The 472,867-nt window shown below is 42.1% G+C and overlaps 1 protein-coding gene and 2 long non-coding RNA genes across 6 annotated transcripts; 2 read left to right on the top strand and 1 right to left on the bottom strand.

The window, feature by feature from the left end:
* Positions 1–5,456: 5,456 nt before the first annotated feature.
* On the bottom strand, positions 5,457–231,795 carry ADAMTS9 (ADAM metallopeptidase with thrombospondin type 1 motif 9). Of its 4 annotated transcripts, XR_007479510.1 has the most exons (41): positions 231,295–231,795; positions 230,301–230,701; positions 225,047–225,209; positions 203,244–203,533; positions 200,912–200,995; positions 200,696–200,811; positions 199,680–199,720; positions 199,455–199,560; positions 194,527–194,673; positions 192,888–193,029; positions 190,818–190,922; positions 184,776–184,921; positions 176,134–176,315; positions 175,907–176,043; positions 174,007–174,124; positions 173,662–173,757; positions 165,598–165,764; positions 165,376–165,505; positions 164,677–164,803; positions 159,576–159,786; positions 158,935–159,099; positions 156,766–156,930; positions 153,207–153,326; positions 150,501–150,605; positions 150,201–150,368; positions 147,946–148,215; positions 142,715–142,876; positions 140,395–140,571; positions 115,057–115,224; positions 108,048–108,221; positions 88,266–88,439; positions 84,004–84,198; positions 82,440–82,572; positions 82,131–82,225; positions 81,921–82,015; positions 81,695–81,828; positions 79,489–79,580; positions 74,575–74,679; positions 64,429–64,523; positions 60,579–60,637; positions 5,457–8,300 (listed from the first exon to the last, which is right to left on the bottom strand). XR_007479510.1 is itself a non-coding variant. In XM_004267994.3 (40 exons), the coding sequence occupies exons 1-39, from the start codon at positions 231,407–231,409 to the stop codon at positions 64,434–64,436; spliced, it is 5,811 nt and encodes a 1,936-aa protein (XP_004268042.1). In that variant the 5' UTR covers positions 231,410–231,795; the 3' UTR covers positions 60,657–62,503; positions 64,429–64,433. The 4 variants fall into 4 exon arrangements, 3 of the variants coding, with proteins under 3 accessions (XP_004268042.1, XP_033280675.1, XP_033280674.1); XM_004267994.3 differs by lacking the exons at positions 5,457–8,300; positions 60,579–60,637 and adding an exon at positions 60,657–62,503; XM_033424784.2 differs by lacking the exons at positions 5,457–8,300; positions 60,579–60,637; positions 115,057–115,224 and adding an exon at positions 60,657–62,503.
* LOC117200703 (uncharacterized) lies at positions 18,838–22,336 on the top strand. The gene is made up of 2 exons (XR_004482361.2): positions 18,838–19,161; positions 19,545–22,336. It is a non-coding gene; the product is annotated as an uncharacterized LOC117200703 (long non-coding RNA).
* On the top strand, positions 228,650–334,658 carry LOC125965526 (uncharacterized). Its single transcript, XR_007479511.1, has 3 exons — positions 228,650–229,086; positions 330,302–330,460; positions 334,408–334,658. It is a non-coding gene; the product is annotated as an uncharacterized LOC125965526 (long non-coding RNA).
* Positions 334,659–472,867: the final 138,209 nt, after the last annotated feature.

Below are 472,867 nucleotides of genomic sequence, written 5' to 3'. Positions count from 1 at the left end.
CTCTGGGAAAAATGCTCCAAAACTCAGGCACCTAAAGGGTAGATTCCCCTATATTGCATTTTTCCATTTACCCACCGCCCACCATCACCAGTGGAGGGTATGCTTGCAGACGGTAAACGCCATGGCCCATTCATCTCTTGATTTGCCCAGGCCTAGCGCAGGGTCTGGCTCATTGCAAACGCTCCATGTTTGTTCAATGACTAAATAGAAGGCAGTAGCTTTGGTAGGCCTGGGGGGCAGGGAGTGTTAGCAATTCAAACCCCAGTTACAATCAGTACCAGCCCAGGATGCTCACCTGGTCTTCTCAGCAGGGCTACCACACAGCCAGCTCTGCACCACACCGCACATGGCCTTGTGACTGGCAGGAACAGGTTGGGAGGGCAGTGTTCACAATGCAGTCATTGCCTATTTGTATTTTAATTATAAAGATGTTTAGCAAAGGTCAGTAACAAAACCGGTGCATTACAAGTTGCAAACAGATGGAGGGAATGCTCTCCATACAGAGGAAGCAGCACCTTTTTCAAATTCCCTGGAAGGAAACCCAAGAGCCAGTGGCAGTAACCCTGCCCACATCTTGCTCCTGGGTAGATGTGGGTGGTACAAGAGGCAACAGTAGTAACGCCCTGGGGAACATGGTTTGAGTGTTTCTAGACCTTAACTTTTGTTACTTGATCAAAGAGGAGACAAGATATAAGTGGTCTCCACATGTTTGTCTGAACAAGCCACATGCACAAGTCCCAATCCCACCTCAAAGGGGGCGCCAAGAGTGTCTCCCCTACCACCTGCCGTAAAAGCATGTCCTCGGGGACGAGTGCCCCTGGGTCCATCTCTTCAGAGCAGGAACCCGTTTTCCCTGAACTTATTTACACCTCAGGCTCACTTATGAGCGGCAGAATCTTACCTATCTATTCAACAACCACTTTCTCTTGCTTAGGAAGATAAAGCTTAGTAACCCAGGAAGGAAAATGTATCCTCACTGTCAGCTTTAGGGGAACAGTAGACCATTTTATTTTGCTTTATCACTGCATGTGCCCCTCACAGACATCTTTGATGTATGTTTCTTCCTCATCTCTCAAGGCAATACAATTACTAATGGAACCTGAAGAAATCCTCATCCACAGCTACTGACATGGGCAGATGCTTCTGCTATAATATGAAGTGGAAAAACAAAACCAGTGTGAGCTGTGGGCTTTAACTAGTCTTAAAACGCATGCGTTGAGAAACTGGAAAGAAACACATAAAACCTTAAAATGGACTGATGGTGAAATAAGTTTTTTCTTTTTGCCTTTTAAATGTATTTCCTATAATATGTATTCATTTTATAGTCAGAAATGTAAACTTATTTATCTAGATTGAGAATAGGGTCCTGTTGCCTGAAATAGTCTACCATCAAATCTGGATCGGGTGTAGCAAGGAGCTGTTTATCTCCCCTCCCCCTTGGCCTGTATGTACTTGTCTTCTGTATCTTGGCCTTTACATTTTTATCTTAACTAAGTCTGTGACTGTTAAGCCAGGTGAAGCCTCCAGATGCCCCATTCCTACATAGCTGCAGCGAACCTTAGGGATCTATCCACACAGTACTTTCTAAGATAGGGAAGAAGAACACAGCCTCTCAGCACGGCCTCACCCAGGTGCATATTTATTTCAGGTACTTACTAGAAACAATTCTGAGTATTGCAACAGGGCTAAAATCTCCCTGAACAACAGCCAACACTTAGACACTCCATCACAGCATCCTCCTAGTCAGAAGTCTACAAATAGTATTTTGAAATAGACTGTGTAAAGTCATGCGTGGTGAGGGAGTGGATGGAGGTAACTAGAGAGACGATTCTCTCTCGGCAGTGGGCTTATCGGAGACTTTTTTCTTTCTTCCCAATGCACACGCTTCTGTGGTCTACAAATTTTCTTGTATGAGCATGAAACTGACATACACAATCAGAAAAAATTAAATCAGGACTTCCCTGGCGGCGCAGTGGTTAAGAATCCACCTGCCAATGCAGGGGACATGGGTTCAAGCCCTGGTCCAGGAAGATCCCACATGCCGTGGAGCAACTAAGCCCGTGCGCCACAACTACTAAGCCTGTGGTCTAGAGCCTGCGAGCCACAACTGCTGAGCCCATGCACCACAACTACTGAGCCTGAGAGCTCTAGCCCTCATGCTGCAACTACTGAGCCTGCACGCTGCAACTACTGAAGCCTGCACACCTAGAGCCTACGCTCCACAACCAGAGAAGCCACTGCAATGAGAAGCCCGTGCACCGCAATGAAGAATAGCCCCCCCATGCCGCAACTAGAGAAAACCCGTGCACAGCAACAAAGACCCAACGCAGCTAAAAAATAAATAATAAATAAATAAATTTTAAAAAAAGAAAAATTAAATCAGAAGAAAACTGGAATAAAAAGACAGTGTTGGCAGGCTAAATATTTCACAGGGCATTAAATCATCTTACATTTATAAATATATTCTAATATGTGTAAAGCAAAAATGTTAGAAATGATCAAAAGTACTACACTAAGGGCTTCCCTGGTGGCGCAGTGGTTGAGAGTCCGCCTGCCCATGCAGGGGACACGGGTTCCTGCCCCAGTCCGGGAAGATCCCACATGCCGCGGAGCAACTGGGCCCGTGAGCCACAACTACTGAGCCTGCGCTCCACAACAAGAAGGGCCACGATAGTGAGAGGCCCGTGCACCGCGATGAAGAGTGGCCCCCGCTTGCCACAGCTAGAGAAAGCCCTCGCACAGAAACAAAGACCCAACACAGCCGTAAATAAATAAATAAAATAAATTTTAAAAAAATACACATATATTTGATTTTTTTTTTCTGCCACACTGCGGGGCACGTGGGAGCTTAGTTCCCTGACCAGAGAGCGAACCCGTGCCCCCTGTGGTGCAAATGCAGAGTCCCAACCACTGGACCACCAGGGAAGTCCCATATTTGAATATTTAAAAGTCCAGAGACTGTAGCAAAAAATACTACAGATTGTGATCAATTGTTTTGAGGTTTGAGTTTCAGGTGATTTAATAGTTTCCCTTTTGCTCATCTAATTTTTATAAAATGAGTCTGTATTCCTTGTATAATAAATAAAGGTAAAAATACGAAATATAAAAATAATTACATAACTTTTTAAAGTTCTAGAAGATTAGGAGGTCCTAAGTGGTAGAAATAGATTTCTTTTCTTTTTTTAACTATCTATTGTGTTTCTACAAGAAACATGTATTGTTTTGAAGTAAAAGAGGCTTTTAAATTTGAAAAATAATGCATTTTAAATATGCACAAATACTTCCCTTGGAAGATAAATACCAGTATGCCTGGAAGGAGGCATTTCAGGTTTTATGTCTTTGCAGTTGTCTAAGTTTTTCCCCCATGACGTGTGTCTTTTGTAATAACATAAAAATATGTTTTTGTTTTCCCTTCTACTGACACTCCTTTCAACCATGCATGTGAGGGCTTATAATGCTGTGCTCCTTGTTTTCCTAGTACCCTTATAAAACACAAAGATGCAAAGCTGACGTTTTTAATAATCCTTTGCACTTAGGTAGCAGTCTACTGTTTGCAAAGTACATTCATAAATATCACATCAGAACCCCAAGTTTCCCAGGAAGGTCAGAAGAGGAACCAGATGCTCGCTGAGGTGGTGGGCTTTGTCATCACCTTGTGCTGTTCAGAGAGGTGGTTCCAGAAGGAATGAAGCCCCGCTTTGTTGTCCGAGGATTTCGTGATCTGTTCCTGCCTTTGGGGATCGCTTTTTTTTTTTTTTTTTTTTTTTTTTTGCGGTACGCGGGCTTCTCACTGTTGTGGCCTCTCCCATTGTGGAGCACAGGCTCCGGACGCGCAGGCTCAGCGGCCATGGCTCACGGGCCCAGCCGCTTCGCGGCATGTGGGATCTTCCCGTGTCCCCTGCATCGGCAGGCAGACTCTCAACCACTGCGCCACCAGGGAAGCCCGGGGATCGCTTTCTATTAAATCTCTCTCTCTCTCTCTCTCTCTCTCTCTCTCTCTCTCTCTCTCTCTCTCCCACTCACACATCCACACACAGAGTGTTCAGGGTTTCTCACGTGCCTGGGGTGGGATGTAGGTGCATCTAAGGGGACACCTTTTAATTTTTTTTTAAATAAATTTATTTATTTTTGGCCGCGTTGGGTCTTCGTTGCTGTGCGTGGGCTTTCTCTAGTTGCTGGAGTTGGGGCTACTCTTCAATGCGGTGCGTGGGCCTCTCACTATCGTGGCTTCTCTTGTTGTGGAGCCCGGGCTCTAGGCACACGGGCTTCAGTAGTTGTGGCTCGCGGGCTCTAGAGCGCAGGCTCAGTAGTTGTGGCTCATGGCCTCTAGAGCGCAGGCTCAGTAGTTGTGGAGCACGGGCTTAGTTGCTCCACGGCATGTGGGATCTTCCCGGACCAGGGCTTGAACCTGTGTCCCCTGCACTGGCAGGCAGATTCTTAACCACTGCGCCACCAGGGAAGTCCCAACACCTTTTAATTTACCCAAGGTGCGCTAGAAGGACCAGCATGTACTGAGGAAGGTGAGTGGACATCCTTCCCCCTTGACTACCTGTTTCTGCTTCTTCCCCAGCCTCTCTGCCCCGCACTGCTCACCTCTCAAGGCTGCCCTTTTCCTTCCAGCTCTCAAGTCATTGTTGTATCATTTTCCTGCAGCGCCTTCTGTCACATGAATAGGAACCATAGAAAGGAGAGCGAAGGGAGCTTCGTGGTACCCATTTCCCCTGCTGCTGTAGTCTGTGCTTGAGAAGCATCCTGCAAATGAGGATACTGGTTGGACACAAGAAGCTGGTATTTCTCCTCAATCCTAACTCAGAAATAAATTCTGACTCCAGCCCCTACCCTCCTATTTAATGGCTTCTTTGTCTCACCAAGACACAGGATTACTCAGTGGTTCTCAACCTTTGTAGGCTTATACTTTCTGACAGTAGACTCTTGGAGGGCTCACTTGAAGGAATTAAAACACTCAAGACAAGACTAAATGGGTCAGCCATCAGGACAAAGCAATTGCTCCAGTAAGGTAAGGACCGCAGCTGTCTTTTACTTCCTCTTTATCACTCACCAGCTTGGATGGGACAGTGTGTCTCAGACTTGGCTGAACGCTAGGAATGACCTTGGGGACGCTTAAGAATCCCAACACCCAGGTCACACCCCAGGCCAATTAAATCAGAATCTCCAGGGGTATGGCCCAGGCATCAGCATTTTACGAGCTCCCCCTGTGATTCCAACACGCAGTCACGAAGCACATCTATCGACCCTGGGAATATTTAGGCAAAGGTGTCTCACAGGCAGTTTCTTTGGCTGTGATTTGCAACTGCTATGCCTTTTTCTTCCTTCCAGAAGCTGTGCCCGGCTCTGCACCGCTCGGAATAAACTGCTCAACACCCAGGTAACGGGTGACAACATATACCTAAAGAAGGTGGGTCTGGGTGTCTGGAGGGCCTCGTGTTTGCTATGCTTGGGTAAAGGCAGCCAAGCGTGGAGCAGAAAGGACAGAGCCACCTCTGCTCCAGAGGAGTAAGCGATTGGGAGGGGGCTAGGGGTTTGTGATGGAGGAGTGTCTCCTTATTGGCTGTGTGCACAGGCCTTCAATGGGAGAGATATACCTAACGGGGATTGTTCAAGGGAAATGCTGTACGGTGTCTGATGTGGTTCCCACCCCAAGACATAAGGAATCTGCCATGAAACCACAATATTCGCAGATACTTGGCAGGCTTAGATCCCGGAAGGCGGCTGGGCTTTGTGTCCAGGCTGGCAAAGAGCCAGCTCTGAGCTGACTTCTGGTGACAAGAAGGCAGCCTAAACCTGGGCCTCGAGAGTCAAAACTCAACCACAGCAGCACTAAGTATGTTCATGGGTCAGAGTGCATTGGAGCACATGTGCCAGGCTCAGGGCACCCTGATGGAGACCCACTGGATTGAGGCCTGGGTAAGGCTACCAGCCAAGGTGGCTCCTGTGCTCCAGTGAGAATCATTCATTAGCCTCTGTGAACACAGAGGACGATCGAATCCACAATGTCCATGAAAGAAAAAGCGTCCGATTCCGGAAAAAAAGTGGCATGGATTTCACATCTCCCATTTACCGTTGGCTTCTCCACAGGAAAACACATTTCTTCAAAGGCCCAGAGCTAAGTTATCATTTCAGAGACCCAGAGATCGGGTGTTCTTGACCCATCAAACGGATCAGATTTCTCAAGGTATCAACCAGTTGGCTTGCTCTTACCTGCCATTTTCATGAGGCTTTTTTCCCCTTAAACTAGCAGCCCCCTAACACCAAACCTGATCTACTATCTTGATGAGACACTTTCCTGATTCTTTCCAGCTGGGAAAGTTGCCTCTGTTGTCTAGGCCAGCAGTTCTCAACGCTGGCTGCACACAGGGACAGCCTGAGGGGTCATCTGCTTTAATATGTCACGTCTGGCCCCATCCCAGTCAATTAAATACGTATTCCTGGGGTGACTTGAAAATGGAGTTTTAAAGCTCTCCAGGTGAGTTTAAAGTCCAGTCAGGGTTTAAAACCTCAAACCCATCTCTTTTTCCATGATTTCTTTCCTCATCCGCGTAGATTCCCCTTCTGTCTGCCGACTTTGCATCGCCCTTATCCTCCACTCCCCCCCTCCGCCTCCCTACTCAAAGTAGACAGTACATCTCTTCTACGTGGGTGAAAGAGGAGGGAAACACAGGGTAGGTAAACACCTCTGATTCCTTGTTCTTCAAAGGTGATGTCAGCAACCAGCAGCCTTGAAATTACTACCTGGAAGCTCACTTACATGACATTATCCTGCTAAATCAGAAACTGCATTTAAACAAAATTCCCCAAGTGGTATGAGTACACATTGGAGTTTGAGAAGCAGTGTTTTAATTAACACATAAGCCCACATCCTGATCCACAGGACCACCCTGAAGGCCTTCCTTGATGCACCAGGACTGGAATTCTATGCTCCAAACCCTCAGTTCTCCAAGACACCGATTCTGTATGAAGCCCTGTCCTAAATGCTGCCATAGACACCGGTTCATTTTATCCTTGCGGCAGCTCTGTGACGTCAGTTTAGTATTATCCCTAAATGAAAGAAAACAATGTTCACAGAAGTGACATGATTTGTCCAAGTTAGTAAGTGACAGACTTGAGATTTTGGTAGAGGTCTGTTTGATTCCAAAGTTGGTTCTCCTTACAGTAAAACAGGTGTCAAGGTGCTTCTCCCAGAAACGGGCAGGCACATAGAGCAGATGAGATGGCTCCTGCCATCCTAGCCCTTCTGGTGTTGCACGGAAGCTTCCTAGATCCTCTTTCTGATGATATCAGAGAAGGTGAGATCAGCTGTCCTACTCCAGCGGTGTGTCACTGTCTCACCTTGGAAATGACCGAAAGGAGTGTCAGAATGGTGTTCACGGCACTGCTGAGAATCCTCCAGAGAGCACGGTCTGTTTGGCCCCTTCCTGGTGGAATTCTCCTGGATATGGAGTTCATTTCCTCTCCGGCAGAGAATCGGATCTCTTGAGTATTAAAGCTTATACTTGTCTTTCGTTTTCTCTTCTTCAAGCCAAAAAATCATCAAACCAGATGGCCCTTTCTCTGTCGTGAACAGGACACATACAGTTTAAAGCAGTTGTAAAAAACGATCGGAACTTAGTTTTGAACAGAACCGAACCTTCCTACTTAGCTTATAGCTGGGGTCAGTACGGCCAAGCCGCTAAGTAAAACTACTTACTCTCTGGCCCACAAAGCCACCTCTTTCATCTTCTAAGCAGGATAATCAATGCCACAGACTAGGTTGAAAACTAGATCTCAGCAGAGGCCCCCGGCATTCCTTGAGCTTGTAAAATGGATGAGTAGACTGAATTGTCCTTTCTTCATAAAGGTGGCTGCTAAGACATGGGTCTGTATCAGTCATGGCAGCCCAGCTGGTAAAACAGTAACTCTCACACACCAATCCAAAGAGCTGTTAATTTCTTGCTCACGTCACTGTCCAAGGCCAGGGGAAGGGGTGGGGGCAGCGGTGGGGGAGGGGCTATGCTCGTCTCCACCCAGACATTCAGGCCTAGGATTCTCCAAACGTCTGCATCTGCCGTCTTCCAGAAGTACACTGTCCAATACAGCAAGTCACTCGTCATATGTGCTATTTAAATGAAAAGCAAAAATGCACTTCCTCAGTTGCACGAGCCACATTTCCAGTTCTCGATAGCCACATAAGACTAGAAGCTACTGTCCTGGTGCAGAATACAAGACTTCCATCATTCCAGAAAGTTCTATGGGACAGCTTGCTCTAAACTTCAGGGTGCTTCACTGGATTGTCTGTATCTGGCCTGTAGGAAGGAAGAGGAGAGAGGATGGAGGGTCAGTGAGGATTCAGATCAGGTGTGGGAATCACAGACATGTTTCCCCTCAATTCCACCTGTAAAAACACAAGACCGGGCCCACCTTATGGCAGGGGCACTGGGAAGGGACAAGCAGCCCAGGAAGAAGCACAGAATCATAGACATGGGTGAGGCCTTGGGCATCCTGGTCCTGGTAGCCTTCTCAGATGTGCAATACTCCATTCCTTGTGTTTCTAGTAGAACCAGCCAATCTTCGAAGGAACATTGCCTTATTCTCAATTGTTGTAGATGTTAATTCTTGGTGAAAGACATGGAAATTAAGATGTCGGTGAGGGTTGACTCTTAGGTACAGGAAATCTTTGACAACAGTCAGCCACTTCACCTGATAGAGAAGGCCTCATGACATTCATGGCTTCAATGGCAGACCATGTGGAAAAGGCACTGTTCTTTTTACTCTGAATTGGGGTTGGCATATTCTGTAAAGAGCCAGATGGCAAATATTTTGGGCTCTGCAGGTCATGCAGTCCCTATCACAACAACTCAATTCTATAACTGTTGTGCAAAAGCAGTCAGAGAGGAATGAATGTGACTGAGTTTTACTAAAGCTTTAATGTTTTTCTTTTAAAAAGGTCAAATTTGGCTTGCAAACTTAGTTTGCTGACCTCTACCCTAAGTCTTTTACCAGGTCCTCTTCACTTTCTAACAAAATAACCCTTTCTTCTGTCCATCCCCTCCTAAAAGGATGGTTAAGAGAAAAATGGAAATAGGGATGCATGCATAGAACCAGCTCTCTGCTGTGCTAAGCACTTTACATGAGTTAGCTGAAGTTCATTTAATTCTCACAACCCTTTAAGTTAGATTTTGTGATGGCCCCATTTTACAGATGAGAAAGCTGAGGCACAGAGATGAAGTGACTTGCCCAGTATCACACAGCAGGTAAAGGACAGAACTGGGATCAAAAGCCAGGTTTGGCTGAAGCAAATAGCTGAGATTCTAAATGCATGGCGTATACTTCACTGTAAGTCATTGGGGTGCACGGTATTATTGTTTAATATCCCCCAACATGCTAATCAGGGAAGAACTTACCTACAGACAATACTAAAGAGGAGGAATTAGGTCCAGAGACGGAAAAAAAAAAAAAAAAATAGACACCAGTTGGTAGTCGGTGGGATTTATTTATGAATACCTATGATGCCTGGGGGGAGGAGGCTAGAAGAATGAGGAGGAACTATGTAAACTATTCAGGGGTCCAAGGTCTTACCATGGCAGATGAAGAAAATCACTACTGTGATGAACACATGGCTTATTAATGTGCCACGGTGGGTGCCCAACTTTAGCCCTCCCCCATCACGTGTGATAAAGAGAATTTTATCTTTGATGTTATCTTCTCCTTTCTCCAGTTCCTGGCTTGAACACAAAAAGCAATATCATGGAATTGGGTATAGAAAGATAGGCCCAGGTGGAATGGAAGAAAGGAGGAAAGATTTTTGTTTGTTACACATTTCCTAGGCTCGCCTTTGTTGTGGAAAGTCTGGGTGGTGGACAAACCAGAGGGAGAAGAGCATCCACAGGGATAAAAATCAATCTATGCATGGAGCTGCTGAGAACGGAAAAAGAAAAGCGCCTGCAGAGGCATGCAGGCTGATCTTGGGGAGATTTAGGGCTGGGACGGTGAATGAGAATTCTGATATAACTGAGGAGTACAAGAGAATCAAGAAGGAAAGGGAGGGCTTCCCTGGTGGCACAGTGGTTGAGAGTCCGCCTGCCGATGCAGGGGACACGGGTTCGTGCCCCGGTCCGGGAAGATCCCACATGCCGCGAAGCGGCCGGGCCCGTGAGCCATGGCCGCTGAGCCTGCGCGTCCGGAGCCTGTGCTCCGCCACGGGAGAGGCCACAGCAGTGAGAGGCCCGTGTACCGCAAAAAAAAAAAGGGAAAAGGATTTTGAGAAATGTTACCACGGATAATGAATTGTACCCCTGACAACATTCTTTGGGAGCTGCAGGTGAAGCCCTGAATTATCATTATTATTATTTTTGCTTTTGAAGATGTGGCCCTATGCAGAGATTGGGCCACGTGGGACCATGGAATTTTTATTTGGTTACACACGCAAAGTGACTCCATTTTTTTTTTTTTAACCTCTGAAATGGTTGGAATTATCCAAGTTGTATGCAAAAGAGAATTATAACAGGCATAGCTGTCCAAGAGTGGAATACAATAGCTCATGAGGTAGAAAATTCTCTTTCTCTAGAAGTGTTCATGTAATCATCTATTGTGAGGTTGAAGGGAGAAATTCATGAGTCACGTGGAAAAAGGGTTCTCCAACCTGATCAAACATCAAAAGAACCAGAGCTTTCACAATCCATCGGCCCAGGCCCCTTCTTTTTCTTTAATGGTATGGGACCCTAACCCTTTATAAAGTTTCTCTAGGGGATTCAGAGGTCTGGGAACCAATGATGCCAAGAGTTGGTCAAGGTGACCACTACTGCCTCTTCCAAGTTTGACGTGACAGCATCAGCCTCCACAAACCTCTCCTTCATAAAAATATACAATGTATATGGTAGAGATACTTAGCCAATCAAAGCACATTCTATTAAAAAGGAAGTGTGTCCAAAGGATCTCTCAGATAAATACAGAGAACTAGAAGGCACAAAATCACTAAGAAGTTACATCCTACTTCTTTTTAGATCTGCTTGGATTTTACTCCTGAAAATCCATAGGTTGAAGCTCTAACCCCCTGCACCTCAGAAGGTGACTGTATTTGGAGACAGGAAATTTAAAGATGTCATTAAGATAAAATGAGGTCAGATAAGGGATTAATATCTAACATACGTATTTATTTTCATACCCTTTATCCAGGTCTGTGGGGTACCACCCTTTCACTGAATTCACTCCAAAAACCCCTTTCATGGGAAAAGAAAGTCAGATGGACAAAAAAGAGAAAAGAGATTCTCAGGCCTGGCACAAAAATCCTTCTAGAAGTCCAGGTAATCATGGCTAAGAGTTATATCTGGAAAATGGCAAGTAAATGAAATTTTTATAAACGCAGTCCCACGTGAAAAGCTGTAAGAGAGCTTATGGCAAAGGCTAAGTTAGAAGGATTTTTCTGTAAACTGAGTGTGTATATCAAGGTTTGGGTTTTTAAGGATTTTCTCCTAATTGCAAAAATAATATATATATTTATTGCAGAAAACATAAAACATTGAGAAAAACAGAAGAAAAAAAATCTCAAATATTCTCAATTCCATGGAATCTCAATTCCATGACCAAGAGATATTTTAAACATCTTAGAGCATATGTTTCCAAATGAACACAGATGCATATACATATATATGAATATATATGTACATGTAATAAATTGTTTTCAAAAAGTTGGAAATCCAACTGTACATATTTCTTTAACATGCTTTTTTCCACTTCATCTATCCTGAGCATTTTCTCACACTGCAAATATTGTTCTATAGCCAAGTTTCCAAAGGCTACAGAGAATCCTATTAAATCCTGCTGCTGGCCACTGAGGTTGTTTCCAATTTTGATATGATAAATAATGCTACCTGTCCACATTAATGTTATTTTAAAGCAAGACACACAGATATAAGAAGTGATGCCAAGTGAAAGAGTGACATTGCTAAACGTCGTTTTATTTATCCTAAAACACTGAAGCAATGCTTTGGGACCGGGTTGACTGTCAAGTGTGCAAACACACCCCACTCCATCTGGGGAGCTGGTGGGATGCTGGGCCAGACAAGCAGATCCCCTCAGGTTCGCCAATGCCCTGTTTGACACTCTGGCTCCCAGACTTAGAAAACCTCTCTCAGTTTCTCCAATAACAATAATACTACAGGGATATAAGAGGGAAAAAAAGTGGGTGGCTTCTGTCTGGGGCTGAACTGTGGCCCCTGAAAATCCATAGATTGAAGCTCTAACCCCCGCACCTCAGAAGGTGACTGTATTGGGAGACAGGATCTTTAAAGATGTCATTAAGATAAAATGAGGTCAGATAAGGGATTAGTATCTAACATATATAAACAGGTCCTACAACTCAGCATCAAAGAAACAAACAACCTGATTAAAAAATGGGCAGAAGAACTGAATAGACATTTTTCCAAAGAGGAAATGCAGATGGCCAACAGGCACATGAAAAGATGCTCAACTTCGCTACTCATCAGGGAAATGCAAATCAAAACCACAGTGAGATATCACCTCACCCCTGTCAGAATGGCCATCATCAAAAAGAACACAAAAAGCAAATGCTGCTGAGGATGTGGAGAAAAGGGAACCCTTGTGCACTGTTGGTGGGAATGTAAATTGGTGCAGCCACTGTGGAAAACAGTATGGAGGTTTCTAAAAAAAACTGAAAATAGAACTACCATATGAGGCAGCAATTCTACTCTGGTTATATATTCCCAAAGCACTAATTCAAAAAGATACACACCCCAACGTTCATAGCAGCATTATTTACAATAGCCACGACATGCAAACAGCCTAAGTTTCCATCAACAGATGAATGGATAAAGAAGATGAGGTGTATATATACACAGACACACACACACACACACACACACACATACACACACACACATACACACACACACACAATGGAATACTACTGAGCCGTAAAAAAAAAATGAAATTTTTCCATTTGCAGCAACATGGAGGGTATTATGCTAAGTGAAATAAGTCAGACAGAGAAAGATAAATACTGTCTGAGATCACTTGTATGTGGAACCTAAAAATACAACAAACTACTGAATATAACATAAAAGAAGCCGACTCACGGATATAGAGAACAAGATAGCAGTTACCAGTGGAGGGCAGGGAGGGGCCGTATAAGGGTGGAGGAGGGAGGTACGAACTACTGGGTGTAAGATAGGCTCAAGGATGTACTGCACAACAAGGGGAAGACAGCCAAAATTTGTAATAACTGTAAATGGAAAGTAACCTTTAAACGTTACATAAAAATTTTTAAAAAAAGATAAAATGAGGTCACATGGGTAGGCTTTAATCCAATATGACTGTGTCCTTTTTCTTTTTTATGACTGTGTCCTCTCACCGCTGTGGCCTCTCCCGTTGTGGAGCACAGGCTCCGGACGCGCAGGCTCAGCGGCCATGGCTCACGGGCCCAGCCGCTCCCCGGCATGTGGGATCTTCCCGGACCGGGGCACGAACTCGTGTCCCCTGCCTCGGCAGGCAGACTCTCAACCACTGCGCCACCAGGGAAGCCCAACTGTGTCCTTCTAAGAAGAGGAGATTAGTACACAGACACACAGAGGGAAGATCATGGGAAGACACAGGGAGAGGACAGGCAGTCATCACATGCCAGGAGAGACACTTCAGAAGAAACCAATCCTGCGGACACCTTGATCTCAGACTTCCAGCCTCCAGAATCGTGAGAGAACGCATTTCTGACGTTTAAGCCACCCAGTTTGTGGTGCTTTGTTACGGCAGTTCCAGCAAACAAATACAGCTCCCTAACTCTTCTTAAGAGAAATTCTGTTAAAATGATTTTTTCCTTATAAAAGTAATAAACACCCCCCTTTTATTCCAGGGGAGTCAAACCCTTAAGAGCAGGCAGCTGTAGAGTCAGAGGAATGAGACATTTGGGGACTCAGGAGCTAAGTGACCTTCAGTATAACCTTGATGTATGTGGCTCTCAGCATCCTTATATTGAAAATAAAGATCCTAACTCCTGTGATAAGTAACACCCACCTCCGGGCGGACACTGAACATGACAAATGTGAAAATCACCGAGCACAGGATGTAGCAGCACTGCATGAACGCTATTAGCCCGTGGCCTGGGCGAGCTCATCTCCATCCCAGCACATAAAGTGGGTCATGAGCAACCATACAATTTTTACAAAGAGAACTATGTGCTCAGAGCTTTTTGCTTTAAGGCAGACTTGCTTTGTTTAGCCCACACAATGCTTTTTAAAACTTCACATTGGTTGTCAATATTTTAAAAATAGGAGGTGCTACATGGATTCTGGAGTTCTGCCTTTTTTGAAGAATCAGAAGATCTGGCAGTGCCGGGTCCTATTCTCTTATGGTCGTGTTCAGCCGGGGCCACCTAGCAACTGCCCAGATGTCTGGCTCACTATGGTCCTCGGGCACAGAACTCATCCGTGTCACCTGCCAGGCCCCGTATTGAATTTGTAACCCAAGGCTTAATGTATAGACTAATTTTTATAAATAAAATACACACATATATATCTATATATATATATATATATACATACACACAGAGAACATGTGTGTGTGTGTTAAGTCACATACCTCATGACTTCACTATTTCAACACCTCTTCCTTTTAAAAAATCCACTTTGACTCAGGACACATATCTGTGATTCAACAAAACTGAAATCTAAAAACGCTATCACCCCGTACATCCTGGAAAAATGAGTGAAACTTCACCATTTCCCTAATCAGATCTATTATTCTACACGTGAGGTCACACAGCTAGTTTACAAACAGAAATTTAGCTCTGGAAGAGGGCTCACAAATTGTCTATTCTTCGTAAACCCTCACTTTGCTAGAAACCTCAAGGATTAAGGAAAAGTTTTTGTTATCTGATTCTATTTTTATGAGAAATAAAAGAGAGAGAAAGAAATGCAAACATTTAATTAGTCGTGTTTCTTTCTTTCCCTCCCAGCAATCCCCAAGTATCACCAAGATGCTCCCAGGTATTCCTAAAACAGGTTCACCTCCTCCCAGCCCTGTGAACCCCTGCGCTGTCTCGTATGAGTTGCTAGGTAACTGAAGAAGATTTATGCACATCTATCGTTAATTTCAAAGACAGTTTTCAGCTCTGCCATAAACAGCACGAGAAGCAGACACCACACTCGCCTAAGAGAGACTCCTCTCGCCTTCCCTGAGATGAGGCATTCCAGGGCACGTCTGCAAGATACAATATATCCTGGTAAATGTCCAACTGTCTGCAAAAGCAGTTCAGCAAATCTGAGACATCTGGGCCCAGCTCCAGTGCCCTCTCGTGCCTCCAGTGCCAAATCCATCAGAAGTTTCATTCAAAGACCATGGTCTGCCCTCTTCGTTTGTCTGTGTGAAATCTAATCTTGTGCTTTTCTCCCCCGTCCTTCCCAGCAGCACCAATATTCAGTCTTGGAATGGAAAACTTTGTATCCCAGAATTATCTGCAAAATTATTTCTCAAGCCAGTGATTTCATTACCTTTTTAAAGGCTCCTGTTAAGCACAAGTACCATTTATACTGGTTTGGATGACATGTACGGCTTTTATTGCCACTGCGTGGTAAGTGATGGGTGGACTCAATTTATATGATGGCCCCCCCAAACCAAAGTTTTATAGAGAGATCATAGTTATAGGGATCTTGTACATTTGGGAAGCAGTTCATGTTTTACTAGGAGCTTCCCTGAGCATCCCACCATGGCATCCTTGCTGCAACTCCATGAGAGGCCTGGTTCATGGCATTGCCACTTCTGGCTTAGATGACTTCCAGGGTTCAAAAGTCGGCCAACTGATGGTCCAGCTTTGTTGATTCCTAATTTCTCTTCCACATAGGCTCCCAGGAGATCGCTCTAAAACAGAAACCTGAACACGCCGATTTAAACCAGCCAATGACAGTTCATCATTTACATGATCCAAGTTCACATTCCTTAGCATGAAGACAAGGGCATCCGTCATCTAGTCCCTCTCTCTTCATCTCGTCTCCCCTCACACTCATCTGATGTTTTGCATCCCACCGGCACTGCCTTTGGTACAGTTCCCTGTACGTCACACTGTTTCTGACCCCGGGGCCTTGATCACAGTGTTTACTCTGCTTCCAAAGCATACACTCCCAGCATCCAATTCCTACAGCATCTCCTCCAGGAAACATTCTCTGATGCCCCTTCCCCACCTCATCCTGGCTGAGTTAGATGCCCCTCCCCTGTGCTTCCAGAATACTCAGTACGTAGCTCTCTCAGTGCATCTGTGGAATTGCTTTATAATGTTCTGTTCATCTGTCTCCCTCACTATATGCTTGAGTTTTTCCAAGGCAGTGTCTATATACCATCTACTTCCTTTTGGTATCCGCAGAGCCTATCACAGTGTCTACCTTCATGGTCCTCATTGTGTTGAAGGGAAGGCATGAAGAAAAAAGGGAGAGAGATTGTAAGAGGGAGGCCAGTAGCACCATCAGCCTGATTCACAGATAAGGCAACCCAGGCTCTGAGACCCCAGGCAACGCATTTAACAAGCAGAAGATCCGGAATGTGAAGAGGGAGAAGGATCTTTAGAAATGATCCAACCCATCCTTTAATATAGTGGAAAGAGCTCCTGCTTGATTACTTCCAAGGATGGGGCGCTCGTTGCCTCTCCTCTGTCAGCCATGCCCGTTGTCGGTCAGCTAGACCGTGAGACGGTTCTTTCTTGGGTGGTGCGGAAACCAGTTTCCCCATGGTTCGCATCAGCCTGGTTCTGCTTTGGTCTTCTGCTCTCAGACACTTCCTTTTGGCAGAGCAGAAAACTCAGCCTTCCCAGTGCGTGGAGAAAGCACCCTCAAGTTGTTCCTGCCTCTCTCAATCATCATCAAAAATGCAAAAATAACCAGATTCCTGGCCTGAACATACACGCTTTCCATGCACTCTCTAATCCAAACCTCCCTGAAACGCAGTGGAAAAACATGTCCAAGATCACACAGCTAGACTGCCACACATCAGGCCTAGACCCCGAGGGATGCACTCCACGTTTATGTATTTAACTACCGCACAATACTCTTGCCTGGGTGAGCCCTTCAGCCGTCCGACAGTGAAAAGCTAAGCAGATTAAAGGTACGTAATTCGCACACTCTCCCTGTTTTTTGTTTTTTTTGGTTTTTTTCTTCCTCTAATACCAGCTTGACGGGGATCTCTCTCCTCTGAGGTTTGTTTTTAAAAATGAGTTTCTTTCTTATCCCTCCTTTCTCCCCAGCCCCAGGAAAAAGATCACTGGGTTGCCGGCTCTGCAAACGCCGTGTTATTCACGGGGTGCCGCACCAGGACAAGCCAACTCATTAGTTTCAAAGCCGCAAATTAATCTTACATTACTGTTCCCGAAGGTGAAAGGTCATTTTTTTATCTTCTTAGCTGTATCCACCCCACCCCCCCACCGCCCCCACCCCAGGAGGAAACTGGATCTTTATGCAGGAAGAGACCCCTCCCTCACTGGACCAGCTGTTTATGTTTCTCTTCTTTGTTGTGAGTGAAATTGTACACAGAGGGGCGGGATTGTTTGAAAAACCCAGAGGTTGTTTTAAAAGTAGGAGAGTTTTGTAAACCATGGGGCAGAGACATAATGAAGAGGCTGGCACTGGGAGTGCTGAAAAAAGCTAGAGACAGTTGGCTCTGCCAGAAGGAAGCCCATGGCAACTAGAAGCAAAGTCCCTTCTCTGCCCTCCAGTTTTGCAATCCCCCTCTGGCACCCCCTAGTGGCAGAACGTAGCATGGCACCAGGTGGCTGGGAGAAAGGACAGTTCAGCCACCAAACAGTGGTGACTTTGAGGCTGAGAGACGACAGTTTAATAACTGGCACCAGCCACTGTACCTAGAGCAAGGCTATGTGCTAAATGCGATCAGCCTGGTGTGCGGAGCTGCTGGTGGGATGGCAGCGCTCCACGTTCATGGAATGGTCCAAGCTCGGTCCTAATAACCTCCCAAATCATGAGAGGGACACAGAATGAGATGTGGTTCCCAGGTTGGGCTGCCCCAGTTACACTGAAATTCCTTCTGGGTAGCCCTGGCCGGATCAAAGCTGCATTGAGGAGGGGAAGAACGCTGCATTGAACACTGCCTGCTCGTGTTCACAAGAGCTATTGTCTCATCCCTAATGGTGAAATTGGAGCGAATACATGGACCAGTGTTTCCTTTCCCTCACCCAGGCCTTCTTCCAACATTCTCTCCCAGCCCCACAGGGAGATGTGGCATTTAAGGGAGGGTGGGGAGAGGAGTGTGATGGGTGACCCCTGAGGAAGAGAGAAAAGGTAGCCTTCTCTTTACATCTCTAAGTGTTTCTCCCTGACAGAAGCCCTGGAGAAAGCACAGGCTGTCGTGCAGCTGTGGGGTATGATACTGCCAGAATGAGACAGAAATGTGTCCTTTCCCAGTGTGCTGTCCATCAAAAGTTCCCCATGAATATCTTGGAGCCAAAAGTCATTCCTTAAAGATAGCAGCCGCTAAACAGAGCAGGGAAAAGGTCAAGAGAGAAGGTGGGATTTGGAGGAAGCAGGCAAAATATAGCCACTTGAGTTTTTAATTCAGCTTCATTTTAAATGATATTCAGCAAGAAGTTGAATGACCCCATGAAAAAGGGCAAGGGGGTTATATTTATTGCATGTGATACTTCCAATTCAGTTTACTTCTCTCTCAAAGACAGAGAGGCAGCAGGGCGCGAACCCCACCAGAGATGAAAGCCCCAAGAGTGCAGCTGAGGACTGGGGCTGGAAAGAAAGAACGGCTCTCGATCAGGTCCAGGTGTGGACCCAGCAATTATTCCAGCCACTACTTTTCACCTCCAAGTGGAGCTGGCATGGTGGGGAAGGAGGGCAAGTTGCCAAGTAGTAACCTGCCAGTTGGCTGAAGCCACCTAACCCATTCCAGCCTGGAAAGGGATGGAAGTTAGGGACAAGGTCATGTTAACTTGGGTGGCTCATCAAACACTGGGTCCTGGGCCTCCCTACCTGGCCAACTGATGACTGGTTCTTAGCTCCAGTTGAGCTCCACCCTACACCGATGGGTGTAGACATGAACAAGCCTGGTTCCTGGCTGAACACGGAGCCAAGGGTACAGGTTTCTACGTCCTCTTCAGGGATGTGGTGTTGAGAGTCAGTCACTCTGCCTGCTCAGCATTTCTACCTTCTCCTGGTAAGAGCAGCGTGATTTTCCTGTGGGAGATCACTGCTTCTTCACTTTCAGCAGTTATGTCTTGGTTCTAGATTCTTCTCTTTCCCCCTCACCCCAGCTCTAGGAAGAGACCTAAGTCTGGCCAACTGAAATCAATCTTGGGATTTTTGTTGGAACCATCAGGAAGGAAAAGTTCTCTTCTGGGAGCGGTGGTTGGGAGAATAGCTTGTGCATCCCTCACCTACGGCCACGAGGCCACATCACAGACCCTCCCACAGCTCAGGGGCACAGTAAGCACTGCTGTCACACTGACGGCTCTGTGGATTCGCTGGCATGCTTCTGCCTCTGGCTCACATCTGTGGTCGGTGGGGCAGCTCTGCTCTAAATGTCTTTTTTCCCTCCAGGACCAGCAGGCTACCTGCGGCATACTCTCACGCTGATTCCAGAAGCGTAAGAGCAGGCAATTCTTCTTAAGGGCGAGGCTCGAAACTGGCACACTGTCATTTCCAAGCACATGCTTTTGGCCAGAAGCGGTTACATGGTCACGCCCAACATCAGCGGTGGATGCGGTCACCGGCTGGGGGTAGGCACGCAGGAAGGGTGCCGAATTGGGAGCCTTTGTGCAATCACGTTACACCACCTTCCCTGGTGGCCGCTTTACCACCTGATGGGACCCGTCTGCCTGAATGAAGCCACCAGAAAAGAGAGCAAAGGCAAGAGTTGGAGACATAAATGTGATAATATCGTTGGAGTCCCTGAATCCTGCTGTGTGTCCTGACTTTTCACTTACTTTAATTGTTTAAGTCCGTTTCAATTGGGTTTCTGTTGTTTTCAACAAAAAGACACCTGACTGATCTGTATCAGTCAGGACACTCAGGAAGTCTACAGTGTCAAGCCAGAGAGACGAGAGGCAGGATCCCAAGAGAAGGCAAGATAGAACAAGCGGGTTCTAGAAGCTGAGCCCAGAATGGCTGCCAGAGGCCACTGGGCTTGGATCGTGAAGCCTCTCACGAGATGCCCACAGAAGGCCAGTGGGAGCGCTAGAGGACACTGCCATTTGATCACTGTGGACCAAAGGACTACGTGGGCTCTTGTTTCTCCAGCATCCGACAGACACAGATGCAGCCGAGCAGAGGAGGCCCTGCTGACTCAGCCGCGCTGCCCCTCCCCCGCAAAGGAAAAACAACTTAAGTTCAGGAAAAGTACCACCAGGACTTCTAGGGTTGTAGGTACTAGACAAAGTTCTTGAACCTGTGATTCTGAAAAAGGAACCAAAGATTTGAGAGGAGCAAATGAGACCCTTGGCCTAAGAGGAAGGATCACAAGGACGCTCATATCTAAATAGTCTTAGCAACAACATTAACTCCAGACAGTACTATTTATTGAAAATGAGCCGCACGCCAAGCACAGGGCTAAGGAATTGTCATGTATTAGGACACCTGATCCTGTCGAGAAACCCGAGAGGGTATTTTATCGCCATTTGACAAACAAGGAAGATGGAGTTAGAGACGTTCCACCCCTGTCCAAGGTCCTCGGGCTGAACCTCTGTCCTGCCCCAGAGCCCCTGAAGTTTAGACCAGGCTGCGAGCCTCCCTCACTACGATTTTCTTTGTTCTTTCTGGCCTCAGAGCCCGCAGGGACCTTTTAATGAATACTTCCTTCCCTTGCCCTTTTATAGCCTACTGTTCTTTGAAATGGGGGTCCAACATCACACTGGAGAGAAAAATACCCTCTCTGTCAAAAACTTTGCTAGAGTCTCACTCTGGAGGGCAGTTGTGGTTTCCTGCCCACACCCAGCCCCTCTTCCTCCGGTTAAGAGCACCCAGGTTTCCTTTGGGGAATCATCTCCCATCCCTCAGTTCAGGTGACTGAGGTGGGCCTGGACCCACACAGGTGATGCTGCACCCCTGCTCCCTACTCTAGGGCTGGGCATCTGAGCCTCAGCTCCCCACTGGTGCAGTCTATGACGTGAGTCAGAGAGGTACATGATATGCTGGGGCCAGAGTCTACTAGCTGGGCAACCTTGGGCCACTTACCTAAGCACTTCTGTGCCTCAGTCTTTCCGTCTGTAAAATGGGATGATAATAATATCCTCCCCTGCAACCTCTGTAGAGTTGTTATGAGGAAGCATTAAGATGATGCATGTAAAGAACACTTTACACAGCCTCAGCAAGATACAGCCGGGATCACTGCTAATCCAGGCATGGGCACACTACCTGTCCAGGCTGATGGGAATCTTTGCTAGGATTTTATTGGAAGTACTGAGCAAGTCGCATTCCCCACCCCGTCCCTCCTTCCTCCTTCTCTCTCTGGTGGGGATATTAGGCAGTGGGCTGTGGACCTGGAACAGATAGTGGGAAGGAGAGTGGAGAGGTGCAGAGACAGATTTTTCTCAGCTTTGTTCGGGGACCTGGGTCTGGCTGTGCTTGTGGTCACCACTCCCCTGGGCTTGGAGGTAGCGTGTGCCAATGATTCCCTTTGTGGGGAAAACCAGTTTTCGATGGAGTCAGGGTGGGAACGGGGCAGCAGAGTGGAAAGGGTAAGGATTGCTGGAATATGTTCAGACCTCAGCATCTTCTGACTTTTCTCTCCTCTCTCAACCCACGAGACACACAGAGCAGTAAACTAGGACGGGGGGGGAAATATAGAACCTTTATGGTATTTAATCTTTCCTTCCCTCCCGCCCTCAAGTCAGGCCAAAGGACACAGTCACTTTGGTACAACACATAGCCGGGTACGCATCTCAGCTCAGCCATTCCCCAATTATGAAAACATGGACAGTTTCTGCAAAGCTCTGGTTCAACCATACGAAATGATCATTTTTGCAGGTCAAGAAATGGTTGAATATTGACAGTTTCACACTGATCAACCTAATAGTTCCCATCTGAATGGGGTTTTGCTAGGATTAAATAAGATGATACATGTGCATTTCTTAGCACGATGCCTGGCACTGAGGTACTGACTATTAAGTGTTAATTGCTACTACTACAGTGATGATGATGGTGATGATGATGAAAAAACAGTCACAAATCAAGGAAAAGAGAAACAGCCTCAGCTAACAGCAGCAGTTTTCAAACTTGACTGAAAATTCTGCTTATTTTCCCCTAAATCTTGCTCTTTGGGATTTTTGCAATTTCTGTCTTCATCCGGACAGGGAGGCAAAAGGTTCACAAAATAAACCAGGACCCTTCAGGCCTCAGTGTCTCTTCTTTATTGAGAAGAGCCCCTGGAAAGCTCAGGGTTGTGAGAAATTCTGATGACGGGGAGGGAGAAGAGGACAGGGGAGGGAGGAGGGGCTGTTTGAGAATCATCACTCATATATATATATATATATATATATATATATATATATATATATTTCTTTTTTTTGCGGTATGTGGGCCTCTCACTGTTGTGGCCTCTCCCGTTGTGGAGCACAGGCTACGGATGCGCAGGCTCAGCGGCCATGGCTCACGGGCCCAGCTGCTCCGCGGCATGTGGGATCTTCCCGGACCGGGGCACGAACCCACGTCCCCTGCATCGGCAGGCAGACTCTCAACCGCTGCGCCACCAGGGAAGCCCGTCACTGATATTTTTAAATATCTTGACGTCAATAAAAGAGCTTCCAGTTCAGTGACAACTGAGGCTTTTGTTTTGATCATGGGCTTCTCACCCACCAGCCAGTTATTCTGGTTAAAGCAGAGCATTTGTTTTCTGAAAGGTGACGATTGGATGCATAGCTGTTCTCATTTCCTGAGCCTTCCAGGTGCGCCCACCAAGTTATATTTAGGCTGTGCCTCCCAGCTTGGGGCCTTTGGACACATTATCCCCTGAATCCAAATGCTTTCCCCTCCTTCTGCACCCTCATTCACTCGTACAGCACTCTCGCTTCAGTGCGACCTTGTGGTGTGTTTTTAGACACTCCAGATCCATCGGCCCTTTGTGATTTGCCCACATATTACTTGCTAATTCCCAGTGGTTTTTGTCACTGGACACCAAGCTCCAGAGGACAGGCGCTGACTGGGTTGACTTTATTCTGCAATGTCCCCAGGACCTCTCCTGAGGCATGGCCCATGGTGGATACTCAGCAATATATGTTAAATTACAAATTCATCTTTCAGTAATTAATAATAGTTCATTCAGGGCTTCCCTGGTGGCACAGTGGTTGAGAGTCCGCCTGCCGATGCAGGGGACGCGGGTTCATGCCCCGGTCTGGGAAGATCCCACGTGCCGCGGAGCGGCTGGGCCCGTGAACCATGGCCGCTGAGCCTGCGCATCTGGAGCCTGTGCTCCGCAACGGGAGAGGCCGCAACAGTGAGAGGCCCGTGTACAGCGCAAAAAAAAAAAAAAAAATAGTTCATTCAATAAATTCATTAATCAGTGACAGAGGCTTGGAACTTCCCCATGGGAAACAAGGTAAGTTTTTGAATTGGGATGCAGGGGATGGTAGCAAGGATGCCACCTGGTCCTCCGTCTGACAGGAGAACAAGAGGAAGGGAAAATCCTTTGATTTGAACATATTCCAACTCGTGATATCTGGGAAAGGGGACTGAAAGACATTTCCAGCATTGTGTAAAGTGTCCTACCCATGCAACAGAGACAAATGGGAACCAATCCTGTACTTCAGACATGACTAATAGCGTAGAACGAGCAAGTGTCAGTGATTCGTTTGAAGTGAACAATGATAAGGCAGAACGGAGGAATTCTACATTAGAATTAGTTGGGGGTAAAGGTAAGGGACACTTCCTCCATCACCAGGAGACGGCGTCCTAATCACGGATCCGTGGGTAGGCCTGGGCTAGCGGCAGTGCTGGTATTTACACCCAGTTGGCCAGAGTTATTGGATTTTGCAAAAAGGAACAACAATCACAGCAGATGTAGGGAGGGAACATTTTGTTTGGGCTACACTCACCAATCAAACTCTAATTAATCTGCTGTCCGTGGCTATCTCGCCTGCGAGACAGGGAGCCTCCCAAGGTCAGAAACTGCGCCTTGCCTTACTTTTCATTTTCTGTTATCTGGAAGCAATGTCTTTGGATGAACAAATGAATGATTCCTATTACTGCCACACGGCCTCTCTCCCCCAGTGAAACAAAGTACAACCCGAATCTACAGGTCAAGATAATTCTCACTCCATAAAATACCCATTATCGAGAAACACCTGTTTACAGAATACTTACAGTGTACTAGGCGGCATCCTGTACTCTGAAAGGCACACGGGGACTATAGGCTCCAAGAGTTTAATTACCTGATTAGACAATACAAAGTAAAAACTCTTTTGGATTCCCGTAACAGAAACTCACTCAATTTAACTCAACTAAGAAAAAAAAAAAAAGAAAAGGTTATGGAATCCAAGTTTAGGCACCAGAGATTAGCCTGGTGACACAGGCATGAGAACCAAAAAACCAAGAACAGAGGTGACCGCGCTGCCTCACTCAGGCCGTCGCATCCACTTACTCATCTTGCATGTGACCCAAGATGGCGGCCAGCCCTAACTCTACATTATGACCTTGAAGGTCAAGTGCTCACCGTAACTGATTCATCATGGCTGTGGAAGGTGTAGATCACATGATTTGCTGCCTACCTACCTCGACTATGTGCAAGCTGCCCTCAGAAGGCATGGCAAACAGTACTGACATTTCAAATAAAGGCAAAACGATCCACAAACAGGAAAAGATAAGGTAGGAAGGGGCAAAGGGCACAGGGTGTAAAAATTGAAGCTTTGGTTTCTGCAAAAGGAAATGCAGCAGAGAGAAGAAGGTCTCAAATTCCCAAACTCAGTTGTAATAAGGAGTTCTTCTCTCCCACAAGTCCTGGCTGTGAGTAGTCAAGGAGAAAATGGTCTGTGAGAAAAACACACAACAATGTTACTTACCTTCTATGTGTATATATGCACGTAGGAAAATGCAAAGTACAAGCTCAGGAAAGACAGACCCCCAAACCTGGAACCTCCAGTAAAGAGGGTCAGCATCATGATTAAGAGTGGTGGTCCACGTCAGACCTACTGGAGAATGGACTTGAGGACATGGGGAGGGGGAAGGGTAAGCTGGGACAAAGTGACGTAAAACGTAAAATAGATAGCTAGTGGGAAGCAGCCGCATAGCACAGGGAGATCACCTCCCTGCTCTGTGACCGCCTGGAGGGGTGGGAGGGAGGGAGATGCAAGAGGGAGGACATATGGGGATATATGTATATGTATAACTGATTCACTTTGTTATACAGCAGACACTAATACACCATTGTAAAGCAATTATACTCCAATAAAGATGTTAAAAAAAAAAAAAAAAGAGTGGTGGTCCAAGGGAACTTTAGCCTCATCTATGATGTATTAAGTTTTTTTAAAAAGGAGAATGGATCCATCTCTTACTTGGGTAATTAAAGTTTAATTGCTTAAATAAGAAAACTGGCTTACAGCATGCTTCTCCAGGGAACTTCAAGAAGCTTAGCTGGCTGATTTCCCTGAGGCCAGGTCAGGGTCCAGCCTCCCACCCACCCACCCACCGTGTGGTCCCGGAATTTAAGAGGTGGGTCTGCCAACTTAATTACTAACTCAACTGAAAAAGTGACTTTTTGGAGAGTAGTATTAATTTTGATGTCAACATGTCAATTTCTTTTTTTTTTTTTCAAGAAAGCATCTGGTTATGTTCTTCCAACTATTGTTAAAGCAAAATTAGATGGGAAGACAAATGCGCACAAATTACTATTTTGGGAGACTCTTGAGAACATAAAAATATGAAATAAACAGCATCAAGAAAATGCTCAGGGCTTCCCTGGTGGCGCAGTGGTTGAGAGTCCGCCTGCCGATGCAGGGGACACGGGTTCGTGCCCCGGTCCGGGAGGATCCCACATGCCGCGGAGCGGGGGGACCCGTGAGCCATGGCCGCTGAGCCTGCGCGTCCGGAACCTGTGCTCCGCAACGGGAGAGGCCGCAACAGTGAGAGGCCTGCGTACCGCAAAAAAAAAAAAAAAAAAGAAAATGCGTTCAGCTGTGGATGGGGTATAACTGCTTCCTCCACTCTTTCTTGGTGAATTTCAGGCACACACCTCCTTCCTAAATCCTGTTCTTAACAATTCTCAGGAGCTTAGGGGTGAAAAATCATACAACCAACACTTAAAAATCGTCAATGGATCAGACACGTGATGGAGAATTTATAGCCACAGATCTTCCTAAATCTCCGAGCTAACCGTTGGTTTCAACTGCTTCCTCTACAATCCTGACCAAATCCACTGCATAAACCACAAAATACTTACACAGTCTTCACGTGTAAAGCACTTTGTACTTTTCTTTTCTCCCAGCCTGCTAGAACTGGTATCAAATTCTCCCTCCTGCTGGGCCCATATTGTTAAAAAAAAAAAAAAAAAAAAGATTCCCTGGCCTCTTTATGCCTCCCTCCAAGGCATTCTGAATATCCCCTACTTCATAGGAGAAACTAAAAATAATTCAAAGCTCCTTTTTGTTACTCTTTACCAGAAACTGGGAGGAATCAGCTAACTCAACTACAAGAATTAGGTAAGAGTGTGTTCTTTGACTATACTTGGCCCATGGAAATGAAGGATTTCTTTAAAGACCAGGAATCCCGAGGTCACCTAAAGATCATGGATAGTGCTGAGGAAGGATTCATCTACGGGCTAGAAGGACAAGGAAGACAGACCTGGGAAACCTAAGTTAAGAAACTGCAGGCTACAGAGTGGCCTGGACATAGGAATAATCACAGTCAACAGAGAGAGAGGGGCCTCCAGCTGCAGACATCATCGTAAGATCTCCTTCAATTCTCATCAAAACCCAGGCAGCATCCCCATTTTACAGGTAAGAAAACCGGAGGCTAGAGAGGTAAGGTCACATAATCAGTACGCAGAGGAGCTGGAACTTTAACCAAGGCAGTCTGACTCTAGTATTTATATACAGAACTGCTAGGAAGGAAGGAAGGAAGGAAGGGAGGGAGGGAAAGAGGGAGGGAGGGAGGGAAAGAGGGAGGGAGGGAGGGAGGGAAGAGGGAGGGAGGGAGGGAAGAGGGAGGGAGGGAGGGAAAGAGGGAGGGAGGGAGGGAGGGATGGTTAGTTTGAAAGAGACTAGAATTGAGAAATTCAGGCTTTGGAACAATCAGCAAACATCTTGAACCTAAGCAATGTTTGGAGGGGGAAATAAATTGAGGTTCACAGAGCAACCAGGAATATCAATCCAGCAAAACCAGACTGCACATACATGCCAAAGGAAGACACATCAATCTGAGACCTAATGGAAACAGATGACACACTCAAATTAGGATAATTGGAGGAAGGTTTATTTAGAAAGGGCCTATTTAAATAGCTGCAGGCGCAAAGGACCATAAGGGCTAGTGCAATCACCCAGGGCTGGGAGCAGCTAAGGGGTCATGTCCTCAGATCTGACGGGACGGGGGAGGGAGCTGTTAGCAGAGCTGACAGCATTGCACAGAGGGGTTAGCCTGAGAGAAGCCAAGACCTTAGTCTAGAGAGCACACCTGGCCAAGGTGACCTTGAAAGGAAGGGCCAACAACCCCCCCCCACACACACACACTCCTTCTCTGCTCCTTCCCTCCAGTCTCCCCTGGGCTCTGCACAGGCAGACCCCACCTGAATGCCAAAGGGTAAGGATGCCCTGTGACAGCCAGACACCAGGCACAGCGGAGGCGGTAGGGGGAACCCACGATGCCCACCTTGAGGATGAAGACAGTGCTTTTACCAAGAGACAGTGCAGAGGAGTGGGCAGATAAGGGCTGAGGGTTACGTACTGGCTCGTGTGTGGAGTCATAACGTCACATGAAAACGCACCCTCAGCCACTGGGTGGGAAATGCCATTTCCACAGCGGGTTGGCTAAGACCTGGGTGAAGCACTTCATGGTGGTGCAGGTTCCGGGAGCCCCGGGGATGTTTCCCTCCATGATACCACGTAGCACAGGGCCTCACAGAGGGTGTACCGACACCTACTACGGCTGCTGGAGCGCTGGACATGGGTACTCAGGAGAAGGACGGCCAGCCTTCCGGGCCAACGAACAGAGGTGAGAAGAGTGATTGATAAGGAGTCAGACCGCTGATCCTTCCACCTCTCCCTCAAAGGCACAATTAGGAAGGCATCTCTTTGTTCATATCTGGACCCCACTCCCAAGGGACTAAGGGACCTTGGTGATAGAGTTGGGAATGAGCCATGTTCAGAAAAATTTTAAAAAAAGGAACATGTCGTTCAAGCAGAGGACTCTCTATGTTCCTAAGGGCTTGGACACGTAGTGAAAGTAAAAGTAAAAAAAACAAACAAAATGCCTCTTTACACTGGGCTGTGTGTGGCTAGAACCACAGCTCTTGTTCAAGAAGCTGGGCATCTAGTCAGGGCACCCAGAGCGTGCAAGTCTTCAGGACGGTGAGAAAGGAAGCCCAGGATCTGCAGGGCGCTGAACACAGGACAGACAAGGCTGCCCCGATGACAGGGGCTTCGTGTTGTTCTGGGTCACGGCCTGATGAGGGGCCAGTCCACGAGGAACACTACACTGCTCTGGAAGATACTGGAAATTAGGTGCCCATCAACTCAGTTTCCTTGTGCAACCGGCTGGAAGCAAGCCGAGAGTGGAAATTACCCTAAGGTGGAAACGCACAACAGCGTCCATCAGGGCGGACCTGTCTCTGGAGGAAATCGATGCCACTCCCCACTATGAGCTGGAATTTCCAACCACTGAATTTCCAGATTTGCCAACTGGCCGTCACTTAAAAGCAAAGTCTACACAGGTGAAATTTTAGAACCGAGACGTATGTGATGTAGTGCTGCTTCCTGGGGACCAGGTATTTTCTTATTTACATTTTAAACCTTAAAAAAAAAACTTTTGAGGAAGTTGTCTGGTTTATAAAATTGCAAGAGAAAATTAAAGAGAAGGGCATAGAAAAGGAAGCGGGATTTCTTTAGTCAGTGAATGAATGAAGGGATTTTGTTTTGAACGCACATTCCATGAACTAGAACATAAGCTTGTTCTTTATCCCCACTAAATACATGCTGAATAAATATTGAAAGAATTTTAGCATGAAAAAGTAAGAAAGTAACAGCCTGCCCCAGACAGCGCCCTGTGGATAGTGAACCCTGACAGAGATTTTTCTTGGGGAAATATGAGCCTCTAGTCCCACAAATGAACAAAATGTGTCAAACGCAGAACATGGCTTTGCTGGTTGATTTTCCTGTCTTTTATGTTGACTTCGGACAAACTCAAGTTCATTGAGCATTTGCTCTATGCCAGGCTCTAAATGTTGAATATGGTTTATTTTATTTAATACCTAAGGGACTTGCAAGGATACACAGACTTTGATCTCAGACGCGTGGTTATTTAAATTTCTTATAATTAAACAAAATTTAACATTCAGCTCCTATATTTTAAATTAGTCATGTATCAAGTATGCAAGAGCCACACGTGGCTACGGATGACCGCACTGCACGGCGCAGATACAGGACATTTCCATCATCACAGGAAGGACTGTTGGACAGCACAGTCCTTCTAGATCCTTCAGAGCTGTTTCCACCTCCTCTGAAATCATTTTAGGCAGAAAAGCGGCCATTAATTGAGCACGTCCTCTGGGCTGTACAAGGTTCTGGGTCAGTTATGTAAGATCATCTCACCCCATTTTAGAGATGAAAGATCTTGAACACAGACAGGCTAAGTAACTTTCTCACCATCACACAGCAAGTGAGTTGCAGAGCCATGGCTTTGCTCATTCAGGTGACGCCACCTTCCAAGGGCATCCTCCGACCCCAAGCGTTAGTGAAAGCAGCACCAGGGATAAGAAAGAAATGCTGAGGATTCTGGCCTTCCTGACAGAGGAGTGGCCACACACCTCTGGGGTCAGACAGATAGGCTAGACGACCAAGCCCGGTCTTGCCAGTGACTACCTGGGTGACAATGGCCAAGTCATTTATCCTAAGTATATGTAAAATGGGGGCTGCTTACAGCACCTACCTTGTAAAACTAAGAGGATTAAATGAGACGGTACACGGAAAGTACTTAGCACAGTATCTGGTACATAGAGGCCGTTTAATACATGCAGATACGATTATTATTTTCGGAGCGAATCCCTTTCTCCTAGTTGACTTGGAAACAGCAAGATTTGCCTCGCTCCCAGCAATGCACATTTCCGAGTCTAGCACGCCCTCTGCTGGCCACTCCTGGATACATCACCCGGGCGGGTGTTCCCTGAAGGGGACCTTCCTGAGTGTTCTGGGGCAACTTGACTCTAAAACAAGAACGTCCCACTTGAGCATTTGGGGGGAGGCGGGAGAAAGGGGGAAAGGTGAGGGGAAGAGGAGGATGGAGGAAGGGAGAGGGGTCTTTCACATCCCGTCTCCTCTTAGCACTCAGGAGAAACTCAGGGCTTTCTAACTTTGCTGCGATCTGATCTTCGTCGCTGCCTTAACTGACAGGCAGATAGAGAAGATGCACCTCTTCACGTTCCTAGGCTCACCGTCCAGCCCCTGTTCCCAGGGGCTTCTGGCTACAGGCCACCTACAAGCACAGGGTCGTAACTACCACCATGGAGTTACCTTCAATGATGCTAAACGTGAAGTCCCACCCCTGACCCCATATCCAATCCATCTAAACGTCCTGTTGATTTTTTTTCCCTCTAAATATATTTAAAATCTGTTCCTGCCTCTCCACCTTCTCTGCCGTCCCCCCAGTCTAAGCGGCCACTTGGTTCACGTGGACCTCTGCATCGACCTCCTCTTCTCCCTCCAGTCTAGTCTTCACGGCCGCTAGAGCGGAGATCCTCGCCGCGGAGCTGCAGGCAACGCCCTGGGGAGCTTTAACAAACTACCGCCGCGCAGGTGCCAACCGCACTCAACGCAATCAGAGTCTCGCGGTGGGTGGGGTTTTCAACATTCACAGATCTTGAAAGGCCTGGATGTTGCCTGCAGCCAGGAACGAGAACCACGGGGCTTGCTGTCGGGACCCGCAGCATCAGCTTCCCCTGGAGGGCCTGGCAGACCACAGACAGCTGGGTCCCACCTCAGAGTTTCTGATTCAGCAGATTGGAGCTAGGCCTGACAAGTTCCATGTCTCCCAAGTTCCCGGGTGATGTTGACATTGCTGGTCTGGGACCACACTGTGAGACAACTGCTGTAAAAATGTAACTCGGACCACAAAACCCCACTTAAATGGCTTTACGTGTGTATAGAAATCCACCTCCTATATACCCTGGCCCCCCACTCCCCTCTGCTCCAGCTACACCGCCTCCTGTCTGCCTCTTGACCACTTAAAGACCTTGGCACTGCTGCTGTCTCTCCCCAGAGGGATTCTCCTTTAGTTCTTCTCTTGTCTGGTTGCCCCTTAATCTTCTAGGCCCACAGAAAAGTCACCTTCTCAGAGAGGCCTTCCCTGATTGCCCCATCCATGCTGTGCCTCACCTTCCCCTCACCCCTTATTCTCTATCTTAGCAACCTGTTTGTTTCCTTTCTAGCACTGATTACAATTTTCAATTATTTTATCTGTCTGCTCACTTATATGACATCTTCCTGTCTGCCAGAATGCAAGTTGTATCAATGTGAGGAAAAGGGCTTTCATCTTCTTCTTCAGTGCCTGGCACATAGTAGGTGCTCAATGAGTGGTCACTGAGTGAGGGAGTGAAGAGAAACACAGAAGCAGAGAACGTGAGGCATAGACATAATAGTAATAATGGAAGCAGGAGCCGTCTTTTCCCCTGAGAGGTTGCCGTGTGCTGGTCTTTTGATATTACATCTCTAATCACACAAGGACCTGGCAAGGTAAATGGTATCATCTTCAAGGTACAGATGTGGAAATGAAGACCCAGAAAGGTAGAGAAACTTGATGAGGCCACACAGCTGGGAATCCAGGCTGCGTGCTTGCACATTCACTGTAAAAGAGGGAAGGAAGGGAGGGAGGGAGAGAACGAGGGAAGGAGAAAGAGATGGCGGGAGGGGCAGCAAAGGCAGAGCTTGAAGAACCCTCCCCTTGGGGAATTTTTAACTCTAAACTCTTAGCCAAGGAGAAAATAAAAAACTGGGCTGAAATCAAAGAACCCCTGCCCTACTTTCCAGCTCTCTGATCCTCCCGGTATCTCTTCAGAAGAGAATGATCAAGCAATGACGGGTATCTCAACTTCAAAGATGTTTTCGCAGCTTGCCCAGAGCCTTTGGACGAAAAGCCTGGATAGGAAATGATAAAGGCAGGACCTGAATCTTGCCCTGCTTCCTGCTCAGCTGGCCCTCACCTCCACGCATCACACCTGGGAACAGCCCGCTCAACTTCCTTTTGTGGCCACCGTCTCACGACTGTATTAGTTAAGGTAACACTAGATGCTAGAACAGACGACCACCTCCGTCCCCAGACTCAATAGCTTGACATGACAGAAGTTCATCTCTCCATTAAAGTCCAAAATCAATGCTCCTGATGGGGGGAGGTGTCCTCCTCTTGTGGCTGGGGAAAGGGACAGACTATGAGGGTTTCGTGAGCCAGGCCTGGAAGCTGTGCACATCATTTGCACTGCCAGGCACAGGCCAGAATTCCGTCACGTGCTCATACTTAACTGCAAGGGAAGCTGGGCAATAGAGCCTAGCCGTCAAGGTTAGCCAACAACCAGCCAGTCTCTGCCTCATGCCCTGAGCTCTGTGATAAGCTCTCCACCCCAGTGCACCTCCTCTCTCTGATGACAGAATTTCTACAATCGCAGAGAAGACTAGAAATGCAACCAGTCCTAGGAGAGGGACAACCTTGATCTTAAATCCACATCACAGAGGAAATGACAGGTGTTCAGTGATCCCCTGAGAGGAGGCTGGAGGTTTGGGGAAGGACAAGGAAGAAAGAGGAGGCTAGATGCACAGTTTGCTCAAGTCCAGTCTTGGCTAAGAGAGCACGACAGCTTTGCCCACCATTTTGGTGTGGTTTCCAAAGTCTACCTTGACTTCACTTTTAGATTTTTCAAAATTTCACTAACTGAGCAAACATTTATTATCCCTTGTTTTGCAGACATAGTCCTAGGCACATGGGGTACCAATAAAGAAAGAATACGACGTAAGCCCTATTCTTTATCTCACTGAGATTTTAAAAATACCTGTGATACAAGTTGGACACAAATAATATTCAAGATTATATTCTACATGTGCCATAAATGATCTCATTTAATCTTCACAATAATCCTATGAGGTAAGTACTATTACTGTCTCCATTTTACAGAGATGAAAAATGAAATAAAGATGAAATAATTGTCCCAAGTCCCACCACTCTAAAGACGCAGGAATGAGTCTTAACTATATTATGCTGTACCTATTAAACTACAGGGCTGTATGCATATTGACATAAGCACAGGCATAATGCAGTCAGCTTTAGAGAAGAGAAGGAGGTTTGGAGTTCTAAACAGTTACTGAATCCAAGAACAGGTTGAAACTGAGCTCAAGTAATTGCAAGATGAGCCTGGAACGAAGCAAGCTGGGTGGCCCTGGAGGAGATGCTCTTGCTTCCTGTTTGTCAGTTCCCCCTTCTGTAAAAGGAGGGAGCTGGCTCAGATGATTCCTAAATCCCTTTGTTCCTGTACAAGCAGCAGCACCACCACTGGGAAGGGCAGAAGTTGTCATCAGGCAGATTCAGGTTCTTTCTACCTATCTGAGCTTTTGTTTTCCCACTTGTGAAACTGGCATTGGGTCTGATTTGCTAATTTTTCTTTCCCTCGTGTCTGGCACAGGATATATAATAGGAGTTCAATTAATCCTGGTTCCCCCCCTTCATCTCGCATCTGATTACAGATGGCAGGAATCGTGGGAGCAGAAGGCAGATCGTGGGAGCTGCTTCTAAGAGTGCAGAGGGTATCTGAACCTCCATGCTAGGGAACCAGGGGCATCCAGAGAGCAGCTGAGGACCAAGTGTAACACCTGCCCCATCTTCCCCACAGTCCACGCCCTTTTCCATCAAGCCCAGGGCAATTTCCAGTCCCATGAATCTGGATGCCCACATATCTCTCAGAATCCCCCAGAAGCAGGTTCAGGACTTTGGGGTGGAGGGTGCAGCGAGATGAATAGCAGATGTCCCCGCAGGCCTCCCCAGCCAGGCTTCTTCCTTACGAATACTTCTGGGACACTCCCAGGAGCTGTGCTCGCCTGGCAGATACTGAATAAGGCAGAAGGAGCAGGGAGGAAAAGCAGCAGCGTCGTGGAACGGTTGCCTGGTTACATGGTAGTCTGGGTTGCAAGGTCTCCTCCCCTGGAGGCTGAGGGTGAGGTGCTGAGCAGGGGAGCGGAGGGGAGGGGTACAGCTAGCATCAGCATCTAGATGTGGTGCCTTCCTTCCCCCACCTCCAGCTGCCCACAGGCCAGGCCAGGACAAGCGGACCAGCCACGTGGGTAGGGAGCCTCGCTCACTCGCTGACCAGCTGGAGGATTTGGGCAAGTTGACGTAGCCTATCCCTGCCTTCCCTTCCTCACCTTTCAAGTGAGTCTAATAATAGTACACACCTCACTGGGGTCCAGCAAGGCTTCCAAACAGATAATGCAGGAAAAGGGCCGAGCACGGGGACTGGAACACAGTAGGCTGACCGTAAGAAAAGCTAGCGCTGCCCAGCCAGACCTGGAGGCTGATGGAGGGAGCAGTGAGAAGTCCCGAGTCAGAACAGGCTACCCAATGTGAGGTCCCAGTGCAAACTGCAGGGCCCCTCGGTCAAAAAGCAGGAAAGAGGTGCTTCCATTAAAGGCACTAAAACAGAAAGCTTTTTTTCTTTTTCTCCTTCGGCAGTCTCTCAGGATGACAGTACTTTCTGCTTGCTACTTAATGCCATGGGCGTGGGGAGAGTGCACACCTTCACAGGCACCCAGGAGCCCACCCCGCAGCCTGGTGTGTGTGTGCATTGCCCATTAGCTGCCCGGGTCCTGGGGGAGCAGGATAGGGAGTTAGCATCTCCCTTTCCCACAGGCCTTCCATCCCAACCCGTGGTGGACAGGTGACACCAAACATGGCAATCTCTACACCAGGGTGCACTAGGCACCTGAGTCAGGGTCAAGAGAAACTCACTCCTGCCAGGTTGCCCACTGAAAGCACCATGGTGCTGCCAGCCTAGGGCGGGGACGGCTGTGGTCATGCTCTCCCCTGAGATGCTCTGGGGTACGGGCGGCAGCCCTCCCCATGCCCAGGCCCCTGATGGGGATGGGTGGGGGGAACGGGGCTGGAAGAGCAGCGGGGAGGGGCAGAATGGGCCAGTCCTGGGACAGCAGGGAAGCTGGGGGCTGAGAACCCAGCTGGGGAGGTAGTGGGAGGTAGGGCTTCACGTGAACTGAGGTTCCCAACCCTCGGTACAAGCTCCGTTGTCCTACCGGACTCAGCTTCCAAACCACAAATTTAAACATTAAAATGATTCAAGACGTGACAGCAGGCCATTCAATTCCAAGTGCGGGTCCTGGTCTTACACCATCACAGTGACCCTGAGCTCTGATCCTGGCTGTCACTAACTCCCCCTCTCTAGGCCTTGGTTTCCTCTTCTCGAAATGAGGTGGGTGAGGGGATGGGGCTATGTGGTTTGTACATCCCCTTCCAGCTTCTATATTGTATAACTTCTGTCCTACTGACATGCTGTGTAGCCACAGGCAAGTCCCTTTCCCTCTCTGGGCATCAGTCTTCCCATCTGTGAAGTGGGAATTCCTGAAGCACCCTTCCAGGGTTAATGCTCAAAGACATGCCTTTTCTCCTCCCCTCCTTTGTTTGAGGGGACTTTTCCTTTTGGAGGAGGAAGTAAATATTTGGGATATTTCTGGTCTCTTCCTTCTGCCCAGGAGGGAAGTACAATCACCTGTGTTATGAATTGAATGTTTGTGTCCCCCTGTGAGATAATAGAAAATATACATTGGTCTCTTCCCACAGTTCCTGGCACAGAGCTCTTGAAGCCCTTGTAACTTCCTAAGTGATAAGTATACTAAGGGCATCTTTTGTTCTAATATTTGGTCTTTGGCTCCAGTTCCTGACACAGGGAAACTCTTGTAATTTCCTGGGTGATAGGACTGTCTTTTGTTCTAATGATGTAACTCTGGGTGGGTTCCTGAGTGGCTCCTGGATGGGGGCTGCTCACTATAAAGGCCAAGCGGTGATTACAAGCTTGGAATTTTCAGCCCCTGGTCCCACCATCCCCCAGTCTCTTGAGAAAGGAGAAAGGCTAAAAATGGAATTATGATCGATCACACCTACGTGAGGAAGCCTCCATAAAACCCCCAAAGTGCAGACTTTGGAGAGCTCCCAGGTTGGTAAATGCACCCCTGTACCAGGAGGGCGACACACCCAACTCCACGGGAACAGAAGCTCCCGTGCTCAGGATCGTCCCAGACCTCGCCCTATGTATCCCTTCATCTGGCTGTTCATCATATTCTTTAATAAACTGGCAAACATAAGTGTTTCCCTGAGTTCTGTGAGCTGATCTAGCAAATCACTTGAGCCTGAGGAGGGGCTCATGGGAACCTCTAATTTGTAGCCAAATCAGGCAGAAGTTGTGAGTCACATGAAACGGCGACTGGCATCTGAAGTGGGGGCCAGTCTCATGAGACTGAGCCCTTACCCTGCGGGATCTGACACTACCTCCAGGAAGGTGGTGTCAGAATTGAGTTAAACTGTAGGACAGCCAGCTGGTGTCACAGAATTGCTTGGTGGTGGACCGTCCCCCACCCAAGCATTTGGTGACCGGAAGTGTCAGAAGTGAGGTGTCCTGTGTGAAAGTAAAGGAGAAAGATGCAGGAGGAGAACTGTAGGCTTTTCCACTCAGCCCCCTTCCCCCACAAACCATATGTTGAAGCCCTAACCACCACCGTGAGGGCATCGGGAGGTGGGGCCTTGAGAGGCAATTAGGTTTAGATGACTTCATGTGGGTGGAGCCCACCCTCACCTCACTGATGGAATTAGCGCCCTTTTAAGAAGAAGAGACACCAGAGCTTCCTCCTTCACTGTGTGAGGATACAGGGAGAAAGGGACCATCTGCAAGCTAGAAAGAGGGCCCTCACCAAGACTGAATCTGCCGGCACCTTGACCTTGGACACCCCATCCTCCAGAACTGTGAGTAACAAATGTCTGTTGTCTAAGCAGTCCAGTCAGTGATATTCTGTTACAGCAGCCTGAGCAGACTGATACAGCCTGTAAGGAAGGCTCACCAACCGATGGAACAGAAGGGCAAAGAAGAGCAGGTCATCAGAGAAGTGGTGAGACAGCAGGCAGCACTGTGAAGTGACTCATTCATTCATTTACACATTCATTCATTCACTTGCCTGGACACCTGCAGCAGCCTCTACCCCATCTCCCGGCTTCCACGCTCTTTCCTCTCAATCCACTCTCCACACAACAGCCTAAGGGAGCTACTTATATGATAAACAGAACTGTGCCCTTCTCTCCTGAAAACCTCTATCAGCTGGGGTTAGGTTCAACTGTGATAGACAACTCACACTGATAGTGTCTTAAATAAGACAGACGTTTACCTCTCTCTCACAGAAGCATCTGGCGCTGTTAAGGCGGCACGATGGTCAGAATCCAAGCCCCGTCTAGCTGGTAGCATGGCCATCCCTGGCTTCCATTTCCAAGGTTACTTCAAAGTCCAAGATGGTGCTAGGGCTCCAGCCATTGAATCTACATCCCATAGGGCAGCAAGGCCGGGGGGACACTCCATCCTTTCAAAGATACTTCTCAGGAGTTGCATACACCACCTCGGCTGACATTCTAGTGGCTAGAGCTTAAGTCACATGACCATACCACCTACACAAGAGGCTGGGAAAAGTTGTCTCTATTCCAGGCAGCCATGTGCCCAGTTCAATGTTGTGGGTTTTATTAATGAGGAAGATGGGGGTGGGGGATGGATACTTGGAAACCATTGATCTTTACCACACAATCCTTCCACAGCTTCCTTCTGCCCTCAGAATAAAACCTATACTATGCCCCAAATGGCCAGGCCCATTTTCCTACCATCTCTCCTCCCAGCCTCCTTCCCTCAACATGTTGCAGGCCCACTGGCCTACTTTGGGTCTCTCAAAGGCCAAGGCTCTTTCCCACACAGGGGTATTTACCCATGCTGCTCCCTCAGCCCTGGGACACCCACACGCTGCTCTATGCGGGCTGGCTCTTTCTTCAGGCCCCAGAGAGGCCTCCCTACCACGCCATCTAACAGAGCTTCCCTCATCCTTCTTTCTTGACTCTGTTTTTCCTTTGTTTCTTTATAGCAAGAATGACATCTTAAAACTACTCTATTATCTGATTTAAAAACAACAACAAACAAACAAACAAAGCCATGAATCCCTGCACCAAATGCCTACCTTTTTGGTTGATCTCTGCCATTAGAAAGGCAGCTTGACGAGGGGAGGGTTTGTGTCTGCTTCAGAACTGTACCCCAGAGATTCTCTGAGCAAATATTTATTGCTCTCCCACTATGTACCGGGAACTTAAAAGACAGTACACAAATCCAGGCTTCTTCTCAGCTGCAGAGAGGCCACGAGATGAGACCTGGGCTCCCTCTGTTGGAGAGGAGCTGAAGGGGGCAGGGAGGTAGAGAAAGGAGTCCAGTAAGCCCCTAATGACAGCCCTGCAGCAGCCAGGCTTATGGTTAGGGTCCTTTTTTGCCTCCTTTCTGGCTCCATCCTATGTCTCCACCCTCATGTTAATGACCCGCTGTTATCTTTTCTGGCCTGTACTTTATTCCTTATCCTTGTAAGAAGCTTTATACCCTTTCTGGAGGAGGGTGAGTGTATAAACAAATAAACACGAGATAAAATATACAAGGTACTTGGGGGTCTGCAGTATCCAGGAATAGAAGCCTACTCTACCGCAGTGCCAGGCTCCTCCTGTGGACCACAGAGCCCAGCAAGCACCCAGCCATCGACCTGCCAACTCCTCTGGGGTGTCTTTAAGGGCTTCAGCTGGGGGTGTCCAGAAAGCAACTCACAGCCCTCTTCAGGTTGCTCTCCCGCAGTCTTGGTCAATCAACTGTCTGAGGCGGAAGCCCAGGCGCTATCCTCAGGAGGTACTGTGACACAGTGGTGGGAACGGTATTACTGGACGTCCGAGGCCAGGTCATCCACTGTGGTGGGGCTGTCCTGTGATTACAGGACATTTAACAGCATCCCTGGCCTCTATCCACGAGATGACAGGGGCACCCCCATCCCTGAGTTGTGACAACCAAAAATGCCTCCAGAGGCTGTTCAACGTCCCCTGGGGCGAAACTGTCCGGATTGAGAACCACTGGTTTAGAGCAAGGATTTAAACCTCAGACTTTGTGGATTCAAAGCTTAACTCACCTGTGGAGCGTGGGGTCAGTCACTCCATCTTTCTGTGCCTCAATTCCCCTTCTACAAAGTGAAGCAACTAACAGTCTCTCCTTCATAGATTAAATAAGCTGATAAGCGTAGAGCACTCAGGATGGCGCCTGGCGCAAAGATGTGTTATGTTAGCTGTTACTCTTAGTTTTGGAATTATTCCTGACTCCTCAAGCCCATCCATCACCATTTCCACATAATTTTACTGTACAAATATCGCTAAAATCCATTCACTGTTCTCCATCATCACCCTTCTCTTGCCTCAGCATCTCTTGCCTCTGATTAAAGGCTTCCTGTAATTCACTCTCTCCACAGAAATGAGTTCGATCTGTTCAAACCCTTCGGTGGTTAAAACCAGTCACAGAGTCCCAGTGTTTTTAGGAAAAAGCCCCCAACAGCCTAGAGATTACAGAATGACCCCTGTCCATCTCCAGAGCCTTGTCTCATAATTTCATCTCCCTTGTTTGCTAATTTCAACCACAATGGTTTTTCTCTCCATTTCTCAAAAATGCCATTCTCCCTCCTACCCCAAGGCCCTCAAGTGTTCCAGACCCTCTAAACTGGAACCTCAAAGGCAGTGATGGTGGGAGTTTTCAAAATAAAGACAGGCCGCTGCCTGGGAGGAGTAGAAAGGATTTACGTGATTGAGCCTGGAAGGGCTGCCTTGTTCAGTGGGGCAGTGTGTGCACTGCACACTCAGCCGAGGGGGCCAGTAGAGTCTGCACTTCACCCCAAGCTCCACCCGAAGCTCCACCACACCCTGGTGCAGAGCCATCTGCTCACCAAGCTGTTTGTTTCTGGAGCTGCATTCTCTGAAGAGGACTGCCTTTGGCTAATTTGCAATGAAGATGCCATACAATCAAGTGTCAGCTGTACACTCAGAGCACACGGTAGGTGATAATAGAAGAGCTGTATTTTAGAAGGTACATCTCTTTTCTGTTACAGGTACATGAAGTTGCCAAAGACAAGGGAAGAGACCAATTACGCCAACTGCCAGGCTCTCCCATCTTCTCTTTCTTTCCATACCTAGAAAGTGAACTGTTTCCACATCTCTGGTACTAGTTCAGAGTTGAGGCCAACTTGAGAAAAACTGCCCCTTACTTTAGTGCATCCAGCAACTGGATAACTCTCAAGCCTTGGAGTGATGCAATTAGCAAGTTTCATAATTAAATTCATAGTAAAATGCCTCTGGGAATTCAACCTTTTTTTTTTCAATTAACTATTCTTATTAAACCTCATTCATCTGTCTCATAAAAATTGTAAACTAGGGCTTCCCTGGTGGCGCAGTGGTTGAGAGTCTGCCTGCCGGTGCAGGGGACACGGGTTCGAGCCCTGGTCTGGGAGAATCCCACATGCTGCTGAGCAACTGGGCCCGTGAGCCACAATTACTGAGCCTGCGCGTCTGGAGCCTGTGCTCCGTGACAAGAGAGGCCGCGATAGTGAGGGGCCCGCGCACCACGATGAAGGGTGGCCCCCGCTCGCCGCAACTGGACAGAGCTCTCGCGCAGAAACGAGGACCCAACACAGCCATAAATAAATAAATAAATAAAAAACAAACAAACAAAAAAACCTGTAAACTAAGCCTAGCCATACAGAACATACATCCTAGTAACTATAATTACCACTAAATATTTAGCCTCACAGTTAAAACATTTCAGAGCCAGAAGAGACTTCAAAGATCACCCAGAACAAACGTTCACCTTAGTGATAGGCAAAGTGGGGCTCAGACATTGGAAGCAACGTGCCCTGGTTCACTCAGCTTGGAGGTGGCATTGCAAGAGGATACCCACCCAGGTCACCTGTTTGCCACCTTACTATTCCAGAGACTATAGCAGAAAAAGAAAAAAAAAAAAAGAAGAATCCTAATTCTCTTACTAGGCATAAAGTATAAATGAAAGCTGCGTTTCTATCTACTTGGTCTGTCTGAATACAAAGGGTGTTTTTCCAGAGTATTGGTGGGCAACTCTGCTTTGCATCTAATTACAACCATTTACAGGGACTGTTGTTGCTTTTCAGTTGCAACACATTTTGAGGTTATCACTTTGGGGGAAACACCAGGCCTGGGTTGCTGAGGCCCAGACAAAGATGCCATTTTATGACTCTCATTTTATTTAACAGGACTAAGGTCTCTGAGACCACCGAACTTTAAGAAAATCCGAGTCCTATATGTTTAGATTAGCAGAATATAAAATAAAAAAGTGGGACTTCCCTGGTGGTGCAATGGTTAAGAGTCTGCCTGCCAATGCAGGGGACACGGGTTCAATACCTGATCTGGGAAGATCCCACATAACATGGAGCAACTAATAAGCCCACGCACCACAACTACTGAGCCTGCGCTCTAGAGCCCACGAGCCATAACTACTGAGCCCACGTGCCACAACTACTGAAGCCCGCGTGCCTAACGCCCATGCTCCGCAACAAGAGAAGCCACCACAACGAGAAGCCCGCGCACTGCATCGAGAGTAGCCCTCGCTCGCCGCAACTAGAAAAAGCCCGCGCGCAGCAACGAAGATCCAACACAGCCAAATATAAGTTAATTTTTTAAAAAAAGTGAGTGCTTCCCAAAAAGGGTTGACCAGAAGATGCCAAGAATATTCACCCCTTGTGTATTTAAATGGAGTCATTTAAATAATGACCATTTGGAACTCAGTGCCATAGAAGTCAGCATTTTATGACATGTACGTGTGGTATCCCCAGTGGGTGTTTATTGAGGAGCTGGAGTCTCCACCTGCCACCATCGGGCAGATCTGGGTTTAAATCCCGACTGTACCACCTACTAACCGTCTCCCTGTGCACGTCACTTCTCTGAGCCAGTCTTCACGACTGTACATGGAAACACTAATAGCTACTTCTCAGAACTGGGAGGATAAAATATTCAATAATATAATGTACAAGAGAACTCTGTGAGCACTCCAAGGGGAGCTGAGTCCTGTTTACCCTGTTCCTCTTACAAGGCTGTGAAGTCTTTGTAAGGCCTTTGCCTCACCACACCTCAGTGTCTGCAATGCCAGGCACGGGGCCTTATATTCTAGGCTGTGCTCAACGAATATTTGTTGAATTAATTAACAAACGTATGAGTGTGGGAATGGGTTACATCTTTTCCTGTGTCTGCAACGTTAGCCAGTTGTAGTGTGTTGAATGGTGCCCGTCCCCCCCCAAACGATCCTGTCTGTGTCCTAAATCCCAGAACCTGTGAATGTGACAGTATTTGGAAAAAGGATCTTGGCAGATACAATTAATTTAAGGATCTCTATATAAGATCTTCCTGGACTATCTGGGTGGAATGTTGTTTTAGTCCATTCAGGCTGTTATATCAAAACCACCATAAACTAGGCGGCTTCTAAATAATAAACATTTATTTCTCACAGTTCTAGACGCTGTGAAGTCCAAGATCAAGGAGCCAGCAGATTTGGTGTCTGGTGAGAGCCTACTTCCTAGTAGTTCACAGACAGCCATCTTCTCACTGTGTCCTCACGTGGCAGAAGGAGCAAGGGATCTCTCCGGGGTCTCTTTTATAAGGGCACTAATCCCATTGATGAGGGCTCCACTCTTGTGACCTAATGACCTCCCAAAGCTCTCATCTCTAAATATGATCACACTGCGGCTTAGGTTTCAACATATGAATTTTGAAGGGACACAAAAATTCAACTTATAGCAAACTTAAATCCTTATGAGAGATAGAAGAGAAGACACAGAAACAGAGCAGTTCTTTTGAAGATGGAGCCAGAGATTGGAACAATGCAGCCCTAGGGAATAAAATCAGCCACCAGAAGCTGGAGGAGAAAAAGGAGGGACTCTCCCCTACAGCCTCCAGGGAGAGCATGGTCCTGCTGACACCGTGATTTCCGACCTATGGCTTCCAGAACTGTGAGAGAATACATTTCTGCTGTTTCAAGCCACCCAGTTGGTGGTAATGTGTTTCGGAGCCACGGGAAACTCATATGCCAGCACGTGGGAGGCACTCACAAAACACTGGAAGAAGAAAAGTGAAGAGATTCTGACTCACGTTTTCGTATCAAATCCTTGGACTCTACTGTACACCCAGAGCAGTTCATCCAAGTCAGGTCGGCTATAAACCGCAAATTTGGGTGGGGGCACATTAACCTTTGAAATTCCACAGCAGAAGGAAGAAGAAATCCTGAAAAGCCACTAGATGTCACGGCTCACTTTTCCTAGAAGAATATACCACGTACTTCCTTACCCTGCCCCGCCCCCCAGACACCCATGGCAGATGATGCTTCTAGACAATACCCACTGTTTGCTGCTGAGAGTCAGAGGCACCCCTTAGACACCCAGTGGAGACACCAAAGAGCAGGTGGACATTCAGTCTGGAGTTTCACAGGGACCAGAGCTGGCATTCAGAACGGTTCCAACCTCCACCCTGAGCTCCACGTTTGTGTATCCAACTGATTCCCCCCACCCCATGTGCTACTTTACCAGGCTTTTCCACCTCCAAATTTAGCCCCTTCATTCTTCCAGATACTCTGTTCTCCTTGATTCCTCTCTTGGTCTCACATCCCTCATCCCACACATTGGTGTTACCCTGAGAATATGCCTAGAATCCAGTCACTTTGCACAATCTCCATTGGTACCAGAGACCACCATGCTTTCTAGACTGGACTATTTTAAGGACTTCTTCCCACTTGGTTTTTCTGCTTCTCTCACAGTCTCACTACCTTCTAGTCTCCAATTGGCAGCCAGAGAAAGCTCTTTAAAAGCTAAATCAGGGCTTCCCTGGTGGCACAGTGGTTAAGAATCTGCCTGCCAATGAAGGGGATGCGGGGTTCGATTCCACATGCCGCGGAGCAACTAAGCCCGTGTGCCACAACTACTGAGCCTGCGCTCTAGAGCCCGTGAGCTACAACTTCTGAGCCCATGTGCCACAACTACTGAAGCCCACGTGCCTAGAGCCTGTGCTCCTCAACAAGAGAAGCCACCACAATGAGAAGCCCACGCACCGCAACGAAGAATAGCCCCCGCTTGCTGCAACTAGAGAAAGCCTGCGTGCAGCAACAAACACCCAATGCAGCCAAAAATAAATTAAAAAATAGATAAATAAATTTTAAAAAGCTAAATCAGGTCGAAAGGACTCCAAGCTCATTCAGAATGGAATTGAGGCTCCTTATCCTGGTCCATAAAGCAACGTATAAACTGTTCCCATCTCCCCATCTTTTTTTTTTTTTTTTTTTTTTTTTTTGCGGTATGCGGGCCTCTCACTGCCGTGGCCTCTCCCGTTGCGGAGCACAGGCCCCGGACGCGCAGGCTCAGCGGCCACGGCTCACGGGCCCAGCCGCTCCGCAGCACGCGGGATCCTCCCGGACCGGGGCACGAACCCACGCCCCCCGCATCGGCAGACGGACTCTCAACCACTGCGCCACCAGGGAAGCCCCATCTCCCCATCTTGCCCCTTCCCTCTCTGATTTCATCTCTTCCCACTCTACCTTCACTACACAGATGGAACCTCCTGGTCTCTTTGCTCCAAGCCTTTGCTCCTGCCTCAGGGCCTTTGTACCTACCATTCCCTCTTGTCTCTTCCATTATTCAGTGTCCGATCCAGAGTCACCTCCTCAGAGAGGCCATCTCTGACCACGTTATAAAACAGCATTCCCCCCATCATTTTCTAACTCTTCTACCCTGCTTTATCTTGCTTCTTCCATATTGCACATCCTGCCCATAAAATGACCTTGGACACGGCACTTAAAGATTCCACACCCTGCTGAGAGATATCTACAATTTAATCAGAAATCTGTAAGAATTGTGAGAAAAAAAAAAAAAGCCCGATTCTGGTCAAGTACGTGTGTCTTTTAGACCTGGGAATAGATGGATTTACTTAGAGTGAAAGAAATGCAAAAACCAACACCGTGTTCATCTGGGTGAAGAGTCGTAAATTACATGTGAATTTAAGGAACACGGGTGAAGCCACGGCCTTTTTCTTTAGGCAACTCTGGAAAAGGGGTTCAGGTGGCAGGTGACACGTCAAAGATCTACCTGCATCATGATTATTAAACTCAGTGAACCTGAAGGCAACCTCCCAAACCGGAAGGGGCCGATATTGTTTCCTTAAAGGTTAAGCATATTTCAACCCTTAGGAATTCCCGATTAATCGTAAAAATGTTTAAGAGAATCAAATCTATAGTATTAATATTTACATATTAAATATTTTAACACCAACACGGTAATTTTATATGCTGATTTTGTCTAGTAGAATGAAGAGATGACCCAAGCAATACCCATTTAAACTATGAAATTGAGTAATAACTGATCTTGACTTAGGATTTTAATTTAAAATCTTACTAAAATTTTATCAAGTGTTAAAACATTTCAGACACTTTAAGGATCACCCTATTTATTAGCTTAATCTAAAGGTTTACCAAAATGACTTAAGCACCTAGGAGGATGTGTCAAAAACACACATGAGCTACTAAAAAATTAAACTGAATATAGAGAATTTATCAACGTAGCTTAATTTTGCAAATGCAATCAAACATTTTTCAAGTGCCCTTAACAATGGCTTATATGTTTTAGAAATAGATGTATAAGCTGAGCTTAAACACTTGCTTTCTTCACGTGACTTTAATAAAGCAATCGTTAATTCCTAAAACCAAGATATACTTCAGAACAGTCTTTTCTGTACACACACCATGGAGGACTTCAATCATTATTTACCTCATTTACCCCTTATTAGAATATAAGCCCCACAAGAACGGTATTTTGTGTGTTAATTCACTGCTGTATTCTCAGTCCCTAGGGCTGTATCTAAGACATAATAAGCGCTCAGGAAAAGGTTACTGAGTGGAGATAATTCTCCTTGCCCCAAGATCCTATATGAGTCTCAGGTGCTTAATATATTCTGAGAGACTAAAGCCCAGTGACATATGGAAGATGGCCAAGATCCTGAATGAAGTCAAATGGAAGGGTTCAGAGGCGGTCCAAGGACCACGACTTCCTGGGTCCTCTGCTCTTTAAAGGCATCTTTACTTGCTGCCCTCCTCCATGAAGTCTTCCACTGGACTCAAAGAGCACCTGACATCACTGACGTGACTCAACCTTGTGAGGTTACTTTTGTACTTATTTCATCTCCTCTGATGATGGCCTGAAGGGCTCTACATCTCTATACCACGCCAGTATCCTCACATGCCTTCCAAATGAATGGATATATAAATGAATGGACAAACAAATGGCACTTTTGTGAAGTGACTTTTGTGCCCATTGCTGCCATAGATGTTAACAGTCCAGGTTTTGCAACCAGGCTGCACGAGACCACATCCCAGTTCCATGGTGTGGTGGTGGTGGGTACCCTCAACCCATGTTTTAAGAAATATTATGAATTCTTCAACCTTTAAAAATAAACTCTAGCCTCAATCTGCTACCAGACAAGATGAAAGGAAATGCTAAACTCAGGATGCCCGTGGAAACATTTAAAATTGTTTGTTTAAGATATGTCAATAGATACCTGCAAATGTAAAGACTTACCCGGACATGCAGGCCTCTGGGGGAAGAGTTTCAATGTGGTTTACATTTCAGCTTCGATATTTATAAACAGAATGAAATCCGGAGGGAAGCAGCCCGGGAAGATAAGCCTTTAGGTAAATAGTTTGGGAGGTACCAGAGGCTGCTTCCGGGGATGGGCCATTAGGGCTTAACAATGGGGGTGGCTGGGTAGAGCTGGAGAATAAGTTGAAATGGAAGGAGGAGAAATAGAAGAGACCAGGATTTTAGACCAGGGCTTCTCAAGTTTTAAAATGTACACAAGTCACTTGTGCATCTTGTTAAATGCAGCTTCTGATTCAGTAGGTCTGGGCTGGGGCCCAAGAAGTCTGCATTTCTAACAAGCTCCCAGGTGATGCCAGTGCCGCTGGGCCATGGGAAGCATTTTGAACAGCAATGGTCTGTGGTAGGAAAGCATCATACACTCCTCCAAAAACATTAGTAGACAAAACAACCCCCCCCAGAAACCGAGAAATACACACAGTGCTGTATTTATTCTCATTGGGTAGGTGTCTTAGAGGCTGTTTCTTAACATAAACTACCTTGAAAAAGTGCTGATAAGATTCATTTATTTGCTTAACAAATATTTATTGAGCATCTACGAAGTGTCAGACGCTGTTCCAAGTTTTTGGGGTACTGTGGTGAGCAACCACAACAAGGTCCCTGATCTCGCAGAGTTTACATTCCAGTATGGAAAATCAGACAAAAATCTCATAAACCCGTATAGAAATCCACAAGCTATAAAAAGATGAAATGGTCTCAGGCTGGGATAAATGCCAAAAGTGAATAAAATAGGGTTACACGTTAGAGGCTGGTTTGGGAAGGAGGGCTGTCGGGAGAGGTGAGAAGTAACCAGCCATGCAAAGTTCTAGGGAGAGAGTGTTCCAAGCAATAACAGCCAAGGTCCAAATTGAGAGTTTGGCAAGTGTGAGGGACAGTAACTCAGTGTAGCTGAGTTGCAGTGACCAATGGGGAGAAAATTGGCCCTGAGCCAGATAATGGTAAGGAGCTGGGATTTCATTCTAAATGTGATGGGGTGTCAGCAGAAGAGTGATGTGAATATTTTAAAAAGACCACACTGATCAATTATAAAATCACTAGCAGTGGCACAAGCCATTATGTACTTCCTAATAAAACAGAATATGAAAGACACAACATCACTTATGAAATAGTCTCCTGAAATATAAGTACTTAGATCCAACATCTAGTTTATACGAACGACAGGAGGTAGAAGAACAAGTTCAAAGACATCACGAGAAAGCACTTAGACAAACCCAGAAGGTGGGACCACTGGCCTCCTTTCTTTTGAACAAATCAGTGGCATGAAAAAAGGGAGTGGGGTGCTTCAGACGAAGAGACAGTTAAAAGATATCACAATCAGATTTATACAATATATGGATCTTACTTGATCGTGGGTCCAAGAAACCATCTATAAGGTGACATTTTTTTAAAAAATAAATTTATTTATTTATTTATTTTTGCCTATGTTGGGTCTTTGTTTCTGTGCGAGGGCTTTCTCTAGTTGCAGCAAGCGGGGGCCACTCTTCATCGCGGTGCACGGGCCTCTCACTGCCGTGGCCTCTCTCGTTGCGGAGCACAGGTTCAGTAGTTGTGGTGCACGGGCTTTGTTACTCCGTGGCATGTGGGATCTTCCCAGACCAGGGCTCGAACCCGTGTCCCCTACATTGGCAGGCAGACTCTCAACCACTGCGCCACCAGGGAAGCCCCGTAAGGTGACATTTTTGAAACAACTGGAAACATTTTAAGATGGAAACAGGATCTTAGGTAACAATAGGGAATTCTTTTAATTACTTCAGATGTAATAAGGCATTGCATTTAAGGAGGAGAATGTCCTTACTTTTCATAGATGAATATCGAAGAATTTGCGAGTGAAAACTCATGTTTGAAATTTGCTTTAAACATGCTTTGGATGAATAGAGAATAGCCAAAGTGATGGGATGTCACCTCCGAGATTAGGTGATAAAAGCCCTGGGACTTCCATCTTGTTGGCATTCTCTTTCTGGCTCTTTCCGCTGGTTCACTCTGATGAAGCAACTCGCCACGTCATCAGCTGCCATAGGGAGACATCATTGGGCAAGGAACTGAGGGCAGCCCCTGGCCAATAGCCTGTAAAGGACTGAATCTTGTCAATAGCTATGAGAGTGAGCTTGGAAGCAGATCGCTCCCCAGTCAGCCTAGAGGTGTCTACAACATCCCTGACTGTAGCCTGTAAGAGACCCTAAAGGGGTCTCAGACCCAGCTAACCATACCTGGAGTCCTGACCCACAGATGCTGCTGTGACATCACACCAATGTGTGTTAAGTTAATAAGTTCGGAGGTGATTTGTTATGCAGCATTAGATGATAGACAGATATATAGACAGATAAACAGATATATCAATAGATTAACTATATACCATTATTATAGAGATTTACCATAATTCATTTAACTAATCTATTATTAATGGGCATTTAGGTTATTTCCGAGACTTCTGCTATTATAAATAATGCTGTATTACACACGTATTACCTTTAGGAAAGCATTCTTTTTTTTTTTTATTGAGATATAATTGACATGTAACATTCTATTAGTTTCAAGTGTAGGACATAATGATTCAACATTTGTATACATGGTGGAATGATCACCACAATGAGTCTAGTTAACATCCATCACCACATGATGATCTACTCTCTTAGGAACTTTCAAATATGAAATATAGTATTGTTAACTATAGGTTAATAATTAAGGTACACTCCTACTTTTGAGAATGATTAAATTATCCTCCAGAAGTTTCACCAATTTCTATTGCAAAACACTGCTGAAAAGCATTGCAGAGGTAGAGAACACTCGGGCAAATATTGAGTATTATCAATTTTTCCTCACTTGATAGATGAAAAAAATTATCCTTGATGTTTTAATCTATATTCTATTGATTTATGAACTAAACTGGGCAGTTTTCATCTGCTTGTCATTTTTTTAATTAAAAAAAAAACAGACTGCTTGTGTCTTTTAAACATTTTTCTTCAATTTTCTTTTATTCTCATCCTTTCTCTGTTTTGTTTGTTCATTTTTCTTCAGTAAACACTTATTTTTTAAAAACAGCTTGCTCATCATCTTTGTAAACGGGAATAATGCCTTAATCTGGCAAACATTTTCCTCCCAGTTTGTAATTTATCTTTAGGCCTTGTTTATGGGTTTCCTTGTTTTTTTTTTTGTTTTTGTCTCTAAAGGTTTTACTTTTATGTGGTTAAATTGCTAATTTTTCTTCTTTATAACTTCTGGGATTTGCGTCATTTCCAAAAATAATAATCATCTTAGTGGAAGATGCTGGTAATGACAAGGATGACGATGGTGATGATGGTGGAGGGAGGGAGGGGAAGGACGATATTTACTTCCTTTATAGTGGACCAGTCATTGTTCTAGGAGCCTGATGCACATTATTGCACTTAATCCCTGAATTGTCTTCTGAGTTCAATGCCATTATAACTGATGTACAAATGAGGAAACTGAGTTCTAGGGAAGTAAGCAACTTGTCCAGATTTTAGAAACTGCACTCTTCACCACCACACACTTGCAAAGGCTGTTTTTGATGCTGTTTCTCCATGAGTTTATGCCAACACAGAGCCCTGTGGTCTGTGACCGCCAAGCCAACTCCACTTCCTGGGTGCTGGGGATGATTACAATGCTTTTTCATTACCAAGGAAACCTTTTATTCCACAGGAAAGTGGAGCCATAAATGATTGAGCGCACACAAGGAGACAGAAATGGAAATCGTTGCTAAAAACCAGCTCCTACCTGAGCGACGGATTAGGACTCAGAACAGAAGCGTGGCCTTTTGGAATTGCTCACATCCTGTACCAATTAAGCGTTTGGGAAAGCCGACAACGGCTTCCTGATGTGGAAATCACTTTGAAACGTGTAGGCTGGTAGTTAAAGCCATTAGTCCCACTTGGGCTTCAAGGACAACTACAAAGAAAATATTTTGTAAATTGCACAAGAAGCATGGATTTGCCCGATCCCTGGGTTAGCCCAAACTGGTCAAGCAATTGCTTTTAACACTTTATTTCCTAAGTGGACTAATACCTGGGGAGATGGAAAACAAACTTGACTTCAGACAACATGAGGGCTTCTTAAAAGCCGCAGGTCTCTGCACCAGACAGCTGCTGAGTGAAGAGCTTGGCTCTTTCCTCGGACAAAGACTTTTTATTTCAGGCCCAAGTTCTGGAGGGGGGGGCGGGCAGGGGGGATGCAAATGAGCCCAGCGCCTCTTGCCTGACCTTTCCTTGATGGAATGGGGATGGCTGCTCCAGCGGAAAGGACACAGAGGCAGCATTTCTAAGTGTTGCTCAGTCATATTAAAAGTTGAACCCCAAAGACAAATGGAACAGGAGCAAAGTCTAACCAATTAAGTGGAAACTGACTTCATCTTAACTTCACAGGGCCTGTGGCTCTCAACTGTTGGTATCTAGTCCAGAATATATTTGAGCAATCACAGGAAATATTCCCGGCGGGACTCTTTTCTTCCTTTCTCTGCTCGCTCATGTGAAACAAGGTTCTCAATTTTCTCTTCTTTCTGCGAGCAAGCTCTCTGGTGTGACAGGTCAGTGTGTCAGGAGTGAGGAGGTATGGGCTCCAGTCTTGGTACCGTCCTTTCACTAATTTAATGCCCTGGACACAGCTGCTTCGGGTCTCGTGCACGCTGAGTGCGTAAGCCCCTGGGTTTGGGAGTCAGGCTATCAGACTCTCTTAACCTTCGATTTTCTCATCTTTAAAATGGGAATTTAAAAAGGGGCTCCCCCATAGAGCCGTCATGATGGTTCCATGAGAGGACACGTGCAAAGCACTTAGGGCTCAGGGTGAATGGCACCCCCTGGAATTGTGCATCGGAATGGCTCTGGCCTGTCACGTAGTGTATGAGTCAGGGTCCTCCAGAGAAACAGAACCAACAGGAGATATCTACCTATAGATATCAATATGAAATAGAGGTATATTTATACATAGATATAAATATGGAATATACCTATAGCTATGGATCTCTCTCTGTATAGATACATAAAATATAATATTCTATTCTATCTATCATCTATCTAGAAAGATTTATTTAGGGAAGAGATTTATTTTATGGCTCATGCAATTGTGAAGGTCAGAAAATCCGAAATTTGCAACTGCAGGCTGCAGAACCAGGCAAGAGTTGCTGCTGCCGTCTGATGGCAGAACTCCTTCTTCCTCAGGGGGCCTCACGCTTTCTCTCCAGGCTTTCAGCTGATTGCTGAGCCTCCGCCACAGTGTGGAGGGTAACCTGCTTTACTCAACTCTACTGAATTTTTTTTTTTTTTTTTTTTGGCTGTGTTGGGTCTTTGCTGCTGCGCACGGGCTCTTCTCTAGCTGCAGCGAGCCGGCCGGGGGCGATTCCTCGTTGACGTGAGCGGGATCCTCACCGCGGTGGCCTCTGCCGCTGCAGAGCACAGGATCCAGGCACGTGGGCCTCAGTAGCGGCAGCAGGAGGGCCCAGCAGTTGTGGCCCGTGGGCTCCAGAGCGCAGGCCCAGCCGCTGTGGTGCATGGGCCCAGCCGCTCCGCGTGTGGAACATGCGGGATCTTCCTCGACCAGGGCTCGAACCCGTGTCCCTTGCACTGGTAGGTGGACCCCCCAACCACTGCGCCACCCGGGAAGTCCCTCCACTAATTTAAATGTTAATCATATTTGAAAAATACCTTCCCAGCAACATCTAGACTGCTGTCTGACTCAAAACTTGGTACCATGGCCTGGCCAAGATGACACATAAAATTAACCATCACACATAGTAAATGCCCAATAAATGCAGTTTTATGATGCTTGGGATACAGTTATTATTATTGTTGTTGATCTATGTATCCTTTCAGGCCCCTTCTAGCCCTGACGGTATCCTCTGATACACAGCTTTCATTTACATTTTCGGAAGGGAAACAGAAAGAACTACGGTATTTTGCGAACAAGTGGAGCCTGAGGAAGGCACATACATGAAAACGTAGTTTTCTCAACTCTAGGACATGGAGTGGAGGTAAGACTGTGGGCCAATACCTTCATACCTTTCCTACAGTACCCCTTCCCAAATTAAACCATGGTTTCTATAGCATTTAGTCAGTTTCTAGTAGCTAAGAGATACTGAGTACTTAACACAGGCAGTGTTCCAAGTGCTTTAAATGTAGGAGCACATTGAGGCCTCACAGCAACCACGTGCCATGGGTACCATTATTATCCCTCATCCCACTGAAGAGGAAGGGGAGGCCAGGGAGTGTACGAGTCTTGTCCCAGGTCACACGGCTAGGGAGTGGGGGAAGCAAGACAAGCCATGCCATCTTGTTCTAGAGCTTATGGGTGCCAACTGCATGCCCACAGAGGACAAATACGAAGTGCTTGGGTGACAGGGTGAAGGGAACTGACACTGCCTGGACAGCCTCACTGCTGCATGAAAGAAGGTGCTCTGAAAGGTAGCTTTCCCTAGTCTGCACAGGATCACTTGGGGAGCCTATTAAAAGGCAGATTCTCAGGTTCCACACCTAAGGATACTGATTAAGCTTGGTGGTATGCCCACGAACCACAAAGGGACCCCCTGAAGTCTCCTGCCTTGGCCCAGAGTATGCTGGGGCTGAGAAGGCTCCCAGGTGTGTACCCATTCTACGGTATTGTGAAACTTAGCACCAAGCACTGAAGAGATATCCTGGCTTAACAAGAAAGATGAAGAAGGCACTGTTACCAAGGGTACCTATGAAAGTTTCTATACTTAATAATGGCTCATGTCCTAGAAGGCTGTTATAACATAAAGATGGCCCTATAAGCCTTGATGGCAGGTCAGATCTATCCAAGCATGAGAGAGATTCAGAATTCAGTGCACCATCACTTTAGTACCATAAGAATTCTATGTCCTGGGAAGCATATGCAAAAGCACAAAATTCTTGAAAAGTTCAAAAGTCTTTGGACCAAGACAGGAAGATGTCTATATATATAAGGGCCACATGCCAAAGCCAATGAAGCAATCTAACTGTTATAGAGTTTGGAATGCCGGTGGAAAAATCGCGTAATATGTAGAATTTGAATCTAGGAACATGGGCTATGGGAACATCCCTCTCTTGAAGTTGAAGTTCACTGACATAAAGGTCAGTGTGGCTCATTGGGAATTTGGACAATCACGTCAGCATCTGGCCAATCCCTCTAGTCCTTAAATGTGTGGAAACTGTAGTAGACAGAATAATGACCCCTCACTCCCACCCCAAAGATGTCCACATCCCAATTTCCAAATCTGGGAATATGTGACCTTTCTTTTGACAGGGGACTTTGCAGATATCATATCAAGGTAAGGATCTTAAAATAGGGAAATCATCCCGGGTTACCTGATGGACCCAATGCAATCACAAGGTTCCTTAAAAGAAGGAGGCAAGTGAGTCAGAGTTAGGAAAAGGTGATGTGATGAAGGAAGCAGAAGTAGAAGGGGACACAGAGACTGGAAGATGCGACGCTACTGGCTTCCAAGATGAGGGGAGGGGCCACCAGCTAAGGAATGCAGGCAGCCTCTAGAAGCTGGAAAAGCCAAGGACACAGATTCTCCCCTAGAGAACAGAGAAGGAATGCAGGTCTACTAACCCACTTTAGATGTCTGACCTTCAGAACTATAAGATAATAAACCTATATTGTTTTAAGGCTGGTTTGAGGTAATTTGTTATGGCAGCAACAGGAAATAGAGAGCCGCAGAGCAGCTCTCTGCCCAGCAGAGGACTCTGGCTTTCTGGAGACCCAGGCCTGAGCCTGAAGCAGCGAGTGCCCCAGGAGCCCCAGAAGACAGGTGCTGGGCTGGTACAGGACCCGCCCGGTGGCCTTGGGGAGCATCCCAGGGCCTTGCTGACATGCTTTTCTATCGAATCCCCACCTGTTCCTATTTAATCCTCATTAAAGAGCATCTACAGCTTAAAAAAAAAAAATACACAAGTCTTCCCTAGATGGAGTGAGAAAAACCATCCCAGTCTCTGCTGTTCCAACTCTTATGCTCGAGGGGAACCTCTGGTTTTTTTACAACAGTTGGATGAGCTCACAACTTTTACTCACGCTAAGAGCAAGATTTAGAATACAAAAATGTCTAAGGGAATCAGAACCACTATTAAGATTTTTGGTTTTAGGTACATGTGAAAATTTGATAGCTTATGTAATTGTCATAATTTTAAACATCTGAAATATTAGAGTAGTAGCTTATAAGGCCAATTTAAAACATGTCATTGAGGGCTGCCCTGGTGGCACAGTGGTTAAGAATCCACCTGCCAGGGCTTCCCTGGTGGTGCAGTGGTGGGGGGTCCGCCTGCCGATTCAGGGGACACGGGTTCGTGTCCCGGTCCAGGAGGATCCCGCATGCCGCAGAGCGGCTGGGCCCGTGAGCCATGGCCGCTGAGCCTGCGCGCCCGGAGCCTGTGCCCCGCAACGGGAGAGGCCACAACAGTGAGAGGCCTGCGTACCGCAAAAAAAACCCAAACAAACATGTCATTGAGTACTTGATTTTCATTTGTAATTTTAAGTTAAAACCATTCTAAATCAACTTGCCACTTAGGAGTATTTAAAAGAACTTTAAGGTCACTGATTTACGTAATATTTATATTTTTATATTTATAAAAATTATCTAAGTACTCAGAAATATTTACCTCTGTCAGATAATTAAAGGGCTTAAGACAGGGAAACTTCATTAAATATATAAATAGCATATAAAATATTTAAAGGCTTTTTGTTGAGTGACAAATGGAGAAAATATTGTTCAAAAGTTTTTAAAAAGTAATTGCTAAAAAGTAGGCTGATAAAATAAATAGTAAAATAAATAGTAAAATAATAGGATTTGTAAGCCAAACTCCAAAGCTTAAGGAAGAGCTAGGTTTTTGAACTTGTAAATGTAATAAACTGAATATTAATTGTCTTTTCTACCTACAAACACCATTTGATCTAACTGTAACTCTCCTATCAACAGCCTGCAAGGCATTTGATTCTAAATCCTAATAAAGTGACATAGTATAAGTTATATAGGAATTTTATCTTCTTTCCTTTGAAACTGAATGCCCTTTTTATTAGCACTTTAAATATTTGCTCCTTCTGTCCTTATCCGAAATCACTGCAATTAATAATGCTATAAAATTGGCTGTATCACCTACTGAACAGAAAAAACATGTGCCTAGGGCTACACCAAAGATGGTCTTCAGGTTTCAGGGGAAAAATTGCTATTTGGTATTATTTAAAAAAATAGTCTTCATGGGGAAAAAAACCCCTAAATTCATGGTCCAAGGTACATATTTAAGGGGAGTAGCATAAACTTTTTAGGGCCTAGGGCCTCTAAAGGTTTTATGCACACCCTGAAAAATCACCTCTAAAATAACCAGCAGAAATAAACTGCAGGTTTAATAGTGCAATGCCTAGACTTGATACCAAAATAACAGAGCAGGACCTCTCAGGCCATCTGTCGGTGGCAGAGAGAGTTTCCACACCCACTGCGGTTGGTGCCAGGCTTTTATGGTGATCCAGGGCTTTGTTAGGAGCTATGTAAGTTCATAAAGAAGAAATTCCTGACCACCCTGTTTAAAACAGCAACATGCTCACCCTGGGGCGCCGGGCATCCCTCCTTCTTCTCCCTTCTTTATTTCTCCCTCTGGTACTTCTTTACCATACTAGGTTTTGCTTACTCTTTATTACTTTTGTATGAATCAGAAGAGAAAGAAACATTGACACGCTAAGGCAAAAACAGACACGGGGCTTCCCTGGTGGCACAGTGGTTGAGAGTCCGCCTGCCGATGCAGGGGACACGGGTTCGTGCCCCGGTCTGGGAGGATCCCATGTGCCGCGGAGCGGCTGGGCCCGTGAGCCATGGCCGCTGAGCCTGCGCGTCCGGAGCCTGTGCTCCGCAACGGGAGAGGCCACAACAGCGAGAGGCCCGTGTACTGCAAAAAAAAAAAAAAAAAAAACAGACACGTGTGAAAGCTTTGGGGTATGAAAGTTCTTGGGATTCAGGGAGAAGCATGACGTGCCACGATGGTATATGGGTGGCTATCATGGAAAATACGCTCAGATCTATTACTGGAAAAGAACTGCAGAGTGCCTTACTTGCTTATTTGTTTATTTTCTCTCTCATCTGTCACCACTAAAATGTAAGCTCTGAAGGGCAGAGATTCTTGTGGGTCTTGTTCACTGCTTGTGGCAGAGCAGCTAATCTGCCCAGGGGCCATCCTTCCCTCCTCCTTTTTAGTCATGGAAGCCCCACCTCCACTCAGCATTAGCGGGGCACATGGTTGCCAACTAGAGCACATTTCCTCTTGCTTCTAAATCAGGCTCTGCACCTAAGCAATTGCTAATAAACTGTGAATATAGAGATTATCATACTAAGTGAAGTCAGACAGAGAAAGACAAATATCATATGATAACACTTATATGTGGAATCTAAAAAAAATGACACAAATGAACTTATTTACAAAACAGAAACAGACTGAGAAAACAAACTTCTGGTAACCAAAGGATAAAGGTGGGACTGGGGAGGATAAATTAGGAGTTTGGGATTAACATATACACACTACTGTATTTAAAATATATAATGAAGAGTGACCTACTGTATAGCACAGGGAACTCTACTCAGTACTCTGTAATAACCTATATGGGAAAAGAATCTGGAAAAGAAGAGATAAATGTATATGTATAACTAAATCACTTTTGCTGTAAACCTGAAACTAACACAATATTGTAAATCAACTATACTCCAGTATTAAAAATATTTTTTAAGTCATTTTTTAATTTTCAGGTATTGCCTGAAAATGATTGGCCCCTTCCTGCAGACTGGACACAGACATAGTGAGGATGAACCACATAAGGACACCACCTCGAGAAAGGCCAGGCCACAAAACAGAAGGAGCCCAAGTCCTCTGAAGACATACAGAACAGAGTCACGTAGCAGGCCCAGCTGCCTGCTGACTTCTACACGGCGAACGAGAGAAAAATAAATGTCAGTCTTATTCTGGGGTCTCTTTCTTACAGCCCTGTGATGAACTGAATTGTGTTTTCCCAAAATTCATATGTTGAAGCCCTGACCCCAAATATGACTGAACTTGGAGATATGGATTATAAGGGTTAAATGAGGTCATAAAGGAGGGTCCCTATCCAACAGGGACTGGTATCCTTATAAGAAGAGGAAGACACACCTCTCTCTCTCTCTCTCTCTCTCTCTCTCTCTCAATGCTCACACCAAGGAAAGGACACAGTGAGAAGATAGCTGTCTACAAGCCAGGAAGAGAGGCCTCACTAGATATCAACCCTGGTGGCGCCTTGATATTGGACTTCTGGCCTCCAGAACTATGAGAGAATACATTTCTGTTGTTTACAATACCCACACTGCGGTGTTTTGTTATGGCAGCCCCAGTGGACTGACACAGACTCTTAGCCTGTACCCTAATACAGCTGACACTTGAACAACACGGGGGTTAATCCACCTATTACTTACTGTGTTCTCTGTATCCACAGTTCTTCCATAGCTGTAGATACAACTAATGCCAGGCCAGGTAGTGCTGTAGCATTTACTACTGAAAACTATCCACGCCTAAGCGAACCTGTGCAGTTCAAGTTTGTGTTGTTCAAGGATCAACGGTACACTGCTGCATCCCTAGTGCCTAGAACAATGCCTGGAAATTAGTAGATGTGCAACAAATAGTATTTGGATAAAGAGTGAATAGAACACAAAGACAATATTTAATCTGTGCGGTGCTATAAAGATATAAAGAATGAACAGAATCTAACAGATTATATCTGTGCATTCACCCATCGAAACATTCATCTTTCTATCACCCTGGTTGTATTTTCAGGCAAACGAAACCTCATCTCTGAATTCTGTTTAAGTTTTTTTTTTTTTTTTTTTTGCATTACGCGGGCCTCTCACTGTTGTGGCTTCTCCCGTTGCGGAGCACAGGCTCCGGACGCGCAGGCTCAGCGGCCATGGCTCACGGGCCCAGCCGCTCTATGGCATGTGGGATCCTCCCAAACCGGGGCACGAACCCGTGTCACCTGCATCGGCAGGCGGACTCTCAACCATTGCGCCACCAGGGAAGCCCCCTCATCTCTGAATTCTGATCAGTGCCTTCTCTCCCACAGGCCACCCCGAATCTACCCACTGTCAGCTCCTGTTAAGTTTACCACCTCTATCACTCTATAATTTTCTACCATTACAATGGTCACATCTCCAGCCCAGATCCTATTATCTCTTGCTTACTTTATAATTGCTTCCAAACCATTCCCTCTTGTCAGTGTAGTTGAACCTGTTGCGGAGACTTCTAATTGCTTCTCGTAAGTCTATTTCGTCTTCCGGGAACAGATCCCTCATTTTATTTAGTTTGGCTATATATTCTGAGAAATAACCCTAATTCTCCACTGCTTCTGCGGCCTAGGTGTAAGACAGGACTCAATTCTGGCTGAGCAGATACAAGTGGAATTTGTTGGGTGAGGTTTCTGGAAAACCTCTTTCACAGAGTAGAAAGCTGGGACGAGGCTACTTTTTACCCTTTCCCCCACTCCTTTATTTATTTTTTATTTATTTATTTTTTTTGTGGTACGCGGGCCCCTCACCGCTGCGGCCTCTCCCGCCGCAGAGCACGGGCTCCAGACGCGCAGGCCCAGTGGCCATGGCTCACGGGCCCAGCCGCCCCGCGGCATGTGGGATCTTCCCGGACCGGGGCACAAACCCGTGTCCCCTGCATCAGCAGGTGGACTCTCAACCACTGCGCCACCAGGGAAGCCCCCACTCCTTTATTTTTGTTGCCTAGAATTTGGGAGTGATTGCTGGAGCTCTAGCAGCCATATGGAAATAGGGAGGACTGAGGAGAGAAGGAGATAAAGAAACTATGTCCCTGAGGAGTTTGTGGAGCTGCCATACCAGCCCTGGATCACCTATCTCCAGGCTTCTTGAATATAACAGTGAAATACACTTTTTAACGTGTAAGCCATTGCAGTCAGGTCTCTGTAATTATCAGCTGAACGCAATTCCTAACTGATACAGAACCCATGGCTTTCACGCTGTCGGCTTAAATGTGCGGATGCGTATTTTGAGTGCAGCTGTAGAAAACACAATCCCACACGGTAGATAGGAGGCATTTCAATAGCCTCATTTTACACATCTTTATCCTACTATGGTTCAGGATGCTACAGTTACTAGATGTCAGAGAAAGGACTAGAACCCAAGTCTCAGATGAAGCTGAGGGGTGACAAGGAACTATGGAACTATGGTGTGAGCTATGGGATTTGGAGATTTTATACTTGCACACATGCATGTGCATGCAACCACATACACACACACGGAATCTCCTGTGGATATGTGTTGCTTTTGCCTGTCTCCATACCATCTACCCTTTTCTGGTAACACAACCCTTCTCTTCTGGGACAGCTGGTCTTTCAACTGAAGTTGGTGATCACGTGCCTCTAGGTGGGCACATAATCCCAGCCATCTTGACAATGTGATTGGTCCAGAAGTAGTCATGTAACCCAATCAGAGCCAAAGTTCTTTCTGAGACTGTCACTTATTCACTGTATGTGACCTTGGGCCCATGTGTATCTTGAAGGCTCTGTCTCCTTATACAAAAAATGATGGCAAGTCTATTACCTGCTCCACTTGGTGGTTCTAAGAATGAGCTAAAACGATTTAGTAAAGGGCCCCGGCATATGGTGGATATTCACTTACTATTAGCTGTTCATTAGATTTCTTTGGAAAGCTCTCAATTCCCAGGACACCGTCAGTCTCTAGAATAGAAACTACTGTTACATAATATTAACAATTAAGCCCCCAAACCCCACTTAAATCTCCTCTTCTGTTTGCTCACTTGTTCCCCATCACACAAACAAGAGGTTTCTGTCTCTAAGTTTCAGAATAACCACTTCAACTGATTTAAGTGATGAAAAGACAAACCTTGGGGACAGTCCCCATTCTTTATCTGTCTCCAGAATGACAAACACAATCAATGGGATTAAGAAAGTCTGCATTTCTTCTCAGTCCGGAAATCTTAAAAACTAGAGATATGTTCATTCCAATTTGAATCAAGAGTCCAGACACCATGTGAAACACAAATGTTTGGATGTGGTCATGGTATTTATTCATAGTATATTTTCACACTGTATTAATAATGGAGGATAACACTTATTCATATATTGATATAACTTCCTGGAGCACTCTGGAGTTTGTTTGGCTTTGGGGAATGCTGCCAGGTTTCTCCTAATCTCTTTGGTTTTTGGAAATGGGAGGGCTCCTCAAATCGAGTGTCTGACATGGGCCGTGACCCTTCTTCAATCAGGCTGGAAGGGCAGAAAGACCACGGCTTTGGCACTTCCATTTTGGAAAGGAGAAAAACACAGGACTTCCAAAGATGAATGGAATCCAAAGATTAATGGGCAATGAGAAAGACTCAGGCATCTTGTACTCCACAGTTCATTTCTTCTCATAAATGCCACCAATTACTGCAGCAGCCATGGACACTGGCAGGGTTTCAGGCTCAGGGCTCAAAGGCGTCAAGTCACCAGCTAATATTTTCATACAAAAGTCAATCCTGATGACTAAGAATCCGGTTCTGAGTTTCTCCAGGTGTGCTGAGGTGTCGAAGGTCACCCCCACCCCGTGCATCCTCTGTTGCAATTGTTAACACAGACACCATTTCAGAATCTTGGCAAAACGCTGAGCGGCTCTCATTTGCTTAATGTCACTCTGTAATGAAGCTGCTTGGGGGACCCTCCATTTAACCACAGAGAGACCAAGGCACCATGAACTGAAGTAAAGTATTGATAAGAATAACAACAACAAGAACAAAGTCCAACTCTCTTCCCAAAAAGGCATGTCCAAAAACAGGGGTAAACAGTTGGTCTTATTTTTTCCAAGTGATTCTGTCCACTGGAAGTTGTCCTTTAGCTTCTCCCTTTTATTAAAAGCGTTTACATTTCTGCGTTTGATGATCACTTAAATACATACAACATTAGCACCAAGGCAGCCACTTTTTTCCCAGAGATCACGTGAAACTGAATAGATATTTAACATAATTAATAGCTGGTACAAACTGTGACATCACTGAATTACTGATTGGCTAATGATACGTTCCTAGAAAGGCCAAAAATGTCCTCATACGATTCTTGTAGCACCTTGATGGCGGCTAGGTTGTTTTTTTAAAAAAAATTACGGTTTTAAAAAAGTAACAATAAAACATTTACAGATAGAAAGTAAACAATAGTGTACCGTGATAAGGAAGGATCACTTTTGTCAAAGTACTACATATAATGTAGAGTACGTAAAATGCAGCGGTCTGACTGCAGGGGACAAAATAACGTGAAAGGCAGTCATAAAAGAATCATTTTACGTACAAAAATATTACATCACAATAAATAATTTCAAACATAAATATTAAACTTTACATCATAAGGATATTCCACATTTATATACACACACATACATACATGTGTATATATGTGTGTATATACGTATATATATATGCATATGTACACACACACACAGGCATACAAGTCCTCACACACAAACACGCTCACACACATACACCCAAATTTTAAGGTGGAGGTATTTCATCACTATCCTTCATCCATCCCATAACGGCTTCCTCTTCAGAGCACCTGAAAACAAATGAACCAACCAGGAAATGTAAATCTTCTGTCTCAAATGACGTAAGTCAAGAGAAGGTAAACCATAAATTTGTACATAGAGAACTTGAAAATAACACTTACTATTTTCTCTGGATTTAAAAAATAACACTTGCTACAAGAAACATGGAAATTCCAGGGGTGTATAGAGAATAAAATAAAAACCATTAGCCTGTGATTCCCCCAACCTGAGATAACGTTCTTCAAATACTGCTGTATTTCCTTCTAGCCTTTTTTATACATGCACGTAAATGTTATGTATCTGTGCTCACTCGAATGTTACTGTACATAAAATACATATAAAATTTACTTTATTGGATATAAAATATATAAAATACATATTGAATGGGAATCTCTAATGGATACCTGCTGACTCTGCCTGTCTCTCTCCCCTCTTTTCTGATAAACTCCTTCTGGTTCTTTGGCAACCATCCCTCTTCCAGATGAAGCTGTCAGTCAGTCACCCAACTCTAGGTGGGTATATGATCCCAGTCTCCTGGACATTGTGATTGGTTTGGAAATGGCCACGTGACAAATCAGAGCCAGAGTTCTTGTGCAGAACAGATGCCAGAGATGAGCATTTACTTGGAGCCGTGAGCTGTAAAGATGATGTAAGCCTAGAACTGCCAGGGACCATGGTGTGGAGGAGATGATCTGCCTGAGAATGAAGCCACTTAAGAAGCAAGCATTGTTGATGGATGGAGAAAGAAAGAGTCCTGATGACTCTGAGCGTCTAGATCCAGCCATGCCTGAAGTCAGACTGCCGCTTGGACATCTCAGTTACTTAAGACAGTAAGTTTCTTTTTCTTTTTCTCTTTTTTTTTTCCCCCTGTGGCCTCCTGAAGTGGAAATAATCCTAATGTGAGATCATAAGGTTGAATATGGATTTTTAATTAAACACTGACACTGATACGTAAGTGTCAACTAGGTATTCCTTTGCCAGGATCCTGAAGAGCCTAACAGGGTAATGGGCTGCTGGAAGCTTGAGGGAAGCTGTAGGAGGGTCGCCTGAGTTGGCTGAGCCCTTGTACGTAAAAGGCACTGGGATGAGAAAAAGAGTGATCAGCTCAGTCCTCTGCCCAGCAGAGGGACAACGTGCTGGCATACTATAGTTATACCAGGAACTGTCAAACTTTAACAGGCACGACTCTCCTGCGGATTTGTTAAAGTGCAGATTCTGACTCTGTAGGTCTAGAAGGAGGCCTGAGATTTTGCACTCCTAGTAAGTCCCCACGCGATGCGGATCACGCTGGTCCTTGGATCCCACTGTGAGTTACAAGTGTGCGGAAGAGTACATTAACTGAGAGGCTCTGGGGTAGGACACTCCTGGGTTATTGCCAAGGGAATCCATCTGACCTTAAGCCAGCTACTTAACTGCTGTGGATCTCAGCTTCCATCTGTAAAATGAGGATAACAGCCCCAGACTGTGGCTTTGTGGTGAGGATTCACTGAAATAATGCCTGCCCGGCGCTCAGCACGGTGCCTGACACACAGTCAGGGCTTCATAAACGTCATTTATATTACACTTGGAACACTCCTTGGCAGTATTTCTCAAAGGGTGATCTGTGAGTTACCTGCATCAGAATTCCCTGCATTAAAAATACAGGTTCTTGGATCCACCAGAGACTTAATGAAGCAGGACTTCTAGAGATGGAGCCCAGTAAGCAGCACTTTTAATAAGCACTACAGAGGAATCTGGTACAGGACGTCTAGGGAATGCATGTCCAAGAATGGAGCACAGACGGCCTCAGGCACATGAGGATAGATGAGCAGGAGAGACAAAGGTCAAATAGCACTGAGTCAGCTTCACCTGCCTAGGGGCCAACGAGCCGCCCACATCTGCTAATCATTAGCCTACAGAAAGAATGAGACAGAGTCAGGGACAGACAGACACTTACCGTGACTATAAAACTCGAACCTCCAGGCCAGTGCCAGAGGATGGAGCACATTTTCCACAGTAACCACCGCATTTCCCTACGACCCGGGTACCATCCTGCAAAAAGATGCATCATCTTAGTTCACCTGCTTGGCTCATAGGTTTCCAGGGCTTGCACTGGCTTTTAGGGAAATCATTCCTGTACACACAGTAGGTAGCACTTCTGAATAGAAGTGGGGCCCAACATCCTCACCATGGTCTAAAGTAGGGGCTGATGAATGATGGCCTGTGGGCCCCTGTTTTTGTATGGCCCACATCTTCGCAGATTACATCCTCTTGGAGAATGAGAAAACACTAGGGCAGAAAAACTGAAGTGGAATTTACCTGTACTTCTTCTACACAGACCATTCGTGGAGGCTAATTCTTTAGTCCCTTCACACTCAGCATGGTCTTCTCAAATAAACAACTGAAAAGTCTCAGTAAAATCTACCTACTGATCGAGAACCAAAGGAAACCACTCAAAAGAACTGCTTTGCTTTTTTTAAAAAATAACTTTATTTTTATTTACTTATTTTTGGCTGTGTTGGGTCTTTGTTGCTGTGCGCGGGCTTTCTCTAGTCGCGGCGAGCTGGGGCTACTCCTCGTTGCGGTGCGCGGGCTTCTCACTGCGGTGGCTTCTCTTGTTGCAGAGCACGGGCTCTAGGCCCATGGGTTTAAGTATTTGTGGCACGCGGGCTCAGTAGTTGTGGCTCATGGGCTCTAGAGCGCAGGCTCAGTAGTTGTGGCACACGGGCTTAGTTGCTCAGTGGCGTGTGGGATCTTCCCAGACCAGGGCTCGAACCCACGTCCCCTGGGCAGGCGGATTCTTAACCACTGTGCCACCAGGGAAGTTCTTTGCTTTTTAACTGATTATTGATGTAGCTCCCAATGTTAAGAACAGCATTTATATTTTATAGTTAAGAAGCAAACCGAGAATACTACTTCTTGATATGTGGAAATGATATAAAATTCAAATTTCAGGGTCCATAAAATTTTATTGGAACACAGCCACGTTCATTCATTTCCCTCATGTCTGTGGTTGCTTTCAAGTTACTACAGCAGGGGTGAGTGGTCAGGATGGCCCTTGCAGCCTCACGCTGCTACCCTGCACACACGTCACAGTGACACAGTGTAACGTGATAGCGTTTTGAGTGCCATGAGTGTTGCTATATCATAATATTTCCTTTCGTTTCTTTTGTTACCAGTATATGTCAAAACAAGAAACGAAGACAAAAGTAGACTTTACTATTGCACTTTATTATTTTAAGATTTTTTTTTTTTGATGTGGACCATTTTTTAAAGTCTTTATTGAATTTGTTACAACATTGCTTCCATTTTATGTTTTGTTTTTTTTGGCCATGAGGCATGTGGGTTCTTACCTCCCCGACCAGGGATCGAACCCGCACCGCCTGCGTTGGAAGCTGAAGTCTTAACCACTGGACTGCCAGGGAAGTCCTGACTATTGCACTTTTAAGGTACAGTAGCATGTGGATTATTCTGTTGTCACATTTAGATGGCAAAGCATTGTGCTCATCATGCAATGGCACTGCCGCTGTGCTAAAAGAATACAATATACCAGCATCACCACATGCAGCATGTGTCACAATATTCCCAACTCACAGGAGAGCAACGGTCAAGAATTTAGAAAACTTAGAACAGAATATCTCACCATAGTGTAATTCTTCACAAAAATAAAAAATCAAAATGAGTAAGAATAAAAGATGAAAATGTGTAAGTTTCCAAATGGCTCATTTGTTAGCAAAACAAATAAATGTTTTGAGTTAATGATATCTTCTTTAATTGTAATTGCTGAAGAAATGCGTCCAGAGAAAATCAACTTGTTTAAGACTGTTATCCTTTTGGTAAGACCAGTTGCTCAACAATTTAATGACATTTGGGAGCCGCATCAAGAATCAATTAAAAAACAAAGCGAATAATTGCAGTGGTTTCCTTTGGTTTTTGGTGAGTAGACAGATTTTACTGATACTCTTCAGTTGTTTATTTGAGGAGACCATGCTGAGTTTGAAGTGATCAAAGAATTAGTCTCCATGAATGGTCTGTGTGGAAGTATTTCAAAGAGGTTGAGAAAACACTAGTGCAGAAAAACTGAAGTGTAATCTGCTAAGATGCGTTCACAACTAATCATGGTAAGAAATATGTGCGGAGCGGGAAAAGCTTTAGTTGGACCGATTTACAAAGCTTGTGAAAATGTAAGATGTTTAAAGCCTGTGATTATTCATTGTGGAAAATACGTGGACCTACCTGGTGTTACAGAACCGGTGGTGTTAATAATGAACTTCTTTTTCTATCATAAACTTAACCTGTGTCAGTTTTGGAAATTTGGGGTCAGGACCAGAAGCTGAATACCCTGACTTACCCTAACACACAGCAGATTGATGACTCAGCAGTGGTAAAGTTTTACTGTGATTTTGAGCTCAGGGCTGGGATTAAAAATGTTCTGAACAAGAAGAACTGTTCTCAATCACTGTCATTGAACACTTAATGGCTTTGGACATTATCTTTTGCTACTGACTTGATAATGTTTCTTAATGAATGGGAGCTAAAATTACAAGGCAAAAACTGCACTTATAGGCGAACGTTATACTGTGGTAAAGTCATTTCAATAACTAACATTGTTTGAATCATAAATCACGTTAAGGCAGGTTGCACACTTCCCACTCTGTCAAATGTTAAAACAAGAAGCTTTATCGCTATTCCACGTACATTTATAGTGGATATATTTCTGAGCATGAAATACAGTTCCAGTAGTATTTTTTGGACTTGGACGTAAGCGCAAAGGAAATTTTCATATTTCAAAATCCATCTAATGAGGTAATTGAGGGGCTTCCAGCTCACCTTCAATTACATGTGATTCATCTGTAATGTAATGACACGCTGAAAGGCAGATATCAAGTGAAAAATCTAATAGAATTCTACCAACGCCTGCCAAGGCATGAATACGGTCAATTAAAATGATATGGTTGTGGACAATATTAGTATTTGGCAATACCTATCCCTGCAAAATGACATTTATAAAGATGAGGTACAGAAAATCTCATTTCAGATCCGCATTAACAAATAAACATTTAGAATCAATTTTGACAGCAGAGAACACTAATTAAGCAAAATGTTGTCCTCTCTCAATATTTCATACTTTTCCTTGGTAGATCTGGATAACAAAAATTTATACTCAATTATTATTACACTTTGAATTGAATCACTAAAATTTTTATGTCAATTTGTTCTTGCTCTTGTCATATAAATACATATATAATATCAATGGTTTTTACCTTTTGGCTGGCAAAGTCTAAAATATTTACTAGCTGGTCCTTTACAGAAAAAGTTTGCTGAACCCTGGTCTCCAGCCTTGTACGGGCTGACCCTGCCTGCCTGTCTGGATTTGTCTTGTCCCATCTTTTCTCTCTACTCCCGCTCCTCCGCATTTCTTTGGGTTGCTCTTCTAACACGCCTCTTATAACACAGGGCCTTTGCACATGCTACTCCTCTCACTGGAACTCTCTTCCCTCGCCCTCTCTGTGTGCACTGGACCACCCAACTTTTGCCCAGTATATTCTTCAGAACCCAGCCCAGAGGCCACTTCCCCTGAGAAACCTTTCTGACGCAGTTACCTGCTGCACAGCACCCTATAACATGGGGTAGTTCTCTCTTTATGTCTGTCTTCCCCCTAGAATGTAAGCCCCATGATGGCAAGGCCGGTGCCTTGTTAAAATCCGAGTGTTTCCAGAAGCTAGCTGTGTGTGGCTCATGACAGTTCTAATACACATCTGGTGAATGAGTGAAAGAAGGCGGCTGAACAGGTACACTCTTCTTGGTGAACTGCGATTCAGATGGCCCTGCTAATCAGTCCCCTCAATGCTTCCCCGTGCTATGAAAAGCTCCTTGCTTCATTGTGGCACCATACCCCAATCTGAAAATTACCATGTCATGTGAGCCACCCCCTACCCCTGACTGCTGAACAAGGTTTGGCATCTAAGGTGTTTTACATTTTCCTCTACTGGGACTAACAGTGGTGTGAACCATACTTGTGCATGCATTTCAGGATATCTTTGGGCTGTATTTGATTCATATGGTCAAACTATGAAAGTCTCTTGAAAACAATGGATACTCTCACTTAAAAAAAAAAAGAAAAAGGAAAAAGAAGAAACTTTCCCATTTTGCAGAAAAAAAACCAAACAGAAAAAATAGTTCTACTCTTTTAAAAATGTGCATGTTTTTGATTATGAGTGAGGTTAAGCTGGGAGATCGATTTCCATCACCCTACTTGGTCTTGGTTTTAGGGACCCCTGTTAGTTTTGGAGCTAGTCTGATATTACCAACTAGATTTGATGCCAGAACAACTGGTTTTCTAGCCAGGAACTTTTTCCCTAAGCTGAAGTGTACGTCTGGTGGCCCTAAGGATGCTGACATAGTAGGAATGTCTTTTGTCTCATCAAAGCTTATTTTTTACCCAAACTCTTCCTGCTCTGGCAGCAGAGATCAGATTGCCTCAGGCTTGTATCATGTCTTTAATAACCTCTTTAGGGCTTCCCTGGTGGTGCAGTGGTTGAGAGTCTGCCTGTCGATGCAGGGGACACGGGTTCGTGCCCCGGTCCGGGAAGATCCCACATGCCGCAGAGAGGCTGGGCCCGTGAGCCATGGCCGCTGAGCCTGCACGTCCGGAGTCTGTGCTCCGCAACGGGGGAGGCCACAATGGTGAGAGGCCCGCGTACCGCAAAAAAACAACAAAAAAAACCCTCTTTAAACCTCCGTTTCCTGGTGCATCTGTAAAATGGGGATAATAAGAGTCTCCCCTTATAGGTTTGCTCAGCATAGCAGTTGGCCTGATATAGTACTCTGTAAATATTAGCGATCATTGTCATAAAGGTGTTTTTTATGTGTGGATTACCATCATAGCCTGTTCACGGACGTGAGGAGCAGCCTGAGTAAGGACAAAATCGCTGATACTAGCTCTGCAATGTTCATGTTACTGCATTAACTAGGACTCAATTTGATTTAGGTAAAGCCTGAACTAAAACTTACTTCTATTACAGAATAAAAAAAATATATTGAGAAAATGAATAGCAAATACATGATTGCCATGGAAACAGTGCCTATTTCAGAGAAAAACGGTATGTTTTCCAGCACTTTTGAAGCACCCGCTCCCATACAATGAAACACTAATTGGAAAGCATTTTTATTTCTTCATTAAAGCAAGCCCTCTAGAAATCTCTTTTCTATAAATATTTTGTTAGTAGAGTTTGAGCTATTACATATAATTAAAATGAATGACCTCTGTTCCATTAAGAACAGTTTATAGGGCTTCCCCGGTGGCACAGTGGCTAAGAATCTGCCTGCCAATGCAGGGGACACAGGTTCGAGCCCTGGCCCGGGAAGGTCCCACATGCCGCGTAGCAACTAAGCCCATGCACCACAACTACTGAGACCGCGTGCCACAGCTACTGAGCCTGCGTGCCACAGCTACTGAAGCCTGCATGCCTAAAGTCCGTGCTCCACAACAAGAGAAGCCACCGCAATGAGAAGCCCGCGCACCGCAACGAAGAGTAGCCCCTGCTCGCCGCAACTAGAGAAAAGCCCACGCGCAGCAACAAAGACCCAACACCGCCAAAAATAAATAAATAAATTTACTAAAAAAAAAGGAATAGTTTATAGTTCATACTTTTCACTCCTTTCTCTGCTTTTTGCAGTCAATGTGACCAAGGTAGGTTGACTCATATAATTTAGCAAAGCCAACACATCTTTGATTGAAATGTGCTTATCTGCATTTCTTTGGAGTATGCTGGGGATGAAACTGCCCATAAAACACAGTATTTTTTTTTCCGACTATAGTCCGAATCACACTTATATATATGAATATATGTATAAACATCTAATCTTCTATCGGTTTGTACAGAATAAAATGTACACATCTATAAAAGGTAGTTTCACTCTACTTGTCTGTAATATGATTTTCATACTTGGTGGATAATTGGGTTTTCACAAATGAATTGTGGGTTAGGAGGCAGCTTATGGAGGACTGATACTATGCTTGCTATGTGCGTGCACACACACAGGTATTTATCACGTGACCTTAACTCCACCGGTTGCAAATGAAGTAAAAGATTAAAAGACAGGAACTGAGTCCATCTCCCCCACGGTCATGCAACTTTCATTAATTTTTAATTTCAAAGCAATTCTTCCATTTACAGCTCTTCCCCTAGAATAAGGAATGACCGTTGGGCCCCAAGGCCAGGTACGTCAGAAACACAGGTCCCCAGCCCTCTGTGGACCCTGCCCATCCCCCAGGTACCCGAAGCAGCACAGAGCCCTGAGGGTACCTCTCCCATCCTGCCGAAATGAACCTCCCTTCACTGTGCCTGGCTCTGAAGGCCATTCCGGAACCTCCTCCTGGACAGAAGGCCAGACAACAGCTCTGAGAAGGGGCATCTTTCTGGGGGTGGGGGGATTGTCCGGATGGGGCCTGAGGACCCTTTCCCATCCTGAGCACATTCATGAGTTGAGGATGCACAGAATATCACTGGCAAAGGAGCTCAGAACGCCAACCTGTGCTCTCCAATCTCACAACCGGGCCAAGCCCCCCTTTCTGTCTGGCTGCCCCTCACACACAAGCAGAGTAGAAACTCGGTATCCCTAAGTCGAGCCGGTACAGCTGAAGCATCTGTCTAGCGGTCCATCCCTGGGTCCAGGGGGCGTCCCACATGCCTTACTCCCAGGTGAGGCAGGGCCCACATGGACAAAATCCACGTGGTGCAGTGGGGGCCAGCCAGGTCCAGGCTCAGCCTCTGCTCAGGCTGCAGTCCCTTGTCCTTCCATTGCTAGCAAGCCTGCTTCCTTCATCACCTTGACCAATCCTGCAACCTTAAGGCAAGCCTCAGGCCTATGAAAATGTTGTAACATTAACAGCTAATACTTACTGTGCCCCTGCTGCCTGCCCAGTGACATGTAAACAGCTTTATCTCCCTATTTCATTTATGCTCCGCAAGAACCCAACTGGGTAAGGATCACCAGGGTCCCCATTTTATGCGTGAAGAAACGGAGACCCCTGAGAAGTTAAATAACTTGCCCAAGGTGGCAAGGCTGGTAACAGCACATCCAGCGATCTGACTTAAGGGTCTGGGGCTTAACCTCTGTACACTGCAGCCTCTGTAGGCTTTGATTTCAGTACCCTTCCAAGAATCTGATGAGAAAGCTGGAGGAACGGGATTGAATGTATATACACTGCCCAATACATAGGGGCTGTTTCAATAGCAAAAATCATTATTCTTATACACACACAGGCAGCCAAGAATGAACCTTGACACTGGGTCTTGTTTTTACCAGATTTGTAACTGCTGGTGAGACCACGTCCCTGCCCTGCACGTGGTTCTGGTAATTCAGTTCTACCCTGAATGACTAGAGTTTTCCTTTAGTTTCGCTTGGGGAAAACATTTTATTGCCAAGCAGGTTTGGAAAATGGAGGGTTTCGTTGTGTTTTTCTCTCTGTAGCTCCCAGCAGAAAAGTGAAGGGAAGTGAGAGTGATGATGTGACGGGTGAATCAAATCAGGGCTATTTGGAGAAGGGCTTAGGACTGGCCAGGATCTGCGTGCCGTAGAGGACACCAGCCTCGGTCCCTCAGAAGCAAGACGGTGCTCAGTCATGGTGGGAGCAGGACATTACACAGTTTTCTAGAGTGTGTTCCATGGACCACTGGTAATTCAGGGAAATTAAAAGGTATAACTTTGAAAAGAAGGCTCTGCGGTTGGTTTAACTTAGGTCAGTGATTCCTAAAATGTGATCCCAGACCAGGGCATCGGCATCACCTGGGAAACTGTTGAAAGTGTACATTTCAGGCCCCTCCCCAGGCTGGCTGTGTTTTAGCAAGTCCTGGCCCAAGTTTGAGAACGAATGATTTAGGGAAATGCTGGTTTGAATAAAACCACACAGGTTTCCCTCCTGTACACTTTATTCCACCCTAAAATACACACATGCTTACTGCGACTCTTCAAGAAGGAAAAAAAATACAATTTTTCCAAGTGTCTTTGCCTGCGGGAGCCTATTTTCATGGAGTATCCCTAGGGGATGCTGCTCTGTGGACCGCATAGCAGGTCAGGCACACGAAGCATCATTTCTCGGGGCTGCTAGGAGCTAGAGATTGCTCAGTGCTGGCTCCTGGGGATTCATAAGGAGTGTTCGACAGACCCTTGAGATTAATTTTGAGCTCAGGCTCTCTGAGCTGTCATGGAACACCAAGATTTTAAAAAAAAAAAAGTGCTGACAGGCAATTATGAAACCAATTCCCTTCAACACAGGCGTAATCCCCCCAAAGCTGGGGAAACAGCCAGCCCGTCTTGGCAGGGCAGTAATCTTTGTATCCACAAGGTGGCGCTCCCGGCTATAATTATATTGTTAGGTTCTGGATGAAAACTGCAATAATGACACTAACAAACAGAATTGAAACTTAGATTACAGTTTACACAGATGGCTTTCTATACAATCATGCTTTAAGTCTGACCACGTTTCGGTCAATTAATTTTTTTGTTTGTTTCTCTCAGTCACTGAAACATAATACATAGTAGGAGCAGGGAAGAACTTAATTTCAGGAGTGTAAAGCACACATCCTAAAGCACGTGTGTTGTCTCTCAGCTCTCTTTATTCCTTTCAGTACGAGAAAAAAATTTTAATGATTAATTTATAAGCAAGCGATATGGTCATTTAGTTAATCAGATTTGAAGGAGCTGATTGGCTTAGATAGAGAAAAGAGGGAGTGAGAGAGATTTTTCTGTTTGTTTTTTTTCCCCCAAAGACACAAATTTAACACTGGAAGCTAAAAGAAGGGATCAGGAACCTCTGAGATTTCCCCCGGACATCATAATTGATGTTCCTTCCCCTCCTTGGTGGAAGCAGCTTGACTGAGCTGTTTCCTTATGTTCCGATTTTGATAGGGTTTAGAAAATAAAAATACCAGACACCCAGTCAGATGTGAATTTCAGATAAACAACACATACTGTTTTTTTAGAATAAGTATGTCCCATGCAATGTTTCAGACATGATTAAAGTAAAAAAAAAAAATCTTGCTTGTTTATGTGAAATTCAGATTTAACGGGGCATCCTATATTTTGTCTGGCAACCTCACCTTGGAATAACACCACACTTTCCAGTCCTCTTCTTTTTCCTCCCTTACTCACTTTCCTGAGACCGGGAGGCAGAGCTCACAGCTGAGGCAGGACTGGGGCCACAGGCCACACCCCGTAAGTTTTACATTTGCCTGCAGGTCAGGCTCCTTCCCCACATCATGGCAACTTCTAGGCTGCAAAGGGCAGTGCTTTCTGCCCCCGCTTATGCATTAGAGTCACCTGGGGAATTTCAAATTCCCCAGAGATTCCCCTTCAGTGACTCTGGGTAGGGCCCGGGCACATGCATTTTAAACCTTCCCAAGTGATTCTTATATACACCCACGCTGAGAAACAGTACGCAGATCAGAGCGTCGCAAGCTGTACTGAGCTCAGGAGCCATCTGGGGCCTTGTTCAGCTACAGGTCCTGCTCAGAAGCTCTGGGGCCCCAGAAACTGCGTTGTCAACAAGCTCCCAGGCAATGTGGGTGCTCTGGGGGGGATCGATCCCACCTTGAGCAGCAAGACTTTAGAGCCTGAAAAGCTGACTTGGAGAGCCTGTGTTTCTCTTAATTCTCCAGAAACCCTCCTCATGAACTACCCCTTCTTCCAGCCCTGTTTGTATTTCAATTCTTCTGAAACAGACTGACATCACTGTCCCTAAGCTCACGTAGGTGAATTGCATGTTGGCTAATTAATTGCAAGGTGTCTGAGCCACACACTCCCTTAGAGGCTGCTGGCTACTTTCAGCTTCCTAGTTAGGCATCCTCCTAATTGCTCCAATGGTTCACAGGTTCACATCTCCAGGAAGAATTCACCAGAAGGGAAGCAAGACTCTCTGCTCCACGCACCTGTACACGCTTCAACCTTCGATTTATGTCCTAAATTTTCTTGCTGACACGTTGTAAAATGGTTTGAGGAAGTGGGAAAGCACACCCGTTACTTTTAGCACCGCTGCCTCACAGGGAGGGAGGAAGGAAGAGAAAACAAAACCCAGCCCCCAACCCATTAGTAACCTTACCGGCGACTTCTTAATGTCAGAGACGGCATAATTCCCTTGGGAGATCCATCTGGCAGATTCAGTTAGAGACAGGCCGGTTCCGTAAAGGTTGATGCTAAAACGACCCTGGAATAAATGGCCAACGAGAAAGATTTTTAGTCCACGTGACTTCCCAAGCAAAGGCCACACAATAAAAGGGAACTTGGAGAAAGATATTAATTAATTATGATAGCTACTAATAATTGAGGGTTCTTTTGGGCGGGGGGAGAGTGGAGTTGTGAACGAGGCACTTTACATGCATCATCTCATCCATCCTCGCAAGAGCTCTCAGAAGGGGATTTTCTTTACAGAGGGGGACAGCGAGGCCCGGCGCAGGTGATTAACTTCTCCAGGAGACACTGAGAACCCAACTCACATTTTCCTGACTTCAAAGTCCTCACTCTCAACTACCGCTATTCTGCGTCCCTAACTCAGCAATCCTGATGTTGCTTACAATTATCAGATTCCTTCAGGAACAAAATGCCACAGTGTAATTTTTCTAACAAGATCTCGCTGCCAAAGCTTCCTTGGGTTTCAGCTCCCCGCGGCGCTGAGCACGCCGAGTCCTAAGCACAGCGGGGCGGGACTTCAAAGCAGAGGCGCGTTCTCTGGAGTTGCCAGCAGAGGGCGCGCGCGGCCTGCTCTGGACCGCAGGGGACCCGCCACCGCCACCAGGCCCAGGGAACCTAGACCTCGCAGCCCCGCTCTGGGATTCCTTTCCAAACGTGGCCTCGGGTGTTTGCCTTTTTATTTCCAAGAAGACGCTGCAGCAGAGAATCTCTCTTGCTTTCTCCATTTGTCTCTGTGTCTTTCTCTCGCAAAAATGACTCCACAAAGGCATCTAAAATAGATTGAGGTTTCCTACTCCACCATGAACAGTTTCGGAGTTAAAAATGTTCTTTCTCTGCAGACGTGGGTGAAGGCTTCCTCTCTGAGCCTTACCATCCGGTTCTTCGTCAAAACGGTCTTTAATAAATCAAGGAGAGCAGCAAGGTGGAGACTCACATCCAATCAGAGCCAAGCGTAAATTCAGCTTTTTCACCTGAACATGTTATTACCCTGTAAGAACCTCAGTTTGTCCATCTGTAAAATGGAAGGTAATACGAGTGCCTCCTTCAGAGTAGTGTAGTGAGGGACTAAATGAAATTAGCCGTGGAGTGAACGCCTGGTACCTAGTAGATACTCAAAAATATTGATACCAGCCCTGCATTTTCTAATTGTTTTGTAAGGGTTAGTTTTCTCTCTCTAACAGTGAGCTTACTGAGGGGAGGGACTTGCTATTGCTTTATTTATATCAGTTATGGTTTGTAACATGTGACTAGGTACTTGCTATTTACAGTCTTAACTAAATATTACATCCTAGCTCTTCCACGAAGACTTCCGGGATTAGGTGCAACTTGGAGGTTTCCTCTCCATGTCGGTTCCATAAATACTTGCTAAACAGAGTTTATGAACTCTTTAGGAGCCTGAAATTCCACATCTGTACCCTGGGGACAAACAGGATTCCTATTCACAGAGGTGATGGGAGGATTTAGTTTGGTCTAAGTCAGTGGATCTTATCAGAGGGCAACTTTGCTCCCAGGAGAAATCTGGCAGTCTCTGGAGACATTTTTGGTTGTTACGTCACAGCTAGTGTGTGTGTGCCACTAGCAGCTAGTGCAGACAGGCCCAGAGATACTGTTAAATATCCTACAATGCACAGCATGATCTCACACAACAGAGAATTATCCAGCCCAAAACATCAATCGTGCTGTGGTCTGGGGGATGAAATTATCCTAGAATCCTGACTCTTCTACCTTTAGTGTGACCTCAGGCTTACCTCTCCTGAGCCCATCTGTAAAATGGGTTAATAAGACATAATCTGTGAATAAGAGTAGAAGGTATAACATACCTAGCTTATTACCTGGCACAGAGCAGGGGAAATTTTAAAAATATTTTTTGGAACTTGTTTTATGACAGTACTACACAGATGTTAGTGGTTGTTATGCTGAGTGGCTTCAGTACGCAGGTATCCATGACCGTGGCTACACCGGAGGCTCAGCCTCCTTGCCCAGCCTCCTCAGACACCGGCTTCTACATGCTGTGTTAGCCCACCCGGCCATGTTCTTATCTTACTATCATTCCTGCCCTGAGGAGGGTGTCCACACCAATCACAAATGCCCAGACCTCGTTGCTGCCAAGGATGCCCTTATCTCTCCTTCCCTATCCTGTTTCCCACAAAGACTGCCTGTTCTGCCTGCATCTCAGAAGGCAGACTTGATCTGCTTTGACGTCAAAGTCCTTAGAAGGTCCAGGCTTCTAGCCTGAGGATGCCCCTGGCTGATCTGGGTGTCCAGTGTCTGAGCACGTAGCCAAGCAGACTACTTGCTAGCTAGATCTGCCCTTTCAGAGTGAGTGATCAGCAAGAGTTTTTGTCCTTATTCTCTTCCTGGCCTTTTCAGGTTCAGGGATTTGCATTTTCAGCTAGCGTCCTAGTTGACAATTAGCACTCTAAAAGTTGAGTGTCACCAGAGGAGTCAAGACCTACCGTCCTTTCTAGCTCCAGTCTGGGATATCTCTACCCCTAAAGGCCTTATCTTCAGGGTCTAAAGGGCATGAGAGCTTTAGCTACTATCTCTGTTGCTGATTTTAAAGAGTAAAGGTAATTCAGACATGCATACACTCGATGATCCAGAAAAGTTAGCCAAAGATGTATAATACCTCTGACAAACAGAGGTTCTGTTCTCTGTTGGACAAGGGTGAATGCTGCAAAAGTCTTGTCTGGACACAGGATCAGCCAGGCGTGTCTACCATCATGGGTTGGAACTCAGACACACTTAGGATCAAATCCGGCCTCTACTGAGCACTAGTGCGGGTTTGGGTAAGTTACCCGATGTCTCTACACCTCAGTTTCTTCATCGGTCAAAAGGGGGCAATCTCATAGGCTGCTGTGGATGATTAAATGCTACGCTGATTTACCAAGGCTGAGCACAGTGTCTCAAGTGTAGTAAACACTCAATGAACGCTATTAACACCAGCATCAGTAACGACAATGCTGCATCCACTGTGATCAGGATAACAAAATACGTTCTGGGCGCATCTTGAGTTGACAGCTCCTGGGGCCCTCCCCAAAGCAACAGCAATGGATGCGGAGGAAGAAGAAGCAGACTGTCAAACAGAGCATCCCTCTGCTTTCATTTCTCTGCAGTCACAGACCAAAGGACAAGCAGGGCTCTAAAATAGCTTGCACAGTCATGCTTTCTGCAGACTTTTCCCTGGAAAAGTGATACGAAAAACTCCCATCTTTCATCAATATAGCTGGTACTCGGTACACTTCTGAGGAAGTGAATTCTAGAAGTATCCAATATGGTTTGAAGAATGGGCTGGAAAAAATACAACTTAACCTCTCACTGGCTTTGGTTTTCTCACTTAGCAACTGCTTTAGTGTCAGGATTTAGCAAATCAATCGGTTCATTTGTCTCTGAGTTATTAAAATAACTGAATGCAAATTACCTCGCATTTACTGAAGTTTCCCCAAAGATGCACATATCGAAACAAGAAAATCCTGAGGCATTTGAAAAAGGCAGGACTGGCCAATCTATAAGCTGTTAAATGCAACCCATACGAATGGGGTGTTTGAAGTCTCCAGTGCTCTAAAGAAACCGCACTTCAAAAGTTTTCAATTCCTGGGTAATGGAGAAAAGGCCCCTTTTAACATTCTGTCCTTTGTTTATTTTCTTTCTCCCCTGAGTGCTTCCTTTTCACTTCTCTAAAATGTTTAGCAATACTTTCTAAAGCTCGGGGCTGAGAAAACACGTTGTTAAAAGAAAATTCAGATGTGTTTGTCTTTGGATGGTCTCTGTGGCCATGTGTAAAGGCACCCTGGGGAGACAGTGCCTGGGATTCTGAACATCACCCAGTCCCAGTTCCTAGAATCCGTGAAGGCCCACAGCGACGTGGCAAACTCTTGTCACAGAGTCTGACAACAGCTTTGTAAAGACCTCGTGTAAATCAACGGAAAGACTGGGGCCACGTTCTCCTGTCCAGAACCACCTAATTCATTATGTCTGTCCTACCTTCTCCTCGCAGAAGCTTCTGGCAAAGACTGATGCCTGCTTTGCAAAATGAGTCCAGGAGGATTATCACAGCCTGTTCCGAAAGGCAAGTCAAAACCTGCCACACCTCTAAAGGGGCAAAAACGTGTGCAACTCTAGAACGGGTAAGACTGCCTGCAGCTGCTCTGGGGGAAAGCGCATTCAGGAGACAACTCTGCATGTCTTGGTCTAAACACGGCGCATTTACACATCTGAAACAGGAGGGACAGTTTTTCTGTCTCATGCAATATTCAGAATCTTTAATGGCTGACAGTCGGGGTGTTGGAACCCACTTGCACTGGCTTTTGAGAGACAACTGTGTGCATCTCTCCCCAAACCCTCCATTTCGTGACACGATATTGATGACTTGTAACCAGTCAGGCAGAAAATTTACACCACAGAAATGGGCAAATGCTGCAAAGCATTGCTTTCCCCCCCGCCCCGGCCTCTTCCCTTGGAGAGCCAGTTATTAAACATTTACCCACATGTCACTGCATAATATTCATTGTTTTAACATCGTCCTGTGTTTAACCAAGCCCTTGCCATGTGATATCTAATTGGTTTCTAAACGTTTACCATGATCACAGATGCATTTTGCTGAACGCAGAAGTTTGGCCCCTGGCTGGGATCATTTCCTTAGGAAACACCCTGAGTAGCGGAGTGACTGGGTTGGGGGCTGTGAGCATCTGTGAGGCCCTTGATACAGGTGGCCAAAGTGCCTTCCAGAGCCGCTGTTCTAATTACATCTGCAGAACCAGATGCAGTCACGGGGGTGGGGGGATGTGAATCCCTGGGTGGGGGTTGGAGAGCTCCCGACTCGTACCTGAGGGCACTTGGCGGCGCTGTAGCAGTCCCCGGCGGTGGCAAAAGGGACGGGATGTCCTTCGCGTGTCCTGGCAAACTGTAAGTCAGTGGCTGTGGGGTTTTGGAGAAAGGGTTACAGGGAGCAGAGAGGTGAGAGTATGAGAAAGAGAAAGGGAAGGGCCAGGATATTAACAAGGAGACAGAAGGGAAGAAGCGTTAGAGAAATCATAAGAGGAAATGGGAGAGGAAAAAAAACAAACCAAAGTATGATTAGTGAGCAAACGGATCCAGATGTACACTTGCTTTCCCCTCACTGTATCTGTGGGTCTGAGAGCTTCCTTCTCTGGGTTTTACCAGCGCTTTCTGTCTCTTCACAGTATGGAAGCCAAAAGGGGGGCTTAAGATGACTTTGGAATTGATTCCTATATAAATAAATATGTGAATCACCTCGCTTAAATGTAGTGTAATTGGATGACTGTGAATCTCCTGTAGAAGCAGCCACTGAGGCTGCAGGACTGCAGGACAGGGCGGGGAATAAGCCAGCAAGGCATTTCCAGCTACTTAGCAGTTATTCCCCGAGGCTCATCTGTCCTCCCGTGGCCCAGGCACTATTACCACCAGAATGGGGAGCAATTAGAACTCACATCTTGAAAGTATTAACGGCAGTTTCTTAAGTGTGGGGCTAACTTTTTAAAAAAGTTTTTTTTAAAAAGCCAATAAAGACAGTGCTCGCGTTTTTAACCCTCTGGCGGCTCCTGAGAACAGCTCTGAGAATGGGGAAGGCGTATCAGGAGGTGGCAGACTGAGAATCCTACAAAATCTGGTGGGAACTAGAGACCAGAGGCAGCTTTTTAAACCTTTCTGCTTTGTCTTTCAGGAACAGCAAGAGAAGGCCTTAACCTTTCTGCAGGTTCGTGGGAGGGAAAGCTGAGTCCCCCAACTTCCAAGGGCAGAAGCCCTGCCCACCTGAGCACGCAGAAGCCCTGGGTAAGTGGGAAACTGCAGATTCTGCCCTTAGCCCTCATCAGTCTGGCTGAAGGCAATTAAAAATATCTTGGTACAAATCAGATTTAATCTACCTGCAGAGGAAAGCAAGGCAAGGTTATGGGAACATGTTAATGAAGAAAAATTAATTATTCATTATTTGTTTCTCCACTACTCGAGGGAACGTGTTTGGATATTTGAGCTGTCTTTAACCACTCCTGTGATTAACATCCTTAACAAAAGTGCAGTGTTGGCTGGAGTATGACATCAGTCCACGCTCGGGCTAGTTTAAAAAATGGTAATTCTGTCCTCCGTTTTTCTTCTGTAAATCGACAATCAGAGAAAATTAGTTTTACGCCCATGTGCATGTTTGTGTGTGTGTGTGCATATGTACACTGCTAGTGGAAGCCCAGGGTGGGGTGAATGTTGCTACATGAATGTCATAGCTTTGGAGTTTGCATCTGCTACCTTAAAACTTCTTCTCCCTTCGAAAGCTCTGCTACCCGGACTTCCCTGGTGGTCCAGTGGTAAAGAATCTGCCGTCCAATGCAGGGGACGCAGGTTCGACCCCTGGTCAGGGAACTAAGATCCCCTATGCCGCGGGGCAATTAAGCCCGCACAGCCCAACTACTGAGCTCACACGCCTCAACTAGAGCCCACGTCCTGCAGACTACAGAGCCCACATGCCCTGGAGCCTGTACGCCACAACTAGAGAAGAGAAAAACTGCACGCCACAACCAGAAAGAAGCCCGTGCACCACAACGAAGAGCATATGTGCCGCTACTAAGACCAGACGCAACCAAAAAATAAAATAAAAATAAATAAATAATAAATAAATCTTAAAAAACAATTTGGCTACCGTGCTTGCTTTGCCCACCTGGCTCACTCCCGTTTGGCCTTAAGGTCTCAATTTCAATGTCATATTTTGGGGGATGCTGCCCTGACTCCCCCACGGCGATGGTGCCCTTTCATGTGCCTCCGTCTCCTCCATTCATTCATTCGTCGCAAATCTGATGCAGCACCGCCCCTGTGCTCAGCACTTCCCAGGCACTGCGGGGACAGCAGTGATCCAAGGGTGCAAAATCCCCCCCTCTGGCAGCTCAGACTGGGATTGTCATCACTGGACCCTAAGTTCCTCTTCACATCCTCCAGGCCTCGGCCCAGCCCCTGTGCAGGATGTTTTTGTTGTCTGAATGCAGAGACCCATGGACACATCCCCCAGGACGTCCCATGGAACTTACTGATGATCTGCATGGTGGTCAGGTCTATTCTGATCTTCTGGAAGCTGGAAAACCCAGCCGCCGTGTAGTCTTTCCGACACTGACAGTCATCACGTCGGCTCCCGTTGTAGGGACATTCGGTTGGGTTGTGCAACCTACATTACAGAGAGAACATCCCAGTAAGGATGGGGAGGTCCTTCCAGGGATCTCCAGGCATCCGGGATCTTCTGAGCCTGAGCTCTCCTACCTGTGCCCGTAAACCTCAGAAAAATTCTCAGAGTCACCGTGGACCAGTGTCATGTACTCCTTGGGGCGGTCAGAGTGCATCCCTGCACAGAAGACCTGAAAGACAGACCAGAAATAACCTGCAAGGGGTGGCTCACAAACGGGACCATGAGGGCCAGGGCCGCTGGCTCTGAAACCAGGCTAGAAATAACGACTGAGCTCCGACGCGTACCTTCAGGAGCTTTCCCGTGACGATCAGGAAATATTCCCCATCTTCACCGGCACCTTTCAGCCTTTTTACTTCCTTGCAGTTCTGGGGCAACTCGCCTGGAAAACACAGACCGCGAAAACGGGCTGTGATTCTCCAGGATGTGCAGTGGCCGCCGACGGAAGGAGTTACGTTATGCATGCTCATGTCTGTCTGCAAGGGGGCCAATTTCTTAACAATAAATTCTATATTTCTGAAAAAGGCAGGCAAGCACAACAACAATGAAACCTGTTCTTCAAGCTGCAGAAAGACGGCTTCAGTGGGCCAACTTACAGTTATAGATATTGTGGCAGGTTTTTCTTTCTTCCGGCTTCAACTCATCAGGGCATAAGTGGCTGGGCTGGTCCTCGTTGGTGAGACACTGCACAGATCTCTGCATCACTCCGACGCCACAGGACACGGAACACTATAAGGCAGAGCACGGTCAGAGCTGTGGCTGCGGAACCTGGAGATATGGGCTTCTCGTGGTGTGGAACTCAGAGCCTGGAGGCTTGCACAGGAACCCCGTGTTGCTGGAAACAAATATCTGACACATGTAGGGCACTTCCTATGGGCCAGTCTCTGTGCTAAGATTTTTTTTTAAAATAAATTTATTTATTTTACTTATTTATTTTTGGCTGTGTTGGGTCTCTGTTGCTGTGCAGGGGCTTTCCCTAGTTGTGGCGAGCGGGGGCTACTCTTCGTTGCGGTGCACGGACTTCTCATTGCGGTGGCTTCTCTTGTTGCGGAGCACGGGCTCTAGGCACACAGACTTCAGTAGGTGTGGCTCGTGGGCTCAGTAGTTGCGGCTCACGGGCTCGGTAGTTGTGGCTCACAGGCTCTAGAATGCAGGCTCAGTAGCTGTGGCTCACGGGCTTAGCTGCTCCGCAGCATGTGGTATCCCCCTGGACCAGGGCTCGAACCCGTGTCCCCTGCACTGGCAGGCATATTCCTAACCACGGAGCCACCAGGGAAGCCCCGTGCTAAGTCTTATATATACATGTCTATACGTACGTACATCCATACCTACATATGTGGTCATACATGTGAAATATATATATATAATATAATTTCCTCATCTGAGCCTCACAATAACCCTATGAGATAGTACTAGCATTATTCTATTTTTACAGAGGGGAGATTGAGGCTCCAATGTTAGGAAGTTTGTTCACGGTCATGGTGGAGCCAGAATTTAAACCTTAACCCCTTTCAACTGGTCCCACACTTTTGCCCGATCATCACTTTGCATCAGTGAAAGCCTCACAGTCAGGAGCCAGGGGGCTGGGGCAGTTTTCAAGGGCGTTCCCAATATCAGATATTCTTACTCGTTGTAACCCCAATGCAACCAGGAATTCCCGATGTGGAAGCACTAGTGCTTACAGAATTCTTAGCCACAGAACCCACAACGAACAACTCCGTAACCCTTTTTCAGTGACAGACAAGAGTTCTGGGTGCTGTTTAATTTTAAACTGTGGTAAAATATATGGAACTTAAAAAGTTGCCATTATAGCCCACGTGCTTTTTAATGCATGAACGCATTTCAGCTTCACAAACACCCCATTCTGCAGGGGAGGGAACAGACATGAACGCTTGGCCCCTTATCACAGGTCGTTCAATTGGGAACAGCAGAACCAGGAATCAGACGGAGGCTGTCTGGCCTCCCCGCCCCGTCCCCCTCTAACCAGGCCAAACGGCCCAACAAGCAGAGAAGCCCCCTTCCCCCTTCAGCCCATTTCAAGATACTAACTCCTGTTTCTCACCCGGGGCTCTCCTGGAAGGACAGCTCAGGCAGGACATGTTTAAGTCGGGGTTTGAGATCCAAAAGCTTTCCGATTTCATCACTCAATCATCTACTTACGCTCCCCCAGTTGCCAACTCTCCAGGTGGCAGAGACAGGGCACTCCCGCAGGTAGCAGGGCTGGACGCTGGGTGGCTGTGCGCCCGGGCAGTTGATGGTGGTTTGATAGCTGTACTCATAATTCTCCTTCCCGGTGTAAATCTCGCTACAGGAGACAAGCCTTTGTTTGTAGCCCTTTCCACAGGTCACTGAGCACTGGGAAGAGAGCGGGTAGAGAGCAGAGGTTGGAGCGGGGCCTGGGGGCAGCCACAATAGGCCCCTGACCTCCACGGTGAACACTGACCTCGGGACAATGGGGCAGAGAGCTCTCACTTTATTAGCTTCTTACGGGCCGCGGGGGACCTGCAGCCCTACAGGAGCCTTCTGGGATCCAGGGCTGCCACTACACCTTTTGGCCCCCGCTGCGGGCGGGGGGTGCCTCAAGCCCCCGCTCTGGATTTCACGGGGAGACGGGGCTGGGGGAGGTGCTCCAGCTGTCACCGGGTCCACTTACAGTGTCCAGAGCCCTACGTACTGGCGGCCAAATCACGCCTTTCCAAACCTACAATGACCGCATCAGAGAAGCGACCAAGTGGGCTGGAGAGAGCGCCAGAGACCACCTGTGTGTGAAATCCAGGCTCTCCCGGGACTCTGGGACAACCTTCCTTCCCTACTTGATGGTCTGCTTTCCCATCCGCCCTCCACTTAATTTCCTTCTTTCTTCTCTCTCCCTGGCTATATACCGTGACTTAAATGTTACCTTTCTGCTTCCCTCCCCCCAGCCCGGCTCTCTATAAATCATGCAGTCATTTAGACCTTCTGCCGTAATTATACGGCATTTAAAAATACCCAGATGATACAGAAAAGGAGAAAGAAAAAGGTATTTTACTGGTGTCCCAGCTCCTTCTGTGATGGGACATCTAACTGGTTATTAATAAGATTTTAGATTACATTCGGCCTCCTCAGCTAAGTATTTTACATAATACTTTTAAAACTGAATTAACCAACAAATTATTTTGATGATATTTTTGGGCCAAGTCACCAAATAACTGGCCACTCCCTGTGAAAATGCAACATAAAATTAAGGTAGAGTTTCAGGATTCTCAAGATCAAAGGTTCTTTGGGCGGGGGCAGATGAACCCTGGAAACAGTGTGCAGCATGTGGTGTGTTTTGCTTTTTCTGGGGTGAGGGACCATAGCTTCTGCACGTTCTCACTTGCTATTAAAACCAGTGTCTCTTTTTCCTGGTGTCTCCTACGCTGTCGCTTTAAGCCACGTGGCTTGCCGCCCCTGTAACTTTTCCAGGGGAAAGGCTCCCCTTGACGGGGTCCTAGAGTGAGCAGGGAACTGGCCCAGCCACAGGCATGCAGAGCATCCTTGGGCTTTGCTTTCCAGCTGGCTTAAGACATGCAAATACTCTGCGTATGTTTCTTCCTTCTCCGGCTGCCGCTGTTCAAATGCCCAAAGATGCAGTTGATGCCAGGCCAGGGGAGCGCAGGGGTAGTCTGAGGTGTTTCACGCATGGATAGATGGCTAATAAATGCTGTCTGTCCAAGCTGTGGGTATCTTAGAGTATCTAACTCAGTGCTTGCACGCCCTGACCTCAGTGAGGACTAATTTAAACAAGGCTGTACTTCTGAGAAGGCAAGTGCTAAGACACTTTCCCCTTACCAGCCACAAGCAAAAGCAGCCCAGTGACCATTTACGTGGGGGACGCAGTGGGAGACAGGTGTTGACAGATGGAAATGAGCCCCGAATATGGTCAGGTTTTATTCAGAGGCCCCCAGAGCTCTGAAAAGAACCCTTCAGTAGCTGTTAAGAGCATCCTGAAAATGTTGAGTGCCTCTGGCTTCCTTAATCCATTTCAGGCCAGAGCTGTTGAGTGTAAGAGGCTCTCATCGCTGGGGAGGGGAGAGAGGAGGGGAGGGGAGAGAGGAGGGGAGGGTCTTATGGTTGACTCTCCATGCCTTGGGGCCATGTGCATGTTTCACGATGAGTGCAGATTACTTTTCTAGCTTGAAAATAACCATAAAGCAAAATGAAACAATAAGAATGTGGGCTTCTTGCGCTAGCGATACACGTCGGGCCCAACCCGGGAAATGCACACATGGGCCAGGGCTGATGGAGTCTTCTCCTCCAATAGGGAGCACACAGAACTCTGCAGGTGATGGAGGCCCCAGACAGAAGGCAAATCCTGCTGTGGCTTTGGCATTTTACTAACAGCTTTTCTAGAGGGAATTCTGGTCCAGTTCCTTGGGCATCACTCCCCCTTGCAGAGTCCCTTCCCATGATCCTGGTATCTGTACAAAGTCCTGTCTCCATCCCTCTAATCTTTGCCTATAGCTTGCAGATTTTTCAACTCATGGTACACCTGAAAATTTGCAGATGTCTGGAAGGCTTTTTAAAAAAATTTTCTCCCTATCTCTTCTTTTGGGGGTTAATATTAAGGTTATGGTAAAGCCACAGGAGGAACATTATGCAAGTCTCAGAAAGAGACCAAAACTCTTTCAGTGTAATGACAACACACCCAATCCAGCTAAGATGAGCATGTCAACCTCGGCAGTGTGACAGGCACACGAACTCCAGCAAGATGAGTGACCGAGAACCAAGCCAGAAACCAGGAAGAAGAGGCCCCCAGGAGGCAGACAGGTGAATGGTCTCAGGGACAGAGGCCTGAGGAGGGAGAGAGGCCAGAAAGGAAGGCTCTCCCTTCCTGAGAGTCGGGGGGTGGCCTTGTGCAGCAACCCAGAGAACCAGAAGTTAGGGACCATGCCTTTCAAGGCACTGGGAGGAGTGAACTGAACAGAAGAAAGGAGCCCCCTGGACACACCTCCCTCCACCCGCCTTGGTATCTGAATGGGTTGGAACCTGTGCCTCAAACCCAAAGTCAAGAACTATTTTGAACACTCATCTGGACTTCCCATGTTCCTGGATGGGCAAGAGTAAATCTATTTCTAATGATCGAGACCACATCTCCCCTCCTTTCTTTGAGAACATACCAAGAACAGGTAGGGCTGGTATAGAGCAGAGCTTCTCACCCTCAGCACCCCTGACATTTGGGCTCAATAGTTCTCTGTTGTGGTGCTGTCCCGTACACTGTAGGAGGTTTAGCAGCACCCCTGGTCTCTACCCATCAGATGCCAGTAGCAGCCTACCTCCCCCGGCTGTGACAACCAAAAATGTCTCCAGACAGCGCCAAATGTCCCGCAGGAGGTGGGGAGGGGAAGGCAAATTCACTGGGGTAGAGTGAAGGATGGGGAGACATAGTTAGACAAGGCTTTAGGAACAGTTTTAGTGCAGAAACAATTCAACACCCAACAAACACATCATCTAAATGCAAATATTCATCCCATTAAAACGTGAAATTGCTGCCCTGTTGAACTCTAACGAGACACCAGCAATAGCAAAGCACCTTTGCTATGAGCCCAGATACGTCCCTTTCACATCTCTAAATTCTTGGGGCAAATGACAACTAGTGTTGATGTTACAGGTCTTTCAGTATTTGAAAGTATCATGAGGTTTGAAAATATAATCATGTGACTGTTACTATTGGTTTATGAATAATAAAAAGCATCTAGGTAGGCATTGTGTACGGGAGGAGATAAGGAAAAATAGACACTTGAGATTCCTTGGATATTATGGAAAACGATTTCATTCCTCTGGATCAGAGGTTGTTAAATGGGCAACCAACGTCTGGCCCACAAAAGTGTTTGGTTCGACCCACACAGTGTTTTAAATAAATAATCTGAGTCCACATTTTAAGATTAGGAGATAGCACAGAAAAGTCCGAAGTTTTGTCCTCTCTTGAAACATCAGGTTTGGTTACAATGGACCCACATTTCCGCATGGCCTCTGTTGGAGTGGAAAAGAACCTGTTCCCCTTACACATCATGTGCTAGTTAGTCACAGTCCCCACCATTCCCTATTGCCTCCCTGATGCTAAGACATTTTTGTGTCATACTTAACTTTCTTCAGGCACCTACAGGAAACATATGAATTTGCAGTGTCTGTAAGAATTCATTTCTAATCATACTATTAGGACATTAAAGGGAATCACAGGACGCAGAGTTGAGAGGAGCGTGGATACCATCTTATGCACCCCCCCCACTCTGCACCTGTAGGACTCTGGCCCAGGAGGGCTGAGGGACTTGTTTGAGGGCTCCCAGTTCTCAGGGATACAACTGGCAGGTGGGTGTGAGTCTCCCACATTCCTGCCCTCATCACTCTGTTGCCCTCAGGCCATCGCTGACCTGAAGGCAGATCCAGAATCCCCAGGACTGTACCTCTGACCATTCTCCTGTGATCCAGACATACTCGCAGGGCTGCAGGCCACAGCTCTCGCGATCCACAGGCCGTGTGCTCATGTCACAGTGCATGCCGTGAACCTCGTCACCTTTGTCCTCACCCACACACACCACCTTGCGGTACCTGGAGCCTTTCCCACAAGTCTTGGTGCACTGTTAAAGACAGACAAAACAGGTGGTGACATGGAAAGATAACAGATGATTTCTTACATCCTGTTACCATAATGATTTATTTTCCTTTCTATATACTCTTTAAGACTGCGAGATCTCTGAGGGTACGCATTACTAGAGAACTCATTATTTTACCCCCATTACTTAACAGTGTAACATAGAAGAACAAGGCTGACTACGTATTGGATTTATTCCTTTAGCTCTAACCCTTGTTTTCTGTTGCCTGTGCTTAGTCGTGCTGGCTCTGCATCTTTTGTAGAAGAATGTTGCCTACAGCCTGAAATGTACAGGACAGCCTATTCTCAAGGCTCTGGCCTTTAAAGTATAAGTATAAAAGAAGCCTGAATTCTAACTCTGGTAAGATGGTTCTTTGGGACACTAGTCCACCAACTTCTCTGTCTGCTGCTGGCTTTCTGAATAAAATTGCTATTCCTTGCCCCAACACCTTGTCTCTCGATTAAGTGGCCTGTCATGCAGTGAGCAGCATGAACTTGAACTCGGTAACAACAACACTGTTCCTGTCATAGCGATCAGCATTCAGTAAGTGGCTGTCTGAATGAAGCAGTGAAAGTGTGAATGAATGAATTTCAGGTTTGGAAAGAACCTTAAGGCCTGCCTACTTCACCCATTCAAACAAATGCTGAATCTCTTTAAAACTTATGGCCAAAGGGTGTCAAAATACCTCTAGAGTCAGGGAAGTTATTCCCCATCCAGGTGGCCCATTTCATCTTATAACATGGAACTAAGCCTGTCTCTTAGCCAAATCCAGCCTGTTGTCCTACTTGTCGATTCCAAGGGAGCATACAGAACAAATTTTGTTTCTCACAAGTAACCCCCTTCAGGGACTTGAGGAGAGATTTCCTGTGGCCCCTATAGCCTTTTCTTCTCCAGGGGGAACTGCTCTCACCCCTTGATCATCTGGCCAATATTCACCAAGTTCCTAAGACGTGTCAGGCCCTGTGATGGGTCTGGATGAACAGGAGCAGACACAAATAGCCCAAACCCTGCCCTCAGAGAGGAGCTGTGTTTTAGTAGCAAAGACAGACGTTAAAGATGTAGACAGCTAGGCAGCAAGATTTAGCCATTACTATAATTTCTACTTTTCAGATGAATAAACTGGGACTTAGCCTAAAGAACTGATTCCTGGTTATCCATCTCTTTGTCAGGTGAATGGCATAGATATTTTTTATTCCCATAAACCAAGTGGAGAAAATAGAGCAAGTGGTATGTTTCATTCTAGGATGATCTCTGTGCTGACCACAAATTTCTTATCTTTTTTGCTTTCACCAACAGAAAACCCCACTGTAGAGGTTTCACCTTAGTTATCTGTGTTGTTAAAGTTCTCCCAAAGCCTGTCCTATCTGAAGCACCTGCGTCACCCAACATTTCAAGACTCCAGATTACATAGGAAAGTCACTGTAACCAACCCGTGTCAAGGACAGCTTAGGTTTCCTTTAACCAGGGATTACAAACTCTGTTGCCCCTGGGCCTTATCCAACTCCTGTGAGCTGTCATTGTTGTTCACATAATGTCTCTTAAACGTTTTCCTTCTAGTCGTTTTAGGGAGGGCCTTAGACCCCACCTCTTTTTTGTCTCTCACAAGCCTGCTTCTCTTTTATTACCCAAAGCATCCCAAAGGCATTTGACTTTGGAATCCAGCTTGACTCAGAAATGTCTTTCCTGATACACTTCTTGCCTTTCTTTTTCTTTCTTTCCTTTCCTTTTTTTTTTTGGTAGCAAAATACACGTAACATAAAATTCACCATTTTAACCATTTTGAAGTGTACAATTCAGCGGAGTGTAGTCACTGGTCATGTTGTGCAATCGTCATCACTATCTAGTTCCAGAATATTTTCATCACCCCAAAAGGGAACGCTGTACCCATGAAGCAGTCACTCCCCATCTCCCCTTCCTCCCAGTCTGTGGCAACCACCGATCTGCTTTCTGTCTCTGGATTTGCTTGTTCTGGGTATTTCATAGAAATGGAATCATCCAGTCTGTGGCCTTTGGTGTCTGGGTTCTTTCATTTAGCATAATGCTTTCAAGGTCTTGCCACATTGGATCAGTACTTCACTCCTTTTCATGGCTGAACACTCCATTGTATGAATATACCACATTTTGTTTATTCAAATGTTAATGGACATTTGGGTTTGTTGCCATCTTTTGGCTATTATGAAGAGCGCTGCTATGCACATTCATATGCAAATTTGAACATCTGATTTCAATTCTTTCGGGTATATCCTTAGGAGTGGAAATGCTGGGTCATCTGGTATAACCATGTCTTTTGTGAGATGCTTTGTTCTTTCAGAAAGTAGTAGGGATATGTATGTGGTTGTGTCCTGGTATTGTAAACCTGTGGTTGTATCCTTATCGTTTGCAAACTTAATTCAAAACTTCTGCTGCTTGGAAGCAAATCTCTACATCTGGGGTATGGAACCATTTATAATTTTTGTGGGGCACAAATATGAACAGAAAACAGTGTGAGATGAGCACAGAGGAGCAGATCCCTTCCCACCAGTGCAGGAGGCTGGCTGAGCTCAGTGCCTAGCTCAGCTCTGACTCAGCAGTTCTGGGGGTTTCTCTTCCCCTGGAGGATGCTGGGAACCATCGTGAAGGAATAATGTTTTTGTTTCTTCATTAAAAAAAAGCCAAATGAGGCCCTGAATGTTACAAAACAAAACAATGGTTAATCTGTGATGTGTAGATCTATGCAGAAGACATACTTAACTCCCCATAGAAAAAGTAATTCCTTAGAAAATCAGGACTTAGGTGACTCAGAGAAGATCATGATTATTGAGCAGTCTACCTGGACTAAACCTTCCAGTGTCCTCTTTCATTTTCACTAATCCTTAGGGCTTTAATCTGCAGCAATAAGTAACAGTTTAGAGCAGAAAGCAAGGATTACTAAATACTTTCTGCTTGTTAGGTGTTTTTCCCTTGGTCTTAAATAATGGTTAACTACCATAAAAACTATTTTGCCAGTGGTGGCAAAGGGCGTTGGGAAGCCTTACTTTGAATATAACTTTTAGAAAAATTAAACTAAGTAAATAAGTGACTTGCCCAGTGGTTTGGAATGAGTCAATAGCAGCTTTGAAAATCACTTAGCATGGCTTTTCTCCTGGAGTTTTAAATCCTAACCAGAGCACAGGGGCTGGGTAATCACAAAGCAAATCCAGCCCATACTATAGGATTTTATCAGCTTTCAGTACTATCACTTCTCCCACCCACCTAGGATTTACGGCTCCTTCCTCCGTCCTGGAATATGATCTGGAGTGTTCTGAAAAACAGCTGGAGAAGCTCAACTAAGCTTCTTTTAATTTACAAAAGATTTTTCTCCAATTTCATTACAGATTTTAGAAAAAAACTACACCAAGTATGGAAGTCACACCACCAGCATCTCTGAAATTCAGCACACCTGTAATTCAGAAAGCAACTATCACAGCCCTGGGTTAACTTGGGTAACTTACCCATTGTCCCACGGGCTACATGTGCCTGTAAATGTGCTAAAACTAACAGGGGAAAATACCTTTTTAAATTTGAGGGTGAGGAAGATCTAAAATAAAATATTTTATTTAGCTAGGTTGGTTGGCCACAGGGTAACGGTCTAAAAAGGGTCACTTAATGCAATGGCTAGAAACTGTCTTTCCTTAAAGACTGCAACCAAGTTGCTTTACATTTTTTTGGTGAGATGCACTAACCATGGAGGGAAGAAAATCATTCTTCATATTCACCTGCTCAACCTTTAAGGTTGCTGACTTTCTCCATGGATGAAAGAATGTGTTGCGTCCTTACTAGGGCCAGGTTACCATTGTCGGATAGTGTGTGGAACAACCAAGTCAAAGAACAAATGGGGAGCCTGACAGCATAGCGTTCTGGAAGTGCTACACAGAGTCTTTGGCTAAAAGGAACAGGAAGTGCACATCAATTTATCTAACATTGCTTTAAATTAAAAAAAGAAAAAGCAACCTTCAAATTACCAATGGGTTCATTTTAAAAGTCAGGTATGTGGAGTTTGGACATCTTTGCCCCAAAATAGTATACTTGCAAGGGAAAAAGGCAGAAATAATACTGTGGAGACACTTTGTAACTTTAAAGTCATTCACTCGTTCAACCAATACAAGCACACCTCAGAGACACCGTGGGTTTGGTTCCAGACCACCGCAATAAAGGGAATATCGCAATAAAGCGAGTCACGTGAATCGCTTGGTTTTCCGAGGCATATAAAAATTATATTTACGCTATAATCTACTAACTATGCAATAGCATGTCTAAAAAAATGTACATAATTTAAAAATACTTTCTTGCTAAAAAAAGCTAACCATCACCTTAGCCTTCAGCAAGTCCTAGCAGTGACGTCAAAGATCACTGACCACAGGTCACCATAACAAATATAGTAGAGAAAAACGGAAATATTGCGAGAATTACCAAAATGTGACACAAAGTGAGGAAATGTTGTTGGAAAAAATGGCAGCAACAGACCTGCTCAACGCAGAGTTGCCACAAACCTTCAATTTGTTAAAAAAAACAAAACAAAACCCACAGTACCTGCAAAGTGCAATAAAGTGAAGTACAATAAAACGAGGTCTGCCTATTTGCAATGGGCCAAGTTCTATGCTGGGCATGGGGTTACAGCCCTGACATCTTCCTACTCACCTTCTCTCTCTCTCTTATGACACCCGGGGTGGCTGTTCCTCCCAGCTGGGGATTCATGTGTCAAGACAGTCGGCTAACTGGTGACCCCTGGGGTTTAGCACTCAGGGCCGCCTTGTATGGCTGTTGTGAGCAGGTATGAGCTTCATAACAGAGAGTGTAATGGAGGTGGAAGCCATCAGGGTATCTGCAGCTGTGACAGGGAGAAAAGAGGAAGGACCGGGGGTGGGAATCCCCACAACGCTGAAAGCGGTGCGCGGGCAGCGGTGGAAAAGGAGAAGCCGAGGTAACTTGGCACACGGGAGATGGGGGGCACTCTCAGGGGGGACTCAGCATGCGTGGCTGGAGGTGGATGTCATGGGGAGCTGGGGCAGGGAAATGGTGACAGCAGTTGGGGGTCCTCAGAGCCTTCGGTTTGAGATGGGGATTTCAGAAGGTGGGCAGAGGCCAGGTCACAGAGGGCCTTGTAAATGTCTCATGCTGCTTAGGAGAAAATCCAAACTCTTGCCCTGGCTTACAGAACACGTCATAACCTGGGTGCTCCGGCAGGTCCAACCTCATTTCAGCCTTCCGGTCCTTTTGCTGACTCTGCTCCCAACGTGCTGTGCTTTCGTCCACAAACATGCTGGGCTCTGTCCTCCCTCTCCCTTCTACCTAGAATCACCTCCTTTTGCCCTTTATCACCAAGCACCCTAGAGAAGGTGGGACTAGCCTATCATTCTCTGTCTCTATCTCAGCACCTTGTTGTTGTTTTCCATCACAGCACTTTTCACAATTGGCAATTCCATATAACACATGTGTTTGCTTGTCTTCTGTCTCTCTCACTTGATCAATCCCACCACAGCAATTGCACATTTTCTATTGCATCCCTAATGCCTAGTGCCTGGCACTTTGCAGGTGCTCGACAAAGATTTGTTGAATAAATTAATGAGGGAATGAGTGATGAAGAGTTAATAGCTGGCCCTTGTTCACACATCAAAACCCAATCACTCCCTACTGTAAACTTCATAAAATCTTTGTAACCAATTGACCTGAAGCTCATTACTAATTTTCCTGTGCTAAGAAGATGAACTTGGGAATCATTCTACAGCTGATCTCAATAAAAGTTTTTAGAATCCAAATACGTATTAGAGTGGTCCAAGTCCCTTCACTGGGTCAAAGAGCCATGGGGTAGGCAGTTCTACAAAGGCCATAGCTTGTCCATGGCAATGTGACAATAAAGTAAAACAGCTGTTCGTACTGGAAAAACAGTTTGTTCTAAAAGACATTGTAGAGTGCTGTGATTCTAAATAGTTAAAGAAGAAAGACCATCAATTAGCAGGCTTTGTTCTGTAATGCCTTGCTTTTTCCTTCCCTCCCTCCCTCCCTCTCTCCTTCCTTCCTTCCTTCCCTCTCTCCACCCATTACTTTGTCCCTCCATTCATTCATAAATTCATTCATTCACCAAGTGTCTTCAATGCTCTAGGTACTGTGCTAAATGCTGGGGAAAACTCTGGTGAACAAGCTTTCTGACCTCCAACAGCTGATAACCTAGACAAGAAAAACAGGCTACAACAATTCAGAGTGCTAGCTGCTGAAGCAGAGTATTTTCAGGGTGATAGAGCTGAGGGGAGGGCCATCTGACTCAGTCATTTGAGGGGAGGTGTGATTTTTCAAGGGCTTCTGAAAGGAGGTGACATCTTGATTCAGGCCTGAAGGATGAGCAAGAGTCACTGATGTGAGGGAAGGTTCAGGGCAGCCACTTTGTGACACAGAGGTACCAGGGAGGAAAGAGAGTATTCTGGGTAAAGGTAAAAAAAGAATATTTGCAAGAACTGGGAGACTTACTCCTTAAAACAAAGAGATGCATAACGTACATACTCACAATTCAAGTTGGATGAAAAAACCTCTGCAGCTATAAGTAAATTCATAGATTATAATACTATCAATAAGTTTTTTACGATAGTAGTTTTCAAAAGAATTAAAAGGTCATGTATTTTTTTAAAACTCAGTCTCATGAGCATAATAATTCTAAAGTGAGTAAAACTGAGCAGTGAAAAGCTAAATAACTAGCCCAAAGTTGGCGGGTGATCTCAAAAGCCCAACATTGTGATACGTGGATAAGCTGAAGTGCTGGTCATCATCTGAATCCTCCATCAGGGGTCCACTGTACCAAAGAGAACTACCATTTGTGGAAGGCCTAAAATATACTAGGCACTGCACTGAATCCCTCACTTAATCTCACTTAATCCTCACTGTGACATTCAGCAAAGTCTGCCATACAATTCCCATTTTGCAGATGAGCTAACTGGAGCCCAGAGATTTGAGGTCAATTTGCCAGAGCCACACACTGAATGGTCTTTTGTTTACAACACTCTGCTTTTAGGGCATAAACAAATGGGACAGGAATGTCTGGAAGGAGCATCTTCCGCTTCTCTAATAATTTTTCTCTGCGTCTGAAAGTCCAGGCTCTATCTTATGATATCATGAATGAACACTGATGCTCCTTCCCCTGCACAGTCAACAGGCCCCTCAGTGAACAAAAAAGGTCCTCTGCAGTACTCCATCAAGACTCCCCACCAACCTCATGGCTTAAGGTCTGATCGTCAACCAACTAGACCAAGAATTTCATCTTCGGAAGTGGGTGGAGGTAGTCACCAGTACAGAGAATTATACTTTGATGCCAACTCTGCTGAAACAGTCTGGCCAAGCCAATAAAAATAGAAAAATGCACCTTAGGTGCGTGTCGACATGGGAAGCAGTGGAATATAAAGGTTTAGAGCGTGTGTTCCAGAGGTCAGGCTGCTGGGCTTCAAATCCCAGCCTTGTTACCTAGTGATTCTGTGAACCTGGGTGAATTAACCTAGCTAAGCCTCAAGCTACCTCAACTTTAAATGAGGATAAAAATTTAATTACGACATCAGAGAGTTATGGAAAGGTTAAATGAGGTCCTCCATATAAAAATATTCAACATAGTGCTTGATCCATAGCTTAATAAACAATGAGATGTATTCTTTTTATTATCATAGTATCAGGGCCACTGCACTGTATAACTCTAGAGGATGTCCCTCACATTGTAGCCTATGGGAATGGTACCCCTGGGGTTGTGCAGTGTACAACCTGTGTGACTGTGTATGACATCCCTGATGATCATGCTACTGTGGGTATGTGGAACTCGTGCTTCTCAAGGTGGACACTTGGATTACTTCTCATGAAGAGGAGGGTGCCATGTGCTACGTGCCTGGTGTGAAATACATCTTGCCAACAAACAGGTGGGTTTTTTTTTTTTTTTTTTTTTTTCAGGTGGGTTTTTAATAGTGTCCAAGGGGGAAGCAAAAGGGAGAAATGCACACTCAAAAAGCAAGCAACAGTTCTGAGTTAGTTGTAAAGAATGGCTAAGAAGAAGAAAACCTCCCATAATGGGGTGGGGTGGGAGTCTCCAGCATCCGATTCACTGGGCTCTGAGACCGCCCTGGCATCCTACTGACGTCAGCTCAATGAGGGGAAGAAAGTCAAGACATGTGCATGCACAAAGTGCATATCAGGTGAAATGGTAGCAGAGTTGAGTGGGTACAGAGGAGGTGAGAGCCAGAATGGAGGTGAAGGCTGATTAAGGGGAGCCTGAAGGGGGCTGTACTATCAAGTGACCACCCAATGTACTGTTTAACAAGGACGCTTTTGATCATGGAAGTAGGGGCAACTGATAATTACACTAGGCCTACTCCATGCATAAACCAGGACCGCTGTAGGCAAATAGGACGAGGGGCAAATCTGAAGATGGCTGCCCAACTGCTAACAACATTCCCTCGAAGGCTTGTGGATGTGGGGACGTTTGAAGAGAGGACTACCAGCACGCTTTGCAAATGAGGAACAACGGGTTCTAATGGGGTTTCTCCCTCCCCCATCCAGCTGCCCTGCACCTTCCTCTGGCCAATGCAGTGTCACGTGAGGGCCTCCCACAGTCTTCCAACCTCCCTCACCACCCAGGTCCACTGGCCTCAAACTCTCCACTTCGGGTTCAGGCAGATGAGAAAGCATGTTGGCAGGAGGGCAACTATCTGATCCACTTTTCTTGCTGCTCCCCTCTGGTCAACTTCTAAATTTAGCCACAGGTCAGGCTATCTTAGTAGGTCTCCTGTTCTTATATAGAGCTTGAGAGCAATATGTGAGGAAGGATTTAGAAAGATCGATCTGCATGGCACAGACAAAGATGTAAATTTCTAGGCACATTTCAGATGATCAGAGAGGAGGATTTCCTCAGTGCGTATTTGGCAAGGTTTCTAGTCTTTGGGACTCAGAAGGAATTGTCAATGGAGCTTGCATTTTCCCAAATGGCACTAGCATTTTTAGAAGTTGGCTAAAGCGTGAGCTGTCAGCTGAGATTCACTTCTGAACACTCCCTTACTTTGTGCTCCTTGGAGCAGTCACACAGGGTTGAGTTTGGCACGACATGAAGATGGAGAGGGAGAGGGAGGGAGCAGGCAGTGGTAGGTCTGAAGCAAGAATTACAAAGAGAATCAAGTGGTAACACACGGGCAGAGAGGGATGAAGACACCTCTTCTTCCTTCTCTATCTGACTCTGTCAATCCCCAAACCACTCGATTATTTCCAATTTTCTCAGAACAGCTTTGCACACTTATTATTCCCACTTGATCAATGGCAAACTCACAGTTCCGAAAATAAAGCCTCCTTGTTCTGAGTCACACAGCTGAAATGTGGCAGTGCTGGTATATGAACCAGGTCTGTAAAATTCTACAGCCTCTGGGGTTTCCCAGTAACTCGTGTGGCTCAAGTACAATTAATCTGAAATGTAACTGCTTTAGCTATTCCTCCCTGCCACAGTCTGGTGGAAGTAAAAACAAAAAAACCCCCACCAAACTTTAGAAGGAAAATGAGCAAAAAAAAAAAAAATTGAGTAGACAGAGAGGGTGAGAGTCCTAAAGAAAAGAGATGACTGAAAACAATGGAACTAATCCATCAGGAGGGTGAAGGAGAGGGAAGAACAGAGCTGGAAGGCTGAATACCTACAAGGGTTAAGAATGCAGTTGTAAGAAAACAAACCCTATTTAAAACTGCATCAGAAAGAATAAAATACCTAGGAATAAATTTAACCAAGGAGGTGAGAGATCTGTACATCGAAAACTACAAGACACTGATAAAAGAAACTGAAGAAGACCAAAATAAATGGAAAGATCTTCTGTGCTCATAGACTGGAAGAATTAATATTGTTAAAAGGTCCATACTGAGGCTCCGGCTTTGGAGGTCAGATCCCAGGGAGAGCACTGGGGTTGGCCGCGTGAACACAGCCTGCAGGGGGCTAGTGCACCACAGCTAGCTGGGAGGGAGCCCAGGGAAAAGTCTGGACCTGCCTAAGAGACAAGAGACCAGGGTGCGTGAGGAGAGGGGATTCAGAGCACCGCCTAATCGAGCTCCAGAGACGGGCGCGAGCCGCGGCTATGAGCGCGGACCCCAGAAACGGGCATGAGACGCTAAGGGTGCTGCTGCAGCCACCAAGAAGCCTGTGTGCGAGCACAGGTCACTATCCACACCTCCCCTTCCGGGAGGCTGTGCAGCCCGCCACTGCCAAGGTCCCGGGATCCAGGCACAACTTCCCTGGGAGAACGCACAGCACGCCTCAGGCTGGTGCAACGTCATGCTGGCCTCTGCCGCCGCAGGCTCGCCCCGCACTCCGTGCCCCTCCTTCCCCACAGCCTGACTGAGACAGAGCCCCCGAATCAGCGGCTCCTTTAACCCTGTCCTGTCTGAGCGAAGAACAGACGCCCTCAGGCGACCTACACGCAGAGGCGGGGCCAAATCCAAAGCTGAACCCCAGGAGCTGTGCGAACAAAGAAGAGAAAGGGAAATCTCGCCCAGCAGCCTCAGGAGCAGCGGATTAAATCTCCAAAATCAACTTGATGTACCCTGCATCTGTGGAATACCTGAATAGACAACGAATCATCCCAAATTGAGGCAGGGGACTTTGGGAGCAACTGTAGACTTGGGGTTTTCTTTCTGCATCTAATTTGTTTCTGGTTTTATGTTTATCTTAGTTTAGTATTTAGAGCTTGTTATCACTGGTAGATTTCTTTATTGATTTGGTTGCTCTCTTCCTTTATATATATATATATATATATTTTTTTTTCCTTTTTCTCTTTTTTTGAGTGTGTATGTGTATGCTTCTTTGTGTGATTTTGCCTGTATAGCTTTGCTTTTACCATTTGTCCTAGGTTTCTGTCTGTCTGGGTTTTTTTTTGGAATACTTTTTAGCGCTTGTTATCATTGGTGGATTTGTTTTTTGGTTTGGTTGCCCTTTCCTTCCTTCCTTTCTTTTTTCTTTCTTTTCTTTTCCTTTCTTTCTTTTTCCTCTGTTTTATTACTTTAAAAATTTTATTTTTAATATATTTTTTATTTTAATAACTTTAATTAATTAATTTCTCCCTTTTCTTCTGAGCAATGTGGCTGACAGGGTCTTCATGCTCCGGCCAGGTGTCAGGCCTGTGCCTCTGAGGTGGGAGAACTGAGTTCAGGACACTGGTCCACCAGAGACCTCTTGGATCCACGTAATATCAAATGGTGAAAGCTCTCCCAGAGATCTTCATCTCAATGCTAAGACCCAGCTCCACTCAGCGACCAGCAAGCTACAGTGCTGGGCACCCTATGCCAAACAACTAGCAAGACAGGAACACAACCCCACCATTAGCAGAGAGGCTGCCTAAAATCATAATAAGCTCACAGACACCCCAAAACACACCACTGGACACAGTCCTGCCCACCAGAAACACAAGATCCAGCCTCATCCACCAGAACACAGGCATCAGTCCCCTCCTCCAGGAAGCCTACACAACCCACTAAACCAAAGTTACCCACTGGGGGCAGACAACAAAAACAACGGGAACTACAAACTTGCAGCCTGAAAAAAGGAGACCCCCAAACACAGTAAGTTAAGCAAAATGAGAAGACAGAGAAACACACAGCAGATGAAGGAGCAAGGTAAAAACCCACCAGACCAAACAAATGAGGAGGAAATAGGCAGTCTACCTGAAAAAGAATTCAGAGTAATGACAGTAAAGACAATCCAAAATTTTGGAAATAGAATGGAGAAAATACAAGAAACGTTTAACAAGGACGTAGAAGAACTAAAGAGCCAACAAACAACGATGAACAACACAATAAATGAAATTAAAAATTCTCTAGAAGGAATCAATGGTAGAACAACTGAGGCAGATAAGTGAACTGGAAGATAAAATAGTGTAAATAACTACCACAGAGCAGAATAAAGAAAAAAGAACGAAGAGAATTGAGGACAGCCTCAGAGACCTCTGGGACAACATTAAACACACCAACATTCAAATTATAGGGGTCCCAGAAGAAGAAGAGAAAAAGAAAGGGACTGAGAAAATATTTGAAGAGATTATAGTTGAAAACTTCCCTAATATGGGAAAGGAAATAGTTAATCAAGACCAGGAAGTGCAGAGAGTCCCATACAGGATAAATCCAAGGAGAAACACGCCAAGACACATATTAATCAAACTATCAAAAATTAAATACAAAGAAAAAATATTAAAAGCAGCTAGGGAAAAACAACAAATAACATAGAAGGGAATCCCCATAAGATTAACAGCTGATCTTTCAGAAGAAACTCTGCAAGCCAGAAGGGAGTGGCAGGACATATTTAAAGGGATAAAAGGGGAAAACCTACTAACCAACCTACTACCAACTAAAACCTATTAACCAAGATTACTCTACCCAGCAAGGATCTCATTCAGAGTCAACGCAGAAATTAAAACCTTTACAGACAAGCAAAACCTAAGAGAATTCAGCACCACCAAACCAGCTTTACAACAAATGCTAAAGGAACTTTTCTGGACAGGAAGCACAAGAGAAGGAAAAGACCTACAATAACAAACTCAAAACAATTAAGAAAATGGTAATAGGAACATACATACTGATAACTACCTTAAATGAAAATGGATTAAATGCTCCCACTAAAAGACACAGACTGGCTAAATGGATACAAAAACAAGACCCGTATACATGCCGTCTACAAGAGGCCCACTTCAGACCTAGGGACACATATAGACTGAAAGTGAGGGGATGGAAAACGATATTCCATGCAAGTGGAAATCACAGGAAAGCTGGAGTAGCAATTCTCATATCAGACAAAATAGACTTTAAAATAAAGACTATTAGAAGAGACAAAAAAGGACACTACATAATGATCAAGGGATTGATCCAAGAAGAAGATATAACAATTGTAAATATTTATGGACCCAACATAGTAGCACCTCAATACGTAAGGCAAAGGCTAATAGCCATAAGGGGAAATCGACAGTAACACAATCACAGGAGGGATGTTAACACCCCACTTTCACCAATGGACAGATCATCCAAAATGAAAATAAATAAGGAAACACAAGCTTTAAATGATACATTAAACAAGATGCACTTAATTGATATTTACAGGACATCCCATCCAAAAACAACAGAATACACTTTCTTCTCAAGTGTTAATGGAAAATTCTCCAGGACAGATCATATCTTAAGAAAACTGAAATTGTATCAAGTATCTTTTCTGACCACAACGCTATGAGACTAGATATCAACTACAGGAAAAGATCTGTAAAAAATACAAACACATGGAGGCCAAGCAATACACTACTTAATAACCAAGAGATCACTGAAAAAATCAAAGAGGAAATCAAACAATACCTAGAAACAAATAACAAGGAAAACACGACAACCTGAAACCTATGGGATGCAGCAAAAGCAGTTCTAAGAGGGAAGTTTATAGCAACACAATCCTACCTCAGGAAACAAGAAACATCTCAAATAAACAACCTACCCTTATACCTAAAGCAATTAGAGAAAGAAGAACAAAAACACCCCAAAGTTAGCAGAAGGAAAGAAATCATAAATATCAGATCAGAAATAAATGAAAAAGAAATGAAGGAAACAATAGCAAAGATAAATAAAACTAAAAGCTGGTTCTTTGAGAAGGTAAACAAAATTGATAAACCATTAGCCAGACTCACCAAGAAAAAACGGCAGAAGACTCATATCAATAGAATTAGAAATTAAAAAGGAGAAGTAACAACTGACACTGCAGAAATACAAAGGATCGTGAGAGGTTACTACAAGTAACTATATGCCAATAAAATGGACAGCCACGAAGAAATGGACAAATTATTAGAAAAGCACAACCTTCCGAGACAGAACCAGGAAGAAATAGGAAATATAAGCAGACCAAACAGAAGCACTGAAATTGAGACTGTGATTAAAAATCTTCCAACAGGGCATCCCTGGTGGCGCAATGGTTGAGAGTCCGCCTGCCAATGCAGGGGACACAGGTTCGTGCCCTGGTCTGGGAAGATCCCACAGGCCGTGGAGCGGCTAGGCCTGTGAGCCATGGCTGCTGAGCCTGCGCGTCCAGAGCCTGCGCGTCCTGAGCCTGTGCTCCGCAACGAGAGAGGCCACAACAGTGAGAGGCCCGCGTACTGCAAAAAAAAAAAAAAATCTTCCAACAAACAAAATACCCAGGACCAGATGGCTTCACAGGTGAATTCTAGCAAACATTTAGAGAAGAGCTAATACCTATCCTTCTCAAACTCTTCCAAAATATAGCAGAGGGAGGAACACTCCCAAACTCATACTATGAGGCCACCATCACCCTGATTCCAAAACCAGACAAAGATGTCACAAAGAAAGAAAACTGCAGGCCAATATCACTGATGAACAGAGATGCAAAAATCCTCAACAAAATTCTAGCAAACAGAATCCAACAGCACATTAAAAGGATCATACACCATGATCAAGTGGGGTTTACCCCAGGAATGCAAGGATTCTTCAGTATACGCAAATCAATCAATGTGATAAACCATATTAACAAACTGAAGGAGAAAAACCATATGATCATCTCAATAGACGCAGAAAAAACTTTTGACAAAATTCAAACCCATTTATGATAAAAACCTTCCAGAAAGTAGGCATAGAGGGAACTTACCTCAACAAATAAAGGCCATATATGACAAACCCACAGCCAACATCGTCCTCCATGGTGAAAAAACTGAAACCATTTCCTCTAAGATCAGGAGCAAGACAAGGTTGTCCATTCTCACCACTATTATTCATCATAGTTTTGGAAGTTTTAGAGACAGCAATCAGAGAAGAAAAAGAAAAAGGAATCCAAATTGGAAAAGAAGTAAAGCTGTCACTGTTGGCAGATGACATGATACTATACATAGAGAATCCTAAAGATGCTACCAGAAAACTACTAGAGCTAATCAGTGAATGTGGTAAAGTAGCAGGATATAAAATTAATGCACAGAAATCTCTTCCTATATACTAATGATGAAAGATCTGAAAGAGAAATCTCGGAAACTCTCCCATTTACCACTGCACCAAAAAGAATAAAATACCTAGGAATAAACCTACCTAAGGAGACAAAAGACCTGTATGCAGAAAACTACAAGACACTGATGAAAGAAATTAAAAATGATACAAACAGACGGAGATACATACAATGTTCTGGGATTGGAAGAATCAACATTGTGAAAATGATTATACTTACCAAAGCAATTTACAGATTCAATGTAATCCCTATCAAACTACCAATGGCATTCTTCACAGAACTAGAACGAAAAATATCACAATTTGTATGGAAACACAAAAGACCCCGAATAGCCAAAGCAATCTTGAGAAAGAAAAACGGAGCTGGAGGAATCAGGCTCCTTGACTTCAGACTATACTACAACGCTACAGTAATCAAGAAAGTATGGTACTGGCACAAAAACAGAAATATAGATCAATGGAACAGGATAGAAAGCCCAGAGAGAAACCCACGCACATATGGTCACCTTACTTTTGATAAAGGAGGCAAGGATATACAATGGAGAAAAGACAGCCTCTTCAATGTGGTGCTGGGAGAAGTGGACAGCTACATGTGAAAGAATGAAATTAGGACACTCACTAACACCATACACAAAAATAAACTCAAAATGGATTAAAGACCTAAAAGTAAGGCCAGACACTATAAAACTCTTAGAGGAAAACATAGGCAGAACGCTCTATGACACAAATCACAGCAAGATCCTTTTTGACTCACCTCCTAGAGAATGGAAATAAAAACAAAAATAAACAAATGGGACCTAATGGAACTTAAATGCTTTTGCACAGCAAAGGAAACCATAAACAAGACGAAAAGACACCCCTCAGAATGGGAGAAAATATTTGCAAATGAAGCAACTGACAAAGGATTAATCTCCAAAATTTACAAGCAGCTCATGCAGTTCAATATCAAAAAAACAAACAAACAATCCAAAAATGGGCAGAAGACCTAAACAGACATTTCTCCAAAGAAGATATACAGATTGCCAACAAACACATGAAAGGATGCTCAACATCACTAATCATTAGAGAAACACAAATCAAAACCACAATGAGGTATCACCTCACACCAGCCAGAATGGCCATCATCAAAAAATCTACAAAGAATAAATGCTGGAGAGGGTGTGGAGAAAAGGGAACCCTCTTGCACTGTTGGTGGGAATGTAAACTGATACAGCCACTATGGAGAACAGTATGGAGGTTCCTTAAAAAACTAAAAATAGAACTAGCAATCCCACTACTGGGCATATACCCTGAGAAAACCATAATTCTAAAAGAGTCGTGTACCACAATGTTCACTGCAGCTCTATTTACAATAGCCAAGACAAGGAAGCAACCTAAGTGTCCATCGACTGATGAATGGATAAACAAGATGTGGCACATATATACAATGGAATATTACTCAGCCATAAAAAGAAACGAGGGCTTCCCTGGTGGTGCAGTGGTTGACAGTCTGCCTGCTGATGCAGGGGACACGGGTTCGTGCCCCGGTCCGGAAAGATCCCATATGGCGCAGAGTGGCTGGGCCCATGAGCCATGGCCGCTGAGCCTGCACATCCGGAGCCTGTGCTCCACAACAGGAGAGGCCACAACAGTGAGAGGCCCACGTACCGCAAAAAAAAGAAACGAAACTGAGTTATTTGTAGTGAGGTGGATGCACCGAGAGTCTGTCATACAGAGGGAAGTAAGTCAGGAAGAGAAAAACAAATACCGTATGCTGACACATACATATGGAATTAAAAAAAAAAAAAAAAATGGTTCTGAGGAACCAAGGGGCAGGACAGGAATAAGGACGCAGACGTAGAGAATGGACTTGAGGACACAGGGAGGGGGAAGGGTAAGCTGGGATGAAGTGAGAGAGTGGCATGGACAGATATACACTACCAAATGTAAAATAGATAGTTAGTGGGAAGCAGCCGCAAAGCACCGGCAGATCAGCCCGGTGCTTTGTGACCACTTAGACGGGTGGGATAGGGAGGGTGGGAGGGAGGGAGACGCAAGAGGGAGGAGATATGGGGATACATGTATATGTATTACTAATTCATTTTCTTATAAAGCAGAAACTAACACACCATTGTAAGGCAATTATACTCCAATAAAGATGTTAAAAAAAGAAAGGAAAACAGAAAAAAAAAATTGCATTCTCTTTCATATGTAGCTTTAACCTATTTAATTAGAGTCCTAATTTACTTTATTAAGGGGGGGAAAAACACACACACACACACACACACACACACACACACACACAAGGCCCATACTACCCAAAGCACCACATGCAAAAGAATGAAACTGGACTCCAGTCTTACACCATACCCCAAATTAACTCAAAATGGATTAAAGACTTGAACGTAAAACCTGACCACAAAAGTCCTATACGTAGGGGCAAGCTCCTTGACATCAGTCTTGGCAATGAGTTTTTGGATCTGACACCAAACCAAAGGCAGCAAAATCAAAAATAAACAAGTCGGACTACATCAAACTAAAAATGGGCAAAGGACCTGAATAGCCATTTCTCAAAAAAAACCCCATACAAATGGCCAACAGATATATGAAAAGGTGCTCAACATCACTAATCATCAGGGGAATGTAAATCAAAACCACAACGAGATATCACCTCACACCTGTTGGAATGACTATTACCAAAAAGACAAGAAACAACAAATGTTAGCAAGATCCTTGCTAACAGAACACTTATGTACTGTTGGTGGGGATATAAGTTGGTGCAGCCACTCTGGAAAACAGTCCGGAGGTTCCTCCAAAAACTTAAAAATAGAGCTACCATACGATCTAGCAATTCCACTTCTGGGTGTTTACCTGAAGGAAATGAAATCACTAACTCGAAAAGATATACTCACCCCCATGTTCACGCAGCATTATTTACAATAGCCACAATACGGAAACATCCTAAGTGTCCAATGATGGATGAATGGATAAAGAAAATGTGATAGAAAGAAAAAAAATATGAATATAATTCAGCCATTAAAAAGAAGGAAATCCTGCCATCTGTGACAACACGGATGAACCCTGAGGGCATTATGCTAAGTGACATAAATAGACAAATACTGTAGGTCTCATTTATATGTGGAATAATCTGAAAACAAAACAAACTCAGAAAGATTGCTGGCTGCCAGAGGTGGGGGGAAGGCACAGAGTACGTGAAGGTAAAGGTAAAGGTGGTCAAAAGGTACAAACTTCCAGTAGTAAGAGAAATAAATCCTAGGGATGTAATGTACAGCATGGTGACTACAGTTAACAATACTGTACATTAAACTTGGAAGTTGCGAAGACAGTAGATCTTAAAAGTTCTCACCACAAGAAAAAAAAATTGTAACTCTGTGAGGTGATCAAAGGTAACTGTGACATAGCTGTTAATACTAAGTACACTTACTGTAGTAATCATTTTGTAATATACACATATGTCAAATCACCAGGTTTTCACTTAAAGTTAATACAACATTATATGTCAATTATATCTCAATAAAAATAGGGGGAAAAGTGGCAACGCCGTTAGCATTTGCATAAAAAAAAGGAAAAAGAAAGCAGCTGCAATATCTCATAATGGTTTAAGAGAATTGACTTAGGATCAAGCCTTCCTTCTTCCACCTGCTAGGTGTATAACATTTGGACAAATGACATCGGCCCTCCAAACCTCAGTTTCCTTGATTGCAAAATGGGATAATAATAATACCCACTTTGTCTTTTTAAACCACTTAGTGGTTAAAAAAGATTAAGTGAGGTGATGAACGTAAAGCACTTAGCCCAGTGCCGGGCACTGTCACGCCTGTCCTGAAAACCATTCCCAGTGGGAAACTCCTGTCTTACTATGCCTGTCTCTGAAGCTTTTACAACTTGTACTTTGTTTCATTCCAATGTCAGTAGATACGGTTTTGCTTTTTAATATCCTTTCCCCCCTTTTCTACAAATCAATCTTCTGTACTGGAAACAGAGGTTCCCTCCTACTAATGTCCTATCCTTGCTGGCCAGGCCATTCCCCAGGGACACTTAGTGTTTTCTTTAACTAGACATTAACCTGGGGCAGGAGAAAAACAAGTCTATTTCTGCATCAATGGAGCAGTTCTTCAGATGCCCTCAGGTTTTCAAATGCTGGAAATCCTTCGCTCATTAATCAGGGTTTCAAATGAGTGCCTGTCTTCTAGCTGATGGCCAAAGCTGTGGAAGGAGGAAAAAACCCAGAGTAGGTCCTACCTAGAGTCTGCCCCTAGTGGCTGTCTGAACTCATCCAGAATGACCACGTCTGAATATACATATTTAAAATATTTCTTCCATCTCCCCCTCCTTCTGGGAAAGTTATCTTTATGCATTTGGCTCAAGGCCTGTTCAACTTTTTCTGGAGGCAGCCAGATTTGGAACACTCAAGAACACAGACGTCGGAACGGCAGAAAAAGAAGGAGCTCTCCCACCATTGCTGGAGTGAACTGTTGGCCGTCTGACAGCAAACCTTTTGGGAAAGAGCCAGCCTTGTCACCATGCTGGAGGGCTTCATGGGGGAACGGATGTGATGATAGCAAAGGGGTTGAGCGAAACACTGGCAGGTGCCCACTTCCTGGCTCTACTTACTTCTTGCCATTCATCTGCCCTCCAAGCGTAGAGTGGACACAGCGGGGCTTGGCAGGCGCGCTCTGACTCCGGTCTAGTGTATGGGTTGCACTCGGTCTCTCCGGCTATTTTGTGTGTTCCCAGCTGACAGCCCACATTTCTCCGCCGCACGCCTTGGCCACAGGACACTGAGCACTAAAAGGACAAGAGTGCGTAAGTGGGAGCTTCGGGTCATTTGGGGGAGGGAGTGATCATCGGGGTGGAGAGGGTCACAGATCTGGGGACCGCATTCCTAATCCAATGACCCTCACAGCTATCACAAGGCTTTCTAATTTCCAGTGAAAGGGACCCAAGAGAATGTCTTAAATCTGCAAACTCACTGCCTATCAGAGGCGGTTGAGTGAGGAAGAGACTCAAGTTAGGGGGAAATCTTTCAGGTTAACAAAACTCTTGGACAGTGGAATAGGCTAGGGGAGATCATTCTGAGACATTCGGTACAACCTAGAAGTAGTGCTGCCACGTGAAATGAAAATCCCAAATGATTTCTATCCTGGAAGGTTGAAGGGTCTTGAAAATTGGAGATACAGTTCTGTACAAGAGAATTTCTTGGCAGATGGAAAATATAACTCAAGGAGAGTAAATCACTGAAGCTTTTAGGGCCTTAAAAATAGAATTAGTTTCTTCCCTCTCTTCTTCTTGCTCCTATTCCTGGAGATAGGGAAATCTTTTTTTTTTAACTATGGAATTCGTTAAAGTATTTGTATCTATTTACAACCTCGGATGAATATACAAAAAATAAAAGCTGACAAAAAAAAAAATTTCCTCGGGTGTTGTGTTTTCAGTCCGTGAAAAATACTGTTAATCAGGCTGAAACATTTTGTTGACCAAGCTGCACAACACCCTATTAATCTGTAATTAACTTTCCTCTAAATTAATTTTTTTAATGGTTTCCTCATTGCTGGGTTTCATAATCGCACTTATGGTCAGGCCAAGAATTACTGTCTTTATTAAGCTTTTGACATTCAGAAACTAAAGGCAACATCTGACTGGAAAGAACAGCCTATTACTTCACTTAGCGATTAAAAACTGTTTCCAAGTTTTTGTGATAGCTCAGCTGCCATTCATTTGTCTAATTGAGAAAACAAGCTTAACATACACTAAAGCCATATTCCTAAGAGGATGTCTTGGTAAAGAATAGAATCACGCTTTTAAATTAGACAAAAATTCTTGTCCAATTAACCTGCAGCAGGAGTCATCGTTCTCTGAGGCTAATGGGAATTTACTAACAAGAAGCACACGCTAATGAATTCTGCTGCATAATAACATTATTTCCGTTTCAGATTCTAAGAAAATAGGTGGTAGTGTTTAGAAGGCATCTTGGGAAATAATATCATTTCAGATGAGTCTATGCCAGGCAGGAGCTTAAATGTTCACATCAAAGCTAGCTGAAGAGAAGGAAATATTTTGGAGCAACATAGCTACTATTGTTTGGGTTTAATTGTATTAATTGGATTGAATGAGTTTGTGACCCACAAGGAACCAGACTTTTAATGTCATTATGTTCTTGGTGGAATGAGAGGGTGCCTGATTGCCTTGTGTACACAGGATGGCCATTTAATACGTATGGGAGCTACGTGTATATTTCCCATTGATTACACAGGAAATGGATGAACTGCAACATAGGAGAGTTAGCACATGAATGACAGAAATCATCAGCAACCACTGACAATAAACAACCACCAAAATACCCTTTGGCTATTTGAATTGGGGGTCTTAAAAAAATAAAACAGTACCCTTCCGGAACAATGTATCCAAATGGAAACACAAGGAAAAAATAAGGACAATTAAGTAAACAAATTTGAGTTTGGCATAGAGCTAATACATATTCAAAATCTCATAAGGCTTTAATAAGGTAAAGAAAAAGGAAAAAAATGTTAAAGGCTTTCAGGGTGTATACTATTCAGGCTCTAAGTAAATGAAACTTCTTTTTGATGCTATTGTTTGTTACTGAGTAAATTATTACTTACAGTTCAGCAAAGGCAAGGTATTAAGAGCCATAAGCAACCTGTATTTTAAAAATTATTTCTACAATGTTCGATATTTTTTCAAAAGATAAAGGAAGTTTCAGTGATACAGTATGTCACTGTGGCTTCCGATTTTCATAGTGTCAAAGCTAGCCCTGAATTAACACATTCAAAAGTTTCGACAGGACTTATATGCACAGTAAGGTGTAAGCCCTGCCTCTGTGAATACAGCATCCGTGGTAATCTTTGTTCAAAATGAAGTATACTGCATCAGAGTTAGTTCTCCGTGTTTAACTTTTCTTCCTGTGCTGTCTCAGGGGAGGCAACATTTTGCATACAGAGACAGCCAGGCTTGCTTGGTGAATTCTGAGAGATTTGTGCGGAAGCCCCATGAATAAAACAGCATCAAAAAGACCTCTGCATGACCCTGGAGGTGCTGATGGTGGTGGTGTGTGCACGTGTGCGTGCTTAATTCTTCTTGGTTTATTTAGTCCACCTTTAAGTTATTCTGCAGAAGAAAGAGGTTGAGCGGTGTCTATTAACATGCCCCCCCCCCCCCCCCCCCCCCGTCCCATCTATCATTTCTGCATGGCAGTCTATTTGTGCCGGTTTGAAAGTAGATGTTTTTAGTTCCAAACTACTGAGCTGGGAGCTGTGTTTCACCTCTCTGTACTCCCTACTGTGCAATGCTAGTATGCAGAACTCACCGATTTAAAAGGGAAATGATGCTTATTTCCATAGATAAAAAAAATCTCTATGGAACTTCTGATGTTTAGGGAATTGTAGTATACACTTGAAAACCTGGAAAGAATTTTACATACTTTTTTCCAGTACAACTATTGCAACCATGGCAGTGACATTATTTAAAAGGAGGGATTAGTTTGAAAAATAAGTATATGAACCAACTTTAATAAATAGTAACTGGTAACAACAATAGCAAACTTAGTAAGCATTTACTAGCCGAGGCTCTATTCTAGGGTTTCTCAACCTACTAATTCATTTTCGTTGGGGGTGTCCTGTGCATTGTAGAAAGTTTAGGAGCATCCCTGGACTCTACCCTAGTACGTGTCAGCTGCATTTCCCCTCCTCTGCCAAAGTGAGATAACCAAAACTGTCTCTAGACACTGCCAAACGTCCCAAGGGATACAAAATCACTGCCAGTTGAGACCTTAGTTCTATGCTAAGCATCTTGCATAAAATATCTTTCATACTTCCTAGTAAACCTTTTAAGTAGATACTCCACAAATAAATAAAGCAAAGAACAGAGATAATCACCCTAACTCAAGCAAAAACTAAAACAGAAAATAGTCCAAGTAAATTCTACCCTAGGCAATAAACCAAAGCTACCGTGGATTAAAATTTGGCTTCCAGTTTTAAAATATGGTGCTAATATTATGCAGGCTCTTGTACATTAGCAAGAGTGTGGGTGAAAAGCCTGTATTCAAACAATTCAACATCAATGCTTGCAGTTCAAATACAAAGTAACAAGAAAGCACAAATCACTAAGGCAACTCTAGTTCTCATCACTGACCATGTGCATATGGTTTCCCTGACTTCTCAAAGGACACACGCTACACATTTGCCATGTTTCTCCATTAGACACTTGCAGAATACTTCAGAATCAGACACCACAACCAAGCTGCTCTCATTGTAATTACAAGAAAAATCCCAACCAAAAATGGCTGGTAGGTTCATAATGCAATCTGCCAGTTACCATTTTGGCATGAGCACTGAAGAGCTTTTAAAAATTAAGTATTTCTCTGAATTTAAGACACCACTGATACCGAGACACAGTATTACATTTTGTATCACTCAGAAAGAAAACAAGGGCAACTAATTAAATCACGGCCTTCCATTGGTTGTTAGGCCCATCCTGACCACAGAAATCTCAAAATATGAAAGAAACAGGCATCTCAGGATTGAATGAATTCATGATTGATAAATGATGATAAAGTGTTACTTTCATTCTACTCTGATGATTTATTGTTTAGTCCTAATCTTCATTTGTTTGAAAAGCCTTTCTATAGGAACAGGACACATTAAAAATTTTTTATTCTGGAATTCTATTTTTTTTTTTGTGGTACGCGGGCCTCTCACTGTTGCGGCCTCTCCCGTTGCGGAGCACAGGCTCCGGATGCGCAGGCTCAGCGGCCATGGCTCACGGGCCCAGCCGCTCCGCGGCACGTGGGATCTTCGCGGACTGGGGCACGAACCCGTATCCCCTGCATCGGCAGGCGGACTCTCAACCACTGCGCCACCACGGAAACCCCAATGCTTTTGAATCATGTGACTACAAAGCCTTCACATTTATCAAGCTGAATCAAGAAATGGATGCTGATTGCGTCTGAAAATTTCATCCCTCAGCTCTTGATCAAAATCATGTAAACAAACTGAACATGACCTTTTGAAAAAAAATGCTTTCAAACTTTATTGAGGATGTTTTCCAATAAAACCTATTCTTTTTTTGGAAAAATGTCCTTGACACATTCCAGATTTTCAAAAGATGTAAAAGTGAAACATTCCGCTTTAAACCTCAAAACACCAATTCTGAGGGAGAGACAGAGAAGATCAGCAAGGCTATACTAGTTTCCTATCCCAATATTCTATATGCCTTGTTATCGTCACACATTTTGACATGATGAGAAATTGCAATAATTATTCTCCCTACCTTGAAGATGAGATGACTAGAATATAGCTACCAGCAGAAAACAGAACCACCAGATATAAAACTTGCTAAATATTGTTGCAAATGAATAATCGTTATTCTTGCTTTATGTTACTGCCTTAGGGATATTTCTGTTTACTATGGGATCATTAGTAAACCAATAACCTTTAATCATGTAGACTGTCTTTCTCCATCAAACTCTGGGTCTGATTATTTTCAGGTATGCTTCTAAATTGCACAAATTGGATTTTACCCATGCAGCATCTTGTCTTGCCTGCTTTTATAATTCATTTCTATAAATCGAATCAGAGCATTAGAAAGTTGGCCACAGATCATTACATAACTGTGTTTACTTGCATTTTCCACAAAGGTAACTAGACTTTTCTAAGCAATCCTTTTGAACAGGTGCGGGTCTTTTCTGGGGAGGGATTCCGATAATCCTATTACCTTATGTTTGAAAAAACCCCAAGGGTTCAAACCTAATCATCCCAGCTTTGTGAACAATTTTAGACTTCGCATCAAGATCACAGGATACTAGAGTAAAACTCACTCTGTGTTTACCAATAAAGAGCGAAAGATTCTTTTAATCATCCTTTTATTGAATGAATTGGCCTTTATAATGAATACCATCTACATACTCTCAACTTAATATTCAGGACAAGATGCAAATAGTAGATATGTCCAAGGGACATAAAGAAAAGTAACAGAGCATGAAAGTGTGCAAGAGGACAAGCTAATTAGTGTGGTATCTTAAATAATGTTAGCTGTAGGCTTTTACATGCATTGAATAGCTCCCAAAATAAAAAGGGCTGGAAGTTACAGATGACACTAGTCACTTAAGACAAACCATTAAGGATGACCAGTATGAAATACTGCCTAGAAATCTGGTCCCTTAAGGAAGCCAGAGGAGGAGCTAGCTCTGGCTGGGCACAGATGCTTTGATGGTTAAAACAAAAATAAAAACAAAACATGATCATCATGATAAAAGCATTGAGGGATGAGGCTCCCCTGCTGGGGAGTGATGCAGGCCATGTTTTATTTCTCTGTGAAGAGAATAAGACTGTGATGTATGGGAGACGATGATGGCAGCTCAGGGCATTTAAGAAAAATTCACGTTTCTAGAGGAATTTTCTATTAGTCATGTTCAAATGGAGGATTCTCAATTCCTCCTCATGCTAACACACCTGTGCAAAGCTTCTTTGGGGTATCAGGAATCAAGAACCAGGCCCTGAAAGCATCAATTCTAGAGGCTGCTAACCTTGAACCTAGTTTTCTATTGATTCTCCGGGGTACCTTCATACATCTCCACTGCATAGGAGAGCTACAAATTCAGTAAAACCTTCCTGAATCAAATTAATGGAGAGAAAGGACACACTGAATACAGAATATGTGAAAAGAAATTGGGCCTTATTACTTTTAAGTAAGCACCTCAACCAAGCTGAGGAAATGGACAAGTGTGGAGTGACAAGATCTACTTTAAGGGCCAGATATGAGTGACTTTTGTTCACCCCTCAATTGTTTATAGGTAAACAGAAGCTTCTCAAATTCCCTCCTGAATTCAATAGGGAAACTCTCCCACCCAGTTCCTGACTAGGTTACCAAAGGCTTAGAATTAGTAGAGTCTAACTGTAGTCAGTTTCTTGGGTACTTACTCTCCTTCCCCATTGGATATACACACATCGCACTCATCCAAGTAAAAGAAATATTACTTTTGAGATCTTATTAGATTTAAGACCCCAGAGCTAGGTACATGGCATTCATTACTGCTTTAAATCCTCATAAGAGCTATATGAAGTCAGCTTGGCAAGGTCAAACAAATCACCCAAGGTTGCAGAGCTAGGAAATGACAGAGAACTTCCCCATCTGTCCCCCACCTCTATTGTATACAAGCTAACAGGCAGAGAAGTATTCTCGAATACTTTATATTGACAACCTTTTCTTTAAGAACCTCAAAGGTAAATTCAGACTCAATTCCTGCCAGGTAACAGAGTCAACCTTACTAGAATCTGAATTAGTGGTTTTTTAAGTGGTAAACAGTAATAAAAATGCCATCAGCGAAGGATTGAGGGGCTATTCCGTCCTAGACGGCTGACATCTACATCTACCACCACTTAATCCTCACAACCCTCACAACTGTCCTACTGTAGATGGTATCCAAAGTGCCAAGGGCTGAAGCCACTTGCCCAAGGTCCCACAGCTGGCGACATAAAGCTGTTTCCCTCCCTGTCCCCAAGCTCCCCTCTGAAAAACCAAAACCGCGCAGGGAAACAAGCCAGCACACGGGTGTCAGCCGTGTGGCCGAAGGCAAGGAAGCAGTCACGAGAGGAGAAGCATTGCTCACCTGACTCCACGCGCCAGCCTTCCACTTGGGGCATCTTCCTCCTCGGCACTTTCTGTGCCCATTTGGCTTAGCAAGGTGTTTACAGTAATCACTTTCTAAATGACTTCCATCTTTTGCCATGCAGTAAACATTTCGTTGTTTATGCCCTCGACCACAAGAGACAGAACACTGAAATATAAAGCAATGGCAAGGTTGTTTTTTTTTTTTAAATCACAAGGAATTTGATAAAAACCTGTGTCGTGAGACGTTACGATCATGCCTAACGAGAGTCACCATTCCCCCCTTTTGCAGTGCCATTTTGGATAACACCTCAAGGCTCAACACGGAAGGAAGGCAGCAATGGAGAAAACCATGTGGACAGCATGACAGCAGGAATCCTGTTTAGTATCTTGGGTCACTCAAGAACGAGGGTAAATCCTGGTAATATAGGCCAAAAATGAAGCCCACGAACCTGAAATTACCATGAAATTCTGATTTACAGAAGTCCTACTATGAATTAGTTAGGATTCCTTTCGGACATCTCACTTCAGGCAATCGCTGATCAAGACATTTCTTCAACAAACTACCTCACAATTCACTCTTTTGGATAAAGGTGTGTTTCCAAATTCAGCTGTGTCCCATTTCCTAGTGAACTGATTTAAGGAAACTCTTCTACCATTTTTCAGAGGAGAAGCTCTCATTTTCCCAGTCCATTGGAAAGGAGGTGAAAAAGGCATGTTAGAAACTGAAAGGTAAGCTAGCAGGTGGGTCAGTGCCAAGTTTGGGAGGGAGGCATTACCTTTCAACTTTGATCTGCAGGTTCACTGAACTGTTTTAATGTGACCTTGTCTGACCACATCTAAGAAACCTGACTTTGATTTCAGAGTAGGTTTCTCAGAAAGGTTTAGGAATCAAAGGGCTCATGGCGTCAGGACAAAAATTTGATATGACAGCTTCTTGTGGAATAGGCAAGAGGCTGGCCCCCATGAGTCTGCTGAGATATTCAACGTCCATTGCCTCATTAGCGATTACAGAAGTCATTACCACTTGGATCATAAGCTTACTGGCTCCCGTTTTCAAGACACATTATTTCCCAATATAATGTCCTTACATGTCAGAGGGAAATGGGCTTAACAATGAAGAGCAAAATGTGAAAACACAACAAAAATAGATTTCAAGTGCCATTTCCTTCTACTCAATGTTTCTAATTCCCCTGCTAACTCTGTGATTTTGTTAACTTAAATGGCCAGAGTACCCTTTTATGCCTAATAGGTAAACAGCACCATGCAAAACATGTAGCCTAACATAAATCCAAACACTATTACCAAGCAAGCTCAAAGTGCTCCCATTCGTAAATGTGTCAGACGCGTTTTTCTAGTAAACATAAACCATTATAAAAATTCCAATAGCAGCTGCTAGAGAAATTTAAAATATGTATATTAATATGTTTGGCTACAACTTTTTACTTTAGGAGATGGAAACATTGTTTTGTGCTCTCATCTTGTGAGTATTATGATTTGGAGTAGTCATTCTGGCACTCTTAATAGAGTATACAGTGTGGAAGGAAAGAGCTGAATTTAGATATCTACACCAAAACAAAAATATCTATCCTTCAACGTACAGTGTTTTGATGTATATAAAGGCTTTGGGCTATAATTCGAGAAGGCTTTTAGAATGAACCTCCAATTGTCTAATGACTTACACACAGATAATCCCTGTTATCAGTGACTAGTTTAATATTTAAAAATGTTACTTCCACCAAAAAATAAAGGCACAGTTAGAATCTGAGGTGAGATCACTTGTTTATTCAGCAAACATTTATTGAGCACCTACTAAGTTTCATACGTTATGCAAAGTGCTGGGAATACAGTGATAAGTAAAACTGATATAATTCCAGCCCTCATGGAGTTTGCAGACCAGTGAGGGAGGCCAGCATTAATCAAGTGATGACAAAAATAAATATATACATGCTAACTGAGATGAGTACTCTGAAGAAAACAAGCTGGAGTGGTTGCAAGAGGGCTCCCTGAGGCATTCCCTGGGGCCAGACCATGCAGAGCTCATAGGTCATAATAATATATTTCATTCTCCACGAGAGGGAAAATCACTGAGGAGATTTAAGTTGGGATAAGACACAGTCTGATTTTTCTTTCAAAAATTCTACTTTGACTACCGGCTAGGCAATGAGTGGAAATACAGCATAAGTGGAAACAAGAAAACTGCTCAGGAAGCTAATGCATTTGTCCAAGCAAGAGGTGATGGTGGCATAGATTAGGGTGCAGAGTGGAGGGGTGAAGGAAGTTGGTGAATTGAAGACGCATTTTTTGAAGTAGAAATGATAATTCCTGATGGATCAGCTGTGGGGTGGAGGGGAGAGGGCAGAGTCAGGAAGGTCTCCTGGGTTTCTGGTATGGGCAACTGGATAGACAGTGATGACATGAATAGAGATGGGAAAAACTGCATTGGGAGTCAAGAATATATTACTTTGTAGGAAATGAGCTGAACTTAAAGGATATAGATTCATGGGTGGTAATGTGCTTGATTATGGTGAAGAAATAGACATAGTTGTCTTATTAATCAGATGAACATGGGTCAACTTAAAGCAAGTCTACCTCGAAGGATCATCATTTCAATATACAAACAGTCCAGACAAGCTGTCCCTTAGTATGGAGGGGAGAGAGAGAATTGGTGGAAATGCTGATTTAGTAATCTACCCATTGATCTGTCAGTTCCATGAGGGCAGGGATTATGGAAGTTTTGTTCATCACTATACTCCAGCACTTTGCATAATTCTTGGAACTTAGTAGGTGCTCAGTAAATGTTGAATACACAAATGAAACAAATCCCATTTAGTGGTCACTGGAAGAGATAACCGAAAAGTAGGGAGCAATCTACAGAGGCAGAATTAGAAAAGGCACAGCTTTCTCCCACTTATTGGGTGCCAGTCACTGCTCTAAGACTTTATATACATTATCTCATTTAATCATTCCAATAACCATAGAGATAGGTACTCTTACTGGAGACAAATGGTGTTTTCAAAATGGCATAACCAAAATGCTTTATATGTATATATCTCTTCCCACATGACTCCAATCCAAGTGGCTAGATGTCTGTTGGGAACATAACAGCACAATGAAAATAATTAAGTTATCAACAACATCACTGATAATAAGTCATCCGAGGGGCACCACTGGTGCCACCAACATCTATTGCCCGTGAAATGAAGATAGATGAAGTTGATACGAAATATGAAGCCTTAAAGATCTTTTAAATATCTGGATTAGTTGCATCCCACCCATTCCTACGTGTGGTTTTCTCATTTGGGAACTTCAATAGAACTGACTTGGAAAACAGGATGCAATACTACACATATTATTTGCCTCAAATTAAGATCGAAAAGCGATAAGGAAATTCACAAGGTATCTACTCTGATAGCAAACACTTTTCATTTCATGCTTTCTAACTTACCAATGAAGAAAAGCAGCTGCTTGTGGAAATTTTCCTATCTAACAGGTTTATTAGTGGGTCCATTATGATCTCATAAAGAAGTTATCATCTTGATAATCAAACACAGGTGTCAGCTCTTCTATTCTGAGGGAAATTTCCATCTGATTTTTTCCAGTCCTTTCCCAGGCAGTGACTTTTGCATCAATGTGCATCACAGATTATAATAGTTAAATTTAGAGTGTCACCTAGTACATATTATTTATTGGCTACATATCTGAGGGTTCTTGCTCTGCGGAATATTTAATTCCTTATATTTACAGCCAAAATAATCTCCTAGTTTGCCCAGTAGGACTCTGACTTTTTCCTCTGGGGAAACAATCCAACTTGTTTAAAAGAATGATTTCCCCCCAACTTCGGGCAACACTCTCAAACAAAGTAATCTCTGCTTGTTACATAGAAACACCAAGGTCAGTACCTCAAATGCCTGGGCTTTTGTTTCTGCGAGGTCATTCAAAGGGAATGTTTAACGTGGAGCTTTGTTCAGATGCTGTCTTTACTTTTTAGACGAAGGTCTAAGAGTTTAAAATCCTTGCATTTCAACACATCTGGTGGAAACAGAACTGGCTCCCTCTCTAGAGGTAGCTCTGGATGTGGTGTGGATTTGTATCTCACTGTTCCTGGTGTGCTGTCCCTGGCATTAGGGCTGTCCTGCATCGGTTCTTTCACTTATACTGAGGGGCTGGGTCTCTGTCGCCAAGAAGCCAGCAAACAACCCCAGTGTGTCTGCTTGGATGAGAAGGGGTGAAGACCTAGAAAGAATGAGATCTCCAGCATTGCCGAGGCTGCTGAGAACCTGGACATCCAAATACAGATGGGAGGACCACACGGAATTGGTAAGGACGCCATGAGGAACCAAGAAGGAATAGGAAGGGGAGGGCTTAGGTCAGGGATGCACACAGAATCTGGCTAGAAGGAAGCTTCTCGATGGAGCTAGATGATGCTGGGGCTCAGAGGAAGCACCGGAGTGGATGGGGTGTGGGCCAGGACTGCCTGAGTCGTAGCAGATGCTTATACATAAGGGTTAATAGATGGTCTAGGAGGACAGTCCCAGCAGAGTGGGCACAGTTGAGTGTGTCTGCGTGATTCCTATTTCCAAGTGATCTGTATACATAAGATTCTGTTTATATGAAATGTCTTATGGAGGATGTTGATCAACTAGTCCACATTTCCAACCAGAGGACTGGTTGACAGCAGGTTAGAAGTAAGAATTGAGAAGCCAAGAGAAAGGTCATATACTAGAATCCATTACCAAGATAAGCCAAGACTCTGAAAATCTAAAGATTTTTGACAATCAGGTTTAACCATCACTCTGAGACTGGTGGGCAGAGTTCAGTTGTGAGACAGGAGACTGTACTAATTATTATTCAAGGCCTTTCCCTTGTGATTCTATAAAATATGAAAAAAACATCTAAATCACTTCATCTAAAAAATGAAGTGTGTCTTTTCTTAACAACAAGCTCTTCTTTCTTTTTTTCTTTTCAACAAGCTCTTGATTCTACTCTCATTTTGACTTTGTTTAAGAAGCATAAAGGCAGACCTCATCTGGAAAGTATGATATCAAAAAGGAGGCAATGCTCATGCCCATGGTTCAGAACTGCCTTTGCCAGTTATAATGACAAGTGAAGTGAGTATCGCATGAACATCACACAATCAGAAAAGGCAGAGGGATTCCAGCCTGTACCCACTGTTCCACCGGGGGTGGGGGGAAGAATGTTGAGTGCAGAGATATAGACTTAGGGATCAAAGTTTCAAATCTGCTCAGTGCAAGACCTGGAAAACCATGTGGGCTGGTCACATAGAAAAAAGATAGTAGCTGCAATCCACATATGTTTATTACTGCTTTCCACACTGTAGGCACTGAGCAAATATTTATGGGAATGAATGAATACATGAAAGCTATAGCCATCATAGAAGTGTACTATAAACCAAATGTCATGTTTTCCTAAAGGTTTCAGGAAAGAACCACCTGGAATCTGACGCCCAGTGCTAATGCTGAACTGATCTGGCAGTTATTCAAATTCAAAGAGGCCACCCCAAAGGCACTCTTTCAGTTGGAGCAGAGCTATTAGAAATCACACCATGAGCGCTTACTATGAGTGGGACCATAAGCTGAAGGCTACTGGCTTCTCCTATTTAATCCCTACAGCAACCTTGTGGCTCAGGTACTATTAGGATTCCTCTTTACAAATAAGGAGACTGAGGACTAAAGAGGTGACCTCACTTGCCCAGGGTCACAGAGCCAGGAAGCAAGCAGCGTTAGCCTTCACATATAGCATGTGTTTTTCCAGAACCGCCATTTTCTTCCCTAAGTTATACTGAAGAGAGGGCTTGGTTAAGAAAACAGGCTGCTCACCCCTGCTTACCCATGGTGATAACAGAAATCTAGGACTTTAAAGAAATGTCCCTTAAGACTATTTTAGAGACCTCTGTGACTCCTTAGTCTCCCAGGAAGAGGATGGTTATCCAACCTATTTCTGACTTTAATACTTTCTTCACAAACTCTTTAACACCCTGGGAAGAAAGACGCTATGAAAAGTAAAGACACCATCATGTATAATAATATAAATATAAATAAAGAGCCACATTTCTCTTTGCCCAAAGCCACACTCTAGTTTTCTCTTGGCCATTTGTCAAGGTCGATTCACCCTTGGCATTCAGCCTGATGCCACATGGTGAACGATCATCTCTATTCACTGGTGAACGGCCCTTTGCGTGGTCATGAATGGAAGGTTACAGGTTGTAAATTTTGGCCTGCCGATCCACCAGGGATTAAGCTCTCAAATCTCTGAGCTATAGGTCATCTCAGCATATTTTATATATATTTTTATTCAGTCCATGTATTTATTTTACAAATTCAGTGCTACGGAAAAGGAGACACGTCATGCTCACTGTCACACAGTAAAGAAGGAACAGACGTAGGCTTATGACTAGGAGCTCCTGTACCTAGCAAGGAACGCCATTTGGTGCCCTTTGCGCTGGGGATTTGTGACCAGATTCTGGCGCTCTGTGTGTTGCTTGGGAACCACAGCTAACCAGGCATCCTGATTCCTTCCACTCCAACTCAGTCATGATCACATAGAGCTAGCAGGACGGGCTGGGGCCAGCCAAGGCAGGTGTAGATTCTGCGCCTCTGGCTTTGAGGAATTACCAACGCCAATATGAACAAGCATGGGTTTCACCACCTCTTCTTCTAAGGTACCAACTAAAAACAAATTCCACGGGGTGGCTGTGCACGGGGTTCCACAGCTCACCACATGGGTGTGTGTCTTCACCTTGCTCTAAAATGTAGCCCTTCGAGGCACAGGTTTTGGAGTCAGACAGACCAACGTTGCAGTGCTATCTGCCATTTTACCACAGTGCCATTTGGAGCAAGTTACTCTCAGCTCAGATCTGTTCTCTGTAAAATGGGGATAACAGCACTATGCGTACGCAACAGGGCTGCCTTACAATTGGATGAGATGATGCTTACAGAGCTCTTGGTGCTTTGGCCCGACAGTGTAAAGATCAATACACGTTCACTGTTCCTGCTACTACTACTTCTACTCAGTGGACTCTTTAAAAGTATCTCCTAACATGCAGTTTAAAAGGTGAGTATTTTAAAAAATATATGTTTACTCATGGAGTCTAAAATTAACATTCTAATACAGGCACTGCTGGGTGAACGAGGAACTCAGTCTGGCAAAATCTCCCTCTTATGAATGGGTGAAGAGCTCTTCTTTCTAAAGGTCACAGAGAAATCCCCAGAGCAGACATAAATGTTGATGATTCCTCTTCTTCTGCAGCGCCCTTTTCACTCTCATAGACTATTACTTATTAATATGGTCTCTTCTAACCAGAGAAGACAGACAGACAAGAAAAAGAAAGGCACCATATCTGAAAGCCACATCTCTTTTTCACTCCATCACTTCCTGCTCACGCTTCTTATCTCAAAAACTCCTTGTGTTTCCCGTTTGTTTTTTTGTTATGTTGTTTCTTTCAATGTCCTGAAGCACACAGTCCGCATCAGTGATAACCATTACCAAACACACATTCACTCACTTCCCTGCTCGGTTCAGCTCAGCTGTGGCAGCGCTAAGAGTCCTTTGTCGGAAAGTGTATCTGCTCATTGGAGATGTGAACACGTTTAGGGAAATTTTTATAGGGCTTCTCACAATACAAGAATGGCTCTGAACAGGGGCATCAGGGATCCAAAAGGACCGAGGAGGAAGGAGAGAAAGCTTGGCCAGGAAACAAGGGCTATGACTTGAGGGCGTTAAGCCAGTGTTGACAGGCCTGCCTGATGGCCGTTCGTGTCCAGGACCACCACGGCACTTATTACCATGAAAAGGAGCTGAGAAAGCATGAGATTGGCAGGGAACACCAAGGAAGAAAGCGGATGTAGGAATCACAGTCATCGCAGCTGGATGGGGCATCGGGCCATCCTTCCAGCCCCATTACCCCCCAGTACGCCCAGCCTTTGCAGTGCTACAAAGGTCTAAGACTGTGGGAGAAAGGGAACTAAGGTTCACACGTCAACTCTTGGAGCACGCTTGAAGCCTCCTGTCAATACTATATCCGAGTAGGCGGCCTTGCATATACCTCGCAAGGGAGATGGCAGGGCCAGGAACAGAAGGGGAGGCAGTGAGAGATGCTCATGACCGCCACCTCCCATCACCCCGCAAGAATTATGAGGTACCGGGGCTCTCCAGCCATACAGCCTGCGGCCTCATAACATAACAACTTCTTATTAGAGGTGGGAAATACATTTTAACATGAAATACAGTAGCCTATGAAATTAGCTATGGAACTTGCGAAACCCAAATTGGGGTTCTTATTCTGCAGGAGTGTAAATATTAGTTTTTCTCCCCATCAAGATAGAAACAAAAACCAAGAAAATTCGCAGAAGCCACACGTGGTGATTTCTAGAGCGGACACATCCAATGGTGCCCTCAGGGATTTGAGGTATATTATGTCATCAGGCTCTGTTACCACTAACATGCCCTCTGATTCCCCATTCCCAAGCACAGTGCGTTTTGTAAGCCTTCTTTTCCCTTTCAAGGTTAGACGTGATGATTCTGTGTAACCCAACTTCAGCCAAATCACGATATTGGCATTTTTCAGGAAAGAGGTGAAGATGGTACCGGGACCCACACCCTGTGCTAGCCACAGAAGTATTTCTGAAGGCAGACTGGAAGATGGGAAGGGTAATGGGTGAGGTTTTTGTTCCAGCATCCTTTATTCTCAGCTGTTTCAAAGGGGGGTGCAGAAGAGTCTGAGTGAGTGAGTGATGGAAAAGTTATGGCTGGTGGGAACAAGAACCCCACGCTTCTTGGCGCTCTGAAGGTGGACTGTAAGGGCCGAGGCTGGAGGATTCAAGGCTACCTGGAGATGTCATTCTGCTAGAAGATGACAGCCCTTGGGTAGACCCACTCATGACTTGGGCTACTGTCCCAGACAGCCAGGGACAGACCTGGGAAGCTAAAGTCACCTTTGGGAATGTTTCTGTAAAAAAGCAATGCAGGCAGGCTGTCTTTGGACTTTCATGCACCCAACCAATGTCCAGTCCTTGAGTTTCTTCCTCCTCCCAAAGAGCTTTCAGTCGTTTAAAAGACACTAGGGCAGGGTTCATTTAATTGCCTCTTCCAGTCTTGCTTTCTCTGCCTGTCTGGCCATTCCTGCATCAGTTTCGTGTGAAAGGAACATCTTTATCTGCCAGTATGTCAAATGTCTTACACTGAAAAATTTACAACTATTGGGGGAAAGTAGTTCATGCAATGAATTTGCTTTTGGGTAGATATTAATGCCACCCCAGAATGGAAATATGCATACCTATCTGAGTCTGTAATCAGAGAAATATACCTTGGTGAGAGGGAAAAAGGTCATCTTAACCGTTATTGAATGAGATGTTCCTCCTCCAACTTTGCAATGCTCTACTGGTACTTCAGATAAGACCAAGTTACTATCAATATGCGCTAGTCAAGTCCTTTGTGGCTTTCCTTGTCTGCTCCTCCTGCTTACCTTTTGCTAGAGAAAAGGCTCAGAAGTACCGCTATGAAAGGATGAGATGAGAAGAAATAAAACCCAGCTAAAATGTAAGTGGCTCACAACATGGAAGACTGGGCATACAAGTGGCTAAAATCATGGTTGATGGTTTTCTGTGAAATTTAAATGATTCCTGCACTACTCTTGAGATTTATTCTAATGAAAATCCAAGGGTTGAGGCACAAGCACGTGGTAGTTATGAATTCAGTTTTGGAATCAATCAGACCTGCTGTGACCACTGTTATCTATTCCTTTGTGATCTTATGCAAGATGCTTAACCAGGTATGAGATGATGGTGAGTAAGCATCTTAAACCTAACATGTCTAAAACGGACGTCCTGATCTTCCTATTATCTTCATTTCAATCAATGGAAACTATCCATCCACTTGTCCACTGCACAAAATTTGGAGTCATTCCAACTCCTTTCTCTTGTATCCCATATCTAAACTTGGAGCGAATCCTTTGGCATTATCTTAAAAATATGTCAGAATCCTACCACTTCTTGGGACTTCCCTGGTGATCCAGTGGTTGGACTCCGCACTCCCAATGCAGGGGGCCTGGGTTCGATCCCCGGTCAGGGAACTAGATCTCACATGCATGACGTAACTAAGAGTTCGCATGCCGCAACTAAGAGTTCGCATGCCGCAACTAAGGAGCTCACGTGCTGTGACGAAGCCGCCACTAATACTTGGCGCAGCCTAAATAAATATTTTTAAAAACCAAAAGAATCCAAAAAAAGAATCCTACCACTTCTCACCACTTCCACTGAGCACTCTCATCTGAGTTCCTCCAGCGGCTTCTAATGTTCTCCCTGTTTCTATCTTTGTTCCTCCTATAGCTTCCCCTAAATTCAGAAGCCACACTCATTCTTTTAAAACAAATCCACGTTTCTACTCAACTCTCCCTCCCCCGCAATGGCTTCCTACCTCACTAAGTGTAAGCAAAAATCCCTCCAATGGTCCTTTTCTCTCCCTCTCCCTCGATCAACTTCCATGTTCCCTTCCATCAATTTCATCTCTAATTTCATACCCTACCATCCACACCCCCTCTATTCCAGCCACCTTGGCCTTGCGACTGCCAAGATATGCCTGGCATACTCCCGTCTCCAGGTCTTCACCTGAAATACTCTTCTCCTGGGTATCCACATAGCTTACTTTTGTATTTTCCCGGATCTCGGCTCAAATGTCACCTTTCATTGGAGACTTGCCTGGCCTTAAAGTTGCAGTTCCCACCTTCTCTTCCATGCTATTTTCTCTCTTCTTTAATTTATTTTTATCCATGGCACCATTCACTTCCTTTCACAATACATATTTCAACTTTTGTTTTATTTGTGATTTATAGGTTATCTCCCCCCGCCCCCCACTAGAATGTAAGCTTGATGAGTTCAAGGATTTTTGTCTGTTTTGTTCACTGCTATCTCCCCAGTGCTCAGAGCAGTGCCTAGTTTATAGCAAACACTTGAATACTTAGGGATCACACAAACGCATGCGTGAATGAATAGTATCTAATAGAGCCTAGAGCCACTTATCTCACAAGAATTTTTAAGGATGAAGCAAACATTCTACACAATGCTCAGTTCATTGGTAGGGTCCAAATAAATAACTTGTGCTCTCTCCTATCGCCTGTGTCTATTCAATCTAAAACTGGCTAAGCACTCTTGTGGTTTAATATTTAATTCATAGTTACAGAACTGAATACTGCACAGGAGACATCTAAGAGGAAGGTTATCTGAGAATATGATGTAAGATAATGGACAGCAAGGGTTGGAAGCTGGGAACTCAGAAGACCACACTGTCCTGCACAGGCAAGGCTAACACTGAAAGCTTGGCTAACAGCCACTGAGACCACCATATAGTCTTAGGGTCACAAAATGTTGTTTCTCCTTCCCAAAGATGTCACCTTAGATTGACACTTTTGCCAGACGGAAAAAATGTAGCTATACAGACTGAAAATAGACTACAAAGAAATGTAACAGACCAGAATGGGTTCTATCTAGGCCAGATACTGTCTATCTCCATTCTGGCTGGAAACATCTAAAAGCAAAGCAAAGCAAAACAAAACAAGCTAAAGACTTATACCATCTGTTCCAAAATAATGTGTCTAAGTTTGAGCCTGATTTTTTTTAAGTTCCCTTTCATTTAGAAAAATGCTCTCAGAGTATAGGGTATTCAGGATTACAAAACCAACATCAAGCCTGAGACTTTGTAACTGTAGATTGAATTTGATCTCCTGTACACTCTCTATAAGCTGGCCACCACAAGCCTCCCTACTAAGTGAGTGGTTATTACCCAAATAATAGGATTAGGCCACATTCAGATATATCTAGTTTTCTTAGTTCAGCAGATCTTTCCTTACAGATGTGCTAATTCACATTGTTCTAGCATGCTATAAATGTGCAGGGGAAAACCAACCCTTTTCAGAGCTCTGGTCTGAGAGTGTTGGGTGACCAAGCCCAATTTCTGAGTTCCTTTGAAAACCATTCAAAATCCAGTGAAGTGTTAAAAGGGCCTATTCAAAAATTCAGACCCCAAAGACTCAGTTTCAATGGCTTTTAAAAAGCAGAGGAGAGCTAAACTGGTTTCCACCAGGGCAAGAGCCTATTTTTGGATGTGTCACAAATCAAAATCAGTATTTCTAGAAGTTTTGAAAGCCCTTCCAGAGAGGGAGTGGGAAAGCATGAAGCTTGAGAGTCAGTCGGGTCTGGATCCAAAAATTACTGATTGTAGGATGCTGGGACACTTGCTTAGCCTGCGTGGAGCTCACTTTTCCTACCTGCATAATGGACACAATAGGGACCATTTTGTAAGGATTATATGAGGATTTGCAATAATGCTTACAAGGCACTAGGCCCAAAGTTTGGCTCACAGAAGATGATCCGTAAATGTGGGCCTTTTGTTATTCTTTCTCCACTTCTGGTCAAATCCATCTGGCCTACTGAAGACAGGCACTTTTTTTTGTTTTGCAGTACGTGGGCCTCTCACTGTTGTGGCCTCTCCTGTTGCAGAGCACAGGCTCCGGACGCACGGGCTCAGCAGCCATGACTCATGGGCCCAGCCGCTCCGCGGCATGTGGGATCCTCCCGGACCGGGACACGAACCCGTGTCCCCTGCATCAGCAGGTGGACTCTCAATCACTGCGCCACCAGGGAAGCCCCAGACAGGCACTTTTATGTGCCACATCAAGACATGTAAGACCACTGGTCATCAGTTGGTGACTGGGATGTGGAGAAACACATTCATTCAGAGAAGTAAGATTTCATTAGTGGCTGTATTGTCTCACAGCCCAGAATAACTGGAAAGGTTATAAATAGGTAAAAGGCAAAACTCCATTTCTAATTTGAAAGAGCTTTTGACATAGTTAGTCCATTGGTAATTTAAGGTTCCAATTACTTCTGCAAGGTAGCACTCATTTGTCTTATGGGAAACCAAGGTCTCTTCTACATTGAGCTCCAACGTGTATGTCTTTCTTTTTATAAGAATTTCCAGTCTTTTATCAAATAAAGTTTAAACATTGTGGGAAGAATCCAATATTTCATTAGAGTTTAGGTCCTACCATAAAACTTCTGAGGTTCATGACAGTGTCTGGGTTCATTTTGCTTGCCTTTCCTCTACCAATAGATTTCTTCTCCAGTCTCAAAGATTTGGAGTCACTATTAGAGTTTATGGTCATCATTGGTGACCTTTTTGAAGAAGAAGAATTGAGATTGATTTTCCTTCTAGGGCCAGGAGATGGATCATCTAAAATGTTCTCTGTGCCACGGATCTCAGAGTTGCACCTGCCATTCTGATCATAAATACGTGTGTCTGTGTGGCAGGGGGGTCTGAGGTTGGCAAATATATAGCAATTGCCATCTGCTAAAGCAGAAGAGATTTGAAAAGTGGGAAAGGAGAGGTATGCAGGGGTAGAATTTCAGAAACTTCCTTCCCCGGGAAGCTCATGTATTGAAAAGCCAGGTATCTGGCCAGCCAGCCACATACCTGAAAAAGGTGATCAGCTAGATTAAAAAAAAAACAACTGGTGGGAAAATAACTGTGAAAACCTGGTGGTCTCTACAACATAATGATTTATCTTCCCTGAGAGGAGGAAGAGAACAATTTTAAAACCTCTAAGACTTCTCTGACTTAAAAAAAAAAAAGGAATTTGGAATCAAACAAATTTGGGAAATGCTGTAGACTATACCTACGTAATGCCTGTGAGAACATGGAAAGGAAAGTTCTGCTGTAAGACACTCATTGAACCACGAGGGAGAGATGATATTGCCCCCAGAGGACGTTTGCCAATGTCGGAAGACATTTTTGGTTATCACAACCAAGAGGATATGCTACTGGCATTCTAGCGGGTAGAAGCTAAGGATGCTGCCAAACATCCTAGGATGCCCAGAACAACACCCCACAACAAAGAGGCATCTGGTCCCAAATGTCAACAGTGCCGAGGCTGGGAAACCCTGTGTCAGATCTATTCACGAGTCATGGAACACTTTCTGTACCACTGTCTCGGTCTCTAGTAAGAAACTGGTCTCCTAACTTCCCAGATAAAAATGCTCACTAGGATTAATTATGCTTTTATAAAAGTACTCCCCCCAAAAAACTCCTAAATATTCAACTCTGAAACCAATTCCTAGATATAGTTAGTGCATTACACATGTGCAAATTCTACCATGAATGAGGTAAGTGCTGTCTATCGATATCTATCGATATCTACCTATCTATCATCTCTATACTATCAGTGCTATCAGTTCATGCAATCCAAAAGTATGAACATGTTGGAATAACGCTTGTTTACGTAGAAATTCCCATCCTCATTTATGCCTTTCTATCCAAAGTTAGTGACCCCTGCCAAGGTTGCCATGCGGAATGTCTATGGACCACACTGCGCACACCTGTACACATCAACAACTTCCCCTCCTGGCTCCAGAAAAGATTGAATGATACTGCTTGTTGGTTTGCAAATTCATAGTCTGGTGAGACAACTTTGAAACCTCCTATTTTCAGTTCATTCTTGAAAATCTTTGACCTTGCTGGCTTCCTAGGATTCCACATACTACTTGATGGAAAATCTGACTCTCCAGAGAGAAGTGTTTTCTGATAGCTAACCACAGTCATTCCACAGGGCTTGCAACTGTGACTTCAGCCTTGACTTCTGATCATGAGTCCTCTCTCTCCTATGGGGACCATGCTGTGCACTATAGGATGCTTGGCAACATCCCTGGCATCTCTTCATTAGATGCCAGTAATACCCGCCCCTCCCCCCCAAACCCATTTATGACAACCAACGATGTCTCCAGACATTACCCAATGTCAATATTGAGAACCCTGAATAATCCCAAGGTTTTCAGAAAGTCCTTCAACAAGCTCTCAAAACTGAATTGATTTTAATTCATTTGGTGGGGGGCAGGGCACACAGAGCTTTCTTTTGGATGGGAGGTGGTAAAGAGCCCACTGAACATTCACAGGGTGAAAATCCTAGGCTAAAAGGGTTGGGAATCCCTGGTCTTAGAGAACGTGACGTGTACAATGTAAAATCAATTCCCAGGCACAGCAATGAAGATCGCAACTACAATGAAACAAACAGGCTCTTCTGGACAGCACTTCCTCCCTGACATCACAGTTGTGACCCGTCACTGCTAAGCGGTTCCCAGATGCTTCACAGCTGATTAAGAGACAACCAAGGAGGAAATCATGATTTCACTAAGAAAGTGCCAACCGCAATGCAGGAATAGGTGAGTTGGTTGGGTGAGGGCTTTTTAGGAACACAAGGAAAACAAACAGCACATATTTGTGGAAAAGTTCTTTAGCTCTCAAAGGATTCTGGGCTTTGACTGGGGAGCAATGGATTAAAAAAGGGGAGTCTGCATTTGGCCAAGTATTTACTAGTAAGACCGGCAATGAAAGTCTGGATTTCCCTGGGAAAAGGGGAGCAAAAAACCACACCATTCCCAGAGACCCTTGCATTTTAGCTGCCCAGGTGGGAGGGGTGGAGGGAGGTGGGGGGGAGGAGGAAGAAGAAGTTCATGAGAAAAAAGCCAGTGAAAAACTAGGAAAGATGCTGTTTATGCTGAGCTCGGACTAGAGCGCCCACTTTTATTATGATGTTACAATGCAAATCTGAGATTAAAAACAGCTTCCTAAAACGTGTCAGAATTTTTAAAGCCCTGAAATAAATCCAGACCTACTCTCTGCTTCCTTGTGAAGTAAAATACACACTCTGAACATATTTACGTTTCTTTAAGCATTAAAAAAGAAATAACTTATTTTGAAAATTTTCAAACTTAAAGAAAAATCGTAAGAACATCACAAAGAACTCCCCTCTGCCCCTTATTCAGATTCCCTAACTGTCAACATTTCACCACATTTGCTCCCTCCTTCGTCCTCCCTAAATATACACATATATGCCATTATTATTTTTCCTTTTCCTGAAAAACTTGCAGACATAATGTCCCATCATCTCTCAAACTCTAATTTCCCCACATCAAGGACACTTTCCTACATAACTACCATACAACTCTTCAAGTCAGGAAATCACTACTGATACACCACCAGCATCCAAACCTGTGTGTTTCTTTTTATGATTCCCTCCTGCAAGTTAGCTCTTTATTTCCATAGTTTAGGCCAGTGCAATAAGGATATCAGCTTCTGAGCAGTTCATTCATTCATTCATTCACTCATTCATTCATTCATTTCAATATTGTTGACAGTATGCCTACTGTGTGTAAGGCACCATGCTTGGGCAGTGGGCATCTACAGCCCAAAGGAAATTAAAGTTTGGGGCAATTCAGTAAATGATTCGGTTAAAAGGATTTTCACTTGAAACGTGGTGGCTATGTCTACATTTCTTCCTGTGTTCTAGTTAGAAAAAGGGAGCAAAACCACGTTTTGTTTCGTTTTTTTTAATGTCATCTCTTCCCTCACTTCATCTTACACACCTCCCAAACCATAACCACATCTTAACATGCACTTGCCACATGGATGGAGGAATACATCAGTATTTGGGCGAACGAGGGGCAAAGAACGAGGTGAATGAAGGGCAGAACTCACAGTGGTTGACTGTCCCACCAATGGGAAGGAATAAGCCTTAGCATTGCCTGAAGAGTTCAACTCCTGTAGCTTAGTTTTAGCTCAAGAAAGAGTATGGAAGATACCTCAATGCATTTAATGTGTTTTATTTCAAGCAGACAGTTATAAGTGTGAGATCACTTTTTAATAAATTTTAATTTCATCAGTTTTCATAATTCACTTGTAGTGCGACAGCATATCACATTCTACAATAAACCTAATCGTACAAACATCTACAAATCCCCTAACTGGCTTGACCAAAATCTAATTTCTCATCCTGATTACCTATATATCTACTGAACAAAGAAAACACTTAGATTTATTACCTCCAGTTATTCTATTTCTCTTTGTATATTAAAATGTCAGAAATACCACTTAATGTGTGCTTAATAAATACTTCATGGTTTTTTCCCCCCCAAGTCTTCTAGAAAGCCCCAATCTTGCTCTTTACCTGGTTTAATTTTAAGAAAAACAATTTTCTCATATTCATCCCTTTAGAGCTCTGAGCAAAATCTGTAAATGGCTCAATAATTCCAGAATGTTTCAAGCACTTACAATCTGGAAAAACAGAAAATCTTAAATTGTATACATCCTCTTTCCACAGCTTTTCACCACTTCACCAACTAAACAGCAAGATGAGGGGATTATATCTTGGTTACCAAGCTCAGAACCTGGTTCAGCCACAGTTTGACCTAGAACCAACTAGCTAATTTATCTGACGGCGCTAAGCTCATCAAGTAGAAGAGATTAAATTTGATAATGTGAGTGAATTGCTTTATATAACTTCTAGCAGATAATAAATGCTCCAAAATGTAAGTGATCGTTATAATAAAAAGTCAAAGCTGTCACAATAATTATGGGATGAAATGCACTGTATAAAACTGAGGGGAAACAGCTCTTCTGCAGATAACTGAAGCAATCCATTCATCTACTTTCTGAGATACTTCAGAAGAAGGTGGCTTAGAGAGTTATTTGACTTATTTCCCATTTTAGTACATAGGCAACCTAAGAGTGAGGATAATAAATGAAAAAGGGCTTCTAAAAACAGACCACCTGAACGGTTTATAGTTTAATTCAGATGTCACCCTAAAGGGGCAAAAAAACCCCACAACTCTGTCTGGTCGCTAGAAAAGAGAACTGATGACATCATCAGCCAATTTGCAGCCAATGTCGTTACATACATTTTAATTTCTGAGTGCATCACTACAGGGTATGAACACGAAACAATCCGTAACGGTTTTCTTAACACTGGGGAGGCAAAGTTAAATGACGGCAATTATAGTGATGGAGGAGACACAGCCTCAACTCTGATTCTTCTGAAGTGTCTTTGAGACAGCTCCATAAACCTAATCTACTCAACCTTTACCTACAGGGCTCAGGGAATATGAAAGTTGCCTTCTTGAAACTTCTCCTTCAAAGAGGGAATGGTCTCTTGGAATTCAAGCTTCTACAAGGTGGCTACCTGGCGTTGTCCATTTTTGCCCTCTCCTAAAAAGCATCATTACACCTTGCCCTTTCGACCCACAGAACACATAAACATTCTTTCTCCTTAACTGAACTTACTGCCATGATGAACTTGAACTCTGAGATGCAAAAGAGGAGAGTTTGTTTTAACAGCTGCTTTTATGTGGAGGCCCTGGAGTTACTACTCTAAAGACAGCTGGTTCTAAAAGCCTCTTTTTTTTTTTTTTTTTTTAGGTTTGACCATTGTATTTTTCTTTTTTTTAACATCTTTATTGGAGTATAATTGCTTTACATTGTTGTGTTAGTTTCTGCTGTATAACAAAGTGAATCAGCTATACGTTTACATATATCTCCATATCCCCTCCCTCTTGCGTCTCCCTCACACCCTCCTTATCCCACCCCTCTAGGTGGTCACAAAGCACCGAGCTGATCTCCCCGTGCTACTTTTTCAATGCCCAGCTGTCAGGGAACACCCACTAAAGTGTTCCCAAACAAGGGTGCAAAACAGAATGACAAGAGGATGGTACATATTAGATGCAAGGGCATCCTACATAGGGACCCATTACATGCTGACATAGGGCTTTTCTCCCCAATTTATTTTTATAAGTTTACTGATCCCTTGGCTAGTTGAATATTAATTGCTAATTGCCTGAGGTTGCCCTGTCTAATACGGTAGCCACCAGGCACAGGTGGCTGTTTATATTTAGAGTAATTAAGTTAAGTACAATTTAAAATGCAAAATCCTATTGTACTTGGCCACATAATAAGTGCTTAATATTAGCCACATGTGGCTAGTGGCTTCCATATTGGAAAGGAAAGATAGAGAACATTTCCAACACTGTGGAAAGTTATTGGACTGCTCTGGCCAAGGCATAACCTCATTCTAATAAGAGAAACGGGATGCAGGCCTGGCTAAGAATGGTGGCTTTGTAGGTTCAGCCTCCATTGATTCTTTTCCATACTACTTCCTGTACACTCTTTTGGCTGCCAAGTTCCTATTTTATAAATTTCTGGAAAGGGATGTTGCAGTGATTAAAACAATCCATGAAAATGAACAACAGCAAGAACAAAGATGGTGATGTGGCAATCCACACCTTCCAGATCTTTTTATTGGCACCTATTAAATCACAAAGGGGGAAATGTACTCTCAGCCACAACTTCCCATGCTGGTGTGGAGGCTGAGGACCCCAGAGGGGAGAGGCAGAAAGCCAGGCCTTCCACTTACCCTGGCTCTCAGACCCCTGAACTCATGTTTGGGTTCTTACGTAAAGGTGAACAGAAGCGTATTTCCTGACAGGAGGTTTTGAAAGGTTCCATGCCATCAGCGAGAGGGCATTTATCACTGAAAATTATTGAGCAACTGCACATTTAAAAGGAAAGACGAGATCAATAATTTATATCGGTTGAACAAAGATCATTAGCAACATGAAGATATATATATATATATTCTAATAGCAATTTGTATTTTTATGGTTGTAGTGAGGCTTCCAGGAAAAAACTGTCAGTTCTACATGTGTTCAAATTTTCTGTTTCCCCACTAGGATGAATAGCTCTGACTGTTCACTGCTGTATCCTTAGCATGCAGAACAGACTAGCCCCCCAGTAGGCCCATAACAAGTATTCACTGAAAAATGAATGACATTTTTTTTTTAAAAGGAATGACCCACAGTCTTTTACGCCCTCCTCATAAATCTTCCTCAACTGCCTTTAATAATCAGGATTCCCTCCCAGCCAATTAGACTTGGACTCAGCCTCTACCTCCCACTCCACATTCCAAAGTTTCCATTCCTGTCCATTCCAAAAGGGCAACTCGCTGACCTGAGTCGGGGGGAGGACCTTCACTCCTTCTCAGGGTCTAACGTCTCTCCTACCCTTGCCCCCATTCCCACCTTTGGACTTTTTAAGACTGTAAAAACAGAAATCTGTCAAGCTATCAAGAAATATCAGCTGTCAGAAAGCAGGAACAGAATCTCTGATAGGCGTACAATCACTGTAAATACTGAGGGAAAAAAAAAAAGTCCAGCTAAGTTTTATCTCCAATGAAACAGATGCAGGCCAGTGTTTTGCTTTATCGGAGCACATGTGAGATGAGTGGTTTATAGAGTCTTAATCTACCCTGAGTTCAAATAAACTTTGTAATTTCATATGTCATAATGTTTTCATTAAAAAAAAAACCTATCTTATTTTTTAAACTCCATATTGATAGAGGCAAATAATGTGTTTCTTATTTCTTTCTTAAAAGACACTAGAAGTATGTTTAAGATCTGTCTTCATTAGTAAAGAAAAAAATATATTTATATAAAAATGCATACACATTTGATGTGATATTCCTTATAGCCCAAATCTTTATATCATCCTCCGAATCTGGCTATTATGATATTTTTAAAATAAAAAAGAGAGATGTTTTGCCATTCCCTAAACATAATCAGTTGTTTGAAGTGTTCATAGCTGCCGGTTATGGGAATTTACCAGTAAAAGTTATAAATTTAGATTTTCTATTGCTGGAGTCAAAGGGGCAATGCCAGTATTAGCTAAATAATGTTGAGTCTAGATGGAGTGTGAGTTTTAGGCATATCCTTTTATTGAATATAAGCAGGAGTTTAAAAAATTCACTCTGAACATCAGCTGTTTCTTTCTACCAAAACAAACAGGACATTGGGAGACACTGCTTTGGAAAAGATCCTTGGTGTTCTCCTTACTGGCTACAAGTTATAAATCCTTCTTTCTCCCAGGGGAGAAAAACAAAAAAAGGTATACTGACATTGAAGTTGTATCGCTAAAGTAGATTATCACACAGTCAAATGGATTCATAAAAACACCTCTCTCAACAGGGTAACATGGGGGCTAAATGTGACACAGATTTGCTTAACCTGGCTTGGTACATAGTAAATACTCAGTAAACGTTAGCTACGATCACCTGCTTTGGAGAAGTTATCTTATTCAGCACCTCATAAAAAAACCCTCAAATGCATATAGGGACTCCCTTATTTTGGTCCTTTCCCCCCCAGTTACCATAACAAACTACAGTGCAAAGTGGAGGCTCAGCAGGGGAGTGGAACCAGCAAAGATCTGAGGTCATCTTTATGATTTATCATTTTTTGAAAAGTGCAGGTTCTCTTAAAACTTTCAAGTTACTGTTATGTTTTCTTTAATAAGAAATGCTTCTGAAATGTATTTCAGGTGAACAAATAACAAAACTGACAAATGTTGTAAGTCTTTTATAGTTATCTGAACACAAAGAATAAGGTATGATCAAATTGATGCCCATTAGGTGAGCTTTTTCCTGTACCTGGCTCCTCTGACATATTCAGAACCATTTCTCCTAATCACTGGTTTTGTCTTCTGGCTATGCCTTAGCATTATGTACAAATTCAATAAATGGAGTATTCATATTTCATAGGTGAGACTCAATGAATCAGGACAACAGTATTAGAGAAGAAAAAAAACCCAACAAAATATTAGGCCTCGTATGTTTTTGTTTATATCACTAAGCATCATTTCCAATCCAGAAATATTTTTTAAAGTATCCCTTTAAAATACACTTTTTTTTTTTTTTTTTTTTGCGGTACGTGGGCCTCTCACTGTCGTGGCCTCTCCCGTTGCGGAGCACAGGCTCCGGACGCGCAGGCTCAGCGGCCATGGCTCACAGGCCTAGCCGCTCCGCGGCATGTGGGATCTTCCCGGGCTGGGGCACAAACCCGCGTCCCCTGCATCGGCAGGCGGACTCTCAACCACTGCACCACCAGGGAAGCCCTAAAATACACATTTTGCACTATCCAATTACATAAAGCTTGCCACTTGGCTAACTCAGATTTGGGAGAGGATGGTACAGGTTGGAGGGGATTTACAAAATTAAAACGTGTCTTTAAAACCAAAAGAAACATACACATGCATTTCTAAGCACACAGCCTATTTGCCTTTACAGTCTGCTGATAAACACTGATTTTTAAACATAGTACGTAAAATTAAATAACATGGAAAAAATAAATATGCTTTATTATATAAACACATAGAAATCTGTACTGCTCAAAATATTCAGATAATACTAGGCTTGGCTGCTTAAAATGTATTCGGAAAGTATGGTAGTGATATTTACAATCTTTATTTTTGCTAGAGATAGATGTGGTGAGGTGATAAAATACTGATGTCAGACGTTTTCTCTTCCTACCTACAGAAGCTGCAAACTTTAATATGAAAATGAGGTAGACACAAATTCATAAGTTGGCCAGGCAGAAACAAAAGCACAGTTCCTTCGTGAGCTCATAAATTCTCATTATTCGGGTCGACAGGCATTATTCCAAAGCACCTAAAGCAAGGCTCAGAGAACACATTTAGGTTTTGGCATGAAAAACTCACACAAGCAATTTCTCCTAAGGAGAACCATGGTCTCCAAGGCAATCAGCAAGCAGATACACGGGGCAATGCAAAAGGGAAGGCTGGAGGACCATCTTGGATAGGTGACATCACCTAGCAACCTTTTCGATTTCATCTTGAGGCAGCTTACTCTAGAATGCTACAGATTTTTGAACCCACTTCCCACTACCGTTAGACAGCTCTCTTTCCTCTTTATCCCTCTAGTCACGGGATGTGTGCGTGCAATAGGCAAATCAGTGGTAAGAACCTTATTTCAAAAATAAAACATTACCAAGTCAGAGTGCAAGGACACGTTCAAAAGAGGACAGAAAAGACGAAATCTGGGGAAGGTGTTTTCCACAATCACGATTCTAAATCTCTAGTGACTTGAGCCAGAATTAAGGGTCTTAAAATGAGTACCTGAAGCCTACATTCACAAAAGCTTCATGTTAGAGAGCCTGGACACCACGCTAACAGCCATTTGCAGTTTCTCTCCTAAATACTGCTCCTTGGTAACAACTGTTGAACTAGCCTATCTTCGTTTTGACCTTGGAAAAGACTCACACAGCAATAGCTGCTTCTCGACACTATCTCCAGCTTGGGAGTACTTGGGGAAAGAAAGCAACAAGGCCGGAGGGGGACTAAAGGCTACCCTTGGCCTCTAATAAATCGAGTTCACTTTCTCTTGAAAGCAACATGTTAGCACCTTGAATACAGTTTTTGTTGTTGTTAATGTCACTCTCAGTTACAATGATGAAGCACCATAGAAGTGGCTTTATGGCTGTTAACACAATTCACTGAGGTATGCTTCAATCTAGAATTACTAAGAAATTGTACCAAAGCATCAATAGAAGTCAACATAAAAGTAAAATCCAAATCCTACATTAAGAATCTCAAAGGCTGCCCTCACACACATAATTTAAGTAATATATTACAAATGAATCTATTTAAATAAAACGCTTTTGATTTAGTTGTTGTAAAAATCACAATAAAAAGCCTTGTAGAAGTGGCCTTGCTCCCAGGCTGCAGAGGCATTTGAATATATATTTGAATAATGATCACTTTACAAAGGAAGCATTAAAATCGCATAGGCAGCAAAAATATTTTCAAAATCTGTGTATTTGCTCCTGTGCATTACAGAGCATTTAGAAGCTCTCTCTCTCTTCTTCTCTGTGTGTTTCAGAAAACTATGTGCAGGCCCAAGAACAACAACTACAATAAGAAAAACTTAAAGCCTTCAGTTAATGAGCAGATCGTATTTTAAAATTTAAGCACTTAAGCTCTTAAAATATCTGTGGGAGAGGGTGGGGATCCGTTGTAAAAAGAAATTAAGCTGTGTTTAGAAAGTGTTCAAGAAAGAAAATGCTGTGGAAATTAATGTATATATACTATATAATATATATTGTATATATTATATACAATATATAGTATATAATATTATATTATTATATTATAGATACACACACACATACCCTCTGAGGGTTAGGAGATGTTTTTTGGTCAATATTAAAGAAACACAACTTTTTAGAGAGCTACTAGAGTTTTTGAAATATACTCCAGTGTGGTATTAGTGTCGGCTGAGTGAAAAGGGGTGAAAATATAATGGGCTCAAGAGGGAAAATTTCATGAAAAATAATATGTAATAGGTGACTTAGGGAAGCTGGAATGTCAGAAGATGTTCTTGACATTTTAAGGTTATTTCTGATCTTTTTCAAAATGTTCATTTTGGGAGAGTGCCAGTATTGCAGACAAAATACTCTGGGTGAACAATACATCTGAAATGTCCTTGAATAAAATCCTTAGAGCCCAGCTGAATAGTACCAGTTGAGATAACGCTCTAAATTCTTCTAGATTTCTACTTAATACAAAGTACAGTAGTTATACAGCTAGAGTTCTACCTGCAGACACAATCTCTGACACTGAAACCCTTGACTCTTAGAAGTGTCAACAGGTATTAGCCATGTCAGGTCAGTTAATCTGCTCTTTAGTTGGTTTTAGGAATGGTTAAGACTTTTCCTCAGAACCCTATGGAATAAAAAAGGCTTTTGGATATGACTTAATATAATATTAATTCAGCTTCAGTGCAATGAATGTATTCACAGGAATGTTTACTCTATTTACATGAAACAGCCCTAATGACTCCATAACCTATGGCACAATTTAGCCACAGTCTCGTTTCGACATAGCCTATCCTTCTGTTTGCCAAGAGCTGCCCCAGAAGTTTGCATAGTATTTACAATGGCGAATCTGTCTCACAATGTCATTTAAAAGTAGATCACAAAGGAAGCCTAGGACCAAAGAAAAAAATGGTCTCAAACAGGCTTTCTGTCTTGATAGAAGAGAGAACATTTCAGATGCCTTGAATGGCATCAGGTCACTGAGTCCACTTTTGGTCTTTTGAATTTTCCAAATGGTTTCAGTCAATTTTGTGGGCACAAGCTTTTTGGTGATTGTGTTGAGAGCTGTACCCGAGTCACAGAGAGGCAAGGTAGAGTCTCTGAATCAAAAATTGCTTTGGCCTCAATAAGCAGGTATCTTCCCACCAAAGTCAAAACTACCAGCTTAGTAAAGGAAAGAATATCTGCTTTTGAGTTGTCTGGTTAAATCACTTTGGAGCTTAATAATGGCACGGAGTTATTTAGTTTCTTAAAACACACACACACACACACACACAAATATATATAGTCTAGTTATAGGAAAGGATGCTACTTCTGGGCATTGGCAAAGGCCTGTTTGAGGTACAAGTCACCTGTAAAGTCACTTTGGCAATCTCATAAAAAAAATTAATTAATTCTGTTGTATGTCAATATGAAGAAAATAGCAGACTGTGTATAGCACAGTTTCAGGGATGCCCTTGTGAGGAGGATAATTATCTGTCCCAAAGGAGTGACCCAGAACACCTTGGAATTGGGCATGTTAGTTACATATTTTGCTTAACAAACATGAATAGTTAGGGCCGTACCGAACTCCAAGGGCCAGTACTCCATGCAGCGTCTTGAGGACAAGCATGTGTGTTACATTGCTCTCGATCTGGCGGCTTGTCAAGAATTTCACAGCTCAGATCTAGAAACCGTTCCCCGCTGGGCCGCTGACAGACCACCAGTCTTGTCCGCAAGCCTCCACCGCACAGCTTAGTACACTGGAAGAAGAAAAAGGAAGGCTGCAGTTATTTTGCCTGAAGAGCCAGTGGCAAATTTTCTTCTCCTGTAAGAGAAACGTCTTAGCCAGACTCTATTACAGCGTCAGGCAAGGTAAGTCTGTAGGCAGAATGAAGCTGAGTTACCAAAAGTAATATACGCAGCAGACCGGAGCCCTCTACTTTCATGGTAGGTATTGTTTATTGAGCATTAGCTCTTCATCTGCACTAAGTGCTTTTATATATATTATCTCATCAAGAGGAGAGTGTAATTATTTGCCGCATTTTATATATGGGGCAACTGAGCTTAACAGAGTTTCACTTGATCAAAGTCAATTCAACAGCAGGTGTCTAGGATAAGACTACAGCCTTTTTTTGAGGTATTCAAAACCCAAAATCAAAGAAACAAAAATCTAAAAACTACTCAGGACCAAATAAAGGAAATAATGACTTAGCTGGTTTTATTTTCGGGCAACCTCTAAGAAGTTGTCACCAACCTTTGTCTATTCTGTGACTCTAGTCTCCATAGACCTTTCTGACGTTCAAATATTTTATGTTATCTCTGAATCTGAGGATAATGATGACTTTCCCCTAGGATGAGTAAACAGTGTGGTGGGAACATTGGATAAGGTTCTGACTGTTGGCTAGACCCACACTTCTGAGGCAGGAACAAGTTGTATTTCTTGGACAGTACCGCTGTGCTCACATCCAGGAACACTGACTGTTCCCCTGCTGTGTCAAGGCCAGATCTCCCACAGAATTTGGAATGATCTGGTCCGTGCTGACAGCCAGCATCCCAGCAAATGCGTGTACTCTCCTGGCTTCTATCCAATTACAGAAGCTTAAGCACAGGCCCCACGGGACAGAACTTTACGAGGAGTTTTGGGAAACCTACAATACACACGTCTCCAAACCTGACTTCCCCTTCCGGCCTTTCAGCAAAGCCCTCCAGAATGACGTATTATCACCGAAAGTTAACAAACTCTCTGTTATGAGTGCCTATGACTACTAGGTTACGTGGATGAAAGCATGAAATGTGGACACGTGATTTCGTTTAGCCAGGGGTGTGGACAAACATGCCCGTCCATCTCATGTGTCTTTGTTCCCCTCTTGGCGGGGTGGGGGGAGTCTCCACGATGTTAATCCTCGTGTGTTATTTTATAAATTTTACAGTCAAGACAGAACAACTCAACAAACTCTAAATATGGGTTCTCCCTGTGGATTCAAGAGTAGAGAGATGTATTCTTTGTTAATTAAATACAAAACAATAAGCATCTAAGTCCTACACATGATAGTGGCTCAAAACCCCATTCGATAATAATAGTAATGCTAATGATAAGCAGTATTATTGGGAGTAATAATACTGATTATCATTATTATAAAAGCAGTTAACCGTGATTGAAGGCTATGGGCTAGGCTTTTGACACGCACTATCTCATATAATAGATGTGAACACTGTCAAGTGAGTGCCATTATTATTCCCATTTATAGACGAGAATACAGACATTTGGCAAAGTTGTATTATCTGTTAAAGCCACAAAGCTTGTAAGAGCCAGGCCTGGGAATGGGACCCAGTTTTGTCTGCTCCAAATATTCTATTGCCTTTCATCGGTCATAGCAGGCAATTCTTAAAAGGTAACAGCTGAAGAATTTTATTATTTGAGACTACACAGCTAATTATTCATTTCTACAATTAAAATGCATCACCTTTGATAGGAATAACAGCTCCTATTCATTCTGGTTCATCAGGGATTTGAAATATTAGGAGACACGATGCCATGGGAACAAGGGTGCATCACAAACACCCCAAGACTATGAAGAAGATGGCAAAGTTTCCAATCACTGATTTAACACACATTTTCAATCACTTTAAAAGCACCCATGTTTTAATCAGCAGAGGTTAACAATTTAAAGTAGCATTAATCTGCATTCTTTCCTAACTTTTCTCTCCTATGTAGTCAAGCTGTCTCTACTTGGTAATAAATGCACTTTTAAAATGGTCCAGAATTAAGACTGTTCTCCTAGTTAACCTGAAATCAAGAAGCTTTAACTAGAGCTAGTTCTTTTCTTCAAATAAACTATGAACAATAACGCTGTTTGGTGTTTGTTTTTTCCCAAAGGATGTATAAGTGGAGTTTGCTCTCACCTCTCCCCAGCTGCCATAAGCCCACTGAGGGCAAGGGCCAGATTCGCAGGATCTCTGCTCATCGGGTTTGATTCTTTCCACGCAGTCGTTGGCGGTGTATCCATTTTCATCCTGACACACAACAACACGCCGCTGGGACCCACCAGCACAGGTACTGGAACACTGAACACAGCAGACATCAGTCAACAGGTTAATCCCTACCTCGATCTCCATCTCAGGGACACAAAAAGCAGCTGGTTGAAGGGTCAGAGACAAATGTGGCAGAAACCATTCTCAAGTCATCCACAATGGACAGAAAGCAATCCTGAGAACCTCCCTTCCGTGGGGCTGTTTAAAGTTCACGTCTTAGCAACACCTGGAGGGCAGAAACACGGCTTCTCCCTTGAGCAGGTTAGGTCTCAGCAGGTGTTTCATCAATGCCTAATGAGTGATCATGTCTTGGGATTTCCAAAGCTGTCCTATTCATCCTTTGCATCTCTGAGAGGTACAGACGTGCTGACTGACACCACAGTCTACTGGGAAATTCTCTTCTTTGCAAAACTGCAAGCGCTTATTTAGAAACAACATTTAACTTCCCTTTCAACACCGGGGTCAAATCACATGATTCAGGAATTGCCAGTTGTTGAAATTAAGCTTCTGTACTAACTCCTTCAATTACTCAAGGAAAGCATCACGGAATATCACTTACATATCATTTCCTTGCAGGTAACGTTTCTGTCTCTCCCTTGGCAAAAGCCTCTACTTCGGAGGCTAATGGTAGCAAGATTTGTTTTCCTTCTTTATTTTTATTCCCCAGTGAACCCGAATTCCATATTGACAGACCTCTCTTCAGGTGCACGAGCCTACTGCTTACTCCCTTTCACGGTTGTCATAGAATTATGTTCACCCTTCAGCTAATTTCCCACACAAGCTTCTCATAGCTCTCTTACTTATCTACATCTTGAGTGTTTTTTTCTTTCCATAATTTCCTTATCTTTTGAAACCCGATGTGTTTGCTAGTCTCCTTCACTCTGACCCTTAACTTGTACAATCTGTTTGCTTGTAAAACAACCATCTATTCCTCCAAGCAATCCAATTCTCAGGAATTATCAAGTCTCCCACTGCATCTGCAACACTGCTTTGAGTTCCGGGTTCCAATGGCTGATTTGTGCTATCAAACCCCAGCTCAAACCAGTGTTATTTCAAAATACCCATAAATACTGCTCCTTGCTGGTTGGCTTCTTCCATATAAAGATGTGAAAATGTTTATTTTTTGCTTATTGTACTGGACTTCAGTTCAATTTCCCTGCCTATGTTGGACAAATTATAAATGATTTTCAAAAATACTGAGTTTAATTTTTAAATGTAGAGCAGGAAAATAGATTTATGAATTCTGTCTGAGCAAATATTTAGGTGGTTTTTTTTGGTTTTTTTTTTTTTGTTTTTTTTTTGCGGTACGCAGGCCTCTCACTGTTGTGGCCTCTCCCGTTGCGGAGCACAGGCTCCGGACGCGCAGGCTCAGCGGCCACAGCTCACGGGCCCAGCCGCTCCGCGGCATGTGGGATCTTCCCGGACCGGGGCACGAACCCGTGTCCCCTGCATAGGCAGGCGGACTCTCAACCACTGCGCCACCAGAGAAGCCCGGTAATGTTTGATTTACAAAAATCCTACCTCTATTCTCTGAGGGTTCTGATATACTCACTTGAAACTTAAAAATATTTGTTTTCTACTTTTAAACAGCTTATTATGTGAGAAACACAGAGAACTATTATTTTAATCAGCTTTGTTTGGGGACCAGAATTTAAAACATTAGGAAGGACCTTCCATATTGTTAACAGATTTGGAATATATATATTTTGGCCCTTGAATTTTTCCTTTGATAATAAAATCTTGTATTGTTTATTATGTCACCTGTGTTATTGTCCCAATAAAATGGTAAGCTCCTTCAGAGGGGATCAATGTCATACTTGTATCCCTATTAGATCCTATAGTGCTGGTTACAGGATCTACTGCCTGATCCAATTAGAGTTTCTAGAAGCAAAGTTCCATAAACCACATGCTACCCTCCCTTCAATATGGCTGAGTGGAGCAAGGAAGGATAACAAATCCAAGGTCAACTAATCTACTGGCTGCCCAGTGACCAGTCAGATGCTTCCTATTGAGAATCTGACCAAACAGATAGAGCGCTCAGCTGGGGGCCAAGCAATTGCGCCATACAGTCTAGAACTTGTGCTTGCACAGTTCTGAACCCAGCATCGGCCTGGGTCTTTATACTCCCATACACAGGTGAAGTATTGTACATCATCTTTCTCCAGGTCCAATTTTGCCATTTTTTGATTAACAGGGATTCTTAGTTCCATTCTCATGTTGCAGAATTTCACTCTGGACTTATTTTGTTAACAATTTTCCTGTCCTCTTTAGATGACATATTTTCCCAGGTAAACATTCCTTCGAACAAACCCTGTACCTATCATCCACACTGAACAAAACAAGAGAGAATGGCCACTAGGGAAACAAGAGATGATGGAGATCTGGTATTTTTATCTGCCTACTGTACTTCCCCTTAACACCTGGCAGCCCAATTTTCCTTTAAGGAATCATTTCTCCGCCAATGGACGTCATCTTAGTGGCACTGTGTTTTAAGATGCTCTACATTTCCCTGATCAAGGAGTAAGAGGAACGGGCTGCCAATCAGACTTTCCTGGGAATTTGAATCATGAGCAGAGCAACTCAAGGGCGGTTCAGAGTTGAAAAGCGTTCATTAAGACAGAAACTCCTTAAAGAAATGTATTATACTGGGGCTTCCCTGGTGGCGCAGTGGTTGAGAGTCCGCCTGCCGATGCAGGGGACACAGGTTCGTGCCCCAGTCCGGGAAGATCCCACATGCCGCGGAGCAGCTGGGCCCGTGAGCCATGGCCGCTGAGCCTGCGCGTCCGGAGCCTGTGCTCCACAACGGGAGAGGCCGCGACAGTGAGAGGCCCGCGTACCGCAAAAAAAAAAAAAAAAAGGAAATTATACTGTAGATACTGTTGCATCTAGAGATCAGAGATTGGCATTTGGCCTGGGGGCCAAATCTGGCCTGCAAGCTGTTTTTATAACTAAAGTGTTATGGAAACACAGCCATTTCCATGTGTTTACATATTGTCTATGCCTGCTTTTGTGCTAAGACAGCAGAGCTGGTTAGCTGCAACAGAGACTGCATGGTCCACATAGCTGAAAATATTTATTACCTGGCCCTTTGCAGAAAAAATTTGCCAACCCCTAGCTAGATCCCTGAAGATGTTCTGGTCCCAGTCTCTACTGGGGCTAAATGAACAGTATTGTTTGTTTTGCTTTCCCTTGAAGGAATCAATTCCTTTTCTTTTGCTTGCAACCAGAGACCCCTAGTTGGTAACACACCAAAAAACTTACAGAAGGTTCAGGTTTACGCAAAAACATACTGTAAAATGAGGTTCTGATTCCAGAAACTACTGGAAACGTTAGATTCCCCTTCTCCAGTGTCCGTGATTCTTTGCTGCCTTTCCTGCTGTGGCAGGCAGGAAGAACCATGCATCCCGAACCACACAGAGATGTATACACATGCCACACTCTCCTGGGAGTAAGTCAGGCACGTCAGCCTACAGCTGAAAAATCACATTGTCCACCTTCAGCCTCACTTAACTTAGAAAAAAAAAAATCCCCAAACAAAAAACAGGCACAATGAGAAGAATGGTATTGCCCACTGCTGCAAAAAGGTTACCTAATCCTCCCTAATTGGGAACTCTGCCCAAGGGCAGAATCATTCAATCTTAAAGGAATGCATTATCCACAAATGTAGTCCTAAACAAGAATAGCTGTCTTTTTTTTTTTTTTTTTAAGTTCTAGTGTTATCATTAGAATAGACATGTTTGAGTTGTGAATTTTTTCCACTGGAAAAATCATGGGACACTCAGTGATGACCTCTCTTGATCACCCTTTAATTTCTCAGAACCCAAATTTCTTCTAACCCAGGCAAAGGAAGCCTCAAAGTGGGAAGTAAGGGAGGAGAATAAGGTGGTGAAGGTCCCAGGCAGATGTTCTGCTTACAACCAACAGGTACAGTGTGTGAAAACACTCAGTGGCTATCTGCATTCACAGGAAAGTAAACCTAATTTATTGAAACATAACCATGGTGGGAAACCGACAGGTTCCTTCTAATGCTTTTTAGTCCAGAAATAATTAAACACAATTAGCAGTACTAGAAGGAAATGAATAGTAAACAATTAAAAAGACTTCGTGAGTGATTAATAAACACCAAACTCCCCATACCTCCCCAGGGTCTCTTGCTACCTTACCCCTCCCGAAGTTCCTTTAGACATGTCCAGTATTCCACAATAAAATTATTTTTTGGAAAATTATTCAATAAAAATTCTGAAACTTTCGAGAGCATATTTTTCCTTTGAATGCTAGCTAAATATTATTTGTCAAGGTCTTCCTAATTTGAAGGACAAAGATAACGATAACAATAAAAATAATCGTCGACATTTATTAGATTGTCACGATGGTGGGCAGAGCGTAAAACACTTTATTTGCATCGTTGTATTTAATTCTTACGACAACCCAAGAAAGTTGGAGTTACTGTTAACTTTGTTTTACAGATGAGGAAACAGGCTCAAAGAGGAGAGGGGACCTGCCAAAGACACCAAAATCTGAAAGTACAAGTCCTTGGATCAGACAGAGGCATCTTTCCTTAAAGCCTGTGCTGACAACCATTCAGGTATGGAATTTTCCCTCTAAGCACAGATATTACCCAGCCCACTCCTTCTCTCCTAATCCAAGACAATGATCCACTACTACAAATGGCATAGCAATTGTGACACTTCAAGACTACACTCATCTGGAAGATAGCAAGAAGGAAAATGACTTTCATTAAAAACTCCCTTTCAGAAAAGTTCTTCTGCCCTTTTAATTTTCCTTCAGGTAAGAGCTGCCTGCCACCTCCAGGATCAATCATCGCAGCTTCACATTACCTTCCAGGAAGCTGTCTGATCAAATCATCCAGCAGTGACACCCCCTCCCCTCCACCCAGTTAAGGTAGCTTAGAGGTGCGGGCAGACTGTCTCAAGTGACACCTCTTCTGGGACTGCAATTAACCTCAACAAATGAAAATGCACAGTGTCAATCCCTTCTGACATAAATATGCTCCAGAGGTGTTTCTAGTTTGTTTCCCTCCAAGCACTACATCAAATGAAAGAGAAGAAAGCAAATTCGCAAAGGCTTCAGGGAATACTCACTGCTCCCCAGGGGCCAGTCCTCCACTGGTTTCCTCCGAGCACGTGGGTGCGGCTAGGGCTGACGCTCCTGGGGCGATAACCCTCGTTTTGGAAAGGGTGCTGAGCGAGGCCACTGTCTGGGGTCCGCTGAGGGCATGGTGACATGGAACAGTCCTGGTCGGTTTCTGGGATATAATCCGGGTCACACTCGATTTGATCGATCACGTGGTCACTGTAGTTGACACAGACCACTTGCCGGGTGGTCCTCCCTTGCCCACACGTCACGGAGCACTACATTGGACGTTCAGAAAGAGAAAGGGTGGTTCAGCCAGTCGCTCAGGCCCAAAACCCTGGCATCTCCCCGTCTCTTTTCTTCCCACCTCATGGTCATTTTCATGGAGAAGCCCTGTCGGCCCAGTATGCAAAATACATCCCCATCAGCCACTTCCCACCATCTCTGCCATCACCTCCCTAGTCCAGGCCACCGCCTTCCCTTGCCAGGACTATTGCAGTGGCCTTTCAGCTGGGCTCTTGTTTGTAATCTTGACACCTTCCTCCCAACCCAAGCCTGTTATCCACATATCATAAACCATGACCCTTGCAAACTATAGTCAGATCATGTCATTCACCTAGTGACTTCCCAATTCACTGTGAATAATGTCCACAGTCCTTACCTTGACCTAGTAGGCCCTTCATGATGTGGCCACTGGCTACCTTTTTTTTTTTTTTTTTTTTTGCGGTACGCGGGCCTCTCACTGTTGTGGCCTCTCCCGTTGCGGAGCACAGGCTCCAGACGCGCAGGCTCAGCGGCCATGGCTCATGGACTCAGCCGCTCCGCGGCATGTGGGATCTTCCCGGACCGGTGCACGAACCCGTGTCCCCTGCATCGGCAGGCGGACTCTCAACCACTGCGCCACCAGGGAAGCCCTGGCTACCTTTTTGACACATCTCTTATCACTCTCCACACTGCACTCCAGCCCCACGGGCCTTATGGATGCTTTCTGAGCAGGCCAAGAACACCCCCGTCTGAGGGTCTTTGCAGCTGCTCTACTTTCTGCTGTACAACACGGATATCCATGTGGTTCACTGCTTCACTCCATGTAAGCCCTGCTCAATGCAATGTGAGGCCTTTTCTGACCACCTTGTCTAAAAGCACATCACCCCTTTCTCTCTGCCATTACTGTGTTTGACCTTTTTTCTGGTATGTATCAGTATCTGGTGCTATATCGTATATTTATACCTTTATTTGCTCATTGACTGGAATTGCCATTGGAATGATCTTCATAAAGGCAAGGACTTTCTTATTTGTCAGTCACTGCTCTTTCTAAATCCCTGGTGAGTAGACAGATGGATCTGATAGATGTACATGTGTACGTTTGGAAGCTCAGCGCGTGAGAGTGAGATTATCTACCATTTACTGAGCACCTTCTTTGTTCTAAGCGTTTAACAGACGGAATCTCAAATAATCCTTACAACAGCCTTATAAGGTAGATATTCTTTTTGGCCTCTTTTAAGAGCAGAAGAAACTGAGGTTCAAGGACTAACACCAGACTGCTCAAGGTCATGCAGCCAGTTAATGTCAATGTCTGGATTTTTACACAGCTCTCTCTGAATCCAGCTCTCACATTTCATATGTGTATTATGGTATTTATTGAGATATTCATCTCCATTCTCTTCACCTGTCCTAAGCTCTGTATTTCCTGGACTCGGGAGCTTTTGCAAGGCAGAAAGCAGGAGTTACCTGAACACAAAGGTTTTTCTACCCTTTTTTTTTTTTTTCTACTTTTATAAAAGTCCACAGGTGGTTCCTGGTGTGCACAGGAGGCTGGGTCCCCAGCATCGCCTGAGGGTTCCTACTTCTCCCTCTCGGCAGGGAAGCCAGAGGCACAGGACTTGAAGGGACCACGGGATGCAGGAGGCACCCAGATGCAAGTTGAGGCCCTGCCCTTACTCCCCCCACTTCTCCCTGCTACTTCTGGTACTCCACAAGCCTACTACATTCTAATGTGACTTGGCTCAGTTAAGACTGCATTTTCCAACCAGCCCAACAGGATGTGGGCTTAAGGGGTTGTAAGTTGATTTACACATTTTTAAAAAATGTGCATTTCTTGCACATCTGGCTAAGATTCATACCAGCTGCACATACGCGGAGAAGAATATCTCACAACCAAGTCCAATTCTAAAACAGTGCCCGCTGACCTTGGGGACCCACGACTAGTCATCCTCCTTACAGCTCCCCCAGTCCTCTCCCAATTCCAAAGAATTCACTTGCTTACCGGGTTCCAGTCCAGAGCCTTCCACCGCCCACAGGGGGTCACAGAACATTCCTCCTTTGCCACTGGTCTAGGGAGGGTTGCACAGGCACTCTCGTCAGCCACAGAGCCATCCTCGTCCCGACAGCTGACATATCTCATCCGGGTACCTTTTCCACAAGTGGCTGAGCACTGGGTGTTGGAATAAAACAATGCAGAAATGTTATCTGAAACAGTCACTCACTGGATAGAAACCTACTTTCTCAAGTCGTGTCAGAGAACGTCTGCCTTCCCTCCCACCCTCTCTACTTCTTCCGTTCTTACTGGCGTCCAAGACCCAAATCGCCACTGGGTCCTTGGAGCACTGTGTGTGCTTCTCCTCGCTTCCGGGGCAGCGGGGGGAGGGTGACAAGATGGTAATTCACAGTCCTAGACGCGGACGGGAAGAAAAAGCCAAAGTTACCTTTCAGTCATGGCGTATACAAATATAAGGACAAAGAATTCTAAGATCTCACACTTGTGGGTGATTTGGGGCAAGTCACGTGACACCTCTCAGCCCCAACTACAAATTCAACTGTGAAATGGGATATAATCTGAGTCCCTTTGTACGTGCCTTAATACAAAACCACATTTATTTACCTGTTTGTGTGAAGAAGACATTGTAAAATGACACACAATTTAGCAAAGAGCAGCATACCCTTTTAACATGATTAACTGTTAATGTTTTGAAACATTCTGCAGGCCAATTTCTGCTTCTACATTTCAATTCACTTCTTAATCAGATTTTGCTAACCATGAACTTGCTTTCCGAGTGTACCCGCAGATAGCTCCTGAGGCCCCGAAGAAGGTCAACTCTAGATACAAGAGGTGTATTCAATATCACAAAGCCTAGAATTTATATCACACCCCTCAATCACTCAGAGGCAATTCCTATGATGGACTGAGGTTATCCATGCGTAGGTAATATTCCCAGATTTCCAAATGGGAAATCGGAAGTACACACCTGTTCACAATCATTCCCAGCCTCAGTGGTTATCAAATGTTCTTGGATTAAATACATACCCATTAAATGCCCAGGATGCCCGGGCACAGTGCAAAGTGCTGGAGGCTCAGTGCTGAAGTGACTTTAGGAAGTTTACCAACTGAACAGGAAATTCTGTTATTTGGTTCAGACCTTGCCTATTCCTCTGCCTGGGTCCAAAGAATGGCACAGGGAACTTGTCGCACAGTGAAAAATTTATTCACATGCGGCAGCTGCAAGAGCTACCCTATAGTCAGTCCATGGATATTACTGAATAACTTAGAAACGTATGTTGTGAATCTCTAAGGGAGTCGCTAAGACCTTACTTTCTGCGTGTTTAGATGTCGCAGCTACTTCCCAGGCATTTATCATGCAGTGGGTTGGAACATTTCAATAAAAAAAATAAAGATGACACAAGTCACAAGCAGTGTTTGGTTAACTGATCAGCAATGACAGCATGAACGTCACTGCCATATTCATTTCCTTTTTTGAGACTCTGCATCCATGAACAACACATGTTGCCAAGTAGCAGACTGAGGGCACTCAGAGCCGAGGCAGTACAGTGGCCAGATGGGGCCTCAGAGCATAACTTCTGGGTGTGGTCTGGGTTCAAATCCTGTCTTCTGCAATTAGCAAAGCTGATCTGAAAACCCCAGTCTTCTCTTTACATATTCTCCTCACACAAATGATGCCAAAATCAAGGTCTACATGGAATAGTGTGCTGGTGAATGATTACCAACTAGCTCTCTCGAGAAACAAGGCGTGCTTATGCGTGTGTACAGATATGTATGTGTATATACATATATACATACACACATATTACATGCACCTATGCATGTATATATATGCTTATTATAAGTTTTTCTGATATAAAGAGTGTGTAGCATAAAATTTACAAATAACAATAAAATATACAATTCTTTAATTTAAATTTCATAGAGCCATTGATTCTTACAGAACACGTTTGTTGTTTTTGCTGAACTCTTGAATCTGTGCCTGAGCGATGGTTGTCGTTGCTGGACAAGTGTAGTTCTGACATGAATGTCAGTTGATATTTTGTTTACATTTAAGAGTATCGTGAAAGAGAAACAATGAAGATGTATGTCAGAACTTCGCTCACTCACCCAATGACATGAACAATTTCTGTGCTGAACCAGCAAATAATTTTCAAGTACCAGAAAAATATTTCCTTATTTTTTTATGCTGTTTACAACATAACAGCTGCAGACACAAGACTTTTAAAAGTTTAGTCTGCATTATTAACATTTGTTCCCTCACTTTTTTGAGTCTAAACAATCAATACAACAATCAATTAAACTCTGAATTACAGCATCTACTGATTTCTGTGGTGTAAGTACTCTCACCATGGCCAATTTCAAGCTACCAACTTGATATCAATGAACACAGAGTTAAAAAGGGATGTGCTCACCACTGCACAGTATTTCCACCATGCAAATATGTACAAATGTCATGTAAATGAGAGTGAACTACAGGAAAATAATTAGAAAGGGAAAAGTGAGTATTTCTCAACTTAATTTTTAATATCATCTATTTATTTATAGGTTTTTATTTTCAATTTTTAATAATGACTGAATTTAACAACCAGCTTGCAAAATTTCTGAAAATTTACCAACCATCGCTTGTGAGCTAGAACAAGCCAGCTCCAGCACATGCAGCCTGAACATATGATACTATTTGCCAAACCCTACATTGAAATCATTAAAAAAATCTGAGTTCAAGAAAACCAGCCCAAAGAGTCAAACTCTGCCACCCAATAAGAATCAGAATCAAGCCTACATACCATTCCAATAAGCAGAGAACAAAACTGGTACATCAAAATATTAGATCCAGAATGTAACAAATAAGTAAATCCAGAACAATTTAGTTAGTCTACTGTTTCCTCTACCTACATACTTAACTATGAAAGGACTTCAGTTTTGACTGAGCTCCTGGGAAGTTTTGGCATCAGTGTCCAAAGCCAATAACTGATTTTGACAAAGGAAATTTACCTGGGTATCAGTTGGTCTAGTTGCTGCATTGCAGTCATTGTCATCCACCACTGACATGTATGTCCCAATGATGCATTTCACTGCTCTTAGCTGGTATCCCTGTCCACAAGTGACACTGCACTGGGGGAAAGAAATAAAACAGAAAGGATATACAATCTAGCCAATGTTCTCTTTCCCTAACTTTACCTATAACATTCTACAAGAGAAAAAATATTTCCATCACAGTGGGCCAGATGGCTGGCACTCAAAGATATTACGTAAAAGCAGGTAATCCTACTCTGTACAAATTATACTAATCGATTATCAAGATATTACATGGAATTATTTCTGCCTCCCATTGGAATTATGTTTGTAGGAGTTCAGTTCCTTGACTGTGAACCCCTGGAAGGAGGGGAGTACATTTCAATCATTTTTACATCTTTCACACTCTACCTAGCAGAATACTGTGGCTAAAATAGGTACTTTATATAGTTATTTGACTTCTGGAAAATTTTCCTAAAGCAATTATCAGAGTTCGCATGAATATTTTTGTATAAGAATGGTCTTTGCAATATTATTTATAAAAGGCAAAATATTAAAAACCACTTAACTAGGCAAGAACCAAAAGTCAATTAAATGCACCATGGCAAACAGATCATAAGGAAAATGTAGCCACTAAGCCTAATTGTTAGACTTAAAAAGCATCTAAAAAACAATAAGTAGAGGGAGTGACGTCATGGAAATGGCAGTTCAGGAAGCTCCAAGAGTTGATTCCTCCACTGCAGCAACGATTAAGCTGGCAAAAAATGGCAGAATCTTTTTTAACTCTGGAAGCTAATCAAACACTTAAAGCAACTAGGTGAGTGCTTACTGACAAATTTCAGTAGGAAAGTGTTGAGATAGTTTTGCTGATTGCCCCCCTGCCATATTACACGTTCCTCTCAAATGCACATGGAACATTCTCCAGTACAGACCATATATTAGGCCACAAAACAAGTCTTAATAAATTTTAAAACCCTGAAATCCCACAAAGTATCATCTCTGGCCACAAGTAGGAAGAAATAACAGGAGGAAAACTGAAAGATTCACACATATGTGCAAATAAAACAACAGAGTCTTAAATAACCAGTGGATCAAAGAGGAAATCACAAAGGAAATTAGAAAGTACTTTCAGATGAATGTAATCAAAAATAAAACATAAAATTTACGTTTTAATAAATATAAAGATGCAGCAAAAGCAGTGCTCAGAGGGAAATTTGTCTGTAAACATGTATATTATTAAAAAAAAAAGATCTCAAATCAATAACCTAACTTTACCCCTTAAGGAACTAGAAAAAGAACAAACTAAACTCAAAACTAGCAGAAGGAAAAAAAAAAAGACTAGAATAGAAAAACAACAGAATCAACAAAACTAGAAGTTGGCTCTATAAAAAGATCAACAAAATTTATAAATCTTTACCTAGACTGACTAAAACGAGAGAAGACGCAAACAACTAAAATCAGAAATGAAAGCAAGGGCACTGCTGCTGACTCTACAGCAATAAAAAAGGATAATGAAAGTACGGTGAACAATTATATGCCAACATGTTAGACAATCTAGATGAAACACACACATTTCCAAACACATACTAATTACCCAGAAACACAAAAAATCACAAAACGTGACTTAAAAAGAAACAGAAAGTTTGAACAGACCTATAAGAAGTAAAAATATTGACTCAGTAATCAAAGACTTCTTAATAAAGAAAAGTCCAGGACCAGATGGCTTCACTGGTGAATTCTACCAAACATTTATAGAAGAATTAAGTACTATGCACAATAGCCAAAAGGTGCAAACAACCCAAATGTCTGTAGAGGGATAAATGGATGAACAAATTACGGTATATCCATACATGGAATATTATGCAGCCATAAAAAGGAATGAGGTACATATGTGTGCTACAACATGGATGAACCTTAAAAACATCATGCTATGTGAAAGAAGCTGGAGACACAAACAGTCACGTATTGTATGACTCCATTTGTACGAAATACTTAGAATAAGTAAATCCATGGAGGTAGAAAGCAGATTGTTGGCTGCAGGGGTGAAGGGGAAATGGGGAGTAACTGCTTAATGAGTATTTTGGGGTGACAAAAACGTTTTGGAACTAGATAGAGGTGGTGGTTGTACAACATTCTGAATGTACTAAATGCCACTGATTTGTTCACTTTAAAATGGTTAATTTTGTTTCGTGAGTTTTACTTCAATTAACAAAAAATTGATGAAATACAATCCTATTTTTAGTTTTTAAAACATAAGAAGACAATCATAAATGTATTAACTCTGCAGTGTAGAGCTAGGAGTGTGGTTTTCTTCTTTTTGCTAAATTACTTTTTGCAAAACTTCTCTTATGAACATGCGTTATTCTTCAATATTTTAGGAAAGTCTGTTGCCCTGAATTGCATGTTCAGTCAAAGGAGGGACAGATTTCTGGCTAGGACTGACCTGGTATAAACACACATAAAAAAATAGGCCTTTTAGTTCTAAAAGCTGTTATATTCAAATCTTAACAGTGGCCCTGAGCTGTGCTCTCCTTCTGCTATTATTTACAAGAGCTAGCAGATATGGACAAAAAGGAGGCAAGATCTGGGGCATGAGTGGACTCCCCCTGTTTATTAAGTGTGATCAAACATGATCAACCATTCTGACCAAGGATGCTGTGTAATGGAGAGGAAGAGTGCCAATGTAAACGGTAGAAATTGTAAGGGTGTAGTAATAAAGCTGCTCTCATTTACTGCACGTATGTTGGAAATGAAGACGTAAGCTAGGGAAGAGGCTGTGGCTGGACAGGGTGGAGGGAGAGTCATTCTTAAAGAGATTACACAAGTGACAGCAAGCAGCTGCTTTGCTTCTCTTGGGAACGTGGAGTGCTACTTAAATAGTACCCAAACGCTTTTGCTTCTATATTAGGAAAGACTTAATTCCAAGAGTAGTGGCTTCTTAAATGCAAGCCCAAGGGAGACTTTCACTCTCTCCTTTAAGAACAGTTCAAATGACTGTGAAACCTACACTGGGGGCTTGGAAAAGATTCTTTCAAAGAGAGATGACTCCTGTAACCTTTGATCTAATTAATTCTGTTTGAAAAGTCTGAATAATTTATGAGAGGTGAACGTAGGAATCATGACACTGGGAGCCAAAACATCCCTTCCAAATCCCAGTCCAGACCCTCCTGCCAAAGACACTGGCGCTGGATCACATTCTGTAACAGACCCACAGCTGCACGCTAGTAGATAACATCAGCCAGGCACGAGATCTGTTGTGAATTTGTTCAAATTCGTGTGTGCTCAAGCTACAGTTTTAACCCAAGGGCGAAGACATGCACGTGGGTCTGGAAAAGGAATAATCAGCTCCAGGAGGCCAAGCGGCAACCCTCAGAAGTGGGGCAAAATGGTTGCAGAGTTTCCATCACTTGGCGCCACGGAGGTGCAGTGCGTGCCACATGCCATGGTGGTTAAATCCCGGCCGCTGGAACGTCCCTCTGCAGGCCCGCTCCAGATAAGAAGGAAAGAATGTAGTTAAGAACTTTATCATTCAAAATACCTGTCCCCAGGGACCTGCCTGCCAGGACGCACATTCTGGCTGCTGACAGGTCTGCATGGAGTCTGGCTTGGTCTCAGAGTCACAGATTCTATCGTTTAATCGATCTTCGCCAAACTGACACCAGACCTGGCGGTGCTTATGCCCTTTTCCGCAGGTGACCAAGCACTGTAATAAAAGGTACAGCCAGTCAGGGTCATTTCTGAACAATGTACTGTGGTTCCCGGGGATTAGTCATTGATTAACAGGACCAGGTGTGCTCTTTTCCCACAGCAATTCCTCTCAGTCGTTGCAATTTGTAAATACATCAAGGTTCAAGCTTTTCACGCATTCACTCATTCGTTCATCCATTCTGTATTTATCCAGGCTCTGGGACAGTTTCAAGTACAGAATAAACTTAACACAGCATCATGCTGTGAAATCCTGAAAAACAGCATTCATGGTTTGGTAGCATAAGAGTTAAGGGTGGGGAATTTACGAGTCAGACTAACCTAGTTTTTAATCCTAATACTGTTTTTTAATCAGCTGTGGATACTAAGTGATCTCCCTGTACTTCAATTTTCTCATCGGTACGATGGGGAATACCATAATGCCTACTGCCAGGAATTGTGAAAACTAAATAAGAAAAATCCAAGTGAAGTACTTAGCACATGCTCATTCAATGAGTCTTAAATATAATCTAAATAAATAAGTAACATCATTATTACCTACTTTCATTGTAGAAAACTTGAGAAATACAGAAAGACATAAAAGAGAAAACTATAATGATCCCCAAATCTCACTACCTACCTAGGGATAATTATTATTAAAATTTTGCTGTTTTCTTTCCAGTCTTTTTAGCTATGGAATGTTGGATCATACTGAATATATACTTTCATATCTCCCACTTCCATTTCATTAAGTATTTTTGCAAAGGTCTGTTACTTAAGCTAGTATTAGCTATCTAAGTAGAACTTAAACCCAATACCTTCTTTCATCTTTTTTTTTTTTTTTTTTAACTAAATACTAGAATTGAAGCTAAGGCCACGTAGTTAACATAGAACATAAGAACTAGGTTTGTTGTTAATTTGTCCAGGAGTCAGACACTGTTAATCACATGCACTGTTACTTGTCTGCCATTTCAGAGGCGTTAATAGTATTCTTTTACGATTCAGATTTTATTTAATGTTGAAAGTAAACAGTTAATATTGCACTCGCACGGATGAGATAAGGGAATGGATGCAGAAGCTGTAGCAGGGAAATACCTCTTTCGCCACATTCCTGACTTGGCCCATAAATAAGGCAATTTCTGTTCCCCTGCCACTTGCTCCCCTGAAGAAAGGTGGAGGGAGGCACTTGCTCGGTGAGAAGCTCACCAGGAAATACTGACTCTGTCTATAAAAGCGAGTTGCTGTCCTCGGGCCACCTATGCTACACAATGGAGGGTTAGCCTTATGCTTCATCGGGTAAGGGACAAGCAAAGCATACATCTGGAATACTCAGCCTGCTACTTTCTCTTTTTCCCAAGTTTTCCACTAGCAACTAGATGGGTAATCAAATAGGTCACTCACTGGGGTCTAATTCTCTTATTTCAAAGGTAAGAAATCAGGGAATCTTATTTTTGACTTCAGATCGAGGCCAATGCAGCTTTATAATTAATAAAGAAAGCCCTGATTTCCTTTATAGCAACTTAGCCAGGGCTCAAGGCGGAGGGAAGGTGAGGAGCTGGAGCTTCAAAAATCACTAACAGGGCTTCCCTGGTGGCGCTAGTGGTTGAGGGTCCGCCTGCCGATGCAGGGGACTTGGGTTCGTGCCCTGGTGCGGGAAGATCCCACATGCCGCAGAGCGGCTGGGCCCGTGAGCCATGGCCGCTGAGCCTGTGCTCCACAACGGGAGAGGCCACAACAGTGAGAGGCCCGCGTACCGCAAAAAAAAAAAAAAAAGAGGAGAAAAAAATCACCAACAGAAGCTACTACGGTGGGTAATCCAGATAAACCCACTGTGACTCTGAGGTCGCCAGTGGACCAGTCATGCCCAGTGAAGACAGTCATGGGGCAGGTGGGAGACTGGAGTTGTTTCCTCAAGAGGAGGTGGGAGAAAGGTGTAGCTGGTCTAGCCTTGAACCGACCTGGGGGAGACTCAGAATTGAGTATCGGAGATGAGCTGGGGGAAATAACAGCCTTTCCATCTCACCTCTGACCAGTCTCCTGATTTCCACTGTGGACAAGGGAACTCGTTGCACTTCTGAATGGTGACTTTCTCTTGATGCGTGCATTTGCTATCATCAAGTACGTCATTACGGGTGTTGACACAAATAGCCCTTCTCCTCTGGCTTCCACCATCACAGCTTTTAGAACACTGAAAGGACAAAACAAATGAAATAAAATTATTGCTGAGTTTCTCATCAAGCATGCTCAAGATACTGGCTAGGCTGGGTTGTCTCTTCCAGTCCTTAAGAAACAACCAACCAACAAAGCCTGGTCAATTCTAGTTGTTATTTTAGTCATGTTGATCATGTTACCAATTTATTTACCAGGTTTATACTGGTCAATATTAGCAAACTGGCAAAGGAAAACAAAACTGGACATAGTTTGTGGGATATGAAAAAAGTGTTCTGTTGAGTTGTCCCACCACTCCCAATTTTCCACATGCCATGCTCACATCAGACATTACAAATCAATCATGGTACTCTTCTGCAGTTTTAATGGGGGCAGCCATTATAAATCAATCATGGTACTCTAAATGGGATTTCTCAATGCAGCTCTGCAAGGAGCCATCATCAGCTAATCAGACTTACTCCAAGAAGAAGACTCTCTGAGTGAGAACCAACTTACTTCAGTCCAAGCAGAATAGCGCCAGCCACCAGTGTTACATTCTCCTGAGCATTTTTCCCGGTTGCTTGGTTTGGGGTGACTGCTGCAAAAACTGTCATCAACCTTCTCGGTCTTCCCATCTAGCCTGCTGTATCTGGCACAGTAGATGTCTAATGTGCGGTAACCCAAGCCACACTGGGCACTACATTCACTCCTGCTAGCCACATGCCACCTATGCATAAACAACGGGGAGAAACCAACATTTCTATTAAATATATATGTCTTATTGAGATTCGACTGGTGGAAGAGTTGAGCTCTGTTTTCTTCCTTAACTCAAATACCATGAAACGCAAAGCCACAGTCAGTTACTGAAATCCAATTTAAAACCAGCATTTCCATGTATTTTTCATGGCTGCCAATGTACACGTAAGTCACAGAGTGATAGTCAGTGGTTCTGTGTTTGTGAAGATTCTCCCCTGATACAGTCAATGTGAAATTCAAGTAACCAAAAAAAAAAAAAAAAAAAAAAACCATTGGAATTCAGCAGAGCAAAAAAAGTAATTTTATATTTAAAAGGTTCATGCGACCCAGCCTTTCATTTGTCAAGGAGGCTGCTTTAACAGGGAATCACTGTTGGAAACAATCCCTAGGAAACCTCCTTTACGTGGGCCTGTGCTGGAAAATGCTCAGTGAACATCCTGTGAATTAATAAAGGAATGGATAATTTGGACTATAATTGTGAATTTCAAGTATGCTAAACTGTGTACATTATTATCTGTGAATAAAGACTATAAGTTGCTTGAAGGCATAGACCGTAGTCTATATAACTCAATTACAATTTTTTTTTTTTTGGCTGTTTAGCATCTTAGTTGTGGCACGCGGGATCTTTGTTGTGGCACACGGGATCTTTCATTGTGGCACGTGGGCTTCAGAGTGGGCGGGCTCAGTAGTTGCGGCACATGGGCTTAGTTGCCCAGCAGCATGTGGGATCTTTTTTTTTTTTTGCGGTATGCGGGCCTCTCACTGCTGTGGCCTCTCCCGCCGCGGAGCACAGGCTCCGGACGCACACGCTCAGCGGCCATGGTTCACGGGCCCAGCCGCTCCACAGCATGTGGGATCCTCCCAGACCTGGGCACGAACCCGCGTCCCCTGCAACGGCAGGCGGACTCTCAACCAGTGCGCCACCAGGGAAGCCCAGCATGTGGGATCTTAGTTCTCTGACCAGGGATCGAACCCAAGTCCCCTGCATCAGAAGGCGGATTCTTAACCACTGGACCACCAGGGAAGTCCCACAATTTTTTTTTTTTAAGACTAATTTTTTTTAGAGCAGTTTTAGGTCCACGACAAAACCGAGAGGAAGGTACAGAGATTTCCCACATACCCCTGCCCTCACATATGCAGAGCCTCCCCATCGGCAGCACTCCCCACCAGAGTGGGACATCTGTTACAACTGATGAACCTACGTTGTCACATCATCATCAACTAAAGTCTATAGTTTACATTAGAGTTCACTCTTGATGTTATATATTCTATGGGTTTAGACACATGCGTAGTGAATATATATCCACCATTACAGTATCACACAGACGTGAAACTCCTCTGTGCTCCACCTATTCATCCCTTCCGGTCCCACGATTATTCACTTTTAAAAGTAGATATGAATCTAACAAATTTTTGTCAACTTTATATCCCTAGTACCTATAAGACTTTTTTGGCACACAGCAGGGGCTCAGTATGCACTGATAAATCAAGTGGTTCTTTTAATGCTCCAGCAGTGGGGCTACAGCTTAAGAAAGAAAAAAAATGCTTAAAATGAATAGAATAGTCTAAAAAATGAGCTTGAAACGTGTTTCGTTGATCAAACTTAGCAATCCCAAAAGGATGATTTCTTTACAATCTTCATTTGAATTTGCTCTTGATCGTTAATTCTCTCCTGCTCATAAACTCCGTGACTTGCCAAATACCAATGTCCTAAAAGTTCTCCCTTCTACACTCAGGAAGAGAAGAGCAGCACTGGACACAAGCTTATCTTGGAATTTCTCACAAATGCTCAAAAGTAGGTCAGAGTTGACCCACTCCTACATTTGGCATGTAAAGTGGGCTACTGAGATTTTCCATGGGAGTGACATAGTATTTGGAGGATTTATTTCTAACCGGAACATGTTACATGGGGATTGTAAAACAGTGCTTTATCTCATCCTGTCAAAGTTTAATCTGGGCAAACTCTCACTTCCCTAAGGAAGTGAGGCAAAAAATGTGGACCAATTCAACAGAGGCATCTGGAACTTTCATCCGCCCTTTGATTCTCAGCTACCTTCTCTTTGCCTTCATCATCATTTCCTCGTGGAAGGGTTATTTTCCATCCTGGATAAGGGAGCCAGGAATCCTGCCCCCTACAAGCGCACCAGCAGCTTGGGCTGGAAAAGTGTACCAGAGTTTTCCTGATATTCACACAATCCCCAGAAGCCAGGCAGAGAACGTGGCGTAGTCTGTGAAAAGGTCACAGCACTGCTTTAGGAAAGTTCTCAAAATGCTATCACTTAACTTCACTTATTATCACACTGGAAAGTCATCTCACCTTCAGTGTTCTGAATTCATTCATTCATGTCATGTAACAATTGTAATGTGTTACTATATTGCAGAAAAGCAAAGTGTCTGTTAATAAGTGGAAAACAGAAAAGAATGTGTGTCTCCAGTGGGTGTGTGGAGCATTGTGGCATTAAATAATTTGGGGAACTACTGATTTAAGCAAGTTCCTCTATTGCAGAACTTCTCAGGGCCTTCAGAATGTTAATCTGAATTACAAATCTTCACATAGTGGAGAAGACAGTCAGTAATACTTCTCATACATACTGGTTTGCCGTGGATCATCCTGTTCAACTAGCATTCCATAAAAATGTTTTGGGAAAAACTGTTGTAGAGTTTGAGCAACCAGTATTAATCTTCTCTCCAATCTTTCAGTTTTGCACAAAGATACTTGGCAATTATTAGTATAAATCATAAAAACAGCCACTGTCAAGTTGACAGAGAGAAGACAGACAATAATGCCTTCTTTGGGCTCAGTTTCTGCCTTTGCCTGTTTTTTCAGTAAACAACTTTATTCTTCCAACAATCTGTAAACGCCAGTAAGATATGAGCTTCAATGCTGACATATAAACACAAACTTCTAGGGACTTCCCTGGGGGTCCAGGGGTTAGGACTCTGTGCTCGCACTGCCGAGGGCCAGGGTTCAATCCCTGGTTGGGGAACTAAGATCCCACAAGCTGTGCAGTGCAATCAATCAATCAGTAAGATCTTCTACTTAATTTCAGACATGAGCATGCACCTGTCTAGTTATGAGGCTTTAAAAACTAATCCTAAACTTCCCCTTTTATTCTTTTTATTTCTAAATTCTCCCCCACAAGGTCTGTCACTTCTACCATAGACACGTCTACCAAAAGGCATGGCTAAAATTCCTTCACTTTCTTTTCTTTAATCAGCCAGAGGTGCTATCATCACCCAAGCCGGTTCCCTGAGCTACTCCTCCTTTGGTATCAGCAGAGTTTAAGGTGTTTTTTTTTTTCTTTTTTTATGTTAAGTATAAAAAAAAGCAGGTGGCTTTCTCCAAATGGGGAATTTAGAATAGTACCTTTGATATACCTACTATATGAAATGCAAAGACTTTAAGACCTGACTTTATTTACCTAGTTATTGTGAAATGAGTTTTAATAAAAATCAGAATCAGAAAGTGCAAATACAAGCTCAACACTTATTAGCTAAGTGACTCCAGGCAGGACACTTAACCTCACAGAGGCTCAGCTTCCTTATCTGTGAAATGAGGGCAAGTAGGATCCATTTCATAGGGCTACTAGGAGGATTCAATGAGACAAGGCATGTGTAGCATTTAACACACATGACAGGTACTCACAAAAAGTAGCTGCTGCTATTATTATTATTATTACCCTTGGTATTTTATTCTCTAACCAAGTTCTGAGTAGCATGTAACTCCACGTAAACCATTAATACAAAGTGAAAAGAAATCCAGTTGATATCTTCATAATTCTACATAAAAGTATCATGGATCCAAGGCTACCTTTCAATGCATTCACTTTGTACAATTTGCTTAATTTTTGTTCTCCGTCAGAAAGCTTCCAATGCAGGAGAAACTCTGGAGAACATCCAATTCACCAGCATCATCACCAACTAATGGCAGCTTATTTTAGAATCTGATTGACGTGAAAAATATTAGTTTCTCGAAGAAACAGTTCAAACACAATCTCCACCTCAACTTGGTGCTCCTTGCATAAACTTTAAACAGGGTTCTTCAAAAATCCTTTTTTTTTTTTATGGTCATGTTCTATTACTTGCGGTTCTTTGTACAAACCCGCCTTCCTTGGGATTATAAGAGCATGCTCAGTGCTGCAGGCAGGTGTTCCACAATATCTGCACTGATCCTTTGAGACTCTACCGGCCCCAGCTGGATTCAGTCAGTGGGGAAGTGAAATCTAAGGGAATGCAAGTAGGGCGGGCAACAGACATGGAGCAGAAAACTCCTCAGAGTTATTCCTTTTCACCAAGAGAAATGGAAATGCTTGATAATTCTCTATTCACTCGCCATTTCTTGCCTCAGATTTCAGATTTTTCTTAAATATAGAACTGTTTGCATATCCAGATATCTCTATAGAAATTTTCTTCTAGTTCCCTCCGTAACTCTACATTAGTGCGTTGCAACTTTCACGTATGTAAAAGTTCTCACACTGGGTGATAAACACTGTGGGTGGATACAGAGCATTATGGGTACCTTGATGGACGAGGTTACCTCTTTTCTGTTGCCTTTCCAAACAAACTTTTGCATTTGACGTAACGCCCTCATAATAACACCTATGCAGCGAGTTGTGAGGGTCAAATGAGAACGTTTTTTGGCAAGTGCCATACTCTAGTAGTTGTTTCTAATTCTCAGGAGAAGAACCAGAAATCTGCAGGTATGTGTCTTAATCAGTTTCAGAGGGATGGAAAATGGGCTAAAGCTTATTTCACTGAAACACAAGGAAGGGGGTCTAAAGACTAACAACCACACCTGCTTCTCACATGCAGAGACCTCCTACAAAACCCTCACAATTCAGTGAGGAAACACTGGCCTCACCTCAGGTCACAGTCTGTGCCGCAGGGTTCAGTAATGGGTGCTGGCTGGGGCAGCCGATCACATCTTTGATCAGAAACTGTAAGCTGATCAGATTCCCTGGTACAAACAGGTTTTCGTTTCCGCTCCCCTAAGCAAGGAGGAGAAAAATTATTCAGACAAAGTAGCCTATTCCATAAACTATTTAGACCAGGGACTGGCAAACATCTTCTGTAAAGGGTTAGAGAGTCAATATTTTTGGTTTCGTGGGCCACATGACTTCTGTCGCAGCTACTAAACTCTTGTTATAGGGCAAAAGCAGCTGCTTACAAATGTAAAAAATGGGTGTGTCCGTGTTTCAATAAAACTTTATTTATAAAAGCAGGAAGTGGGCTGGATTCAGCCCACTGGCTGTAGTTTGACAACTCATACTGTAGACAAAAGGAAACAAGATCAACCACATAATACGACTACTAAATCTATGTCTCTGGAAAATCAGCTTGGCAGAGCTGATTTTGCTTGGCTTCACACATAACGAGGAAACCTAGCATATCCTGAATCCCTTGAACAGCTCAACTTGCCAGCCCGAAGTGACCAGATAGATGCAGAGAAAGATTAGAAAATGCATGCAGATCGAAAGGTTTATAGATTGCATGTATTCGGCTGCTTCCAAAAATATAAAAAACACCTTGAATCCCCCAAACTCAACCTAAAAGCAGATACCTTGGCAGGGTTTGCTGCATGCTTGCCAGGGTCCATGACTGTTCCAGTAAAACTGCTGGGGTTTGTCTTCAATTGGAATGTTGAAAGAATAGCGCACATCGGGGTTGTATAACTTTCCCACGGACAACACCTGGGACGTGCAGACAAAATGGAGAGGATGTGTGTGGGCCTGGTGATTCTTGGAGTTAGAAAATGGGCATGGGCTCATTGCCAAGTGTTTACCTGAAGCAAAAGTTCTTGTTCAATGCGATCTGTGGAGTTGATTCTTTCCACTACGTTGTCGGACCCGCTGTACTCTATCACGGCATTCCCAACCCGGATTTCCCTTTTGGACATTGTGACAACAAAGTCTCCATTTAGCAAGAATTCACCTTTACTGCTTGATAAAGCTAAAGACGAGAAAAGAGAATTCATTGATTTGCTGCCACTTGAAATAATACTTTGATAGGCAGACAGCCAGAGTGTGAAGAACGTAGACTGTTCAGCCAGACACGCACAGGCTCAAATCCGAACTCTGCCACCTGGCAACTCTGTGGCCTTGGGACATCACTTTCCTCCTCTCAGTCTTGATCTCTTTATCTCTTAAGTGGAGATAAAACACCTCCCCTTCATGGTGCCCTTGAAAATTAGAAATATAATACAAGCGTGCTAATTAGCCTGGGGTTTTTGAGACAAGCCCCGCAAACACAGGATTACAGATGGAAGCAATGAGCTGTGGTTACCAGAGGAGAAGGGGCGGGGCGGGGGGCAAAAAGGGTAAAGGAGATCAACTGGATGGTGATGGAGACTAAATTTTTCGTGGTGAGCAAGCTGTAGTATATACAGAAGCAGAAATATAATGCTGTGCATGTGAAACTTATCTAATGTTATAAACCAACATTACCCCAATTTAAAAGAAGAAAAAAAGTTTTATGATTTAAAAATACGTATTAATAAAATGAACACTTACAAAATTGGTTCCCACACAAATAACCCTTTCTACTTCATATGAGAATTAGCTGAACCTACTGATCTTTCTTAGTTTTCTCTGTTTAGACAGATGTTGAAATGTAGAAATCCACAGCCAATATGATGCTCAAATATCACTTCCTTGGTGAGGCCCACTGAGGTAGCCAGCCTCCAATATGGCCCCAACAATCCTTGCCTTTTGATAGTCACACCTGTGTTGTTCCCTACCACACTGAGTAGCACTGATGTAATAATAGTAACACTGGGGTAATCACTAGGATACTGTGACTTCCAAGGCCAGGTCAAAGGCATTAGGGCTCCACCTTGCTCTTCCTTGAATCTCTGGCTTTAGGAGAGAAGTCAGATGCCATGTTGTGAGGATACTCAAGCAACCTCATTGAGAGGCGTCTTGCAAAAATCAGTGAGGAACCAAAGCCTACTGCCAATAGCATCTACGTGAGGCATCTGGTAAGTGGATCTGCTAGCCCCAGTCAAGCTTTCGGACAGGTTCACAGCCCTAACTGAAGTCTTCACAGCCACTTCAGGAGAGACCTTAAGCCTGAAACACCCAGCTATGCTGCTCCCAGATTCCTGACACACAGAAACTGGGATATTATATATACTTGTTGTTGTAAGCCACTAGATCTTGAGATAATTTGTTACATGGTAAAACCTACCTGGATCATTGTTTTTAAAACTGCAAGCCCCTCCCATTAGAAGCACAGATTCCATACTTCCTATCCCATTTCCCACCTTAATTTTTCTCCATATCACTTTGTTTATGCTCTCTCTCTCCAAACAGGAATGTAAGCAAGGATTTTTGGACTGTTTTATTCACAGCTATGTCTCAGCTTCTGAAAGAACACATGGTAGATGCTCAAAAAATAGTTTTTTGGGGGAAGAATGAATGAATCCACTGTGAATCTTGCAAAAGATGCAACAATCAGTGAAGCTGTACAAGGAATGTTAGAGAACAGCTTGAGTCAAGTGCCAAGACACTGGCCAACTAAGAACATGACAGAGTTAGACCAGTTAGACATTTAAGAAAAGGAAATAAAAATGGACAAAGAAGATGAGATGACAGCTGCTTCAGAAGGAATAATTTACTCATCCAAGTGTCAAGAGAGACTACTGGGAAAGTGAATAAAAACCTCAGGAAGCTTTTTAAAAAATGACTCGTTTTCAGATTTTACTGTCAAATTCAAACTTTAAGCAAAGAATGTACCACTCTATCACATGACTTGACTGGAAAACTTAGGGGAAAGTATTTATTAATTGCTTATTCTCCATTCTAAAAACGTGGGCATGATTAAAATCAAAATACAATTTTGTTGGATATAAGAAAAAATAAAATTTATTTTCATACTTTTTGATTAATTTCTCAAGATAAAATCCCAATCATATCATGATCAAATCAAATCATATCCCAATCATATCTTCCCCCTAGTATTTACTATAAAAGTTTGGTTTTACTTTAAGTACCTTTTTTTTTTCTTCAGTACTACTGCTGTTTGAATAATGAATTCTCCCATGTTTTGAGCTTGACACGTAGCAGGTACTCAAGAAAGCAGAGCTATTAAACATTTGAGCCCTAAACAAAATACTAGAAAGAGGCCAGTAACCTCCTGTAAGTTGTGCACGATTAGCAAATCTTGGCAGCGAGGGATCCCTTGAAATGCACAGGCCATGTATTTAGGTGAATAAAAGGAATGTGGAAATTGGACCCAGGGTTGGCAAACAGGTGTCCTCCCAGACACAAATGTCAATCATTTGGTACTAGCCGTTCAAGAAACTACGCAGAACAGGATTCCCTGACAGCATCGTGTCTCAGCATCATTGATGACATCTGTCTTGGTTGTGCGATGTGGGGGGAGCCAAGTTATCTTAGGCGTCTGCCAGATCCTAACCTGCCCTTCACTGATGCAGGTGACGCACTGTCTTTCACCAGAAGTAGACCAGAAGCAATGCATACGTAGAAGAGGTTGAGAGGATTTAGGGCAAGTAGATATCATACCCTTATGTGGGAATTAATGAAGGCTTCAATGAAGCTCTGAATATTCCCTGTGGCTCAGTAGCAGTAGTGTCCCTGTTTTCGAGGACACGGGAACCTCACAGAGTTCACCCAGCTGGGCACTATACTGATGCAAGGACTGCTCTTCGCAGGATCAGGAATTAATTGCATCGAATTTGATCCCTAAACCTGCGCTTCATCTACCAGAACTCCTACCTTATAAGCCCCATCTTGGCCCTGAGGTAAAAGTAAGATGCCTTCATTGGAAATGGTTGGGAAGAAAGTGGTGACACAGGAACAAAAGCTTTTAAAAAGATAATCTTTTGAAATAGGCAATCCAGGATCTTGGCTTCTTCTTGATCCAAAATCCTTTGATTGTCCCTCTACTACCAGCAGAACGTAGCTCAAATTCCTTAGCATCACCTTCCTGTATCTTTACAAATCTTATCATGACCTATTCTTCCAACCTCACCATTCACCCCCACCAATAAGCCTCAACCCCAGTCATGTTCATCCCCAGGTCAGCTACACATTTTTCTATATGGAGGTAGTAAAGTGAAGTGGTTAAGGGTACAGGGTCTGAGGTCAGACCAATAACGGTTTTAACTCTTTTCCCATTTTCTGTTCATGTGACCTTGGGTAAGTTATTCAACCTCTCTGAGCCTCAGTTTCGTCCTCTGTATAATGGATTTCTTATAGAATTGTTACAAACATTAAGCAGGATAGTGCATATAGGATTTGGTAGCTGGCGGGTCAAAATGCCTTCAAATGCATTATCTCCTCATCACACTTTTATACTTGCTTAATTCATGGATAAGAAAAGCATGACTTAAACATTATGACAATATTTTCTGAGGCCAGGTGACTTCTAATCGTGGAAGTGTGTCTCCAGAGCCTGTTAACCACTAAAGTTTTCTAAGAAGAAGGTCAACACATATCCACGAAATGAGTGAATGAATTCAGGTATTATCTTATGTACAAATTGAAAGCAAATATGTTTAGCTAGAGATTTTTAAAACTTTAAGATATTTGTTCTGCTAGACTGCATGAGCCTCTTTAAGTAAAGCCAGCATTTAAAAATGCACTTTTCTCAGCCTAAGAAAAATCCCAGTCCATAGTAGGTGCTCAGTCAACGATGTCGAAAGAACAAGTGATTGATGGAACCTGACATTCGTGACAAGGAGAACACACAGCTTCCAGCCAAATAACTGTTTCCCCGTCAGTGTAAACCTCTGACAACCTCATCCCCCCTGCAGCGCCTGTAGCGTGAGACCCACCAGCCATGCAAGATGTAGGAGTTTCAGTGGGTCACTGGTTGGAGGCGAGGTTGTTTCTGTGGCACCTCAGGCCTCCTGAGGCTGCCTCCTAACGTGGGTCACTTACATGGCGGTGGCAGGATGGGCTGCCAGAAAAATCACCCAGTTCTTTCAAGTGAAGTCGCATGCTAGCTACTCAGCTGACGTTTCACTACAAGGGGGGAAATGAGATGTCACAAGGCCAGTTCTGTAAATTAAGCGATAATCCAGTTCTGGCTGTATTCAAAGAGCAATCATCTATCCTATGTTAATTCTGGGGCTCCTTTCCAGTGTCTCCAGGCTTCCTCTCATGCTTATGCTGACCCGGGGGCATTTCACCCTTCACTGCATGCTCCTTATCCCATTAGACGGTGAGTAGGAAAGGAGATAGGAGTCATCAGGTGAAATGGAGTTCCTGCTTTATCTTGAACTGGATCGATTCCTGTCTTCCCACTGCCACCATTAATCAAGGGCTAAGTGTCCTGTAGACAAATAAGCACCATGGAAATGGCTCCTTTTTCTCCTAAAGAAACACGAACATGGTAGCACTGGGTGCAACTTGGCTTCAACCCAACGGGAGGGAGGGGTCTATGCTGAAAGGATGACCTTTGACATGGAGACTTTCTGCTTCGGTACCTTGTGAAACAAATAGTTTCCTGAAAACAACAGTCTACTGCCCAACCTCCCACTAATGCGATTAGGGAGCTAATTTCCTGGGTTGGTTTCCCCCCCATTTCACCCATCAGAGCTGGGCTGCTACAAAGGCCCTCTCTCCTGGAAACTGCTCCTTCACCAACACATGCGAAAAGAGTATGGCTTGACTGACCTTGAAAAAAAAATGTGAGGTATACAGATGATCGCTTAGCAACCGAACAGCTAGGACTGGCCTCCAGCAAGACTCAACCGGGGGCTTTAAAATATTCTTAGAGCATTTGCTGCGCCTTCCTTCAAGCCAAGAGTAAACATTTACACCCGGCAGATTTGATGACAACATCATATTCCTCCTAACTTGTTAAGAAACCACTGTAAGGTTCAAAGGCTCTAAGGTCTTGACCTTCATGCTCAGTGAACTGTGACTCGCCATCTTTGCTTGGACTTTTCATCTGTTTCCAGAGAGACGTTCTTTGGCCAACAGGTAACTTTCCCATAATATTCCATTAAAGAGCCATGACTACCTCAGACTGTCTGTCCCAGATGACAAGTCTTCTTTAATTTTGCTTTCATTCTTTACAAGGAGATTAAGAAACCTCTAGCGAGAAATAAAAGGATATAAGAAGGCCCTCCCCAATTCAGGCACCTGACCTGGTTGATGAAGTTGAATTGAACTGAGGCCACTGCTTGGAAAGAGATTGTTTTTCCAAGAAGGAGAATAACAGTGGAGAATCCTTCTCCTTTTCGATGAGAAGACAGGAACAGCTCAACATGGTGTTTGGCTCTCAGGAAATTAACCAATAAAGGAGGCTGCATGCAATGCTGCTGGATTTAATTAGGAAGTAGTAAGGCCACAGCAGTCACAGGTTCTAATTTATAATCCAGTCCACGAAGAAAAGTGCTTGACCCATTGTGCACAGTGGTTGAAGGAGAAATGTGGGATTCCCCAAAAATAATTTGGATAGGGTCCTCAAGAACTTTGTTAACTGTTTTAAAAGGAACCACTCATTTGCATATTTAGGGTGAGGAAAAGCTGATGCAACCACTGAGAATTGATTCCAAGTAAGATTTTACAGTCTTTAAAGAAGGAATGATTCCGTATATTTCCATCATAACTCCATCCCCCCATTAGGCACATGGCAGGTACTCAGTAAGTGAAGACAGCATGAGCAATAATTATTATTCAATAATTATTCAATAATTTAGCCATCATGTACTTAGTTCATATCATGTGAAGGCTTCATATCAGGAGCTAAAAATATAAAGACACAGCTTCTGACCCTAAAACACTAGTGGTCACATGGATAAATAAGGAACAAGTCTCAAGTGAGTGGATGGTGACTGCAACCTTTTGGCTGCTCAGGTCAAAACCATGGAGTCATCCTTGACCCTTCTCTTTCTCTCATACACCATATTCAACCCATCCACTAATCATGATGGCTCTACCCTCAAAAGATATCCAGAATTTGACTGTGTACTGCCAATTCCACTGCTCCCACCTGGGGACAAGCCTCCAGCACATCTCTCTTTGACTACTGCAAGAACTTTCTAACCCATCTTTCTGTTTCTACCCTGTAACCCTACCTACCGACCCCATCTATTCTCAACATAACAGCCAGGGTACTCTTTAAAAAATATAAATATGATTATATCACGTGTTTCCTTGGTTCAAAACCTCTAGTCGCTACCCTCATCTTTCAGAGTTCAAGTCCTTTCAATGATTATATGGCCCTATATGATCTAGTCCTGATACCTGTTTAATCTCATCTGGGACTCTCCTCTGTGCTTACAAAGCTCCAGCCACACTGGCCTCCCTCTATCCCTGGAACAAACTAGACATATTCCTCTTTTAAGGATTTCACATTGGCTGTTCCCTCTGCCTGGAATGCTCTTCCCCTAGACAGCCATTGTCTCTCACTACAATTCAAGCATTTCAACTCCACTGTTCCCGCCCACTCTCAGTGTCCCAATTTCCTTTATGCTGCTCTGTTTTCTAATTTTACTTATTACCTTCTATTACCTGTTTATTTTCTATCTCCTTCCACTAAAAAGTTCTAAGAAGACAGAAATTTTTATTTTTTTTTAATGTTTTTGTTCTGTTTTGTTCATTGTGCCTAGAACAGGGCCTGGCACATATTAAATAAGTGGCTGGCTGAATGAATGATGAGACATTGCAGAAAATGCTACAACACAGGCATGTGTAAATGTTATATTTAATTAGCACGCTTGGCTAAAGGGTCATTGCTTATCTATAAACGATTTCATGCAGACATTCCAAAATACAGATACGGGTTCTAATTCAATCCAACACATTCTCATTTCTAACTCAATATTTCCAGATGTTTGGACTAAGCCTCTACAAAGGCGGTATTCAGATGCATGGAGTCCCTGCCTGGACATTATAAGGAAGTCCATTCATTTCTTTTAAAAACTGACTGCCCAGCAAGACTGCCCTGATTTCTTCTAGATCTGAGTGCAAGTTGTGCTGCTTTTCAGAGCTAAGAAGAATCTGGTTGTGCAAGGTGACTAGCTGAATCCCTTTCTGTCATTACCCTAGTCCCCATGTCCTTTTTTTAATGAAAAATAATTGGGTGAATTTCCTAATCACTTATGGAAGTTTACAGAATGATAATCTGAAGTGGGACTGGGCTGAGCAAACAGTTGAAAATGAACACAGGGTTGTTGGTGAGCTGTGGTTTGAAAATAGGAAGAGATATGAATTAATCATGTGCCCGGCCATGGTGAGAGAAAGATGAAGAAACTATGAAGTAACAAGATGGGCCACGTTAGCAATGACATAAGAAACATATTGCCAGTATAGAACCTTTTGGAATGACCGGGAATCATGAAATGTTGAATAAGTCCACCTGTGGTCTGCTATTGGTTAAGTCAACTAACACCTCTACTACAACACTGGCATGTCAGTTACCCAAAGGACAGATTTTTTTTTTTTTTAATGACTCAAAAAGAGCAATGATTTTAGGCTAAACTTACAAGGCAAACACTTTCAAAATTTGATTTGGGGATATATGGGGATATATGTATATGTATAGCTGATTCACCCTGTTATACAGCAGAAACTAACACACCATTGTAAAGCAATTATACTCCAATAAAGATGTTAATGGGGCCTATTTTCTAAGATCCAGAGTCAATTCCTTGATACTGACTACTGTAACTACACAACTCTTAAATCAACAGGCTGACGGTGTAATGCACAAGGGAGAAATAAAATAATGAGTTTCAAGATCAACTTCTTTCTTTTATGAAAATACATGACATCTGAAAGCTGTCCACCTGCTGTAGGGGAAAGGAAGGAGCCTCTGCGAACTGCTCCAGAGAACCAGAATTCCTGCAAGTGGCAGGGGGAACCCATCTCACCTAAGTAGTTATCATCCTCTGATTTCCCTGAGAAACTGTGCTGCCGCACATCGATATTGGTAGCACCAGCTGGAATTCGGACCACAATATTGTAACCTGAAAAGAAGTGAGCAGAAATTGAGCATCCCACAGATTGGTTCATTTTCTCTAAGCATGGTGTAAAAGGTGGCAACAAAGGAATACAATATAATTCTCACTATTAGGTGCCTTATAGCCAGATGGGTAATGTACCTTATCAAGACTCATTTTACACTTGACATGAATATTTTTACATATTACACGTGGTTAACAATGCTTACACTTCGACTATTTTCCTTCTCATGGTTCTTAGGAACAAATTCTTACCATAATGTACTGTATTAAATGTTCCTGCCACTGTTTTGCACGAAGAATTATCGCCACCACAAACCCCACATTTATCTCTCCGGGCTTTTGAGTTTAAAACATGATCGCATCCAGCTTGCTTTTAAAAAGAAAACAGTTGAAATACATGGTAAGTATTAGAGAGATTATAAAATGATAAGTAATGTGTTTCTTTGAATGAGGTGCATTCAAAATGACAAGAACTTTTAAGTCTCTTTAAACTTTCAAGGGTTGGGAACTCAAATTGTCTTTAGCCTTGCTGTGGGAAAATGTGGTCCTTGGACCAGCAGCCATGGGCATCCCCAGTGATGTTGGGGATGCAGAATCTTAGGCCCCACCCAGATGTACTGAGTCAGAGTAGATTTTCTGGCATGCTAATAAGACCCTTAAGTGCTTCGTCTACAGATTAAAGAAGACTAGAGAAGCACTAGTCTACAAGTAAGTAAAGTAAATGAGGAAAATAGCTCAGGAATGAAAAAAAAAAAAAGAGAGGTTGAGGACTGTATCCCATTAAAGAGCTCACACCGCATCTTAAGGGAGCAGCCGCTGTCCACTGCAGGCTACTGCTGCCATGCAGAAATAGGAGCCCAGTGTTGACGTATCCCAATGTTTCAAAAGGGACTGGAAAATTTGATTTTATGTGAAATCCCCTATGTTTAAATACAGGCTATGAATGGAAGACAAAAGCATGACTCCAGGCTGCCAGGTTGAGGCCTCAGGCTCTAAGCGGCCTCTTTAATTTCTTCACATCTTAATGCAATGCAGCAGTGTAGACTGGGGTCTGAAAAGGACACCGGCAATCACCAGAAGACCAGGAGGACAGAGTTCACATCCTCAACTATTTTGTTCCTTCGAATGAACTAGTCTTTGAGGAGACACTCAATGTTTTGCTCTAGCGCATGGACTAAAAAGGAAGTCCGCACCGTAGCTGTGGGTCAGGAGGCGGGTGAAGCTCATAGGGGCTCTTCAATCAAATCCTACCAATGAGGAGCTCCAATGTGCCCTGGACTCCATGCAAGGAACAGATACATCATCTCAGAGCCTGGCTGCGAGGGAGGAGTTCTGACTGGTGAGAGCTGGGAAATGGTGCCAAGCCCTCAAGAAATCAGCACTCTGACGCTTTACCATCTGCCAGAAGGGTCTCGATTTCCCTCCCAAGAATAATTTGCCTGTATGTCTTTGGTAGAAGTTATCCTGCTTCAAATCAGAAATCTGAGTGAGGCCGGCTCTTCCTCGTAACATCTTTTTGGAGCACAGCTATTCAATCTCCAAAACTCACTGTCAGGAAGCTTTTGGGTTTAACCTTATGCACTGTGGTTATCGTAAAGAAGTATGTGTGTCAATTATAATAAATCTTCACAGGGAGGTTTTTTTCAGACTCCCACAGAGAGTGTCAGAAAAACCTAGGGCAGTGGTTCTCAAACTTTGGCATGCATCAGAATCAGGTGGTGCTGGGCGGGATAAATTAGGAGTTTGGGACTAACAGATACACACTACTATACGGAAAAGAGATAACCAACAAGGACCTACTGTATAGCACAGGGAACTATACTCGATATTTTGTAATAACCTATAACGGAAAATAATCTGAAAAAGAATACACACACACATAGGTAACTGCATCACTTTGCTGTACACCTGGAACTAACACAACATTGTAAATCCACTATACTTCAATAAAAAAAATAAATCAAATAAAATAAAACATAAAGAAAAAAAAAGAATTGGGTGGTGCTGATGTTGGTCCGGGGGCCCCCACTTTGAGAACCACTGCCCTGGAGATGATGCACAGATACTAGCAGCTGCTATTCTATGAAGGAAGCCACACATTCCAGCTTGGCAGCAAGACAACACAGTGAAGAAATCGCCATCTGGGACTCACCCGGCAAAGGCCTTGGACACAGATGTCATTGGTGTCCTGGCCACATGGAGTTCCATCTACCACTCTGTCACGGAGCTGATAGTAGGCCGTGTTCCCCGCCACCCTGCAGAACAGCTTGCAGCGGTCCTTCATCAAAACTAGACAGGAGAGACACCATGCAACGTGACTTTTGTGCCTGGACCCCGTGCCAGCCTGCCAGCCACGAGCACGTCTCCAGATGCACTTACTTCCACTGTACTTCGGGACCCAGCGCACGTTCGGAAGCAGACCATTGATGTTGAAATGCTTTCCATCAAAGTGAGCACACTGCTCGTCTCGGAAGTCTCGCTTCTGCTTGGGACATGGCTCCGTGTTGCAGGACTTAAATTTCATTCTGCGCCCTACACAGTACTTCCCTCCATTTTTTGGCCTGAGAAAAGGTAAAGAACACACGTGCTGTATTATAATGTATCTCTCCCCATCACTTGATAATGTAAAGAACACACATACTGTATTATAAAGTATTTCTCTAATGTATCATAATGTCATGTATTACAATGTGGCTTCCTGTCTTTGAGGGAAGCAAATGTGAAGTAGACAGTGACAGTGGCCAGGGCAAGGGCTCTGGAATCTGGGTTTGCACTCTGCCTTCAATATCATTAAGTGTATAACCTTGGGCCAGTCACTGAAGGCCCTTGAGCCTCAGCCCTTCCATTTGTAGAATGGGAAGGCACCACCTGGTAAGGCTGTTTTGAGGATAAAATAGGACAGCATCTAACTTAAAGTGTGAAACATAAAACCTGGCGTCTATTAGGCCATTCTGTGTCCTCCTTCCCGTGAACATCCACAGTCCTTCAGTTTTAAAAACATAGAAGGACAAAAGTACAAATGAGTACTTGGAATGCTCTTGTCTACCTTCCGTATTGTGGTACTTTCATGGGCAACCATCCTAAAACTTGCACCATTCCATTTCCATTCATTTCTGTCCCTCTTCTCTCTTCCTCTCTCTCCCTGCATGACCATTGTTTTTGTTTTGTTTTACAAATAAGATGGAATAAGATGTGCTCATATTTTGACTAACTTAACAGGAGAGAGTGTAAAGGTTTCATTAACTTTCGTGTGACAGGAGTACGGAGGACGCCTTGCAAAGCATCACAATGCAAATTTAATCTCAGCATGCAACCCCGTTCATGGATTTTCCAGATGTGACCCAGAGAGTATATTAAACAACCCGTCTCCCGGCAGTCAACAGCTTGCCAAGTGCATCACAGAGACGGGAAGATCACAGAATCGGAGGAAATTGGACTCACTCACAGCCCAGGGCTGGAGCAGCTCGGATACCAGAGCTACTCGGATACCACAGGTACCACAGTTGAGGGCACCTCTCAAACTGAAAGATTTCTACCTTTTCTCTTTAGAATGAATCTTTCAGAGTAATTTGGACCATAAGAAGTGGTTTTTTTTTTTTTGGTTTGTTTTTTTTGCTTTGTTTTGTTAACAGGGCTTGGGGAAGGGAAATATATCCACGACTATAAAATACAGAATGAGGGGCAGTCTAGCTGAGCCCGTGAGGCTCTAGAGTTGCATCCGGCTTCTTATCTTGGCCCCACCCTCACTGTGTGACCTTAGACAGAGTTCTTAGTCTCCCAGAGCTTCGGTTTCCCTCTTCTCTAAAATGAGTGCACACAGCAAATGCCTAAAAATGTTAGTGACTATGATGTTACACGTCAGCACAACCCAACCTAATCCCATCCGATTCAGCGGTTTCTTTGTTTTGAGTACCAAATCTGAGCTATGACGTGTGCACCGTGAGGCAGGTCTCAGTGGTACTGCAGAGTGCCCGAGTCTCAGGAAGGGCTGCCTGGCCATGATGCTGTCATAAACATGTTCCATCCACCAAAGATTTGCAGAGGGTGGTAAGAGCATGGGCTTTGCAGTTACAAGCTGGGCAACCTTGTGTAAGTTACCTGGTCTCCGTAAGCTTCATTCTGCACATGTAAACAGAGATGATGCTATGTGCACCTGAAAGGCTTGTTATAAACGAGGAGCTCAGCAAGGAGTCTCATAACTAACTATTCATTGTTATTATGAAGAAGACTGCATCTAGGGATGCAAAACGGCTCAAAATCCAACAGTATCTATGTCTGATCATTTCCCCATTAGGCCCATATGATTTATATCTGCCTTGTGTGCTTGAGTCGCCCATATTCACTCATATCTTGCCCAAGGGGAGGGTAGCTGAGGTACTTTTAGATCAAGGGATGGAAGGTTCAGAGAAGTTAAGGACTTTGCCCAAGGTAACACAGCTAATAAAAGAAAAGAGGACTGGAATTCAAGCTTCCCAGGTTCTCCCACTGTGCTCTTCCTGCTTCATTCTCCAGGAACTATGGTCCAGAGTCCTGTCTTTTTCTTTTTTGGTGCCATTTAGAGATACAGCCTTGGTTTTCTGGATACCAAGTTCTTCTCTCAGTACCAAAGCACCCCAGTCTCATGCATAAAATATCACTGATGACACATGAATAACTCGGGCTCCTAATGCTGTAAAACCTGTTTTTCCTTCTACAAAGAAGACCCCTTCAATTTTTTTCTCAAACTGAAATGATCTCTGTGGAATCTTTTTAAATGTCCCAACGAACTACAATGGATCCATCAGATCATTTACCTGTTGTCTGAAAGTAACTCATATTTCTTTCCCTTTGAAAATAAATTTTTTTCAGTGATTTTTTTTCTTTCGGTTCTCTTATATAAGAAGTGTTTTCTGACTCTCGAAATTGATCAAGAGCAGCAGTTCCTCGGGCAGCAAAGAGTTAACATTTGCAGGTGGCTTCCTGATTCACATGGTAACAGAATCCACCTTTGCTTGCTTCGACCACTATCAAATGTCAAAGAGCATTTTGTGACTTATTTCTATAAATGACATTAAAAAAAATAAAGAACACACAGAAAACACTCCATGTAAAAGGCAATATTGCCAAAGGTTATAGATACAGATTCTGGAAACAGGATTTGAATCCCAGCCCTGCCTCTTAACCATGGTGCAATCGTAGGTAAATCGCTCAGTGTTGCTAAGCCTCAGTTTCCCTACCCGTAAAAGAAAGATGATGCTAATATCTACTTCAAGGGCTGAGTGAGGATTAATGGGTTAATAGATTCAAAGCACTTGAACGAGGCCAGCCATACAGTAAATGTTTAGCTATTACAAGGGTCTGTAAACTACAGCCTGTGGGCCAAATCCAGCCTACTACCTGTTTTTACATGGCCAGTGAGATAAGAATAGTTTTTACATTCTAAAAAAATTTAGAAATAAATAAAAAGAATATTTTGAGACACAAGAATTATATGAAATTCAAATTTCCCTGTTCATAAATAAGAGTTCTATTGGAACACAGTTACACCCACTCTATACGTATTATCTACGCATGTTTTCCACTATATCAGCAAAGTTGAATAGCAAGGACAGCCATCCTATGGTCCACAAAAACTAAGATATTTATTATCTGACCCTTTACGGAAAAAGTTTGCTGACCCCTGAGTAGTCTAGTGTACAGGGCACCATGTCACTTTGCAACTTCAGTCACTGACTCTGCATAGCCATCCGCTGCGGTAGGTAGTAGCATCCTTGTTTCTGAACCCTTGCTTGAACTGGGCTCAGAAATGTTAAGTAACCTGGCAAGGTCACATGCAGCTAAGTGAGACATACTGGCTGAGAGACCAAGGCAGGTCTCCCTGACCCAAAGCCCACAGTCTGGCCTCTCTCCCACGCTGGCCTCTCTTGAGACAGGTCTCTTTTCCATTTCAAAACTGATTCTACGACTTTATTTGCTTTTTATGGAAAGGCAAATGATATTTTATGAATAAGCATAAATTTGTCCTTTAGAAATATATGGCTTTTTTAATATCCTAGACAACAGGATCTCTGCCTGATTTGCATGTCCCGTGTAATGAGGAGGGCTTTACACAACGGAACTTACGTTTCAGCATGGAGAAATTCATGTTTTAATTTAATAATTTAGCTGGATGGAAGTTTTTTCCCCATATAGGCAAATACTGAAAATTATAGGAAATGTAGCTTTAAAAATAATACTAATCACATTTTCTAACTATTAAGATCCTTTTAAAATAATGCTTGTCAAATAGGGATGGAAAGGACTTAAGGAAATTGCTGATTAATTTCTATGAAAGTAACTATATTCAGCACAGGCAAGCTGAATCATATATGCAAAGAAAATTCACGATGCCGCACGGCCAAAGCTAGGACAGAATTTTTGCCAAGATCATGGCAGGTGCATTCTACTCTCAAGGAAAGCTAAACTTTGGTCTGCAAATGGGTTTGAAAAGAAATCTCAACATCTATGTTTACTTACGATGAACTACAGTTAGCACAAGGAAGAAATTTCTAATGATACAACAGGCGGCCTGAGAAGGTAGTGTATTTTCTATATTTGGAGGGTTTTAAGAAGGGGTCTAATGACCGATTACGGAGAATGCTGAAAGAATATTCAAGGATTAGATGGGGTGGGCCAGGGAGCCATACTAGCGATCGTTAATAATTCTGCCAAACGGGGCAGTCTATGGGACTGGATATCTCTATTCATTCATTAGTTAATGGCTCTCCCACAGCAACCAATTCTCAGTATTTCAAAAGACAGATCCTTCTTGACTTATGACGGGGTTACGCCCTGTTAAACCCATTGTAATTTAAAAATATCTTAAGTCGAAAATTCACTTAATGCACTTAACTTACTGGACATCCTAGCTTGGCCTAGCCTACCTTTAATATGCTCAAAACACTCAGGTTAGGCTACAGTTGGGCAAAATCATCTAACACAAAGCTTATTTTATAATAAAGTATTGACTGTCTCTTATAATGTATTGAAGACTATACTGAAAGTAAACAACAGAAGGGTTATCCGGGTACAGAATGGTTCTAAGTGTATTAGTTGTTTACCCTCATGATCGTGTGGCTGACTGGGAGGTGCAGTGGCCACCGCTGCCCAACATCAACAGAGCATCGTACCGCGTATCACTAGCCTGACCAAAGATCAAAATGCAAAATCTGAAGCACTCTTTCTACTGAATGCGAATTGCTTTTGCACCGCTGTAAAGAAATCTTAAGTCTAACCATCATAAGTTGGGGACCATCTATAAAATTCATCCAACTCAGCGCTCAAAAAAACTTTGCTGCCATTCTTTACACCCAAATGAGAGACTGGTTTTCTTACATGAAACAAACATATGTTTATTCTCTTTTATGGAAGATTTCATAAGCAGTTGCTACGCTTAAAGCCTAAGTGGGAAACATTTAGTTCACAAATCCTGTCTTTTCTCAAATCTATGAGTTTATTATTATTCTTTAATTTAACCTATCTCCTAATTTAAAAGCAAAAGAGAAGCACGGGAAGAAGGAAATACTTTGCCTTCCCTAAAGAACTCGTGTGATTTTTTTATGGACTATAACAATTCTATAAACCATTTTGTTCCAGCTACCAGGAAGCTCAGAGCCAAATTTAGAGCACAAAACAACAAGTATATGGGCCAATGGCCTGGTAATGCATCGTCTATTTCCAGCGCTTTGTCTTGTTTTGGTACTCCAAGTTATGTTTTTGGTCATTCTGATTTTAAATTTTATTCTATTACATGTTTCTTATAGATCAGGTGACCACATAATTGTTTAATTCAGGACACTTTGAGAATTGAAAGGGGAGCTATCAATAACTTCTCCAGGACAACAGATGTAAACTGGGACCATCCTTACACACCAGAACATATGCTTATCTTATATGTAGGGTGTTAGTCAAAAATGGGATTAAAAAAATAAAGCATTTAAAGATAAAACATTAGGGCTCCATTCTCATGATGGTGAACCAGTTTGGACCAACAACTTTTTTGGGATATGAAATTAGAAAGGAGATGCTTTCTAAAGCTTGCTCATCAAGTATAGCACGATCCCATGCACATGGCAAGGCTGCTTCTCTTTTTTAGCTTTCATGCTTTCAAGGAAAATAAAAAACCTAAAACTATAGCTTAAAGTATGCAGATGCTAAATAAATACATTTTTGAATCACATGAATACAGTGAAAACGTAAGAACAACCCAGTGTTCTCAATAAAGGTATACCTTGGATTCTGAAAATGGAGATCTTCATTATAGTCTAAGGGCTCCGCAAACTGAGAAGAGCATTTTGCCAGCAGTGGGGGTGGGGCTGGGAGGGGCTGCATTCTCTGAAACTTCCTGAGAATCAGGACAGCAACCACTTCCACATTCTACATAATGAACCATTTGCTCTGCGAATTTCTCTGAACAAGCTCTTAAACTGATTTGGACCTGACTTTCCCTTTTCAGTGTCCCCTTCCCTTGTCTAATTGACTCCCCCAGTGCCATCATAACCTTGGTTTAAAGAGGCAGACTCCTTCCTTAGTTCCCAGGGACATCCCGAAGTGCAAATAACTTGGAGGAGTTTTAATGAAATTATGTCAGTGCTGACACTCAACTAGGTGGATTGTATTATTTTAAAACCTCCCATAGCAAACAGCCAGGACAAGGACCTCTAATTGAAGTCTTTAATGATCGGTTCCTAACTTCTGAATAAGAGGATCTTTGCTTCACTTTGAAGCTCAAGATCTTTTCCTGCTGAGATCTTTACACTGGGTGATTTTCTTTGTCTGCTCCATTCCAATTATGCAGTGATTTATCTCTTTCCACTTTCCACACTGCTTTTAGAATTATTCTAAGACTATTAAAAAAAACAAAAAACACCCCCCCACTTCTTTTGAATGGAATATTCTTGAGTCAAAATGTTAAAAGTACCTACTGTTTGCAATATCCACACTACCATGATAATAATAGCTCACTATAATAATCATGATTTGGTTCAATGTAGCCACCCAACAGTTTTTAAGTTTTAAAAAAATTCATCATATCTGCTGCTAGCTTAAAATGTTTTATTTTAAAACTTCAACAGTACAAGCAGCTAGGATATATAACTGATTTTAACAAGTAAGCTGTGGAACAATATATATAGGATGACCCTTATTTTATATTCTTTAATATTTATTTCATATAATACATATTACATCTATAATCTCTTTTAAAAGTTTGAAATAACACACAACACATTATTTTTTAGTGGTTATTTCTTGTGGGGGAGTATTGGGGGTAAGAATAATAATGGCAGTAAGGTTTTTTTTGTGGTACACTGGCCTCTCACTGCTGTGGCCCCTCCCATTGCGGAGCACAGGCTCCGGACGCGCAGGCTCAGCGGCCATGGCTCACGGGCCCAGCCGCTCGGCCGCACGTGGGATCCTCCCGGACCGCGGCATGAACCCGCGCCCCCTGCATCAGCAGGCGGACGCTCAACCACTGCGCCACCAGGGAAGCCCCGGCAGTAAGTTTTTATATGATATACTTGTGTATCTGAATTTTTTGAAACCATCTACTATATTTATATTATTATTTTAAAAACTAAGTATAGACACTATGGAAAAATCTAACCTAACGTGTATTAGTTTATATCCATAGCTACAGTGTTACTTTTACAGACCAGAGCCTATGTCTTATAGCTCTTTACTTGTCCTTAGAGATTAATATTACGTGGATATGAAATAATGTTGGACTGTGAACAAAAATAAATTAAAATAAATTGATCATCATCTGTGCTTTGGACTATACAGATTATTTATTTAGACCAGGGCTTGCAAGAGCAGGCTAAAGCTATGTCCTTTTTGGTATACACAATTCATATTCTCCTCATAAAAAATTGGAAGCACCCCACCCTTGGTCTGCAGTACTCTACAGTACAACCTAGTCTACTGCACAAGCCTACTTTGCTCCTTTACCTGCTTGCTTCTCTCTACAATCCAGTCTGCTATCCTTAGTGCAGGCTGTTAAAAATAAATGAGTACTGCTGAGCCAAATCCTTTTATAAAACCCCAACGCAGCTGGTTCTTAAAAATGGTTGTGAGTTTGCACATCTAAAAACGAATCTGGGAAGACCTCTTGGGCCACATAGGTTCAATGGCAATAATATCATGTATTATTTTCTATCCCTTTAAACTTTATGCATCTTATATCCACATAAAATTTGATGTCATTACTTATAATGAAGTTAGCAACTTTTTAAATCCACTTATAAATAGCCTCTCCCCAAACACATGTCTATCGTGATAAGATGCTGGGAAAGAAGCCTGTGGGCTTTATTTGAGCATGTAAGTTTCAACAAGGTTCTACCGGTAGGGAGCACAGGCTCCGGACGCGCAGGCTCAGCGGCCATGGCTCACGGGCCCAGCCGCTCCGCGGCATGTGGGATCTTCCCAGACTGGGGCACGAACCCGTGTCCCCTGCATCGGCAGGCAGACTCTCAACCACCGCGCCACCAGGGAAGCCCTACTTTACTTTTGATTCAAAAGTAAATCCTGACTTAGGGCTCCAGGTCCCTTGGGGTTCACTCATGCCGCCTTGGGGGTCTCTGTGCCCTTTTCAGCATTTCAGTAGCTAACTGGAAAGGATACATTTATCTACAACCTGGAAGGAAATGTCCGATTTCTTTGTTTCCTCATGAAAATCACTTGTTCACTTTATTAGTGTGCTATCCCAAGCTCTGGGCGGGGGGTGGGGCAGGCAGTGAGATATACCTGACTGTCAAAATTGTTGACCAACCAACACAAAGCATCTACCATTTAAGAAACAAAACTTTTAATAATAAAGAGTCACAGGAGAAAAGTACTAATACAGAGAGATAGAGCTTAGATAACATTGGTCTGGGCAGCTCTAGATGTCTACCCACTGTCTAATTTGGAAAGAGCTCTTTACTTGCCTCCAGCTAAATTATTCCCTTTAGGAATTTTTCACCCCTGCTACCCCAATAATAAGAGTGACGAGTTCTAGGACTTACTCTGGTCTGTTGCACTCTCGAACAGCCGTTTTGATACCCCCTCCACATGTTCTTGAGCAGGTTCCAAAGTGACTCCAACTTCCCCAGGATCCATCAGTCACAGGGACCTCCATTTCTTTGGGAACACAAAATCCAAACTTGCAGTGCTGTATTTAATAAGGGGAACAGTGAGGGAGAGCTCGGTGCTTGAGATATTGTAGGACCCGCTGTCCTTTTAAATACACCATACTTTCATTGTTTTCCATGTGCTGGTTTGAAATGCTACAATTTCATCATCTACGTGAGTCATGGAAACGGTAGGGAGTTTAATCTCGGGCTTAGTGGTTTTGGGCTGTGTCTTCATTTACCACTGGCTTGAATAAAACTGCCCAATGAGTGGCTGGCTCCAGGCTGTTAGGGTAAGTCCCATGGCCAGCCTAGAAGCACTCAATTAGTCTTCTTGGAAAAATGAGGCGTGGAAATGGGCTGTCTACTGGTTGTAGACAGGGCCGAAATGAGTTATTGGATTTACATAGTGCATCTCCATTAACAAGGCCTAGAGATGTTGTGAGCCTGGTAAAATACAATGCTTTACTGCTCCTCACAGATTTGAAAACCAATTTTAATTAAATGGGAGAGGGAAAAAAAAGCTAGTTACATGATTCCTATAGACTCACTCTAGCAGGGCACACAGGATGAGACTAAAGCAAAAATGGACACACTACAGAGAGCCCTAAACTTTATTGCTTTTTGGTTACTCATGGTTTCTGATTCTGCAGCCTAGAGCAGGAAGAAGGCCATGATGCTTAAAGCAAAACAAAGTAAAGCTCCTCAGCAGGACAAGTGAGTGGAGAAGCCCGTTTCAACCCTCTGCCATTGTTGGGGTGTGAGGCCCCGACACAAAGCCGAGGTCAATGAGCAATGGACAAAGGAAGAGGGGCAGCAGTGGCAGCAGGAGGGTGACGCCCTGCCGCTCGCTCAGATCTCTGAAGCGGAGCTGGTGGTGGCCACTGTGATTTATCCCCAGGGAGGACCGGAGTTTAGAAGCAGAGTAGCCTAGAGGCCAGGCGGTGGGGGGAGCGTGTGGGGAAAGGGAACAGATAAGAGGCTGGTGAAGCCTCAGTCAATGGCCAGTCCCAGCAAAGGTCTGGCGAACAATTATTTTAAAGAGTGCAGTTAGGCTTTCTCTCTTCTGCCCTGCCTTCTCCCTTGTAATTAACCTCCTGAGTATCTGAGGACGCATTCCTTTTCCTGGGCTGTTTGGCTGAGGTTTAAAAGGGTCGGCATCCAAAGAATCCTGGGCAACTCTGCACCCAGGAAATGAGGGCAGAGGTGACCGCATCACTCCCTGAGATCATTTTATAGCTGTCTTTACAGCGGTCTTGAACATTTCTTGGAATATATGTACAGAAAATCAATGAGAGGCAGCTTGGTCTAGAGCGCCACTATCCAATAAGAATGTAACATGCGTCACATATGTAATTTAAAAAATTCTAGCAGCCACATTAAAACAAGTAAAAAGAACACTGAAAGTAACTTTAATATATTTTATTTAGCTCAGAATGTCTAAGACATTACTGTGTCTCCATGTAATCAACATAAAATTATAAATAAGATTTTTTCCCACACTTTCTTTTCCATGCTAGATTTTTAACACCTGGTGTGTATTTTCATTTTAGCACATTTCAGTTCAGACTGACATTTCAAGTGCTCGCCAGTCATGGGTAGCTAGTAGCTGCCATATCGGACAGAGCAGGTCTTAAGGGGACAAAGCTTAGCAGGCAAACAGTCTGGTGGTGTGGGATGGCCATTCTACAAACTAACTGTGACCTCGGGTGAATCACCGAACTCTACTTCCATAGCTGAAAAATGGGGACCTACCTGCCAAAGTTGTTTTGAGTATAACATGAGACAATGTATGGAAAGCACCTAGTACACAGCTGAGCACACAGGAGACCCAACTTGAACAAGGTTTGTAATAATAAGAGCAAATATTTACATAGCACTTAACATTTGCCAGGCATTGTTCTAAGCGCTATGTCCTCACAGCACACTATGAAATAGGTACTACTATTATCCCCATTTCTACAGAAAAGAAAATGGAGGCACAGGGAGGTTGATATCAAACATCTGGTAAGGGGCTGAGCTGATAATGAAACACAGACAATCTGGCTCCAGAGTGCATACTCTCAGCTGTGACACATGCTGCCTCTCAACTGTGAGCAAATGGGAACAACTGTTGACATCTAAATAAAGACTGAAATTTAAAAGCAAGATTAATGAGATGGTTAGGTAAGGCTGACACTCCAATGTGTCTACCCAATATCCATTCTCTCCATCCTTATTAATAGAATCTATATTTCCCTGGATTCTTGTATAGATAGGAATGCTCAAAGAGATGGCAGCAGAATTCATTGGGTCAGATTCCTGGGAAGGTCCTTTTGCCCCTTTGTTCCTTGCCCTTTGGCTTCATTCTGCCCAGGACTCAGAGTTGATGGCTGGAGCTATAGCAGTAATTTTGTGACTTTGAGGATGATGGCCATTTGCATATGATAGTAGAGCAGAAAGAAATTAGGAACCTGGGTCTCTGATGATTTTGTAGACCTACCATAATAGCTCCATGACCTGCCTACCTCTGACTAGTTTTTTGTGTGTGTGTGTCAGAAAAAGAGCCAACTTGCTTACACTACTACAATTTGGTCTGACCTGAACAAAAATCCTAACTAATAAACAATTGAGGTCACAGCTGATGCCCAAATTCAGCCATCAAATCTTGACACCAGGTACACATTTTATAAATTCTACACACTAAGGAGAACGTTCCTATGACTAGTCATGGACTTTCATAATGAAATTTGTCTGTAAATACATTTTTTTCCTCATGTCACTTCAGTCTTCAATCTGTTGGCCTGTCTATTCTATAGACTCTACCTCCACACAAGAATAATCTTCAAAGCGACCATAATTCTCATTAAGCATTACCATAAACCAGAGAAGAATAAGGGCATAGGTTAAGCAGAGTGTTGCCATTCAGCACTGGATTCAAATGTCCTCATAGGGTCCCTTTTTAAAAGAAAACCTAATTAAAAATTCACCTGCAAATTAAACATTTCTTACTGATACGACCACTGGCAGGGGTTCACAGGGGAGGGAGAACCTCAGAGGAAGAGGGGAAGAATCTGAGGTGACAGAGGCTGGACATGGGGACTGTTTGGCGAGTATGTATCAAGATAATCTATTTTACCAGGAATTTGAACAAACAATAATTATATACTGGAAAAGCCATTACATCATAACAAAGCACTAGGGGCTACTGGAGCCAGAGCCGAAATACATTGTCAGCCTTTCCACAAAGTGCTCAAAACCATTTAAATGATATTTTACATAAATGTTCTTTCTGAGATTGGAAGAACAATTTGGAGGTCAATTTTGTCCCAAGGAGGCTTAAAACACAAGAGTTTCAAATCTCAGATTTACAAACAGGGTTAAAATGAAAATGTTAATGGACTTAAGAAGAGAATGGAGAAAATAAAAGGACATCAGAGAGTCATTCATCGAAATAACATTGTGTCAGCAACCCAAGACAGATTACTGCTGAGGGAGCAGGGCAGAGAGAAGAGAAAGAAAAAAGAAAAAATTAACCCAGCAGCAAACGGATACAGAATTTACTAGAGAAAAGGATAAGGTTTTACTGCCAATTCTATGAAAACAAAAGCAAAATGGAAAAACACAAAGAACGTCTATGCCAACATATTTACCATCTTATTTGTAAAGTGCATAAATGTTCTTCTGGGGAATAAACAAATGAACATCCACATCTTTAATATAAGTTGCTAGACTTAGCCTCTTTTCTAAAACAAACTAAAAATGTACCTATCATGTTCTCCACATAGCTGCTTCTCTGAAGGTGTTCCGAATCTGCCTTTTGGAATGCCTTGATGTCTCTTGCTTTTGCTGAACAAAAGCATACAAGGGAGATGTTTTCTGAAAGATCTCCCCAATTATTTCCCCATTTGTCAGGTATAAGATTACCATGCAATCTCTTATTTTGTTTCTGTTACAAAAACAGAAGACTAGAAGAGGACACAACAGACATCTTCCCAGGTTCTGTGCTCCACGATTGACTGGGATACCATAGTACTACATGGAGCGTGGTAGCCTGTACATGACTATTTTACTAAATACAATTCATTTCATCATACAATTGAAAGCTCTACTTTGTTATGGTTTTTCCAGCAGTAACATGTGTCAGAAATAGACATAGTAGGTGGGTGTATCAGACTGACTAAGAACCATGACATAATACCAGTGATTTTTCTGAGCTCAGACAGACTCCATTTAAATATATAGTTGGCTGGCTCCAACTCAAGCCAACTAGCCAAGTTGTCAACTAGATACCATGTCTATTGTCATCTCCCACCAACTGAGAGCAGCTATAGGGGTCACTGTGTTTAGAAGGACTCTGAGGCCACATCTTCATTTATGAAGAAAGAGTGAATGCTTGATGGCTGCCATGGAAACCCGAGAACCATATCCCCACTCAAACCTGTGATCCTCTGGCCATCAGAACTCTGAGTTAAATGTTTTGCAAAATGTGAAAGGTTCACTATGGCCAAGGAGATATATTTCTTCTTAATCTAATGAAAGGTGCGGTGCAGAAACTGTTATGCCTATGTCCTTAGGCTGTTTTCTCAGGCAGCTCCTGGAGAAAGCTGTATTCTCAATTGCTAAGGTCCTAGCCATCGAGAAGTGAGACCAGAGCTGATGGAGTAACCAAGCTAAATCAAGTGAAAAATCATCTTCGTTATAATTTTATAAAACCACCCTAATAACATTTAAAAAATAAAAAAAAACACTCTGAGAAATGACTAGATAAGCCACTAGTTCTCCTATTTGACCATGGAAACTTAAAGAGCTCAGTGAGCTTGAGTTATGGACACTCCTGTGGACCCTGCAGCTCCTTCAGACAAAGAAAGCAAAGGAGAGAATTGGGAAGGGAGTGGGTAGGGTGTGTGAGGACTCTGCCCTGAATGAGCTGAATGACCTTGGGCAAGTCACTTCTCTTTTCTGTTTCCTATCTATAAAACTGGGGAAGGGACGGTTAAGTTCCTCATCTCTGAGGACCCCATGTTTCCATGGAAACACTCTGGGGGCCACTGATAACACAAGGCAAAGTAGAAGAACAGAAAATGAGATGAGAACAAAATATTAAAAGTGAGTAAAGCTGACAATGAGAGAAGAAAGGAAAAAACTTATGTAAGGATAACATGAGACTCAGATATAGTACAGGGATTACCTCACAGGTAAGTGAACATCATTTTTTGTATGGATTAAAAAAATCAGGTTTATATCTAAAAGTTTTTGTAACCAAAGCCTTAACATACTACCTTTTTTTTTTTTTTTTAGATGGACACCAGGTGCAAAAGGTTGCAATAATCATATTCCTAGTTGCTGGGACATTGTTATCATTGGGTTGTACAAGCAGCAGATTTTGTTTGGTTATTAACCAATAAGTAGGAGCCATTATAACCAACTCAGAATGTGGATTTGGATGTATCTCAGGTGGCATCACAGTGCCTTAAAGGGGTCAATACAGGCTGGGAAAAGCCTTGTACCCAAGTAGTGAGCACAGTAAGTCTTCCCGTATTTCCGTAATTTTAAGATGTTCCACCAGCTTAATAACGGCCTTCCAGTGCCACCCCAAAAGAAAGAGGAAGAGAGAGAAAGAGAGAGAGAGAGAGAGAAAAAAGAAATGTTACCTCACATTAAATGTACGCATAAACTGAAAAGCACATTGGGATTTAAAAAACATTAAAATGAGAAAAAGTATGTCTTAAAATCGAGGCAATAATGATAGCTATGTCCCTCGTGTCAGTATTACGCTATAAGGTTAAGTCTGCACAACTTTCAACAGTAAAGTTGAACCTCCTGCCTCAAAAAAGTATTATGCATGCTGAAATATGCTACATTAACTTATGTTCTAAACAATGGTGACTGAGCCTACAGCCCAAATCTTGCACATGTCTGCCCCAAGACAGAAGGACGGATCGGGGCGTTACTTGCCTTTCCAGGCTCACACTCGGTCCCATCAGCCCAGGGCGTGTGCTGAGTCCGGCAGCCTTTGTGTGCTCCATCCACGTTATTGCACCAGAGCCGTCTACACTGCATCTGCGCAAATTCAGTTGAATGACAATTCAGTGACGATGTGATTAGACGATATCAAGCAAGGCAATGGTTGCTTTCAACTAACATTTTGCCAATGATGTAGAGCGTAGGTTAGAAAGGGATTTTTTTCTTGGTATGATAAATGATAAAATATTCCAACGGATAGAGAGAGCAGCCCAGGAGACACATTTCTATGCCTGGGAGGACTTGCCAGGGTGTCAAAGGGGAACTACTGTGCAACAGAAACATACGAGATGTCATATGGTCCTAGTAACATCTCCCCATATTACAGATAAGGAAACTGAGCCTGGCAAAGAGTAAAGTATCACACTGGAAATATGTGATGTGAGTTTAGGTTTGCAATGAGCTGCGACTGGAGAGTGGGTTTTGAGTTACATTGTGATTAGAGTTAACGTTTGGCTTGATGCTAAAACTGGTGTTTTTTCCTACTAAGCATATATTATCATGATCATATTATGACTCTTTTCGAGGGCTTTCAGGGGTTGTCAGAGGAAAGAAGGGATAAAATATCATGAAATATTTCAGGTATATAAAAAGTATGAACAATAACATAATGGATACCTGTGTGTCCACCACCCAAAGAAAGAAGACTTCACAGGCTCAGCTGAATGCCATGCACACTCATTCTCAATCCCAATCCCTTCCCCCTCTTCCCACAGGTAACCACTGTCCTAGTGATGCTCACCATCTCATCATTCCCACTGCTTTTACTACAAATGTATAAATATCTATCAATAATATACAGCATTTCAGCTTTAAGCAAACAATGCTGTTAGATATTTCAGAATATATGGATACATCCTACAACTTCCTGTTTTCCCCCTCTACACACTATGTTTTTTGAGTTATCCAAGTTGACATATTTAGCTCTATTTCAGGCATAGTTTTTAAAGATAATTTTTCCCCGATGATGAAAATAAACAATATTCATAGTAGAAAAATTCAGAAGCTACTATTTTTTAATAGAAAAAAAGCTTTAAATGATCCAGTCTTTCCTGAAGCTTTTTTCCCCCTTTTACATTGAGAACCTACTCTGTAAAATAATTGTTTATCCTGTTATTTTAATTTAAAACTATAGCTAGAGCATGTTCCCTTGTAGAGTTACTTTTCAATTTTTGTATAATATTGCAGTAAATGGAGATACTATAGTTTGCTTAACCTTTCCATTCTTGGGCATGTGCATTACTCTGCATGTTTGCTAGCATGAGTAACAGAGAAACGAATATAATCATAGATACATTTTACAGAAAAATTTGGTTACTTCCATGGAATCACTGTACCTGCCAATTTACCATGCTATCTCTGAACCACTCCCAGCAAAATAAACAAACAAATACACAAAAGAATAGAATGGGGCATCCCAGAGAAGCACAGTTCTGCTGATATGCCTCCTGATAACCACTGGATCAAATCACTGGTCCAAATGTCCATGACACATACATCAAAGTATCACACACTTGCCAGCTGAGCTACCACCAGAAACAGTTTCAAGCCCCAGGTGGTCATAGGCCACAGCTTCGACAAGCTAAACCAGGGAAACAGGTCTGTCTCATGAATTCCTGAATCTAGAAGAGCGCCTATAATAAAAGTCATCTGGACGAGGCAGTGGGAAGAAAAGGAGACAAGGAGGGAAAAGGGCTGAGCTCTGTCATTACGAGCTTTGTAACCTCGTCCCCTCTGAGCCGCACTTACCACTTATAAAATGAAAATGGTAATGGCATCTGCCTTTTGGGCTGAGAGTGAAATGAGAAAGTTCAGGGAAAGCCCACATGCAACACCGAGCACCATTACTGTCTATCGCCATCATCACTATTACTATCATCATTAATAGTCAATGGACCACTCAATGAGTGGTTTATGTTAAGAGTGAGAATCCAATGGAAAACTACGAATTCAAAAATGTCCAGAATCTATTTATGAGGGTAGAAATGGCCCCCAGATACTTACCATATACGGGCACACCTGAGAACCTGGTCCAAAAATCAATTCACATTGTTTATTCACGTTGTAAAGGAGGCCTGGCAGTTGGAGAGGCAAAGGATAGGGTCTGGATTCAGGTTCGTTAAGCAGACACTCGCCGTAACCAGTGCTGTGGAAAGCAGAAAAACAAAGATGGTGAGGGCAGTGGATAAGATATGGCTGTCAAACGCTCCAGATGACAGTGAAGGCCATTCTGTCATTTTAATGGTACAGAAGATGGTTCCTTTTTTTGTATTTGTTTTATTCATTTCATCCAAACTTGAGTCCAGAAGCTGAAGTTCTATTTTCAGTGCATACTTGTTTGTGGAACCACCGGCTGTGCATACAACATAACCAGGAGGAAATATGTAGCTGTTCCAGAATTTACCACCTTTCGGGGCAATTACCTATTTATTTATTTATTTTGCGGTACGCGAGCCTCTCACTGTTGTGGCCTCTCCCATTGCGGAGCACAGGCTCCGGACGCGCAGGCTCAGCGGCCATGGCTCATGGGCCCAGCCGTTCCGTGACATATGGGATCTTCCCGGACTGGGGCATGAACCCGTGTCCCCTGCATAGGCAGGCGGACTCTCAACCACTGCACCACCAGGGAAGCCCACCTATTTATTTTTTGACGTCTTCTCCAATAGAGTAAAGTGTCTTAGGGGTAAAAATAGTGCCTTTTTCACCCAAGCATGGGGCCCTGTCCATAACAACAAGTGTTTAGTAAATATTTGCTGATTTGCTTAGTGTTATAATAAGAAACACTTTAGATCATCTGGTTAAAAAACCCACACATACTCACACTCTCTCTCTCTCTCTCTCACACACACACACACACACACACAAAACCCCCAGCAACCTGCCAGTTCTTCCATGTTTCTGCAAACACCTCTTCTGGAAAATTCACACCCGGTGAGTTCTGATTAACAAAACCCCCTCTTCCCTGTGGCTGGGGAAACATACACCCAGTGACCTTGGGACAATCACTTAACCTTTTGTACATCTGGGAGAGAAGAGCAATAAATCTGTTACACAAGGATATTGTATAATGTAACTGGATACTTGAGCAGCCTGGTGGGAAGCTTAAAAAAAAAAAACAACAAGAAAAGAGAGAAGGAGAAAGAGTCAAGGAGATAGAGAAAGAGAGAGACAGAGAGAGAATGTTCTCAATTCGACAATATGGAGGTCTGTGCAATTTTCATCCACCCATGTAACGTTCTTTGGGGGCGTCTCACTTCCCCACCCCTTTCCGACACCGAATTACTAAGTTAGAAGCACATAAATATTTGTGGCCTTCCTTCATCATGTCACCATATTCATGGTCCCTTCCCCAAGACCTGCAGAGATTTCACAGCTTTACCAACAATGAAGCAACATTTACATATTCTCTTTAAGATCCCAACCTTTTCCTTGAGCTCAGTCTGTAATCTTCTAAATTCTGGTGAGGACATGAACTACACAGATGTCAGAGAGTATTTTTCTTTTCCCTCCTCCCAGGAAGGTCAACAAAAATAACAACTCAAAAGGAATGCTTGACTCTACATTTTCTTTCCCACAATTAGTTCACTGCATGGAGGCCAGATACTAGCATGAAGGCTGTGCTCAAAGAAAGTTCGACTCTTACTCTAAAAATTCAGTGATGTATTTTCGGCTACACTTTGACCACATCCAGGGGTTGGTGTAGAAGTTCAGTGTTGGGGCCATGACATGCTGGGGACTCTTAACTGCTTCTTCTTTGCACTTATTGTTGTCATCATGAGGCATGTTGAACCTAAGGCCAAGGAGACAATGATATAAAAAAGTCAATAAACACTAAGGGATAGAGCTGTTATAATCGCATTGAGAACGCATCTTAGAGAAAACATTCAACTGACTACTGCATTATGGATAAGAACCTGAGTCCTGGTGAGCAGAACAAAACCTACTAGAGGATTAAAGGCAGGGAGTAGAATAAAACATACTTCTGACCCAACGGAATACAAAGTGCCTTCCATGTAAAAAAAAAAAAAAAAGTGAATTGGGCCACTATTTGGTTTAGCTGTACTTCTTGGAATTGCAGAGGCTCTGCATGTGCTGTAGTTGGTGCTAGAATACAGTAGTTGGAATTCCTAATAAGCTGCTGAAGGCCAGTTTATAGAGTCAAGAACTTGGCAGGTTATGATAACACTGTGCACATAAAGAGTCAGTCAACTGTCAAAAGTTGAAGTCAAAAGCTTCCTAATGAGAGGCTCAGGGTGGGTCTTGGCATCTCTTCTTCTTTGGGTCAGGCTGACAGATGCTAAAACCCTGCAAGTATACCGTCATAGAGGCATGCAAAGTTCGTGCACAATAAAACCCATTAAGAAAAACTGCAAGCATGGAAACGAGAGGCACGCCGATCCAGTTGGCTTAACCCAGAGATGGCAAATAGTTTCATGCTTCATGCCAATTACAATTGATCGGTACCAGCTTCCTGAAAATCTGGGCACAGAAGTATTCTTAAACTAATCCAGGTTCTGCCCAAGAAAAGGCTGTGATGGAGTGCCAACATCCTCTTGGGTCTGGGAGGGAACTCGGCAGCAGCATTAACACATATTTGCCATTCTTGGCTTAGAGAGAGGAAGTGGGGAAAAAAATGACAGGAAGCATTTCTCAATCCAGAAACATCAGTTCTATGACCCACATGCCTTTCTCAGTAAGATAATTATCCATTGGGTAACAAGCTCACAGGGGCTGTCCTCTGGATGACTATTCCGAATCACAAAATTGATGTATATGATTAATTTGGCATTTAGGGAGGAATTCCCCTCACTAGTTCACCTTGAGTTACAAAAACAAGGGAGTCAGAAAGAAGTATGTAGACTTGCTTCATATAACAATAAAAGCTGGAATAAAAGTCTGTGAAGTCCATACCAGTAATTTCTCATGTCTGATTTCCTTTTTCTTTAAAAAATTTGGCCCCCTCTATAATTGCCAGATGGGAAATGTAAGATGGGAAAACTCCAACTGTCTTGGTTAAGCTTAATAGTAATAAACGCTTAAGAGGCTATTTTCTTAAAGGAATGACTGCCCAGGTTTCCAAATCCCAGCTGCAGAGTCAGTGTAATACCTCCATCAACAAACCTAATACAAGCAAAGTTTTCAAATCTTCCTTGTTTGTTTCTCTCTGGTGCAAACGAGCTAGTGTTTATTCCCCACGCCACCATGACTGGATAAAATACAGTTTATTTCACCGTGTAAACAGAAAACTTTTTTTTTTTCATTCAAATGTTAGGCACCTTTGCTCATAGCAGAGGTGGTATAACAACTATTCATTGAGCACTTACTAAAAAATAATTACCAAGACTTTTTTAGCATTCACAATGCTCCAGCTGGTGTGTTAAATGCATTCGATGCTTTATTTCATTTAATTTTATTTAATTTTACTTGATTTCATTTAATTTAAAATTATTTTATTTATTAATTTTATTTGACCCAATGAATAGTGTGCTATTACTATCCACATTTTACAGAAAAGGAAACTGAGTTGTAGAGAGGTTTAACTATCAATATTTGATCAAGGTCACATGGTTACTAAGGGAGCTGGGATTGGAGTCTACTTCAGACTGATTCTAAAACCTCCTGTTTGGGAAAACATACAAACTACATTCTCTCCTATGAGGCAAGTTGCGGAAGATTTGTCAGAAACACTGTGTAAGGATTTCTGTATTCAGTAGAGACTCAATTACCTCTCGAATTCTTCCTGATTCTTAGATTCTGGGTGTCTATGAAGCTGGTACGAGAAGCCAGGAGCTATTTGTGAGCATACAATGACGCTCAACAGATACAAGGTCAGTTGCTTTTTCCTCCCAACATCTCTTGGGTTTTATATTATCAGAAAGTCATGACTGTAACGACTTAACATTTAATTTTGAAAAAGTTCATTAGAAAATCTGCTACAGAGTACGGTAGCAAATTTTTTTTAAAAAGGATTTTTACTTTTCTTAAAATATGAACAAAGCTATCTCAAAGAGACAAGGCGCCAAAAGAAAAATAATTCATTAACAGGCTAGCAGTATACTTTCTGTTTAAGCCACAACTCACAGCATTCACCAATTATTTCATTTCTTGCTTCCTGACACTTTTGAGATGAGGGGTATATGTATTGTTTCCATCTTATAGGAAGGGAAACAGCATATATTTTCCTCAAGTCAACGGGAATGTTAGAACAATTCCATCCAGAACTTGGGTATCTGGCTGCCTGCTGACTCTGCCTTAGAACTGGTGCTCCAACATCATATGCTCCTACGCCAGCATTAGCTACTACGCTTTGGGTAGTTTAATATCTCTAAGTCAAACACAGGGACACAATGGTATCTACCTTGTGGGGATTATAAAGATTAAGGGAAATAACGTAAATGAAAGCTCCTAGAACAATGTCAACAACATGGTTTTTGCAGGGGGAGATGTTTGTTAACTGTGAATTGAGACTTCTCTATAGCTTAAAATATTTTGTTTTTGCTACTCAAAATTCCTACTTTCCTTAAAATGTCAATTTTATAAACTGGCTATCTAAAAGGGGTTTATAAACTCTTTTGGGGAAAGGAATTAACAGGAAATTAATTGTATTTCTTTAACCAGTATATTCTTGTTAGCCATATTTTGGGGGGAAATGTTAATCTGTTAATCACACAGGGACTTCCCTGGTGGTGCAGAGGTTAAAAATCTGCCTGCCAATGCAGGGGACACAGGCTCGATCCCTGGTCCGGGAAGATCCCAAATGCTGTGGAGCAACTAAGCCTGTGCACCACAACTTCTGAGCCTGCACTCTACAACCCGCGTGCTGCAATTACTGAGCCCGCGTGCTGCAAGTGCTGAAGCCTGCGCACCTAGAACCCTGCTCCACAGCAAGAGAAGCCACTGCAGTGAGAAGCCCGCGCACCGCAACGAAGAGTAGCCCCCGCTCTCCACAACTAGAGAAAGCCCGCGTGCAGCAACGAAGACCCAAAGCAGCCAAAAAAAAAGAAAAGAAAAGAAAAGAAAAAAAATCACACAAACTCTTGCCCTTTGAATACATTTCTATCTCTGGAACTTTCCCCATTCCATTCTCTGGGGGCCACCCTATTCCTCACTGTGAAATCTACACCTCCTATTTATATGTCTCACATAATTTACCAGATTTCTTGTAGAACAAACAAATGAAAATCCCCCAAAGATTCTGTTAAAATAAGTTTGGGGAAACTGAGTTAAACAAAATCAACCCTTGAATACAGGACTTGTCAGAGCCTTTACTTCATGCCATTTGGCCTTGGCATTCCAAGCATGGCTAGACTAGGAAAAATTTTTTTAAATCACTGGATTACAAAACTCTATTTTTCCCCCATGGACCATTCTCTTGGAATCAGTGTTAGAGCCCTGTACTTTGGGAAATGCTGGTGAAATGAATAGTTTTCAAACCTAGTTCCAAGAAATCCTTGAGTTTCATGAAGATGTTTCAGAAATCAAAGGACAGAGAGGCAGCTGACTAAGCAGGACTCTGATCTGCCACAAGGGCTTAACTGAAAGTCATGCCTCTTTTATTCTCTAAATATTGGGCATCTGACGATATTTCCTTTGGAGAAAAAAAAAGGGGTGTGCTCTTAAAATATGCTGGAAAATATATGCATTATACGTGGAGTTGGATTAGAGATACCTCTATATATGCATCTTGCTTTACGCCTATTATACGACACTGCACATAAAGTGCCTTAAAAAAACATTTGGTGCATGAAAAAGCTTGCTCAATAGATGATGTTATCTCTAAATAAAGTTAACATCTGACATGCAGATTGATACACAGCTGTATTATACTAAGGACATCTTTTGAGAAAATTATTTCAAAAGGATATAGTATGAGTAATTTAATCATTCTAGAAAGAAAAGAAGGCAGATCAAAACCCAGAATAATTTTGAATAAATGTATACTCTTTTGCCCCATGTTCTAACCAGGCTCTGGCTCTAAAGAACAAAAAGGAAAAGCCAATTTTATAACGACCAGACACTTAGTGAACATAATTAGGAAATAGTTTCTTCTCTGTATCTTTGTTTATTTTTTCCCCTAAAAGAGGGATAGCTCTGTTCCAGAGGCTAATATCTAAAGGACAACCTTAGATATAACTAAAATCAGGAATGATCTGGGTTTGGGAAAATCGTGTGGACCACAGCAATGTTGGAGGATCCTACTAAACAAAGATGCTGTGTCAGGTAAGTTCTCTGCGCTGATATACCCTCTGCTTCAGTGGAAGGGGTAGAAAGGCCCCCTTTTTTCCACTTTGCAGTAGGAAAGGAGCATATTAGACCTTGCCTAGACAACTTGTACAGTTAAACCAAAGAGATGCATGAGCTATGGCTGAAGAGGGTGCACTGTATTTATTTAGCTTCCCAAAGTCAAAGTAATTTCTGCCAGCTACATTCCAAGCTTTTCAACCCTGCAAACTCAACTATGATTCAAGAAGCATCTTACACCCTCTAAAGTCAAGTGAATGCTCACTGATGTGAAGGAACATAAGTTTCAGGTCACTACAAATTAAATGAAAATATGGAGAAGAAACGTACACATGGCCCAGTTCATGGGCTATTGTAAAAGCTGTACTCAATCCACTGTCTTCACTGATAGAGCAGCTTCTGTAGGGATCACAAATGGTTCCCAGTTCAGCCAGACCTATTAGAAGGGAAAAAAAAAAAAACCCACAAGGATTTACTTTAAAAAGCATTTGTGGCTTGGAAGAAAAACATGTCATAAACTGTTGTAGCCAGAGAGGATACGCACAGTGGACTCACCTAAGGTATCACATTTGTCATGAGCTCTGCAGATATCCTGTCTGAAAGCAAAGCAGACTTAGGGTCTTGACACCAAAGAGTAAATGTCAATACAAGCAAACACTTTAGAATCTTCCAGGTATTCACAACATCACCACTTTAGGGGGGTGGGGGGGGAGGGTACTGGTTTTACAAAAAGCAGACTAACAAGAGTCAGGGATTTGCAACTCAAAAAAGTTTAGGAATCACTGGTTTACAGATTAAAAGCTACACTGAGAGGTCTCCTTCTGCCACAGGGATAGCCAAGGGCAAGTGAAAACCTTTCCGTCCAGGATTTTTCCTCATACCTTGAAGCAAGTGATTCCAGTTTCTGAAGAACATTCTGAGAAGGCTCTAAATGCCTTTCATTTAAGTGGATCTAAGAGGAAGTGTTTGTGACCATATCAAAGGTGACCGATGGGAGACACACTAGGCCAGCAGACCTCTTCGCTGCCCTGCACAGCATTTTAAATATTTTTGAGCTAGAAGTTACCATTTAAAAATTGGGAGATTTCACATTTTCCAAAAAAAGTATCCTTATTTCTGGTTTCTTACAGAATCACAAAAGCTGGCAACACTGGACTTACATCCTGCATGGTAACGAGCTCAGTGGGAATGGCAGCTGCCCGCTCTACACAGGTGTTTACTTTCAGACCTGCCTAACACGTTTATTGCCTACTTGGCGGCCATGGGGGTTATTCTGCCCTCCTCCACCACACACCCTCAGAGGGCATGTGGCAACGTCTGGACAACACTTTTGGTTGTTACAGTTAAGACGGGGGAGAGTTACCGGTAGGTAGTAGGCAGAGACCAAGGACGCTGCTCAGCATCCTGCAGGGCACAGGGCAGTCCCCACAGCATAGAATTATCTGATCCAAAATGTCAATAGTGCTGAGGCTGGAAAACCCTGGGCTAGGGGCTGGCTACCAGGAATATATGACCCCATCCCATCAACGTGACCAGAAACTAAACGACTGGAGGAATAGACATCCATATACCTCGTTACAAGAACTGCTGTATCATGCTGGATTCCACCTGGATGGTTCTTTGAATGCTGCCACTGGCAAAAGTTTTTTAATGTTGTCTGGGCATTAAAAGATATGGAAGGTCCTTCCTAAATACAGAAAAGAATTATGGTTGGTCCGTTGCACCAATACCAATTAGATATGCCATTTCGGATACAGAGAGAAGAAAGAAGAAAAAAACTTTATTACCTGTTCATTATGAATCACAACTAAGTTCACAATTACAATATTAATTAAATTTCCAATACTTGGGTCTTTATAGATAGAGGCTACCTGCAACCGAGATAAATTTTTCAAAGTTAATTGTGAACTCCGTGTAAGCAATAAGCAATTCACTTCTTATGCTGGGCTCCACCTCTTTTTATGGTTCATGCAACATATGCATTTTGGAGCTGTGAATTTTCATTCAGTCAACAAACATTTCTTAAAAGTCTCTTTGTAAAATTCATAGACGGCAGCTTTAGACAGTAATGAATGCAAACAACTTTAAATTTCAAGGTGTTTTCCAAGGAAACTGCATTGCCATGTAACTTAGCAGTTCTTTGTGCCAAAACACTGGATATTAACTTTTGATCAAGCTTTTTCATCCCAGTTGAAGCTGGATTGCCATTTATGGAATCTCACATGGACCACATACTTGCTAATACTGCTGTTGTACCAACCATTTGTGTTCTCCACAACTGGTAACCTGTTTTTTTTTTTTTTTTGGTTTGTTTTCATTATTATTGTTAATTACGAGAGCTAACATCCATTCAATGCTTACTGTGGACTAGATCCTTGCTGAAAACTGCACAGCAACATTCTGGGCTAGGTGTGACTATAATCTTTGCTCAACAAATGAGGAAACTGAGGCTCAGAGAAATTAAGCAACTTGTCCAACACTAAACAGCCAGCAGTGAGTAGCACAGCCAGAATTCTCAGGCAAGGTCCATTTGACACTGAGGCCATGCTTGTCGTCAAAATCCTTAACAGGTCTGAATATATGGGTTAGAAATGGAGTTGAGTCTATGCAAGGCCTGACTAGGTTTTCCTTTCCCTCCTCCAGGACAGGAGAGGGCTGGGGCACATGGGACTGAGCTTGAGGAAGTGGGGTGAGGGAGAGTGGGGAGGGGAGGCAGGTGGGGTAAGGATTGGGGAACACAGTGGGGGGTGGTTCACAGCAGTGCAGGGAAACACAAAGAGAACCACAGGCCACGGAGAAGGAAGGAGAAATTTTAAGTCAGTGATCCCAAACGGCTGCTTTTCATATTCACTGGGGGAATTTAATACAAGCAGATTCCCATTCAAATAAACTAGAATCAATCTATTAATAGGAAGGCTCTGCTGAGGCTTAAAATGAAGGCAGAGCACATGGGCTATTATGGAACAATCTCCAGTGTTTCAAGAAAACAGCAATATGTAACACCGCGAATGAGAATGCGCCATCTCTGAAAAAGAAAAAAGTGTAGCCATACATATGTGCTTAAGAAACGTCCAGAGTTGCCTTGTCCAACACGGTAGCCACTTGTCACGTGACCACTGAGCACTTGAAATGGGGCTTGTCCGAATTGAGATGTGTTCTGAGTGTGAAACACATACTGGGTTTTAAAGACTTAGTACGGAGAAAAGTTAGTCTCGTTAATAATTTTGTAAATGATAACATTTAGATATAAAACAAAATACATGATTAAAATTAATTTTACCTGTTTCTTTTATGTCTGTGTGCGGCTAACAGAAAATTTTAAATTACATGTATCTACATTTTAAAAAAACTACGTGTGTGACTTGCATTCTATTTCTATTGGGCAGTGCTGGTTAGAAAGACGGGCAAATAAACTTGTCTCAGTGGTTGCCTCTGGGAAGGGGCCTGGGAGCCTGGGTGGGGAAAGGCACTTCAGCTTTCTCACTAGTCTTTGGATCTGCTTGATCTGTTTTTCAATCACGCAAATTTATTACTTTTTCAATTCAAAATGGGAGTAGAAAAATTCAAAATGGGAGAGATTCCTAAGACTCACCCCAGAGCTACTTAATTAGAATCCTGGGGAGGGGGACAGAGACATTTTCCAAAGCTCCACCAGTGCTTCTGATTCACAACCAGCATCCACAAGTCTTACTGGCGACCCACACCTGGCTGTGCAAATTCACGTGTCAAAGGGCACTGGTTTTGGGAAGTGGACAAGCTGAAGGTCACATGCAGTCCCTAAGCCACTAGACTGGCTTTACATGACCATGGGCAAGCAACCCAACTCCTTTGAGGCTCAGTTTTCTTATCAACAAAATGAGAATGACAATTTACCTAGCAGAGTTGCCAGGAGGATTAGAGATGATGCCTTTTAAGTAAGAAGCACACTGTCTAACACAGAATAAACACTCACTATTGATGCCCATTATTGTCATTGTCTAATCTTATGTTCTCTTCAGTCACTTGCCTGAATCGTTGAAATGCCAGCCCCGAATGGTTCTCCAAGGCACTGGGTGGAAACCCATTCCCCAATGGCACATTTAGGGACATCATAAATCACCTCCTTTTGAATGTACTTACAATTGACATTAAAGTTAAAATATAGTGTTGAAGGTTTGCTCCGTGGTATAAAACCATTCTGTTGTCTGCCACCACCATCACTTCTACAAACCGTGGATAGGATAAAAAACGTTTTGTTCTCCTGTGGGTCCTCTTTTCCCTTGTGCTGTCCGTCTTGTTACCATAGGCAGAAAGGGCCCTTTTGGTTAGGCTGCTTCTTAATACTGCCACGTCATCAGCCAGGCTACTCCTCTCTCCCCATTTTCTCGTCCTCGTTTTCCTCTTGTCCTTACTGTGACTATTTTTGTGTTCTGTAACAAATCAGATGGCATGCATTACATTTTGAGCCACATCTATTTCATATTAAGAATTTAATTTGACACGTCTTAAAATGATGCCTCTGTCGTCAAATTACATACAAAATCAAGTTCTACAGGCTGTGGAATCTCCGGGTGAAACTATCTGCGCTCTCATCTAAATGACTAAGGACTTGAAATTAGCTTTTCTGGAAGCTTCCATAAATGCTCACTTAAGGTGTTAGAAAATTAGCCCTGAGTTTAGGGGAAACAATTGCTTATTCTTTTCATTCGGTAACAAAAGCCTGGCTGGGGTTTAAGTGGTTTGTATTCATTGTTCTTTGCCGTACATGGAGGAAGGGCCAACAGCACAGCTATAGAGCTCTAGAGAATGGAAATGGAAATGCTTCATGTACGCCACTTTTCATATTCAATGAGATACAGTATAAAGGGGCCTAAGAGGTGGGCAAGCTAATAGACAGTACAAAGGAACCACAGAAAATGAATGACAAGGTATTATTCTCTTACCGTATTCAATCACTGTCATGCATGAAATGTAAGAACAGAATCACTGCTGTTCAATGCTTCCAAATTTTTAATTAATTTGTTTCAGGGCTCAGTTGAGGAAGTAGATTCCACTCAGGGAGTATGAATAGGTAGTTGGGACTGTGATATATAATGCCAGATGAGGTCTCCTCATTTCTGATTCTAGCCAAGGTACCTCTTGGATTCTACACAAGCTTGCCGCTCACAGTGTGGTCCGTGGACCAGCAGCATTGGCAACTCCTGGAAGCTTGTTAAGAATACAGACTCACCGGGCCCACCCTAGACCTGATACATCAGAATCCACGTTTTAACAAAGATCTCTACGTGATTCACATTCATGTTAAAGTTCTGACAAGCACTAGTCTCCAACTTGGTTTGAAGCTCCTGTTGCTGGTGAAAATATTCCATTTCAGAGCCATCAACCACAGAATAAACAGAATGAGCATAAAAGTGCCTGCTAAAATATGCCTTGAGTAAAAACAGAATTTAATCAGTTATCTTGCCTATCAAATCATAAATGTGTTTCAGAGTTTTAATGACAATACTTTGTAGGCCAAACAGGCAACAGAATTGCACAACTAAGAAATATGTTTTCCTAAGACACAAGAAATAGAATTTATTACATCAGTAATAACAACAAAAAAGTTATAAACTCTGAGTGGTTTCATATTTGAAGGGCTCAAATATTTAACCATTATAACCTATTGCTAAAACGATCAATTTAGGCCAGGATGTGTATTTTGGTCAAGTTGAGTGTTTTAGTGGTTGTTAAAATAGTGAAATCAGTCCAAATTGTCAAACAAGTTATATGTGGTGCAGCTATAGATAACATGACTAGCCCTAAGCCTGGTACGCAGTAGGATTCAACATAAGACTATTTTTCTTCCAGTCTCTCTTTCAAGAGTATTCATATATGTATACCCATGCCATATAGGTACCTGGGCTGTCATTCCATTTTCAAATCACTCGTGATTACAGAATGGATACTAGACAAGCACCTACTTCATGCCAGATATTGAACTAGGCTCTTTTACATATGTTATCTCATAATTCTTCTCAGGCTGAGAAAATTACCTCTATTTTACAGATGAGGAAAATAAGTCTCAAAGAGATTGAGCAACTCGTCCAATGTCACATACAGGATGTGGTGGTATCTGGAATCAGGCATGGATTTGATCAACACCCTAAACAGTGCTCTTTCTATCAGGCAAAACTGCTCAAGAGCTAAGGACTGAAATGGGCTCATGGTTTGGCTGACAGTTTCTAAACTGAGCCTGAACTGGAAAAAAGACAGTGCCTGGTGGATATTTTCACAAACACTAGCTTTTTACAACAGGTGTATGGAAGCCACGTTGAAAACCAGATTTTTAAAAATACATTAAAATGTGTTACTTATTTTGTGCAATAATACCCTTCATGTCTTTTGTAAATATTTTAATATAATTTATTATAATCAGTAAAGTTTCAAAGGTTTTAAAGTCTCTATTCTCCATTTCATTATTTCTGCTCTCATCTTTATTCTTAGTTTTATTCTTAGTTTTCTCTTCTTTTCCAAGTGTCTTAAAGTGGAAGCTTACATTATTGACTTAAGATCTTCTTTCTTAATAGAGGCATTTAAGACATAGCTATAAATTTCCCTCTAAGCCATGCTTTAGCTGCAACCCGTAACTTTTGACATGTTGTCTCTTCATTTTCATTTATCTCAAAGTATTTTCCAACTTCTCCTTTGGTTATTCAGGAGTGTGCTATTTACTTTCCAAATATATTTGAGTTTCCCATTTCTCTGTTATTGATTTCCAATTTCATTTTACTGTAGTCAGAGGAGATACTCTGCATTACTTCTATGCTTTTACATTTACTGATATTTGTTTTATGGCCTAGCATATGGTTTAGTCTGGAGAATGTTCCATGTGTTCTTCAGAAGAATTTGTGCTCTGCTGTTGTTAGATAGAGTGTTCTACAGATATCTGTTAGGTATAGTTGGTTTACAATGTTGTTCAAGTTTTCTATTTATTGGTTAATCTTCTGCTTAGCTTTCTATCCACTACTGAAAGTAGCGTATTGAAAGTTTCCATCTATTACTGTTAATTTTTTTATTTCTCCCTTCATTTCTGTCCGTTTTTGCCTCACGTATTTTGGTGCTCTGATATGAGATGCATATTTGTTTATAACTGCTAAGTATTCCTGTGAAATGACCCTTTATCACTATAAAACATTTTGATAAACTTTATCAATAAAGTGAAGTAACCCAGTCAAAAAAGACCACATATTATATGATACCAGTTGTATAAAATGTCCAGAATAGGCAAATCTATAAAGACAGAAGTAGATTAGTTGCTTAGGACTGGAGGTGGAGTGGGGACATGGGGGGAGGCATTGATAGCTAATGGGTTCAGGGTTTCTTTTTCAAGTTATAAAAAGGTTCTAATATCGACTGTGATGATGGTTGCACATAGCTGTGAATACACCAAAAAACCACTGGACACTTTAAATGGATGAATGGTATGGCATGTGAATTATATCTTAATAAAGCTGTTAAAAAAAGAAAATACGTCACTTAGTTTGTGAAAAGCAGATAATCTTTACTTATTGTCTTCCATAAATATTTTGACTTATAAGGTTAATTTAGAGAAAAGCATAACCACAGTGAGAAAAACACTGAGGAAACATTATATAGAAGTCACTCTCTGGACCATTCAGGGGAATCATCTCATCAGAGGGGACTTGGGCAGGGGAATACCTGAGGGTAAATCAAGGCACTAATTGGAAAAAAGGTACACTTATTTAAGTAGCAAAGTTGAAGAAATTAAGGCATTAATCACTGAAAGAGATTTCTGACAGAGAACAGTGGTAACAGAGAAAAACCCATGTAAATTCTAATATACCTGGAAGACATTTCATTCACAGCTAATCTGTGTGTCAAAGAAACAATTCAGTATGCTTTACATGGTATAAAAATGCAGGAATAAAATTACTTCTTCAGAATCAAAAGCAACATCTTCTAATACATACTTCCCAGTCTTTTAACCATCTGACCTTTTATCCTAATGAGTTAGAATAATATTTATTGACCTAATTAGCCCAACTAATTTCTACCTCATTAACCATTTTAGCAAGCAGTTTTGAATTTGGCATTACAAAGAGTAAGAGCTTTAAAGATTCAAATATTCGCTGTGACTACAAATGCAGGAACATTTTTACTGACAATGGAAAAAACAGACACTATGACTGGTAATATCTACTCAACTCTCTGGCCTCTGAATAGAAATTGTTAATATCAGAGAACAATTTCTACCAAGGGACACACATTGTTAGGATAAAAAGAAAGTCATTCACATTTCTCTTTAGTGACCTTTTAGCATAATGGAACTGAGACTAGTATTTGAAATTTGCAAGGTCACTTTGCTAATAGTTTTATCAAAATGAGCTACATAATGAAATTTCACCCGTATAGAAAGCACAGTATGAATGGTCTATGTACTTTTGCTCTTCATTTCACCCACAGACAGCTTTATGTTTGTTATTACTTTTTATTGAGATATAATTTATATACCATAAAACTCATACTTTCGAAGTATACAATTCAGTGGTTTTTGGTGTATTTATAGAGTTGTGTAATCATTTCTATTATCTAATTTTAGGATATTTTTATTGCCCCCAAAAGAGACCCTGTACCCATCAGCCGTCACTCCCCATTCCCCCTTTACCCCCCATCTTTCAGTAGGTGAGTCTCTGGCAATCACTAACCTATGTTTTATATCTATGGATTCTCATTTCATACAAATGGAGTCATACAATATGTTGCTTTTTGTGTGTGGCTTCTTTCACTTAGCATAATGTTTTCTAGGTCCATCCATGTTGTAGCATGTGTCAGGACTCTATTACTTTTTATTGCCATGTAATATTTTACTCTAGAAATATACCACATTTTGTTTATTCATACATCAATTGGTGGACATTTGGGTTCAACAACTCAACTGAATAATGTTGCTACAAACATGCATGTACAAGTTTTGGTGTGGCCATGTTTACATTGCTCTTAGGTATTGCTGGGTTGTATGGTAAGGCTATGTTTAACATTTTGAGCAACTGCCGGATTGCTTTCCATAGTGGCTGTACCATTTTCATGCCTCTTCTTGAAGTTCAAATACGACATTTAGAAAGGAAATCATTTTTTCATGGTTTTTCTTGAAGGATTCCTCAAAAATTAATCATGTTCACTAAACTAAATAGCTTATGAGCAACCTGGCCTAGTTCAAATCTTAAAGTAGCATGTTGAACCAAAGAAGATATACAGATGGTACATAAGCGTATGAAAATTTGCACCATGTCATATATCAAGAAAATACAGATAAAACAGCCATGATATACCAAAATCCAGAATGCTAACAACAACGAATGCTGATGAGGATTTGGAGCAAAAGGAACTCTCATTCATTGCTGGTGGGAATGCAAAACGGTACAAGTCACTTTGGAAGACAGTTTGGATGTTTCTTACAAAACTAAACATACTCTTAATATACGATCCAGCAATCGTGCTCCTTGGTATTCACCCAAAGGAGCTAAAAATTTATATCTACTCAAAAAACTGTACATGGGGTGTTTATGGCAGCTTTATTCATAATTGCTAAAACTTGGAAGCAACGAGTATGTCCTTCAGTAGGTGAGTGGGTAAATAAACTGTGGCATATCCGGACAGTGGAATATTATTCAGCGCTAAAAAGAAATGAGCTATTAAGCCATGAAAAGACTCGGAGGAATCTTAAATGCATATTACTAAATGAAAGAAGTCAATCTGAAAAGGCTACCTACTATATGATTCCAATTATATGACATTCTGGAAAAGGCAAAACTATGGAGAGAGTAAAAGATCAGTGGTTGCCAGGGGTTGGGGCAACAGAGCAATGTGTAGTAGAGCACTCAGAGGATTTTTAGGGCAGTGAAAATACTGTGTATGACAGCGTAATGATGGATACTTGTCATTATGTATGCGTCCCTATCCACAGAATGTACAACACCTACAGGGAATTGTAATGTAAACTATGGACCCTAAGCGATAGAGATGCATCAATGTAGGCTCATCATCTGTAATAAATGTATCCCCTGATGAGGGATGTTGATGGTGGGGAGGCTCTGCATGTGCGGGGGCAGGGATATATGGGAAATCTCTGTACTTTCCTCTCAATTTTTCTATGAATGTTAACACTGCTCTAAAAAAACCCAGACAATTAAAAAAAGTAGCATGTGATATCTCCAAGAATCAAATGCACATTTGTATTCAGAGAAAAGTAAAATATTTTGCCATTGGAACCCTCACATGTGCATGTAAACAAATTTCGGCACGTTAAAAAGCTCTAACTTGCAGTTGTGTGCTTTCTAATGCCAAGTCAAAGGCACTATAGTTATAATGCTTTATTCCAAGAACACGACTTAATGTTGACTTTTACAATTGTTTCGGCCTTGAGAACTACGAAGGGGAACAGTGATGCTTACACTACTACTAACAGCCACTGTTCTAAGATCTTGTGCTCTGAAGAAAGCAAACTTCAAGGTCTATTTGACCTTGGGCAAATAACTGACTTTTTCTCACCCTCATTTCTTCCACTTATAAAGCTGAGTAAGAACAGTACCTCTTCCAAGGAGTTGTTTTGAGAAACAACTAGAGATCATGCATATAAAGTATGCAGCACACAGGAAGCAACCAATAAATTTTTTTTTTCTATTTTTTACCAGTTATAAAGTCATGTAGTGAGTTAGAACTAAAAAGAACCATTTAAGGGAGAGAGACTATTCTTCTGAAAAACAATTTTCTGGCTTAAAATCATTTTAAAGACAAGCTGTTTTACACCCTTAAATGACTTTTTTACTTCTATTAGTAAATGGCCAATTACTTCTCTTGGCCTCAGTTTCCAGACCTCTTAAATGGGTATATAAATAGGTGTTTCCACCTTAAGCCTATTTTGAGAATTAAATAAGAAAGTGTGTAGAAAATTCCTTGTAAATTATAAACTGAATTTGAAAATATTATTTTTTGCACCTATTTTGTGGCTAAGTTGAAATAAACAACAGCAACAACAAAACAGAAGCAAAACTTGGGGCCGATCTTTAAAAAGAAAGTATCATGAAAATTTAAGATGGTATCAATATTAAAACACCTGACAGCTAAAAACTTAAACATTTGCTTATTTACCAATAAGAATGTTTTAAATGAGCTTCATTTCACATTACCATACAACAAAATGCATACGACATTACTAAAAAACTGGAATTATTTTAGAAAATAACGTCCGGGCCTGGTTATTCTGCAGTTACTCATTGAGTGTTTCCTACCCACTGGGGTTGAGCTAAGGAGATCCTCATGTTAACTTTAACAGTTGGGAAGTTAATTATTGCTCTCTATGTTTATAAGGTTTATCAAAATTTAACTGAATTTTCCTTAAGGCACTGAGCCACCTTGTGACCTCATGGTCTAAGTCGGCAGGGGGACCACAGCACAGGACCAAAGGGAAGACTGGCGAGCAAGGATTTTAGCAAGTCCCCTTTCTGCTCCTCCAGGACTTGACAGCCAGAAGGAAGTGGACAGGGAGTTGGTAGTGGTTTCACACTTGGATTCTGGAGCCAGACCAGCCCTGGTTCACGTTCCTGCCCTAGTGCTGCTGTAGCTGCCCTTTCTTGGGCAATTTCCCATCTTAAAGGCTCAGTTTTCTCATCTGTAAAATGAGGATACTAACAGCACATACTTTAAAGGGTAACTGTGAGGGTTAAAAGAGATAACACGTAAAACGCCCGTGGCACAGAGCACGGAGCACAGGAAAGATCCATTAAATATTTAATGCGATAAGGATTTTTAGTTGTTATTGCTTTACCAGTAGTATGCAAAACAGCCCCTCCTTATGAATTAGAATGTTGACGTCAGGGTTTCTCAAACAAAACCATTCTATTTTTGAAAGAATCTTCTAAAGAAAAGGAGAGAGGGAGGGGAGGAAGGAAGGAAAGTCATAAAGACCAGCCCCTGTTCCCTCGGAACTTCCAATCTAGGTTAAGAGGCACATGCAGATTGACGTGGGAAGACCTAGTCAGAGATGTAATTAGATGGAAAGAAATGCCACAAATACTTCTGCTTTTCAACTGGCTCCAAAGGCCAATAACATACAGGAAACAAAACATGGAAGCTGATGGCAGCTCCTGGCCCTCTGTTCTAGTCCCATCTAAGATCTGCCCTCAAATAGTTACTCAATGAAGCCTTCAAACGGGGACCCCATGGCATGAGAATCACAGTCTACTGGGATCAGAGGAAGATGGGTAAACAAGCACAATACAGGGGTGGGTGGGAAGAGATAAAACATAAAAATGAAAATAGCCATAAAACCAATGAATGTTCTAGTAAAGAACAATGTGTTTCCAGAAACCGGGTGGGGAAGGAACTAAGGGAAGGAATTCTTCTGTGTATATAAAGGTCTAAAGCATATGAATGAAAATCACCAAGGTTTAATTTTTTTTAGGGGTCCTCCATTTGACAGTCTGTAAAACAACAGTGAATCCCTAGATACTCAGGAGAGTCACGTCCCCAAACCCATTTCTCTGGACAAACTGTTAGCTTTTGGGGGGGAGGGGGAAGTGGCATGCCCAGCATCTAACAGTGCTCCACGGACAACACTGTTGGGACATGGGTGCAAAGGGCAGTGGCGGGAGAGATCTCCTTTTTGGCTGGGCAGGACCTTTATAGACAGTGTTTCCCCAGGAGTGGTTTACAGAACGTTTGTCCCAGAAGATATTTCCAAAAACAAATCAAGTGGGTTTGCAAAATGCTTTACACAGCATTCACATCTGGGACTTTCCACACACATTAGCATTCTAAGAGCTCTGAGAAGTCTTGCAGGAAAGAAACCAGTCTACATTTTGTTCATCCATGGAATTGGGAAACTTATGGGATCTTGGCCAATTTATGAGGGGATTGAAAAGTCCCTGGAAATAGAACAAGATGAAGAGGACTGTGTTGATGGGTTTTCTTTTCAGGGACAGAAGGAGATGCCACTGGGAGAAAACAATTGAGAAGCTTCTTGTAGTTCAAGGGGCTGTGATGGGTGACAGGTGGCGGGCAGTGGGAGGCGTGTGTGAGGGTCATCACACCACCTTCCAAGGGGTGGGTGCCTCCAGCTACCTGCAGAGGTAAATTTGCTGACTCAGGTGTGCAAGCTGGGACACTTGCCCCAAAGGCCCTGCCGCACGCTCCCTGATTCAACATCCTGCAGCTCCTTTAACTGCGTGCGGTAACTGCTGTGACGATGTGACGATGATACTGTTACGATAATACTGGCTAACGTTTGTTTTACGCTTTCCTCTGTGCCAGGCACTCTTCGAAGAACTTTACATGGATTAACCTGATTATTCTTCACAGGGACTATTAGAATAATAGACAGGGACTATTATCTCCATTTCATAAATGAGGAAACTGAGGCACCCTTGAAATAACTTGAGAAATTAATTATTTAAAGCACATCTATTTGAAACAGTATAAAATGCTGAACATACCTGGGCCTGTATTTTACTGAGAAATTGTTTGGTTTTGCTATTAATAGCCTGCAAAATACCCCTCAGGAGATGTTGGTTTTCACTCATTCCATCTCTTCGCAGTAAGGGGAGATGGGCTCCTTCTGCCCAGCGGGATCCCAGCTGCCCACAATCACCCTGCACTGTCTGCAGCCTGCTTCTGATGGCTGCTTCCCAGGCCCCTTTGTGACGTGGCTTGGGATCTTCCAGACCAGCACTCTCCGGGAGGAATAGCATGTGAGCCCCACATGGAAGCAAGAATTTCTAGTAGCCAAATTTTAAAAAGTCAAAAGAAACAGATGAAACTAATTTTAAGGATCTACTCTATTTACCCTAATACATGCAAAATATTATCCTTTCAACATGCAGCACCAGCCCCATTTCTAGGGCTCAGGAGCCACATGGGGCTACGGCTGTGGTACAGGGCGGTGCGTTCAGGAGGCAGTATGATGTGCTGATAAGAGTTTCAGAGTCAGGGAGATCTGTGTTCAAATCCCAGCATCTGTGCATTCAATCTGTGGGACCTAGGCCAGGTCACTGAAGCCCTCTGTGCCTCAGTTTCCTCATCTGTGAAATGGAGATAATAATGGTTCTTCCTTAACAGGGTGGTGGGAAGGGCTAAGTGACTTAATACACGGAAAGTGCTGAACTAGGGCCTGGTGCAGAGTAAGCGCTCTAGGGGTATTGGCTGTGGCAAATCATTACTAAAGATGAACAGCCTTTTTATGCTGGAATCAAGGGGCTCCGGCTATCTGCCATTTCACTGCAGCTCTTGGGTGGCCCTGGGATGCCTGTGGCGGGTTTAGGTATCACTCCCGTATCAGAGATTAAAGAGCACTTGGGCTGGAGCCCTTTAAAAAGGCTTCTAACCAATTCTTAGGGAGTATATCTCCCACATTCCTTTGATACACAAGTCTCCCAGTTTACAGGCAACTGAGGACGAGTTTACACACCAGGCCTGCAGTAGAAACCCTTCTTCATCCTGATGTCCCTGTTCTGGCCACCATGATCGTGAGTGGTTGCAGGGACACACTGTACTCTGACCACAGGCTGAACTCACCAGGGACCCTCCCAACCACAGGCCAACATCTTGCAGCACCCTGGCTCAGCTCAGATATTTAGCTGCTATACATTCAGCTCTTGCTCTGACAACTTACTCCCTTAAGCGAATTAAAAGCCTAATATCTTTCTCTAAAGTCTGGATATAACTTCTTAACTAGTTTATAATGTCTCACTAGTTTATTCTTAACTATCCTTATACTTAAAATAAACCCAGTAGCACTCCCAAAACCTCATTTGAATTGCCCTTTTAAACATACCCCTTCCAGGCACCATCCATGGACAGCTTTTCCTTGACTTACAGCCTGGAAAGAACACAGGACCGGGAACGAAGAGGTCTGTGTTCACGGCTCACTTTTCCATTCGTTTTAGCTCTAAGATTACAAATTCCTTCAGAATTCTGACCCTCGATCCTCTTATCCACAGAAGCAGGGACTAGAAGTTCTCTAAAGTTCCTTCCAGTATTGAAAAATGATGAGTTCTTATATTTTACGAGTGAAAAATGCCAAAAAATGAAGTCCTACGATTCAAAAATGGCAAAACCCAACAGTCTCCTCTCTTGGCCACTTAGAGAGGATATCAAAGAAATAACCAAACGGTACGCAGGGTGGGCAGGTAGAAGGAGACAGAATAACTGCAATGGAGAAAGACCAACAGAAAAGAAGTGAGGTATGGCTGATGTTAAAAAATATCAAGGAAGGTTTCCTATATGTGTCTCCAGTACTCATTGCAGTGTTTTATTTTGGACCTGCTAAAATAGGTAATAGTTTCTGAAAACTATTTCTATACCCTAATTTGACTTGTTATAGTGGAATAGCATCAAATGTGAGGATTAGGAAAATAGGCTTAAAAGGAAAAAAAGTAACACATAACCAAAGTTACCTTTGGGAAACCATTATACTGCCCACAAAACACAGCATAAGAACACTGGGGAATAATAGAGTCATGTCTCCCATTCCTATTCCCCCAAGAATGTGGTCCATCCAGGGCTGGGTCTTGCACTGTTAACTTCTATGTGTGTCTCTGTCTCACTGTCCTTTGGTTTTCTCTCCTGTGTGCATACATGTGCAATAGGACATAGCTGCATTCTTAGGAACTGACGGCTTCCTTTGTAACTATTCTCATCCATAAGCCAAGAGGAACCCGTTCCTATCATTAACTACACAGGCTTGAAATTGAAAGTTGTGTTTCCAGATATCAACCAGAAATAAAAACAACACTATCCCTTTCTGTTGGCACAGACAATGGCTTTGAATAACCAGACCTAAGTAAGTCTTTCCTAGTCCCTTTCTCTGTACCTGTGTTTTGGACAAACACTAAACTTCACTCTCTACTATGCTTTCCTGCAGTGTCATCCAGCATGAAATCCACCAGACATGAAATGTTTGCAATAAAAAAAAGAAACCATGTATGAAATAAGTGTCTGCAAGTGAAGAGAATGAAAAGACAAGCTGCAGTCTGGGAGAAAGTGTTTGCAAACTACATGTTTGATAAAGGGCTTATATCAGAATACAGTATAAAGTACTCTCAAACTTCAATAATACGAAAACAAACATTCCAATTTTTTAAAAAATGGAACAGATTTGAACAGACACTTCACAAAAGAAAATACACGGACGGCAAATAAGCACATCATTAGTCATTAGGGAAACATAAATTAAAACTGCTACGAGATACCACTACGCATCTATTAGAATGGCTAAAATAACAAAATAAAACCAAACGAACAAAATATTGGCAATACCAAGGGCTGGCAAAGATGCAGTAGACCTTTTATACCCTGCTACTGGGACTACAAAATGGTATGGTCACTTTGAAAAGGAGACAGGCAGTTTCTTATAAAGTTAAACATAGCCCAGATATCTCACTTCTAGGTATTTACCCAACTGAAAACGTATGTTCACCCCAAAATCTGCATGCAAATGTTTACAGTGGTTTTATTTGTAATTGCCAAAACTTTACCCCTCGACTGGGTAAACAAATTGTGGTCTACCCATACAATGGAACACTATTCAGCAATAAAAAGGGATGAATTACTGATACAAGCAACAGTGTGGATGAACCTCAAATGCACCATGCTTAATGATTCTATTTGTATGACATTCTGCAGAAAGCCAAACTACAGAGACAGAAAATGGGGGCTGCCGCAAAGCACAGCAGGAATGCAGGAATCATTCTCTATCTTGACGGTGATAATCGTTACCTGACTGTATGCCAAAACTTGCAGAATTATACACGAGAAAAGACGACTGTTTCTGCATGTAAATTACACCTTAATAGAAAAAAATGGAAGAAAATACTAGAAAATATCAATGGAAAATAAAAAGATTTGTAAAATATTAAAATAAAATCTTAGCAGAAAAATTCTGAGGTCCAGCACATGAACGTGAACTTTTCCCACACACTACAGGCTAAGTGCATTCTCAACACGCCACTCTAATTCCAATGTCACGTGAGAGATGAGGAATCAATAAAAAATGAACATTAGCCCCTTGTTTAATCTTACTCCCTTTCAGAGTCCACCACCCACATGAATACACCACCATATCTTGCATTTCCTCCTGCTCCTTTTTTGTGATATGCGGAACACTTCATACTTATTAGTGAGCTGCAGTTGTACGGAATGTCCATGCAGAAGTCTGGGCCAGACACGAGCAGACTTTGGTTACCCGTAAATAGCTACAATAATGATCCTATAATGATCTGATTATCACAAAGAACCTAACTTTGGCAGATGCAAATTTAAAAGTGTAAACCTCCAATTACATCTCAATAAAACTGAAAGAAACAAAAAATTTAAACCTCAATTATATGAGTAAATAGCACTTTATTAAATGAATGGGTTTAGATGAAGAGAATGCTCCTATGAAGAGAACTGAGAGATTCTCCAATGTCTTACTTCAAAAACCTGCTCAAGTGAAGGTCTGAAAGCCCTCAGATTAACTCCAAGTACCTCCTGCCACTGGCAGCCTGTATGTCTGATGGCAGCCCTCTGTCCTAGCTAGCCTTCTGCCATTTCTTACATCCCTTCCTTAGAGGACATGCATCTGTTTCAGGAGGTTACTGGGAAGATGAACAAACTAGCAAGTATCTGTCTGACCCTTTTCCTTGGGGCAGTGAATGGGTTTTTGAAGCAAGGAAAAGAAACCACCCAGATTTGATGACAGGTGACAGGGAAAGCCCGATTTGGGATCAAGGTGAAGCAGGCCACCCTCGGGCTATCTGTGGATCCAGAATCTTATCAAAAGGCTCGTGGGAGGGGACAGGAAAGCACATCATACATCATGCAGATTAATTTCACATCCAAACCTAACTTGACGTTTTACGTTCCCAACTGCAAACTGGCTCTTCTGGGCTTCAAACCACAGGTGAGTGAAATTCTTGAATGGTAGCTAAGGTAGGCTCAGTGAATATTGTAAAACTGAGGATCTTTCTACTGGTAGCTTTGAAAAAAAAAAAAAAGAAGGCTATCAAGGTACTCCAGACAAAGAGTCAAAAACCAACCTAACACACCGCCTTTTGTGCTCAAGGAAATTACTCTGATAAGTGGCTCATTCCTGGTGGCTTTGTTCTTGCTATGTGCTCTGGGTTTGGGGGCTGACTCTGCTCTTCCAAACTCGTGCAAATGCACCCTGACCTTATGATAAAGATGAATCAAGGAGTAAAAGAAATGGAAAGGATAAAAAGGGCCATAGGGAGCATAAGTAAAAGTAGACCGAAAATAGTGATTTTCACAACAACAGCAATGACAACAGAGTGACAAGTTCCTTAAGAGACCTAACAATCAATTGCAACTGGTGTGGACCTTGTTTAGATCATCATCTAAACAAATGGACTGTAAAAAGGCATTTGGGGGCAATCAGGAAAATTTTAACATAGATACTGTTTAGGTGATATGGAGTAAATCACTGTTGATTCTGCTCACCCTGCCAAATACTATTACAGTTATGTGAGAAAACATCCTCATTTTTCAGAGGTGCATATTGGAGTATTTAGAAAATGTCATGATACCTCTGTTTACTTTAAAATACTCCAACAAAAAGGAAAAATAAGACGCAAATGTGGAAAAAAAATCTTTGTCATCATTAAATGTAGATGGTGCATGCTGGTGGTTCACTTTACTGCTGCCTCTACTTTTGTGTGTTTGAAGATGTTTGTAATAAAATGCTTCTTAAAAAAAGTGATGAAAAATTTTAAAAAATTAGATGAGGGGCTTCCCTGGTGGCGCAGTGGTTGAGAGTCCGCCTGCCAATGCAGGGGACACGGGTTCGTGCCCCGGTCCGGGAGGATCCCACATACCGCGGAGCGGCTGGGCCCGTGAGCCATGGCCGCTGAGCCTGTGCGTCCGGAGCCTGTGCTCCGCAACGGGAGAGGCCACGACAGTGAGAGGCCCGCGTACCGCAAAAAAAAAAAAAAGAGAAAAGAAAAGAAAAAAAAAAATAGATGAGCACAGTTCCTGTATTAGAAGTTTCTTTTTTACTCTCCTTTGCCAATTTTTTTGGAGTGTTGCACTATTAATAGGAATGTTAAAACAAAAAAAAAGCCAATTATTTTAATATAAATGCCACAAGAAAGATAAAGGTGAAGAAATAAGCTCAAAAATTCAGTTATTTAAAACAGTGCTTTTCTAGAAATTTACAGAGGATTTTAGAGGTCACTGTTTTTATTGACTATTAGACATAAAGTCCATCGAAAAATATAAAAAAGGGAAAAAACGTATAAAGATGGATGAGGAACAGAAAGAGGTAAATGAAAAGAAATTAAGCCAAAACAATAACCCCCAAATGGCAGAATCTATCTTTAAAGAGTCCACTCGGTCCTGGGTTTGAGGGCCAGCTCTTTCCCTTACACACTGTGGGCAAGTTCATTCACATCGCTGAGTTTAGTTTGCTCATCTGGAAAGTGGGAATAACTGGCATGTCTTCCTTCCCGGAATATGCTCCAGGAGTAAATGGAAAAACTCATAGTGTGCTTTCACACTGACCAGCACATGGTTCCTTCAGTGTGGCCTGTTCTTAGGCTACAAAGTTGAGGGGAAGGATCTGAGGAGAGAAAATGGCTGTGGGAAAATGGCAGCACGCTGGTCTCTCACACAAATCACTGATTAACCCACAACTACCAGACCTGCTTACGTCCAGGCAGGACTACGAGGGCAGCCAAAGCTTCTGTCACTGCCTGGAACCTTCAAGCTGTCCCAGAATTGTTTACTTGAAGCCCCCCCTCAGAGGTCTGCTCCTTACCTCCGTCTCTCACTCCATTTGGGCCCAACTTTCAGGGCAGCTAATCTAATCAGCTAATCTATGCTAAATTATTAATGGGATCCAAGAGGTTAATGTGTAACAAGTACACACTCCAATGGAGGCAAGCTGGAGACACAGGCCTCCGTGAGTCATCAGAGCCTTGGTGGGAACTCAGGGCAGCAGGCAACCCTCCGCATATCAAATCAAATTCTACGAAGGCATTTTAAAAATTATTAAAAAAATAATTCATATAAAAATGCAATCGGGCTTCCCTGGTGGCGCAGTGGTTGAGAGTCCGCCTGCCGATGCAGGGGACACGGGTTCGTGCCCCGGTCCGGGAAGCTCCCACATGCCGCGGAGCGGCTGCGCCGGTGAGCCATGGCCACTGAGCCTGCACGTCCGGAGCCTGTGCTCTGCAACGGGAGAGGCCACAACAGTGAGAGGCCCGCGTACCACACACACACACACAAAAACCTTTTAAAAATGCAATCGAATCAACAAAGGGACAGGCCAAAAAATCCTTTAACTAGACCAGGACAAAAAGGTTATGGAAAGTGGTATGTTTAGGAGCTCTATAACCCTTATGGACCTTTCTATGCCTCTGTTTTCTTATCTGCCAAAATGAATGTTGAGGTAAGGATTAAGTATAATCCATGTAAAGCACTTGCAACAGTGCCTGCCATGCAACAGGCACTCAACAAACATTAGCCACTGTTAGTATTGGTTAACGATGAGATTACATAGAAGTCAAAAGGGATGCTCTGGGGGCTTCCCTGGTGGCACAGTGGTTGAGAATCCGCCTGCCGATGCAGGGGACGCGGGTTCGTGCCCCGGTCCGGGAAGATCCCACATGCCGCGGAGCAGCTGGGCCCGTGAGCCATGGCTGCTGAGCCTGCGCGTCCGGAGCCTGTGCTCCACAACGGGAGAGGCCACAACAGTGAGAGGCCCACGTACCGCAAAAAAAAAATGCTCTGAAAGTTTAAGTGAAAAAGGATTTTCTAGATGGCAGCTTCCATTTGTGTTTTCAATGAAGTCTGGCTCACAGCATAGCACCCTGGCATCAGATCTGGGTTCAAGTGTCAGGCCCACTTCCTACCAGCTGTATGACTTTGGACAAGTGGCTCAACATCACTGAGCTATAATTTTCTCAGCTGTAAAATAAGGATAATAATACCTACCCTGCAGTAATGATGAATGAATTACATATGACAATGTACGGAAGTGTGTAGCACAGTGATTCCATAGGGGCATCCTAAGAGCCCCCAAAATGATGGCTTTAATCATCATCTTGTGTTTCCCAGTCTTTGCGATCGCATCCTTGGGAGCCCAACCAAGAAGTGACAGTACATTCTAATGGGGGTGACGGGCAGAGTCCCCAGTGCCTAATAGAGACTAAGCCATGGTAATCCCATCGTAATCCTACAGTTGGTTAGTCTAACAGCCACAAGGCAATTTAGCTGGGTGAGGATAGAGCCTCAGCTTTGACCAACCCTGGTGTCCCAAAGAAGTAGCCACGATGCAGGAATTTTATCTTCCTGGTTATTGAGATTATCTCATTCCAAAGGCAAAAACATGGTGTCTTGGCTTGTCTTGGTAGCTCCCCAGTGACAAGTGCCACGGGGCTACCGAATAACTACATGCCACCACCCCCATTTCTTTTTAACTCCATTTTTTTGACGGCATTTTTTGATTATGAAACTATTATAGAATCATAGCAAAAACTATATAAAAATATAAAATAAAAAGGGAAGGACTGCCTATGTTCCTACCAATAAGAAACAGTCCCTTTTACATTTTTGTGCACGTTGCTTCAGATTTTTTCTTTATACATATATGCTCCTCCACACGCTTTGCCATCATTTAAAAAAAGATGAGCTCATACCCTACATACAACTTCATCACTTGTGTGTTCACTTAATATATCTATTTCTGTGTTTGTCTGCCATCATTTTTAATGGCTGCACAGGAATCCATCAAATGCAGACTTCATAAATCATTGATCTATCCTCCAACCGAAGGCGCTTAGGTTGTTTTCAGCCTTCTGCTATACTAAACAACATCAGACTGAGTATTCTCACATAAACCTCTATACACGATTGTCCAATTACTTCCTTAGAAGTGGCACTGATGGGTCAACAAGTGTACAGTGTTTAAATGCCTTATGAAAAAAACAAAACAAAACAGCTAGCCTTCCTGAGATGGGAGGGTGAGAGAGGCATTTGAGTAACAGCGAGACATTGTCTTTTAGGCCCAGGTAAACAAAACAGCCTTCTGTCGGCCTTCTCCCCTGCCTTCCCATCATTCACCTACTGGGAAACACGTCTCTGTCACTAATGAAAACAACTAAATCCTCCTGTGCAAAATCCAGGGTCCAAGAGCGAGTGTCTGTGAGACAAAACTTGGGGTGTCATCTGGAAATGCAATGCGAAGGATCAGCAGGAAGTGGCTTATAAAGGCGACAAACGCTCCCGAACGGCTCCCACGAGCCTCCCACTGGGCCCCCCTGATGTGCAGGGTGGGCAGGCAGTCGCCTCAGTGACCTCAACTGAGGACCCAGTGGGTAGGAGGGGACGAGTCTCAAGGGCACACTGTAAGGAAGAGAAGCCATGCCACACTCCATCCTGAATTCTGAGGGACCCACCAACAGGATGAAAACCACAAGTCGATGCAGATGTACTCAAGTGGCCCGCATGCATACACACAGACACAACCAATGAGGGCATAAGAGAAACAGAGTCACTGGGCTAAGAGGAAGTTGCAAGAAATAAAATTTCAAAATGCTGCATTAGGTACAGATAAACATGCGGACAGAAAGGGCTCTCAGTCGTGCTGCTCGCTGGCAGGGGGACCCTGGGCAAGTCCCTCATGGGGCCTCTATGACCAGGTAACCAAGAAGCTCTAAGCTTAACCACAGAGATCTGATTAACTTTGGGTTTTGGTATTTTGAGTTTTCTTTCCCTGGCTATGGTGTTTTAATTTCTATTTTTACAATCTTTTTTTTAAAAAAAATCTCCCTTTCAGTGATTGTCTACCGTCTGTCCCGGGAGCTTCCATTGTTTCATACTCATTTAGTCCTGACTACCCCCTTGGAAGGTATATGTTATTCTTACTTTATGCTCTAAACGTGCTTGAGGTCACACATCTAACTGGAATAAAGATGGTTCCTGGTTTTATCCTCATGGTACAGAGGAGTTACTCAATAAATAGCTCATGGCTGAATGAATAAATGCACACATGAATGAATAAATTATGTTGTAGACTCCTTTCTAAACCCATGAAGTTTTCACTATATAAGACTCCTTCTACACTTGTCTTTTTGATAAAGTTATCTCAGAATCTTTTTTGAAAATTAGACATACATCAACAATCAGAAACGAGCAAGACTTCTATTCCATCTATAGGAAACAGGTGTCACTGCCTCAGTGCCCTGTCCCGGGAAGACCGTCATAATCCAGCAACTAAAGGGTTACACCTAGCTCGGCAGGGGGCTTCCAGGGGCCTGCTCCCAGGCTTGGGTGACCTCAAATTCTGATGGTTTCTTGTTGAATATATAGGGTATCACTCCTGGAAATAAGTAACTTAACATCCCAGGCCTACAGTTTTTGCTCATCTGGGTAGAATTAGCATGTTGACCTAGAGCTAGTTTCCTCTAGCTCGAATATTTCATCACCCTGTGAGAAGAGAAGAGGGAAAGCAGTGAAGGAGAAAGCCAAGTCCAGGGCAAAGGCAGCACTGGCTATGGACAGTGGTTACTGCCCTAAATCCAACTTTAGCGGGAACTCTCACATTTAGCTGAACTTCTGAATCACCTGGAGCACTTAGTAAACCCACTGATTCTTGCTCTATTTCACTTCCCTGCAAGAGGTGTTGTTTGTTTGTTTGTTTGTTTAAAGACTCTGCATGAGGCTCCCAGGGTACTTCTAAAGTTTATCTCTGATTACCAACCGCTGCTCTTAGTAGGGGAAATCCTTGAAGCTGAATGAATTGACATTCGCAGAGAGGATATTTTCCCCTCTGGCCAGAGGGACTTCTCCCCGCCCCACCAGCTTTCACTCCCTGTGCCAAGGCTACCTGGTTTTGGAGGTTTCCGTGACCTGCTGGTCCATCCCTCTAATGGCTGCTGGTGAACTGTGCCACATTCCAAAGTTCTCTCCAACTGTTCTGAGCCGCCTGCATCTGAATTCAAAGAAGGGGTGCAGAAGCAGCTGGAAGAGAGAAACCAGAGCGGCATAGTCCAGCAGCAACCTTTGAAAGAGCCAACCAAAACTGCCAGGCTTCTGATTCATCACACGGGGTGAAGGAAGGGCCTGTCATATCGGTCACTGGCAAGCAAAAACCAGAAAGAAAACTAAAAGTTGGCACTGGTGATTTGAAAGGTGGCACTCAAAGGCCCCCACCGATAATTAGAACCCAAATAAAGCTGTTTTGAAAAGTTAAGCCATCTTTTGTTGTCCTCAATCTTTACTTTTTCAGATTCCCTCCTTTTTGTGTTTTCAACTGAACTTGACAATGACTTGTCCTCTAGTCCAGAAAATCAAATGTCTATTTAATTGGATAATTAAATTGAAAAGTGAACCCTGAGGATTTTTGGAATGATAGTATTAAGAAAGACTTTTCTCTTCCTCTCTTGAATCACATTATTTCCTTTTTATTACATGATATATGTATGTTTTAGACACATGTATAAAATATGCAGTGGCTATTTCAGATTTCGGAATTCAAGAAGTAAAGGTCAACATTCTTACTAGCATGGGCAAAAAGATGTGATAAATGTCTTGCCATTGAACTTGCCAGCAGCTGGCAGTCGTGGCACCCTGGCTATTGTTTCTGAGTACACCTCTCCCTCAGACTCCCACCTCCACCCCTTGGCTCTGTAGAGAGTCTAACTGACAGAATATTTTAGTTATGTTCCACCTAGCCCTGGTGGTTAAGAACACAGGACTGGATGGGATAAAGCCGAAAGACTTAACGATGCCATATGCTACAACTTGGCTATACCAGGTTATAAGCAGCCAATGTCATCCCTTGTTAAAGGATTCACTTTAGAAGTAATAATTCCAGGGGAGAACAGGACTTCACACACTGTCACAGTGGAAGAACCTGATACAGATACAAGATGAAACAAGTGATCATTTTAGGAAAACCCCCTTTGTCTTGAATTTTGGTCTTATTTGAAAAAGCCAGAAAGACCCTGAGAAGTTATTTAGTTTGGGGAAGCAACTTTTGAAAATAAAGAATAGGGAGAGGGATAAATTTTCAGAAAGAGGAAGTCCAAGAATAAAAAAGATGGTATTTTAACAAACACCTTAAAACACAGGACCAAATACATGGACGGTTTCTAATGATACACTATCATCAGAGAGAAAGTAACAAGGCTTCAAAGACAGTGAAAGGGTGCTTCAGGACTGCAGAATGAGAAGCACACAGAAGCATAAGCTTTCCAGTGTGCCCAGAGGACATGCCCCTGACACTGGCCAAGTGTGTCAGCACCGAGCCTCAAAGAATCTGACCAGGATGGAAGAAGATCTACGGTGGGCATATATGCACTCGATTGACACCTGACAGTGCAACCCACAGCTCCATTCCTATACTTCCTGAAGCCACAGAACATTAACTAAACTGAAGTTGACTGGAAAATTCCCATAAACATATAGAAGTTTTTGTGCGTTGCATTTGTTAAGACTTTTTCATAACCCTACACTGTAAAAAAAAAAAAAAAAAAAAAGTCCAAATGAATAGAAAACACCAACCCAGCAAGAAAACACAAGCAATTGCTGATTGAGGATACGGCGACAATAGCCTCAAGACATTTCTAAAGCATAAGCCTAAACATGAGCAACTTCAACAAAAGAGGCAGCTCTGCCCACAGTGGGCTTGGAGTCCCTGCTCTTTGAGTTCCAATCCTGGATTTGTCACTTATTCACTGTGTGACCTTGGACACGTTACTAAACCTCTTCATAGTTTCCACATTTGTACTGATACAATGGGGATATACCTACCTGGCTTGAAGACTGAATAAAAAACAATGTAAATGGTAGGGCTCTGTAGTCTGTGAAAGGGCTACATCTTTGTAGCCTGGCAACTAACCCAGCTCACACAGCGGGGGGTCTCTGCTGAGGGAAGAAGCAAATACCTGAGGTGTCACACGCACGCCTTCCTGTTGAGGGCTCTCTGTGAGGGGTGCTGCGCCTATAGATAACGTGGGGTTTGTTTTGTTCCTCTTCACCTTCTTGCTCGTCAATGGACAGCAGTGGTTCAATAAAATAATCCCCATCGTGGGACCGGAATGTGCCCAGCTGCAAATAAAGAGAGATGAGAGGTTGATTTAATATAACTCAGCCACTGGGAGGAAAAGGACAGTGGAATGTTGCCAAGTGAACGGCACCATTACCCAATCCCTTTCCCATGAGGGCTGCTTAAACTGAAAAGTCCTCCTGACATATTTGGAAAAGCAGTTGTTTCTTTTGTCTGTTTGTTTTGGTTTTTCTCCCCACTCTCTGCCATATTAGTACCTTACCCTTGATTGGACTCTACTTTATTGCACCTGCTATCCAAACCCGTCTGTGAGAAATACTTCCTTGGTGCTCAAGTTCTAATTATGTACACTCCTACAGACTGTTGAAAGAGAGTGTTTCTGTGCATTAAGACAGCCTGGAAACTCAGGGACAAGTATCAGCTCCAAAAGCAAAAGCCTACCCAAGGAAGCCTTATTATGACTTCAAACTAGAAAGCATATGTTGACCACAAGGCACTCAAGGTGGTACCACCCGTGACACTGGCACACGAGTCTCTTACCACCCCTTCTCTTGGCCATAGGGAGTGACATGGGATAAGACTTTGCAGTCAGGCTGCCAGAGGTCCCAATCCCAGCACTGCCACTTACCCACCCACCTTGGGCAAGTTCCTTAACTGCTCTGAGCTTCAGCTTCCTTGTTTATCAATTAAGGACAAAAATACTTACTGTCACTTCTTGTGCAGATTAATAAGATAATGCGCGTGAAGTGCTTAGCAAAGTGATACCTTGTAAGGGCTTAGAACACATGAGTGGCTTTTGGTGTTGCAGGGTTAGCCTCTAACCACCAGGACACAATTTGCGTTTGCCAATCACTCTAAGCACCTTGAAAGAGGTAACTCTTTCTCCTCCCCTTCCCAAGTACCAACAAGTTTTGCAAATGATTAATGGTGATTCAAAGTTGAACCACCCAAACAAAACATTACAAGAACACTAAAAAGTTCCCCATGCCATGCCGGTGGGCAATGTTTCAAGGGAAGTATCAAGCTCTTCTTTCTCCATTGTTGCTTTTCCCTGTGGCGGGAAAAAGGCAGAGGCCTTTGACTTTCCCCGGGACACAGGGAAATAAGCGTCCTTGAACGTCAGCAGCAGCATAGGCACCATCCAGGAGTTAGTTAGATACTCAAATAATCACACTCCACCCCAAATCTGATCTACTGAATCAAAGTATCTGGGGGTAGGGCCCAGGAATTGAAATTTTAGAATTCTTAGGCATGATAAAGTTTTCAAGCACTTGGCTAAGACACCGGGGTTCCCAAACCCAGCTAAGTGTCAAAATTGCCTAGGAAGTTGAAAAAAAAAATTAGATTTGGGGTGCCACCCTGTATCTGCAGATTTGGAATTTCCAGTGGAGACGACTAACATCCGTATTTTTTAAAAAGCTCTCCGTGTGGCTCATGAACCACTGACTTAAAGAGAAGACAGCTCTAGTGTCGTCTGGTGTCAAAATAAGAGACAGAGTAACTGGTGTCCAGAGAAGAAGTGATTTAACAAGTTTATTTTCACCCAGGCACCTCTCTCCATTTTCAACATACAACTCTGGTGTTCTCTGAGCACAGAGCAGGAAGCTGGCTACAACATGGGAAAGCTACTAGAGACAGGCTATAAATATTGAGAAAGAATCTGGGAGCCCATCTGGTGAAGATCTGGCACCTTTGATTATTGAAAGGGGAAACTGAGGCCCAGAGAGAGGAAGTGGCTTATCCCCTTCAGTGATACAGAAGCAGCTGAATAGTACCCATGGTGAATCTAGAACTCAGGTACCCTGACTCTAGTCCAGTGCCTTTAAAAACAAACAAAAACAAGAACTTTGAAATTCTCTTTAAGAACATAGATTCATTCTCTGGCCCATGGTTAAGAGTACGGGTCAGAGGATTGGGTGGGAACCCCAACTCTGCCACTTACTAGCTGTGAAACCTCCAGCAAGGCCCCAACTCTCAAAGCCTCAGTGTCCTCATCAGCAAAATGGGTTGTTTCAAGGATTGGGCTGTTGTAAGGAGTTAAGATGAAATAATGCATACATAAAATACTTATTATAGTACAAGACACATAGTGAGAGTTCAATAAATGGTACCTATATGAAGTCAGATTAATTTTGTGGCTGATTCACAAAACAACTGCTTGACTGAAGAGTAATCCTTTCTTGGGTAAGGTGACCATTTATTCAAACACAGGTACTAAGTGCTTATAATATACAAGGCTCCAATACGGGAGAGAAATGAATTGATGCTGACCCTACTGCCAAGGAAAAGGGGATAGAACACGTGTTCCAAGAACCATACTACAAGGGACAGCACACTAAACATCAAAGAGAAATGCAGGTTAGAGTCTATGAAAGTGGAGACGGAGAGACAACAGCAGTCTGAAGGACGACAAAGAGGTTTCCCGGGGAACAAGATACCTTAGTTACACTTTGAAAGAAGGGTATGATTTGAGCATGTGAAGCAGGGTGAGATCACCAAGTAAATCCAAAGGCCCAAAGGCTATGAGGTAGAACTAGGACGGGAGGGAAATGCAGAGAAATGCGTGAGAGCAGGTTGCCTGAAATGCAGGATTTGTGAAGGAAAGCTTAACAGATGAGACTGGACATGTGGATGTGAAAGGGGTGAGGAGGTCCACTGTCAATGGTCTGACGTGCCAGATGGAGGAGTTTACAGTCGTTCACTAGGCGGTGGGGTGGTCTGTGAAGTAAATGAACAGGGTAGCCATGCGATCTTGTTGTGCCTTGTCATCAGTCATCTGTTAGCAGTGTGTGGCAGGGATTAAAAAAAAAAAGACCAGAGAAGAAGCCAGATGGAAATATTTCTTAAGACGTCAGTCCTAACGACAGAGGAAGAGAGAGGGAAACAGGTCCAGAGTCATAGTAGGCATGTTCAGAACAGGTGAGAAACGCATCTGAGAGGGAATTCAGGGAAACTAGTAACTGACCAGTGGGGTGACGGGAGTGGGGAAGGTTGGCATGACTCACTCTGAAGAGTGAAACATTTCCAGGAAGGTTTCCTGTGTGGGCCACGAGGAACGTCAGGATACTATTAGTACTGAAACGGTAAGGGGGCATCTTGGGAAGAAAGATAAATTCCAGGAGGAAGACAAAGGGGCAAGGGTTTTGGAGCTAGATTCGTCCCTGAAGATAGAAACAGCCAACTCACATATTTTTTGTATGTATGCCAGACCTTGCCCCCCACCTCCCCAAAAAAGGGCCAGATTGCAAATTAAACGCAATATAAACGGACTCCTCAAGGTCTAGACAGTCCTTCTGAAGTCCCGGCCCTCAGTTCCCTGAGAGAGTTACGACTCCGCAGTTAACACGTGCGAATTACCACCTAAAATTGCCAATAGAAACTAAGGTCCTGCGCAGTAAAACATACCACTGCTGGGGCCACTCAGCGGGGTGTGGAGGCGGGGAGGGAGGAGGAGTAAAGGCTGTTTACAAACTTGACGTACACACGTAGCCCTAACAGTAAGGTTCTGGAATTGTGGGTTACAACCTTGGGATTTGGGTACACTCTGATGCCCTGGGTTCCGGCACCTGACTTGTGCCCACCCAAACCCCAACCTTACTAAGAACAGAAAGATTCCAGGCGTCTTGGGGCAGTGGTGACTCACTGCAGCACCCCCTCCCCTTCGCCTAACTGCCGTCTCCGCCCACCCCCAAACCATGTCAACAAAGCACGGCGGCTCTGGGAGCTTTGCTGGGGGCTAAAGGCGTTCATCTTCGTCCTCGCATTCCAGCAGGCTAACCCTCCCCCGTCCGAGTCTTCAAGCTTGCCTCGCTCCCCACCCGACCCTTCGGTTGAGCAGCGGAGATAGATGAGACATCCAGATGCGGGACTCCGGAGCCACTCACAGCAGCCCGTGGAGGGGGCAGCCAAGAGCCCCGGGTAAGTATCCAAGCTCCCACTTGGAAAAGGTAACGACGGGGAGTTAATGGGTGCTCTGGGGAAAAATAATCGTATCACGGGGGCGCACGGCGGACAGCGGCCGTGCGCTGGGAGAGTCTGACCCGCGATAGTTTCTGCGTCACAGCGCGAGGGAGAAACGCACGTTGCTTGGGAAAGTACTAGAACAGCTCTTGCCCGGGTCAGAACATGACAACGGGTCCTCAAATATCAGGAGTGGAGAGGGCGGACGCCGCGTGGGGCCCACTGGAGGGCAAGTGGGGCGGGGGGGCGTAACTAAGCAGGGGGTAGGGGTATCAACTTGGATCCCCTGCTAAGTGCGTATTTTGCAGCGCAGAGAGGTGGCCGCCCCGCCCTCTCGCCTTCCCTCTCTAGGGAAACGCGCGCCGCAGGCTCTCTTTTCCGATTCTCTGGCACCCCATGGGTGGTGGAAATCCCAGAAGAACTGAAACTTCCTCCGGGCAGCCTCTCCAAGCTCTCTCCCAGTATTTCTGCTTCTTGGGGCCACCCCACCAGCAGGGTGCAGAGTCGCACTGCGCCGCACCCCCATTCCCAGTTTCCTCCCTAATGCAAAGCGTCCAGGGAAGGCTCCGCCCCATTCCCCGCCCCCTGAGCCCTCGGCCCACCCTTCCGTTCCTGGGACGGGACCTGTTCCCTGTCAATCCAGCTCAGCCTCAGGGTTCCTGGCGCGTGAAAAAAGGCCCTGAGAGAACGTGCGGACTCTAGATTACGCAGCGCGCTCCAAGACACACGGAAGGAACTCCCCATACCCGTGGCTGGGGAGTCTCAGCCCACACCCCCGACTCAAGACGCGTCAATAAGGAGTCGGGTTCTCCCTGCGCTCAGCTGCTCGGCTCCTGGGCGGCCGAGTTTGCAGCAAGGAAGGACAACAATCTCCGAGTTTGGAAACCGACTTCCCAGCCACCTACCGGTGTGGGGCAACACTCAGCTGAGTCGAATTCGGACCCTAGAAAGCTCCGAAACATCCAGAACTCCCCGGGGGGCGGATGCGTGCGCTCCTCTCGAGCACTCACCGGTGTAGCCAACCCAAAGCGTAGGACGCAAACAAGTTTGTAGCTGATACTTAACGCCAGAGCAGAGACGGCGCAGTGAGGGTCTTAGGCGAGAGAGCAATTAAGTCTCCTAGAAGCGGGTGAGGAGGCGAGAGGGCAGGGGAGGGGTGCGCGTCCACTTACCATTCCTGAGCAGAGGCTGATGACGGCCGTGTGCTCGGACTTGGTATTGACATGGCCTTTGTAGAAACAGTGCTTGAGTTCCGCTTCCTCCTCAGAATAAAACTTTGTCTGGTTCACCCCGGGTGCCCCGAGGAGGGTGACAGTGAACATTGGAGCGATAAATCCGGCATGGGCGGTGAGATTAAATAGAAATTGCTGGCCGAAGGCGGAGAGGCGGTAATGCGCTTGGGTGTAGGTAGCGGAGGAAGAGGAGGAGGCGAAGGCAGGCCAGGGGTCAGCGGCAGAGTTAAGGCTCCGTCGCCTTCTTTTGAAGTGTACGTTCGTGGGAAAGGGTTCTCCGAGAGCGTTCACTCGGATGGGAGACGCGATTTCGTATTCGCTCAGAGTCTCTAATAGTTTCACTGCAGAGAGAAGCAGAGGCACATGAACCAATAATTCAATTTTCCGCAAGTTTTAATTTAAAAATGAAGTGGGCGGTTTCGTCCTGAGTTATTTTCCAGCTTCCCCCTTCCCCCCCCCCCATTTGAGTCAATCCCTTCACCTTCAGTCACTGGACAAATATTTGCTGAACACCTACTATGTGCCAGGAACCGTGTTAGGCGCTGTCGGAGCCAGACAATGAATAAGTCAAAACACATAACATGATTACAGATCCTGACAAATACCCTGAATAAAATAAAACACGCCACGATGGGGTGCCCCCAGTTACTAAGTAACTGTAGTTTGGGGCCTGGGGTGGGGAAGGAAAAAGATCCGGCTAAAAGAAGGGGGAGACGACAAAGTTCGTTCCACAGTGTGTCTCTCTCTAGAAATAGGCTGGGAATGACCTAAAGAAGGGAGAGGCTGCAAAGCGGGAGACCATTCTTTCTAGGAAAAGGATAAGAGAGAGAGAGAGAGAGAGAGAGGCCTCCGCTGCGGGGTGCCCGCTGTCGGACACGGAGGCTGGGGAGCTGGCGACAGGGGCGGAGGGGTCCCGGTGGCCGAGCCTCGTTACCTTGCCTCGGGTGCAGCCTGTCCCTGCGCACGGCCGCCGCGGCGTCTGGGCTCCCCGTCTCGGTCAGGTCCCGCACTAGGAGCGTTAGCAGTGTGGCCCAGGATACAAACTGCATGGTGCTCCCCACCCCTCCCCCGCCGCCCCCACTCCCCCCTCCCTCCTGTCCTCCTTGGCGGCTGCGGCGGCGACGCTAGGCAGCGGCCGCGGAGAGCGCTCGGAGCCCGGCGCCCGCCGCCAACTTTTGACTTTAGGAGTCGCTGAGGTCTCGCGGCGAGGGTCCCGTCTGCGCTCGGCTGAGCAACGCCGCCGCCTGCCGAGAGCTGAGCCGCTCGGGCCGCAGGAGGAGCCGGAGGAGGAGGAGGAGGAGAACTGGGGCTCGGCTGCTCGGCCGCATAATGTCCAGGGAGCGGGCAGGAGAAGGCGCGGAACGTGCGCTCCGAGGCGCGCCGGGCGCCCTGTGCTGGCGGGGATAGCGGAGCGGCTTCTTGAATGGGGGGCTGGGGGGCGGAGGCGTGGGGGGGGGGCCGCGGGTCCTCCGCTGCTCAAGTACCCAGGTCCCCGCCTCTAGGAGGAGAGGGGAGGAGAAAGCGGAGGGAGTGGGGACCGCCTCCTCCCAGATCGAGTCCGCTCCTCGGCCGCCCGTGCGGGACTCGAGCTCCCACAGGCGCCGGGAGCGCTGGGGCAGCCCATTGCGGTCCCGCCACCACACCGGGACGGGCTTTCCTGAGACTCCCTGCCCTGGGGAGGGAGAGCGGAGAAAGTTCTCTCCCTTTCCTGGCGTTCCCAGTCTGTCTCTCTGCCGTCTCCTCTCTCCCTTCCGAATCTCTCTCCCTCGCCCTGTGTCTCTGTGCCGCTCTGTCTCTGTCCCCCCGTTGTGGTCTCTTCCCCCCTCCCTCTCTAGTTCCCGCATCTCCCCCTTTCCTTTTCTTTTTCTCTGCTGTCCCCATCCCTCCCTCTTCTCCTTCCCCCTTTATGAATTTCTGTCCCTGACTACCCCTTCTTTTGGTTTCTTACAAGTGAAAGTGGCCCAGCGCAGGAGCGCCTTCCCTTCCTACACTTTCTCACTAGGGCCGAGATTTGGCATCGGAGCTCCGCTCTCGGTTTAATCGCCTCAAGTCAAGAGGTTTAGAGTTGGGGTTCTTATTTTGCAGTTCGCGGTGTGTTACAAATCCATGGTCTCCTGAAAGTTTCGCTAAGCTTTAAAGCTGTGCTTTTCCCAACCTCCGTCCCCATCGCGAGAAGGTCCATAGCTTTCTGTATGTCTCGGGCCCAAAAAAGGTTAAGAACCGCTCTGGGCAGCGAGAGGAGGCGGGGACTTAGGCGCCCCCGACTGCCTCCGGGTTTAGAGATATGGGCATGGGGCGGGGGGGGGCGGGGGGGAGGTGGGGAGGAGTGTGAGGGGACTGTCGTGGACTCGAGGGGAAGCACCAGTGCCTGGAGGGATTTCTCAATCACTTCCGCTTGCTTTTTGCCAAAGAGATGCTTGGAGCAGCTCAAAGCTGACACTGCAAGCTGTAACTACCTCTGCCTTGGGATGCATATTTGGAAGTCAGAAGAATTCAGGCCAGAGAGGGAGGATGTGTTTGGGGGGGGGGTCGGGGAGGAGGAAAGAGAGAGGGAGAGAGGTGTTTAATCCCTGATGTTTCAAACAGTTTCTGTAAAAATGAGTATTTGCCCAAAAGTCCCAAAACGAGAGTTTTCTGTTGCTTGGTAGGCTGGCGCTCAAGGTTGAAAATACCAGATTGCCAACACCGGGGACCAAATAGCAATATTCTATACGTGTCCACTACTCTGGAAACATTAATGCATATATTTCTCCTGGAAGAGGGAAAAATGACTTGGCAAGACTGAAATTTCCTAAAGAAGTTGTTAACCCAGATAGACCAATGTTACCATTATCTGTCTGACTGGGATTTAGGATGGGTACACAACGTGAAGATGGCAAAACAGAAATACCTGTCAAGTGCACAATCAGATTGTTAAAGGGTAACATTTAAAGCTTTTTCTAAAACCTTCAAAGTAATTGACTAAAAGACATTTCTGCTAATACACAATCTTTCTTTCCATTATGTAATAAAAATTCCTCACAATCACAGTGTCTAAGGTTTGCTGAGAGTTTAGCAAGGAACAGAAAAATATTAAGAAATCAAACTATTAGGTGATTCCTATGGAAAATATTCTAGGACATCCACTATAAAATTACTTAAAAATGTAGCACGTGTTCAGTATTTCCCATTAAACAATTTTCCTCTTTTTCAATTTAAATCCCTCCTGATAGAGAATCTAACAGTATAGAAATGATTATATGTAAGGGCAGAAGTTTCCTTTGTGTACTCTTTCTCCCTAGTTTTCTTTCTAGGACTTGGCATTAAAGGATGAACTTTGTTTACGGTTCTTTAAAATTGCTCCTAATACAACCAATCATTTCCACAGCTAATAGGGATGAGAACTACACAGTATCTCTTGCAACCTCCTGAGGTGACCAAGAGCCTGGATTTCTAAGTTTCTCATCCTCAGTGAGTCTGTTCATCCTTTCTTAAGTGTTATTAGCTTACCTCTGAATTTACATCTAGTCTCAAAAAAAATCTTAGTAAGATGTTTGAAATTATAAGAAATTAATAGGTAGATTGAGCTAGCTAACTAAATAATTCAGGTCAAAATCTGAATAATAATAATGATGATAATCAACTTTGAGGAGATACCATGTGCTGCACCTTGTGCATTTAACACAGCATTTCATTCTTACAGCAGCCCTATGAGGCAGGCAGTATTAGTAATTTCATTTTACAGATAAGGATATTAACGTTTAAAGAGGTAAAATAATTTGATAAGGGTCCCCCAACTAGTGAGAGGCAAACTCTTGTTTGTCTCAAACTCTGTTTGAGATTCAAACTCTGTTTCAGCAGTTTAGTCCAAGTTCATAATTATCATATAGAATGAATAAATGAGAAATGTTGCTAGGTTTGGGGGGGTTGGTTTGGGTGAGGGCGGCTAAAATCATCAAGAGAATTGTCTCAACTGTCTTTGCTATGTATGATTTGTTTTTGGCTCTCTTGCTCCTTTCTCTAAGGTTGAGTATTTCATGATAATCCTCTTAATCTATTTCATTCATATTTCATGATGTTTCCTTCAGCATCTAGTGCAGGTCTGGCACATAGTAGGAGCTCAAGAAATGTTTATTGAATGAATGAATAAATATAAACCTTCTATTTTGTTTCAATTGTGCTAAAATGACTTCTTTATCATATTTATAATATGTAATTATTGTATTAATGTATATAAATATATGTGATATATAAATAAATAATACAAATTAATAAGTGATAAATAAATTTATACTTGATATCCTTTTAAGGAATACTTGCCACCAAATTTTAGGCTGGAAACTGACTGGAATAACTGTTTAGGAAAGAATCACAGCTACATGGCTTTTTAGATTTTTGGTACATCCGTTAAAATTGTGTACAAATTAAAACGTGTATTGAGCCTCAAAACAACCAATAAAATGTAAATTATGAAAGAAAAATATATGTACATGCAGTTTGGAAGTTGGTTCTACAAATAAGAATATAAAATTACCCGAGTGCACGAGGGGAGACTGGATTCTGTAATAGCTGGCCCCTCACAGAAGTTTGCTCTGAAGGAAGAACCGCTTACTGAGATCACCTGGAGTTAATGGAAGGACAGATGTTAGCCCATTTTCTTCTCCCAGGCTTTACTGGAATTGAATGTTATTGTAGGTTAAATGGGAAGCTTCTTTGGCTGCTGCTTCATGGAAACTGAATCCCAGAGGAGTGATGATGGAGATTAGTCACTAGGGAGAGATAGTCTGGTGAACAGAAATGCGAAGGATGACATCCCAAATGACTTTGCAGAACACCAGCGAAAAGAACAGGAAGGAGATTTGAAGCAGATTTCCACAGAAAGGGAAAACCCACACCCAAATGATAGGGAGACACCAGGAGGCAGAATTAAAATGAATTGTTTCCCGAGTGGTCAGTAGTAAGTGGTTTCAGGAATAGGTCAGTCCGTGGTACTGGGTAGCATAGGATTCTGGTAAATGAAGCACCAAGCTGGTGATGGTCAAACTCTGCAGCCCTGAGCAACACACCCTCTTTGATCCAGTTTCCTGTTTGCAGAGTGGAGGTGGGGAGAAACTGTGTCATCTTTTACTTGCCACAGGGGAAATGATCTTAGTATATTTTTTAAAGCCTTCCAAATACTGACTTCAAGCGTAGCATAACATAGAGAAAGTAGTTTATATCATTTGTAATAATAACATGAGATTCTTTGCATTGAGTTCCTACTTTGTGCTAATTATTTATTCCTCATAGCAGTCCTGCTGTCTGGGTTCTACTCTCTCCATTTTACATACGATGAAAATTAGACTCAGCAAAGTTAAGTGACCTACCCAACATTACAGAGCTAGAATGTGCTGAGCTGGGATTTGACCAGGAGTCACTTTACCTGCAAAGCTTGCCATCTCTATGAATTAGAGCAGCCTAGTGACAGAAAGACGGTCACCTAATGGTTCTTGATCGTTCAGCCTTTATACCTGGCTTTATGAGTATGATATGTAAGAACATCCTTTCTTTAATGTGAATGCTAAATCTAAGTTCTAAATAACTCCTCTTGAGCCTGTGTGGAACATCATAGTCTGGTCTTTATGATGGCTCTAGATAGCTCATGACTAGCTTATGGCAATTCTACAAAGGTGTTTACATAGCAGGTGCTCCTTTCCTACTTATCATTCCAGAAGACCGTATTTTAGCTATTGCCCAGGCTTTGGAGCCCCAAATGAATCCCACTAATAATCAGTTGAAACACTTAGGGCCTCAGATCCTTATTCTGCCCCCTCTAGTATCCGTAGAATGCGACCTTCAGACCTGGGTTCAACATCATAACTACAAATGATTCAGAAGTGCTCAGATTCAAACCACTCTTCAACTAAAGCCAAGTTATAAAGCAATACAACGTGTGCAAATACAATTTCTCCATTTTCCAAAAGTCCACATTCAACATAGACAGTTGTTACAGATGTGCTAGCATGCAATCTGACAATGCTCAGAGCACTGTGGGATGCACCAGGATGCTACCTGCCCCCTGAGCCCTGAACTTCTCCCGTCCTGGTTTGTTTCATCCCTTTTGTCTTGTTGTTTGGTGTTCTCTGTTAGACTTTAAACTACACAAGGGCAAGGAGGAAATCTATTGCCCTCCCCACTGTATCCCCTTGGTGCTACCTAATAGGCACTCTATAAATATTTCTTAAATGAATGAGTTTACAATTGCTACAAAACTGTTTCTAGTTTTCAGAGCCAGTATTTTGTTTAATTTGTAAAAGTCATTCTCTCTCTCTCTCTCTCTCTCTCACACACACACACCTCTGCAGGAATGATGGAGGTAATCTCTTTCTCAGGGGGAGGAAAGTCCTGCTTTAATTAGAATCTTCTGGAGTAGAAATTTCCAGAGCTAGGCTTTCCCCAATGCCTACATCAAGATTGTGAGCATGGAAAGTAAGAGACCAGTAGTGTGGGCACTTTCCATATCCTTTCCATATCCTGAAAAGAGGGTAATAATCACAGTTGCCTGCCTCAAAGGGATGCTGTGAAAATGAATGGACCGAGGTGTTGGCTTAGTGGCTGGCATATAGGAAGTGATCTCTAAACATCCAAATCAGCAGCCTCACCTGCTGACTAACCCACCTACTAGTTAAGAAGAGCAGTTCCTGATTCAGTCTTACAGAGAAGAGCGCTGGCACCTAGCGCTCCTTCCTCAGTTAACCTCCTTCTTCCACCACTGATTTATGGGCCTTTCTTCTTCCGGCAAAGAAAGTATGCCATGTGCGTGCTTATATTTCATTGACTATGTATTTTTTCACATTCATCCTTGTTGTTAGCCCCCCTGTCCTTTTAAAACTTTTTTTCATTTTTAAACAGCTTTACTCTTTCTCATATTCTGCTTATATTAGCAGTTCCTGTAAGTCAGACTTGGCATTTTTTCAAACATTGGGCTTTTTTTCCTGGCAGAATATATATATATATATATATATATATATATATATATATATATATATATATATATATATTTTGGCTGCGCTACGTCTTCATTGTTGTGGTGTGTGGGCTTCTTATTGTGGTGGCTTCTCTTGTTTGTTGCAGAGCACGGGCTCTAGGCACACGGGCTTCAGTAGTTGTGGCACATAGGCTTCAGTAGTTGTGTCTCGTGGGCTCTAGAGTGCAGGCTCAGTAGTTGTGGCGCACAGGCTTAGGTGCTCTGTGGCATGTGGGATCCTGCCAGACCAGGGATTGAACCTGGGTCCCCTGCATTGGCAGGTGGATTCTTAACCACTGTGCTGCCAGGGAAGCCCCTCTGGCAGAATATTTTAAATAGCCAAAACATGATTTCCCATAGAACATTTACAGAAATATATATATATATTTTAAAATTTATTTATTTTTGGCTGTGTTGGGTCTTCGTTTCTGTGCGAGGGCTTTCTCTACTTGTGGCAAGCGGGGGCCACTCTTTTATCGCGGTGCGCGGGCCTCTCACTGTCGCGGCCTCTCTTGTTGCGGAGCACAGGCTCCAGACGCGCAGGCTCAGTAGTTGTGGCTCACGGGCCCAGTTGCTCCGTGGCATGTGGGATCTTCCCAGACCAGGGCTCGAACCCATATCCCCTGCATTGGCAGGCAGATTCTCAACCACTGTGCCATCAGGGAAGCCCAGAAATATATTTTTGTATGGTAAACAATATTTACATATGCAAAAATGTAATTTCCTCTGCCAGATGATGCATAATAGGCTGTCTACTGTAAAGGTATTTATTACAGTAATGGTGAACCTTTGTGATTGCTTACTACTTCTAGGCACAATTGATAAGACAGTATTCAATCCTTCCGACAACCCAATGAAATAGGAATGCCGTGAGCTCCACTTTTGAGAGGAAGAAATAAAGACACAGAGAGGATAAGTAACTGGCCCAAGGTCACACAGCTAGTGAGTAGCTAAGTGGGCCTTCACAGGTAGGCTTTCTGATTTCAAGGCGTATTGTTAAACCATAATATTATATTGACTCTCATGTGTATTTATGATTTTTTAAGCTTATTATAGGATAAACTGTGATGGTCTGGAACACAATCTCAAAGAGTAGAAATCTATACATTAGAAAAAATTCAGGTATCAGGTCAACTGGGGGAAGAGGCCTATAGGGGGTCTGGTTTAGGGAGTCAGTCACAAATGGTGGGGCTTCTGGATATCAGTCCACCTGGGGTTGAGGGAGAGAATTCCTTTCCAATGCCCAGACCACTCATTGACCTAACTGTAAGACTGGCCCTTAGGAACACTGCTCTTCTTCAGTGGTCTCATGGCAACAACCATCCTTATAGACTGTCAAGGCCCTCAGTTCAGCCCAGTATCTTTGTGTTGTTCAGGCCATACTGTGGCCCTTGCTATTACAACAGCATATGGCCGAGAGGCCTGCCTTAGAGTTACAAAGTAGTGCAGGATTTGAATTCCCTGTGAGCTTATGTGGAAGCCTGCTACAAAGATGGTCTTCAAAGAGCTTTTCAAAATATCTCAGCTACTGTGACTACCAAGGACAACGGAGAGGGGCTAGGGGCAGGGAGAAATACCTTCATTTTCCAAATTAATGTGCAAAAACATAGATGCATTGCATGCACCAGCTTGACGCAGTAATGAGGTTATGCGACATCAAATCAGCGCCAGTTGGAAATGGTATATTCACCATGCACCATCTTTGTATTAACTGGCACCAATAACACAAAATAGGTTGCTTCCTGAAATGTAAGCCTAGTAATTAGCGCCTTGTCAAGTCCCTATCAGAAGTTGGCAATGAAAAAAATGGTTTTTGTTTTTCCCACTTAAAAACAGGTCTGACAGTACATATCTCTGGCATTCACGGCAAGCATAACTGGAATAAAGTTCAGCTACTGCTGGGCTCTGTGCTAGAGGTACAGTTACAAAAAGCAAGACGTTGGAGGTATAATGTTCTCCTGGGCACTTGCACCATGGTGGTGATGCGGCCTGAATCCTGATTACACTCAGCAACGCAAGTTCACCCACATACATTTTTTACACTTCTTACAGCTGATTATTCCGTTCATTAATTCTCACCACCAATCTGGACCTCATGGAACTTATATTTGCTCTAACGTACCTTTTCCGACAGAAGTCACAGTAGACTTCCCTGAGCGGTGACTGGCCCTCGTGTCCAGGAGGGCCAAAGGTCCTAAAAATTGAAAAGAGACACAATTCAAGACCCTGTCCTCCCCACTTCACTAAGCAGGTGTAAAGGGAAGGGAACCATCAAGAGACAGCAAATGCAATGAACTATTAGGCAGTTATTTAAGAGTCAGAAAGAGCAGTATGTTTTAGCATATAAACATGTCCAAGGTGTATTATTAAGTAGGTGAGTCACAGTGTGGTTTGTGTAATTGGTTCCTTTAGTAGTAAAAACAAAATAAAGCAGCAAAACCTCAGCCTGTGCCAGGAAAGGATCCGCATAGGAAAAAAAAACGTCTAGAAAGATGGATATACATCGTATTATAACCATATGACTGTGATCTCTGAAACTGGGAATTATGGAGATCTTTTACACATTTTACATTTCTATGATACCCATTCTCATATTGTTTACTTATGTTTACGACGAGAATATATTATTTTCTTAATGAGACCAGTAGTTGTTTCTGGTTTAATAAAGAGACAGTATATAAAGAAAATATGATGTTGTCACCACCCTTAGGGAAAAGTTTTCTTATAAATTATGCATAATATTAGCTTTTTCTGTACCATTCAATATGTGTTTCACTATTTGAAAATAACCTTATATATATTGTGTATATGTGGATAGGTGCTAAGAAGAGATTTACGATAGCTAAGTCAGGCTTCTGAGTGAAGTTTGAGGGGAGCTTGTGATTTAGACAGAAATAGAAGCAGTTGATATACGGTAACTGTGGATTTAAAACATGGTTAGAGAATAATAACTGAGTAGCAGGAAAAAGTAGAAGTTTACCCAACCCCTGACTATATAAACAAGGAAGACATTTGTTTATTTATTCAATAAATATTTATTGAACACCTACTATGCACCATGAAGTTTGCAGATAGCAGAAGAGCTCACAGTCTGGGGGGAAGGGAAACATAAAATAAGTAAATAGGTGAACAAGTATATAATTAAACACTGTTCTAAGTATTGTGGAGGAGATTAAAAGGGAGATAGTTGAGATTAGGTGGACAGAGAAAGCCTCTTTGAGAAGTGCTAGTTAAATGGAAGCCTAGATAGTAAGAAGGAACCAGCCCCTTAAACAACAAGCAGAAGAATATTCTCGGCAGAGAGACCAGCAGGACAATGTCTGAGATAGGAAAGAAGTGGGAGGGTTTCAGAACCCAGAGGAGCCCTTGTGGTTGGAGTTCTGTGAATGAAAGGGAGGGGATGGAGAGTGGGGCTGCAGGCCAGTGAGCCAGGAGCCAGGTGATATGGGGCCTTCCAGGTGAGGAGTTTGTATTTTACTCTGAATGTAAGGGCAAGCCAAGAAAATTCTTAGGCAAGGAGACAGCAAGACACTTCTTTCATTTTGAAAAAATCCCTCTGGCTGTTGTGTGAACGATGGGATCAAGGAGGCTATTGTGTTGTTCAAACAAGGATGACACTGGCTTTAACTAGGGTAGTGGGAGTGGAGGTGGCAGGATTTAGATATGGAGAAAGTATATTTTAAAGACAGAATCAATAGGACATGGTGAAGGATGTTATCATGGGGATGAGAAGTGGGGGCATCAAGAATGAGTCCCAAAATGATTATGCAGAAATTGCTGTCTTTTATATATACAAATAACAACCACATAGAAAATATAAAAGAAAAAAACCCCACATACAATAGCAACAAAATCACTGGGGATAGAAATAACAAGGAACATACAATGCCTGTAGGAATACTATTTTAGAACACTAATGAGGACTTCAGAGATGTGAGTAGATGGAAAAATACCATATTCTTAGGATGACGGAATGTCACCAAGGTGCCCATTCTCCCTAAGACAGTTTATAAAATGACTGGAAACACAATATCAATACCAACATTTTGTTTCTGTTATTCTTCTTTTGTTTGATTGAGACAAAATTGAACAAAAGTTTATTTGGGAAGATAAACAAAAAAACAGCTTGGAAAACTTTGAAAATGAAGAGCAATGTGGAGAATCTAGTATTAATAACAGATACTAAAATATAATGGAAAGCCTCAGTAAATAAATTGGGCGATACTGGACTGCGAATGAACAGAAAACCCAGTGGAAGAGACTAGAAAATCCAGAAACAGATCTGACTGGGACAGTTTAGTTTCTGATAGAGATGGTTTCTGAAACTGACTGGGAAAACTTGGACCAGTCACTATGCAGTGCTAGAATGACTTGGTAGCCATGTGGTTTAAAATTAATTTTTAATAATAAAAAATAAATTTAAAGTTGATGTTGAGGATGTGGAGAAAAGGGAACCCTTGTACACTGTTGGGAGAAATGTAAATTGATGCAGCCACTGTGGAAAACAGTATGGAGGTTTCTCAAAAATTAAAAATAGAACTATCATATGACCCAGCAAATCCACTCCTGGGTATATATCCCCAAAACCCCCACTAATTCAAAAAGATACATGCAGCTCAATGTTCATAGCTGCTTTATTTACAATTACTAAGATATGGAAACAAGTTAAGTGTCCATCAACAGATGAATAGATAAAGAAGACGTGATATATTTATACATATATATGTACAATGGAACACTACTCGGCCATAAAAAATAACAAAAATTTGCAGCAACGCGGATGGACTTGGAGGGCATTATGCTACATGAAATAAGTCAGACAGAGAAAGACAAATACTGTATGATATCACTTATATGTAGAATCTAAAAAATACAACAAACTACTGAATTACCAATGGTGGGAGGGGCAATGTCAGGGTAGGGGAGTGGAAGGAACAAACTATTGGGTGTAAGATAGACTACAAGGATGTATTGTACAACATGGGGAATATAGCCCATATTTTGTAATAACTATAAATGGAGTATAACCTTTAAAAATTGGATAAAAATTTTTTTAAAAAGTTAAATCTGTACCTCATACTTTAAATTATATGCTTGATCCATATCAAATGAATAAAAAATTGACTGTAAAAATTAAACCAAAACAGGCTTAGAAAGAAACAGGAGTGAATAATTCCTTTCTATCTGTGGCATAAGGAAGACCTCTTAATGCTGACTCGAAATGCACAAGCCACACAGGAAAAAAAAACTGAAATATTTAACTTCATTATGAAACAAATAATGTTCTACTTGACAAGAAACATCATAATCCAAATCAAAAGTCAGATGACAAACTAAGAAAATGTTCTGCTCATAACACAGAGAGAAATCTTTCCTCAATCCAAAAGAAAACTCTGCAAAAGGTATCGATTAACAGCTCACAACAAAGGAAATACAAATGGTACAAGCTTGTGAAAGTATACTCAGTTTTATCATAATAAAAAAATTCAAATTAAAACTATACCAAGGGCTTCCCTGGTGGCGCAGTGGTTGAGAATCTGCCTGCCAATGCAGGGGACACAGGTTCGAACCCTGGTGTGGGAAGATCCCACATGCCGCGGAGCAACTAGGCCCGTGAGCCACAACTACTGAGCCTGTGCGTCTGGAGCTTGTGCTCTGCAACAAGAGAGGCCGCGACAGTGAGAGGCCGGCGCACCGCGATGAAGAGTGGCCCCCCCCCGCTCGCCGCAACTAGAGAAAGCCCTCACACAGAAACGAAGACGCAACACAGCCAAAAATAAATAAATAAATAAATAAACTTTAAAAAAAGAAAAAAAAGAATCTGTTACAAAGTGAGGAAGGCAATCCTCATTAAAAAAACAAAACAAAAAAAACCCTATACCAACACTAGTTTTTCAGCTATCAGGCACAATACTGATAAATACAGTCAATTATTAAGACTGGGGAACTCTAATACATTGTTGTTGAGTATGTAAATTGACATAAGCCCTAAGAAGGTAATTTGACAACATCTATCAAAACTGCAAAAATCATATACACTTTGACCTAGCATTCTACGTGTTATATATAAATGAGATATTTTTGCATATGTAGAAAGATGACATGCACAAGGTTCTTTGTTGATTGCAGTATCATTTTTTAAATAAATTTATTTATTTATTTATTTATTTATGGCTGCCTTGGGTCTTCGTTGCTGTGCGCGGGCTTCCTCTAGTTGCGGCGAGCGGGGGCTACTCTTCATTGCAGTGCGTGGGCTTATTATGGTGGCTTCTCTTGTTGCGGAGCATGGGCTCTAGGTGCGTGGGCTTCAGTAGTTGTGGCTCGCGGGCTCTGGAGCGCAGGTTCAGTAGTTGTGGCGCACAGGCTTAGTTGCTCCGCAGCATGTGGGATCTTCCCGGACCAGGGCTCAAATCCCTGTCCCCTGCATTGGCAAGTGGATTCTTAACCACTGCACGACCAGGGAAGTCCCTGCAGTATCATTTCTAATGGCACAAAATCACAAGGAATGAAAACATAAACTATAGGGACTGATTAAATCAATTAAGATACATGCATACAATGAAAGACAATGCATCTGTAAAAGGAATGGGACTTCTTGTGCATGTGTCTGCGTGTGTAAAGGATGGAGAAAATAATATTACATATTTTTATTCGCTTATATATTCTAAAGAAAGTCTGAATGGATACATAAGAAACGAAGCACAGTGGTTACCCTGGAAGGAAGAAGATTGGGAACTGGACATAAGGGGATGTATTATTCTGCTAAGGCTGCATATTAGTCAAGGTTCTTCACAGAAATGGATCTAAGACTCTCTGTGTGTGTGATGTAGAGAGATTTATTATAAGCAATGGGCTCCTGTGTTTATGGAGGCTACCAAGACCCAAGCTCTGCACAGTAAGTCAGCAAGCTGGAGGCCCAGGAGAGCTGATGATGGTTTAATTCCATCTGAAGGCCAGCCAGCTGAAGACCCAAGAAGAGTCTATGTTTCAGTTGGAGTCTGAAGACAAGAAGCGGCGTATGTCCCAGTTTCAAGGCAGTCAGGCAGGAAAAATTCTAAGGGAAGGTCAGTCTTTTTGTTCTCTTCAGGCCTTCAAGTGGTTGGATGAGGCCCACTCACGTTATGGAGGGCAATGTGCTTTACTAGGTCCACTGGTTTAAATGTTCATCTCATCCCAAAACACCCTTGCAGAAACACCCGGAATAATGTTTGATCAAATATCTGGGCACCCCGTGGCCTAGTCAAATGACACACAAAATTAACCATCATAAAACACCACAGACTGGGTGGCTTACACAACAGAAATTTATTTTCTCACAGTTTTGGAGGATGCAAGTCCAAGATCAAAGTACTGCCAAGGTTTTTCTGGTGAGGCCTCTCTCCTTGGCTTACAGATGGCCACCTTCTTGCTGTGTCCTCACCTGTCCATTCTTCTATACAATACATTCCTGGTATCTCTTCCTCTTCTTACAAGGACACCAGTCCTATTTAATTAGGGTCCCACCCTTATCTCATTTAACCTTAATTATCTCCTTAAAGGCCCTATCTCCAAATGTAGTCACTTTGGGATTAGGGCTTTAAGATATAAATTTGGCAGGGACACAATTCAGTCCATAACAAGGGGGTAAGGGTGGGAGACACTTTCATCGTTTACCCTTTTATACCTACTGGGTTTTAAGCCACCAGAATGTATTACCAATTTTAAAAGATTTTTTAAATGAGTTCCACATTTCTGCTTCTAATGACCTGGAGGACATAGGTGCTATTTGTTGGGATGGAGAAGGCTGAGGGAAAAATAGTTTGGCAAGGTGGGAGTGGGGTGGGGAGCACTGGAGATGTGGACGAGGCACCCTAGTGGTATGTCAGTGGGGCAGCTGGTGTTCAGGAGAGGAGTTGAGGTTGGAGGTGAGAAAAAGGAAGTCTTCTACCTGTTTACAGAGTCAGGGAAAGGCAGGAGATCACGCAGGGCAGCAGTTCTCAAATTTGATTTAGCATGCTTCAGAATCATCTGCAGGGCTTGCCAAACCTATACTTAGGGTCCCACCCTCCAGTTTCTGATTTGGTAGTTCTAAGGTCAAGCCCAGGAATTCACACTTCTAACAAATCCCAGAGGATGCTGGTACTGCTGGATGGGAACCACACTTGGAGAACCACTGGCCTAAGACAACGATGCTCCATTCTAGCCTCCTAATAGTAGAAAACAGAAAGCTAAGAAGGAATAAAACCCATTACCTGGGATCCACCTCACTGCAGGCCAGTGAAGTCAGAACCTCTGGGAAGTGGGCCTGGGCACTGGTAAATTTCAAAAGCTCCCCATTTGATTCCAATGTACAGCTTGAGAAGAGAGCTTCTGACCAAGGGAAAGACACACGGGAGAAACAAGAGAAGGCCAAGAAGGAAGACCTTATGCTGCTACCTTTGAAATGACCTGGAGGCAAGGAGGGACAGACCAAGAGATTGAGAAGTAAAGAGTTGAAGGGAAAACCAGGACCCCCATACATGGCAGGCAGTCACAAGCCAGCAGGCTCTGTGCTGGACTCTGGCAATGCAGATACAAATAAGACCTACACAGCCTTCAAGGAGCTTCCTTACCGTTAAGGACCAAGCTGCTCTTTTAAAAAAGCAATGCCATCATCTATCCATTTCTTGGTGTCTGTCCTGGAGAAATATTTGCTCACAAGCCCAAGAATGCAGGTCAAGGGACTTCCCTGGTGGTTCGTGCTTAAGACTTTGTCTTCCAATGCAGAGGGTGTGGGTTCGATCCCTGGTCGGGGAGCTAAGGGCCCACATGCCTTGTGGCCATAAACCAAAACATAAAACAGAAGCAGTGTTGTAACAAGTTCAATAAAGACTTAAAAATGGTCCACATCAGAAAAATCTTAAAAAAAAAAAAAAAAGGATGCAGGTCAAGGCTGTCATGGCAGCACTGCTTGTCATAGTGAAAAACTGGAGACGGCATGTCCTCAGCAGAAGGATGGCTGTGTTATAGAAAATGGTACATTTATATGGCACAGAACCCTGTACAGAAGTTCAAAGGAACAAACCAGGTAGAGAGTAACTGGCGATATCTCAAAAAATACTGTTGAAGGGCAAAAAGCAAGTTGCAGCCTGATGTGTATACCATTTAGGTGAAAAACAACTCACACCTATGTGTATTTGTGTATAAAAATACAAAAAGAGGTCTGGAAGGATGCTCTCTAAATTCATACCTGGAGAAAGGGAGAGGGGACAAATTTGAGGGTGATGGTAAAGGGACTATAGATTTGTCATGCTCTTAAAATTTTTAAGACTTTTGATAAATGCACATATTTAATTTTATCAATGTTGTACTAATTTAAATATTTCAAAGTCATTTATGAAAGTCAGTAATTGCTAGCAAATCTGAAGTTCATGTATGCACGCACTAGAATTTTTGACTTTATGTGGGGTCTTGAAATAACATTCTCTGTGCCCCCCTCCTGATTTTGGGGTTAATTGGAGATCTTCAGTGACCACATGAAATATTATCTCCCAATCCATTTCCTAAACTGAGAAAAGGGCAGAAACTATAACTTCAAAGGAAAAAAGCCATTGCTTGGCCGTTACTCTTTTCTGAATTTTTCTGCCAAAGAAGCACGTTTGAAATAGCATTTCAAAGATACAGACAACTTCCCCAGAGCCTTGCCTGGCAGACATTCTAGTTATTCAATCAAGGAGCTATCCTGGAATGCAATTCTAACAAGGCAGTCGAGATTTTTATTTTGCAGGCTTCTGACTCTTCAATAGCAGGTAAACAATGCTGGGAGATTCTGGAGATAAAGATTTGGAAATCTACTGAAGTACACATTAGCTGGACCATATCTGTGACTTTCTAGACAAACAGGTACCTCGGAGCTACCTGTGTTGACAAACCTCATTGTCTCTCTGGGAAGCGATGACATTTAAATCCTTAGATACTTATTTTCAGAGTCAGAAGACAGTCTCTTTATGTAAGTTCCAGGAAAGCAGGGACCGCATCTGTATCATTGTCATTGTTTCTCCAGTACCTAGCATACTGCTTGGCGTACAGTAGGTGCTCAGTAAATATTTGTGGAATGAATGAAGCCACACAAAAGAAAGATAAAAACAAAATCAGGGATGAATTCTACATAATGTTGAGTGAAAGAAACCAGACACAGAAAAGCGCATCCTATATTTTCCACGTGTATAATGTTAAATAACACACACAATTAATTGGTGGTGAGAGAAAATGGTTACTTTGGTGGTGGGTAGTGAGCTGGAAGGGCACAGTGGGGGCTTTTGGGATGCTGGTTACTCTCTATTGCTTGATCTTGGTGGCGGTTACAGGGATGTGTTCACTTTGTAAAAGTTCATTAAGCTATATAATTATGTGCTATATAATATATTGTGCGCTTTGCTGCACGCATGTTATTTTTTTTTAAGTTTACTTAAACTAAATGAAAGTCACTTTTTCCATTAAAGAAGTCCCTGTTAAATAAATGTACATTAACTGAAGTTTTGAAGTTTTCATCCTTTGCGTCACAGATGATGTCACCCCTGGAAAATTATTTTTCCAACCCTAAACGTATTTTCATTTTGTATTTCTGAAGAGAAGATGTGTAACATCACCTCCAGGGCTTAAAGGCTTAGCTCGCCCTCTTCTAAGGTTCTGCTCTTCCTTATTGGAATTCATCTGCTGGTAAAACACCTGTTATAGGACTGGAGGCAGCTCTGCTATTGGGTCTTTAGCACCCATTCTATTTCCTGCCCTTACTCTTTTGAAATTTCTGACCCCTTGAACAGACAAGGAAGACTACTGAAAGAAAACCAGCAACTTCAGAGATGAGCAATCTGGGGAAAATATGTGACATTTTCTACCATTTAATAACCACCAGACTCACTAAATCTTCTAATTTTTTTCTTTTCTCTCTCTCCCTCATTCTTTTTTCTTCTTTTCTTCTTGATAATAATAACAAAAACATTTTAAAAAATCCTTGAACCTAGGAACCCAGAAGTTTAACTTACACTTATTTCCTTGTACATGTACAAAGTGAGGGAATTACAAGGTAACTCACAGATACGTTGTCTGTAACAGCAAAAGCTTGAAGGCAACTGAACTGTCCCTCAAAAGGGAACTTTTAAAATATATAGCATTCAACAATAGAAAAGTACATGACAGTAGAAAAGAATGAAGAGGCTACATTTATGAGATATAGCAAGTGCAAGGTCCAGACCGTGTGTTTAGACTGCTACCATTTATGAATACATAAATGATTTCTGGAAAGAACACACAGGGAACTGTGGCCGCCAAAGGGGGATGGTGTACCTGGGCAGGAAAGAGACTCCCCCAGATACCTTTGGTTCCATGGACATTTAAACCATATTATGTACTGTCTCATCAAAAACAAATTTTTAAAAACATAAAATAATACTTTTGGCAGTGGTTATTAGAGAGAGCCCTGATTTTGCAAAGGATGTAGAACAGAGGCAGAATCTCATGCACCATTGTTGGAAGGGGAAAATGGGGTAACCTAACAGGAAGGCAATTTGTCACATATCAAAAACTTTCACATTTTCCTTTTGACTGGGTATTTCTAGTCCTAAGAATTTATTTTTAAGAATGTAACTGTAACTATTAAGACAGTGATGAAAGACGTTGGAGAAGACAGAAATAAATGGAAAGATATTCCATGCTCATAAATTGGAAGAATTAATATTGTTAAAATGCCCATACTACCCAAAGTAACCTACAGATTCAGGTGCAATCTCTGTCAAAATTCAATGGTGTTTTTCAAAGACACAGAACAAACGATCCTAAAATTTGTATGAAACCATAAAAGAGCCCGAATAGCCAAAGCAGTCAGGGTGAAAGAAATACAAAGAAAATAAAAAGTGGAAAGAAGTGAAAGAAGAACAAAGCTGGAGGCACCACGCTTTCTGATTTCAAACTATATTACAAAGCCATAGTAATCAAAACTGTGTGTACTGGCATAAAAACAGACACTTAGATCAATGGAATGGAACAGACAGCCCAGAAAAAAATCTATGTACCTATGGTCAATTAACTTTTGACAAAGGAGTAAAGAATATGCAGTGGGGAAAGGAGAGTCTCCTCAATTAATGGTGATGGGAAAACCAGACAGGCACATGCAAAAGAACGAGACTGAAACCCCTATCTTACAACACACACACACACACAAACACACACACACACACACACACACACACACCCCTAAAAATGAAATTAAAGACCTGAATATAAGACCTGAATCCATAAAACTCTTAGAAGAAAACATAGGCATTAAGCTCCTTGACATTGGTCTTGGCAATGATTTTTTTAGATTTGAAACCAAAAGCAAAGGCAAGGAAAGCAAAAATAAACAAGCGTGACTACATGAAGCTAAAAAGCTTCTGCACAACAAAAAATGATCAACAAAATGAAAAGGCAACATATGGAATGGAGAAAATATTTATAAATCATGTATCTGGTAAGGAATTAATATCCAAAATATATAAAGACCTCATATAACTCAACAGCCAAAGGAGCAAAGAAACAAACACAATCCAACTGAAAAATGGGCAGAGAGTCTGAATAGGTATTATTCCGAAGAAGACATACAGATGGCAACAGTTACATGAAAAGGTGCTCAGTGTCATTAAGCAACAAGGAAATGCAAATCAAAACCACAGTGAGATATCACAACACACATATTATAATGACTATTATAAAAAAGGCAAGAAATAATAGGTATCAGGGAGGATATGGAGAAAAGGGAAATGTTGTACACTGTTGGTGAGAATATAAATTGGTTTAGCCACTATGGAAAATAGTATGGAGGTTCCTCAAAAAATTAAAAATAAAATTAGCACATGATCCAGCAATTCCACTTCCAAAGGAAACAAAAACCCTAACTTGAAAAGATACATGCATCCCCGTGTTCACTGCAGCATTATTTACGGTAGCCAAGTGTCCACTGATGGATAAATGGATAAAGAAGTTGTTATATATAATATATATGTAGTATATAATTATATATATATATATATATAAAATTATATATATATATATATTACTCAGCCATAAAAAAGAAGGAAATCTTGCCATATGTGACAACACGGATGGACCCTGAGGATATTACGCTAAGTGAAATAAGTCAGCTAGAGAAAAACAAATACTGTATGATCTCACTTATGTGTGGAATCCAAAAACATCAACAAAGAAAAACAAACTCATAGATGCAGAGAGCAGATTGGTGGTTGCCAGAGGAGGGGGGTGGGGTTTGGACGAAGTGAGTAAATGTGGTCAAAAGGTACAAACTTCCAGTTATAAAATAAATAAGTCCAGGGGATGTAATGTACAGCATGGTTACTATAGTTAATATCACTGTATTGTATACTTGAAAGTTGCTAAGAGAGTAGATCTTAAAACTTTTCACATGAAAAAATCACTGTAACTATGTGTAATGATGGAAGTTAACTAAACATTGTGGTGATCATTTCACCACTGGAAATACTGAATTATTATGGCATACATCTGAAACTAACAATGTTAATGTCAATTATATCCCAACATGAAGTTATCTGAATAAAATAATCAGTGATACACAAAAGGACTTATACACAGGAATTCCATCTTATTTTTCTTTATAATAAAATTGTAAATATTTTGGTGAAAATTGGAAGCTGCCGCTCCCCCTCCCCCAGAAAAGAAGAATGAAGGAAGGAATGGTTATAATGGAGCAGAGTGAAGGACTGGATTGCAGAAATATTGGGAAAAATAGATGTATGAAACAGATGATCAGTTCCATAAATTATGGTACACCTATACATTAAAAATGCCATTTTAAAAGAATGACAAAGAAAATTGTTTATAACATTAGGGAGTGAAAACTATAAAACATGTACAGCATAATACTATTTGTGGCCCCAAATGCACCCATATCACTGTGTATACGTGTTGGTGTACACACATGTGTGTAAAACATCTAACACTTTCATTCTAGGTCAGGGGTCCCCAACCCCTCGGCCACCGACCAGTAGCGGTCCGTGGCCTGTTAGGAACCGGCCGCATAGCAGGAGGTGAGCAGCAGGCGTGCGAGCGAAGCTTCATCAGCTGTTCCCCATCGCTCGCATTACCGCCTGAGCTATGCCTCCTGTCAGATCAGTGGTAGCATTAGATTCTCATAGGAGCAGACGACATAAGCAACACACGTCGGGTGTCGTTGTCTCCCACCACCCCCAGATGGGACCGTCTAGTTGCAGGAAAACGAGCTCAGGGCTCCCACTGATTCTGCATTATGGTTAGTTGTATGATTATTTCATTATATATTACAAATGTAATGATAAAAGAAATAAAGTGCACAATAAATGTAATGTGCTTGAATCATCCTGAGACCATCCCCCACCCCTGGTCCATGGAAAAATTGTCTTCCATGAAACCAGTCCCTGTTGCCAAAAAGGTTGGGGGCCGCTGTTCTAGGTGATAGAATGATGGGCATTTTAATTTTCTATTTCTATTCTTACATGGATTTTCAAAAAGAACTATACTATGCTTATATTTTAAACTAGAAAATGTATAATAAAAGAATTAGAGAATATTTTTAAAGGTGCTACAAATAAACCCCGCCAGTACAATGTAAGTGCAGCCCCAAAAGATTCAACTGCAAACAGTGAAGGGCTGCACTAAATTGAGGTTAACGAAGTGACAGAACCAAGACTGCTGTGAAGGACAAGAGCCAGTTGCCAGTCACTTTATACCTCAAGTTTTATTGGCAAGGGATGTGTTACCCTGGGGCACTGTCTCCATATGGCCCATGTGGACCACTTACACTCTGACAATTATTTCTCTCATTCCAAAGTATTTTAATTCTTTTAGGAAGTAACTGTCTACCCTGAAACAAAAAGAAACTGAAAAATAAAATATATATGATATGGTGATATAATGCTTTTTAAAACCACTTCTAATCCAATAGTATCTTTTATTCTTTATTACCTTTTTTTTAGTTGAGGTGAGAGTCACATAATTTTAACTACTTTAAAGTGAACAAGTCAGTGGCATTAACTGCACTCATAAGGTTGTGCAACCACCACCTCTATCTAGTTCCAAAACATTTTTATCACCCCCAAAGGAAGTTCCATATATATTAAGCAAGATGCTTCCCATTTTTCTCTCCCCACTGCCCCTGCCAACTACCGATCTGTATTCTGTCTCAAAAGATTAACCTATTCTGGGGCTTCCCTGGTGGCGCAGTGGTTGAGAGTCCGCCTGCCGATGCAGGGGACACGGGTTCGTGCCCCAGTCTGGGAAGATCCCACATGCCGTGGAGCGGCTGGAGCGGCTGGGCCCGTGAGCCATGGCCGCAGAGCCTGCGCATCCGGAGCCTGTGCTCCGCAACGGGAGAGGCCACAGCAGTGAGAGGCCCATGTACCGCAAAAAAAAAAACACAAAGAAACAAAAAAGATTAACCTATTCTGGACACTTCATAGAAATGAAATCATACAATATATGGCCTTTGTGTCTGGCTTTTTTGCCATAGCATGTTTTCAAGTATCATCTATATTGTAGCATATAGCAGTAGTCGGTTCCTATTTATGGCTGAATAATACTCCATTATATGGATATACCACAGTTTGTTTATCCGTCCCTCTGTGATGGACATCTGGACTGCTTCCCCCTTTTGGCTGTTGTGAATAGAGCTACTATGAATATTTGTGTACAACTGTTTGAGCCTCTAGTTCTAATTCTCTTATACCTAGACAGAGAATTGCTGCATCATGTGGTAATTCTAAATTTTACTTTTTAAGGAACCACCAAACTGTTTTCCACAGCAGCAGAACCATTTTAAATCCCACCAAAAATGTCCACGAGTTCCAGTTTCTCCACATCCTTGCCAACTCTTGGCTATATTTCTTTTTTATATTTCTTTCTTTTTTTTCTTTAAATCACAATCCTAGTAAATGTGAAGTGGTACCCTGTGGTGGTTTCAATATGCATCTCATGACTAATGATGTTGACATCTCTTCCTGGGTTTCTTGGCCATTTGTATATCTTCTTTGGAGAAAGATCTGTTCAAGTCCTTTTCCCATTTTTTAAAATTGGGTTGCCTTCTTGTTGTTGAGCTGTGAGAGTTGAAAGTTCTTAATATATTCTACATACTAGACCCTTATCAGATATGTGCTTTGCAAATATTTTCTCCCATTCTGTAGGTTGTCTTTTCACTTTTTTGATAATGTCCTGGGATGCATCTGTTACTTTTACTTATTAATGTTTACCTACAGGAATATTATTTTCTGTTTTGTCAGTTCATCTAAAATGATAACGTGGACATATTTTTGTGTTTGACATTATTATCAGAATGGCATTCTTATCGTTTCGAGGGATGCATAATATTCTGTCACATTCATAGTAATTCATGGATTGTTGGCAAAATATATAAGGTTCTCATGGTAACCGGAACAAATTAAATCCAATGAAGCATTCAACAGCCAGGCATTAAGAAGGGCAGGGACCAGGTGGTTCTGAGGATCCACAAGAGTTCATGGACTTTGCCTCGAACTCTGCAGTAAACTTGCCTCCCCACTTCCAGTTTCCTAGTCTCCCATTTCAAACTACCGGACAACAGTATCCTACTAGCTCAGCATGGATCAGTGTTGACCCCTGCCGGGGACGCAGAACTGCGCAGCCCAGATCTCCCTCTTCTGGACTCAGGTGCTCTTTCTCCAGATGCCAGCAGTGTTGGCTGCTTCCTGCTCTTGGCTAAATTCTTCCCCAGGACTTGCCCTTGCCTTAAGATACCTTATTCATATATTCATGTCTCCTTCCGTGGAACGGGTGATGCAGGACAACTCTGAGGGGTTTCCCAGCTCTGGAGCTGCTTGGGAGGTTGGCTAAAGCCTTCTCTTGACTGCATCACAGTTCACTTTTCTCTCTGCCCAGTCCTGCTTACTTTAATTCCCCACAGGTACTGACCCCTAACGTACCTCCTGCACACTAATATCTGAACAAGACCCATTTCTCAGGAACCCAGCATGTTAAAGTCTTTACTCCAGTCAGTACTGGCCCAGGCACTGGGGTAATGTCATGGTGTCTAAGACCAACACCTGAGGATTTCAAAGCTGGTCTCAGAAAAGGAAGGGATGGCTTATGGTCTACTAATGAGGAATAGCGAAACGCTTTACAATCGTGCTCTTCCAGGAAGACTGGAATGCACAGCTTCTGCCTTTTATTATTTCATTCATGATTTGATTTGAATAAATTCCTAAGAGTTATATTATCATGAATCCTATGCATTTTCATGCTGCCTTCCAGAAGGATTTTGCTGGTTAACAAAGCCAGCAAAAAGGAGAGGATACCACTCAGAATTTTTAACACACCAGTAACCAGAAAGGGGATGGAAAGAGCTAATATCAAGTGTACCAGGAAACCTTCCAGGTGGTTAAATAAATCCAGTGTTGTCCCCTTTATCTCTAGTTTTCCCCTTTATCTCTAGTAATAATAATGATAACTTTTTAAAAAAAACCATAACATTATTTGAGCCATGGCCACTGAGAATCAACACTGTATTTCCTAACTTGTCCCCTATTACACATGTGACCAAGCTCTGTCCACTGGGATGTGAGCAGTCCATGTGGAAAACCTGCACTGTGCCTTGAAATGAAAGGGGCATACACTCCACTTCCCCTTTCCTCTTTCTGTTGGCTAGAATGAGATCATAGCATTAAGGCATCTTGGACAATTAAAGATGAGAACAACACAGTGGGAATGGCAGAGCCACAAGATAGAAGGAACCTGGGTCTGTGATGCTACTATGGAGCCACCATACCAGCCCCAGACTACTTGAGTCTTGTTTTTCACATGGGAGGAAATAAAAATCTTTCTTGTTTAAACCATTGATGTTATACATCTCTGTGACAGCAGCTGGATATGTATACCAACTAATACACAATATCTCTCTTCCCACTACATCTTCACAGCAATCGTTTGGTGATAGCTATTTGTGTCATTTTAGATATTAAGAAATGGAAAATCACAAATAATAACGAATTCACCCCTTAGTCACATAGCAGGAAAGTTCAGATCAAATCTGGGGGTCTGACTGGAAAGACCAAGTTTTCTCACTGTTCTTTTCCTGAAGAATTTACAGTTCTTTATAGGCACTTAATTTTCAAGTCTCTACCTTGCTGATTATATGATTAGATTTTTGTACACATTATAAATCACACTAATCACACTGCTAACGATGTAGAGAGAAACACATTTATGAGTTCTCTTTGCACATTTATGCCTTCTCTCCCTTTCCTGATTCATTTTTTCCTGACCTCCAAACAAAATAAGTGTGAAAGCTATTTTCAAGTCATCTTAAGTCTTTTTTTTTTTTTTTAGCGGTACGCGGGCCTCTCACTGTTGCGGCCTCTCCCGTTGCAGAGCACAGGCTCCAGACGCGCTGGCTCAGCGGCCATCGCTCACGGGCCCAGCAGCTCTGCGGCATGTGGGATTCTCCCGGACCGGAGCACGAACCCGCGTCCCCTGTATCAGCAGGCAGACTCTCAACCAGTGCGCCACCAGGGAAGCCCATCTTAAGTCTTTTTAAAAATTGTTTTAGCGCTAAGTAAATTTGACTCACTTATTCACAAGTGGGTAGGAACACTCAGCTATGTATGACACCGTGAGGACAGCAAAAATGAATCAGTCCCAGAACCCTGTCCTCAAGGTGCTTGCAGTCCTGTGAGATTGATAAGAAATTTTAACCCATGGCAGATGACAAGAAATATTAAGTATAGAGTACTAGGAGATTGTTAAATAAAAAAGGTTATCTTGGGACTTCCCTGGCAGTACAGTGGTTAAGACTCGGCACTTCCAATGCAGGGGGTGTGGGTTTGATCCCTGGTCAGGGAACTAATATCCCATCTGCCACACATCGTGTGGCCAAAAAGTAAAAAATAACAACCCCCCCACCCAAAAAAAACCCGCCATCTCTCTTTTGAGGACAAGAAAGTTTTAGGAATTTGGTGACCTTCGAAATGAACCCAGAATTATGGGTAGAGTTTGTATAACCGAGATTTGGGGTTTTATTTTTTGTGGGGTTTTTTTTTGTTTGTTTTTTAGTGATAGAAGCCCAACTGAAACTAATTTACGCAAACATAGAAACATGTGTTGGTTTAACTAACCGAGAAATGCAGGAATATCTTACATCAGGCAGAGTTGGATCCAGGGTATCTAAATGATGCCATTATGCAGTGGTTGGGAATCTGCCTGCCAATGCAGTGGACATGGGTTCGAGCCCTGGTCTGGGAAGATCCCACATGCCGCGGAGCAACTAAGCCCATGAGCCACAACTACTGGGCCTGAGCGTCTGGAGCCTGTGCTCCGCAATGGGAGAGGCCGCGACAGTGAGAGGCCTGCGCACTGCGATGAAGAGTGGCTCCCGCTCGCTGCAACTGGAGAAAGCCCTCGCACAGAAACGAAGACCCAACACAGCCATAAATAAATAAATAAATAAATTTAAATGATGCCATTAGAGAGCCGTCTATCTCTTGGTGGTTTTACCTTGTACTGGCTTTGTTTTCAGACAGGCTTATTCCTTGTAGAGGTAAGGATGGACACCATCCCTCCTAGGCTGCCTTGTTACCAGCTCCACCACGCCAGCATAAAGAGAGTGCCTCTCCCCTGATAAATGAGGCAGAATATACAAACAGGGCTGTTTGGCCAGGTCTGGATCACATGCCCACTTCTGGAATTGAAGATGGGCTCAGCCTGTTGAACCCACAGAGTGAACCTGCTCAGGAGTGGTTCCCCCAAATTACAAAGGAAGCTTTAAAATGAGAAAGAGGAGAAATGGATGCTGGATAGTCAAGAACAAGAGGTCCATCACAAGGTTCACAGGTGCAGATGAGAATGAGGAGGGAATCCCAGGTGCAGGCAACCGCTTGAATGAAGGCATGGAGGCAAGACAGGAGAGCAGAGTCCAGTTGGACAAGATGAGGAAGAGAGAAAAATTAAGCTGGAACTGTATTATAAAAAGCCTTGACTGTCAGGATAAGGTGTTTAAGCCCAGTTTTTTGTTTTTGTTTTTTTAATTGACGTATAGTTGATTGACAATGTTATGTTACTCTCAGGTGTACAGCAAAGTAATTCAGTTATATGTGTGTGTGTGTGTGTGTGTGTGTGTGTGTGTGTATACTTTTTCAGATTCTTTTCCATTATAGGTTATTACAAGATATTGAATACAGTTCCCTGTGCTACACAGTAGGTCCTTGTTCTTTGTCTATTTTATATATAGTAATATCTGTTAATCCCCAAACTCCTAATTTATCCCTCCCCCCCTTCCCTCTCTGGTAACCATAAATTTGTTTTCTATGTCTGTGAGTTTGTCTCTGTTTTGTAAATAAGTTCATTTGTATCATTTTTTAGATTCCACATATAATATTTGTCTTTCTCTGACTGACTTCACTTAGTATGATAATCACTAGTTCCATCCATGTTGCTGCAAATGGCAATATTTCATTCTTTTTTATGGCTGAGTAATATTCCATTTTATGTATACGTGTATACACACACACACACGGCCAGTTTTTTTTTTTTTTTTTTTTTTGAGGTACACGGGCCTCTCACTCTTGTGGCCTCTCCCATTGCGGAGCACAGGCTCCGGACGCACAGGCTCAGTGGCCATGGCTCACGGGCCCAGCTGCTCCGTGGCATGTGGGATCTTCCCGGACCAGGGCGCGAACCCGTGTCCCCTGCATCGGCAGATGGACTCGCAACCGCTGCGCCACCAGGGAAGCCCACATGGCCAGTTTTAAAGGGAGTGGGGAGCCAAAGAAGTACCCCCAAATATCATCACATATTACATATATAATAAATATATCATCAAGTATAATTGAAAATCAGTTATTTTTTTTGTATTTTCTTTAAGAGTCTGTTTTGTAGTTATTTGCTTCATTTATAAGGCTTTTATTTTCAATAAAACTATGTATGTTTGCTCGACCTACTACTTGGAAAAGTTTCATTATGTTTCCTCAATGTATCTGTCTCCCCCAGCTTATTATATTTCCCTCTTGCCTATAACTTTGGGGTTTGGTTAAACTGAAAAATACATATTAGTATGGGCAAGCTCAGGTGAAGGACCAGGGAACTCTCAGACATAAATACAAAGAATGCAACCAACCAACCATGAATCCTTGGACCTGATGGGCAATTTACAACCTTACCTCTTTAAGGCATTCATTTATTCTTCAGTTAAAGTTGTTCTCTCAAGCTTAGCACAGACTTTTGAAAAATAAACATTTCATGATAATAATGATTAAAAAGTGCCTTTGGAGAAAGTAACTTGCTGATGAAGAATAATTTCTGTCTCCCTTCCTCTCCTATTTTCTGTGTCTCTAAAAAGAGAAGTAAGAAAAGAGTTGACCAGAGCCCAGAGTAATGGGCCATGAAGTTCCCAAAGGAGTGGTCAACCTGGGTTGACCACAACATAGTTTTTTTTTTTTTTTTCTTTTTCTGGCTCCAGATCAGGAAGTTTTATTGCTGACTGATCACAACATAGTTTTAATGGCCTCCCTTCACTGTAGGGTCCAGTGGGAAAGGGCTTTGCAGACAGTGAAATGCCACATATGAATTCATTATCATCACCTCAATGACGAGGTGAAACCCATGTGGTGGGGTTACCATGGTTCCCATTTTTCTGATGGGAGGCAGCACAGCTTCATGATAACTATTCCTTGGACTCCCAACTAAGACGGTCCTGGCTTTTTGTTGCTTAACCTGCCTGAGCCCCGATAGCCTCATCTGTAATATGGGATAATAAAAGTGTCTACTTATCTAACAGTGCTCAGTTGAGGATTAGCTGAGATAAAAATGAATAAAAAGCAACTAATTCAGTGTTGCACCATGACCAACGCATCCCAGTTATCCCAGAACTTCCCTGGTTTTAGCATCATAAACCCCTTATCCTCAGAACCTGGTCAGTCCCAGGTAAACTGTGATGGCTGGTCATCCAAGAGGCAGGAACTCAAACTTGCTTAGAAAATATTATCTATTTTTGTTTTAGAGGAGAAAAGTGAAGATTAAAATACTTACCATGGTGTAAGAAACATTTTGTTTTAAAAAAAAATCATCCATTATGACTAGAGAATTAAACCTCTTAGGATTCGTATCTAAGGCTTCTAAATCCAAATCCCATTCTCTTTCTATGGTGTTTTTATTCATTCTTTCATTCAATTCTTCACTCACCTAATCGATCCCTGCCCTCATAGAATTTAAAGTGTAGAAGACACAGACATTTAATACGTAGCTACCTTACAAATAATTCAAATTGCCATTGTGTTAAATGTACAGGCAATTAATTGTTCATGTGTGGTTTTTCTAGGGATTTCTCTGAATCCATCCACTCTCAGATGTTTCCACTGTGTCTGTATTTTCTTGCAACATGGACACCTTGGGGTTGCAGTATAGCCTTTGGCCATGGAGGAGGAGAAAGTTAATTAGCCTGAAATGACCACGTTTGGTCAGGCCAGGGGGTTCCTCTTTTTACATTTTCATGGATTAGTAGATCGAAGGAGTCCAGGGTCCTCTTCCCTATCACATGGACCAGTCCAGAGCCAGCCAGCTCCTCACGAAAAGCGAGGACCTCCCTGATCCATGCAGATGAACTGGCTCCCCATCTGCCGGCCTGAGGTCACGAAACCCGAAAAGACCTGAGAGTCTTACGCTTCACCTCACACTGTCACCATCCACAAGAAAGGGAAAGTAGGCTTTCCAAATGCATTCCCACTACACTATTGAGTGGTCTTTTAATTTTCATTTTGGTTGAGGCAGTTAATTCAGAATCAGTCACCTAGTCTAAAATATAATAACCTTTTAGTATTCTATTTATGATAACATATCATAGGGAAAGTGAATATTTCATCTGGGAACCAGGGCAGTCACTGGGGGACTGAATTTCCTCAGCAGTACGGTGTTAATAAACTTGAGACAGCCCTATGCTACGTTAAAATGCAACTTTTCACCCCCCGCTGGCCTGGCAAACTGAATGGGAAAGGCAACCTCTAGCAAAAGAGGATTAGATTTCACAAAAAGATATGGGAAAGGATACAGAATCCCTCACCGTGTCTCCTGCAAAAATAAAAGAACAAAAGAGCCAGTGGCCATTGCTTCAAAGAAGAGCTTTCCTTGGACTGTTTCCACTTAAAATCTACTTTTTTCTTACTTTTAAATTTGGGTGGCTGGTGTTTAACAAAATCTTTACAAAGTTAAGTGTTTTATCTTCTTCTTCTTCTTCTTTTCATTTAGGAAACATTCCAGGGAGGATTTTTAGGTGTTTGAATTTGGTAGGAAATTCTATGGTCAGGTCCTGAGAAGAAAATAGGGTTTATTTTTGGTTTGGACAGGCAGGTAGGAGACTGTGGAAGGACAATGGTTCTGTGGCATCAAATACCAGGAGGCTGGCTTGAAAGTACAGCCTCCAGGGTATGTCGGCAGCAGCATTTTCTTTTCATTTCTTTTTCTTTTTTGTGAAATTGCAGCAAGTCTATGGCTGTTTCTTAAAGGAATTTAGTGCAAAAGTTGTGTCCCTTGCTATTCTGAGATCTTGCCTAAGATTTGAAAATGTGCCCAATGCAGATATGATGAGACTTCAAATGAAGAAAATAAGTTCAAAATAATTTTTTTTTTCTTGGTGGTGGGATGGGGGAGTATTAAAGAGAAGGTGCATGTGTTTTTGTTTGCTTTTTTCTTTTCTTTTTCTTTCTTGTTTTTTTAAAAGGAAGATACTTTGTTAACCATACATCCTAGCAGGAAAGAAAAAAGGAGGCAGCGATCTTGTCATTGCTAATCTTGCCAAGCGTTATGGGATGAATTGTGTCCTGCCCCCCAGCCCCAATTCACATGTTGAAGTCCTAAGCCCCAGTACCTCAGAACGTGACTGAATTTGGAGACAGTGCCTTTAAAGAGGTGATTAAGATAAAATGCAGTCAAATGGGTGGGCCCTCATCCAATATGACTGATGTCCTTATAAGAAGAGGCAGGCTGTACCCAGACATGCACACACAGAGGAAAGAGACCATGTGAGGATGCAGTGAGAAGGCTGCCCTCAGCAAGTCAAGGAGAGAGGCCTCAGAAGAACTCAACCCTGCCAACACCTGGATCTTGGTCTTCTGGCCCCCAGAACTGTGAGACAATACATTTCTGATGTTTAAGCCACCCAGTCTGTGGTATTTTGTTATGGCAGCCCCAGGAAACTAGCACAGTAAGTCAAATGACTATTTCTGCCAAAGAATATTGCCAGTGGGGCATGACAACTCCTTGTTTGAGAAGAGAAATGGTGGCTTGCTTTTCTGCTCTCTGTTATACGTTTTTAGCTAGCTCTTAAAAGTGCATATAGAATTAGGGAATTTTAGTTTCAGTTGAGTTAGTTATTTTTCGGGGGTGGGGTGAGAATGTATTTCAGTCACATTTGTTAATTTGAATTTATTTTAATATGCTTAATAAAATTCTGGGGGCTTCCCTGGTGGCACAGTGGTTAAGGATCTGCCTGCGAATGCAGGGGACACGGGTTTGAGCCCTGGTCCGGGAGGATCCCATATGCCACGGAGCAACTAAGCCCGTGTACCACAACTACTGAAGCCCATGCGCCTAGAGCCCGTGCTCTGCAACAAGAGAAGCCCACGTGCTGCAACGAAGACCCAGTGCAGCCGTAAATAAATTAATTAATTAACAAAAAAATTCTGAACCATGTATGGCCTATAGGATAATTTAAAAATGAAAGAGTATTAATGTGTTTTTTACAAGGCTTTGATTTCTTTGCATGGCCTAACTTGGATTTCTTCTTTTTAACTTAAAATGACAGTGTCAGTTTTCTTTTTTTCCTGACGTTTGTAAGTTGCTTAAAATGACTGTGCACAACCTCTGAGTAATTAAGGTAAATATGAGATAGTCGTGTATGGAGTAAAATGCAGCTGTTTTTAAAAAATGTAGCAACAGCATGTAGCGAAAAGCATTTTTAGTCTTAATTGAAAAAACAATGTAAACCAGTTGTATGTATATTATTATTGCAATTATGCATAACTATATGTAGAGTATATATATTATAATTATACCTATGGCATCATTATAACTAGGTTTTTTTCTAAAGCCTACCATAGAAAAAGGATTGTGAGGAATATACTGACCAGTGATTACTTTTGGGGAATGGCATTATGACTGTTCCCCTCCCCATAGTTTATTCTCCTTTTTGCCTACATTTCTTTCATAAGCACGTATTTCTTTTATGATTAAAGAAAATTATCCACCACCAGTATGAAAATGCATATGAGTTCATCATACATTAATAATTAAATGAGCTAATCACCAGATGTAAACACCTGGCATAGTGCCTGGTCCAGACTATGAGCTCGGTCAAGGTTAGCTCTCTTTGTCTACATATGGGCCAGACTAGTTTCCAACCATACAACAGGATACAGGTGTCCCAGGAATAGCTAATGATATTCAGGTCTAACTACCAGAGACAAAAGAGTCAACACAATTTAGAAATGTGGGTAGGAGGTAAAAAGAGATGGAATGTAGGTCTTCTAATAAGTACAATTTAATCTTTTTAGTGAATCAGTACTACTCTATGTTCCTCTATGGTAGACTTGCATATTGTTTATTAAGAATGTATCACATATTTTTGTGGAATTGCAAATATTATGGATGCGTCCCCCCACAAAAACGATATTCTCTTCCAGAAAGATGGGTGGAAAAGTAAATACTATGTTGCAAGTTAGAAGAGTTTTGATGAGAAAACATTCTTTAGGCATCATAGTAGACTATGTAAAATACTCTTTGGAGTACTATTGAGATAAGTAAGAACTGCTTTGTTGATCAGGCTGCCTTTGCATGTTGACCCAAGATGTTGGGGGAGAATCTCTAGGTGTCATGAAATCACTGAGCACGTGGGGCTCATTTCAGTAGAAGGACTGACACTGGGACCAGCACTCCCAGAACTGTGCGTTCTTCTCTTTCAGTTTCCTGACCCACCTCCTTCCCTAGGGGAAAAGAAAATCCCTAAGCCACTTTTAGAACAGCTAAGGAAGTTGTGTAATGAGGTGCAGGAAATGCTTCCTGGTGGCTCTAAGAGAGGGATTTTCAATATGGTCTAGCCAAGAATTTAGAACTTGTAGGATTTTTCGGAAGGTACCTAGAACCCAACAAAACTAAAAATAGATTGCAGGGTGCAATTTGAAACCTTATTTCTCCTCCCACAGCCGGATGAGTACCTCCACTAAGGACCGGAAGGATCCAGGCTTATCAGCACTGTTTCTCACCTGATTTAATACTAGCAGATTCTCAGTAAAGTGGAGATAAAAGAAACTGGAGAAAAATCTCCGAAAGACTGCCTCAAGACATATGAGGATCACAAATCGTTTGTATTCCTAGATTCTAAGCTGAGTAGTTCCTTCTCAACTGAACAAAGTTCTTTATTTTCTACTTCACTGTGAGTTGACCTGAAACTTCAGGCCTGGGCCAAGTTACAAATATACACTACCAGGAATTGGCCTTGTTAACAAATTCCAAAGTGGAGTCCCATTTTCAACTGAGGTCTTAGCTGAAACTTACAAGTGCAGTAGGGCTCACTGTAACAATATGAGCTTTCATAGCCTTGCTATTTAAGATTCTTTCTCTCAGACTAAATAAGCAAAACTACTCCCAGACATCCATCCCAAGTATCACAAGAGTGACTTACATATCATGTAACTTAGAATGGGGTAGTTTGATTCCTTCAGGCTTCCTGACTTTAGTTAGCTGCATGTGCTCATGTGGGGAATGTGTTTTGAAGACACTGTATCATTTGACAGAGAAAAAGGAGGGCCAGATGGCTTTGAAAGAATATTAAATGGCAGAAGGCTGCCTTGGAATGCTTAACTGTTTCTAGACATCATGCTTATATTTCCTAAATAGTGTCCTCTTTGGGGTAAAATTTTGCTATTTTATCCAAACCAGAAATAATAAGGAAGATAAATACTTTCAGGATATTTTCTAAAACAAAGATGATGAAAGCTTTTTGAAAAATGACAAATATAATTTTGAGTATCTTTGACGGCATGGTGCTTAAGATGTTTTATCTTACTGACACATTCTGTTTTATTAGAGAAGGCATAATATTTACTGTTAGCTTTCAGCAATGTGTTTTCCTATGTGGAAAGAAAAATTTTGAAGACTAGAATGATATATCCTTTGCTCATAATTTGGAGACTTAAGTATACATCAAGAGGATTCAAAGAATGTATGTTGATCTTTACTGTCAGTAGGATTAATAAAATCATGTACCAGAAATTCTTAGAATGATGCCTGCCGCATTATAACTGCTCAATAATTTAACTGTATGATTATGATTAAGCTGTGGACTCAGAAAGTCAACTTCTTATTTCACATCTCCTTTTGGCTATCTCCCAGCCACTCAAACTTGACATATACAAAGATGATTTATTTATTTCTTCCCTGTTGCAATCTGGATCCTCCCACAATCCTCCCCATCTTAGTAAACAACACCCCACATTTGCTCAAACCAGAAATCTTGTGAGTCACACCTGATACCTCCCTCTCTCTCACCACTCAATAGTCATCCATCACTAAGTCCCATTCATTACATAGTTTAAAAAAATTTAATTATCTACTTATCTCTATCACTATTGCTAAACCTCTAACCTAAGGTTTTCAACCTCTGCACTATTGACATTTTGGGCCAAAAAATTCTTTGCTGTGGAGGGCTGTCCTGTGCATTGCAGAATTGTTAGCAGTACCCCTATTCTCTACCTACTGGATGCCAGAGGGCCTCCCTATTTGTGACAACCAAAAATGTCTGCAGACATTGCCAAATGTTCCCCGGGGAGCAAAAGTCTCCCCAGTTGAGAACTACTGATCCAGCCCAAATTACTCTCCTTTCCTACTTCAACTCCTACAAAGCCTCCTTAATGGTCTCTCCCAGGTAAGGATTACATCCTCCTTCACTCCCTGTAAAGCCTTTCTCCACGGAGCTGTCGGAGAGGTCTTTACACCACATGAATTTCATCAGTTCACATAGCAGCCTAAACCCCTGACCTGCTTTTCTTCACACTTAGAACAGATACTCCCAACCACGTCCATCTCCACGGGGTCCTGGCCCTCACTCCAACCTAATCTTGTGCATGTCTCTATGTTCCAGCCATGGGGGAATTCTTCCCCAGTATTCCAAACATCTGTGCACCTCAGCACCTTGACACGAGCTATCCCCTGCCTGGAGTGCTCTGTACTTTCTATCACAGGACTCTAGCTGTTTCCATAAGTGCCTTCAGCACAATTTGTAACTGCACTTTTTTTTTTTTTTTCGGTACGCGGGCCTCTCACTGCTGTGGCCTCTCCTGTTGCGGAGCACAGGCTCCGGACGCGCAGGCTCAGTGGCCACGGCTCACGGGCCCAGCCGCTCCGCGGCATGTGGGATCTTCCCGGACTGGGGCACGAACCCGTGTCCCCTGCGTCGGCAGGCAGACTCTCAGCCACTGCGCCACCAGGGAAGCCCATAACTGCACATTTTTAACCTTACTTTTGTTGTTTGTCTCATAATAGATGGTACATTTCTTGAAGACAGGAGCAGGTCTATTCCTTACTCAATACTAGCACCATCACAGTGTCTTGCACATAATAGGAAATTGATGCGTATCGGTGGAATGAATGAATGGTGAATGAATGAAATATAAAAGCAGTTTTGGTTGGGAATCGCTTTCCCCATTCTTAGCACTAGGGGGTGCTAAATAAATAAATAATGTTTATAGTATTTTGGTGGTTTGGATGCTCCTTTCCTACGATGCCATTTAAACTGGGTAGCCTGACAAATTGTTCTTCATAGTATTATCAAGTTCAAAGAGTTGTGCTAATTAAATGAGATATCCCTGCAAAATGCTTAGCACAATAGCACCAGCCAATTAGAAGTACTCAGAAAGTGCTGTTATTTGAACCTATTAACCTATTTAAAAATTCATTTTTTTATCAGCCTTCCCATGAAAAGGGTTAGGGGAAGTAGTTTTAAGTCAAAAACCATGACTAACCTATATTCTCCTTAAATGACTTTATTTCCGTTTCCCAGGGTTTTCACTATTTGCCCTGAAACATATAACTTCCAACTCTTAACAAAATGTGATCACGTTTAAAATATAAAGCGGCTAAGATCTGAAGAATAAAGTGTTCAGTGTTAGACAGACTTCACTTAAAGTCAATCCCTGGTGTTCTAATTCCTAAATAAAAATGTCATAGGATGAGATACTTATCTGAAAATTCAATCTTGACTCCATTTAAAATTTATTAGGGTTTTTGAAAGTCCTATTGCTAAGGGAGGATTTTATGACACATTTCACTAAATTGCAATAGCTACAGGTTAAGTGTATCACTTTGCCAAAACAGCAGCCAGGTTTTAGTAGTGTCAAATGCTAACACATTGCTCTGATACTTCTCAGCAAATGTATTTTGAGTTGCCTGGTATTCACAGCCCTCATTTCATCCAGTATGCTGAAATTCTACCATCTAAGGGCATTAAAATCTCTTAGAGTAGAAGAAAAAATAGGTTGTTCTGCAGATATCTTTTTGTCATATGCAGAGTAGTAATGGGTAGTTTTCACATTGCAAAGAAGGTGTAGTTACAAAGCGAAGCTGTAATTTCACTGTTTTCTTCTCTCCCTGTAGATTTTCAAATTGCCCTGATTTCTTCATTTTTCTATGACACTCGTAATTTTGTAGCTATTAAATCAACACAATGAAATGGAGTGGTTCCTCTTAAGGCCCAGGAAAGAACGTTACCTCATTCTCAAGCGTTCACCCAAAGAGTCACTGTAACTGGAAGAAAAATATGCTAAAGGAAACTTCACTGAGGATAAGAAAGGACCCAAATAATAAAAACATTTCTTGCAGATAGTTCTATTGTGGAGCCCAAGAAAATAACTCAGGGACTAGTTTGGGATTTCCTTCTTCCTTCAAGTCAGACTAGTTAGCTCAATTGGTTACAAGTGTGGTGCTAGTCGGGCCAAGCTATTATCCTAGCTGGGTCCCTATCTGGGCCTGAAAACAAACAACCATCTTACCAGCTGAAGTTCTTGTTCTTGTTCTAGGCAGCCTGGCCTAGGGACTCTAGAGGAATAATTTAACATTTGTAGAATTAGAAACGCAATTCAAGGAGTTTTGGCCTGTAAAGATAGAGTTCTATTATTTTTCAAGCTTGTATATATAATATATAAAATTGGCCTTTAGAAAAGCATCACAGGTGAAGGTATGGGTTGGGTGGGAGACAGAATCACTGAGCTCGTCAATATCACGCTTATCAGCATCTTCATCTTTGCTGTCTTCTGCTTCACCCTCCTCCTCATTATCAACATCATCATCAACACCATCAGTGCTTCATGTTCCTATGATGCGCCAGGCACTGGGCTAAATGCTTTATCTATGTTATTTAGTCTTCCCAACCATTTCTTGAGGTACTCTTGGGTATCTCCATCTTACAGCTAACAAAACTCACGAATCTGAAAGGCTACCCAACACATGCAAGAACACCCAGTTAGTAAATTTCAGAGCTGTGATTCAAATCCAGGTCTCTGATTCCCAAGTTCATGATCTCAGTATCTACACACATATGCTATCCTTAGAGCAACAAAGCTGCCGGCTTCTGTTCTACATTAACTTTATGTCCAAAGGTTGGATTGTTTTATTTTTCTAACCAGAAATTTATTGTGGGAAAGTTTAAAACCCTTTTGAGAAAAGCATCATGGTGACCCAATTTCTTGTGACCTAGCTTGTGATCAGCTAAGTGGTCAAACTAAGACCACTTAGCTTACAACTGATACTTCACCTTTAAAATAGTAAGAAAGTAACATGAAGAAACATACTTCTGTTTAATTCCCCTAAAGAGGGTACCAAACTCGGACTTCCCTGGTGGTGCAGTGGTTAAGAATCTGCCTGCCAATGCAGGGGACACGGGTTCGAGCCCTGGTCCGGGAAGATCCCACATGCCGCGGAGCAAACTAAGCCCGTGCGCCACAACTACTGAGCCCACGTGTCACAACCACCGAAGCCCATGCGCCTAAAGCCCATGTTCCGTAACAAGAGAAGCCACCACAATGAGAAGCCCACGCACTGCAATGAAGAGTAGCCCCTGCTCACCGCAACTAAAGAAAGCCCGTGTGTAGCAACGAAGACCCAACGCAGCCAAAAATTTAAAAAAGTAAAAATAAAAAACCCCCAAATCGGTACTTTATTTTTAATTTTTTTTGCGGTACGCGGGCCTCTCACTGCTGTGGACTCTCCCGTTGCGGAGCACAGGCTCCGGACATGCAGTCTCAGCGGCCATGGCTCACAGGCCCAGCTGCTCCCCAGCATGTGGGATCTTCCCGGACCGGGGCACGAACCCGTGTCCCCTGCATCGGCAGGCGGACTCTCAACCACTGCGCCACCAGGGAAGCCCAACCAAATCGGTACTTTAAAAAAAAAAAAAAAGAGTGTACCAGGCTCAATATATGCCCACCTACAAATAAAATGTTAGCTGCCCCTTAGACATCTGACACCCAGCAATGCTGTGCAGATAAATCCTGGATTTCTACAATGAATACCAAAAAGACACTGAGAAGAGTTGTGCTTAGTAATATCAGCAGCTAACATAATTGAGCATTTCTCCATTCTCTTAAGAGAATGTCAGTCACTTATTTAAATATTTTATGCACACACACATTACAGGTTTTGAGAGTTTACTTATTGTTTTTTCTTTTATGTGTGGGATGTTAAGGGCAGGAGTGGTATTTTATTCTTCTAGCCACTACAGTCCTTGGTACATACATAATAACTACTTAAGTACTTACTCCATGATATTAACTTATTACAGTACTATAGCAATAGACTTACTGGCAGACAATGTCTGCCTTAATTATTATTGTATCCATAGCGCCCAGCACAGAGCCAGGAATACAGTGAGGACTCATTATTAACAGGTGATTAACACTGAATTAGGACTAAAGCTTAATTTCTTTGTAACCATTCACTGGGCTGGACACCTAGTGTGTACTCAAACATATTCTAGAAACTTCAGAGTGACCTTTGGCTGAAAGAGTGAAGATTTAAGAACCTGCTGCTTACAGGCCCCTGGTAATGGAATTGCACTGGTCCATCCACCCAGTTCTACTCTGTAACTTGAAATGGGACTGCCCTTGAAATGTGGCCAATCATAGCAATAACATCTTAGAGTTTGAATAAAGGGTACTAACCCCTACACGGATCAAAATAATGACTTTCACCTCTCTAGTTATTGCTACAGTAATCAAAAAAAGCAGGCTCACAATAAGAGAAGGATAAGCTGAGGAGCAAGTGACTACCATCTGGTAAGAAACTCTACATTAAAATGCTGGATGCATCCCAAGCCAGCTTCCTAGCACCTCATTAAATTAAGTTGTATTTCCTAAAGTGAGGTCTGGGCTGCCAGGTGGCATGTAGGGCCACTTTGTGAGGAAAGGTGTTTTTTATTGCTAAGAAGCTAGTCTAGAAAATTCATGGGCTGGCTCAAAAACAAACAAACGAAAATACTCTTAATAAGAGTCTTGAAGGAAGAAATTTAGAATGACTTTGAATAGCAAAGCTGATAATAAAGGGAGATGGAAAAATAAGCATGTTATATTTAGGAATGCCATTTCACAGCCTGGTATAGTGGAAAGACCCAGAACTTGCCATTAGAAGCTGTGGACGTGAGTATAATCTTTGCTATTCCCTGTGTCGACCTTGAGCAAGTAATAACTTCTTTTGAGGCTTAATTTCTCCATCTGTAAATGAGGGATAAATCTTTTGGCCTAGCACCGTGGGGTTACCATGGCAACTGACCAAGTCTCATGTCCATGAAGAGTTTCAAGTGTAGATGTTTGACCAAACAGAACTAAACAGGGTTTCACTTAATGGTCCTTAGGTGGCAAGCTGGAACATTAAATGAGATGTTTATACTACTTTAAATGTATGTTTTTTATTAATAGACCACATTACTTGTGGTGCATTATAAATTAATACGTGTTTTTTGTAAATTCTGTATTTACCTTGCTTTAGCACACCTATATCACATTTTTCTTCTACTTTAAAAGCATCAATCTGGTTAATGTAAGTATTTAAGAATATAGCACATTTTTTTGGACTGGGGCAGTCTTTCTTTACAACAGAGGTACTTCCTTTGAAGATGCCCTGGTCCAAAAAATTGTGCTGACCTCTACATTTAAAACTGGTTGGGCTTCCCTGGGAGGCCAGTAGTTAAGAATCCGCCTGCCAATGCAGGGCACACGGGTTCGAGCCCTGGTCCGGGAAGATCCCACATGCTGTGGAGCAACCAGGCCCGTGTGCCACAGCTACTGAGGCTGCATGCCACAACTACTGAAGCCTGCGTGCCTAGAGCCTGTGCTCCACAACAAGAGAAGCCACCACAATGAGAAGCCTGAGCACTTCAACGAAGAGTAGCGCCCGCTCACCACAACAACTAGAGAAAGCCCGCATGGAGCAACGAAGACCCAACACAGCCAAAAATAAATAAATAATTGAAAACAAAATAAATAAATAAAAATGGTTCAAGTATGCAGGTTCCTCAAAAATCTAAAAATAGATTTGCCATATGATCCAGCAATCCCTCTCCTGGACATATATCCGTACAAAGCTATAATTCAAAAAGACACATGCACCCCAATGTTCATAGCAGCGCTATTCACAATAGCCAAGACATGGAAAAAATCTAAATGATGAATGGATGAAGAAGATGTGGTACATGAACACAATGGCATATTACTCAGCCATAAAAAGAATGAAATAATGCCATTTGCAGCAACATGGATGGACCTAGAGGTTATCATACTAAGCAAAGTCAGACAGAGAAAGACAAATACCATATATCACTGTTATGTGCAACCTAAAATATGACACAAATGAACTTACCTATGAAACAAAAACATACTCAGAGACAGAGAGAACAGATTTGTGATTGCCAAGGGGGAGTGGGTGAGGGATGGATTGGGAGTTTGGGATCAGCAGATGCGAACTGTTATATACAGAATGGATAAACAATAAGGTCCTACTGTATAGCACAGGGAACTATATTCAGTATCCTGTGATAAACCAGAATGGAAAAGAATATGAAAAGTATATATGTGTGTGTGTGTGTACACACACACACACACACACATATATAACTGAAACATTCTGCTGTACAGCAGAAATTAACACAGCATTGTAAATCAACTATACTTCAATAAAATACACTAAAAAGGGTTAAGATGGTAAATTTTATGTCATAAGGATTTCACCATAATTAATTTTTTTTAATTTTAGAAAAGAGATAATTATTATTTCTCATTTAAATCAATTAATTGCCCAATGTAAACTAGTTAATGGAAATAACTTAAAACCGTGGTACCAATTCGGAATTTTAGATGAAAACAAAAAGGAGCATCGAGATTTCCTTCCCACTGACTCCCCCTCCTTCCCACTGACTCCCCCTCCTTCCCTTCTACAAATATTTACAGAGCTTCTCCTTATTTGCTGACAGTCCTTGAAGAGTTGGGAAATGGGGAGAAAACAAAGTTCCAGCACTCATGGATCTTGTCTTCTAGTGAGGGGTGGGGACAATAAAAAGGAAAAAAAAAAAAGTCAGGTAAAGATAAATGCTATAAAGAAAAGTAGTCAGGAAAGATCATAAAGAGAATATGGTGGGCAAGTGCTGCTCAGGGACCAAAGGAAGCCTTCCTCCAGGAGGGCTGTTTGACTAGAGACTTGAGAGAGGGAGCCTGCAAATTCCTGAAGAAAGAGCTGTTTCTAGGCAGAGAAAATAGCAAGTGCAAGGGCCCTGAGGCAGGAATATGCTTGGCATGTCCAGGAGACATGTAGGCTGCCCTTGTGGCAGAGAATGAATGAGCGAGGGAGAGAATGGTGAGAGATACAGTTGGAGAGACGGCCAGGGGCCAGAATTAGTTAGGTTCTTGTGGGCCATTTTACAATGAAGTAACTGGGGCTTAAGGAAAATAAGGCACTGGGCCCAATCTAAAGATACTGCTCTTCCACTCTGGAAGATGCTTAAGACAGTGAAGAGCCTCTCTGGTTTTTTCCACTGGGAACTTCTCTTAACTGTCCAGAGCCAAGTTACAAAACTGACTCAATTGTTTTTTGGCTCTTCCTCCTGAAAATGGAGTTCAAGATATTAATTATAGTGTATGTGAACGACACTTGATTATCTCTCTCCCTAAATTCGTGACTATATATTTATGCCTTGAAGGAAAGGCAAAAAGAGGTATAGCACGCTGAGAAAAATGAAGAACCCTCTCTTGTAATTTGGAGAACATGAATTATATAGTCATTTTGGAATTGCTTTTAGGCTAAATCCAAGCACAGTTTGATAAGGGTTGTAATAATATGCCCAATGAAGCAACCTTAAATTCTATATCAGAACATATTCAAAAGCTATGCATATTAGATGCATGAAACTATAATACTTCCAGCCAATGTTGTTTAATTTTGCAAAGCAGATTCCTAGCTAGCAGCCTTCTGGTTTTCAGGCATGCTAATATGTGTCTTTATGCTAATTACTTGTTCTTTTGATTTTGAAACCAGTATTTCTTAGATTACTATACAGCATTGATTTCTACTTATGAGCATTGAGGGTTTTTTTTTCCCCCCAGAGTTTTCAACATGCTTCATTTTCTAGCCACACAAATCAAGTTCAAATCGTAAATGGGGCAGAGCTAGAATGCAGTTAGTCTAAGTGGAAATTGTCCTGGGGTTCTGGAGTTACTTAGAGATGCTTCTCCATCTGTAAATGGGGATAATTCCACTTGGCCCACTTCTCCAGATTGGTGTTTGATGAACTCAAAGAGTTGTAGAAGTAAAAGGGCCTATACAAATGCTGGGCATAATTATTCCTGATCTGCATTCAGTAGAAGAAGTCCCCAGTTCTACAGAGCTCTTTGTGGCTGCCAGAAGTGCTTGCGCCATGGTCTTCAAACACTGAAGTGCCTCTACAGGATAGTTTAAAGGGACCAATGACAGGGCTTCTAACTGCTCCTTTCATCACTGGGCGTACTTTACCCTTCTGCCTGTTCAACTGCCTTCTAGTCATTGAACCAAGGAATTGACTTCTTATCAATTGACTTCTTAACAGTCTACTGACTTCTCAGCACCCCCCAGCTCCTTTACAATTTTCTGGCAACAGGAAGGAAACCATAAATGAAGTCTGCTCTCTCCACATCCTGTCTTCTTGCTCCAGGCCCTGCCAGTCAGGGCCTATCAAAAGTGGGTGCTTTAGCACAGATCAAACTGTTTCAACACAGGGTTGGGTTCAAATCCCAAGATGTCACATACCAATGGGTGGCCATGAACATGTTACTTAACCCCAGTGAGCTTTGGTCATCTCATCTGTAAAGTGGGAATAAATAAGAGTACCCTCCCTCCTCGTATCAAATGCGGTAAGACAGGGAAGGCTGATAAGCATCAAAGAAAAAGCAGGTATTTAAATGCAGGTCATGCACATGGCATGAGTAAGCAGTGAATGCTATCTGCCACCATATTATTATTACTATTTACCACTGTCGTTAACATGAGTTCTTGCGCTCCAAATCCACCCCTTTGTCTCCTACTCAAAAAAATGATTTAAGATACAAATAAATGAAAGCAAGTTTCATCTGGATAACTTTGTTTCTAGACCAGTTTGTTATTTTTAATAGAAGCCCTCATATACAGTAATACCTTAAGTAAAATTTGTAACAAATTTCTTTTCTCAGGCTTCTCCAAGTGCTACATGGATCCCCTGATGGTTTTCTGGTAGGAAATGTCCCTGACACGACATCCTATTGCATGACAAGAAGACAACAGTGGTAAAGAGGGGCTTTCCCAAATGTGACTCCAAGGTGCTGTTGAGATGTTTTCAGGTTCTAAAATAGCCACTTCCATCCAATGTTCTACAGGGTAATTATAGCTGTGCCATTATTCCTGGCCTGGCCATGATCCAGAATTCTGCTCTCATTACCTCACTGCCTCACCCCGGGTCTGCTGGAGCCCTGTCCTAAGGATGCAGGGACCAGCTGAGCCTTCTTGTCACGCTCTGCAGTCGAGGCTCCCCTAATCCTCCCTGCATGTGCTGGGGCAGGTCATGAGGGAGAAATATTAAGGAGCCAACCTTTCAAAGAGAACAGAAGGGACCAAAGCAAATGGAACGTGTTTTGTAGTCGGGGAGGCACAAATGCGCTCTTAATTTTTTCTCTGGGTTTGGGTGTGTATTTATAGACTACTAGAAGGAGTGGAGGGTTTTGAGTAGACAGACTGCTCTCTTCAAGGAGAAAAGGAAGAATCCTCTCCCACCCCATTTCTTTTTAAGGCCAACATTGAAGTCATGTTCACCTTCCACTGTGAAGCACGATGATGTTTTTCTAATTGTCTGGAGTCAGGCCTGCCACACTTCCTTGACTACATCTCTCCTTCCTGTCGGGGGCAGGTTCCTGGGGTCAGGCACGCAGCAGGCTCCAGCCCAGCCTTCCAACTCAGAAGTCAGGAGCCTCGGTGTCCTCGAGATGGAGATCTGTGGCATGGCGCTCAGACTTTTGAACTGGGACGTGACTGGAAGCCACAATAAGCCCCCACCCCCCACCCCCGCACACTTGGGTTGTCCTCCGGCATCGTCTGCCTCTCTATGCTGGTTTTTGACGGTCCTTCAATAGGAGCCTGGCTCATTAGAGGTGCCTTAGCCAATCACCAGAGCTCTGTGCATGCACTTGGCCAATCCCCAGAACGCATGCAGATAGGAGGTGGGGCTAGTTAAGGTGCGCTGTTGCCACTGAGAGCAGTGCTGGATGCTTTACAGACAGTATCTCAGATGAGTCCTCATGACCACGTCCCATGATACAATGCTCCTATGATTCCCATTTTACAGATAAGGAAACTAAGGTTCAGAGAGACAAACTTGTCTAAAGCTACACAGTGTCTTCTTGGTTTGTATTTTGACTTGAAGCAGAATCTGTGACAGGATTTGAGTGAAAGTAGCTTATTTGGGATGTTCAGGAAATATCAGTACAGCCACGGGAAAAACAGACATGGAAGGGATGGCTGCTGATAAAGGGTGTACTGTCAAGGTAGTAGGAGACCAGAGAGTTACCCTGCAGGGAAACTCTGGAAAACAGTGTAGAACATATGCCTCAGAATTATCCCTTCCGGAGGGTGAGGGAACCGGAGTGTATTTTTACACCAACTTCTGTTGATCATTGATTAAGGGTGGGCGGGGTACAGATGGAGTGTTAATTTCCCAGCTTGGACAGAGCCCTTACAAGGCTTTGGAGAAAGCCCCCAGGCAGAGAGATCCAGATGCTGGTAGTTGGAAGCCAGCCAGCCTGCACTGAAGTGGTGAGCCCTCCAAAAATATGAGCTGGGAACAAACACTGTTACACATACCTCGAGTGGCAGAGCCATGGCTGCCGGCTGCCCCTCTCAATTACTTCTTCCTGCAGAACAACTACCCCAAAACTTAGCACCCTAAAACAACAATCATTATATCTGTTCATGAGTTTATGGGTCTGTAACTAGGGCTGAGTTCAGCTGGGCTGTTCTGCTGGTCGCATCTGCGATCACTTGTGTAGATGTACCCATTTTGTAGTTTAACTTGGAGCTGCTTGTTCTGGGGAGACCTCAGCTGAGACAGCTCCTCTTGGTCCCATGTGGTCTCATCCTGCAGCAGCCAGACCAAGGGTCAGCAAACTTCTGTAAAGGGCCAGATAGTAAGCATTTTTGGCTTTGCAGGGCATTAAGTCTCTGATGCAGCTTCTCAACTCTGCTGTTTATAATGTGAAGGCAGTCACAGACAGTATGTAGACAAATGGGCATGGCTGTGTTCCAATAAAACTTTACAGAAACAAGGGGTGGGGTGAATTTGGCCCATGGGTCATGCTCTGCCAGTCCCTGAGTTAGACCATACTTCATCATATGGGGCTGTACGTTTTGAGAGAGTAAAGGCAGAAGCTACCAGGCCTCTTGAGACCTAGGCTCAGAAGTTACACCGTGTCCCTTGTTCTGCATTTTACCCCTCAAAGCAAGTCAGGAGGCTAGCCCAGATCCAAGGGTAGAGTGATAGACTCCACCTCCTGATGGAAGGCTCTGCAGCAACATATTGGGCAAAGGGGTGTGCGTTCAAGGATGAGAGGAATTTTGGTGTTCATCTTTGCCCACAGTCTACCCTCCAACCTAAACCTATTTGATTCCAGAGTCCTGTATACTTAACCACCACAATCTACCCCCTTCTCTCTACTATCTCATGTAACGAGCTGAGGGGTGAGGTCAGGAGGTTGGGCAGATCTTGATAGTTTTAGATCATATTCAGTCTAAAATTTGAAGAAGGTCTTTGCTTCTCCAAGTAACGAACTCTGCATCTTTGCAATATTGGATCTCAACCTTAGAAGTGGAGTTTTAGAGACCTAGAGAGTTCTCTGGTCCACTCAGTTGGTCCTTGTATGAAGGAATCCCTGCTATAAACTGCCCAGCAAATGACCATTGAGCTTCTGCTTGATGACCCCTTGAGAAAGGAAGCTCTCTACCCCCGTCTTTTGTCCTTCTGTCATTCATATGCCTCATCCATCCCTCCATTCATGGGAGCATTCAGCCGAGTGTTTACAGAGTGAGTCCTGTGTACCAGTTCCTGAGTTAAGTGATGTACAGATAAACCCAGTAGCTTTTTTCCTGGAGCTTAAGGTCAGTTCATCTTCAACATGGTGCCTGTTTTCAATTTTCTTCTTGGTCACATAACTCTTTCTTTGTTCTTCATGGTCTTTATTCTTTTAGGTCTAGAGTAGTTGTTCTTCAACCTTTGAGAATATTTAGAAATACTCCCCCCTCTTTACTGAAATTAATTCCACTTCTTTCCTAAAGTGAATGTCACAGATACAGAGATACCTACACAACTTCAAATGAATCTACATAACGCATTAACTAGAATTAATAGAACTTAAAAGAGAAATAAGATAATAAAATCATATATATTTCAATAGGTAAATATTGTAGGATTAAATTAGATTAGGTACTGAAGTAATTGGATGTTAGTACTAGACACAGAACCAAGTTTATACCAGGGGATTGCAAACATTTCTGTAACGTCAGATAGTGAATACTTTAGGCTTTGCAGGCCATTCTCAATTCTGCTATTTTACTGAGAAAGCAGCCATGCATAGTATGTAAATGAATGAGCACGGTTGTGTCCCAATAAAACTTTATGCGCAAAAACAGGCGGTAGGCTGGATTTGGCCAGCTCGCTGGAGTTTGCAGACTCTTGGCACATACTATGGCTATGAATGAAGACTGATCAGGATATGTCGTGTGGACAATATAAACATCGTTAGCATTACTGTCAGCGATAGAATTTTCCAGAATGGTGGTACCTTTTGGCAAAGTTCTTAAGAAAACAAAAGTACAATCCTCCCTTAATCTATATACTAGCCACTTTCCTGGAAAATTCAGTGTATAATATTACCTAGCCAAAAAAACCTCACTGTTTTGCATTTTTTTGTAGCTTTAGATAATTATACACAGGTTTCTCCCTCATAAATGTCCTGTGGGATATTTTAAAGGCATTTGGGACACAGAATTGTTCTTTTGTTGTGAGGACTGAACTGGGCACTGAAAAAGGTTTTGCCTCCCTGGCCTCTGCCCATAAAATGCCTCCTGTGCTCCTCAGCTTTGTGACCATCAAACATGACCCTCCCCCCACCAATTTCTTAAATCCCCCTGTTACGTAGCATCATTCACTATTGAGAACCACAGTTCTAGACATACTCCTTGTGTTAGTTTGCTCAGGCTGCCATAACAGAATACCACAGACTTAAACAACGGAACTGTATTTTCTCACAGTTCTGGAGGCTGGAAGTCCAAGATCAAGGTGTCAGCAGGTCTGGTTTCTCCTGAGGCCTTTCTCCTTGGGTTGTAGACAACCACCCTCTCACTATGTCATGACATGGCTTTTTCTCTGTATTAGTGTACTCTTGATGTCTCTACCTCTTTTTACAAGGACATCAGTCCTATTAGTGTCCCAGTCTTATGACATGATTTAACCTTAATTACCTTTTTAATGGCCCTGTCTCTAAATATAGTCACACTGGGGGTTAGGGTTTCAACTTGTACATTTTGGGGAGACAGTTCAGTCCATAAAGCTCCCTCACCTCTACTGCCTACCTAAATCTTCTCATCCTACCCTCTCTTCAGGGCTCATGGAAAGTTCACTCCTCAATACAGCCTTCCTGGTTGATGGTAATTATAATAATAAAGTATATGGCTTTACGTGTCACCTTACGCTTGTGGTTGCCAAGGTGGGAAGATGGAATGGATTGGGAGTTTGGGGTTAGCAGATACAAACTGTTATAGATACGTATAACTGAATCACTTTTCTGTACACCAGAAACTAACACAACATTGTAAATCAACCATACTTCAATAAAATAAAAAAGAATTATGTTGTTATGTGTAGATCTAGTTTACTCCTTTTTAATTGCTGTGTATCATTGCATGAGTATGCTATTTATTTATCTGTTTTCCTCTTGATGGACATTAAGCTTTGTCTGTGATTTTTCACATTACAAACGCCTGTGTATGTCATCTTGTGTACATGTGAGAGGTTCTCTAGAGAACTCTGGTGAAAAGAAAACCAACTAACAGTGAATTGATGGTATAAGAGGCTATTCTTCCTAACATTACGCCACCTAGGCATTCCAGGACTGCCAGGCCAGTTGAATGATGCCAATGGGATCCAGGTTTGTTCCATTTCTCTGCTCCGTCATCCTTACAGGGTGCACTTTTACCCACAGGTTTGCTGTTTTATAACCACAGCATAGTTATAGCACCTCCAGACATTGTGTCATGCTCCAGTCAGGAAGAAGGTACAGGAGATAAAGTAGTCTAGTCGTACTATCCCTGTAAACAAGTTTTCCAAGAAGGCCTACTCAATGACTTTCACTTACACTCTGTTGGCTAGAACAGGGTCACGTGGTTTATCCCTCAGCCAATTACAGGAAAATTTCTAGACAGCATCGGGCTGTGGAAGGGGGTTGGGTCAGATGACCAGTGGTATTTGCCATACTGCCTAGGGAATCATGGCTGGGCCCTAGGAGATGCACATCTTCAACACCCCCAGATGCTGCCAGATGATCCTAGATGTGGCCAGATTCCCCAATGGACAGATGCTCCAAAGTAGTTGAACCAATTTAGAGTCTTGCCAATACAGTATAAAAGGTACTGCTTCCCTACGTCAACAAATCGAAGAATTATTATAAAACTACTGTGTGCTTGATGGTGGATCAGGTCATTTACGAAAACACAAACAGACAAACAAAACCCCAAAATCAGTATTTCTAGAGCCTCCAGCTTAGCGTATACTGTCAGACCTGTTGGAGTCCCTGCTCTGCCACCTACTGGTGGGTGATTTTATATAAGTTTTTCTGAGACTCAATTTTCTCATCTGTAAAATGGGGATGAAAGAATATCTATCTCATAAAGATGTTTTAATGACTAAAAGAGAAAATGCCTCTGAATGACTAGCATAGCACCAGCTACAGAAGGAGGCTGCAATCAACGTTTCCTACTGATATTAACATCATTACCTAGAGATTATATACCATATGTGGTTGATCATATTTTTGGAGCCTCAAATTAGGAAACAGATATGACACTTACGAGTTCTACTCATGGAAAAACAGATCCAAATATTTGAAATGGGACCATTCTGGAAATGTGGAATGATTTCTAATGTCTTAATGTACATGCTTATTCTAAACCATAGACTTCACATCATCTCTGTCTTCTAGAACTTAGTAGAAACTAGAGCATGTTTCAAAAGATGAGCCTCAAATATCAAAAAGGCAAAAAAAAAAGGAAGATGAGACCAGATGACCATTATTTAAACCCATATCTTATTCCTTACTTTGTAGATATAATCACTGTTTTTCTTTTTTTTTTTTTATTTTAGCCCTCAGAGAACAAAGGTAAGAATAGAGACCTCAAACTAACTTCCTTTCTTTACGAGATTTAACAATATGCATTAAGATATGAGTAGTATGGAGAAGTGGGAAAGCAATGAAAATTATTAATAGATCTTTATAGGGAAAAGTTTAAGAAGCCAAGGTTATTAACCCAGAGAAGAGAAAGCTAAAGGAAAATATCATAATAATCATGAAGCCCCTGAGAATTACCTTCAAAGGGAACCAAATGAAGTGGAATGAGTATAAACAACAGGAGGAGGGATTTGGGAGCCTTTTAGGGAAGAATGTTCCAGTAGAAAGTACTGTTATACTTTGCCCAGGTTTCCAAATTATTGAGTGGAGTGACCTAAGAAAATAGACTGGCTGTTACTTTCCTGTAATTGTTTATATCCCTTTTGAGTCATGAAAAAGTGCATTTTTAAGAACTGTATCACCTGATTCTAAACCTTAAAAGAAGTGGCATGCTTTGTGGCTCTCAAAGGTACACAACGTATGTTTACTGACGTGTCTAATTATATCGCAGGCAAAATGCTAGACTCTGAGAATACAGAAGAATACTTGCTGGAGTTAGATGCTGCCCTCATGGAGCTTATAGTCCATTGCACTTACAAAAGTGTGATGGATGCTACAGGAGACCTGAAGAAGCTGCTTAATCCTGCTGTAGGGGGCTGGGCAGGGGGATCCAGGAAGGCCTTCTGGAGGAGGTGAGGTCTAAGCTGAAATCTGATGGATGAGTAGGAATCCATCAGATCTGGGTGAAAGGACTGGCCGGTAGGAGGTTGGTGATTAGAGGAGGGTAAGGACTTAGGATAGAAGCTTCTCTTACGGGGAGAGTAAGTCTGGGGAATCGGCTGAATTAGAGAAATCCAGGGCCTGAACCACTGTTTTTTGCCTGTAACACTTTTACTTTCATGGTACTTTTCTATTTTTTTTTCCTTGTTGTCTTAATAACCATGACATCATCATTTTATCTTAAAAACTGTTGGGAGGCTCCACTTGAGAAGGAACTCTGGTGGAACAAACCTCTCCTCTGTTTTCTCCTTAGCTACGTGTTGGATTAAACACTCAAATGGTGGTTAGGGGAAGGTAGGAAGAGCGGGGAAGGAGGAGATAGGCCGGGCCCTGGAGGCTAAACTACCCTGCCTCTTCTGTTTCAGAGGTTTATGTTGTAATCCACTGGATTTGTGGCTGTGTAACCACTTCCCATGGAGCATGATAATTAAGAGAGTGAGCTCTGGAGCTAAAGGGCCTGTTTTTCAATGGGGAATGATTGGCAGTGTGACCTTGGGCAAATAAATGTTCCTTTCTGGACCTCAGCGTACCCATCTGTAAAGAGGGAATACAACAGCACTCACAGAACTGTTGTGAGCACTGAACGGTGCTTAGAACAGTGCCTGGTACACAGATAATCTTAAAGAGATGGCTGGCAATGATCATCGTTATTATTTATGTTATACAGAATGTAAGACAGGGATTAGCAACAATTATAGTTCTCATTGATCGAGCATTTATTATTTGAAAGTCACCATGCTTCTTGCTTTGCCCTCGTTATCTCATGTAATATTCTCAACCACCTTATAAGTTAATATACCACTTCTACAGACAGAAAAACTGAGGCTCAGAGAGGGTAACTAACCTGCTCAACTTGCTCCAGAACAGCGGTGGTGCGGCGAGCCCACCATACCCAGTCTTGCACCACTTTGATGAGGAAGATAGGATCCTGGTTCCTTTTACGTTCCACTTAGAGTGCTTTGTTTTCTTTATGGCTGTGTTGGTAGACTCTTTTTAGAACCATGTGGTCAGTCTAGAAGCATGATCGGCTCTTTAAAAACCTCCTAGCAGTTATATTAATAAACATGGCTTAGATAAGTGCCAGAGAACTGGCCACCATCACCAAGGAACAGCCAGAGGAAAACTACCCACATAATGTGTGCCTGAACTGTCAACAAATGTGTCTGGGGCTCATGATGAGCTTGACTGGCTCCCAGAGATGTGGATGGTGATGCCACTCAGGGGAGAAAGTTTATTCTCAGTCTTAAACTGTGCAATCTTGAGCCCCCATGGGGGAGCAGAGGAGCAGAAGTGACAGATTCAACATGACATTTGTGACACAACATGGCCCAAGAGCTAAGAGCAGGGCTTGCTATCCAACGTACCAGGCTATGAAGTCTGCTTTGGTCACTTCTAGCTCAGTGAACACAGCCGAAGACCTGTTTCTCTGAATCCCAGTTTCACTAACCTGTGAGACAGGGATGTGAATACTTACATTTCCCAATCTCCCTGCAGCCGTTTTGTGACTATTAATTGAAATAAAGAACACAACGCAAGCAATACAGTATATTATTATGCGTGGTTACCGCCCAACGTTAGCTATTACCCTTTAGGCCTAGATATCAGTATATAATTAATGCTTTGTTTTTGGAAAGGGGACATTACTTCCCAAAAGGTTTTTTTTTAGTGAATGTGTCCTGATGCAAAGGGTATAAAAAAGGAGAAGAAATTCGGAGAGGGAAGAGACATTGTTCAGAGAGCTAATGAGAGAAGCAGTGGGCTGAGTGTGGGATGCAACTTTAATAGTACTCCCTGTATTCTGTGCTATCTTGGTCACTTTCCAAGCTCTAAAGGACCCTGCACATTTGGAGAGAGAATGTTAGTCTGCAAAGTGAGAGAAGATGGCTTCTTGGATGGGGAATAGGGTGGTCCTGTCTCTCCCTCCAGACGAAGATTAACAATGACTTAATTCCAGAAAAATTGTCAGCAAGTAAAATAAATAGACTAATCACTGTGGGCAAATTGTACGTTAATGTATCTAGGCGTTGTTTCCAGTCTGACCCTCAGAGATACATTTAATCAATCTACATGGATGAGTCATCCTGTTCCTAATTAATCTTTTCGGATTTTTATGGAGAAAAGGCGAACTCTTTACGAAGACCTTATAAATGTGTTTGAGGTTAGTATGGATTTCTATTTATGTGCACAGCACGAGAGGCCGTCACTTCTAAATGATGGCTTATTTTGAATGTTCTCAGACTTTCAAAGTGTTTTATTTCCATCCTTGGGGAGAGAATCAGGGGTGAGTTGAAAGGAAACACATGATGGCTATTTCCCTGGCATGAGCTAGGTAATCCTTCTGGAAAGGACATGTTTGCTTGGATTTTATAGCACTGCAAGCAGAGACTGGCAGAAAGACATGGGGGCGCTTACTCCTCCAGAGGCCTTCGTTGGGAAATGGGGTCACATTCAGAGATGGGTCTCAGTCGGGGTGACCCCCAGAAATCATCACTAACACAAAAGCCTTTCCGTGGAGCCTAGAGGCTGCTCTTGCAACAAACACCAAGCAGCACCCAAGGGACCCTGTTATGGGCTTTTTTCTGTTGGACACTGTTGGGGATCAGCCATCCACTGGGACTCAGGAAGTTCGGTTCTGATGCTATTTGCTGTAGGGATTTGACTTAAACTGGAGTCAGTTCTTCTAGGACACAAGCTATGTGTGTCTGTGTATTGCAGAGAATGGCATCTTTACTTGGTCCTCCAGCTCCTTTTGTCCACCAGAATTTTGGACCCCAGGATCAATTATTTTTGCTACTTTTGTGGTCCAAACATTAGCTTTTGGTGTTCTTTTGTATTGAGCACCTGTACCACAGCAGGCACTGTGCTGATATAGCAGGCGTTGGGACTACAGTGATATATATTATAGACCAACAGCTTATATTCTACAGGTTTAGAATACATCAGAATTTCAGGTATTGATAAATGCCATGAAAAAAATGAAACAAGGTGCTGAGATAAGGATGACATCTTTGCGAGGCAGAAATCAGTCCAGGAAGGCTGGAGGAGAGTGGACCAGGCAGGAGGTAGGTTGAAATGTGGCCAAAAATATGGGCAGAGACCAGATGACACTGGGTCGCAAGAGACACAATAAGGAGTTTGGATTTAACCCAAATCACAGTGGGAAACTATTGGAGGGTTTTAAGCAGGGGACTGACATGATCTGATGTAGGTTTTCAGAGATCTCTATGGCAGTTGTGCAGAGGCTTTCTACTCCAAGCATGGTCCATAGGTGGACCAGCTGCCTGAGCATCAGCATCTGGGAGCTGGTTAGAAAGGTAGAGTCTTGGGTCCCACCCGGGTCCTTTGAAGCAGCATCTGCATTTTTAACAAGATCCCTAGTTTGACTGCATGGAGGTTCCTCAAAAAACTAAAAATAGAATTGCCATATGGTCCAGCAATCCCACTCCTGGGCATATACCCAGACAAAACTATAATTTGAAAAGATCCACGCACCCCTATGTTCATAGCAGCACCATTTACAATAGCCAAGACATGGAAACAACCTAAATGTCCATCGACAGAGGAATGGATAACGAAGATGTGGTACATATATACAAGGGAATATTACTCAACCGTAAAAAAGGAATGAAATAATGCCATTTGCAGTAACATGGATGGACCTAGAGATGATCATACTAAGCAAAGGAAGTCAGAGAAAGACAAATATCATATTGATATCACTTATATGTGGAGTCTAAAATATGACACAAATCAATATATCTACGAAACAAAAACAGACTCACAGATATAGAGAACAGACTTGTGGTTGCCAAGGGGGAGGGGGTGTTGAGGAGGGAAGGAACAGGAGTTTGGGATTAGCAGAGGCCAACTAGTATATACAGGATGGATAAACAACAAGGTCCTACTGTATCGCACAGGGAACTATATTCAGTATTCTGTGACAAACCATAGTGGAAAAGAATACGAAAAAGAGTATATATATATATAGAATATATATTGTATATATATAGAATATATATAGTATATTATATAGAGAGAATATATATATATATATATGAGTCACCTGACTAGACAGAAGAAATTAACACAACATTGTAAATCAACTATACTTCAATAAAATTTAAAAATCACCCCCCCGCCCCAAAAAAGGTCCCTAGTTTGAAAAGTGTTTTTGCAGAGACTGGATGGAAAAAGTCAAGAAAGAATCATTTTACAAGCCACCCAACCTTGGTGTCTTCTCAGGTATAGGAGGTGAGTTGTTCTAGACAGATCTCAAAGGGTCAACCCAAGCTTGCTTTGAAATGCTACTTCTGATTGAACCCTTTCACGTACATTTTAATTTGTTCTCTTATTTCTCTAGTTCTTAGGTAACTCTCCTTCTTGCCTTGTACCCAGAGGCTGAACTGTCCATCTTCTTGTTTTTGTTTTTTGGTGTTTTGCTTGTCTATTAATTCTGTAACTACCTAGCCCTTAAGAAATGACCACCATTTCTATTATAATTCCAAATGGCAGTTGCATGAAATACCCACATCTTAATAGAACTGGATCCTGTTACAAGGTTGGTATAAGGTTGACGTCCATATTTGTAGTCTAGCCATTACTACTATCAGGGTCTTAGTGAATGCTGTTGGCATGTGTGTTGATTAGGATTGAGTTTGCCTTAAATGAATAAATTTAAAACAATGGCTTATAGTTTATTCTCGCTCATGTCAACATCAGTACGGGGTTATTATGAAGGTTCTATTCCATGAAAACCTCAGGAACCCAGGCTTGTTCTATCTTATATTTCCACTATGTATGGCCTCTTTTCCAAGATCACCTCATGGTCCAATATGGCTGCTTTACCTCCGGCCAACACAATAAACTTTCAGCCATCAGCAAAGAAGAAATAAAGAAGGTGGAGCAAAGGGAGCACAGCAGCAGACTTTTCAGGAAGATTCTTAAAGCTGCCACGGGATACTCACATTTACAGAGGTATTGGCCGGAATTTAGACACATGGCCCCAACTCTGATAAGTATAGTCTTTGTTTTGGGTGGTCAGATACCCAATTAATAATCAGAGGTCTCTTTCTACAGAGAAAGGGGAAAGCATGAAGGAACAACGAGCAGTTCCTAATACAGCATGTTTCAAGGAATGTGATTTGACATATCTAAATATATAACGGTACCTCCCCACTAAATTTAATCTAGGCTGAATATTTTGCACCATCATCATATCGTTACGGTATCTTGCAGTTCTTTCCACTTTTCTTTCCAAAGAAAAAGAGGTGTCTGATTTAGCAAGAATGCACTTCTACATTCAAAGCGGAAATGTGAGGATAAACCTCACCCACTTGAAATAAGATAAAAGAAGTTCACTGAATAGAGGGAAATATGCAGATGATTCTATTAACGTAAGTATCTTTTCCTGAATGGGGTCTCCATGCGACAAAGGAATTGAAGGCGCTCCTCCCTTATCCTAGAGTGTTTCTGACAACTCCACATGGCAACGTTATGACCGAAGGATTGGAAAGTATGCAAACACTAGACTTTCAGAGGACTCCGTTCCCTAATTTCAAACCTGGAAAAGATACATTTAAAATGTTTCAGTGCACTGGCTGGGAGGACAGGCAGTGGAGTCAGCTAGGCAGAGCTGAGAAATGGTGATTCTACTTACAAATGGGTTACTTTGGGGCAAATAATTGTTGACCTCAGTATATATGCTAGTTAAGTGGTTAAGAGAACATGTGATCAATTGAGAGTTCATTTGAAAATTAAATGAGACATTACATGTAAAGCTCTTAGCATAGAGCCTTGTTCATTGTGAATACTCAAAAATGTTGGGTCTGCCAAGTTCAAACCAGATTACAGATAAAAAAAGGTACCTGTATTTTTTTTCCAGGGATGTTTAGGACTATGCTTGAATCATATATGTAATATTATTTATTTATTCACTTATTGGTTCATTCACTAATTCAACAAATATTCCACCTCTACTATGTGCCAGGTCCTACTAGGTACAATTTGCTGGAAGGGGCAGGAAATATATAAAGATGAATAAAGCGATTTCTGTCCTAAAAGGAGCTCACTGCTTAGTGGAAGAGAAAAAAACTAGGCAAGCAATTGTGTTCCAGTGAGAAAAATGAGAAATGTAGAGGTTATTAAAATGAAAAGAGAGTTAGAATCATGAGTATCAAATCTGTGGCATTTCCTTGATGCATTCAGACATCCTTTATCATCAGCTTTTTAAATGGAGGCAAAGCAAAAAGAAATCTTATATTAAATGTACGTCATGATTCTAAGACCTTTCTTAGTTTCAGAAACGTGAATATGTCAAGAAAAATGAAAGCTTGTCTAAAAATTGAGGAGAATAGTCATCGGGGGTAGTAAATTACTTGGATTTGTTAGATGACACACCATTGGGTTGGTATACTAGTTGCAGGCCTGTGGACTAGAGCTCCAGAGGGGAAATAACAGCTGGGAAAGTTCTTTCCATCAGATGGGACTCATTCCCAACTCATTTCTATGGCAGAGTCTGGATGCCAAGGAGGATGAACATCAAATTTTGGAGTCTAGGGCTGTTTTGGGCTTCCCATGCCTGGAAGCTAACTTGTTTCTTATCTTCCTCCATTGGCCTGTAGATCATCATAGCCATGGCAGGAACCCTTGGACTCCGCTAAGAGGACGGGGTGTTATAAAGTCTTTACACCTTTTCTAAGAAGCTATGACTGAGAACTAGGCATTGATGTATCTCCCTGAAAAATTCATCATGGTACCACATGCAACTTGCAGCTTTCCATTGCTCTTAAGACCACAACTTTTAATATGGCCTAAAAGACCTACGTGATCTAATCCTCATCCTCTTGACCCACTTCAATCCAGGAGAGCAATTCCATGGTCATTTTTAGTGTCTATGTGCCCGATGTCTATACCACGTTTTACCGTTCTTACTCTGTTTCAGTTTCTCTGGCTTTTTTCTCAGGTCCTTATACTCAACTCGTTTCCACTTGCTATGGGATCTTTGCACATGTCTAGAAGGTTCTTTCCTTCTACTCTCTGTCTAGATTATTTGGATCTCACCTCAAGAGCTTCATATCTTCCTGAAGCTTTATCTAATCCTCCCCTTTAGCAGGGAATAGGTGGTGCTTACTTTGCAGTTAACATCTCAAGGTGTGTGTGTGTGTGTGTGTGTGTGCGCGCGTATGCATGCGTGTTTCACAAGACTCAGAGATAGTCATTTCCTGCTCATGTCTCCTTTTGATTCTTTTTCTTAGAAATTCTTGAGTATTTCTCTATCTCTGCTCCAAGTTGTTTCTTCCTTCTAGGTCACCCTGTTCAGAAGCTCTTTTAGACATCTTGTTCCCTTCAAGAATGGGGTAGGTGATGAGAGGAAGAATAATATTGATAATAATAGCAACTCACACTTATGGCCCTATGTGTCAGCCTTGTCTGCAGGTGACCATCACGCATGGGGCAAACGACTCCCCACCCTACACACTGCTAACAAGGCGCTTCTGTGTCCTAACAGAAATCCCCCTGCTTGGACCATCTCGATTTTTGCAGCCAGGGGAATGCCTGTTCAAATTGGCCAGACAGGGTTTCCTAGCCCATCACCATGGTAAGGGCTCTGGAGAGGATTACTCTGCCTTTCACTGAGTTGGGGCCCACCGCTAAAGCTAAGGGTGGAGCAAATCTGATGCTATGGCTGCTACCCAATGGGAGATGGGCGTGATGGATGACAAGGACACAAAAACCAAATCCACTGCAGCCATGCTCTTCTCAGGCATCCCATTAACCAAACCTAGTGGGGAAGTCTGCTCTCCACACTGCTTAGGTTTGACATCGGTGCTTATCTCAGGCTTTGAGAATAAGCAGATTAACACCTTTTACTTTAGGATCTTTTATTCTCAGCTACAGTGTTTGCAGGGAGTAAAAGCCTCAACTCCACTAATTCCTAGTACTAATCTCTAACAGAGTAAGGATACCATAGGGTAAGTAAACATACTATTAAGTTTACTGAACTGCATTTAGCACTCCATCTAGAAGGCCTCTCACAGTGAGATGACGGATTAGATTGACCAGCTGCTTTTAAGAACCAATCACTTATAGCCTGCAGATTCGGCTTACTCACACCTGCTCTAAGGACTAGTTTTCAAGGATGGCTCAATCTCATCCTGCCAACTATAGGATTAGAAAAGTGAGGGTCTTTGTTTGTTCATTTGTTTCAAGTTAAGAATACCAGTAAAAGGGATCCACATATGCAGAGAAGGTATGAGTCCTGTAACATGCATCATATTCACCTGGGCTTGTTAAACACAAATTGCTGGCCTCCACTCCCGTAATTTCTGATTTATTAGGTCAAGAGTGGGGCCTAGGCATTTGCATTTCTGAAAAGTTCATCTGTGCTGCTGCTGCAGGGACCAGGCTTTGAGAACCAGTGTACGATCATGATCCCATTTGAAAATTTGGGATAGAGACTAGAATTTGTCCAAAGCTTACCAAACATTCCCGTTTGAAAGTAGGACCCTAAATTTGTAAACACCATTATCAGTTCAATCCAGGGGACCAATTCCATGAGCATTCTTATGTCTATGTACCCAAGTGTTTTCTTTATCGTGCCTGCATTAGAACCTAAAAATGCCCCCTCCTTCCTTTAACAATTGGAAACTCTCCTCTGACCCCCCACCCAGTGTCCAGTTAACCATGGCTGGATTGAAGAGCTCAGTTTGGGAACGGACCAAGCTCCCCGGGGATCCTTATAATCATTCTGGCAGCATCTGATAAGCAGAGCAGTCTACAGCTTGGCTGTCACATTGCTAATGCCTCTCAGAGTGTTATGGCATTTAAACCTCACCCCACCCCTGGGGATTGGTACTAATATTACTCCTATCTTCTGGGGAGGGAACAGAGCCTGAGAAGAGGTTAAGCGGCTTCCCCTCCTTACCAAACAAGAATTCAGTCCAGGCCAGTGTGACCCCAAGCCCAAGCTCTCCATGACCCAGTTAAGTTTGTTAGATGAAAGCACAAGAGAAAAGTAAACTGGCGGTTCTTTCTACCACGATCTGAGAAGCCCTCTTCTTACCGCTCAGATTCCAACCCTATGCACCAAGATTCCCCCCTAATCTAAAGAAAACAGTGAAAGGGCTGTGATTCCTGAATACCTCTTAATCAGAGAGAAGCAAAAATCCCTACCGCAGCACATTACTATTCATACCAGCATCGCTAGAGAGAAGTTACACCATTCATTACTTTGATGGGTGCTGGAGGGAGGATAAGAATGAGATCAGCCCCAAACGGATCCAGAAATTATTGGCAAATACAGCTGTGGAGGTTGTGTTGGGTACTTTTTTCAACCTTTGACAGAAGATAAATAGCATATGACAGTAAGCAGTTATCTGTTTGAATATGCAACTCAGAAAGTCTTACCAAAGGAAAAATAAGGTCAATCAGGAATAGAGAAGGGAGATAAGCAAGGGTGAGTGCTGTATTTCTCTGCTACTCAGACTCAGCCGTGACTGTGTCATATTTCTCATCCCTGAAATGACTGCCACTCAAATTATTTCTAAACTTCTGACCCCAGGTTTGTTCCTAGGTCGTAAAAAAAAACTAGCTTTGTCTATGTGCATCGGTGAAAGGTAATTTTTTGTTTCTACTTTCAGATAACACTAGACATCGGCAAGAGAATGAGCTAAAAACTGAACCTTGGCTAAAAGAGTGTTTATAAATAGTTCGGCTGGAATGACAAGAGCTTGGTGGGTTTTCTCTACATTTGCTCCTGTAGAAGGCTGTGTGTTTAGATTTGCTCTGCAACCTGCCAGGCAGTTTGGTGCGGGTTTGGATTTGACTCCCATGTCTTTTGTATTTATTATTTTAGAATCACTGGCCCCAATAAGTCTTCCCGTTCAACGTGGGATTCCAGTAAATGGCAAAGCACCTTAAATCTGTCTGCAGTTTTAGGACAGACTGGCCCAAAGCCGTTATAATAACCCTGGGTGGGCATCCATTGAAGGGCTCACTGTCATGTTTATTTACTCAGTTCAAAGGTAGGAGGTTGCCCGCCAGCTCTGGGAATGAGTACAGATGCTGTGATGAGCAGTTGAAAGCTAGTGCAAGCTAAATGGCTGGGCTCAGAGGAAGCCGGCTGGAGCCATAACCCAGCCAAGGTCAGAGAGAAGTGCTATTATTATTTCATTAACATTATTATCGTAACTATTATTTCCCAAATTACCTTTTAATGGGTCCGATGTACCTTCAAGTCTGTAACTAAGACACAGATCACTTATCTTCTGTTCAGCAGTCATTAGAAATGTCCAAGGCAGATTTCAGCCCTCGTAGCTCCAGATCCAATCTCAATCTTCTCCAGTGGTTATTGTGCTCTTATTTATGCATCTGCTTAGGATTCACCTTTAAACTTTGCTGCATCGAGTGTAAAGCAGCAGTTGGTGTTATTATGTATTCAGGTGGCTGATAGCTTTTATGTTCACTATGGAGACCTTAAAATATATTTTTTCAATGTCATTTTGATATATAGGTGGTTCCACTATGCTGACATATAAGGTACAAAGACTCCACAGGAATTCCTCATAATACCACTAAGGGAGTTGGATTTTTCTCCCTTGCCTTTTGCTCTTGGACTTGGGTTTTTCTTAGACAAATTCTGCCTGGAATAATTTTGAGTATTAGAGGAGGATGGAAGTAAAATACCCGATGCATAGTCAGTCACCAGTACATTTTAGGTGCCTTTCCACTTTTCGATTCTTCTGATCTTAGAAGGATTAGCATCATTCTATATTCATGCAATGAGTTTAGAGTGAGAAGGAGAGTTAATATACACCAAATTCCCACAATTAATGGGTAGACTTTCTTTCATTTGCCAATTTAAAAATATGACACCTAGAGCCCACTAGATTGGGAGTTTCTTGAGGTCAACTGCTGTTCCACACCCATTTCTGTGTCCTTGTCACCTAGCAGAGTGCTTGGCTCAGAGAAGGTGTGTATTCAATGATTGCTGAATTAAGCTGCCCCATTTCTGCATAGTTTGAAGTACTTTAGTAAGTGCAGAATGATATAATAAGATAAAATCACTGAGTGTTAGAAAGGACATTGTTTTAAAGATGGGGAAGCAGGTATGGAGACGTGATGTGGCTTAAGGTCAGAGTCAGAACTATGAGGACTGGCTTCAGGTCACACTGACCCAGTATGAGGCTCTGCCCACCACGACCTTCATGTATAGCCAACAGTTTTTTTTTTTTTTTTTTTTTTGCAGTACGCGGGCCTCTCATTGCTGTGGCCTCTCCCGTTGCGGAGCACAGGCTCTGGACGCGCAGGCTCAGCGGCCATGGCTCACGGGCCCAGCCGCACCGCTGCATGTGGGATCTTCCTGGACCGGGGCACGAACCCGCATCCCCTGCATCGGCAGGTGGACTCTCAACCACCGCGCCACCAGGGAAGCCCAAGCCAACAGTATTTTTAAAGGTAACATATTACCCTTAAAAGTCATACATTAGCCAAATGTTTACATTCTAACCCCCAGTATCCCAGAATATGACCTTATTTGGAGATAGGGTCTTTACAGAGGCAATCAAGTTAAAATGAGGTCACTGTGGGGGGAGCCCTAATCCATTATGACTGGTATCCTTATAAGAGGAGAAATCTGAACACACAGACATGCATGGAGGGAAGATGATTATGAGCAGACCTAGGAAGAAGATGGTCGTCTACAAGCCAAGGAGAGAGGCCTGGAAGAGATCCTTCCCTCACAGCTCTCAGAAGGAGCCCACCCTGCCAACCCTGATTTTGGATTCCTAGTCTCCAGAACTGTGCGACAGTTCACTTCTGTTGTTTAAGCCATGCAGTCTGTGGTACTTTGTTACGGCAGCCGTAGCAAACTAAAAGAGATTTTGGCATTAGTTTTCTAGGGCTGCATAAAAAAATGCCATAGACTGGGTGGCTGAAACAACGGAAATGTACTGTCTCACAGTTCCGGAGACTAGGAGTCCAAAATCAAGATGTCAGCAGGCTGGTTTCTTCCAAGGGCTTAGAGGGTAGGATCTACTCCAGGTTTCTCTCCTTGGCCTACAGATGGTTGTGTTCATGTTCAAATGGTGTTCTCCCTGCGTCTACATGTCTTATACCTTTGTATGTTATGAAATAAGGAGTGCTGTCTCATTTTCTCTCTCTCCTTAGGCACACGTCTAAGGCAACATGAGGCCTTCTCAGGTTTGCCTCTCTGCACTTCCACAGTCTTTCATTTATTATGCAAAGTTTACAACATCATTTTTACGCCCTCTTTCCCTGGCTCAGTTTCTTCCCTTCTCTCCTTATTCACTTCTGAAGCCTGCCCCAGGCCTCTTTCATCCAATTCTTTCTCCCCAAGTCCCATCTTCACCTCCTATGCATTGGTTTTCTATTGCTGTATAACAAAATACCACCAACTTAGTGCCTTAACATTCATTTGTTAGCTCACAGTTCTATACATCAGAAGTCTCGGAGAGGTCCTCTGCTTAGGGTCTTACCAGGCTGAAATCAAGGTATTAGCCAGACTGGGGTCTTATCTGGAGACTCTGGAAAGAATCTACTTCCAAGATTTTCCAGTTGTTGGCAGATTCCAGTTTTTTCAGCTGTGGGACCAAGGTCACCATTTTTTTTTTGCTGGTTGTCATCTGGGGATTTGCTCTCAGCTCCTAGACGCCTCTCCCAGGCCCTTTCCGTATGGCCTTCTCCGACTTTAAAGCCAGCAACAGAATTTCTCTCTTGCATCCAATCCTGTTCACACTTTGAATTTATGTGATGACCCTTCTGCCACCAGCGGATGAAAACTCTCTGCTTCTGAAGAACTCATGTGAGTGGGTTATGTCCTTCCAGATAATTTCCCTATTTCAAGGTCAACTGATTAGTAACCTTAATCACATCTACAAAATCCCATTTACCATGTAATCATGGGAGTAATACTAGGGGGTAAAGATCATGGGGGGCACCTTAGAATTTTCCTACCACACCCTACTATTCAGTCTAAGGAAAAACAGTGGATAAGAGACAAATAAAACTTAATGATTTCATCCACTGGTGAGCAATGGGCGCATTCCAAAGTAAGGTGGCATTTGAAATCTAAGGACGAAGTTAGAAAAAAGTGTTCATGTGAGGAAGGCCATATTCTTTGATCCAAGTTATCTATCAATCACCATTATAAGAGTAGCTATCATTTATCAAGGGCCTTCTATGGGTCAGTCACTTTTGAAGGCGGCAGTGCATTGATGGCATTATTTTGAGTGTTAACAATGATTCTCCAGATTGGGTGGCACCAAGGAGGAAACTCGGACACTGAGTTTGATAACGTGCACAGGTGCTAGTGACAGAGCCAAAATTCAAACCCATGTGTGGACAGTGCAAGTCCTGTGTTCCTTCCAGAACCACATGCTTCCCTCTTGCCAGGAAAGCCCACAGACCATGTGTGAGATTATCTATGTATGGGATAGCACTGTAAATCCAGCCTGCCTAATACGGTGATTCAGAGCATTTTCTTGTAAAATTAAGGTGATTCCATAGAACCCACCATGAAACAGGCACCCTAGAATCTGGAATTGGGGAGATTATATCTTCTTATGAAAGTATGCTGAAGTGAAGAGGGCTGATGATGGTAAAAAATGAGATTCAGAGTAGCATTCTGGGCCAATCTATCTCCCTTTCCCTGGGGGAAGAATGATCTAGTTTTTAGACAGAAAAGGCTTTGGAAAACAGAAATGTCATTAAGTAAGCTATACTAAGGCTTGACAGCAATGCTCTCCTTGATGTCCAAATGAACTCTGATTTATCGTTTGGTGTGTATCCTTCAATAAGCTGTCTTGTCTAGAAAATTAAACTTAGTTCTAATATAAGATGCTTTCTCCCTTCTTTCATCTCTTCTTCGTTAAGTCAGTCAATAAACATTTAGTGAGCACCAACTATGTTCTAGAAATGTGTTAGGCATAAAAGATAGGACATTATCTCCGTCCTCCAAGAGCTTCCAGTAATTCAAACGATCGCTGTTCCTACTTTTCACCAGGTGACACGCAAAGAAAATAAGGTGAAGCTGACGAGTGGCGGCATTCTGAAAGACAGATGGAACCAGTGGAATTGGGCAGGCAAAGAGTCTTTGAGAATTATTTCCAAGGTCTAATCCACTGCTGTCCAATAGAACTTCCTATGATGAAAGAAATGTTCTAGACCTGCACTGCCCAAGATGGGAAACAGCAGCCACATACGGCCCTTGAGCACTTAAAATGTGATCAGTGTGACTGAGGAACTGAATTTTAAATTTTACCTAATATTAATTACTTTAAAGATAGTTCCATGTAGCCAGTGGACAGTGGAGAAAACGTATACATATCTGAAGCTCTTCATTCTATCAGCTGCTTTGAAACCTTTACTACTCTCTTACTTCTTGGCTTCTAAATGTATTTTATCCAATATCTGAGTTATTTCCGCATGTAAATTAATCTTCTGAGATTAGTTTCTGGTATCAATGTAAACATACTGCAAACCAAACAATTTTTCGAGGTGCAATCACAAAGCAAAACAATATATTTTTAAACAAGCTGAAAGAGGTTATCAGCCGAGGAAGCATACCAAGGAATGGAAAATAATTAGTTGGACAACGTTATTTTAATCCCGTGTCTGGGTGTTCTAAGCAGACTCATCTCCTGTCATTTGGAGAAAGTTGCCAACATTTGCCCTTCTGTCCTGTGAGGAAACACGCCAAATATGCTTTCATTTCATCCTGTTTAGACAGTTGTTTTAGTGCCCTTTTCTTGATGTTATTAACAGATTTCTACTGAGATGCCAGCTGCGATGAGAAGTGTCTGTCACTTGTACGTTGCTTCAACCCTGGCTCACTTACATGGCTTGGCAAGCAGATTCTTAATGACTTTAAGCTGTGCCATTCCAACAATAAACTCTATGGAACTTCAGTCTGACCATTTTTTCGGACAAGTTTACCTCTTCTGTTCTTAGCCTCTGCCATGCCTGCCATGCCACTCTTAATAGGCTATGGAAGTTTTATGGGTTTTTGACCATTCTACCTCTCTCTGGGCGTTCTGATGCCAAAGATATCAGACATACATTTCCATTTCTTTCAGCCAGTAGCTTGTCTTTGCCAGCTGCTTTATTAAACGGGTATACATCGTTGGGAAGGAGCCCTCAGATTGTCTGCCATGATAAGAGGGACTATATATTGAGGCTGTTGTGCAGATGCCAGCCACCGTCCTCTCAAATTCAGCAACCTAATAAGAATGTGTCCTTTGGTTATGGCGATAACGCCAGCACACAGCACCTTCTCTCTCAGGGTCAAAGGAACAATGGTTGAGCCTAACGAGGATTTTTGAAAGGGCTGTGGGCTCTCCAATGCCATTTTCAAGAAACTTACTTTCTAGAAATACTCATGGAACATGGAATTTTAGAAAATATTAAATATAGGAACGGGCAATGAAAATAAGGATATGGATCTCCTAGGACCTAGCTGTACCATTTTCAGGCGTCGATCATGGAGAAATAGTTACCTGTGTGCCCAAAGAGGCACATTCAATAAAGACAAATGTCAACACGTGAGATTTGCAAAAGAATTAAAACCATCTCAATGTTCATTTATAGGGAGACTGATTAATTATAGGACATCCCTATAATGGAACCATTTGCAATCATTTGAAAGGCTGGCACAGATTTCTAAGTGCTGATGTTGAATTATATTTAAGATGAATTAAGGGGGAAAAAGCAAGGTGCACAGCAGTATGTTTAGTTTGCTTGTATTTGTGTTCTCAAAAGGCTCATTTATACCATGAAAACCCCGGATACCCACATAAGTGCCTGTGTGTACAAACAAAAATTTGGAAGACCACTCGAAACTATGAAAAAGTGGTTATTTGAAGGAGATAGATTTGTTGTATTCTGTATTCCATCTGTATGGTGATTTTTTTGAAACCAGGACCATGTGTTAATTTTTCCAGTAAAAAATTACTTAACAGAAACATCATGAGAATCATCTCTGAGCCCACCACTCAGAAAATGTGTTAACATTTTGGAGTATATTCTTCTAGGCTTTACTTTAGCTCATATATGGCATATGTCAGATAATGTAGCACAGCCATTTTGTCATTTGTTTTTTTTCCCAAATAAAAATCTCTCATGTTAATAGAACACCTCTATCTTTTGTTTCGTTTGAATAAACTTTGTTGACAGTAAAACACAAACACAATAAAAAGCACCCATTTTAAGTGCATCACGTTTTGACAAACAGCTGCACAGAACTGCTCCTTACTAAACAGTGATTAGTCATAGAGACTAATTCAGGGATAGGTTAATGAACCAAGTCAGTCCAAATGGGGCCATTCCTGGAATTTCTGGTGGAAATACCGTACTTTATTGCCAATTCCACACAGTTGGATGTTTAGGATGTTTCAAATGTTGAACTGTTATAAGGCTGAGATAAATGAATGTTTTTTTAGCCAAGTCATTGCACACATCCTTAATTACAGTATTTTCTTAGTATAAGATCCTAGAAGTAGAAATTCTGTGGGGAAGGATACAAATGATATAGCTAGATTCCCCTCAAAAGCGAGTATGCCAGCTTATACTCCCCACTCTTCAACTGTCTCTTTTTCTTTACCCCTATCTATTATTTTTCTGACCTTGGGAAATGCAACCAGATACATATTTGAGCACAGCTTACTAGCTGACCAAGTAGACTCGGGAGGTTGGAATGCATTTGAAGAAGCTATGATTTCACAGAAGGGAGGTTGCTTGTACAAAGCAAGGCTGGATGGCTTCCACCTCTGGGCTCAAACGATTTTTGTTTGTGCTGCTTGAGCTTTGCTTCCCTCATTTGTAGGATTGGTCCTTTCTTCTCTCCTAGGTCATTGGTGCTCAGCTGTCACCTCCTCACTGAGGTTTCTCTGCCCAGCCAGGTATATCTGTATCCCCTGTACCTCTTCCTTGCTTTTTTTCCTCCATAACACTTCTCCCCTCTGACTTACCAATTATGTTTGCTTGTTTATTCTGTCTCCCCATGCTAAAATACAAGCTTCATCAGAGCACGGATCAATGTTTTGCTAACTGCTGTATGTGTACTGAGCACAGACTAGGCCCCCGATAATTTGCTGAATGAATGAGAGAGTCATACTTAACAGCACAGGAAGCACTTTGACACACACGCTATCACTTGCTCATCACAACATCCTGAGAGATGAAGAGGGCTGTTTCCATCCCTCATCTTCCAAACAAGGAAACTGGGTCTTCAAAGGACCAAGTGATTTGTCCAAGGTCAGGCATACCTCTTCTGACTCCAAGTCCAGCTTTCTTTCCACCTTACTCTCACCTCTCCAAGCACATGGTTACAGGCTCTACCTTTCTTCAAGGAAACTGTCATATTCTCTCATTAATGGGAAAATAGTACAGGTTACAACAGCTGGGCCAGGGACTTGGTGGAATAAAGGGGTGAGAGTCAGGAGACCCAAATTCTAATGCTGTCTCGGCCGCTGAATCACACATGCAGCATCAGTAAATGTTCTTGCTGTCTGTGGGCCTCACTTTCATCCTTTATTAAATGAGGAGGCCAGACCGTATGGTCAGAGGCCTCTTCTAGCTTTACTATTCAATGACCCTAAAGGGAAATCTCCACCATGGATCAATAGATGTTGTCCATCAGTGGAGGCCAACCCTCCTGCATTTAAGTTCATGAACCCAAACTGTCTCCAGTCCATCTCTGGCTCTATAAAGGCCCCAGTGCAAGAAAGTGGGTCATCACCTCCATGCCTGCTTATCACAAGAGAAGGTATCAGGATGAGATGCCAGCTAAACTGATGGCAGAAAATTCCATTCCTGCAATGGGGAATCCCAAGCTTTAGTAAGTTCTAACATTCTGTCCTGGGTACCTGATTTGAGTGTGTAAGCATTTTTTCTATTAGGATGCTTGCAGTCACAACAGATGGAAACCTGACGTTAACCACCATATGCAAAAAATGGGAGTTTACTGGCTCACAATCCTGAAAATTTCAGGGGGATGTTAATCTCCGACTGGGACTGGATCAGGGGCTGAAGCAAAGTCATCAGCTCTCTGTCTCTCAGCTCTGCATCCCTCTCTGTTGACAAAGTGGGTGCCCAGTTGCTCCTGATTTATATGTTATCCTCTCAGCTCACCTAAATCTTCCCAGGATTCCCATCAGAAGTATCAGGGGTGCTTCTAATTGGCCTGAGTCAGAAGCCTCGTCCCTCTGAGATTGTCTCTGTGGACTGGGAGATGGAAGACACAGCCTGGCAAGGCCTGAATCCTGCATCCACCCCTGGACCACAGTGCTTGGTCTTCTCTCATCCAGACCATATGAACTGAGAGAGGGAAAGGGGAGCTTCTCTCCATGAAAACAAAGGTACTTACACTTAGAAGAAAGGGGGTGTGGACTCGGCAGGAAAAAAGAACAAAAGCCTACTGTCTTTTTGCCAATCCCACTTTTCCTTCCTTCTACCTCTTCAAACAGCTGCAGGACATGGATTTTGTTCTTGTGGTAGTTGTTGAGGAATTAGAGCATTTTAAAGTTCACTGGGTTGTGAACTACTGAGGGAGGAAAGGGAATTCCCTCACTCCCCATAAGGTCCCTGGATACACACAGGGCTGTTCAAACAGCCTGTTGTCACTGCTTTAGAGAAACAGCCAGAAATGCTTGCCTTGGAACTGCCCAGGCTTGCTGGAAACATGGCAGGATGCAATGGACAGAAATGTGTCTCAGCAAGATATTGGAGGGGTCAGACTGCTGACAGCCCTTGTGTGCAGGCCCAAGGAATGAGGCTCAACAGATCCTGCCAGCACCCTGGGAGGTGGAAGGCTTACCAATTATAATCTGGAATCTTTAGAAGAGCCAGTTATTCAGGGCCTACACATCTGACAGGAAGAAATTTCCTGTGTCCTTGTTTCCCCTTCAAAGGACACAAAAACACTATCTTTCTACTAACTAATCTACCTCCCCCTGCACCAAAATCCAAAGACAACTTTAAGCATTTTAGAAAATATTTCCTATTCTGTCTTAGGGAGAAAGGACTGATTGTGGAAGAGTGTGGTAGTCACAGAAGATTGACTGATTGGGCCTTCTCCAGTCCTTTACCCAATCATGCATGTTCTCAACGGCCACCGCACATTATGCAGGCCCCAGGCCCTGTGTCAGGCACTGGGAACGCAGAGATGAAAGACTTAATTCTTGTCTCCTAGGTGTTCACGGTCTCTGATTAGGGTCTTCATAGACTAAAGCTTAAGAAACTATGGGAATTGAGATTAGGAGTTGGTGAACTACAGCTCATGGGCCAAATCTAGCCCACCATCTACTTTGGTCAAAAAAGTTTCACTGGAACTTGGACTAGCTCATTTGTGTAGGTTTTCTTGCTTCAATGGCAGGCTTGAGCAGCATAAAATATTTACAGACTGGATCTTCAGAGAAAGTTTTCCAAGCCCGACACAGGCCACAGCAGCTGTCCCAGATACGATGGTGGTGGTGGGATCTGGAGAGGTAGCCCGAGGAGGGCAACACCCGAGGTGAGACAAGAGGGACACAGAGGAGTTCACCAAACAAGGCTGAGAAGTCAGGGGAGGCCTAGGCAGAAGGACTCCTTGTGCCAAGACGGGGAGATAAGAGAGAGCACGGTGAGTCCTGGGACAGCTGGGGTGTATGGATCTGCAAAAATGGCCAGACCAGAGAAGTACGCTGTGGCCACACTGTGATTCCTCAGAAGTCAAGAGGGGTCTTGGAAGTTTTAAGCAGGGCAGGGGCTGATCAGGTTGGCGGTTTTGGAAGCTCACTCTGACGTAGTGTAGCAGACGGGTTAAAACAGGACTGCTGGGCTTCCCTGGTGGCGCAGTGGTTGAGAGTCCGCCTGCCGATGCAGGGGACACGGGTTGGTGCCCCAGTCTGGGAAGATCCCACATGCCGCGGAGCGGCTGGGCCCGTGAGCCATGGCCGCTGAGCCTGCGCGTCCGGAGCCTGTGCTCCGCAACGGGAGAGGCCACAACAGTGAGCGGCCCGCGTACCGCCAAAAAAAAAAAAACAAAAAAAACCCCCAAAAAACAGGACTGCTTTCTTCCCTTCATTCTCCCCTCCCCCACCTCTCGAAATATTAAGCCCCTTGGAAGCAAGTTGGTATAAACGTCTAAAACCATCTAGTCTTTGCCCCGTTGGCCCTGGATACCCCCGTGACCTCATGGCCCCTCGGTTCTGTTCGGACCCCTGGTCCTTCCCACTCGGGCTGCCTCTCCCGCACTGTGACGTAGGAAGGATCAGGGGAAGCAGGAGGCTTAAGAGGCCATTTTCCCACTTGGCATGTTGCAGCGACCTCAGACTCCAGACAGAGATTTGAGCGGCAGTAACTGGATAAACAGTTTAATTGAATCGTAACAGAAGAACTGAGCCCAGTGTGAGGAATCTCATTGGCCTTTCCTCACAGTGACTTTCCTTGCTATACACTGTGATGTAGCAAGGCCACTGGGGATGCAGAGAAACACGAGGGATTGATTTTGGCTGGCAAGAAGGTCAGACTGCAAGAAGCAATTTTAATAGTCATTCTATGAAAGAGTCATTCTATGAAAGAGTCGTGGGGAAAAAACCAAAACAGAACGGAGTTGGGTGGGGGAAGTCCGAGGGAGGCAGAAGGGAAAGAATATGTTTCCTATTTATTTCTCAAAGTAAGATATACCTTTACAAGATAATTTATAGCTATCTGTTAATTTCAATTTGAAATTAGATAATTCCTTAATATACTTTGGGCTTTATTTCCTCTTCTTTAAAAAAGAAAACCCCAAAACATTCTTGCTAGAGGCAGATTTTCACTCCCTTTACTTGTAAAGTTACTAAATTTTAAATTTACTAAAAAATTTCCAAACTTAAATTCGTGAAAATTCCTTCTTTGAGACTTTCAAAATCTTCATCTCCCCAGAGAGAGACCTCAAAAACCTCAAGTTCTAATTCCACGCAGGCCTTTGCAGCAAAGCCTGGTGTATTCAGGTACATAGAACCTTTCTGTCTCTCCTTCTCTCCCTCTTAGGTATGAGCTGCCTTGCATCAAGCTCTCTCGTTCTGATAACCCCTGTCCAGTGTTCAGTAATAATCAAGGTACTAGCCAATATGGGTATGAACCCTCTCCTGAAGACAGAAGATGGCCCAGTTTCCAAGAAATGGTTTATCCAGAGGGGATGGAATCACAGTCGGCTGCAGACCTGGCTGAACCTTGAGGCCAAGATTTGTTATTCACTAAGCCTCTTTTCATAGCACTGCGGGGAGTACCAGTGCCCTAGCAGATACCAGGAGAAGGAAGGTATTTCTAGATAGTTCTCAGTTATATATGATCAGATGTTGGCAAGCCATGGTGGGAATAAACACACAACAGATCAGCAAAAGTACTTCAGAGATGATTCTAGAATACACTGCCCAGCAGCTTTGGCCTTGCCATTTAGACTTCACTTAAGGAACTTGCATTTCCTGCACTATTTTATTCATTAAGCCACTGGAAATGTAGGGAAGCAATTCAGGTAGCAACAAAATGGTCCAGAGAAAATTTATGCAGATGTGAACCAATTTCAGCCCCTGACTGAGGCACCTTGTGTGTCCCTTCTCCCTCCACCTTCCTCCTTCTGCTCCTCTTTCTCTACACTGCAAGGGGGTCAGGCGGGCTCTCACAAGCGGTCTAGCAAGCACCTTGCTGTTTGCTATGGAACGAAATAAAGCCTTCACTGTTGAACAGACTTAATAACTCTGGTTCTGAAGTGACACGTGCAGACGAGCAACTCCCCATTACCTTGAGTACAATCTCAGTGAACCCTGAGCAAGTGATTTCTTCTCTCTGAGCCTTATTTTTATCACCTAGAGCATGATGAGGATGGTGGCCCTACCTTCACAGTGTTGTTGAGATGATTCCATCAGATAAGACACAAGAAGGGTTCAGCCCTGTGCCTGGGTATTGTAATTCTATTCTGAAAATCAAATTACTTGCATACAACAATACTCGCTGTAAGGTGAGCATGTCTACAGAGCTGTGGGCACTGTTTCTGCCACCAGCATCACCAAGTTGCTGCATCCATCCCTCCATTAAATGTATGCAGACCACCTCTCAAGTCTAACTCATGGCGAATGGCAGCAGATGGGAGGCAAACATGAACGGTTGGTAGGCTGGGAATGGAAAGGAAAAGAAGTAGACTGTGGCCCGAGTAAATATTATTCAGTAAATATTTACTCAACTCATACCACACTCCAAGTATAATAATAGTGTGTATAAAGTCACAGAGGACACAGATATGATCACTGCCCGCAAGGACAGAACTCATAATTAGGATTTAGGATAGATTTAAAAGTGTAGTCAGGATATGCGAGTCTAGAAAGAAAAGCCAGGAAAAAACCAGGATGAAGCAGAGAGAGGTGCAGGCATATACCTTATATACAGTTAGACATCAGGCCTGGCTTTTAAACTGTCCCGCCTGGAACGTCCTCTCTGTGATCTTTGCCTGGTGAAATACCACCCAATAATCACCTCCAATGCCACATCCTCTGAGAAGTCTTTCAGCATCATTGAAGGCAGACAGAAAGGATCTCTCTCCCCTAAGTTAATACACTGTCAGTATAGGATTCCTATGGCACTTACTATAACCTGCTTTGATTATTAGATCGGCTGTCTATGCTGATCAAATTTCACTTTAAAACGTCCGTCATGACTCACTGATTCTTGAGTCATGGCAGCTGCACAGCTGAACCAAAGAATCACAGACGGCATTCACCTACCCAGGCTACCACGTGCTTACAAACACAGCTGTATATAAATAATGAAATCAATAACTATTTACCTTTTCTTCCCAACACACTACTGCTACATGATCTTAATAGAGACCCAACAAGGGAACTTCAGCAGGACACCAGGAGGTGCAGCTGTGTTTCTAAATGCTGCGCGAGGCTTGAATAATTCAGAGTTTACATTAAATACCTCTCAGTATTAACAAGATGCAGGATAAACTGTTTACTGACAAAGCCTACACCTTTAGATAGGATGGACTCTTCCCGGTAGCTTACATTTTTACACTGCCAAAGCAAGCGGTCACAGCCAACACCCTTGGGGGCCGGGAGGCCGTTTATCTTTCTAAGAAGCCAGGTACAACAAGGCAACTGAAACTGTTCAAATACAGTCCAGAAATAGGCCAAGTGTTTCGCTTCTGCCAGAGGGGCCAGAGTCTCGGCTCTCGATATGCAAACACTAAGGATGTTTGTTTTCATCTTCTTTACTGGGAAGATAAATGTAGTTTACTCTTTCAAGAGGATCTTCTAAGGCCATCTATTTCCCTTGACTTCAAATAGAAGCTGCAGAGAGGGACCCGTGGTGTTTAAAAACTAGGTCTCTTTTGTGAGTAAGCGGGCTTAAGGCCATGTGCTAATGTTATGAGGCATTAATGGGAATTCGCAGATTCTCATCTAGGAGCCGAGCTGGGTCAGCAGAGGCTGGCCATGTTTGATGAGGAAAGATCATCTCAGTGGATTTATTTCTATGTCCAGAAAAGCTGTTGTGTCCAGAAAAGTTGTTGTGATCTTTCGTGGACTTTACTCTCATGGGCTTGGATGGACCATTAACTAATTTAGAGACGGCTAAAAAACCAGGTAGGCAGTATATCGTTTACTTCTCCTGGGTCTTCATTTTGTTTTTTTGTTTTTCCTTTTGATTTAGCAAGATAAAGGCAAAAGTTTCCAGAATGTATGCCCAATCTCTTAAGCTACGCTGGTGGCATTCACATATAGTGAAAATTGCTGTAAATCCTTCTGAATCCTTTTGCTGGTGAATTGCTAGAAAAAGCTGGAATACTTTATTTTGGCCTGGCCCCAGCTCCATTAAAAAGGCCAGACACAGCAGGACTGAATTTGTTCATGTTCACTTGAGGACAGGGAAGCAGAGGAAGTTGTATAAGGGGGTTGGAAATGGATGTGGTGAGGGGGTAGACCTGGGGGAGTGCCACAGCAAATCCCTAACAAAAGGTGGTTTATTTGTTCCACCAAATATGCCTTTCAATAAAAGGCCATTTCTAACCTGCAGCAAGTTACAACTGAGGGGAGACTGCAAAGACAGGGAATTGCTTTGCGTTTCTAATTCAGTGAGCTTGGAGCATCTGATCTTTGTGTTAAATTCACCAAGGACAAGGTAACCCACCTATCCAAACTGAAGATAATTGAAGGGGAAAAAATAAGATGAAGATGATTTAAAAAACTGTATTCCCTGGTGGCACAGTGGTTAAGAATCTGCCTGCCAATGCAGGGGACATGGGTTCGAGCCCTGGTCTGGGAGGATCCCACACGCCGCGGAGCAACTAAGCCCGTGTGCCACAACTACTGAGCCGCACGCCACAACTACTGAAGCCTGTGCACCTAGAGCCCATGCTCTGCAACAAGAGAAGCCACCGCAATGAGAAGCCCGTGCGCCGCAACTAGAGAAAGCCCGTGCGCAGCAACAAACAATGCAGCCCAAAATAAATATAAATAAAATAAATTTATATTAAAAAAGGGAGTGATATAATGTAGGAGAAAGAAATTCGACTTTATCTCATGCCATATATGAAAATCAAAGCAAAATGGATATAAAACTTAAATGTAAGACCTGAAACCATAAAACTATTGGAAGAAAACATAGGAGAAAAACTTTGACATTGGTCTGAGCAATGATTTTTTGGGGGTCCACAAATAGCACAGGCAAGAAAAGCAGTAGCAGACAAATGGGCTGCATCAAACTAAAAAGATTCTGAATAGCAAAGGAAACAATTAACAGAGTGAGGAGACAACCTATAGAATGGGAGAAAATATTTGCAAACCATACATATGATAAGGGGTTAGTATCTAAAATATATAAGGAACTGAACAACTCAATAGCAAGAAAACAAATAACCCGATTAAAAACCGGGCAAAGGACCTGAATAGACATTTCTCACAAGAAGGCATACAAATGGCTGACAGATATATGAAAGGCGAGGAATGTCACTAACCATCAGGGAAATGCAAATCAAAACCACAATGAGATGTCACATCACACCTATTAGAATGGCTATTATCAAAAAGACAAAAGATAACCAGTATTCTTGAGGATGTGGAGAAAAGGGAATCCTTGTACATCGTTGGTGGGACTATAAATTGGTTCAGCCACTACAGAAAACAGTATGGAGTTACCTCAAAAAATTATAAATAGAACTACCATATGATCCAGCAAATCCCACTTCTGGGTATATATATGAAGGACATGAAATCAGTGTCTCGAAGAGATATCTGTACCCCCCCCCATGTTCACTGCAGCATTATTCACAATAGCCAAGATATGAAAACAACCCAAGTGTCCGTTGATGAATGAATGGATAAAGATGTGCTGTATGTATATAGTATGGAATATTATTCAACCTTGAGAAAGAAGGAAATCCTGCCATTTGTGACAACATGGATGGACCTGGATGACAATATGCTAAGTGAAATAAGCCAGGCACAGAAAGACAAATTCTGTATGATGTCACTTATATGTGGACTCAGAAAAAAATAAGTGCAAATTCATAGAAGCAGAGAGTAAAACAGTGGTTAATAGTGGCTGGGAGGGGCAGGGGAAATGGGAGATGTTGGTCAAAGTGAATAAATTTATAATTGTGTCAGATGAGTAAGTCTAGAGACCTAACACAGAAGAATGATGACTATTTAATAATAGTGTATTAAACAGTAGAAATATGCTGAGAGGATACATTCAGGTGCACTCATCACACATACAAAAGTGGTACCTATGTGATGAGAAGATACATTAATTAGCTCAACTATAGTAATCATCTTACAATGTATGTGTCTATCAGATTATATTGTACACCTTACATACAATTTTTATTAAAAAATTTAAAAATATTTTAAAGGGAATGAGATGGGATATAGAGAACCTTTAAGTGAAACTGATACATGTATGTGTATCTATCTATTCAAATATACATTTTTTAAAGACCTAGATTCAAATCTTTGGTCTGCTACTTACTAGCTTCTAGCTGACTACAGGTCACTACTGTGACCTTGAGTGAGTTATATAATCTCCCTGAACTTCAGTTTCTATAACTCTAATAATGCCAACTGCATAGAGCTGTTGTGAGGTTGCAGTTAAATACTGTGAATACCATGCCTGCTATATAATATGTCCCTATCAATAAATAGCTTTAAAAATTATATTTGGCATTTTAATATCATGGATGACAAACAGGTTTTATTTCTAGCATCAGCTCTGAGTAATTAGTTATGACTGCCTGGACTATGTTTAGAATGACTGTGAGACTGTGACAAGGTTTGGCAGAAAAGAGTAGGGTGATTGATTATTGATGTCTGCTACTTGCACTAAATGAGAGAGTATTACTTGCCATCCTGAGCCTAGTGAAAAGGTCACAAAATGTCAAGAGACCTGGTCTTTCAGCGTTCAATTAGCTGGATAACCTGGGAACATCTTTTATTCCCTCTGGGCCTCATTTTCCCCAATGTATAATGAATGAGCAGAATTTTATGATCTCTGAGGTCTCTTTGAATCTGAATATTCTGATTCTAATCTAGAAAATATTATTACTGCTTCACAGGTTTGGAATGTTAATCAATTTTTTAAAAATGCTTTACTTTAAGTACATTTACATATGAGAAAGTGTTCTATGGCCCTGTTTTGAAGAACATCCACCATTGCCCAAGTGAAAGGGTGAGCAGGTCTGTAAATGAAGTAACATTCGAGGCTTTTCTTACCTGCTGTGTGGCTCCTATTTCTGCCAAAATCTCGCTGGGCCTCAGTTTCGTCACCTGAAAAATGGAAGAAAAATTACTTCTGTACCCTCCTGACTCTCTGAGATGTGGAGCCAATGAATGAGGGCATGTTTCCTCAGTGCTTTGAACTTGTCAGAAGGTAGACCTTATGTGACTCTATGAACGAGTATTCATATAAAAATGTGGCCCAGAAATTGCTCCCATGATACGATGCATATTAATATCCATTTGATATACTACAGCTTTATTACAACAGAGTAATGCTTCCAGAAGGAAAAAGAGATTGGTTTAAAAAACCCAGACTTTATCATTTTCCCTTTAAATTGAGCTTCCCTTTTCCTTAATTGTAAATCCTATGGTCTCCAAGGTTTAAAACATGATTAAAGCTGAAAGAAGCTTGGTGTTGAAGCAGTCCACTCAGCAAAAATGGCCTCCACAGGAGTATATATACACTTGCTACCTCAATAAACTTAAAACGAACTTGCTTTTGAAAATATGCAAAAATTAGTCCACAAGTCCACAAGCTGAAATATCCTGGCCCCATAAACAGTTATGACAATTGACTCTAGTGCCAGATTCTGTTCCTGTGGACAAAGCAGAACTTGAAAGATGTCCCATTATTCCCCAAAGCCAATATTCCTCACAGTGACTAAATTGACAATGAGAAAAAAAATGCCCTAACTCTCACCTTGGACCTACTTCTAGGACAGAGAAGAAAAGCCCAGCTAGGTGAACAGAATAAATGTGCTTCTTCTTGATCACTACGAATCAACAACTTCAGCATGGAAATAGAAGAAAACAGAATTTCTACCATTTATTCCATCCAACTATATTTCTTTCTTCGCCTTTAATTCAGGCCTGAAAACTCCCGCCGAAGGGGACTGTGGCCCAGGGACCGCCTCCTTCCAGGGAAACCAAAGGCCAGAGAAGGGTCGCCCAGCTGCTCTGGTGCAATCTCTGGGAGAGGGCAGCTGTGCTGGCACAGGCCTGCATTTCCAGAATATGTTGGGGAATGAACACAGAGCATTTCCCAAGGATAAGGACCTATGAGAGAGGGCTGGTGCGGGCTCCTCTTGGCCGCCTGGGAAGGACCTCAGGAGGAAGTAGAGTTGGATGTACCCCACTGGAGGTCTACCAATTAAGGATGTGGTCACAAGGGACCATCTGGAAGAGCCAGTGCTTGGCTTTTCTGCCAGTCCCGAAGTTGCCTGGCCAAGTACCAACCTTTCTATCCTGCTATGAGACAGCAGTTAACAAAGAGAAGGTGATAGGGAAGACAAGAAGTGACAAAAGCTCGTCATGCCCTATCCATTCTTCACAGCTTTCTTGAGATAACCTTCACTAATTCAAGTTCAAAGAAATGGTGGAAACAGAAATAGAGTTATGTTTTATTAATGGTGGCGGCCCTGTGTATCCAACATTCCATTTACACGATTTAACTGAGCAGTTCCAATACACCCAAGTTCTATAGCCATATTCTCATAAATGAGAATATCGTTTAATTATTATGACAACTCTATGAGATTTATGTTAATACACCCATTTTATAGGTGAAGAAACCAAGGTTCAGAGAGTTTGAATGATATACCCAAGGTCTCACGCCAGTGAATGGCAGGCCAGGATTTAGTTTACTGGGTGCTCAAATGCACGCTCCTTACATTGCACCCTGGGGGCTTTCATCTCAGAAATACTAGTTTTGGTGCTGCATTCGTGTCCAGAGCCCATATACCCCAAGGGTACATCAGGTACTTTTGTTGTTAAGAAATAAGCATTCACTCAGGTTAAGAGAGGGCGGATTATCCCAACTGTTCACTGCATCACTATTTACAATAGCCAAGACATGGACGCAACCTGAGTGTCCATCGACAGAAGAATGGATAAAGATGTTGTGTGTGTGTGTGTGTGTGTGTGTGTGTGTGTGTGTGTGTGTGTGTGTGTATGGAATATTACTCAGCCATAGGAAAGAACGAAATAATGCCATTTGCAGCAACATAGATGGACCTAGAGATTATCATACTAAGTGAAGTAAGTCAGAGAAAGACAAATATCATATGATATCACTTATATGTGGAATCTGAAAAAACGATACAAATGAACTTACTTACAAAACTAAAACAGACTCACAGACATAGAAAACAAACTTATTGTTACCAAAGGGGAAAGGTGGGGAGGGACAAATTAGGAGTTTGGGATTAGCAGATACAACCTACTATATATAAAATATTGGGTTGGCCAAGAGGTTCGTTGGGGTTTTCCCATGGAAAAACCCAAATGAACCACTTGGCTAACCCAAAGAGATAAGCAACAAGGACCTACTGTGTAGCACAGGGAACTATATTCAATACCTTGTAATAACCTACAATGGAAAAGAATCTGAAGAAGAATATATATATAATATATATGTAATATATATATATAACTGAATCACTTTGCTGTACACCTGATACTTATACGACATTGTAAATCAACTATACTTCAATTAAAAAAACTTTTGAAAAGAGAGATGGGGTACAACAGTACCCAAGAGTACAGCAAGAGTACACATTGCCCTAGGTCACCCAGGGCAGCGTGTAATTCCAGAGGAATTCAAACTCTGGAAGCGCTGAACCTCTGTGTGGAATTGCCGCAGTGTAATAAGAAGTGTGTGGCAGTGGGGCAGTTTATAACCATCCAAATGATTTTACATATTCCTTAAATGAATCCCTGCAACAGCCTGGGGAAGCAGGCAAGGATGTTTTGGTCCTTGTTTTTCATATAAGTAAATACAGGCTCAGATACTCAAAAAACAGTCATGATGAATATTTGTTGAATTAATAAATAAATGAATATAACCCACCCTCTTTGTGTATATACGTGGATAGCCAGTCATTGGTCTATGATTGTTTCAATCTTTGATGAGAGTGTGAGCCACGGAGGCCCCAAGTCTGTACCCCATATTTCCAGCATAAGACCTTATACACAATGGATACCCTATAGATGGTAGTAGAGAGTCTTTGTTATCTTTCAATAGAAGAGTCTTTGTCTAAGCAAATGTTTTATATTAAGTAGCACTTCAAAGGGATTCAAAGCAGTTGAGGTGTTTATTTCCTTCAGGGGCCAGGTTTTGGATGAAAAAGACCAGGATCTCAATTCTGTTGCCTTCACCTACTTAATTATGTTTCCAAGAAGTGAGCAGACATGGTTTTCAATCCTACTCTACCATTTCTTGGCCATCTGACTTTGCACAAGTGAGTGTCTTTGTCTGTAAAATGGGCCTACAGATATTCCTGACCAGCTATACTTTGAGGACTAAATGAGTAAAACTAGCTGGTTTGATACTGGTTACTTAATAAAGGTTATCATCTTTATTTAAAGTGGCCAGCCGGGGTCTTCCCTGGTGGCACAGTGGTTAAAAATCTGCCTGCCAATGCAGGGGACAGGGGTTTGAGCCCTGGTCCAGGAAGATCCCACATGCCGCGGAGCAACTAAGCCCGTGCGCCACAACTACTGAGCCTGCGCTCTAGATCCCACAAGCCACAACTACTGAGCCCACGTGCTGCAGCTACTGAAGCCCAGGTACCTAGAACCTGTGCTCTGCAACAAAGAGAAGCCACCATGATGAGAAGCCTGTGCACCGCAACGAAGAGTGCCCCTGCTCGCCGCAACTAGGGAAAGCCCGTGCACAGCAACAGAGACCCAACACAGCCAAAAAAAAAAAAAAAAAAAAAAAAAAAGCTCCAGAAGTTTAAAGTAAAATAAAAATAATTAAAAAAATAAAGTGGCCAGTTAACAGTTTGATTCCCTGAGATTCACTCTGGCCTCTTCAGACCACAAAGTACAAAACTTAGTTCACAGGGAAGGAACAAGGTTCTGCTGCTTTGTCCAGGCAAAAGGCAGCAAGCTTTGAGAGCATGTGGATAAACTATTTACAGAATTCTTAGAACCATTTGGGGGCACAGTCAAGAACAAGAGATAGTCTACAAAACAGGCCGAATCAAGGAATGTCCTGGGAGCACAAAGGAGCTATGTGTTCAGTTCCTTATCCAAACCTGGAAGTGGTAGCTTTATTTTTAAATTTCCAATCTTGCCTTTTCAAGTAGATCATTATTTAAAATATGGAGGGCATATTAAACCAGGAGGATAACCTGTCATTTACTCACGTCCAAATTCAACATTTTTGTTTACTCTCATTTGAAGCTGGTGATGACATCTGAAGGATAAAAGGATTTGGTGGTTAGAGAATAAGATTGGGGGGGAAGGATTTTTGAAAAAGATTTTATCTGGACACATTGCCTTCCCAATAAATTGAGCTCACTAAATAAATTAGATTCCACTAAAGCATGATTTTCTAATTCACTGACTAATCATGCATGCAATGACTAAAGCAAACTGATTTTACTCTACAGATACAGTAAATTACTACTTGCCAGTGAAAAATACAATTTCTTTGAAAACAGCTGATGAACCTCTCCCTTGGAGATGCCTCAAATAGCTTTTCTCTGAACCAAAGAGTCTGCTTTAATCCAAAAGTTCTTGACGCCATCAGGTTCTTCAGTCTAAATTTAGTATAACTGTAAGTTGATCATTTGTGTTTTTATTTTTTCTTTCTTGCTTGCTGCCCATCACTCTGGCGAGATGTTAGCATCCCTATTCAGTACATAGTTCCCATTCTGCAATCCTTTCCTTTTCTGTTAGCTTTCTGACTGGACAGTGTGCTCCTTGAGGGGGGTATCTAATTCTCTTTGTATTTGTCCTGTTCCTGCGCCTTCATCTAGCACATAGTAGGTAAGCCATAAATGTCCTTTGAAATGGAGTTGAATAGCTTGGTATTTCCTGCTAAGAAAGGCCAAACTTGCCAGTTATTGGGTAGCAACAAATCAGGTGGTTAGGAAAGGTAAGTGAGTGGTATCATTTCACACATGGTTAATCTGGGTGTAGAGTAATGCATCTGGGAAATATACTTCCCACTTAACTGGAGGTTTATGATCTTCTCTAACTAGGTAGTGCAATTAGAATCCTTCACACTAATATTATTTGGTCACAGATTCCCTTTATTTTCTTTAATGTCACATTCTGCCTTGAGTGTTTCATGCCATAAAACACATGGTCAGGGAGCCTGTGACGAACTGAACATTCTCAAGATTGCTTCCTCAACTTGTTCCATCTTTTCCTATTGTTTTTTTGTGGTCACACGTCTCCAGCAGGAACTGAAGCCTCCAGCATCCCCTGATTATGAAACACTTACAGACTGCAGGCATTTGCTTCAAGTCCAAACAAACAGAGATAGAGCTTCTCTCCTCTGGGCATTGGTCTTCACAATAACGGCAGCATGTTGCTCTCAGGGTAATCCCAATGTAAACAACCAATATTTAAAACGACATAAAACCTTTCCTTGGGAGGCTGGGAAGTTTGCAGAAGACCTCACGTGGCCCTTCCTGAACACTTCAGTTCTATACTCCCTTTCATTTTGGGTCACCGATGCTATTCCGTTTCAAGAGCTGGCTTGGGAGATCGTTTGGATTTGATCCTGCTGGCCTGAGACCGCATACTTGGCTGGCTGGGACTTCCTGGCTCTGCTGATGATACTTTACAGGAGGAGCAGAGAAGGAGTCCTGGTAAATCAGACACCGTGTGCTTAGGCAATTTACAGAGATCATTGGGAATAGATAGATATAGATATATAATATCTATATATAATATAGATATATATTTTATATAGAGATATTTTATATATTTATATATATTATATAATCCATATACCTATATATTTTTGTCTACCAACTATTGTTTCCGACATATCACAATTCCAGGGACTGTCTTTCACAGTGTGTTTTGATTTGTAAACCATGGAGTTGTATAGTGTACCCTGTACAACTGTACACAGCAGCCCTGACTGCCCTTATCTAATATTCATTGAGCACTTACTATATTCTAGGCACTGTGCCAAGCCCTTTCCATAAATTATCCCCCCAATTTTCATAACAACTTCATGAAGTTTCACTTCATGAAGGGAACGGAGGTTCAGAAACGACCTTAAGGAATTTAGACAAGAGAAAACATGTCAAGGAAAAAGTAAAGCTGCAGTGAGTGAAGGTTACTAGTAAGTGTGCTCTACCTGTGCTTCTCAACTGCAGGACATTTCTTCCTAGGGGGGGCATATCAGAACCTTCCCTCTGTGGGTAAGATGATGGAGTAGATAGGTAGGTGATAAAAACACCGTCAATGGTGTAGTTTAATAGTTGGAAATTAAAAAGCAACTTAGAATGTTTATAATACAATTGAGGGAAAGTAAAGCTCTACAGAAGAAAGAGTCTAAATTCTGGGGTTCAGTGACTCTGGTGAGACGGAGGAAGAGGCGAGGCTCTCCCCCTGCCCCGCTCAACCAAGGCTGAGTTTCAGAAACTCTGGGGGTTGGTGTGGGATATTGAGGTTTATTAAAGGGCATGGATTGTAAAAGGTTAAGAAACTCCCGTCTAAGAAAACTAATAATTACCAAATTTCTACTACTGTGAAGTTATGTTGACCCAGAAAATCTAAAAGTTGTATTTTCATTCTGTTTCCATTATGCTGATTCAAGGTACTGAACAATGACTCTACCGTTTCCCCTCTGTGAAGTTCTGGCTGGGTGAAGCTGGACATTGCACAGAATGTACACATTCCCTGTGATCACTGTGAAAATCAGACCTTAAAACTAGAGGATTTATGGTCCTAACAAGCAAAACCAGCACTGCAAGGCCAAACAAAGATTAGAAAAGAGGTATTTGGACTGAAAACAGCAATAAAATGGCTTCTCTTTCCCCATACATGGCTATCTAGGAACCTTTCTTCAAAATTGGAGATTAGACCAAGAAAATCATACCTACCTAGACTTGAAAAGGGCCTCTGAGAACTGTTTATGGCAACTGCTTGTATCTATAGGTAGAAAATCAAGGCTCAGATTGGGTTTACCCGCGACTGCAGGGGGAGAGAGAGTGACTGAGCTGGGACTTAGAACCACTGTGTCCTGATTTTTCGTTCATTCCATCATCTGGAATCCGCCATCTGGAATGGTGTCTGACGATAGAATGGAACCCTCTTCATTACATTATTGATCAACAAACTGAGTACATCTCTTTTATGCTTATTGTACAGTGTTTATAGTGGATGGTGTTATCTGGCAGATGTCTTTTAAACTATGGCCTGAAATTTAGGTGAGATGATAGAATGCTTCTGTTGTTTTGGATGCCAGAACAGTCCTCCCTTTCTTTGGGGAAATAACAGTACAGTTGATCTTTGAACAACACTGGTTTGAACTAGACGGGTCCACTTATATGTGGATATTTTCAATAAATATGTACTACAGTACAACATGATCTATGGTTGGTTGAATCTGTAGATGTGGAAACTTGGATACGGAAGGTCAACCATAAAATTATACGCAAATTTTTGAGTACACAGAGGTTCATCCCCCTCCCCACCCCCTGCCCTGCATCGTTCAAGGGTCAATCTAATCTAATCTACATCTACTACATCTACTCTTAGCACTCTCATCTCTGGCCAGGAGGTTGGCATGTGACCCATGCTAATACAATCAGAGACCTTCCCTGAGGTTTGTTTAAACTTGGAGTCTTTTTTGCTCTGGTCAAGGAACCAATAGCGTAAGAGCCGTGGGGCTACTAGTTACCGTCAACTCCACTTTGTGAAGAAGCACACTGGCCAAAAACAGAATAAAGCTGACATGCAGTGTCCACGTTCAAATGCTGGCTCTGCCTCTCCTTATGTGACTCTGGGGTACTTATTTCACTTCTATAAGTTTTAGTTTCTTCCTCTAAAAACAGGACTACCAGGGTGAAAATTCAGTTACATGATGTATTAAAAGTACCATTTAGAGTGCCTGATACATAATAAATGCTGAAAACAAAGAATGGAAGGCAATTAAGATTCCTACTATATTTATGTCTACGGATTTTAAATAACTATATTGCTGTGCGTTATTTTATTCATGTGGTTCATGGCAAAGTTAATCTACACCACTCAGAGTGGCTTACGTAACAGGTGAGCTTTGCTGCATTGCACATCGGGTTTTTATAGTAAGTGGTCAGGTAAGTATGGTGAATAAAGTGTACTCTTGCTGGGGTGTGCTGGGTGGGAAGCAGGGGAGTATCAGGGGCCTTAGGGAGCCACAGTCAGCAATTTCAGATCTCTAGCAAAAATAAAGATGACAGATGGTAGAGAATGTTGTTTTCCAGAATCTGGGCCTGTCTTCTGTCCTTTGGGGGCAATTGTGTCCAGTGAATTTCTACTGTGGCCGTGACTGTGTTCAGAAACTCTTTTTGGAAGAAAATTTAGACATTTTTCCAGCCCCAGCAATGAGAGACAATTCCTGGCCTTAAAAGACAGGTGCAGTTTTTCATTTACTCAATGGTATTTATTGGGTACTTACTGCATGTCAGGTTCTCTCAAAGCAGCTGGAGATCCAGCAGTGACGAAATAGGTAAGTATCCCTACCATTTTTAAAGTCTCTCTTTTTTGTTATAGAGGTGAAATTCACACATAAAATTAATCATTTAAAAGTGAAAAATTCAGAGGCATTTAGTACACTCACAATGTTATGCAGCTGCCACCTCTGTCTAGTTCTGGAACATTTTTGTCACCCAAAAGGAAAACTTGTACCTGCCAAGCACTTGCTCGCCACTTTCCCAAACTCCACCTCTGATGACCACCAATCTGTGTTCTATCTCTATGGATTTTTCATACAAATGGAATCATACCTGTTGTGCCTTTTCCACTTAGCACCATGTTTTCAAGGTTCATCTGTGTTGTAGCATGTGTGAGTACTTGCCTCTTTTTAAAGGCAGAATAACATTCCATCGTACATTTATATCACATTGTGTTTATCCATTCATCTGCTAATGGACATTGGGTTCTCTCCACCTTTTGGCCACTGTGAATAGTGCTGCTATGAACATGCGTTTACACGTACTTGTGTGAGTATTTGTTTTCAATTCTTTTGGGTATATACTTAGGAGTGGAACTGCTGGGTCATAAAGTAATTCTATGTTCAACTTTTTAAGGAACAGCCAAACTGTTTTCCAAACTGACTGAACCACTTTACATTCCTACCAGCAACATAGGAAGGTTTTACTTTCTCCATATCTTTGCTGACACTTGATATTTTTCATGTTTCCCATCACAGCCATCACAGTGGGTGTAAAGTGATGCCTCACTGTGGATTTGGTTTTCCCTCATGACTAACAGTGTGGAGCATCTTTTTATGTGCCTGTTGGCCATTTCTACTTCTTTGAATAAAGGTCTGCTCAAATCCTTTGCCCATTTTTAAATAGGTTTTTTTTAATCTTTCTGTTGTTGAGTTGTAAGAGTTCTTTATATATTCTGGATACTAGACCCTTAATGAAATGTATAATTTGCAAGTATTTTATCCATTCTGTAGGTTGTCTTTTTCTTGATAATGTCCTTTGATGCACAAAAGTTTTTAATTTTAAGGAAGTCCGGTTTGCCTATTTTTTCTTTTGTTGCTATGTCATATATGAGTCCATGTCCAAATCAAAGTTCATGAAGATTTATTCCTATGCTTTCTTCGAAGAATTTTATAACTTTGGCTCTTACATTTACGTCATTGATGCATTCTGAGTAATTTTTGTCCATGGTGTGAGGTAGGGGTCCAACTTCACTCTTTGGCATGTGAATATATCTACCATTTTGAAGGAAGAAAACATAATATCATGAACATAGTAAAAAGTAAATTGCCAAGAAGAGTCTAAGAAGACATGACAACTAAATGTAATATGGTACCTGGATGAGATCCTGGGACAGAAAACAGACACTAGGTCAAAACTAAGGAAACCCAAGTATGAATTTTAGTTAATAATAATGTATCAGCCTTGGTTCACTAATTGTGACAAATATACCATAATAAAATAAGATGCTAATAATAGGGAACACTGGGTGTGGGGTTTATGGGAACTCTTTGTCCTAGTTTTACAATTTTTTTCTGTAAATCTAAAACTATTTCAAAATAAAAAAAGTTATTTTAAAAAGGTTAATTGAGAGCATCAAAAACAGTTGCCGTATCTAGGAATAAACCTCATGAAAGCTGTGCGGGATCTCTACACTGAAAACCGCTAATCACTGTTGAGAGAAATTTAAAAAGACTTAGTGAGATACCACACATATGGATTGGTAGACTCGGTATTGTTAAGATGTCAGTGCTGTCAAATTTATTTACAGATTTAATGGCATCCTAGTCAAAACCTGAGCAAATGTTTTTGTAGAAATTGACAAGTTGATTTTAGAATTTATATGGAAATGCATATGACTAAGAATAGCCAAAACAATTTTGAAAGGGAATAAAGTTGCAAGAGTTACACTATCTGATTTCAAGGTTTTTTATAAAGCTCTAATAATCACAACAATAAGGCACTGACAAATTGACATATAGGTCAATGGAACAGAACAGTCTAGAAAAAGACTCAGGCACCTAAGGTAAATAGAACTTTGGGAAAAGTTCCAAAGTAATTATATGGGAAAGTAAAGTTGTCTTCATTAAATGTTGTGGGAACAGCAGACATTCATAATAAAAAATGAATTATGATGTCTACCTCATGCCATAAACCAAGATTAATTCATAATAGATCCTAGGCCTAAAGGTAAAAGCCAAAACTATAATATTTTTAAAATAAAATACAGGATGAAATTTTTGGAACTTTGGAGTAGGCAAAGATTTCATAGACTAAACATAAAAGAAAAAGTGATACATTGGGCTGTATCAAAATTAAAACTCTTTGCTCTTCAAAGGACACCATTAGGAAAACCAAGAGGCAGGTCACAGACTGGGGGAAAATATTATCAATACATGCCTCTAACAGAGGTCTCATATCCAAAATACAAAATCCAGAATATGTAAAGAGCTCTTAAACTCAATAATAAGATGACAAACAATTCAATCAAAAAACAGGCTAAAGACTTAAAAGTCACCTTCTAAAAGAACATATATAGCTAATAAATACATGAAAAGATATTTAACATCATATTAGTCTTTAGGCGAATGCACATTAAGACAAATGACATAACACTTAACAGCAATAAAATAGCTAAAATTAAAATGACTAGGGACTTCCCTGGTGGCTCAGTGGTTAAGAATCTGCCTGCCAATCCAGGGAACATGGGTTCGATCCCTGGTCCAGGAAGATCCCACATGCCACGGAGCAACTAAGCCTGTGCATCACAACTATTGAGCCTGTGCTCTAGAGCCCATGAGCCACAGCTATTGAGCCCATGCACCACAACTACTGAAGCCCATGTGCTCTAGGGCCCATGTGCCACAACTACTGAGCCTGTGTGCTGCCACTACTGAAGCCTGCGTGCCTAGAGCCCGTGCTCCGCAACAACAGAAGCCACTGCAATGAGAAGCCCATGCACCGCAACGAAGAGTAGCCCCTGCTCGCCACAACTAGAGAAAGCCCGCACGCAGCAACAAAGACCCAATGCAGCCAAAGAATAAATAAATAAATAAATAAATTTTTTAAATTTAAAAATGACTAGCAAGTATTGGTGAGGATGTGGAGCAACTGGAACTGTGACGCACTGCAGACAGTTATGCACAATGGTACAACATTTTGGGAAAATATGTTGGCAGCTTGTAAATGAAGCTAAACACTTACTCTATGACCCAGCAATTTCATTCCTAGGCATTTATCGAAGAGAAATGACAACATGTGCCCACAGAAAGGCTTGGACACAAATATCACAACAGCCTTATTTGTAATAGGCAACAAGTGGAAACAACTTAAATGCCCATCAGTAGATAAGTGGATAAACACACTGTGGTATATTTATGAAATGTTACATAAAGAGGTATATTATAAAATATAAAATGGTATATTTATAATATATAAATTATGAAGTGAAAATTTATAAAACAGAACATTGAGCAATTAAGGGGAATGAACTACTGATACACAGGACAACATGGATTAATCTCAAAAAGCATGCTGAGTGAAGGAAGGCAGACACAAAGGAGAACACACTGTATGATTTCATTCCAAATCTTTGAACACGCAAAACTAAGGTATAATGAGAGAAATCGGATCAGTGTTTCTATGTGTATAGCGAGAGTTGATGCTTTCCTAGTTTTGTGCCGCGGGCACCTCGCCCTAGCCCTGGTCCTGATCATCATTTAAACTTGTCTTAAGAAATAAGTCCATTGAGAAGTAGATTTGTGTCAAAGATTTGGTTTGAAGCTTCACTATCCTCCCCATCCAGGTTATTGTTCATACTCTTGAGTCAACAAAGCTTTATAATAAATAGCAGTGAAAAAAAGTTTGACTGGGGCTTTATCTTGAAAAATACCATTTATGAAAACTATTTTGTTTTATGCTTAAGAGAATTTAAGTCATACTTCCAACTGTGAGATGTCACAGAACAATCAAAGCAAGAATCAAGTGTTATTAGCTGTGTGTGTGTACAATTCTTTAGAAACTGAGCTATCAGACATCTTCAGTTTTACTTTTGCATCATGTTCATAAAGTTCAGTTTGCAAAAACTTACAAGGTCTTTATACATTTTTCTCAAGGACCACTCCTAAATTTTGACATTCAAGTCCTTCTCTTCTGAGGTGTTTATACTGTCATCTCGCTTGTTCAGGTTCCTTTCTTTTGTTACTAATTGGTCTAATTCGGCTACACCTCCTTCTGTCATGGCCTTTGGGGATGGATAGAGCAATTCTGCTAAAGTGGTAAGATCCCACATGTTTTGCAAGATTTGTAATTTTACTTTGCCATGCATTTCCATTGTTTTCGCACTTTATTTGGGGGATTTGAAAACCGCCAACAACCTATGAGACACTGACTGGCAAATAATACTGACACAATGTGGGGACAGAAGCTAAAATGAAGACATAGGGTTATCTGAGGGAAGATGAGCTTTAAAAGGGGTCATTTCTTTGGGAGACACAGATAATGAATACTAAGAAAATAGGGACCTCCAGGACTTAGAACATAGTTCATTGAAACAACATTGCTCTGAAATTAAGGTGTTTTTAATATAGCCAGTTCCTAATTTCAATAAATGGTTCTGGGATAACTGCTTAAACATATGGAAATAAATGAAATTGGATCTCTACTTCACTCCATGCACAAACATGCATTGCACATGGATTAAGACAAAAGTTAAAAGAAAAATTATGAGTGGTTAGAGAAAAATATAGGAGAATATCTTTATGACATTGAAATAGGGAAGGAGTTCCTAAATAAGATAAAAGGCTCTGAGGAGAGCCCACTCCAACAGCGTGGAGGACCTGAGCGGACGGGCAGTGAGCCCTTCCCTTTAAAAAATGTCTCACTCAGCAGAGTACTGTGATAATAAGATGAATTCAGTGAAATTTCGTGATGTACTGGCAAGAAAGTGTACTTTCGGGCTTCCCTGGTGGTGCAGTGGTTGAGACTTTGCCTGCCAGTGCAGGGGACACGGGTTCGACCCCTGGTCTGGGAAGATCCCACATGCCGCGGAGCAACTGGGCCCGTGAGCCACAACTACTGAGCCTGCGCATCTGGAGCCTGTGCTCCGCAATGGGAGAGGCCCGTGCACCGCGATGAAGAGTGGCCCCCGCTTGCCGCAACTAGAGAAAGCCCTCGCACAGAAACGAAGACCCAACACAGCCAAAAATAAATAAATAAATTTATTAAAAAAAAAAAAAGAAAGTGTACTTTCTTTTGAAGAAGAAACGCCATGCCAGAGGAGCGCGGAGAAGGCACGAACATTTCAAACAAGCCAAGGCTAACGTGGCCTATGGCAGGGAGGAAGTCGTTAATCTACGTGGGCAGGTTCTAGACAAATGTTTGTGCACTCAGCCTTCCACGCAAGACCAGAAGTCAAAATCGACCACTGACCAGTGTAGTGAGCAACCTCCAAATATAATGTAACGACAGTATTACCACATCTGAGTTTATTTCTTCTATTCAAAGAAGGAATTAACAGGTGAGACTGGTTCAAGATGGTGGAGTAGAAGGACATGTGCTCACTCCCTCTTGCAAGAGCACCGGAATCACAACTAACTGCTGAATAATCAACAGGAAGACACTGGGACTCACCAAAAAAGACACTCCACATCCAAAGACAAACGAGAAGCTGCAATGAGATGGTAGGAGGGGCGCAATCACAATAAAATCAAATCCCATAACCACTGGGTGGGTGACTCACAAACTGGAGAAAAATTATACCACAGAAGTCCACCCACTGGAGTGAAGGTCCTGAGCCTCATAAAAGGCTACCCAACCTTGGGGTCCGGCAAAAGGGGTCGGGGGAATTCCCAGAGAATCAGACTTTGAAGGCTAGCAGAAATTGATTGCAGGTCTTCAAAAGGTCTGGGGGAAACAGAGACTCCACTCTTGGAGGGCACACACAAAGTAGTGTGCGCATCAGGACCCAGGGGCAAGGAGCAGTGACCCCATAGGAGACTGAACCAGACCTACCTGCTAGTGTTGGAGGGTCTCCTGCAGAGGCGGCGGGTGGCTGTGGCTAACCTCAGGGACAAGGACACTGGCAGGAGAAGTTCTGGGAAGTATTCCTTCGTGTGAGCCCTCCCAGAGTCCACCATTAGCCCCACCAAAGGACCTGTAGTCTCCAGTGCTGGATCGCCTCAGGCCAAACAACCAACAAGTAGGGAACCCAGCCCCACCCATCAGCACACAAGCGGATTAAAGTTTTACTGAGCTCTGCCCACCAGAGCAACACCCAGCTCTACCCACCACCAGTCCCTTCCATCAGGAAACAGATTCAAAAAATACCTAGAAACAAATGACAATGAAAACACAACGACCCAAAACCTACAGGATGCAGCAAAAGCAGTTCTAAGAGGGAAGTTTACAGCAATACAATCCTACCTCAAGAAACAAGAAAAATCTCAACTAAATGACCTAACCTTACACCTAAAGCAACTAGAGAAAGAAGAACAAACAAAACGCAAAGGTAGTAGAAGGAAATAAATCATAAAGATCAGAGCAGAAATAAATGAAATAGAAACAAAGGAAACGATAGCAAAGATCAACACAACTAAAAGTTGGTTCTTTGAGAAGATAAACAAAATTGATAAACGTTTAGTCAGACTCATCAAGAAAAAGAGGGAGAGGACTAAAATCAATAAAATTAGAAATGAAAAAGGAGAAGTTACAATGGACACTGCAGAAATATAAAGCATCATAAGAGACTACTACAAGTAACTCTAGACCAATAAAATGGACAACCTGGAAGAAATGGACAAATTCGTAGAAAGGTATAACCTTCCAAGACTGAACCAAGAAGAAATAGAAAATATGAACAGACCAATCACAAGTAATGAAACTGGTTAAAAATCTTCCAACATGGAATTCTGACGGGGCTTCCCTGGAGGTGCAGTGGTTGAGAGTCTGCCTGCCAATGCAGGGAACACAGGTTCGTGCCCCGGTCTGGGAAGACCCCACATGCCACGGAGTGGCTAGGCCTGTGACACATGGCTGCTGAGCCTGCGCGTCCGGAGCCTGTGCTCCGCAATGGGAGAGGCCACAACAGTGAGAGGCCTGCGTACCGCAAAAAAATAAATAAATAAATAAATAAAAATAAATCTTCCAACAAACAAAAGTACAGAACCAGATGGCTTCACAGGTGAATTCTATCAAACATTTAGAGAAGAGCTAAAACCCATCCTTCTCAAACTCTTCCAAAAAATTGCAGAGGAAGGAACACTCCCAAACTCATCCTACAAGGCCACCATCGCCCTGATAGCAAAACCAGACAGAGATACTACAAAATAAGAAAATTACAGACCAATGTCACCGATGAATATAGATGCAAAAATCCTCAACAAAATACTAGCAAACAGAATCCAACAACACATTAAAAGGATCATACACCATGATCAAGTGGGATTTATCCCAGGGATGCAAGGATTCTCCAATATACACAAATCAATCAATGTGATACACCATGTTAACAAACTGAAGAATAAAAACCATATGATCATCTCAACAGATGCAGAAAAAGCTTTTGACACAATTCAACACCCATTTATGATAAAAACTCTACAGAAAGTGGGCACAGAGGGAACCTATTCAACATAATAAAGGCCCTATATGACAAACCCACAGCAAACATCCTCAATGGTGAAAAACTGAAAGCATTTCCTCTAAGATCAGGAACAAAACAAGAATGTCCACTCTTGCCCCCCCCCCTTTTTTTTTTACATCTTTATTGGAGTATAATTGCTTTACAATGGTGTGTTAGTTTCTGCTTTGTAACAAGGTGAATCAGTTATACATATACATATGTTCTCAAATCTCCTCCCTCTTGCATCTCCATTCCTCCCACCCTCCCTATCCCACCCATCCAGGTGGTCACAAAGCACGGAGCTGATCTCCCTGTGCTATGCGGCCGCTTCCCACCAGCTATCTACATTATGTTTGGTAGTGTATATATGTCCATGCCACTCTCTCACTTTGTCACAGCTTACCCTTCCCCCTCCCCATATCCTCAAGTCCATTCTCTAGTAGGTCTGTGTCTTTATTCCCGTCTTATCCCTAGGTTCTTCATGACATTTTATTTTTTTCTTATATTCCATATATATGTGTTAGCATACGGTATTTGTCTTTCTCTTTCTGACTTACTTCACTCTGTATGACAGACTCTAGGTCCATCCACCTCACTACAAATAACTCAATTTCGTTTCTTTTTATGGCTGAGTAATATTCCATTGTATATATGTGCCACATCTTCTTTATCCAGTCATCCGATCATGGACACTTATGTTGTTTCCATCTCCTGGCTATTGTAAATAGAGCTGCAACGAACATTTCGGTACATGACTCTTTTTGAATTATGGTTTTCTCAGGGTATATGCCCAGTAGTGGGACTGCTAGATCGTATGGTAGTTCTATTTTTAGTTGTTTAAGGAACCTCCATACTGTTCTCCATAGTGGCTGTACCAATTCACATTCCCACCAGCAGTGCAAGAGTGTTCCCTTTTCTCCACACCCTCTCCAGCATTTATTGTTTCTAGATTTTTTGATGATGGCCATTCTGACTGGTGTGAGATGATATCTCATTGTAGTTTTGATTTGCATCTCTCTAATGATTAATGATGTTGAGCATTCTTTCAGGTGTTTGTTGGCAATCTGTATATCGTCTTTGGAGAAATGTCTATTTAGGTCTTCTGCCCATTTTTGGATTGGGTTGTTTGTTTTTTTGTTATTGAGCTGCATGTTATTCAACATAGTTTTGGAAGTCCTATCCATGACAATCAGAGAAGAAAAAAAAATAAAAAGAATTCAAATTGGAAAAGAAGTAAAACTGTCACTGTTTTCAGATGACATAACACTATACATAGAAAATCCTAAAGATGCCACCAGAAAACTGCTAGAGCTAATCAATGAATTTGGTAAAGCTGCAGGATACAAAATTAATGCACAGAAATCTCTGGCATTCCTATACACTTACAACAAAAGATCAGAAAAAGAAATTAAGAAACCAATCCCATTTACCATCACAACAAAAAGAATAAAATACCTAGGAATAAACCTACCAAAGGAGGTAAAAGACCTGTACTCAGAAAACTATAAGACACTGATGAAAGAAATCAAAGATGACACAAACAGGTAGAGAGATATACCGTGTTCTTAGATTGGAAGAATCAATATTGTGAAAATGACTATTCTACCCAAAGCAATCTACAGATTCAACTCAAACCCTATCAAATTATGAATGGCAATTTTTACAGAACTAGAACAAAAAAATTGTAAAATTTATATAGAGACACAAAAGACCCTGAATATCCAAAGCAGTCTTGAGGGAAAAAAAAACAGCGCTGGAGGAATCAGACTCCCTGACTTCAGACTATACTACAAAGCTACAGTAATCAAGTCAATATGGTACTGGCACAAAAACAGAAATATAGATCAATAGAACAGGACAGAAAGCCCAGAGATAAACCCACACACCTATGGTCAACTAATCTATGAAAAAGGAGGCAAGGATATACAAAGGAGAAAAGACAGTCTCTCCAGTAAGTGGTGCTGGGAAAACTGGACAGCTACATGTCAAAGAATGAAATTAGAACACTCAAAAACACCAGACACAAAAATAAACCCAAAATGGATTAAAGACCTAAATATAAGACCGGACACTATAAAACTCTTAGAGGAAAACATAGGCAGAACACTCTATGACATAAATCACAGCAAGATCCTTTTTGAACCACCTCCTACAGAAATGGAAACAAAAACAAAAATAAACAAATGGGACCTAATGAAACTTAAATGCTTTTGCACAGCAAAGGAAACTATAAACAAGACAAAAAGACAACTCTCAGAATGGGAGAAAATATTTGCAAATGAATCAACGGACAAAGGATTAATCTCCAAAATATATAAACAGCTCATGCAGCTCAATATTAAGAAAACAAACAACCCAATCAAAAAATGGGCAGAAGACCTAAACAGACATTTCTCCAAAGAAGACATACAGATGGCCAAGAGGCACATGAAAAGCTGCTTAATATCACTAATTATTAGAGAAATGCAAATCAAAACTACAATGAGGTATCACCTCACACCAGTTAGAATAGGCATCATCAGAAAATCTACAAACAACAAATGCTAGAGAGGGTGTGGAGAAAAGGGAACCCTCTTGCACTGTTGATGGGAATGTAAACTGATACAGCCACTATGGAAAACAGTATGGAGGTTCCTTAAAAAGGTAAAAATAGAATTACCATATGACCCAGCAATCCCACTACTGGGCATATACCCAGAGAAACCCATAATTCAAAAAGACATATGCACCCCAATGTTCATTGCAGCACTATTCACAATAGCCGGGCATGGAAGTAACCTAAATGCCCAGTGACAGACAAATGGATAAAGAAGATGTGGTACATACATACAATGGAATATTACTCAGCCATAAAAAGGAATGAAATTGGGTCATTTGTAGAGATGTGGATGAACCTAGAAACTGTCACACAGAGTGAAGTATGTCAGAAAGAGAAAAACAAATATCACATGTTAACGCATATATGTGGAATCTAGAAAAACCGGTATGCAAGGCAGAAATAAAGACACAGTTGTAGAGAACAAACGTATGGACACCAAGCAGAGGGCAGTGGGGGTGGTGGTGGTGGTAGGATGAATTGGGAGATTGAGATTGACATATATACACTAATATGTATAAAATAGATAACTAATAAGAACCTGCTGTATAAACTAAATAAATAAAATAATTTTTTAAAAAAGATAAAAGGCTCAAAAGAGAAAAGACTGATGAATATAACTACATTAAAAAATACTTACGTTCATCAAAACAAATAATTAAAGAATAAAAAAAACCCTGTAACTAGAGAGAAAGAATTTAAAATACACATAATGAGAATAAAAACCCATATGATAATATAATTTCTATGGCTCAGTAGAAAAATGAATAAGTAAATAGAAACGTGCATAAGTGAAAACACTAGTGGCTGATAAGCTTATTTTAAAAGGCTTAACTGTTTTGAACTATGGAAAACACAAATTAAAATCCAGTAACATAATTGGTGCCCCTTCTGGCAATAGCATACTAATTTTAGACAAATTCTCCCTGTGAGAATAACTAGACAAGCTCAACAAAATATTTTTTAAAAATATATTTGAAAACATTGACAGGACAAAATCAATACAGGAAGAACTTGCAATTCTACAACTGGAGAGAGGGTGAAATCCCAAGGAAGTAGGCCTGAAACCTGAACTATGTTTCTCCTTAATGGAATTTGCTGTTATGAAATGAACAGTTGAGAGTCTTAAATTATTTCTACAGTTTTTCAAAGTCAATGTTCAGCACTCAAACAAAAATAGCAAAACACCCAAAAAGATGAGACTTGACTAATAACCAAGAGAAAAGAATAAATATTAAAAACAGAGCCACAGGTATCCAGATATATTTGTTATCAGACATGGATATTAAAATAATCAGGGTAAATAGGTTAAAACATTAATTAACAACATAGAGAATTCTGGTGGAAAACTAGATATTATACAATGGGATCAAGTGGAAAGTTGATAATTAAAAAAATGTAATAAATGAAGTTAAGTACCCAACCAATGGGCTTAATACAAGTTAGATACAGGTGAAGAGAGAATTAGGGAAGGGAGAGAGAGAGGTCAGAAGAATGAAGAGGTATTATTTTCCAATGTGATTTTGAGGCTAGCATAACCTTAATACCAAAAGCTGACAAGGCTATTCCAAGAAAGTAAACCTATAGGCCAACCTTTCCCATGAAAATAGATTTTTAAAATTCTAAGCAAAGTATTAGAATTCTGAATCCAGCAATATTCAAAAAGGATACTATACTACAAAAAAACGAATTTACTCCAGGAATGCATGGTTGGGTTAACATTCAAAATTCAATCAATACAAATCAACATGTCAATAACATGAAGGAAAAAATGCACACAATTATCTCAATCGGTGCAGAAAAGGCACTTAAGAAATTCTACTTGCTTTCATAATAAAATATAGTAAACTATATTGTATAATGAAAGGGAACTTCCTTATTCTGATAAATCAATTTTTGAAACTATACTAATGTCATATTTAAGTGAAATATTGAATTTTACCTCAGATTGATAATAAGACAAATGTGCCTATTATTACCTCTTCTATTTGCCGTTTGTTCTCTCCTCTATGTGTTTGGGAATACTCCTGTATATATTTTTTCAAATCAATAAAAAAAGGCCAGACAATTCAACAGAATAAAGTGGGTGAAAGTGTTGAACTGGTACTTTACAAAATATGATATTAAACAACAAATGAATTTTTACAGAGTGCTCACCTTCATTAATCATCAAGTAAATGGAAATTAAAAGCACAATTTGATACACAGCCACCAGAATGGCTGTGGGAGAGCAAACTGTATTATCCCTTTGGATAATTATTTGACTGTATCTACTATAATTGGACTTACATATATCTTAAGACCCAGCAATACCCAACACAACACATGCTTCAAAAGACATGTACATAAACATGGCATTAAACAAACCCTTGAAATAACTCAAATGTTGAAATAATTACAAATTAATTGGGTATATACATACCCATACAAACTATACGACAATGAACAATGAGTTATTGCTATGCAAAACAGAAATGACTCTCACAAATATAACGTGTATACTATATGTGTCATATGATACCATTTCATAGCAGCATTGTTCGTAATAGCAAAAATCTGAAGATAATCCTAATAGCCATAAACAGGAAGAGGGATATGCTGTGAAGTATTTACATAACAGAAGTCCAGAAATATTGAAAATGGATGAACTAGCATTTCCTGCACAAATACATTAAGTGAAAAAAGCGAGGCACAGAAGAGCACTAGATAGTATAATAGTAAACTAATACACTGTTTGGAGAGAGAGATTTACATGGAAGAGGGAATGATAGACCCCAAATTAAAAATGGTAGCTTCCTTTTATACAAGGTAAGCTCCAGGAGTCAGAGCTTTTTGTCTGTTTTTTTATTTTACTGTTTTGTATTACCTAGAACAGTGCATGACACGTAATAATCATTCAAATGAACGCTTTTGAATAAATAAGTGAGGAGAGAGGGACTGATATGGGGAGTTGCAGTAGACTGGTAAAGGTCAGTTACTTAAGCTGGGCGATGGGTACTTAGGGTGTGAGTAACAGTATTTCTTATACTACATATATGTGAGATACAGTCTTCTGTATTGTAAAATACAATATGCTATAAAATTAAAAATATACTACTTAACTTTCATACTGAGAAACAATACTATATAAATATAAAAGATATCCTCACCCCATCCCTCAGGCCCAACGTATTCCTGCCTCTGCCTTGGCCTTCAAGGGAGATAGGAATATTGAGTAGAGGGTAGTCACAGGAAGAGTCTCAGGGAGTTTGGTTGACCCCATATTTTAGGTAAAAAAAAATTACATATATATCAAAAATCATGTAAGAATAAAAATAATGTAAAAATGTTTACATTATGATTTCAAATCAGAATGTCTGTGTTGGTATGTCCTGCTTTGTGCCTGAGTGAGAACTGAGGAGTGAAGAAGAAGGAGAGAGAGGTGGGTCCACTTGGGGGGATTTGAGGTCATGGATGACTCGTAAGAGGAGCAGTATTTACTTCTTATTCTTTCCCTTTCTTTAACTCCAAAGAGAATTTTCACAATATATGCAAAAGTCTCTTTTAGATGAGTCAGTACAAAACACCTATGCCAGCGTGTCCCCAAAATACTGTCTTAGAAAAGGGGAAAATTGCCCAACCTAACCACATGCAATAGTCTGCCAAAAACACCATGAAAATCAACTGGAAATCAGTCCTGTTCTTTAGTTTCTCTTACAATTTTTCTTCTTTCAAAAACATGCCATCTGTTTAAACAACTTGGAGGGTAAATGTTCTTATTAGTGTGCCTTTTTCCACAGGGCATTTTAGTTCATTCCAGCAAGTTCTGGCCGAGTGCTCACGATGTGCCTAGCACCTTATGGATGTGTGGAAAGCAATAGGTTCTAGTTCAAAAACAGCTCAAACACAGGGCAAAACCTCTACTCCACCACAACCCACTTCATCAGTCAAGAAATCAGGTAATTTCACTCCTTGCCATGTTATCTAGAAATCTACTTTGGCATTGCTGAATGTCATACATGTTATCTTAAGAACTTTGTTTTTGTTAGGATACCTTAAAGATATTACAAAGATGAGTTACCAACTTCAGTATGATATTCTACAATAAGTACATGTAGTCTTCAAAGAACTGCTATCAAAATATGTAAAAATGTCTACAAACCAGTAGGAATAACACAAAGAATCCAAGAGAAAAATGGGCAGAAAACAGGAGCAAACATCTCACAGGGGAGAAAACACATATGTACAATAGATGCATAAAGAAATGTTCAGTATTATTAGTGATCAGGAAAATACAAATCAAGATCACGTGAGATCCATTTTCCTGGTAGCTGAGCGGCCAAACAAAAACCTGGTGACAACCCAGGTGCCCACCAATGGGTGAGTGGATGCTTAAACTGTGATATAGTTATCAGTGGACTACAGCAGTCAAACCGAGTGAACTACAACAGCACATAATAATACAGAGGACCCTCAGCAACATTATATTAAGTAGAGAAAGCCCCAAATATCGCTTAAGTGTGATATGCTTTTTATAAAGTTAAAAACAACTAACATAAGAAAATAAGGTTTGGAATGGAAAGTACGGTAGTTATAGTTAATAGTGCTGCATTACAAATTTGAAAGTTGCTAGAGAGTAGATTTTAAAAATTCTTATCACGAGAAAAATATTTGCAACTATGTATACTGATGGATGTTAACTAAACTTATTGTGGTGATTATTTTTGCAATATATACAAGTATTAAGTCATTATGTTGTACACCTGAAACTAATATAGTGTTATATGTCAATTATATCTCAATAAGAAAAGGAAATACACTCTTCTACTCTGTTTTGATATGCAATTGCATGTATCTAATTAAAAAGGAAAGTAGAATATATTTAAAAATTGAATTATTAAATACCTTTCATAATATTAAAAAAAAATAAAGTTTAGAAATAGAGAGCCAAGTGAAGAAAGTGAGAGAATGGTGATCACAGTATGTTGGGTCAGGTACAATGATGCAGAAGAACAGAACCCATGTACCATATGGCTAGAAGTTGCCTATTATGACGATCTTAGCTTCTGTTTTGCACATTGAATTTAGGGATGCTTCTTAAGGTATAAAATAACTAGCAAAATAAATATAAATGGGTCATGAAAGGACCAATGATGACTGTGCCATAGAATAAAGATTATAGTTAATTAAAAAAAATTTTTTATAATTAATTTAATCCTGTGCATCTGAGGTTCATGATAAAGAAAACAAGCTACTTGTTATAAAGAGAATATAAACATTAACAAATGTAGGATAGTTTTTAAAAGTTTAAAAGAGAGCATCTGTGTACTGCTTCAAATCATCCTCTGTACCACAAGTGCTCCATACGGTATGACTTACAACTGTGAACAAGAGACAGTTTCTGCTTGCAAGGAACTCATGGTTGGCAGAGAAGGTAAACAAGTGAGTAGTTATAATAGAGTTAACTAAGTGATGGGATCATCATAAAGAAGTAAAAAGACACAGAGCAGGAGGTACGACACAAGCCTGGGCATGGAGGGAGTCATCTTAAGAAGGTATGAAATCTAACTGTGGACTTGAAAGTACAGGATATTTTAGGCCCTTTCAAGGCCCTCCATGGGAAGGAGAGAGATGGGGCTTGGGAAGTCAACAGGGGCCTCATCACGAAGGGCCTTGTGAGCTAAACAGTGGACTTGGGGCCTTATCTCAAGAGCCACAGGAAGTCATCAAAGAGTTTGAGAAGTCACACGATGAGGTTTCTGGCTTCAGAAACAGCAGGATCAGAGGCAGAAAGCCTCAGTTAGATTACAAAGATTGATGCAGTTATCCAGGTGGGCCATGGTGGTAACTGGAAGTAATGGCAGGATAGAGAGAAGTAGGCAGATTAGGTAGGGAGTTACTGTGGAGGGAGACTAAGAGGACTCAGAAATTTATTGGATATAGGGACCAAATAAGAGAGGCAAGTCAATAATGATTCCGACTTTAGGTAGCTGGGGAGGTGGTGGTGCCAGATGCCAAGAATTGAGAAAATGGGAGAAAGCACAGGTATCTTCTTTTACAGTGCATCTCATTTGGGTCAGAATTGGTTCACAGTGTCTCACAAGCCTTTTCATATAAAGCTGACATTTTCTCAGGAAAGCATGGCTCACAAACACGAAAATCCTCTTCTTGTTTCCACACACCTGGACAGAGTTGTTAAAGATGGAGTATCGGGCTTCCCTGGTGGCGCAGTGGTTGAGAGTCTGCCTGCCGATGCAGGGGACACGGGTTCGTGCCCCGGTCTGGGAAGATCCCACATGCCGCGGAGCGGCTGGGCCCGTGAGCCATGGCCGCTGAGCCTGCGCGTCCGGAGCCTGTGCTCCGCAACGGGAGAGGCCGCAACAGTGAGAGGCCCGCGTACCGCAAAAAAAAAAAAAAAAAAAGAAAAAAAGATGCAGTATCATGGGAAGAATGTTCAAATAAAAGTTTCCAAATCCATGACCTAACATTACAAAAGCTGCTTCACTTTATTTTCTAAGTCATTCCTGGGTTCATTACTTGTGTGGCTAACTATTGGTGTCACTGACCCCCAATTATAAAATGAGGTCAGAGTTCCTCTGTGATTATTTTCCTTCTTTTTAAAAGCAAGATAAAGACCTAAGCATGGCTCCACTGGGCAGTACCTAATAATAAAGTATTTTGCTTCAGGCACATCATAAAGCAATTGCACATATTCCTTCCTTTTCATATGGTGGGTCATAAACATGTAATGTAAGCAACATTAATTTTCTAGAGAATGATTGCCAAGATTAAATTTTCTGATCAGTGGTAAACAGGAATGCATGGACCTATATCTATGTAAAGAGTTCTGTGACATGGCCAGTACTATGGTCATTTTATAGCTACTTCCCTCAGAAACCTTTAAAGCAAAATGGCCATGGAGTGATGCATTGCCAGGCTGTAAGAAATGTTGGCCCATTACCACCAGATCAGTCCCTGAAGGGTTACTGTTAATATTTGGCCTCAGGGAGAGAGGAGTCAATAAAAATCCACATGTAGGGTACTTTATATACTCATGTGCAAGCAAAGGGAAGGCTAAGGGAAGTAGAAATCATTTACATAGCACATAAGAAGGATCATTAATATTAGTTACCGATTCTCATACTGCAACTGTGTGTGTTTATGTGAACGGTAATATCGCAAAGCAGTTAGCAGAATGCAATTTGGTGTCGCAGAGATTAAAGTCAAACTCTGGCTTTGTCATTTAAGAAGCAATGTGACTGAATAAATTATTTAAATTCTCTAAATCTTAGTTTCTTTATTGATACAAAGGACAATATACCACTTCCTTGGGTTTAATGAGTGAACACATGCAAAGAATTTAAACTGGTATCTGACATATCTCTAAGCATTCAAAACAATGGACATAATGTAAGTAAAGCAACATAAATGTATGGTAATATACATCAGGCTAAAGTCTGATATTAAACCTAGATGCCTAGTATAACTAAAACACTGTAAAATACTAAATTTGTGGATAGTTGAGTTTTTAACATGGTTTGCAGGAAACATAATAATATCATATTCCGTTGACTCTATGATGTGCATTTTTAAATACTTAAATGAGAGGCATTAACTTTGCCTGCAAATATATATCAAAACTTCTGGAAAGGATGACAGCAGCTTGGAAGAAAATTCCAGACCCAATAATGGAACATTCTTTTCAGAAATGCTACATCATCAATATTCTCCTTGACATGGAGGATGACATTGTAGAATGTCCCTAACGACCCTCATCTGCAAAATGATTCAGAAGAACCAGACTCTTAATGGGAAGTTCCAGAAAATACCTCCTCCCATTTGTTTTGTTTATGCTTTCTGTGTTATACATGCACAACAGTAATGTTTGGTAAAAACATATGTCTAGGGCTTCCCTGGTGGCCAATGCAGGGGACAAGGGTTTGAGCCCTGGTCCGGGAAGATCCCACATGCTGTGGAGCAACTAAGCCTGTGCACCGCAACTACTGAGCCTGTGCGCCACAACTACTGAAGCCCGCGCGCCTAGAGCCCATGCTCCGCAACAAGAGGAGCCACCGCAATGAGAAGCCCACGCACCGCAACGAAGAGTAGCCCCTGTTCGCCACAACTAGAGAAAGCCCACGTGGCAACAAAGACCCAATGCAGCCAAAAATAATAAATAAATTAAAATAAATAAATAAAAAAAACACATATGTCTAACTAGGTCTGTTTATTAAATAGAGCACTTTCAAAGCATTATAAAATAAAAATTCTAGTGCTAAAGTGCTGTGTCATAGTTTAACTGTCAGTCTTTGTCATACTGGCTCATAAATAATGGAACACCTCACAACTGATGACAACTTAGCTTTACTGAAATATGGTAAACAAAGTACAAACAGTCAAAAGAATTTAGAAAAGTCACAAAACTGAGTTGCTAAGGGAACATTTATCTGGGTTCAAATCTTAGCTCCCCTGTTTCCAGTTACGTTAACTTTGGACAAATGACCATCCCTCCAAGCCACTGTAACTGGCAATTTTACATAAGTCATTAGGTAAATTGTGTGGATTAAATGAAAGAATATAGATGAAATGTTTAACACTGTACTGTGCAAATACTTCCAGACTGCAAGAGATGACTGATATTGTTACTATAATAATTAATAATCTACTGCTTTAAAATATGAAAATACTTCAGATATGTGTCACAGCTTATAACAGAAAGCTATGTTATGTCTGTCAGTCATCCCCGTATAAGACAAAAATACCCGTGTAAATATATTAACCTAAGTTATCAATTGTTTCTATATTTTAATTTAAGGGTAATAGGAGAATGAATGAATGGATTTGAAAGGTACATTGACAGTGGTCTGAATTAAAATGTCATTTAAGTTCCCTACTCAAAAATTTATGTTGGGGAAGTTGAGGGCACTACAAAGACAGATGGCCACTTTCTAGCTGAAACTGACAAACAGGAAGAGAAAGTGATTGCTGATGAAAAAAGTCAGGCCATGTGTACTAGGAATACAAGGACTGAAGACATCACTGTCAGTAACATCAGTTTCAAAGATAAGACTTAAACTGGGAAACTTACAGACAGATACACTAACCTTACAGCTGAACCATTATATGTATGGACAATTATGAAGAATGTTCTAGGGTGCATAGTGGGAGGTATTACTTCTTTGGCAACAGTGAATGAGATGACAGCGTGTCATAGACACATATGCCTTCCTGATGATCTTCCCTCATTGATTCTCAAAGTTAAGATTCCTTTGAAAGAAAAACTGTGGTTTGCTGGTGTATCCAGTGATTTTATTATAATGCTACTTAAATGCTTACATATAGACCTAGATACAAGCAGATGTAAAGTTAAGTGGAATCAGAGGACAAAATAAAAGCCAAGCCAAGCCAATACAATTAAAACTGATTGCATTTGTTAAATGGAATTGCTGATGCTGCTTTGCTGGAGCCCAGTAACTGCTTGTGACACAAGTATGGAATTGACCGAACAAAGATTCCTTTGAGTTCAGCCCTCCTCAAACATCAAGTTGGGGGTGATGAGCCATTTTCCTGTCACTTTCCTCTATTTGAACTACTTTACCCCTCACTTGACATGCATATATGAAGTCTGCCTCTCTTCTCCTCTACTCTCTAATAAATACATGGTTCCAATGTATCATAAACCCAACTGCAAAGAAGGACACCGTCGTAGTTATCTTTTGCTTTTTAACAAACACCACAAAACTCAGTGGCTCAGAACAGCATCGTCACTTCTCTCTCATGGTTTCTTTGGGTCAGGAACCCCTCAGGGGTTCAGCTGGGTAGTTCTGGCTTGTGGAGGGGGCGGTCTTTCAGGAGGCTGTAGTCAGATGGTAGCTGAGGCTGGAAGTCTTTATCACTCGCATGCCCAGTAGCTGGGCTGGGAAGACTTGAACAGCTGGGGTTCCTCTACCAGCATCTATGAAATCTCTTCATTGGGTCTGTGGCGTGACAGCTTTAGGAAAGCAACATTTCTTAAATGGTGTCTCACTTTCTTCCCAGGTACATGCCCCAAGACAGAGAGCCAGGTGGAAGCCATATTGCCTTTTCCAGCCTAGCCTTGGGAGTCATGCAAGATCACCTTACCTCATTCTTCTCATTAGAAGCAAGTCACTAAGTCTTGTCTGCATCCAAGGGAAGGAAAATTAGAATCCTCTTTTGGAAGGTGCAAGTATGAGAGAACTTGCAACATATTTGGAAACCTTCAGATATTGACGTCATGTGGCCATATTTCATTTAAAAATGTTCATCTGCATGACTCAGTGTATGCTTTCATATCTTTACACATCTCACAGGGAATTCACAGAACCCCAAGAAAAGGGAAGTCAACCCCCACTGGTCTGTGGATGCCCCAGTTTGAGGAAAATTCACTTATGCTCCAATTACAATACATGAAATGGAGGTTTCCTTAAATTATGGGGTAGGAGAGAATGGACTTCAAAAAATAGAGGGAAGAAAATAATAGTCTTGGGAGAATTTTTTACTAGATTACATGTTAAGTCAAGAGATGTATAATTTACCTGAAGTAATGAAATCAATTTTATTTTAAAGTTCGCTTTGGATTTGATATGAGATGCCCAAAATAGACCTATCCAGGATTAAGTAATCTTTAAAAACGGCTCTCGAAAAACCAATGCTCCTTATGCTATACTAACGCAAGCACTCTGTTAAGGACTTCAATCATTAACCAAACATATGATAGTAACAAGACAGATTTCTGAATCCTTTGAGACCCCATCAAATGTCCTTTATAAGGTTCAATCTGTTCTTTTTTGATAGAGTTTTGGTTCACTCGCTTATTTTGATTTTATTACCCCAAAGATTAATGAACAATAATGAATACTTCTAAAATACTATATTAATTACATGCATCTGCATTTACAAGCTCTCCTCTTAAAAATTTTCTTTAAAATAGAAGATTGTTTATTAAAACAATAAAATAATTTACCCCCTCCCCCAAAAAATAAATAGGAAGAGAAGAGAAGACAAACTGGAAAGCGTTTTGCAAATTGGTGAAGCTGAAAAACTTGATGTATGCAAGGATGATTTTATTTATTTTTAACTTTCTTTCCCACATATTCTAATGGTGGTTAAGACGCCCCATCCAAAAAGGGAACCCTCCTACACTGTTGGTGGGAATGTAAGTTGGTACAGCCATTATGGAAAACAGTATGGAGGTTGCTTAGAAAACTAAAAATAGAGTTACCATATGATCCAGCAATCCCACTCCTGGGCATATGTCCAGACAGAACTCTAATCCAAAAAGATACACGCACCCCTATGTTCATAGCAGCACTCACTATTTATAATAGCCAAAACATAGAAACCACCTAAATATCCATCAGCAGATGAATGGATAAAGAAGGTGTTGTACATATATACAATGGAATATTACTCAGGCACAAAAAAGAACAAAATAATGCCATTTGCAGAAACATGGATGCAACTGAGATTATCATACTAGGTGAAGCAAGTCAAAAAGAGAAAGACAAATACCATATGATATCACTTATATGTGGCATCTAAAATATGACACAAACGAACCTTTTTAGGAAATAGAAATATACTCATGGACATAGAGAACAGACTTGTAGTTGCCAAGGGGGAGGGGTCTGGGGTGGGATGGAGTGGGAGGCTGGGGTCAGCAGATATAAGTATTATACAGAGCACGGATAAACATCAAGGTCCTACTGTATAGCACAGAGAACTATATTCAGTATCCTATGATAAACCATAATGGAAAAGAATATTAAAAAAAGAATGTGTATATATATATATATATATATATAACTGAACCACTTTGCTGTACAGCACAAATTAATACAACATTGTAAATCCACTATACTTCAGTAAAAAAAGGTACCCTCCATAAATAGCTAGGACTTGGTGTCAAGATCCTGCGGTGTTCATTCATTATTCAGTAAATATTCACTGTTACACATAACATCCTTCTAGGTCCTGGGGATCTGTAAGAGTAATAATGCAATCTCAGTCCCCATGGGTTTTACGGGTCTAATGGGGAAGGCAGGCATTAAGCAAATAAGTTTAAATGTAATAAATGCTACAACAAGGAAATCCTAAGGTGCGAGGGGAATGCTGACTTAGTCCTGGGGGAGAGGCTGGAATGGGGAATGACACGTAAGCAAACATCCAGAGAATGAGAAGGAGATCACCAGATGTAAAGGAAAGAGATGGGGAGCTTTCTGGTTTTTTCTATATTTGCTATCAGCCCCTGTAATATCTCTTGCTTCAAACATTATACAAAGAAGTTGTGCCTACCACGGAAACAGATTTCTGGGAAGGCGTAACAGGGGCATGGATATTGCAATGGCCTGAGTGAGTCCTCTGCAAACCACCATCTCATGGGCGCAGGCCACTGGGACCTAGACGGTTTTCAGGCTGGTTAGCAGCGCACCATCAGTTGACTCTAGCTGGGCATTCTGTGCCTCAGAGCCTCCCTTCCACTAACAATTCCTTTCTCCATCTCTGCTGCTGCTGAGAAGAGTGAGAAAGAACAATTTACCTCCCGCTGACTTCAAAAGGAGCCTGGGCCTGCCGTCTGCGCAGCTGGCAAGGGCTGCTTTCCCGGTATTTCCCATTTGTTGTCAGTGGGGCTGCTGTGGCTTGAGGAATGCCTCTGCCGTTCCCAAAAGAAACAAGGAAAGTGAGAGAGGGGGCAAGGCTCCTCTTGCCTCTGACAGTTCAGGTGCCCTGAACTCCTCACCTCTGTGGGCAAGACTTGTCTTAGCAAACACCTGGAAGGGCATGAAAAGACCTCTACAGAGTGCCCAGATGCTGGGGCTGAGCTCTCTCCTTTCTGGACCCCTCATGCTGTCTTGGGCACGCTTGGCACGATTAGCTGTCATCTATCTCGTATTTGAGATAGCAGTGTTACCCCAAACGACTGAGATGTGGCCTGCAACTCACCCAAGAAGTTCCCGTTATCTGGAGGGTAACGGTCTGTGTGCTGGCTTCTGTGCTCACGAAGGGCTCGTGTTAAAGCTACTTAACGGAGGGCGGGAACTGACTAATGAGGATGGAAGCCGGCCACAGAGACAGACATTAGCCCTTTAATTTCTGAATTGTGGGGAGGTCCAGGAATCCTGAGGGGAGAGGGAAATAGCCTCAGGACAGTACAACTTGCTAACTGGTCTGGACATATTTTAGAATTTTAACAATAGGTGCCTGGTGAGTAACTGGATATTTCGTGCACCGTGTATACGTCCTCAAAGGACAGGTGTGCACTGCAACAGGACTGGGGCATCAGGGCTAGATTTCAGGGCCCGGTTCTTTAACCTGCTATGTGACTTTCGGGAACTGGCTTATCCCCTTCAATCTCAGTTTTTCTATCGCGCTACATCATAGCTTCCTTCCGATCCTAACATTGGTTTTCACTATTTCTAAAGCCATGATCCAGCCACTGTTTTTATTCTTTAACACAAAATATGGTGTAACTGAAAGCCTGGGTCCTGTTACTTGGGTCTGAATCTTGCTCAGTGATCCTGGGCAGGTTCTGTAAGTTTTCTTGGTCCCATTTCTTCAAACGTAGAAAGGGGAGTATAATCAATGACACGGGGTTGTAGTAGATGAGGGTTACAAGGGATAATGCAAGAAAAGAATTTAGAACTATGCTTGGTACGGAAGCACGCAAGAGACGTTACTTTTTATTATATTAATGGTCAGAGTTGGGTGAAGAGCTACAGAGCATTTCTCTTCATCCTTCAAACCCATGCACGAATTGCAAGGTTATTCTTCAAGTACAAGCTGCCTTCCTCTTGAGCTGTACTCCTAGTGTTAATGGCACATTGAGTGTGAGGGGGAGAGGGGACATGGGCCATGTCTTCAGAACGTGTTGCAGGCATGGCCAAGGGCCTAGTCTCTGATGTCTCAATCTGTTCAGGAGGACTCTGCCACTGCCAACTTTTGCTAAGCCACAAAAACACTTAGAGTTGATGTGAAATGAGATGTTCAACAAAGGAGAATTCTTCCTTTTGTTGGGATGCGCAAGCGGTATTTCAAGGACTCTTCATTTCAGATGGTGTCTTTTTCCATGTGGACGTGTGATTAGGCGGAGGGAAGTGGTGGAGGCTCTGGACGGTATATCTCCCGGTTAGGATTTTCCTACTAAATTCTAATCTGAAGGACATGGACATAGCAAAGTGCACTAAAGACTCAGAATTTCAGTACAAGAGTACTGATAATAAAGTTCCCATCTCCCAAATGGATACAGTCATAAATTATAATTCGTTATAAGATGGTTGAAATCTGGGGAATTTAGAGCCCGTTTCACTGAAGGGTCCAGGAAATGTGTTGACTTCAAGCTTGGCTAGTTCAAGTTGCTCAAATATTTTCACTGAGACTTGTTCTCTCTCCATCTTTCAGCTCAGTTTTCCTCTATTCCGGCTTTATTTTCAATGAGTATTTTCCCCAGTGGTGGCTACTATGTCTACTAGTACCTCTAGGCTTGCATTTTACCAATTTTGAACGCCAGCAGATAAACAACGCTTCTTTTCCAATCATGCCAGCAAAATCCCAGGTGCGATTCTCAGGGGTCCATCTTGACTCCCAATTCACTGAGGCCAAGGGAAACAGCGCTCTGACTGACTGGGCCCAGGCCACAGACCATTTCCTCAAGCCAAGCGGAAATATTCAACTCAAACTTCACACACTAAGAGTAAGTGGAAGGCTGGTTGCCCCAAAGAAGAATGGAGTGTTGTTCCCAAAAGAAGGCAGTCAAAAACCCCTACAGATCCCATTCCAAACAAGGATTTAGAATGCAGAAAGCCATCCACACACACGTGCCTATAGACGTTTATCTGGAAACTGTAGTGAAACAGCTGGAAAAAATCAGGTGTTCATTTTGATGAATCATTTTGCTGTTTCCCTTTCTTCAGCCAAGTCCTGGAGGTTCACTCATCCAGCAAAGTCTCACCTCTGTAGAGCCTTCACCCTGTGCCTGGCGCTGAGTAGGAAGCTGAGGACCAGGAAAGAGTAGGACGTTCTGGCTGCGAGTGAGAACTTGCCACACACCTGTACTGCTCTCCAGCATGGATTTCTATACCTATCATTCTTCTCAAGTAACCATGGATCTGCTTCTCTCCCTTTGAATGCTGAGGGCTCCGTCTCCAAGTTCCTTTGCTGGAAGGCATATTATGAAATGGGATGTCCTGCCAGAGACACACATAAGAAATCTGAACTGCATGGCCTCACATAAACCCCATTAGGTCTCAGTCAAGGGCTCCGTTCCCCTGCAACAGGTGTAAGGACAAAAGGCCTATTGTCCTTAGGAGACTATAGGATAAATAGAAAGAATATGTCCTTGCTAGTTAATCTGCTGGTGATAAAGAGTATTGTTTTATCTCCTGCCATCTCCACAGTTCCATGGGATGAGAACTATTGTGACACAAAGTCCCCTTTGTCTTTCCAATCCAATGAGATGTTTAAACTGACCTTTCATATATCCCTCCGTTGTCACAATCTGAGCACTGAGTTGGTATTATGCGCTGAGGGGATTATTCTTATTCTCCAAAAGGCACTATCATCTACAGAGATGCTATGATGCTGAAAAACAGTGTGATTTTCTTCTGCTTAAAAAAATAGGCTTTTTTTTTAAAAAAAAAAAGCGGTTTTAGGTTTATAGAAAAAAATGAATCCAGAGTAGAATTACCATCTACTCCCTCACCCTGCCCCCTCCAATCCAGTTTCCCTTATTATTCACACCTTGCATCAGTGGGTTAGTGTAGTATATTGGCTATAATTGATGAGCCAATATTACAACATTATCATTAACGAAAATCCATAGTTTACATTAGGGTTTACTCTGTACAATGTATATTCAATGGGTTTTCACACATAATGACTTGTATCTGCCATTACAGTATCAGAGAACCATTTCATTGCACTAAAAATGCTCTGTGCTCTGACTATTCAACCCTCTCTCCTCCCCAATCCCAACTGATCAACCACGGATCTCTTTACTGTCTCCATACTTTCTTCTTTTCCAGAATGTCGTATAGTGGGAATCATTCAGTAGGTGGCCTTTTCATATTGGTCTGTTTCACTTAGCGATCTGCATTGAAGTTTCCTCCATGTCTTTTTGTGGCTTGAGAGCTCATTTCTTTTTGTTGCTAAATAGTTTCTGCTTAATATTTAAAGCTTTCAGCCTACGAGAAGAATAAAATTGTCCCCACCTCTCACTTCCTCCTTCACTGGCATTTTTGTAAACCTAAGAGATTACTGGTGCTCACCAAAGTTTTTAAAAGTGGGCTTACTCTATGTGTTATTTGAAAGAATTAAGTATTAAAGAACAATTTCAAGTACCTTTTTTAAGACTGGAGGAATGAAGAGCAAATTCTAATACTTCAATCCCAGCCAAACTAGAGAAGGTCTATTTAGGCTGCAGACAACACTGGTGTTCTTGGCATCTTTACCCAGAACAATTTATATCTCTGTGATTAGTGTTTTTCTGAAAAGAAATGATTTCCTGACATTTTTTTTCTAGCAGCATCGGACAGAGGTCCCGCTCACCTGATTACTGATAACATTCGTTTTTAATACATGAACGAAGCACTTCTCTTTATTTCCTCAACAGAATCCACTTTGTTCATGAGAAGAACGGTAGTAGAGGAGGAGTTCCCATTCACTAATCTGTTGTTTGATAGTCATAAAATGCACAGGCTTTAGAATTCGAGGGAGTGAGGTGAGCATCCCCACTCTGCCCCTTGACTACCTGTGTGTCTTTTTTTTTTTTTTGCGGTACGCGGGCCTCTCACTGCTGTGGTCTCTCCCGTTGCGGAGCACAGGCTCCGGACGCGCAGGCTCAGCGGCCACGGCTCATGGGCCCAGCCGCTCCGTGGCATGTGGGATCTTCCCGGACCGGGCCACGAACCCGCGTCCCCTGCATCGGCAGGCGGACTCTCAACCACTGCGCCACCAGGGAAGCCCTAGCTGTGTGTCTTTTAACAAGTCATTTCTCCTCTCTCTGCCCCAGTTTTTTCTTTCATAAACCGCAGCTAATAATAGGCTCTTTCTTGTAAGACTGTCCTGGATATGGAAGGAGATAATCCACGGAGAATGTTAAGCACAGTTTCAACAACAAAAACCTTCTCAAACATCAGCCAAGCCACATCAGGCAACTGGCCTGTGTACAAAGGAAATGCTGAGTACAGAGTAGATGCTCACGAAATCATTTATAATTGATCAAGGGGGCAAAGGGAGGGTAACCCTATCTCATGTGGATTCTCAGAGAACACAGTGGAGGAAGCCAACTTAATTGGGATTGAGCGTGATGGAGCAGATTAGGTACCCTGTGCAATCTTATGGAACCAAGAACATGACTCCTACTGCCTTTTGGCTCTACCCCTGCTGAGAGACAGGACCACTGCTAATAGCTCACATCCTTCTCTCTGAAAGCCCACTTCCTGAGCAAGCGCCATGCTTTGGAAAGGTGATTAGCAAGCAAACCCAGTTCCCAGGTTTAAGGGACAATTTCTTCAGAGTGAAACTGAAGGGTATAGCATCATTCTCTGTCTCTCCTCTCCTCACCCCTTCCCCACCCCTCAAGTAACTTATCTCCTAGTTATTAAGATCCCAATGGTGCAAGAAATCTCAACCCCACACAACACAAAAGCTAACTACATATATACTGTGGGTATCCTTTTTTAATCCTACTTTTGCTTTTTAACTACTTTCATTTTGCAAAGACTCCCTTGCCAAAGGCAGGATAAATAAACTCAGACACATCCTGTCTCTTTTACATCTTTGTTTATCCATAAACTGTCAAAGATACAGATGAAAATCCACTGAAGCATGCACAAAGCAGTTAGACAAAGGCCAAAGGAGACTGGAGCATAAAAGCTTGATGTTAGAGAAGATATTATCTAAAATGATACCAAGTGGCTCTGTGTGATGACATGAAAAAAAATTAAAGATACCCACAAAAGATGACCAACTAATACAGTTAAGAATGGACTCAATTGTGCAAGAAAGTAATAAGGAAAAAAAGGCAATGTGAGAAAGTATCTATATAGTTAGTGGGAAAGTGATAAAGCTTCGGGGTTAAGAGCATAAACTCCGGAATGAGAGTAGATTTGAAACCTGCCTCCGCATTTACGTTTTACCTTTAACTGTGTGACATTTAACTACTCCAAACCTCACTTTCCTCATGTGTAGATGGGAAAAATTAGTATCTACCTCAGAGGATTATTTTTTGAAGACTGGCTGAGATAGAATATAAAAGTGCTTGATAATGCTTGGCTCAGACAGACTTCCAATAAGAGTTAGCTGTTATTTTTAGTATGTTAATAAGGACTATGAATCAAAGGGCGCAGAGCATGCAGTATGGTCCCATTTTGCTGCCATAAAACCTTTTATTCCAGGGTATCCTGTGAAGTTTATGCTCTGCATAAAACAATTTGGGAAATGCTGCCTTAAATAAGTAAAACCTAAGACTTGGGTTGGGTGGGTGGGGAGATGGGATGTATGTCTTAAATATCCTCATTAGAAACTGAAGAGTTTTAAAGTAGTGCTTATAGTTATTTCTGTAGCATTTTGCGCATCAGGTTGGGCGTCAGGAACGTCTCCTCTGTGCTGTCCTCGCTTCTGCGAAAGATCAGATTCCATTTCCGTCATGCCTACTAACAGTAGCTTTTCTGGGACCCAACAAAAAACAAGGACTGCCTGCTCAAACTGGTTGCAAGCTTTGCAAAGCAAAGTTTTCTCTTTTGACCTCTACGTGGACAGCAGGCCTGTGTCTACCCTATCCTGCTCCTGGGTTAGCATTTCCCCTTGTGTCCTATGAACACAGAAGCATCACCTCCTTAGGGAGCCTGGAAGAAGCATCTGGAGCCTCTCTGGAGAAGAATAAACTGTATGCAAGGTTATGGATATTTTATGATCTGTAAGAGACGGACAATCCAAGGTGCACGCTTGCAGCTTGATTTTTTTTTTCTTTTTTTAACGCAAGGAAGCACAGCAGTGAAATTCATTTTCCACAACTCCCCAAGCGGTTTTGCAATAAATCTATGAATTTAATCAGCCTCCTCTGTTGAGGCAATCTTTCCTAATTGGACACTTGTGGGGGACAATAGACATGATGACAAAAAGACTTCACCTCTGGAAAGGAGGCCAGAGTCTCATCAATGACATCGATAATAAAGCTCCCATCCCCCGCAGAAATGGAGAACGGGCCTCCCATGCCACCCCTGATACCAGGCTCACCTGGTCTCAGGTCAGATTCGTCTTTTAGACCATGATCTCTTTCTCCTCCTTCCTGGCGCCAACAAGAAAATGAAAATTCCGAAATGAAAAGTGAGCCTCTCCAGCACCACATCGGCCAGTAACTAAGTGGACTACTAAACCGATTTCTAGAAGTTTCCCAGAAGATTGCAATAGAGTAATGGGGAATTGCAGGAGAACTGAAAACAAAGCTAAAACGTAGAATCTGAACAACATGATCTTGTTTCCTTTCTCTTTCTATGACTGGGGATTCCGACGCCTCTCTGTGAATCCTGGCAGTAACGGTGGGGTTTGGGAGGGCCCCGGGGTAGGAGTGTCATACACAAAGCTGTTGGCTATCCACTGGCAAAGCAACCTAGTGTAAAAAAAAAAAAAAGAAAAAAAGAAAAAGCAGGGATGTGGTGCTAGATGTCTCATGTTCCCTAATTATTGGACAAATGTGACCTCCAGATTTAGCTGGTATCTGTCCTGGTAGGTCAGGAGTTGAGAGAGAGCCATCCCAGCCACGGAGGCAGGACTTTCAGAGCTGTTCCCCCCATCTGAAGGGACTGGAGAGGAACGGCAGGTGCAACCTATGTTCCTCCATGCTGGAAAATGAGACAAGCAAAGCATGGTAATGAATTAGAAGTGGAGGAGAGGGAAGAATTTCACAAGGATGTCATCTGTCCCAGTCCATCCAGCTGAGCCTGCCATTCCGGCACCCTTTTCATTCTCTGCATCTGAAAGCATCTTGACGTGTCCCCCCTCCCCGTCCCTCCACTCCTCAGGGCCATTGGCGGTCAACAGAGCATGTTGGAGATAAACACAGGAACTCACCTCTGGTCAGCAGCCACAGGACCAAAATGGGAGGATGAGCTCTGAAAAGTGCCATCTTCCCAGTGAATTGGTCACAAACTCAAAAGAGCCAGCGTGTTTCAGCTCCTGTAGCCGCAGGCCCTCACTGGCTAGTGAATAGGGGCACCGATGGGGCAGAAACGCAATAAAATCCCAGGTGCCTTCATTTCAGTCCTGAGTTGTCGTTTCTCTTTTTCCTCCCACTGGCCAGCTTCAGCATGAATTGCTCCCAAAACCAACAGTAAAATTTAATCACCACTCCTTGCAGGAAAAGAAGAAATCCTCATCCCTTCCGGGAATTTTCTTTTGGTGTAAGTCTTGCAGGCTTTGGCACGCCTCTCATGTACACACACGCCGTAGGGGTTTCCAGATGACTTCTCTGTAGAACAGGGCTCTCAACAAAGAGTGGTCCTCGGACAAGAAGGATCAGCACCACCTGAGAACTCAGCAGAAACGCAAACTCTTGGTCTCACCCAGTCCTACTGAATCTGAAGCTCTGGGAATTGGGCCCAGCAATCTGTGGTTTAACAAGCCTTCAGATGATTCCAATGCACACTTAATTTTGAGAACCACCAATACAGGCTGATCATTTCTCCAGAATTCCTCTTTTTTTTTTTTTTTTCTGATTTTTGCGGTACGTGGGCCTCTCACTGTTGTGGCCTCTCCCGTTGCGGAGCATAGGCTCCGGACGCGCAGGTTCAGCGGCCATGGCTCACGGGCCTAGCCGCTCCGCGGCACGTGGGATCTTCCCGGACCGGGGCACGAACCCGTGTCCCCTGCATCGGCAGGCGGACTCTCAACCACTGCGCCACCAGGGAAGCCCCATCAGAATTCCTCATATTTTTATACCTGTGTCTTTGGTCCTCCTGTTCCCTCCATTTGGCATGCTTCTTTCTTTCCAGCTTGGGAGGCTCCTAGTCACTCTTTAAAGCGCTCCGAAACATACCCTCTCCTATCTGTAAACCTCCCCTGACACCATCTTCTCCACCGAAGCAGGATCAACTGCCTTATTAGTGTTCTGACAACACTTCAGGCAACCACTAATATATTATATTACAATCGTCCTATATGTGTTTTCCATAGCAGGCTGAGAGGTCAGAAAAATGTCTAATTCAGCAAATATTTTATACAAAGTATCACAGGACTATCACTGTGTTAGCTCTGGTGATGCCAACAGAAAATAATAAAAATCTTCATTAAAAGTGGGACACTGCCTCACTTACACAACTCATTGTTGCATGCCAAATGAGACCGCAAATCCCAGGCTTAAAGTCTCACCTCTGAAACGTGCTAACTGTGTAACCATGGGCAAATTATTTAACATCTTTAAATCTCATTCACTGTAAGGAAATGCCGGTAGTGTTTATGGGATGAATAAACCCACATGCTTTAGTGGATTAAACCCAAATAACCCAATCTAGGGGCTAAGTCTATAGATTCAGCAGCTACTTTATTTCTCGAGCCACAGAAATAAAGTATATCTGTATCTTATACCTGTAGGAGACAGAAGGGAGAGAGACAGAAGAAAGTCCTGGGCAAGTAAGAAGCTACAGGAGAACATGCAGCAGCAAATTCAGATGCTATTTGATAACCAACAGCTCTCAGACTCAGGTCCTGCCACGGTCATTGCACCGACGGGATGGGGGACCCAACTGAGTGAAATGTGTTTTGCTTCTGGCCAGGCCCATTTCTTCCTTTGGGAGGAGAGGACACCATAGCAAAGGGAATTTTTGAAATTGGGTCCCACAAAATGTAAAGGAACGAACACAGGCAAATGAACCATTCGCTGAATCTCTTTGTGAGTTCTTGCATGTTATTATCCAACAATGGACGGGCTTGACCACTCAAAAATGGGAATACATTCTAAAAATAATACCCTTTTCATGAAAAAGCGAGGTTGTAATTTTTCCAGGGGTCAGCTGGGTACCATGCATATTTTTATAATCTCTTTGGGTTGCTGGAGTGGGACTGGTTTGGTGCTATTATAGGAGAAGGGATTTTGATGTGTAGTTTTCTCTCCTCTTTCTGAGGTTGTGGTGGACACGCAGGCATCCAAATTTTGCAACTCTGTAACTAAAATGACACCCCTACTTCATGGTTTGGGGCTGTTTTTCCAAAAGTGGGCACAGATGGTGTTTCTGTCTCCTCTAGAGAATATTTTAGGATGTAAAGTCTCTGAAATAAATGATTCAACTGAGGCCAAAATAGCCTTCTGGAAAAAAATCATATATGAATAGGAACTAAGAGCAGCCTGGCTGGGGCTAAAAAAAATGAAAATGCAGCTGGTTTTTAGAATTGGTAATATTTGTAATAATGCTTGTATTGCGAATGTAATGAGACCTGGAATTGTGGAAGGCAGCACAGCTTTACCGAGGAAATTTAGTGACTGTCTGTTCTTTCATCCCCGCCCCTCTCCCCCCCTTTTTTTTTTTTTTTGCAGTATGAGGGCCTCTCACTGTTGTGGCCCCTCCCGTTGTGGAGCACAGGCTCCGGACGTGCAGGCTCAGTGGCCATGGCTCACGGGCCCAGCCGCTCTGCGGCATGTGGGATCTTCCCGGACCGGGGCACAAACCCGTGTCCCCTGCATCGGCAGCGGACTCTCAACTACTGTGCCACCAGGGAAGCCCTCCCCTCCCCTTTTCCTTCTCTTCCCTCCTCTCCTTCTTCTCGTGTCTTTCTTTCCTACCCCCTTCTTCTCGTGTCTCTCTCCCTCTCTCTCTCCCTCTCTCTCTCTCTCTCTCTCTCTCTCTCACACACACACACACACACACACACACACACAGAGGGACTGATGAAGAGCAGACAGAGGTCTTCTAAAACTCTGATGAGCATATGAATTGCCTGGGGATTCTGTTCAAGTGCATCTTTATATTTTGTAGCTCTGGGGTGAGGCCTGAGAGTCTGCATTTCCAACAAGCTTCCAGATTAGGCTTCTTTCCTGGCCCGCAGATCATACTTAGAATAACACGTGCTAGAGGAAGTTTTAACATTACATATACATGATTATATGCGTGATTTGCCAAGCTAGTAAATGAATTCTCTCACTCATTCCCTCAGTCACTATTTATTGAAAACTGCTCTGCACTGGGCTCTGTGCTAGGTGTTGGGGAAAAAATGATGAGCCTAACAGACCCTCTCCCTGTCTTTGTTGAGAGCCCAGTGCCTATGACAAAGAATCAGATAATCACATATTGAAATATAATACTGCAACTATATTAAGTCCAATGAAAGGTGCAGGGGTGATGAGATCTTAAAATGGGGTGTCTTCATTAAAGGGTTAGAAAAGGATTCCTTCAGGGAGTGATACTGAGCTGAGCTATGAAGATAATAACAAGAGTCATCATTATTATAACAGCAAGCAGCTAACCATTACTGAACACTTACAATGGGCTGGTACTTTACTATCTCTGGGCATTATCTCATTTAATTCTCATAGCAACCTCGTAAGGTAGGTGCTATGATTATCCAGATTCACAGAAGAGAGGTCTGAGGCTCAGAGAACTTGCAGAGGTCACACAACTAGTACAGAGCTAGTCAGGACTCCAGTGCAGATCATACACAGTCTCAACGACTCCACTTCACTGCTTCCGTTTATCACCTAGGACATTAACTAGGAAGATCACTGAATCAACTGAATCAAATGAATTGCCTACTTTCTTCTTTCTTGTAAAAACAGCCACAGTGGAATCTGTTCTGCTCTTGCTGATGTGATGTCGCAGGGAAACCTCTGAGCAGGAATCAGAAAATAGGACATTGGGTTCTAGCTTTGCCAATAACAGGCTATGGGCTTGGGCAAGAGTCATGACAGCTACCACTTTTCAAGTACCTACTGTGTGCCTGAGACGTTGCCAAGAGCTCAACACACGATTATCCCAAATTTTCAAAATAATTTTGTCAGATCAGAGTTGTATATTAATATCTGCATTTTACAGGTAAGGAAACTGAAGCTTGGAGAAGTTAAAGTGGCATAACTTGTAAGAATTAGGGCAGGGATGGGAGAGGTCGTTCAACAGTTCTCAAAGTGTGATCTGTGGACCCCTCATCATGTCTAATGCCTTTTCAGTGGGGGTGGTCAAAGCTCTTTGCATCATAATACAAAGACATTAGTTATCTATCTTTTAATATTGTATTGATATTTGCACTAATGATTCAAAAGCAATGGTGAGTAAAGTTGTTGGTGTCTTAGCCAAATATTTAATTTTTTATTAGCAATGTTAATTGTATAAGTTGAAGTAACTTTTTTCCTCGAAGTATATGAGTACTTTTGATAAACATACTCACATAAATCAACAAAGTTTCAGAAGATCAAAACATAACTATAACTGGAAGCTAATGCCTAGAAATATATGCTATGTCAATAATCATAAAGGTCTCTGGGATGATAACCTGAAAGTATTTCTTGCCAATAATATAATTTTTGAGCTTTCAGGCAAAAATTAGAATTTTGGAAAACTTGTATCTGCCACCATTAGCCTGTCAGCTTTCCAATTCCTAAAGCCCCCCCTTTTTTTTAGAAAAAAAATGAGAGTTGTGGGCTTCCCTGGTGGTGCAGTGGTTAAGAATCTGCCTGCCAATGCAGGGGACACGGTTTGAGCCCTGGTCCAGGAAGATCTCACATGCCACGGAGCAATTAAGCCTGTGCACCACAACTACTGATCCCACGTGCCACAACTGTTGAGCCCATATGCCACAACTACTGAAGCCCGCGCGCCTAGAGCCCATGCTCCACAACAAGAGAAGCCACCGCAATGAGAAGCCCGCACATGGCAACTAAGAGTAGCCCCCACTCGCCGCAACTAGAGAAAGCCCACGGGCAGCAACGAAGACTCAATGCAGCCAAAAATAAATAAATAAAATAAATAAAATAAATTTATTTTTTTAAAAATGAGAGTTCTAATATTCATGAACTTAAAAAAAAAAGGTTCTGGAAGATCGGTAAAACTCAGTGGACTAGTATCTTCCAAATGTCCAATGCATAGTGTTAAAAAAACATGCATGGGTAAAAGAACTATTGAAAATACAGAATGGACTCATGGATTTTACTCTAACAAAGTATGACAGTTCATCGATATGGTTTCAGATTCCACATTACAACTGAATTGATGAACATAGTACTTGTCAAGTTTTGTGTACTATCAAAGAACAGCTACAATTAAACTGCTGTTAAACCATTTCCTTCTTTCCCAATTATGTATCTGTGTAAAGCTGGATTTTCTTTGTATACTCCAATCGAAACAACATATAATAGATCAAACGCAGAAGCAAATGTGATCATCAAACTGTCTGCACATTGAATGTCATACAATGCTACTCTTTTTGCCAAATGCTTTCTATTTTGAAAAATATAATTATTTCTCTTAACGTATGTTATTTATGTTAGCATATAATGAGTTTATTGATGTTATTTTAAAATGAGTTAAGGAAGAAATATTTTAAAAATTGTCTTAGTTTTGATTTTGAATACAATAAATATCTACAGGTACAATGCCCATGAGCAAAACTTTTTGGGATCCTTAATAATTTTCATGAGTGTAAGGGGGTCCCGAGGCCAAAGGAGCCTTGGTACAGTGCATAAGAACGTGGACTCTGGAGCCAGATCTTCCTGGGTTCAAATCCTTACCACTAGCTCATAAGCGATACAGCACCTTGGGCAAATTATTCCCACTCTCTCTGCCTTAGTTTTCCCATCTATATCATGGAAAGGAAAACAATAGTTCCTATCTCCTTGTGAATGCTAAACAAGTTAATATTGATACATTCTAAGAACACTTCCTGTAGGTATTAGCTCTTGTCTGATGCCAGAGCCAGTGTTCTTTCCACTAGATTCACCTTTCTGAGCATCACCTTCCTTATTTCTGAGACTTATTTTTAAAGTCCTTCAGCTTAGCCATTGCATGCCTTTGCAAATATATTCCCTACTGATTAAAAACATAATAGAGCAGCATTCTAGCTAGAAGTGATGCCAGCTTAGACATTAGCCTTTGAGTGGAGGTTAAATGCACCGTGTGGACAAAGGAAGTTATTTTCAAAGCACACCTAGCTCTGCCATAGATTTAGAAGTGCTCCTTGGATTTGAACTTAGATATTTTTTATAATTGACTGACTCTGATCAAGTATTTTTATTATGAAAGTTAGCACTGCCAACATTTCAACAGGCATCAAGTTACATTCTGTTTTCCAGTAAATATTTATGGGGCCCCTTCTGTGGGATCAGTACTCTTTGTGGTGTGGGAATAAAACAGATGAAAGCAAATGATGGCAATAATGTGTATTTTGGGCGTGTCCATCAGGGGAGAGACAAACAACGAACAAATAAAAATATACAGAACGTTAGCTGATACTAGGTACGATGAAGAGAAATAAAACAGGGAGGGGGTAAGGATATGTGATATGAATGTGGCCTGCATTTTCATGAGGGTAGTCAGGAAATGCTTCATTGCAGAGGTAATTTTGGAGTAAAACCTGAGGGAGTGGTCCATGTGGATATCTGGGCAAGAGAATGCCAGACAGAGGGTGTAGCAGGTGCAAAGACATCACAGGAATCTTCCTGGCATGTTATAGGAACAGCAAGGAGGCCAGTGTGGCTGGAGTTGAGTGGGCAAGGCAGGAGCAGAAGATCAGAGAGGTAAGGGGTGCTGGACCACAAAGGGTCCTGTTGGCCTTTACACACTGATTTGGAAAGCCACTGAAGACTTCTGGGAAAGGAAGTGACATGATTTGACCTTCATTTTAACAGACACAGAGAGTCTACTTAGGATACTATTGCAATATACATGGCAAGAGAGCCTGGTGACTTGGGTTATGGGGTAGCCATGGGTGTGGTGACAAATGGGCAGATTCCAGATCTGTTTTGAAACTAGAGTCAACAGGATTTGCTGATGTATGTGATGTGAGGTTTGAGAAAAAGAATGGAATTCAGGATCACTCTAAACCTAAGAACCTGGTAGGATGGAATTCCAAAATTTGAGACAAGGAAGACGGAAGAAAGGGCAGGTTTGCTGGGAGCAGTAGGGAGACCAGAGATCAAGTTTGAATATGTTAGTTTTAGGATGCCTACTAGGTACCCAGATTGCTTTAGATAACACTCAAGGATGATCCAAATCGATAAAAGCAGCTGATATATTGTTAGGAATTGTTAAAAAAAAATTTAAGGTGGCTGTATTTCTTTCTTGAAAAAAAAAAAAAAACCTGAAAAATTACATATAAGAGTTTTTTAAAACATCATTCTGTTGCAGTTCCAGAACTGAGCACCCTACTCCAGGTGCAGTCTTATTAAAGTTTTGGAAGAAAAGACTATCTGTTTTGAGACACAATGCCTCTACTTATGGAGCTAAAAATAGCTCAGCTCTCACTCCCCAGTGTACAAGGATCTCTAATTGGCCTTCTACTCATGTCCATGTTGACTTGACAAGTGAATATTCAAGGTTCACCTGTCTACCGCTCACACTGCATCTGCGTTTTCGAGTCATTTCAATGTGTTCAGCTTCTTTTGCCTTTTTCACCAATATAACTTTCTCTACTGCTTCCTTTCCCTCTCACAGATGCTGTCGTTGAGTCTGGCTGCCTGATCCATTGTCATTAATGAAGAAAACAGAGTATTTCCCAATTTAGTATCATCTGTGGATTTCATTAACATGCTGTTTGTATTTTTGGCCCGATATTTCCAAAGGGTGTCCAATAATGTAGATAATCATTGTACAATTAAAGTAAGGGAAAGGTCTTTTTTTTTTTTGAGGATGAAAAGGGACAGGCATTCTGTTGTTTTCAATAGTTCTTCTGCTCAGAAAACAGACAAGATAAAAAGAGCAGGGACAGATTTTTTTTTAAGAAGATGCTAATCCATCTGTGGTTTGGGGAGAACTGGCCAGAAGCTTAAGTGATATTCCTCACCCACATTATACCACACATACTTTCTAAACAAAGACAAAGAGGAAACACAAATTTCATAACCTAAAATCTCTTTAGCTTCATCAAACTCCAGTAAGCAAATGCAATGGCAGAATAAAACACATTAATGTGTCTTGATATAATGATTGTGCCTGTTTCTCCTTAATAAGTCAAGCTGAGGATTTCCAACCATATGGAGGCAGGGCAGGGCTATCAAATTACCAGATGTGCCCTAGACTCGTAAGGGGCATTTACTTAATGGACCATATAAACACCTGTCTCCACGTCAGCGATGATGCAAACATTACATCTCTGGGCTGCAGAGCCGCTCTTGTGCGCAGACAACTTCATGAAGTCATGGGATAGGGCTTGGAGAGGAATTTTAACTGGGAATACATTTCAGGGCTCAGCTGCAGGCTGAAGGCTGCAGAAAGGAATTCACTTTTAGTGACTGTGAATCCATGGAGCAGGGCTGTTCTATTTCAGTTCTGCAAAGCTGGCCGAATGAGCAGCTTTATTTTTCTCTTCTCAGAGCTGAGAGACATCTTTTAAATGATTTCAGAATGACTGTCGCCAGCTCTTCTTGACGATTTTTGTTTTGCTTCTATCAGCTGGGATATTTTTTCTCGCCTAGATAATTCCCCATCTTAAGAAGCTCTGGGCTGATTATGAGGTTTTGTTTTTGTTTGTTTGGGTTGCTTGGAACAGAAATCAAATTAGCTTACCTTAATCAAAAGATGAGGACCTAATAGACAGATGTAATTGTGTTACAGTGGAAAGATAAGCAGGAATGCAGACAGGGCTCAGAGAAGACTAGGAGAGTGAACTTGAGGGAGGGCGGAAAGCAGTACACTGTCTCCATCTCTGCCTGTATCTGCACATCTGCTTCATTTATTTATTTATTTATTTTGGTCCCAGCAGACTCATCTCTGCTCCTTATTCCACACAGAGGAGGAAGGATGCCCACCCACAGCTCCCGAGGCCACGTGTTGTAGTTCCAGGCACATGGGATGACTGAATCCGTTTCATTCTCTAGCTCTCTGCTCTAATTCCAAATCCCTGGCAAAAACTGACCTAGTTCACTTCAGGCTCTCACTCCTGGCCCAGTTGGCTGTGAAATTCCCCAGCATGGCTGCTGTCAGTCTGCTGCTTTGCGTCAGATGAAAACTAAAGGAGTGACTGTCAGCAGCTCAGAAACTCCAAAAAGTATCTACTATTGTTGTAGGAGTGCTCAGGGCCAGATGAATTTGGAAAAGGGGAAACAACAGGGCACGAGAAAGCAAAACCTTATTCTTATTTTTCCTACAGAGTAGGAAGAAACAGTATTCCAAACATTTCCCCCCCACCCCCACCCCGCCCCAGAGAAACTGTCAAATGACCCTCAGGAGCAGCTTAGCAAATGGGTTGAGAAAATCAACAGGCTCATCATAAGTTTTCAACACCTTGAAAACATCAGGCTCGGCCCTTGCTAGCTCATGTGTTATTCAACCACAAAGCATCTTCTCTCTGATCGGGTCATGTGCTGGACGAGAAGATAAAGTTCTGTCTGTCTTCAGCAAACACATTTCGAGGACTGTCTTAAAACGAAAGGGAAGAGTGTGAGACCTGATCATCTTCTTGATTTGGGTTTTAGGACTTTGGCACACGGACAAACAACAGTTTGCGAGGATTCCATTTAATTAGTTCAATGAATGTTTTTTGAGCATCTCCAGTCTACCAGATGCTCTGTTAGGGAGTTAAGAGTTAGGCTATTTTTATGATAGCAAGTATCTGAAAACTTAACCTATCAGCTCATATACCTGGAAAGCCCAGAGTAGCCCTGGCTAAATAAACCAAGTGGTTCAAGCCAACGTCATCAGAATTTGGCCTCTTCACGTCTTTTTACTCCAGTTTCTTGAGTCTACTTCACTACTACCAGGCTGTCTCTACAATGGTAGTTCCAGATTTTATACTGTCTGATTCAAACCTAAAAAAAAAAGAAAAGAAGAAACCTCCCCCTTCCCCAACCCCCTCACCCAAGCTCCTTTTTCTTGCTCATTCTAGCAAAAGTCCTGCAATTAGCTTTGATTGGCTGTGATTGGTCATAGGCCATTCCCAAGCCAATCACTGAGTCCAGGAGGAGGTGGTACTCTGATGGGCCAAGCTTGAGTCACATGGGCAATCCTGGAGTTGAAATACAGATGGCTCCAAACTAACCACAGGGATGGAGAGTGGGGGAGGGATCATTCCCCAAAGGAAATTCAGGACACTAACACACAGAGAAGGGGGACTAGATGCTGTGAAGGCAAACCCCACAAATGTCTACTACACAGGCGAAGGAACATGGAGAAACACACACAGATTACTGTCATAAACACCTAATGGTAATAGGTATTCTCAATGACTTATTTGGAGAACAAAGTTGAGAAGCCATTAATTCTGAGATATCTAGGAATTGGGTTTTTCAGAAAAAGTAACGAAGTTCAGTGTTGAGCTTTGAAAGACATGAAGATTTTGACTGGAGAAAATGGTGGGTGAGGGGGGAGACTGGGAGAGGACATTTCAGGCAGAGAGAGTAATATGCAAATACATTGTGAAATGTGTATGGGGGTGGTACCTTTTGGAGGATGGTAGACCAGTGCATACTGAGGGCATATAGGTTGATACAAATATGACATTTCTGACTCTTGAGGCCTGAATTGTTTCCTTGGCATCCACATATAGTGTATTTAGTGACGACTCATGTATTATACAAGGCTTCTGCTCTCAAACTGTAAACAAGCATGGACACATTACATGCAATGGTGAAGTCAGCAGAGGCTTTGAATTTAGTCACACCTGGTATGAATCCCAGCTCAGCCACCTACTAGCTTTACGACTTTGGAGAAGTAACTGGAGTTGTTTAGCTTCAGTGCTTTTATCTGTGGGATGGTGATGTATCTACGGCATATTGCCCTTCTGAGAACTGAGATGATGTATGCAAATCACCCCAAATGGTGTCTGCGACATAATAAGACACTCAATGAATGCTAGTGACCTTCCCTTCTTCATGTTTCTCCGTGTTCCTCTTCCCATTCTCTACACTGTCTCTAATAAGAACATGAAATTGATTTGCTTTAATATGTATGTAGCAACCACTTACTTGCTACCCACAGCATCAAAGCTATGCTCTAACTGAGCTGTGTGTAAATACTGGCAACTGTGCTGGATAATTCCTTTTCCCTCCCCAGATCCACTCCACTCTGCCGGTGCTCTAGGAGGCTGGCATTTAAGGATTGGATTAACTGATTTTCATGCAGGGAATGGTGGGCTCAACAAACAGACCAACAGGTGATGGAGGGAGAAAAGAGTAAATTGGAGTTTTTATTCCCCAGATTTCCTTCCTGTAGAGATATCATGGCTCTTGGCAGACAACAGGCTTCTCTACCCACCTCCTATTCTCTCTCCCTCCCTTTCTCTCTCCCCACCCTTCAGGTCTAGAAGTGTGCACAGCACCCTGACCTTTACTCTCTTAGTCCATTTGCAGGACTATAGCAAAATACTATAGACTGGGTGGCTTATGAATGACAGAAATGTATTTCTCATAGTTCTGGAGGCGGGGAAGTCCAAAATCAAGACGCTGGCAGATTCGGTGTGTGGTAAGGGTTTCCTGGTTCACAAATGGGCATCTTTTGTTATGTCCTCACGTGGTGGAGGGCGCAAGGCATCTCTCTGGAGCCTCTTTTATAAGGGCATCAATCCCATTGGTGAGTGCTCCACCCTCATGACCTAATCACTTCCCAAAGGCTCCACCTCCAAGTATCATCACATTGGGCATTAGGTTTTCAACATATGAATTTTGGCAGGGGACAAACATTCAGTCCATAACACTAGTGCCATGGTATGGCATAATCCCCTGTGGTATATCTCCACTCCATCCACACCTCTGTTAATTACTTCTTTGTTAATCTCTCCTCAAATTACCCAATTTGACAACACTATTATTTTCCTCCTGGAGCCTTGACTAGCCCTGACATCAAGAATAAACTTGATGTCATTATTACTCTAATTGGATGAGGGTCCTTCTAAAAATCAACTGAGATAAATTCTTACCTCTGTAAGTAGGGGAAAAATCCCCAGGCTGAATGAAGGCATTTTACTTAAATGTAGCTCATGTTTAAAACAATTATCTTCTTTGGAAAACCTGTACTCCCTTCTGAGACATGGTGGTGCTTCCTTCATTTGGGGTTCACAGATTATAAAAGATCTGGTAATGATCTTGATATAAGAAACAGCAGAAGATTCTGTTACCCCTGGGTGGGGTGGGGGGAAGAGAGATAGGATACCTAAGTCGCATTTATTTCCTGTTTTTAATCATTTTTGGGTCTCAAATTGTTCCATGTAGAATGCCAGCTATTTTGAAAATGGAAAAACTCCATTTTTCTCTTTAATTTTTTTTTTTTTTTTTTTTTTGCGTTACGCGGGCCTCTCACTGCTGTGGCCTCTCCCGTTGCGGAGCACAGGCTCCGGACACGCAGGCTCAGCGGCCATGGCTCACAGGCGCAGCCGCTCCGCGGTATGTGGGATCTTCCCGGACCGGGGCACGAACCCGCGTCCCCTGCATCGGCAGGCGGACTCTCAACCACTGCGCCACCAGGGAAGCCCTCTCTTTAAATTTTGACACCAAGTCCTATAAGAACAGCTCTGTTAGGCCTGTGAAAGGTAAATTGGTTCAAAGGGACAAAGTGGGGAAATAGGTCATAAGGAGTGACATGTCCATGGCATACCTTCGAATTGGATCGCTTTTATACCATTCAAGACCAACCAACTCCAAGCAAACTACTAAGCTGAATCATAAGAAACTGCTATCATTCTACCATTTTCTGACCTACAAGATGGCAATGTCCTATGGCTCAACTAACAGATGATTCTTGCTGTTCATCTTCATTTATTTCCCGGTTGTTTGGGAGCATTTTTTCCTGCTTTAGTGGTGAATGATAGATTTTTCTCTGTTGGTTCCTCTAGTAAAATATCTGATAGATAAGCATGCAGACTTGGTCCCAGTATTTAATTTTGTATTAGTGAATTAAAGTTACCGTGGCTTGGTTACTATATTTACTAACTGGGGATTTCTGATAAACACATACGCAAATTAATCCAACTCCAGACAGTAAGAATCCGGTGTCACTAGAAATATGTGTGTATTAATGATCACAAAAGCTTTTGGACCAATACCGTATTGGCTACTGAAAATTCTACTCTTGGCTAACATTTATTTAGACTAACACCTGGTCTTAGCAATAAGCACCCTTTTATTCTGTCACCTACCTGAAATAATTGTACTTCCTCATAAAACTAAGGGGTGGCTTACTAATCTACAGCCAATACTAACCCGTCCTTCCCAGTGCTGGCTTGCACACTTTGAAGATTTAAGCTTAAAAGAGAGTTGTTTTCTTTAAGGTAAAAAAAAAATGCCAGCCAATTACATGCAAGACAAGATTATGCAATGGATAAATCCACACATGGGAAGACAATGAGATGTTACTGCTACGGGGAGTATCTAGGGATTGCAGTTCTCCCAAATGGTGTATGTCTAGCTTTTGGAGGAAGTTTAAAAAATACCATTCTCTGAAACTAAAGCTAATAAAATCAATACAGTATCATGAAATTAGTTTTTTGAAAAAGTTAGATACCAAATGATAATCTATGTATGTAGATTATCATCTTATCAAAGACGGCTCTTTCCTAAACCCGTCTAAAAAAAAATCTTATCAGCAAGAATCCCTTCAAAATATATGTGAAATACAAAATAAACTGTAGTCCAATTAACTGTGACACATTATAAAAGGTGATTTTGGACAAAGAATTGTGTGCAATTTCCAGGATGGTCTATGTATGAAATATTTTGCCCTGTGGTCATATCATAAATCTAAAATTTTTTTTTTTTGCCAATGAAATCACATTAGTCCAGATTTTATTTGCTTAAAACTACTAGGGAAGCAGTAGGATTTGGTTAATGCTGCTATAAAGCAGGCATTCACTTAAGTTTTAATTCTGAAGCAGTACTGTTGTTAAAGTTGTAGCCGTGTCGGGCAGCAAATAAATCAGTAACTTTTAACTAGGAAAATATGATGTCCATTTTCATAGGAATATTAGTTTCCCATGGCTGCTGTAACCAATTGCCACAAACTTCGTGCCTTAGAACAGCAGAAACTGATCCTCTCATAGTTCTGGAGGCCAGAAGTCTTAAATCAGTATCAATGGGCCAAAATCAAGGTGTTGGCAGTGCCTTTCTCCCTCCAGAGGCTCTAGGGGAGAATCCATTCCTTGCCTCTTCCAGTTCCAGGTATCTGCCAGCATTCTTTGATTTGTGGCCGCATCACTCCAGTCTTCTAGGCCAGCTTCTTCAAATCTCTCTCTGCTAGGTCTTCGCATCACCTTTTCCATTGTGTATTTCTGATCCTCCTTTCCCTAGTTCTCATAAACATACATGTGATTGCATTTAAAGCCCACCCTAATAAATTCAGGATAATCTCTCATCCCAAGATTCTTCCTTCACCTTTTACTCACACTTTTACTTTTTACATAAGGCAATATGTACAGATACTAGGGACTAAGACGTGAACACTGTTTGAGGGTCTGTTTTCCAGACTACAACATTAGGGAATGTTAGATAAAGCAGAATCGTGAACTGGAAAGAGTAAAAGTTCACTAGGAAACGAGCGTCAGGCCCTTGCTTTGTTATCATCTAGCTAGCTAGCTATATTTCCTCGGGAAAGTCACCTCTTCAAGACTCACTTTTATCATCTATAATATAGGTGTTGGGTTTAGGAAAACAGACGCTCCCTGAGGTTCCTTTCAGCTTCAAAATTGTTTTAGACATAGATGGACAGAACTGTCGTATTTTTTTTTTGTGGTACGCGGGCCTCTCACTGCTGTGGCCTCTCCCACTGCGGAGCACAGGCTCCGGATGTCCAGGCTCAGCGGCCATGGCTCACGGGCCCAGGCACTCCCCGGCATGTGGGATCTTCCCGGACCGGGGCACGAACCCGTGTCCCCTGCATCGGCAGGCAGACTCTCAACCACTGTGCCACCAGGGAAGCCCCAAGAACTGTCGTATTTATCCTTTATTCTCTAAGGGGAGAGAAAGTGCGAGAGAAAGAGACAGACAGACAGACACATTTTACTTGGTGGATACAAACTTCCCAGCCACCAGAAAGGTACCAGAATGGTAGAATCAGGGTAAGTCTCCATCCCACATCACATGTCCTACAAGACCATAGAGATAGCTCCCTTTGTTCTGATTCAGAGCTTACAAGCAACTTTTGGAACTACTTCTGTGTTCCAAAGACATTGATTTCACGAAGTCCTGACCGCTAGAAAATAATATATCTTCTATTGTAAACTGATGAATTGCCTTTCCAGCTTAGAAGCCAAATTTGAGTGGTTTCCTTAGGCTTGAGCAGTACAAAATGAACTAATAAAATGTAGTTTCTTAGTGCCCTCAGATTTGAGTTACCTGGTGAGCTTTATCCTAAAAGAGCCTGGCATTTAATATTTTATTTAACAGACATTTATCCAATGCAAACAACAACAACAACAATAAGGGTGTCTCACATGCACTGAAGACTTAGTGCAGGCACAAGGCTAACTACTCTACACAAGTTGTTTCATACGCTCTCCATAATTTTCTAGTGAAATAAGGTCTTGTTCAACAAATCATCATGGAATGTTTGCTGTGTGGCAGGCATGTGACTGATGCTGGGAATGTAAGGGTGAGCAAAGGAACTTGATGTCTAAAAGAGAAGACAGGGCTTCCCTGGTGGCGCAGTGGTTGAGAGTCCGCCTGTCGATGCAGGGGACACGGGTTCGTGCCCCGGTCCGGGAAGATCCCACATGCCGCAGAGCGGCTGGGCCCGTGAGCCATGGCCGCTGGGCCTGCGCGTCCGGAGCCTGTGCTCCGCAACGGGAGAGGCCACAACAGTGAGAGGCCCGCGTATCGGAAAAGAGAAGACAAATATTAAGCAAAGATCACAGAAAGAAGTGTAACATTTACAGCTGTATCAACTGCTACCTGTGCAAAGGAGGCATCTGGTGCTACTGTACTCACGGCAGAGATAAGATAAATCACTTTGAGAAAACTGACATGATTTGTCTCAGGTCACAACTTAAGTAAGAAGAAGAGCCTGGCTTTTGGTCCAGAACTGTTGACTTGGAATCCCCTTGGGAATCACTCTGCTATGCCTTCACCCATGCCTGATTGCTCGATCACTATTTGAAGGTCCACATGCTTCTCTTTTCTGTTGGCAATCTTTAAGTGGACATTTCCCACCATGACTGTTTGGCTCCATAGTTTACTTTTATTGACTCTTTTGAACATTCCTCGTATGTGGAAATTCTACAGAGAGCCCTCAAGTCATTTCTGGAGTCTCTGACACTGACTTACTATTTCATTCTATTAAGAGTTTGATTCTATTAAGAGTTTGACTCCAGGCCCACTTCTGAAAAGTGAAAGTGTGTACTCAGTAAATTCCTGAAACTGACAAGAACTCTTTGGCTATTATTCAAAAATGTCTAATACCATGGACTAAAGTGGTGAGTTATTTCCGCACTCCATACACGACCCCTACCTCCTCCCACCCTTCAAAGTAGAGCACTAAACTATGTTAACCACTGGGTCCATTTCCCCTTGAAGATAATATGGAATAATTTGATAATGCTGGTGGATTGAAAAGCTATGTTGACATAAATCTATTTAAATCTGCTATGCTTTAAGAAATTTATTTTAACTGACCCCATTTGTATGCAATAAACTGTATAGGATTTTAAAATTAAACTTCACACACCCTGTTAACTAGATATGGCATTAGTAAATGCAATCTTTCCTCTTGTGTTAACACAGCTACGCTTAGGGTGAACTCCTTTAAGTTTTTTCCCACACAGTTGTCACTTTTTCATACATAAGCAATATATTTTTACGTGGGCAATGCAAGAAAAAGCCAACATTCATCATGCACTTTATAGTTCCTATAGGTAAATCCAAGCAGAAATGTTGCCTTTACATCTAGTTTAATTTTTTTAAAAACTTAGTTTTAAGTCTTTCCTTTCCATTTGCATCCAAGATCATAATATAATACAAATTAGTTATCTTAAAAACTTGACTTTTTAAAACATTTTTATAATTTAAATTATTGGCAAATATAACTTAAAAGAGGTATCTTTTTCCCCTTTGGAATAAACAGTCAGTTTTGAAGAGCTTTCCTGAGCAGCTCACTGGCAAACTAGTCAGCAAATCAAGGAGTAACCCTGAGACTTACATAATCACCATTACATACTCAGCAGCAAGGATCCTGACCAAGTAAAGAGCACCGTTCAAATTGAAATACCAACTACACCACTGTCCAGTCCCATTAAAACTGATGACAAATGCCATTTAATCCCAAGGACCTGCTCTTCCACTCATCACTCCTCCCCACATATCTCTATAATCTGTTGTAGCAGAACATTCCTGAGAAATCATTTTCATTCTGCCTAGATCTGGTCAGCCCTCCTTTAGAAATCCTTAAGTAAATACTTATAATCCCTGTCCTCTTTAAGTGATCAGTCAAAGGGGACATGACATGTTCTTTTAAGTGCCAAACAGCTGTTTCATTTCCCAATTAGGGGAGAGCACTGTAAATGATAGTTCTAAATAAATATATAATCTACTGATAAGGACAATGTAAATATTTACAGCAATTAGGGACACAATTGTACACATATTTGAATATTCCCCAGAGGCTGAAATCCATCCATTGTAAACCTTTGGCAGAAAAAGTCTCTGGTGGGTTCTGCTGAGAAGTGGGGTGTTTTGCTTTGAATCTGGCTCAGGCTCTAGAAAATGAGTATTCGAGGGAGATTCCAAGGGAAGGAGCCAGTAAATTGCCTTCAGTAAACTGCCTTTCAGAATAGAAGCCGGAATCCCTGTTCTCTTGGTTTCAAATCCTGGGTGGGGTAACACTAGATGTCCCCTTGGCAAGACGTACTGAGGGACAGAAGACAGAGAGTTTGCAGGGATCTGGGCAATCTGTCTTTCTGATCAGAGCCCTACTTTAAAATTCACATATACATGGTAACCAGAGAGATCAAAAACATTGTTTCAATGTTTCCAGATAAGGTTGTACTTCTTCACAAAGCACGTAAAAAGAAAAAATAAAAGACTATACTATGAATTACAACATCTCCACCAATATTATGCAAGTGCTACTTGATTTTAGGCTACGCTTATGTGGCCTTAGTCTTCCCACCATTAAACAGGGATTGTACCATTCCCTCATAGCATATATAAAAGTAACTCAAAATAGTTTAAAGACTTAAATGTAAGAATGGAAACCATAAAACTCCTAGAAAAGAACACAGGCAGAACACTCTTTGACATAAATCGTAGCAATATTTTTTGGATCAGTCCCCTAAGGCAAAAGAAATAGAAGCAAAAATCAACAAATGGGACCTAAACAAACGTATAAGCTTTTGCACAGCAAAGGAAACCATCGGCAAGACGAAAAGGCAACCTATGGAATGGGAAAAAATATTTGCAAATGATGCGACTGACAAGTGGTTAATATCCAAAACATACAAACAGCTCACACAACTCAATATAAAAAACCGCAACAACTGACAATCCAATCAAAAAATGGGCAGAAGATCTGAATAGACATTTTTCTGAAGAAGACATACAGATTGCTAATAGGCACATGAAAAGAGGCTCAACATCACTAATTATTGGAGAAATGCAAATCAAAGCAACAATGAGATATCACCTCACACCTGTCAGAATGCTTATCATCAAAAAGTCTACAAATAACAAATGTTGGAGACGATGCAGAGAAAAGGGAATGCTTGTACAATGCTAGTGGGAATGTAAATTGGTGCAGCCACTATGGAAAACGGTATGGGAGTTCCTCAAAAAACTAAAAATAGAACTACCATATGATTCAGCATTCCACTCCTGGATACATACGCAGAAAAAACAAAAGCGCTACTTTGAAATGGTACATGCATCTCAATGGTCATAGCAGCACTACTTACAATAGCTGAGACATGGAAGCAACCCAAGTGCCCATCAACAGATGACTGGATTAAGAAGATGTGACATACACTCACACACACGCGCGTGTGCGTGTGCACACACTGAAATATTACTCAGCCATAAAAAAAGAATTAAATTCTGCCATTTGCAGCAACATGGATGGACCTAGAGAATATTATGCTTAGTGAAATAAGTCAGTCAGAGAAAGACAAATACTGTACGATATCAATTATATGTGGAATCTAAAAAAACACACAAATGAATGTATATGCAAAACAGAAACAAACTCATAGATATAGAAAACAAACTTGTGGTTACCAAAGGGTAAAGGAAAGGCAGGAGGGACAAATTAGAGGCATGGGATTAAGAGATACAAACTAATATGTAGAAAATAAATAAGCAACAAGGATATACTATATACCACACGGGATTATAGCCAGTATCTTGCAATAACCTATAATGGAGTATAATCCACATAAATACTGAATCGCTATGATGTATACCTGAAACTAATATAACATTATAAACTAATATAATATTGAAACTATATAATATTGTAATATATTAATTTGTAAAATTCAATTAAAAAAATTTTTTAAAGGGAAAAAATGGGATTGTGCTATATCTCTTCTAGCTCCTTTATTCTGTGCTTTAGAAGACAGTTTGAACATCTAAGTACTATACTTCAACTTTTAAAAAGAGTGACTATTTCCTGATTATAAAAATAACAAATAATCATTATAATACAAAAATGTATGACTAAAAAGACAAAAATCACTTCTTTTCCCATCATCAAGTTTTCCCAATGTGTATATGTTTGTACGCGCACACACACATACACACACAGGCTATGATGAATACACATATTTGAATCCTGCTTCTGTGACCTTGCATTTGTGTCCTCAAATCACTACATACTTTGCGAAAATATGGCTTTTAATGATGCACAGTATTCCACTGTATGGAGGAACTGTGGTATATTTAACAGTAACTATTGTGAGATATTTACATAGTTTCTAATATCAATGATCTCTTATAAAAATGCCCATCCCTGTTGTGTTTTAAGCTCTCTGTCTCTCTCTTTCTAGTGGTTGACTCAAATGTTAAGACTGGGAGGTCAGGAAGAAACAGTTTTGAATGCCTGCCTAGTGCTTGCTAGCCATGTGATCCCTGTGGACGTTTAACTTTAGGGAATCTCAGATTCTGGATCTGCTAAATGGGGACCACAACCCCTATCTTTCATGGCCACTGTGAAGGTGTATTTATATGTATGTCAAGTGCCTGCGATAAAGTAGGCTTCTAGTAAGAATCAGACTCTTTCTCCTCCCGTCTCTTTTTGTCGTAACCCAGGAGGTCCAAGCTGCCTATGATTAGGTTTCAGGGTCTCTGTAAGAATTCCTAGAATTGTGTGCAAACGTTTGTATGTTCAGGTATTTTTCAAGGGGAAAACCCTCCACAAGTATAAGGAGCACTGCAAATCTCCTTCCTCCTCCGTGGCTTTCCATTTTGCCGTAACACCACAGGGCTGGCACTGGCCTGGTCCCTAAGGGCTGCCTTATTGGTTCTGATTTCTCTTTGAAGATTTCCCTCATCTGTTGGGGAGCTAACTGTTCAAAGTGAACCCAGCCTGAAACAGTTTCTGTGCTGACATTCCAAGGCACTCAGTCCATTCCTTGGCATACAATGAGCACTCAATCACTCAATCAGTATAACTTGTTACTGATGTTACTATATACATGAGGAAATTTTTAGGAGAGGTCCATGCATCTTAGATTAAATGACTAGCTTGATCATGGAAGGTATGGTACATATGAATGGTCCCCTCCCTTCTCTGTCTTTATCTCATTCTCTGTCTCTCTTTCTCAACTGAGACCTGTATGGATTTAGCCAATCCTGAAGTTCCATTTATCTTAAGTAGGTTTATAAATGGATCAAGCGAGTCAGATATTACAATTTCTTTTACATCATAGAAAAGGATGTGTGCAGGGTAGAGGGATTTGGCAAGAGGCAAACAGCAGTATAAGACGTTAAAATAGCATGATGGTCCATTTGTCTTGAATAATTCAGACCATAAGTTGACTAGCAAAGGGAAACGTCTGAGATTCTTTCCCACTTTGTGATTCTCTGATCTTACAGATGGTCCATTTGACAGCTCTCTTAAAAGCAAGTATGTTCTAGAATGTCCATTACCTAGTTGGGCTGCTCAAGCTAGCGAGTAGACCAAGGCAATTTCTCCATTTTGAAGTTCCAGGAGAGGTCACTGATGCCACTGTATGCTTTTTAAATAATTGACTTCTAAATCATTTGACTTATTTCTTTCTGCTCACACAGCAAGAGCACTCCATGAATTTGCTCAAGAATAAACAAGGGATTTTGTTTGGTTTGCTTTTACCATACACAGCAGGTGCTTTGGGAAATATCTGGAAATGAATTCAGACCATCAGAAAAGAGTAATCAAGGACAACAGAGCCTAGACTCCCTTTGTCCTTAGGTTGGCTTAGGTAAGTGAATGTTTTGGAAAGACCCAATTAGTTTTGAACAAGCCAGTTTTTCAAAGCAGGGCTGAGAACCTCCCTGCATTTCAAAAAAAAAAAAAAAAAACCTGCATCATTCCATCTAGTGTTTTCTAAAGCCAAACTAGAGGCAGTATCCCAAGTCTTAGAGCATGCTTCCCTTGTTCCTTGAGCCATGCCACCCAGGTCAATTAGAACAAGCTTTTTTCCTGCCATTTACCCTTGATTACTGTGATAGGTATGGCCCCCAGTGAATCATGCCTTCCTGCGTCTATGCCCTTGTGCAGTCCCCTGCCACATGGACCGGGCTTGGACATTTGACTGGATTTGGCCAATGGGACATCAGAACATGTAATGCAAGCAGAAGCCTGAAAACCCCATGGCACTGGGGCTTATCTCTCAGAATGCTATTACCATATGGAAAAGCCCAGGCAATCCTGGAGACATATGAGCCAAGCTAGAACCAGCACCCAATGCTGCACACGTGAGTGAGGCCATCTCAGAACCTCCAGCTCCAGTTGAACCATTAGTTAATTACAGCTGCACGCATGACACCAGATGAGATCCACAGAAGAACCACCAGCCGACCCCAGCCCAAAGGGCTAACCTCAAATTATGAGCAAATAAGATAGTTCTTTTAAGCTACCAAGCTTTGGATGCAGGAATAGATAACTGAGACACCTATTTTTGACTGGGTAGAGACTGACAAATCCAGCAACTCCTGGCTGTTCACTTAATATGCATGCAGTTGACTTCTCTCTATAGTTCACGAGGGGCTGAGGGATTAGAAGATGGGGCAAGTGGATGACGGCAGAAAAGAACAGGATACTATGAAAGAAAGAGATGGCTTTTTCTTTCTCAGGTTTTTCTATTCCCCATTTGGCTTTTCTTTGGATGGTTATGCTGGGTTCTCCTTGGCTGCGTAGCTGAGCAGAATGTTCACAGGAGGTAAATAAAACTCGCTTCTCTGCCTCATGAGCTACTTCTTCAGAAAATTTCTTGGGGAAGACAACTCTTATGTTTTTTTGTTTGTTTTGTTTTTTTGCGGTACGCGGGCCTCTCACTGTTGTGGCCTCTCCTGTTGCGGAGCACAGGCTCCAGATGCGCAGGCTCAGCGGCCATGGCTCACGGGGCCCAGTCGCTCCGCGGCATGGGGGATCTTCCCGGACCGGGGCATGAACCCGTGTCCCCTGCATTGGCAGGCGGACTCTCAACCACTGTGCCACCAGGGAAGCCCCAACCCTTATGTTTGATTCATACATTTGAACACCAAGAGACTGTTTTTAATGGGATGCCACTGGGTTCTGTAGTATGAAATTAAACATTTCATCATAGGTCAGCCTCTACTTACACTTGGCATTCTGAAGCATGAACTCCCTGGCACAATTACCAATGTGTGACTTTACCAAAGCAAGTTTTGGGGGTTTTCTCTCCTATTACTGTTAGAATATAAGTAGTGATGCAAACTTATTTCCTCTACCTACATAATATAATATTATACCTAAAATGTTGTAGCTATTAAAACCTTTTCTATTTAACATAAGGAATTGTGAGTTAAGCTCACATAAAAATATGTAGCAAAATAAAATGATATAAAACAAATAACATCCTCTAGGTCTTTAAGTTTTACTGCGTTTCTCAACATGGTTTAACTGATGAATACTACCTAGGATATTCATCTGAAAAATGACTATATCTTCCTGCTTCCATATTTCAAATACCTCTGTGTTTCCTCAAAACTGTATTCTGGAAAGGATGGAAAAATATAACTAGGAGAGTCTCCACTACTACCTTAACTACATGTGATAAAGGTTAGTCTGGAATTTAAAAGCTATTGTTTGTTAGGATTAACGGCTGTTGGATTCTTCGAAAGAATACTTCTAAAATTACATGGATGGACAAACAACCTGAATAAAGAAACGAGCAAACTTTCCCAAGAGCTTCCTTGGCTGGCTGAGCCACTGAATGGCAGCTGACAAGGTTTTCAATAATGCCAACTCAGCTGGTTCTATAATGCTGTGTGCCCCAAACATAATTAAAAGTGTTAACAATTTTGTAGCCTTTATCAGAACATATTCCCCCTGCATACCTTCAGTGACCTGGTCACAGCTACTAGAGACAAATAACTCTCTTGTTTTACTTTACGTACTAAGGTCACTGTACCCTGGCAATTTCCTTGAACATATCATTCCCAAACCCAGGAGACTCCAAAATCTACCCAGATGGATTGCATGGGGTTACTCCAACAGCATCCCTTTCCCTTCTTGGGATGACAGCAAACAATTAAGCCTCTTGGATGTTTATGGAAGAGGAAAATGCGTATGGTTTGGGGCATTTTCTGTTAATTACTTTAAGTCCATCCACACATCAGTGAAGTGAGCTAGGTTTCCTCAGAGGACTTGTGGAATTGAAAGGGACCTGAGAAATCATCACATTGTCCCTAAAATTTTACACTTTGGAAAATGAGGACTGTAGATGGGAAACGGCTTACTAGCATCTGAGCCTTCTAACTGCTAATGCACTCTTCCTACACCACACTGTAAAATGTAAGGGTTTGTGCCTCTAGAGCCAGGATAACCATACAGACCACACAGGTCAAATCCCAGGTCTAAAAGTAGCCATTAGTGATCAAGATGAAACAATGCCAAATATTCTTAAAATATGAGAGCAAATGCGTATTAGGCACCTACCTAATGTCTTGCTTGTATACAGTACAGAGTAAATGGCAGTGACTATATGGCAGTGATTATTTTTTTCTGTTATGCAGGACATTATAGATGAATGGACCACTAGACAGGAGTGTTATTTCCCTTATTAGGCTGCCGGTCAGGAGTGACACCCTTCTGTGCTCTGCCAGAAGAGACATCATGACTTGATCACAGCGTTATTTCCCACTGATTCTCCTTGGAGCCTCAGAATTCTTCAAAAGACATCACTTCCAACAGCAACCATCAAGTTGACTCCAAATGAAACTTACTTATTATGCTTGAAGATCAAGATCTGCAACCTGTTCCCCTCTGCATCCCCCTACCAGGACTCTCCTAGTGCTTTGTGCTTAATAGGTACTCAGTAAATATACTAAAAACATACAATCAACTTAACACCAATGGGATAATTACAAGAGCGCAGCCAGGGCAAAATTAGAGGTTGGGGATTGCTGTTTATTCTGAAAAATCCCAAACCTCTTGCAGGGTTGCTGAGAGGAGTAACTCAAAGGACCAGGTTTACACCAGGTCAGAGAGACATCTTGGCGCCTCAGAGCTCCTTTCATAGTTAACACAAGAGTGCTGGCGGGAGTGGGTCAAGGGCCACCTGGACCTGAGCTGAAGTCATGTGGTTCTTCTGGGAGCTTCCAAGTCAGTGGCGCCAGTGGTCGTTTCCTCAGTTATTTTAGACCAGCGTCTCCCCCTTGGCATTGGTTCTGGATCTCTGTGGCTGGACACTTACCCTCCCTGGCTCCACATGAATAATTCAGGGAGATGGCCCAAAGCCAGAAACTGCCCCAGGCCCCAGATTCCATCCTCAGCTCTCAGATGGGCTTTTCTTAATGGCACCAGGAGGCAGGGAGAACATGCATGAGGACTCACCATCCCATCCCTTACAGGGAGGAGAAAAGCCCAGGGGGAAGAGACGAGGATTTCTCTCCCATGAAGTTAAGGAGATATAATTTAGTCATCCAGATATGCTCACTGGTAATAAAATTAGAGATGAATCAAATCTAATTAGACCTGTTAAGTCTGGTGAAATGTTTAATTAATCTTAACTGGCTACCTCTGAATGTAGCTTTGCATCCATTTCTTAAACAAAATAGAAACATTACACCTCAAGTTATAGACTGGGATGGGATGTCAGGTATGATGGGATGATGAGTAAATACTAATAGAATGGAGATGGTGTTGTATGAATTTAGAACAGGGGTTTCAAATTTGAACGCTTTCAGGGAACAGGACGGGATTTTAAATGTACAACTGAACAGTAGGACGAGAGGATAGCTGGGATGAACCCTTTTTTTTTTGGCTTAAAATACGAATTCAGTATTTTTATACATTCCTGGCCATTAAAAAAAACCCACCTGCAGTCCAAATTTGGCCAATCCACAGGAGTTTGCAGCTCTTGATTTAGAGACTTTCTATAAACGAATTCAAACTCTTTAAAAAAACATTCTTATACTCAAATAATAGATGAATCATTCAGCAAGGTCAGGTTATTTTCCAAATCCTCATTTCCATCTGTACTTCCTATCCCATCAATATAAAGATGGGCAACTGAGATCTCAGGAATTAAGCTAATTCTTTAGCTATAGAATGTGGAGATATTTAAGAAGCAGTATGGTTAGGCGTTGGCCAGTGAGAACGGATGCTACCTAAAGAACCAGAGCTCCCTTAGGAAGCCAGGCATTTAGTTTCTGGAATAAGGAGGTTTGGAGGGACCCAGGAGGAGGGGAAGGGAAGCTAAGGTAGTAAAGAGAGGCATGTGGAGGATTCAGGCAGTGACTGTTTACCCACCACTACAGAAATACCTAATATCTTAATAACCAGTATGGCTGCTCTGTATTTATTAACTGAATATCCCAGGAGGGGAAGCAAGTTCTGAATTTCATCCAAGAATCTCTTCCATCGGAGTCTGCACTAGCTTTCAAGACTGGTTTCCATATTATGAATCCTAACAATATCTGATCTGGCCATTGGGGCATACCCAGTTCCGCTTGGACACTCTTCCACTGAGCTCACCATTTGAAACCTTAGTAGAACACAGAAAACTTACAGCCTGATGATTTTCACTTTCATACCTGACAGAAGATAAACTCACAATTATAGCCTCAGAGGTAGAGATCTTAGATGATGACATTATACCTGCCACTTCCCCCAAGTACTTGTGAGAAGCAGTATGCCTGAACCATTTCTTCTCTCTTTGCTAGTACTACACTAGGTGAATTCAGAAAGAGGAAGGGAAGTATGTTGAGGGGTGAGCTTAGGCAAGGCTAAGCCTAAAATCTGCTAAAGTATCTGGTCACATCTGTCATCACCTAAATGGCCTAAAATGATGAGGTAATAGAGTGTAGTAGTTAAGAGGATGAGCTTTGAGATAAGGACACTTAATGTAAATCCTAGTGCTACCTACTTGCCGGGGATCTTTGAGCAAGGGAATCAACGTTATAATGGATGTAATTACGCCAGCTGAATCTCAGACAGGACAATGTATACAGCCCTGTCCCTGGCACAAAGAAAATATAGACATGTATGACTCCGAAATATGAGTTAGGTCATATTCTATTATAAGAGGGGACAGCTACCTACATAATAGCAGAAGACATACTGGATCATATGTGATTTTCTTTTTCCCCTAGGCAAAGAGAACTGGATTAGCAGGAGTCCAATGAAAACCTTTAGCAGGAAAGGAAAATGTCCTCAACTTGGCCTGCTGTATCGGCAGCTGTGAACCTTTCAGTTGCTTTTATAGAATATTTTAATATAAGCCCCACACCTGGGCTCCTTCTCCAGCCATGTAACAGCCTTACTCAGCTGTTAGCTCCGGGGAGGTTGTACTTCCTCCCTTAATGGCAGGGATCCGCTTCCATCCACATTGTCTCTGCACCTGCCAGCCCTGCTCCAGCTAAGGCACTGCCAAGCATTTCCACTTTCTTTGTGCAGGTGTGCATGTGTGTGAGTGTGCATTTTCTAGATACTCTGTGGCCACCTCCAGCCAAGCTGGATCACCCGCCTTGGCTGGCTAAGTTATTTCCCAGTGGACCCGTTGTTTTTGTTAGTGCTCTGGTTGCAAAACTGTGTAGGTTTTGAGGTGGTCTGCCCCTAACATTATTTGCTCCATAGTCTTAGTTATTTTCAGTGCATACTTTCGCCCAACAGGAGATGTTTTAGGAATGCATATTATACATTATGAGGTGATACGCTTACAGACAAAAATATAAGAGACGTTCTAAATGAACTCTTTCTTTAGAGTAGAACTGAGCTCTTTTCCCACAGTCCCAGCAAAGGGGATCACATTTACTGACTAGGCTTCACTCGGGTAAGTGGAATTCTGTTGAGCCTTTTGGATTATCCCTCAGATGTTAGCAAAACTGCTAGCTATCAATAAAAATGGAAGATCCTGCTTCCATCTATAGTGACAATGTGTACCATTCATTCAGTATTGCCTCTTATGTTCATATTACTCAATGTATCTATGTCTTTTAGACTTACAGCAACCCTATATGGTACATTTTATAATCCCCATTTTGCAGATGAGGAAACTGAGGTGGTGAGTGATGCTGGGATGGTGCAAGGTTCCTTAGCTGGTCAGGGACAGGTTCTGGAACTTGAATCCTAACATCTGACTCCAAAGGCTGAGCTCTCAAACTCTGCGAGTATTGCAGACAGAAGGCCATGTTTGCCTGGCTCTTCATTAAACTCTAGAGCCAGTTTAAACTCTAAACTCTATCTGAAAGAAATGTAATGTAAGCCACCTGAGAACTTTGAAAAATTGTGGTAAAATTTACCGTTTTATAATTGGTATAATTCATTGGCAATAAGTACATTCACCATCACCACTATCCATCCCCAGAACTTTTTCATCACCCACAAGAGAAACTCCTTACCCTTTAAATACTAAAATACCCCCTATCCCCAGCCCATGGTCACCTCTATTTCTACTCTCTGTCTCTGTGAATTTGCTTATTCTAGGTACTTCATGTAAATGGAATCACATAATATTTGTCCTTTGATGTCTGACTTATTTTACTTAGCATGAAGTACTTTTCAAAGCCTCATCCATGTTGCTGCATGTATCACAATTTCCTTCCTTTTAAGGCTGAATAATATTCCGTTGCATGTATATACCACATTTTATTTATCCACTCATCTCCTGACAGGCATCTGGGTGATTTCCTAACAGGCCGCTACGGGTCCACGGCCTGTTAGGAACCGGCCCGCACAGCAGGAGGGGAGCGGCGGGCAAGTGAGCGAAGCTTCATCTACCGCTCCCCATGGCTCCCTGTCGCTCGCATTACTGCCTGAGCCATCCTCCCCCTCCCCCACACCCCTGGCTGTGGATAAACTGTCTTCCACCAAACCGGTCCCTGGTGCCAAAAAGGTTGGGGACCACTGTTCTAGAGCCACATTAAAAAAGTCAAAAGTGAAGTTAATTTTAATTACATTTTTGATTTAACCCAATACATCCGACTTGCTATCATTTCAACATGTAAAATTATTAAGAACATATTTTATGTCCTTTATTTATTCCTAAGTCTTTGGGATATAGTACATATTTTATATTTACATCACATGTTAATCTGGCCCAGCCACATTTCAAGCTCTCAATAACCACATGAGGCTAGGGGTTACCATCCTGGTCAGAGCTGCTCCAGAGATTTAGTTGGGGCCCTTCTCTTTAATGATGTTCCTTTGAGCCTGAATCCTTACTGATGTAAACTTCCCATTTGGTTTCTATGGCATTTAAAGTCCCCTTTTCAATTATCTACCATTAATGTGTTTCTTTCTAACACTGGGTATTGTAAAAGATATAGTGGAATATAACATGGTGAAGATTAGGCCCAAGACACATGCACATAAGATAAAGAAGAAGGCAAGGCGGTATATTATTCATTGCCCAAAAGCAAGGGATACACAAGAGCAACTGTGTCTAGAGCAAACACATAGTTCCAAAACTAAAGAATTTTTCTTCTGGTTTGTGAATTTTTTACATGCAGTTTATGAAAGCTTAGAAAATCATTTTACTTAAGCATTTAATAGATTCTCTTAATTTAAAAGAATATAATGACATGAAATCTGAAGTCTCTTTGAAAACCTAGGATGATTACAGGAGGATGAATTAACAAGATGCCTATGAATATCAGAGTCATTAAGGAAGAAAGGACCACATTTATGAAATGACAGCCTCCTATAAGACACACCCTGTGCCTGATACGTACACACATTAGGTTGAACTGTATGACATTATCAGTATTGGACTGTTTTTGACTTATAAAACTGTCACTTTCATACAGTTCAACCTAATGTACTATTTCATCACTGCATGTGATGTTAGCAAATTAATTCTTCATGAAAAAGTAGAGTTCAGGAGTGGCCTGAGGACTGTTTACAATGTACAAAGGCAGAGAGGAAGGTGAGATTCTTTCTGGAGGATGGAGTCAGGCAGGGGGAAATAGCAGCAGTGGCAATAATAATAATAGTCACTGGTTTCTGAGTGCTTATAACGTGATTAAGCTTTTTCTATGCATAAACTCATTTAACCCTTATTACAACCTTGTGGAAAAGATATTCTTATTCTCATTTGGAGACGAAGATGCTAAGGCTGAGAGACAAATAAGTTGATCGAAATCAGTGTGACTCCAAAGTACCTACCAACCATCCAGGTTTACCAAGGACTGAGGGGTTCCTACAGCCTGGGACTTTTCATTTTGAAACATGGACAGTCCTGATCAAAGTGGAACAAGTTGGTCACCCTAATGCCGGAGTTCTAATACTCTGTTATGGCAAGTTGGGGCTCTTGCCCAGCAGTGTCAAGAGGCCTTTTCATTAAGCATAAAATACACGTGGCAGGGACTGCCCTTGTGGCGCACTGGTTAAGAATCCACCTGCCGGGACTTCCCTGGTGGTCCAGTGGTTAAGACTTCACCTTCCAATGCAGGGGGTGTGGGTTTGATCCGTGGTCGGGGAGCTAAGATCCCACATGCCTCGGGGCCAAAAAACCAAAACATAAAACAGAAGCAGTACTGCAACAAATTCAATAAAGACTTAAAAAAAACAAAAAAAGAATCCACTTGCCAATGCAGGGGACACAGGTTCGAGCCCTGCTCTGGGAAGATCCCACATGCTGCGGAGCAACCAAGCCCGTGTGCCACAACTACAGAGCCTGTGCCCTAGAGTCCACAAGCCACAACTACTGAGCCCGTGTGCCACAACTACTGAAGACCACAAGTCCAGAGCCCATACTCTGCAACAAGAGAAGCCACCGCAATGAGAAGCCTGCACACTGCAATGAAGCATAGGCCCCGCTCGCCGCAGGTAGAGAAAGCCCACGCACAGCAACAAAGACCCAACACGGCCCAAAATAAATAAACAAATAAATTCATAAAAAGAAAAAATACATGTGGCAGATACTGATATTTTTCCAATTTTTAAATCTTTCTCATTGTTGATGTGAGCCAGCAAGAACATTTTCTTAGGAGGCTGGGTAATAGTTGGAACAAATGTCAGCAAATGTAGGCATCCCACCATGAAGTTGAATACAATATTTAATAGTGGAGCTTCATGGACTGTTTCATTTCAATCTCGATGCCAGGAGTTCTTAACCTGGGGTAGACATTAGGGGGCATCCATGAAATTACATCACTATTTTCATTAACCTCTAACTGAAATTCAGCATTTCCTTCCATTATGATTCCAAAGAATCAACCACAGAATTATTAGCTGTACCTGTGACTTTATCACTTATATAAATTGTATATATTTTCATATCACATTAAAGCTGTTGAGATACTTCACACTATCATTTAAGCTCATCACCACTTTAAAATTACAGTAATTACCAGGCCTACCGCAGCCCTGATATTTAATGTGTTAATAAATACATGTATTACTGATCTGTTTTGAAAAAAATATTTTGACAAATGCATTTCAATATAGTAAGTTTGCTTTGCAATCTTATGCTCCTTTTTACACATTTAAAAACATGCTGATAAGGAGTCCATGGCCCACAAGTGGTTAAGGACCCATGTTCTAAACCTAGGGGTGACAGACAAACTTCCTTACATCAACATCAACACTCTTTCTCCACTCCTGACACCACGTCACCAATCCATCGCTTCCTTAGAGGAACAAACCATCGTGCCTGGCTTTCAAGATCTAATCTTAAGGCTCGTGCTCTCAGGCTCTAATCTACTCCTGTTCAATGGGAGGATATTGGGCCACAATCGACTAAATTTAGAAAATAAACATATTCACCATCTAGGAAGTGAGTGACTGGGCTTGAAGCCTTAGAAGGAAGAAGGCTCCCCTAACTCAGTGCAGCCCACCCAATCCTTCACAGGGAATTTTTCTTCCCTGGCCAATTGTTGAGAGTCCCTTTGTGAATAACATGTCTGGATTAGTTTGCCGAACAATTGCCCATTTTAGTTAGCCTCTGATTGTCCTTGCTTTTGTGAGTCAAAAATCCTTAATCTTATTTGAATGCAATTTAATTCTCTAGAGAGCTGAGTCTTTGGTCTCTTAGTTTTATAAAATGAGTGCTTAGAGAAAATGCAGGAGAGCTGACATGGGACTCCTTTAAAGCTAGGTCAAGCTACCAAGAAAATAATTAGATAAATGTGCACTCCAATCAGGGAGAGGAGGAGGAAAAGAATTTCTCCACAACTTACTTTTAGAACATTTAAGTGGAATTGAGTTCGATTGTCAGGGGCCAGACAGCTCTCAGGAGGTCATCTGACCTAGTCTCCTGTTGCTGGACCAGAGCACAGATGTGAACATCTAGCCCAAACTTAAAAAACTTTACAGAGGGAAAAAAAAAAAAAAAAAAAGCTTTACGGAGGAGAACAAACATTGTACTTAAGCAGGTCCTGCAAGGTAGGTGGGAGGAGGTTAAGGACTGAAAGGAATATTAATAATAAACTAAATAGTAGCATGAGCTCATTAATTAATTATTTAATTAATTAAACACATATTTACTGAGCCCCTGCCATACGTCAGAGACTGTCCTGGGCACTTGAGACACATCGGTGAGCTTATGTTTCAGTGGTGGGGGGAGATTGATACACAATACACCTAATAAGAATATGATAAGTTATGTTGGAAAGAGAGAAGTACATTGAAAAACAGAAAAAAAAAATAAAGCAGAGAATGAAAATGGAAGTACAGAAGAGTGGGCAGAGAAGGGGTACCTCTGTAAACTTGTAAATATAAATGAGTTGCTACATGTTAAGAGCTTAGAATGGTGCCTAGCATGGTAAGTCCTCAACTATACACACACACATAAACACACGCACATATATGGTATATTTAGTAATGTATATTATATATTATGTAATATATTTAGTAATGTATATTATATATGTATGTATACATACGACATTTTGGTTAGTATCATATTAGATGGGCTCGTTTGGGTAGAAGAGACAGAAATAGACTTTGCCTAAGTTAAGCAAAACAGGAATTTTATTAGCAAGGTGGTGAGGGTGTCTCTGAAGAACCAGAATCAGTCAAGAACCTGGTGCCTGCAGAGAATCCTTCACTGTCTCACCTGCCCAGGCCTCGGCAGGGTGGGCGGAGCAAACGAGGAGGTCATCTCAGAAAGGAAACTGGTGAAAAGATGATGCAGTAAGACTGAAAGATACATCTCATCCTAGTTAATAATCTGACCTAGGTCTATAAGATAGATTTGGTTTCCAAAACAGGTACTGAAGGAGGCTGTAACACACCCCGGATATGAGTCAAAGCCCAGTATGATGTCAAATTTAGTGGATTTTTTTTTTTTTATTTTGCGGTACGCGGGCCTCTCACTGTTGTGGCCTCTCCCATTGCGGAGCACAGGCTCCGGACGCACGGGCTCAGTGGCCATGGCTCACGGGCCCAGCCGCTCCGCGGCATGTGGGATCTTCCCGGACCGGGGCACGAACCCGCGTCCCCTGCATCGGCAGGCGGACTCTCAGCCACTGCGCCACCAGGGAAGCCCGTGGATGGGTTTTAATTTAGCAACACATACTGTATACTATGACTTTCCTATCTAAAAAATTACCAAATATTGTTAGCAACAGACGGACCATAACCACAACCATGGTCTATTCACTCTTGGAAACCTATAAATGGATTCTGGAGAAGGAGGTAATCTCTGAAGAGGGAATTCTTGTCCCAGAGGTAGTCAGCTGGGTAACAGACAAAGTGAAACCAAACCATACATATTCTCTTGACTTGGGATCATCTCTTTCCAAGCCACACAAAATCAATGTGGGATAAAACAACATGCCCTGCTCTTGGCTTCCCTCCTTATCATCCCTTTTTGCTGCCTTATTTTCGATTTGTCCACGTGCTTACAGTTCTGACACAAGAACTTGTCTGTCACCCAGAGGAAACTTGAGTGCCTTCAAGCTGAAAGGTACAGGGGCTCTCGTGGCCTATTAAAACTGGCTGTAGTGTATCTGAGAGCGTAATTACCAGTTCACTGTGATTTACAAAACCTTTCTCATCTGAGACATAATACTTAAACACACAATAATTCTACTTGAGTAATTTAAACATTTGGTTTGTCCCCTTGAGTTTCTCCCGCTACATCCAAAGGCTGGGATCTATTTGCCACACTAACCCCATCTGCATATTTTACTTCCAATCTCTGAGCACAGAGGCTCCCTTATCCTCGTGGAGCTTCTTTTTAGACAGAAATCTCACATTTTTCAATGACTCATGTTTATTTTGGATGTCATCATGTTGCATGTCTGTGAAGATTCAGAGGAAGGATTTGAGGCTGAGATATAAATGATTCGGGTTTCAAATATGGTAGGCCAATATACCCTGAGAAAACCATAATTCAAAGAGTCAGGTACCACAATGTTCACTGCAGCACTATTTACAACAGCCAGGACATGGAAGCAACCTAAGTGTCCATCGACAGATGAATGGATAAAGAAGATGTGGCACCTAGATACAATGGAATATGACTCAACCATAAAAAGAAATGAAATTGAGTTATTTGTAGTGAGGTGGCTGGACCTAGACTCTGTCATACAGAGTGAAGTAAGTCAGAAAGAGAAAAACAAATACCGTATGCTAACACATGTATATGGAATCTAAAAAAAAAAAAAAATTGTTCTGAAGAACCTAGGGGCAGGACAGGAATAAAGACACAGACATAGAGAATGGACTTGAGGACATGGGGAGGGGGAAAGGGTAAGCTGGGATGAAGTGAGAAACTGGCATGGACATATATACACTACCGAATGTAAAAGAGATAGATAGTGGGAAGCAGCCGCATAGCACAGGGAGATCAGCTCAGTGCTTTGTGACCACCTAGAGGGGTGGGATAGGGAGGGTAGGAGGGAGACGCAAGAGGGAGGAGATATGGGGATATATGTATACGTATAGCTGATTCACTTTGTTATACAGCAGAAACTAACACAACATCATAAAACAATTATACTCCAATAAAGATGTTAAAAAAACATACGGTAGAGGCCAGAGAGACATATTTTTACAACCAAATGGAATAGTAATATATTTGGACATATGGAATTCATGTCATGTTTCATTTTCTTCAATGTTGTTGGCAGAAAAGCCATAGTGAGAGAAATGGCTTTCTTCTCCCTTGTGGTTTTGCTTAAGCAGTGGAGAGTCACCAACCAACATTTGGTTCTTACACTGATCCTCTGCTCAGGATAAAGAATCACAGGTCGCCAGTTAACAATAGGATCTTCTACTGTCAAGTGTTGGAGGATTTAAAAATATTCAAATACAAACCCATTACCCATCCTAGACCTTACCAATTTTTAGGAAATACCTAGAAGGAGACAGTACTATAATAATTTCATAGAAGGAAAAATCTGAGCCAGAGGCATGAGGGGTCTACTCCAAGTGTGAGGACCCTTAAAGACTTCAGAACCACAGTGCAAAATAAAGGTGATCCAAGACAGTGTTTGTTGAAGTGCGACATTTGCCTATGTTGGTAGGCAAAGTTCGTTAACTAGATGCTGGTACCAGGCACTGTTCTAAGCACTTTCCATTATTACCTAAGATATCACAGTAACAGTCAGAAGTAAATGTTCTTATTATTTTGATGTTACAGATGAGGAATCTGAGCACAGGGATGTTAAATGTCTTGCCCATCATCGCAACGCTAGCAAACAGCAGAAGTGGGATTTGAACCTAGGCTGTCTAGCTCCCAGGTCTGTGCTCTCAGCCACTGTACTTATCGGTTTCACATGTGTCTATCTTAATGCATATCCGAAACAAAAAGATAACAAGGTATTATTGCTCTAGATAAGCCTAAAATATAGAAGGTACTGGTAATCCATTTGGTACAGATATGATGCCCTGATGTGCTCATAAATGGGTCAAGCCTTCAGTGACAACACCTTCTACAATATCACACTGGAAAGATGGGTATTATGATACCTTATGCTATTAAATTAAAACCAATGCACCTATATTAAATTACAGATTTGTTTTCAATTTACAGATTTACACAGATATACTGAATATATGTGTGTATGGCTTTATTCTTTTCAGGGCTACGTTTCATGGAGATTTTCTCCCAAAATGGCAAAAACTATGAAGGCTGTGTTCGAATGATTAAATTTGGGAAACATTGATGCTACCTCAAATCCTCTATTTTACAAGTGAGAAACTTAAAATCTGGGTTACTAAAGCAACCTGCTAAGAATAACACAGTTAATTAATGTTAACAATGGTTAATGTTTTTTGAGCTCTTACTATGTACCAGGTATCATTTTAAGTCTTGTTATGAGGCTTATAGATTTAAATTTAATTACAACTTGCCAGGCAAATACTATTGTTATTATCTCCATTTTACAGATAAGGAAACTGAGGCTTAGAGATAATATTTAACTTGTCCTGAGGTCATACAGCTGTAAGGATTAGAACTGGGAGTGGAATCTCGGTCTAATTCCAGAGCCCAGATGTCATCTGTGCAACTATATTTCCATTCATGAAGTGTTAGCAGTTAATTACAAAGCTAGTCCTTTTCTATAGTTCTTTCAACATCACATGGCCTCCCATTGCCTCTGTTTACTGAGATTAGCTGCCATTAAACATAACTTTAGAAGGAAAAGATGGAAAGTATTATGCTGAAGTGTACCCCCTCCCAAAAAACAACTCTTTGAAAAGTTGAACGCCGTTCACAGCAGAAAGCTATTATCATATCTGTCACAGCAGCAAACGTTCTCCATTTTAATGTGATTGAAATGATGTCATCAGAATACAAAAAATAATTTAATGGTACATTCACAAAAGTTTTTTAATACCATGCGAAGCTTTTCATTACAATATGATGTAACTTGTTAGGGATGTGAGCCAAACATAATTTAACTTCTCCCAGAATCCTCCCTCTCCTCCTTAACTCGCTCCAACCCTCATCTTGTTTTGTATTTTTAAATTTTACTAGGCACTGATACGACTTCAATAACAAACCATAGCCTTTAGGTAAGTCTTTCATCAGAAAGAGAATCTCAAGGTTTTCTTTATAAATAGCACGTTGATTAACTGCCACCCTTTGGTGATGATAAAATGAAGTCAAGTTAATAACATTCTGCTCTCATTTCCAGTCAAAGATGGTGGCTGCAAAAGAAATATCAATGCTTTGTTGGCAGGCTATAAAGCCTGATATTCTGCTTTTAAAAAAAAAGTGGAGCCCAAATGAAGCAAAGACGCCATGTAAACAAGAAAAAATCTACTCTACGAAGACTAAAGAATTTCCTATCATCATAGTCCTATGAGCCAAGTGTTATTTCCATTTGACAGAGCCGGGAAACCGAGGCCACAGAACCTGTAGGGAGAGGAACCCTGTGAGCATACACATCCACATCTGTCTGCTGGTAAATTCACTCCTCTGCCATCATTCTGTGCTGGGGCAGGAGGAAAGCTGGCAATGTGTAGGGAGTCCTCGGAACACACACGTCCCTGAGGATCATCCTCTCCTCATTACTTCAGCTTCCCAAACACTTTTCCTGTGATTAAGGAACTGAATTAGTTATTGACGAGGCAGCTGGCCAGCACAGAGCAAAAATCCCACTCACGTGGGATGTGTTCTCTCTAAGTGGAGCAATGGGAATGTGTGCAGTATTGTTTCGTTCTTCCTTCAAGAAAGGGCTTGACAATTGGTTAGTGTCCAGCAGCCTGATCTTTGGACATAAATAATCATTGCACCAGGGAAGGCTCTGCCTAGGCTATCTGACCTGTTTTCTCCACAAAGTGCATTGCACTGAAAGGGATATCATCCCAAGGTAGAAAGTAGACATCTCGCAATAAAACATTTTCATCAGTGAATCCTGGGATGGGCCACAGTTCCAAGAAGGACTATTTATTCCAAACACTGGAATGGATTTAACAATGTCCAGTCATAAAAGGGACTGACTCCAAGAAAAGGCAACATTCCTACACTGTTGGTGGAAATGTAAATTGGTGCAGCCCTGATGGAAAGCAGTATGGAGGTTTCTTAAAAAACTGAAAACAGAATTACCATATGATCCAGCGATCCCACTCCTGGGCACATATCTGGACAAAATTCTAATTTGAAAAGATACATGTACCCCAACGTTCATAGCAGCACTATTTACAAAAGCCAAGACATGGAAACAACCTAAATGTCCAATGAGAGATGAATGGATAAAGAAGATGTGGTGTATATATATATATACACACACACACACACACATATATATATATATATATACACATACTATGGAATACTACTCGGCCATAAAAAAGAATGAAATAATGCCATCTGCAGCAACATAGGTGGACTTAGGGATTATCAAACTAAGTGAAATAAGTCAGAAAGAGAAAACAAATACCATATGATACCACTTATACGTGGAATATAAAATATGACACAAATGAACTTAGCTACAAAACAGAAACAGTCTCACAGACATAGAGAACAGACTGGTGGCTGCCGAGGGAGAAGGGGAGGGGAGGGGAGGGGAGGGCAGGGATGAATTGGGAGTTTGGGATTAGCAGATGCAAACTGTTATATATAGAATGGATAAACAACCAGGTCTTACTGAATAGTACAGGGGACTATATTCAATATCCCGTGATAAACCATAATGGAACACAATATGAAAAAGAATATATGTATGTAACAATGTATAAGTATATATATTCTTTCTCATATATACGTGTATATATATGTAACTGAATCACTTTGCTGTACAGCAGAAATGAACACAACATTGTAAATCAACTATACTTCAATACAATTAATTAAATTAAAAGAGAGACTGATTCCAAGGTCTAAACTGCCCTCAGAATAGTATCCAAGCACCTTACCGTGGCTCCCAAGGCCCTCCGCGCTGTGTGTCCACTGGCTTTCTGCTTCCCCAGAAGGTTGTGATCACTTCCATCTCAGGGCCAGTAATGGTCCCTCCACTGGGATGCCTGCTCCACTGGCGTTCTCAGGGCTGGCTCCTCTTTGCTCTGGTCTCAAAGTAAATATCACCTTCTCAGAGTCCTTTCTTTCTACCGGGCATGACCTTTTACATGACCTTATAATTCCTCATCTTCACAGCACTGACTGCTGTCTGAATAACTCGTTTGATTTCCTGTTACTGTCTGTCTCCATCACTAAAATGAAACTTGCTGAAGGTAGAAATGATCTCTGGTCTGCAGTAGCTTCTTCAGTACCTAGAATAATGCCAGACATGTAAGAAATGCTCAATAAATACTTGTAATTTTTTATTAATGAAACCGAAGGCATATAAATTATATAATTGTCTTTTTTTTTTTTTTTGCCATAGAAGTACGCAGAGTTAAAAGGGAAGGAGTATATACAATAAGAAGGGTTATCAAGTGAATGTATTATTACCTAGATCTTTTTTAGTCTTCACTAAATTCTCTTATTTCCATTAAACATCATCTATAAGTTTCTTCTCTCCAGTTCTTGGGCCTACTGATGTACTATCTTCCCTGACGTACTATCAAACCCCTCTACTCTTCCCAAGCCATTCCTGTCTCCTCCTGTTGGTTTTCTTAATCTGACCATATCATTCCCCAGCTTAAAGCATTACCATTACATGCCAATGCCCTTAGGTAAAGTCAACTCTTTAACACGACTAGGAAAATATTTTGCAATCCTATCTGAGCTCACATCTCGAGCTTCATTGCTTGCCCCTCACTTTTCCTCCTTTCCAGACACCAGCCATTTTTAGTTTGGTTTCCTGAAATTACCATGTTCTCTCTTGCCTTTGGGCCTTTTCTCCATTTCGCACCCCTCTGCCTGGAACATCCCCCGCTGCAGTTCACCGGACTAATACATATTCATCTTTCAGCTTTGAAGGAGAGGTTACTTCCTTCTGAAAGCTTCTCCAACCACCACACCTTCTCCAGTACCTTACACTTTACCAATTATCCCAAACATCAGACTATTCTCTCAGCCCAGCTTCCTAGTTTGCCTCCCCCATCAGACTGTATCTGTCTTACATACTCTTATTCCTCTAGAACTGAGCACTATGCTTGGTACTTTGTTGTCACTCAGTAATCATAAAAAACAAGACAAAATAAAGGGATGCTTATGACACGGTTTTAAAGGAAGTCTCTGTGTTGGGAACCTTTCATCAACTGTCAAAGTGTCCGATAAGCCCACCATGCCCAGAAATCACTTTGGCCCTCGTTCCTTTTTGAATGATTACCAAGAGGCTTTGTAAGCACCCCCGCCCCTACCCCCTCCCCACCCCCCGGGAGGCTTAGCTCCCAGACTCTGCCATTTAGAGGGTAATGTAAGAAGTCCTTTTCTGGAAGCAACAATGTGCGTGGTGGTACCTCTTAGCACAGTAAAAACTCGGAAAAGAGGGTGGTCTCGGCCAGGGGTCAGATTGCAGATACAATGCTTTATGTATGTGGCAGCGCTCTAGAGACAAATACATAATCACAGAGGTATGTGATCTGGTCGGAAAATTCAGGCCAGATAGAATGACATGGGCAGAAATGCACAGACACAAACGCATAACAATGAGCACTCTTATTTGTAAAAACTACATAAATGGATGGCAGCGCTCTACCTCTGAAGTGATTTATAAATTAAAATAATTGCCTCTTTGAACTGTGCAGATATTAATTGACCTATCACTAATGTACATACAGGCTCTAAACCATCCAAACATTACCTAAACATTTTATTCCCTTTATGCTAGAAACCCCAAAACCCACAAAAATAGGCTCTTTGTTCTGGTGCCAAGGGTCATAAAGGAAAAGCCATCATCTTTGATGACTTTGCAATTCTTATTCTAGTTCTTCATCAAATTAATTCTAAGTGAAATAATGAGTACTCTGAGCTTCAATAAGTCTTCCTATTCCTGTCCCTTTTTTACAACCTCATCCCCAACACATGGATCCAGTTCTGGCTCAAATTTCTGGTAATGAGAACAGGGGGATTCATTATTTTTTAAAATTAATTTTAGCTTTGGGTACATATCCCAAATCACTCCAGATTGTGGGCACCTGGCATTTCCTTCCTATGTAAAATGAGGGAGAAACTAAATTGGCTGAGGTCCAGACATGCACAGACTATGACAAGCTTGCTAGGGGCCCATTCTGGAAGGGTGATCTTGACCTAAATTGAAAGGCAGGCAGAAAAGCATAGCACTTAAGACAGGAGCTTTAGGGCAGTGTTTCTAAACCAGGGGTGATTTTGCCTCCCCAGGGGAAATTTGACAATGTCTGGAGATATTCTGGGTTGTTACAACTTGTTGGGAGGGAGGTGCTGCTGGCATCTAATGAGTAGAGGCCAAGGGTGCTGCTAAATATCCTACAGTGCCCAGGACAGCTCCCTATGACAAAGGATTATCCAGTCCAAAATGTCAATAGTGCTGAGGCTGAGAAACTCTGCCCTAGAGCCTTATACACTTGAACTCACAGCCCAACTTTACTCTTTTATTGGCTGTGTGATCTTGGGTTTCTTGGTTTCTCTGAACCTTAGGTTTCTCTTCTGTCAAATGGAGATGATAAAGTACGTACTTTGGTGGCATTTTTAAGGGTTTAAAAATACTATGTTCTATTTTAATTGACCAATTACTATATAGTCACCAATTAATATATATTCACTAATTAATATAATTAATATATAGTAATATATTACTATATATTGTGGCAAATTGCCACAACTTGAGGGGAAATTGTCCACTTTTAAATATTAGTTTCAAACCCAGATTTTATTTTCTCTTTATATCAATATTAGTACATAACAGAAGGATGCAAAATGCATAATTTTATTTAGAAAATAGATTTGGCAATAACTGACTTCTCTTTTGGGGTGACTAAGTGATATTAATTTCAAAATCTCAAAGATCCATTCTGTATTTAGTAACAGGAAAGGATGCATTATGAATATACAGGTTCTTCAGCACCACACAGGCCCAGAAATATAATAATACTTGCTTTAATTCAAATAGTTAAAAAATAAATAAACAAAAGCCCCAGGTTGCCAGTGAGCAAAGACACAGTACTCTAAAAATGCCTATAAGTGGAAGAAAATGAAAATATAAATCATATTCTGATACTTTTCTATGTAACACTGATATGTAATATCATATCACGTTAAGCAAATATGACTTCTATACAAAATCTAATATTTGAATAAAGAAATCAATTTGGACTTATAACATGTTTATACAAAAATAGTTTCCTGAAATTATTTCCAATAAGAAGTGTTCTACGACTGCACAGAAGTAGTGTGCTAGTTCTTTATACCAACTCTGAAAATACTGTCCCCAAATAATTTGACAAATGAAAATCATGATCTCCCAATACTTTTTAAATTTATATATATATATATTTTAATATATACATATTTTCAATGGTTTATTTTATTCTATTTTTTTGGCTGCATTGGGTCTTCATTGCTGCACGCAGGCTTTCTCTAGTTGTGGTGAGCAGGGGCTACTCTTCATTGCGGTGCGTGGGCATCTCATTGCGGTGGCTTCTCTTGTTGCGGAGCCAGCTCTAGGTGTGAGGGCTTCAGTAGTTATGGCTCGCGGGCTCTAGAGCACGGGCTCAGTAGTTGTGGCGCATGGGCTTAGTTGCTCCGTGACATGTGGGATCTTCCCAGACCAGGGCTCAAACCTGTGTCTCCTGCACTGGCAGGCGGATTCTTAACCACTGCCACCAGGGAAGTCCTCCCAATACTTCTTAATGCTACAACTCCTACTTCCTTGTGCTAGTCCTTATTTAATGGACTAAAGAGCACAGTCTTTTGGTCATTCTACAGATATTTTTTGAGTGCCAACTATGTGTTTCCACGGAGATGGGTTCTGGGGTTATATGATGTTTTGGAACATGCAGATGGTCAGAAGACCGCACAGCTTCGTTAGCAAGGACTCAGAATTCTAGAGTCAGAGAGAGGTGGCTTGACCTCTGGACTTTTGGCTAAGCCATGTGTTAGGCTGGTGAGCCTTTGGCCACCTACTCAACCTGCCTGAGGATCAGTTTCCTCATCTGAAAATAGGCTGAGAGAGTATTTCTCATCTGTTTGTTAAGAGGATGCTGATAAATAGCACTGAACTTGAGCCTTGTTATTTATTAAGAAAATTGCTTAAAAATGGTTAGCTATATTACTATAAGGACCACTGTGTTATTTTTATAGTCCAGAGATGGCCTGGTTTTGGAAAATAGAAGCTTTTTTGGTATATTCTTCTTGAAATACAGAAGAAAATTGATGAGAGAACTTAAAAAGCATTACAAACCAGAAGGTGAATAAAGCATATTTCTTAGCACAATGTGTATAAGCTTACCAAATGGAGCCAGCTGTCACAAAATAACCCAGGGTTGTTGGTGGTGGGGTTTTTTTTTTTTTAAGCTTCTCATGGCCAACTGGATGCTTAATCCAGTAGCTGGACAAGCTTCTCTACATTGCATTGTTTACATATTTTCCTTAGACATGGAGTAGTATTATGAAACAAATCCTTCAGTACACAAACATTCAGAGCTGCTTTCTAACTGGACTTTAGACAAATAACTTTATTTTTTATAGACAGCTAGCTAATAAAATTCTAAATGGTTTTGAAGAAAAAGCACAAATGACACACTGAATAGCATTTCTTATTTCTCTTATTAAAAAAACAATGTACGGGCTTCCCTGGTGGCGCAGTGGTTGAGAGTCCTCCTGCCAATGCAGGGTACACGAGTTCGTGTCCCGGCCCGGGAAGATCCCACATGCCGCGGAGCAGCTAGGCCCGTGAGCCATGGCCGCTGAGCCTGCGCATCCGGAGCCTGTGCTCCGCAACGGGAGAGGCCACAACAGTGAGAGGCCCACGTACCGCAAACAAACAAACAAACAAAAAAAACAATGCATGTTTCCTGTGGAAAATACAAAAAAGCCAAAAGAAGAAAATACAAAAATTCACCTCTAATCTCAATGACCAGAGATAACTCTGTGTGTGTGTGTGTGTATGTGTGTGTGTACACATAGTGTTACTTTTCTTCAACGTTTTCTTATTTCATTTAATACTATATTAGGATCACTAAATGTTACTACATGAGAGCAGAAGTCAGCAGTCTTTCTGCGAAGAGCCAAATTATAAAAAATATTAGATTTCGTGGGCCACGCAGTTTCTGTCCCAACTACTCAACTCTGCCATTGTAGCGTGAAAGCAAACAGAGACAATCTCTTAATGAATGGATGTGGCCAAATTCTGCCCATGGTGGGCTGGGTTTCTCCGACAATCTGTAGTTTGCTGACCCCTAGGCAAGAGCCTCATCAATAGTTATATTATTAAATATAATTATACTAGAGTATCGTCAAGAATGATATTTGTTATAATAGTTATTAGGGAAAATGTAAGATTTTTTGATCCTCTAGATCTTGGAAATTTCTTCAAGTGTTTTCTTGTTAGTGCACATTTTGGAGAATTAGATATGAAAAAACAACAACCAGGCATTAAATAGTTTTCTGGAGGTCAATTAAAAAATGCAAGAACTCTGACACTGCCCTTAATTGTGTATTTGTTCCACCACCATAATTTCCTAAATTCCTAGTGTTGTTTTGGGAGCAGCATTCCCATGCATTGAAGGACCACACTGCCGGTTACTCCAAGCTATGAGAGTGTTTCTGTTGTATGAATAGTGTGAATCCAGCCCTCTGCTGCAGCTGCTACCAAGACCCAGTCACTTTCTCAGATGATAATGTCATTTGTTATGAGATTGCTCTAATGGTGGGGGAAAGTCCTTGAATTGATTCCTTTGTATTTAATTCTTTGAAACTTACAGGCATGGGTTGTAGGTTGTGCTCTGTGGGAAGCTAACTCTGGGACAAATACTAGTACTGAGGAGGTTTATTAGAGTGGTCTTGAGATCAACACCTGTGAACGGGAGTGGAACGCAGGAGGATGGGGTAGAGGGAGACGTTGGGATGTATCCTCAGCAAAGGCCTCGGCTGACCCCATGGGAAGTTCTGGAGCTGAGGCGGCTCTGCAGGACTGGGCTCCAAAGAGGAGGAAGGGGGCCCAGCCTTTACAAGCTGGAGTTGACCAGCTATTGGCCGAGGACGCCCCCGGAAGAGCGAGGCGGCTCTCCTCAGTAGTCTTTTCCCAAAGGGGGCCAAACCACCAAGGGTTGCCTTCTGGCTGCACTCCCAGTGGTTCAGAGAGTAAGTCCTTCACTCCTGAAGGCATCACCAAGGCATCTACCATCTCGTGGGTTAAGTCCCAGTGAGAAACTTGCCCAAGCTGACGTTCTATTCTTAGTTTGAAAAGCCAATGAAGTGATGTTTTTGAAGCAGTGTGGAATTTTAAGTAAGTCTGGTTTAATGAAACCATTTGGTTTAATGATTTCATTCAGTCATCCCACGAATATCAAGACCTGCAAACTCTGTATGTGCAAGGCAGGTGTGGGTAAGTTGGATCCTAAAACAAATTCAAGACATGTGGAGCTTAGAGCCTCTGGGGAATGCAGGGATGTGAATTACAAGGTGAAATGATGGCAGTATTGGGGGTGAAGTAGCAATTCTTAGTCCTAAGAAATCATGATTCACCCACCCCAAATTCCCATTTTATTTTTTAAGCTGCTACCCTTTTAAAGTTTATTAATAAATGGTATCAGTAATAACCATGGCTCAATTTCTGCTGGAGGGAAGCCTGGAGTCACAAACAGAATGTAAATGTGTGGCAAGATTTGGATATGGGCAACACGGCTAAGACTTATTATTTCCAACAGACACTGAGTTATCAGGAGTCCCCCATGCCAGGTAATCTGGCTCTCAGCACCGTGACCTATAACCTTCTTTTGGATGACACTCTTTTCTTCCCCTGATGATTGTATATATTTTACCAACATATTATAATACATTGCAGATATTATTCAGGGGCCCCAATGAATAAAAATACTATATTAAAAATGTACTTCAACTCACAAATGGAATGCAGCGTCAGCTCTTTCTCACCTGCAAGTCAAAAATGAGGTCCCTGTACCACTAAAAAGCCCAAGTGGGACTTTATATTGGCACCTGGAGGGTTGTGGACCAAGTTCAAGATTATGAAAAAGTGTACGCAGAATTCCAATAAGGGCAAAAGAGATCTCATTTGTAACACATAAAATGCCAAAATAACTGCTTCAGTGTGACATATATGCAAGGCATATATAAACCACGTGGGATTTTATGGTTTTTAGGAAATACTGGACATTAAACATAGCTTTCTTCAATAAGGCAATTCTGTACCAAAGGTTTCATCTACTCATCCATTTACTTATTCATTTATTCATTCTTCCATTCAGTAGAGGGTTGCTGTGTGTACATTTCCAGGCAGCACCAATGATATTGTCTATGTGTATAGTGCCCTTGGAGCTGGACAGGACACAGGCTGCACATATTAGGTGACATCGATTCAACCACATATACCGGGTGAGTATGTGCCAGGCACCGTGCTTGGCACTGAGAACAGAGCAGTGAGAAAGACAGACTTGGACCGTGCCCCCATGAAGCTTTAGTTTAGATGAAGTCAGACAAAAAAAGAGTAACTACAAAAACCAAATGAACATAAACTGAGATAAGTCCTAGAAGTATAGGGACAGGATAGCTTAAGGACCTCTAACAGGGAGACCTAATACTCTGGGCTGCCAGGGAAGAAATTCAGAGGAAACAACATTTAAGTTGAAACATGAAGGATACGTTTGTTTATGGATGTGAAAGCCAGGTTAGGGAAGGATGTTTCAGTAAGAGAGAACAACAACAACAACAAATTAGGTCAGGAAGGAGTATGGGATAGCCAAGGAACTGAACCAGACCAGTGTGGCTGGAGTGAAAACATGCGAGATGGAGGAGATGGGACTGGAGAGGAAGCTGGGGGCCAAACTTTACAGAGTTTTGAAGGATGTGTTGAGAACTTTGGTCTTCATTCTAAGAAAAACTGGAAAACATTAGATGTCCTATGCAGGAGAATGACCTGTAGTAAGGCCATGCTTGTGCATATGGAGAAGACATTTGACACGGACAAGAATATATGTGGTTGACAATATGAGGACTCTTTGGTAGCACAAGTGAGAAAGGATGGTGGCTTGTCTAGGACCATGGCAAAAATGGTGGGAAGAAGTAGACAGATGAAAGAGGTTATCAAGTGAATTGCCTTAACCTACCCTCATTCTGCTATTTCTTGACCAGTGCCGCTGAATTATTTTGACCTCTGAGTGCTCGCAGACAATATTAAACATCAACTATTGTGAGTCACTCTGTGAAGAGCAGAATTATTTGATGTTAACGTCAAAGCCCACTGCAATCAAGTGTTGGGTTTGCCTATTAATATGTCATATAGCCAATAAAATACTAATCACCCTTTCATTCATTAGAAACCTATTTGACAACCTAAAATTCAATCCCTCTTTTCTCTTCCGTAACATGGAGTACCTACTTGTTTGGGATTGTGGTGACGATACAAAAAGATGACACATAACTAAAGCACTGAGCACAATGCCTGCTACATCATAGTTGTTTTTGGTTACTTTTTACTACTGCTAGTATTCATACTTAGGTTGTGAGTCTGGGATGAGAATTAATCATCCTTCTTCCTCTAAGTTGGGCACCAAATTTTGAGAAAAGAGATGCAGGAGTTAAACCAAGAGAGGTGAAAACATCAGCTTTATATTGCTGAATTCAAGAACATGATTGGCTTTTCTGCTCACTTCTGCCAAATCTAGTGATCAGTGCACCTAACTCAAGGAAACCTGCATATCTGCACAGCAAAAATGCTCTTGTGCCCTCCATCAGAGACACAGAGGGTTTGAGCAAGGCTGGGACCTCGCCCTGACTCAGAGATGCTTACATCATGGAAGAAGTAAACAGAACACTCGCGCTCCTCCGGGGAACCACAGAGCAGAGAAATTGAGAGCAGGGATCCTGGAGTTCGTTTGAGTGAGTAAACCTGGCTGTCCATTCAAAAGCCAAGTAGCCATGCAAGTCTCTCAGAGTTTCTATGACTTAGTCTCCTCATCCAGAAGATGGGAATGAAAAAGTACTACCTCATAGGACTGTTGTAAGGAGTAAAGAAATGAAAGTGTTGGCGTCTGGCACATAGAAACCCTAATATATGTTTGTCATGACCAGTATCTGAAAAAAGAATACAGAGAACGCTGTACCCCATGCTTCTCCAATCCCATCCACCAGAGAGGTTACTGTTCTTCCCAAGGGGAAGAACAAAGGAGGAGAAAATATTTCTGAAAGAAAATGGAATACATATTTCCTATGCATTCCCTTCCTGGGGCATGGGGTTTAAAGCCTTTCCTCTATGCTGAACATGAGGGGAGTAAGGGCTGACCTCCCATATACACTATCACTTGATACCTTGGTCCTGAATCTGTCCTGTCCCTCAGGTGCCCGTCTCCACCTGGGAAGAAGGGGATTTGTCATATTCATCAGTATATCCTCCCTATAATGTAGGGTCATGTACTGTGCTTTGCATGCACCGTGCTAATTACAGTAAGTGTTTGATGGATTTGAACGGGAGCATCCTTCTTGAGTTATCTTGTTCCTTAATCGACTAAATCGTGAGGGGCTGCTGCCTGGTGGCAAAACACAGGCCCTGAGCAGGAAGTACGAGGTTCCCATTTGTCTGTTCCCTTTATTCTGAACAATCTAGACTTCTAGACCCTGATTTTCAGTGCTACCCAGAAAGCTGGGTGCCTAAAGCTAAAAAAAGTTTCTTACCGCAAGGCAAACACTCTTTACGTTCACCTTCCTTACCCGTGCATTATTCCTAACCTAAAATTCCTGTCTGCCCAAAGCAGAAACAAAGGATTTAGAAAAAGTTTATTATCAGATGGACACCTTGATTTCTTTGTTTCCTTCATTTGCATGCTCATCAATAAGATTTAGCTAAATCCACAAAACGGAAGAAGGATTAACTAAAATATGGGATGGTTTCCTTCACTGTACCATTTATTCACTGAAAGCATTTCTTTGCTATTTATTATTTGCCTCCCCCAATTACAGTGTTTGTTCAATGGGACTTTGTCTATTTTGTTGGTCTCTTGGACACCATCGTCTTATGGCAGAGTTTGGCAAACTGTGGCCAGCTGGCCAAATCCGACTTACTGCCTGTTTTGTAAATAAAGTTTTATCGGAACACCACCAGACCTATTTGTTCACACACTGTCTTTGGCCACTTTTGCCCTACAACACCTGACTTGAGTAGTTGTGACAGAGACTGGGTGGCCCTCAAAACCTAAATTTATTACTGTGTGGCTCAATACAGAAAATATCTGTTGATCTCTGGCCTAAACCACTAACTGATACATATTAAGTGCTTAATAAACACTTGCAGAATGAAGGAGTGAATGACTCAATAAACGTATAACATATAGATAAAGAGCGGAGGAAAATGCAGATAAATAAAAATAGCGTGTTAAAGGGCTAGGACTATGCTTGAAATTTTTTTTTCTTTTTAAATCCTGTAATATTTAAGAATGTCATTTTTTTAAAGCAGATACAAAAATTTAAAAGTAATACCACCACCTTTGTAGACTGTTGGGAATATGGAGGCCTCGTGGTTCAAGAATTGCTTCAAATCTAGATTACTGAGCTGTTTGTTCATGTTTTCATTTTTAGTTCAAAAGCCAAGCACCCTCATTACTAATTATCCTTCTAATTGTGAGTTAACAGTGGGGAAAGCTGGGCCGTGGGGATTACTTGAGAAGCTATTTCCACGGCCGACGATGTGGGTTGTTCAAACTTGAATGGAACAGAAACAGACCTGACTTGTGGAGTAATGTAAATAACATTTACCAAACTGGTCATTTATCAAAATTAAATTGATCCAAGGCCCCTCGAGGCTTGGTTATCTTGGTTTCTACTCCAGACATAACACTTACCTGATAACTCACGGAGCTCCCAGGCCAGCTCTGTCCTCTGCAGCTTGGCGCTTCTTACTTGGGCCTTCCCAAGGAGCCTTCTTTGTTTAAATCTCGACCTGTTAACCAACAAAAAAAGCAGAGCCTTTACATTTTTAAAAGATCAAGAAAATGAAAGAGGAGAAAGAGACATTTTATTTTTTTCACACAAGGACGAAAACTGGTCTCGCTCTCTGGTTCCATCCATCTCCAGGTTTCTGTGACTCTGGTCTCAGGCTCTTTTAGAACTACTGGCTCATTTGTTTAATGCTCCTTTAGGGGCCTCTCCAACTAGTAGCACAAACCGAAAGAGGAGAAGCAATCTATTCACCAAAAGGTTGCCTTTTGAAAAGACATTTTGCATACTCCATTTCACAAAGAAACAGTGGTTGCGAGGGCTCTGGGACATTAATTTTTCACGGGCAAAATGTTCATCTTTAATGCACATGGCCATAGGTTCAAAATGTAATGTTAAGCTTGTGTATGTTGGCTGGAGTAATGCTATTCAAGACTTCATCCTAGTTCCCCATTGCAGAAGAGTTTTACCTCACAGCGTTCAGTGTTTTCCTTTGCATTTCAAAGCCCTAGAATCAAATGCAATCGCGGTTGCATGATGGATTTGGATAGGGGGAAGGCATGTGTTTATGTGAATTTATAGGCATTTACATCCTTAATGAACGCTGGTGGCGTTTTTTCTAAAATAACAACAGGGCACAAGTTATTTGATGCTTTTTTGCCAAAAGTTACTAAAAGAGCACAAGGCCCTAGAAAGTGGCCTGGCCACCTGAGTGACCTCATTAAACATGGTTGCCCCATCCCGACCAGAGTTCCCATTTGTAATCAATCATGAAAATAGCTAGATTAAATAGGACTCAGTTATGATGAAGGGTCAACTTGCCTCTTTGGAAGAGAAAATCGAAATGATTCTGAAGCTTAGGGTGATACAGCTCTTTCTAAAGGTTCACTTCAAAAATGACCTTTCTTAAGTGGAGAAGTGAAATGTCTTAGACTGAACAAGACAAGGCAGCAGCCTCAGTAAAACAGCACTGATGTATATAAACACACAGAGAACGAAGAGGCCAAGTAGGACTGAATGCCAGAGACACTAAAAAGTCATGCAAACAGAAATGGAGCAGGGATGCTAGTTGTGAATCTACTTCATAAGGGACATATTTTCTTAGGCCAATAACATATCTTTCTACACAATTTCAAATGTAGGATATCACTTAAGCCTCTTCTTGCTCCATATCTAAAGCTACAGGAAGTCCAGCAGCCATGTACTCTGTTTTTATTAGGCTGAGTATATCCAGATGATTTTAATAAAGTTTTAAAACGACATTAGTTTCCTGCTACTTCGATGAAAACCACTTGCAAGATGAATTTAAAGCAATAGATCTATTTCTTGTCAACACATGCTCTCTTTATGCAAATACACCACTCCTTCATAATAGCCAACAAAACAAAACACAGACACAATCATCAACTGCATGCAACATGGGAGAAACATGTCATCGTTGTAAATGCTGAAGGACAAGGAAATGGAGAGTGTGATGGGTGCCAGGGTAAGCTGCCCAGATTTCCCGGATGAGGACTGAGGTTCTTATTACCTCAATTGCTGAAAGCTCAGCACCTATTGGAGTCCCTCTCTCTGGGAATTGTCAGCCAAATAGTGTCTTTTTTAAAAAAAAAAATTATTGGAGTATAGTTGATTTACAATGTTGTGTTTCAGGTGTACAGCAAAGTGATTCAGTTATACATATACATATATTCATTCTTTTTTCAGATTCTTTTCCCATATAGGTTATTACAGAAGATTGAGTAGAGTTCCCTGTCCTATACAGTAGGTCCTTGCTGGCTAATTTATATATAGTAGTGTGTATATGTTAATCCCAAACTCCTGATTTATCCCTCCCTCCCCACCTTTCCCCTTTGGTAAGTTTGTTTTAGAAACCTGTGAGTCTGTTTCTGTTTTGTAAATAAGTTTAAATCATTTTTTAAAAAATTAGATTCCACATATGAATGATATCCTATGATATTTGTCTTTCTCTGCCTGACTTACTTCATTCAGTATGATAATCTCTAGGTCCATCTATGTTGCTGCAAATGGCATTATTTTGTTCTTTTTTATGGTTGAGTAATATTCCATTGTATATATGTACAACACCTTCTTTATCCATTCCTCTGTTGATAGACACTTAGGTTGCTTCCATGTCCTGCCTATTGTAAATAGTGCTGCAATGAATATTGGGGTGCATGTATCTTTTTGAATTATGGTTTTCTCCGGGTATATGCCTAGGAGTGGGATTGCTGGATCATACTGTAGTTCTATTTTTAGTTTTTTCAGGAACCTCCATTCTGTTCTCCATAGTGCCTGTACCAATTTACATTCCCACCAACAGTGTAGGAGGGTTCCCTTTTCTCCACATCCCTCCAGCATTTATTGTCTGTAGGCTTTTTGATGATGGCCACTCTGACTGGTGTGAGGTGATACAAATAGTGTCTTGCCCTAGGTTATGCCTAGTCTCTGCAGACAGCTCACAATCCAAAGACAGGTCAATTTGTGTATGTGGATGGGAGGGCAGGGAGAGGTGCAGAAAGCCATGGTCCCCTGACATCACGTGACCGGAGGGGCCATTCCAGCCTTACACAAAAATCTGTGAATTTTTATTCCCAGGTCCAGGACTCACCCTCACCTACAGGTAATCATGATTCTTACCCTGGCCTCCTATCTGGTCTCATCTCCATCTCATCTTCCCTCTTAGGAAGCCTTTCCCATTACTGTCAGGTCAGTTTTCCTAAGGTTCAGTAATCTGTCAGCTGCTTTTTAAGAAAGGAAAAAAAAATGATAAAATGGATATTCTGTAATCAAATAAATCTGGGAAATGCTGTGAATTTTGTCCTCTTCTTGGATGTTCATAATTTACATTAGCCTATTCAAGACTCTGGGCAGTTCTACAGTAAAGAATCTGTCAAACCTTTTTAATCCAGTATTTCCCAGACCCGTTTGGTCATCCAACACCATGTTTAACCCCCATTAACAGCCTTCAGACACTGTGCTCTGTGGAACACCTCTTGGGAATCGCTCAACTCCTGGAATGGCATTCAAGGTCCTCTATAACCTGACTATCCTCCAAGTACTCGGTCTAGAATTTTCTTTTCATTTTTCTTCTCTTGCTCTTTGGTTCCCTATGCCTTGGACAGTCTTTTTGTTGAATCCCTTTTTATTGAAATCTATCACATGCTTCAAATTCCAGATCCTCCTTAAAAAGTGATACAAATGAACTTATTTACAAAACAGAAAAAGACTCACAAACATAGGAAACAAATTTATGGTTACCAAAGAGGAAAGGGGGGTAGGGATAAATTAGGAGCTTGGGATTAACAGATACAAATTACTATATATAAAACAGATAAACAACAAGGATTTACTGTATAGCATAGGTAACTATATTCAATATCTTGTCATAACCTATATGGGAAGGATTCTGAAAAAGAATATATATATATATAAGAATCTGAATAACTGAATCACTTTGCTGTACACCTGAAAGTAACAAAACATCGTAAATCAACCATACTTTAATTTTAAAAAATTCCACATTCTCCAAGAAGCCTTACACAAATCTCCCAACCAGAATTAATCTTTTCTTTCTCTGAATTCTTAAAATACCTGTGCAATATATGGCAGCAACAAAGGCATCAGACTCTGAATCACTGTTTTGCAGGTTACCAGCAATAGGACTTTCTCATCTACAAAATGGGAATAATGTGGCATTTACCCCGATAGAACTGCTGTGAGGGTTAAACAAGAGAATGAAGGTAAGTGCTGTTACGTCTAAGGTCCTAAAGTCAAGGATTGTGTAGAACTCATCTTTGTGGTTTCTGATGAATCTTGCACAGTTCTGAATACAACAGATCTTGCTTTATGTTTGCTGGAGTGTTACACTCGACGGTTGACAGAGATTCTGGATTATGCATTATCTCCTTAACATATTGATGAGATAAACTATCTACACCTTTAGAGGGAAATTCTGTGTTTTAGGATGTGATCATTCATCCTAAGTGTGCCTTTATATGCTGGATGGGCTTTGGAAGGTCACTTACCCTCTCTGGAGCTCAGTTTCCAGATTTGTAAAATTTAAGGGATTGGGCTAAATCAGTGACTCTTCAGAAAGGCCTAGACCACCAAGAACTTTAAAAAAAATTAGCTCTCCCACGATTTGAGAGACTTTTAAAAAAAAGCAAACAGGGACTTTCCTGGTGGCGCAGTGGATAAGAATCCGCCTGCCAATGCAGGGAACACGGGTTCAAGGCCAGGTCCCGGAAGATCCCACATGCCACAGAGCAATTAAGCCCGTGCGCAACAACTACTGAGCCTGCGCTCTACAGCCCGTGAGCCACAACTACTGAAGCCCGCGTGCCTAGAGCCTGTGCTCCACAACAAGATAGATCACTGCAATGAGAAGCCTGCACACTGCAATGAAGACCCAATGCAGCCAAAAATAAATTTTAAAAATTTAAAAAAAAAAAGCAAACAACACTTGTTGAAGTAACAATCAATGATCTTCCTATTTTTTATAATCAAAGTCATATAAAAAACTTGGGATTTTATTTGCTTATGCAGTCTTAATCAAAACATAAGTGGACAGTTTTCCCCTGAGCTTTCTATAATATTGAACCACAGTACTTAGCCACAAATTGTGGCCTTCACTGATATATAAGGAACAGTAGTTGGCAACTGCTGCTCTTAATCATTTTTTATGGTGCCCTTTTGCTTAAAAATTCTGTGATGCTCTGAGATAAATCAGGCCATTTAAGATTCAGTTCTTCCATGGTTTTCTCACCTTTTCTGTATGTGCTTATATAGCCTGTGTTATTGTTGTAAAGGGACCAAAGACATGAAACCCAGTGTAGGTACATTTCTCAGCCTGAGTGACAAGTAGGCATCATCTAGACAAGTAACAGAACAAGAGAGTGGAGTAGAAATAGTGACCTGGGCAGAAGGAACTGGTATATAGGAGATATCAGAGAATCTTTGGTACTTTGGGGAACTGTGTGTGTGTGTGTGTGTGTGTGTGTGTGTGTGCGCGTGTGCGTGCGCGCGCGCGCGCGCATACACATTCGTACTGGGTAATGAGGTAAAACGTATTTCTATGTGTTGAGGTCAAAAAGGTTTGCTCACCATGACTCCAGACTTCAGGAAGCTTTCTTACAAAAGCCTGCTACGAGTCACCATGGGAACCAGGTGGTAGATATCAACAAAGCAGCACGAATTCATCTCTCCCACTAAAACACGGGGCTCAGGAGAGCATGTCCTAGTGCTGACAACGTAAGCATCTACAGACAAGTTCAAATTAGAAGAAGGGCTTCCTTCAGAAGGCCCAGGAATGGACTGCTTCAGAGAGACACATCGGTTTAATACACTTCATGTTTGTCACTGGCAGTTCTGGGCCATTTCTATGGTGTTAGATATTTGTGGTCTCTTCAACTTCCTGTAGCTCAGTCACTTTTCTGCTTAGCATCTACCATGGGAGAGCTGGGACCTGCCATCTGTGCCGGGAACTTCAAAGATGTGTTTTGGTTTACATTCTGTTACAGTGAAGTCAATGCGAATTGTTTTTATGCTGTTTTTTAAAAAAAAATATTTTATTTTACTTATTTTTGAAAGAGACTAAGCGTAGTGAGCAAGGACCGGCCGTGGTTTAATATGGTATTGGCCTGACTTGAAAAAAAAACCTCTAACAGATGTTCATTTTGATTCATTGTTTTCTGTGGGAATCGACTTTTTTTTTTTTTCACTACTTTTCAAATTCTGTTTGGATACAGATTCGTCTTAGTAGGGAAAAATGCTAAATGTCCATTTAGACATATTCGCTTTAACAGTGGCAACTTGCCATGTTCTCCTCCTTACTTTCCTTATTTGTTGAGAAATAACACAAACACTTCGTTGAGCTTGAGGCTGACCTGAACTTCATTTAACTCTCCTTCAAAGGTCAACTAAAAGGCATTATTTCTCATGGAGGAAAAGAATCTCAATCAGAGTTCAGAGTGAACCAGAAAAGACCTTAAAGGGAACTTAATCCAATTCCTACTAATTCTGCAGAAGAGGCTTTCAAGTTTTAGAGACGTGTTGCAGATCGCCCAAGGACATGACGTGGCTGGTGGCACAGCTGGACCTAGAACTAAGCTCAGGAGGACCACACAAGGCCCTCTCCATTTGGCCTTACTGCCTCTTCAAACACTTGGCAATAGCTCCTCCAACATGGCAGTTTCATGGAAATCACTAGCTATGCAAATCAGTTAAAAGTCATCATACATTTTGTTACTGGCAAGAAAATCTCAAAAGTAATTGTTGCAGAATTGAACATTTTATTTATTGGTTAACTGAGTCTATTATCATAGTAAGAGTCTCCAAAGAAAACCTGTAGCTTATTAAGGATATTTCCTTTGACAGATAATAAGATGGAAGTTTCCAAAGAATCGTTCATTTTCTTATGTGCTATACAGAATGGCTTTCCCCTAGAATTATTATTATTGGAATGTAAATTTAATAAATTAAATTATAATTTAAATTATAATCAGAGGAATTATTCAAATCACACTCTGGAAGTTGGAATTGAGGAAGGAAAGTTTCTAATAATTTAGACAAGAGTTTCTCAAGCTTGGCGTTATTAACATTTACATCAGACAATTCTTTGTTATGGTGGGGGCTAAGCTGTGATTGTAGGATGTTTAGCAGCGTCCCTGGCCTCTACCCAGCTGATGCTAGTAACACAAGCCCAACTGTGATAACCAACATCGTCTTCAGAGCTTGACCCATGTCCCAAAATAGCCCCCAATTGAGAATCACTAATTGAGACAAGTCTTGGTGTTGAAAATTTAGAGATAGTTTCTTTACTAAGAAAGAGTCAGAGGCCAGGGTTGGCGGGGGGCGGGGGAAATAGAGACAGAGAGAGAGAGAGACAGAGAGAGAGAGAAAGAGAGCCAGAGAGAGGTATTATTCTTTCCCACTATCAATGTATCAATAATAAATACTTATGTTTATAAACTATGGAAACATGTTACTTAAGTAGTACCAAATTACCTCCAAGTCAGTCTCAACCTGGTATCACAGTCAACAGAGTCACAAGTCTGACATCCAAAAATCGATGAAAATAAATTTAGCTCTCTACCAAAACTTTCCTAAGAGATATGGGGACAGGAAATGTAGTTCATGACCCCTGAGATGATCTTCCTATTTTTTATAATCAAAGTCATCCCTCTTCAACGATCTATTCATTTCTCTCATCTAAACAGTTGCTCTTTCACAATCTCTCCTCTCTCTCAAACTCGGCCGCAAGTGTGCTGGCTTGCTGGCCTCTTCTCCCTGCTCATGCTTTCATGTCCGCTGACTTAGTTCTCCCCAAGTGGTTCTCCGGCCTTTCCCGTTTAGATGCAGGTAACCTCTTAGCACGTGGCCATCGCCTAGATCCACACAACCAAAGTCCTAGATCTCAGGCAAATACTGAATCTTCCTTGGAATATTCTGAGATGCGGGAAGGTTTTAAACCTTATACAAGACTATTTTTATCCCAGTCATACTAGAAAAGGAAATCAAGATCAGCAGCAATTCTACTACTCACAAACCCCAGAATTAATAATGGTGGATTTCTAGGTAGGTGGTTTAGACACTTGGAGCTGTGAGAAGAGAATCACAGTGAAAATATATAGTTTGCATTCCCTAGTCATGGAGGGAAAATACAATGACCTGATCTTCGCTTCCACGTTCTTTTTTCCGTCAAATTATGAGGCTGACTTCAGGATGTTTCCATTCCATGTGGGGCCACCATCATAACCATCATCATATCATAATCATCATTATCACTTATTAAGGACTTACTCTATGCCACAGTGTAAGCATTTTACGAGCATGTCATACTCTCATTACCACTACTAACACAGGTGCTATTAATATTTCCAACTGGTGAGAAAATCGAGTTTCATGGTGGTTATCTAAGCTTTCCAGGACCACAGAGCTATTCATGTTTTACTTGTAAGTTCAAGAAAAATTCCCATGCTCGAGGATCTCTGGTCTCACCTCTTCCTTTGCCGTGTGTCTGTCTTCGCACACCTGGTGTGGTAGGTAGCCAGGTGAAGAGCATCATGCTGCCATTTCTATTTACCTTCCGACAGAGGCTCATGGATGGCTGGAGGCGGGCTGGTCAGGTGGGCGACAGGAGACACTTTGCCCATAATTCCCATTGTAAGAACCTACCCAAATATTCTTCCCCATGCGTGTCAGCCATGCCTGCTCTAGCTCTTTCGGAAGTGTCTTGTGGCCCTGCTACTCAAAGTATACTTTGCAGATCTGCAGCATCAACGTCACCTGGGAACTTGTGAGAAATGCAGACTCTCAGGCCACACCCCAGACCTACTGAATAGTTTCCCTGGTGTTCTGAATACATACCTTCAGGACATTAGAAGGTGGTCCCAATACAAGACCTCCATGGTCCAGTGGTTCGCACGTCGACCAAATGTCAAGTTTACTTGGAGGGCTTGAGAAATCACAGATTGCTAAGCCTCTTCTCTGTTCTAGGGCTTGGGAGTCTGTAGGTCTGGGACAGGGCCGGAGATGTTGCATTTCTCACAAATTCCCAGGTGGTCTGGGACTGCTGTTTGTGTGCCATCGCTATGGTCAAATACACTGACAAACCGCTAAAAGGTAAACCAAACTAAAGCAGTTGATTTTCTAACAGGTCTCAGAACTGTTAATATGCTAATACTTGGTTTCTCAAACTCCTGGCTCGCTGAAACTATTTGGGGGATGGGGAGCAAAATATCACTATAGATTAGTGTTCCAGAAAAGGAACTCTGAGAACCACTGCTCTACAAACAGACAGTACAAAGTTTGGCAATTACGATGAGAAAGAAAAAAAGCTGAATGTCATAAAATGACCTCTTTAGTTCAGCGAGGATTAGTCTTGGTTTTGGTATAGTGTCAGCACAGCTGTTATGTCTTTTAGCAAAAGAATAGCACGTTTCTCCAAGGAATTTGTACAGATTGAAAATAAATGAGAAATTATTGAGATTCACATAATATAGATCAGGAATTTAAAAGGGTCAAAAAATATATCAGCAACATTCAAATTGCTGTTTCATCCCCCCTGTTGAAATACAAGCCAAGAATAAAACACTGATTAAATAGAGAGCACTGACATTTTACTCCTGGGCTGCTGGATACCAGCCCAAACAAAGAGCCGGTTAAATTCAAAAGACAAAGAGCCCTTTTGTGAGGCAGTTAAGTTCATCTGGGAGAAATATGAAGTGAAGTCTCCAAGGAGAGAGTTCTCCAACATCTTTACCTCTAACACTCATTGAGAGGCACTAGGTAAAATCGCATTCAAAATGTACAAGGGAAGGGAGATGAAGGAATTTATTAAAGGATGGAATTGGGATAGACATAAATCTCAACTTTTGCCTCCAGTGAGGGACATTTATATTAGGAAATGAAAATCAAAATGAACAATGAGAAATGAGCAAGAAAATACATTCTTCTGAGCAAACAAAACATGAAATGTCAACTTCATCATATTTTCTATGGGTAGGCAATATAGCAGTGAACAAAATGGATACTGTACTCTCAAAGATCGTACACAGTGATAAGGAATACAGGTTCAAAAATAATAAAACCATGAATCAAACAGGAGTTATGTTGGAAGATAAGGAGAAGAGATGGAGAAAAACAGAGTTTGGGTAGAGGTGCTTTAGAAAGCGTGCTCAGGGAAAGCTTCTCGGGTGATTTACTTGAGCTAAGAAAGAAAAGAATGGGAGAAAGGACCAATATAAGTGTTTGGGTAAAGAGCATTTTAGAAATCAAGAATAGTGTATGAAAAGGACTGCAATTGGGGAAAAAACTGGGGTATTTACAGCACTGAAAGGAGACCATGTTAATTGAAGACTTTCTTTGTACAAGCGACCAGGCTGAGTCATAGGGGTGAGTCTGAGAGTGTGTGCAGGTGTCAGGTACGAATGGCAGGTGATGATATTCAAGATTAAGTTAGACCTTGGCCTCCTGATTTTGGCCATTTCATTTCTCATGATTCATTCACTCAGCTCCCAAATGCTACAAGCTGATTTCTGCTGTATTAATACAGAACAAATAAATCATTTGACTGGATCCTGTTCTACATGTGGAGTCATATGTAGTGTTAGTAGCTACTGTTCTTGCTAAAATATTCTTTTATATCCCCTGCCTGCTGTCGAGAGCTATTTATTCCTTGTCAGTCACGCTAAATTCAACTGGGGCAAACAACTTTAACAATTTAAAGTTGCCCAACAACTTTAAATCCTTAAGGAGGCTTATCACATCTCTTCATGGTAGTGCTGCAATGAGAGATGAAAGAGCCTTTGGACCAATACTGCAGAATACTGAGTCCATGATGGCCCAAGTTCATTCTCCTTGTCACATATTATTGTAAAACAGTTTCAGATGAATGGATGTATTAGGTGGATTTGACATATAACGAAATGATTGGCTGAGGTAATTAATAAAGTACAGATAAAGATTTCTTAACCCAAGACTTATGGGTATACAAAGGATATAAATATATCTAGAGATGATTTTGTTGGAAGAACATTTTAGAAAGTAAATGTGCTGAAGATTATTTTAATAAAAATAAAAAGCATGCAGAAAGATCCCCAAAGGTTGGGGTTAATTAACAAATCATTTTACTTAAAGTCTTACAGGGTATTCATTCCTGAAAGACAAAGAGGGCTCACAAGTGAATTCAACAAAGCAAGAGAGCTTAGACTCGTAGAAAGAAAGCATTTATCTTCCCTCTTGTGATTTCCAATACTACGAATCTGGACACTTGCCTTCTGAGAAGTTCCAATCCTTGAAATAGAAACTTTCCCACTGTCCTAGCAGAGCACGGGCTATGTGATTATTTCATTACTCACAAGTCCCAGATATTACATTTGCTCTGTGCTTTTAAGTGGCATCAAGTGAATCAAGACTGGCTGAAATCATTCGAGGAAGAGGCAGAAGTCTGCTTTTCTTTCCCTTTCTGCAAGACAGCCTGATTGTGTAATCATACCCCGGCTGAATCTGGCTTGTGCTGTTAGAGGAATTATCTCCTCATTAAAAACAAATCTTAATAGGCCTAATTTGAAGGCTGCTTTTGTCTGTAACTTGATCAAGAGGGTAATGACTGTGAACCAATGCTCGATAGAAGGAGAGTAAAAGAAAGTCAGAAACATTAAACAGGGCCGATTACAGTCACATTACAGGGCTTTTGATATGCAAATGAAGCACACCAGGCAAAAAAATAAAAAATAGCCATGGGCTCGCTGCTATCGCTTTTCTTGATACTCTGCTTAGGGCGTGCAGGAAAATCTGAGTCTCTGAGAAGTGGTTTAGCTTGAGAGACCTATAACTGCTCTTTTCAGGGCCTTAGTCCCCTCAGTTGTGAAATGGGGATAACAGTGTTTACAATGATTATAATAGGGTTAGAATAAGGATTAAATGAACTAATATACGTGAAGCGCGCAGAATGGTATCTGGGTTTCTAATCCATCCAGCGCACAGCTAATGAGAGCACTGACTATCATTAGGTTTAGGTCTTACTGGTTTTGTTATTATTATTGGCATTCTTTTTCTATTTCTATACTATTCTTTATCTATTCTATACCATTTCTATTGCTATACCGTTCTGTATCTATTTTCTATTTCTATACCAGTCATAGACTCACAGAATTTGGGGACAGGAAAAACTAGGGTATTGCTTCCAGAACTGTGTTCCACGAATAACCTCTGTTATTAAGATGTTAGTTGTATAAAAATAGGTTTCTCTATTCAAAGACTTTTGGGAAATGCTATATTAAATAAAATCAGAACCATTTCACCATAAAACCTTTCAGAGTCTTTAATTTGCCAGCAATGTGAATCTCAAAGAGGGTAATATTTTATTCAAGCTTTCCTAAATTTATTTGACCCCAAACACATTTTTCATAGAATGTCTGTTAACCCCTCAAGGAACATTAGTTCTTGAAGCAAATTATGGATGACAGCTCAGTGATGCTCAAAGAGGAAAACGACTTCTCCTAGGCTCTCAACTACTTAGAGGCAGAGTCCAGACTTACACCTGGGTCTCCTGGTGCCTCCATGATGCTTTGCATAAAGCTGGTATCTTGATCCGGCCTGCATTTCTGCAGGGAAAGATCTTGGGTGAAATGAGGAATAAAACCTGGTGGTCAAAAGCATGGACCTGGTTTAACTGCCCACTTCCCCATGTATGATCTCATGCAAGTTATTTCACTTTCCCGGGCCTCACTGTTTTGTTTTGTTTTATCCTCCACTGAAAATGGGGGTAATGATTGCACCTGCCTTGTGGGGTTGTGATATAATGCATGTAAAACACATACATTAGTTATAAACAATTTATCATTGTTCCTAGCACATAGTAAGTGCTAAAGATAGGTTGCCAGTTATTGAGAAATAGTGTTTTTAAAGGTGGGCCACATCCTATAGTAGAGAAGGAAGATATGATATGATGAATGGTTTGCTGTTAACTTCTCTTTAAGAGTTTGTCAGTGGAAGCTCCTTGATAATGCTCTACTTGAAGCAATGCTAGGAAGCTGTCTATACCACTGAACCATCACATGGCCAAAAAAAAAAAAGACTGGTAACTTTTTTAGGGAGGATAGGAGATACTGGCCTAGGCTGGGAGTCTTTGGATTCTACTGCAGAAATTTCTCAGACAGGAAGCATACAAAGTGCCCCTAGTCCCAGGCTACTCAATCAGGCTAGGAGTGCTGTAGTGGGCCATGGATCAGGCTTACCTGTGAACCTCCAGTAACCAGTCCATGTGGTAAGTATAGACATCGAGAGTCAGCAATTAGACATTTTTATAGGAATTGGCAGAGTAATTTTATGTCTACACAAATGTTGAATCCAAATAATAATGTTTAAAATGAGGCTTGTACTTTTATACCTTTTTATTATTTCATAATTTTAGTAAATGATTTTCACTGTATTTTACAAAAGCATCAGTCTAGGACAGAGTGAATATTAAAATAAGACAGAATAAAATAAAACTTGTCCTTTACCTTAGCTAGTTTGAGAATTAGTCTAGAACAGTGGCCCTCAAAAGTGTGGTCCCTGACCAGCAGAATTAGCATCTCGTGGGAACTTGTTAGAAATGTAATCCTCGCTCCCACCCCAAACGCTGCATCAAATTCTGTGTAGAGCCCAGCGATCTTTATTTTAATGAGCCCTCAGGTGACTCATATGCACACCAAAATTTTGAAAACATTGAGAACATCACCAGGATAACTGTATCTTCTTCCAAATTCAGTAGAGCAGGAGTAAGTATTACACCCCAAAATCTGCTGTGCAAAAATACTGGGTTGGCCAAAAAGTGCCTTCGGCTTTTAAGTAAAAAGACACTTTTTTCATTTTCACCAAGAACTTTATTATTTTTAAAATATTATTTATTTATTTTATTTGTTTTTGGCTGCATTGGGTCTTAGTTGCGGTACGCGGGATCTTCATTCAGGCATGCAGGATCCTTCCGTTGTGGCACGTGGGCTTCTCTCTAGTTGTGGTGTGCGGGTTTTCTCTCTCTAGTTGAGGTGAGTGAGCTCAGTAGTTGTGGTGCATGGGCTTAGTTGCCCCGCAGCACGTGGGATCTCAGTTCCCCGAGCAGGGATCCAACCCACGTCACCTGCATTGTAAGGCAGATTCTTTACCACTGGACCACCAGGGAAGTTCTACACCAAGAGCTTTATTGAAAAACGCATTCATTTTTTGTTCCACTACCTTCTGCCATTTTTCAGGCAATTGTATAATTCCATCTTCCCAAAACTTTTTATCTTTTTGAGCAAAGAATGTTCCACGTGCCTTTTACAGTCTTCCAGTGAATGGAAATTGTTTCCATTAAGAGAATTTTGAAAAGACCAAAATAAATGGAAATCTGAAGTTGCAATGTCTGGTGAATATGGCAGAGGAATCAGAACTTCCCAGCCAAGCTGTAACAGTTTTTGCCTGGTCATCAAAGAACCATGCGGTCTTGCGTTATCCTAATGGAAGATTATGTGGTTTTTTTTGACTAATTCTGACGCTTTTCGTCGAGTGCTGCTTTCCGTTGCTCTAACTGGGAGCAGTACTTGTTGGAATTAATCGTTTGGTTTCCCAGAAGTAGCTCATAACAGAGGACTGCCTTCCAATCCCATCATATACACAACATCACCTTCTTTGAATGAAGACCGGCCTTTGGTGGTGGTGGTGGTGGTGGTTCACTCTGCTTGCCCCACGATCTCTTCCATTCCACACTGTTGTACAGTATCCACTTTTCATCGCCCGTCACAATTTATTTAAAAAAAGGAATGTTTTCATTACGTTTGAGAATCACATGCGGAAATACAGTCAGGAAGGGTTTTTTTGCTTAACTTACGTGGATGCCAAACATCAAAGTGATTCACATAACCAAGCTAGGGCAAATGATTTTCACTGCGTGATATGGATATTCTGAGTATGCCGGCTATCTCCCACATGGTATACCGTTGACTGTTCTCAGTGAATGGCTCGATTTGACTGCTATCAACTTCAACTGGTCTACCCGACCATGGAGCATCGTCCACTGAGAAAACTCCAGCAGAAAACTTTCGCAAACCGCTTTTGACACGTTCGATTAGTCATAGCACCTTCTCCATATACTGCACAAATCTTTTTTTGCGTTTCAGTTGCGTTTTTACCTTTCTTGAAATAAGCATAATATGCCGAAAATGTTGCTTTCTCTGTTCTACCTTCACTATTAAAATGGCTACACAAAAATTCACCAATTTTGGTAAGTCTTTTTTTAAATGCATGTTGATATGACAGGTGTCACATACAATCTAACAAAATTGTTTCAAATGAAGTTAAAAACACCTAGGTGCTACCAGAGCCATCTTATGGAAAAAACTGAACGGACCTTTTGGCCCACCCAATAATACGACACTATTTCTCTAAAATCAAGTTAAGTTTTACTCTGAACTACTATTCATTCAGGTTAGAAGCAATTTCAATAAGGATTAGGTTTGTTACGGGTAGTGGAGACCCAAAATAACAGTGGCTTAATCAATAAGTAGACTTTTAACCCTCCTACACTGTTGGTGGGAATGTAAATTGGCGCAGTCACTATGGAGAACAGTATGGAAGTTCCTCAAAAAACTAAAAATAGAATTACCATATGATCCATCAATCCCACTCCTGGGCATATAGCCCAACAAAACTATAATTTGAAAAGATACATGAACCCCCATGCTCACAGCAGCACTATTTACAATAGCCAAGAAACGGAAACAACCTAAATGTCCATGGACAGATGAATGCATAAAGGAGATGTGGTACACATATATACAATGGAACACTACTCAGCCACAAAAAGAATGAAATAATGCTATTTTAAACTACATTGATGGACCTAGAGATTATGACATTAAGCAAAGTCAAAAAAACAAAGACGAACACCATATGATATCATTTACATGGGGAATCTAAAACATGACACAAATGGGGAGTCGAGATGGCGGCATGGGAAGACGTGGAATTCGCATCTCCCCACAACTAGGGTGCCTGCCGGACGCTGGTGGGGGACCTCAATGCCCAAGGAGACAGGAGGAACCCCCAAGTGACTGGGGGCTGGGAGGGGAGAGGTGTTCCCATGCCTGGAGGGACCCTCAGGGGCTCAGATCAGGGGGGAGCACACCTAGCATTTCCCCTGCCCAATCAGCCTGGCAAGCCCTCCTGGCTCTCAGGACAGGTCCTATGCACTCAGAGGCCCACTCCAGGCCACACAGGTCCTGGGGGCATAGGAGGCAGGCTAGGGGAGAACAGGATAGGGAGGTGGGAGGGGCCCTCCAGGACCAGAGGAGCAGGAGAGGAGGTGGAGGGGGGGCGTCTGCCCCGCCCACTCGGGCTGGGGAAGCCTGCTGGGCTCCCAGGCCGGGTTGCCCGCCCTCCGAGACCACAGGCAGCCTGGGTCCCTTCTGTTGAGTTGAGCCTAAGCCTCCCTGTGACCCCCCACCACCCCGCAACCCACCTGCCCCCGAGCCTTTTCCAGCCCTGTGGATACTAAGCATAGGCCCCGCCCACTGCCTAAACCCGGCCCCTGCCTAAGCCCCACCTCCCACAGCCAAGGCCTTTTCTGCCTTTTTTTTTTTTTCTCCTCTTTTTTACTATTGTGGTTCTGTTTTACCTTCTGGTTGTTGTTTCATCTATATTCTTATATTTATATTCTTTCTAACATATGTTAATTTCCTGGTCTAATTTTATCATTTACTCTTTACTGTTCTGCTTTCTTTTTTTTTGCCACCCCACACAGCTTGTGGGATTTTAGTTCAGGAGCCAGGGGTTGAGCCAAAGTTCCGGCAGTGGGAGCTCTGAGTCCGAACCACTGGACTAACAGGAATGATCAAGGGATCAAGCCAAGAAGATATAACAATTATAAATGTTTATGCACCCAACATAGGAACACCTCAAAATATAAGGCAAATGCTAACAACCAAGTAAGGGGAAATCAACAGTAACACAATAATAGTGTGGGACTTTAACACCCCGCTTACACCAATGGACAGATCATCCAGACAGAAAATTATTAAGGAAACACAGCTTTAAATGACACAATAGACCACACAGATTTAACTGATGTTTATAGGACATTCCACCCAAAAGTGGCAGAATACACTTTCTTCTCAAGTGCACACAGAACATTCTCCAGGACAGATCACATCTTTGGTCACAAATCAAGCCTCAGAAAATTTAAGAAAATTGAAATTGTATCAAGCAGCTTTTCTGACCACAATGTTATTAGACTGGAAATTAATTACAGGAAAAAAACTGTAAAAAAACACAAATACATGGAGGCTAAACAGTGCTCTACTAAATAACCAAGAGATCACTGAAGATATCAAAGAAATAAAAAAATACATAGAAAAAAATGACAATGAAAAGATGATGACCCAAAACCTATGGGATGCAGCAGAAGCAGTTCTAAGAGGGAAGTCTATAGCAATTCAATCTCACCTCAAGAAACAAATAAAATCTCAAATAAACAATCTAACCCTACACCTAAAGCAACTAGAGAAAGAAGAACAAAGAAAACCCGAGTCAGAAGGAAAGAAATCATTAAGATCAGAGCAGAAATAAATGAAATAGAAACAAAGAAAACAATAGCAAAGATCAATAAAACTAAAAGCTGGTTCTTTGAGAAGATAAACAAAATTGATAAACCTTAATCAGACTCAGCAAGAAAAAAAGGGAGAGGATGCAAATCAATAAAATTAGAAATGAAAAAGGAGAAATCACAACTGACACTGCAGAAATACAAAGGATTGTAAGAGACTACTACAAACAAGTATATGCCAATAAAATGGACAACCATGAAGAAATAGACAAATTCTTGGAAAGGTACAATTTTCTAAGACTGAACCAGGAAGAATTAGAAAATATAAACAGACCTATCACGAGGCATGAAATTAAAACTGTAATCAAAAATCTTCCAACAAACAAAAGTCCAGGACCAGATGGCTTCACAGGCAAATTCTATCAAACATTTAGAGAAATGCTAAAACCGATCCTTCTCAAACTCTTCCAAAAAATTGCAGAGGGAGGAACACTCCCAAACTCGTTCTATGAAGCCACCATCACCCTAATATCAAAACCAGAAAAAGATATCACAAAAAAAGAAAATTATAGACCAATATCACTGATGAACACAGACGCAAAAATCCTGAACAAAATACTAGCAAACAGAATCCAACAACATATTAAAAGGATCATTCACCATGATCAAGTGGGATTTATCCCAGGAAGGCAAGGATTCTTCAGTATACACAAATCAATGTGATACACCATATTAACAAATTAAGGAATAAAAACCATATGATCATCTCAATAGATGCAAAGAGCTTTGGACAAAATTCAACACCCATTTATGATAAAAATTCTCCAGAAAATGGGCATAGAGGGAACCTAGCGCAACATAATAAAGGCCATATATGACAAACACACAGCAAACATCATACTCAATGGTGAAAAACTGAAAGCATTTCCACTAAGATCAGGAACAAGACAAGGACGTCCACTCTCGCCACCTTTATTCAACAAAGTTTTGGAAGTCCTAGCCACGGCAATTAGAGAAGGAAAAGAAATAAAAGGAATACAAATGGGAAAAGAAGAAGTAGAGCTGTCACTATTTGCAGATGACATGATACTATACTTAGAAAATCCTAAAGATGTCACCAGAAAACTACTAGAACTAATCAATGAATTTGGTAAGGTTGCAGGATCCAAAATTAATGCACAGAAATCTCTGGCATTCCTATACATTAACAATGAAAAATCAGAAAGAGAAATTAAGGAAACACTCCCATTTACCATCACAACAAAAAGAATAAAATACCTAGGAATAAACCTACCTAAGGAGGCAAAAAGACTTGTACTCAGAAAACTATAAATCACTGATGAAAGAAATCAAAGATGACACAAACAGATGGAGAGATATACCATGTTCTTGGACTGGAAGAATCAATATTGTGAAAGTGACTATACTACCCAAAGCAATCTACATATTCAATGTGATGCCTATCAAACCACCAATGGCATTCTTCACAGAATTAGAACAAAAAATTTTACAATTTGTATGGAAACACAAAACATCCTGAATAGCCAAAGGAATATTGGGAAAGAAAAACAGAGCCAAAGGAATCAGGCTCACCAACTTCAAACTATACTACAAAGCTACAGTAATCAAGACAGTATGGTACTGGCACAAAAACAGAAATATAGATCAATGGTACAGGATAGAAAGCCCAGAGATAAACCCACACACATATGGTCACCTAATTTACAATAAAGGAGGCAAGAACATACAGTGGAGAAAAGACAGCCTCTTCAATAAGCGGTGCTGGGAAAACTGGACAGCTACATGTAAAAGAATGAAATTAGAACACTTCCTAACACCATACACAAAAATAAACTATAAATGGATTAAAGACCTAAATTTAAGACTGGATACCATAAAACTCTTAGAGAAAAACACAGTAAAAACACTCTTTGACATAAACCACAGCAAGATCTTTTTTGACCCACCTCCTAGAGTAATGAAAATAAAAACAAAAATAAACAAATGGGACCTAATGAAACTTAAAAGCTTTTGCACAGCAAAGGAAACCATGAACAAGACAAAAACACAACCCTCAGAATGGGAGAAAATATTTGCAAATGAAGCAACTGACAAAGGATTAATCTCCAAAATATACAAGCAGCTCATGCAGCTCAGTATCAAAAAAACAAACAACCCAATTAAAAAATGGATGCAAGACCTAAATAGACATTCCACAAACAAGACATACAGATGGCCAAAAGGCACATGAAAAGACGCTCAACATCACTAATTATTAGAGAAATTCAAATCAAAGCAACAATGAGGTATCACCTCACACTGGTGCGAATGGCCATTATCAAAAAATCTAGAAACAATAAACGCTGGAGAGGATGTGGTGAAAACGGAACCCTCCTGCTCTGTTGGTGGGAATGTAAATTGATACAGTCACTATGGAGAACAGTACGGAGGTTTCTTAAAAAGCTAAAAATAGAACTACATATGACCCCACAATCCCACTACTGGGCAAATACCCTGAGAAAACCATAATTCAAAAAGAGTCATGTACCACAATGTTCATTGCAGTTCTATTTACAATAGCCAGAACATGAAAGCAACCTAAGTGTCCATCGACAGATGAATGGATAAAGAAGATGTGACACATATATACAATGGAATATTACTCAGCCATAAAAAGAAATGAAATTGAGTTATTTGTAGTGAGGTGGATGGACCTAGAGTCTGTCATACAGAGAGAAGTAAGTCAAGAGAAAAACAAATACCATGTGCTAATGCATACATATGGAATCTAAAAAAATTGGTACTGATGAACCTAGTGGCAGGGCAGGAATAAAGATGCAGACATAGAGAATGGACTTGAGGACCCAGGGGTGGGGGAAGGGGAAGCTGGGGCGAAGTGAGAAAGTGGCATGGACATATATACACTACCAGATGTAAAACAGATAGCTAGTGGGAAGCAGCAGCATAGCATAGGGAGATCAGCTCAGTGCTCTGTGACCACCTAGACGGGTGGGATAGGGATGGTGGGAAGGAGACCCAAGAGGGAGGGGATATGGGGATATATGTATTCCTATGGTTGATTCACTTTTGTACAATAGAAATTAACACAGCATTGTGAAGCAATTATACTCCAATAAAAATGTATTAAAAAAATAAAATATGACACAAATGAACTTATCTACAAAACAAAAACAGACTCACAGACATAAAGAACAGATTTTTGGTTGCCAAGGGGTTGGGGGAGGGTTGGATTGGGAGTTGGGGATTAGCAGATGCAAACTATTATAAATAGAATGGATAAACAACACGTCCTATTGTATAGCACAGGGGACTATATTCAATACCCTGTAATAAACCATAATGGAAAACAATGTGAAAAAGAATATATATATATACATGTATGTATAACTGAATCACTGAATCACCAGAAACTAACACAACATTGTAAATCAACTATAGCTCAATTTAAAAATATACAAGCAGACTTCTGACAATAAAAGCCAAGCAGCAAGGGTTCTCTTGAGGTGAGTTCTGCTTTCTGCCCTACAATCCAAACTCTCTGAAACAGGAGGACACAGAGGCCTGCCTACTTTTTTTCATAAAGTAAGAAAAACTCAAGGAGGACCCCAAACCAGACTCCAGTATACTGTTCTCCCGGATCAACAATGGTATTTAATCAGCCACTGTGGTTATCCTGGAGCCAGACCAACCCAGAACGTTTGAGGCCCACTCTGAATATCTTGGAGTTGCTTATGCAACAGATCGTTTATTTTTTTCTCCCGCCTTTAACCATTAACTGCTGCAGTCTTTAAAACTCCATAGGTTTTGGAGCCCAAATTATTTTCTTATCCTAATTGGTCTGTCTAGGATTTTTTCATTTATCATAGACTTATTTTCTTGGTGCATTTCCTTATAATTAGAACCCTCAAGCAAAAAACGTGGGTGGAAGCACGTTTTATAAATTTATTCTCATACCTTTAGTATTGAAGTCAATTTCTCATTGAAAAATTAGTCTCCAGGGGGCACTAATTAGATCTTGAGACTGATGCTTTGTGCAAATTTAGTTTCTTTCCAGTCTGTCCTATTTCTATAGGTTCCTTTTTTCACTGTTTCCAGCTTATAGCTAAAGGATTCCATATTTCCACTGGTCTGGGCTACTGGCAACAATGTTTATATAGTGATATTTTTTTAAATGTCAGCAAAATCACTGGCCACTTCAGAATGACTTATCATACATTTCCCAATGTCTGCTACTGTGTCTAATGACTATTCAACATTTTTAGTGTATTAGATAATCGATTATATACTTCTTATATATTAATGAAGTTGTAAAGTTTTCAAAAAGATATATTCAGAGACCAAATTTGATTTACTCCTGTTTATGTTTCCCAGGATCCTCTCTCTTCCATTATATGAATCTCCACCTTTTGTTTCAGAGTAAAAAAGCCCCAGGAAATAGAATTTAGATATATTAATATTTGAAGCTGATTTTCCTTCTATCCCTGCTTACTTCTCTAACAAAGATTTCCAGGAAAAAGGGAAGTCTTATCAAATCAATTCTTATATCACTTACATTAATTTTATAGGAATAACTCGTTATGCAAATTGGATAGCAATCTCATTCTTTATTTCCTCTTATGTTCATACTCTAATATACCTTTCCCTCATTTTTCTTGCTTAAGCTTAAAGAAGAATAAAGTTACTGCAATTCTGCTCAAAGACATCCACTTTTGAATTTTTTAGTTTAGTTCCTTCTCACATCAAAGAAAGACATCATTTTACAAATATTGCCTTTATTTTTTAATATCTGCATGTATTTTGCTTATATCCATATAAATTATTTTTCCCATTTATAGAGCAATGCATACTTCTTTTCACAAATGCAAACCAAATAAAGTGTATAAGGAAAAACGTGGGCTGTGTTTTGTTGCCAAATCTTTGGACCTGTTTGCCTACCAATCTCGGAAATTTGCGTGGCTTTAGTAACTACTGGTTGGCTTGTAGTGAAACTTTTCTGCCAAATTACTGGGAGGGCAGAAAATCCTCCAGGGCTTCCAGGTAAATTTGGATGGATCTTTTATGAATGTCGGGGTGACATTTAAAATGTATGTTGCTCTGCAACACCTTCTCCTAATAGGTAGTGTCAAAACTCACTCCTCTGGCTTTGACAGAGCGAATTTTAACAAAGCAGCCTAGTAACTGAGTGTGAGATTTAAATTTTTATGTTTTAAAGTTTTTCTATTTAACGAGATACGCTGGAAAATTTGTTTTTAAGTGTGAAGTCAAGAAAAGGCACATGCGGTTTTTCACATGACGAGCAGAAAATCCATATTTATCCAGCATACGCATCACCTATATCCTCACCCACTAAGGATTAGGTGAACCTTGTGTTTACACATTAAATCAAGAAAATGTAAACTCTGTATCGCTCAATGTTTTGAACTTTGCATTTTGCCTGGTCTTTCATTTTGTACCAACCAGGCAGAGTCACAGTGGTGTAGCGAGGTGGAATTTCCTTCTGTGATCTCTTTGATTCACTCAAACCAGAATCTATTAGCTCTTCTCTCCTGATTGGAAGAAGATGAATTCTGAAGAGATGGGGATCATGAGTGCAGAAGATTTATACTTCTGATTAGACCCTGACAGCCGCTCAGCTTGCTTCAGAAATTGAAGGGAAAGGTTTATGGGGAAAAAAGCAGAGAGGGTGATAGGGAGGGGATGAATAGCTATATCATGTGCGTTTAGCCCCAGAATATATTATATGGCACACTTGATTTCACCTCTCTCCTGACCTTGATAGACACTGCTAATCATTCAGGTCACATTTCTCACTGAGCTTGGATACAGCCTCAGAATCTTTTTTTGGGCATAGCCCTCTGGGCAGCTGCTACAAATCTATCTGGCTTAGCTTAGGAGATTGATTTACTGAGTGCAGTATTTATTCAACATTTATTGAACATCTAAACTGCGCCAGGCATGTTAAAGGCATTCAGGAGCAAGATATGCAACTTATGTTGTAATGAAATGAAAACTTTTTATTGCCTTTTCCAGCCCCCCACATTTGCTCAGCATGTAGTAGGTGCTCAATAAATTTCCTTTGTCACATTGCTGTGAACTGGCTTGTGAAGAGCATTCTGGCATCAGCTGACCCTGCTGACAAGCGGAGTGTGGCTATGGTTCTCCCTCAAATAATGAGAACATTTGTTCCACCACAGTTCACTTCCTGCTTAAGGTCTATTAAAAACAAACTGACCCTCAAGATTAGTTCTCCACTGGATATATTTCGAGGGGCAGGGGTAGATATCCAAGAGAAGAATCATACACGGAAACATCTCATCCCTTAAATCTGACCTCTGAATGTCTTTTAGATCTGCTGATTAGATTCCTGCTAGAACACAATATCAGACTCCATCCTCAAAGGAAATAAATTAAGCTGCACCCCACGAGGACAAATGGTTGACATTGTGCTCTTGCGAGCATCTTGTGTGCAGCTGTGAACAGCTGTGTTAGCGCCAGTTAAACTGTGATAGCATCACTGGGGGGAGAGATAAAGGGCATTCGTTCACAAAGCGCTATTCAAAGGGTCTCACAGGTGTGTTCTAAGGATTGGTTTTCTGCTATCTCCTCTCTATCTAAAATTTATCCTGAATTTAGATGATTGGGTAATATAATTCTGTCAGAATTATAGCTCTACTCTCTCCAGGGGTGGTGTTTTTGGAATACATGCTGTGGCATTCATAAACAAATATGAAATAGGGAAAAGCATCCCCCACTTGACAAAAGAGGATTAGCTTCTGACTCTCTGGAGTGATTCTTTGACCATGTATTCATTTCCTTATGAATAAGCCTCAGTTTTCCCCCCTCTGATAGAGGAGAGCACAGTATGTGCCAAAGAGACTGGCTCTTTTAAAGAACAGCTTTATTTATCACCCTTATTTGCAATGTTACTTCCCTAAAAGGAGCCTTCAGCTGCTCATCCATTGACTACAAATGGCCAGCTCTTCTGGCGAACAAGGACGGGGTCAGATGCTAACTGCTGGTGAAGGGGACAAAATGAGGTGAGAAAAGGGCATCCTGGAAAAAAGAGAATGAAATGCATTTAGATGTTTGTTTTAAACAGTCTGCAGTTCGCTGCTTGAACAGGGAAAATTGTGTATATGAGATGCTCTCTTAAGAAATGGAGTTAGCAGATAAAGCAGTAAAATTAAAATTGTTTAGAAATCCTAGGTCAGTGTTCCCAAATGCTGGCCCCGTTCATGGGCCACCTCCTTGGATAAACTTGTTAAAGCTGCAGGTTCCCTGGCTTCACTTCTGGCTGCAGAATCACTGGAAAGGGTGTCTGGGATTTTCTAACAGGCTACCCCAGATGAGCCTAGAGTATACCAGCTAGATTTGAGAATTACTGCTAGATCCCAGGCTAAACAAACAAATGAACAAACAAACACAAATAAAACAGATGAAATATTTAAGAGGAAAAAACTCCAAACAGAACCAGAATAAAAAGAAACGGCAGGGCTGACCCTCTGTCTGGAGCCAAACCAATATAATAGTTTATAATTAATACCTAGTGATTAATTGAAGACTTACTATATATCCAGTGCTACTCCAAAGGCTTTCTATTTCTTACTTTTTAAAATCTTTAAATTGTAAGGAAGTTTATGAAGGAGGGAGGATCCGTGAAGCAGTCTACACACACGAGACACAGCATTTTTAAGGCACTCGGAGAAGACTGCACAGCAGGTAGGCGGCTGAGCCAGGGTTCAAACTCAGGCAGCCTGGCTCCAGAACACGTGTGCTAAACCACAACCAGATACTGTTTTTCCTGCGTAAATGCAGGCCCTGGGGAAACAATGTTGAATAAGGCAGTGTCTTCCCTTAAGGAGGTCGTAGAAATTTGTGATGTCATGTAGCAAATGCAGTGTGTAAAGTGCAAAGAGAAACTCAAGAGGTCCTTGCAGGATCACAGAGGAGCAGGTATGAGGAGTGGGTTTCTGGAGGTGGTGACACCTGAGCTGAAATCTTAAAGGATGAGTAAGAATGAGCCACAATAAGCTCGGAAGAGAGCTCTAGGAGGAGCAGATGCCATGAGCAAAGTCTCCGAGAAAAGACAGAGCAGTTCCAGACTTCTTTCACAGCACCGTTGACCAGAAGAGTGAATGATACAAGGTGGCAAGAATGATACCTATCTAATCAATTACTGAAAATTACTATGATTATTATTTAACTAATAATAAATTTATTATTTATTTAATTAGTTATTTAAATGTTAACAACTATCACAAGAGTTTTTAATAACTGACATAAATGGTAATTGTGGCGTACCATAACCTGTTGCTGGGTAAAAAATTATCCCCAAAACTTAGTGACTTGAAATGACCACCCTCTATGGTGCTCCTGGAGTCTACGAATTGGGAATTCTGACAGGGCACAGGGAGGATGGCTTGAGTCAGCTGCCTCACGTCTGGGGCCTCAGCTGGAGGTGACCTGAACATCTGGGGCCATGAACAGCTGCAGCTGGAGGGTCTACTTCCCAGAGGGATGGTCTAGCAGCTCAGTGGGGGTGACTGGAAGGATGGATTTAGATGGGACTGTTGGCCAGAGCACCTCCACATGCCCTCCTCAACATGGCGGCCTCAGGGAAGTGTGACTTCTTCCAAGGTGGGTCAGGGTTCTAGTAAACAAGGAAGAGCTGATGTCTTTTTGACCTAGCTTTGGAAGTGTCACCTCCACTGGACTCTGTGTTAAAGCAGTCATAAGGACATGTTGGTTCAAGAGAAAGGGACATAACTCCACCTTTGAGGAGTGTCAGAGGATCTGGAGCCAAGTGTTAGTATCATCACAGTTAACATTTACTGAGTGCTTCCTATGTCCTAGGCTCTGTCCTAAATGCTTCATTGGGAACACCTCACCTTTTATCACAATGGCATGAAATATGTGCTATGTAAATATGTAAACCCCAGTTTACAGATAAGGGATCACAGGCTTCCAAAGGATGTGTAACTTGTCCAAGGTCACCAGTAAGTGGCCACCCTGGGAACTGAACCCAAATTTGTAGGATTTAAAAGCCCAGGCGTTATCATCTTGGTATTCTTCTTTCTAACTCGACCCTGACTTCTGATCCGTGTGCAGAGTAGGTTCATTCTAAGTGTTTGTGGAAAGGAAGAAAGTCACAGCATCTATGTATCTAAGGGGATGCAAGTAGGGACTTCGGGAAGCAACATCGTGGTCTGCAATTACTGCACTCTCTTTTGCTCTTGTCAGAAGTAGAGTCCTCAGGAAACAATGGTTGTGTGGACCTCGGGCCTGGCATCTACATTTCTCATGTAATTGCTCGAATAATTCTCTCCCTGGTGGCCTCATCTCCAGAGACCCTGTGCCTGCATCCTGAAATCAAAGAAATGGGACACATTCTCTTTGGAAAATGCTTGAGTCAAAGTTCTCACAGACTCAGGAAGAATAACACAATTTGGGAGCATTCATTCCCGGGAAAATAGACAAATATCTTTTGACTAATTTTTACAGGTTATACCTACCAGAGGAGTAATCTATGATATTTATACTCAATTTTACGTTCACGTATCCACTCATCCAAAAAACACACGTGCCAGACATGATGCTGGATTATGAAGATACTATGGCAGACAAGAGAGAGATGGTCTCTTCCATCAAAGAGTTTGTAGTCTGGTGAGGAAGACACAGTGAAACTAAGTAGGTAAATCTCCAAATAAATAATTGCTAATTCTCAAAAGTGCTTTGAAGGAAGTTAATTAGGAGATAAGATAAAAATCAAACCTAAGAGTAAGGTGGGAAATCTTGTTTATATGTATGCTGGTTGGGTTGGGCCTCTCTAGAAACATGGTATTTAAGTTGAAACCCAAAGAAAGAGAGGAAAAGAAAGGCCATGATCCTGTTTATTTTTATTCTGAATATTATTTGCTCCCAAATGCCTTTCCTTCTAGTTCAATCCCTGTTCCAAAGAAAAGTAAGGTAAAAAACCATTAGAATGTTGATGGAAGAAGAATTTAACTGGTTCTTACTCCAGTATCAAGTATGTACATGCATTCTCTTCACAGGCAAGTGTAAACCCTGATATTTAAGGGGTGACTTTATTCCCCAGCAGAATAATCTGAATCCTGCCCCAGCTGTCAGCTTCAAAGTTCCCAGTCATTAGCGTGCCCACCAAGCCACTTGGGTCCTCATGCCAGCAGTCTTGGTGGGCCATTCTGCCTGTCTGCCAGAGGCACCTTCAGAGAGCAAAAGTGGGCTAGGCCTTCAGGCTAGAAGCCATTGAAAGCTGTGCTTCCAAAAAGCTCACGTAAACTGTACTTTTCAAGATGAAACCACATTTATCAACACTGAAGTACTGATACCTAAGGAAATCTGGCCTTGGTGGTGGGGGGCAGGGAGGGTTCCGACCAATAAATACCCGTTCATTTAGTTGTTGAAGTTCAGATATTCACTGGTCTGGTGAAAGGACTCTCTAATATCTGAGCTCCCAACGTCTGTTGCAGTTGCAAGAAGTGACACACGGGGATTCAGCAGGATTGAAGACTTCATGTTGGTGCATTGCAATAGTTTGTGGACTACCTAAACATGTCGTTATTATTTGAGACCATTCTTTGGAAACTGCTTCATTCACGTGTGCGCGTATGTATATACAAATAATATATGCACATATTCCATAGTATAATTAGCATGTATACATGGATGTATTACCTAACTCCTAAAATAGCAGTCAATATCCTATTGCACACTTACTTATCTCACTCAGTTCTTATGACAACCCTATGAAATTGTTATTATATGACATTCTACAGGCCAGGAAGCAACATAAGACTTATGATGTCCAAAAAACTAGCCACTAGATATATGTGGCTAGCCACTATATATAAAAACTAGCCACTAGCTATATTTAAATATGCTATTTAAATTTAAATGATTTAAAATTAAACAAAAAGTCCCTCATTCACGCTAGCCACTTTTCCAGTGTTTAGCAGAACATTTCCATCATTGCAGAAAGTTCTATTGGAAAGCTCTGGAGACTCTCTAGGCAGAGTTTCTCAACTTCGGCAATACCTGCATTGACATTTCGGGCCCGGTAATTCTTTGCTGTGGGGGACTGTCCCATACATGGTAGGATGCTTAACAGCCCTGACCCAGTAGTCACCAGGAGCACCCTCCCCCAGTTGTAGCAACCAAAAATATCTCCAGATAGTGCCATATGTCCCTTGGGAAGAGGGAATAAAATCCCTGGCTGAGAACCACTGCTCTACACTCAGCCTATGGTTTACAGGCTGGGGGGGAACCTGGGTAAGTTGCTTTCAATTCTTGGGGCTTCATTTTCCTCATTGGTAAAAGATTAAAAAATAAAATACATTTTCACAGGGTTCTGTGATGGTCTAATACTACAGATAAAGCATTTTAAATAATAAAAGCATATTAAATGGTTTTTAGGACTGTAATGCTCCAACTCCTCCCTTAAATGAGGAATATCTAGATGAGCTGGCGTGGCATCTGGAAGCCAGGAAGCCAAGATTTCTGCTGACTGTTCCAATGCTCTATCCCTGAACTTGGGCTTCCACGTTTAGATAACTCAATGGACTAGAGACAAATGACAGACCTGCTTGATTTGTCAACAAATTTGCTTTGTTGCTTGCTTCGACAACAAAGCCAAGGGACTTGAAAACTCTTAAAAAACAAACAAAACTCTAAACACAGAAAACCATCTCTCGGTCTCATTGCCTGAATTTTGTCAAGATGGCCTTAAGAGTACGTGGAACAACAAGGCAATCAATTAATGAGGAAGGTTTTTAAATTTCTCAATAATAGTTGAATCAAACATTTAGATCAATTATAGCGAAAATGATTACAACACATCAACTGTCAGTAAATTAGCTAAAGTTTCAACCTCAAATGTCTGAATAGGCACATTTAGAGAAGGGACCCTATCAGTGTATCAGGTTCAGACAACCATGTTAGTAGGATAAAAAGATAATTAAATGAATATTTTTTAAGTCTGTGCCTATTCCTTGCCTTGAAAAAAAAAACAAATATAGGTGTTTTAATGGGCTTACATTACATGGGAGACTATCATCAACTTATTTTTATCCTTGAGATTTTTCATGGTTGCAAGATTAAGCTGAATATAACTTTCTGAATATAAAACTGTCATTGGAGTGGACACTAGGAACCTATATTTGACCATATTTGGCCTATGAGAAGGGAAATTCCATAAGATTTAAAAACAATGCCTTGAAGAGAGGAGCAGAAACAGAAGAGTTCATTTCTTCGATTTGTGTTTTGATAACTGATGCCTGATAGGTCATCCCTCTATGAGAAAGAGTTGAGGTTCACCATTCACATAATGACCTGGCCATCTGTCATGCATTTACAGACCCCAGGTTAAGAATTAAGCCTTAGCTCCTTAACCTCATTTAAACATCCAACAACAATATGAAGAGGGTATTATTTCTTTCTATTTTGAAGATGACAAAAAACTGTGGCCGAGAAGGTCTGGATTAACTTGAGAGTAAGAGGTATATAGCCAGATTTCAGACTCAGGCCTGCAAAATTCCCAAACTTGTGGTCCCCTGCCAACCTATAGCTGCAGGTCAAAGGTGAAGAAGATGCTTTCCCTCACATGGTGTAACTCACGTTCGTAATCAGCACTCCCCCACAACGTTAGACGCACTCACTGCCTCTGGATGACATGGGACACCGCATGTCATGTCCCATGTCATCCATGGGACACAGCATGTCATCTTTTATGGTCTGAGTACTTTTACCATCTTAATTCATTAAAGCAGCTAACAAATGAGACATCTTTCACACTTTTGTTACACAAACTATTTTATGAAAATGAGCCAATCTGCCAAACTCTCTGCCAAAAATACATATATTTTTTTCTGGTTCCTTGTTCATCAGAGGAGTATTCTGATGGGCTATTTTTTCCAAAATAAAGTAAGTTCTTAACTAATCCATCAAACCAGTCCAATACCACCAGGCCCAAGATCAGAAGGATATTAAAAACATCTCAAAGGAAGAACTCACTAATTTAGAGTTACTGAAGGGAGAGGCAATTCTGAATTAATAAAATATCTTAATTAAAGTATGAATTAAAAGAAAGAAAGTCTTATTACCTTTTGATATCTGATGGATGAATGAATCAATCAAACTGGAGTGTGGAAAATATAAAATTATATGAACTGGGCAAAAATAGAACCATGGGGAGGTCTCATTCGGCCTATTTTGATGAACAGATGAGGGCTATTTTGAATATAGTTTTCCATATTTATAGGTCAAGGTGCTGCTACAGTTTTGGGAAAGAAGTAGTTCTTGTGAGCTGGCAAACATTCCCCTTACCCTTCCCATCTTTTTATACTGTATTATGTACATAGATATAGATATATACACATATGTAATATATATATTCTGTACTACAGAGATATAGAGATATGAAAACAAATTTACTGACATCAATTTCCTTAAGCTATTGTTCCAACACAGAGAGGCACGGAAGAGTTGAAGACAATGCTAATAAACCCGTAAGACTGAAAGTCTGCAAGGCTCACTCCCTCTGAGGGTGGGAGAAGGAGAGGGAAGGAACTCTCTACTCCTGAGCACACCCTCCTCAGGGCAGGACAAGGTATGGGCGTGGCTGCTTTATATTCTCCACAGGGAGAAGGGGGCGGGGTTCTCGTGGGGCACGTGCAGCTGTTCCGCTAAAGGATTCCAAGCGCTGTGCGCAGCCTCTCTGAGCATGGCCCGCTGCCTCGATCTGGGATTGAGGTGTCATGCGCAGTGCTTCCCTGCAGCCTGACAGCTGGCTCAGGCATCAGGTGCAGCCCCTTTGCTCTAAGTAAGTCTTCAAAAGGAATCTAGAGACTGCTTTCTATTATAGCAAAGAAGTAATGGCAGTAATATACATATACATACTGAGGCAAAACATATATATGTATTTTATACTGTACTATATATAACATAACCTGTGCCATATATATATAAAATCTCACAAAGATAATGAGCTCCCCAGACTCCATCTAAAAAAACATGAAGTTTGAATTCTTGGGAGTAGAACACGTAAAGTCTTTTTATACAAACTTTAAAAACCATAACTGAAAAAGGACAACTGAGTATGGTTACTTTCTCTATTTGAGCCAGTCACATCTCGTTCCATCCAATTTATGACTCTTTTCACACCAATATCACGGGAAACGAAATTCTAATTTGATTTTTAGTATTCATTTTGGGTTTGGTAAAGCTTTTAGACCTAACTCCAGTATCTGTCTAGAAGAAAAAGCCATCTGACTGTTACAGAACAGGGAGACTAGCCAACAAATGATAATGAATAATCTTGAAGGAAGGATAAAACATAGGAAAAAAAAAAAGGATGTATTACATATCTATTGCTTATAACAAATTATCCCAAATCTTAGGGGCTTACAACAACAGACATGTATTATCTCACACTTTGTGTGGGTCAGGAATCTGGAAGCAGTTTAGCTGAGTGATTCTGGCCCAGGGTCTCTCATAAGGCTGCAGTCGAGGCATTAGCCAGGGGCCAGTACCCGCAGGGGCCAGTACCCTAGGATAGGACTAAGATACAAGGACAGAAGTGCGGGGGCGGGTAATACGAGGATTGGAAATGAATCCAACAATTATAACAATATACTGTAATAAAAGTTATGTGAATGTGGTCTCTCTCTCTCTCTCTCTCTCAAAATACTTTGTTGTACAAATTTAACACCTTTCGTCTGTTAACTAAGGTAAGCACTTATCACACACCGCGGCTATAACTTCTGCAGTTTGTGGTGCAGCAGAAAAACTAGCACCAATTTCTTTCTCCCTCTTCACAATTTCACCGAGAAGATTCGTTCTTACCAGAAATCGTAGCAACTTCAGCATACCATTTTTTCCTTTCCTTATTAAGTCAGGGACTTTTGTTACGGACCCTCCGGAGTTGGTTCCAAAGAAGGGTCCTTCCGTCCAGTGTCCTTGGAGCCAATAAAACGAGACCGAGTTCGGTTTAGAAGCAAAGGAAAGCTTTCTTCTCTGACGGAAAAATGGAGAAGCGCGAGCTCGCACTCCAGAGCACACCCTCTTCAGGGCAGGACAAGGTATGGGCGTGGCTCCTTTATATTCTCCACAGGGAGAAAGGGGCGGGGTTCTCGTGGGGCACGTGCAGCTGTTCCGCTAAAGGATTCCAAGCGCTGTGCGCAGCCTCTCTGAGCATGGCCCGCTGCCTCGATCTGGGATTGAGGTGTCATGCGCAGTGCTTCCCTGCAGCCTGCCAGCTGGCTGAGGCATCAGGTGCAGCCCCTTTGCTCTAGGAACTCTGGTCTGAAGTGATGCGTGCAAGGCCTCTGTTTACAGGCTGCACGTGGGCTGACATCTAGGCTCCTATATTTCAAGAGAGTTTCCACCATCCTCTGATAGGAATGACTTCTTGAGTCCAAACAGCTTGCGCAAAAGATACGGTTTATGCTGAACGTCTGCTTATCGTTAATCCCTTGTGATACCTAATTTATAAAGTAAATTTTCTTATAGCTGTGTTTGTATAGGAAAAACTATTGTCAATACTGTCAATACTTTCTCAATACTGAGACCATTATAGCACCATCATTACTTTCTCCTATTTCTTTAAAACATTTAGACTCCTCCTATACATCCATAATCAAAAAACTAAATCAGCCTCATAGAAGAGTCATCAGATGAGAAGTTTCACCACAAACCTAGAAACTATGCTTTCTTGTGCCCATGTTCTCCCTCTTCTTTCCTAATTCAATGAAGAAAGTACTCTTCCTTCTATCAAAGTCCAACTCTAGAAAATCTATGCAGCACTCTACACATCACCTTCTCAAACCATGTGTTATCTGCTCTTCATCCTGCCTTGTCCATCACTCCTCTCAGTAAGTCGATACGCACCTGTCTCTACCCACTAACAGAGATGCTCCTCTTATTTGAAATTGCAATACTTCATTTGCTTTCTTCAGGGCATTTTTCAATATTTGTAATAATTACATTTATTTGTTTGGAACTTCTGTAAGGCTGGCAATGTTCTACTTCTTGACTAGAGGTTACACAGTATGTATCTTACGGAGCTCTATGCCTATGTTTGGGGTAGTTTTGCTTTTTTTTTTTCTCATGTGTCTGTTAGACTTCAGAAAATTCTATTTTTAATTTGATATATAGGTTTGTATCATACTTAATTTCTAATTGCATTTGTTATGAAGAACTCATCTCTGTGTTGCCCAATTGCCCAATATGAACATTTCATTATTAGTTAAGATTTGGAGTAAAAATTCATTAAATGTTCTGTTTTGTCTTTTTTTTTTTTTTTGCAAAAAGAAAGAAAGAAAGAAAGAAAAATGAATCCAAGATGGAAGCCAGTCTTTTTATAACCTAGTTTTGGAAGTAACACTCCATCACTTCTGCCAAATTCTGTGTGTTAGAAGTGAGTCAGCAGGTCTGGCCCACACTCAAGGATAAGGGATTACTCAAAGGCATGGATACCGAGAGCTATCTCGGAGGCTGCCCACCACAGCGTGTTTCTTCTGTGCTGACACCTGCATTCGGTGAACTCTCCAGAGGTTGTCATTTCTGCAAAGCATGTCCTGGGGACACTAGAAGGAGAAATAAAACAAGGAGGAAACATATCTAAACCATGTTTCATGGCTCTTCATTTCTTCCGCTGTTGAATCTTTCCCCTAACCCACTTAAAGAAAAGGATACTGTTCACAGATATTTTGACTGTTGACCCAGAGCTCACAGCCCAGAGACACAGCAGTATTGGTCTTCTCCCTCGCGTGACTTGAGAGGAGTCAGGGAGACCCTCTCTTCTTAAAAGAAGCTATTTGATCCTTTGGGGCGTAAGAAGTACATTCTCAAGGGCGCAATATCACCCCCAAGGGCAAAAACTGGTTTGGGAGGGGCAAAAAGTTGTTACTCTTTTTATATAGAAACACAGATGTACACAGAGCACAGATACACAGTGTATCTGTGGTATTAACATTTTATGGGGGAATGATTGGGGAAAATGCCTTCAAAAGCTCCTTCAGGAGGGTGATAATGAGAAAAAGGTTGAGAAAAACTTGATGCAGGACAGGCCAGTGAAAACATTTTTAAGGCAAGGAAGGCTTCAGGGAGGGCGGGAGGGACTGGGATGCAGATCCAGCTGCGGGTGGAGAAGAGGAGGCGACATTTGGAACTTGGCAGAGCGTGAATGAATTTTCCCATGTACATATTGGGCTTTGGTTTTACTCCTCGATCTGATTTGACCTAATTTCTACATTCCAGGGACTCCTCACTCATCCCTCACAACCTCCAATCCCTTTTGGTTTTTCTGTGTTTCTGTGAATTCTGACTTTTCGGGTACTAAACATGGACCTGCCATATTCTGTTAACAGCTAGAAATGTGGTTTGACGTGTGGGTCAGGCTGTGCTGACAAACAGTGTGGTCTGTCAGATATTCCAGAGAACACTGTCACCTGGAGAAACGGGTCCCTTGAGCAGCCACATCTTGTCTCCTGAGGTACACAGAACTGTCTCATTTCTGAGCAAAAGCACAGGAAAAAACGAGGACTCACATACTGTTTTTTAGGCCATTTCCTCATTTACATGTCACTGTGCTCAGCAATTCTCAGGACAACACAATCGGCTATCCTGACGAAGCAAATAAACTAATAACAGAAATAAAGAAACAATCCCTCTCGGTATTCCTTCTCAAGGTCTTTCTCCCAGGACAACTTTCTTTTCTCCAGAAGTGAGGTCTAAGGCTGAAGATAAGGATGTTGTTTGTACACACCCTGGGTCATTGGCGGTATGTATTTTCCGTCTGCCAAAAATGGGAAAAGGAAGCATGCTGAATTTACATTCCCCAGCACCGAATTCAACTGGATGTCGAATTTGTAGTAGGGCTGGTAAAAGTGTCACTTTTGTTGGCACCTGCAGCTAGAGCAAAGAGACGGCTGTAAAAGACATCTTCTCGCCAAAACGTGATTTGGGAAAGGTCATTTTATTACATGATTTATTTATATTGTTTCGCCATGGTACAAAGCGTTCTGAAGTGGACTCAGAGCCCCTTAAGCTCCCTCCATTCACCAGCGTCGCAAGGGCCAAGGAGATGTTTGGGGTCAATTATTTAGCTAAAACAGCCTTCAAGGCAACGCAGCTTTTCCGTCTCACTCAAATTGAAAATAAAGTTCTATCATGATAAGATCGATCTTCTCCCCTATCCTTTGAGGAGGCATCGGTAAGAAACAGGATTAGAAGTAGATCATGCTTTTACAGTCACCAAGAACAATTAAGATATTCTTTCTCTTTCACAAAAATCAGTTTAATCAACTTTCCAATGGTTTATCTTCTTTATACACTGTGCTGTCATTAAAGGACTTAAATGTTCTCTCCTGGATTTCTTTTCCAGAAGAGGCATGTGTTAGTAGTTACATTCTAAACAGACCTACAGTATTTAATATGGAAAGTTGAATATCTTTTTAAAAGAAAGCAGACGGGCAGTTTTGTTTATCTTCCCTTGACTCTGTCATTGTGTCCTAAACAGGTGGGTGGGATTTTTAATACTACGTTTATAATGGTGACAAGTAGGATTTACTGGATACATACTTCTGATGTGGAATCCAAGCTAAATGCTTCTGAGTTTTGCGGTTTTTGTTGTTGTTGTCGTTTGTTTAGACATCGTTCCTCTTTGTTTACTGCCAGTAGGTCTCAGACATTGGGGTCAGGTGTTTGAAAATGAGAACCAAATAGAGTTTTTACTCTTGCCTTCAGAGCGCAGCTAGGGTTGTGACTTGGTTAAGCTTCTTGCTTCACTGGCTGAAAAGTACTTTAAAGAAAAGAAGCAAAGGGCTTCCCTGGTGGCGCAGTGGTTGAGAGTCTGCCTGCCGATGCAGGGGACACGGGTTCGTGCCCCGGTCCCGGAAGATCCCACGTGCCGCGGAGCGGCTGGGCCCGTGAGCCATGGCCGCTGAGCCTGCGCGTCCGGAGCCTGTGCTCCGCAACGGGAGAGGCCACAACAGTGAGAGGCCCGCGTACCGCAAAAAAAAAACCCAAAAAACAACAACAACGAAAAGAGCCGAATAGATTGAGAGAGTGAAGAATCTGGTTTAGCTTGCAGTGGTTCCCCAGCACCCAACCAGTCCCAGGCATCTCCTTTTCATCTTTGTACAAATGTTTATATAGGTAGCAACTTTCAGTATCCTCTAGCCAATGGTAAGTTATTTGCTAGTGCAGACTTTATCATCTTATCTTCAAAAGTGGCTCACAGGGGAAGGCATGAGGTAAGGGTGGTATTCTCTGATAATGTCTGTGGATATGTTTGAATGATTTGCCTCTTAGATGATGAAGTCTGATGGCTCTGTCGAATTCCATTTCAGAGAGATTTAGAAACTACACATCATGAATATTCAGCAAAGCTGCCTGGAAGTTCAGCTCCAAGTGACTTAATCATTTTTCTTCATTTCTCCTTAAACAAGCCATTGCTGAAACTAGGAAAGGATTTTTTTTTTTTTAATAGAAGAAGAAAATGTCAAGTTAAATACCAATACTGTGTGGAACAATTCCTTGAAATTTTGAATGCCTCTCAAAGAAACACGTCACCCTAGCGAGGCCACTCTTAGAAGGCAAGGTTGTTTCTTTAACGGCGCCTCTCTGCTTGGTGGCACATTTCGTTAGTTTCCAAAGAACACAAGACCAATATAGAATTGATCTTTATTTAGTCTATTTTGCTCTTTTTTGGCTCTGTGTCAGAATAGAGACTCCCAAATCATAAAAAGTCCCTTTCAAATGTAGAAAGACTATCCCAATAGTTGGGATAAAAATAAAAAATGTAGGAGAGGAAAGTGTCTGGAAAAATGACCCAAACTCGATAGAAGGCAAAAAGATTACCGTGAGCCCCTTCAAAGTCATACTAATTTTGCTCCATAGCCCACCTGAACAGATAAAAACCAAACAATATAACAGACAGTCTCAAATACTAAAGAGAGAATTATTTAGATTACCACACGTTTGCACACTTTGCGAAACGAGCAAGAACTCGAAACTGGGGCCAGTACTGGGCGCAGGGGTTGCCCATTTCGTTAACCAAACCACCTTTAATTGAACTCTTTGTGGTAATTCAATCACTAGGCCACACTGGATCAAGTCCAAAGCCAGGAGGTCTTAAAGCAATTTCTTCCCTGTGGTGGACAGTGAGATTCCCCACCTATGATCTAAGCATGACATATCAATTAATTGGACTCCAACTCACTAGAGAAGTTACTAATGAACATATTAAAATAATAACACATTACATGTACTTAGCACTTCTTACAAGTCTCAGTACCCCAACCTTGGAAGAGAGATACTATTATCCTCATTTTTCCAATAAGAACACAAGTGCCTGGAAAGGTCAAACAACTGTTTAGTCGGTAACACTCAGAGCTGGGAATAGACATGGAGACTTTGTGAGCCGTGAGCAAGTTTGTACAGATAAACATGCCTAGGTTTGAGTCATGGTTTCAATACTTACTAGTTGAGTAACCCTGAATAAGTCACTGACTTTCTGAACTTTAGTTTCTTCCTCTTGATTAAGGAGAAAAACCCAGTAACTCAATATTGAGAGCATTAAAAGAGACCCTTCACTTAAAGCACTTAGCACAATGCCTGGCTCATAGTAAACACTCAATAAACCTTGGCTGGATTGAAAAACAAAACAAGATGATAATGCAAATTGATTTCAAAAGATTCACCCAATGTATTCAAGGCAATAGCTTCAAAGTATAGGAACATTCAACTCAGTGTCCGATACCCAAAAAGGTAAATAATGGTGAGAACTCAAGTGGAAAATGATGAGTTACAGGCATAGTATAGGTATGATATTAAAAGAAATACATGATTCATCATGTTTACTGTAACAAATAAGGCAGGAAGGTGAGCATACACTTCAGAAAGCTTTTGAACACAGCAGTGAGACAATAAACCCATTTCTAGCTACCTGTCAGTTAGTTTAAGAAATCAATGGATATTCTGGTTTACATAAGTTATATATGTTTCTATAAGCCTTTTTAAGTACAAGGGGCTTAAAAAATTAAAAGGGTAAATTTCAAGACTATTTGAGAGTGGTCAGGATTCCCTTTTTACCTTTCCTTTTCTGGATCCTCTAGTGATTTACAGCAAAGTTTACTTGACCTTCCAATAAAGTCTTCAGTTATCTGGGGAAATAAAAAAGATGGGAAGATTAAAGAAATCAGAGTGACAGAGGTTGCCAGGGCTGGCAAAATGATTCCAATCTCTGAATCCCTGTGCCTTGAATCCCCTAAGAGAGATTATGAGCAAATCCAGGGCAGCACACCAAGGCACGCTACAGTACAGAGCACCCCAGACATTACCACTTATTAGGTCCTGATGCTAAGGAGGCACCAAAAGGGGAACAACGAAGAAGCCATTAATTCCATCTACGGATTGTTAAAGTCTTTAGGAGTTACCAGTGAGGGGCTGTTAACTTAAGTGAGGTGAAAATGCTTTGAGACAACCAGAAACACATAGCAGTTAACTTTTTCTAACATAGAATCAACTTCACTCTCCCCTGCTAAGTAAGGTATACCAGGGACCAACAGAGGCTTCTCTCTCTCTCTCTTTTTAAAATCTCTATCATTTTATAAATAGCTCTTCCAAAATAAATCAACAAAAACCACTCTTGCATCACCTTATCATAAAGATAATATTCTTCCTTTTTTTTAAGGTTACATGAGCCCATTTCCTTTATGAAAGATGGGTCTGGGAATTTCACTGATCATCAATTAAATACTAGCAACCTATCTACCTTGAAATCCCCTTACCAGAAGCTTTTCTCAACCATGAAGAACATTAAAATTCAACACTTTAGAACAGTTCATTCTGGACTGTCTGTGATGGAGAAAGGGGATGAGAACCATTTTCAAGGGCTTTTCTCGTGACATTTACTCCTCAGCTTGGCGGGAGAACACGTCAGCTCTCTTAGACCGCAGCTGCGTGCACGTCCCTCCCGACTGCCGTGCCAGGGGACTGCGTCTTCAGTCCTCAGAGGGGCCATCAGTCTCATCTGAGAACTGGACGGGGGCCATCAGCGGGCACCAAACACAGCGGTCCCTTCCAGCTCCTCACAGCAAAGAAAGAAAAATAAAGGTTGATGGAGGGAAGTGTAGGAGGGACAAAGGCATTGAGAAAAATGCCCCCAAACTTAGAAATAAGGCAAAAAAATTACCGTGAGCCCTTTCAGAGTCATACTAACTGTTCTAATGAGCCCACCTAAGGGTCATTGGAAGCTCCAGGGCTGCACTGTTCAATATGGTAGCGACTAGCCACATATGACTATTTCAAGTCAAATTTGAATTAAAATTATATTCAAAAGTCAGTTCTTTGGTCACTCTAACCACATTTCATAAGTTCAATGGCAACATGAGGCTAGTGGGTACTGTATTAGCCCAGATAAAGAACACTTCCATCATGGCATAAAGTTCTATCAGACAGCTGATAAGGGAAAGTAACATTGCCTTAAAATTTACTGTTAATTAGAGCTCAGACTCTGTGATGTCAGGTGATAGAAGACTGATAAATTTCAAATAGTTTTTGCTTCCTAGAGATGCAAATAATTTTCATCCAGAATAACAGATAACTCTACAAGTTATGATTTTATTGCTCTGAAGGAAATTAATCAGCTTTATTTCTAAATTTTCAATCTTGTTCCAGCATTTTTTTAATTGACTAAATATATATCGGTTTTTATATCCTCCTTTGGATCACCTTTGCCATTCTGCTGTGTCCCTTGTTACTGAATTAGAGAAATCCTTGACATTTACCCACTCTACATTTGAAAGTATTATATTTCTAACTTTTAAGGAATTGTACTCTGACAAAGGGACTGAACAGATGCACTCAGTAAGAATTTGATTTAAATACGGTCTAAGTTAAATATTGGGCAGATTGTTCTCTTGGCAAAATTTATGTAAATGCGTCGCAGCTTTTCCAGCAACGCAGCATGACAGCATAGAGATTACGAGTATAGGCCAAGAAGATCTTGGTCAAGGTCTGCAGAAGCTACCGCCAGGATAATATACAAGAAGGAAGTAGAAACAAAATAGAAAAGAAAAAAAGTTGAGGAAGATGGAAACTTTTCCCTTTTTACTTCGTATAATACTGTATGGTTTGATTCTTTTGGGGGGTGGTTAATGAGCACATAGAACTACATAATTTAAAATAAAACTACAACAGAAGTTGCATATACAGGGAGGCAAGTTAGTATTTAGTATTAAGTCAGCATTCTGTCACGTACTAGCTGTGTGACCTCAGGCAAATTATTCAATTTCCCTGAGCCTCAGTTTCGTCATCTGTAAAATGAAACTCATAACAAGTGGATCATAGGGCTGGCATAATGATTAAATTAGATAATGTCCTTACATAGTAAGGACTCGATAGATGTTAGCTGTTACTGTTATCATGCCTGGGACACCTGGGAGCATTGCATACAGTTACTAGTAGAAAATGCAACATTAATACCTCCCGAGTGATTTTGAAAATTCATGTGAATTCTACCCTCTTATCTGTGATTTATTTCATTTTAATTTGAACATAATTTCCTCTCACATTCTTCCAGTCGAAATGTTTCACATGTATCTTGACTTTTCCTTCTTGGTAAGCTCCGTGTACGATCAGGATTGCAAAGGAGGAAAAGTCTGGCATCTGTGGCAGATAACAGGCTATGGGGTGCAATCTTCCTAAACACTACCAGGAAAAGCTGTTAAACCTAATTTTAGTTGACTCTGAGAAATCAAGAGTGTCAGACGAAATACACACACGCTCGCACAAACATACAAACACCACTAACACCGACACCGATACCACCCAAACAGTGTCCAAACGTGACCCAACAACTTACCAGAACTTTCAGTTTGGACAATTAGTTTCGGTAAAAGAAAGGAGAAAAGAACAAAGACCCCACGCATGACAGAGTCACGCCAAGCCTCCCCGTCTCCTGCCCCGTCCTAACTTCTTTCACTTCCTCTTTCTTCTATCAGAATACGCACATTTGAAGCAATTTACCCATTAGAAGAGAGGGGACCCCAGAGAGGGGAAACTCATGAGCAAACTCAGCCACAAAGAGCCAATCTGAAGAGGGTCAAAACCCAAAGTAGCCCAGAGTCTCCCTGGGAGCATGGAAATCCCTCACCCCCATCCCTGGGGAAGCATATAACCAAGGTTCTACCGCCCTGCCCATGGCAGATGGTGGTGGGGGACATCATCACGTGCACCTGTGGATTCCTCAGAGAGAAGAATAGACAGATATAAGTCTTTTGATCCCATGACAGTTAATGGAAAGATATTTGCAGTAGGTATTAAGCAAAGAGGAGTTTTTGTGAAAATAGTCTCCTTACCTACGTTTATCCAGTGCCCTTAAAGGATCATTTGATATTATTTTTATTAATATGCAGTATTAATAAAATTAATATTTAATATTATTACTTCAAGGGTCACTTTCCTTAGACTTAAATAGGCTTTGGCCATAAGTTCCCTATAAATGGTTTCTGCCCCCTATGGCCTATTGTATCGAGAAACCTGTCCAGTCTCTACTTCCTGGAATTCTTCATGTATGGCGCTTAGCATATAGTACATGGGAACATGGAAAGCATTTAATAAGTGTTGGATCTCATTGTTATTATGCCTGATCCAACTCTGGGTGATTATAAGGAGGTTAATTCCTAGTATTTCTTAGGCTTATTGAGTAAAAGACAGTTGTGTTATTTATCAGGATCCTAGCAATAAATAGGATGCACCATTACTCCCGAAGTTGGCCATAATGATAAGGTGTTAAAGGAAGAAGGTGTGGGTTTGATGAAACAAGCAGTGGTAAAGCACCCAGAGACTAGCAAACCTAAGCATTCATGACCATTCCTATGGACTGAATGTTGTACCTCTCTAAATTCCTATGCTGAAATCCTAACCCCCAGTGGTACTGGGTCATGTGGGTGGAACACTCATGAATGAGATTAGTGCCTTTCTAAGAACAGAAGGGGTTCCTTAAAAAACTAAAAATAGAGCTACCATATGACCCAGCAACCCCAGTCCTGGGCATATATCTGAAGAAAACCATACTTCAAAAAGATACATGCACCCCAATGTTCATTGCAGCACTATTTACAATAGCCAAGACATGGAAGCAATCTAAATGTTCATCAACAGATGAATGGATAAAGAAGATGTGGTACATACATACAATGGAATGTGACTCAGCCATAAAAAAGAATGAAATACAGCTATTTGCAGCAACATGGATGGACCTAGAGATTGTCATGCTGAGTGAAGTAAGTCGAAAGACAAATATCACATGATATCGCTTATATGTGGACTCTAAAAAAAAATGGTACAAATGAACCTATTTAAAAAACAGGAATAGAGTCACAGATTTAGAAAACAAACTTATGGTTACCAAGGCGGAAAGGGGAGGGAGATAAACTGGGAGATTGGGATTGACATATACACACTATTATATATAAAATAGATAACGGACCTACTGTATAGCACAGGGAACTCTACCCAATACTCTGTAATGACCTATATGGGAAGAGAATCTATAAGAGAGTGGATATATGTATATGTATAACTGATTTACTGTGCTGTACAGCATAAACTAACACAACATTATAAATCAACTATACTCCAATAAAAATTAATTTTAAAAAAAAGAAGAGAAAGGGGAGCTTGCTTCTCTCTCTGCTCTTGGCCATGTGAAGATACAATGAGAAGACAGTCATCTGCAAATGAGGAAGTGCTCCCTCACCAGACACCAGTGTTGCCAGTGCCTTGATCTTGAACTTCCCAGCTTCCAGAAAAGAAATGTCTATTGTTTAGGCCACCCAGTCTGTGGTAATGTGTTATGATAGCCCAAGCTGACTTAGACAACCATCCCGTGGGCTAACGAAGTAAGGCTTAGGCTCCGCCAGAGCGGAGCTGACAAAACAATAAGGGAAGAGGGTAGAGATACCCTCCCTGATTTCTCTCTCCTGCCTCTGATTTTCTTGTCAGTGTCATTCTCTAGCTGAACCCAACTTCAAACTAGCTGACCAAGGAGCCCCAGATGCAGCCTAAAAGGCTGTGCTGCAGAGATGGGCAAACAAGAACTCTGAGGGAATAGAGAGAGAATAACTATGTTTTAAGAACCTGGTTCTTAAAACAGATTAATTTGCCTATTTACTCCTGATGTTTAAAATTCACTTTGTATGAGACCCATCCTGGCCTTCTGTCCCTCCTTCTGGCAATGTCCTTCCCTTCATTAGTAAATGCTGCCATTGAAACAACAACCTAAGCAAGTCAGAGGATATACAAAGACAACTTGTGCTACTTAATTTCAAAGCTCCAGCTCTTTGAACCTGTTTCTCACTGAAGGCAAATTAGTTAATTTCAAATGTGCTCTGTGAATATCAACAGACCACCCAAATGTTTACTTGTTTTAAGCCATCCTCCTAGTAGGTGAAAAGAATCCATTTGCTTTGAGAGAAAGAAGGGGTGGGCATTCATGCATATAAGTTGTCTAAATGAAGGGCCAGTTCCATATTAAAACATTATTCATTTAGCAAAGGAGAAAAATTTACCTAACATGGAAAACCCCTAGGGTGACATTCTTTTCTACAAACTTGCTTCTAAGCCAAATAACATCCCAAATACCCCTCTTATTCAACCTCTCTTTCTGGAAATGAGAAAAAGGCTGTGGAAAGAAAAACAACTCAATGCTTTACAGTCACACCATGTCTTCACGGTTGGGATATGCAAGTTCTCTTGCACCAGAAGGTCAGATCCAGAATTCCGGAGCTGAAGAACTGTGCATGGAAAAATCCCTGGCCTCTGCCTCTCTAATAAAGATCAAACTTTGGAAAAAGTCAGTGGGGTCTGTTCCAGGCCTGGGATTTCATGGCCTGGCAGAAGAGGACCCCCTGAGGAGATGGCTAACACCTGGCTCAGTTTCCAAGGCCCCTTCCTCTCTCTCTGCTCCCCAGGGACTTTCTGGAAGCAGAACAATCATTGTCCAAATTCTACTCAGCGTCATCCAACAAGAGAAAAGTCTACTGTTCTTCCAACTGGAATGCTTTAGATTTTCAACAGCAGACTGAAGGCATATCCCTGGGACTGGAGGAAGAAGACTATCCAAAGAACACATTTTTATTTGCTAGAAAACAAGCACTCTGTCCACTTAATCATAACAAAGTCAGGGATCTGGATCTTTCCTACTCTATTGTTCTGAAAAAATTGGGCTTGTCTTCCCCTTCAAAATAGTATGGGATCATAGCAATGGCCTTAAAGAATGTGTGCTGTTGTTCTGGTTTTAATAAACTGAAAAGTTCGATAGGTAGCCTAACTTGGGAAGTCTTGCGTATGTACTTGACATTGCTGAGGGCACAGGGCTGTTAAAGTTTTCAGAGTAGCAGCTAACTATCTGGCGTCACCAAAGGAGCCTCGGGGAGGCCCACCGACCTACAGACACCTCCCCCGTTCCGTGCTCGAATGGTCTGAAATTCAGCCTTCAGAGCTTTATTTCGTTGGATGTTTCAACTGTCTTGCTTTCTACGAGACCCATATTCAAACAAACGGTACAAGAAAGGATGCTTTTGGAACTGTTGGGATCGCTGACAGTTTTGGGAAAGGTGGTCCAGAGGAGTAGGGTATTCTGACGGTTTGAAAAGAGGGAGCTGAAAAGACGCTAAACATACTTGCACCCAGTTCATAACTTTTCTGAAGGTTTATCGGCACTTTACACATTTCTTTCGAAAGAGAAAGGCTTAAGGTTCAGAACATCCCACTCATCAGCTATGGGGCCTTTGGCGAATCTCTTAAACTTTCTAAGCCTCAGTTTCACCATCAGTAAAATAGGACAGTAAAACTTACACTTTATCAAAGCTTTGTGAGGTTGACATGAGATAATTTATATAAAGTTAATACCATGGTGCTTAGAATATAGTAGGTGTTCAGTGTGTGGAATATGATGATGATGATGATGATAATTCCATCTGCTCTCTACAAACACATAAATAAGGAAGGACATTTAAATGTGTACAGAGTAAAAAAAAAATAAGGAAGGAGCAGATGGTTGGAACATTTCAATGGCAGCTGGCTCGCTGTTTCACTCTTGCGCTGCTCGTGTCCCTTGCTGGGAAAAGGGAGGCTTTATAAAGAAACTGCCGTTGCTTTCTGTAGAGCTGCTTGACTCAGAGGAGAGAGGGAAACACAGGGGAAACCATAAATAGATGCAGCTGTCTGATGCCTCAGGTCCGTCCCTGGGAGAATATTTATTTAGCTCCAAGGAAACAGTTTTATTTGGCAGATTATGGTTTTACAATTTCTTGCATCTGAATGTTAACATTTCCTCTCTCCAACTAACTCCTTTATAACTTGAATAATTGGCCTTTAACATTTTCTGTGGCTACTAGCCTGCCTGAAATTTAACTAGCCTGATGTAAGCCCAATCTCACATTGCATCGCCTCACGTAGGGATAATAGTCCAGGAAGGTACTGGGAAGCAACAAAACAAAAAGTAGTGGATAAGAGGTCAAATTGAGGCATGCAGGATTTGAAGATAATTCTAATTTGCCCAGCAACAGGGTTTGCAATGGAAGGAAAATGGTGTAGGTAAGGGTTTAGTCCTCACGAAGAGGGCTCGAAAGCCATTCCCCTATTTTTATGTGATAAAAATCATTTCAAGGGCATATCTTCTTTGTATATTGACCTGATGGCTTGATTTTTCTGGAAGCCTGTCTAGCACCTTAAAAAAGAAAAGGAGAGCAAGGAGAGAGGAGCAGCGCGGATAGACTTGAGCTCTGTTCACCCAGCTGTCAACTCTGCACTTACCCATGGGGCAGTGCAGCTCCTTGAATTTCCTGCCATTTTCACTTAGTCAAGTTCCAGTTATAGGAACAATGCCCTTCTTTTAAACTCAAACAGCACTTTGTCAAATGGGCCCTAATACAACACTCTGGAGCTGCCGTGTCTCAAAGACTGCAAAGGGCTCTAGAGTTTTCAGATCCAGTATGTGAGACTGGACCAGGGGCAGCCTCATGTCCCTCTCCTCATATCCATCCACCTGTGAATTTTCAGGCCTGCCTTACAGGCTCCTCCCCACTCAAATCCAAATGAAGATACTCCTGGTTCCTTATATTCATTAAACAGAAATGTTGGTGATCCCCCTAGGCTCACGTAAGATTCCAACGTACATGGATCTCCAGGGCTGCTGATTGCCAGCCACATCCATATTCCCCTGGGAATGGAGATTCCATACATACTCTATATACAAAGATCAGAACCTTCCAGATAACCACCGTCACTTGGCCAGATACTATTAATGTTAATGCCACTCTCCATCCTTCATCCCGATCCTAGTAATAAAGGTACAAAACTTTACATAGTTTATATATATACTTGATAAAGTATATACCAAGTATCATCTTAGGTTTGACGTTGCTTACAAATAGGGAGACTACTTTACTCCTATCACCCCCAAATCATTATTAATAGCCCCTCCTTTACCCTTAAAAGTGTCACAATTTCAGTGATAATATGTGTGCTCACCATGTTTTCAGAAGAGTCACCGTCACGGAGAGTACTTGAGAAACCATATTATTCCCCCATATTCATTTAGGCAAAGGTTATGTTGCTGTAACAAAGGGGACCCCCCACTCACCCCGCCAAATACTGTGGTTTAAAGAATACAGAGCTTATTTTCTTTCTCACCTAACAGTTCTGACATGATTTGTCCAGGTTGGCAGGATCTTTTCTCCACAGGGTCGTCCAGGAACCAAAAAGTTCCTTCCATATGGTTGTGCCACCATCTCACAGGCGGTCAAATTTGTCTACATATTTGAATCAAGATTGTAGTCGGGCTCCAACTCACAGGAAGCAGAAGAGGGAGAATGAAGGAGAGCATGCCCAAAGGCTGAGAGCCCAGAACCAAAGGCAGCGCATACCATTTCTGCTCCCATTTCTCTTGGCAAGAACCTAGTTACATGCCATGCCTCGTGTTTTATCCTTAGTTCCTTTGAAAGCAAAGCCTGGAGCAAAAGCTGTTGTCTTATTTTGTCAGGGAGTGCAACACGGAGAAGCAGATGTGAGGAAGACTGGAATGCTGTAAGGAAGGAGTGAAAGCAAATGGGAGGGGGCATTACTGAGTTGGCTAACACATGGTATCAAGTTCTTGTGGGATTATGTTTTGGGAGGCCATGCACAGTGGTGGAGAAGAATTTATTCACTGGTTTCTATTTTCTATTGGAAAGGTTCAGAGGCATTAAATCCCCTGAAGTTTTAAGTTGAGCATCTTTTCTTCCTTCCTTTTTTCCTTCCATCCATCCATCCATTTAACACAGTTCTATGATGTACCACTCTATGAGTTCGGACCAACGAATACAGTTGTGTAACCACCACTATAAAGATAATAGTACATTATCTCAAAAAGTTCCTTTTTATCCATTTGCAGCCATCCCCTCCCCTCACTTCAGCCCCCGTCAACCACTGCTCTTCGTCCTGTCACTGTGTTTTGCCTTTTGCAGGATGTCATATAAATGTAATTACACTGTACGTAGCCTTTTGATTCTGGCTTCTTTCACTTAACATAACGTGTTCATTCTTTTTTCATTTTCAGTGTATCGTTTGCATTGCTGCTGGTGCTTTGGTGTTGTATCTTTTTTTTTAATTGAAGTATAGTTGATTTACAATGTTGTGTTAGTTTCAGGTGTACAGTTAAGTGATTCAGATATATATACAGATATATGTATATACATATATATTCTTTTTTAAATTAATTTTTATTTATTTTTGGCTGCATTGGGTCTTCGTTGCTATGCGTGGACTTTCTCTAGTTGTGGCGCGTGGGGGCTACTCTTCCTTGCGGTGCACGGGCTTCTTGTGGTGGTGGCTTATCTTTGCTGCGGAGCATGGGCTCTAGGCATGCGGGCTTCAGTAGTTGTGGCACACAGGCTCAGTAGTTGCGGCTCATGGGCTCTAGAGCGCAGGCTCAATAGTTGTGGCGCACGGGCTTAGTTGCTCCGCGGCAAGTGTGATCTTCCCAGACCAGGGCTCGAACCCGTGTCCCCTGAACTGGCAGGCGGATTCTTAACCACTGTGCTACCAGGGAAGTCCTACATATATATATTCTAAAAACTAAAAACAAGAAACTTGTATATAAATGTGTATTAGTTATAACAGACCAAAAAAACAACCTAAATGTCTATCAACAGATGAATGGATAAGTGTTGTATGTCAATACAGTGGACTATTATTCAGGAATAAAAGGGAAAGAGTACTGATACACGCACCAATGTGAGTGAAGCTTGAAAATATGCTAACCTAAAGACGCCAATAACAAAAAGCCATACACTGTTTGACTCCATTTATGTGAAACGCCCAGAATAGAGAAATCTATAGAAACACAAAGTCGATTCCCTAAGAATGGGGGAATGGAGATTTGGTGGGGGATGACAGCTAAAGGGTGCCAGTTTTTTGTGGGGGAGCATACTGAAATGTTCTAAAAGTGATTGCAGTGATGGATACACAACTCCGTGAATATAATAAACATGTTAAATTGTATACTTAAAAAAAAACATTAAAAAAACCATAATATGTTGGATGTTCACCTATGTTGTTTCCTGTATCACCTTTTTATTGTTAAGTAGTATTCCATAGTCCAGATGTAGCACAGTTTGATGATCCATTCATCAGTCAAAAGGCATATGGCTTGGGAGCTTCCCTGGTGGCACAGTGGTTGAGAGTCTGCCTGCTAATTCAGGGGACACGGGTTTGAGCCCTGGTCTGGGAGGATCCCACATGCCGCGGAGCAGCTAGGCCCGTGAGCCACAATTACTGAGCCTGCGCGTCTGGAGCCTGTGCTCCACAACAAGAGAGGCCACGATAGTGAGAGGCCCGCACACTGCAATGAAGAGTGGCCCCCGCTTGCCACAACTAGAGAAAGCCCTTGCACAGACACGAACACCCAACACAGCAAAAATTAATTAATTAATTAATAAACTCCTACCCCCAACATCTTTTTAAAAAAAAAAAGGCATACGGCTTGCCTCCAGTTTTGGATCCTTATGAATAAAGATGCTATAAATATTCACATACATGTTTTTGTATGAACAGGTCTTCATTGCTCTTGTAAACGCCACAACAATCTTTTGAGTTAGACATTAATGTCCCTATGATACAGGTGAAAAAACTGGGTTAAGTAAAAACTAAATTTAAGTAACTGACCCGGTGTCATGCAGCTATTTGAGCGGTGAAAAAATGGATTTGAACCCAGGTGTCTCAAGCTCATGGTCTTTGAGAAAGACACATAAACAAACAATTACATTACATATAAGCAAATACATGTACAATAAGTTATATAATAGAAAAATAAGTGCCAATAAAATATAATGGAACCTGAGAAAAGTGTGCATAACCCTTCTCCCTAGATGATCATACAGCTCTCCAGGATGAGCCTAAAATTCTGGTCTGAAAGCATGAGCTGGTGTTCTCTAAGCAGGCAGATGGTGGAAGGGTTAGAATGTTAAGTGTTACAGGGACAAGGACCTTGGTCAGTTTTGTTATCTGCTGCCTCCCAAGAATCTGGAACTGTATCTTGCATATAGAAGGCACTCAATAAGTAGTTCTTGAATGAATGAATGAATGAATGAATTTCAGGCAAAGGTTCATAGCATGTAAGGGCAGGGCACCTGCTTTACACTGAGTCCCCTTGTCTAGTACATGGTCTCCCCTTCAGGTGTGAGAGACATTTTCCAGCTGCTTCTCATGGAGGCCTTTGCAGAAATCTTGACATGGTTTTTAAACTTCCAGCTGTCCAGTGGCCACACCCTGTCCCCTGAGCCCTGGGAGTCAAGAGTCTTTATCTCTAACAAGCCCCTTTCGACAAGCCAGATTCTGACCTCTGTGAGCTGCCCCAGGGTGCAAACAAAACAGAGATGGGAAACTCAGGGGGCAGGTTATCTGCCAGTTTCTGTTTCTTGTCTCTAAGGCACCAGCTCAGGTTTTAGCCAAAGAAGGTTAAAGCCCATGGAGTGGCAGGTCCCAGGGGAGAGAGAAGGGAAAGACGCACTATTATTCCAGAAGTTGGCAAAAGACATGGGGCAGGGAGGTGGTCAGGCGGCTGCACTGGGTGTCAGAAAGGCAGGTGGAGAGGCTGCTGCCTTTCTTTCCTTACTACAAAAGTGTTACCTGCTATTATAGAAAAATTTTAAACCACTAAAAATCAAAAGAGTCTAAAATGATCCCCATCCCAACACTGAAAGTCGCAGTTAACATATCAGCAAAGGTATTTGTTTTCTAGGGGCGTACGTGGGCACGCAAGTGCACGCAATGGAATGATACCTGTGAACTGCATTCTCACATAATGGAATATCAGGAACATTTTGTACCATCATCAATTGTCAACCAATTGATTTTAAATAGCTGCATTTTCTTCAGAAATTGATTTAACCAATTATCAGGATACATTTTCATGATTGTTTTCAGAAAAAGAATGTCATGTGGTGCTTAAGAGAACGGGCTTTAGGGTGGGTTACAGATTTCAGTCCCATTTTTTGGCACTTCCTGACTTGCGTAACCTTGGGCATGGGACTTAATTACGTTACGTCATCAGTAAAATGAGGATGCTAATAGTACCTGCTTCACAGGTCTCTCGCACAGAGCCCATGAGATGATTCACATGAGATACTTGGCATTGTACCCACCACGTAGGAAACCCTCCATATATTCAATGCACAGCTGTAATTATGAGTATAAAAAATAAACAATACAGAAAAATATAAAAATTAAAAAATCACCTGCAAGCCTACCGCCTAGAGATAATTGATATTATCTGTGTCTTATTACACTTGAGCTCCTGTAAACAATACCTGGCAGGCATCTGTCCCTGCCGAGTACTATTGTCCTGTAGCCTACATCATCTTTTTTTAATGACAGCAGCACATTTCACTGATATGAATATGCCAGGATATATTCTTTTTTGTTTTTTTAAAGATTTTTAAAATAAATTTACTTATTTATTTATTTTTGGCTGCGTTGGGTCTTCATTGTTGCACGCGGGCTTTCTCTACTTGCGGTGAGCGGGGGCTACTCTTCATTTCAGTATGCAGGCTTCTCACTTCAGTGGCTTCTCTTATTGCGGAGCACAGGCTCTAGGCGCGCGGGCTTTAGTAGTTATGGCACGTGGGCTCAGCAGCTGTGGCTCATGGGCTCTAGAGTGCAGGCTCAGTAGTTGTGGCGCACGGGCTTAGTTGCTCCACCGCATGTGGGATCTTCCTGGACCAGGGCTCGAACCCATCTGCCCTGCAATGGCAGGCGGATTCTTAACCACTGCGCCACCAGGGAAGCCCCCAGGATACATTCTTGACACAGAAGAAAATAAAAGCCCAGAAGAACAGAAGCCCTGGGTTATGAGCCTGGCCAGATCTTCATGGTGCACATTTCCTAAGGCAGGCTAAGAATAATCTCACCACAAGCTCAACTCTGCAGAGTCAGGAAGCATCTGAGAACTGTGTCCCCATTTCCTAATCGGAGCTGTCCTTGATCGTTCCAGGACAACACCCTTCACCTGCATACTCTATTTGGCACTCAGACGAATAAAAATGGGAAACAAAGTCTCCTGGTCGCTCCTGCTGACTCAGCAAGCAGGGGCCCCCGGGGGGTTCGGGGCAGTTTGGCCAAGCAGGCTCTCAGGCTCCGCTGAGATTCACAGCCTCCTGGGGGCCAGATGGGGGGATGGCTTGTTTACACTGCACCCAGACCAAACAGGGGGGGAAACTGTAACCCCTTTCGTTTTCCCCTGATGCCGTAAAAAGAAATCTGATTTTATCACACAAAGAAAATATTTCTTTTTCTCATTCTTTCTTTCTCCCCTTTCCTTTTTCCCTACTACTTTTTTCTTCGCCTCCTTCCCCTCTTCTTTCTTTCTTCCCTGCTCCCCGCTCTTCCCCCTTTCTCTTTCTTACTTTTTCCTTCTTTCTAAGTTCCACAACGAAGTACTTTTGGGGGAAAGTTTAAAAAGAAATAAATCTTTTATTTTCAGAGCCAGAGGATTTTTTTTTCTTTTTTTGGCCAGAGATTTATTTGCAGCTGAAAGAACTGAGGAAATATATAGGCCAAAAGCCTGTTTCTTATTCAGGCCAAATGTCCATGGAAAGTACTAAAAGGACTGAACTTCATGGTGACCTTAGCAAATACGTTTTTGGAAAAAGCGGATTGGAGTATGGTTTCTACCCATGCCCATGCCTCTATGGTCCTCTTTCCCAGCCCCACCCACTGAAGAGTCCATCCCTGCACTCAGACAGGAAGCGGCACTGAAGACAGGGGTGGCTAACGCCAGCTATATGTCATCTGGGATCTGACAACTGTCAGTTCTTCAGTCTCTTAGGAGTCATTGATCAATATACTGCATGAGCTAAAGACCCATAGCTTGCAACTGCAGCCCTCATATTTCCATCCCTGTTTACTTACTAAGAAAGCAATATGGAGCGGTAGTTAAAAGCACCAATCCCAACTCTGCTATTTACATACTACGTATCTTCAAGAAAAGGACAGCTTCTCCAAGATTCCATTTCCCCACCTCTGGGAAGAGGAATAACCACGGCATACATCCGACGAGCTTGTGTGTTCAAGTGCTTAGCCCAGCAACTTACTCAAGTGATCTACAGCCACTGGTAGTTAGTATGGATAATTCAGTTAGCTGGGAACTCAACTCATCAAATTATCATCTAGCCCATGCTTTCCACGACGAAAAACACACGTCTGTTTATCAAATGCTCTTGTCGGAATCGAAGTGTGTGATACCCGGAGTACTTTACTGATCGATCAAAAACAAACAACTGAAAGAGGAAATAAAGTTAGGCCAGTGTGACCTGAGCTTCTGCAGGCTCTCAGCCATTGCTGGCTGCGCTGCCTTTCCTGGATGTTCATACAGGGTGTGTTTAATGATCGGGTTCCAGTGCTACATCCACTGCCTTCTAGTTTTTTGAATCCACATTTTTCTCATTTTTGAAAACTGGAATAACATATTCCTGTCTCCAGTTCCCTGGCCTGGCTCCCGGTTTCTGATTTCTCTAAGATTGCTGACAGTGGTTTGGTAATCACATCTGCAAGTCCTTTCTATACTCTAGAATTTAATCCAGCTTGAACCCACTAGTGTCTGGTTCCCCTTTTATTACCTCTTGTGCTATCTTGGTCTTCACTTAGTTCCTTAAAATCATGTTTTATATTGTGTTTTATATATATTATATATTTATATATATTATATGTATTTTAATGTATATAATGAAATACATATGAAATAATATAAATATATATATGTAATACATGTTTATGGCTGAAAGTTTTTATTTAATTTTTTCAAACATCTTTATTGGAGTATAATTGCTTTGCGATGGTGTGTTAGTTTCTGCTGTAAAACAAGGTGAATCAGCCATATGTGTACATATATCCCCATATCTCCTCCCTCTTGCATCTCCCTCCCACCCTCCCTATCCCACCCCTCTAGGTGGACACAAATCTTGGAGCTGATCTCCCTGTGCTATGCGGCTGCTTCCTACAAGCTATCTATATTACATTTGGTAAGTCCATATCTGTCCATGCCACTCTCTCACTTCATGCCAGCTTACCCTTCCCCCTCCCCATGTCCTCAAGTCCATTCTCTACGCCTGCGTCTTTATTCCTGTCCTGCCCCTAGGTTTTTCAGAACCATTTTTGTCCTTCTTTCTCTAATTGCTTTAGGTGTAAGGTTAGGTTTATTTGAGATGTTTCTTGTTTCTTAAGGTAGGACTGTACTGCTATAAACTTCCCTCTTAGAACTGCTTTTGCTGCATCCCATAGGTTTTGGGTCATCATGTTTTCATTGTCATTTGTTTCTAGGTATTTTTTGATTTCTTCAGTGATCTCTTGGTTATTTAGTAGCATATTGTTTAGCCTCCATGTGTTTGTATTTTTTACAGTTTTCTTCCTGTAATTGAAACCTAGTCACATAGCATTGTGGTCGGAAAAGATACTTGATACAATTTCAATTTTCTTAAATTTACCAAGGCTTGATTTGTGACCCAGGATATGATCTATCCTGGAGAATGTTCCATGAGAACTTGAGAAGAAAGTATATTCTGTTGTTTTTGGATGGAATGCCCTATAGATACCAATTAAGTCCATCTTGTTTAATGTATCATTTAAAGCTTGTGTTTCCTTATTTATTTTCATTTTGGATGATCTGTCCATTGGTGAAAGTGGGGTGTTAAAGTCCCCTACTATGACTGCGTCCCTGTCGATTTCCCCTTTTACAGCTGTTAGCATTTGCCTTATGTATTGAGGTGCTCCTATGTTGGGTGCATAAATATTTACAATTGTTATATCTTTTTCTTGGATGGATCCCTTGATCATTATGTAGTGCCCTTCTTTGTCTCCTGTAATAGTCTTTATTTCAAACTCTGTTTTATCTGATATGAGAACTGCTACTCCAGCTTTCTTTTGATTTCCATTTGCATGGAATATCTTTTTCCATCCCCTCACTTTCAGTCTGTATGTGTCTCTAGGTCTGAAGTGGGTCTCTTGTAGACAGCATATATACGGGTCTTGTTTTTGTATCCATTCAGCCAGTCTATGTCTTTTGGTTGGAGCATTTAATCCATTTACATTTAAGGTAGTTATCAATATGTATGTTGCTATTACCATTTTCTTAATTGTTTCGGATTTGTTATTGTAGGTCTTTTCCTTCTCTTGTGCTTCCTGCCTAGAGAAGTTCCTTTAGCATTTGTTGTAAAGCTGGTTTGGTAGTGCTGAATTCTCTTAGGTTTTGCTTGTCTGTAAAGGTTTAAATTTCTCTGCAGAATCCGAATGAGATCCTTGCTGGGTAGAGTATTCTTGGTTGTAGGTTTTTCCCTTTCATCACTTTAAATGTGGCCTGCCACTCCCTTCTGGCTTGCAGAGTTCCTGCTGAAAGATCAGCTGTTAACCTTATGGGGATTCCCTTGTTTGTTATTTGTTGTTTTTCCCTTGCTGACTTAAATATTTTTTCTTTGTATTTAATTTTTGATAGTTCAATTAATATGTGTCTTGGCGTGTTTCTCCTTGGATTTATCCTGTATGGGACTCTCTGCCCTTCCTGGGCTTGATTGACTATTTCCTTTCCCATATTAGGGAAATTTTCAACTATAATCTCTTCAAATATTTTCTCAGTCCCTTTCTTTTTCTCTTCTTCTTCTGGGACCCCTATAATTCGAATGTTGGTGCATTTAATATTGTCCCAGAGGTCTCTGAGACTGTCCTCAATTCTTTTCATTCTTTTTTTTTTTTTTTTTAATTTTACATTTTATTTTATTTTATTTTATTTTTTTCTTTAATATACATATATTCTATTCATAAATTACACATATATACCACTGTAAAAATACATCTTTTATGTATAAAACATATACAGTCGTCCCTTGGTATCCACAGGGGATTGGTTCCAGGATCTCCACAGATACCAAAATCCCAGGATACTCAAGTCCCTTTTATGAAATGGCACGGTATTTGCATATAACTCACACACATCCTCCTGTACACTTTAAATCATCTTTAGATTAGTTATAGTACCTAATACAGTGTAAATGCTATGCTATGTAAATAGTTGCTGGGTACATGGCAAATTCATGTCTTGCTTTTTGGAACTTTCTGGCGTTTTCCCAAATTTTTTTTTTTTTATTCATTTATTTTTAATGACTTATTAGAACAAATACCTATAGATATCATTATATATATGATATATAAATTAATTATACAATATATCATGTATTAATTATTAAAACATACTCTGGTAAATATTATATATTCAATATGAAACAGGAGGAAAGGGGGCAGGGCACAACCTTTAAAAGAATTACATAGCCCGAGGACACAACATAAACTGATTAGAACAAAATAGGTCCAAGATGGCGGACGAGTCTACTTCCACTAGACCTTGAGCCTCAGTATACACTCATTGTAACACATCAGCAAGCTAAGCGACACACCCACAGGTGCCACGACAGTTCCAAGGATGACCATAAAGGTCAAAAAGTGGGCGGTGGCTCAATTCCTAGAAATCCCCACCCCTTCCCCAAAATAGCTGGAATACTCCTCCCACTCATCAGCGTATGAAATTACTCACCCCTATAAAACTAACAACCCCATATCCTGGTGCTGCCCTCGCCTTCTTTTTTTTTTTTTTTTTTTTTTTTTTTTTTTTTTTATAGGTATACCTGGATTTAATTCTCACTTCTACCGCTTGGTAGCTGGATAGCCTTAGGCAAGTTTCATACCTCCCTGAAATTCACTTAATTCAGTCTGTAAAATGGCATAATAACTTATTATAGCATCCTTTTAGGAATTTTAAATCAGTTCTTGAAATAAAAGTACACAATATATAGACAAGTATGGATTCCTCAATAGATGTTTGACCTTTCATTTCTCCAGTATCCCACCCGCATCAAATAAAGAAAAATACTTTTTAAAATTTACGAATATTTCATTGTTGTAAAGTTAAAGCCATAAAAATAATCAAATGGCCTACTATCATACCATTAGAAGAAAAAAAAAAAAAAAAGGTGTTCATGAGAGTTCCATATTAGAATACAAGTTTTCCTTAGGCACCTGTTTATGTATGCTATTCTGCTCTTTACAATAAATAATTAAATTTAAAAGACTTAATTCCTCACTTTTAAGACCTTATTAGTTTACAAATTACATATTGACCTATGCTAAATTTTATACTGACCCATGCTAATGAATTCAGTACAGAAAACAAAAAACACTGCACTCAAGCAAACTACATATATATATATATATATATATAACTTATATGAGAATTGCTACTCCAGCTTTCTTTTGGTTTCCATTTGCATGAAATACCTTTTTCCATCCCCTTACTTTCAGTCTGTATGTGTCTCTAGGTCTGAAGTGGGTCTCTTGTAGACAGCAAATATATGGGTCTTGTTTTTGTATCCATTCAGCCAATCTGTGTCTTTTGGTGGGAGCATTTAGTCCATTTACATTTAAGGTAATTATCGATATGTGTGTTCCCTTTCCCATTTTCTTAATTGTTTGGGGTTTGTTATTGTAGGTCTTTTCCTTCTTTTGTGTTTCTTGCCTAGAGAAGTTCCTTTAGCAGTTGTTGTAGAGCTGGTTTGGTGGTGCTGAACTCTCTCAGCTTTTGCTTGTCTGTAAAGGTTTTAATTTCTCCATCAAATCTGAATGAGATCCTTGCTGGGTAGAGTAATCTTGGTTGCAGGTTTTTCTCCTTCAACACTTTCAATATGTCCTGCCACTCCCTTCTGGCTTGCAGAGTTTCTGCTGAAAGATCAGCTGTTAACCTTATGGGGATTCCCTTGTGTGTTATTTGTTGTTTTTCCCTTGCTGCTTTTAATATGTTTTCTTTGTATTTAATTTTTGATAGTTTGATTAATATGTGTCTTGGCGTATTTCTCCTTGGATTTATCCTGTATGGGACTCTCTGTGCTTCCTGGACTTGATTAACTATTTCCTTTCCCATATTAGGGAAGTTTTCAACTATAATCTCTTCAAATATTTTCTCAGTCCCTTTCTTTTTCTCTTCTTCTTCTGGAACCCCTATAATTCGAATGTTGGTGCGTTTAATGTTGTCCCAGAGGTCTCTGAGACTGTCCTCAGTTCTTTTCATTCTTTTTTCTTTATTCTGCTCTGCAGTAGTTATTTCCACTATTTTATCTTCCAGGTCACTTATCCGTTCTTCTGCCTCAGTTATTCTGCTATTGATCCCATCTAGAGTACTTTTAATTTCATTTATTGTGTTGTTCATCGTTGCTTGTTTCATCTTTAGTTCTTCTAGGTCCTTGTTAACTGATTCTTGCATTTTGTCCATTCTATTGTCCATTCTATCTCCAAGATTTCGGATCAACCTTACTATCATTATTCTGAATTCTTTTTCCGGTAGACTGCCTATTTCCTCTTCATTTGTTAGGTCTGGTGGGTTTTTATCTTGCTCCTTCATCTGCTGTGTGTTTTTCTGTCTTTTCATTTTGCTTATCTTACTGTGTTTGTGGTCTCCTTTTTTGCAGGCTGAAGGTTCGTAGTTCCTGTTGTTTTTTGTGTCTGTCCCCAGTGGCTAAGGTTGGTTCAGTGGGTTGTGTCGGCTTCCTGGTGGAGGGTACTAGTGCCTGTGTTCTGGTGGATGAGGCTGGATCTTGTCTTTCTGGTGGGTAGGTCCACGTCTGGTGGTGTGTTTTGGGGTGTCTGTAGACTTATTATGATTTTGGGCAGCCTCTCTGCTAATGGGTGGGGTTGTGTTCCTGTCTTGCTAGTTGTTTGGCATAGGATGTCCAGCACTGTAGCTTGCTGGTCGTTGAGTGAAGCTGGGTGCTGGCGTTGAGATGGAGATCTCTCGGAGATTTTTGCTGTTTGATATTATGTGCAGCTGGGAGGCCTCTTGTGGACCAGTGTCCTGAAGTTGGCTCTCCCACCTCAGAGGCACAGCACTGACTCCTGGCTGCAGCACCACGAGCCTTTCATCCACAGGGCTCCTTAATTTGGGATGCTTCGTTGACTATTCAGGTATTCCACAGATGCAGGGTATATCAAGTTGATTGTGGAGCTTTAATCCGCTGCTTCTGAGGCTGCTGGGAGAGATTTCCCTTTCTCTTCTTTGTTCTCACAGCTCCCAGGGGCTCAGCTTTGGATTTGGCCCCGCCTGTGAGTGTAGGTCGCCGGAGGGCGTCTGTTCTTTGCTCAGACAGGACGGGGTTAAAGGAGCCGCTGATTCGGAGGCTCTGGCTCACTCAGGCCGGGGGGTAGGGAGGGTCACGGAGTGTGGGGCGGGCCTGCAGCGGCAGAGGCCGGCGTGACGTTGCAGCCTGAGGCGCGCCGTGCGATCTCCCGGGCGAGTTGTCCCTGGATCCCGGGACCCTGGCAGTGGCGGGCTGCACAGGCTCCCCGGAAGGGCGTGTGGCCAGTGACCCGTGTTCGCACACAGGCCTCCTGGTGGCGGCAGCAGCGGCCTTAGCGTCCCATGTCTGCCTCTGGGCTCCGCACTTTTAGCCGCGGCTCGCGCCCGTCCCTGGAGCTCTCTCAAGCAGCGTTCTTAATCCCCTCTCCTCGTGCACCAGGAAACAAAGAGGGACGTAAAAGTCTCTTGCCTCTTCGGCAGGTCCAGACCCTTCCCCGGACTCTCTCCCGGCTAGCTGCGGTGCACTATCGCCCTGCAGGCTGTGTTCACGCCGCCAACCTCAGTCCTCTCCCGGCGCTCCGACAAAAGCCGGAGCCTCAGCTCCCAGTCCCGCCCGCCCCGGCGGGCGAGCAGAAAAGCCTCATTCTTTTTTCTTTATTCCTCTCTGCGGTAGTTATTTCCACTATTTTATCTTCCAGGTCATTTATCCATTCTTCTGCCTCAGTTATTCTGCTATTGATTCCTTCTAGAGAATTTTTAATTTCATTTATTTGTGTTGTTCATCATTGCTTGTTTGCTCTTTAGTTCTTCTAGGTCCTTGTTAAACATTTCTTGTATTTTCTCCATTCTATTTCCAAGATTTTGGATCATCTTTACTATTATTACTCTGAATTCTTTTTCAGGTAGACTGCCTATTTCCTCTTCCTTTGTTTGGTCTGGTGGGTTTTTACCTTGTTCCTTCATCTGCTGTGTGTTTCTCTGTCTTCTCACTTTGCTTAACTTACTGTGTTTGGGGTCTCGTTTTTGCAGGCTGCAGGTTCGTAGTTCCCGTTGTTTTCGGTGTCTGCCCCCAGTGGCTAAGTTTGGTTCAGTGGGTTGTGTAGGCTTCCTGGTGGAGGGGACCAGTGACTGTGTTCTGGTGGATGAGGCTGGATCCTGTCTTTCTGGTGGGCAGGGCCACGTCCAGTGGTGTGTTTTGGGGTGTCTGTGACCTTATTATGATTTTAGGCAGCCTCTCTGCTAATGGGTGTTTTTTTTTTCCTGTCTTACTAGTTGTTTGGCATAGGGTGCCCAGCACTATAGCTTGCTGGTCGCTGAGTGGAGCTGGGTCTTAGCGTTGAGATGGAGGTCTCTGGGAGAGCTTTTGCCGTTTGATATTACCTGGACCCGTTTGATATTATTGGACCCTGGTGGACCAATATCCTGAACTCGGCTCTCCCACCTCAGAGGCACAGGCCTGACACCCGGCTGGAGCACCAAGACCCTGTCTGCCACATGGCTACGATGAAAAGGGAGAAAATAAATAAAAAAAATAAAGTAAAAAATGAAAAAACTATTATTAAAAATAAAAATAATACAAAATTGAAAAAAAGAAAGAAAGAAAAAAGAGAGCAACCAAACCAATAAACAAATCCACCAATGATAAGAAGCGCTAAAGACTACACTAAAAAAAAAAAAAAAGGACAGACAGAACCCTAGGACAAATGGTAAAAGCAAAGAAGGCACAGCATGGTGGTAAACGTTATCCCTTAGGGGCTGCTGGTACTCATGGTCAGGCGACCCTTTCTGCAACTGCTGATTGAGAAAAAGTAGCAGGTCCTGTTCAGGTTTCCTCCTGATGAATGATAGTCAAAGGAGATAGGCTTTGAATCCAAAAAGTAAGTGAAAGTTTTTAAAATATGCTTAAAGCAAAATGATGAGGCCAGAAATCTTTGGTAATCCTAGCAAACGGGGATAATAATGGCACCTTCTGATTTGGTGTAATACCTTTCCAGCATTTTGCTGTGTGGAAACACACACACAATCTGTTGGATAAACAAAGCATGAAGATGCCTCCATATAATTCTTTTTCTACATCTTTATATCTAATGTTAGCATAGGCTTCAGTGTAGGAATGTGAGGTCATTTTTACTGAGTTCAGCCCCTTTGTTTGAGCACTTTGGCTTTTCAGCTATTTGCTGTGCTATCAAGGTTACAGTCATGACATTGGTAAATGGAGCACGTGCTCAGTAAACAGCCTCTGATATCCTTAAGCAAGGAGGCTCCAGAGGCACGAGACCACAGACTTCAGAGTTAGAGGTGCCGTGTACTGATGTTTCTCATCCTTCTCCTATATGGCTGACCTCAGGCAAATCACCCCATTCCTCAGGGACTCAGACTCCATTCTGAGAACTCTCTCCTGCTAAAGGGCGTGACAGACAGTGGCTCCCAGAATGGCTTCTTGTGAAGGTTAAATGGGACCCTGAATATAATGCTTATAGCACAGTGCCTGGTTCTTAAGGAATATCTGAAAAATGGTAGCTGCTGCTGTTACTGTTATTTATGTCGTAAGATCCTGTATGGTTCAAGTTCTATGTACTTTCAAAGTAAAGACACTGTTAGAAGTCAATGACTCCCTTAATTCTGGAATTTACATTTTGAACTCAATGCAGTGAATGGAATCCAACAGCCTACCATAAATAGCATCAGCATGAGGACTCACATGGAGACACTCATTTCAGATGTGTAACAGTTCTGCTGTGACAGGACATACATGATCCTAAAAATTATCATGCAATGCAAAGTAGCGCAAGGAATACCACAGGGCTCATGGGAAATGGGGCTACAGCAGAGGCTCTCAGTTACTCATAAAATCTCGAAATCTCATGTAATTTTGCCCCTCTCCCCAGGGAACACTTGGCAATGTCTACAAACATTTTTGTCACAACTGGGAGGGGGTGGGCAGGAGAGGAGGTGGTGCTACTGGAGTCTAGTAGGTGGAGGGCAGGGATGTTGCTAAATCCCCTCCCCTGCACAGCCCCCAGGGCACAAAATGATCCAGCCCCAAATGCCAAGAGTAACAAGGTTGAGAAACCCTGGGTTAGAGGTACAACACTCAAAACCTTGTCAGCAATACATTAAAAAAAAAAAAGAATACGAATCTAATAAAAACAGAAACACTGTTTTACCTAAAATGCATAAATAACTGCAATAAATATACACTTTGCCTTGAAAAAGACCTGTCATTGCCTGTGGAAATGGGTGTTGGAAGGGTCTCAGCTTGTGAGCAAGTATGAAGTGGTGGAAGCAGGGTTATCTAAAACTGGATGGAAAGCTCTAGATGTGGATGGTGTGGCTCATAACATGTGGAGTGAACCAAGGTAGCTGGTGGATGTCTGAGGGTGAGGGTGTGTGTGTGTGTGTGTGTGTGTGCGCACGTGTGTGTATCTTGTGTATTCCCACACAGCCCAGTTCAGCTCGGGACAGTTTTCTAATGCTCGTCAAGTGTTTTTTGGGGGACGAAATCTTGCATAAGCTAACATGAAATTTGACTATATCCAAATTATTCCCTAATATATCAATGGCACTGGAACAAATCCAGGTGTTCAAAACATGTCTTAGAGCAGAACTAACTGTCCATATTTATTGAATTGACTAAAACTATACTTCACAGCAACGATTCTCGAAAGTGCAATAGACCGCATTATCAAAGAGACCTTCAACCAACAGAAATTATCAGACAGAAATGTTCCAGAGAAGTCCTGTTTAAATAAAACCCTTTCACATGCCATTGTATATAGCACAAGACTTTTCCATGACCTGGCAAGTGGCCTATACTATTTATAACAGTCTATTTAAAATTCTGTATAATGCTGAAATATTTAAGGATGAAATTATATGATATGTGGAATTTGCTTCAAAATAATCCCAGATGGGGACAGTGGGTATTGGGGCTAAGAGGAAACAGGAATGGTCATGTGTTCACAAATGAAATTAGAAGATCGGAACATGGGGCTTGGTTATAATCTCTCTACTTTTGTGTGATAAAAAGAAAAAGAAGAGTTAATTATGTCTAAGCAGTGCATTTGCAAGCAGGTTCATATAAATACTGATTTTAAATGGTGATTTTTAAATGGCTGTTTTTGAACATAGGGTTCCTGTGTAGCTATTGAAGTGAAATATCACGTTAAAATGACAGGCTGTACTGAAGGTATTTAAAGCATGCTTTCTTTCTGCAGTTTCCAAAGGACTGGGTCTTACAAGTAGAGTATGATGATTAGTAAAATCAGGTGTCAAAAGGAGAAAATTAACACTCAAGCCAAGGTCAGTGACCAGGGCCTGTCACTCGGAGGGGTTGTTTCACAAGCTGAGAATATCATGAGCCCTCACAGTAGAGGTGAGACTGCCAGCCAGGCCCTGGGCAGATTTGCTCCATGGGAAGAGTGACTGAGAAGCATATCGTGGTGGTTAAGTGCATGGGTGGGCCTTAGAGTCTGACCTCACTGGGGAGGCTTGATTCCACCAAGTGACCTTGGGCAAGTTAACCTAATCACTCTGAAAAATTTTGTTTCCCTTCAAGTTTGTGGAAACTGGATTGTCTATGTAAAGAAAAAAAAAGAGCAAGATTTAAAGAAACAACATAATAAAGGCACATCAGTAGATTTGCCAAAGCCCCTGAGCAACTCTGTGTTACTCTTTGGAGCATCGGATGAAAACGAGAAATACTCTCCCCTGAAAAACACACATATGAATTCACAAAAACATTTGCATCAACGCCTGGAGAGTCACAGACCTCTTAACATCCATCCAAGGCAGTGGGTTAAGAATCTGGATTACAGCTGCACCCACCTTCAGTCTAGAAGCCGAGGGGTGGAGACAGGTTGAATATGTCCCTGGCACCGCAGCTGTCCCTCCTGACCTATTTCTCCTATCTGAACTGTTTCCTCCAGTCTCCAAATCTACCCCATTCTTCCCAGTCCGTCAATTTCAGGAAGCCCTTCTCATCCAGTGCTATCTGCAGAAATTTCTCCTCTGACCTCACAGTAAGTAACTTATCAGTGCTGCTATTTTGGTCCTTAATTGTACACTCTAAGGATGCTTGCCTGACGATTCCTGGATCTGCGTGTGTGCGTGTTGCCTGTATAACTAGATTGTGAGCAACACCATTTATCGCACTTCCTAGTGGATCCTCCCAGAACGAACCATGTGGAAAACTAACAAACAGATATGTGGTTTGAAATGAAATATTTGTCAAATGACTGCCTCAATCAATCTTTTACCCCTTTCCTTACTCCTTTCCCTAATACTTTAAGTTTAGTACTCTCTGCACCTTCTGTCTGGAGCCCCTTTTCCCCAGGACTCCCTAGCACGCTCCCATTTATGTTTTGAATCTCAGCCCAGAACCTGCAGAGAAGTCCTCTGTCCCCCACTTTCTACCTCTCTTGCCGCCCTCCTCCTCCCCAACTTCATGGGATAGCCTCTGCAAAGACCACTGCCGTGTATCTACATGCAGCGCACCATATGGCAGTGATTCCCCATGGGTGGTCTACCCACTGCAGAGGATATGTGAGGCGCACTGGGTATGTGGTACATGGAGGAACAGGTTCACCTGTTCATGCATTTATTTTAATGTGCATTTGTAACAATGTAATTAATATATCAGACCCATGATTTCACAATGTATTGATTAGGATGAGGCTAAGCGAAAAAGAGAGACAGAAAGTCAGTTTAAAGAAAAATAGTGAGTGAGATAAGAATAGTGAGTCCCCCTTGCTATGGTTTTAGAGCAAAATCTGTGAAGCTGGGGTGCGTTCATTCAGTCAGTATTTTTGAGCACAAGACTGACATTTGGAAAAGGTAGGTGTTTTGTAACATAGGCATCTCCCTTCCTAGGAGGCAGGGACAGGACCTAACTCAGCTCCACAACCCCCGGACTTGAGGCTCACGCATGGTTTGCTGAATCAAATCATGCAGAACTGCATTTAAAAATTCTGTCCCAGAATCAGCTTTGCCTCCTTAAAACACTATCTTTTCTGCTGCCTGGAACAGAGGGAAAGCAGGAAGAGGGGAAGGAAGATCACAACTCCTCTTCTCCCACCACATCCCCAAGTGGTACAAATATACCGTCACAGGAGCCTATCCCAATCTAAGCCCACCGGATGCCTTTTTTTGTTGCTCTGTCATCTTCCCGGCTGTTCTAGTCAGCATAAAAGCTTACTTAGGCATGTGCAAAGAGCGGTCATTGCCTTTAGCTCAATTAACCAAGGACTCTCAGAGCCTCCTTTACCGTGAGGAGTGGTTTTATCCACCCAGGCATTTGCTAACTCCAAGGAACAAGGAGCTAGCTGGGGGGGGGGCGGGGGGGATTTACTGCAAGAGGAAAAGCAAAACTCGAAAACTGCCCAAAGGGAAAACTGAGTCAACCAGCACCTACCGGAAGAGACTGGAGGGTGGGGATGGAGGGGGAGGTTGCAGAGGGCTCTCCCCCAGGAGGCAGCTGAAATCCCCCAGTTCTGAAGGTCTTTGTGTAAGAGGTGAGGGGCTGTGGTGGGCCCAGGGGGGTGTGGCTGGCTAGAGAACAAAGAAAGGAAAAGGGAAAGTCAAAGGTGCTTCCACTTTTCAAGGTGACTTAGTTGAACGAATCCAAGATTGAACTGGCTCTAATCACTAGTGATTCATTTTGAGAAAATCACAAAGGGGCTCTTTCCCCTCCTCCGCCCCCCCCAGTTTCCGCTTTAGGGATTTCCCAGGCTAAGAGGGCAGCCCAGCTTGAGTCACTGGGTTTAAGAAACCAAGAAATGATAACATGAAACAGATCGACTACCCTTCTAAGGACTGTTAACCCTGTGTTTACAAGAATTCTTTTAACAATAATTTATCTACAATCCAATTTGGATTCTTGTAAATCTGTTTACTATAAGGCTCCTGATTTCTTTCTTTTTTCTTTTGCACTATATCTTCCAACTTGGAATGATGAGAGGTCCACCTAGAAAAAAATGACAAGTTGAAATTCTCATCATTTATGTCTGCTGCTCGTTACCAGGTACAGGGAACAGCTCTCCTTCTTCAAGGGGAGCGGTTAGGTATCTTTAATAGAGCGATTTCACCGGAGCATCGATATAATTTCATTTCTATTTGACTGAGAATAACTGTTAGCATTTTTGAGTGCCTGGTGTATTCTAGGCACTTAACATACATCATTTTCTTTATTTCACAAAAGAATCCAATGAGATAAGTAATATTTCCTTATTGAACTGTTAAGAAAACTAAGACCCAGGAAAGCTAAGTGATCGGTCCACAACCACCCAGCTAATTAGAGGCAGAGCCAAGATATTATCGTCAGGTTTTATCTGTTCCAAATTATAGGTCTTTGCACTCCCCTTATTGCTGTTCAAGAAACTCTATAGAGAAAGGACTTACGGAAAGAAAAAAGGAATGAGATTTAGTAGAGCAGTCAAGTAAAATATGACTTATCACAGATATCCATAACGTATGACATATCCCTTGCTATGAAATAACTGAACAACCTCACTTCTTTTTTCACAAGCACTGCTCAGCCTCCGTGAGTCTCCCTGGGCATGTGCCTTAATGTCCCCTGTTCATCCCCCAGTCAGATAACCTCAAACCACACTGACATCACAATATTTATTTTGTTAACAGTTGGGAAGATGGGGAATGGCCATTTATGGGACATGCATTTCTTATTAGACTATTTAATTCCTAGTATTTGTGAGTACCAAGAGCCCAGTGTTCAACAATCACTCATTTAAATGAGGATCTGAGATTCTGAAAAGAAAGTTTCATTACAATTGTGGAGTCTCTGTCATTTCCAATTCAAGGAGTATCTTCTCTTACTGTGAAATAATTGAATAGCCAGAGTCAGTAGAGACGGAGAGAGAACAAAGGGCTGACATCTCTAAAAGAAGCAGAAGATGAGAGAGACTAAAGGGAAAGCCCATCTTCCAGGACCACAGTTTGTGGCTCTGCTATATTCATACCTCATCACTGTGATGCGCCATCTTGAATATTCATGCCATTGCACTGTTTTTATTTTCTGAGTATTGGTTTCAATGCTTAATGATAATCCATGGGGTATCGTCTTCCCAGAAACAACCTCCTCATTCATGGACTGTCTGAATTGACTGCTCGATTTAGCAGTGATAAAAATAAAGTACAAGGGCTTCATGTTTCTTAATTACCCGAAAGGAGGATAACTCGTAGTGCCGGGCCCTAAGGAGGTCTCCTCGCAAGTCCTGGTCATGTTCACCCCAGTTGCCCTCTTGGAGAGAGCTCTGTCTAGGAACTTTTAACCTTCAATGTTGTAATGTACTACCGTGCATGCACTTCTAGCCCTTCGTATCCCCGGGCCAAATATTGGGGTAACAGCTGCCCTTTCATGATATTGTCCAGACCCTCTTAAGCCCACTCTCACACTCCGCAGCATTCTTGTAGGCTGCTAGAAAAACTGGAGCTGGGCAGGCTCATAAAACACAAGAAATGTGCCTCCTTCTTAAAGATCCCAGCCGCTCAGCATACTCTCGCTGGGGGGTTGTGCATTCTCTAGATCCCTCAACGTTCCAAGCAGAATCCTGAGCCAGTAGCTTAGGTTTGAGCCGAAATGAATCAAGGGAGGAAGGGCACATGTTGTTATCACTTCCCTTTACAGATGATGAAACCAAAACCAATAGGTCCAAATCATTTGCCTGGTGTCACAAACCTAACTGATCATAAATGGTCAGGCTGGCCATTCAACGCTTAAATAAGGGGTGTCTCGGTGGTTGTCGGAGATATATTTTTAGAGGATGGATAGAGTTGGATGTTACCTAAGTAAGGTATCAAGAGCAGAAAATGAAAGGGAATGGGGGAGCAAAAGGGGACCGTGCTGTGAAGGATCTGTGGGAAGACCTCTTGGAGTCATGGGCTATGTGGCTAAGGAAGTGAAAGCTGTCTTTGCCACAGGCGGTTGAAAGTAAGCTTTTAAGAGTGTGGGCTCACAACGTCACTAACTACGGAAAGTCAGAATGAAAGATACATTTGTCTTTGCCTCATTTTCCTCATTTCTTAAATGTACAAATAATACCACTACCTCACAAGGCTGTTATATGGAAGAAATTAGATCATCTAGATCAGAGTTTCTCAACAGACGCATTATGGAAATTTGGGGCTGTGTAATTCCTTGCTGGGGGTGGGGGTGAGGTTACCTTGTGCACTGTGGGATGTTTAGCAGCATCCCTGGCCTCCAGTAGATGCCAATACAATATCCCCTACCCTCAGTCCTGACAATCAGAAATGTCTCCACACATTGCCAAAGGTCACTTGGGAGGCAAAACTGCCCCCAGTTGAGAACCACAGATCTAAAGGTCTTGGTATAGTGGGAGGCATACAGCAAGTATTTAAGAACTCATGCTATGATTGTTTACGCCCCTATCTGCTCCTTCTTCCTTTCCAAGATGTCTTTTCTTTGACCCCTTCCAAATAACGCCATGTCTTCTGCCCCATCACTTGCATTCAAAACCACCTTCCTGAGGAAGGAAGCTGACAAGTCCATTTACATTGGGAGTGTTTTCGTTTTAGTCAGGGTACAGCACCCTAAGCCAAGCTTGAAGAGGTTAAGTTTAGGCAACAGTGATCTGGGTGAAGAAGTATTTTAGGGAAAATTTCTTCCTAAACTCTCAGAGGACAATCTATTCAAACTGTAATGTACGTTGCCCACTTGTAAGATGTGAATGAGTGCTTCTCCAAATGTGTTCTCTGGAACGCCAGTTCTAAGGGTGTGGGAGTGGTATATAGTAAGAAGGTCCTTTGGTGAAAAGAATTTGAGAAATTCTGGGTCAATCAAAACTAAACAAATCTCTTTACTTCTCAGGCCTGCTCAGAGCTTTTAAGATGCTACTATGCACTACGATTATTCATGAAGAGATATGGTCTGTAGCTTTTCACAAGCTCATTTTTACATAGCACTAATTTTTGTAGGCCAGGGGTCAGCAAAATACAGCCTGTAGGCCAAATCTGGTCTACTGCCTATTTCTGTAAATAAAATTTTATGGTAACACAGCCACACGCATTTATTTATATATTATCTATGGCTGCTTTCAGACTACACAGTAATTTGAGTAGTGACAGACACCCTAAGGCCTACAAAACCGAAATCCTTCACTATCTGTTGTTTGAAGGAAAATGTTTATCAACTCCCATTACAGACTGAATGGTCTGTGAGATACACACTAGGAAACACTGTTTAGAGAACCTCAGTACTGGAGGATTTTTAAAGGTTACCTAGTGCATTTGTGGCAGTGTGACTTCACCATGACCAGATCCTTCAGCATCAGCTGGGGAGCTTGTTAAAAATGCAGATGCCTGGGACCCTATCCTGACCCACTGAATCAGAACGTGTATAGGAAAGACCCAAGAACTGGTGTTTAAACACATCACCTGCCAACTCTTATGCACAACTAAATTGGGTACCTTTGACCTCATCTGACTGCCAATCTAGTACCTGAATATCCCCCTCGTGGATCGTGGGCCTCCTTTAAACCTCCGTGGTAGGGAACTCACTGCTTCCTAACAGTCCCTTCTACTCCTAGTCTGGAAAAATTATCAGAAAGTTCTCTATGTGGAACACGAATGTGTCTTCTAGGAATGTCTCCCCGTTGGCTTTCACTTCCTCCCAATCTCACTTGTTGCCAGATGTGGAATATATTTAAGCAGGAAGGCAGAGGACACAGTTACTCAACCAAAACCTACGTTTTCTTCTTCTCTAGATCTAATATTCCTCAGGAAGCCTTCTCTGGCTTCTCTAGACAGAATTAAGTACATCCTGCCCTGAACTCTCAAAGTGCCCTGCAGGCTCCCCTGTGCGTGCATTCTCCATATTTCTGCAATTCAGGGTTGCAGTGAAAGGCACAGACGTCTGACAAAGTCAAATAAACTTGAAGCCCTATCCCAGCCAGTGGATTCCTGGTGGTGGGCCCTTGGGCAATGTACTTTCTCTTGGGCCTTCGTTGTCTTACCTGTGAAAAGGGTATGATAATAGCACCTACCTGGGGAGAGTTCTGAGACTATCACAGGTGCAGGGCTTAGCTCAGAACTGGTTTCCAGTAAGTGTTCAATCAATGTCAGCAAGGAGGGGATAAGGTTGATATGGCCTCCACTGGGTGCTGAACTTCTCCAGGGAAGGGACCATCTATAACTTATCTTGCTTTGGACCCCCAGTGTCCATCACACAATAAATGCCTAAAAAGAAAAGATTTACTAAAGGAATGATTAAGTTCTAAAAAAGGGCAGATAAAACGGTGCTCAAGAGCAATGGGACTGGAAGATCATCCACCCAGTTTCAAATCCCTTCACCACCTGTTGCTTCATGTGTGGTCCTAAGGAAAGAGCTTGATTTCTCTAAGTTTTAGTTTACTCCAGGGTAAAATAGAGTCCTTCCTTGGGTGGTTGGGAATATTAAGTAAGATAATGCAGGCAAAGCATTTAGCACATAACAAAAGGTCAAGAAGTGCTAAAATAGTAATTGTTATCCTTATTACTACTATTACCATTCTTGTTAATAATATCCCCTCAACATACCCCAGTGGTTGCTGGGATAAGATACCTTTGCTGATGGAGAAGTCTTATCTCTGTTTTTTTTTTTTTTTTTTAATACTGTCTACCCTAGATCCCTTGGGAAATAGATAGCCAGGGAGACAGCCTGAAGTTGGGACTAGGCTAATGGAGGCCTATGCAAATCCATCCAAGAATTATACACATAGTAAATCCTGGGGCTACGAAGCTCTGCACGGTTAACATTTCCCTCCAAGCCATAAACCAGACACCGCTCTTCCCCCCAACTGTTTGTAGCATGTTAGGTGCAGATTTAACTAAACTCCTAAACAAGGAAACGATGGTACCCAACGGAGATGGAGGAATGTCTTGTGTCCAGACCAAATAAAGGAGAAACCATAAATACCAGGGCTCTGAGACATCAACATTTATACTCAGAAAGCTCTTCTTACTGCTAAACCTGACTTTTTAATCCCTCAGAGGTCTGCCTTGATCACCACCCTCTGAGTTGAGACTTTTGGCCAAATATGAACACCTGCTTCTAAAGAGGTCAAGTAAGTTGGATGCTTAATGTCCTACTCTATGAGCTGGACACTGGGGTCAAGGCCCTGGGGGCAAAAGATAGACACACAGTTCTTTCCCTTATGGAGCTAATGGTCCAGTGGGGGACAAAAACATCAGCCAGAGAATCACATTAATAAATGTAAAATTACAAGGAAGATGTTACGAAGTAAAGACTCAGGGTGCTTTGAGATCATATAATGGTTAATTGTCTGCAAGGAGGACAGGGAAATTTTCCATTGGGAGCTAACAAAATCAGTGGAGATCTGATGGATGGACAGGAGTTCTTCAGATAACAGGAACAGGGGATTAGTTTGGAGAGTGATGCTGGCAGAGGAATAGCATGTGCAAAGGCCCCGTGAAAGGAGGGAAGAACGTATCTCAGAGGAACTGAAAGGAGGCCTGCATGGTGATAAGAGCAAAGAGCATGGTACAAAATGAAGCTGGAAAGGAGAGGGAGGTCAGAACTACGGCAACACATAGTCGGCCTAACAAATATGGTGTTTATTGTAAGAGCAAGGAGAAGCCATTGAAATATTATGAGCAGTGGATTGATGGAATGTGCATTTCAAAAAAAAATCAGAAGAGACCAAATTGAAGAGACCAGCTGGGAAGCTATTACAGGTTGTCTGGCAAGAGACGATGGTGGCATGGACTGTGTGATGACAGTGAAGCTGAAGAGAGATAGATGACAGACCCAAGAGATGGAAGTGAGATGAGAAAACAACACTTTAGATTTGAAACTAGGAAATGCATAGCTCTGTTCTTCTAAAATATAACATGGGAAATTCAAAGCCTCCAAAGATAGAAAACAGAAAGTTATTCAGTCTTACTAGGCAATGCTAATGACATTACAAATCCATACTGCTGCATTACAAACTTAGCTTAAAAACTATTTGTATGGGGCTTCCCTGGTGGCCCAGTGGTTGAGAGTCCGCCTGCCAAGGCAGAGGACATGGGTTCATGCCCCAGTCCGGGAAGATCCCACATGCCGCGGAGCGGCTGGAACCGTGAGCCATGGCCGCTGAGCCTGTGCGTCCGGAGCCTGTGCTCCGCAACGTGAGAGGCCACAACACTGAGAGGCCTGCGTACTGCAAAAACAAACAAACAAACAAACAAAAACCCAAAAAAACTATTTGCATGATTTTCAGTAAGGGTGCCAAGACCATTCAATGGGGAAAGGACAGTCTTCTCAACAAATGGTGCTGGCAAAACTGGATGTCCACAGCCAAGAGAATAAAATTGGACTCTTAATACCACATACAAAAATTAACTCAGAAATGGATCAAAGACCTACGACTATAAAACTCTTAGAAGAAAACACAGGACAAAAGCGTCATGGTATTGGATTTGGCAATGAATGATTTCTTGGATATGACACTAAAAGCAAAGGTAGCAACTGAAAAAATAAACTGGAATTCATGAAAATTAGAAAATTTAGTGCATCAAAAGACAATGTCAACAGAATAAAAAAGCAACCCACAGAATGGGAGAAAATATTAGCAAATCATATATTTGATTAGGGATTAATATGCAGGATCTATATAGAACTCCTAAAACTGAACTGCAAAAGACAAACAAAGAAACAAAAACCTGATACAAAATAGAGCAAGGATCTGAATAGACACTTCTCCACAGAAGATATACAAATGACCAACATGCACATGAAAAGATGTTCAGTATCACTAACCATTAGGGAAAGGCAAACCGAAACTACAATATGCCACCTCAAACCCCTATGGAGGGCTACTATCAAAAAATTTAAAAAGCAATGTGTTGGTGAAGAAATGGAGAAATTGGAACCCTTGTGCACTGTTGGTGGAAATGTAAAATGGTAGAGTTACTGTGGTAGAGTAACTGTGCAATCCCACTTGTGGTTATATTCCCAAAAGAACCAAAAGCAGGGTCTCAAAGAGATGGGTACTCCCATGTTCAGGGCAGCATTATTCACAATAGTTGAAACATGGAAACAACCCAAGAGTTCACTGACAGATGAGTGGATAAACAAAATGTGGTCTATTCATACGATTGAGTATTATTCAGCCTTAAGAAGGAAGGAAATTCTGACACACGCTACAACATGGATGAAACGTGAGGACATTATGTTAAGTGAAATAAGCTACTCACAAAAAGTCAAATACAGTAATGACGCTACTTATAAGAGGGACTCAGCGTAGCCAAATTCACAGAAACAACATGGGGTGTATTTTTCCATTGGTCGATGAAAAGAGTTCTGGAGACGGATGGTGGTGATGGTAGCACATTACGAACATGTTTAATACCGCTGACCTTTCCACTTAAAATGATTAAAATGGCAAATTTTATGTTATATGTATTTTACCACAATAAAAATTTGGGGAAATAATCTGGCACAAACTTAAGGATTCACTGTGAAGGGCACAAAATGGAGACTGACTGCCTGTGCTCTGGTTAAGTGGAATATATAATTCCATGACAAAAATTCCAAGTTAAAAGAAAGGACTATCTGCAGTAGCACAGAGGGTTTTAGACTAGTATCAGAGGCAGAAGAGGGTGAGCTCAAATCCAGCTCAGCCACTTCCTGGCAAGTGACTAGTAATACGTTCATCTTGACCCTCAGTTTTCTCATCAGTACAAAGGAAATGATGAACCTGGTCTTGTTAGGTTATGATAAGGTCAGAAGGAGATTAGGTGAGAATTAAATGTTGACCATGTGTTTCAGCTGCCTGGTAGTACTGAGCCTGGACTACATATATGTTAGCTTGTGTCTCCATATAAAACACTGCCCCATAGAAACAGACATAACAGAAAGATGAAGGGCGATTTCTTCAAGGATGGGAAAGTTGTACCATGTTCTCCATCCCTAGCAGAATAGAAGACCATCTTCAACAGTGGCTGATGGACTCGAATCACAGGCGTAGAGCAACCTCTCACAAGCCTCAGGATAGGGCAATGTGTTTCAAACTTTTCTGGATCACAATCCTCAGAAAGAAATACATTATATGCTGTGAGCCAGTAATACACTCTGCTATTGTCCATTTGGTTTCATTCTATTTCATTAAAAAAAAATCTGGTCATGACTCACCAAAGTGATTTCCTGACCCTCAGGTCACAACCCACAGTTTGAAAAACACCCAATTAGGAAATTCACATTCAAGCCCTTTCAGGAAGACTTCCGGAAACACCCTCACCCTATGGAGGTCGTTCCCACACTTGAATTTCCTTGGCTTATGTGATTCCAGGCTGTGCCACACCATGAATTCATAACTCTTCTCTTGCCTCCCTAGAAACATTCACTGTTGGTATGTCCTTCCTCCCCTCCCCTCCTAGTCTCCTTTGTCACTTTACATCCAGGAGACCTGACTGAAGGTGCTGAGACAGTTTAATATACATTTATGATGGTGGAGGTAGGGGCAGATAACCAGAGAAACTAGCATCTGTTCAAGTTACCTGTGTTGGCCAAGCACTGGCTCTGTGCCTTGCACTGTGCAAAGCTTATTAGGAAGAGGTGGCACATGCTTAGTCCATCTTAACCAAAACCAGAATCCTCAAGAAACATTTTTTTCATGTTACATTGCATTCAACCACTATGACACTTGATCATCCACAAAGGATACCTATAGATACCACAAAGGGTACCTATAGAAACTTTACACTGGATTAATTAGGATACCATATTCCCAGACCATGCCAAGTATCCAAGATAACCACATACTTAGAATGAAACACAACTGCTTTTTGACACAGAGAAAAGACACAAAGGGATTTCAACACTTATCCTTGAGTCAGAAATGAACTAAGAATCACGGTTGACTTTTTTCTTTGTGAAAAGTTGAAACATCTATTACCCCACGTTACTGACTCTGTCACATTTGTGTTTAATTAGGTAATGTATATTGCCTCCATGTTTTCAGACCACATATTTTTGTAAACATCTGACTTGATAAGGCAGCTGTGGATTTTATTTATTTGGAATCTCTGATCTCCACTCATGGTACCCTGAAATTTCCTTTTATGGTAGACAATAGATTTTGAAATTAAGTAATTAAGGCTGTACTGCTGAGAAGTAATACATCCATTTATACAGGTCAACTAATTTTCAAAAGTATTGTTCACCTAACCAAAAAGGAAGTGATCCACACCTCTAAAAATCAGAGGGCCAGTCATCACTTTGGACACATTATGTGCTCAGATATTCACTCAGAGCTGATAATGTACTGATAATAATGAGCTAAGTTCCAGAAAACGTTGTGAAATAATGGGGTGGTTAAGAACATTAGAAAACAGCAGAGTTATTGGAAATGATAATGCGGATATTTGCATAGTAGTATGTACTATACAAAATGTTTTCATTCAATTGATTATTCATATTTATAGTCATCATTTATGAAGTGTCTGTGAGGTATAATCAGTTGGTAGATACCTCATATTCATACTTTGTGAGTAACCCCAGGTGTGCTCTGCTTGAACGAAACCTTATACATAAAAGTCTGAACTGAATACACACCTCACAGATATAGTGAGATCCATATGAAGAAAACTGTTGAATTTTTAAAACCACATACATACTTTAAAATGTTTCCTTTACAAACACTGAAACTACAGACATTTGGGGAGATTGCAGACCCCAAGGATAAGGGGGAAAAGGCTTAGGCTTTGGAGTCAGAAATTCCTAGCTTCAAATCCTTGAAATTAATTTAAACCTCACCTTTGTCGTCTATAATTTCTGGAAGATAGCAGTACGTATGTCAAAGGATTGTGGACAAGCACACATGATGTAATGCAGCTCAAGTTCACAGCACAATCAAGCACAGGGTAAGCTCCCAATGTCAATATATTAGAACTACTCTGTAATATAAGGTTTATTTGCATGGTACATAAAATGAAATATTTCTCAGTGGTTGAAATACACATATTTTTCAAATATATGGGTTTGTTCTATTACCTGTGATGCTGAAGAAGAATGATTACATGAGGAATAAGCTTGGTAGGGAATATGCCAGCATCAAGTATTTGAATTTCCATGTTTTCACAACTCTTATCCCCTAAATGAAATCCTTTTGACACTCCTCTTATTTTCTTGGGCTTTTTTATCTTGTTCACTTACACCCACAGTGTGTATTCGAGGATCTACAGAACTCATGTGAGACATAATCCCTGCTCTCACAGAGTCTACCTGCTAAAAGGACAAGATGCACTTGAAAAGGTAATCTTTGGGAGTGAGGACTGTGTCACTAAACTTTGTGAAAGCAAGCAAGTTATTCACTCCTTTCCTCATGTCTTGCTCACTGGGTGGCTGTTTTAATGAGATAAAAATACTTAACCATCTTCTTGCACTTTCAAGTTTGATGAGTCTTTCACTTGAGTGAGAAGAAAGCAAAGCTGAGATGTCATCATACTAAGGTACTTTAGGAAGCCCATAATCATTATAACAGTAATATCATTCGTTAAGTCCCTGATGAGCACTGGCCTCTTTGCTAGGTGTTTTCACATTTAATCTGCACAATAAGGATGTATTATTACCTCCATTTCACCTCTGTGGTCCATGAGGCTTAAAAATGCTTAGTAACTCACACAAGGCACAGGGAGCAAAGCCTAGGTTTAAACCCAGGAGTGTCTGCTTTTTTGATACTACTCCTTAGCTCAACTCAGGAATATGTAATGCTGTAGAATGCAAATGTCTGCTCCTCTTGAATATCTTCCCTGTTATCCTTTCTTTAGCAGGTAAAGTTCTAATGATCGAAGTGTGGCACGTGAACCATAATCCTCTCACTTCCACCTCTGGCAGACATTGCTAACTGACAACAGTGCTCTTTTCCAAAGAAACTGGATTTACCCTCAAAATCCTTCTCAACACAGCATTTCAAAGCAGTCACTCTCCAGTAATTGACC

Source organism: Orcinus orca, chromosome 10, assembly GCF_937001465.1.
Source record: "Orcinus orca chromosome 10, mOrcOrc1.1, whole genome shotgun sequence".
NCBI lineage: Eukaryota > Metazoa > Chordata > Mammalia > Artiodactyla > Delphinidae > Orcinus > Orcinus orca.
The sequence above is the reverse complement of the archived record's forward strand: the minus strand, read 5'-3'. Positions and strand labels throughout refer to the sequence as shown.

Coding starts and splice junctions, on each gene's coding strand:
- ADAMTS9 (XM_004267994.3), bottom strand. CDS start 231,409: ATGCAGTTTGTATCCTGGGCCACACTGCTAACGCTCCTAGTGCGGGAC. Junction 190,923..192,887: donor CTCAGGTGTGCCCGTATATG/GTAAGTATCTGG, acceptor GAATTTGCGCAG/ATGCAGTGTAGACGGCTCTG. Junction 159,100..159,575: donor GCTATTCTGCTTGGACTGAA/GTAAGTTGGTTC, acceptor TTGTCCTTTCAG/TGTTCTAAAAGCTGTGATGG.